At 44.0% G+C, this 576,716-nt stretch overlaps 4 protein-coding genes across 7 annotated transcripts in view; 2 read left to right on the top strand and 2 right to left on the bottom strand.

Annotated features, from left to right (window-relative positions):
- Positions 1-53,557: 53,557 nt before the first annotated feature.
- BMP15 (bone morphogenetic protein 15) lies at positions 53,558-60,213 on the bottom strand. Its single transcript, XM_030210635.1, has 2 exons — positions 59,438-60,213; positions 53,558-54,960 (listed from the first exon to the last, which is right to left on the bottom strand). Exons 1-2 carry the CDS (start codon positions 59,766-59,768, stop codon positions 54,074-54,076), a joined length of 1,218 nt encoding a protein of 405 aa, XP_030066495.1. The 5' UTR covers positions 59,769-60,213; the 3' UTR covers positions 53,558-54,073.
- Positions 60,214-152,076: 91,863 nt separating this feature from the next.
- SHROOM4 (shroom family member 4) lies at positions 152,077-525,311 on the top strand. Of its 2 annotated transcripts, XM_030210660.1 has the most exons (11): positions 152,077-152,364; positions 339,550-339,701; positions 419,168-419,299; positions 426,466-429,532; positions 452,788-452,852; positions 489,488-490,216; positions 507,839-507,963; positions 508,056-508,341; positions 513,849-514,026; positions 518,078-518,350; positions 520,873-525,311. In XM_030210660.1, exons 1-11 carry the CDS (start codon positions 152,209-152,211, stop codon positions 521,140-521,142), a joined length of 5,433 nt encoding a protein of 1,810 aa, XP_030066520.1. In that variant the 5' UTR covers positions 152,077-152,208; the 3' UTR covers positions 521,143-525,311. The 2 variants fall into 2 exon arrangements, with proteins under 2 accessions (XP_030066520.1, XP_030066521.1); XM_030210661.1 differs by lacking the exons at positions 152,077-152,364; positions 339,550-339,701 and adding an exon at positions 364,400-364,798.
- Positions 525,312-540,097: 14,786 nt separating this feature from the next.
- RPS6 (ribosomal protein S6) lies at positions 540,098-567,442 on the bottom strand. The gene is made up of 6 exons (XM_030209279.1): positions 567,337-567,442; positions 564,197-564,328; positions 561,154-561,364; positions 551,474-551,620; positions 541,838-541,995; positions 540,098-540,245 (listed from the first exon to the last, which is right to left on the bottom strand). The coding sequence occupies exons 1-6, from the start codon at positions 567,340-567,342 to the stop codon at positions 540,150-540,152; spliced, it is 750 nt and encodes a 249-aa protein (XP_030065139.1). The 5' UTR covers positions 567,343-567,442; the 3' UTR covers positions 540,098-540,149.
- Positions 567,443-571,250: 3,808 nt separating this feature from the next.
- Positions 571,251-576,716, top strand: part of LOC115474606 (serine/threonine-protein kinase PAK 3) — a 173,698-nt gene continuing 168,232 nt past the window's right edge. For all 3 annotated transcript variants that reach the window (XM_030210139.1, XM_030210138.1, XM_030210140.1), the window contains exon 1: positions 571,251-571,390. The gene's annotated coding sequence lies outside the window, so the exon portion shown is untranslated. The remainder of the gene's footprint in view (positions 571,391-576,716) is intronic.

Here is a 576,716-nt window from a genome sequence, read left to right as displayed (position 1 = left end):
GATTTGTTATGGATTTTATTTAGAAACTGGTGGCAATAGGTAAAATATAAAATTGAATAAATGAAATATAAGGAATGAGATGAGAGGAAAGGAAAGGAAAGGGGAGGACCTGGATGCTCAAGGCCTGGGATGTCAGAGTAGTAAGTGATTGGGAATAAAATGACATGGGAGAGAACCTGAGCAGCCAGCACTCAGAACCTCCTCCAAGACTGCTGTCACCCCAAAGCCCCTACAGTGCATCCTGTCCAGCTATACCTGCAGATTTTGGTGGTGCACTCTAAATCCTGGACACAGTAAGCCCCCGGGGGTTTGCTGCCAACCATCCTCCAAAATGGTGTCATCCTGATGAAACGGTGGTGTGGCTCAAGTCCTTCATCTCCTATCTTGGGTCTCAACACAGAGGCTCCTCTCTCAGATTCAATCCCCGACAACAGTCTATCAGTGGAGATGGGGCTTGAGCATATCTGTAGGAACAGAAACGGAAGCAGAGGAATGAAAATCATTAAAGCAAAATAAGGAATTAGTAGTCCAGTTTTCAAAACCTCTTATCAGTTTAGCAGTAGCCACTATATAAATAAGGGGGGGGGGGATTCAATAAATGGTGCCAAAATTAGGCACCAGGATGATCCATGCTAAGCTAGTATTCTGTAAAAGGCATGTTGTTCCCTCCCTCTCATACTCTTTCTACTTTGGATTCCCACCAGGTGCTTCTTCCTTCCCCCAGGGTTACACGTTATGAATTTACCCGTTCCTCTGCTTTTTATTTCCTTGCTCTCTCTCTTTGAAATTTCCTCTCTCCCTATATTCGATCCAAATTAACATTTAATAAGTTTAAAGTTTTGCTAAAAATTCATCTGTTTGAAACTGCTTTTAAATCTCCACCATGATTTTTGGGCTTCAGTGTTGGGTCTGAGTATCCCAGGGGCCCAGTGTATGCTCCCAGATCTTTCATGAATGTGTATTTATGATTCTAGTTCACTGGTCTTTGCTTTCCTGTCTTATTAAGGCATTCTTTTCTATTTTAATTAATTAGTTATGAGTTTTTAAACTGAAAGCCGCTATGACCTGCCATTCAGAAATAGCGGGATATCAAGCTTTTTAATAAATATAAACATAAACCTTTCTCACCTAACTTTGGGTGCAAGTATTTATGCCTGCCAAAGGCTGGTATCAATGCTCACACCCAACTGAGTGAGATTTGAATGGAGTATAGAACTAGAGAGATAATGGACCACTTCCCTGAATAAGTCATCGCAACACTGGCCATGTCGGCAGTGAGTCCATCCGTTTAGCTGATTAAGTTAAGTGTAAATTTATAAAAAGATATGAAAAATATTTACATAATACACACAGTGGAGATGATGCAGTATGACAAATATTGTTTAAAAAAAGTGGTCTAAGGACTGATGACGATTACAGGTGAGTTGTAAGCATTGTTATGCTGCGAGATGGTCCTATTTTCCCATTCTTTAATGGGATTGGTGTTTGGAAAAAGTTTGGTTTGGTAAATGAGTAATACGTGATATAGGTGGGAGATATGTGAACACACCCAACTGATGGCAATTAGGTACGGAAATGCAGGCATTCTATATAACATCACACCTAATTTCTGATACTGCCCCTGACCCACTTATGCTCCTCCCATGGGCACACCCCTTTGGAGTTGTGCATTATTTATTTATTTGTAACATTTGTATCTCACATTTTCCCACCCATTAGCAGGCTCAATGTGGCTTACATAATACCGTAAAGGCAATCACCAGGTCCAGTAGATGTTAAACAAATACAGTATAAAATAAGGGTCAGGTAAGGTTAGGGTATACAAGTACAATAAGGGTCAAGGAAATAAGGAATATATAATGTCCAATACGAAGTAAAGTTTTGATGCATTGCAGTGTTGAGGCATTTAAGTTGGGTCAGTAGGGTAGAACTTGCAAAACAGATAGGTCTTTAATGATCGCCTGAAGTTTAGATGGTCATGGATCGTTTTCACACTCTTTGGTAGTGCATTCCACATTTGTGTACCTAAATAGGAGAAACTGGATACATAAGTTGATTTGTATCTGAGTCCAATGCAGCTTGGAAAGTAGAGGTTCAAATAGGTACGTGATGCTCTGGTTCTGTTTCTGGTCAGAAGATCTATCAAGTCAACCATGTATCCTTGGGTTTCACCGTAGATAATCTTGTGGACTAAAGAGCAAATTTTAAAGGTAATGTGTTCCTTGATTGGGAGCCAGTGCAATTTTAATCGGAGAGGTTTAGCGCTATCAAATCGTGTTTTGCCGAATATCAGCGTGGCAGCTGTGTTTTGGGCTGTCTGGAGTTTCTTCATAAACTGTACTTTACATCCCGCATATATTCCATTGCAGTAATCTGCGTGGCTCAGAACCATTGATTGTATCAAGTTATGGAATATTTCCCTCGGGAAATAAGGTCTAAGACGTTTAAGTTTCCACATAGAATGAAACATCTTCTTTATAATGGAGTTAACTTGGCTCTCAAGTGTAAGATGGCTATCAATAGTAACACCTAAGATTTTGAGGCTGTCAGAAATAGGAAGAGAATAAATAGGAGTGTTTAGGTTTGTGGGTTTATAATTATTGTATGGGGATGAGAGGATAAGTCAATGTGTTTTTTCGGTGTTTAGCTTCTGTTGAAATGAGTTAGCCCATGAATCCATGATGTTTGGACAGCGCATGATTTCATTGGAGATTTCAGAAAGGTCGTGTCTGCAAGAGATATAAATTGTGACATTGTCTGCGTACATGAACGGGTGAATAGAGCGTAGGGCTTGTTAATGCCAATAAGTGATATTACCTAATTAGCTAATTAGTTTGTGCATGGATCTGTTATCCATGCCCAACTTCGGGCAACTTGTACAGAATCCGAGGGATAGTGCCTTATCCACCAATTGTCAGGGATGCTATCCTAATAGCACTACTGATAGTTCTTACAAACTGATTTGGTACTATCTGAATAATGCTAGGGCCTAACTCTAAAGATTGCCAGCAATATTCAGCTGCTATCCATAAGGGCCCCCGTTTCGCATAGTCTGAATCAGGGGGAAATGCATCAATACACATGCTCTAACCAGCATCAACATCAGGAATATGCTGAGTTATTTTGAACATGCCTCCAGCTGGATTTATTCTGGGTGCCTCCGAGACTATTGAGATGCTTTATTCAAGCTAAGTACTATATTAAAAAAAACAATCTTTTGTGCTAATGATGAACATATAAAGTTGTTTATCACTATGGTTATGTAGGATGTATAGAGGTATTTTTTTTACCAATGATGGTAATTTTGTGTAACGGGCTTAATCTTCTTTGTACGCCCTGCTTTCCACTGAGGTCTTTTTTCTCCACCTTATCAATATTATTACAGTCCACATCTAGGGTGTTTTTATGATTAATATGTGCAAAACTAACCCATTTGAAGATACTGCCTCTACAGAGCCACTTTATGTGCCTAAGCCCCAATACCCTCCCAGTCCTTTCTGACAAGGTAGAGCTGTAGATTAGAATTCCAAGGTTCAACTAGTTTGGCAGGTGTAACACACCTAACCCCCCCACCCCATTAAGCACCTATAGAATACAGTCAAAGTCTAGTAAGTTCACTGCACACACACACACTTCCTCCACATCTATCTGCAGTACTGGAGGGCTCCTGTGACAACACTTCTTGCCAATTACAGCCTGGAGCTGCAGATAAATACAGAAAGAATTCTGAGCAGTCCTGAACTCTGGTCATAACTTTGAAGGATTTGAGCCAATCCCCATTAAGGGCTAGGCTCAGTAAATTGCGCCCAAATTTGAGCAATGGGAAAAATCGGCACTCAGCACTATTCCTGTGAATAAAATAAGGCACCAGGCCTAATGCCTGCTGAAAAACCAGGTGTAAATTCTGGCGTGCAGGTTAGGAGTGGCCTAATGGTTAGTGAAGCGGGTTGCGGACCTGGGGAATTGGGTTTGATTCCTGCTGCTGCCTGATGGTCAGCAGTGGATTGAGATCCTGGAGAACCAGGTTCAATTCCCTCTGTAGCTCCGCATAACCCTGGGCAAGTCACTTAACCCTGCATTGCCACAGGTACAACATTAATACAATGTACTACTTAGAATGTGAGCCCACTAGGGACAGACCCAGTACCTATAAAATGAAACTGTAAATCACCTAGGTCTAAGCGGTATATACTTAAATGCCCCCACTTCCAAATACCTATTAAATGCTCCACAATGTCTGGCCAATCACTGGGCTATGTTGACAAATCTTCCTCTCCCTGAGCAGCATGGGGTTGTCAGCAACACACCTAAGTTAAAAATATTATGCCCGGGATCATGCCGTTACAAAATAAGCCCCTACCCTGCAACCCCTCAACACCTAAATGGAGGCACCCAGCTGTAGAATTGCCCCTTATCACTGAATTCTATAAATGGTACCTAAAAAAATCAGCACTGAAAAAATACGAACTTACTGCCAGATTCGATATAGCACGCCTAGCATTCCATGCTGAAAGCTAATCAGCGTTGATAACAGCACCTAACAAGCAATAATGAGCAATAATTGGCAGTAATTAGAATTTATGCATACTCTTTGGTAGTGCATTCCACATTTGTGTACCTAAGTAGGAGAAATTGGATGCATAGGTTGATTTGTATCTGAGTCCAATGCAGCTTCAAGAATCTTTTTTACCTAAGTATGTAATCTGGAAGTCCCCTTGCATTCCATTTTTATTTTCAGAAAATGATAAACTACTGTTGGATTTCTTAGTATCTGTGGCATTGAAATTAATAATATCGCATTGGAAAGATAACTCTCAAGTCAATGTTATCCTTTGGTGGAACTGGATTTTATTATACAAAAAATATGAACAGTCTGCGATAAACTCTATTGCTGGACATAAAGTTAGTCATCAGTGCCTGCAAATCTCACTCATGAATATTCATTGTAGATATCTGAAAATCTGACTGGCTGGGGTGCCTCCAGGAGCAGGTTTGGGAACCACTGGGTTATTGGATAAATGCCCCCCAAAAAAGACCTCTTGCCCTAGTAGCCTTTCACCCTTCCACTGGTTTGTCTCGTGTTCTCCGCTCAGTTTTTGTGCCGTTTCTGTGCTGATGACGTCTAAGTAACACAAGCGTATGTTCTTAATTGCACTGGAAAAGGTAACCAGCAGTAGTACCTATTGTACAAAAACACTGATAAACACTCTTTTGTTAATACTTTCAAAGAACCCCTAATTATCTAGACACCTAGATGTACAATTTATAAACATGTAAGAATAGTCTCCCTAATTATATTTATATGTTTTTAGATCCAGTGTCAAAGTGGGGTTATGACAACAACATTTACTGCAACGTGAAAAAGGATTCTTATATTGCCAGTGCTCTGGTAATGTGGTTGCTGTGATAGAGGGAGTCTTATTCCCCAATAATAAAGCAACCCATCTGCATTATTATTCTGTTTCTCCCTTTCTTTTACATGCAAAGGAAAGAGAAAGAGTATAGGGGATGGGACTTGACATTATTTTGTACCTGGGGTAATGGAGGGTTAAGTGACTTGCCCAGAGTCACAAGGAGCTGCAGTGGGAATTGAACTCAGTTCTCAGGCCGCAGCACTAACTACTAGGCTACTCCTCCTTGTTTGTTTTGGGAGGTGTAATTACTGTTGAAATTTCAATATTTTTAGTGAGTATGTGAATAATCCTCTTTCCCAGAAAATCTGACACAGAAGTTTTGCATGTTTGTGAACTGTTAAGGCACACTCTGTTTTTGAAAACTATTGAAATGCAATAGTAATAGGGTCTGTACTGAACACTTCAATATATAGTTGCACCCCAAAATATGTTCTTCCTTTCAAACTATTAGTCCTGTGTTCACACGGTACATTGCAAGTGTGCCTCCATTTAGGCACACTTTTCAGATGGCAAACAGTACAGTAGCACTTCAATTGTGCTGGATATGGTGGGATGGATAATCAGAAAAGGACAGCAATAATTTCAAACCCATTATTCGTGAGGAGCTGGAGAAAAATCAAGAAAAGAAAAGGTTTACAGTGAAAGATAAAATTGTTTATATTGCTGCAAGTGACTATATCCAGTTAAAAGCATTTGAACCATCGTTTCTCACTCATCAGAAAGTCTTGGTGACTTGAGGGAGCGAGTTAGGTGCAGCTGAAGGAAGAGTCTGCGTCTTACCTGGGAGGTGCAGAAGAGAAGGAAGAAGCAGGAAGCCAGAGCAATTTTGAAGCCGGCTCTTTGCCCAGCATAGAGGTTCAGGCAAGCCATGCCTTCTCTTCAGGTGCAGCAGTCTGCAGGTAAACTGCTGTCCAGCATGCAGTCCGCTGGCCCCTCATGTATACTGCCTGCCTCCCCCCCAACACACCCAACCCTCTCTTGCATCACAGACTCTGCTCAAATATTTGAGAAAAGCATCATCCTGTTTAACTATTACTTCACCCCCACTGTCTTCCATCAGACTTTCCACCTCTACCTTGAAATCAGGGTACTAGACATCCAAGGTCAGGTCCCTGTTCCCAGTAAACAGATTAATGCCAATAACTGGGCAGATTCAATGTGTATTCATACAGTGAACTCATTTGACATGGATTTTATCATACATTAGTTTGTCAGGAAATGAACTGTCTACATATCAAGGGAGAACATTTTTTTTATATTCTGTGACTGGAACATAAAAAATAAAACACAGACCCCCAGATTCTATATAGGCTACCCAAGATTGGGCACAGATCCCAGCATAGAGTGGAGGAGTGGCCTAGTGGTTAGAGCACCAGCCTTACAGTCCAGAGGTGGCTGGTTCAAATCCCACTGCTACTCCTGTGATCTTGGGAAATCACTTAATCCTCCATTGCCTCACTACAAACTTAGATTGTGAGCCCTCCTGGGACAGAGAAATATCCAGAGTACCTGAATGTAACTCACCTTGAGCTACTACTGAAAAAGGTGTGAGCAAAATAAAAAGGGGTCAAGGGCATTCCCAAAAATTAGGTGTGAAGTTTCATTTATTTATGTAAAATAATTATAACCCGCGCTATCTTACCATTCTAGGCAGGGAACAAATAAAACATAGCATGAATTACAACCACAATCATAATAAGAAAACAATAAATAACAATGTAAAATCTACCGAGCCTTCTACCAATCAGTCAAAACTGGATTTGTGCACCCAACTGACATCAATTGGGTGTGAAGATTTACACCAGGTTTCAGCAGGCATAAGTCCCTCACACTCAAAGTTGGGCGCAGGAATCTGTGCTAAGTTTGCTTAGCGCTAAGTGACCTTTTATTAAATTGCCGTTTAGTGCGGATCTTAATGGCACCTAACATTGGGCCCCATTTACTAAATTCAAGTCAAGAAAGTGGACAGAAAGGTCTGGTACATTGTAAAAATTAATGCTACTTATGCATCCATTGTACACTTCTGATTCGGTTATAATGCCATCAACAGATCATCATATGAAGCTGGAGGGATGAAGGCTTAGAGGAAAGAGGAGGAAATACTTCTTAACTGTTAAGGTGGCAGATGCCCAGAATAGGCTCCCAACAGTGGTAATAGTGACCAAATCTGTGCCAGAATTGAAGTATGCTTGGCACAGACACAGAGGGCAACAGTAAGATCAGATAGGGAACAGTAGGTAAATGAAATGTGGGAGTTGGCCTAGCTCTGGAATACATATTTTCCATTATTTGGGACAATGGAGAGCCAAAAAGGGGACTTCTACAGATCAGTAGAATGACTGTGTCACACTCACGAGAAGTTGTGTAAGGTCAGCCTACGTGAAAGAAATATGCTAGGAAAGTAAGGATTCATGGTCCTGGAATACATGAGATGAGGAACTGCTTTAAGTCTGGTCATTACTGGAACACGAGTCCTGCTGTGAGAGATAACGGTGGTGGGGCTGCTAAGCAATAGTGATCACATTGCAATGAAAGAGGGGGATACTAAACAGAACTACTGCTGTAGCTGGGGATGGTCAACCATTAGGCAAGTCTAAGGGGTTGCCTAGCGCAGCAGCTTTTGGAGTACTGCAAAGATCAGCTGCAATCAAAGCAAGACAATAGATTCTGACAGCCACATAAAGTCAAAGAACCATCAATATGTATTTTACCTGCAAAAAGGATGGAAAATATTAAAATAGCTTATTTAACTGACATAGGTATGTTTACTAAGGTGCGTTAGTGTTTTTAACGCGCCTTTAAAGTTAAGGTGCGTTAAATGTTAATGCGCCTATATATTTCTATGGGCGCATTAGCGTTTAACGTGTGTAAACCATTAATGCACGTTAAAACCGCTAACGTGCCTATAGCGCACCTTAGTAAACATAGATGTAAGTGTCTTTTAGAGATTGCCACACAAAAACAAAGCTTAATATTTAAAAACATGATGTCTTTGGGGGGGGGGGGGGGTTCAGCTTTGGGTTCTGAAAGTTAATTTGATGGAAGATTCACCTAGGTGCCCAGTATCCTCTCAGTGTCTCTAACTGTAGTGCTTAATTTTAAAAAAGAGATTATGAAAAAATGAGGAAATTCATTAGAAAAAAAACTAAAAGGAATGGTTGGGTACAACGTTTGCATGAAGTGTGAACATTATTAACAATACCACTGTGGAAGCCCAGACAGAATACATTCCATGCATTAAAATGACCAAAAGAAGACCAAATGGATGGATGGATCCATGGATGGATCCACAGAATCTTAGCCGAGATTGGGTGGTGACGCTAGTAATTGGGAAGCGAAACCGTTGCTGGGTAGACTTCTACGGTCTATGCCCTGATCATGACTGAATAGATAGGGAAGGGCTTGAGTGTAAATTTTAAGGGGCTTCGACTTTAACTTAAGAACTTTTATTTCAAGAAGAGTGCTGGGCAGACTTATACGGTCTGTGCCCTGAGAATGGCAAGGACAAATCAAACTCGGGTATATATATAAAGTATAGCAGCATATCAAGTAAAATGAGTTTATCTTGTTGGGCAGACTGAATGGACCGCACAGGTCTTTATCTGCTGTCACTTACTATATTACCATGTTACAAATGACTGCTAGCATAGTTTAATGATAAAATGAAAGAGTTAGTGAAAACCAAAACAGCATCTTTCAGAAAATGGAAAGAAGACTCTAATGAAGAAAATAGGGATGATCATAGGCATTGGCAAGTTAGATGAAAGACAGTAAAAAAGCAGGGGAAGACAGACTTTGAAAGAAACTTTTCACATACTAAATATCCTTTCTAAACATTCCACATGAAAAGCTTGTGAGAGAGTCTACTAGGTCATTGAACGAGGTGGTAAAAGGAGTGCCAGGGAGGATAACTTGAAAATCTTCTTTGATGGTGATAATTTGGAGCTACTAGAGCAACTCAGTGTAAATCTAGAAGAAGTGATAGAGCAAACGGACAAACTAAAGCGTAACAAATCACCAAGATTCAACAGTATTCACCTTAAAGTACTGAATGAGCTCAAACATAAAATTGTCAACTTGTTACTAGTAATCTATAACCTATTATTTAAAATGGTTACAGAGTCTAAGGACTGGAAGGTGGCCAATGTATCTCCAAGTTTCGACAAATGGAGGAAGCATGCAGAGAATGACGCATGAAATTCTTTCCAACCCCTCAGTATCTATATATGTGTTGTACATGCGGGTATGTATGTATTTATTCATTCATTCTTATATCCCATAATTATCCAAAAACAAGTTTTGGTTCAACATGGCTTACATTCATCAGATAAATGGGTTGCATTGTTATTAAACATTTACAATCAAATTGAAACATTTATTACCAGTGGTGGTTACCCAATAAGATTTCTTGATAGGAGGTGACTATCATGGATTGTAGTTGTGTACGCATTTAATACCAGTTTTTGATTAGCCATGAAACTTTTTGAAAAGATGTGTTTTTAGTTCTCTTCTGAATTGGAGATAGTTGTCTATCAGGTTCATTTTCGAAAGAGAAGGATGCCCATCTTTCGACACAAATCGGAAGATGGGCGTCCTTCTCCCAGGGTCGTCCAGATCAGTATAATCGAAAGCCGATTTTGGACATCCCCAACTGCTTTCTGTCGCAGGGATGGCCAAAGATCAAGGGGGCGTATCAGGGAAGTAGCGATGGCGGGACTTGGGCATGCCTAACACATGGACGTCCTCGACCCATAATGGAAAAAAAAGGGCGTCCCTGATGAGCACTTGGACGACTTTACCTGGTCCTGTTTTTCTTATGACCAAGGCACAAAAAGGTGGCCAAAATGACCAGATGACCACCGGAGAGAATCGGGGATGACTTCCCCTTACTCCCCCAGTGGTCACTAACCCCTCCCACCCTCAAAAAACATCTTTTAAATGATTTTTTGCCAGCCTCTATGCTAGCCTCAGATGCCATACTCAGATCCATCACAGCAGTATGCAGGTACCTGGAGCAGTTTTAGTGCGTGCAGTGCACTTAAGGCAGGCGGACTCAGGCCCATCCCCCTCCCTACCTGTTACGTTTGTGGAGGAAACAGCGAGCCCTCCAAAACCCATCACAAACCCACTGTACCCACATCTAGGTGCCCCCCTTCACTCATAAGGGCTATGGTAGTGGTGTACAGTTGTGGGTAGTGGGTTTTAGGGGGGGTTTGGTGGGCTCAGCACACAAGGTAAGGGAGCTATGTACCTGGGAGCAATTTCTGAAGTCCACTGCAGTGCCCCCTAGGGTGCCCGGTTGGTGTCCTGGCATGTGAGGAAGACCAGTGCACTATGAATGCTGGCTCCTTCCATGACCAAAGGGCTTGCATTTGGTCGTTTCTGAGATGGGAGTCCTTGGTTTCCATTATCGCTGAAAATCAGAAATGACCAAGTCTAGGGACGACCATCTCTAAGGACGACCTAAATTTCAAGATTTGGATGTCCCCGACCATATTATCGAAATGAAAGATGGACGTCCATCTTGTTTCGATAATATGGGTTTCCCCGCCCCTCCATCGGGACGTTTTACGAGGACGTCCTCAACAAAACTTGGGCGTCCCTTTCGATTATGCCCCCAGTGGCGTACCTAGGGTAGTTGACACCCAGGGCCGGTCATTTTTTAACACCCCCCCCCCCCCCTCTCCAAAATCTAGTACTAGGCATGCCGAGAATACAAAACACTCAGGACCTATAGAGCAATTCTAGCATACCATAAGCACTAATTTCTACAAGTCACAAAAGGAAAAGGAAAGCATCTTAAACACTACAGTGAGCACTAGAACATCAATTCACCTACTGTAAAACAAAACCAGGCAGAATAACACAGATCGTCCATCTTGCACAGTCAATGCCAACCGAAAGCCATTTCTTTTTCACAAACACAGATACACCCTAATCCACTATAGAATAAGTAATAATAAACTTTCTATTTAGACAAAAATTAAACTGAACCCCCAAGATGCCAGACTCTGCATACAATGCAACACCACAGAAACAGAAAATGTCCCCTAGTACTGTACAAAACATAAAGACAGCAGATGTAAATTTGAAAAAACTAACAAGTACCAATCACCACTTTACAAATTAACAAATAGAAATAAAACAAATATAGAAAATAAAATAATACCATTTTATTGGACTAATACATTTAGCTTTCAGAGGCCAAAACATCCTTCCTCAGGTCAATACAGTATAGTGTTGTTACAATATCCTATCCGGACCTGAGGAAGGGGGTTTTGTTCTCCGAAAGTTAGCCAAAATGTATTAAAATTAGTCCAATAAAAAGATTACCTTGTTTACATGTTCTATTATAAACATTAACACAGCTACAATACTACTTTATCCTAAAGCAAAAAAAATAAAAATATATATTTTATCTACAGTTGTCTCTGGTTTCTGCTTTCCTCATCTTCTTTTCACTGTCTTCCTTCCATCCAGCATCTGTCTTTCTTCTCTCTCTGCCATCCAGTGTCTGCCCTCTCTGCTGTCCCCTCCATCCAATGTCTGCCCTCTCTCCCATCTACATCTGCCCTCTATCTCTGCCCCTTCCATCCACCATCTGCCCCTGTCTGCTCTCTCTCTCTCCCCCTGCCATTCACTCTCTGCCCTTTCTATCGCTTCCATCCACTGTCTGCCCTTTCTCTCTGTCCGCTCAATCCACCATTTGCCCTCCCTCTCCCATCCATCTAGGGTCTGCCCTCCCTCTCACTCCCCCTTCCATCCAGGATCTGTCCCCTCTCTGCCCCTTTTTTCCACCCCCTAGTTCCAGCCCCACTATCCCACCAGTCCCCAGTTTCAGCCCCAATCCTTTTCTCCCACCAGTCCCGAGCTTTAGCCCCCAGCCACTTCTCCCTGTCCCCTTTTTAGCCCCCAGTTTCAACCCCAGCCCTTTTCTGTCACCAGTCCTGAGCTTCAGCCCCAGCCACTTCTCCCTGTCTCCTTTTCAGCCCCCAGTCCCCACAATTTCAGCCCCTGCTGCCTTTCAGCCCCCAGTCCCAGTACTAGCCCCCTTATCCCACCTACCCTCCTTCAGCCCCCAGTTTCAGCCACCTTCATCCACATGCCTTGCCCCCCTTTTCAGCCCGACCCATTCTCCCACCTGACCCAGGCATGCCCCATTTTCCATCATGACCCCTTCTCAGACCCCAGTTCCAGCCCCCTTCTCCCATTTGAGAGCCCCCTCCTCCCATCTGAGAGCCCCCTCCTCCCATCTGAGAACCCCTTCCCTCCTCCCATCTGAGAACCCCTCCACACCCCTTCTCCCATCTGAGAATCCCCCTCTCCTCTCCCATCTGAGAACCTCCTCCCCACTCCAGTCCCCTTCTCCCATCTGAAAACCCCCTCCCCATCTAAGAACCCCCAGAACACCCCTCTCCCATCTGAGAACCCCCTCCCCACCCCAGTCCCCTTCTCCCATATAAAACCCCCCTCCCCTCCCCATGTGAGAACCCCCACAACACCCCTCTCCCATCTGAGACCCCCCTCCCCACCCCACCCCTTCTCCCATATGAAAACCCCCTCCCCTCCCCATGTGAGAACCCCCACAATACCCCTCTCCCATCTGAGAACCCCCTCCCCACTCAGTCCCCTTCTCCCATATGAAAACCCCCTCCCCATGTGAGAACCCCCACAATACCCCTCTCCCATCTGAGGACCCCGACTCTCCTGCTCCCACCCTACCTTTAAAAAAATTTTTTGAAGCGTCGTTGCAGGCAGCGCCTCGCGTCTGCCCTGCAGAAGTAAATCTCTTCGCTTCGAAGTTTGTCGTCGTCGGGCCTCACTATGTCCCGCCCTCGTGGAAATAGGAAGTTTCCTCAGAGGAGGGCGGGACATAGTGAGGCCCGACGACGACGAACTTCGAAGCGAAGCGATTTACTTCTGCAGGGCAGATGCGAGGCGCTGCCTGCAACGACGCTTCAAAAAAAATTTTTTTTAAGGTAGGGTGGGAGCAGCGGGAGCGAAGCGGATTACCCCCCCCACCCACTGACACCCGGGGCGGACCGCCCCCACCACCCCCCCTTGGTACGCCACTGTATGCCCCTCTATGCTTCTTATGGCCTTGGGAATTATGTTCCACCATTTGAAGCCCAGATAGTCAAAATCTGCTGTATAGATGGATTTGTAGGTTATGTTTCTGCATTTGGGTAGGTGGAGCAGTAGGTACTCTCTGGTTCCTGGTTGCGCATTTCTTGGTGATAGTTCAATCAGGTCTGACATGTATTCAGTGGACCAGGGGCGTATCTGGAGTTCGCCGGTAGGGGGTCCAGAGCCGAGGTGAGGGGGCACATTTTAGCCCCTCCAGCGACCCCCCCTGGCACCGCCACCCCCACCGCCATTGCCGCCAGAACCACCTCCGTGGCCCGCCCAACAACCGTCTCGACCGTCGCTGACCCTCCGCCCACTGTCGTCTACCTTTGCTGGCGGGGGACCCCAACCCCTGCCAGCTGAAGCCGTCTTTCTTCATTGTTTCTTCTTTCTGAGTCTGACTCTGACATCCTGCATGTACACAATGTGCAGGACGTCAGACCTGCATGTTGTGTACGTGCAGGACATCAGAGTCAGACTCAGAAAGAAGAATCAAACAAAGAAGGAAGATGGCTTCGGCTGGGGGGGGGGGTTTGGGGTCCCCTGCCAGCAAAGGTAGGCGACGGCAGGTTGGCGGAGGGAGGGGGGTTGCAAGGGCCGTCGGTAGGGGGCTCCAGAGCTAAATCTACAGGGGCCCTGGCCCCCATGGCCCCATTACAGATACGCCCCTGCAGTGGACAAACCGAACAGTATTTTTTAAATTGTTATGCCAGTCTTGAAGATTAATCTGGTCTTTATTGGGAGCCAATCCAGTGTAGCATGGCTATTAATGGTATTGCTCTTTTGTATTTCAACTTTTTGAATATTAGTCTTGCTGCTGTGTTTTGAACAGTCTGCAGTGATTTCAGTGTGCTTTCTTTGCAACCTACATATGCTGCATTGCAGTAGTCAAGATGGGGGTAATATTAAGGATTGTACTATTAAATGAAATGTCTGTCTAGGGAAATAATCCCTGATCCTTCTTCCATAGCATTTTGAAACTCTTTGTCATTACTGATGAGACCTGATCTTCGAGCATTAAATGTCTATCAAGAATAATTCCCAATATTTTTAGTTTTGGTTCTATAGGGTATGTTGTTTTGTCTATTGTGAATTTTTGGTAGGTAGTGTTGTTGTGTGAGCTGGATAGTACCAGCAATTTGGTTTTCTCTCTGTTTAGTTTCAGTTTGAAGATTTTGGCCTAGTTTTCCATTAGGTCTAGGCCTTCTTTTATCTTGCCCGATATCTCTGTGATGTTGTCTCTAAAAGGTATATACATGGTGATGTTGTCAGCTTATATAAATGGGTTAAATACCATGTTTTCTAGTTTCTTCCCAAGTAGTGCCATCATGATGTTGAACAGTATGGGTGATATTGGGAATCCTCCGCATTCAGGAGTTCATGAGGTGGAAAATTGGTTGGTATCAAGTAAATAGAGCAGATCAGTAGTAGGTACAAACAAATCTTTATTGTAGAGGTTCAACCAAATGCAATGCCCAACAAAGGCCACGTTTCTCCCTCAAAGGGGCTGCGTCAGGGTCTGTGTGGTTTATATACTGATCTTCATCACCAAAGAGTTAATGCCCTTGTGAATATGGCACCATAGTCGGTAAAAAACCTGCACTGTCAAAACATTCTCCAGAAGATGGCAGTGTGCTTACAGACTCACATTGATACCCCTCAGCATCAATATATGTGTGGTATATGTATCTCTGTGTTTGAGCACATATATTTATCTGTGCTGTCTTGGGGAGGTATGTATGTGAGTGTGTGTATACATACATACATACTGTATGTGTTCAGATAGATAATACAAACACACACACACCAGAACTGTACAGAATACCATATTTTGCTATTTGGCTGAATATGAATAACTGAAGACATTTTCAAATGAATAAAATACCAAATACAAATTGTTGAAAAAAAAATCATTTGGACCTGCTCTTTCTAATTATAGGCCAATCTCTGTGTTAGCAGCATTGAGTAAAATTATTGAGAAGCTGGTATTGAAGCAATTAATGTCATTTATTGACAAAACAGCTTTGTTAGACAGGAATCAGTATGGTTTTTGAGAAGGGTATAGAATGGAAACTTTATTAGTGTCCACTGTAGATGTGATAAAGGAATTGATGCACAAGCAAAATTGTGTTTTGTCTCACTTGATATTTCCTCTGCATTTGATTCAATAAATTATACTATTTTATTACAGCGCTTGTAGGATATGAGTCTGAGGGGAAAGGTTCACGAGTGATTTTCATCTTATTTGGAGAATCACAGGATGGTAGTATAATGGGTTGATATGATATCTGAGGTCCATTTTAGAATGTGGGGGTTCCACAGAGGTCTGCCCTGATTTTGAAACCCTTATGTGATGTGTTTAAGAGGTTTGGCGGTTGATTTTAGGGTTTATGCAGATGGCGTTCAGTTTTTCTTCTTGGTTGATGATGATTTTGTAACTGGTCATCTAAAATTAAAGCAATATATGGATGCTATTCAAATTTGGATGAAGAATAATAGGTTGGTTTTAAATTAAGCAGACTGAAATTATGGTTGTTAATCGGGAGGTTTATAGCCAGGTTGGCCCAGTACAACTCCAGGGCTTTCTTGTTAAACATCAGGTTGTGAGTCTTGGAGTTGTACTGGATACTCAGTTGAATTTTAAGGCATACAGGTAGCAAAGGTAGTTCAAACTTGTTTCCAACAATTACATGTTCTAAGCAAAATTAAGCCTGTGACTCCTCGATCAGATTTCCAGATGTTTGTTTATTAAGAAGTTTAATATACCGCCACTTCTAACAAAAGATTGCAGCGGTGTACAATAAAAATATAAAACAAATTATTAAAATCAGAAACGAATTCCAAAAATCAATAGAAAAGAGACACTGCAAACACCATAAAGAACACATCACACCAAATAAAACAAAAAAATGATAAAAATAAAAGAACCTAAATAACTGTTTCTATGCAAGGAATCCAGGGCCCAGCACTAAGTTTCCTGGGGAAAAAAATGAAAGGTGCTTTGATTGATACTTCCTGCATTGGAGCTCGTGTCACATTTTCTACTTTTTTACTTTCCTTGGACTTCTTATACAAGTGTATTCCTGTTTTGCTGCAGACTATGAAGAAAACCAAAAGCAAGGTTGTAAAAGTGGGTTTTTACCAATAATTTAAAGTGAGGAAAAGAGAGGTCTGACAAAGTGTGTGTGGGGGGGGGGGGGGGAGGCATTCTGGAGTTTTGGGGCCAAAAAAAAGAATGAGGATTGACGGGTTGATTTGTAATGAGCTTGTTTGGGAGAGGGAAGGACAAGGTGGTAGGAATCAAGGGAATGGAGGGAACGGGCAGGCGTGTAAGGAATGACAAGTGAGGACAGGTAAGGAGGGGAGAAAGTGTGAAGGGTTTTATGAACAATACTTGAACCAGGGGTGAAGAGAAGCTAGGAGGCGAGAGGCAGAGTCAGACCTGCAAGCTTTACAAAGAAAGCAGGCAGCAGTGTTCTGCAAAGTTTGTAGATGACGAAATTGTGAAAAAGGCAACCCAAGGTAAATAACATTGGCATAATCAAGGTGAGAAATAACAAAAGTGTGGATTAACGTATGAAGTGTAGAGAAGCTCAGGAATTTAGCAATAGAATGAATTTAGCAATAGAACAAAGGTGGTGAAGAGAGGAAAACCCACACGAAGAACTGCAGAAAACTGAGGAACAAAGAAAAGAGTAGAGTCAAGAACAACACCAAGGTGCTTAAAAGATTTAAAAGTGGGATTGGGGAAACTGAACAGAATAGGAACCAATGAAGGTTGAGAGAGGTGGCCGGAGACCCAGCAAGCGAGTTTTAGATGTGTTCAAAGCAAGGCGATTGTCTGAAAGCCATGTGATACTGGTTCAGAGTCTAATTTTGTCTAGATTACATTATTTTAATAGTCTTTACCTGGGTTTTATCTCTATCTTGTTGAAAAGCATTACAGGTTATACTATATGGCTGATTGTGGGATTTCAGCATACTGAGCATGTTACATCTTACTACTACTACTTATCATTTCTAAAGCGCTACTAGACATATGCAGCGCTGTACACTTGAACATGAAGAGACCGTCCCTGCTCGACAGAGCTTACAATCTAATTAGGACAGACAAACAGGACAAACAAGAGATAAGGGAATATTAAAGTGAGGATGACAAAATAAGGGTTCTGAACAAGTGAATAAGGGTTAGGAGTTAAAAGCAGTATCAAAAAGTTGGGCTTTTAGCTTAGATTTGAAGACGGCCAGAGATGGAGCTTGACGTACCGGCTCAGGAAGTCTATTCCAGGCATATGGTGCAGCAAGATAAAAGGAACGGAGTCTGGAGTTAGCAGTGGAGGAGAAGGCTGCAGATAAGAGAGATTTACCCAGTGAACGGAGTTCCCGGGGAGGAATGTAGGGAGAGATGAGAGTGGAGAGGTACTGAGGAGCAGCAGAGTGAATGCACTTATAGGTCAATAAGAGGAGTTTGAACTGTATGCGGAAACGGATAGGGAGCCAGTGAAGTGACTTGAGGAGAGGGCTAATATGAGCATAACAACACTGGCGGAATATTAGTCGTGCAGCAGAATTTTGAACAGATTGAAGAGGAGAGAGATGGCTAAGTGGGAGACCTGTGAGAAGCAAGTTGCAATAGTCTAAGTGAGAAGTGATAACAGTATGGATGAGGGTTCTGGTAGTGTGCTCAGAAATGAATGCTTCTTTGAAGCATTTACATTGGCTACCTGTGAACTTCAGGATAACATTTAAAGTACTGATGATTATTTTTAAGACTTTGAACAGTGTTACTCCTGAATATGTGAAGAATACTTGATGCTCTATGAACTAGCTCGTTCCCTGATGTTGACAGAAACTCGGCTAATGATGCAGCCTTCTTTAGTGAAGGCTCAATATGTTGATACTTGTGATGGTGTTTTCTCCTTGGCTGCTCCAGGCCTATGGAACAAACTTTCTTCTTTCTCTCCCCCCACATTTGGAACTTGTTGCCCCTTGCCCTTCATAGTGACTCATCTCTCCCCAGCTTTAAGGCAAATCTGAAAACCTGGCTTTTCAGTCAAGCCTTTGGAGATTAGGGCTGGCTCGAGGCTCTGTCAGTTGAATCAAGTTTTGTTTTTCTCTGTAATGTGATTGATTGAATAATGTGTGTTCTCGTACCTTCTTTTGCATGATTGAGCCCTTTCCTATCAAATTTTTGGAGTGCCTTTTCTTTTATATATTTAAGATTTTTGACTTTGTACACCGCTCTGCTCTGTTCAGGCAGTTAGAGCGGTTTAGCAAATCTAAATAAACATAAACACATAAACATACTGAGGGGTATGTTTACTAAGGTGTGTTAGCGTTTAATTTAAGGTGCATTAAATGCCAACGCGCCTATACATTTCTATGGGTGCGTTAGCATTTAACGCGCGTAAACCATTTGCACGCATTAAAAATGCTAATGTGCCCATAGTGCTGCATGGAGGGGCGTAATCGAATGGGGCGCCCAAGTTTTCCTGAGGGCATTCTCACAGGACGTCCCCGCGAAGGGGCAGAGAAACCCGTATTATCGAAACAAGATGGGCGTCCATCTTTCGTTTTGCTAATACGGTCGGGGACGCCCAAATCTCAACATTTAGGTTGACCTTAGAGATAGTTGACCTAAATATTGAGCTGGTCGACCTTAGAGATGGTCGTCCCTGGTTTTCAGTGATAATGGAAACCGAGGATGCCCATCTCAAAAATGACCAAATCCAACTCATTTGGTCGTGGGAAGAGCCAGCATTCGTAGTACACTGGTCCCATTGACATGCCAGGACACCAACCGGGCACCCTAGGGGGCACTGCAGTGGACTAACTGATGCATTAACTGAACGGAAAAAGCCCTTCCCTTACCGATCCCTTAGTGATTCGGAAAGGAACAGGCATGCATGAAGGAAATCACATGCAAATGAGCTGCTCACTGTTAGCTCATTTGTACATGATTTCCTTCCTAAGGAGGGGAAGCCAGTGCAGAGCAGTGAAGCGTTATGTGTGGCTGCTCTGAGCATGCCAAAGACTGCTTCATACATGCAGACAAGCTGCGTGTATAATAGCCGTCTACAACCTTAAATAAATTGCCGTCTACAACCTTTAAAAAAACACCATTCCAGGTGAAAACGTCCAAGTGCTCGTCAGGGACATCTTTTTTTTTTTTTAATATGGGTGAAGGATGTACAGGTATTAGGTACCTTCGCTATGCCTCTGTCCCTGCGACGGGCAGTTGAGGACGTCCAAAATGTGGATGTTTCTGTGAGAAGGATGTCCATGCCTTTGTTATGCTTCCGACATCCCCTTTATTTATTTATTTGGATTTTGGATCACAAGTAGCGGCAGTGGTATTTGAACTGGCCACCTCTGGATTGCAAGTGGCTCTGGCTTCAGACTTGAACTGTAGTTCTCTAGTAGTTAACGAAATGCTTGTGTACTTAAGTCCTGCTCTGGGATGAGAGGGATCTTTATTCCATAGGAGTGGAGAAGTACAAAAATAAAAAGCAGAGTGATGCGTTGCTTCAATTGCTCATTGTAAGTGATCTATATAAAATTCCCCCCTGTACATAGCAACCATTAAGAAAGCTGCTTGGTTCAGTCAATAGTTTTCACACTAACAGTTACAGAAAAGAAAATTGAATACACAACAGAATGACTAAGAACCAGTTCAGCAGGGATAGGGGTATGGCATGGAAAATATGTCTTTATACCTCTTGGAATTATTTCAAATCTCTCTTTGAGTGTATATGTGTGTCTCTTGTTTGTGTTTCTTATCTGTTTGTGCCTCTGTCATGTGTGTTTATGTGTCTGTATTTTGTCTCTGTGTGTGTTTGTATGTTTTATGTCTATGTGTATCTGTGCTAGCTATGTGTATCTCTGGAGAATAGAGGAGAGGCAGTTTGAAGGGAGCAGTACCCTAACTGCTATGTTTCACTGTGCCAAAGTTTTTATGCTATAGAAGCTGGCACTGCTTCTTAGAAATTTATTGGGGGAGGGGGATTTATTTATCTAGCTTTCCCACTCTGATCTGGCCTAATTTCAGACTTGATGTTTCTTTTCACTGGTTTCACTACACCAAATTTGATTCCTATCTGTTAAATTGTTAAAAGTTATTTTGTCCCCAGACAGACTGAACTTCTTGGCTCCTTATTTCTTTCCAAAATTCCATGGGGTTAGAACAAAAAAAGTGTTCCACAGGTGATCCAGGGAACTACAGACTGGTCAGCTTGATATCAGTTTTGGGCAAAATGGTAGAAGCTATCCTAAGAACTAAATTACTGACAAAGTAGATAGACACAGCATACTGGGAATGAGTCAGCATGGATTTAAGTCTTGCCATACTGGTTAATTAGGTTTTCTTAAAAGGTGGATAAAGATCAGCCGGTTACTATAGTGTATTTGGATTTTCAGAAGGCATTTGACAAAGTCCCACTTGGAAGACTCCACAGGAAATTAATGAGTGGGGAAACCACACAGAGCATGAATCATGGGAGTCTCCAATCTCTTTGTGTGTGCATTTGTTTTTTTCTCTGTTTGTATCTTTAACCTGAAGGGGAGAGTTTGAATGGAGTAATGGTTTGTAAAGAATAATAAAATAAAACCAAGTGTGCTAATAGATTCAACCATTAGGTGTCACTGTCAATAGATTTGAAAGGATAGATTTTATAGTTTAATCACTAAGTGCCTCTTTCCCATGGCATTAGTTGGCAGTACACAAAGCAAACATTAGGAAAGCTATATGATTCAGTTAGCATGTTTCACAGTATAGTTTACAACAAATTAAAGTACACATCTGAATCACTAAGAGGCACCCCATCTGAGATAAGGGTATGGTAATATTGGAGGTGGGATGGGGTAAATGTGAAGTACACCTCATGGAATTAGTTTGAATCCCTCTTTATGTATTTTGAATCCGTGGTGTAACCAGAGATTGACTGACAGAGATCTGGGCCCCTGGGCCCAAAGGCTCAAGGGTCCCTAACCACCTATCAAAAATGATTAAACTAGATGGAAGCTAGAGGAGAGTGGGCCCCCTACTGCTGTTGGCCCTCGGGCATTGCTGTATTGTCCTGTTGGTGGGTCTGCCCCTGGGTGTAGCCATGTGTGAGCCCAGGTAGGCACAGGCCCACCCCTTTGAACTCAAGAACCCCAACAGTGACACAGCTGTGATGTGGCTGGCAGAGAGATCCCTAAGCCCTGCCAGCTAAAGACTCCCAGCTTCTCTCCTTCCCCTCCCCCAGATGACTGAGGCTCTCTTAACTCCACTTCCACAACCCCCCAGTACCTTTTAAATCCTTTGTTTCTTCACTGACAGTGAGCAATGACTCATATCCATTGCTTACACCATCCATGAGACTTCCTTCTGAAAATATTTCCTGTTTGCAGGATCAAACAGAGGGAAGCAGCAGGTATGAGTCGCTGCTCACTTCAGGCAAAGAACTAAAGGACTTAAAAGGTACTGGGGTGGGGGTGTTGGGAGAGTGGAGTTAAGAGACCCCCGTTCACCTGGGGGAGGGGAGGGAGACATGCTGGGCAGGGGTGAGGTTCTCATGCTCACCCACTTTGGGTTCAGGCCTGCCCAAAATTTGCTATCTGGCTACGTCCCAGAATGTTTTATGTTGTATATGTATCTGTGTATGTGGGTATGTCTGTTTGTTTGTTTGTATCCATGTGCCTCTGTATATATATATCTTTGTGTGTGTCTATTTTTTGTGTATGTGCTTGTGTTGTTATAGGGACCTGGAAGAATAGAGCCTGGGAGAACTGGAATATGAGGTCCTGTAGGGTATAAGGGAGAAATGGAAAGCCTATCATATAGTGACAAAGGTTTATCTGAAGGGGAAAACAGTAGCCTTGAAAGATATAGACTGTGAAGACTTGGCAGAGGATCATTATCTGTTGAACCAAAAGTTCTAGCAAAGGCCTTGAGACCTAGACATAAAAACAACATAGTAAATAGTGTATAGCTCAGCCAAAGAAGGAAGTACGTGGGTCAAAAAGATATGATGTACTTACTGATGTATTAAGACCGAGCCTGAGAAAGGGGGAAAGTGTGTTGCTTGCCAATGATGTTATCATGCCAAAGAATGAACCTGTATTCTGAAATTTGCTCATAAAAGCAGCTCAGTAAAAGGAGAGATCAGAGGGACTGCTGGATTTTGCAATTTTGGGATAAACTCTCCAGAAGCTAGCTTTAGCTGTAACTGTAACTTGTGTTTGAGTTTATTTTCCTCAGACACACTTTGGGATCTGAAATCTAAAAGACGCAGGTTTCTACAGCAATCAGTAAGTGTGTGTATCTGAATGTATGTATATGTGTATATCTGTGTGCGTGTTTTGTATATGTGCATCTGTGTATCTCTGTGTATTTATGTGACTGGACAGCACAGGAAGAGGCAGCATGAGTGGATCATTTCCCTAAATGCTATGTTTCACTGTATCAAAGTTTCTGTGCTGCAGAAAATGAACACATTTTTTGCAAGCTGATTTCTTTAGACCTACCTGTCAAGCTGGGCCCATTTTTGAACTGATGTGTCTTTTCATCAACTTTTTCCTTATACCAAATTTGGTCCTAGCCTGTTGAATTGTTGAAGAGTTATTTTGCCTTCAGACAAATATTTGGAGACCCTTGTGTGTAAGTTTTGTACAGCATCCATTGGGTTGGAAGAAGAAAAAGTTATGAGACAGGAAGCAATATCAGACTGTGAATTAGAAACTAGTCAAAAGATATGAAACAGAGAGTAGGACTAAATGGTCAAATTTTCAAATGGAAAAAGGTCAATAGTGGAGTGCTGAAGGGTCTGTACTGGGATGTGTGCTGTTCAGCATACTCATAAATGATCTGAAGAAAGGAGCAACATGTGGCATGATCAGATTTGCAGCAGGGGCGTAGCCCCCCCCTCCAAAAAAATTATCTCAGCTGGTGGGAAAATGCTTCTTTCCACCTTGCCAGCAGGCATGCACTGAAAACTGAGCATGCGCAGGTGCCAGTGTTGTGGAGAGTAGCATTTTTGTTACCATCAGGGGGAAATCTTCAGCTGGTGGAGCTTGGGATTCCCATCAGTTACCACTCAACATGTGCTACTGTTGGGTGGGCCTGAGCAATAAATGGGTGGGCCCTGGCCCACCCAAGCCCACCTGTGGCTACGCCACTGATTTGCAGATGGCATAAAATTATTTAATATTGTTATACAGTAGAGCAGTGGTTCCCAAATGTGGTCCTGGAGGCACCCCAGCCAGTCAGGTTTTTAGGATGTCCACAATAAATATTCATGGGAGAGATTTGCCTCCACTGCATGCAAATCTCTCTCGTGAATACTCATTGTGGATATCCTGAAAATCTGACTGGCTGGGGTGCCTCCAGGACCAGGTTTGGGAATGACTGCAGTAGAGGATTGTGGGTATCTAAATGGCAAATGAAATTTAATGTGGACAAGTGCATTGTGATACATATAGGGAAAAAATAATCCCAACTACAGGTACAAAATGCTAGGTTCCAAGTTAGGAATCACCACCCATGAAAAAGATCTTGGAATTATTGTGGATGATACATTGAAATTTTCTGCCCAACGTGCCTTGACTGCCCAAAAGAAGTAGAATGTTATCCAAGTTTCCAAGTTTATTCAAAATTTACTACCCTGCCCTATGCAAGCCTTCAGGGCAGTTTAAAATCTAAATAGGGAGAGAGAAGAAAATTGGCAAACAAGAATACGTTACACATCGGACATTGCATGATAGGGTAGTAAGGGAAGAACTGCAATCATGATAAGAAAGGGGAGGTGGGGTAGAACAAAAGGAGTGCTCTCCTACAAAGAGCCAGCTCTGCCAAACAGTTGATAGTCATCTACAAATAAGTGAGTTTTAGGTTCAACTTTAAAGTTTGGGAGACTAGATAAGAGTCTCAGTGAATGAGGAAGAGCGTTCCAAAGGCCAGGTCCTTGTACTGAAAAGATGGAGTCTCTAATGTGGTCATGGATTAGTATGCGGTAACTAGGAATGATTAATTGATTCTGCTGGGCAGATCTTAATGTTCTTTTTAGACAATATGGAATTAGGAGTCAAGAGAGATATAATAGTTCCTTAAAGGATAGGGTTTTGAAAACCAGTAACAAGATTTTATAGATAATACAATGTGGTATTGGCAACCAGTGCACATCTTTAAGGTAGAATGTGATCGAATTTCCTAATCTTAGCTATCAGTCTTATTGAAGTGTTCTCTATAACCTGAAGACGACATATTTAATTGGCCCAGATTCCTTGATAGAGGGAATTATAAATAAACTAATTGCGTTATAACCATGGATTATTCAAAAAGGAATGGAGAACAAAACTCCATTGCCCCAGGTACAAATAAGTACCTAAGCCGCATTGAGCCTGCCTTGAGTGGGAAAGCGCGGGGTACAAATAAAAAAAACAACAACAAAAAACCTGAGAATATCATTAAGCTTCTGTACAGGTCAATAGTTCGACCACACCTTTAGTACTGTATGCCATTCTGGTCACCCCATATCAATGTTATTCTCCTCTCAGATCACTGTGTTGTTCTCTGTACCCTTCTCTCTCCCATGAGAATTCACTTTGAGTCAACCTGTCGATCTACCTTTCTCTATTTTGCCCCACTGCTCTGGAACTCCCTTCCCTTCAGTCTTAGACTGGAATCATCCCCTAACAAGTTCAAGACAGGCCTCTTCTTTACTGAATCATTTGGGCTGTACTGAAGTAGTGAGCCCTGTAATCTGACTGAGAGGTCTAAGCAGCTGAAGAGTTGGTGCTGATGTAGCTGGAATAGGACCTCTGAAACATTCTGCCTGTAAGTGGACAGGTCTGGAAAGAAAATCAAGATAGACTACCGGATATTGTGAAAGAAGAACTGAAAAAATATCATTAACAAAGGCTTGGAAGACAGCCAGAACACTGCAGAGATCAAAGTGCACCCCTGTAAACTCATAGTAGGCATTCCTGGTATTAAAGGTGGTTTAATACTCATCAACTTGTCTACTCCAAATAAGATTGTAAATCCAATGAAGATCAAGCTTATAAACATCTTGCTATTTCAGATCCTAACAAAGAATTCCAAAATTAACAACAAAAGATAATTGTCCTTCATAGTGATTTTGCTAAGACCTCAACAGTTCATACAGGGCCTGAGGGCCCATTTTAATTTGGTACATAAAAGAACCCATTGAGGGTATAGAGGGGCAAATGAATCCCCCTGTTAGGTTCTCTTGAATGTATTTCCCCCCACCCTCCCCCACATCATGCTCTCAAGCTTGATTCCCCACACCACAATCCCTATGGCACACTCTCAGTTTCCCCTGCCCTCTCCCCATCTCCATGGCACACTCACCTTGCTCTGCCCATGACATCCTCATGGCACAGTCATCCACTGGCATCAGCTGCTCTGCTTACTTTCTATCCCTGTCACTCATACAGAGGAGGAGAAAGTGAATGGTTGCATATTGGGCCACTTCTTCCTCCTATTCTGGCCTAGACCCCACTGTTTATTTGAACCACTGGGCTGTATAGAGTCCTACGCAGTTTAAATAAAAACTTGGGTCTAGGCCAGCACAGGAGGAGAAAGCAGCCCAATGTGCAGCTGTTCACTTCCTCCTCCTCTTGCCATGCAATTTATGTGAGCAAGGGGGAGATAAATTAAGCAGAATAGCTGATGCTGGAGGCTGACTGTGCCCTAGGGATGTCAGAGGCAGAGCAAGGTGACTGTGCCATGGCTTTGGAAGGGAGGGGGGCAGGAAAGCTTACAGTGTGCCGTGGTATTCATGGAGAGAAAGTGAGCAGAGCAGTTGATGCCAAGCCTGTGCTAAATTCTGCACAGGAAGTGGAGAATTCTGTGCAAATTCTGGATTGTACAGTAACAAAGAATTCCCCCAAGAGTAAGGATTGTGCTCCTGAAGCCAAAGTAACCCCAAGAGCACTGCAGGATGGAGCCTCAAGGACCCAATGAGAAGTGGTCTCCAAATGCCAGGTGCCCAAGGTTAACCTCAAATCCACCATGATCCATGGCACATCCCCCTGGCCATCAGTGGCCTCAATGGAAATAAGTGACAGTTCAACTTAATGGGTATTCTGCACAGGTGAATGGCACATGGCTAATAAACATCCCAGCAGCTCCTAAGTCAATTAGAGCAGTCATCTATAGGAGTATTTACCTACTATCTCACCTTTGCTGGTCTGGGGCCTATACAAGCCTGTACCATTCTGTTATAATAATATGGATACTACAGCCTGTGGCCGGAATACATCTGTAACCATCAGAAACCAGCTTTTCTACAAAGGAAAATTACTGTTGGGCATACCAAGATGACTCCATCCAAGGACATATTATTTGTTGCAAACTAGCCCAGTTATCTCCTGGGAAGAATGGAGGAGAGAGACATAGATGACTCCAGGAGTATGGGATCCATCAGGGACATTGCATGCCATCTGATAGCAGTTTCTTTGCTATAACAAAGGCCTCTCTTCATGACCATGAATCTGGCTGGACATTATTACACCGTCTGTGATTGGTCCACATGTATCATCTGACCGATGGATGCCAACATTGGACTGAAGAAGGAGAACAGAAGGAAGAAGACCAGAAGACTTGCTGGAGGTTAGAAGGCTGTGTGAGAGAGAGTAAGAGACTGATTTCTTACACCAGTGAACTGCATACCTTGTAACAAAAAGGTTAGCTCAGCTATGATACACGGCCTCCCTAAAGACTGTGCCATCTGTATCCAGAATACCGACCTTGGATTTTATTCCTGGACTTAGAGACTTGCTGGGGCTTCAGCTTGAGTCTCAGAGGAGGAATCCACTTCTTTACCATTGGAAGTCTGCCATGAGATGGCAAGGTGAGATAACTAGATATACTACCTATGGTCAGAGGGATAGCTAGTCCACAGTTTTATCTGTGATAGATTGGTTTTATTTCAGGATTTATGATCAGTGAGTAATTAGCTGCAAACTGTGTATTTTGCATAAGACATGTGGTGTAAGTTCTCATAATAATCATTAGGATATCAGTATTGTGATTGGTTGTGTAATCATTCATTTAGATAGTCCATTTAGGTAATCATATATCTTTGTATATATATTTTGGTGATAATCTATTTTTGTAATCTGCTTTGCAATTTGCCACATATATATAACTATTATTCATATTCATAATAAATAATATATATTCCATCTGTGGCATTGTTCCTTTCATTAGTACAGCTAGCTAGCATAAGGGCCAAAGAGGTATGCTTCCCCTAGAAACAAGTCCAGAATAATTGCTATTTAGTAGTGTTCTGTCAGCTAAGTACCTCTGGATACATATTAGGAGTTTGTCCTTCTGAATATACCCCTATGCATCTCCACAAAGCCTGAAGGTGAGCATAGTGAGATAAGAACAGAGAAGTATTGAGCCACATGATTTAAGGAATTGGTAACAAAATCCAGAGGATTGTCGTGGACTTCCTTGAAGCATAATTTACCCGTCTTAAATTTATGATGGAAATTAATAGCAAAGTGCCCTTTTACAGAATGGTAAGGACAAGCCCAGCTTCTTTCTTCAAGCTTTCTCTGCTACAATATAATCCATATATGGCCTACCTCCATAGGCTCCCTGACCTAAAATGAGCGAGTAGGTGAGAAAATAAAGGCAGGGGCCAGAGCTCTAACTGATGTTCCCAGATAAGACCACCCAGTTGCAAACACAAAAGAACCAGGGCATTCATTTCAAGGAGTAAGTCTCAGCACATCAGCACATCCTTAATTCAATTAGAAAGACTGTTCCAAAAGGTCACCACTAAGACCTCGTTATTCCAGATCAACTCCATGAAGACAATGCAGAACTCTATAGTGTACTGGTCTTCCATATAGCCTCTTGTTTCATCCAAAAAAGTGTATGGGAAACACAATCCACATAGCCTAGGTTACCAAATATGACCGTACAAGCATAAAAGAAGGCCTTGTTAGATAGAGACAACAGATTGCAGGGAAATATTGTAGGCCACACAAGATTTGTAATTGGGAAAGCAAAAGACCTGTAGAGTGTACAAACTGAAGCATTGGCTAAAAGAACTCATAGATCTCTCATGAAGCACAGGCAAATTTCAACCCTAGCTTTCATATCTGGCTTCACTGGTATTGCTGCAGGAAAGAGAGCTTGAAAGACTGATTGCTGGAACTGGACTTCAGTAGGTTCCTCTGGTGAAATGGCACATCTGTCTACCCCTACTGCATTGTTCAACATTGGTTCAAATGTCTTAGGAAGTTTTCCTTCTGCGTCTACAATTGTGGCCACCCCAGTGGGATCCATGTGGCCAGAGCTTTATATGATAATTTTCTTTGGTGGGGGGGGGGGGTACTCTGGGATGAGGATCTGGCCAATGTCCAAAAACAAGATATAAAGGACTTATTTCTCTAAATGGTGTTGAAAAATTAACATAAGAACATAAGAATAGCCATACTGGGTCAGACAGTTGGTCCATCTAGCTCAGTATCCGGCTTCTAACAATGGCCAATCCAGGTCACAAGTACCTGTCAGAAACCCAATTAGTAGCAACATTTCATGCTACCAGTCCCGGGGCAAGCAGTGGCTTCCCCCATGTTCATCTCAATAACAGACATTTCCTCCAGAAACTTGTCCAAACCTTTTTTAAACCTAGATACACTAACTGCTGTTACCACATCCTCCAGCAGTGAGCTTAACTATAAAAATATTTCCTCCTGTTTGTGTTAAAAGTATTTCCATGTAATTACATTGAGTGTCCCCTGGTCTTTATACTTTTTGAAAGAGTAAAACATTAATTCACTTTTTTTACACCACTCAGGATTTTATAGGCCTCTATCATATCCCCCCTCAGCTATCATTTCCAAGCTGAAGAGCCCTAACCTCTTTAGCCTTTCCTCATATGGTTCCAACAAAAAATGCGCTAAGCCTTATTTTATAAATGGTGCTCAAACTTAAGCGCCGTTTATGGAATAACACTTAGTGCTGAGATCTGTGCCTAACTTTAGGCATGAGGATTTATACCAACTAAACCCTGGTTTAAATCCTTGCAACTAAATTAGGTTTGGATCCCCCTTGTTCTTTCTTTTTTTAATTTTTAGAAGTCTTTATTGAAGTATGGAATACAGAACAAAAAGAAACAACACTTCAATTCAACTCAGCTCATATCAATACAATCTACACCCCCTTGTTCTTTCTACAGCATAAATTGCAGGAGTGCCCCTGATCCGTCCATGACCCTCCCATGACCACGCCCCTTTTTTGAAACTATACGTATAATTTATGTGCAGATCTTAGCACCTAAAAATATGCGTGCAAATTTTATTGCCAATTATTTATTTATTTTTGTACATTTATACCCCACGTTTTTCCCACAGTTTTGCAGGCTCAAAGTGGCTTACAATGCACTGATAGGCTATTGCCAGATCAGAGGAGATACAGTTACAATTAAATTAGAATTAAATTAGATAGAATCAAAGAAACAGTGAAACGAAATAATAAGGAAAGGTGAAAAGAGTCTAAAAATGGTCCGTAAATATGTTGGTAGGAAGGACTTCAGGTGATATGTTGAAGCCTTGGAGTAGGCTGAACCTCTTTTGGCTGCCTGTGCTAAACTCTGACGGTTGAGAAGGTTTTGACTCATTGTGATTGAATAGTGGCAATGAGTGAGATGAGAGCGGCCAGACAGGCCAAGTCGAAATAGTAGGCTGCAGAAGGAGTTGAAAGCTGCTCTTCAACTGTCCACACCAGCTTCCCAGATGATGGCTGCAGCAACCAGGTGTCGCACTTCTAAAAGGCCCAACGGCCCAGCCGCAACGATCAACGGTTGATGAATTGGTCTGGAGCGAACGGGTGGCAGGCTGAGTGCCTGTTGTTGCAACCCAAATGTGGTAGCAGTAGTAAGCGGCCTGGAGAGTAGAAGAGGGAACCAGAGGCAAACGGCAACAGCTGGAGATTGTCAATGCTCGGCCGCACAGCTGACCGCACTCATTGAAGGCGGGGCCCAGGATTCCAACGGGCCCGGCAACAACACCGCAAAGGAATAGGGACATTAGTTCGCCTGGATCAGAGGCCGCCATCTCCCCACAGTATCTGGAATCGGCAAGGCAAGCTAAGACTTCATTGCAGTCGCTCACGGAACGAACGGCCCAAGTGGGCGACTGCTGTTGGCCGGCGGCAGGCACACGGAAACAGCGGTAACTTGCTGATACGAGCAGCCGGACGCAACCTAATAGGCTCCCCACGGCACCCCAGACCAAGAGAGGCACAGGACCAGCGATGCTAAGCCAATCCGCAGCCAAATACCGGCGGTAAACCCGGGGGCCCCGGGAGCCAATGATTCCCTGTCCCACTATGCGGTGGCCATCTTGATAACTGATTATTAGCACCCAATTATTGGCGCTAATTGGTTTGTTATTCAATTAAATATTGTGTGGCCTATTTTAGCACCATTTATAGAATGTGGCTGAAAAAACATAGGATAGAGCATGGTGACACTGGAAAGAGAAGAATAGCAGCATAAGAATTGCCATACTGGGTCAGATCAAAGTCCATCTAACTCATTATCCTATTTATGTATAAATCATCTTTATTGAGCTAATCAACATAAAAGATACAGACAAGCACTTAATTTCTAATTGTCCAACAACAACATCATGTACAGCAGGTAAGATTTATTATACTGTCCCACCCAATGACACCATGGTAAACAATGATAGAAAACCCATCCCAACTTCATCAAGGCAACAATCACATATTTAATAGTCTACTACGTTCTGGTGCAGACATTGTTTGCCAAGAAGGTTCCCAGGCAGCACAAAACTTAGTTCCTTGAACATCTGCAAATTCATGAATCTGAAGTCGATCAAGGGGAATCTGATAAATAATATAGGAACGCCAACACTGCACCAAGGATTCCGCAATGGATAACCTGTTGAACAGGATCGCTTTCAAAGCCATCAGGATAGTCACTCAGAGAAAGATGTTGCCCCCTGTGGAAGACTGGTGTCAAAAATATGTCTATGTCCCAAGGTAGCTGCCAGAGTATGACATTTATGGCATGTCCCTAAGGTGGCAAGACCTGCCCGATGTGGAGAAATATACAGTCAAAGTGCAAGTTTGTAAAGCAGTTCATGGTGAGACACAGAAAATCCACCCACTTATGTACAGAGAGAATTAAAGCTTGCAGAAGGGACGGGGAAAGGCCCAGTTGCAGATTAGCACTTCATGCCATAGCTAAAGCAGCATAATCCAAATCTTCCGTGGTGTCTTGTGAAAAGTTAATAGGGCACGTTGCTGCAAACCCAATATGTACAGTACGCATCAGAAACAGTCTCTTAAACATCCTCTGTCAAATGTTTTCAAGCCAAAAATGAACATAATGTCTAAACTGCAGATAAACAAAAAAATCTTGGTTGGTGAGCTGATGTGTCTGTGTAAGGTTTGAGAACAGGCACATTTTACCCTCATCTGTCACAACCTGCAAAAGATACTTAATGTCTTTACATGCCCATGCAACAAAAACTGTAGAACCCACTCCTGGAAGAAAATCAGGATAATCACAGATAGAGAGAAAGTAAAATGATACTTTTTCCAGATCCATTTCCAAGTCACCCTCCCTGATTTCAAAATAGGGTGTTTCTTAAATGTGCCTGGAGGAAACCCATGTGACGCATGAAGCAAATAGCTGAAGTGAACATTTTATATCAGTGCGGTTTCTAAAACTCCAGTACCCTATTAATAACAGTGGGAAATCCAGAGCACAAGAATCTGTCAGAATTCCGAACGTAATGTTGAAATATTTTTGGAATACCACAGTAACATCATGGTAACAGTAGAACGTTATGTGATATTACAGGAATGGGGACCAAAACAATTATACTCTTGCAGTAATGGGGACAAATGGTTGGCTGACCGCCCTGCCTCTAGCCTCAGTAGGCCCTCCCCAGGCCTACCTTAATGAGCCCTGTTGGTCTAGTGGCCTCTTCAGGGGCAAGAAAGAGCCCCACTCTCTCCTGCCTGCTTCTGCTGCTCTGCCCCACTCTTTCCTGCCCGCTACCGCTTCTTCAAAATGGCTACTGAGATTTGAGCCTAATTTGGCCACACATCCCTGATATTCTATAATCTCCATGCAAATTTTCAGAACATCCCTGACCCTCCCATGGCTAGGGCCCATTTTGGGTTTATTTATTTATTTAGATTTTGCTCACACCTTTTTCAGTAGTAGCTCAAGGTGAGTTACATTCAGGTACTCTGGATATTTCTCTGTCCCAGGAGGGCTCACAATCTAAGTTTGTACCTGATGCAATGGAGGGTTAAGTGACTTGCCTGAGATCACAAGGAGCAGCAGCAGCAGGATTTGAACTGGCCACCTCTGGATTGCAAGACTGGTGCTCTAACCACTAGGCCACTCCTCCAATGCATGCTTTGGGATTTGGACATCCAGTGTTATAGAACAGCATGCAGCAAGATACACATGCAAATCCTAATTGGTGCCAATTAACATCAATCATTGATTGTTAGAACCCAATTGTTGCTGTTAATTGACTTGTTAACTAATTAAGTTGCTCATGCATCTCAGGATTGCACCCAAATTTTGGCACCCTTATAGAATCTGGAGGATAGTGAGTTCCAGAGCTTTGGTCGATGGCATCTGACCACAGAGCTGCCACTGAGTTAGTTGGAAGCGACATAAAATTAAGTAGAACTACCTGGATAGTTGTGGGCTGATTCTGATTGGATCTTGCCAAAGATGTAGAAAGAAATACCTGTGCAAAAAGTACATATATGTACCCCATCCCTGAATGTATCTAATTTTCACAAAGTAGAAGGTAAGGTCAGTGTTATAATCAGTACACTGCTGGTTTGGAGCTAGAGTTCATTTGGCACAGGATAACATAGATGAAAGATGAAATGAATTACAGATTAACAATGGGAGCAAGACAGACGCACAATTCCTATCTATCTTTGTGTCAATATACTTTAGACAAAATGCACACAGTAATTACTTCATTTGGCTGTCTGACCATTTAAACTGTGTATAAAGGGCAACAATGGAACCTATGGCCCTGATGTTCTGCTGTGACATACCTGACAGTCCGTGCTCATTTGCGTGACACTCTAAACACTACAAGGACATACGTAAGAAGAACTGTCTGTTTTAAGAGCAGTCCTATGCTTACTACCAGATTAAACACTATATACATTCTTTTGATAAAGGGCTATTAAATTAGAGAATAGGAGACCGGGTATGGGGATTTTTTAATGAAATATCGGAAGACGAGCTAACAGTTTTCGAGCCTTCATCAGACCCTGATTCAATAGGAGCCCCAAAAGAACTTACAGTATCTGAGGCATAGATGGGAGAGGGATTTGGGAACCCCCTTGCCTGACTGGGATATTTGGAAAAGTCTGAAAAGCACTCCAGGCCTCACGCCTAGTGCAAGACTAAGGGAATGCTATTTACATTGAGCTTACTTTTCTCAATTACAATTATATCATATGGGCAGCTTACACAGAACTCCCTCTGCCCTAAGTGTGGGCAAGATGCTAATTCCTTTTATCACTCATTTTGGATTTGCCCCAAGATACAGAGTTTTTGAGCAAAAATTAGAAGACACATTGTTTTGGGTGGTGGGGTGTCTGGTACAGTAGAACAGTTTTTATTAGATAAATTGGGGGCGTACCGAGGTCAGCATAGTGGTAACATCTTGCTTTTCCGTAAGACGTGCTTGGTGGCACGTAAATGTATTCTCCAATATGGGATATCATCAGAACCTCCGAATTACTGGCACTGGAGAAACCAGTTACATTTGTTGGTAACATGGGAGGCTAGAGATGCAAAAGGCTCGCCCAAGTGTAAAAATCTGTTTTTCTGATCTGGAATTCTTAATAGCCTTAAAGCACATGTTCTGTTCACTCTTTGTTCCTGATGTCCTGCGTTTCTTTTGAGTTGGGGAGGGGGGGGGCGGGGATTCAGTGAGGTATACATGTTCTTTGGATTTTGGCTGGGAGAGTCATAAGAGTACAGATCTTCTGATGCTGGATATGTTTGCACTGATTGGATTAGAGAACGGGAGGGGGGAGGGGGGAAAGTGGGTGCAGAGGGAATGTATCAATGATTGTAAAGTTAACACAAAACTGACGCTTACCATGTATGTGTGTTTTACTTGTTTATTTCAATAAAAATTGTTTAAACATAAAAGCAGTCCTGATGATAAGAACACCAATACATCTCCCTCTGAAGAAGTCAAACAAGTCAATATATCAGGGAATACCTTCACAGACTGGCCACAACATGAGAAAACTTTTTATTTTCTTAAAATAAGCCCTCGCAACCACACACCTATCTTACTCTGACAAAAATGAGACTTGTTATGTATAGAATTTGCTTTGTTCTGCTTTGTTACTATATTCTGGAGTTAAAATTGGTTATTACCTGAGTTCTGTGATACTTTGGTATAAAACAATGGAAGTGTGGTTGCAATAAAGGTATGAATTGCAAAAAAACAAATGAGACTTAAAGGATAGCACATGTCTGAATGACCTCTTTTGAAGTTTCAAGAAAATCAGTTAAAGGATTCAGTTGTATTTAACACGTCTACAACCCCCTCAGCCTCCTTTTGCTGGACCTTGGCAACTGGAAGATAATTTCCAAAAACAATATTATCAGCATTTGTTACTATTAGAACCTCCTTAAACAATTTTCTTTACAGAACATATAAGGATAACAAATGACAGGTTGAAAAAATCAAGAAACACGGATTCTTAGCTTTTCTCTAATTTTCTAAAGCTCTCAGCTTCCTAATGCAACAATAAACTATCTTTGATGGAAGAGAATCAGCCCCTTATGATATAGAGACCTGAGTCATCAGGCCCTCCATAATTGAAAATCAAGAATCTAAGGGGCCCTTTTACTAAGCCGCGTAAGCGTCTACGTGTGCCCAATGTGTGCCAAAATGGAGGTACTACCCGGCTACCGCGTGGCTCTTATGGTAATTTCATTTTTGGTGCATGTCTGATATGTGCATCCAAAAAATAATTTTTATTTTCAGATGCACGTATCGGACGCGTGCCAAGTGGCATTTGACATGCGTAGGTCATTACCGCACAGTTACTGCATGAGTCTTTACCGCTAGGTCGATGGCTGTCGGTAAGATCCAAAATGGATGCGCGGCAATTTAGATTTTGCCGCATGTCCATTTTCGGCAAAAATTTAAAAAAGGTCTTTTTTTACAGGCGCACTGAAAAACGCAAGCCATTTTTCAGCGCACCTGAGTAAAAGGACCCCTAAATCAGTCAGCTTGTTTGCAGGCTGCCTTGAAAATTCAGCCAGCTAACAGAAGAATTAAGAATCTTTTCAGCCCTAGTTACTGTACAACAGCTCATATGTCTGCTTGAGAAACTTCCTGCTTGGCGCCCACCGGTGCCTGAGTTCTGGACATAGCTATTCAATCTGTACTATCCACCAACACAGGAACCTTGACAAAAGCCAGAGGATTAGGTGCAGAAAGACAGCCAAGACCGCTGGAAGTGCTAGAAGTAGATGAGTCTATACCAAGTAGACCCATTCCAGCATTCTAGAAGAAAAGCCTTTCTCAGTAGTAGTTAAAGGTGAGTCACTCAGGTGTTCATGCAAGGCTTATGATTGTACTTGAGACATGGAAGATTAGATAACTAGTCCAAGATCTCAAGGAGCAGCAGTGGGATTTAGACCCTGGCTTCCCTGGTTCTCAGCCTTTACATTAGGTACAGATAATACAAATTTCAAACATGTTTGGTAACCCAACAATAAACTAAAGGCCGACAGGTATAAAGCCTGGTGGCCATTTAGCAACCTACCAAAAAAGCTAATAGGCAATCATTTTATGGTTGTTAGTTACCACAGGATTTCTTTTGACAGTACTGGAGAACATCACTATCTACATGGCCAACTGGAAGATGCTGGATTGAAGTGCTAGGGTTGACTGGGAGCCAAGTGTTAACTTACCTTCATTTATTTCCAGAATACTGCAAATATTGTACAGTTTAATTTGTTGTATTATTTTAGTGCATTGTTTTGAAACTTTTTTTTGATACATAAGTGCCTGGAGTGTATTCAGTGTACATATTACCTTCAGTAATAATAAAGGTACTGAGGAGGCAGCTGCTGCCACTACACCAGAGCAAAAACAGTGTTGATGAGTACCCCTACTGTCCTTTTACTGCTGGCATAGGTGTTGCCCCCCTTCCCCCCAAGCCAAGGATTTTTAACTTGCCCTGGCATGCCCCAGATCTGCCCCACTTTAGCCTCCCCAAGCAGCTGAATCACTAACTATCTATGATCTGAATCATTAACACAGTCCAGTAAGGATAGGAGAATGATCCTAGAAGTGGGAGAGGGGGTGGGGGAACCAGACAGAGCATGTCTCATTGAACTATTTCCAACCCCTCTGAATATGAGTATGTTGGAGTGGGAGGATGCAAATCAGTGATAGCAGAGTGTCAATGACTGGGAGAGGAGAGGGGAGAGCAGTTTTAAAGATACAGTTCCATAGCAACTATATTACAGTGAATCAATGCCTATATTCTGCAGTTGCTGGAACTGTTTCTCTCAGAGAAATCCATTGGATTCTTTGGGGGGGGGGGCTTTATTTCTCTAAACCCCCCCAATTCAATTGGGTTCATTTTTGAACTTGTGCAGCTCCATTGTATACAGTTATAATAGTGACTAATGATATGTTCTTATTTTCGCAGTCCTGTGCATGTTTGTATCAGTTATCACTATGGGCCTTGTTTACTAAGCCACGTTATAGGCGCGTTAAAGTTTTTAACGCATGTTAACCATGTACGCGCATTAACCATGTACGCACCTACAATATTCCTATAAGCGCTGTGAGGAACCCATGAGGGTCAGGGAAGAAGGGATCCGGGAGAGGAGCAAGATGGGTAGGTTTCATACCCGGGATTCCAACTACAAGTCCCAGGATCCTAGGGGCTGGGAAGCCACGCCCACATGGAGGCATTCGTTTCCCAAGAGCCGGAGAAGGGAGGAGGACTACAGTTCCCAAGAACCCCAGCAAAGCCCTGGGGGCAAGCAAAGGGAGCAGCGAGGGAACTACAAGTCCCAGGATCCCAAGGGAGAGGAGGGGGATTGGCTGAGGAGGAATAATAAGGAGGGAGAGGACCAGCTGGGGACCATAAAGGGAGAAGAGTCCATGTAATGGGATGTAGAGAAAGAGGTCGGAGAGGAGATCCAAGCCCAAGATGACTGGGGAAGTGAGCCCATGGAGATTGCTGCTCTAGCTCAGGTATAAGGGAAGAAGTTGAAAGGCTTCATAACAAACCTTCTTCAAGGCTGGGGAAAGCTTGGAGGAAAAGATAAGAAGCTATTCCACTCAAGGGGGAGAGAGGTGCCATGCTGTAAAGCAGTGAATGATTTCAGCTGTGTCCAGAAGTCAGACCTGGATGGAGAAACAGGTAGTGACTTGAACTGTGTCCAGGAACCTGGCCATGCTGGGGAAGCAGTGAGTGATTTAAACTGTGTCCCTCCAGAAGTCATGCCATGCTAGGAAAGCAGTGAGTGATTTAAACTGTGTCCCTCCAGAAGTCATGCCATGCTAGGAAGCAGTGAGTAATTTAAAATGTGTCCAGAAGTGGTGCCATGCTGGGGAAACAGTGAGTGACTTGAACTGTGTTCAGAACACTGCCATGCTGGTGAAACAGTGAGTGATTTAAAACTGTGTCCAGGAATCAGGCCATGCTGGGGAAGCAGTGAATGATTTAAACTGCATCCAGAAACTGTGGCGGGCGGGGGGGGGGGAACAAGGGATGATATATGCTGTAACCAAGGACTGTGTCTGAAAGAGGAAATGTCTTGGCCTTGCTGATGGAATAAAGCGTTTTTTTAAGCATATTTTTGGAGTCTGCTTCTGTGAGTGCTGTGTCCAAGGAAGGGCCCTTCCCGGGTCAGCCGAGTTCATACCTGCAAGAAGGCCTGAAGGTGGTGACCTGCTGACAGCGCGTACACAGTTAGTGCACGCGGTAATTGTAGGCACATTAAAAACGCTAACGTGCCTTAGTAAATAGGGCCCAATGTTTGTTTTGCATTTGTTATTAACCATTTTTTAAGTTGGATTTTATTATGTATGTATTTTATGTTCCCACTTAGATTGTTGAGACATAGTGGGCTATAAATAAAGTTTTATTATTTTATTATTTATTATTATTATAGAAGTAGGAATTGAGATGTGCAGGTCGGTGCATCTCAAGTTTCACTATTATTTTAGAACAGAATCTATCAACGTAGAGCCTGTTCTAAAATACAGGAGAAATGGAGGTTTATGTACCAACTGCATGCAACATAAACATCCATTTTAGAAAAATACACATATAAAAAAATCGACGGGTTCAAAGCCAGCACATAACTGGTCATGTTATACAATGGCAACCTAACTGGTTGTCTTTGTGACCTTAGAAACATAACAGATTATCCTGATGCTGTCACAGTGACCAGTTTCTCTTGTCAGGTGTGCATTTGGGGGGGGTGGGGAACTAAAACCATTGGGGATTAAGGAGGCAGTTCAATAGCAGCTGTTTACCAAATCCTAAAGGACATGGGATTGGATATACTGCCTTTCTGTGGTTACAGTCAAAGCAGTTTACATATTATAAATGTGCCTTGGTCTTCGTGGAACCCTGATGTAGCTTTATTATTGCTGTTAGGATCCTAACATCGATCTTTTAGGACATAGACATTTACCCTCAGCTTCTATAGAGCACATCTAGAGATCTGCGCCGATAACAATGCGCGTAACTTAACAAGCTTAACAAGCTAATGAGAGCTGATAACCGCACTTAACAAGCAATATTGAGCACTAATTGGCACTGATTAAAATTTAGGCACACAACTCGCTAAACATATTCTGTAACAATGTATGCCAAACTTCTAACATTTGGCATACATTTACTGTATACAGTGTCCATGTAATCTAATTTATATAGGGAGGAGCAGTCGTTCGATCAAAGTACACCTTACTGAACACAAATCGCGTATTATTACCCGCAATATCCATGCTCCCTTGGTGGAACATTGGGTTGCAAAAAGTCATACGGTGGAAGACATCAAATGGAGGGTTCTGGAGCACATACATCAAGGCAGTGAGGGAGGATCGTGTAAAAAAATATTAAATTATAGGGAGCAATAGCATATTTATTATTTAAAAACAGTTATTCCAAATGGCTTAAATGCTGAATTGGAATGGGCTTCCTTAATATAAGGATGGTTCCAGCTTTGCCCAATGGGAACCGCGAGGTCTGATAAGTCATTAGAGAAATCATTTAAAGGATCTCACTAAGACGCCATCGCCATCTTGACAGGGGTAATCCCGAGACTAATTCAGTTGAGCTGGTGCTAGAACGGCGTAAGGGTAATTATGTGTTATGTATTTTATAGGAAGATTTCATTGTGTGTGAGAAGTAAAAGTACAACTCATGTTCAATGATACAGTATGAGACGATATCGTTTAATTTTTTCTAGGGGAAGTCCTTGACACAGCCTAGCAAGCGAAACATGCATGTCGGACAGCTTTGAGCCCCCAGTCCGAATATCTTTAAGATAAGTGTTTAAGATACATTAAGATGATTATGTAGAAGCCGATGAGGAATTTGGCGCTATATAAATTGCCATAAAATAAATATTGAACAATTAAGCACCACTGAGGCAAGATTGGAAAATATAATAAATGTATTTTGATAACATATATAAGATGTGATGGAGTAACACTGTTTATTGAATGAGAACGGGCCTGAGACCGATAAATTTGAAGGAAACTTCTAACGTGGGCAGGGAAATGGGCTTTTCATGAGTGTACCGAAATGTATGCACCTAATTAAAAGGATATGGCCCAGTGCACCTAAAGCTACACACTGAAATTTAAGCCACTTTTTCTCTGGTGTAAAGGGATGCACACAGATTTAGGCGCTGAAATAGCATATTCTATAATTGGCACCTAAATCTATGCACCAAATATAGAATACGCTTAGTCGGCACTGATTTCAGTGCTGATATTTTAAGTGCCATATACAGAATCTCCTCCTTAGTCCCCTTCTGAAATAGGGAATAAACATCTATGAACTTGCCCATGCTGAGACCAGCTCCCCGCCATCTGCATGCACTTGGGTTTGATACATGCATATCCTGGCTTTATAAAATCAGGACTTAAGACGTTTATGCTTTGATCTTATGGATCATGAATTGTTATTGTTAACTTTGAGTAGGTTTGGAATCCATGATAGAGTATTGCAGTGGTTTCAGCGTTTTCGTCAAGACATTTGTATATTGTGAAAATGCAGAATAGCATGTCCCATCCCTGGAAAGCTTTTTGTGGAGTGGCGCAAGGCTCCTCTCTCTCACCTACTTTATTGAGGGGTCCATTTTCTAAGCTGTGGTAAGATGTAATGTGTGCTTACTGTGAATTAAAAGGGCTGAGGCATCCCACGATAAGATTCATATGTGTGTGCACTACCCTTGCGCTAAAAAATATTTTTAATTTTTTTGCCAAGGGGGCATAGGTGGGGTGGAGAGTGGGCATATCTATGCTAATCAGTGCATTGACATTGCTTCGCGCATACATGAATAATAGAAGTGGATATAATAAAGCCATGATATATATGTTGTGAAGAATGTGGGAAGGGGCGGAAACAGAGGGGAGAAAGAAGGGGGAGGGCCATGAAGCTGTAAGTTTTAATTGTGTTAAAGGCTGTATGGATATGTATGTTAAAAAATTCTCAATAAAAATATTGGAAGAAAAGGGTGGGGGGAAGACATTGCACCGCGCTGATTAGCATTGGATTTTCACATGAGAACCTGCAAAATAGGTGGCGTTAAGGGCCCATGCACTAATGATGACATTAGCACGTGGCCATTAATGCTGAAAATAAAAAACTGGCCATTTTATTGCAGCGCTAACAATGGCCATACCATGCGGGAAAGACCTGCCTAAGGGCACGCTAAGGCCACTTTTTAGTTCTGCTTTGTGCAAGGGCCCCTTAATGTTTTATTACAAAGTCTTCGAGGAACCCTTGAAAAATGTAAGTTAAAAATTTTCATTAACGTAGATGATATCGCAGTGTTGCTCCCAGCATCCATGGATTGGATTGATACACTGAAAGATGTGCAGCAATGTTTGGAATCGATAGAAAATTGGATACTATTACACAAGTTAAAACTGAACGGAGAAAACACTAAGGGGCTGATATTCAGACTACGGGAGTTAGCCCAGCTAACTCCTGCAGTCATCGCTAAACCCGGATATTCAATTGTGGGCCTGTGCTAAAGCTGGGAGTGGACACTTCTTGCATTCACAATGACTGGAAAATTCTGACACATTGTTAATTGTATCGTTTGAATCACGTTATTTTACTGTGTTTTAGCTCTAACATTTTTAACATGCAAAAATCACTAGGTAGTAACACTAAAATGTTAGTAACCTCAACATAGCTTAAGATAATGAAGAGAATTTTTGATATGACGTCTAAATCTGATTTTGGACCTTTTTCACAACACATCCGAAAATCCAGTAGTGAACACGGCCATTTTCAAACCAGAAAAGCATCCAGCTTTTTGTTCAAAAAATGGCCATTTGCTAGACGTTTTTGTGCTCAGCATGTCTTTTAGGACCATTTTTGAAAAAAATAAAAAAAAGTCTAAGGGAAAGCGTACAAAAACAAGCCATTGGGATGTATTGGGAAGGGGGGGGGGCAGCATTCTTAGTAGATTAGTTTAGTTTAGTTTAACACTTACCTTGGATCTTTTTAAATTTAAAAAGAAGTGATCGGAACTTTGAGCGTATTTGCATTTCATTGAAGGATGGATAAGTTTACTGCATCCAAGATAAGTGTATAACTTTAAAACTCAAATAATTTAGTTGCAGTCTTCTCATTTCTGCATCTTGGAGAGGTTTTTTTCTATATAAAAGTGGAGTTTTTTTTAGACATGATTAAAAGGAGCCCTCTTTGTAAATGAAAGTACATCTTTCAAATTGGGGTGTCTCTGATTCATACTGAGGTCTTTTTCTCCACTATCTTGTCAGTGAATAATACTTAACTCTCCAGATACAGAACAAATTATTGTAGAATTTCTATTTAGTTGCGAGTGGTAATTGAAATCACCCATTATTGTGTTGCCCAGTTTGTTAGCCTCCCTAATTTCTGATAACATTTTTATATATGTCTCTTCATCCTGGCCAGGTGGAAAGTACTACACTCCTGTCACTATCCTTTTCCCCTTTGCACATGGAATTTCAATCCATAGGTGTTCCAAGATGTGGTTTGTTTCCTACAGAATTTTCAATCTATTTGATTCAAGGCCCTCCTTAACATACAATGCTGCCCCTCTATCAATTTGACCCACCCTGACACTGCGATATAATTTGTACCCTGGTGTGACAGTGTCCCACAGGTTATCCTCCTTCCACCAGGTCTCAGAGATGCTTGTTATATCTAACTAGTAAAACAGGCCCGTTTCTGACACAAATGAAATGGGCACTAGCAAGGTTTTCCTCGGAGTGTGTATGTTTGAGAGAGTATGTGTGAGATTGACTGTGTGTGAGAGAGAGAGAGTGAATGTGCGAGTGTGTGTGTGTGTGACAGAGAGAGAGTGAGACTGCTGGGTGCGAGTGTGTCTCCCCTGCTCCCCCTCCAGCCACCCAGGGATTCTACTTTTTCCCTTCCCCCCCCCCTCCAGCCACCCAGCGAGTCTCCTCTCTCCCCTGCCCCCCCAGCCACCCAGCGATTCTCCTCTCTCCCCTGCCCCCCTCCAGCCACCCAGCGATTGTCCTATCTCCCCTGCCCCCCCTCCAGCCACTCCACTTTAATCAGCATATATTAAATTCCCCCCATGTGCTACAGAAAAGCACCAAGCACATCCTATATAATAAAATACACCTCCAATGTTCTGAAGCCATAGCTCCGGAACATTGCAGGAATGCTTGAAGGCTTCACTTTCTCGGCTTCAGAACATTGGAGGTGCGTTTTATTATATACGATTTTTCATTTAGTGCAAATGTACTCTAACTCTCTCATCTTATTTCTTAGGCTTCTGGCATTCACATATAAGCATTTCAAAAATATGTTTCTTGTTCCTATTTACATCTTGCCCAGCACTTGACAGTGTTAATTTGCATTCATTTTTTTCAACATACATATTTGTAAAATTGCTGTTCCCATTACATGTGTCAGCAAATACTCATGCACTCCTGCAGGTATTTTAGAAATGGCTCTGCATTAGCAGATCCTCTTCTAAACATCACCGGAATGAAGCCTGTCTTGATCTACAGATCTCAGATCCACTCTCTACATTCTATGTAAAATGGGGCTTATTGTGTGCAAGAGAGCTGGTATTTAATCCTGAAAAACTAAGGGAGGATTCTATAAGATAGGCACTAACATTGCATGCACATTGGGCTAGATTCTATATATAGTGCCTGAAAAATCCATGCTGAAAAAAAATGCCTAGGAATATTCTATAAAGTATGCCTAAATTTCTGTGATTATAGAATACTCCGAGTGTCCGTCTGCTTGACTAAATTTAGTTGCGGGCAATTACACCAAGTAAAACTTGGTGTAAATCCTGATGCCTAAATTAGGCACAGATTGGGTGTATTCCACAACAGCACACATAGATTTAAGAAACAACCATGCCCTCCCTAGTCCATGCTCCACACCCCCTGTTCGTCTATACAACTTAGAATTCTGCAACATGCATCACGTTGCAGAATATGCTGACAGTTGTGCACGTAAATAATTACTGCCATTTAGTGTTAATTGCTTAAGTGGCAATTACCAGCACTGATTGGCTTGTTAACTAATTAAGTTGCACATGCAAATGTGGAGTGTGTGTGTGTGTGTGTGTGTGTAAGTCACATATATAGACTCTAGATTATGCACAAAAATATTTAGAACACCAAACAACTCACAAACTACCTAAACAAATTCTCAATACTACACGACTCCCAGTCAGGATTTCGGTCTAACCACAGTACCGAAACAGTACTAGTTACTCTCAAGAACAAGTTCAAACAAACGATTGCAACTGGCAAGAATATACTACTTCTACAATTTGACATGTCTAGCGCCTTCAACATGGTTGATCATGGTATACTACTACATATCCTTGAATACTTCGGAATTGGAGGCAACGTTCTCAACTGGTTCAAGGGGTTCCTAACCACACGATCATACCAAGTGACATCTAATTCGACTACATCAGCCACATGGATACCTGAATGCGGAGTACCACAGGGATCCCCCCGCTCACCAACCTTATTCAACCTAATGATGATACCCTTGGCCAAACTACTATCAAAACAAAACCTCAACCCATATATATACGCAGATGACGTAACGATCTACATCCCATTTCAACAAGATCTAAAGGAAATTTCCAATGACATCAACCAAAGCCTATATATCATGCATTCATGGGCGGATGCATTTCAACTGAAACTCAATGCAGAAAAAGCCCAGTGCCTAATCCTCACCTCCCAACATAACATGAACAAATTCACCACCATTAACACACCAAAACTGAACCTTCCAATATCAGATACCTTAAAAATTCTTGGAGTTACCATTGATAGACACCTAACTCTTGAGAGTCACGCGAAAAACACAACAAAGAAGATGTTCTACTCAATGTGGAAACTAAAAAGAGTAAGACCTTTCTTCCCAAGGACCGTCTTCCGCAACCTGGTACAATCAATGGTACTCAGTCATCTAGACTATTGCAACGCACTATACGCTGGCTGCAAAGAACAAATAATCAAGAAACTTCAAACAGCCCAGAACACAGCAGCTAGACTCATATTCAGAAAAACAAAATATGAAAGTGCGAAACCCCTACGAGAAAAGTTACACTGGCTCCCACTTAAAGAACGCATCACGTTTAAAACTTGTACCCTAGTGCACAAAATCATTCACGGAGATGCTCCAATCTACATGTCAGACCTGATTGACTTACCACCCAGGAATGCTAAAAAATCATCCCGCACATTCCTCAATCTTCACTTCCCCAACTGTAAAAGTCTAAAATACAAACTAATGCTTGCATCATCCTTTTCTTACTTGAGCACACAATTCTGGAACGCGCTGCCGCAAAACCTGAAAACGATTCCACAAACTACTGAAGACCCATCTCTTTAACAAAGCATACCACAAAGATCAACAAATGTGAACTCTTACACATATACCCAGAATTGTCTTATAATGTTTGCTTGCTACACTAATATCATGCTTCTTCATTATCATGCTACCCAAGATCTATATGTATTACTAAATGTATATTCTCTTATACATGTCCACCATTCATGATGTATTGTAAGCCACATTGAGCCTGCAAAGAGGTAGGAAAATGTGGGATACAAATGCAACAAATAAATAAATAAATGTGGAATTAGACTGGGGGGGGGTGTGGGGGTGTAACTTAAGTCACATATATAGACTCTAGATTAAGCACAAAAATATTTAGAACACCAGAATATATATGTTCATCTTCTTTCTAAACACTATTCTGTAAAAACATGCATCTCTTGCATTGTATGTATTTGTACTAACTGCCCTTAATTATACACTCACATTTTCACTGCTTTTGCACAACAGTATACATTTCATTCAATCACAGAATTTGTTCTACTTTTTACGTCTTTCTTTTTGGGTTTACGGCAGCCATTAGCGTGTTCATTTTCCAAGTAACTTTTATCCCTATAGTGTTTAAATGCCCTCATTTGTAATGCACACTGCCACACATTGCTCTGCAAGATGTTGGCTGTGGCACTGGTGTGGGACACCTCATTACTTATGAGCATGGTTTTTTTTTTTCTGCCACAAACCGATTTTTCCTTTTTCCCTACCTGCATCTTTAGTCAATTGCTTTTGGACACTCCTAGTTAAATTTTTCACATCAGGTAACTTCAGACTTTACTAGACAATCATCTTTTTTTATTCACGCATTTCATTTGTTTAACCACAACCTAAGTTTAGCATGTTTTGTTGTACATTATGTTATAAAGATTCAAACACATGTTAATGAATGAGGATATTTCAACATTTGCACCATTTCTTCTTCGCAATAATCAGGTGGGTGATGCTGTATACACAAGTTTTTTCATGCTCCTGCATATGGGTACATACAGATCCTTTGTACATTACAATAGTTTGAAGAGTTAAAATAACATCATCTTTATTCTTTTTTTAGCCTTTTTAAAGCCTGCTGTTCCTAAGTTTACACTGCTCTAAAATATATTTATATTTCATTCTCATTTTAGCCTTACTCTTTCATGTGTACCTCTTTATATTTTGATTACCTTGATTTTATTATTCCATTAGTTTTCCTTTTATCACTTTTTTAAATAGCAGTTTGATTATTTTATACTTAGTATATTATATAGTTTGTATACAATGTAACCTTTGATCCCTGAGGCAGGCAGCTTGTGCAGTCAAAACACAGCTCCGTGTCAGGTTCCTGTTTGGTGCAATAAAGGTGTTTTCTGAAATCATTCCTGCATAGGATTCTGTGTTGGATACTGCCTCCGCTACAGCTCGTGTTGCATTCTCTACTCTTCTGCACATTTTGTACCTTATGGAATACTGTAGTGTAGCTACATGGGGCCTGGGGCCTCATAGATTTGGCCCTGGACCCCCCTGCCGATGACCCGCCCGACCCCCCCCTCCCACCGCCAACCCACTGTCACCTGCCTTTACTGGCGGAGGACCCCAACGCCCGCCAGCTGAGGTCCTCTTCTTCTCGCAAAAGGCTTCCTTCTGTTTCTGATGTCCTGCACGTACAATGTGAGCTGAAAATTTTGAACAGCCAACAGCCTGTGTACAAGTTTAAAACATTGTGTACCAGGAGAGACTCGCTTGTACTGTGAAGTATATGAACATTCATATTCCACTCAATAAAAATGGCAAGGCCCACTAGGTCTCACTAAAGATGAAAATGCAAAAAGTCTCCAGCAGTAATGGTAGTGGAAATATATAGGAAGTGATGGACACAGCTCATCCCTATAGGACCAGTCCTCCTGTGACTTTTATACAGGTTGATTAAGTGTCACTGGAAAAGTAGTCAATGAAGGGAATGGGAAAGAGGCTCTTGTGCTCCATTCGCTAATAATGGCACGACAGGATGGCTTTTCTTTCTACTAGGATTCAAGGACTAGCTTAGTTTAAAAAACAAAACACTGCTATCTTAATCCCAAGCACTTGTCTGGGACACAGAGCACTAACCTAGTAAAACAGAACCATCCAGGTCCCAAACAGGTGTCTTAAGAATTTAAAAAAAAAAGGGCTGCTGGAAGTCCCAGTTTTGTCAGATATTTTACAAGCTAAGATATTTTTGTACTCAAGAACCATTAGGAGTTTTGATCTGCTTTTCTATATCACTTAACTATTTTATGGCTTCAGTATATACTAGTCCAAAGAAAACAGCAGAGGTGGTGGTCCAGGAAAGACAGCAACAACCAGGCTTTTATTGAAGACCCTACTTGGCCAGGTTTTGAAGCTAGCATTCATCATGGGTCATCGCCATCTTCAATGTTTGTTTTATGAATTTGCACTCAATTGGACTAACATTGAACATTGTGATGACCTCTGATGAAGGCTAGTTCTGAAACTTGGCGTAGGGTCATTCTTCAATAAAAGTCTGGTTGTGAATTTCTGGATGTGCCCTTCTTTCCTGGACCACCCTACTGTTTTCCTTAGACTTGTCTGTGTGGAGGTTTTCTCCTTATTTTTTTTCCAGTAAATACTAGATCATGTGCTATTTGACACTGAAAATACCCTTCAGGCCTTGTAGTTTTGCTGCCCACCCCAGTGCAAGAATCCAGGTTCTGGGACTACAGAAAGCGTGCTTATGCTCTACTGTAGTCAAAAGGTAGACTCAACCATTTCCTAGAGGACTTCAGAGAGATAAAAGTACTTAAATATTTTGATTGTATATAAAAGTTGTACATGTTAATATTCAGTGGGCCTTCTAAATCTGCTTCCATATTCACAGCTCAGATATGATCTGATTTTTGACGTCAATACTCAGCAGTACATTTAGAGGATCCTGCAGCCAGCAAAAGGACTCAACTGCCCATAATAAACTCCAAAGAAAACAGTGTGGCAGGCAGTGGCTCCCGCCGCCTCCCGTGGCGCCGCACATTTTAAAAACCGGCGAAGCAGCGTCACAGGCAGCGCCTCGTGCCCTGCTTGTAAAAAAAAAAAATCAAATCTCCTTCCTCCTTCTCCTCCTCATCTTGACGTCGACTCTGGCCTTCCAATCAATTTGATTGGAAGGCCCGAGTCGACGTCAAGACGAGGAGAAGGAAGGAGATTTGATTTTTTTTTTACAAGCAGGGCACGAGGCGCTGCCTGCGACGCTGCTTCACCGGTTTTAACGGGACTGAGGTGGGGGTGTTCAGAGGAGAGAAGGGGACTGGAACTGGGGGCTGAAAAAAGGGGCAGAGAGAGAGAGGGGACAGATCCTAGATGGAAGGGGGAGCGAGAGGGAGGGCAGACCCTGGATGGATGGGAGAGGGAGGGCAAATAGTGGATTGAAGGGGCAGAGAGAAAGGGCAGGCAGTGGATGGAAGGGACGGCAGAGAGGGCAGACACTAGATGGCAGAGAGAGAGAGTGAAGACAGATGCTGGATGGAAGGAAGACGGTGAAAAGAAGATGAGGAAAGCAGAAACCAGAGACAAACAAACTGTAAATAAAATATATATTTTTATTTTTTTTGCTTTAGGATAAAGTATTGTAGATGTGTTAAATGTTTATAATAGAACATGTAAATAAGGTAATCTTTTTATTGGACTAATTTTAATAAATTTTGACTAACTTTCGGAGAACAAAACCCCCTTCCTCAGGTCAGGATAGGATACTGTAACAGCACTATACTGTACTGACCCAAGGACAGAGGTTTTGGCCTCTGAAAGCTAAATGTATTAGTCCAATAAAATGGTATTATTTTACTTTCTATATTTGTTTTATTTCTATTTGTTAATTTGTAAAGTGGTGATTGGTACTTGTTAGGTTTTTTTTTCCAAATTTACATCTGCTGTCTTTATATTTTGCACAGTACTAGAGGACAGTTTCTGTTTCTGTGGTATTACATTGTATGCAGAGTCTGGCATTGGGGGTTCAGTTTAATTTTTGTCTAAATAGAAAGTTTATGATTACTTATTCTATAGTGGATTAGGGTGTATCTGTGTTTGTGAAAAAGACATGGCTTTCAGTTGGCATTGACTGTGCAGGATCTATGATCTGTACTATTCTGTCTGGTTTCTTTTTACAATAGGTGAATTGATTTTCTAGTGCTCACTGTAGTGTTTAAGATGCTTTCCTTTTTCTTGTGTGACTCGTAGAAATGACTGCTTATGGTATGGTAGAATTGCTCTATAGGTCCTGAGAGTCAGGGCCGTGCCTAGGGTCTCTGGCGCCCCCCTGCAGACTATCAGTTGGCGCCCCCCCCCCCCCCCAGTGAAAATGATCGCTCACCACTTGCCACACTGAAAGGAATTGTCAGCAATATTCTTAGAAACAAATTGCTATACATTGCAAAATAAGATAGCAGATGTAAATTCTCAAAGTGGACATATTCCAAATGCTAAAATGAAAATAAAATAATTTTTTTCTACCTTTGTTGTCTGGTGACTTTCTTTTTTCAATCATGCTGGTCCAGTATCTGATTCTGCTGCTATCTGTCCTCTTAACTCCATTTCCAGGGCTTCCTTTCCATTTATTTCTTTACTTTTCTCCTTCATTTCTTGCTCTATATCCATTTCCAGCAATTTCTCCTCTCTCCCTGGGTCCTGCCCTCCCATCCATGTCCATTCTTGTCCCTCTCTGCTCTTCCCTCCTCCATCCATAGCCAGCAATCCTCCTCTCTCCCCTCCCCTCCATTTCCAGCAATTTGTCCTCTCCCTGGGCCCCCATGTCCATCCTTGTCCCTCTCTGCCCTTCCCTCCTCCATTCATAGCCAGCAATCCTCTCTCCCCTCCCCTTCCAGCAAAAATATGAATTCATCCAAGTGCACTATGCCCCAGGCACTTGTCTAATCTACATATCCACATACACCGCATCTGTAGCCGTACCCTACGTCTTGAACAGTGTTGGAACCTTCTCTCTCCCCCCTCACCCCCAACCCACAGACCCACCTCCTTAGTGCTACAAATGTATTAAACATGCACATGGCCCCAAACTGAACACATATTAGGGATAGCAGGCAGAAGGGATACTACTACTACTATTTAGCATTTCTATAGCGCTACAAGGCGTACGCAGCGCTGCACAAACATAGAAGACAGACAGTCCCTGCTCAAAGAGCTTACAATCTAATAGACAAAAAAATAAATAAAGTAAGGGATGGTGAAGAGAAGGCAAATGAGGAGTCTCCTGATAATCTAGCTACAACTGCAGCTCTTAACATATGTGGACATAGAAGATTAAGTTTTAATTGCATATTAGCTATTTTAAAAGCAGTCATAATACAGAATGATGCAGGTTTTAAAGTGGTAAGTTGTATTAGCACAAAATACAGAGGATATGCAATGCTGCAGTAGCAGAGTGTCTTGTGAAATCCTACTTCTGGGTATGTTGGTATGAAAAGCAACTGTGCACCAGGGTTCCTAGCCCCTACCTCAGCTAATAAGCTACAAGTAAACCTAAAAACTTGCCCGCCCACCAAAAAAAGAAAACAACAGGACACTCTTCTAGCAAAACAAAATTGATTTAATGAAGAAATGTTTCCACACACTGCTTACAACACAGACAGCGACAATAAATAGATTCAAAGCTTCAAAGGCTCATTTAGCATTGAGGACTCGCACAGGGGAGAGTCAGGGCACACCTTTACAAAAAGAGGAGTCAGCGAATCAAAAAACTAAATATTTCATATAAATACAAGTTACAGTATCCATGTCAAGGGAGGGGGTTCCTAACCCCCATCTGTGCTCAGGATATTAAACAAAAAATACATACAATCAAGAATATACCCGTTAAACAGGTCACCCTCCAAAAAATGCTAAGAGCCAAACAGTAAAACACAATGAGCAGATATATTGCACTTACCCCACATTTGTTTTCTCTCATTTTCATCCCTCTTCTAATTAAAGTGCAGTGAAGCCTTTTGGGCTGCTTGTGTGAGCTGCTCTATACTCTCAGAATCTATCTACTCAGTTTAATATGAAACACTGGTTTTTTTTTCCTATCAGCTACTGCAGAGAGAAAATGCTTTTATGGTGCTCAAGCTGTGTTCTTTCCTTAATTGGCAGATTACGTACTCACAGTTACTGGATCCAGAGGGGAATATACCTAATCACTTCCCATCCTATGCAAGAAATGTGCAAAAGATTGTGTTACTATGAGGTTACAGCCTCGAAGCCCCTAAGCACACACAGAGCTAATCAATGGCAAGAACCTCATTTTAAGAAAAGTTATTTCAGTAAATTCAGACAGTTGCATTCATTTTATTGGCTATTCTCCAGCTCTCTGAATATCCATTTAAATCATTTTGTGGGCAAGCCTATGATGTTCCTTTTTGACCTTCAGGTTGTAATGCATTTTTGTTAGTCTGAAAATCCAGAGTGTAGCTAAAAGGTTCTTTAATCAGTAGTTCTTAATCCAGATTCTTTAAAGTTTTATTGCCAGAGACACTCTGAGCAAAATGCCCAATACTGAATCAAACAGGAATAGCCCATTAAAAAAAAAAGTTTCTACATTTGGGGGTGTTGGAAGTTTATAATCCTTTCCAATTGTGCAAATTTTGAGATTCATTTTAAAATCTTTGCAGAGCTGCCTCAGTAAGCACAGTGATCTGCAGAATGGGGAGAACCCCAACTTTTCTAGGTGTATAAACTGAAAAGCAGAACTCTAAGCCTGAGGATTCAGTTGTTATAATTCCTGTTTCTATAAGCCCAAGTATGAAAAGCAGAAGTTGGGTCCATGACAGAGGATTGAGAAAGGCTCTACAGGAGGCAGAGAGCAGAACTGATATATTCCATAACCAGAAAACACCTCCATTATATTAAAAGCAAAACCAGAAAGGTTTTCCCCTCTGCATTTGCATAAATGTTCATTTGTCAAATGTATTCACGTACAATTTAACACATTTTTGGCCTGCCAAAAAAAGACACCCCTGTTCCAAAGTGTCGACAGCCAAACATTTTACATGATTTCAAAAGTCCAGTGGCAGCAATTCTGGTCCTCTGCCAGTTTATGTATTAACAGATAACACTACAAACCCCGACAGGCTATGCAACTGCCTGCATAAATCCCCTTCCAGTATCACGTCTCATGTGGTTTTCAGTCACAGCTTCAACCTTCCCTCCCTTCTTTCAAAGGTCTTTTTCTCTTAAGCAAATAGGTTACAAAAGCCAGCTACACTGATCACTAACTGGAAGTCTGGAGAATGGGAAATAGTTGACTTGCTCCATAGAAGTACACAGTACTCTAGCAATAATACAGCCTATTCCTAACAATGTGTGCATTTTTAACAAGCAAAATTATCAGAAGACAACTGTTCTTTCAAATCATGTTACATTTGCCCTAAAGCATCACCATGGATATGAGTTTATTCATGGTCACAATGAAAGAGAGGGTGAGTGGACGCATGCTAGGCCAGAGAATGGCTAAGCAGCTCCAGGAAGCTATCCAAAATTGTAACCTATAAGAATAGGGATAGCTTGGGCTGTTCCCTCTGAGGTTTGCTAAGAGTAACAAACATTTTATTAGAATGTATCATCCCATACCACAGAGTCTTTGGACATGTTCAGGAGGCCCACCCAAGCTATTTGGTTGCAAAATGTTTGAGCCCAAGCAGATCTGAAAGCCTTCCCCTCATAAAAACTGGAGAAACCTGACAACCAAACTATATGTAAGATTCTCCATCAGTGTACCATCAAGAAGTGGAACACACAAAGCATTCATGTAGCATGAAGAAACAGAATCTTATGACATGGATGCTGGCAAGTTTGGGGTATATTTCCCCCCCCCCCCTTTTTTTTTTTCCTTTATTCTTCCTTTAAAAAAAAAAGCTACCATTCTCCAAAGCTTGCAATAAAAATACTTTCATAAAACACTATTCTGTAATCTAGTGAACAGAAAAAAAAGTGACTGGACAAAAAAAAAAAAACAAAACCTTAGAACCTTTAAGAAAGGAATGTTATGTGGCTGTCAAAAAAAAAAACCAACATGAAGTGGTTGCATAATGGTCTTAAAGACATGCACAGTGAATGGGAGAGGGAGACAAAGCAAAAGCTACACAAGATTAACATAATTAGGCCTCAAGGTCAACATTTATCAGTTCTTTATGAACAATCCACAGTGTTGCCAACTTAAATGTCCTGTGACTGGGATATTTTAGCAGTCCTGGTAAGTCTTGCTGCTATTCTGATGCACTCTTGACAACTGGTGGGCCATGCATGAAGACATCACTACTTGCTCAGGACCAGGTGACATCTACATTGACAATGCTACTGCTACATGTGTTCCTTCTTTGATTGCACTAAAGTGCTTTTATCTGCATGTGCAAGATTCTGCAATCATATTCTCATACTCCTTGTACAGAATGCTACCATTGGGTTCAATCATCAAGACACTAATGGGGCTGTACTTGTATGGGACACAAGAGGGCCGTGGGACATTCTGATCTACTAATTCATTGATATAATTCTGGACAATGGCATGATTTGGCGAGTTATAACCATAGGGCAAGATACGACGAGGACAGTCACCTTTGCAGTATTTTGGATTGTACTTATGGGGAGCAATAATCCAGTGGTCCCACCCAAGCTGATGGAAGCTCACTCGAAAGGAACGAAGGGAGCATTGGTTTTTGGCAACAGTGTTTTTCTGGCGGTAACTAGGGAAGTCCAAACTGATGCTGCCCACCTGACGAGTTTTCCGAGAGAGTATTGGCTCTGCTGCAGTATCTTTTTCCAGGCCTGGTTCTTCCAGGTAAGTATGCTCCACATTGGTCTTAGAGGAATTTTTTTGAGTGTCATTGAGGTAGAGCAACAGAAAAGGAATGTTTAAAGATGCCACCTTTTTCCATTCTTGCCTGGAGAATGAACTACCAGTCTTTTCCGATATACTGCACACATGACGAAGGTTGAGGTGTTTCCACAGATTGTTTGAGTCCTCCATTAGTGATTGAACATGAGAGGTAATGTCTAGTTCTACCCATTTCTCACTGGAAGATCTTTTGTGAGAAGGATAAATACTTTGATTAGTGAATGATGGCTTTGAGGTCACATGGCCCGCTGGCAACTGCTCCATCTTGCAGAAGAACTGGGAGTTTCCCACAGACCAGGTCCGACTACAAACTACAGTGGCTCTGACCAGATACTCCACTTTCAGAAGACCTTGGAGGTGGAAGCTTATAGCTTGTGAATACCAAGGACCTACAAGAGTGAGAAAGAGCCATTATACATAAATCGCACAACATTATCCATCAAAAGTGTGCATTTAGAAACCATATGTGACAGTGCACTCATATTTGAAGAAAGACCAAAAAGGAAATTCCCTAGGCAGACCCATCCCAGTGTTTATGGGGAACAATCATGCAATACCCATCTACGTTGTATACCATCAGAATTCAGGAGGCTTTTTCAAACATCTTTAGCTCATTTTGCACTGTCCCGAAGGACTAACTAAAAAAAAACAAAAAACCCCAGTCACAAATTGTTTGTTGATCTATACCTAGTCCTGCTCCCTCACATGTAATCCTTCATGAGTTTTATATACATCAAAGCTTGCATATCTGAGCAAGAATGCCCTCTAAAATTAAGAGTGAACATCTGAAGCAGTAGTACATTCCATTTGCTATGTAATTTCCTTTTCTAACAGGTAGGAAGCAAGGAAGAGTACAAAAAGGTGAAAGCATTTCTTTGTTTTGAACTTAATGTTGAAGAACTAGTAGTTGGATATAGTCAGAGTTAGCATTGTCAAAAGAGTAAAGTAGGCTCAATTCACATCTTGTGAGACCCAACACAGAGCAGTGTGTTAAGATTTGAAGATGTCTACAAAAAGGACATTGACATATACGTCCAACTACAGGAGTCCAATATTCCTATATTTGGAGAAAAAAAAAAAAAGAAAGGCAATAATTTTCCAAATCAAAATGAGATATAGACATGCTTCAGCTCGATTATCTTCAAACAAAGGCTCTTTTAGCTGTTATAAAGGAGGACAATTGATCTGGGTCAAAATATACATATTTCACTGCTTGGTAGGAAATCAAACATTTACATGGGTATTTAGGATAAAATGATGCTCCCAATCGGAGTACCTCCTGCTTCATTTGCAAAAACTTTTGTCGTCGTTTTTGCATTTCCCTCAATATGTCTGGGAACACACGAAAATGTTTTTCTTTCTTCTGAAAAACTTTTTTCAGATTCAGATATTGTTGATGTTATGCAGACATGGTTCAGAGTTCCATGTACATTTCAGAGTTAACAGGTTAAATTCATACACTATTTTTTATAGTGGCAGTCAGTAGAAGGATCCACTACAGTCTAAGAGCACATCCCAGAGGAAGTGGACAACATGAGAAAGTGATGAACAAAAATTAAAGCATGGGTTAACGATTGACAGTTAGGGTACCAAAATCGTACTTTTTGAAAAAGAGTACAAAAATCAATTCACTTTTACCCATTCTACACTACTCAGTATGTTGTAGACCTATCATAACCCCTGCTCCCCTCCACCTCAGCCTTCTCTTTTCCAAGCTTAAGAGCCCTAACCTCTTTAGCCCAGTGTGTGGATAGGCTAGGAGGCTGGAAGGGGTAGACTCAAGAGTAATGTTAGTGAATACTACATGTATAGAATAACCTTCTAGGAAGGGAGAAAAGTAACAGAATCCAAAAAAGCACAATAGAATACTCAATCATGGAACTTGGAGGGTAAAGTAGTCAAGTAGGAAGATAAAATGGGCAGACTGGATGGGCCATCTTGTTATGCCATGTTGCTTCCCTATGTTACTTCAGTAAATGAACACCTGTCCATAGTCAGAAACAGAGAATGTGGGGGTACATCCCCTGAACATGCCCCACCATAGTGGCAACTCAACCATTAGACCAGGTAAGGCACTGGCCTAGGGCACCAGCAATCAAGGGTACCAAAATACCCAACCTCTAACCTCACTTGGTCTACATGTTAAGCCTTTCACCCACCCTCCCTCCCTCCCCCCCCCCCTCCCACCCATTCTGGTCGCTCTACTTCTCTTCTGACACTGCTTCCTCATCTCTATCACTCCCCCACAGTCCTGTAAAATTTACATTGGTTGCCAGTAGCAGCAGCATGACAGGCTGCCTTCAGCCAGCCCCTGGGTCTTGGCTCTGCTATGTCCCACCCACAAGAAACTGCATCAGAGAATGCAGGATGCACCGACGCAGTAGAGGAAACACCCTGGGGCTAGCCAAAGCAGCATATCATGTTGCTGCTACTGGCAACTGATGTAAACTTTACAGATCACAGGGGAGCGGTGAAGGACTAGTGCCAGACCTGCAGGGTGGGTGAAGAGGGGGGGGAGGAAGGAAAAGAAAGACTGGCCTGGGAGGAGGGGAGAAGAGTGTGCCAGAAGCAATGCAATTGTGGGGGGGGGGGGGGGTGCCACCAAAGCTAGTTGGCTCAGGGTGCCACTGTCCCTTAAACCGGCCCAGACTCTCAGGGCAGCAATCAGGAAAAGGGCGTTTGTTTGGTTTTTTTTTTTTTTTTAACTCCCCTCATGCACCACTGCCACTGACTTCTGATCCAACCTGCTGTCTCAAAAGTGTCTCCCAACCTGACTACTAGAGATACCAAGACCTTTAGGCCAATGATATGGCAGAAGGAATTTAATAGGGCGAAGGAGGAAGACACTGATGAAGAGGTAGATATTAAAATAAGAAAAAGCGACACGTAAAATAAAAGGTTGAACAATATGGAGGCAATATGTGAAGCAGAGTGAGAGTGATGGAAACTAATGAAACAGCATAGAAAACTTGATATGAGTAAAGAATTGCTCCCTCAAAAAGTGATGAGGCATATAACAGAAGAAATCAGAGGAGAGTAGCAGGAATGAGTGACACGAGAACCAGAGTAGGAGATAAATTAAGGACAGGGAGCGCAAATGACTAGGGTGGGTCTCTGAGTGGGTAGAAAAGGGAGAGGAATGACCAGAAGAGCCAAAGAGATGGTTTGGAGGACTGGAAGGAGGCATAGGAATTGAAGCAGGGATAAAAGGCAAGACAAGGTATCAATTTAAAATATTGTGGAAAGACAAGATGTAATGAGATGGGACAAGTTAGATGAAAGATAGCCATCACAAGAAGGGAGGAAAGAAACAGCACAAACAGAAAGAAGGGGAAGAGAATCTGGGTATCATGATGAGACGTAAAGAAGAACCAAGTCTAAAAGAAACCTCCCCCAATCAATTTTAGAATTGGATAACTATATTACATTTTATAAATAGTATTTGCACTCAAGTGTATAAAAATAGTAAGGCTAGTATTTATAACTAAAAAATGTACAAAGAGCACCATTATATTCCTTCCCCTCCCCCTGCAAATCATAGTAATAGTAAATGGTGGCAGATAAAGACCAGCCTCCACCATGGAATTTAACCAAGCTGCAGCCACATTGTCTACTATGTTAAACAAATGCACTGGTTTCCCTTGGACTTAAGATTACGTTAAGAAACCCAGACCCCCAGAACCTAGAAAAGATTTAAGAGACCCTGATTTAATAGGGTGTGAACTAAGGCAAACCTTGGATAAGCCAGTTTTCTGATGGTGTACTCCTTTGCAGGCTCGTATATTAGGAGCTGTGCAACAGAAAACACCTTTCAGTACACAATGCCCCATCTACCCAGGATTAGACAACATTTCACATCCTCTGTAGAGCTGTAAAGCATGGAGAGCCAGTACTTTTGGCTGTCAATTTTGGCATGTGGAGGTGATCACCCATAGACCCTTAAATTCCCTAAATTTAAGGGATCAGAAAACAGGAACTCTGCATTCTCAACTCTGGGCACAGTGCTCATAGAAACAGAGAAAAGAAGCACAGGGCCTATCTAGGCCACCCATGCCTTATACAGAACCCCTCTCCCCCACCCAGCTCAATATATCTGTTTGGCCTATGGTTTCCTAGATCCATCAGATAAGACTAGGCAGCTCCTGTCAAAGCAAAACTATAGATCCTGGCAGCCACACAATTCAAAAACTCATCAGTACATACTTTTTACCTACAGGAAGGACGGGCAATTTTCAAATAGCCTATAGATATAGACATATCTGCCATGCCCCTTCCTAAGACTTAGTTATATCTATATCTATCTAGATAGATATAGATATAACTAAGTCTTAGGGAGGGGCATGGCAGATTAACTGCCTGGAATTGATTGGGGGGAGTGGCACAAGTTTCACGTAGGGTACCCAAATGCCCTTGCACCAGCCCTGGTTTTTGTTTATATTACTTCCACTGGAACACTCTTCCAAGAATCCACCATCCTTTACATAAAGAAAGATTTTTCCTGCTACGTCTGTTCCATTTTATGCAGCCTTTCCACCTCCACATGATAGCCTCTGCTGTCCTAAGCCTGTGTGTTTCCGCCCCAAACACTTAAGCAGAATTTCACACAGACTTTACAGAGCAAAGTGTGCATACATTTAGGGCTTCTCTTACTTAAGTATTACTTGGAATGCCAGTGCACCATAACACAGCTCCCAAACATGTAGGGCCTAGTGCAAGAAAGCCTCAGAGCAGCAGAATCTGTATCATTCCTTAACAAGGCCCTGAATTCCTACCTCCCTACCCTTCAGCTGCATTAGAGAGTCACATCCAATTCCCTGTAGGTTGTAACCAAAGGAAAGAGAGTGAAGGAGCAGTGTCTTAACTCACCTCGCACAAAGCGCATGGAGCTTCTGCTAGGCCTCACCAGTCTCACAGTGTTGGAACCCACTTTCCGTTCCCTCCTAGGCCTGCCATCCTCCTCAGCTAATTGTTGGTACAGGTTCACCATGTACTGGAAATGCTGAGCATTGGTCTGCTTTCTCCAAAGCACCTGGGGCTCAGCTGGAATCTGTTCTAACAGCACCTGGATCAGAGGCAGAGAAGGGCTCCCAGCCATACTCCCCAAGCTACCACGTCTGTCTTTCTTGCCCAAGGCCAAGGGAAACAGCACAACAAAACAACTGAAAAGCAAGCTACAGTGGACAGCTGTGAGCAACATGGTGGCTGTCCTTTGCAGAGGTAGTGTCCCTTAAGAGCTAGCAATATCTAGAACCTGCAGACAGAAAAGGTACATTTTCCTGTTGCCAATGAGGAGGAGAGATAAGTTCTCTGGAGAATCAGCCAGCCATATGATATGCCTCTCTGTCTCCTTACTCACTTGATCCCATACTGCCTCCCAATAAGCCCTCCTATGGGGAAAATGGAAGTCAGGTGATTTCTAGGCCTTCCTGTCAAGCTCCCATCTATTTCCTTTGGTGAGCTGAGTAAGTCTTTAAAGAGCAAGTTTCAGCTGAGCATGACTCTCCTGTAGGATCAACCAGCAGGAAAAGGAAAATCACAAAGCATATCAGTGAGCCCTCAAAAACCAATTTTAAAAAAGTTGAATTAAAAAACTAATTAGGATAGGGGTCCCCCCCCCCTCTTTTAAGTTATGCTCTCGTACATTCCCATAAGCTGTACCACTGAAGTGAGAGAGAGTAGCCCATTCCCCTCCACCTATTTAAAAGACTGGGAACACACCAATCAAAACTTAAAGGCACAAGAACCTGCTTGTCCCTTAGTTCTGCCTTCTGGGAAAAGCTGCTTTTACAGTTAGAAAAGGAGTGAGCTGGATACTACCACTGCTCTGAACAGCAATGGCTGGCCTAGTCCCCTTCAGATTGAAGGATAAGCACTGACACAAAATTTAAGACTAATTACAAGCAACCTCTTACTAATAAGGAGCCATAATTATGCAGATCTGGCAAATAAAGCAGCACTGGTATTCTGTTCTCAAATATTAACAGGCTTATTCCTGAGTTCATGACCTTACTCTTTTGGTCTTATTCATCATTCTCCTTTCTTTGTTGTATTTTATGCAGTTTTGGAACAAAGGACATGGAGTATTAGCAGTGAATCTTCCTACTCGATTGTGTTTTCAGTGCTGGTTCCATTTACTTCATATATATTGGATAATGGCTTCTGATAACAATCAGCACAGTGCTACCCAATATTCTTAAATTCATAGACTGGAACTTTTAAGTGAGGGGAAGCTTTGAAAATTGCTGGTATTCATGTTGCATTAAAAAAGCAAGAAATTAAAAATCTACTTGGTGCTTTTGCTTCTTCTAACAGCTGGCTCCATTAATAAGGACAGTTATTAACAATGTTGCAATATCGCTTTGGGAATGATAGTTGAGATCGCCTGAGAACTGTTACTGGAAAGGTCATCTCAAGACACCATGTCCAAATATAACATACTCCCCATTTAGCTTTGTAAGCTCTTGGAGGTAGGGACATGTACCTTTATGTAATTTGGAGCAGAAGAGTGTGATAGAAATGCTGAAATTATTAAAATAATCAGTTTTCCTTCAGATAAGGCTGAAATGCATTTTCAGTTTTAATTTAAAGGGCATTTAGGATGAATTACCCAGTGAGAAGGACATGGAATTCCACCTCACCTTAACGTTCACTTCAAATGCCTGTGAAAGTCAAAGGCAAATCATTTCAAGCTGATTTCAGAGAATTGATATGAAGATTGTTATCATAGGACCAGAACATATCTTTAAGTGTTATAGGAAACAAATATCTTATCCAAGTAGAAGAAACAGGGCAACAGATCTCATAATTCCCTAAAATTAATTTTACTACATTTGCAGAGGGGTTGCTAACAGGGAACAGGCTGATCAATTCTGGTTTTACACCATAGCCTGAATAAACATATACTTCCCCATTGTTACAGGAATTTGAACAAGTCCCAAAATACACTGAGGGCAAAAGCAAGAATGGCTCAGGCTGGCTTCCTAAGACATGGAGGTTTATGGCAACCCTACCTTGGAATTAGTACAGTGGTTCCCAAACCTAATCCTGGAGACACCCCAGTAGTCAGGTTTTCAGGATATCCACAATTAATATTCATGAGAGAGATTTGCATGCACTGCCTCCATTGCATGCAAATCGCTCTCAAGAATATTCATTGTGGATATCCTGAAAACCTGACTGGACGCAAATCTCTCTGTGATGGTGATATAGATTGATGATGCTAGAGCTGGCCGTTGTGGTGCAGCAGTCATTCCCTGCCACCTTGGTTTTTAATTGGCTGCCTGGCCTAATGATTTGGAAAGTGGCCTGGGGACCTGGGGGACGGCAAATTAAATTCCATAGGTGACTCCCCACCACCAGCACCACATACCCTCACCCTCCATTTGCCTGACTTCTGAAGGGGCACCTGTCAGTGCTGAACAGCTGCAATAAAAAAGACCCAGTTGTTTAATTCATACCCCCCCCCCCTCTCATCCCATCATCTGCAGTCTCCTTTCCCCAGCCCTGTGCTATTGCTGTGGTGACCACAGAGGTTGTCAGCATCGCATGCCATTGCATAACCGCACGTTTCCCAACAATGGAGCTGTACAGTTGTGTTTGAAACAACAAATGAACTGTATTTGAGTTAACAAAATAAATGTTTGTCAGTATACCGAGAGGTAGCAGATCCTCTTTAAGTCCTGCAGCCCCTACTGCTGCTGCTGTCTTGTGATGGCCTCTAGCAGGCTGTGGAGGGTGGTCCGGAGTGCAGCATATTCACCAGAGGGTGGTCACCTGCAGGGGTGGCTGCAGTGTCAAAGGGGGAGGGCGCAGCTGGTAAGGGTAGCAGGGGTACTTCCTGAGGGGATGCTTCCTCTGTCCCCTCATCCCCTCCAGCAGGGGGCATGTCAGCATAAATGCCCACCTCCTTTTCCTCCTCCTCTGCCTCCTGCAGCCTAGGCTCCTGAATTGAAGTGTGGGGAACCTCCCACATGCCAGGATCCTTGACCACCAGCTCCTGCTCTGTCTTTTCCTCTGTAGGTGGAGGGTTGGCTGGCTGTTCATCTGCTTGCTGGGCAGTGACTGGCTAGTTTGGCGGGGGGGGGGGGGACTCTGGGCAACAGGGACCAGGACAGCCTCCTCCTCCTGCTGATGCTGGAGGGTGACCTGTGTGTGAACATAGTGCACATATGATATTAGTCAGATGCATCCTACATGACTTGCATAGTAGTTCAGCTGTGCAGCACTAGGCTGGTACGGGGGAGTTGGGGCCCTCAATGTGGGTAGCTGGTTTGTATAACTTATGAGATGACATGGCAAAGAGGCGAGGAACCACAGATGTGATACATGTTTGTCCCATGAGAAGCTGGCATCCATACAGGCTTGCAGGAGGAGGCTTGGGGCTGCTGGAGACCCTGGAGTGACCGGTCACTGGCTGTGTTGTTGGATGCCAATGTGTATTTCCAGGGATAGTGACAGAGTTACAGTGCTGCCAGGGATCTGGGTGTGGTTGGCACCCTATAGCTATGAGGTCTACAGCTGACTGGCAGGTATCGGGAGACCCTGTTTGTCTTTCCCTGTCTTCTGGCTACCTCTTCAGGACCTTCCATGATACAGTCATTGTACTGCCTAGGAGGTGGGAGACATATTGGTGGGTGGGTCCTGCTGTGGTATAATCATGGCAATTATGTGGGCTCCTCACAGCTGCCAGTGCTAGCATGCCATCCCCTGACTTATGTGCATGTGTTTGGGGATGGCAAGGGGACATGAAGGGGGGGGAGTCCAACCTCACTGGGTGGAGGTTTCTGGTCCCAGCAGTGGCGTAGATGGATGTTTCACTGGGCGGCATACATCACTTTGAACTTCACAGTGGCATGTACATTCTATATGGGCTGCGAGCCCTGAGGCCCTGCTTTGCAGGTGGAACCTTGGGATGTGAGTGCCTTGTGTGGCCTTTGTGTTGTCCTCCCTGAACATTGTCTTGTGAGGTGTGTGTGAGGTATAGTGTACTGTGTAAGGCTGTGGACTCTTTATATAGGGGATGAGGGCTTGATTCCTGGAATAGACTTCCTGAGCCGGTACGTCAAGCTCCATCTCTGGCTGTCTTCAAATCTAAGCTAAAAGTCCACCTTTTTGATGCTGCTTTTAACTCCTAACCCTTATTCACTTGTTCAGAACCCTTATTTCATCATCCTCACTTTAATATTCCCTTGTTTGTCCTGTTTGTCTGTCCTAATTAGATTGTAAGCTCTGTCGAGCAGGGACTGTCTCTTCATGTTCCAGTGTACAGCGCTGCGTTCGTCTAGTAGCGCTATAGAAATGATGAGTAGTAGTAGTAGTAGTAGATTCCCACTGTGATTCCTGTGTTTTTTTGCCACCTTAGCTGGTGTAATGTGCTAGGTAGCTGTATGTGACATGCTAGCCACCTTGTTCTTGCTCACAGTGGGATGTTGTGTCACCGCCTCCTCCCCGTCCCCGTTGATATATCAGGTATTTGGGGGGGGGGGGGTTGCTTGTTGGGAATATGGGGTTATTGGGTACTCTGGCCTTGCTGGAGGGGATGGCTGCTATGGGGGTGCTATGTTGTTGGTATCACGTCGGGCTCTGAGGTGCTCCCTATCTCTTTCCACATCTCCTTTAAAAGACTTATCCTCATTCATCAGATTCTGCATACAGGCATTCCGTCCTTTTTGTTTAGCCTTCTTGTACCGTATTTTCCTAACCAATTTCTTTGCTCTGAGAATACAGGTTTCCTGATGGTCTTTTCACATCTACATTCCTGCTTTAGGGTCGTAGCATGCACCCTTTGGAATTCTCTTCCTCAGGATATTAATTCTGAAAGATTTAAGAAAGCCCTTAAAACTTATCACTTTAAACATGCCTTTATTACCTGCTCCCTCCCAGGGTGGATGTGGCCCTTCAGAGTAGCAGCTCACCCCTATTTGTCACTCTCTGTTGTTTTATTAATGCACTCCCTTCCCTTCCTTTTGTATTGTAGGTCAATTTGCACCTCGCATAATCATTCTTTATTTTATTTTATTTGTTACATTTGTATCCCACATTTTCCCACATATTTGCAGGCTCAATGTGGCTTACATATTACCGTGAAGGCATTCGCCAATTCCGGTACGGGATAAGTACAAAATGTTGTATTAGGATAGGGAAGATAAGATTCAATCAAGTTGGGTTGAGGTAAAAAAGTTTGTCAATGTCCAATATGATCTTTGATAGTGAAGTGTTGCAGGTTGAGTCACTTAAGTTGGGTCATTCGGATATGCCTTTCCCAATAGGTGAGTCTTTAATAGGTGATCATAAGTTGTTTTCACCACTTGTGGCAATGTGTTTCACAGGCGCATGCTTATGTAAGAGAAGTTGGACGCATGGGTTGTCTTGTATTTTAGTCCTTTGCAATTTGGGTAGTGGAGATTCAGGTAAGACCGTGATGAACTGGTACTGTTTCTGATTGAGAGATTGATTAGGTCGATCATGTAACCTGGGGCTTCACCATAGATAATCTTATGGACTAAGGTGCAGATTTTGAAAGAGATGCATTCTTTGATAGGAAGCCAGTGCAATTTTTCACGGAGTGATGTGGCGCTTTGGAATCGTGTCTTACCAAATATCAATCTGGCTGCTGTGTTTTGTGCCGTCTGGAGTTTCCTTGTGAGTTGTTCCTTACATCCCGCATAGATTCCATTGCAGAATCAACGTGGCTTAATACCATTGATTGAATTAAATTACAGAAAACATCTCTTGGGAAGAAAGGTTTTAAATGCTTGAGTTTCCACATTGAAAGAAACATTTTCTTAACGGTGGAGTTGACTTGGGACTCAAGTGTAAGATTTCGATCTATAGTAACACCTAGTATTCTTTGTAACCTAGGCCTCCTAACCAATCCCTTCTTCCTCGCTGTACTCTTATGTACACAATGTTAAGTTCCACATTAGGAGACACCACCCAGGAAAAAGGTCTAAAAAGTGTCATCATGGACAACAGGATGAAATCTTCTGAGCAGCGTGTAGCAGATGCAAAAAAAACAAAAAAGCAAATAGAGTGAGAGGAATTATTAGGAAAGGAATAGAGAATAAAACAAAGAATATAATAATACCTCTGTATCACTCCATGCTTTGCATATTGTGTGCAATTCCAGTAACTGCATCTCAAAGGTATGGCAGAACTAGGAAAGGTGCAGAGAAAACAACTTTTATATGATTTACAGGTTAGGGCTTATCAATTTGAAGAAGAAACAGTGGAAGGGAGAAATGATAGAGGTCTACAAAATCCTGAGTGGAGTGGAACTGGTAAACATGAATAGGTGCTACCCCCCCCCCCCCCCCCCAGTAAAAGTACAAAAACTAGAGGACATACAATGAATTTACATAGTAATGGAGTAAAAGTAAATAACAGAAAATACTTCAGCATTATTGAACTATAGCAGATTCTGTAGCTCAGTGGATAGAGCACTGGTCTTGTAAAACCATGAGTTCAATTCTCATCACAACCTTATAGTACAACTTTTGATATGTTTGTTTTTGTCTTTTACCTCTAATGTTTGTCAAAAAAAAATTGTATAAAAATGTATAAATAAATATATACATGTTATAAATAAATAAATAGTTATGCTCTGAAACTCAGCGCCAGAGGATGTGATAAAAGCAGTTAATATAACTGGGTTTAAAAAACAGGTTTGGGCAAAGTCCGTGAACCATTATTAAGGTCAACCTGGGGAAAGCTACTGCTTATCCTTGGGGGCAAGTAACATGGAATCTTGCCACTCTTTGGAATTCTCCCGGATATTTGTGACCCGGACTAGCCACTATTAGAAACAGGATATCGGGCTAGATGCACCTTTGGTCTGACCCAGTACAGAAATTAATGTTCTTATGAAAGAGATGGATACAGTGGGACGGAATAGAAAAACAGAGCTGTGATATAGCAGCAGGGAAAGGAATACATTGTACACCAGAATGCATCAGAAATAAAGTGCCATGGTACAGCAGGATAGAATAAAGAGAGATGTTTGCTAGAAAGTGAATTAAAAGATGAAAAAGCCATATTACGTAGGTTAATAAAGATGGAGATGAAAGAGAAGGCAGTCGCAATGTTATAAAAGATCATTCAACTTAGGGACATGGCACTAGAGATGCAAAACAGTTGACGGTGCAGCAACTCAACTGTCTGATTGCAGTAGTGGAATATTAACTGTTCAGGTCATTACACTGCAAAAAATGTGCAAAATCAGCCTCATGACCAGCTCGCTACGCAATTTAACTGAAGTACTGAGTTCAGTTCAAATGAAGTTCAGTTTTGGTAATGAAACCATTCTCTTGGTGGGTGCCTAATGCCATAGACGTTGTGGTGTCCAGTAAAACAAAAAAAATACTTACATAGAGCCCGATTTTATTTAGATTGGTGAGATCACAATTGAGATATCCAGGTTAGCACATACTCAGTTGCTGCAGGATTTTAGGAAAGGAGAGTTGCACGTGCAGGGCAAGTAGCCAAAATGAATGGCATAACCCTAGCAGCTTCCGTGCAGAAGAGGCAATTTCACAACTTCTGTGTGCAGTTCAACATGCAGCTGCTCCATTTTACAGACCCTATACTTGTAAGTGCTGCCAATTAAGTAGTGAGGCTGTAATTTTAGGGGCTCTTTTCCAAAGCTCTGGTAAGCACTAGTGTGCTTCACCACAGTGAAAAATGTCTTACCGCAGGGTGCGCTCAGGTATCCCACAGTAATGTTGGGATCAGTGCGTTAAAAATACAATTTATTTTTTTATTGTTGGGAGCGGGTCTCTGGGCATGTTCTGTATTAATCAGTTGCAGCAGCTACATTACCGCACACTAATCAATTAGCATGTGCTTAGCATATGAGTCCTTACTGCCTACATAATGGGTGGTGGGAGGGGTTCACGTGCTAATGGGGAAATTAACGCATTGCCATTATTTTAAAAAATTTGAAAAAGCGGCCATTTTACCTCAGCAATAAAAATGGCCTTAGCGGGTAGAAATGACCAGGGCTGCCGAGAAGAGAGGCGGGGAGTCAAAATTCCCCGGGCCCAGACCTCCAAGGGGGGCCCGGCGCCGGGGTCAGGCCGCCGGCGCTGTAGTCCCCGGTCTCACCTGCCTGCCTCCTCGGCTCTGGGTCCCCTGCATTCGAAGCACCAGTCACAGATCGCCTCCCTTTGGGCCTTCCCTCCCTGTGTCCCGTCCTCGCGGAAACCGGAAGTTACAGCAGACAAGGGCGGGACACAGGGAGGGAAGGCCAGAAGAGAGGCGATCTGCGACTGCCGCATTGAATGCAGGGGGCCCGGAGCCGTGGAGGCAGGCAGGTGAGACCATGAACTGCAGCGCCGGGGGTGGCAGCAGTGGGGGGGGGGGGGGGACGGGGGGCAGCAGCGGCAGGGAGAGCGACGGGGGGCGGAGGCGAGGCGGCCTTGCCCCGGGACCGACCTAGTCTTTCGGCGGCCCTGGAAATGACCAATGTAAGGACACGCTAAGGCCACTTTTTACCACTGTTTGGTAACAGGGTACTGTCACATATCAGGATGAGTGAGCCTTTGGACCAAAGTGGAAAAGCAATGGGTGAGTTCCTGCAGTAGGGATTGCTACAGTAGAAGCTTTGAGGGAAGCAGGAAACTGTAACCAGAAATGAAAGCTGAAGCTGTGCTGGAGCTAGACCCAGGACTGGAAACTGGAGCTATGCTGGAACTGGAACCAGGACAAAAGACAGGAGCTGTGCTGGAACTGGAACCAAGGCTGGAGGTAGGAGCTGTGCTGGAGGCTAGCACCAGGGCTGGAAGCTGAAGCTTGTGCTGGAACCAGGGCTGGAAACAAACACTGTGCAGGACACTGGAACCAGGACAACCTGTTGCAAGGCAAAGAGGCAGAGAGCAGTGACTGCAGAAGAAGGCCCAGGGTGATGATGTCAGCAATAGGTGGGCCCAAGCAGCATCAACCTGAATCCAGTTCCCCCACATGAGCACACACAGCTGTCAGCAGGCTGAAGGAGGGAGCGGCACATAAGACAGCAGGGCGCATCACACAGAACCCTGACATGAAGGTAAGGGAGTGCAGGGGCAACCGTGACAGGCCCCTTAATTTGGTTTCATTTTGGAGTTGGAAATAAACAATGGGGGATTAAGCAGAATGACTCCCTTAATTCCTCACGTAAAGTCCTGGCCAACTTTTTAAAACCCTGTGTAGGCCTTAAGTTGGTATAAAACCTGACAGAAAACGTTTTCTCTGTACATGTATACTCCTTTTGTAAAATGAAGAATACATGTGAGAATTTTGAACTGCTCAAACCTGCCCCCCCCCCCCCCACCACCACCACCATGCCTCCTTGAATCATCTGTGTGTTGTGGATCTCGTGTGTAAATAGTGAAATCACCATTTACACGTATATGCTATCTACAAATCTACACATGCAAATGCCACTATTTACATGTGGAGACACTTCTGTAGGAACATTATTACAACATGGGAACTCATCACACAGTATATTGCATCATATATAACACAGTAGTATGGACCACTCAACTGCAGGGCATGTGGGATAATTTCTGACTCTTGCTGGCAAAGTTACATGCTTCAGAGGTTAGAGAAGGTTCTTGGATGGGTAGATAGATCAATGATCTTCTCAGGAATGCTACTTGTATGCAACAGAGAAGCACAGAGAAATTCAATTACATAAGTGCATAAGTATTGCCATACTACTGGGACAGACCAAAGGTCCATCAAGCCCAGCATCCTGTTTCCAACAGTGGCCAATCCAGGTTACAAATACCTGGCAAGATCCCAAAATAGTACAATACATTTTATGCTGCTTATTCTAGAAGTAAGTAGTGGATTTTCCCAACTCCATTTTAATAATGACTTATGGACTTTTCCTTTAGGAAGCCATCCAAACCTTTTTTTAAATCCCGCTAAGCTAACCGCTTTTACTACATTCTCTCGCAACAAATTCCAGAGTTTAATTACACATTGAGTGAAGAAATATTTTCTCTGATTCATTTTAAGTTTACTACTTTCTAGCCTCATTGCATGCCCCCTAGTCCTAGTATTTTTGGAAAGAGTAAACAAGCGATTCACGTCTACCCATTCCACTCCACTCATTATGTTATAGACCTCTATCATATCTCCCCTCAGCCGTCTTTTCTCCAAGCTGAAGAGCTCCAGACGCTTTAGCCTTTCCTCATAAGGAAGTCATCCCATCCCCTTTATCATTTTCATCGCCCTTCTCTGTACCTTTTCTAATTCCACTATATCTTTTTTGAGATGCAGTGACCAGAATTGAACACAATATTTGAGGTGCGGTCGCACCATGGAGCAATTCAAAGGCATTAAAATGTCCTCATTTTTGTCTTTCATTCCTTTCATAATAATATCTAACATTCTATTTGCTTTCTTAGCCACCGCCGCCGCACACTGAGCAGAGGGTCATGTACTGCATAAACAGATAGATACAGAAATTATTAAAATGGAGAGCCCAATACACTTTCAGAGTCTGGGATATGTTGCAGACAAAATGTTGCATTAACAATAAAAGGAGGGAAAAAACCTCACGAATATCAAGCAGAAATCAAAAAAAGTGGGGTCCAAAGAAAGGAATCCAGGTAAACAAATCCTTGAAAACAAACTCAAAACGGGTTGATCATATTACTCCAACTCCTCTGTTTTTTCTCTTCATCAGTTGCCTTTTCCTTATCTGTCCTTTTTTTTAATTCTTTGGTTCATAAAATGTATCACAGCAGTCTTCCGTCTTTTCTTTCCTCTTCAATTATTAGTTCTTCCAGCACCCAAAGAAGCCCATCTTAAATCCACAAGGCACACCGCTTTTTATTTTCTTGATCCAAAGCTGTGGAATGATCTAAACCCCCCCTCCCCCACCCCCCACCCCCATCCATTCTGTACCCTCTTTTAATAAATTTAAGTCCTTACTTAAATCTCATTATTTTTATGTTGCTTTTGGAATATCTTTGCTGTGATTTGTCCTGTTCAGGGTTTCAACTGTTTTTATTTATTTGGTTGCATATGATGTGTTCCTGGCTCGAGTGTTTCCTTTTATATCATAATGGAATTCCTTTTCTGTGTGTTTTCATTTATGTTTCTTTTAGTACGTTTGTAAACCGTCTTGACCTGTTTCTTCAGAAAGGGCGGTATAGCAAGTTTTAATGAACAAACAAACTTTATTTCAAATGGTCACCACTTATGCCTAAATGTGTGACCTTAAAAACAACAGTCATCCTTTTGGGAGCTAAAAGTCTATGCTTGTGTGGTAGAAAGTGTGACTCCACAAGGGCTTTGATGCCTGCAACAGGAGTCCTATATGCTATCACACTAAGTAATCCAATTTAAAAAGATTGTATCAGCACTGAACTTAGGGTGAAGTGTCAACAATGTCTCAATGCTTTCTGTGTGCCTAGTACACAATGGACAAAATGTTGCAGTGTCAGCTGAAGACTGAGAAAGCAGGACCACAAGTACCAGGATTTATTATGATGCAGAAGTTTAGGTGGTTGTAATGAACAGATGGAGGAGTTGTACTCAGGGCTGGCCCAAGGGTATCAGGTGCCCTAGGTAAATCTTCAACTGTACCCCCCCCCCCCCCCCCCCCCGTAATTCAGTCTCTCCCCTTCCCTATTCCCTTAGGTTGCCAGCATCTCCCATTTCCTTCTCTACCTATCTCCCCCACCCCCTGGCCAGCATCTCCCAATCCCCTCTCTATCCCTGCCTCCCCAAGGCCAACATCTCGCAATATTACCCATTCCCCTCTCTATACTCCAGGTTGCCAGCATCTCTCCTTCCCCTCTAAACCCCACCCTAATTGGCCAGAATCTCTCTTTTCTCTCTCTATCCTCCTCCACCTCCCCCCAGGTTGTCAGCATTTCCTCATGAACAGTGGGCAGCGTGCCAAACAAGGACGAATCGGAGAAAATGTTTCTTCACTCAACGTGTAATTAAACTCTGGAATTCGTTGCCAGAGAATGTGGTAAAGGCGGTTAGCTTAGCGGAGTTTATATAAGTACATAAGTAATGCCACACTGGGAAAAGAGCAAGGGTCCATCGAGCCCAGCATCCTGTCCACAACAGCAGTCAATCCAGGCCAAGGGCACCTGGCAAGCTTCCCAAATGTACAAACAAAGGTTTGGACGGCTTCCTAAAGGAAAAAGTCCATAGACCATTATTAAATGGACTTGGGGAAAATCCACTATTTCTGGGATAAGCAGTATAAAATGTTTTGTACTTTTTTGAGATCTTGCCAGGTATTTGTGACCTGGATTGGCCACTGTTGGAAACAGGATGCTGGGCTTGATGGACCTTTGGTCTTTCCCAGTGTGGCAATACTTATGTACTTATATTCTTATGTAAATAAAAACTAATTGGAAGCACAAAAGAGGATCTTAATCATTTTTAGCTGCTGAATGAATTGTTCAAAGCCTAATGTGCTAGTAGGTGTATGGACATTTCATCACCGAGACACTTAATCATATATTCAAGCTAAATATATTTAAATTATACGCATGGAAAACTTGCAGCAAATGGGGGAGGGGAGTGCATGCCAACATACATCTGTACCTGTTAACAGCATTTTCATTACCTTAATCTGCCACTTCATCTCGTGACACCTCACCACTGCAGACACTTCATCATGTAGTCAAGCTCAATGCATTCAAATTATACGCATGGAAAACTTGCAGCAAGTGGAGGGGGAGGAGCTTGCCAGTAATCGTTGCTTCTTTGTGCACGTGTCCAAAGGAAGCCAGAAGTGCCAGAACACCCTGATTCTCTTTCATACATACATAGTAACATAGTAGATGACAGCAGAAAAAGACCTGCATGGTCCATCCAGTCTGCCCAACAAGATAAACTCATATGTGCCACTTTTTGTGTATACTTTACCTTGATTTGTACCTGTCTTTTTCAGGGCACAGACCGTATAAGTCTACCCAGCACTATCCCTGCCCCCCAACCACCAGCCCTGCCTCCCACCACCGGCTCTGGCACAGACCGTATAAGTCTGCTCAGCACTATCCCCACCTCCCACTACCGGCTCTGCCACCCAATCTCGGCTAAGCTCCTTAGCTTCATTTTAACCTTCATATGTATGGGCAACATCTTGGAATTTTTTTTATCATCAGGCCAGTTGCCCAATTCAACTGGAATTGAGGATTCCTGTTTTATCTACACAGATCTCCAAGACGCTACCTCACTTCCTCCCCTCACCATTCCCATCCTCCCTAACTCAGCTGTGATATGTGGTATGTAATTGCCTGCTGGTGATGAACTGTTACAGTTTTGACCTTTCATCAGCTTTGTGCATAAGTTTTCCATGCATATTCATTGTGTGTTATTTGATATGTGCTATCTTAAATGTAAATGTCTTTGCTCAATTTGCCCTGCAAGTTTTCCAACCATATAATTTGAATATATTAAGCTTTCTGTGTGTGATGAAGTGTTGGGTGATGAAAATGCTGTCCTTGCATAACATAAGAACATAATCATTGCCATACTGGGCCAGACAGAATGTCCATCAAGCCCAGTATCCTGTTTCCAACAGTGGCCAATGTATGTCACAAATACCTGGCAAGATCCCATAACAACAAAACAGATTTTATGCTGCTTATCCCAGAATATGCAATGGATAGTTCCAAGTCCATCTTAATAATGGTTTATGGACTTTTCTTATAGGAAAGTATCCAAAACTTTATTAATCCCTGCTAAGCTAACTGCTTTTACCACATTCTGTTGCAATGAATTCCAGAGTTTAGTTACTCATTGAGAGAAGAAATATTTTCTAAGATTCATTTTAAATTTACTACTTAGCAGGTTCTTTGTATGCTATATCCTTTTAAGAAGTTTTAGGAAGACTCGTATATAGGTGAAAATTTTAAAACGTTTTAGAAAGACTCATATTTAGGTGCAAAAAACAGGCACAGATGTGTGCTAACATCTCCCCCCCCCCCCCCCCCCATATTTGCTGCAAATTTTCTATGTATATTACTTGAATACATTTGGCTTGAATATGTGAAGAAGTGTTGTGTGATGAAATGTCCGTGATGATGAAGTGTCAGGTAATTAAATGCCACCAAGCAATGCTAAAACCAGCACAGTGGCTTTAAATAATATGTAGGACATTTGCTGTCATTGTCCCATCAGTTTAACAACAGAGGCTAGAACAGTAATGACACACTGAACACACATTAGTAATAGTCTAGCAGCCATGGAACTGTCAAGCTTGAGAGCATCAATCAGGAGAAAAAATGTTTTAAGGGCACACTTCTAGTAGTCATACTGGATTTCTTGCTATTTTCATACCTTTTATGAGACTAGCATGAAGATTCTACCATGGCACTGGTGATTGAACGTTTAAGGCTGCGCCAGTCCCTTCAACAGGTGTGATGTTGCAAACGACACAGCATGGGTGTAGTTATTTAATATCTCCAGCAGAGGTCTCTGTAATACCACACAGTCTATATCTAGAAGTATGAAGGTGATTTTCTTTCAGGGAAAATCCCTTGACATAACATAGTTGGCTGCTGCCTTCCACATTCTCAAGCCCTCTGTCTCCTCTGTACCTTGTAATTGTTTTACTGTTAAAATGTTTATATATAAATTGTTTCACTTTTTACTTTCATCATTGCAATGTATGATTTTGGCAGCACGAGGGCTATTACAGTGCACCTATATTTAAGAGCCTACTCTAGAAAGGAAAGTAAGCACCTACTTTGCTTTACAGAATAACAGGCTAAATATGCACTATACAGCCCTAGAGCTGGTGTAAATGATTGTGCCTAAAAATCCGAAATACCTGCACAACTTACATTATTGTATAGGTTATGTGCATATGTGCAAGTGCCACCCATGTTCTATTCAGACTCTGCCTATGTGTGTGCCTATTTAAAATATATATAGATGATCTGGAAATTGGAATGACGAGTGAGGTGATTAAATTTGCAGATGACACAAAACTATTCAAGGTTGTTAAAGCACATGTGGACTGTGAAAAATTGCAGGAAGAACTTAGGAAATTGGAAGACTGGGCATCCAAATGGCAGATGAAAATTAAATGTGGACAAATGCAAAGTGATGCACATTGGCATAATCTGTATCATAATTACCTGATGCTTGGGTCCACTTTGGGGGTCATCACCCAAGAAAAAAATCTAGGTGTCGTTGTAGGCAGTATGCTGAAATCTTCTGCCCCATGTGCAGTGGCAGCCATAAAAGCAAACAGGATGCTAGGAATTATTAGGAAAGGGATGCAAAATAAGACCAATAATATTATAATGCCTCAGTATCACTTCATGGCGCAGCCTCACCTTGAGTATTAAGTTCAGTTCTGGTCGCCGTATCTCAAAAAAGATATAGCACAATAAGAAAAGGTTCAAAGAAGAGCAACCAAAATGCTAAAGAGGATGGAGCTCATCCCATATGAGGAAAGGCTAAAGAGGTTAGGGCTGTTCAGCTTGAAATAGAGACAACTGAGGGGGGATATGATTGAGGTCTACAAAATCCTGAGTAGTGTAGAATGAGTAGACATGAATCGATTTTTTACTTGTTCCAAAAGTACAAAGACTAGGGGACACTCAAGGAAATTACATGGAAATACTTTTAAAACAAAGAGGAGGAAATATTTATTTATTTATTGATTGATTGATTGATTGATTGATTGATTGCATTTGTATCCCACATTATCCCACCTCTTTGCAGGCTCAATGTGGCTTACAATAAATCATGGATAATGGAAATGAGAGGAGAATTGACATATGGTGTTACAGAAGTAGTCTGGGTAGCATGGTAATGGAAAACAAGATAATAACATGACATAAGGTATTCTTACATTGCTAGATATGTGTGGGGATTTCACAAGTTTTGTTTTATATGGTATATCTTGTCGAAGAAATGTGTCTTCAGTTGTTTGCAGAAGTTGGTCAGTTCATAGGTCGCTTTTAGGTTCCTTGGCAATGCGTTCCAGAGTTGCGTGCTCACATAGGAAAAGGTTGATGCGTGCATTAGTTTATATTTGAGGCCTTTGCAGTTAGGGAAATGAAGGTTAAGGAATGTGCGAGACGATCTTTTAGCATTCCTGGGTGGTAGCTCGATCAGGTCCACCATATAGGCTGGGGCCTCGCCATGGATGATTTTGTGTACTAGGGTGCATATCTTGAACGTGATGCGTTCTTTGAGTGGTAATCAATGTAGCTTCTCTCATAGGGGTTTTGCGCTTTCGTATTTTGGTTTTCCAAATATGAGTCTGGCTTCTGTGTTCTGGGCTGTCTGGAGTTTTTTGAGAATTTGCTCTTTGCAGCCAGCGTAGAGTGAGTTGCAGTAGTCTAAGTGACTGAGTACCAGTGATTGTACCAAATTCCGGAAAACGGTTCTAGGGAAGTATGGTTTTATTCTTTTTAATTTCCACATTGAGTGGAACATCTTTTTGGTTATGATTTTCTCATGATTCTCTAGTATCAGGTGTCGGTCGATGGTGACTCCTAAGGTTTTCAGGGTTTCCGAAATTGGTAGATTTAGTTTTGGGGTGTTGATGGTGGTAAATTTGCTCGTATTGTGCTGAGAGGTGAGTACTAGGCATTGGGTTTTCTCTGCATTGAGTTTTAATTGAAAGACGTCTGCCCATGAGTGCATGATATGTAGACTTTGGTTGATTTCATTGGAAATTTCTTTTATGTCCTGTTTGAATGGGATGTAGATCGTCACATCATCATTGTAAATATATGGGTTGAGGTTTTGTTTTGATAATAGTTTGGCCAAGGGTATCATCATAAGGTTGAATATAGTCGGTGAGAGGGGGGATCCCTGTGGAACTCCACATTCAGGCGTCCATGTGGCTGATGTTGTTGAATTTGATGTCACTTGATATGTGCGTGTAGTTAGGAATCCTTTAAACCAGTTGAGAACATTGCCTCCAATGCCGAAGTATTCAAGGATGTGTAGTAGGATTCCATGGTCAACCATGTCGAAGGCACTTGACATGTCAAATTGTAGAAGTAGTAAGTTCTTACCGGTTGCGATCGTTTGTTTGAATTTATTCATGAGAGTAACTAGTACTGTTTCAGTGCTGTGATTGGAGCGAAATCCTGACTGGGACTCATGTAGTATTGAGAACTTGTTTAGATAATCTGTAAGTTGTTTGGTGACCATCCCTTCTGTTATTTTGGTTATTAGGGGAATGGATGCTACTGGTCTATAGTTGGTTAACTCACTCGCGTTTTTCTTTGCGTCTTTGGGTATGGGGGTGAGTAGGATGTTTCCTTTCTCCCTTGGGAAGCATCCATTTTTGTAACATGAAGTTCACATGTTTCGTTAGATCTGTTATAAAGTGTTGGGGGGCCGATTTCATGAGGTTATTTGGACAAATGTCTAATTTGCAGTGAGATTCGGCGAATCTTTTAAGCGTTTGGGAGATGAGGTCTTCCGATAGTGGCTCGAATTCAGTCCAGATCCTATCTGCAGGGTATTCTCCATGGTCTGGGTCTAGACAGTCTAGTAGTGCAGTGTATTCGATGGGGCTAACAGGTATTTTTTGTCGCAGTTGTACTATTTTCTCTTTGAAGTACTTCGCGAGGTCATCGGCTCTTGGTGTGTCTTCGTCATTATTCGTGACTGATGTGGTGTCTATTAGTTTGTTCATAAGTTGGAAGAGTTTGTGTGTGTCCTTGTAATTTGGTCCTATTTCGGTTTTGTAGTATAATCTTTTGGTTTTTCTTATGGTGTACTTGTATTTTCTTCAGAGTTGTTTCCAGGCATTAAGTGTGGATTCGTCTTTATTTTTATTCCAGGTGCGTTCTAATTTTCTAACTTGTGTTTTCAGTGTTTTCAGTTCTTCGTTGAACCATGGTAATGAGTTCTTTCTGTGTGAGGTTCTGGTTTGAATTAGGGCGATGTTGTCTAATATTGTTCTGCATCTTTTGTCCTATTCTTGGAGGAATTTGATTGTGTCTGTCTTTGTTGTCCATTTGTTATCGTAGATTTGTTGCCAGAATATAGTCGGGTCTATCTTTCCTCTAGTGGTGTAGGTTTTTCATTCTTGTTTTTTGGTTGTAGTTTTCGTCCTCCATTGGAGGGAGATGTATGCTTTGTAGCGGTCTGACCAAAGTGTGGGTATCCATTTTGTATTTGTTAGTATAAGGTTTAGATCTGGGTCGATTTTGTATGCGATAATGTCTAGTGTGTGTCCTTTGTTGTGTGTCAGTTGAGTATTTGGTGTGTGAAGATCCCATAGTTGTAGGAATTCCTTGCATTCTTGGGTGCTTGTTAGAGTGGGATCTTCCAAGTGCAGGTTGATGTCGCCTATAATGATAAGGTTTGAAGTAGAGATGCATGTGTTTGATATGAAGTCCATAAGGTGTATTTGAGTGTCTTGCCAGCTGCCTGGTGGTCTGTAAAGTAGGATAGCGTTGAGGTGTTCCTGCAGGTTTGGGTGATTGATTCTTACCGATGCAATTTCGGGTTGAGGTAGGATGGATTCAGCTAGGGTAGTAATTGTGAATTCGGATTTGTATATAATGGCTATACCACCTCCTCTTTTTCCGTTTCTTGTCCAGTGTGTGATTTTGTATCCTGGTGGGCATAAGTCTAGGATTATAGGATCCTTAAGGTCATGGATCCAGGTTTCAGTGATGAATAGGAAGTCTAGTCTGTCTGTGGTGATCCAATCCGTTATCATATCTGTTTTGCTTACTACTGACCAAGCGTTGACGTATCCCAGTTGGATTGAACGGTATGGTTCGGTCTGGGTCGTAGATGTATTGATTTTTATTAGATGCCTGTTTTCTAGGTTTTTGGTTTTGTTGTTTCCTTTCTTCGTTTGCTGTTGATTATTTCCGTATATGTATGTTTTTCTTTTTATTTGATTATTATTCTTTTTTTCTGGTGAATTATAGGTGGGTGGTCTGTAGGCTTTGTGTATTATGGGTAGATTATCATGAGTAGTTTTTTGGTATTCATGCTGGTTATGATTTGTGTGTAGTATTGACAGAGTACAGTACAGTAAATGCAATGTGGTATTAGCGATACAGTCTGAGCAATGCGGTATAAACAATGCAGCACAAATAGTAGGCAGTATATTATACACGGTACACTTTCGGCGATACAGTGGTTTGATACAGTGGCGGTACAATAGTTTTGATGGTTAACAATACAGTCTGCACAGTGCGGTATGACCGCTGCGGTCTAGACAATGGAATATAAACAAAGCAGCTTAAACAGTAGGTAGTATAATTTACAGTACAAAAAAGCTGTGAGAAGCCTAGCAAACATTTAGTGCGTTTAAATTACAATTTTCAATTCAATATTATGATATTAAACTAATATTTGGATTGTAGTTTTTGATGTAGTGAGATGGTATAGGATACTAGTATGTGTTACTGATCTTGCTTCAATAGATTGCTGTGGGAGAACTAGCAAGCATTTAATGGCATTTAACTTACAGTTTTAGATGTAGTATTATGCTGATGGATGCCTACTGAGCAGTTGAAGCAATTACAGTTGGGAGAGAGAAGAAAAGAGAAACCGTTCCTTCCACGTGGAGTTAGTTCATCGGTTCGTGTCCAGTGTTTATCAGTCCCAGAGGCTGGTATCGAAGATCGTGGTTGCGTTTTCTCTTTTCTGTCGGTTTGGTCCTGTCGAGGTGGTTCCACAACGTTTAAAGGGATCGGGAGAGGTTGTTTTACAGCGTTTCAAGGGATCGGGCTCGTCGGACTGAGCTGGGATCTCTTTTTTTCTTTTTTTTTTCTCTTCGATCCGTTTTCGATCCGTTTTCACTCAATGAATAGTTAAGCTCTGGAAATCTTTACTGGAGGATGTAGTAATAGTGGTTAGTGTATCTGGGTTTAAAAAAGGTTTGAACAAGTTCCTGGAGGAAAAGGCCATAGTCTGCTATTGAGGCAGATATGGGGAAGCCACTGCTTGTCCTGGGATTGGTAGCATGGAATGTTGCTACCATTTGGGTTTCTGCCAGATACTTGTGACCTGGATTGGCCACTGTTGGAAACAGGATACTAGGCTAGATGAACCATTGGTCTGACCCAGTATGGTTATTTATTCTTATGTTCTAAGTGGCACTTCTCCCGTGTCCCACCCATGTGAATGCCCCCTTGCATTTACATGCTATGCAGCTTACACACATCCTTATAGAACAGTGCTTAATCACTTTGCTGCCACTTATGTGCATGAGTGTACACCTTCCTATATTATTTATATGCACAAGTGGCGCTGAAATGTAGGCACCCAATTATAGAATTGCTCTTTTCCCCCTTAATTCTATAAACTTATGCACCAAATTTAGGCTTAGTGTGGAAATTTATGCACACAATTTATCGAATAAGGACAGTTGTACACTGTTAATTAGAATTTATAGCCAATTATCAGCTATGATTAACACCAATTAGCAGTTGTGTGCAACTGCCCTTAGTTGTTATTCTAGAAGCTGCACATGCAAATTCTACCAGGCACAACTTATAAGGGGTATGGATGTGGGAGGGGCATGGGCAGGTCATGGACGTGCCCAGGAGTTAGGTGCACAGGTTATAGAATAACAGGAGTTATGTGCCTAACCAGCACCAGCCCAATGCAAGATGCTGCCTGAGGCAGAGCTAAGATGTTGCCCCCCCAGGCTGAGATGCTGCCCCCCCCCACCCCGAGCCGAGATGCTGCTCCCCACCCCATGCCAAGATGCTCCCCCTCCCAAGCCAAGATGCTGCCCCCCCTTCCTACCTCCAGCTCGTTCACAGCTTTCACCTGTTTCATCATGTTCCAAACCCAGCAACTGCAGTGATTCCCATACGCTGCCCTGCTGCCAACACCTGCCTTTTCCCTTTACTGCAGCTACCTGAGCCTCTGACAAAATAGGAAGTTACATCAGAGAGGCAGCCGCAGTAAAGGGAAGAGGCAGGTGCCGGCAGCAGGGCAGCATATGAGAATTACTGCCACTGCCAGGTTTGGAACATGACGAAACAGGTAAACAACTTGAACGGGGTGGAGGAAGGAAGGAAGGAGGAGATGCCACTCCCTGAAGATTGGGGAGATGCCGCTCCCTGAAGAGTACCGCCCAAGGCCCCCGCCTCAGGTGGCCTAATTGTTGGGTCGCCCCTGTGCCTAACTATCAAAAGCTAGGAGCGAGCACTTTCACCAGCCTTTGACATGAGGTGAGTGCTCACACCTAAAATTAGGCACAGAACTAAGGACTTGTCACAGTCTTGCCATGGCTCTGGGGCCGGTACCATCCAACGGGAAAAACCTGCCCTCCGCTGTCCCAGGGAGCATCCGTGCAGGCAAGTCACCAGAATGCCCAACCCAGAGTGATGACAGACACTGGGCCAGACGCTGTAGTGGTGGGCCATTTAACTCCATCGGACTCGGAATTTGGGGCTTTTGCATTTTAGCCTTCCTAGTTGCTGTCTTGCTTTCTGTGGGTTCTGAGACACCTCTAACTTCCTGCCTGCACTGGAAGGATCTCTGACACGCATCCAGCTTGTGTGTGTGAGTGGGTTCCTCAGAAGCCCCAGCTTGTGTGTGTGTGTGAGTGGGTTCTAGATACGCTTTCAGCCTCTGTGGGCTCATAACCCAGAAACAAAACAGAATTTAGGCTAGTATTCTGTAACAGCAGGTCTGCACGGAACTACTGTAATATATAAATAAATAAATCAATTGTATTTATACCAGTTATACCCTACATTATCCCAAACAAGTTCAGGTTCAATGTGGCTCACATCAAACTTTAAAGCAAAGTGCAATAAGGATTAAACAAAAGTAAAAGACAATAAGAGGTACAAAATCCTAGCAGCAAAATGACTCATTTAAAAATAACAAACTAGCTGAGAGAATTACAATGGTCGTGACAAGGAATTCACTAAATAAAAATGCTTTTAACAATATACGAAATTTTAGGTCATCAAAGACATGCCTAATTGACTTTGGGAGGGAATTCCATTACTTAGTAGCTTGGTATGAGAACTGATTTGTAACGGAGATTCTTACAATTCAGAAAATGGAGAAGTAGATAGCCTCTCAACGTAGGATGGGCATTGTGTGATAGTAACTGCAGCAAGTGTTCCATGTAATCAGGTAGAGGATCAAGCAAAATTTGATAAACAAGGGCGCACAGTTTAAAAGTGTCTCTTGCATTTAAAGGAAAGCAATGCAACTTGATTAAAAGAGAGGCTGACTTGGTAAACCAAGCAGTAGCGTACCTAGACCCAGTATTTTGGATGGGCCCTTCCATGGCATGGCACTCCACAGCAATCCCCCCATCAAAAAAATTATAGATTTTTTTCACCTACCCCACATCAGCATCTCTCCTCCTCCTCTGCATCCCGGCATCTGACCGCCCGTTGCTGAACCCCGTCCCTCCCTGGTGTACCTTACAGGTGTCCCCGGCACCTGCAATGATTCAATTATTGCTACGTGCACTGACTCCGCAGGCTTCCATCGGCCAGGTTCCACCAGATAGGAAATGATGAATGCAAGGGCGGGACCAGGCCGATGGAAGCCTGCAGGGCCGGCGCAGACAGCAATAATTGAATTACTGCAAGTGCAAGGGACGCCTTTAAGGTACACCAGGGAAGGATGGGCAGCATCAGGCACTATAAATCTCACTCTGCTTTGGGATGTAAGTTCAAAAGCAGGACCGGCCAAAAAAGTCTCCAGCCTGGAACCGGGTAACTTGGCATCTCTGCACCTTAAATCCAAAGTACTCCATGGCTGAAATTTTGGATAATAAACTGACGAAAAAGGGTGCAGTTTTGAAGAATATTATTTAAGACCCCCCCCCCCCCCCCTCTCCCACTGAGAAGAATGGTTTGGAACAGGTTTGGAATGTTTCAGCGTCACATTGTTACAGCTGAGTGTAGCAGAGGCTTCCACCCCGCTGTCGAGTGTAGGGCCAGAGTAAGAGGTGGTCTGAGTAGTCTAACAAAATGACAATGTGCAGTCTTAAGAGCTATAATATAGACCAGGGCTTATGATACACAGTGTGGCTATAAAATACACAGTGAGGGTTTCCGGTACAGACTAGTCTGCTTACTGTATGCAGAGGAAGAACTTCTTATACAGAGCACAGATGCAACATATATAGAGCAAGGATTTCCAACTATAAAATACACAGCAAAGACTTCTAGCTGGCATAGTGAATGATACACAATGATATTGTCTTTCATGTGAAAATACTTGCTGAAACACCCACTGCCAAGCCCACTCACTGACTGTCACACATGGCATCACTAGAATCCCAAAAGGAAGATTATTATTTTTAAGTTGAGACATATGATCTTAAAGCACAACATGAAGTCTTTAATTAGAAAACATTTTCGTGTTCTATTCAGAATGCCAGACATTTTCCACATACCCCCCATCCCTACTTTAAATCTGCTGTCCTGTCTCTTACCTAGAGCCACGTTCCTGAGGGCACTGGGGACCAGATATCAGAGCTACATCTGTCAGTGTGTGGCCCTAGCTTGGTCTCTGTCCATCAGCAATAGTTGAGCATGGAGGAGTGGCCTAGTGGTTAGAGCACTGGTCTTGCAATCCAGAGGTGGCCAGTTCAAATCCCGCTGCTGCTCCTTGTGATCTTGGGCAAGTCACTTAACCTTCCATTGCCTCAGGTACAAACTTAGATTGTGAGCCCTCCTGGGACAGAGAAATATCCAGAGTACCTGAATGTAACTCACTTTGAGCTACTACTGAAAAAGGTGTGAGCAATAAATGCGTATGTACCCTGGGAGAAAGGAGAAGTCTGCATTCCATAACAGTCTCTGGGGCTACATTAGCAGAACTGCAGGGAATTGCAGGGGTTGACCTGGACTAGGGGCTGTTCTAGCTCCTAGGAGGTGGGAGTGCACTGCAGGACTCAGCAGGGGCTAGCGCTGTACTAACTCTCAGCAGACATGAGGTAACAAAGGTTTCTCTAACTAGTTAAACTGAGTTATCAGGAGGGCCGGTGTTAGGGGTGGGTAAACAGAGCAATTGCCCTAGGCTCCCATGTCACTGAGGGACCCAAACCTGCCTGAAGTTGAAAGAGAGACAATCTGCAAACAAGCTTTGGAGCCCCCTCCCTAGCATCTGCCCTGGGCCCCATCACTGGTCACCGCATCTCATAAAAGATATAGTGGAATTAGAAAAGGTACAGAGAAGGGTGATGAAAATGATAAAGGGGATGGGACAACTTCCCTTTGAGAAAAGACCAAAGCAGCTAGGGCTCTTCAGCTTGGAGAAGAGACTGCTAAGGGGATCTATGATAGAGATCTATAAAATAATAAGTGGAATAGAATGGGTAGACATGAATCGTTTGTTTACTCTTTCCAAAAATACTAGGACTAGGGGACATGCGATGAAGCTACAAAGTAGTAAATTTAAAATGAATCGGAGAAACGTTTTCTTCACACAATGTGTAATTAAACCCTGGAATTCATTGCCAGAGAATGTGGTAAAGGTGGTTAGCTTAGTGGGGTTTAAAAAAGGTTTGGACGGCTTCCTAAAGAAAAAGTCCATAGACCATTATTAAAATGACTTGGGGAAAATCCACTGCTTATTTCGGGGATAAGCAGCATAAAATGTATTGAACTTTTTTGGGATCTTACCAGGTATTTGTGACCTGGATTGGCCACTGTTGGAAACAGGATGCTGAGCTTGATGGACCTTTGGTCTGTCCCAGTGTAGCAATACTTATGTACTTATGTCTAGCACCAGCCCTGGTTATGAGATCAGAGAGAAGGAGTGTATTATATCTCAGACACTCCTCAATGGTAGGGTCAGGGTAAGGAGTGAGTTTCTATAAAATTCATCAACCCACTTTGGCACTTGCTTTTTTTGTTCTTCTCCTTTTTCCTCCAGACTCATTTTCTAGGAGGCGCTCAGCGTTTTGCTGACTGCCACCAGCGCTAAGCCCGGAAATTCAATGATAGGCCATGTCCAGGCTTCAGCATTGAATTTCTAGGTTTGCAGAGCATGCTAAAGCATAACCAGTTAAGTACAATATTCTGCACTTATCCAGCTATGGGGCACCACATAAAGATAGGACTGACTTTTCTGCGATCCTATTTATGAGGTTACCTTGGCTGCTTAAGTGCTAATATTGGCACTTAAGCAGCCAAGTGCTGATTCCGCCCCTGGAATGCCCCCAAAATAGCCAGTTTTGAGATAGGTGCTAACCAGACATTTTCAGCAGGTACTAACTGGTTAAGTGCCACTGAAAAAGACTAGTTAGTTCCAAATCAGTGATTTAACTGGGCAGGAGCCATTTCTGGCCAGATAAATTGCTTTGAATATCAATTCATAAGAGTGTTGTGAGGCTTAAGGAAGGAACCCTTGGGCATCCAGGAGATGGAGTGTAACTGGGGTTCAAGAAAATCCCCAGACAATATTTGTAGACCAAGAGGACCAGAGGTTAAAAGAGTGAAAGGGGAGTTAATTTCAAGCTTCTTGAGTGTTCATTGAAGAGTTATCTCAAGCATCTGAAGCAGAGTCTATGTTTCAAGTCAGACAGGTGGGAACTCTCTAGAGCTATTGACTGAAAGGAGACAAAAGAAGCATGCAATAGAAATGAATCTCAAAGTCCAGGTGATGGCAGGCTATCAAGGAGTAGATGACGAATCTGCTGCTTTTGATACCATTGACCAGGGAAAGGCCTCTGCCCTTGGTCAAGAGGAGGTTGTCTGTTAATTAGAATCTGATATACCACCTTTTGAGAATTCCAGCAAAGCGGTTCACACATATACCAGACATGACATATTAAGGTTTAAGAATTAACATGCATATACAATTAAATTTAACATTAAAAATAAAAAGGGATAAATGGAGGGGATAATAAAGTCCAAAGCCATAAATCAGCCATGCAAACATGCAGCCCCCAATGGTCAAAACCCAGGAAGCATGAGAAAGAAATTAAGGGGTCGATATTCAAAACTGGTTTCCAGGTAGAAGCACCTGCTACCTGAATATCTAATGCTCACTGGGCCCAAGCAGTGACATTCAGTGACATTTTCTGGATAATACTTCTCCATATCATGTCTGACCCCTTTGGCATTATCTGGGTAGTCCTGGAGTGGAGCTAAGCAAGGCTGGAAGATATTGAGCACCAGTACCTGGATAACATCTGGCATTTGCCAAATATTTGGATATTCAGTGGTGGGTATCTGAGTATATATTTTTTAAACATGGCGGCCAGTATTTAAAAAAATTGCTGATCATTGCAGATATAAGGTTACACCCTAAGATAATAGCTTGGACTTAAATTTCTGATAAGAAGTCTTAGATGCTAGGTAAGAAAATGTTGTGCGACATTTCTCGTTGAGTAACAGTTGGAGGAATAGCAATAAGCTGTTGGTTTTGAGAAAAGAATGAATGGAACCAGACCATTATAAAAATATTGAGGATTATTTGTTTAAAGTGTGAAAATTAAAATGAAGCCTAGAAGAGGCTGGAAGCCGGTGAGAATCGTAACATGATCATTTCTACGTGACTAGATAGTTGTTACATCTTGAATCAACTACAGAGATGAATGCCAATTTAAATCCATTATACAGCAAACTACAATAATCTAAGTGGGATAAGACTTGTGCATGAAATAAAGAAGTGCTTTTGTATCAATCATAAGTTTAATTTAATCTAATTTAATAAAGCCCTAAATGAAGAGCTCACCACAGCAGAAATCTGAGAATTAAATGATCAGGAGGAATCCAATTGCATCCCAAGAACAGTGATATAATCATGTAATTTAAGGGGTGTTCTTTTATGATAGGAGGAATCTTAAGGGAACGTAAATCATTCGAGATTCAAATACTTTCAGATTTCCTTATTGGAAACGTTGACAAGGGCTATCTCTGGAGAGGGTAGAGGAAAAATCCAGTATGAAGAGGATCAAGGACAGTTTGAAATACCCAAAAAATCAATCCCCTCAATGTTCAGCCCCTGGAAATCAGTGTTTTGTTGTTTGTTTGTTTGTTTTGGGGGGGTTAATGCTGGCCAGTGCAGCTTTTTTTTGTAAATGCTGGCACTGAATATCCAGGTATAACCTGGCGCCACCCGTATTTATTCATGTATTAGCGATATTCAGACTGGTACCAAGATAAGTAAGTAGCCTAATAAAGTGAGATCAGCATTTTTAAGTCCTAGCTTCATCTAGGAAATTATCTGGTTAGCGAACTGAGGGGAGAAGTTATCAATGGGGTTAAGACAAGTTATTTTACCAGAAATCATGCTATATTCAGAGCTGGCTCAAGGGATAGTGGCTCCCTGAGCCAACTTGCTTTGGCAGCGTCCCCACCTCCACCCCATCACACCACTTTTGGTGCTCCTTTCTCCTCCCCCCTCCCCCTCCTTGGGCCAGCATCTCCCAGGTTTTCCCTCTGCCGCATCCCATCCACAGGAAATTGCATCAGAGGAGGCAGGATGCAGCAGACGGACGACCCAGGGGCTGGCCGAATAGGGTTACTATATTTGCTTCGACAAAAAAGAGGACACCAGTAGCCACACCCCTTCCCCACCCCACCATGACCCCTCCTCACCCCCATGCCACACAGTCACCTTGATCCCGCCCCCCCCCAAAGAAAACTTTCCTCACCCCCTACCCACATTCCATCCATGATCCACCTCCCTTTCCCTATCTTATCGTGCTCTGGTGGTCTACATAGTAACATAGTAGATGACGGCAGAAAAAGACCTGCATGGTTCATCCAGTCTGCCCAAGACAAACTCATATGTGTATACCTTACCTTGAATTTGTACCTGTCCTTTTCAGGGCACAGACCGTATAAGTCTGCCCAGCAGTATTTCCCGCCTCCCAACCACCAGTCCCGCCTCCCATCACCGGCTCTGGTACAGACCGTATAAGTCTGCCCTCCCCTATCCTAGCCTCCCAACCACCAACCCAGCCCTGCTCTGCCACCCAATTTCAGCTAAGCTTCTGAGGATCCATTCCTTCTGCACAGGATTCCTTTATGCATATCCCACGCATGTTTGAACTCCGTTACCGTTTTCATCTCCACCACCTCCCGCGGGAGGGCATTCCAAGCGTCCACCACCCTCTCCGTGAAAAAATACTTCCTGACATCTTTCCTGAGTCTGCCCCCCTTCAATCTCATTTCATGTCCTCTCGTTCTACCACCTTCCCATCTCCGGAAAAGATTCGTTTGCGAATTAATACCTTTCAAATATTTGAACGTCTGTATCATATCACCCCTGTTCCTCCTTTCCTCCAGGGTATACATGTTCAGGTCAGCAAGTCTCTCTTCATACGTCTTGGAACACAAATCCCATACCATCCTCGTAGCTTTTCTTTGCACCGCTTCCATTTTTTTAACATCCTTCTCAAGATACGGCCTCCAAAACTGAACACAATACTCCAGGTGGGGCCTCACCAACGTCTTATACAGGGGCATTAAAACCTCCTTTCTTCTGCTGGTCACTCCTCTCTCTATACAGCCTAGCAATCTTCTAGCTACGGCCACCGCCTTGTCGCACTGCTTCGTCGCCTTCAGGTCCTCAGATACTATCACCCCAAGATCCCTCTCCCCGTCCGTGCCTATCAGACTCTCCCCGCCTAACACATACGTCTCCCTTGGATTTCTACTCCCTAAGTGCATCACTTTGCATTTTTTCGCATTGAATTTTAATTGCCAAACGTTAGACCATTCTTCTAGCTTCTTCAGATCTTTTTGCCTCTTCGGGGCAGGAAAGAACCCTACTCTTTCCTGCCCGGCGATACTGCTCCTGCTTGCTGCTGGCGCTACTTGAAAATGGCTGCCGAGACTTCAAGTGGTGACCTCCCAAGACTCTCACAAGGCCGTTGCTTGAAGTCTTGGCAACCATTTTGAGGCAGTGCCGGCAGCAAGCAGGAGCAGCATTGGGGTCTTTTCCTGCCCCAAAGAGGCCTCTAGACCACCAGGGCACGATAAGGTAGGAGAGGGGAGGACACCCTGAGTGCCAGTACTAGCCAGCCTGCCTGCTTGTCTACAAAACCAGACATACGGTAAACCTATGGCCAAAGGCAGGCTGTTTTGTTGCTGCTACTACCTGCAGTGACCTATGTAAACTCTACAGAACCACAGGGGAGTGAGAGAGGTGAAGTTGCAAGATGAGATGGGGGGGGGGGAGGGGAAAGGCTTAACCTGTAAGGGGTCATGGATTTGATATACTGTCTTTCTGTGGGTACAACCAAAGCAATTTACATATATTATAGGCAGGTGCTTTGTCCCTAGTGGGCTCACAATCTAAGTTATTTGTACTTGGGGCAATGGAGGGTTAAGTGATTTGCCCAGAGTCAAAAGCAGCTGCAGTGGGAGACAAACCCAGTTCCCCAGAGTCTCAGTCCACTGCATTAACCATCAGGCTACTCCTGTAGACCAGCAGGTGAGGTCAGAAGCTGGGTATTTGCCTCTACACTCTCCAGAGATAGCCCTTGTCAAAGTTTCCAATAAGGAAAACTGAAAGTATTTGAATCTCTAATGATTTACGTTCCCCTAAGATTCCTCCTGTCATAAAAGAACACCCTATAAACTATGTGATTGTATCACAGTTCTTGGGATGCAGTTGGATTCCTCCTTATCATTTAACTCTCAGATTTCTGCTGTGGTGAGCTCTTCATTAAGGTCTTTATTGAATTAGATTAAATTAAACCTATGATTGATACAGAAGCACTTCTTTATTTCATGCACAAGTGTTATCCCTCTTAGACTACTGTAGTTTGCTGTATAAGGGATTTAAATTGGCATTCGTCTCTCACCTGCAGTTGATTCAAAATGTAGCAATTAACTATTGCATAATGCACAGAGAAATTATCAAATGACTCCATTCTTGATGTTAGAACACTGGCTTCTGGCTTCTCTCATCCTATTTTTCTTCAGGTTCTAAGATAGTCCTCGAGGGCCACAACCCAGTCAGGGTTTCAAGATTTCCGCAATGAATGTGCATGAGATTGATTTGCATGTACTGCTTCATTGTATGCAAATCGATGTCATGCATATTCATTGGGGAAATCTTGAACGCCTGACTAGGTTTTGGCCGTCGAGGGCCATGGTTGCCCATCCATGGTAAAGCTATATGAAGAACAACTGAATACTATTAGCTGTATGTAGGGTAGAAGTGCATCAGTAGCGTAGCCAAGGGTGGGCCCGGGTGGGCCTAGGCCCATCCACTTTGGGTTCAGGCCCACCCAATAGCAGCACATCTCTAATGTGGCTGGCAGGGATTCCCAAGCCCCACCAGCCGAATACTCCCAAGTGTCCTTCATGCATACCTTTTAAATAGAAGATCTTTGCCTGCTACAAGCAGCGACTGATACATACTGTTCGCACCGGCCCTGCAGCCTTCCCTCTGATGTATTCCTGCTTATGCAGAAACACGAAGTTGCATCAGAGGGAAGGCTGTGGGGCCATCAAGAACACTGTGTATTAGTTGCTGCTCCTTGCCAGTGAAAATCTGCTATTTAAAAGGTATGCGGGGGAGGGGGATGTTTGAGAGACCATATTACCATAGGCATACCAGGCAAGAGAGAGAGAGACCAAATTACTTGTGGGACAAGGCGGAGTTCTTCTGCCCACCCATCTTGGGCCCAGGCCCATCCAAAATTGGGTGTCTGGCTACGCCCCTGGAAGTGCTCTCTGCTGCATCTGTATACAGCTTCAGACATACTTTGTCTTGCTTTCTCTCCAAAAACAGGGAGAGACGTGTATACCAGTTCACAGCAAGTTGTATTAGAAAGGAGTCTCCCACAGAACTGTAGAGTTAATGCAGTGTTTTCCGTAGCTGTCCTTTCAGTTACACCTAATTAGCCAGTTTTTCGGGATATCCAGGATGACTTTGCATGAGAGATATTTGCAAGTCTTCAAAAATGTGTATTCATTATGGATATTCTGAAAATCTGACTGGTCAGCTGTGCCTGCAGGACAGGGCTGGAAAACATTCAGTTAATGTGCTATGACCATGGAAATTGTATACAGGGCATCCCTGAGCACTGTAAACTAAGGAAATAGAAACACCGCTTTGACTCCAACCTTGCCAGCTACTTCACATCATAATTAAATGTGCATAATTGCATCAGAGCCAAATGAGACAGAATTATATAAATGGCTGTATGCAATCCTTCCTCCATGGAGCCTGGCTTGGATATTGCTTTGCTTCTGTCTGATACAGAGGTGGAGGAAAGTAACATAGTAACATAGTAGATGACGGCAGAAAAAGACCTGCATGGTCCATCCAGTCTGCCCAAGACAAACTCATATGTGTATACCTTACCTTGAATTTGTACCTGTCCTTTTCAGGGCACAGACCGTATAAGTCTGCCCAGCAGTATTTCCCGCCTCCCAACCACCAGTCCCGCCTCCCATCACCGGCTCTGGTACAGACCGTATAAGTCTGCCCTCCCCTATCCTAGCCTCCCAACCACCAACCCAGCCCTGCTCTGCCACCCAATTTCAGCTAAGCTTCTGAGGATCCATTCCTTCTGCACAGGATTCCTTTATGCATATCCCACGCATGTTTGAACTCCGTTACCGTTTTCATCTCCACCACCTCCCGCGGGAGGGCATTCCAAGCGTCCACCACCCTCTCCGTGAAAAAATACTTCCTGACATCTTTCCTGAGTCTGCCCCCCTTCAATCTCATTTCATGTCCTCTCGTTCTACCACCTTCCCATCTCCGGAAAAGATTCGTTTGCGAATTAATACCTTTCAAATATTTGAACGTCTGTATCATATCACCCCTGTTCCTCCTTTCCTCCAGGGTATACATGTTCAGGTCAGCAAGTCTCTCTTCATACGTCTTGGAACACAAATCCCATACCATCCTCGTAGCTTTTCTTTGCATCGCTTCCATTTTTTTAACATCCTTCTCAAGATACGGCCTCCAAAACTGAACACAATACTCCAGGTGGGGCCTCACCAACGTCTTATACAGGGGCATTAAAACCTCCTTTCTTCTGCTGGTCACTCCTCTCTCTATACAGCCTAGCAATCTTCTAGCTACGGCCACCGCCTTGTCGCACTGCTTCGTCGCCTTCAAGTCCTCAGATACTATCACCCCAAGATCCCTCTCCCCGTCCGTGCCTATCAGACTCTCCCCGCCTAACACATACGTCTCCCTTGGATTTCTACTCCCTAAGTGCATCACTTTGCATTTTTTCGCATTGAATTTTAATTGCCAAACCTCAGACCATTCTTCTAGCTTCCTCAGATCCCTTTTCATGCTTTCCACGCCCTCCCGGGTGTTCACTCTGTTGCAAATCTTAGTATCATCCGCAAATAGGCAAACTTTACCTTCTAACCCTTCGGCAATGTCACTCACAAATATATTGAACAGAATCAGCCCCAGCACCGATCCCTGAGGCACTCCACTACTCACCTTTCCCTCCTCCGAGCGAACTCCATTTACCACCACCCTCTGTCGTCTGTCCGTCAACCAGTTCCTAATCCAGTTCACCACTTCGGGTCCTATCTTCAGCCCATCTAGTTTATTTAAGAGCCTCCTGTGGGGAACCATGTCAAAAGCTTTGCTAAAATCTAAGTAGATTACGTCTATAGCACGTCGATGATTCAATTCTCTGATACAGTGACAGCCCTCCTATCAGAGGGGCCCATGCAGAAAGCTGTGCATTAGAGTCATGTGCTGATGGCTGAGCGCACAGCTTCTAAAGCAAACTTAACAAAGCAGTAAGCTAATGACATGGAAATCTGAAGTGTGCTAATCAGGATAATCAGATGCATGCACATAAGGCTCTGGGCTGAGGCAGCTTAGTACTGCATGTCTGAGCAAAACAAAAGTGTCAGCACACATCTGTGCGTGTGCTGGAATGCTGTTCTGAGATAAGTATCAGCCTCAATATTCAAGTAGACAGTATGGGCTGTTAATTCTACTTCTGTAATCTAATACAACAAAGACTGAAAAAACAGCCAATCAAAACCCCAAAGGGTTGTATAGAGTGATCATACAACAATTAACAAAAGTGTGGGTTTTACCCTCAGAAAACTAGGCTTCCACCAAGGTCTGACCTACAGCACACTGTTATCTATATAAGATTTTTGTGTCCTTGGTCTAGTCTCTTTCATAGGGTAAAAATTTCCACTTGCTTTCAACTGAAACTGCTGCAAGTTCCTAGAGAAGTGTAGTTAGCAAAATCAATACCCCTGTAATCATGTTTAAACTGGGTGGTTCCTGATGAAGCCCTGAAGTGGGTGAAACGATTTGGGCCCCATTGAAAGAAAATCAGCAGTTAGAATATGGGATTATCAAGCCAGCTAAATTTAAGCTAAATTCATCTATGCTAAGCTGTAGCTTGAGAATTTGTGTTTACTCAGTGACTTCTTGAAACTAATGTTTGAATAAGAACAGTTTCAGTTGAAAGCAAGTGGGAATTTTTACCCTATGAAAGAGACTAGACCACGGACACAAAAATCTTATATAGATAACAGTGTGCTGTAGGTCAGACCTTGGTGGAAGCCTAGGTTTCTGAGGGTAAAACCCACACCTTTGTTAATTGTTGTATGATCACTCTATACAACCCTTTGGGATTTTGATTGGCTGTTTTTTCAGTCTTTGTTGTATAAGCATCAGCCTCTCAAAAATGTATTGAAAATTCTGCAAAATTCTACATTAAACATAGTAGATGACAGCAGAAAAAGACCTGCACGGTCCATCCAGTCTGCCCAAGAAGATAAATTCACATGTGCTACTTTTTTATTTGTACTGTCCTCTTCAGTGCACAGACCGTATAAGTCCGGCCAGCCCTATCCCCGCCTCCCAACCACCAGCTCTGGCACAGACCGTATAAGTCTGCCCAGCACTATCCCTGCCTCCCACCACCGGCTCTGGCACAGACCGTATAAGTCTGCCCAGCACTATCCCCGCTGCCCAAACCATCAGCCCCGGCACAGACCGTATAAGTCTGCCCAGCACTAGTCCTGCCTCCCAACCACCAGCCCTAGCACAGACCGTATAAGTCTGCCCAGCACTAGCCCCGCCTCCCAACCACCAGCTTTGCCATCCATTCTAGGCTAAGCTCCTGAGGATCCCTTCCTTCTGCACAGGATTCCTTTATGTTTATCCCACGCATGTTTGAATTCCATTACCGTTTTCATCTGCACCACCTCCCGCGGGAGGGCATTCCAAGCATCCACCACCTTCTCCGTGAAAAAATACTTCCTGACATTCTTCTTGAGTCTGTCCCCCTTCAATCTCATTTCATGCCCTCTTGTTCTACCGCCTTCCCATCTCCGGAAAAGGTTTGTTTGTGGATTAATACCTTTCAAATATTTGAACGTCTGTATCATATCACCCCTGTTTCTTCTTTCCTCCAGGGTATACATGTTCAGGTCCGCATGTCTCTCCTCATACGTCTTGTAACGCAAATCCCATACCATCCTCGTAGCTTTTCTTTGCACCGCTTCAATTCTTTTTACATCCTTAGCAAGATATGGCCTCCAAAACTGAACACAATACTCCAGGTGGGGCCTCACCAACGACTTGTACAGGGGCATCAACACCTCTTTTCTTCTGCTGGTCAAACGTCTCTCTATACAGCCTAGTAACCTTCTAGCTACGGCCACCGCTTTGTCACACTGTTTCATCGCCTTCAGATCCTCAAATACTATGGGCTAGATGCACTAAACCTTAACGACCCTCTAACAGCCCTTTAACGAACGGAATTCCCAACCGTTGCATGCATTAAAGGCCTTTTTCCAATGAAGCAAGCAGCTAACAAAAACGGAGTAACTACCATTGTAATGTGGGCGATTCGAGATGCACTAACAATACCGACGATTACACCGAATCATTTTCCGCAACATATTTAACGTGTGGTCAGACCAGTCGTAAAGGCCTGAGCTGTCATCTCCCCGCTGCCCCCTGTACCAGAAAAATCAAAGCTGGCATGTTTAAACATGAAAAGTGAGAAAAAAAAAATAAAAACACCACAAACACTGGCTCCCCGCTTTCCCCTGCATTACTAAAAATATAAACATACCTTAAAAAAGGATCAGGAGGGGGCAAAGGCGCTCGTCAGAAGCGTCCTGTATGGACGGCCTTGCCCCCCCCCCAGATCGCCGCTGTTTTACGCTTCCGCCCTTCACTAAATTAAAAACTGAAAATAAAAAGTTAAACTTTAGCAGCGCCGGGCCCCCTTCCCTTCCTGTGTTGATCTTCTTCTTTTCCCAACACTGCTCCGCCTCCCGCCATCCTCCACCCCTTGCTCGGCCCCCCCCCCCGAGTTCGTCGCTGCCGTTCCCCCCCTCCAAAGAACCCCCCTCCGCCTTACCGGCCATGCAGCGCCTCTCACCTTTGTGTGAAGGCGCTGCACAAGATGAAACAACGGATCATCGCTCCCTTCTGCCTCCACCGACGTCTCTCTCCTTCTTCCTGTGCACGCCCTCCTCTGACGTAAGACCTGAATCCCTTGTTGCCTTTTCCCTCCTCAGGCTACAGTTTCCCCAGGTTTTTTTTCTCTCTCTCTCTCTCTAACTTCTTGCAAGACCCCTAATTATGTCTGCCTCCAAAGTCTTCTCTCCCATGCAATACCCCCACCTCTCATTCTCCCTCCCCCTTAGCCCAATGCTTGTCAATCCAGTCCTCAGGGCATACACAGCCAGTTAGGATATCCACAATGAATATGCATGAGTTAAATTTGTATGTACCATCTCCATGGTATGCAACTCTATCATAGTGGGTATCCTGAAAACTTGACTGGATAGGTATGTCCCGGGGAACTGGGTTCAGGACCTTTACATAAATAAAAAGGTTTATTAAAAAACTAGTTAAAAAGGCCCATTTCTGACACAAATGAAATGGGCGCTAGCAAGGTTTTCCTCAGCTCCCCTGCAGCTACCCGTGTCCAGCGACCCTCCACTCCCCCTGCCCCCACTGCAGCCACCCATGTCCAGCGACCCTCCTCTCTCCCCTGCCCCCCTGCAGCCACCCATGTCCAGCGACCCTCCTCTCTCCCCTGCCCCCCCCTCCAGCCACCCATTTCCAGCGACCCTCCTCTGGACATGGATCAGCTGTGAGGCATGTTCCCCCCCCCCCCCCCCCCGGGTTCTGAAGTTGACATCATAATGGCTATGGTGATGTCAGCCTGATCTATGGATCCGTCCTGACCAACTCAGAATGAGCCACGGCCCCAGGCAGCAAGTCAGAACGTTGGAGGTGAGAATTATTATATAGGATGGAAATCAACAAATAGGGAACACATAAACCCTAATAAAGGCTCAAAAATGCATGGCCCAAAATACAGTATATTATATAAACCAAAGGCTGATTACTCCATATAAGGCCTTAGTTGTAACTCCCAGTCTTCCAGGGCCACCAGCAAGTCAGGTTTTCAGGACATCTCTAATGAATATGCATGAGAGAGCTTTGCATGCCTACTACTTTCCTTGTATGGAAATCTCTTTCATGCATATTCATTAGGGGTATCTTGAGAATCTCACCTGTTGGTGGCCCTGGAGACTGGGAGAGAAGACCAAGGATATGATATAAATTACAATCAGTTAACACTGGAAGCTTCCTTACCCGCATCAGTGTCTCTCAACCCAGTACTTCAGACACACCTAATTAGTCAGCATTTCAGGATAACCACAATGAATATGTTTGAGATAATTTTACATAAACTACCTCCATTGTATACAAATCTATCTCAAACATATTCATTGTGGTTATCCTGAAAAGCTGACTGATCAAGCAGAAGCATAGAAAGGTTTTAAGACGCCGGGGGAACGGACTTCTGGAGGCGATGGTGCATGTTTTAAATGCCATGGATCGTGTAAAAAAATGCGCCGGCGGCAGTCTGGGGGAACGGCCGCTCCTCTGGCACTCCACTAGCTATGTCACTGTGGTTAAGTGTGTCCTGAGGAATGGGTTAAGTTTTGCACTCTCCATTGCCCTGATGCTCAGAGCTCCTGTGGTAAGCCAACAGTGCAGAAATTATACTGCTGAAACAGGGCAGAAAATTAGTTTACCAAGGCTCAAAGGAAATGGTATGCAAATCACATGCATGCTGTTAAAGTGAAAGCAAGGAAAGGGGACTTGCTTGGTGCATCAAGTGCACATTGGCATCTGTTTTTTTCGTCTTTAGCTATAAGCCTTTCAATTTTTTTTTTTTTAACTTGGAAGGCTTATATTTAAATGTAAGAAACAGGCACCAATGTGTGCTTTATACATAAGTATATAAGTATTGCCATACTAGGACAGACTGAAGGTCCATCACCTTGTACTTCGCATTAAAACTTAACTGCTAAGTCACTTAACCCTTTAGTGTCACAGGTACGAATTGCATTGTAAGCCCTCCAAGGACAAGAAAATTTGTTCTGAACCACAACTGCAAAGGCGTGAGCTAAATTTAAATAAATCGATCCATTTTTATGTGAGGCAAAATCGTTACTTTCACAAGTTTCAGCTGTGACATGCTGTACCCAGAAACCACTGCATGGAAACTGAATTTAGGCTTTTTATATTCCAATCACAGTGAAGCTACACATGGACTCTAAAGAAAATAGGAGAAAACAGAAGACATTTCAGACTGAGGCGCCACCAATACAGAGAACAAAGGGAAGATGCCATCCAGAATTATACTGAAGGATGACAGTCTTATTGTATTGCTTCTAGACCTCTAAATGTAAGATCTGAGCCATGAGCCAAGGATGGTGAGTAAATGACCCTTTTGCTGAGACTGAGAACATATAAAATATGAGCGACTAACACTCAACCACTTGACCTCTTTGAGGATACAATTACATTATGACCATGGCCAAAGCACAGGGATTAAATCTCCTTTTCAAGAAATCAGTCCACTTGGAGGGGCATAATCGAAAGGGACACCCAAGTTTTGCTGAGGACGTCCTCGCAACACGTCCCGATGGAGGGGCGGGGAAACCCGTATTACCGAAACAAGATGGACGTTCATCTTTCATTTCAATAATACGATCGGGGACGTCCAAATCTTGAAATTTAGAGACAGTCATCCCTAGACTTGGTCGTTTCTGATTTTCGGCAATAATGGAAATCAAGGACGCCCATCTCAGAAATGACCAAATGTAAGCCCTTTGGTCATGGGAGGAGCCAGCATTCGTAGTGCACTGGTCCCCCTGACATGCCAGGACACCAACCGGGCACCCTAGGGGGCACTGCAGTGGACTTCAGAAAAAGCTCCCAGGTGCATAGCTCCATTACCTTGTGTGCTGAGCCCCCAAACCCCCCCCCCAAAAAAAATCCACTCCCCACAACTGTACACCACTGCCATAGCCCTTACGGGTGAAGGGGGGCACCTAGATGTGGGTACAGTGGGTTTCTGGTGGGTTTTGGAGGGCTCATATTTACCACCACAAGCGTAACAGGTAGGGAGGATGGGCCTGGGTTCGCCTGCCTGCACTGCACCCACTAAAACATTCCAGGGACCTGCATACTGCTATGATGGAACTGAGTATGACATTTGAGACTGGCATAGAAGCTGGCAGAAAATATTTTTAAAGATGTTTTTTGAGGGTGGGAGGGGGTTAGTGACCACTGGGGGAGTAAGGGGAGGTCATCCCCGATTCTATCCAGTGGTCATCTGGTCAGTTCAGGCACCTTTTTGTGCCTTGGTCGTAATAAAAACAGGACCAGGTAAAGTCATCCAAGTGCTCATCAGAGATGCCCTTTGTTTTCCATTATGGGTTGAAGACGTCCATGTGTTAGACACGCCCAAGTCCCGCCTTTGCTATGCCTCTGACATGCCCCCGGGAACTTTGGCCATCCCTGCGACGGAAAGCAGTTGGGGATGTCCAAAATCGGCTTTCGATTATACCGATTTGGACGACCCTGTGAGAAGGACACCCATCTTCTGATTTGTGTCGAAAGATGGGCATCCTTCTCTTTCGAAAATAAGCCTGACAGTGCCTGATAACATGAATGGGTATAGTGTCCCTCCCATGAAGAGCCTACAATCTGTTTGACCATAGCAGAGGAAGAAGAAACGTAACATAGTTGATAACAGCAGATAAGGACCAATTGGTCCACCCAGTCTTCCCAGTTTGTCCTCCTCTCTGGTTTTCTACCACTTATTCCCTTTTGTCTGGGAACTGGGACTGAGGATGCTAAAGAGGCAGTGTTTGCAACCCTTGGAGAGAGATATTTACGTTTATTAAGGTTTGATAAAACCATCCTTATTACAATTGCAAATCAGAGCAATGTACAATCAAATCAAATAAAGGAAAAGAATTCCATAAAAATGGGACAGAATAGCATACAAACATACAAGGAGAACAAGGGGAAAAGGAATCTACTGACAAAGATGCCTCAAAAAAGAAAATATATCAGCCAACTGCGGATCTCCTCTGGTACAAAATCACATATCATTCAAAAGCTGACAAAAAAAAAAAAAAACAGTAGGTTTTCAAGCCAGCCTTAAAATTTGCCAAAACAAATTTGGACCTGAGCAAAAGAGGGAGCTATATCTGGTGGCCAGATTCAGGGCCAGTGATTTCAAGGTTCCAAAATGAACCCTGGTCCAGCATCTTTTATTCTTTCCTGATCCATTCCAATGTCACTACAGCATACAAACCAGGTACTCTAGGCAGGCAGAGAAATATAGTAGAGCAAAAATCCTCTAGTGATTGTAAATGAAGGTTCATAGCACCAGGATCTCAGCCTTTGTTCAAACTTAGCTGCAAGTAGAAAGAACAAGGAAAAATGGGTCAAAAAGAAAATAATCACTTTTTACTATTCTGATTTTATTTCATTGTAGAGGAGAGATGCTGAAAGTACCCGAGAGCTCCCATTGTAATAATATATTTAAATCAGGGTACAAGCTCTATGGTATGGGAAAACAACATGAGCAATTTTATTCTCTTAAAATAATGTTATACTTCTCCAATATGTGAAGAGGGATAATCTTTCTGTTAACTCCCGGAGTTCTCAAGCCTAGAACTGTTCAGTGCTGGTGTGGATATTTAAGGACAGGATTGTGTGCAAACACTGAATTTAACAAGCTACTGATCATTCAGGGTTAAGACCATAAGAAACTGTGATTCTAGTGTTTTGAAAATAAACATTAGGGATAGCTGAAGTGGTGAGAAGGGGCAGAAGGCAGGAGATCTGGACATGGAACTGTGTAGTCAAGGGACAATGGCTATTGAAAGGCAGAGGGCGTGTATATGTGTTTGTCCATAGGGGAAGGAGGAGAGGGTACTTTTTAAAAATATACATAGGTAGAAATCTAGAAAGTGTTTCCAATAAAATCCACCACCATATTACTGGGGGTAAAATAATGTTCTGAAAATGTAAACGAACAGAACCAAATTTGGCATGGGGGAAAACCAGAGGAAAAACATATCATCCAAAATGGATCAGATTGGACCAGGGATTCCAGTGAAATAAGCTTCCCAAAAAAACGGACCAATGTGTCACATTACACAATGTGATACTCGCAAGTGAGCCTTCTCCGGAGTAGCCCCCACACTCTGGAATGCACTGCCTGAAAGGCTCCGCTTAACACAAAACTCTCTCTACTTCAGGAAGCAGTGAAAGCTTGGCTTTTCAACCAGGCCTTTAATGGAAGAAGTAACTAACTCATTAGTTTCACTCACACACACAAGGAGGGACTTGGGCTGCACACACTGCAGTAGGACATGTTTATCCACTCCTACCCTAGCTGAGATAATATTTAACCATCTCTCCAACCTCATGTGCAACTTTCTTTAAATCAGTCACCTTACTTTCTAATTCTTCCTACTGTCTTACCTATCTATATGTTACATCTTTGCTTTACCCTTCCCTATCAATTATAATGCTGTATTACGTATTGTGTTGACATTTTAAATAGTATACCATACCATACTTTGTATTATTTGAATATTTTTACTGCTGTAATTGCCTATTGCTCATGTTTGACCTACTCTTACTGTACACCACCTTGAGTGAATTCCTTCAAAAAGGTGGTAAATAAATCCTAAAAATAAATAAATATTAGAAAAACACAGGGGCCCTTTTACTAAGGTGCGCTGAAAAATGGCCTGCGGTAGTGTAGACACATGTTTTGGGTGCGCACAGAATCATTTTTCAGTGCACCTATAAAAAATACCTTTTTAAATTTTTGCCAAAAATGGACATGCGGCAAAATGAAAATTGCCATGCGTCCATTTGGCTGTGAGACCTTACTGCCAGACATTGACCTAGCGGTAAGGTCTCACGCGGTAACTGGGCAGTAATGGTCTACGCATGTAAAATATCAATTACCACCCGCACACCAGAAAATAAAAATATTTCTGGCGCACATAGCGGACACGCATCAAAAATGAAATTACCGCCAGGGCCACTCAGTATCCAGAAAGTAACTCAAATTGATATGCGTTGGGTATGCGTAGGCGCCTACGCACAGAGGCATAGCCAGACTCGGTATTTTGGATGGACCCAGAGGTAAACTGGATAGGCTTTTCCACGTGCATGTGCTCCCCCCCCCAACCACACCACACCATACCACAAATATCTTCTCTGAGATATTTTTTAAGAACATAGAGTTTTTTTCACCTACCCCACATCTTCTCCATCTCCTCCGCGGTGTCCAGGCATCTGTGCTCTAGTCTCTGAACTCCGTCCATCCCCAATGTCAGTACAGGCATCCTTGGCGCCTGCAGCTATTCATTCTCGCTGCTTGCACCAGCCCCACAGGCTTCCATCTGCCATGTCCCACCCTCGCTGATGTCATTGCCTGTTTCCTGTCTGGCGGAATGCGGCAGATGGAAGCCTAAAAGGCCAGCGCAAGCAACAAGAATAATCGCTGCAAGTGCCAAAGACGCCTGTACTGACACCGGGGTTCAGAGACTGGAACACAGATGCCAGGATGCCGCAAAGGAGAGGGGGGAAGAGAGCAGTGTGGCACTGCAGTTGGGTGGGCCTGTGCCCACTCAGGCCCACCCATAGCTACACCACTGCCTAAGCGGCTTAGTGAAAGGGCCCCATAGAAACATACACACACACATACATGTCCCTAAGCCTAAGCCACTCAGTTCGAAGCATGTAGGGTCCCCCTGCTCACTCACACCTTGCCGCTGCTTCTTGACTCATTTAATTGTATTATTCTGTTCATTTGGAAAGAATTCTATGAGCAATGCTCTGCTTGCTTCCTATACAGGATTAATTACAAAAGTTGGTATCCCATATTTATTAAGCTTATGTAGACACACATGACTTTGAAACAACAGAGAAGAAACCTCTCTTCTTGTTTGTTGTCCAGTTAATGCCTCAGAATATGCTGAATTCCAGATTGTCCCAAGCCTGAGCTATCTTAATTCGGTACTGAAAAGAAAATTGAGGTACTGCTGTACTGGTAATCAGAAAAGTATGGCAGTGTGAATGCAGCAAGAACAGCTGAAGAGAGATTCAGGGAAGAAGACATTGCCACATGGATACACCCACCCCTGGATTCTATATATGGTGCCCCGATTCGCACGTTCAAGATGCGTGCACGATTTAATTGAGTAACAAGCCCTTAACCATCAATAATTGGGTGCTAACAACCAATTATTGAAGTTAATTGGCACTCAATATTTGCATATCCATCTGGTTGCACACTATTCTATAAGACAAGGCGCCTAACTCTACTAGCACATAACTCAAAAGAGGGCATGGCCATGGGCGTGTCAGGGGCATTCCCAAAGGATGTGCATGTAGTTATAGAATACAGTTTCACAGGGGGATGATCAGAAGCAAACACCGGCGCTAGAGGCTGTTAGTGCCATACTAGTGACTGCGTTTGCTAACACCCCATGATCAGAGTCCCTGAGCGCATGAAACAACGCGCTTGTGGGCTCTGAATGCAAGTAGCATGCAAATGCATGCAACACAGGGCTCTTAGCGCAAATAGCATGCAAATGCATGCTAAACCTATTCATCCTCAATGATCGGTGACCAGTGCACCACAGATTGGGTCGCTGGCTGTGGCAAACCCTACACCAGCTCTGAGCTGGCATTAGGGTTTGCAGACCATTGGGGAGGAATAGTGAGCCCTGTCCAGCATGCATTTGCATGCTAGCAGGCCCCATTCCCCCCAATGAAGCAAAGCCCCCAAGGAACCGATGACCCCCCCCCCCCCGACGACAGGGGGCTGGAGGTTCGGCAGACCTCCGATTCCCCCCCGATGACCCCCCCAGATTCAAAGAGGGCTGGAGATCTGGTGGTTCTCCAGCCCCCCTAACTCCCTTGAGCATTTCTAAAAGGTCCCTGGTGGCCCAGTGGGTGACCGACCAGCCCCCCCCCCCCCGACGACAGGGGGGCTGGAGATCCACTGGACCTCCGGTCCCCCTGACACCCCACCCCGACACAGTTCAGTGAGGGCTGGAGATCCAGTGGGTCTCCAAGCCCCCCCCAACCCCCTATCATTAACAAGGCCCTGGTGGTCCAATGTCAATCCCCCTAACCCCACCACCCCCTACCTTGATTTGCATGAGGGAGGTAGCTTGCCTCCCTCCTCTTCCTTCGATGCCGACGCCTGCAAAATGGCGGCGCCCAGCCCTGCCCACTTGATCTCTAGCCCTCCCTGAATTGTGTGTGTGGTGGGGGGGGGGGGGTGTCAGGGGGACCAGAGGTCTGGTGGATCCCCAGCCCCTTTGTTGCTGGGGGGAGTTGGGCACCCACTGGGCCACCAGGGACCTTTTAGAAATGCTGAGAGGAGTTGAGGGGGCTGGAGACCCACTGGATCTCCAGCCTTCCTTGAACCTGGGGGGGGGTCTTTGGGTTGACTGGAGGTCCGCCGGACCTCCAGCTCCCATTTTGCCTTGCTCAGGGTAAGGTGCTTATTCAAATAAAGGATGTTTTCAGTGAGATTAGTCTTCAGGTGTGAACTGCTGTGCCAAGGTTATACACCAGCAACAAGCCCTGTCCCTGGAGCACTTTTAGTGGGTACTGCAGTGCACTTCAGGCAGGCAGACCCATCCCCCCCCCCCCCCCCGTAACACTTGTGGTGGTAAATGGGAGGCCTCTAAAACACACTGTACCCACATGTAGTTGCCCCCTTCACCCCTAAGAGCTATGGTAGTGTTGTACATTTGTCCCTCCCACAACCAAATGGGTTGGATTGGGATGTTTCTGAGCTGGGCGTTTTTAGTTTCCATTATCACAAAAAAAAAAAAAACGCCCATCTCAGAAGGGACCAAATCCATGGCATTTGGTCCGTCCAAACCGTATTTTCGAAACGAAAGATGGACGCCCATCTTTTTCAATAATACGGTCTGTCCCACCTCTTCATATACCCATTTTCGGACTTAGACACCCATGGAGATGGGCGTTCGCGTTCGATTATGCCACTCCACGTGATGCACATATACATGTACTCAGATGATCCCATACAAAAGTGAGAAAGGTATCTATGCATCACTTTAAATAATGCAATAATAAAAAAAGTATTTGAACCAGTGAGGGGGGGCGGGGGGAATAGGGAAGAGTGGGGAAGGTGAACAAGAAAAGTAGAAATACCAATGGGGATTATTAAAAAAAGACTGACCAGAGGATTTAAAAAAAAAAAGTGTGGGACTTTAATGCCTGTAATTCTGAGGTTATACAGGTGTTTGTCTTTGGAATGCAGCCTCTTCATATGCAAAAATGTACCTGTTTCCTCAGAGGTGTCATTCCCAGAGGAAGAAATTAAGACAAACAGAGGAAAAAGAATGTCCTGAAGTTCTGGCTAGACTGCAGAGCTGAGAGAATCACCTCAGGAGTCATTGCCAGCATCCTCCTCAACAGCCCCCTGCAGTCACTTTCCAGGGTGTATGTGTGTGACAGCACCATGCTGTTCCTGGAATGCAAGTATATAAACATAGGAGCACAGTAAATGTCTGTAGATAAAGACATGTAGGGCAGGGGCATAGCCAGACCTCGGTGGGAGGGGCACTGTTTAGCCACCTCCCCTCACTGCCGACCCCCCCCCCCACCACTTTGGACCCCCCCGCCGCCTCCACTGCCGCCATGTACCTTGTTTGCTGGCGGGGGTCCCCAACCCCCGCCAGCCAAAGAGTCTTCTTCAGCGCCAGTTGACTCTGGCGCCTTCGCTGTGTGATGATCTGTTTCGAACTCCTGATGTCCTGCACCATGCACGTCCTGTATGTAGCCTCGTGCAGGACGTAAGGCGTCAGAAACAGATAATCGGCGGCTGGGGGGGGGGGGTCAAATGTAGAGGAGGCCAGGGCTTAATCTGTGGGGGCTCATGCCCCTGTGGCCCGATGTAGCTACGTCCCTGATGTAGGGTTCATCTAGTCTGCCCAATAAGGTGAATTGAGTTGTAACTGCCACTCCTTGCAAGTTTCATCCCTCTATGCCACAGTTTAGGGCTGTACTTGGCCCTCCCTGCAGGTTACACTCCTCTGTGCCTTGTTTAAATGAGAAGGTCATTTAAGTTTTGCTTTGATTCCATCTGTTTTCTAAATAGGGATCCTTTGTGTTTATCCCATGCATATATGAATTCTGTCACTGTTTTGGGGAGCATCAATGATACCCACTCAGGAATCTAACAATCAAAATTTCCTCAATAATAAACTCATGGGTCTAGACCAGCTGAAATTTGAGGAGTTTGTGAAGATTTGTGTGATTAGGACCATGTGATGGGTAGAACCAGATGTGGGTTCACCTGGAGGGCTGGTGATTTATTAAGAAGAAAAACTTTCATCAGGGACTGACTCCTAAAAGCTGGATGAGGTTTTTAAATTTGTTACAAATGTGGGTAATGAATGAATGTGGGGATATGTTTTAGATTGGTTATGATAGTTTTGCTGTGCTTTTGTATAGAAAAGGAACTTTGGAAAGAAGAGTAAAAAGATTTGTTTGGAAATAAATAAATAAATGTATATGACAATCTAATGGTGTGATTCATGAAAGCATTTTCCTGTCATTTACATGACTGTTTTGGGGAGGCCATGGGCCAGAGTGCCCGGCAGCTGGGGATAACCTGGCGCCGTGCCCCTAGCCCTGCCCCCCACGACACGCGTGGCTCCCAAGGATTATGGGAGCCACGAGGAGGCAGCGCATCATAGATGCGCAACAAGAGAGAGGGTGCTGACGGCAGGCACGGCTGCGCTTATAAGCTGTGACCATAAGGCCTGCACCCTCTCTCTTCCTAGGCATGGCGGCGGTGTCTCAGCCCACCCACTCCAGGTCAGTCAGACTTGGGGTCTGCAGCAGTCACAGCAGTGGGGTACACGAGCCAGAAAGGAAATCGATAGACTAAGAGAAGAATATTTCTACAGAGAGGCCCTGTACTCAGGGCCATTGTACCCCTAAAACCAATGGATTGCTCACACTTGAGTTAGTGCAGGACGGGACCACCTTGCTTCATGGCTGATGCTATCCCCTCATCATGCAAAATGCAACAGAGGGCCTTGTTGGATAGTATGGCGGGCCTACATGATGTTTAGATCAAAGGTACCAGGTGGCTCGGGTACTGAATTGTTTGAAATGGCATATTGATGCATTTAATAAAAGCTGCAGCCTAATATTTAACATCAATACAATAGCGTGGCTAATCATTTGTCCTGGGAACTATCCATCACCTGTTGAGGTGGACCAGGGGCGTAGCCAGACCTCAAGGTGGAAGGGGGCCAGAGCCTGAGATGGGGGGAAGCACATTTTAGTCTGCTGCCCCGCCGCTGCCGTCTCGTTGTTCCTCACCCAGTACTGCAGCAAAGTACCTTGGCTGACCGGGGTCCCCAACCCCTGCCAGCTAAAGCCTTGTCCAGCGCCGGTCTCCGGTGCCACCGCATTGCCTGCCCTGCCTTCTCTTCCTCCTCACATCCTGCATGCTTCTTTAAGTGAAACTGAGCATGCTCAATTTCACTAAAAGGCACATGCAGGCATTTATTAAGTCCTGTCTGGTGGGTGTCAAAATATATCATTTTAACTTCAAAGGTCTAATACTCCAGGTTAAAATGTCCTTTTAGTATTCTCACAATAAAGTCATTCATGCAATACCCTGGTCTGGCAGGGTGCTGTCCCACTGGTTAGTTTTGTAGTGTTTAACATATGCATCCTTCTTCAAATTTTTTGCATTGAATAATATACACTATTTATTTATTTATTTGGATTTTGCTCACACCTTTTTCAGGAGTAGCTCAAGGTGAGTTACATTCAGGTACTCTGGATATTTCTCTGTCCCAGGAGGGCTCACAATCTAATTTTGTACCTGAGGCAATGGAGGGTTAAGTGACTTGCCCAAGATCACAAGGAGCAGCAGTAGGATTTGAACTGGCCAACTGTGGATTTCAAGACTGGTGCTCTAACCACTAGACCACTCCTCCACTCCCTATGTTTGAAGATGGGCATGTGTAGGATCCCCTTATGCTGAATATTCTTCCCATGTGCGGCTTGGTACAGTATATTGTAAGGACATGTGCTAGTTTGTAATGCTGGCAATTGTTCAAATGAGGTATAGTATATAAGCCTCAGGAACACCAAGAAATGCATTAAGGAAAGAGAACACTGGTTTAACTTTCCTTGCAGCAAATGAAGATTCTTCTTCTGTTGAAATGGTAGATGTAGTGTTACACATTTTTCAGCCAGGGCACATTTCCTCACAACTGTCAGGCTGATGCTCAAAACTTACCAAAGCTTGTAACCTTTCGTTTAGATTGGTATTAGCCAGTTTTTCAGGAATGTTATCATGCAACTAGTGCACAAAGGTTTTCATCACTGCTTTTACCGTTTGAAGAAGCAGCAACCGAAAATGCAAATATATTAAAATAAGCTCATTAGTATTAAAATGAGCATTCTGTGCAATGTACAGACATTTTTCTGCAATGCACAGAAGAAAACACCCTACCTGTAATGTTAACATTTTTCCAGCAGGTCTGAGGTGGCATTGCACGTTAAAGGGCAGCTTCTCGGTGGCATGGTCTGCTGGAAATTGTTAATAGTATCTGCACTTTTCATGTGCAGGTATTATATGTGTGTGTTTCACCCAAAATAGTATAGAAAAGCTTTGAAACTAGTTGTGGGTATAAAGTATATGTGAACACTTGCAGCTGTTTCTTGAACATGTAGAATGTTTCTGGAAAAATAGGTTAGTAGGGTCAAAAATTCAATCTACATATTTCTTCCCTTACCCTAAATGCACCCTCTTCATGTCTTTTTCAGAGATGCGAAGGCGGTATAGAACGAAGGAGGACATGAAATGACATGAAGGGCGGCAGACTCAAGAAAAATGTCAGGAAGTATTTTTTTCACGGAGAGAGTAGTGGATGCTTGGAATGCCCTCCCGCGGGAGGTGGTGGAAATGAAAACGGTAACGGAATTCAAACATGCGTGAGATAAACATAAAGGAATCCTTTTCAGAAGGAATAGATCCTAAGGAGCTTAGCCGAGATTGGGTGGCAGAGCCGGTGGCGGGAGGCAGGGATGGTGCTGGGCAGACTTATACGGTCTGTGCCAGAACCAGTGGTGGGAGGCGGGGCTAGTGGTTGGGAGGTGGGGATAGTGCTGGGCAGACTTATTCGGTCTGTGCCCTGAAAAGGACAGGTACAAATCAAGGTAAGGTATACACAAAAAGTAGCACATATGAGTTTATCTTGTTGGGCAGACTGGATGGACCGTGCAGGACTTTTTCTGCTGTCATCTACTATGTTACTATGAGGCGTATTTTCAAAGCACTTAGACTTACAAAGTTCCATAGGTTACTATGCAACTTTATAAGTCTAAGTGCTTTGAAAATACGCCTCTATGTTACTATGTTAGGCGCAGAGCCATGTTACTCAGCACCCTTGACAGTCGGGGGGGGGGGGGAGTCCCCCTTTGAAGCTCCTAGGCGAGTTAAAAAGGATGGTCCCACTCCAAATACTGCCATGACATGGTCGGCCAGGGTCGTCCTGTAATGACACAGCTGCAAGAGCTTACTTCCTGTACTGCTGCTGTAGCTGCAGGTACCCTGTCCCCAACAAAGCATATTGGGGATCCTCAACCTTGTCTTGTGCCCTGGGTAGTCATTCATCTTGCCTTCCCCTTCTGATGGCCTGCAGACTTTTAATTGTATTGGGGTAGAGAATATTCAAGCAATGAATTCATGCAGGAAAATCACTGTTTACTCACATAAATGGCTTTGAAAAATGCCATATTACACACACACATATAAATAGATATAGAGACATGGCTTGGTATTGAATCTCCGAGCATAACACCACCACCAGCTAAAATATGCCTACTACCTCTGGCAAACTTTTTACCCCTCTGTGTCTGGTTTTAAGTGTGATAGTATATACTGTCTGTTTAAGGAATTTAGAAGGAATCTTAGCGGAGATTGGGTGGCAACACTGGTAATTGGGAAGCAAAACCAGTGCTGGGCAGACTTCTACGGTCTACGCCCTGATCGTGACTGAATAGATATGGTTGGGCTTGACTATAAATTTTAAGGGGCTTCAACATTAGCTTCAGAACTTTTAGTACAAGAACAGTGCTGGGCAGACTTCTACAGTCTGTGCCCTGAGAATGGCAAGGAAGGACAAATCAAACTCGGGTATACATATAAAGTATCACATACCATGTAAAATGAGTTTATCTTGTTGGGCAGACTGGATGGACCATACAGTTATATATACGTATTTTGTTTGGCTCTTCTTCATTATGTTTGCTGTTTTTGACTTTGTGGGGGAGTTTGTCACTTGGCTCTTCAGTGTCTTATTCCCTCTCATGTTTTTGTAATTGTTACTAGTTTCTCTTTCCCAAGTTGCAAGGCAGTAGGATTAACTGTGGTTACAATGTTGACAGTTTTCAAGCAATTTATCTCCTATATTTGCCTGTTTCCCATCTGCTATATAATAGCCCTTGCTTAGAGGAAGAGAAGACCCTTATGAGAAGGGCCTCTGTATTTTAAGTTTAAAGACCCCCCTAGACTAAGAGCTACACTGTATCTAAGCATGCTCAGGGAATCAAGGAGTCAGAGTGCAGGAGCAGGAATGCAGAGAGGAGACCAGCATGGGGTAGGTGAACATCCTACAACTTCCTAGCTGGGCATCCCATTGCTCCTAGAAAGATTCATACAGAGCATCTAAAAACAAGATGGGCCCATCCACTTTTGACTCAGGCCCACCCAGCAGCAGTGCACTATTCATGTAGCTGGTAGAGATCCCCAAGTCCTGCCAGCTGAAGACTCAGCCCTGCTGTCCCTCTTCAGAAAACCGCCAGAAGCAGCAGTGCTACAGCACCAATGCCAGCACATCAGATATGTTCCGTTTTTGCACATGCTCAGGTCATGCATGAGAAATGAGAATGCACATGGTGTCAGCATTGCCACAGTTTTCTGAAGGGGCCAACAGGTTGCTGAGTTTTCAACTGGTGGGGCTTGGAGATCCTCACTAGCTAAGGTATTTCATTTTTAAGTTTTGGGGGAGAAGAGGAGTGAGAGAGCAGGGGAGGGGGCAGTAGGAGGCAGAGGCCAGGTAGAGGAACTGCATGACCACCCAACCTATCCATTGGCCACCCAAGCCCTTTAGGTATAGGTGCCAGCTCTGTAGATACTGAACACCCTCAATATTAAGCAAGCTCAGTCACTGTTTATAGGGAGAGGTCAGTTTTGCAATGTTTGGTACCCCCCAATCATTTTGAAAAGTCGGCTCCTATGTCTCTAATACAAAGACAGCTACTAGATATGTGAGTTAAGTATTGTGTTCTCATCTAAGGGAGAGAAGGAATTGACAAGTTAACCCCAAACCGGGGAGCTGTGATGAAAAAGGAGTATTACACTTTATGGTTTATTAAATTTGTTATATTGCTTTACATGCAAATTTCAAAACAGGGTACAATACTCAAAATGTAAAATAGAATTAAAAGGAAATAGGAATAGTAAAGTCCATTCATTTCAAATCAATCATGCCTAACAGCAGTCAAATCCACACTGTTAAACAATAACTAACAGTATCACTTAATCCCCCAAGTTCAAACCAGAAAATGGCAAGGCAAAAAAAGGAGCTTTCAAGAGATGCTTGAAATGGGGTAGAGTCTTCTCCCTGTAAAGTATCCGGTAACACATTCCAGAGATCTGGGGGCAGAACATAAAATGCCCACCTCCTAGTTCCTGATAAGTGTTAGCTCATAGGAATATGGATGTGGCTAAACATAAGAAATTCTTCAGTGTATCTGTGAAGGAAATGAAATCCCAATTATAAGGAGCGAATCTGGAAGCACTAGTTCAACTGCTCTGTACAAATCTCCAGAACTGTTTTCCAGTGAAATACAGCCTGTGTTCCAAGATGGTGGTGGGTTTTATATAAGGCAATGTGCTGCTTCCCTTTTACCTAAAGTTTTACCTTTTTGGATGTGGTGGTGAAACAGAAGGGTTGACCCCAAGCTATTCCTTCAGTCAGGGCCAGATTTATGTATATTTCAGCCCCTAAGCTGTAACATTTAAGGGACCCCCCCCCCCTCAATTAAGTAGGAAATAAATGTTAGGTTTAATAGTTTTCCATGCTAGTGAGTAATGGCTTTCGGTAAATCTGCAGCAGTTAGGCACTCTACAAGTTAGTGTTTTCTAAGATTCAGATGGTGACATTAGAAGCTAAGCAGACTGCTATTATCACCCTAGAAAAGGCAATTGCTAGCAAATTAAGTAGTTTTCAGAGAATGATATTGGATATTTCTGGTAATGTCCAAGCGCAGCTGATGACTCCTCCATGTCATGTAATCCAGCTGGGGAGACTGAGTAAGAAGGAGGAGGAATGTGAAACCACAAGGATGACAACTATTAAGGACTCCCATTCGACCTATACTAGGCTGGAAACTTCAGAGTATTATCAGAGGAGGCTAAACGTGAGGTTTGTCAATTTTCCAGTATCTGTTGTGCAATTGGAACTCTATAAGAAATATTGCCTAGAAGTTTTTAAAATAGAAACATTGAAACATGATGGCAGATAAAGACCAAATGGCCCATCCAGTCTGCCCATCCTCCATAACCACTAACTCTTCCTTTTCCTAAGGGATCCCAGGTGCCTGTCCCATGCTTTCTTAAATTCTGACACAGTCCTCATCTCCATGACCTCCACTGGGAGGCCATTCCACGCTTCCACTACCCGTTCTGTGAATGAATACTTTCTTAGATTTTCCTAAGCCTGTTTCCTCTTAGCTTCATCATATGCCCCCTCATTCCAGAGTTTTTCTTCATTTGAAAAAGGCTCACTTCTTGTACAGTAATGCCCCTGAGATATTTAAACATCTCTATCATATCTCCTCTGTCCTTCCTCTCTTCCACCATATACACGTTGAGGTTCATAAGCCTGTCCCTGTATGTTTTATGTCTAAGAGAAACTTCATTGGCTACCACTTAAGGAGCGCATTGCGTTCAAGATATGCACGATTGTTCACAAAATCATTCACGCAGACGCCCCAATATACATGTTAAACCTGGTGGACCTACCTCCCAGAAACGCCACAAGATCAGCCCGCAAATTTCTCAACCTGCATTATCCCAGCTGCAAAGGACTTAAATACAAGCTGATGCATGCCTCCACCTTCTCTTACATGGGCACGCAGTTATGGAATGCATTGCCTACAGACTTAAAAACAATCAACAAAACAAAAAACTTTCGAAAATCTTTGAAAACATTTTTCTTCAACAAGGCTTACAATGAGAACCTATAGCCTTACCGAACCACCTCATCAAACCACCTTACATAACTATCCTAATCACTCCCTTCTTTCCTTTCTACTCCTTTACTTAATCGCCACACATCACTAATTGTACTCGACAAACTGAAATAACAATGTTATTAAAACTATGTAAGCCACTATGTAATGTAACAAAACTATGTAAGCCACATTGAGCCTGCAAATAGGTGGGAAAATGTGGGATACAAATGCAATAAATATAATATATAATATAATATAAATATATAATATATTACCAATTTCGTAGCTGCCCTCTGCATTGAGTCCATCCTGTTTATATCTTTCCATAGGTGTGATCTTCAGTATTGCATACAGTACTCTAAATGGGGCCTTACCAGAGACTTATACAAGGGCACTATCACCTCTTTGTTCCTGCTAGTCATCCCTCTCCTTATGCGCCCAAGCATCCTTCTGGCTATGACCATCGCTTTTTCTACCTGTTTGGAAACTTTAAGGTCATCAGACACAATAACCCCCAAGTCCCCGCTTTTCCTTTGTACACAGAAGCACTTCACCCCCCCCCCCCCCCTATATTGTACCATTCCCTCGGATCCTTGTGACCCAAGCGCATGACCCTCATTTTTTAACATTAAATCTTAGTTGCCAAATATTGGACCATTCCTCAAGCTTCGCTAGATCCTTCCTCATGTCATCCACACCTTCCGGGGTGTCCACCCTATTACAGAGTTTGGTTTCATCTGCAAAGAGACAAACCTTATCAGACAGCCCTTCTGCAATATCACTCAGAAAAATGTTAAAAAGAGCTGGCCCTAGGACCAATCCCTGCGGTACTCCACTAATAACATCCATATATTCATAGCAAGCTCCATTTACCACTACCCTCTGTCTCCTTCCAGTCAACCAATTTTTAACCCAGTCAGTTAGTCTAGGTCCCATACCAAGGGTACTCAGTATATTTATGATTTGCCTGTGTGGAACTGTGTCAAATGCTTTGCTGAAATCTAAGTACACCACATCTAGCGCCCCTCCCACGTCCAACTGTTTGGTCACCCAGTTGAAGAATTGTCTCCATTGTAGCTCTGCCAACCTCCAGGTTGTATTATATGCCAGGTAGGATATTGGAATCTGTGGATAGATCTCTTGGAAAAGAGCTATCAACTATGGACAGTGAACATGTATAATTTTTTGGAGGAATCATGTAAGGAAGCTGGAGGTGGGAGGATTTTACTGGCAACATGTTCTACAACTGGATTAGGAGTGGACCCTGAAACATTTTTCCACCATAAAGATGATCTTTTGATGGGTAAAAAGATCTGGATGTTCTTGGATGTTTCCTAGGGCACCCAGGCATGTAAGAACATTTTTCTTTCTATGCGTCAGGAGTACATTACTCTGGGCAAGTCACTTAACCCTCCATTACTCCTGGCACAAAATAAGTACCTGTATACAATATGTAAACCACTTTGATTGTAACCACAGAAAGAAAGGCGGTATATCAAATCTGATCCCCTTTCCCTGTCTCCTGGCATAATTTTCTTCTTTCATTTCCTTGTAAATGCCTGTTAAGATTTGCTAATGAAAGATATATTTTTGTAGACCATAAACAATGAAGAAGTTTTCTAAATGCTAGCTTATTGCCTGTCATGATGCTTAACCCCCCTCATTCTAGAAATGGCGCCCACAGATAGACGCGCAATTGGATGTATGGTTATAGAATAGGGTCATTAATGTACATAAACTAATTGGCTCATTTGGCACTTAATTGCCTATAACTCTCAATAACTGGGCATAACAAGCAATATTTTTATCTGTTTAAAAATGTATAGATCGCCTTGCTCACAGTTCTAGATGGTTAATTAGTTGTTACGTGAATAACTGTTCTACATCCCTATTCTATAAACAGCGTGCCTAATTTCTGTAGAGCAGAACTCCAAAGGGGACGTGGCCAAGGAAGGGGTATGGGCAGGTCAGGAGAATTTAGGCAAAATTTTATAAAATACTTGCATTTAAACACCTATTATATTGTATTCCATTCAGGGCATTTATATCCCGCTAAAAACCATAAAGAGTGTAAGCGGGTTACATAAGTAAGAAAAATAAATTGGAAAGTTAGGGAAGTTTACAAAAATTAGTCATTCAAGTATTTATCGAAAAGATAAGTTTTCAGTCCCTTGTGGAATTGTAAATACCTAGAAATCACATGAACATGTACAGGCATGGAATTCCACCTCCCTCCTCCAACTCAAGGTAGGGGGTGGGGGGATTTACTGCGGCCCACTGGGCCACCAGGGACTTCTTACAATGCTGGGGGAGGGTAGGGGGCTGGAGACCCACCGGATCTTCAGCCCCCCCCCTGAACTTGTGTAGAGGAGGGGGTCGGAGGAACAGAGTTCTGCCGGACCTCCAGCCCCCTGTGAATGGGGAGGCTGTCGCTTCCTGGGGGGGGGTCATCGGTCGGGTCGTTGGTTCCTGTGGGGGGTTGCTGCATTGGGGGGAATCGTGACCTGCTAGCATGCAAATGCATGCTGGACAGGGCTCACCATTCCTCCCCAATGGTCTGCAAACCCTAACGCCAGCTCCAAGCTGGCATAGGGTTTGGCACGCTGGTCGTGATCATTGGCAATGAATAGGTTTAGCATGCATTTGCATGCTATTTGCGCCGAGCCCTGTTTTGCATGCATTTGCATGCTAGTTGCATTCAGAGCCCGCGAGTGCGTTGTTTCATGCGCTCGGGGGCTCTGATCATGGAACGGTAGCAAACACAGGCGCTAGTATGGCGCTAACAGCCTCTAGTGCCTGTGTTTGCTTCTGATCATCCACCCATGAGTGGTGGGTAGGGAAAGTGGTATGCTCTCTAAAGGAGAGGAGTGAGAGGTGAAACATGTATGTGTGTTGAATGGAGAAATGTATCTCTCAGAACACTAAAGTTGCCATTGGAATAACCACTTTTATGCAAAATGCTTTTTTAAATTTTATCCTGTATAACTGCTTATAATTTGATTTTTTCCTGTATCAGAGATATATAAGTATAATATGTATGTACTAAAGTGTCTGGATTGTAAGACACATTGAACTTGAACTCTATTTGGGATAATGCGGGATACAAATGGCATTATAATTAAATATATATGTCCATATATCCCTTCTCCTTCTGCAATCGCCGTTAGACATCCATCTTTTTGGCTCTTCCTTAGTCCTGTCCAAAACACACCCAGACCACCCCCCCCCCCTCCCATGTCATATGAACATACTACAGTTTCAGACATCCATATCCTGGCTTTATAAAATTGAGATTTGGAGATCCATGCAATATGGATATCTAAATGCTGGTTTTCGGACATCCAGGACAGGAACAGAGCTTTAAAATAACCCCCAAAGTGGGTGGGTACTTTGTGCCTGAATACCTTATTGGCCTGTTTGACCTGAAAGGTACAAGCAAACCTTTGCTTCTAAGTGCCTTACTGTAGAATTTAAGGTCTTATTCCTGCTGGGGCTTTGGGGGTAGAGGATGCCTAGAACTGGAGGATGAGAAAGAGAGGGGGCTACTGGGTTATGTTAGGGAGACAGATATAAGGCTATTAGATGGTAAAAGAAGAGGGGGCCGCCAAGGCTGGATCTAAGGAAGTTTCAGATGTCCTACTGAAAATGTACCCCATTTATCTCCATTCATTTATATTATAGGGTTTAAGGAGCCATTTCTGCATGGACAGAGAGGAAGAAGAGTTGACTGGAGCCAAGCGGGAAGACAGATGGAGTTAGTAAAGTTGAGAAGGAGCACAGTGAGGTGCTGCTGAGGCAGGAGGATGAGCAGTGTATGCAGATTTCACATTTATTTCTTTTATTCATTCATTAGGATTTATTTACTGCCTTTTTTGAAGGAATTCACTCAAGGCAGTGTACAGCAAGAATAAGTCAAACATAAGCAATAGACAATTATAGCAGTAAAAATATTCAAACAATACAAAGTATGGCATAGTATGCTACATTACAATGTACCGTTTATTCACTCCTACCCTAGCTGAGATAACATTTAATCATCCCTCTGACCTCATGTGCAACTTTCTTTAAATTAGTCACCTTATTTTCTAACTCCTCTGATTCTCTTACCTATCTATATGCTCCATCTTTGCTTATACCCTACACTGTCTATCAAAATGTTCTATTACGTATTGTGTTGACATTTTAAGTATGCCATACTTTGTATTGTTATTTGAATATTTTTACTGCTGTAATTGTCTATTGCTTATGTTTGATTTATTCTTACTGTACACCGCCTTGAGCAAATTCTTTCAAAAAGGCGGTAAATAATCCTAATAAATAAATAAAATGTCAACACAATACACAATAAAACAATACAGATAGATAAGATAGAGTAACAGGAATAAGAAAATAAGAGTCTAGTTAAAGAGAGTTGCAAATAAGGTCAGAAATGTGCTTGAACATTATCTTGGCTAGGGTAAGAGTGGATAAACATGTCTTGCTACAATAAGTGCAGACGGCGTCATTTACTTTTTCCATTAAAGACCTGGTTGAAGAGCCAAGCTTTCACCTGCTTCCTGAAGTACAGATAGTCTTGTGTTAGGCGATTATTCTGAAAACCAGCCTGGCAATGGAGCAGTCAATAACTACATTCCGAGCTCCTGGCACAGAATACCAGAAATCAGAGTCAGGAGCAGCACTACTTTGCTGAGGTTCTCAAGGATTGGAATCAGCCTCCATAAAACAAGGGCAAATAGAGGTGCCATAAAATGTAACCTAACACCTTGCTGGGCTGAAGCTGTGTTATAATCCTCCATCAGGGCCAGGCAAAGGCCAGTGCTTTCTACTGGCATTGTTAATAATTGGCTATTCTTGTGATCCTCTGGTTTCAGGGTAGGAAAAAAGCTGAATATACTGCAATCAAAGGGACGCCACTATGCTGGGGGTATGTTCAAAAGATGTAAACAGCAGAGTCAGGCGATACTTTTTTTTTAATGTAACTCCAGATATTTTGAAGAGCTATGTGCCCCTCATGAGGTTTATTAGCAACATTTTTATGTATGATTGAATGCAGGTTATAGGGTATCTCTAATTGCTCAGCAGGACAAAACTTTTCCAGCTGCTGCTGGCCTGAGGAAGGGAGTCTGTCTAGAAAGCTTGCCTGAGACATGTCTTGTGTTGGTCTGATAAAAAGGCCCTCCTGTCATATATATGGTGTTCTGTTCTGTTAATAGAAACAATGAGCTGATTGCATAGAACTTAAAGTGGTAATCAGGGCTGATGTTAGACATTTGGGGGCTTAGGGCACAAATTAAGGAGGAGGCCCCCTGATCCCCAGTCTCCACACCCACTATTACTACCACACATAAAACAACTTTAAATGACTCCTTCACAGATGAAACATGGTCAGACTTTCAAATACCGGACAAGAGAACACAAATTAAAAATAGAAATATGAACACCAAAATTGAACTGGGAACCCCAAGCAATTAAAGTCAGCAAGTACTGCAACACTAGAGAATGTTTTTTAAAAGTGTACTTCCTTTTGTACGGAACGTAATACAAAGATATCTGCAATGCGATATCCCAAAGTTAACATATTCCAGTTAATAAATTCAAAATAAAACACTTTTTCTACTTTTTGTTTTCTCAATACAGTGCAATCCGCTTAAGTGCAAGGGTCTGGGACCAAAGAAATACATGCAGTTAACCGGAGCGTGCACTTAACCGTTGTGACCCAAAGAAGCTTGACATCTGATAAACATATGTACAGTACTGTTTATTATATGTACAGTATACAGTCTCCGTTAACTGACGTTAGGCTTATCAGACGACGTAGCACAAAAACCCAATAATGTTGTTTGAAATTGGCTATTATGCCCTGATCCATAGGTTGGATCAGAGAGGTAGTGTTTGGTGGCAGGAAGATCACCTTGATGTTAGACAGCCTGACATCATCACAGTGTGCAGCACAATTATCACAAAGCAACAAAATCTGATGCTTTTGTGCCTGCATTTTAGTGTCTAACTTCTTTAGCCACTGCTTCCAAATTTCCCCAGTCATCCATGAATTTGCGTTAGCCTCGTATGACACAGGAAGTCGCTTAACTTTCTTGAAGCAACGGGGCTGTTTGCTCTTTCCAATGACGAGTGGTTCCAGCTTCTCACTCCCATCCATATTGCAACAAGGGAGGATCGTTTTACTTCCTGTAGTTTCGGCTTGTTTGAATGCAAGTGTTCCATCAGGAATCGCTCGCCAGTAGAGACCGTTTTTGTCAGCATTGAAAATGTCGCAAGGTGCAAACTCGTTCAAGATGGTAGGAAGAACTGAAACAACCCAATTTTCAGCACCAAAGTCATCAGCGTCTTGTTTTTCACCATGCTGTTTCTTGAATTTTATGTTGTTCCTCTCCTTCCATCTTTCCAACCATCCAACAGTGGCTTTGAATTCAGTTAGTCCAAGACTTTCAGCTAGCTGATTAGCTTTCTCCATAAGCAGTGGACCACTGACAGGAAACTGTCTACTCCTGACTTGAGAAAACCACCGAAGCAGTGGCGTAGCCAGACCTGACATTTTGGGGGGGACCAGAGCTAACATGGGTGGGCACTATGTATAAAAAGCAATAGTAGTGTTTCTTGGCATACTACAAAATAATACCTTAGAATGCACTTGATGATGGATTTCTCTGCCCAACAGCTGCCCTGCATCAACTTAAACCCCAAACATATTTAATGGAAAAAACAATCTCTTCACTGTCCAGGGCAAAATAAAGGTATATTTTGGACTCTTCACTGCCTAGGAAAAAAAAGGTATATTAATGATTATGCATACCTTTTTTTGTCCTAGGCAGTGAAGAGCCTACCCCCACCAGGAAGCCACCACCAGCCAACATTACACTGTACACATTAAAATTAAAACATTTTATTTATTTTACCTGGAGGACAGCTGGCTTGCATGTGGTGGCAGGCAGTGCAGACTCGAGCACCCTGCTCCTTTCTGTGTGTGCTGGCTCCTATGCCTGTTCTGGCCTGGGGCCCCAGGGCAGTGCTGAGGGTGGTCAGGGGAGGGTCAAGAAACAGCTGATATTGCTCTAGGGGCACAGTAAAGGAGCTGCAGCAACACTAATTTAAGCACCAGGTCACTTTGCAAATGAAAGAAGCAACATAGACGTGCCTCTGAAAGGATAAAGAGAAAGCGGAGGCAGAAATTAAGGCAGTTTTCAAAGGAATTTTCCTAAGCAAATTCTGCTGGTAGAAAATTGCTCTGTGCTGAAAGGATTACAGGTTTCACAGCTTCCCGGGTCTGCAGTGCACTGTGGCGCCAGCGTGCACGCGGGGGGTGGGGGGGGGAGCAAGGCAAAGCAGCAGAATCCAGAGTGAAGATAGAACAGATCTCATAGTGAGTAGCGTCGTGGGAGTGCAGCGCTAGACTGGCCAGGTCTAGATCAGGAAAGGGGACCCTAATTAAGAAAAAAAAGTTAAGTCTAGTAGGACTGGAGGGCTGCTGGCTACCGAAACGCTGCACGTCGTGGAGGCTCGGCGCCAAAGCGCACATCCTATCAGGACAACTGGGTGGGCCTGAGTATAGTTTGGGTGGGCCTGGGCCCACCCAGGCCCACCCGTAGCTAAGCCCTGCACCGAAGACGAGCATCTTCTACATCCTCAGCTTTTCCCGCCCGTTCATGTTTCCGGTGTGGATTTGTATTGTTTTGCCAGTCTTCCAGAAGCTGGTCTTTCTGCTTCAAGCTACGTGAAATTTGTCTGGGATTGACACCATATTCTTTAGCAATAGATGCTTGACTTTGTTTTCTAATTTTTTAAGAACTTCTATTTGTTCAGCCAGTGTTAAAGTCTTACAGTTGCGTGATGATGATGACTCCAGTGTATGCTTTAACTTTATTATTATTATTAACATTTGTATAGCACTACCAGACACACGCAGCGCTGAACACATGACATAGAGAGAGACAGTCCCTGCTCAACAGAGCTTACAATCTAAAAATACATACAGACAAGACAATTTTAACAACTTTAACAACATTCTTTCGCTTATTCTGCCTGTGGCAGTTAACCAACGAGATTTCAAATTTACCGCCCCTTTGTCACATGCCAATCGGCTTCCATATTCCGTGCGTGCACTTATGCGGAGTCTTTCCTGCAGAGGAGCAGTCTTAAACCATGCATATAAGTGAATCTTGCACTTCAGTGGTGCGCTAAACTGGTTTGTCCCCATAGAAATTGATGGCACCAAAAACGGGACCGAAGTACGGCATGCAGTTAAACAGAGCATGCGCTTATCCAACGTGCACTTAAATGGAATGCACTGTAATTTATTTTCCCATCATGTTTATTCCAATTTCTCTTTTCATGCTTTTCTGTTTGCCTTCTGCTAAAATTCCTTGTACTAACTGCTGTCCATTTGTCTTTTCTCCTCTGTTCTGTCTCCTCCTATCTTTTTCCATTCCCTCAATACACTTGTCTCTGACATATTGATCTTTCCCTTTCAGCTCTTTCCTCCTGTTTTTATCTTTTCTGTCGCTCTGGCCTCCTGTAGATGGGTTGCTATTACCCCCTCCTTTCTGCTGCCTATGCAGGGCCGCCGAGAGGGGGGCAAAATTCCCCGGGCCTCCAAGGGGGGCCCGGCGCCGGGGTCAGGCTGCCGGCGCTGCAGTCCCCGGTCTCACCTGCCTGCCTCCTCAGCTCTGGGCCCCATGCATTCGAAGCGGCAGTCACAGATCGCCTCCCTTCGGGCCTTCCTTCCCTGTGTCCCGCCTTCGCAGAAACTGGAAGTTACATCAGATGAGGGCGGGACACAGGGAGGGAAGGCCAGAAGAGAGGCGATCTGCAACTGCCACTTTGAATGCAGGGGCCCGGAGCCGTAGAGGCAGGCAGGTGAGACCGGGGACTGCTGCAGCGACGGGGGGCAGCAGCGGCGGGTGGATGGAGGTGGGGCGGCCTTGCCCCAGGCTCGGCCTTGTCTCTCGGCGACCCTGTACCTATGCACTTCTCTATGCAGCCTAGCATCCTTCTGGCTTTAACCAAGACTTTATCCACAGTTTTAGCATCTTGAGATCAGTTGAAACTATCATCCCAAGGTTCCTCTCCTGGTCTGTGTTCTCCCCTCTACCACCCAGAACTCATTTGGATTTCTGCACCCCAAATGCATCACTTTGCATTTCTTTGCATTATAACTTAACTGCTAAGTCACTTAGGGGGTCTTTTACTAAAGCTTAGCTCGATTTATTTGCAGTAGAGCCCATAGGAATAAAATGGGCCCTGTGTTATGACTGGGGATGTGTGAGCCCTTGTGCCCCGACTGAGCACGGCGAAGATGGAGTAACACCGCACTGGGTCAGGCAGCCAGACAACCCCTAGCTTCACCTGCACTTAGCCACTGCCCCCCAGCAGTTGAGCCCCTGGGTTCGAGTGGCCAGCAGGACTTCCGGAACAGGCGGGGTTGCACGACTACTGACCAGACAGGTGGGCAAGCAAACACAGTCCTGAAGCCCGTAAACAGCAGAGCAAAGAATAGTCATGAAACAGTCCAAAGTTAAGGCAGGCAGCAACACAACGCGTAGTCCAGAAACAAGCCAAGGTCAGGAACACTGGAACACAGGAACAGAACACAAAGAGCACCGGCGTGGACCTCAAACACAATTGAGGCCGAAGCAACGAAGGACTGGAGTCCGGGCTTTAAATAGTGTTGAAATCACTCTCAAACAGGTGCAGCTGATTCAAGATGGCTGCCCCCATCAGCAGAGATGCTTACGTCCAAATATGGGCTTCCTTCTTGACCTCGTTACTCCAAGATGGCTTCCCAGGACCTGATCTATCCAAGATGGCTGTGGCCATTGATCCAACCCAGATGACGGCTGCCAGAAATAGGAAACAGAAACAGACCCTCCTTCCTTCCTGAAGCTTAACCAACATCAAGATGGCTGGCTATCTTCGCTGGACCATGATTCGCTGGCGAATCGGCCACGCAGGCCTGGCACCAGGTGAGGAATGTAACACCCTGCTGTAGATAACTTGAACTAAGCTTCAGTAAAAGATCCACTTAACCCTTTAGTGTTTCAGGTACAAATTACATTGTAAGTCCTCCAAGGATAAGAAAATTTGTTGTGGACCATGACTGAAAAGGTGTGATCTAAATTTAAATAAAATCAATCCCATTTGCACGTGATACAAAATTGTTACTTTCACAGGTTTCAGCTGTGACATGCTGTGCCCAGAAACCACTGCATGGAAACTGAATGTAGGCTTTTTATATTCCAATCACAGTGAGGCTACACATGGACTCTAAAGAAAAGAGGAGAAAACAGAAAAAATTTCAGACTGAGGCGCCACCAGTAAAGAGAACAAAGGGAAGATGCCATCCAGAATATCAGCTTTTATACTGAAGGATGACAGTCCTATTGTATTGCCTCTAGACCTCCAAATGTAAGATCTGAGCCATGAGCCAAGGATGGTGAGTAAATGACCCTTTTGCTGAGACTGAGAACATATAAAATTTGAGGGACTAACACCCAACCACTTGACCCCTTTGAGGATACAATTACATTATGACCATGGCCAAAGCCAAAGCACAGGGATTAAATCTCCTTTTCAAGAAATCAGTCCACATAGTGCTGTACATGAGAACATGTATGGGTATTGTGTCCCTCCCATGAAGAGCCTACAGTCTATTTGACCATAGCAGAGGAAGAAGAAACGTAATATAGTAGATAACAGCAGATAAGGACCAGTTGGTCCTCCCAGTCTTCCCAGTTTGTCCTCCTCTCTGGTTTTCTACCACTTATTCCCTTTTGTCTGGGAGCTGCGACTGAGAATGCTAAAGAGGCAGTGTTTGCAGCCCTTGGAGAGAGAGGGAGTTACTTCTACAGGGCAGATTCAGGGCCTGTGATTTCAAGGTTCTAAAATGTGCCCTGGTCCAGCACATTTTATTCTCTCCTGTCCAGACCAGGTATACTAGGAAGGCAGAGAAATATACACTACATCAAAAATCCTCTAGTGATTGCAAATGAAGGCTCATAGCAGCAGGATCTCAGCCTTTGTTCCAACTTAGCTGAAAGTACAAAAAAACGAGGAAGAAATGGTTCAAAAAAATAAAAGAATGACTTTTCCTTATTATGATTTTATTTCATTGTAGAGGAGAGATGTTGAAAGTACCTGAGAGCTCCTTCTACTTAGTCACACCCATTGTAATAATATTTAAATTAGAGTACAAGCTCTACTGTATGACATAACAACATGAGCAATTTTATTCTCTTAAAATAATGTTATACTTCTCCAATATGTGAAGAGGGATAATCTTTCTGTTAACCCCTGGAGTTCTCAGGCCTAGAACTGTTCAGTGCTGGTGTGAATATTTAATAACAGGATTGTGTGCAAACACTGAATTTAACAAGCTATTGATCATTCAGGGTTAAGACCATATGAAACTGTGATTCAGGCACTTCTGAGTTTCGTGTTTGCAGTATTTTGAAAATAAACATTAGGGATAGCTGAAGTGGTGTGAAGGGGCAAAAGGCAGGAGATCTGACAGGGAACTATGTAGCTAAGCGAGAGTGGCCATTTAAAGGCAGAGGATATGTATATGTGTTTATCTATAGGGGAAGGGGAAGAGGGCACAACTTAAAAAATATACATAAGTAGAAATCTAGAAACTGTTTCCAACAATATCCACTACCACATTACTGTGTAATCAGTGCCAGTGTTAGATATGCAGGGGCCTAGGGCAGAAACTGGGAAGGGGCCTCCAAAGCCTGCCTGCAAGCTATGCCTCCTTCAGCTTTAAGCATGGGAGCCCAGGGCAGTTGCCCTGTTTGCCACCCCCTAATGCTGGTCCTGTATGCATTTAATGCCATTAAGGTACATTATTTTAAACTAGGTCCCGCTGCAGAAAATGGGATCTGTGGTAACATGACATACACTAATAGCTTTAGCATGCACAAATGTAGTAATGCACATTAGTAACTGGCACTTTGGGTGCTTGTGCTAAAGAAACTTATATTCTCAAGGCTTACAATGCTAGGAGAAGCCTTTTGTAGGGTCCCTAGTCTCAGGAATGCCTGTTCTTAGTCAGCTGTTATTATGCTGAAGGGCTGGATTCTGTCACAGTCCAGTAGTGATGTCATAGTCCTTTGTGATACTAGTACTGAAGTGGTAATCAAGGGAATGACACTGGTCCCCCTCCCCCCCTTCTATCTCTTGATCATTTACTCTATTCAGGGCTAGTGAGGTCATGGTAGAACTCTTCACTGTTATCAGTATTCTAAGGGCAGACTCTCTGCCGGCTTCCTCATTTTGGGAAGCTGCTGATCCTGCCTTTTCCTTTCTCTACCCTCCCCCACCTTCCCTCTCCACTGCCATTTCATAATGTATTGTCCTGCAACGTCACATAATGTTTTAATTATATAAGTTATTCATCATAAATATGATCTTACAAGGTGTCATTATAACATCACTGACCACTGGATCTTCTGCCCCTGATCTGTACAGCTTCCTTACAGAAATATTAATTTATTTAGAACATTTTTACTCTCTTACATCACAATATGCTTAAAAACCTTAGCCTTAACAAAAAGGGCAATATCCTCAGGAGAGGTTCCAGTAATGTACAATAAATAATTATGATCTCCCAACCCTAAATGATCTACTATAATAAAACTCACCCTCAACGTTCTGAGGACACTGACGTCAGAGAAGCCAAGCCCTGACTTCCTTCAAAAGGTTCGAAGGTTTGTGGTGGTGAAGCCACCAAAACCGCTCCGGGCCCTGCCCTCGAGGGCGGAGCAATGGCAGAACAATGAACGGGTTGGCAGGGAGGGAGGCAGGGAGGCGGGGGGTGGGTGGGAAATCGCTCCGGGCCCCGCCCTCGTGTCAAACGTCATGACGTTGAGGGCGGAGCAATGGCAGAACAACGAAGGGGTTGGCCAGGGAGGGGGGTGTTGGCGACGAAAACCTTGCTAGCGCCCGTTTCATTTGCTCTGAAACGGGCCTCTTTTACTAGTAAATTCATAAGTCAAACATAAAGGGGAATGTGTAAAAAGTATTTTACATATGTAAAGCATACGTTACACATGGAAAAAAAAAGGCTCTTGTAAGTTCATATAGCCAAATATACTTGTGTAAGCATGCAAACTTAGGTGTTACCAGGGGTATAGTTTGGGTGAAGCAGGGGCAAGCTGTGATGTGCATGGATATATCTTACAAAATACACATTTAAATGCATAGGTTTCATGCACACATTTATACATTCTTCAGAGCAAGTGTAGAGTTGTACATGAGAATTTGTGCACTGTTTGTGTTGGTTCTGGGTGCTGATTTTAAATTATGTTTTTTTGGAAAATTCACTGTTATAAAAGTATCCCCCCAAAGTATAAAATAAACATTGGCAGTAAATAATACAATCTGTGCCAAAAACCACATCTTAGCAATGTATACGTAATTTATATGATGTAAATGGCTGACTGTGATACTCTTAATCGGTCTGATGTAATATCCGCTCACATATAAATGTGTGAGAGAGAGGATGAGGTGGAGGGGAGGCAGGTAAGGTTGAGGAAAGACAGTGTGACTGAAGGAAAAGGTCTAGGGGAGAGAGAGGGCATGAGAAGACAAAAGAAGAAGGGAGAAACAAGTAGGACTGAGAGAGAAAAGAGAATATGAGAGAGAAGAGGGAAGAGGGGAGAAACAAGTGAGTTTAGGGGAAGGAAGCAAAGAGTGAAAAGGAGGAAAGCAACAAGTTGGATTGGGTTAGAAAATAAAAGCATGAGCAAGAGAGGGAGGAAGGGAGAGACAGGTTGGTTTGGAGAGAATGTGGATGGAAAGCTGAGAGAGAGAATTGAGTGCCCAAGAGGAAAATTTTACATCCAACTAATTTTACATCATGGCAACAGAATGCCTTTTTGATTGTAGAGGTCAAATCAACCAACCTCCTCCCATGCCCTGCCCTCTCTCCCTTGCCCTCCCTATCTGTCCTCCTGTCCTATGTCTGTTTCTCTCCTCCTTACCCACCCCCATCCTCCTCTCTGTCTCTTCTGGACCTGCCTTGTTTGCCCTTTTTTGAAGAAGAGATTAAAAAAAAATCAATGCTGGGAAGAGGGGAGAAACATAAAGAACAAGGAAAGGGGGAGGAGATCTAAGAGGACAGAGGTGAAGAGGAGATCTCTTGATAAGTTACAAAATAAGTTACCTGTGTCCCTGCCGCATTTAGATATCTGCCCTTATGCTAACTCTGTGACTGGTGTACGTGCGGGTGCCTAAATATTAGTTGCACCAAGACCAGGTTATACTAGTGTTCTAGAATGGAATTTAGACACCTATAGAATGGCCCACTATCCCCCTAATTCGATAAAAGTCATCAAAAATTGTGTGTGCGAATGTGAGCATGTGCTCAAATTGCGCACACAATTTAATTAAATAATTTGCTAATTAGTGCCAATAATTGGCTTTATAACAATTATTGGCACTAATTAGATTTAATTGGAATTTACATTTATAAATTTAGGCGCAGGATCCACACCTAAATATTACACAACAGTAAAAAAAAAAGTGGGTGCAGAAATTGGAGGGTCATGGGTGGAACAGAGGCATTCCTAACATTTACATAAGTACATAAGTATTGCCATACTGGGAAAGACCAAAGGTCCATCAAACCCAGCATCCTGTTTCCAACAGTGGCCAATCCAGGTCACAAATACCTGGCAAGATCCCAAAAAAGTACAACACATTTTATACTGCTTATCCCATAAATATTGGATTTCCCCAAGTCCATTTAATAATGGTCTATGGACTTTTCCTTTAGGAAGCCGCCCAAACCTTTTAAAAAAAACTCCGCTAAGCTAACCGCCCCTACCACATTCTCTGGCAACAAATTTACTACATTGTAGCTTCATCACATGCCCCCTAGTCCTAGTATTTTTGGAAAGCATAAACAGACGCTTCACTTCTACCCATTCAACTCCACTCATTATTTTATAGACTTCTATCACATCTCCCCTCAGCCGCCTTTTCTCCAAGCTGAAGAGCCCTAGCCGCTTTAGCCTTTCCTCATAGGGAAGTCGTGGAACGGGTAGCATTTCAGAAAATGCTACCCTAGAGGTTCTGGATTTGAGCTTTCTACCTAAAAGCCTAAATTTGGCTTCTAGAACCTCTCTCCCACATTTTCCTATGTCATTGGTACCCATATGTACCAAAACAGCCGGCTCCTCCACAGCACTATCTAAAATCCTATCTAGGTGACGTGTGAGGTCCGCCACCTTCGCACAAGGCAGGCAAGTCACCAGACGATCCTCACATCCACCAGCCACCCAACTAGCTATATGCCTAATGATTGAATTGCCAACTACAACAGCTGTCCTAACCTTTCCCTCCTGGTCAGCACTTGGAGACGTATCCTTGGTGCGAGAGGATAGTACATCCCCTAGTGGGCAGGTCCCGGCTACAGGAGTACTTCCTACTTCACCGGGGTGATGCTTTCCTTCTAGGAGACCTCCCTCCTCCACCTCCTCCGCATGTTGTTATAGAGTAAGGGGTGATATGAGCTTAATTTAGGTGCGCATATTTGCCCCATGTTTCAATTGATGCAAATGGCTGCGCCTAAAGTTAGGCACAATTCCTGGGTGTAAACAGGATTTTATAAACCATGCCTAATTTTAAACATAGTAAGATAGTAAGTGACGGCAGATAAAGACCTGAATGGTCCATCATTATCATTATCAATTTATGATTAAGTCAACAATGAACATGATAATATATACTTGATCATGGTCTTTCTTTGGTGTTTCTGTGACATAGACCCAGGGGCATAGCTACATGGGGGCATGCCCCTCCCCCGCCGACCCTTTTGACCCCCCCCCTTCCTGCTGCTGCCAACTCTCCGCCGCCGTTGGGTACCTGTGCTCGCGGGGGTCCCCAACCCCAATCCCCGCCAGCCGAAGTCCTCTTCAGCGCCGGTCTCTGGGCTGGCGCATTGCTGCAGCTGATCTGGAAGGATTCTGTTTCTGTGTGAGTCGTCGACGTCCTACACGCTCCTACGTGCAGGCAGGGTGGGGGAGGGTCAAAAGTGGCGGTGGGGTCGGCAGCACCGGGGGGGGGGGACAAAAAAAACCCTTCACTTCGGGCTCTGGACCCTCCTCCCGCCGAAGTCTGGCTATGCCCCTGCATAGACCATAGAAGTCTGCCTGGCTCTGCCCTTTTGTTCCATCAATTGGAGTTGCCATCAATGCCCTCTCCAGCCTATCCAAATCCGTCTTGTAGTTTGTGGGACACAAACCATAAAAGTCTGCCCAGCACTTTCCTCGGTTCTAGCTACTGTAGGTCCCATTAAAGCCCATTCCAGACCATCCTAAACTGGATTGTCATACACAGAATATAGACCTACAAAGTCTGCCCAGCACTGGCCTTAGTTCTTCACAGCCAGGGTTGCCATCGAAGCATCACTCATGTATCCACACACACGCAGCCATTTAATTTTTTTTCTTTTTATACCATCATTTTCTAAATAGAGTTCCTCTGTGTTCATCCTACGTCTTTTTGAATTCTGTCACTGTTTGTCTCTACCACCTCCCTTGGGAAGGCATTCCAGGCATCAACCATCCTCCCAATGAAAAAGAATATCCTGTCATTACTTCTAAGTCTACCACCCCAAAACCTCAGCTCATATCCTCCAGTTTTACCATTTCCCCTTCTCTGGAAAAGATTAGTTTCAAAATTAATACCTTTCAAGTATTTAAATGTCTGTATCATATCTCCCCTGTCCCTTCTTTCCTCTAGGCTATACATATTTAGGTCTTCCAGTTTCTTCTCATACATCTTATGGTGAAAGCCCTATATCACTTGTGTCGCCTTTCTCTGGACCGATTCTAGTCCGTTTACATCCTTAGCAAGATACGGCCTCTAAAACTGAAGACAATACTCCAGGTGGGGCCTCACCATTGACTTGTACAGGGTCATCTGCATCTCCTTTCTTCTGCTGGTTACACCTCTCTTGGTGCAGCCTAGGATCCTTTTGGTTACAGCCACTGCCTTGTCACACTGTTTTATTGATTTAAGATCATAAGGTCCCTCTCCCTTTCTCTCAAAAATCTGCTGCTTTTTTCAATGTTGAAGCAGAAGGAAATCCATGCAAGCCCCTAAGCACCAGTAGCGTGAAACAAATGTGCATTAGTTCAAGCAAACCTGAAAATGAAAGCACACATTAGCGCCTGTTTCCTGCGTTTAAATATAAGCCTTTCAAGTAAAAAAAAAATTTAAAAACATATTTAAAGGTGCAAAAAACAGACACCAATGTGTGCTTCATGTTCAGGTTTGCCTGGTGTATGCACAGAGGAGCTGGGCTTACCGTGAAACTCTTTTGCTCATGCGCCAAACTAGTCCCCTCTCCTTGCTTTCACTGTAACAGTGCATATATGATTTGCATACCATTTCCTTTGAGCATTGGCGAGCTAATTTTCTGTGCTTTTCCGGCAAGTTTCAGCATTGTTGGCTTACTGTGGGAGCTCTGAGCATCAGGGCCTTGGTGTATGCTGAATTCAGAAACTTCTGATTTCACTTTCTATTCAAATCCCCACAAAAGTTATACTAGCATTGATTTTTTACTGATAATCTGATCTGCTGTTCTCAGTGCTTGGTAAGGTGGACAATGGAAACATTATCTTATCTGATCGTACCCTGAAATCACTCCAACTGGTGTGAGGTGAGTCTCAAAGTAGGCGGTTAAAAACCCAAATCTCTGTCATGATGTTACATTTAGAATATTTCTCAAAGATAAGTGGAAAGAATATATAGAGCTTAATGATACTCCGGATATTTCCCACTGACATTGTGGGAAGCGGGCAAAGCAGTAATGAGTGTGCATATATTCTAATACACAACACACTGAAGGAAAGAGAGAGAGAGAGAAAGAGATTCTCCAACTCAACAAGCTGCTGACACAAGCTAAGCGCACACACATAGAATAACAGAGTCAGAAAAAATAAACTTGGATGCAATTACGCAGGCATTAACCTCCAAATTCAATATATGGTGCCTAGATTTTGCGCAGAGATATGCGTGTAACTTAATTGGCATAACACGGTAATCAGCTTTTTTAACAAGCCATAATGAGAACTAATTGACAATAATTACAATTTATGCACGGAAATCGCTAAGCGTATTCCGTAAAGAACTGCGCCTAAATTGCAAAGTGCACAGTTCAAAATAAATGCACATAGCTTAAAAGGGACGTGTTTATGGGTGTATTTATGGGCATTTCATGGGCATTCCACAATTTCCGTGCGTAATTACAAAATACGGGTCAATGCACCTAAATCTACGCACATGGATTTACACCAGGCTTTTACTGGAGTAAATGGATGGGCATAGTTTTAGGAGCTACAGTATCAACTAAGCATATCAAACATATAAACGGCGAGTGACCGTACTCACTGCAAATGCGCAGTAGAGACTTCCCTCTCTGTCCCGCCCCCGCGTCAATACGTGATGACGGGGGGGGGGGCGGGACAGAGAGGGAAACTGCGCCGCCGACGTTGCTACCGCTCCCCCCCACTCGGAGTCGCCGCCGCCACCCCTCCACCCGGCCCGGGCCCTCTCTTCCCTTCTGAACTTACAGATCCATTCGCCGAACAGCAACGCACATCAGCTGAGCTGCAGTGAGCCCTTCCTTCTTTGCCTGTGGCCCCGCCCTCCTGTGACGTAACGTCAGCGAGGGCGGGACACACACAGGCAGAGAAGGAAGGGGCAGCTCAGCTGATGTGCATTGCTGCGTTCGGCGAATGGATCTGTAAGTTCAGAAGTGAAGAGAGGGCCCGGACCAGGTGGAGGGGGTGGCGGCGGCGACGGCTTCGAGGGGGGGGGGAGCGGTGGCGACTTCGCGGGGGGGAGGGGAGCGGTGGTGACTGCGGAGGGAGGAAAACCTCTATACCAGCCCGTTTTTACGGGCTCAACGGCTAGTCAAACATATAAACGGCGAGTGACCGTACTCACTCGCAAATGCGCAGTAGAGACTTCCCTCTCTGCCCCGCCCCCGCTTCAATACGTGATGATGGGGCGGGACAGAGAGGGAAGTCTCTACTGGCATGCTGCAGATGTCGGAACCGCTCCCCCTCCCCCCACCCCCAGAGTCACCGCCGCCGCCCCTCCACCCGGCCCGAGCAGCACTGTAAACTTACATCAGCACGCAGCAGCAGGCACATCAGCAAAGCTGCCGTCGGGCTTCCTTCTCTGCCTTTGTCCCGCCCTCGCCGACGTTACGTCATTCGAGGGCGGGACACAGGCAGAGAAGGAAGCCCGCCCCGGCAGCTTTGCTGATGTGCCTGCTGCTGCGTGTTGATGTAAGTTTACAATGCTGCTCGGGCCGGTTGGAGGGGCGGCGGCGACTCCGGGGGGGGGCTCGGAAACTCCCCCATTCCAAAAGTAGCCCGTTTTCATGGGCTCAACGGCTAGTTCTATATACCGCGCCTACATCATACAGAATATTCTTAGTTCTGTGCAGATTTTTTAGGCGCCATATATAGAATCTGGCCTTAAATGCTTAATACAAGAGAATGTGTGTCAATCCGATCTCTATTTTAAACAAAGTGTCACATCCGTCGCTCCCTCCGGCTGCTCCTCCGCGGGGAGCAGGAGCCGGCGTCCTCCACGACGAAGGCCGGCCTTCTTGAGGCCACGGAGGGGAGCCGGGGCTCGCCGGAGTGATGGCCGCCCAGTCCGTGGCCGAGGCCGGAGGCTGGTGATCGCGGCTGCCGGACTATCGATTGATGGCTACGGGGGCTGTGTTTGCGCCAGTAAGGGAAATGGCGCTGAGGTGCGATGGCCGGTGTTCCCTTCATTCTTGGGCGCGGGAACCCCAAGCTCCGCCTCAGAGGAGTTAGACTGGAAGGCCAGCACGATAGACCCGCCTGGGAGGTCGGTCAGAGCCAATCAGAAGAGTTCCGTCGATAACCAAGTTCTGATTGGCCGGCTATCCTGCTTATAATCGAAAGAGAAAAACGCCTATATTGTAACCCAAATCGGGAGATAGACGTTTATCTCCCAAAAACGAATAAATCGGTATAAGCGAAAGCCGATTTTGGACGTTTTCAACTGCAGTCCGTCGCGGATGCGGACAAAGTTGATGGGGGCTTGTCAGAGGTGTGGCGAAGGCGGAACTGGGGCGTGGTTATCGGCCGAACAGAGATGGGCGCATTTCACCGATAATGGAAAAAAAGTATGCGTTTTTAGCTAGAATTTAGGACACTTTTCCTGGACCCTGTTTTTTCACGAATAAGGCCCCAAAAAGTGCCCTAAATGACCAGATGACCACCGGAAGGAATCGAGAATGACTTCCCCTGACTCCCCCAGTGGTCACTAACCCCCTCCCACCACAAAAAATGATGTTTCACAATTTTTTATTTTCACCCTCAAATGTCATACCCACCTCCCTGGCAGCAGTATGCAGGTCACTGGAGCAGTTGTTAGGGGGTGCAGTGGACTTCAGGCAGGTGGACCCAGCCCCACCTATTACACTTGTGCTGGTAAATGGGAGCCCTCCAAACTGCCCCCCAAACCCACTGTACCCACATGTAGGTGCCCCCCTTCACCCCTTAGGGCTATAGTAATGGTGTAGACTTGTGGGCAGTGGGTTTTGAGGGGGATTTGGGGGGCTCAACACACAAGGGAAGGGTGCTATGCACCTGGGAGCTCTTTTACCTTTTTTTTTTGTTTTTGTAAAAGTGCCCCCTAGGGTGCCCAGTTGGTGTCCTGGCATGTGAGGGGGACCAGTGCACTACGAATCCTGGCCCCTCCCACAAACAAATGCCTTGGATTTATTCGTTTTTGAGCTAGGCGCTTTCATTTTCCATTATCGCTGAAAAACAAAAACACCCAGCTCACACATTGTTGAATAAAACATGGACTTTTTTTTTTTTTCGAAACTACGGTTCAGTCCGCCCCTTCACGGACCCGTTCTCGGAGATAAACGCCCATGGAGATAGACGTTTTCGTTTGATTATGCCCCTCAATGTCTACAGGGGCTGGGCGGCTGACTGCCGAACAGTATTTAAGGAATGAGTCTGAGGTAGGAGGTTGCTTCAGGTTCTGTTACCCGAGGCCAGTCTCCGTGGTTCCTGTGTTCCGTTGATTTCCTGGTGTTGCTGATTTTGGACTGTTTCCTTGTTTTCTCTGCTAGCTGCCTGCCTTGACCTCTTGCCTGACTCTGACTACATTGTTAGCTGCCTGCCTCGACCTCTGGCCCGACTCTGACCATGTTGTTAGCTGCCTGCCCAGATCTGCTGCCTGTTTGTGGACTCTCTATTCCATCTGCCCGCTTCTCTCCTGGTTCCAGTCCAGGTCAGTCCGTCAACCCCGCAGCTCCTGAAGTCCCGTTGACCGCCTGCAGCTGGGGGCTCAACCCTTGGTGAACGGCGGTCGCCGCAGGTGAAGACTTGGGGTTGCACGGCTGTCCTTTGAGGACCTTCGGGGCCTTACGGGATCTAAGGACTCACCTTCCTTGTGGATAAGACACAAAGGTTTTTCAAATATGGCTGCCTGCACTTAGTTCTGTCAAAGACTAGGATCACACAGGTCCAGTTAGAATTTATCAACATGCTTTTTATGCTAGCAGATACAGCAGTCAATATAGGATCTTAAACACTGTCTTTGTAGAGTCCCTTCAGTCCATGCATGAGGAGGCCTACACACATGGGGTCCTTTCTCCAGAGGTTTTCCAGGTACTCATTATTATTATTCCAAAAAACAAGGTAGAGGCTCTACTGTTCCTGAATTCAATCACTCATTCTCTCTGATAAATGTGGGTGAAAAGATCTCATCAACCATGATGGCAAAACGATTAAGAGAAACAGATCCAGAGCTAAATGTATGTGATCAGACTGGCTTTGTTCAGGGTAGACAGGGTGTTACTAATATCAGGAAATTAATAGCTGCTTTGTATGATAAGCAGGAAATAAACAAAGCTTAATACTAAGCCTAGATGTGGAAAAAGCATTTGGTAAGTTCCAGTGGTACTTTATGTTCTGTATTTTAAATCAATTTGAGATGAGATGTAGGACCCATTTGTGGAATGTATTCATCTTTTATATACCTCACCACAAGCAAGAGTACTAGCCAATGGCCAGGTCTCACCAGCCTTTGACCTCCAAGGAGCTACCAAGAAGGCTGTCCCTTATCGCCCTTGTTTATGCTAATCAAAGAACCTCCGGTGATAAAGATCAGGAATATGTCAAGATTAAGAGGAATCCGTGTAAATGATCAGGAACAAAATAAGTCTATTTACTGACAATATTTTGTTATTTGTTAGGAAATCCCCATCAGTCCTTGCCAGTGGTGTTGACATGCTTTCATCAATATCATGGACTAAAAATCAGTGTTGATAAGTCAGAGACGTTTCCCTCACAGTGCTCTCTCAGTACACATTGGAAAGGGTCCTTCCTACTCAGGTGGTCCTCAGAAGGTCTAAAATACCAAAGACTCTGCATTACTTAGAGTGCCTCACAGAATTACCAAAATAACACCAAATTATCAATCAGATTGCCTCACAGATGAGATTTTAGAAAGACCTTCTCCTTTCCCTATTTGAGAGAAATGCTTTTTTTCTGAAGAGTGCTCTTTCCTAAACCTTTATACAAGATATGCAAGACCTGTGCTAGGTCCAAAACAAAGACATCTGCTGGCTCAAACTGGTCATAGTGTCTTTCCCATGGAAGGCCAAAAGAGCTGGGATAAGATACTCAAAATTAATGAGGAACAAAAGACTAGGAGGTATAAATGTGATAGATCTTCACATTTATAATGCAGCTCCACAACTCCAGTTCCTATGGGACTGGATCTCAGTATAATCACAGTTTTCATAAAAGCTATTACATAGAGGCATATTTTCAAAGCACTTTGGGAGGCTAAGTTCCATAGGTTTCTATGGAACTTTGGGAGGCTAAGTGCTTTGAAAATGAGCCTGTATGTAACATAATAGATGATGGCATATAAAGACCTGAACAGTTCATCCAGTCTCCCCAACAAGATAAACTCATAGAATAAGGTATGATGTGATTCTACATATGAATATTTGATCTTGATTTGTCCTTGCCATTTTCAGGGCACAGACCATAGAAGTCTGCCCGGCACTGGCCTTGTTCTCCAAATTTGGAAGATGTCAAGGCCCCACTCCAGACCATCCAAATCTGTCCAGCCACGATCAAGGCACAAACCGTAGCACTGGCTTTCTTCCCAATTAGTGGTGTTCTCACTGGTCTTCCGCTCAGCCATCTCTCTCCTCTCCAATCTGTCCAAAATTCTGCGGCACGACTTGTTTTCCGCCAGAATCGTTATACCCACATTAGCCCGCTCCTCAAGTCACTTCACTGGCTCCCTGTCCGCTTCCGTATACAGTTCAAACTTTTCTTACTGACCTTTAAATGCATCCATTCTGCAGCCCCCCATTACCTCTCCACTCTCATCTCTCCCTACATTCCTCCCCGTGAACTCCGCTCACTGGACAAGTCTCTCTTGTCGTCCTCCTTCTCCTCCACTGCTAACTCCAGGCTTCGCTCCTTTTCTCTCGCGGCACCTTATGCCTGGAATAGACTTCCTGGACCTATACGTCTAGCTCCATCTCTACCTGTTTTCAAATCTATGCTGAAAACCCAACTTTTCACTGCTGCTTTTAGCTCCTAGCTACAATTGCCCTCCCCTTGTCCCTTCCTCCCTTCACACCCATTACTTCTCTCACTCATAACTGTCTTGTCTGTCTGTATTATTTAGATTGTAAGCTCTTTTGAGCAGGGACTGTCTCTTTGTATCAGGTGTTCAGCGCTGCGTGTGTCTGGTAGCGCTATACAAATGCTAATAATATAATAATAATAATAATCACCACTAAGCTAGTTTGGTTCCATGCCTTCTATATAGGATTCCTTTCTGTTTATCAAATGTATTTTTGAATTCTGTTACCATTGTCATCTCCACCACCTCCCATTGGATGGCATTCCAGGTATATCCTCTCCATGAAAAATTACTTCCTGACATTATTCCTTATTCAGCCCCCCTGCAGCCTCAGTTCATGTCCTCCAGTTTTACCACCTTCCCATCTCTGGAAATGGCTTATTTGTAGATTAATACCTTTGAAATATTTTAATGTCTGTATCATATCACTCCTGTCTCTCCTTTCCTCCAGGGTATACACGTTCAGGTCCTCAAGTCTCTTCTCATACATCTTGTGACGCAAACCCCATATCATGTTTGTTGCTTTTCTCTGAACCGCTTCAAGTCTTTTTGCGTCCCTCGCAAGATATGGCCTCCAAAACTGAAGACAGTACTCCAAGAGGAGGCCTCACCAACAACTTGTACAGGGGCATCAACACCTCCTTTCTTCAGCTGGTTATACCCCCCTCTACACAACCTAGCATCCTTCTTGCCATGGCCATCGCCTTGTCGCATTTTTTCATCACCTTGATATCCTCAGACACCATCACTCCAACGTCCCTCTCCCGAGCTGTGCTTATCAATGTCTCACCTCCTATCTGGTATATCTCCTTTGGATTTTTGCACCCTAAGTGCATAACACTGCACTTCTTGGCATCAAATTTTAACTATTACTCAAATTTCATGCCAGTTAAACTCTTATAATAATTTATAACATTTTTGAATAGTGCTCAGTGTATTTGAAGTGCCAAACCACCGCTTAACACAGTACCAGCATATAGCACTCCAACCTTATTCCATCATAGCACCGGATCCCTCTCTCCCTACCCTCTAAGTGTGTTTACATATTGTTCTTAGTCACATTTCCAGTTGGTATGTCAGATGACTTCTAAAGTCTGCATTCTCTTATGATATATCAAATATCACTCATCTCAAAGCAGGTAACCAGTAATGAACTGCTGCTGGTATCCTGTGAACTGAAATAGTGACGTCCATGTTCAATAATTAAGACAGTGCTCTTGTTCTCAACACGGAACCATGTTTCACTGAATGGTGTCTTTAGGAGAACAAGCTGTAAAACAATAAAACCTCTCACTAATAGCACCTCTTTAATTTAATAAAAGTGCATTAACTACAAGCTACATATCTCACACCTTATAACTTTGTCAGTAAATGTTCTGTTCGCCCATTCCAGGGAGTAGATCAAATTCCCAAACTCCTCCCAGTGGCCAGGATGCCAGCCCATACTCCATAGCATTATATTTAAATGTTCTCCATTGACAACAGCCAGTGCTGATTGGTCCATAACAAAGTCAGTCTTATTAGGCTATCCAATCTATTTCTTTATTTAATCCCTTAGGGGAAACTGTACCCCAATCATATATGACCCACTGTTCCTTCTGAATAAGGATACATCTCCCCCCCATTCTAAACAGACTTGAAACAGGACTACATATTTTAGATCTAACCCTGTATGATTATGGGAAACCAAATGATCAACCAATGGTGCCTCCCGTTTATTTTGAGTATTAAATTTTAACTGCCAGACCTTTTACCATTCTAGTTTTTGGATATCTCTTCTCATGGTTTCTACTCCTTCTAGCGTATTCACTATATTGGCTTTATTCATGTCATCCGCAAAAAGTTAAAACTGTTCCTTCTAATCTTTGCTATTGCTGTTCCTTATTTTCCAGTCAGTCTGATATATTTGACATGGGGCAGCATAGCACATGTGGAGGGGCATAATTGAACAAAAACGTCTATCTCCATGGGCGTTTATCTCCGAGAACGGGTCCGTGAAGGGGCGGACCGAACCGTATTTTCGAAAAAAATAGACGTCCATGTTTTATTCGACAATTTGTGAGCTGGGCGTTTTTGTTTTTCAGTGATAATGGAAAATGAAAGCACCCAGCTCAAAAACGAATAAATCCAAGGCATTTGTTCGTGGGAGGGGCCAGGAGTCGTAGTGCACTGGTCCCCCTCACATGCCAGGACACCAACCGGGCACCCTAGGGGGCACTTTTACAAAAAAAAAAAAAAAAAGGTAAAAGAGCTCCCAGGTGCATAGCACCCTTCCCTTGGGTGTTGAGCCCCCCAAATCCCCCTCAAAACCCACCGCCCACAAGTCTACACCATTACTATAGCCCTAAGGAGTGAAGGGGGGCACCTACATGTGGGTACAGTGGGTTTGGGGGGCAGTTTGGAGGGCTCCCATTTACCAGCACAAGTGTAATAGGTGGGGCTGGGTCCACCTGCCTGAAGTCCACTGCACCCCCTAATAACTGCTCCAGTGACCTGCATACTGCTGCCAGGGAGGTGGGTATGACATTTGAGGGTGAAAATAAAAAGTTGTGAAACGGCATATTTTGTGGTGGGAGAGGGTTTGTGACCACTGGGGGAGTCAGGGGAGGTCATCCCCGATTCCCTCCAGTGGTCATCTGGTCATTTAGGGCACTTTTTGGGGCCTTATTCGTGGAAAAACAGGGACCAGGAAAAGTGCCCTAAATTCTCGCTAAAAACGCATATTTTTCTTCCATTATCGGCGAAAGGCGCCCATCTCTGATCGCCCAATAACCACACCCCCAGTTCCGCCTTCACCACGCCTTCGACACGCCCCCATCAACTTTGTCCGCATCCGTGACGGAGTGCAGTTGAAAACGTCCAAATTCGGCTTTCGATTATACCGCTTTATTCGTTTTTGTGAGGTAAACGTCTATCTCCCGATATGGGTCGCAATATAGGCGTTTTTCTTTTTCAATTATAAGCTGGAAAGGCACCCAACATCCCTTAATTGAATCAATAGCATTTATTTTGTGCAAATATTGGGAAAAGGATCATCCAATTACTTTCTTGCCTACAGCTGGTGATATAGATAAGGTATCAAGATGTGTAGATCTGATCAGCTATGTGCCAAATATCAGATGGAAAACACTCAGTATTATACAATTGCAACACTATATAAAATGCCTTCAGAGGGCAGAACCAGGTATATTTCGTAAAGACACCTTGGAAGATGTGATGAGACATACAAGGGAACTAGGAAATAAATTATCCAACTGATATAAAATTAGAGAGGCAAATCAAATGACAGAATTATTACAAGATCTAAGCAGCTACTGGCAGAAGAAACTGGGACTCTGGAAAATCTTCAAAACTGGTTTGAGTCCCTGCATAAAGTGTCTATAGACCCTAAATTTAGGGGCTCTTTTACAAAGCTGCTGAAAGCACTAACGCATGCTTACTGCAGCAAAAAAATGGCTTATCGCAGGGCACACTCGGGCATACACCTCCTTGAATTAATTTCTTCAAAAAGGCAGTAAATAAAACCTAATAATAATAATAATATGGTTGTAGAAAATGGCAGCCTGGATGCAAGTAAAAACTCTGGATATAAAGATCATATATAACAGAGTATTCAAAGAGTATACAGGGTGAGGCAAAAAAATAAAATAACCCTCTAGAGTTTTTTGGCTGTTTTCTCAACAACCGCTTGGAATTTCAATGTGAAATTTTACAGCTGTTGCTGTTGCTATCTATGTTTATGAGCCAAGTTGAATGAGATTATCTTTAAACATGGTGAAGTTACAGACTTTTTAAGAGTGACCACCCAATGATTTTCATGCATTAAAAAAATGTTTGCACTATAAAACTACCATTATTTGAAACAAAAAGGGGTACCAGCTTACTGTTAATAACATCATAGTGACACAGACTTTTGTCTGAGGAGCAATCTTGGAGGCCTATCACAAGCTCTACCCAAAGCCACAAACAATCCAAACTCAAGGAACAGCTGCAGATGATCTAGGATAGCCTGCCACATGGAATGATTGACAAGGCTGTTAAGAACTTCCCAAAGCGACTGAAGACCTGTGTTAGAGCTGGGGGTGGACACTTTGAGCATTCACAGCAAGGAAGTTTGATAATAGGAGACAGCATGATATCACAAGGCTGAAGCTGCTCTCCACCCAAGGAGATTTTAATACTCCCCAATGTAGCCACCACCATCTTGGTACACCCAAAACAATGAAATTGATAGGGCAACAAGCTCCGCCTACTGGCTTCAGCCCACATAATGGGCCAGATAGGCTCATGCTGTCTCCTATTATCAAACCTGCTTGGTTCACAGTGACTGTGAAATTCTGACACATTGTTAATTGTATCATTTATTTTACTGTGTTTTAGCTTGAACATTTTTAATGTGTAAAAATTGCTAGGTAGTAACGCTAAAATGTCAGTAACATCAACATAGCTTAAGATAACTAAATGTTATTTAATAGTAATACATAAGTATGATGACTAAATAAGTAAATAAAATTTCTCATTGAAATTCAAAGTGGTTGCTAAAAATACATCATCCTGATGTTTTTTTTTTTCCTCATGCTGTATATGTCAATGGGAGGAAGTTTTTTTTAAATCTTTTGCTACAGATGATCAATGATAACCTGAAGAAAGCCAACTTTAACAACAAAAAAAAGTAGAGATTCTATGACACTAATTTTATAGTTCGTAATAGACTTTTGAGTATGTAATGGATAATGAAGTGTGACTGTCAATATGAATGAAAGTATGTGCAGTAATAAATAAGCCTGAAGTGCAAGGATGTCTACTGAACATGAAGCTAATCATAAAATGAATTAACTTAAGATTTGTTATTGTCTGTTATATGTATAATAGATTATCTGCTGTACACTCTATAATCATAAAAAATAATAAAAAAAATAAACTACATGCTAGCAGAATCCCTCACTTCAGTCACACATGCAAACATAGACTCTCACTATACAAACAAAACAATTAGAACAAGAACTCAGACTGTGCATGTAGTGCAACACTGGAGAAACAGAAATAGAAATTGAGAAATAAGAGTGAAATGACAGCTGACATTCGATTTACTAAATTAAAAACATCATGCATGTTCTAGCTTTGTTTCTGGGAATTATATATATATTTTAAATGGAGTTTGCTACAGTATCTCATTTATGCTTTCCTCTTCTTGTCATCTCCTCTTTACAGAGACTGCTGTCCATTTGTCATTTCTTGTCTCATCTCCTATCTTCTTCCATTCCTCCCCTACATCTGTCTCTGACTGATTCTTTCCCTTTAGCTGTGTCCTCCATTTCTTTCTTTTTTGCCTCTCTATTCACTCAAATTTCACTCTTTTCTTCTCACTCTCCAGTCTTCATTCTTCCTCTTTTTACCTTTCACCTACCTGTTTTCCATCTACTTTTCTCATATCTTTCCTAGCTCATCCCTCACTTTTACTTTCTCCATAGTCCTCTCATTCCATCTTTCACGCCTTCCCCATCCTCGTATTCCTTCCTTTCACCCACTTTCCATTATCCCAATTCCACCCTGTGTACTCACCCCCTCCCCAGCCCTCATTTATATTTTTATCTTCTCACCAGTCCCAGTTCCTACCCTGTGGGTTGTCCCTTCTCCTACCTCCAGTCCCTTTCAACTGTCTCTTATCTCCATCCAGTCTCTGATTATCCACTTTCACTACCTGCACAGCTCTATTTCCAGCTTCCTTTTCCAACTTTCCCTTCCCTCCCCGGAGCCTCTCTCACATGGTTTCAGAATACCTGTCAGCTCCCCTTTTTCTTTCCTTTCCTCTCTCCTTATTGGTATCATGATGCTATGGTAAATGACTGGAATTCTGTACTATAGAAGCTCTGGATGTGGTTATATGCCCTTGAAGACTAATTTTGCCTAAAGGGAGGAGTCCTCCACTTTGGTAGTCTGACTTCTGTGACTATATTCAATCTCTGAAAAGATCCAAGTATCGATGGCAATGTAAATCAGTTGCTGAGGGACAATTGCACTATTCCCTGTTGTTGAACAAACAACCTAACTCTCTTCAGGCTGCCAAGCAGTATTTTGTGTCAGTGCAGATTCATGCAGTTCTCAACGTCCCTTGAGAGTTGTTTTATTTGATCAAGCAGTTGGTAGTGAAGCCTGAATCAAATGTTAGGTAGGGTGCTCCCTCTCCAGATATATTTGCCAGTTTCTGTTTCACAAAAGTTCCATGGTGCTTCTGTTGGTTCTAGCTCTGCTGTTGGAGACATTGGGGGTAGTTTTATAAAGAGAGTTCCAACATTTAGGTGGCAAGAACACACATAAATTACAAGAATACTGGCATATACATATGGAAATAATATTCTGGCTATGCACTTTTCTATAAGTTAGTATCTAAATGTGATGGTGTGTATTTATTTATAAAAATGTGATATACCACCTGAACTGTAGTTTGAAGGTGGGCATATGTATGGGTAAAGATTGGTCAGAGTGCACAGTTATGAATGTCTAGGTGTGAGCATGTACAACAGCTCTATAGCTGTGGTCAAGCTTATTATATGTGCATCTTGGCACTGTTACACTAGGCCCCCGCTTTCTTTTATAGAATACCTTCTAGGCACCGGGGGCTTTCCTGTAACATAGTCGCTAACATGTAAATGTCCATTGCTTGCATTTATGCTTAGAATACTAGCATGCATGTGTGTGTGTATGTATGTGTGCACTTACGTTACATGCATAAGTAGTTGAAATCTAAGGACAGGGTTGGGCAGACTTCAACGGTCTATGTCCCAGAAATGCCAAAGAGAGACAATGATCAAGTATTTTATATCACATTCATTGTTGGTTCAATCATGACTTGATAACGAGTGTGTTTGTTGGGCAGACTGGATGGACTATTCAGGTCTTTAACTGTCGTCATTTACTATGTTACTAAGATATATACCAACATAAGAATAGCCATACTGGGTCAGACCAATTTTTATTTATGTATTTATTTATTGCATTTGTATCCCACATTTTCCCCGCATAGCAGTAGGCTCAATGTGGCTTACAGGTTCTGGAGAGGAGCGTACCAACTCCGAGAATATATAAAGAGTGGAAAATAGAGTAACAGTAGGGTCCATCTAGCCCAGTATCCTGCTTCCAGCAGTGGCCAATCCAGATCACAAGTACCTGGCAGAAACCCAATTAGTAGCAACATTCCATGCTACCAATCCCAAGGCTAGCAATGGTTTTCCTGGGTCTGTCTGAATAGCAAACTATGGACTTTTCCTCAAGCAACTTGTTCAAACCTTTTTTAAACCCAGATATGCTAACCACTGTTACCACATCCTCAGGCAACAAGTTCCACAGCTTAACTATTTGTTGAGTGAAAAAATATTTCCTCCTATTTGTTTTAAAAGTATTTCCATGTAATCTCATTGCGTGTCCCCTGGTCTTTGTACTTTTTGAAAGAATGAAAAATCGATTCACTTTTACTTGTTCTACACTACTCAAGATTTTGTAGACCTCAATCATATTTCCCCTCAGCTGTCTCTTTTCCAAGCTGAAGAGCCCTAATCTCTTTAGCCTTTCCTCATATGGGAAAAGTTCCATCCCCTTCATCATTCTGGTCACTCTTCTTTGAACCTTTTCTAATTCCGCTATATCTTTTTTGAGATATGTGTCGTGTCCCTCACCTGCTATGCGCCTCGCCCGCTCCTCGCCACCGTGAAGGGGAGCACTGGCCATATTGGCAGGGCCAATGCTCCGGCAGCCGCACTCCTCAACTCGGCTGGTGAAGTGGAGCGCCAGCAGTTGTGGCTGAGCCGGTGGTCCGAGTGGTGTCCCGATCACCACTGCTCCTACGGTTTGGAGCACCGGCCATCTTGGCAGTGCTGGCGCTCCGAGTATCGTGTTGACTCCCTTCTTTCTGGGCATGGGGCCCGGGAACTTTCGCCCCACCTCCTGCTGCCTGGATTGGACTCCTGCAACCAGTCTCCGCCCTCTCCAGCTCACCAACCTATCGGAAGCCTCCCTTGCCAGCTGATTCCTTTTGTTCCTGATGGTGGGGGCTATTTCAGGAGCGTCTGCTTTCCCCTTCGGTGCTTCGGCTTCTACTTCGGTAGGCTTGCTTTGCACGTTGGTGTGTTTCTCCAGTACTCTTGTTACTGACTACCTTGTTGCTGACTACTGCCTGAACACGGATACTCTCTGCTTGCTGCCTGACCTGACTACTGCCTGAACCGGATACCCTCTGCTTGCTGCCTGACCTGACTACTGCTTGAACCCAGATACTCTCTGCTTGCTGCCTGACCTGACTACTGCCTGAACCCGGATACTCTCTGCTTGCTGCCTGACCTGATTACTGCCTGAATCTAGATTACTCTGCTCGCTGTCTGATCTACTCTCTGTCTGTACCCGAACTCCTTCCTGGCTGCTGCCCACCTCTACTCCCTGCTTGAACCCAGAGTTCTCTCTGCCTGCTGCCTGCTGCCTGCGGCCGTCTGACCCCTGCCTGCATCCGGAAGTCCTGTTGGCTGCCTGCACCTGGGGGCTCAACCCTCGGGGAATGGCGGTCAGCACAGGTGAAGCCTCGGGATTGCTCAGCTGCCCTACAGAGTGCAGGTTCGAGTCTTCGTCTCTGTGCTCCGCCTGGGCACGACTCACGGACGTGACAATATGACAACCAGAATTGAACGCAATACTCAAGGTGAGCGATACAAAGGCATTATATCATTCTTGATTTTATTTTACATCCCTTTCCTAATAAATCCTAGCATCCCGTTTGCTTTTTTTGGCTGCTGCTGCACACTGGAAAGAAGATCTCAATGTATTGCAAACAATGACACCTAGATATTTTTCCTGAGTGCTGACTCCTAAGGTGGACCCTAGCATCAAGTAAATATGATTCAGATTATTCTTCCCAACATGCATCACTTTGCATTTTTCTGCATTAAATTTCATCTGCCATTTGGATGCCCTGTCTTCCAGTTTCCTAAGGTCTTCCTGCAATTTTTCACAATCTGCATGGGGAAGACGTCCCATCCCCTTTATCATTTCCATTGCCCTTCTCTGTACCTTTTCTAATTCCACTATATCTTTTTTGAGATGCGTTGACCAGTATTGCACACAGTATTCAAGGTGTGGTCGCACCATGGAGTGAAACAAAGGCATTATAACATCCTCATGTTTGTTTTCCATTCCTTTCCTAATAATACCTAACATTCTATTTGCTTTCTTAGCCGCCACCACACACTGAGCAGAGGGTTTCAACGTATCATCAACGATGACACCTAGATCCCTTTCCTGGTCAGTGGCTCCTAATGTGGAACCTTGCATCACTTTCCCACCTCTTTCCTACATATCACTTTGCACTTGCTTACATTAAAAGTAATCTGCCATTTGGATGCCCAGTCTCCCAGTCTCGTAAGGTCCTCTTGTAATTTTTCACAGTCCTCTTGTAATTTTTCACAATCCTCTTGTGATTTAACAACTTTTATTAACTTTGTTCATTAATAAATTTAATTACCTCACTAGTTACTCCCATTTCTAGATCATTTATAAATATGTTAAAAAGTAGTGGTTCCAGCACAGACCCCTGGGGAACCCCACTATCTACCCTTCTCCATTGAGAATACTGACCATTTAACCCTACTCTGTTTTCTTTTAAACAGTTTTTAATCCTCAAAAGAACACTACCTCCTGTCCCATGACTCTTCAATTTCCTCTGGAGTCTTTCATTAGGTACTTTATCAAATGCCTTTTGAAAATCCAGATACACAATATCAACTGGCTCACCTTTATCCACATGTTTGTTCACCCCTTCAAAGAAATGTAGTAGATTGGGGAGGCAAGATTTCCCTTCAGTAGAGCCATGTTGGCTTTGTCTCATTAATCCATGCTTTTGAATATTGTAAGGTCGCCACCACCGGGAGACTCTTGGAAAAGTCTCCTGCAGCGGGAGACTCTTGAGTCCCTCGGCCCTTTAGCTGAGCTGTGTGCTGTAATCCACTGCTAAAGAGCACATGGCAATCCACAAGGTCAGATCATTATAGTTTATTGTAATCCCTTTGTGTCAACTGCTTCTCTAAAGGTAGTTCCCACCACAGCATTTCTCAAGAAGCATAGCAGTTCAAAAGCATAGTATTCAAAACAAAACAAAAAATCTCCTAAAGGTTCCAAAATCTCAGCAGTTCATATAAAGCAGTTATGCAAAGCAATTCTTCAAACAAAGTAGCTCAAAAGGGCTCAAACTCCCAGCAGTTCATGTATAGCTGTCAGGTTTTCAAGGCAGAAACTAGGTTCGTGAGCCCTTGGGCCACTGCCGTGGAGCAGCAGTGGCAGGCAAAACCACCCCACACCAGAGACAAGGCAGAACTCTGACAGAAACAGCTAGACTTCACCTGCGCTTGACCGCTCTTCCCCAGGAGTTGAGCCCCTGGGTGCAGGCGGCCGGCAGGACTTACCAGACAGGGCAGGCACTGAATACCAACTAGGCTGAACAGGGACTGAGGGTCAGAGGGGAAAGGAATATACATGGGCAGCAAGGAAGGAAATTGGGCTAGGACTCACAGACAGACAATACTACACAAATCAGGAAATGGACAAGCTAAAGGACAGGAACTGAAAGCTGCCACGCAGCCACTGAAACAGGGTACAAATACTGACAGACAAGAGACAGGACTGAAAGCTGCAGAGCAGCCACTAAAACAGGGTACAAATACTGACAGACAAGAGACAGGACTGAAAGCTGCAGAGCAGCCACTAAGCAAGAGACATAGACAAACAGAAACTAGACAAGGAATACAGACCAGAAACAAGACTAGGGAAATAAGCAAATAAACCTAAGCTAAACTACACACAGACTAACTAGAATCAGACAAGGAACAATACAAGAAACCAGACTAGGCAGAAGTGCAACAAGGCACCAACAAACCAGGGACCTTAGACGATGCAAAGGCAAACTCAGAAGGTTTCTAGGTGGTTAATAAACCCACATCAGCTGAAACTCACTGCAGGAATCAAGAGGCAGCTACGGGTGAGGCTAGCTGCCAAACTTCAAACCAAGTCTGGAGGGCTGGAATATCTGGACCAGACCACACCAGAAAGAAAGTCTGGAAAGTCTATGGCAGCCACCGGTTCTGGCCACCAGCGGGCGAGAGGAAACACAAACCAAGACACAGGCAGAAAGCATACTGAAGCACAGAGAGGCTAAACACACACAGGTGCAGTATAGTGGAGTAATCAGAGCCATGCTGGATGCAGCCAGCACATAGAGACAGAACTAACTCAGGAAGAACAGACAGAAGCCAGCTCAGAAGCTGACCGCCGGAAATAAGGTGAGTCTGAGAGGAGTCACGACCACAATCGTGACAATAGCAGGTATGCAAAGTAATTCTCCAAACATGGTAGCTCCAGATAGGGTTCAAACCCTCCCCAGCAGTTCAGAAAGGGTTCAAACTCCCAGCAGTTCATGTATAGCAGTTATGCAAAGTAATTCTCCAAAGACAGTAGATCAAAAAGGGTTCAAACTCCCCAGCAGTTCATGTAAGCAGTTATGCCCAAAACCACCACTCCTCCTCTCTCCCTTTCAAAAGAAATCAACCTAGGGAGAGTGGCAAGGGCTCCTCCCCAACCAGGCTAGCATTATACCCTGACCACCTCCCACATGATCCTTCCGTGGTAAACCTGTTCTCTCAGCTCCCCTCGTGGGATAACCACCTTTTCCCTTCTTCTACCAGGCTCTCCTCCCAAGCAGCCCTCTCCTGTTTCACCTCCTTTCCTTCCAGTTTAGTAAGAGCAGCTACCTCCATCGGCTCCTCTTGCTCTAGTTCTTCCCCCTTTTCTTCCCCTTGCCAGTCCATAGGTTCCTCCCCACACCCATTGCTCAGCTGCTCTCCATTTTCTTGATTGGGCAGGTTCAGAACTCCTTCCCTCATCCTGGCTCTCTGGGACAGGTTTTTCCAACTCCCTTCTCTTGCCCTTCTCCTGACCTCCTCTGGGGGCTGTTGGGGATTGAAGTCCCTGTTTCTACCATGGGACCTACTCAGGGGCTGCTAGGAATTGTAGTCTTTTCCTTTTCTCCAATCCCCCAGGGGAAAAGACTCCTTCCTTTCTCTACTCAGTCTCCCTCCCTCTCGAGTCTCCTCATTCCTCCATGTGCCTTCATTCTCTCCCTCACCCTCATATTCCTCACAATATGCTCTGTAATTTTGTTCTTTATAATAGTCTCTGCCATTTTGCCCGACACTAATTTTCTGGATCACCTCTGGAACCTTTTTTAAAAATCGGAATTACACTGGCCACCCTCTAATCTTCTGATATCATGCTTGATTTAAAAAATAAATTACATATTACTAACAATAGTTCCGCAAGTTCAGTTTTAATTTCTATGAGTACTCTGGGATGAATACCATCCAGTCCAGGCAATTTGCTACTCTTCAGTTTGTCAAATTGCACCATTGCATCTTCCAGGTTTACAGAGATTTCATTCAGTTTCTCTTCCTCATCAGCTTGCCTCCAACGCAATCTTTTTTTTCAAAGTCCCTCTTTGCCTTTCTTATTAGTGCTTTGCATTTGACTTGCCATTCTTTAAGCTGTTTCTTATTATTTTCAGTTGGATTTTTTCTTCCATTTTCTGAAGGATTTCTTTTAGCTCTTACAGCTTCCTTCACCTCACTTTTTAACCATGCCTGCTGTCGCTTGGCCTTCCTTCCTCCTTTTTTAATACATGGAATATAACTGGTCTGGGCTTCTAGGATGGTATTTTTGAACAGCTTTGATGCTAAATTATAAACAGTGTTCACAAACGCCAAGAAAACTACACTGTCTCCTCAGAGGAACATCTGACAAGTGTGAATATAGCAGTATCAGGGTAAACATTAGTACTGGATCCTGGAACAGCTCAAGAGGTTGAAGAAACAAGAACTGCTTACAGCTACAGGTTTCCTGGGGACAGTCTCACATCTGGCCAGGACCAAGCCCTCTGAACTGCTGTTTTGGAACCTCAGAATCCCTAATTTTCTCAGCATCTCTGAAAAAGATTCATTTGATAGCATTTATTTACTGAGTGGATTTTAATGACTGACTCCTGATGCAGACGTTCATGCCGAAACATGGACCATGACAGGTCTGTCAGTAAAGAACTGTTTTGCTGTCCCAGCTTTGGAGGCGCTTGGTGCTGTCTTCTGCTATTCGTCTTTTGCTGTGTGCTTTGGAATCCCTCTCTTCTGCCATAGCTGTTAATCATAAGCAAGTTAGACTATTGCCATACACTATATAATGGACTACTTGCATCTTTACTCAGGAGACTTCAGCTTATTCAAAACACTACACTTAGAGGGGCATTTTCAATATGATGTCTAAGTCCGACTTTGGATGTTTTGCAAAAAATGTCCAAAATCTAAATAGGGAAGACGGTCATTTTCAAAAAAGAAAAAACGTCTATCTTTTTTTTTCAAAAATACTATGGATGTTTCGTGTTTTGGACGTTTTGTGATTTGGAGTTCTTTTTTCAACAAAAATTTCAAGTGCAAAATGCACAAAATCAAGCTACTAGGACGTAGGAGGAGCCAGCATTTTTAGTAGACTGGTCCCCCTGACATCCCAGGACAGCAATAGGGCACCCTGGGGGCACTGCTGTGGACTTCATAAACTGCTCCCAGGTACACATCTGACCATTGTTCCCTTAGTATGCTGAGCCCCCTAAAACCCACTACCCCCAACTGTACACCGCTACTATAGCCCTTACAGGTGAAGGGGGCACCTACATAGGCGGTCGGTGGCCCAACTGTTTGGGGAGGCTAAAGGGGGCGGGGTTAGGGGTGGGGCCAGGGGGTGGAGCTTAAATCCATAATTGTCTGATAACACGCAGAAAAAATAAATAAATAAAAATAAAAGTCACAATTAATACCTTTTATTAAATTTAGATATTAGATATGTATCATATGTCATAGAATAAAGTGGTTGCTCAAAGCATATTCTAAGCACAATCGCTTAACTGCAAAACACTATGCACTACTTTGTGCAAAAACACACTCAGAACCTTACTGTACCATAAATATTACACTGGGCAGAACCTGATACACCAATATACCACCCATATGGAAAATGCAGACCGTCAACAACATGAAACAAGGATCATAATATCACAATTCTCATGTAGAGCCACAAAACATCCTAATTCATGTTTAATGTGGGATAAAATGCCATAAATAAGTAAACAAATATAAACTATTAATGTTGAGCACCTGATTCTCAAAGTGGACATATTCCAAACACTATAATGAAAATGAAATGATCTTTTTACCTTTGTTGTCTGGTGACTTTTTCTGATCATGCTGGCCCAGTATCCGATTCTGCTGCTATCTGTCCTCAGTGCAGGTCAGGAAGTCATCCTCGTTAAATATCTCCCTGGCAACCCAAGACACCTCCAGCCAACCCCCCTTGCTCTCTCAGCAGTAAGGTAAACAAACCATAAACCAATTTCTACAACTGCTAGAGGGCTTTCACTGCAGCTCCTGCTGTGAGGATGGAGGTAAATCAACAATTTAAACCCCTCAGAGCACAGCAGGGGAGGCTTAGCCTCTCCAAGCCTCTTATACCGGGAGCCTATGGGCACCTATATGTGGGCACAGTGGGTTTCTGGTGAGTTTTGGAGGGCTCACAGTTTCCTCCACAAGTGTAACAGAAATGGGGAGGTGTGGACCTGGGTCCACCTGGCTGCAGTGCACTGCACCCACTACTCCAGGGACCTGCATGCTGTTCTAATGGACCTGAGTATAACATCTGAGGCTGGCATAGGTTGGTAAGTAATGTTTTTCATCACATTTTTTGGAGGTGGGAGGGGGTTAGTGACCACTGGGGGAGTAAGGGGAGGTCATACCTGATTCCCTCCAGTGGTCATCTGGTCATTTCTGGCACCTTTTTGTGCCTTATTCGTAATAAAAACAGGTCTAGCTCAAAACATCTAAGTTTTAGTCCTGGACGATTTTGCTTTGTTCCATTACGGCTGAAAGATGTCCAAGTGTTAAGAACGCCCAAGTCCTGCCTTCAACATGCCCCCCTGGCACGCCCCCTTGAAATGTGGACATCCTTCTAATGGACTTCAGATAAAGACGTCCAAAAAGAGGTTTCGATAATACTGATTTGGACATTTCTGTGAGATAAACGTCCAAACGCTGACTTACGTCATTTTTTGGACATATATCTCTTTCGAAAATGAGCCCGTTAGTGACCTGAAGGTGTGTATACCTTAGAGGAAAGGAGAGACAGGAGTGATATGATACAGACATTCAAACACGTGAAAAGTATTAATATACAAACAAACCTTTTCCAGAAACGGGAAGGTGGTAGAACTAGAGTACATAAATTTAGGTTGGAGTGGGCTGACTCAGGAATAACGTCAGGAAGCACTTTTTCACAAAGAGGGTGGTAGATACCTGGAATGCCCTCCCGTGGGAGGTGGAGGAGATGAAAATGGTAGCAGAATTAAAAGGTGCTTGGGATAAACACAAAGGAATCCTGTATGGAAAGAGAATGGAACTAACCAAACTTAGCAGTACTTAGATGGCAACTCCTGTAATTGGTAAGCAAAGCTAGTGCTGGGCAGACTTCTACATTCTGTGCCGTAATCATGGCTGGATAGGTTTGGATGGGCTGAAGAGGGGCTTCAATGACAGCTTCAGTAGTTGGAGAACAAGGTCTGTGCCCTGAAAATGGCAAGATCTAGTACGGTATGCATGAACCATACAGGTCTTTATCTGCCATCATCTACTATGTTATGTTATGTATGTTAGTACTGTTTCCTTATATGCAGGGTTGACTGTAGGTTATCTCATACACACAACTATCTGATTAGTCACACAGCAGGGATGCCTGTTTTTGGCAAGACGCATTTCTTCCAGACTGCAGGAAACTCTGAAAGGATTGAGAATGTAGAAGGCTTAGCAGAGGAGAGGAATCTGTTTGTTCTGAAAAAAAGTTTTCTGTTCCTGATTATTGATTGTGAGGTTTATTTTGAAAGATTCACCTCCATTCTCTCCCGTCTTTCTTCCCAGCACTGAGAATTTCTCTTTTTGTGTGTTATTCTTTTGAAGGGGGGGGGGGGGGGGGGCGGGAGGGGTAGAGTGAAACAGTGAGTAACAATTAACCCTCAGAGGTCCAATCCCCCCCTCTCTCTGTTTTTCCGCGAGATGATTGGCTAGATTTCGGCGGTCGCGGGCCGCCCACTGCTACTCGGTGCCTTGTCAGTTGCAGCGCTTTGGTGCTTCGGGGGGTCACTGTCAGTAGTACCTTCGGATCCTCCTGGCCGGAGGAGCATGGCCATGTCCCACCTCTTCTTTCTTCTCCTATGTGTACAATCATGTGAAATCGGAGCGGGCAGTGAGTGGAGCCGGCGGCGGATGTGGTTTAAATAGTTGCAGAGCATGGATCGGGGGGCTCCCACCGCCGGCCTGGAGGAGAGAATGGAGAACAGAACCGTCCCTTTCCAGTGCATCCATGTGCAGCTGCAAGGAGGAGCACCGTGGGGCTTCACGCTGAAAGGGGGCCTGGAACACGGGGAGCCGCTGATCGTGTCCAAGGTAAGCAAAGGGGCAGGGAGACGGTTGTTGGAGTTGGTCAGTCTGCTTTGCGCTCAGCAGTTTGTGCTTTCCCCTGCCCGGGGCTCTTTTATTTGCCTGTAGTAATAAAGAGCAGCGGAACGAGTTTTTAAAGAGCCCCTTGCCAGCGTCTCCTAACGTGTAAGAGAGTGAGAAAGCGGTGTGATGGGGCGCCACGGCTGGAAGTTAAAAGTGTGTGTGAGTAGGAGGCGGACGGCGGTCTTTTAATTGTGGAATTCTTTTTCTAGAGGAAAACAACACGAGCTGGCGTTTTCAGTGGGGGGTGGGGGTGGGGATGGGGCACTGTCATTGGTGCGCTTTGTTGGGCTGAGCCGCAAGGAGGGAGCCGTGAGCGGGTGACGTATCAGGAGGCTCCGCGCGGGCAGGTCTTTGGGCTTCAGAGCGAGAAAATCCGTTTTTGTCTTGGATGTTGGTGGGTTTAGGGAATTGGTAGTTTATTAATGAATTATTATTGCAAATATCTGAGCTGTGTTAGGGAAGGGTTGATTTGTGCGTGTGTGGTTATTGCCCCCCCCCCCATGTCCCCCATCTTGAAGCGTTGGTACCCAGAGCCCTGGCATAGGGGAGGCTCACCTCGGCACCCTTTTCAGCTATGAGACTTTAGGCACAAGGATAGGTCCTTGGGCACTGGGTTCCAAGCTTGTGGAGGGAGGATTTAGGGGTCAATATAGAAAAGCTTGCGCTCATGCACGCGCTTTTTAAAACCAGCATAATACCAAAGTTTTGCTCACCTATACAGATTTGATGTGCGCAGAACCAGGGCCAGTGTTAGGGGGTGGTAAACAGGGCCCCCATATTACAGGGGGCCCCCAAACTGCCTGAAACTGAAGAAGGCATAAGCTGAAGACCAGCTTTGGGGTCCCCCCCCCAGGTTCTGCCATGGGCCCCAGAGTGTCTAACACCAGCCCTGTCAGAACTTGTGTGTTAATCAGGGAGAGCATGCCGGATGTATGCACACAAGGTTGTGTGCTAAAGGAAGCTAGTAATGAGTGCTACTGCTTGTTTTGTTGTTGTTTTTACTCAGCCATGTGCTAGAATGTTGTTGTGCTCATAAATATCAGCATCACAAATTTCATGTGCAGGCCATGTTTGCAGCGATGATATTTATGCACAGAATTAGGTTCCAGCACATGCGCCAATATGGCTTCTTTTGTGCTTGGACATGTGCTTAGAACCATTACTTCCCCCATTCTGTCAAAAAAAGTTGCAGGTATTATTAAGCTTTCAGAAAAAGGAAAAAAAACAAGCATTAAATCCTCACAGATGCCACTTCAGAAGAAGACGCCAACTCTTCTACGCCGCCTGAGAACTAGGGTTCAAGTTCTTTGTTGTGCTTTCCTTAGCCTTGTGGGTACTACTGCATCAGGGTGGAATAGCTATTAGCCTCACTACCATTACTTTTAACCCATTAGTGTCCAGTGTTCCCATATTTGGGAACATTGGGCACTAATGGGTTAATATGCTGTGCACTGATGTCTTAAAGGTTTTGAACAGGGTTAGATTTTGCACAAAACTCTTTTCTGCAACATGAGTCCAGAAAATTGTGTGCTGATCTTGTGTTAACTGTACACTTCTGTTTGTGCTGGCTTTCTACATTGCCCCTCAGTAAGCAGAAGTTCACTGGAGTGAAACCATTCCTTAAGCTACCCACCAGTCTTTACTATTTGGGGCACTTGGTTATACTGCTGACTGAGAAATGAGGAAGCGGTTCTGCAGTGACTTTATTTCAGGAAATTCCTAAGATCTCATGAGGGGGGAGGAGTAGAAGAAATGATAGTATTTGGGGGTGAGGCGGTCAGGAAGAAGTGATAGCACATCTGGCCTTGGGTTTGATTCTTGGGGTCTGACATTTCTTCAGGGTTACAATAAGAAAGGTGCTGCTGCTGTGTCCATTTTGCAGTCTGCCTGGGGGAAGCAGTTGGCTTGGTGCTTTGAACTGCAAGAGGCTTTCCACATGGGAAGATTTTACCTCCCCCTTAATTATGGTTTTTCAAACTATGTGTATCCTTTATATCATTTAGCAGAGCTCTGTGCCCAGTCTGTAACTGGAGTAATTCTCCCTACATGCAGGATGGGACAGACTCTTTGGACTGGAGAGGCCCCTTTTGGCTTATAATATGGAGCAGTGGGAAATGAAGGTCAGTTAATGTGTATATGACCTCCAGATTTCTCTTTGCTATAATGTTGTTTCATATGGCAGGATCCAGATGATTTCTTTGGTCAGTACAAGTTTGATTTTAAACTAAATGGATATTATGCTGCATAGTGGGGTTGCTGTACTTTGAAAGTTTGCAGTGCACACTTTGCCTTCCAGGAAATTCACAGGTTAACCCTTCTTTCCCTGACCTTTTTCCAGTTTTGTTTTTCCCTTCTCTTGGTAGCATTTGGTTGAGGATATTGACTTTGCAGGCATGTTAACTGTGTTATGTTTTTAAGAATTTGAGGGGCAATTCTACAACTGGGTGTCACCAAGGTTGCAGAGAGAAAAAGGTGTCCCCTGCTGCCACCATCACCGCCACAACCCCAGCCCCCCCCCCCCCCCCCCCCCCCAGTTCTCTACTTGCCTGGAGTCAATGAATGGCAGGCAGCAGCGATCAAGTGAAGTAACTTCCTGTTTCTGCATAGGTGGGGATGCTGCAGGAAGAAGGACCCGTGGCCAGCAGAGCAGTCTCTTTTGAACGCTGCTGCCTGGAGTCACTGAATGATTGGCAGCAGTGATCAAGAGAGACTGCTCTGCTGGCCATGGGTACTTCTTCCTGCCGTGTTCCGCCCCTGTGAAGTAACTTCCTGTTTCCGTTGGATCGCTGCTGCCTGCCATTCAGTGACTCCATGTAAGTAGAAAACACGATGGGGAGGGTGAAAGGGAGGGAAAGATGCTGGATCTCACCTGGGCCTGCTAGTTCAGGCTCCTCGGAGGCTGGGCCGAGGGAATCTTGCCCTCCCCCCTCAGTGGCTCTGGGTGCCACAATATAGGTATGCAGTTTACATGGGTGGTGAGCTTATTCTATAAGAGCAATTATACATGTAAGTCTTCTTCCAGAGTGCTGGTGTAAGTCGAGTCAGCAACAAAGCGCCTACATTTAGGCACATCCACATACGCCAGGTTTTATGGCTGCTGTCAGTGGACATGTGTAAACTTACAGTATTCTACAAATTAGGCCTGTAAATTTTAGACTGGCCCATACCTCTTCTCTGTGAATTACATTTATATGCTAAGCAGTTTGGACCAGATTCTGTAAATGGCACTCAAACTTGGGCACCGAAAAAATGAGCTCTAAGCGCTATTCTATAAACGGCACTCAAATTTGGAAATAGCACTTGGTGTAAGGATCTGTGTTTGGGCGCAAGGATTTACACCAGCTGAAACCTGGTGTAAATCCTTGTGTCTAAATTAGACACGGACCTACCATATTCTATAACACTGCGCACAAATACCCATGATTTGCACATGCCCCCCCCCCCCCCCCCCCCCTGGCCATGCCTCCTTTTCTGATCCACACAGAAAATTTACGCGCACATTTTCATAGAATCCCAACTAGGAAGATGCACATGTACATTTTAATTGTCGACTAGTGCCAGTAATTGATTGTTAATACCCAGTTATTGCCAGTTAACTACTCATTTGTCAAGTTGCAACCACAGTTATGGAATATGCACGATGCTTGCAATTTTTGCGCCATATATAGAATCCGGGGGGTTTGTGTGCTTAAATTATAGAATAGCACTGAGTGCTATGTTTGTACTTACCTGCATAAGTGTACATTCATGTGTGTAAGTGCTAGTATGCTATAAAATTAAGTGTGCAAATATGCTTAAATTTAAGCACCTTCTTATAGAATGAGGATGATGGGTTGATGTAGAACTATTTCCTTTCAGGGTAAATTGGGCCTTCAGCAACAGCTGCAGTAGAATACAAAAGATGGTTCTTTCAGTGTTGAGATTTTAATTCTGTCTCTGAGTAATGGTGTGCATCTTTCACGGAGGTGGAATGTGATCATTATGAAAGTCTCTTACTTCACGTCCACCCTTCAGCTGTTGATGTCATATTCGTTTTGCAAGTCAGTGCACTGCCTGCTGATGTTCTAATGATTCATAATGGTTAAGAGTGACTTCTTAAAAAAAACCAAAACAAACAGACTGATGGTAGTAGATGTGGGCCATCTCTTTAGTCTGTCCAACATAGATGCTAGCTGTCTGGATGCAGTGGGTACTGAGCGCTCCCAATATTTAGCAAGGTTAAGATGGCCAAATAATTTTGGAGACACCTTCAAAAACATGTAAGTATGATGGAGTTGGTCCAGAGGTTGTCTACTAAAATGGTCAGTTGTCTTTGTTATAAAGTGTGTGGGGACAGACTTAAAGATTTCAGTACTTTGGAAGACAGGCGACAGAATGGAACTATGTTACGGACATTTAAATATCTCTGTGACATTATTCACGGGAGATGAGTCTCTTTCAATTCAAAAGCAGCTCTGGAATGAGGGGACATAGGATGAAGGTGAAAGGGGATAGATTTAGGAGTAATCTAAGGAAATACTTCTTCGTGGAAAGGATGGTAGATAATGAGGCATATTTTCAAAGCACTTAGCCTTCCAAAGTTCCATAGGTTTCTGTGGAACTTTGGAAGGCTAAGTGCTTTGAAAATATGCCTCACTGTGGAATAGCCTTCCAGTGGAGGTGGTGGAGACAGACTGTATCTGAATTGAAGAAAGCTTGGGACAAGTACATAGGATCTGTAAGGGAGAAGAAGGGATAGTAGATGGTATGGATGGATAGGCCACATGGAGGCATATTTTCAAAGCACTTAGACTTACAAACTTCTATAGTAACCTATGGAACTTTGTAAGTCTAAGTGCTCTGAAAATAAGCTCCATGGTCATTATCTGTCGTCATTTTCTATATTTCTTCATAATGTAGTTCCATAGACAAGGGCTTCCCAAATCTGTCCTATTGGTCTACAGTCAATTGGGTTTTCAGGATATCCACAATAAAGATGCATGAGATACATTTGCATTTCATGCTCTAGTGTATGCGCACGTTTTCCCATGCATTTTTATTTTGCATATCCTGAAAACTCAACTGGCTATGGACAGAACTGGCGCAAGCAAGGATGGTAGGCCCCTTAGGCGAACCTTCAGCCTTACACCTCTCACTCTTTGATTTTCGGGCCCCTCTGCTGCACCGATGCTCCCGATGTCAATGCAGTCTTCGACATCGATGCTGACGCTGTCGATCCCGATGTCAATGCAAGCATCAAGGACTTGGACCTTTTCCTGTTGAGCCTGTCTAGACACCTGTGTTCTCTTGTGCATATGCAGACAGAGGACACAGCAGGGCTATGGTCGGGTCCTAAGCAATGAAGACAACAAAAATGGGTGTCTGTGCCAGAGATGGTCCGATTGCACCGGGTACAGCGCTTAAAGCCACTGAGAACTTTAGATGACATGGACAGAAAAACTTCCGCAGCAAAATCAAACGGCTCAGTGGTGCCGGAAAAAGTGTCAAGGCACCGCGAAAAAGAGATGGGAAAAATCCAACTGGAATCAAGGCCTTAACGTGGGCTACAGACCGGAAAATAAAGGAAACTTAAAAAAAAAAAAAAAAAAAAAGGGCAAAATTAGAGGAAAAGCGGACCTGAAGACAGGCAGAAAAAAAATCTTCCCGAAAATAGCTGACACGCACCAAAAAAGCTCTTTGACCTGGCATGTGAAAAGACACCAGAAAAAACACAGCCTCTCTTCACCGTGGTAAAAAAAGGACTATGAGAGACACGCCCTCATGGCAGGCAGGAAGGCACTCGCTTATGTGTGGTGGAGCATGTCTTGCACTCCACAAAGCTCTGTTTTGCGCTTGTTAGAAGTTCCGGACAGGGCACCGCGTTACCCACTTTTGAGAATATGCGTTACCCACTTTTGAGAATATAAGGCCTGCTGTCCTCGATGAACACTTGCTACAGTTAAGTACCTTCGCTTTTAATGCTATCGGATCAATCAGATGTGAGTGTTTTTTCTTTGGAATTTAAGGTGGGAAACACAGCTATCCCAGTTGTGCGGGAAGTTTAAATATCTTGGGCTATTTTGAATTCAGCATGTTCATTTCAAACTTGTCTTAGATCTTTGGTGAAAAGCATTTTTTTAAAAATTAAATGTATTGAGAAGATTAAGAAATCAGCTTTCAGAAGATAGTTTTAGAATACAAGCACTTGAAATGCCATTATTTAATTATTGTAACTCCCCGTTTTGGGGTATGCCAACCAATCTGTTAACATCATTACAATTAGCTCAGAATGCTGCAGCTCGAATTGTATCTAATACTTCAAGATTTGATCATAGGTATTACGTTGGTTGCCAGTGAAACAATACTCAGTTTAAGATTTTGAGTCTTATTTTCAAACATTGAGGGGTCCTTTTACAAAGCTGCGGGTTCTTTCCCACTAAGTGGCACTAAGGCCAGTTTGACTGCTACCGGGAAATGGCCGCTTTTCTATTTTCCAAATTAATAGCCACACATTAATGTTGCTGTTACCAAAAATTAGCACGTGAGCCCTTTCTGCCACTTATTTTGTAGGTAATAAGGGCTCATGCTCTAATGCCATGCATCAGCATGCGGCAATGCAGATGTGTTGATTAGCACAGAAACACCCACTCTCTACTCCCATGACATGCTAAATTATTTTGTAGTAGGTGGCTTGCACATGCATATTTGGAATTTACTTTGGGATTCTCAGTGCATCCCACAGTAAGCCCTTTTAAGGTACGGTAAGCATGCTTAGTAAAAGCACCCTGAATAATGATGTCTCCCTTATATTCACAACTATTTAAATAGTTTATTATCCTCCCCACTCATTACGACAAGCAGAAAAATTGTTATTGGATGTTCCTTCTTTTAGGCATATCTGGTTAGATAAATGTAGATCCAGGATGTTTTATGTTGAGAGTGCCCAGCTGTGGAATGCACTTCCTGAGAATTTGTACAGTATGAAGAATTACTTGCAGTTTCGGAAGCTACTGACTGGCCTTACTGTTTCAACAAGCTTTTAAATGAAGGCATCAATTGAAGGATTTATTTTCAAAATTAGTCCAATACAGCTAATATGGAGTTAGCAGGTTTTGAAGCCCTTCAGTTATAATTGAAGAGTGATTTATATTGATTCTATAACACTGGATGTTAAAACGATAAAACAAAAAAATGTTAGTGTTCGTAGTAAAACATTTTATATTATTGTAAACCACCTAGTGCTATGGAAGTGTGGTATAGAAATTGTGAAAATAAATAAATAAATACATACATACATTTATACTTGGTGCCTGCTACTAGCCATCTTTGGGAGAGAGAAGTTAAAAAAAAAAAAATAAAACAAAGTGATAAATAGGAAAAAAGGAAAAATTTTCCTTGGCTCTTAAAATCTTTACCTGGCACTAAAGTTTTCTACCTTTGGTACTGTTTTTAGTTCGGATTTCACAGGAATACGCCAATCACAGTGGCCAAGAAGATCAAAGTTTATTCTTCAAAAAGGAAGTGCTGACACAATAAACCCAACACGGGCCATGTTTCAACATACAAAACCTTCATCAGGGGTTCTTATAAGGCAGCCAAACAGGTATAAATAGTGGTCAAAGTCCAAATGCCAATAAGAATAGTGAAACTCGCAGCACACAATGCTAAGCACATCTCCAAGGCTCCACATCCAAAGTTTTTAGTTCTCTAGTGTTCATTACTGTGTGTTTGTCTATTGGTTAAGTTATTTGCAGCATCAGTGCTGGGTACCAGAATGTATACAGCATACAGATGGAATTGGGCCCCAAAAGTTTTTTTGTCAATTGTGTTGCTGTGCTCATAATTTGTATATGCTTAGGCTGAGTGGAAATCATTGGCTTCTTGGGGATGCTTCCTGCTCTAGCATCATTGAAGGTTTTGGCCTTAATTCATCAAATAGTAGCTGAACATTGGGTTTTTCCAACTATCTTTTACGTTAAAAGGGGGCATTGGTAGTCCATTCCTGACAATAGTGAGGTAACTGTCATCTGTTGCTTTTCATATGGTTTTAAAAAAATGAACACTGACACAATGTGTTTGCTAAAAAAAAAAACAAAGAAAGCAATGGAGAATTCTTCTTTGCAGATCCACTTTGAGTATTGGGTTGCCTCATCTTAAAAAAAAAAAAAATGGTATAGAAGAACTAGAATAAGTATAGAGAAAGGCTATAAAAATAATAGAGATAGAAAGGCTCTCTTATGAAGTAAGGATAGACAGTTTGACTTGTTGAATAGAGATGACAAATGTCCATAAAATTGTGAGTGTGGTGGAACAGGTAAATAGAGAATGGCTGTTAACCCATTTTTATTTTAGTTACATTTGTACCCCACGCTTTCCCACTCATGGCAGGCTCAATGCGGCGGGCAATGGAGGGTTAAGTGACTTGCCCAGAGTCACAAGGAGCTGCCTGTGCTGGGAATCGAACTCAGTTCCTCAGGACCAAAGTCCACCACCCTAACCACTAGGCCACTCCTCCATTCATATGGGGGGTCTTTTACTAAAGCTTAGGTCAAGTTATCTGCAGCAGGATCCATTTTATTCCTATGGGCCCTGCTGCAGATAACTTGAGCTAAGCTTTAGTAAAAGACCCTCATAGTATGAGGACTATGGGGCACTTCACAGTTTTAAAACAAATTAAGGAATATATTTTTTCATTCATTGCGCACAACCTGTGAAATGTTGCTGGACAATGTGGCTAAGGCGTCTAGCGTAGTTTGAGTAAGTTCCCGGTTGAAAAATCCACAATGATCAGGTAGACTTGGGGGGGGGGGGGGGGGGGGGGAGAACCATGACGTGGTCACAGACGTGAACAGCAAGGCATGGATCTTCTCTGTTGTACTCTCTGGATACTTTCTAGTGACACAAAATGTTGGGGTGCTCAGCACCCACAGATCTGGCTCCTGTGGGGTGAACAGCGAGTCCTGAGTAGAATCGTTTGCTCACGTTTCTTGGAACTGATGTCAGGCCACTGAAAATTGTTCTTCACATTGTCATGCCAAAATAATGCAGTATAATCACTGTTTCTCAGTAATATTTAACATTCAGTATAGGGAAATATTTGTTAATTAGACAGGAATTTTAATTTGTCCCAGGAGTGCTGTAGTAGTAGAACATAAAGCCCAGCCTGATACCACCCCCTTCCTGGCTGCCCTTTTCTCTCTCTCCCCCCAGGTGGGAAGTTTTGTTTTTCTTTTGAACATAGGCTGACCTTGTGTGCCTCTTGCTTTGCAGTTTGTTTTGTGACCTATAATAAGTGGTGGTTAATAATGAGTTCTTAGTTTTTCTTGGAGCTCAAGTAAATAAGCATTTCAGAATATGTAAATAATACACTTTATTCATATTCCTGCCCTTTGATCTTGCTGACATCAGAGCCCTGTGCATACTTAATGTGGTTTCTCTATCTTTTTGTACAGGTTAGAACCTCACTTTAAGTTCTTTGCATGTTGGAAAAGGAGTTATTGGATTCATGGATAGGGTGATAAGGCAACCACTGTGTTTGGGGGTAGGGAGCAGGTTGGGCCTGAAATGGGTAGACTAGAGAGGCCTTAGGATCTTTTTCTGCTATCGTATTTAATGTGTTTATATAGAATGCTTCATTACATGCTCATTATTGTCAGGCCCCTGCCTGGACTGTAGATAGAAAATATTTTTATTCCCCAGACTGCCTGATTCACTGTTTGCCTCAGTCTTTGTTTTGGCTCTAAAATGTGTGAATCAACCTGCTGTACAGGATAGAATATTTTTAACTAAATCAGAACTCTCAACAACTAGGTCTGACTGCAGTCATTGGATTTCCCTCAGCAATGTGAGTGATGATTCCCGCCTATCTGCCTCTGCCAGAAGTTAACATAGACAAAGGCGCTGATGAAGCTGTACAGTGAAAGGTTTGTGCTGGAGAATTGTGTCAGATCTGTCTGAGATCAGAGGCTGCTGGGATCTCAACTTGCTGTTTACAGGCTGCAGGGCAAAGTGAAAGCAGGCTTGCAAAAAATACACCCCATGTAATTGGACTTCAATTACCTGTTTAAAAAAAAAAAAAAATATATATATATAGTATTAATTGACTGCCCAGGATTTAGAGAGTGCAAGCTCCTTGTTTTCAGAATGTGCTACAACAGCAGCTTGGAGTATAGATGTTTAACTTGAATGAATTATCCTGTTCATTGTTCTTCCTGATTTTGCTTTATAGTAGCAGCTTTCCAGACAGTTTTTAGCATAATTGTTAAACCTCCAAGATAGAGGCACATGGGGGTACTGGACCAGTTCTCCATATCAATGAATAACATTCAAACCAGCAAACCCCATGTAAGGAGTGGGTGGACAGTGTTCATCCTTTTGCTCAGCTTCTAATCTGTACACCTGTGTGGGGTTGGAAGAAAGGAACATTTGTCAGAGAAACTTCATCTTCTCCTTGGCGACCCCTTATCATTGAACTTTTTATTTTATTGAACCTGCTATATATATATATATATTTTGGTATTTCTACCAGGGCTGGCCTGAGAATATCCAATACGTTAGGCAAACCTTCAGTTTTGTGCCCCCTACCCCCTAGTCTGGCATCCCCCTTCCTTTCGCTACTACTGTTACCCTCAACTCTACCTCTTTCCTCCACTCTCAGCTGCTACTTCAGAACGAAACGCAGCATGGCACAGGGTCTCGAGCATATGGTACCATAGTCCCTCCAATTCAGTTTTCCTGTCAAAGAGGGCAAAACTCATCAGGCTTTGAGCGTAGACGTGAACTGAAAGGCTTGCCACTGCACTAACAGCATTTGAGTGCTGCTTTCCTTCCATGTGAGGGCCATGCTGCTGCCCCCGAATTCTCCTACCCTAGGTGGATAGGTAGTTCCCAGGTGGTAGGGCTGGCCCTGTATTGAAAGCCTGCAAGATACTGGAATGCGTTATATCTCCCATACCCATTCTTTTTTTTTTAGCGAGTACAGTTATCTGCTCCAGTTTCTTTGTGTGTCTTGTAGTGCAGTGAAGACCTTGGATCATTTGGGGGGTTATCTTGGCATTCCTCGTCATCAGTACCAGACCAGTACAGACCAATGGATTATGTCCATCCATCAGCGGAAGGAGACAGAGAAAAGAAATAGTTCCAAGCACTTTGCTCCTCAAGTGTATCACGCAGCCTGGAATGCTCAGTATTTTCTCTGTCTAGCGGGTGGTGGATGGATTGTGCAGCTTCTTTTGGTGACTGACTGTTAGTTCCTGTCCCAGCATATTCTGGAGAACAGTGGAGCCAGGGGTATGCTGGTAACCTAGTATTGGGTTGTTTGTGATGATACTCGGTGATCCTGGGTCCCTCATCTTTCAGCTAGGGGATATCCAGTGTTCCTGGTTCCCTCCCCTCCCCTACCTCGCCTGGCCGCCTTTGTGGTACGGCGATGGTTGTCGGCTTGCAGCATATCTCATTGCTCTCTTCTGGGTACAGGTATGGCTTGGTCTGCCTGTAAGTTAGCTCCATTTTTAGTTTTTTGTTTGAGAGGATGCTTATTCCCTTTTTTCCTGGGGTATAATGGTTAAAAAAAAAAAAAAAAAGGAAGGAAGGAAAATTACTTACCTGGCTTCTTTCTTCTTAGTCTTTCCCTTCCCTGGCCTTGTTCAGCTCAGAGTGTTCTAGCTCTGTTTTTCTTTTTTCTTTCCCTTCCCCTGTGTTTTTGGTGGCCTTTTGAGTAAGAGTTGTTTCCCGCTGGTTTCTTCCCCTGTTTCTCTGACTGGAGCATTTTCTTTCTTTTGGACAACGGGGTTCTTCGTTGCTATGTTGGTGCTTCTGTTTCTGGTCTTCTGCAGTCAGTAATTTTTGGATTCGGAACCCTGTGAACCTTGTGCATGCTTTTCCGCTGGGAGTTCCACGGGCTACTTGCTTTCTGGGGGTTCTTTTGGAGCGCAGCTTCTCTCCGCTTCTGCTCCGGTGGGGGGGTTTCTTCGCCTTTTCGATTGACTTCATTTGTTGCACGTGCTGACGAAGCAGTTTCTGCTCAGATGCGAGCCATCAGAATGCCTTCGTGCAGGGTGACCCATCTCGGGCTGGCAGTCTCTTCCTTCCCTTCTAGGTGATTGTGGCTGGTTTAGCGATTCCTCTGAGTGCTGAGCATGAGGCCTTTGGCCTTTCCTCCTTTTGGAAGCAGCCTAACCATGTCATCCCAGTGTAGGTTGCGGATCCGAGTGTTAATTGGTGGCTACGGTGCAGTCTCCGTTACTCTCTCTGTGGATTTCTAATCTGCTGGCCACCCACTTGCTCTTCTTTTGAGTTGGCTTAAAGCCAAGTTACTGCCTCCCTTCTCTGGGACTTTTTCTTTAGTGGGTAATGTCATTGGTGCCTGTATGAGTTCGTTTCTCTGTGGAACTCATTACGGGTGGACTGGGGAATCCACAAGTCTCCTTCGGGTGCTTGCTCGGAGTCCTCTTCTTGGTTTTGAGCCTTTGGAATATCCTCTGGCTCCTTTCTAGGATTATTCTGGGTCTCTGGATGCTGGCGGTCTTCCAGGTGCTGCTATTTTGGCGTCTTTGCTGATGTTTCCTTGTCCGTTTGGAGCATTGCCTTCCTTTTTTGGTAGTGTTCCTTTTCCACCCTAATGCTGTGACTGCTTTGCTACTCCCATTGGTCTGGACTGGTCTGGTATTGATGACAAGGAAGGAAAAAATTTTGTTTCTTACCTGATAATTTTCTTTCCTTTAATCATACCAGACCAGTCCAGATGCCCACCCTGTCTGCTTGTCCTAGCTTGCTTTCTGGTTGCTTCTTCTACAGCTCGACTACTCCCTGTCGGCATTGGAGTCTCTTTCAACCTCTGAGAGGGATGTCCTTTATGAGGATGGGTTACACCCATATTCTGCAAGCCACTTTACGATGCCAGTGCTGGCTGGTTCTTGATTATCCTTCACTGATGAGCCGTTTTTTCCTACTTCAGGACTGTGTCTGACTGACAAACAGAAAGACTAAGTGATGGGCCCTCCTTCTTTTTCGATGATAGGTGTGGCCACTCTTGGTCGAACCCGGAAAGTCTCCCTTCGGGGGGGGGGGGGGGTGATCTGGCAAGCTCTGCTTTTTTGCTGTTTCTGTTGTCTTTGTTTTTGTTGCAGTTGTCAGTACCATTACTTGGCTGTTCAAAATACTGAGCATTCCAGGCTGTGCGATACACTCAAGGGGCAAAGTGCTTGGAACTATTTCTTTTCTCTGTGTCTTTCCACTGGTGGATGGCCATAACCCATTGGTCTGGTACGGTTAAATGAAAGAAAATTATGAGGTAAGAAACATAATTTTCCATTGCTTTTACTTCATTGTCCTTTTTTTTGGCAGTAACTGATTATTTTTTTAAAATTAATGGTAACAGTTTTGCTCTAACCCGTCAAAGTATTTAGTATCATACTATCATGTTGGTTCCACCAGTACTGAAAATGGAAGGGAAAGGAAGACTTGAAATACAATCAAAATTTTGCACAATAGTTTTATTTTTAGCAAACATTTATTTATTTTTAATAACTTTCTTGTGCTTTTCAAATGGGATTGTTTTTATAACTTGCCAGTGAAAACTGATGCCCAAGGCACAGCTGGGGCAGTGACCCATTAAATCTTAATCCTGTGCCGGATTTCATACTCCCACTGTTGGAGCACAGACAGCCAACCAGGGGACACCTACATGCGTTATACCTTGTTTTTCTACAATTAAACTGACCTGAGTTAACATTCTTTTGCAGTTGGCACAAGGTCGTAAAGCATATTGTTTTTTTTATTTTTAGCATCAGTAGTTGTAGGTTTTGCTCTAAAGCAATGTGCAACTCGTATCAAAGGTGGGGGGGGGGGGGGGGGGGGGGAGGGGCTATAGGGTAAAGAAGAGCTGCAGAATTTTCATCTGGATGTGAATCACTGGTGAAATTATAAACAGATGGTTCTGTCTGTCTGCTTGGCCTCCTTTGTATTAAATATTTCCCTTGTTCGAGGACTTCCTTGGTCTCTAATATACTTCCCTATCAACTATGGTAATTTATTTTAGGAACAGAGACTTTATTTTCTTAGAAGGTGTGTGTGTGTATGTATAGCTATGTAAATATGCATTTGTGTATATAGTATTTGTTGCTGCTGTGGTTGTAGAGGGGAGAGTTGAAGATTCTTATTCCCTTTAACAGGGAAACTGGATTAATAGTCGTTTCCCACTACACTAAGTCCCTTTGCCCCTCCCCCCCAAGACAGTAAATGGACCACATAACTGAGTTTAAATAAGTTGCAGCTTTGTTATAATGTAGTGGGGATGCCTCCCTACTGACATCTCTAAGCTTTTTTAACTTGCATTGGGGGGCATTTGCCATATTGGTAGCTGAACAGTCCCCCCACCCCTTGTGGCCACTTACTGACTAGAAACTACTGCTGGAACTTTCAGAATCCCGCAATATGACTATCTAGGGGATCATACCCTTCCAAGCCAGCTACTCTGGCCACTTCAGAGTGGTCAAACGCCTGCATTCCTCCAGTCCGTCAACTGGATGGCAGTTGTATGGGCCAAACCTTCATCTGGCCATTCCTTCAGAATTCTACATTTGTCTTGGCTAGCCGTCTTCAACAACATTTGAACATGCCAAAGACAGGTCATTACCCAGGTCAACCAGTGGCATGAACTACAAAATGGAAAGGGTGGGAGGGGTGTGGCTTTGATTGGGAAAACTAATGGAGGGGTTGCCCTATACTTCTCTTCTGTTATCCTTTAGCCCTACTCCCACTGCACCAGCTTGTTCTCTTATCGGTCCCACTGGCTCCGTGCTACCTCCTGACTGCCTTCCAGCAATTCAGATGAGCGTTGAATATACCCCTGTGGGACCAATCTGGTTTCCTACAATCTTCACTGTTCCCACACTTCCCTCATTGATAAAGCCACACTCCTGCTTTTGTCAATTCCATTCTCCTGCCACCAAGCCACACTCCTGCCTTTGTCAATTCCATTCTCATGTAATGCTGTTCTCTTGGAGCATTACATGTTGTTAACTGTTATAGTGTTTCTCCTCTACACCCCTCGCCTACATCATCTTTGTAACAGGTATAGGGAGTTCAACAAGTGTTTACTGTTAATATTACATTCCAAACCCCAATCTCTTCCTTCAGTCTGTATACTGTGGGTCATGTCTTGTTGATATGCAGCTCTAGGAGCTGGAAGTTATATCAGTATTATAAAACACAGATGTTCAGGGCTCAGTGCATGGTTAAAAGTTTTTAACATATGGTATTCAGTTTTTCCAGTGTTTCAGGGAGGCACAGCTCCCATTTCAGAAAAGAAAAACGTTCCCTCATCTGATTTGCTGAGGGTTTTATTTGTTTCCATTTTGTAGCTGTAGAGGCAAGGTATGTGTATTTAGAAGGATTTTTAACATAGCACGGCCTTAGGAAGCTGGGAGGTAGAGGGGTTTCCCAGATTCTCTCATTTTGAAACCGAGTCAGGTGGCATGTTTGGGAAGAGGGAATAAGGAACCCTTGATGATTCCGAGGATTGTAGAGAGATCAACAGAAAGCCCTAGATACCATTTTTAAGGGCAGCAGAATCTGATTAGTGTCAGCTAGCCATCTGAATGGCAGTTCTAAAATGGGGCTTATGCAGTTGGGAATAAATACACCATACATAACTGCTAGAGGGGGTGTACATGTGGTTGAAGCATGGAAGGAGCTTGGGTGTGTCTCCAACTTACACGCATAAGTTATAGAATACTATCAGTTACGCATATAACATGGTGTGCTTTGCGGTGGATGTGGTGGTGGGGGGTAACATTAAAGAAACAGTTCATTTCATAGATTCTGAACATACGATACACATACTCCAAGAGGTATGTTAGATTTCGGCAGGAGGTACGCAGGTCCTGGTAGACTCTACTGTGTATTGAGAACCTATTCAGTAGAAGACTTCCTCACCTTCCTTCCACTACCACCCTCCAGTCTCTGCTGCTGATCTTTCAGTAGTGGGATCAGTAAAATTTCAAACAACAATCACATGGCCACAGTCTTCCTGCACGCGCTGTTGGCTCTGCCAGCTCCCTGCCCCAGAGCTGACAGCTCATGTAGGAAGACTGTAGCCACGTGACTCAGAGGAGAAAGGGGACCGTTAGAGCCAACAGTGTGAATAGGAAGACTGCGGCAACATGATTGTTGTATGTTTTGCCACTGATGCTACTGGTCTGGAGAAGTAAAGGTGTATGGAGTGAACGAGTGGCCTAATGGTTAGTGCAGTGGGCCTTGATCCTGGCAACCTGGGTTTGATTCTCACTGCAGCTCCTTCTGACATTGGGCAGGTCATGTAACCCTACATTGCCCCAGGTACCAAAACTTAGGTTGTGAGCCCTCTAGGTACAGAGAAAGTACCTTCATATAATGTGTACAGTTCTGCGTACGTCTAGTAGCGCTATAGAAATTATTAGTAGTATGGGTAGATGCAGGAGGGGAGAGAAATTCCTCTGTGTTGAGGGTGGGGAGATGCTGGATCAGTGCTTTTCAATCTTTTTGTGGCTGTGACCCCATGATTACGGCCAAATAAAACTGTGTGACCCCCCCCCCCCCCCCCGGAGTTGCAGAATAATGATGCATTTATGGAGAGTCCACCTAGGTCATAAGTACATAAGTATTGCCATACTGGGAAAGACCAAAGGTCCATCAAGCCCAGCATCCTGTTTCCAACAGTGGCCAATCCAGATCACAAATACCTGGCAAGATCCCAAAAAGTACAAAACATTTTATACTGCATATCCCAGAAATAATGGATTTTCCCTGTCCATTTAATAACGGTCTATGGTCTTTTCCTTTAGGAAGCTGACCAAACCTTTTTTAAACTCCGCTAAGCTAAGCACCTTTACCACATTCTCTGGCAACGAATTCCAGAGTTTAATTACATGTTGAGTGAAGAAAAAGTTTCTCCAATTTGTTTTAAATTTACTACATTGTAGCTTCATCGCATGCCCCCTAGTCCTAATATTTTTGGAAAGCGTGAACAGACGCTTCACATCTACCCGTTCAACTCCACTCATTATTTTATAGACCTCTTATCATATCTCCCCTCAGCTGCCTTTTCTCCAAGCTGAAGAGCCCTAGCCGCTTTAGCCTTTCCTCATAGGGAAGTCGTCCCATCCCCTTTATCATTTTCGTCGCCCTTCTCTGCACCTTTTCTAATTCCACTATATCTTTTTTGAGAAATGGCGACCAGAATTGAACACAATATTCAAGGTGCGGTCGCACCATGGAGCGATACAAGGGCATTATAACATCCTCATTTTTGTTTTCCATTCCTTTCCTAATAATACCTAACATTCTATTTGCTTTCTTAGCCGCAGCAGCACACTGATCAGAAGGTTTCAACGTGTCATCAACGATGACACCTAGATCCCTTTTCTTGGTCCGTGACTCCTAATGTGGAACCTTGCATGACATAGCTATAATTAGGGTTCCTCTTTCGCACATGCATCACTTTGCACTTACTCACATTAAACATCATCTGCCATTTAGACGCCCAGTCTCCCAGTCTCATAAGGTCCTCTTGTAATTTTTCACAGTCCTCCCATGATTTAACGAGTTTGAATAACTTTGTGTCATTAGCAAATTTAATTACCTCACTAGTTACTCCCATCTCTAGGTCATTTATAAATATGTTAAAAAGCAGCGGTCCCAGCACAGACCCCTGGGGAACCCCACTAACTACCCTTCTCCATTGAGAATAATGGCCATTTAACCCTACTCTCTGTTTTCTATCTTTTAACCAGTTTTTAATCCACAATAGAACACTACCTCCTATCCCATGACTCTCCAATTTCCTCTGGAGTCTTCCCCTGGAGGTACTTTGTCAAACGCCTTCTGAAAATCCAGATACACAATATCAACCGGCTCACCTTTATCCACATGTTTGTTCACCCCTTCAAAGAAATGTATTAGTTTGGTGAGGCAAGATTTCCCTTCACTAAATCATAACACCAAAGGCAGGTTTTTTTTGACCCCATTTGGGGTCCTGACCCACTCTTTGGGAAGGTCTGTGCTGAATGGAATGATGAGAAGAGAAATGGAAAATGCTAGATGGAAGGATGAGGATAGATAAAAAAGAGATGCTGGATGGCACAATGGAGAGAGGATAGAGTTGGCAAGAGACTGGGAGAATAAGAGGAAGGGGAATAGGAGGGCCAGGGTGAGGGAGAGAGATGGAAAGCTGTAAGTAGATGCAGTAAAAATTTGGAAATTGAAAGACTGGGTAGTAAGATAAAGATATAGTGAAATTAGAAAAGGTTCAAAGAAAGGTGACCAAAACAATTAAAGGGATGGAACTCCTCTTGTACAAGGAAAGCTTGAAGTTAGGGCTCTTCAGCTTAGAAAAGAGATGGCTGAGGGGGGATATGATTGAGGGCTACAAAATACTGAGTGAAGTATAACGGCTAAAGATAAATTGATTGTTTACTTTTTCAAAAAGTACAAAGACCAGGGGATGCGCCATGAAGTTTCATGGTAAATACCATATATGTTGAAATATAAACCATGATTTTTTAGACAAAAACAAGTATCAAAAATTGAATCTCTGTGTGTATTCAAGACCTGCCTCCATCTCACCACCATGGTGTCTGGCTTGGTGTCCCTTCTGCTGCCACATGCCCCCCCCCCCCAAATTGGCAGAGCTCCCACTTCCTTCCTCTCTCTCTCCCGTTGAATAGACAAACCCTCCTCCTGGACCCACCAGTGTTTCCCCCCAGGCCTATCGTAATGCTCTGATGGGAGCAGGAGCTATCTCCACTTCTTCCCAAGCTGTCTCCATAATAAAAATGGCTGCCGCGACTTCCAGAAGCAGTCTCACTAGAGGTTGTGGCAGCCATTTTGGGATTGGAGCTGGCAAGAGCAGGACCAAAATGTGTACCTGCTTTTAGATAGGGCCATCCTAAGTGTATCTAATACTGTAGTTGAACCTTCAGCTGTATACCTCACCAAGGGAAGCTCAAGGTCTTCCACTGCCATGTCTAGCATCTACCCTTGCCTATCCCCATGCCCCCGAAAGGTGTCCAGAATCTTTCTGCTTCCCTACTCCCTTCCCCCACCAGGTGTTCATCATCTCCTGTTCATTCTCCTCCTCCTCTCCTCCCATCCCTAAGTGGCTTCCCTTCCCTAACCCGTCTTAGTTGGCACTGGCAAGCAATAAGCATCTGTTTAAAACAAACAAACAAAAAAACCTCATTGCTTTTGGTACAGGCCTTGAGCACCCACTCATGCTTAAGGCCTGCCAGTTACTGCCTCCTCTGATATAGGAAGCTCAGAGAGGGAGGAATCCCGCAGATCTTGAGCATGCACAGATGTTTGAGGCCCTGTGCCAGCAGTGATGTGTCTTTTATAGACTCACTTATTGCTGCCCTCCAGTTTATGCTGTCCTAGGCAGGCACCTTGTCCACCCAGTGGTTGGGCTGGCCCTACTTTACATGCAGATACTTCTACCTGATCAAAATGCCACACATACTTTTTAAAATACCTGTACAGCCCAATTAAAACAACCATTCTAACCCTTCCCTCTTGGGCAGAAGCCCCTGAGTACACATCCTCAGTGTGAGGTTGCATCCCCTGGAGGGCAGTTCCAAGTTACAAGATTGTTTCCTGCTTCACCAGGGTGATGCATTTCGTTTATATGACCTACCTCCTCCAAGGCAGCATAGAGGCTGCCTGATTGGAGGTGGGACTTCTCTGTGTCCCTGTATGTCTCCTCTATATATCTCTGTCTGCCTCATCTCCTCTAAGTCTCCTATTCTAGCCTTAAGAGATGGGACTCTGAGAACTAGGAGCTCTTTGCATCCTGTGCACAGATGACCTCTTGCCAACTAGTAGATAATCCATACATGTGACACTCAATGCAAAAGACCAGATACACTGCTGGACTGCTGTCTGCATCCTTAGTATTGGTGAGTTGCTTAGTAATTTAATTTTAAGAGAGTAGGGATACTAAACTAATATATAAACAGGCTTAAGATTATTTGGTATATTTTATGCTTTTGTGTTTTGCTTCTCACCAAACTGCAAATAAAAGGTTGTTTGGGGCAAATCACTTACTGATGAAAATGCCTTCTGGTGACAAATTTCCCTCTTGTTCTCTTAGTTGGGATAACAGACTATAAATAAGAGATGTGGGTGGAAAAGAAGACTAAACTAAGACAAAATGATGTATCTAATACCTTTTTAAAAAACTGCCCTGGGGCTCTAATAATTAAATTTAAGGGAAAAGAATGTCAAGACTACTTAAACAAGCTACTAACTGAAGTTTGCTTTGTTTAATGGAAGCATCAGTGGAATTTGATCACTGATTTGCCTGATTCACAGTCCACTGCCCTAACTACTCGGGTACTTCTCTGCTATGAAGGAATACATTGGCTAACTCTAGAGCCTCAAGTCAGAAAGACAATGGCTTTTTCACTTGTACCTGAAGTTGATGTTTGCTTTGCCTTCTACCTAGGCTTCTGAGGCTCCTGACTCATTTAGTGAGAAAAGGCTTATTACCTTCTCTACTTGAAAAAAATACCAACAATGATATTACTGTAGCAGACAGCTGTTCAGATGGGATCATGGGCAAAGTCCATAAGGTTGAACAGTGGTCAATAATAATAAAAATAAATAAAGTGTAGGGTAGTTCCCTTTACATGCAATAATCAAGCCACGAACGACTTATGGGGGCTGGGGGGGCTGCCACACATGTGTAATGGTTTTCATGGCAAGCCTTGAGCGAAGCAGCTTGGCAGTGTCATCCCCAGCCATCTCAAGGCAATGGAGGGTTAAATGACTTGCCTAAGGCCACAAAGAGCCAGCATGGGATTTGGATCTGAGCCTTCTGGTTTCTAGCCTGATGCTTTAACCATTAGGCTACTTCTCCTCCTTAAGAAAATATACCAGTGTTTCTCAACTTCTTCAAGTCAGGTACCCCCTAGGTCATCCCCGTTCCGTCCCCTTGGGGGCTCTGTTCTCATCTGCAGAAGCCTCAAACACTTATGATATTATATTTAACTCTATTCATTAAAGTATAAGAAGGAACAATATGCTGTGCAACTGTTGTGTATAAATTACAAATAGAAAACAATAATAACAACTAGCAGCTATAATAACCCTCCCACCACCACCACCCTCTATCCTTCCAACCCCAACAATAGCTGACTTCTACTACCCCAAGGAATCCTAATCCACCCTGTTAAATTGTCCAGGGGTACAAAATACCCGTTCTGTATGTCCTAGAGGGGAGATATTTTTCATTTGTGGACAAGTAAGACGTCATCAACAATCTCCGTATTCAGTCTAGCTCTCCTGTCTTCCACAGTCCCTCCTGCAATAGAAGATGTGTTGGTAGCAGGATGTACAGGATCCTCCATGCACAATTTGTAGCTGTGGCTAGCATGTTTGCTTGTTTTTCTAAAAAATAAAATATTGTCGTCTGCATTAATCAAACATAAAAGTCCAGTTCATTAACAGGCTTCAAAGTAGAAAGTGACATGGGGACAAAGTTTGTCCCCGTCCCCATCCCCGCAGTTACTGCGGATCCCTGTCCCCGTCTTATTCTCTACTCGCCGTCCTTATGTATTCCATTTTCTTTTGCCCCTATTCTATACGAATTGTAGTTCTTGCCTCTTTTCTCTTTCCCCTTGTGTGAAATGTCTGCTGTCTATTTAGTCTACTTCTCTGCGGTTTTTCTTTTTTGAATTGTACACTGCCTAGAAGAATTTACTGTTAGGCGGGTTAGAAAATTTTTAATAAAGCTTTAAACTTCAAATCCTCTTGTGCCCTGCAGGTACAAACCACGCTTTCATTGTTCCTGTTTATCTGAGTATAGGTGCCATTTCACGGCTGAGACAGAACCTCGGTCATAGGAGCTCACATTGGGCCTCCTGGTGCCCATCCCTGCTTGAGTTTGTGTTTTGCATTTTTCTATCCCCTCTCCCCCCCCTCCTTTTGAGCTTACCTGGCATATGTTAATTTGTCCCACTGCCAGGCCCAGTAATGTTCATCAGGAGTTGCAATCTACCCTACAGAGGGAAATATTAGCATAATAGTGTCCTTTTTTGCTTTGTAAATCAGGTTCCTGGTGTGCCTTACAGTTACAGTACATCATGGGTATGCATGCAGCTGCCTTTGGGCTATGCACCTGACAGCTTTTGCAATGAAAATGGAAAGAGAAGCATAGGAAGCAGTGTGGAAAAAAATACTCCTAACTTCTAGAGTTGACAGCCTGTCTTGTCTCCCCAAGAGAAATCTGGAAATCTGTCATCTAGATAAGCCACTTGCCCTGGGTTTTGTCACTGCTAAGCCTGGCTTCCAGTTGGTTGATCCCTATGTCAGAGGATTGTGTGACTATCAAGTGCTGGATGAAAGTATAGTTGGCAATGTGTGTTTTGTCTGCAAGTACGGACATAACATAACATAACATAGTAACATAGTAAGTGATGGCACATAAAGACCTAAATGGTCCATCCAGTCTGCCCAACAGTCACATTCATTAACAATTCAAGATTTAAATCAACAATGAATGTTGTTTTTTTTTAATTGTCCCAGAGTAAGTGAATAAGTTCAGGTAAAGAGAGACACACTAACCTGCTTAAGGTAGCACAATGTAGTGGCAGAGCCAGGACAAACAACACGTTTTAATATTTATGTAAAGCTATCCATGTAGATAGTGCTCTAGTAGAAAAATCACATTGTCAGATGTTCCTGTCTTACATAGTTTTACATTCTAAACTAGAAGATGACAAGGAGGATAAAACTAGATTCTTAAAGCAAGAGAACCAGGTTAACATTTTGTTTCTGGTTCTTAATTTTAGTCTCCAAATACATGACTGTCAGTGCAAAAAAAATAATGATTATATATTTTCTATTTACATGGATAAGTGTTCAGATAATGGTATTCAGGTTGCTTTGACATGGTATGGTAGTAGTGCTATGATAGTCTTTAATGAGCCCTGAGACCACAGGGCAAATCAAAGAATACGTAATCATAGAAAGTGACGGCAGATATGACATAAGTACGTAAGTATTGCCACACTGGGACAGACCAAGGGTCCATCAAGCCCAGCATCCTGTTTCCAATCCAGGTTACAAATACCTGACAAGATTCCCCAAAAAGTTCAATACATTTTATGCTGCTTATCCCAGAAATAAGCAGTGGATTTTCCCCAGGTCAATTTTATAATGGTCTACGGACTTTTCCTTTAGGAAGCTGTCCATACCTTTTTTAAACCCTGCTAAGCTAACCGCCTTCACCAAATTCTCTGCCAACGAATTCCAGAGTTTAATTACACATTGAGTGAAGAAAATTTTTCTCCGATTCGTATTAAATTTACTACTTTGTAGCTTCATCGCTTGCCCCCTAGTCCTACTATTTTTGGAAAGAGAAAATAAACGAGTCACATCTACCCATTCTACTCCACTCATTATTTTATAGATCTCTATCATATCTCCCCTCAGCCATCGTTTCTCCAAGCTGAAGAGCCCTTGTCGCTTCAGCCTTTCCTCATAGGGAAGTTGTCCCATCCCCTTTATCATTTTCGTCGCCCTTCTCTGTACCTTTTTTAATTCCACTATATCTTTTTTGAGATGCGGTGACCAGAATTGAACACAATATTCGAGGTGCGGTCGCACCATGGAGCGATACAAAGGCGTTATAATGTCCTCACTTTTGTTTCCCATTCCTTTCCTAATACCTAACATTCTGTTTACTTTCTTAACTGCCTCAACAAACTGATCAAAGGGACTGTACCTAGTTGGCCCATTTATTTTTATTTGTTACATTTGTACCCCGCACTTTCCCACTCATAGCACAATGCCTTCGTTCCCCATATATATGGATAGAAATGGCCAGTAAGACAGATGCCATTTTTCCAAGCCTCTGGTGAGACCAAACCTTCAAAGGAAATAAACTGGATTGAGTCTGTCCAGAACAGTCAGCAGTCTTCCTCATAAAGCATATCGGAATAGAAAAAATGTTAAATATGTAAACTTTGTACGTACGTAATATGGGGGGGGCTGACTAGGGGTGGAGTGAGAGGGAATCCTTTTCCTCGATTGTATATATATGTAAACTTCTTACTTTTGCTGTCATCCTTTGTACCTGTTTCATTACCTTTATGGTCATCAGACATGATCACTACCAGATCCCACTTTTCTTTTGTGCACAAAAGTACTTCACCCTCTATATTAGGAGTGGGCAACCCTTATACACAGGGCTGCATGGATGTCAATATTGTTCCTAGAAATACAGAGAGCTTCATAGACTCTCTGTAATAAATAAGAAAGTAAGGGAACATGCGATGAAGCTACAAAGTAGTAAATTTAAAACAAATTGGAGAAAATATTTCTTCACTCAACGTGTAATTAAAACTCTGGAATTCATTGCCAGAGAATGTGGTAAAGGCAGTTAGCTTAGTGGGGTAAAAAAAAAAAAGGTTTGGGTGGCTTCCTAAAAGAAAAGTCCATAGGCCATTATTAAAATGACTTGGGGAAAATCCACTGCTTATTTCTAGGATAAGCAGCATAAAATGTATTGAACTTTTTTTGGATCTTACTAGGTATTTGTGACCTGGGTTGGCCACTGTTGGAAACAGGATGCTGGGCTCGAAGGACCTTTGGTCTGTCCCATTGTGGCAATACTTATGTACTTATGTAAAAATGTAACTGCTAGAGTAACTATTCTGAAAATATTTGTGAAATACAGTACGTAAAAATTGCCAAAACTCTTGTTTTTTTAATGACATTTTCTGTGTGTACTTCCCATGATCTCACAGGCCACATAAAATTCAGTGGTGAGCTGCAGATTGTTCATTCCTGCTCTATATTGTACTGTTTCCTTGACTTTTTTTTTTTTAGCATTAAATCCTAATTGCTGTATCCTTGATGATTCCTGAAGCTCTGCTAAATGCTTCCTCATGTTATCCACCTTCCAGGGAGCCTATCCTGTTCCAGATTTTGGTTTCATCTGCAAAGTAAACATTCCCCCCCCCCCCCCAAATTTTGTACAATATTGAAAACCGGACTAAGGACCGAATCCTGTGGCACACCTCTGGTAACACCCCTATCTTCAGAGTGAGCTGTTTTTTGTTGCATCCTGTGCACCCACTTTCAGATCCAGTCAGTCACTTTGATGCCTGTGTGAAGAGCACTCAGTTTATTTATAAATTGCTTATACAAAACTGAGACAAAGGCCTCGCTGAAATCTCAAGTACACAGTGTCTGACATTTTTCCCTGATCCAACTTGCTGGTCACCCAGCCAAAAGAAATTGGTCAGGTTTATCTGACAAGACCTTCCTTTAGTTAAACCATGCTGCCTCAGATCCTGTTATTACTGAATTCCAGAAATTGTGCTGTCTTCTGGTTTTGCAGTGTTTCTATTAATTTTCTCGCCACAGACAGGCTAACTGGCCTGTATCCCATCCCCTTCCTTCAAATTTTGTAGAGAGGGAACCTTCTTTGCCCTTCTTCAGTCCTCCAGGACTAATCACAACTCTAAAGAAGCAGTGAAAAGGTCAGACTATGGACTAGAGAATGACACGGGGACAAAGTTTGTCTCTATCCCTGTCCCCGCCCCGTCGGCTCTGTCCTCATCTGGAGAAGCCTTGAACACTTATGATTTTATATTTAAATCCTTTTATTAAAATATAAAGAGGAACAATATGCTGTGCAACTTTTGTGTATAAATTACAAATAGAGAACAAAAACCACAATGAGCAGCTATAATAACCCTCCTTCTCACCACCACCCTCTATCCTTCCAACCCCAACAATAGGTGATTTCTGCTACTCCAAGGAATCCTAATCACACTGTTAAAATGTCCAGTGGTACAAACTACAACCCGTTCTATATGCCCTAGAGGAGAAAAATATGCCCTATAAAGCACTGTTATGGTTTTTAAATCTGTGGATAAATAAGAAGTCATCAATAATCTCAGGATTCAGTCCAGCTCTCCTGTCTTCCACAGTCCTTCCTGGAATAGAAGTTGTCTTCTTAGAAGATGTGCTGGTAGCAGGATGTACAGGATCTCCCATTCAAATTTTGCTAGTTGTGGTCAGTATGTTTGCTTGTTTTTCCAAAAAATCAAAATACCTTTGTAGGCATCACTTAAACATAAATAACAGTCTTCAAAGTAGAAAATGACATGGGGACAAAGTTTGTCCCCTGTCCCTGTGGGCTCTGTCCCTGTGTCATTCTCTGCTGTGGACCCACTAGAACTTCCCAATGTTCTTTCAATACACTTGAATATATTCTGTCGCTTTGTCTACTTGAATTTAGCTAGCTCCTCGTGCACACAGTCTTCTTAAAATTGAGATCTGCCTCTCTTCGAATCGTGTTTTGTTTCTGGCCCTTCTTTTGTGAACACAGAACTAAAGTATTAAGCATTATGTTTTATCTTCTACATTTAGCTTCCCTTTACCCTTAAGTCTCACAATGCCATGGCTCTCAAAGGGTGGTATGCTGTAACAAAGGACCTGCGAAGCTTGAGGTTAACGGATATTGTTCCGTTCCGAAATCTAAATCGAGACAGTTCTAATTTTAAATGTTATTTAAAAAGTTGAGTGAGCCCTTGCTTAAATAACTTGTAGTAAAAGACATTTAGCTGAAAGAAATGCAAAAGGTAGTTGAGTAGATGTTGCCTGTCTGATCTTTAACGCCAAGGTCCCTTCCCTGGGAATCAAATAGACTGGGCATATTGCTTCTGTCCAGCCTATTTGATTCTTTTAACAAGCATCCCTTTTGATCAACATCATCTCATTGTTTTCATCCTGCTTATTTGCCATTGTTATACCACTTTTTCTGTCTTAGGAATTACAATTAAAGGGGGTCATGGATTTGATATATTGCCTTTTTGTGGTACAGCCAATCATTATGCTGGCTGCTCTGCGCATGCCAAAGGCGTCCTTCACAAAAAAAAAGGATGTCCCTGACGAGCACCTGGATGGTTTCCTTCAGCTTTTGTGATGGGCATCCTTCTCGGACGTGTTTTTCTTACGTGCCTGAAAATACCAAGGTTCTCTCAACATTCTCCGTCCCCTCCAAGGTTGTTTTCAGCTTGCCCCCCCCCCCCCCCCCAGGATCGGGACGTGCGAGGATGTCCAAATCAAAACTATTTGGACGTCCCTCCCTCCAGGTCTCTCTCAGCCAATCACAGCACATTTAGCTGATACCGGTGACGGCTAAACGTGCTGTGATTGGCTGAGAGACCTGGAGGGAGGGACGTCCAAATAGTTTTGATTTGGACGTCCTCGCACGTCCTGATCCTGGGGGGGGAGGGGGTCGCAAGCTGAAAACCTCAGAGGGGATGAGGAGAATGTTGAAAGAACCTCCATGGCTGTCGTCATTTCAGGCAAGTAAGAAAAACATGTCTGAGAAGGACGCCCATCACAAAAGCTGAAGAAAAACGTCCAGGTGCTTGTCAGGGACGTCCTTTTTTGTTTTTGAGTGAAGGACGTCCATGTTAGGCAGAAGAACGTCCCTGACGAGCACTTGGACGATTTTTTTTTTTCCTTCCGATTCCCTCACAGCAGCCCCAATGAGAGGTGCAGATCTCCCGTTAGGGTTTCCACGGTAAGGGGATCTGAAAACGGTAGTGCATCGCATCGCATCGCATCGCATACACATTATAATACTAATTTGCTCATTTGCATTCCGTTTTCGTTAGCTGCTACCGTGACAGGAAAATGGCTCGGAGAACCCTTTGGTGCATGTCCTGGTTTACTACTTGCACGTTAAACTGGCTAGAACCAGTTTAAAAATGACGTTGCTGGCTCGTTAAGTTTAGTGCATCTAGCCCTTGGTTAGCAATGCCATGTTCATTGGGGATTTTATGCTGGCTCGTGCTTTCTGGCTTCTAATTGGGTACAAGTTATATTTTACTACACAGTACATCTTTTATTCTCTCCAGGGCTAGTTTGTTGGCATAATAGGTCCCGTGCCAGATAGCTCAATCTCTGAATAAAATATTTAGCAGCAAGATATGTAGTATTGGATACAGAATCTGACATAAAAAAATCATGGATATTGCACATGCAGCTAGAAAGAGGAGAGGAATGCAATGATTCTTAGTAGATATATCAAATTGGAGGATGAATAAAGAGCCAGGTATGCAGTAATAATGCAGAAATGTTTGTTTAGAATCCATTCCTGTATAGGGTGTATTACCCCCTATGCCTGATCCCATTTTTGGGTACCATTTTCAAATACAGAATGAATTATCTAATCATCAATGAAAGACTATCTCCCAGGAGTCCAGTTTTCTTTTCAGCCCCCTCCCAGCTGTACACCTACCTAGTTGGGTTTTCAGGATTATCACAGTGAATATGCATAAGAGAAATTTCCACATACTGGAGACCCATAGTATGTAAATCTGTCTTATGCGTATTCATTGTAGTAATCCTGAAGACCCGATTAGCTAGGTGTGCCTTCAGGACAGGGATGAGAAGCACTGCATTAAAGCACTATATCGATAGCGTGATCTGGAGGAAGACAAAACTACTACTACTACTACTACTTAGCATTTCTAAAGCGCTGCCAGGGTTACGCAGTGCTGTACAAGTTTAAACATGGGGAAGGACAGTCCCTGCTCAAGAGAGCTTACAATCTAAAGGTAAAAACTATGTAGTCAGTGTAGGTATCAGGAATGGGAAGGTGGTTAGGCACCAAAAGCAAGGGAGAAGAGATGGGCCTTGAGTAAGGACTTGAAAATGGGCAGGGAGGGCGCATGGCGTATGGGCTCAGGAAGTCTGTTCCAGGCATAAGGTGATGCGAGGCAGAAGGGGCGGAACGTGCTACAGAATCCCAGCCAACAACAAAAAAAAATCCTCCTTGACTCCTTTCCAATGCAGTTGGAGGAAATCTCTCATACAGCTACATATCTGTTAAAATCTCATCAAGTGTGAACACCCGGTATGTGTTTTCTTTTATTCTTCGAATGTCATTATGTATAGCTTTTATTTTTCAGATTTTTATTTGGTGTACGAGCTAATTCAGGGAGGTTCAAAGAATCTCATGTGGGCTGTAGCCTTAATTTGAACCCCGTGTTGAGACCATAGTTTATTAAAGCCTGTTCACACTTCACTAAATGATGCATGTAATGCTTTTGCAAAGGCATGTTTATCTAAGCATTTTCTAGCTTAACCTCCTTACATACGGTGCTGTGACAAAGGTGGAACACCTTCTGGTTTGGGACAGTGGTGGATCAGACTTACCAATCTTCTCTCAGATCTGCTCTGATGATTCGATGTGTATTTTCCTTTACTGGAGATGGGGCTTGCCCATAGGGTGGCTGGCCTCCTACATGTTGGCAGCATCATTATGGATGGATGAAGGTGAGAGAGTTAAGACTGGATTGTAAGGGAATGGGATAGATGCCTTTTGGTGTTGCATTTGGGTCATAATATCCTTTTGCAACATTTAGAAGCAGTGAGAACTCGGATGACAGTTTTTTTTTTGCTCTGGCTAAGGTCTTTATTTTTTTTTTCCCAACAGAACCCAACGCTTAGTTCTTGGAATAGAGATTTAAATTCTTATTAGACTGAAATCACCTGGATGCATCATAAATCCTGTTCTTCACCACATCTGTCCTCTATAGGTGGTGCTTAAAATTATGCACACAATGTATGAGCCAATTAGTGTCGATAATTGGGCCTTAACAATCAATTAGTGCTAATTGGCATTAATTTGTGTGCATTTTTAGGCACGGGGATCTGCGTGTAAATTATACATTTCTGTCTAAAAGGGGGGCATGGCTATGGGAGGGACGTGGGCATTCCCGCAATTTATGTGTGCTGTTATAGAATAAGGGAGGTGATCTGTGCCTAATTTAGGTGCAAGGACTTACACCAGGGTTTAGTTAATGTAAATCCTTGCATCTAAACTTAGGTGCGGTTTCTGGTGCTAAGTGCTATTCTATTAATGGTGCCTAACTTTGAGCACTGTTTTGAGTTAGGAAGGGACTAATTTGGAGGTTAAGGATAGCATTGGAAGCTTGGGAGTTGAACTTCTGTTTGCTGTCGCCTAAGATTGGTCCATATTTTGAACAGAAGGACTTTTCAGCAGTCACCCATACAGTAGTATTATCTTGCTTGGACTATTGCAATGCCTTTTATTGGGGCTTAATGGCTAAGAGTATAGGACATTTGCAACCAATTCAAAATATTGTACCAAAGCTTTAAAAAACCTAAGGATTATGTTATTCCCATCCATTGTGCTCTTCACTGGTTGCCCATGGTGCAAAGGGAATGGGACTTATATACCACCTTTCTGTTTTTTTTCCAACTACATTCAAAGCGGTTTACATAATATATACAGGTACTTATTTGTACCTGGGACAATGGAGGGTTAAGTGACTTGCCCAGAGTCACAAGGAGCTGCAGTGGGAATCTAACCCAATTCCCCAAGATCAGAGTCCGCTGCATTAACCACTAGGCTACTCCTCCACGCAAAGGGTACAATTTAAGATTGCTGTACTAGCTTTTATGTCATCTCATATTACCCTTTTTATATATATCGGGGGTTAGAGCAGTACCTTTCTAATCACCTTAGCTAAATTAAAATAGATGATGCAATGAGAATGGGCAGGATATATCTGAAAGTGTTGAAGGAACTTTGTGAAGGTCACAGGTAGAACTTTTTATTTTGCCTCCCCCCCCCCCCCAACGTGGGTTTTGAGGTTGGTGAATGCTCAAACAAGTGATTTCCCCCCTCCACCTTTGTTTTATTTCAGACTTGTGGAATAAAATATCATCTTATCTATAGCAAATGGATGATTTGTGCAAGTTTCAGGAGGGCTTTGAAGATGCATTTGTTTCCCATGGATTAATGAAATAGGATATGTTAGATTCATTCAGGGTACATTGGTTATATCTTTTTTCTTATCAGATGTAAGTTGGCAAGAAGTATTGTGGTCCAATCATCACATGTTTGAGTTTAGTTTAAGAGGCTCATGAATAAACAGCCTAGTGGAGGGTCCTAATGTGGTGGACTGGATTAGAAACTGGCAGGCTTCTTGATAAGGTTCTGCTGAGTTCTCTTTCAGGATACTGTGCGTAGGCCTTGTTATGGGGTAGAAAGTGCCACCCAAAAAAATTGCTTTGCCACCTCAAAATCTGCACACCTCCTGCGAATCTGGCATCACCTCCTTACTTCAATCCCTCCCTCCCACCCTGTGGGCCCTACAAACTTAGAGTTCACTGGCATTGCTGGCAGCGATTAAAACAGGCTCTCTATCCAGCTCTGGGGTCCTTACCTCTTTCTCAACTTCCTGTTGCTGTTTGGGAAGGAAACAGCATAGGGAAAACCCTTGGAGCCACTGGAGAGAGTCTGTTGTAATTACTGCAGGCAGTGCTGGCTAGCTCTGTTTAAAGAGCCTGCAGGGAGGGAGGACAGACAGGGCAGTAAAGAGGTAATTCTGGGCCCACAGAGGGTGGGGAGGAAGGGAGAGGGGAGAAGCTGCACTTGCATGTATGAAAGGGAGAGGAGAAGGGAGAAGGTGCCCATGGATAGAAGGGAAGGGAGAGGAAAGGGGGAACATGCTGCCCATTGGTTGAGATCTGTTAGGCCAGTTCTTGCACCCATATACCTTCAGATTGGAGGAGTAGTCTAGTGGTTAGAGCACCAGTCTTGACATCCAGAGGTGGCTGGTTCAAATCCCACTGATGCTCCTTGTGATCTTGGGCAAGTCACTTAACCCTCCCCTCCGTTTCCTCAGGTACAAAATTAGATTGTGAGCCCTCCAGGGCTAGAGAAATACTCAGTGTACCTGAAAAAGGTGTGAATTGAGCAAAATAAATATGATTACACTGGTGCCTAACCGCTCTATACAATGGCCTTCAACTTAAGTCATAAAATGTCTTCAATTAATCCAGTCTATAGTGATAAAACACCTTCTTTTAAAGCTTCCTTATATGATCATGTAACTCTGCATCTTAAGCAAGAACACTGTTGCTGATCAGCTTACTGTGAAATTTAAGAACGTGGTTCTGGTTCATAGAGCTTAATATTCCCAGGCTCCAACATATCTGGCTGATTTGATTTCACTCTGTGCATCAAATTGCTTTTTGCATTCTTCCCAAGTCATACTTCCTTCACCAGCACAGTTACGTCTGGATGTTTCTAGGAAAACAGCATTTTCCTATTTGGACCCACGACTTTGGAATACTCTTCCTTGCCCATCCATTCTGAGTTATTACACCCTAAATATTAAAAAAAAAACACATTAAAATCTGGCTGTTTCAACAAGGCTTTGTTGACATGCCCTCAGTAAGTGATTCTCCAGGACTCTGTTTTCTCTCTGGGCAATTTCTCCAAATGGGTTAGTTTTGCCGCATTCTCCCATATGAGGATGTTTGTATTGCTTTTCCTGTTTTGTTTTCTTCCGTTCTCTCTCTCGCATATTAACGTGCAAACCTTCTTCTGTTTGTTATTCATTTAGGGGGTCTTTAAGATTAGATCGAGTTATCTACAGCAGGGCCCATAGGAATAAAATGGGACCTGCTGCAGATAACTTGGGTTAACCTTTAGTAAAAGACCCCCTTATTTTGTAAACCACCCTACTATGCTACTGCTTTAAGGTCAGTAGAGCAAATATCTCGGGGGGGGGGGGGGCGGGGGAGAATACATAAATGGGAATGAAAGATTTTAGACTCGGCAGTAATCTAAGAATTCCTTTACAGGAAGGGTGGTATATGTGTAAACAGTTTCCCAGCAGAGGTGGTGGAAACAGGGAATTGAAGAAAGCTTGGGACAAGCACAGATTATCTCTAAAGGAGAGGAGGGCATTGTAGAGCTGAGCAGGGGCAGACTGATTTTATAGCCTGTATAATCTTTATTTGCCATTATTTTCTGTGTGTGATACCGTTTGATGGACTAGCCTAGTTCAGAGCATGTTTTTCTTTTTCTTTGCTTTGTATTAAGTGTGTTATCTTCATCTGCTGCTTCCCTACAAACAGATGTCTTGTTGAACACATGGGAAAATTTTAACTACACATTTGGTGACCAGGTTCAACTAACCTCTGTTGCAAACTCATGCTATTTAAAATTTAAAAGGAAGGTAAACAGGTTCCCACAGTCATGAAGGTTGCTGAATTAGCAGATGTGAACCTCAGGGCTACACAGCACAGGCAGTATGAGAATTAGTCTAGGCCTGTTAATGTAATTCTCATGTTAGTTCATGGATCTCCCAGTCAGCAAAGAAATGGGTGATAAAGAGGATAGGTTCCTTATGAGAGGCAGAGGGAATGCAGATTAATGTAGAGCCTGATATTCATCCTGCCACTTCTAGCTCTGGGCTGACGAACCCCAGATATTCAATGCCGGGGCATGCTCAGCCCACCCAGTGGCATTGCACATCATTAGTGTAGATGGTGGGGATCCCTGGGCTCTGCCAGCTGAAGGTTCCTCTCTAGAGTCCCCCCCCCCCCCCGCCCCCGGCCAGTCTTATCCCTGGAGCAGTCAGCAGTACTTTTCCAGCTACCGACGCTTTCACTACCCCTCCCGTGCATGCTCAGTTCAGTTGGCACCCCCTCGCATACGTGCATGGGGAATACTGGTTGAACTGAGCATGCCCAGGGGGCAGTGCAGGTGTTGATGTCTGGAAATGTTCTGCTCACTGCTGCAAGGATGAGACTGTGTGAGGGGTGGGGTTCTCCAGAGAGGATTCTTCAGCTGATGGGGCCCGGGGATCCCAGCCAGCCAGGGTATTCATTTTGACCTCGTTGGGGGTTGGGGTGAAAGTAGCAGGCAGAGAGGATATGTGTGGGCCATGTACACCCAGTTTACCCCCAGGCCCACCCAAAAATTAAGGTCTGGCTACACCAGTGTGCACACCTCTCAGCACAGAATATCTACTACTACTACTTATCATTTCTATAGCGCTACTAGATGTACGCAGTGCTGTACACTTGAACATGAAGAGACAGTCCCTGCTCGACAGAGCTTACAATCTAATTAGGACAGACAAACAGGACAAATAAGAGATAAGGGAATTACTAAGATGGGGATAATAAAATAAGGGTACTGAACAAGTGAGTAAGGGTTAGGAGTTAAAAGCAGCATCAAAAAGGTGGGCTTTTTTAGAATATTTAGGAACCGCTGCTAGTACTCCTTTAACCTACTTATTGTTATGCTAACTTCCTTTGGCTTATAAACCATCTTGAATCTCCCATCCTTATTAGTGGACTATAATTCCATTTCTCAAGGCTAATATTATTGTAATAATGATTTTTATGTGTTTCATTTGGATGTTTGAAATGGATGTATCAATTCAAAGAGATGTATCTTTGTTTAAATTTGAAATTAATAAAGAGATTTAAATAAAAAAAAAAAAAAAGGTGGGCTTTTAGCCTAGATTTGAAGACGACCAGAGATGGAGCTTGACTACTGGCTCAGGAAGTTTATTCTAGGCATATGGTGCAGCAAGATAAAAGGAACGGAGTCTGGAGTTAGCGGTGGAGGAGAAGGGTGCAGATAAGAGAGATTTACCCAGTGAACAGAGTTCCCAGGGAGGAGTGTAGGGAGAGATGAGAGTGAAGAGATACTGAGGAGCTGCAGAGTGAATGCACCTGTAAGTCAATAAAGATGAGTTTGAACTGTATGCGGAAACGGATAGGGAGCCAGTGAAGTGACTTGAGGAGAGGGCTAATATGAGCATAGCGACACTGACGAAATATAAGTCGTGCGGCAGAATTTTGAACAGATTGAAGAGAAGAGAGATGGCTAAGTGGGAGACCTGTGAGAAGCCAGTTGCAATAGTCTAAGCGAGAGGTGCTATGTGGGTTTGACTGCTGACCTGGAAGCTAACCAGTCACAGGCCGATATGCAGACCAGTGTCTGCTTCCTCACCACATAAAGTTAGGACAGCTAACCAGCTAAGTTTCCACTCCACCCCCGCACTGCCCACAAACTAGCCAGTTTTTAGCATTGGCAGTTAAAGGGGATTTTCAGTAGCACTATCCGATTAACTGCCACTGAATGTCCTTGGAATAGCCCAGCACAAGCGATTTAAATAGCCAAGAGCCTCTCCTGGCTGTTTAAATTGCTTTGAATATCAACTGCCAAATAATTAAATTCAGATGATCACCCAGAAAGGCAGGGTTCTGATCTCTTTAGGGGGGGGCATGTCCTTAGCTCATACTGCTGAGACTCTGCATAGTGTCTTCTTACACATGGCCCTTTGTTGTAGGTACTGGAAGGAAAAGTGTTGGCAGCCCAGCCGAGGTCAAAATGGAGCATTGAAAGAGCAAAAAACTGGCACAGTTGTTGCAGGGTGGACTCAGCAGTGCACATGCCACAGACAGCTGGAATTTGGTAGTTCTAGTGTTTCAGAGTATCTTGAACAATGTAAATTAGCAGCAACTAGACATAAGCAGAAATTTTCACACCATGGTATTTGCAGGAGCGGACTGACCATATGGGCAACCAGGCAGTGTCCAAGGGCCCAGAGGCTCTCTTTCCCCCCCCCCCCTGCAAATTACAGCCCCCCGAGCCTTGGTGGCCCTCCCCGGTCCCACCTTGAAGGGCCCTGGTGGTCTAGCAACCTATTTGGGGGGGGGGGCAGGAAAGAACCCCACTCTTCCTTGTCTACTGCCACTACTCTGCCTGGCGCTGCCGCATTTTCAAAATGGCTGCCCTGCGGCAGTCTTGCGAAACTGCTGAGACCCATGAGACTACTACAGGAAGTCTCAGCAGCCATTTAGAAAACACGGCGTTGCCGGCAGGGCAGCAACAGTAGACAGGAAAGAGTAGGGCTCTTTCCTGCCCCCGAAGAGCCCTTTAAGGTAGGACCAGGGAGGGCACACTAGTATGCGGGCGGCAGGGCAGTGGTGTGCGGATGAGGGGGTGCAGGCAGCACCCGGGAGGGTCCAATCAATGACCTTTACTGACCAGAGGCCCAGAGCACTGTTAATCTGCCCCTGGGTATTTGCTTTCTGCACTTTTGTAAAATAGAAATGATTTATTATTCTATTTTGCAAAAATCTGTTGTCCTGTGGCAAACTTTTTTTCAGTAAGAGATCTGTGTCACTCTATGCCACTTTCTCCAGCATCCTGGATAAACCAGGAAGAGTTGCGGGGAGTGGAGAAGGCAAGAGACTGAGAGTGAGGAGCCCCAGGGTTTAACCTCTGGGAGTGGACCCAGCTAGCACCAGGTACCTTGAAGCTTTGTATCTGTGATATCACTCAGCTTCACCAGTATTGGGGGTCCCTTTGTGGTGCTGGGTTCCTAGTCAGTTCCTCCCCCTTTTCCCCCCTCCTCCCAAAGCTGGCTCGGGCTAATCCCAAGTTTCACCACCTTTGATTTCCACACCTCTTTTAATTCTCTTTGCTGCTTATTGACATAGGCCCAGATGCATCAACCAAACGTAAAAAAAGCAAAATCTTAAAAGCCATTACCGAATTTAAAAAAACGAACAATGCTCCAAAAAAAACAAGTCGCACAAGTTCGGTGCGGTATTGTAAAGAACCATGCATCAATCCCCGTCGGTAATCGGCTCCTAAAGCATGCGCAGAGCAGCCAAGCGTTATGCTGGCTGCTCTGCGCATGCCAGAAACGTCAAAAAAAAAAAAAAAAAAGAAAACACAAACAAGTGGCTCCCCGCTTTCTCCTGCATGTTTCCACAAACATTAAAAAAGGACCGGGAGGGGGCAAAGGTGCTCATCAGCAGCGTCCTGTGTGGACGGCCTTGCCTTGCCCCCCCCCCCCTCCCCGAGGTCCCCGCTGCTCCGTTTGTGAAATAAAAGCTGTTAAAAATCAAACTTTTTCAGTTGCTGGGCCCTCCTCCCTTCCTGTCTCTCTCTTCTGTGGGCAATGCTCCGCCTCCCACCATCCTCCACCGGACCCCCCCTCCGCCATAATGGCCGGTGCAGCGCCTCTCACCTGTGTGTGAAGGCGCTGCACGGGATGGATCAGCTGTTTCTCGATCGTTTCTGTCTCCTCCAATGTCTCTCTCCTTCTTCCTGTGCCCGCCCTCCTCTGCCGTGGGACATCAAAGGAGGCCGGGCACAGGAAGAAGGAGAGAGACGTCGGAGGAGACAGAAACGATCGAGGAACAGCTGATCCATCCCGTGCAGCGCCTTCACACACAGGTGAGAGGCGCTGCACCGGCCATTATGGCAGAGGGGGGTCCGGTGGAGGGGGGGAGCGGCGGCGATGAAATCGGGGGGGTCGGGGGGTGGGGCACGGAGGTGGAGGAAGGCGGAGCATTGCCGACAGAAGAAGAGAGAGAAAGGAAGGGAGGGAGGGGGGGCCCAGCAACTGCAAAAGTTTGATTTTTAACAGCTTTTATTTCACAAACAGAGCAGCGGGGAGCAGTGGGGACCTTGGGGGGGGGGGGGGCAAGGCTGTCCATACAGGACGCTGCTTATGAGCGCCTTTTTCCTCTCCCGATCCTTTTTTAATTTTAGTTTCGTTTTTTATTTTAGGCACAGGGAAGCGGGGAGCCACTTTTCTTTTTAAACATGCCAGCAATTTGGTTTTTCATGGTGCAGGGGGCAGCAGGGAGATGACAGGTCTGAGCTGACGTTAAATTTCTGACGGTAAATGGTTCGTTGCAGTCGTCGGTATGGTTAGTGCATTCTGAATTGACCACATTTCAATGGTAGTTTCTTGTTTGCATTCCGTTTTCGTTAGCTCCTAGCCTTGTCGGAAAATGTCCTTTAATGCATGCTACAGTTTAAAATTTCCTCGTTAAAGTTTTGTGCATCTGGGCCATATTCTCCCCTCTGCCTATCTTTGAGTGTATTGTGCTCTGTGGAAGCTTTGATTTCATTTAGGGGAATGGCTCTGAAATCAGAAGCCACTTGCTGCTTCTTTAGAGTGTCCTGGAGTGGGGTGACAATTGCACTGTGTATGGGACAAGATTGATAACATGCTGTTAAATGTGTTTTTGTTTCCCTTTTCATGCCTAAATCTGTCCCACTGCAGATATCAGACATTTCCATGTTGGAGCCCCTCCCTGCCTTGCTTCCTTTCCCAGATGGGAGAATCTTGATATCCCTCCTGTCTGACACATTATGGAAATGTAGTATGAATCCTCAACCCTGATTGGTTGAACCTTGGCCAAGGTGATCACATGGGCTAGACCTTTATTTATTTGCCCCTTTTTTTTTTCTTTTTTTTTTGCTGGCAGGCATCTCTTCCCTGTCCACTATCCTCCCCCCTTCTCCGGTCATTTTCCATATTGTAGATCACATAACTGGTGTGTCCCAGCACAAAACCGTTTGCTTTATCAACAGTAGGTAGTCAGGAGCCAGTTCTTACATGCCACTTGTGTGATGCCAGTAATGCACCACTCCCACCCACCTGCCCAAAGACGGTGTGGATATAGTCTCAGTCTGGGTCTGGCTGGCGGAAATGGTGGTTGGGGCAATAAATGTGCCTTTTTTCGGGTTCTCGTTTTATGAAATTCTTGTAAGAAATGAAATAGTGTTAGAGCTTACAGAGCCAACCACATTTTTAGAAATAGGTGTGTGTTAATACAGCCTAACTCACACAGTAGTTATTTGTGCTGTGGAATGCTACTCGAACTGCTCAACTACTAAAGAATGCTGGGGAATATTTGTAGCACTTTAAAATGGCAAATAAAAAAAAAAGGTTGCAGTAGTTTCATTGTTCACATTTTTTGCTTGTCTTGTCGTCCTCATGACCACCCTGACACGTTTGGATACCACTGGTGTATCTTTCTGCTTGAAGTAACAGGAGTGGAGGAGTAGCCTAGGGGTGAGTGCACCAGGCTCACAACCAGGGTTCAAATCTTGATGCCTCTCCTTGTGATCTTGGGCAAGCTGTTTAACCTTTGAGTTTCTCGGGTACAGACTTACAGTGAGGTTTACTAAGCTGGTAGCGCAGCTGGCTGTGCGCTAGTGCCGACACAGCCCGTTCATTTTGAATGGGCTGTGTTGACATTGCAGCATGGAAGCCGCTAGCACGGCTTAGTAAACAGACCCCTTAGAATCTAAGCCTTCTAGGGACAGGAAAATACCTACTGTACCTGATTATAACTTGCCTGTTTGGAACCTTGGAACTCCCTCAAGCACTATCTGTTTTATGGCAGGAGTCCTCGAACTACAACATGTGGGCTAAATGTGGCCCATGGGACCCTTTCTTGGCCCCCACTCTGCCCCTGGAAGAAGACTTACATTTTTTTCCCCAAGTATGATAGGAAAGGCAGTAAGGGTTTAGCCTTCCTAATTGCTGCTAGCATTTTATCCTTTTCTACTGTAAAATTCATGTGTCGTATCTTTTAACTTTTGTAATTCATGGAAGCCACATAGTGCCTGCATTTGTGGGAAAATGTGGGGTAGAAATGAACCATAAATAAATAAATAAATTCCCAGGATTCACCACCCAAATAAGCTACTGGTAGTAGGGCAATCTCCAGGAGTTCCCCCTCCACCCCGGACCCTTTTGGTGAATTTGAAATATTTTCTGTGGCCCTTCTCTTGAAAAGTTTGGGGACTCCCGGTTTACGACATTGTGTCCCTATCCTGTTGTCCCAAAGCCTTTTTTTCCACCCTGAGTAGTGGGTGGAATCTTTGTACATAACACATCAGGAGGTAATTCTTACAAAGCAGATTCTAAGATTTACACGCTGATTACACACACAAATGTTTAGAATAATGGCATATGTATGGATTTCTGGCATTTGTGCACTTAAATGTTTTCTGTAAATATGCAGATCTTACATACTGCATAATTTTACAGATAGGCATACATATAGTCATAGTCTGGGCAGGACTCGTACTGCATGTGTAATTTTCAAATGCTATAAGTTACGTGTTTGCCTAAGGCATTTAGGTGTGAGCACTTATACCAGCTGTATGGCTGGTGTAAGTGTTCAACCAGCAGTATATGTGTATATATGCCTAGTTAAGCTAGAGCTCTATAAAGGAAATTAGGTGCCTACTTTCCTTTATAGATTTCACAATACTCGGAGGGCACCTATATATAGATGCATTGTTACAGAATAATCCCGCCCCCTAATGTGGACATTCTTCTATCTCAGTATGAGGCTTTCTCACTTTGAGGAATGTGTATTCCAAAATGTAATCTGCTACTGGTTAGTTCAGATTGTACTAAGAATAGAGGACACATCACGAGAGGATAAATGGCCATTCCCTATTAATCCATATCACTCATTTTTGGGAATGAAATGGCTCCTCTCAAGAGAGGCTAAATACTTGAGGTTTCCTCAGCTTGGAGAAAATCCTGAGAAGGGATATGATAGAAGTTTTTAACCGTAAGCAATGTGGAGTAGGTTAACAGGCAACCATTACATAGCCTTTCAAATAATACTTGGACTAAATATTCTACTATACACACCTGAGAGGAACGTTTAGCTCAAAGATTTTGTGTAATATAGGTGGGCAGGTGAGTAGTCCCTTTTTAAATTGCTAATGCACAAAGCTGTAAAATTTATTGCTGGAGGATGTGGTCAAGGTATAGCAGTGTTGAAGAAAATTAGGATAAGTTTCTGGAGGACTGTAAGCTCTTTGAGCAGGGACTGTCTTTCTTCTATGTTTGTGCAGCGCTGCGTACGCCTTGTAGCGCTATAGAAATGCTAAATAGTAGTAGTAGGACAGATACATTAATAATTGGCCTGGCAGACATGGAGATTACTCTTCTAAAAGGAGCAACCTGGAATAGATCTCCCCAAGTGTGTACTCTCAAGTGACCTGGATCGAGCACTGTCTCAGTGAGTATGCTGGGTTTGATGGACTATTGACGTGACCTTGCATGGTTCTTCTGAGGGGAAACCTTTTTAATTCAGAAGGCATTCAAGGGAGTCTAGAGCATCCTTATTTCCCCCTTTACCTCATACACGTAATTCTCAGCAAAGAGGGATTTGTGCCATAGGTATGTTTTTTTTTTTTAACTAAACTATACTATTCTGGCATTTGTATCCTGCTTGTATCTGCTAAGGAGCAAAAGCGGGTAACACAGAGCAAACTTCCTAAAGGCAATGGGCCAAATTCTATATATTGTGCCTAAAAAATCGGTTCTGATTAAAGACACGTTTAGCGTGGCATTGATACAGAATCACGCCTAACTTGGGTTCCAGTAAATATATGCCTGCTTATAGCAGGCCTAATTATAGCTGCCTACAGTTAGGCATACCTTAGTGCTAAGCGCAGATCTATAAAGGAAGCATACTCGTTATAGAATCGCGTTAAGCACATCACATTCTCTGAACTGATTTTTAGGTGCTACTTATAGAATATATCCAGTAGTGTGCTGGAGCTGGCTCGCACCAGCTCGCAAGAGCCGGTTGTTACATTTTGTACTGACTTGCGAGCCGGTTGTTGCCAGTTCGAGCCGGCTCTCCTCCCTCCCGCCCGCCCGCCTGATCCGGTCCCTCACCTGACTCTTCTAATTCTTCGGCGGGGCAGGCAGTCTTGCCTGCCCGCTACCAGCGCTGACTCTCCCCTGCCAATTTGTGCTTTAAAAATGGCTGCCGAGACTTCCAGAGGCGGCCTCGCGAGACTTCTACTTAAGTCTCGGCGGCCATTTTGAAGCGCGAACCGGCAGGGGAGAGTCAGCGCTGGTAGCGGGCAGGCAAGACTGCCTGCCCCGCCGAAGAATTAGAAGAGTCAGGTCGGTGAGGCACGGATCTGGAGGGAGGGAGGGAGGGAGGGAGGGAGGAGAAGTCGCCGGTGAGCAACGCGGGAGGGGTGGCAGGGGAGAGAAGGGAGTCCCTGGGCATGGGTGGATGGAGGGCAGGGGAGAGGAGGGTCACTGCTGGGCATGGGTGGATGGAGGGCAGGGGAGATTAGGGTCACTGCTGGGCATGGGTGGATGGAGGACAGGGGAAAGAAGGGTTACTGCTGGGCATGTGTGGATGGAGGGCAGGGGAGAGGAGGGTCACTGCTGGACATGGGTGGATGGAGGGCAGGGGAGAGAAGGGTCGCTGGCCATGGGTGGATGAAGGACAGGGGAAAGAAGGGTCACTGCTGGGCATGGGTGGATGGAGGACAGGGGAGAGGAGGGTCACTGCTGGGCATGTGTGGATGGAGGGCAGGGGAGAGGAGGGTCACTGCTGGCCATGGGTGGATGGAGGGCAGGGGAGATTAGGGTCACTGCTGGGCATGGGTGGATGGAGGGCAGGGGAGATTAGGGTCACTGCTGGCCATGGGTGGATGGAGGACAGGGGAAAGAAGGGTTACTGCTGGGCATGTGTGGATGGAGGGCAGGGGAGAGGAGGGTCACTGCTGGACATGGGTGGATGGAGGGCAGGGGAGAGAAGGGTCGCTGGCCATGGGTGGATGAAGGACAGGGGAAAGAAGGGTCACTGCTGGGCATGGGTGGATGGAGGACAGGGGAGAGGAGGGTCACTGCTGGCCATGGGTGGATGGAGGGCAGGGGAGAGAAGGGTCGCTGGCCATGGGTGGATGGAGGACAGGGGAAAGAAGGGTCACTGCTGGGCATGGGTGCATGCAGGGCAGGGGAGAGGAGGGGAGAGAGAAGAAATGCTGGACATGGATGGAGGGGAGAGAAGAGTGAGGAAGTAGATGAAATGAGGGAAAAGGAAGAGAGGAGAAAAACTGCACATGGATGAAGAAAATAGGCAGAAGCTGAGGACCTGAAATGAAGAATAAAGGAGAAATGGAAAGAAATAAATGGAAAGGAAGCCCTGGAAATGGAGTTAAGAGGACAGATAGCAGCAGAATCAGATACTGGGCCAGCATGATCAGAAAAACAGTCACCAGACAACAAAGGTAGAAAAAAAATCATTTTATTTTCATTATAGTGTTTGGAGTATGTTCACTTTGAGAATCAGGTGCTCAACATTAAAAGTTTATATTTATTTACTTATTTATGGCATTTTATCCCACATTAAACATGAATTAGATTGGAACCTGGGATCATTTAATTTTTTTTTCCTGGATAATGCATTGCCACCCCCCTCCAGGCTCTCTCCCCGGCTATAGTCAGCTCTGCAATTTTTTTTTTTTGGGGGGGGGGGGGGCGCAGAGGGGGATGGGGGGGCGCAGAGGGGGACTGGGGAGAGAGCCTGTTGTTAAACATTTACCAGCACACCACTGAATATATCCCAATATCCTACCGGTTAGGGAGCAACCAAAATACAAAAATTACAACTCACTAATTAAGATCATAACATTTACTAAAATGAAAAGCTTTTAAAACTTTATGAAAGTGAAGATAAGCAGAGACTTAATCTGCAGAGGTTTCATATTGCTGGACAGATGGCAAAAAAGCTTTCATGAAATCATTTTAAATATATATTCTTAACTGAAGGGAAACCTAGCTTAAGTGTGGAACAAAAACAATAACTCAGTCTTAAAGAAGTAAAAGTTAGTAAATGAACAAGAGACGTTGGCCAACAACACAAAATAATTTTATGTACTCGACATGCTATCTTAAATTCTATATGGGCCTCTATGGGAAGCCAGTGTAGCTCCTTCAATAGAGGAGATGCCCTCTCAAACTTTTTACACTTATAAATTAACTTGGCTGCAGTTTTCTGGAGAAGTTGAAGTTTACATAGAATTTTTTTTTTGTTGTAACCCATTATAAAGAACACTGCAATAATTGATTTGGGTCAAAATCAATTACTACAGTAGTATCCAGAAATCCTCTGGAAAACATATAGTGACCTTGCTGCTCGTAATTGGTGTAATTTATTAAAAAAAAAAAAAAAAAACCAACTTCTTTCTTAGATTATTCACTTGACTTTCCATAGTCAGCTGAGAATCCAAAATAAATCCCCAAACCATGGATGAAGTTTCAAAAAAACAGCTCCTCGCCAGATTTTAATATTATAGGCTTGGGACTATCTGTAGTGGAGGTACCAAAATATAATAATTTTGTTTTAATGGTATTGGTATTAAGTTTTAATAAATTAATGGAAGCCCATAGCTGTTTTTTTTTCTATGCAATCAAGAATCAACTAGTAACCTAAATTGTGATTTAAACTTAATGGTACCAGAATAAAATGCCATCTGCATAAGATAAAACCAAACATTGAGAAGAGTCCAGAAAAGCACCCAAGGAACTCATAAAAAAACAACGAAGAACCTTGAGTTACAATAATTTGTTCTAAAGTAATTGCTTCTAATATTCCTGTGATTTTTTTTTTCTCTTGCCAGGCATCACAAGAACATTTGAAATACTGGGGATTATGTTGCTTAGAACAACTGAATCTGTAATATGTGGGATGGCATCAGAAGCCTTTACCAGAGCATTTAAAAACTTTTATAGATACTTTAAGAGCAGACAACCACCATCTCTTTGGAGGGAGCGTGGGTCACTGTTCTGTACTGCCTAGAGGAGACCAGGCTTGGGAAGAGAGGTGAAGTGGGAAGAAGAGCCTCACCTTGGGTGAGAATGCTACATGGGGACCTTGGAACTGAAAATACTAAGGCAGCATTATTCATGTTTCCCATGCAATGATGTCAGGTTGGCTCATTTTTTACAGCTGTAAAACCTGGAATATGAATTGGTTGCTAATGAGTCAGAGGTGCTGTGCTCTAGAGGGATTGTGTTGGTCGTTTAATAAAGCTATAATTTTGTAAAGCAAGTAAGTGCTGTGAAAAGAGGAAGACATTGGGCAGCGGGGAAACACCCCCTTCCAGATCAGAGGGCCATGGTGGCTGGGACTTGCATGTCAAAGGAAGGACCAGTGTTTTACTGTAGCCCCAACACAGACTTTCTGCTCCCTAGCTCTACGAAGTCCAGAAATGTGTAGTTTTGTCTGAAGTTACAGTTGAAAGTGTTGGGAGGTCTCAGCAAGACAGGGAGGTTTTGATGTATATTTCCCTTCCCCAGTCCCATCACTCCCCCACTCATTCTCTATGCTCTACAGGATAAATCTTCTGGATCTGTTCATTTGGCCTCTGGCACCGGCAGGGAAGGGAGAGTCTAACAAAGCTTCTTGCAGCTGGGCTTACCGAGCAGCCAAAGAGCGAGTCCGTCTCCTGGGTGAGGATAACAGCAGGGATTTTTTGCACAGATCTTCAACAGACCATTTTCAGCCATTTTGAAATTGTAGGCCTATGTTGCTATTCACAACATCACTTTGTATTTGTTTACATCGGAGTCTGCAAACGCCTCTCCGGCACTATGTAAGCCACATTGAGCCTACAAATAGGTGGGAAAATGTGGGATACAAATGTAACAAATAAATAGAATTTATTTATTTATTTTATCATTCATAATGGCAATGAATATGTGTATCATACTGAATCTCCAATGGATTGGTATGAGGGGAAACTGTAGAATGTAACATCCCTTCCCAAAAGAGCTTAGTCTGAATTGAAAACATGTGGTGAGATTTAAGTGACAAGAGCTGAGATGAGAATGTGGATCCAGTTGTTTTAGAGTTCCATTCACTACCCACTGGGACAGAGCCAGTTTATAACAAAAGAGGAAATTATGGTCTGTTTAATGTGTTACTTGCACTCAGGAGCTGATGCAAAAAGGTAGCATGGGCAGAAGTGTGGGGTTACTGATTAGTTGGCATGCATTTTTATGGGTGTATGATGTAGAGAAGTGTATGATGCAGAAGAAAATACAGCACAGACCCCTGCTTTAAAGATCTGTGCCCACAGTAAACCACATCCATGCAGAGAAGTCCCAGGAAGACTGACAGGCTGAATGCAATGGCAGGGTCATAATGCCAAAGTTGAGAGAGCATATAACTGGCCTTGTGGATCATCTGAAGTGAATTGTGATACTTCTCCTTAGATGACTAGTGGACCAACCACCACCCCCACCAACCCAACCCAACGGGATATGCATCACCTCTTTCCTCTCCTAACACCACAGAATTAGCCTTGGTATTCTAGTGGACCCTGTCCCCCAACCCAATAAACTGTGGTAGTCTTTCAGCACACCCCCTCCTTCCTCAACATAGAAAAATAAATCTGTGGTAGTCTGCTGTACGTTCCTCCCCTTCCTGACCCTCCCCCCTTATTCTCTCTACCTACCTTAAAAATTGAAAGGTAAGAGTGATGCCCACCTGCTTCTGACTCCGATGCTGTTATTCAAAATTGTGGTGCCTGACCCCTAGCAGTGCATTCTGACACTTCTAGGGGTCAGGCACCGCTATTTTGAGTGATCATGGCACCAGAGGCGGAGTGAGTGTGCATTTCAACTTTTTAGGATAGGTGGGAAGATTGAGAAGGGGAAGAGAGTACATTAGACTACCAGGGATGTATTTTTCTATGTCAGGAGGAGGGACTGAGATCTGGTCACCTCTAGACTATTAGGGCTTGTCGGGTTAGGGGGTGGGTGCCTGACTAATTTTGTGGTGTTCGGGAGGGGAGGGCATGCCGACCTGGCAGGTTTTTTTTTAAATGTCCCCTTCCTCTCAGTGCATGTGCCAATCGCCATTCATTCACTGACATGAAAGGGGACATTATAGCAATGAGCAGCAGATTACTGCAGCAGTCACACTGTTTTTTTTTTTCTGATAGTGCACACTTTAAAATGCTGCAGTAATTTGCATGCTTATTGCGTACTGCATCTTGACACCAAAATTTTTTCAGCAAGCTCACATTGGAAGCTGTGCACTTGGCCATCAGTGCACAGTTATAACACCTGGCTTTCTGCATCTTTGCATCAGAACTTACTTTTCTACTACCGACTTGTGTGCAAGTTCTGTTCTGTGCTGTGCTTCCGTTTTTATCATTCTTCCCTGTAGAGAGTGCCATAAAAACCATACATGGTGACCAGGCTTTACAATGGGGAGGTGGCTATGTGCATTGTTCAGACAGAGTATAATTGTGAAAGCTGTGGGATACCATTTGAATAAAAGACATATGAGAGTTACTCAAGGGGGCTGATGCACAAGGCAGCTATAAAATACGGCTGTCTCTGTAAAATTTAGTGACTTGCAAACAGCGATGCACAAAGGGGATCACAATCAAATGAGCTGCACGGATCCCTCCTTGTGCATTGCTCACTATTTGCAAGTCCGAGCTGTCAAAGCATTTGGCAGCTCCAATGCAGCGGACCCTGACCCCCCCCTGAAAAATTCCTGTCGCTTCTGGCTACAACCAGTCTAAAGCAAACGTTGACAGCACGGTAAGCTTTGTGCATCGGGCCCTCGGAGTACTCCAGATGCTTTGCCCTCTTAAGGAAGAAACCAGGATCTTCTGTGTATGCTTGAGCAACTGAGAAGCTTTGAAACGAGCAGATATTCTCTGTACACTGTTAAGGCGCAGGAGGAGATGGGGATGTGCGGTATCCTGTACAAATGAAAGTAAGGCTTTATCTTAAGGGCCATGCCCAGACTTCTGAACCAGAGTGCCGAGTGATGCTGCAGCAAAGATCTGAAAATCATGTTAACAAAAAGTTCTCTCAGACCTATGGAAGATGAGGGGTGTAATGCCCCTCCAGTCTGCTTATTTTGCCTCCTATTACTGTTCTCCCACAGAGAAAAATAAAATTAAGCCAGACATTCAAACAGGCTTCGGATAATTATTGGAATGTGTTTTTATGACATTGCACAGAAGTTTAATTAGCTTGGAAAGGCAAATTTTGAAGTTCCGTTGCTTTTTCAGTCATGCCTGTTTTGCTTGCTTTGAAACATGAATATGCTTTTTGAGATGTGTGCTATTTAAAAGTAACAGGCTTCCCTTGTTGTGGCCGACTGACAAGTCCCGCTTCTGTGCATCTCCCAGTCTAACATAACATCTGGAGAAATGGAAATTTCTGGTACTTTGACAGCCTGAGGGGCAGGCAGGGCTCCTTTAAACGAGCCATTCTTTGCTTTAGCGGTTAGAAGAGTCAGGCTCTGCTGGCTGAAGCTGAGAGCAGGTCTAAGGCACCCTTTGTTTCTACCTCCTGGTCAATAGCTGGTCTGTCATTTCAGCAGCACCCAGTAATGTGTAATGACATGACACCCCAAAGCGATTTCTATATAGAATGCTGAAATAAGACAGGGTCCACCAGTTCTGTCACACTGCAACCAGATTTGTGGCATACTTTTAAGATTGTACCACAGGTGGGAAAAGAAGTGACAGTGTGGTTTGTTTTATTGGGTTTTATTAACCACATTTATGAAGAGTTTCACCCAAGGCAGTGTTCAGCTGGTTCAAATGTGACGTAAAACTTATTATTGTTTATAGTGTTAACAAAATATTAATATGACCAAATACATCCAATGAGGTAAACTTGGAGATGGCAAATAGAATCCCAGTAAAAGGATCAACACAAAACAGTATCAGAAGTATAAACATTTAACATCGCTGTAAATCAATCATATAATAGAAATATGAGGAATGAACTGAGAAGCAGGGAAGCTAAGGTTCAAATTCCACCAACGCGCCTTTTGACCTTAGGTAAGTCACTTTGAGGGGCAATATCGCTGTAATGTCCAAAAATCAAGTTGAGAACAGCTATTTTTGAACCTGTAAAATGTCTTTTTGTTTCGAAAATGGCCATTTCCTAGATGTTTGTAGACGTTTTGTGCTCATTGCGTTTTTTTTTATTTTGTGACCATTTTCAAAAAAAATAAACGTCCAAGAGAAAAGCACACAAAAACAAGCCATTGGGATGTATTGGAGGGGGGGGGGGGGGGGGCAGCATTCTTAGACTTCCCAGCAGAACAGTGGGGCACCCTAGGGGGCACTGCAGTGGACTCTACATAAAAGATCCAAGGTACACATCTCACTGTTTATCCCTTTATATTGTATGGTGAGCCCTCCAAAACCCATCAAAAACCTACTGTACAAAACTGTAAAGTGCTACAGTAGCCCTTATGTCTGCAGGTGTCACTTATATATGGGTATAGTAGGTTTTTGGTGGGTTTTGGAGGGCTCACACTTTTCACCACAGTGTACCAGTTAGAGTAGGGTATGGGCCTGGATCCCCTTCTCTACAGTGCACTGCACTGACCACTAGGCTACTCCAGGGACCTGCTTGCTGCTATAATAGGACTGGCCATAACATCTGAAGCTGTCAGAGAGGCTGGTGTGTATACATCTTGGGAGGGGAGGGGTCAGTGACCACTGGGAGAATAAAGGGGGTCATGCCTTAATCCCTCCAGTGGTCATCTGGTCATTTAGGGCACCTTTTGGTCACTTACTCATGACTGAAACAGGACTAGATCAAAACATCTGACTAGCCGTGGACATTTTTGCTTTGTTCCATTATGGCAGAAAAACGTCCAAGTTTTAAGAGCGCCCAGATCCCACATCCAACATGCCCCCTTGTGATTTGGATGCACTGCAGACGAACTGCATAGAAAAATGACTTAAAAATGGCTTTTGAAAATAGTGATTTGAATGTTTTGGCAAAAAAAAAAAATGCCATCAGCTGCTTTGTGCCACTTTTCGGATGTTTTTCTCTTTCGAAAATGAGCCCCTTTATCTCTCATTGCCTCAGATACCTACTTAGATTATAAGTTCTTTGGGGCTAGGACGTACTGTCCTTGAATACCTATTACCATTGCACAACACTGTACATATCCAGTAGCACTATGAAGATAGGCACAATTATAAGCAGGAGATGCTGCTACATTAAACCTCAACCCCCCACCCCCCAAACTTCCTTTGAGAAGGCCAAAGCTCTTACCTGGGGGAACAATACAGTGTGTTCTCTGCTTACAGGGTTGATGATGAACGTCAAAGCATTAGAAAGCACCATTGCTGCCTAGCAGCATCATGTCTCAGTAAATCGGTTAGTCTATAACTGTACTTCTCAAACTGGGGGTCGGGATCCCAAACGGGGTCATAGAACCTGCTTTTGGAGTCACAACCTAGGTGGGCTCTCCATAGTTACATCATTATTCTTCACCTCCAGGGCATCGCACAGTTCTGCTTGGCCACAATCATGGGGTTATCGGCACAAAAAGATTGGGAAGCCCTGGTCTATAAGGTACCACCTGCCTCTGTCAGTTGAGAGTTTTGTGCTCACTGGCAGCTCAAGGGGAGATCCTGCAGCGAGTTAGAAATTTTCTGTGGCAGCTATGCAGCGTATTTCCGTAAACCTGAACTATTTTGTATGTTAAATATAAATTTGTTTTTCATTATAATAGTGAATAATTTTCCAGCCTTCCACTGTGTGTGAATTTTATTTTATTTTAAGCTTTTGGTAGTTTTATGACTGGGGAGTTCCAGGTGTTAATATGGGGCATAAGAGGAGGAGGATGGAAAGGCAGGGTTTGTGATCTTTGAGGAGGGGGCAGTATACTGGGGTTTTCCTGCTTCTGCTGCCTTATCAGCATGGGGAAACAGAAAGTCAGAGAACATACAGTGTTTTGAGATATTTATGTTTTTAAGTTTCAAGTTGAATTTTTAGTTTAGATATGATTTTGTATGTTCTGATATGTTTTATTATCTTCCTTATCTGTTGAGACGCTCTCATTTTTGAAACGGGAAGTCAGACCAGGGAGGACTTACAGTACCGCATAGCCTACCTAACCTGACTTAGTCCTCAATCTCCTGTGCCAAATCAATGGCGAACTGCAAATTCTGCGGCAAGCAGTGGATTTTAGCCATGAAATTGCTGGTGAGCAGGAGGTTAGCTTATATTGATGATATATAGAAATTTGATTTCAGCAAGGTTTTCACCTTCACAAAGAGAAAATATACAGCCCTCCATGTGCAGAGCCTCAGCAGTCAAAGTAGTCACATGGCTGTATTTCCAGAGGTGTTTTCCCATAATGGAATGCTGAATTTTTTCCTTGTGTATTTTTGGATGCATCGGCGTGGGAACTCTCCCAGTCCGTTTTTTTGGGAGAAAAAATTGCCAGAAAAATCCTCCAACTTCCTATTCTGTTGAATTCGTGCCAAAGCAGTCTTTGGCTGGCTATACTCTCATCAGCAGGTTAGGCCTGTGCAGTGAGGGGTGAGGAATTGTATGGTCCGTGCAGACAGCCTGTGTTCAGTGAGTGGGTGAACGGGGGGGGGGGGGGGGGGGGGGGGGGGGGGGGCTTTTCAGGTACACAGGAGGTGCCTGTTGAAATCTTTTTCATTCACTCGCACTTATGGCTCCAGTCTTGTGAAAGAATTCTGCCGCACTTGCAAATCATCACACCTCTGCGAGGCTAGTCCTTTTGATTTTTGTGCTGATGGTTCATGCCTTTCCTTAGTGTCCCCCAAGACTAGTCCAGAGATTTTTGGGTGGTTGAGTCCATTGACTAGCAGGTGGAGATAGAAGAATTCTGAATTGTTGGAGCTGCATATGGTCTATTTGACCACAACATAATTCTGAGTTTTCTATCTCCAGCAGGTGGTGGATGTGTGCTCCTAGCTCCTTGTCCAGTTGGTAATTGCCTCCCTGTTGAGCTAGAGGGTTTTCAGCCTTGGCCCTTTGGGCTGCTGGGGATATACTAGTAGTTCTAGGTCTCTCCCCCCTTCACCTTCCTGTCTCGCTCCCCCTCTAAGGCTTGGCTGTCCTCCTTGTGCCTAACTGAAACCAGCTCTTTAAGCACCCTTGTTAACTGCATGAGGTTGACCGAATTGAGCTTGCTATGTACAACACTGTACTTTTAAGAGGAGGCTTACTAGGTGAGTACTGCCCAGTTCCCATGCCTGTTCCAGCTAATACTCATTACTGCTCTGTCAATGGCTTGACTTCATCCTTCGCAGTCCTTGTCTGCAGTTGCGATGCAGCTCATGGCAGCTCCTGCTGAGTTAGCTAAGCACTGTTCCCCAATGTGGGGCATGGCGCGGTGCACAGCATCAGGATATTGTGCCCTTTGTAAACTCTGAACTGCTGTTTGAGGGGGATCACCCTGGGGAAGGTACTTCTTGTGCTTCTCATAGGATTTGCAACTGCCTGGTGATGTGCTGCGACCACTGATGTAACCCATTCCTGCGTGGCTGAAACTGCAAGAACGGTGGCCATCTTAGGTGCACACACTCTCTCATTTAAATCCAAAAAGAGCTTTTGCAGTTTTTTTTTTATCATTGAATTCAGTTGCCAGTGGTCTAAGATATGTTAAGTTTTTACATATTGATACTAGCATTTTATAGATTCTGTCCCATCTACTTGGAACAGCCTGTTTAAGATTGTCTCAAACTTTTAGAGAATAACATGGGGATAAAGTTTGTCCCTGTCCCCGCGGTGCTACTATTTGGGTTTCTGTCAGGTACTTGTGACCTTGATTGGCCACTGTTGGAAACAGGATACTGGGCTGGATGGGCCAGTGGTCTGACCCAGTATAGTTATTCTTATGTTCTTTTGCCTAGCATGTAATTGACAGGGGAGCATTCATGGGGGAGGTGCACAAATAGCACATAGGCAGGACCGACATTTATGTGCTTAACTCACAGAACACAGTAAATTGCATGTGTAAATGTTGCACTTAAGCAACATTTATGCTACCTGTAGACCCATAGACCCAGACAGCTTGAAAATTCTCAGAGTCATAATGGACCGTAAACTCTCGCTAGAGAGCCAAGTGAAAGTTACAACGAAGAAAATGTTCCATTAAATGTGGAAGCTCAAACAATTGAAACCTTTTTTCCCTAGAGAAATATTTCACAACTTGGTGCAATCCATGGTATTAAGTCACCTAGACTATTGCAACGGAATCTATGCGGGGTGCAAAGAACAAATTATTTAAAAACTCCAAACTGCTCAAAACACAGCAGCCAGGCTTATATTTGGAAAAGCGAGATTCGAAAGCGCCAAACCCCTACGAGAAAAACTGCACTGGCTCCCAATCAAAGAACATATTGCGGTCAAAATCTGCACCCTGGTTCATAAAATCACCTACGGCGAAGTCCCGGGATACATGACAGACCTCATAGACCTACCAACTAGAAATACACCAAGATCAACACGAACATATCTAAATCTCCACTACCCAAGCTGCAAGGTCCTCAAATACAAATCAACCTATGCGTCCAGCTTCTCCTATATAAGCAAACAACTATGGAACGCACTACCAAACGCCGTGAAAGCAACATATGACCACCTAAACTTCCAGAAACTACTAAAAACTAATCTGTTCAAAAAGGCATACCCTAACGATCCAACTTAAATGTCCTACCTCTGCAACATAACGTAACCAAAGCTCATGCAGGACATAACTCTCCCTCCTTACGATTACCCAATGTGTCTGTCGCACATGAACTCTACTCTGCCACAATATTATTCTGTATTTGTTCATACCGATATTGCCTGTATGGTAACATGTAAGCCACATTGAGCCTGCAAATAGGTGGGAAAATATGAGATATAAATGTAGGCTATTTGATATCGACTTAAGCTAGTATTCTGTAGTGGCAAATGCACGTGTAAGAATGGGCTGAGGGTGCTTGTAAAATAGATGTCTAAATTGTGATTCCATTGAATATCATATGTAATTTTGGTCGCTCCATCTCAAAAGAGAAATAGTAGAACTAGAAAGTGTACAGGGAAGGCCAGAGAAGATACAGGGATGGAACGGTTCCCCTAGGAGGAAAGGCTAAACAGGTTTGGGCTCTTCAGCTTGGAGAAGAGATCACAGAGGGAATATGTGAAGGGCTATAAAATCATGTGTGGAATGCAACAAGTAAATGCAAAATTGGTTGTTTCACTCTTTCAAATAATATAAAGATTCGGGGGCCCTCCGCAAAGTTATTACATAGCACATATGAAACAAATTAGAGAATATTTTTTTCACTCAGATACGATTAAGCTGCTGGAATTTGTGCCAGAGCAGATTTGTCTGTTTTCAGTGAGTGACTGAATGACTGGTAAAAGCAGTTAGTGTGGCTACATTTAGGCGTGCCCTCTTATACCATGCCAATCGCAGGTGTAAATGTGTATGCCTGAATGCATTACTTCAGTGTGTAGCTTACAATATTCCGTAAGCTATGCACGTAAATGTTGGACACACGCATGTCCCGCCCATGCACACCCCTTGCGATTTTGTACTAAGCGTGTTGTGTGCTGAAGTTTATAGAATTATTACTTAGTGCTCAACTAGCGTTTATAATCATATGTGTTCTATAACTTAAGGGGATGGGATTTGATATACTGCTTTTTTTGTGGTTATAATCAGTTCCCCAGGTTCTCAGGCCCACTGCACTATCCATTAGGCTACTCTTCCACTCACTCAATGTGTAGAATGAGGAGGAATGTTTCTGCCGCTAGATGGTCATGTATGTACTTTCACCCCACCTCAGCAGAGTGGAAATGTGCAATGCATGTCCACACATTGCCAATGAAATGTTCTTCTTTGGACAAAGCCACCAGGGAAGATGCACAGATATCAGCCGGTATAAAAGTAAGTTGTTGTTTAGTATACTGCCTTGGCTCTGCTGTTGTAGGGTTTCATTTTAGATTTAGCTGAACAAATCAGTTTAATCTGTTCCTGTCCAGTAGTGCATGAGTGATCTGTGCTGAAATAAGAAGTGGGCTTTTTTTGTGTTGGGTCACACTGAAATCGCTGTAGCTCTGCAGCATTGACTGACCCTTGTGAATAGAGTACAGATGACTGATTTTGTCTACTGCCCTCCAACCACTACAAAGATTTTCATATCTCGGTTGATGCTGAGCAAGTTCTTCATTGTTGCACAGATTTCAGTAAGTTGGAGATTTTTCAAAGTAGAGAGAGACTGGAGAGTGAAGGGTAACTGGATTCAAATTCCAGACTGAGGTTTGGCAGCTCGATTTTGATTTTCAGTCTAGATTCTCTTGGTTCGGTTTAGCTGTTGAATATTCACAAAGGGCTTGATTTACTAAGGCTTTGGCCGCATTCTGTGTCATTGTTGAGATAGAGATAAAGCTTATTTCATAAATTGGGCTGAGTCCGAAAACAGCTTATAGTTTAAATTGTATTTTCAGGATTCCCTGCAGACTTATCAGGAAGAAGTTTCAGGGGTACACTATTAAGTGCTCCCAGTGACTGGTGTGTCCAAGCCCTCAAGTCTCATTTAAAAAGGTTTTGTTTACTTCAAAAATGTATAAAAACCATAAGAGGAAAAAATCCTGCCTTCTGGTTTGCCTTTTTTCCCCTAACTTAAAATTTTTTCTGTGGTTGTGGTTGCAGAATCTTAAAAAAATAGTAATACCAGATTGTGTCAATCTTTAAAAGACTTTTTTTTTTGCTTTTCCAGAAACCTAGCTTCTCATCTTGCAGTCCTTTGAGCCTCATTGCCCTGCCTGCCCAAAGGCTTTTTCAGCTTCTAGAAGTCTGTCGGGCTTATTGTAGAGCAGGCAACACAGTGTTGGCCAGGTCAACTGCAGAAGCTGTTCAAGGGTGGCTGTAAGGGAGCTAGCTGGTTAGTAGGATTGAGACTGGGAGCTGTGCTGAGAGAGTAATATTGGTGGGATGCAGAAGCTCTGTTGGAGTTGCTGTGACCTGGCAGTGGCCCAAGCTTGATGAACCTGGTATGGAGGAGAATATGCATGTATGGGAAACGAGAGGCTAAAGGAAATGGGGTATAATGAAAATAGAAAATTCAAATAAAGCAAAGTAAGGAAGAACGGACAAAACAGAATAAACAAGTGGGTAAAGCATACACAGCATGGTTCATGAAATTGTTCCCAACTCCTCTGCAAGTAAATAACTGTTTTGAATCTATGTTGCTTTGAATCTGTTGCTTTCGTGTGTGTATGTGTTTGTTGGTGTTTTCTGTGACTTAGAAAAAGTATGGGCAAGTTCCCAAACATTTTGTTGGTTTGGAAAGAATATTAAATTGAGACTAAGGGCTAGGTTTACTAAGCGGTGCTATAGGCACGTTAGCGTTTTTAACTCGCATAAATGGTGTACACACGTTAAACGCTAACGCGCCCATAGAAATATATAGGAGCGTTAGCGTTTAACGCGCCTTAAATTTACAGGCGTGTTAAAAATGCTAACGCACCTTAGTAAACATACCCCTAAGTGTGATAATATATCTAATTATTAGACGTTACTATCAACAGATTTTAAAGGATGGAGTTTATAGTTTTAATCACAAGGTGTTGTATCATACAGCAACCAGTACCAAACTACAGGATTCAATCACTAGTTGTCACAGTTCACAGCAACCATTTAGAAATGTATAGAGCTGAGTCACTAGACTAAACAAAAGAATTTACACCAAAGAAAATGAAATGTGCCTATGAATAAGTAAGAATCATTGAAGCAGGAATAAGGATGTGGTAGCCAGGGGGCAGGAAGGAGGACGAGGAAAGCATACAGAGCATGCTTCATGAAAAAAAATGTCCAACCCTTCTGTGTCTGTGTGTATGCTTGCCACTTGCAGTTGTGTATGTGTGTAGGTGTATCTGTGTTGGTGTGGATGTGAGGGTATGTGTGCATGTTTGTACTTTTGAGGGAATGAGGGTGTAGGGACGGTTGTCCCTAAGAGCACTCTCATTGATGGTGCAGTTAAGCCATCTTACAGCAGGTGGTGCCTGGGTGTGGAGGGGGGGGGGGGGGGTGCTCAGACCTGGCTGGAGTTAAATGCCCTGAGTCAGTGTAGAGAACAGAAGGAATCCTCCCAGGATGTTCTTGTTGGCTGCAGCACCTGAGTAGAGCCTGGGGAAGAGGAGCGGCATCACAACAGACCTTACTGTCCTGTAATTGCCAGAAACAGAAGCTTATTTGAGGAAGGCCAGGTTTCTTGGAACCCGATTTATATTGTGACATTGAAATTGTAGACAGATGGGCAGACATTTTTGACCACTTTGAGTTTTTTCCAACTTCCTGTTGGGTTGGAAAGAATAAAGGCAATATCTGAATTTGGATAACTGAGACTCATTTTCGAAAACATCCAAATCGGTATTTTCAAAACCCATTTTCCAGATGTTTTTCTATACAGTTCATCTGCAGTCCATCCAGATCTCAAGGGGGCATGTTTAGGGCAGTATAAAGGTGTTCCTAAGACCTGTAGATACAGATAATACTCAACAAAATTTCAGCGAAAGTAAAACAAAGTATTATACTAATAATAAGCTGAAATAAGCTTAACTTACCCAATCACTTAAAGTATGTGGTATCAAGTTAGTGACTTTCTTTTTTCTTTTATTTGGAGTGGAGAAAAAGACCTCAGTAGTCACTGCATGGTAGCAGAACAATAAATGCACTCAGTGCCCACGTATCTTTGACTCCGTTTTTATCATTGGTCAAAAAAAAACCTCCACTGTTTGTAAGTAAGGGCTATAGATAAGGTTGAATATAACCAGTAAAGAATAGTCTGAATCTTGTTGCTTGACTGTTGCTTAAACAAGTAGTGTTACTTAGCTTTTTTAATTTTGCCCAATGGGGCTCACCATTTCACTCTACAATTGAGCTTCCTCAGGGGGCCAAGTAACTAATGGCAAATCACGATGCCTTGTGCAATGGCGTCCACTTCACATGTGACACCGGCAATGAAAGCCCCTCAGATAACAATAAAAGGATTTAATACAAAATAATTCAAGACAAAAAAGCCTGAATTTCTTCTTAAACAAAGAAAGGTAAGAGCTACCAGGTACTTCTTAGCCAGGATCAGGTGACCCTCAGGGGGAGGAATGCTGGCTTCGGCCTAACCCCTGGTAAGCCTTTTCTTGGTTGAGAGGTGCCCAGCTCTCCCACCGGTTGCCTTCTCAGGTGCCGTGGAGGACTTGCAGCTCATCTGCATATCCTCGGAGCCTTCGCCAGAGTGACTCCCAGGTCCGTTCCGATCCACTCGGGGCCTCTGCTCAAGGTGCCGCGCGCCGAAAGCTTTCCTTCTAATAAGTTCTGGGAGAAGAGGATATTTCTCTGGTAAGTGAACAAATTTTGCTTGTGCTTTCGGAACTTGAAGATTGGGGTTTAAAGGAGGAACTGTAAGTTAGTGATAGGCTGATATCCTTAATACTTTAGCAAGTTTTAAATTACGGAAAAACTCAAAAAACACTAAGATGGAGTCAGCAGTCCAGCAGCGAGAGGGGTGCTATCCAGTCTTTTGCATTGAGTGTCACATGTATGATTATCTCCCAATTGGTGAGGTGTCATATGTGTGTGCCCGATGCAAAGAGCTCCTAGCTCTCAGAGAACGTGTCCGTTCCCTTGAGGCTAGAGTAGCAGACTTGATGGAGCTGAGGGAGACAGAGAGGTACATAGAGGAGACCTACAGGGATGTTGTAGAGAAGTCCCACCTCCAGTCAGGTAGCCCCTGTGCTACCTTGGAGGAGGGAGGTCTCCTAGAAGGAGAGCATCACCCTGGTGAAGTAGGAAGTACTCCTGTAGCCAGGACCTGCCCACCAGGGGATGTATTATCCTTTCGCACCGAGGATATATCTCCAAATGTTGCCCGGGAGGGAAAGGTTAGGACAGCTGTTGTACTTGGTGATTCGATCATTAGGCATATAGATAGCTGGGTGGCTGGTGGACGTGAGGATCGCCTGGTGACTTGCCTGCCTGGTGCGAAGGTGGCGGACCTCACGTGTCACCTAGATAGGATTCTAGATAGTGCTGGGGAGGAGTCCGCTGTCTTGGTACATGTGGGTACCAATGACATAGGAAAATGTGGGAGAGAGGTTCTGGAAGCAAAATTTAGGCTCTTAGGTAGAAAGCTGAAATCCAGATCCTCCAGGGTAGCATTTTCTGAAATGCTACCTGTGCCACGCGCAGGGCCCAAGAGACAGGCAGAGCTCCAGAGTCTCAATGCGTGGATGAGACGATGGTGCAGGGAGGAGGGCTTTAGATTTGTTAGGAACTGGGCAACATTCTGGGGAAGGGAGAGCCTATTCCGAAAGGATGGGCTCCATCTTAACCAGAGTGGGACCAGGCTGCTGGCATCGGCGTTTAAGAAGGAGATAGAGCAGCTTTTAAACTAGAAATGGGGGGAAGGCCGACAGTCGCTCAAAAGAGCATGGTTCGGGATAAGGTATCTTTCAAAGATATCACCATAACAGGGAAGATAGAGTATCCTGATAGTGAGGTTGCAAAAGAGATTGTAGTAGATCGGGTATCTTTAAATAACAATAAAAATCAGACAAAAGATTGCCAGTTAATACTGTCAAGTACTAAGCATGATGTACTTAGGAACAACAAACATAGTTTGAAATGTCTATATGCGAATGCCAGGAGCCTAAGAAATAAGATGGGGGAGTTAGAATATATTGCACTAAATGAAAAATTAGATATAATAGGCATCTCTGAGACCTGGTGGAAGGAGGATAACCAGTGGGACACTGTCATACCGGGGTACAAATTATATCGTAGTGATAGGGTGAATCGGATTGGTGGAGGGGTAGCATTGTATATTAACGAGAGCCTTGAATCAAATAGATTGAAAATTCTGCAGGAAGCAAAACACTCCTTGGAATCACTGTGGATTGAAATTCCATGTGCAAAGGGGAAAAGGATAGTGATAGGAGTGTACTACCGTCGGCCAGGACGAACAGACGGATGCGGAAATGTTAAAGGAAATCAGGGACGCAAACAAACTGGGCAACACAATAATAATGGGGGATTTCAATTACCCGCATATAGACTGGGTTAATGTAACATCTGTACACGTAAGGGACATAAGATTTCTTGATGAAATCAAGGACAGCTTCATGGAACAGCTAGTTCAGGAGCCGACAAGAGAAGGAAAAATACTAGACTTAGTCCTTAGTGGTGCTCATGATCTAGTGCAGGGGGTAACGATACGAGGGCCGCTTGATAACAGTGATCATAATATGATCGGTTTTGATATTGGCATTGAAGGAAGTGAAACTAGGAAATCAAGTACGCTAGCGTTTAACTATAGAAAAGGTGATTACGACAAAATGAGAAAAATGGTGAAAAAAAGACTGAAAGGAGCAGCTCGCAGAGTAAAAAACTTGCATCAGGCGTGGATGCTGTTTAAAAACACCATCCTGGAGGTTCAGGACAAATATATTCCACGTATTAGAAAAAAGGGAAAAAAGACTAAACGTCAGCCGGCGTGGCTAAACAGTAAGATAAAGGAAATCATTAGAGCCAAAAAACAATCCTTCAGAAAGTGGAGAAGAGAACCAACTGAAAGTAACAGGATAGATCATAAGGAATGCCAAGCCAAATGCAAAGCGGAGATAAGGAGGGCAAAAAAGGACTTTGAGAAGAAATTAGCGTTGGAAGCAAAAATACATAATAAAAACTTTTTTAGATACATTAAAAGCAGGAAACCGGCCAAAGAGTCGGTTGGGCCGCTGGACGAAAATGGTGTTAAAGGGGCGATCAAGGAGGACAAAGCCGTAGCGGAGAAATTAAATGAATTCTTTGCTTCGGTCTTCACCGAGGAGGATTTGGGGGGGACACCGGTGCCGGAAAGAATATTTGAAGCGGGGGAGTCGGAGAAACTAAACAAATTCTCTGTAACCTTGGAGGATGTAATGGGTCAGTTCAGCAAGCTGAAGAGTAGTAAATCACCGGGACCTGATGGTATTCATCCCAGAGTATTAATAGAACTAAAAAATGAACTTGCGGAGCTACTGTTAGAAATATGCAATCTGTCCCTAAAATCGAGTGTAATACCGGAAGACTGGAGGGTAGCCAATGTTACTCCGATTTTTAAGAAAGGTTCCAGAGGAGATCCGGGAAATTATAGACCGGTGAGTCTGACGTCGGTGCCGGGCAAGATGGTGGAGGCTATTATTAAGAATAAAATTGCAGAGCATATACAAAAACATGGACTGATGAGACAAAGTCAGCACGGATTTAGTGAAGGGAAGTCTTGCCTCACCAATCTAATGCATTTTTTTGAGGGGGTAAGCAAACATGTGGACAATGGGGAGCCGGTTGATATTGTATATCTGGATTTTCAGAAGGCGTTTGACAAAGTGCCGCACGAAAGACTCCTGAAGAAATTGCAGAGTCATGGAATCGGAGGTAGGGTATTATTATGGATTAAGAACTGGTTGAAAGATAGGAAGCAGAGAGTAGGATTGCGTGGCCAGTATTCTCAGTGGAGGAGGGTAGTTAGTGGGGTCCCGCAGGGGTCTGTGCTGGGTCCGTTGCTTTTTAATGTATTTATAAATGACCTAGAGATGGGAATAACTAGTGAGGTAATTAAATTCGCCGATGACACAAAATTATTCAGGGTCGTCAAGTCGCAGGAGGAATGTGAACGATTACAGGAGGACCTTGCGAGACTGGGAGAATGGGCGTGCAAGTGGCAGATGAAGTTCAATGTTGACAAGTGCAAAGTGATGCATGTGGGTAAGAGGAACCCGAATTATAGCTACGTCTTGCAAGGTTCCGCGTTAGGAGTTACGGATCAAGAAAGGGATCTGGGTGTCGTCGTCGATGATACGCTGAAACCTTCTGCTCAGTGTGCTGCTGCGGCTAGAAAAGCGAATAGAATGTTGGGTGTTATTAGGAAGGGTATGGAGTCCAGGTGTGCGGATGTTATAATGCCGTTGTATCGCTCCATGGTGCGACCGCACCTGGAGTATTGTGTTCAGTACTGGTCTCCGTATCTCAAAAAAGATATAGTAGAATTGGAAAAGGTACAGCGAAGGGCGACGAAAATGATAGTGGGGATGGGACGACTTTCCTATGAAGAGAGGCTGAGAAGGCTAGGGCTTTTCAGCTTGGAGAAGAGACGGCTGAGGGGAGATATGATAGAAGTGTATAAAATAATGAGTGGAATGGATCGGGTGGATGTGAAGCGACTGTTCACGCTATCCAAAAATACTAGGACTAGAGGGCATGAGTTGAAGCTACAGTGTGGTAAATTTAAAACGAATCGGAGAAAATTTTTCTTCACCCAACGTGTAATTAGACTCTGGAATTCATTGCCGGAGAACGTGGTACGGGCGGTTAGCTTGACGGAGTTTAAAAAGGGGTTAGATAGATTCCTAAAGGACAAGTCCATAGACCGCTATTAAATGGACTTGGAAAAATTCCGCATTTTTAGGTATAACTTGTCTGGAATGATTTTACGTTTGGGGAGCGTGCCAGGTGCCCTTGACCTGGATTGGCCACTGTCGGTGACAGGATGCTGGGCTAGATGGACCTTTGGTCTTTCCCAGTATGGCACTACTTATGTACTTATGTACTTATTTCTCAAACAATGGGGCAACCCATTCCGCAGCATTGGACCTCTGATCAAAAAGGCAGCATTTCTTATAATTGCATAATGCACCTCTGAACTGTCCGGTAAACAAAGCAAATGTCATTCAGAGTACAAGGCATGGGGAGGCTGATAAAAGCTGAGCACATGTTGAAAATATTGGGACATTTGAACAAACCAGGGGCATAGACATGGGGGGCCTTAGGGGCCTGGGCCCCCCAATTTGGGTTTGGAGCCCTCCAAGATCTGGTGGTTTGACTGGTGAGGGTCCCCAAGCCACGCCAGCGGAAGCTTTCCTGAGGTGATATTTGCAGCCTCGCTGCCTGCCCTGCTTTCCCCCTTCCCTGTGCGCATGCTCGTTTTTAGTGAAATTGAGCATGTGCAAGCTTTGTGCATGCTTAATTTCACTAAAAATGAACATGCTTGCTGGGGCGGGAAAGCAGGACAGGCAGCACAGCGGCGAATATCGCAACAGGAAAATTTTTGCTGGCGGGGCTTGGGGACCCCCACCAGTCAAACCACCAGAACTTGGAGGGCCCAGGTAGGTGTGGTTACAGCGGGGGTCGAGAGCGGTGGAGAGGCGGGGCAAACACTTTTGGCTCATGCCCTCTCCCAAATTGAAGTCTGGCTATGCCTCTAGAACAAACAAACTCCACCTTCTTTTACAAAGCCAGCCACCCTAGCAGCTGCTGGTACGGTAATGCTGACACAGCCCGTTGAAAGTGGATGGGCTATGTTGGCATTACTGCGCAGTAGCCGCTAGCTCGGCTTTGTGAAAGATGGAGGAAAACTTAAAGACCAAAATCAGCAATTTAAAATAAAGACCAAAATCAGCAATTTAAAATCAACACAATAACGCATAACAACCAGATTGTGACTGAGATGTAAGAATTAATATTTTAAAAGAACTTGATATACTGCCTTTGAAATTTTATCAAAGTGGTTTACAATAAAAACATTTTTAAAATTAGCTGAACAAACGTAAATATTGTGGTAAACATGCTGGGACATCTTGGATTTGACTTGAATGTCAGTGTCCTAGCTATATTTCATGCCTTTGAACCGTTGGTGGGTTTCTGTTTTCTCCAGCATACTATTATGTTGAGAAGTTAATGTAGTTCTGTTGACATCACTTCCACAGAGCTAAAAAAAACCATTTTCCTCTGAATCTTCCCCAAACACAGATTTCTCCGCTTGCAGAAGCAAATGCAAGCTTTCTTTGTCAAAACTGTAGCATAGAGCTGTCTGTACCTTTTCAAATGATTTAATGTGCCTTTCCTTCTGTAAACCTTCCCCCGTCAGAGCTTTTCAACCACTACAGGATGTGTAACCATTTCCAGCTCTTACATATAGAACCTACGTGTTTGAATATTGTTTTTTCTACTTAAATTGTTTATTGCCTATGTGCTGTGCATTGCCCGGAGTGAATTTCTTCAAAAAGGTGATTAATAAACAAAATAAAATACTGACACCTGTAGCAGTCTTCTGCTATGTAAAATCTGAACTGCTTACCCCAGTGGTTCTCAATTTTCAAGATTTGATAATATCCACAATGAATATGCATGAGAGAGACAGATCTGCAACCATGCATGCCTTTATTATCTGGAAATCTATTCTGTATATACTCATAGTGGATATCCTGAAAACCCGGCTGGCTGGATGTGCAATGATGACTGGGTTGAGAACCATGGCTCTGGTGGTTCCAGAGTGGTACTGGCTCTTCAGTACAGGGCTGTAGTTAGCCATTTGCAGTGGGTGGAAGCACACCAGGTGCAAGGGGAAGCTGGGACACCAAAACTGGACCCCGTTCATTGGCTTCCCTTGCTGGTACAGTGCAAATGGGCAACAGAGCTACCAAGGGGTCCCAATTTTTGAGAGGGAGATTTAGTACATGCCCCAGTCCCGCCCCACTCTGACTTGACTCCACCCACTCTACATGGCTCCATCCCCTGACACACCTCAATCCCACAGCCATTTCAGAAAATATTTTATTTAATAGCCTAATATCCTTTTCAATTAGCTTTCAGAGGCCAAAACCTCCTGCCTCAGGTCAGGACAGTATAATGCTGTTATGGTATCCTCTCATGACCTGAGGAAGGAAGTGCTGGTCTCTGAAGGCTAATCAAAAGTGTTTTAAAAATCAGTGAAGGTATCACCTTATTTTCTATTTTGTTTGTTTTATTTGCAATTATTATCCTTCCTTAACACAGCTACCACATTGCTTTATCCTAAACTAAAAATACAATTATTTTCTGTACCTTTGTTGTCTGGCCATTTACTTTTTCTAATTGTGTTGGTCCCAGTCTCTTGATTCTGCATTCCTTTGTCTTCTCTTAACTCTCTTGCCAGGGTTTTCTGTCCATTTGCCATTTTCTCTCCTTTTTCTTTGTTTTCTTCAATTTATTTTTCTGCTTTGCTCTCTGTCCACATTTAATTCATTCTTACTATCCATTCTTTAATTTCCCTCTTTTTACTTCATCTACCTATGGCTTTTCATCTTTTCCTCACTTTTGTTCTCCCCATGCCCCTTCTTCTTATTCTCCAGTCTTTCACTAACTCTATCCTCTCCCCCTTTCCATCCAGCATCTCCCTTCTTTCTCTCCCCATCCTTCCAGTGTCTCCCCCTCTCTCTTTCTGCATCCTTCCATCCAGCATCTCCTCTTTCTCTCCCTAACCTTCCATCCAGCACCTTCCCTCTTTCTCTCCAACCCTTCCATCCAGTGTCATCCCTCTTTCTCTCTCCATCCTTCCACCCATTACCCTCTCCCAATCCTTCCGTCCATTGTCTCCCTCTATTTCCCCTTCCTTCTAGGCAGTTCTCTCTCTCGACTCTTTTCCATTCAGCATGTCCTCTCTTTCCCTATCCTTCCAATGTCTTTCCTCTTTCCCTCCCTACCCTTCCATCCAGCGTTTTCCCTCTTTCTACCTCCTTTCATCCAGCATTTCTCCATCTGACAGCTAGGGTCTCCCCCAGTTTCTCCTCAGCAGCTTCTCTCTCTCTCTCTCCTGCCCATGTTCTCTCTTTCTCTCCCCATCTTTCTACTCATCTCTCTCTCTCTGTACCCCTCTTCCATCCAGCATCTTCTCTCTGCCTCTTCCCTGCTCTTTTCCATGTCCCTGGCTCTCCCTTGTTCTTTTCCATGTCCCCTCTTTCTCTCCCCATCTCTCTCTCTGGCTCTCATGATCTTTTCCATGTCCCTGGCTCTCCCCTTCTCTTTTCTGCTCTCTCCCTCTCTCTCCTCCAGCGTCCTCACTCCCCTACCCTTTCCAGCCATGTTTCTCTCTCCTTCGCAGCGCTGACACAAGAACAAAAACAAGCGCTTGGCTGCAGCAGCCTTCAAGCATGCGCTGTTGGCTCTGTCGGTCCTCTGCCCTGGAACGGGAAATTGATGTCAGCGGGGGCAGAGGACAGCAGAGCTAACAGTGCATGCCTGAAGGCTGCTGCAGCCAAGCGCTTGTTTTTGTTATTATGCCGGCTGTGGAGAGAAGCAGCGTGGTGCTTGTCACTGCCCAACAGAAGCAGCGGCAGCAGAAGAATTCTGCGGGAGACTTTCCCGCTTTGGCGGGAGTGCGGGAGATGACCCGCCAAAGCGTGAGTCTCCCACTGAATGCGGGAGACTTGGCAGGTATGGGGCAGGAGTGCTTGGGGTCATGCTGCACAGGGTGCAATTCCAGCTTGTGACGCTGCTGCTTCAGTTCTGAGATTATTTGCCAGTTTTTCTTTGCTTCTGAAGTACTGTCTCTTTAAGTGCTGCATAATATCTGAGTTTTTCACAGGGCCGTGGAGTCAGTACACCAAACCTTCGATTGTGACTCCTCTATTTTTCTACTGTCCGACCCCAACTCTGACTCCTACTGTGTATAGTAAATCTAAGAGAAATTTGATTAGTTACAGAAACATAGGATATTTCTTTATGTACAAAATTAGGACTAAGAGCCCACAAAATATATTCATTTGACGTTTGAACAAAGAATCTGAACCAAAAAGAAATACATGTGTGCAAAATTTGCCGTATATTATAAGTTGTAAGTTTTTATTTTGAAGCTTGAGTCGGTACATTTTTACAGACTCTGACTCCAGCAAAAATCTCTTTCAACTCCATATCCATAGCCCTGTTTTTTTCAGTAACATCCTATGCCTGCAGGAGGCAGTGGCGTACCTAACTTATATGGCACCCAGGGTGGGGCAGAGCACATTCCCCCTCCCAGGTGGAGTGCACATGCACCCCCCTCCCCCCCACGGGCAGTGCACACACCCCTTCTCCAAACAAGGGGGTCCGTAGAGCTGGCACGCAGTGTCAGCTTTGCTGGTCCCCTGCCCCCCTCCGATGTCAACTTCCTGTTCCGGGGCAGGGGACTGGCAGAGCCGATAGTGCGCATCTTCTCCGTGCCCCCCCCCCCCCCCCCCCCCCCCCACTTCGCTGCTAGCACTCAGGGCAGACCGCCCTCACCACCCAGTCCTAGATACGCTAGTGGCTGGAAGTACAGAACTTTGGCTTGTAATACTGCTTTGGAGTGTCATCACGTGAGAGAATAGAAGCTGTTTTGCTGTCGAGTAGCACAGGAAATGTTTGCAGTCTGCAAAGAAATCCATGTGCTTTGGCTCCAGTGTGTAGATGTCTTTTTTTTTTTTTTTTTCAGAAATTCAAGTAGCTTGCTGTGGTTCTCCCTGACTTGAAACTTGCCATGCAAAGGGTCCACCTAGTGGGTACAGCTGGTCACAGGTTATGTGTATCATACAGTTGTTTGATTGTTAAATGTTGCTAATGTAGACATTCAGTAAAGCTCAATGCACCTGTTTTTAGTCAAGTAGAGTTACCACTCAGTCCTGAACAAGCAAATTGACGGGGTGTGCTGAGCAATGAACAAAAGATAGTGCAAAGGTCAGTGTCACAAACTTACCCCCCTCCCCTTTTACAAAGCCGTGCTGGCGATTGTCAGTGCGGTAATGCCGACACAGCCCATTTAAAGTGAATGCAGCTTTGTAAAAGGGGGATTAGCTTGCACTCTGTTCTTTACACCCAAGGCTGTGGAGTTGAGTCAGAACCGTGGAGTCATTTGGAAGCAATTTGGTAAAAATGTACCAATTCTGACTTCAGCTTCAAAATAAAAACAGTTTCATAATATATGGTAAATTATCATGTTATACTATATATATATATATATATATTTTTTTTTTTTCACTTTCTTAGTTCATACTTCAGTCTGACGTCGGTGCCGGGCAAGATGGTGGAGGCTATTATTAAGAATAAAATTGCAGAGCATATACAAAAACATGGACTGATGAGACAAAGTCAGCACGGATTTAGTGAAGGGAAGTCTTGCCTCACCAATCTAATGCATTTTTTTGAGGGGGTAAGCAAACATGTGGACAATGGGGAGCCGGTTGATATTGTATATCTGGATTTTCAGAAGGCGTTTGACAAAGTGCCGCACGAAAGACTCCTGAAGAAATTGCAGAGTCATGGAATCGGAGGTAGGGTACTATTATGGATTAAGAACTGGTTGAAAGATAGGAAGCAGAGAGTAGGATTGCGTGGCCAGTATTCTCAGTGGAGGAGGGTAGTTAGTGGGGTCCCGCAGGGGTCTGTGCTGGGTCCGTTGCTTTTTAATGTATTTATAAATGACCTAGAGATGGGAATAACTAGTGAGGTAATTAAATTCGCCGATGACACAAAATTATTCAGGGTTGTCAAGTCGCAGGAGGAATGTGAACGATTACAGGAGGACCTTGCGAGACTGGGAGAATGGGCGTGCAAGTGGCAGATGAAGTTCAATGTTGACAAGTGCAAAGTGATGCATGTGGGTAAGAGGAACCCGACTTATAGCTACGTCTTGCAAGGTTCCACGTTAGGAGTTACGGATCAAGAAAGGGATCTGGGTGTCGTCGTCGATGATACGCTGAAACCTTCTGCTCAGTGTGCTGCTGCGGCTAGGAAAGCGAATAGAATGTTGGGTGTTATTAGGAAGGGTATGGAGTCCAGGTGTGCGGATGTTATAATGCCGTTGTATCGCTCCATGGTGCGACCGCACCTGGAGTATTGTGTTCAGTACTGGTCTCCGTATCTCAAAAAAGATATAGTAGAATTGGAAAAGGTACAGCGAAGGGCGACGAAAATGATAGTGGGGATGGGACGACTTTCCTATGAAGAGAGGCTGAGAAGGCTAGGGCTTTTCAGCTTGGAGAAGAGACGGCTGAGGGGAGATATGATAGAAGTGTATAAAATAATGAGTGGAATGGATCGGGTGGATGTGAAGCGACTGTTCACGCTATCCATAAATACTAGGACTAGAGGGCATGAGTTGAAGCTACAGTGTGGTAAATTTAAAACGAATCGGAGAAAATTTTTCTTCACCCAACGTGTAATTAGACTCTGGAATTCGTTGCCGGAGAACGTGGTACGGGCGGTTAGCTTGACGGAGTTTAAAAAGGGGTTAGATAGATTCCTAAAGGACAAGTCCATAGACCGCTATTAAATGGACTTGGAAAAATTCCGCATTTTTAGGTATAACTTGTCTGGAATGTTTTTACATTTAGGGAGCGTGCCAGGTGCCCTTGACCTGGATTGGCCACTGTCGGTGACAGGATGCTGGGCTAGATGGACCTTTGGTCTTTCCCAGTATGGCACTACTTATGTACTTATGTACTAAATATAATTTGTAATCTTAATTTTGTACATAAAGAAATATCCTATCTTTCTGTAATTAATTTCTCTTAAGGTTACTATACATAGTAGGAGTCTGAGTTGGGGTAGGACAATAGAAAAATAAAGACTGAGGCCCAGATGCACAAAACTTTAACGACCCTTTAACGACCCTCTAACGAGGAAAATTTGAAACGTAGCATGCATTAAAGGCCATTTTCCGAGGACGCAAGAAGCTAAGGAAAACGGAATGCAAACGAGAAACTACCATTGAAATGTGGACAATTTGGAATGCACTAACCATACCGACGATTGCAACGAATCATTTTCCGTGAGAAATTTAACGTCAGCTCAGACCTGTCATTAAGGCCTGAGCTGTCATCTCCCCGCTTCCCCCTGCACCATGAAAATCCAGGATGGCATGTTTAAAAACAAAAGTGAGATAAAAACACAAACACGTGGCTCCCCGCTTCCCTCTGCATAAAATAAAAAATGAACACAAAATCGAAAAAGGATCAGGAGGGGGCATAGGCGCTCGTCAGAAGTATCCTGTATGGACGGCCTTGCCCCCCCCTCCCGAGGTCGCCGCTGCTCCCCGCTTCCGCTCGTATAAAATAAAAAATTAAAACAAAACTAAAAAGTTTAGCAGCCCCGGTCCCCCTCCCTTCCTGTCTCTCTCTGTACTCCTTCTCCCATAGCTCCACCTCCCGGCATCCTCCGCCTCCGTGCCCCACCCCCCTGAGGTTGTCGCCGTCGCTCCCCCCCTCCACCGGACCCCCCCTCCGCCTTACCGGCCTGCGCAGTGCCTCTCACCTCTGTGTGAAGGCGCTGCACGGGATGGAACAGCTGATCGGCGATCACTGCTGCCTCCGACGACGTCTCTCTGTTCTTCCTGGGCCCGCCCTCCTCTGACGTAAGTTACCCACGTAGATAACTAACGTCAGAGGAGGGCGGGCCCAGGAAGAACAGAGAGACGTCGGAGGAGGCAGCAGTGATCGCCGATCACATCATACCTTATACTGATTTTATCTTGTTGGGCAGACTGGATGGGCCATACGGATCTTTATCTGCCATCATCTAATGTTACTATGGAGCTCATTTTCAAAAGAGAAAAACGTGCAAAAAGTGGAATAAATCTGCATTTGGACTTTTTTTTTTCACAAAAACGTCCAAATTGGTATTTTCAAAAGCAATTTTTAGACCCTTTTCTATGAAGTTCGTCAGAAGTGTATACAAATCACAAGGGGGCATGCGAAGGGCGGGATCTGGGTGTTCCTAACACTTGGACATTTTTCAGCCATAACGGAACAAAACAAAACTATCCAGGACTAAAACTAAGACGTTTTGAGCTAGACCTGTTTTTATAACGAATAAGGCACAAAATGGTGCCCTGAATGACCAGATGACCACTGGAGGGAATCAGGGATGAACTCTTCTTTCTCTCCCAGTGATCAATAACCCCCTCCCACCCCCCAAAAAATGCGACTTAAAACATTACTTGTCAGCCTCAGATGTTATACTGAGGTCCATTAGAGCAGCATGCAGGAGTAGTCCCTGGAGTAGTGTAGTGGTTGGTGCAGTGCACTGCAGACAGATGGACCCAGGCCCATTCCTCCCTCTACCTGTTACACATGTGGAGGAAACTGTGAGCCCTCCAAAATTCACCAGAAACCCACTGTACCCACATATTGGTGCCCCCTTCACCCATAAGGGCTATGGTAGTGGTGTACAGTTGGGGATAGTGGGTTTGGGGGGGGGGGGTCAACAGGCAAGATAAGGGAGCAATGGTTAGATATGTACCTGGGAGCATTTTATGAAGTCCACTGCAGTGCTCCCTAGGGTGCCCTATTGCTTTCCTGGAATGTCTGGGGCTCCTCCTACATCCCAATGGCTTGATTTTGACAAAGAAAAAAAAGACTGTTTTTCTTTTTTGAAAATTACCTTCTTTCCTATTCAGATTTTGGATGTTTTTTTGCAAAACGTCCAAAGTCGGACATAGACGTCATATCGAAAATGCCCCGCCACGTTATTAAACCATCTTTCACAATGTTTTATTTATTTTTCTTGCTGCTGTTTCACCTAGTTCATAAAATCCGCTAAAGTCTTTATGAACCTACTAGAGTCTCCCTCACCCAGCGAATGTTCACTGAAACTTGGTGGTGAATGCTTGTATTGGCTGTTTTGTACATCCATAATAGGAAAGAAAATCATTATTCTAATTTCTTGCAAGCACTTTCCCAACCCGTCGTGATACATACTGAGCATTTCATTAGTTACTTCATTAATGTTGGTTGGCTGAAGCAGTTAGTTTTATTTCAAGAATGTTTTCACCCCTTAACTTTAGCAAATTTAGAAAAAATTAGATCTGTCATCTGTATGACCGCACAAAGGCTGACTTGCTTGAGCAAGATACCTCAGTGATGTGAAGACTTTTGTTAACACCAAGCACACAACTTGCATTTCATTTTTCTTGGCTTTACTTATTGCAGATGTGTTTGGCATAGGTGTTGTTTTGCTTGTAGCTTCCTGGTAGCAGTCAGACTTTTCATTCTTATGGAATGTTTCTAAAAGCATGGTGCCATATGTCAAATCCATGATCAATAAATATTTTCGTCCTGTCCTTCTTGAGCCAGTTAAATTTGTTGTGGACTTGCACTAGTGCTACTTCTGGATTTCTTATCTGTGTCCAGCTCATTTTATTTTATTTGCAATTTGCTTGATGTACTGCTAGGAAGTAATTGTAGTAGGTTGCTTTGGGTTTATCGATTCCTTTTTTTATTTTCTTCTTCTGGCACATTAGATTTGCAAAGGACTTTCTCACTGGAAAAGCTAATGGCATATTGCGAGAAAACAGGCGCTAGAGGCTGTTAGTGCCATACTAGTGCCTGCGTTTGCTACCACCCCATCATCAGAGCCCCTGAGCGCATGAAACAGTGTGCTTGCGGGCTCTGAATGCAACTAGCATGCAAATGCATGCAAAACACGGCTCTTAGCGCAAGTAGCATGCAAATGCATGCTAAACCTATTCATCCCTAATGATCACTGACCAGCATGCCAAAGATTGGCTCGCTGGCCTTGGCAAACCCTACGTCAGCTTGGAGTTGGCGTTAGGGTTTGCAGACCATTGGGGAGGAATGGTGAGCCCTGTCTAGCATGCATTTGCATGCTAGCAGCCCCCGTAGGAACCCCGAGCCAAGCCAACCTGACCAACACCCCCCCCCCCCACAACAACAGGGGACTGGAGGCAAAGCGGACCTCTGGTCCCCCAGACATAGGTTTTGGGGGTTTGGAAATCCGAGAGGTCTCCAGCATTCCTGAGATGTCCCTGGTGTCCCAGTGGGCCGCGGTCAATCCGCCCACCCCCCCCCCCCTTACTGCTGCAAAATGGGGGCGCCCAGCCCTGCCCAGTGCTTCCTGGGATGCGCTGGGCAGGGCTTCATGCCATATAACGGAGTTCTCCCTTATATGGTATGAAGCCCCACCCAGCCATCCCAGGATACACTGAGCAGGGCTAGGCACTGCCGTTTTGCAGGCAGCGCTGATGAAAGAGGAGGGAGGGTGGGGGGATTGACTGCGGCCCACTGGGCCACTAGGGACATCTCAGGGGGATTGGGGGGGGGGCCTCTGAACCTGTGTTGGGGGGGGGTTCACCTCCAGCCTCCTGTCGCTGTGGGGGGTCATCTGTTGCCCACTGGGCCACCAGGGACATCCAAGTGATGTTGGGGGGGGGGGTTAGGGGGGCTGAGACCCACCAGATCTGCAGCCTCCCCTGAACCTGTATCGGGGGGGGGGGGGGGTCAGGGGGGACCAGTGGTCTGCTGGACCTCCAGGCCCCATTTCGCCTTACTCGGGGCGGGTGTTGTTGGGGTCTGGTGGTCCCATGGACCTCCAGCCCCTGTGTTTGACAGGTCTGGGCTTTTGCAGCCCAGACTTGTCAAACAAGTGCAGGAGGATTGTGCCTGAGCACATGCTCAGGCACAATCCTCCCGTACTTCTACCCTATGATCAGAGAGAATTGCATGCTTAAATTTGCATGCAATAATCTCTGATCATAGGTCCAGTAACACCCCGTGCTGTTACAGCGCTATTTTTAGAGTGCCGTTTGGAACAGCATGGGGCTTTTGATCATCTGCCTGTAAATGCGGTTTACCAAAGAAAAACAAACAGCAGGTAAGGAGGGGGAGCTAATTGGTATTAGAAAAGGAGATAGAGAAAAGATGAGTCTTTACAGCCCATCTGAAGGCTGGGAGTGATGGCTGATTCCTAATGTGAAGCAGTAAGTCATTGCGGAGTTTGGGGCCAAGGTATCTAAATGCAGTGTATAATAATAGAAGAGATGTGAGGTGTGAGTGAAAAGGCTGGCCTAGTGTAATCCTTGCTTTAAAACAGGGCTGGGAAAATTCCTAGGGTTTCCCTGGCTCCCTAAAAGAAAGTTGGTGCCTGTGCCAGGGTCGGAGAACTGCAGAGGTGCTATTGTTATGGGGTCATCTTAAAGAACAGATCGAGGGGGTGGAAAGGATGGGGGAGAGGCTAGAGGTGGGGATGGAATTTGGAGGGAAGCATAAAGAATATCAAAGCCACAAAAATGCAGACTAGAATTTATTCTTGAATTAAGTTTCTGTAATTTTCCGAGTTTCTATTGTATCCTGGTACTGTGATATTCTCCGAGGACAAGCAGGCTGCTTGTTCTCACGACTGGGTGACGTCCGCGGCAGCCCCCACCAACCGGAAAAAAACTTCGCGGGACGGTCGGCACGCAGGGCACGCCCACCGCGCATGCGCGGCCGTCTTCCCGCCCGTGCGCGACCGCTCCCGCCAGTTCCTTTTTTTCCGCGCCTGGAGAGAGTCGTGCCTTGCCGCTCTCTCTACTTCAGCCGCCGGATTCTTGCGATCGCGTATACGCGGATCGCGCTTCGTTAATTTAATTTAATTTCCTTTTATCTTTTCTTTTTACAAACAAAAAAAAAAAAAAAAAAAAGACTGCGCGTGTGGAGCACGCGCTCCCCTTTTCCCTCGCTTCCAGCGGGGACGCTACATTGCGGCCTAGTGGTCGCTCGGTCGTTTGTTTTTTCGTGGTGTGATTTTAGCCACCATTGACGACTTTGACTTCGCCGACGCGATTTTTCCGTCGATGTCCTCGAAGGTCCCGAGTGGATTTAAAAAGTGTGGTCGCTGCGGCCGGCCGATCTCGCAGACCGACACCCACGCTTGGTGCCTCCAGTGCCTCGGGCCGGAGCACAATCTCAAGTCGTGTGCTTTGTGTCTCGGTCTCCGGAAACGGACTCAGGTTGCGAGGCAAGTTCTGCGGGACCGTCTTTTTGGAACTTGCGCCGGCCCCTCGAAGTCGACCTCGACGGCATCGGTATCGAAGGCCGGTTCTTCGGTACCGGTATCGATGCCCGAGACATCGGCACCGATGGCAGCGACCCCAGGAGAACAGGTCCCGTCGGCCCGCCGGTCCGCCGGTGAGAGTGGGGTTGAGAGGCCGCGTGGGCAGTCGGCCCCGGTCACTCCCTCAGCTCGTGAGCCACGGGACCGAACCCTGTCTGACCCGGTGCCTCGAGACCGAGGGGGATCGACCTCCTCCTCCTCCATGCCCTCCGGCGCCGGTGACGTGCATCGAAAGAAGGACAAAAAGCGTCGTCACCGGACGCCCTCGGTGCATCCTGAAGAGGAGTCGACGCCGAAGCGTCATCGTCGAGAGGAGAGGTCCCCGTCGGTTGTGGAGGTACCGACGCGTCGGGGTTCCGGCACCTCGGTGCCGTCTCCTGGCTCCCAGCAGCTTCCGGCACCGACACCCTTACCGGCCCCACCGCCTTTCCCGGCAGCGGGCCTGGACGAGTGCCTCAGAGCCATCCTTCCGGGGATCCTGGAAGGGCTGATGCGCCAGGCTGTGCCGGCGCCGGGGGTGCTTGCGCCCTCGGCGCCGATGACTGTGGCGCCGGCGAGCTCTAGCCCGGCGCCGGAGCTGTCGACACCGCCGCCGCTTGCGGTGCCGGTCTCGACTGCTACGCAGGTGGAGTCCCCGTCGACGTCGATGGAGGGAGCTCCGTCCCCGCCGGCGCGGGAGTCCACCGCTCGCCGACACCGAGACCTCGGTGCCTCGACGTCGAGCCGGGCCCGGTACAGGACTCAGCTACATGAGCTAATGTCCGATACCGAGGATGAGGACTCGTGGGGGGAAGAGGAGGACCCTAGATATTTCTCCTCAGAGGAGTCTACGGGCCTTCCCTCGGACCCCACGCCTTCACCGGAGAGGAAGCTCTCACCTCCTGAGAGCCTCTCCTTTGCCTCCTTTGTGCGGGATATGTCGATCACCATTCCCTTCCCCGTGGTCTCTGTGGAAGAGCCGAGGGCCGAGATGCTCGAGGTCCTCGACTATCCATCACCACCTAGAGAGTCCTCCACGGTGCCGCTGCACAATGTCCTGAAGGAGACGCTGCTCCGGAACTGGGTGAGACCGTTAACTAACCCCACCATTCCCAAGAAAGCAGAGTCCCAGTACAGGATCCACTCCGACCCAGAGCTCATGCGGCCCCAATTGCCCCATGACTCAGCGGTCGTGGATTCTGCTCTCAAGAGGGCACGGAGTTCGAGGGATACCGCCTCGGCGCCCCCGGGGCGGGAGTCTCGCACTCTGGACTCGTTTGGGAGGAAGGCCTACCAATCCTCCATGCTCGTGACCCGCATCCAGTCATACCTGCTCTATATGAGCATCCACATGCGGACCAATGTGCAACAGCTGGCGGACCTGGTCGAGAAGCTCCCGCCGGAGCAGTCCAGGCCTTATCAGGAGGTGGTCAGGCAGCTGAAGGCATGCAGAAAGTTCCTGTCCAGGGGTATTTTTGACACCTGTGACGTGGCATCTCGTGCTGCGGCCCAAGGTATAGTGATGCGCAGGCTCTCATGGCTGCGCGCCTCTGACCTGGACAACCGCACCCAGCAGAGACTGGCCGACGTCCCTTGCCGGGGGGATAACATTTTCGGTGAGAAGGTCGAGCAGATGGTGGACCAACTGCATCAGCGGGAAACCGCTCTCGACAAGCTCTCCCACCGGGCGCCTTCAGCATCCGCCCCCACTGGTGGGCGTTTTTCCCGGGCCCGGCAGGCTGCACCCTATTCTTTTGCAAAGCGTAGGTACAACCAGCCGGCCCGAAGGCCTCGTCAGGCACAGGGACAGCCCCAGCGCGCTCGTTCTCGTCAACAGCGTGCGCCTAAGCAGCCCCCTGCGCCTCCACAGCAAAAGCCGGGGACGGGCTTTTGACTGGATCCACGGGAACATAGCCGCCCTACAAGTGTCCGTACCGGACGATCTGCCGGTCGGAGGGAGGTTAAAATTTTTTCACCAAAGGTGGCCTCTCATAACCTCCGACCAGTGGGTTCTCCAAATAGTGCGGTGCGGATACGCCCTGAATTTGGCCTCCCTGCCTCCAAATTGTCCTCCGGGAGCTCAGTCTTTCAGCTCCCATCACAAGCAGGTACTTGCAGAGGAACTCTCCGCCCTTCTCAGCGCCAATGCGGTCGAGCCCGTACCACCCGGGCAGGAAGGGCAGGGATTCTATTCCAGGTACTTCCTTGTGGAAAAGAAAACAGGGGGGATGCGTCCCATCCTAGACCTGAGAGGCCTGAACAAATTCCTGGTCAAAGAAAAGTTCAGGATGCTTTCCTTGGGCACCCTTCTGCCAATGATTCAGAAAAACGATTGGCTATGTTCCCTGGATTTAAAGGACGCATATACTCACATACCGATACTGCCAGCTCACAGACAGTATCTCAGATTCCGCCTGGGCGCACGCCACTTTCAGTATTGTGTGCTGCCATTTGGGCTCGCCTCTGCCCCACGAGTGTTTACCAAGTGCCTCGTGGTGGTAGCGGCCTACCTACGCAAGCTGGGAGTGCACGTGTTCCCATATCTCGACGATTGGCTGGTCAAGAACACCTCGGAGGCAGGAGCCCTCCGGTCCATGCAGTGCACTATTCAACTTCTGGAGCTGCTGGGGTTTGTGATAAATTACCCAAAGTCCCATCTCCAACCGTCCCAGTCTCTGGAATTCATAGGAGCGCTGCTGAATACCCAGACGGCTCAGGCCTATCTTCCCGAAGCGAGGGCCGCCAATCTCCTGGCCCTGGCTTCGCAGACCAGAGCGTCCCAGCAGATCACAGCTCGGCAGACGTTGAGACTTCTGGGTCATATGGCCTCCACAGTTCATGTGACTCCCATGGCTCGTCTTCACATGAGATCTGCTCAATGGACCCTAGCTTCCCAGTGGTTCCAAGCCACCGGGAATCTAGAAGATGTCATCCGCCTCTCCACCAGCTGCCGCACTTCACTGCGCGGGTGGACCGTTCGGACCAATTTGACACTGGGACGTCCATTTCAAATTCCACAGCCCACGAAAGTGCTGACGACGGATGCCTCTCGCCTGGGGTGGGGAGCTCATGTCGATGGGCTCCACACCCAGGGTATGTGGTCCCTCCAGGAAAAGGATCTGCAGATCAACCTCCTGGAGCTCCGAGCGATCTGGAACGCACTGAAGGCTTTCAGAGATCGGCTGTCCTACCAAATTATCCAAATTCGGACAGACAATCAGGTTGCAATGTTTTACGTCAACAAGCAGGGGGGCACCGGATCTCGCCCCCTGTGTCAGGAAGCCGTCGGGATGTGGCGCTGGGCGTGCCAGCACAGCATGCTTCTCCAAGCCACATACCTGGCAGGCGTAAACAACAGTCTGGCCGACAGACTGAGCAGAGTCCTGCAACCGCACGAGTGGTCGCTCCATTCCAGAGTGGTACGCAAGATCTTCCGAGAGTGTGGCACCCCCTCGGTGGATCTTTTCGCCTCTCAGACCAACCACAAGCTGCCTCTGTTCTGTTCCAGACTTCAGACACACGGCAGGCTAGCGTCAGATGCCTTTCTCCTTCATTGGGGGACCGGCCTCCTGTATGCTTATCCTCCCATACCTTTGGTGGGGAAGACCTTACTGAAGCTCAAGCAAGACCGCGGCACCATGATTCTGATAGCGCCCTTTTGGCCCCGTCAGATCTGGTTCCCTCTTCTTCTGGAGTTGTCCTCCGAAGAACCGTGGAGATTGGAGTGTTTTCCGACTCTCATTTCGCAGAACGACGGAGCGTTGCTGCACCCCAACCTTCAATCCCTGGCTCTCACGGCCTGGATGTTGAGGGCGTAGACTTCGCTGCGTTGGGTCTGTCTGAGGGTGTCTCCCGGGTCTTGCTTGCCTCTAGGAAGGATTCCACTAAGAAGAGTTACTTTTTCAAGTGGAGGAGGTTTGTCGTTTGGTGTGAGAGCAAGGCCCTAGAACCTCGTTCTTGTCCTGCACAAAACCTGCTTGAATACCTTCTGCACTTATCGGAGTCTGGCCTCAAGACCAACTCAGTAAGGAATCACCTTAGTGCGATTAGTGCTTACCATTATCGTGTGGAAGGTAAAGCCATCTCTGGAGAGCCTTTAGTCGTTCGATTCATGAGAGGTTTGCTTTTGTCAAAGCCCCCTATCAAGCCTCCTACTGTGTCGTGGGATCTCAACGTCGTCCTCACCCAGCTGATGAAACCTCCTTTTGAGCCACTGAATACCTGCCATCTGAAGTACTTGACCTGGAAGGTCATTTTCTTAGTGGCAGTTACTTCAGCTCGTAGGGTCAGTGAGCTTCAAGCCCTAGTAGCTCATGCTCCATATACCAAATTTCATCACAACAGAGTAGTGCTCCGCACTCACCCAAAGTTCCTGCCGAAGGTGGTGTCGGAGTTCCATCTTAACCAGTCAATTGTCTTGCCAACATTCTTCCCCAGGCCGCATACCCGCCCTGCTGAACGTCAGTTGCACACATTGGACTGCAAGAGAGCATTGGCCTTCTACTTGGAGCGGACACAGCCCCACAGACAGTCCGCCCAATTGTTTATTTCTTTCGACCCTAACAGGCTAGGGGTCGCTGTCGGGAAACGCACCATCTCCAATTGGTTAGCAGATTGCATTTCCTTCACTTACGCCCAGGCTGGGCTGGCTCTTGAGGGTCATGTCACGGCTCATAGTGTTAGAGCCATGGCAGCGTCAGTGGCCCACTTGAAGTCAGCCACTATTGAAGAGATTTGCAAGGCTGCGACGTGGTCATCTGTCCACACATTCACATCACATTACTGCCTCCAGCAGGATACCCGACGCGACAGTCGGTTCGGGCAGTCGGTGCTGCAGAATCTGTTTGGGGTGTAAATCCAACTCCACCCTCCAGGACCCGAATTTATTCTGGTCAGGCTGCACTCTCAGTTAGTTGTTCTTCGTAGGTCAATTTCTGTTGTACCCTCGCCGTTGCGAGCTTCAATTGACCTGGGTTCTTGTTTTGAGTGAGCCTGAGAGCTAGGGATACCCCAGTCGTGAGAACAAGCAGCCTGCTTGTCCTCGGAGAAAGGGTATGATACATACCTGTAGCAGTTGTTCTCCGAGGACAGCAGGCTGATTGTTCTCACCTACCCTCCCTCCTCCCCTTTGGAGTTGTGTGTTTCATCTTTTGCTAGTTATTCAACTGGCGGGAGCGGTCGCGCACGGGCGGGAAGACGGCCGCGCATGCGCGGTGGGCGTGCCCTGCGTGCCGACCGTCCCGCGAAGTTTTTTTCCGGTTGGTGGGGGCTGCCGCGGACGTCACCCAGTCGTGAGAACAATCAGCCTGCTGTCCTCGGAGAACAACTGCTACAGGTATGTATCATACCCTTTATTTGGATATTGTATATTATTTTGAAAATGATAAAAGTAAAAATTAAAAAAGCCACAGAAATGCATGAAGGGGGGAAAAAGTGAAAGAATATATGTGACTGCCTCTAGGAAAAGGCAATGAAAATAGCGGATCCAAAATGTTGAGAGTGGCTGATTTTTCATGTCATGAGTCCATAAACAGTCTGAAAAAGTTACATGGGGTTTGGATTGTTGTATTACAAATTGGTTGCTCTTAAAAGAATGCATTAAAACCTTTTTGTTTTTTTGATTCTGTTGATGTTGGCCACTTTTTCCCAGAGGTGGTCTCAGATTCTCTGTTCTGGCTCCTACATTTTTGGCTGGCATCTTAAGTTCCCAGAATTTTTTTTCCTTCCATGCTTGAAAGCCAGAAAGGTTTTAGTACAGATCCCAAGAAGGGTGTTTAGATGACCAGGCAGTAGTACAGTTGAGTGCACAACCCTCCCTGCTTCAGTCTAGGGTAAAATGGTTGGTCTTTCCTTTATCTCCGGAGAGTAGTCTACATCTTCAAACAGCTTTGGTGCCTGGCACTTTCATCTTGCAGATCTGCAGAAACTATAGAGTTAATATCAACTGCTGATTTAGCCTGAATGAAAGTTCCAAGTATGGTTGCAGGCTGAGGTTTGTAGCAATCTATTCAAAACGAAACTTGAAATCACGTTATTTGTCCTTTCAGGAAATACACCCATCTTTGTATACGGATAGGATGTGGGTTTACATTTGTGAAACCACAGTTACATCTGACTGAGCAATTGATAGGTAACCTAAAACATGATGACAGAAAGAAAAAGACCTTCATGTCCGCACCAAGGGATTAATTCTTTTACAGTGCACTTACATTTAGAGGCCTCGTCTATAATGTACCTATATTTAGGTACCCATTCTATAAAAGAAAGTAGAATACTAATGTAATCCAGTATATTTATTTTTTAGCTAACACCTTTCCAGAGATAGTTCAAGGCAAGTTACAGTATTTTCAGGTCCCCAGAGGGTTTATAATCTAAGGGGCCCTTTAACTAAAATGCATTAAACCCTTAATGTGCAGTTATCACATGCTAATAGGCTACCGCAGAGCGCGTTAAAGCATTTTGCAGTATTTTGCCTGTTTGCGCATGATAAACCTGCTCATGACTTATTTTTTAAGAATAGTTTTAGGGGGAGGGTAGACAGTGGGTGCTCTACGTTATCCAGCTAGTGCATTAGGATTAGCGCACACTAACTGGATAACGCAGGGTTAACACGGGAGAACATAGGACCTTCTAAATAGGAGGTGGTAAGTGTTCCTGTATTAATTTTTTATAGGTACCTTGCACTAATGGGAACATTAGCGCATGACCTGCAAAAGAAAAGGAAAAAGCCCTACAATAATGAGTGCCCTAAGCCTGGATTTTACCACACCTTAGTAAAAGGTGCCTAAATTTGTGCCTGAGATAATGGAGGGTTAAGTGGCCTACCCAAGGCCACAAAGAGTGTCAATGGGATTTGAACCTTGGTCTCTCCTCAGAGTGAACTTCTACTCAGTGGCGTACCAAGGGGGGGGGGGCGGTGGGGGCAGTCCGCCCCGGGTGCACGCCGCTGGGGGGTGCCACAGCGCACGCCTGGCTCCGACATTGCTATCTTCGCTCGTTCGCTGCAGCTCCCGCTGCCCCGGAATAGGTTACTTCCTGTTCTGGGGCAGAGGGAGCTGCAGTGAACGAGTGAAGTTAGCGAACTTTTCAGGGCCTACAGGCGCGCGCCACAGCACCCCCCCCCCCCCCAGCGGCGTGCACCCGGGGGGGGTCATTTCGCCGGGAGGGGGGGGGGGGCGCATCGGCAATCCGCCCCAGGTGCCATCCTGGCTAGGAATGCCACTGCTTCTACTACTGTCACCTCCCATTCAACCAGTTTCTAAACCAGTCAGTCACTTAAAGGCCATGCAAATGGCTTTCAGTTTACAAGTTGCCAATTAGAACCTTGTCAAAGGCTTTGTTAAACTCCAAGTATACCACATCTGGCACTCACCTGAGCCAGCTCTCTGGTCACCTAGGCAAAGAAATTGAGAGTTATCTAAGAAGACGTACCTCAGGTAAAAACCTGTGCTGCCTCCGATCTTCTGATCTGCTGGATTCCAGAAATGGCACTGTAGTTGCAACCCCATTAATTTGCTCACAGCTGATATCAAAGTAACTGGCCTGTAGTTCTCAACCTCCTCCTCCCTCAAAGAAGAGATGGGGTAACCTGCATGGAGTGGCAGTTATAATACTAACTGCCCTTTAAGCTTCCCACTGTCTCCCTCCAATGTTTCTATGTTGATGTCCCATTGTTAAATTCCTAATGATACTTCGATGGTCTCGCATAACTTGTACAATGCAACCCATAACCAAGTTGTAACAAATGTATTTCCATTATTCATATCTTATTGTAAGCCACACTGAGCCCGCAAAGAGGTGGGAAAATGTGGGATACAAATGCAATAAAATAAATAAATAAATAAATAAACTGGATGGGCCAGTTTGGTTTATTTTGACAATTTATTGCCTGCTTTACCAATACTGATCTCCTCACTCCTCCTCCTCCTCAGTTTACAGTCACCATGAGAATGTAAATCACAAAACAGAGTATAAATTGTCTTAGTTTGGCAGGCAAGGACCAGATGATAGATTATTCTAAAAGAAAAAGCATAGAAAATGACAGCAGATAGACATGTGGCCCATCTACTCTGCTCGTTTTTATTCCAACTACCAAGCTCTTCAATACTTTTCTGTCCTCCATAAATCATCTATACTCGTCCCATGCTTTCTTGAATTCAGATATTGTCTTTGTTTCAACCATCTCTGCTTGAAGTGTTGTAGCACAAGTGTGAACGTCATTAGCCTACAGTGTGAAGTCTTGACCAGCAGATCACTGAGCCCAGGTTCAGAACACATCTTTATTCCAAAAAAGCAGGAAAACACAAGCAATGCTTGGCTTACCTTTTGCAGGCTTATAATGGGTTAACATCAGCATCAAACATAAACAGTGATGACAAGGTCTGGAGATCACATTCCTCCTAGTCTGCCCTCCAGTTTTTAATTTCCTACCCTTGGACACACCTTCTATGCTGGGTTCCTGGTTTATTTTAAACGTTTGTCATACATAACTTTGCAGAGAACAAACACCAAATCTCAATGTTGTTGTACAGTAATTTGCTAACTAACATGCATCAATTTTTTTGACTTTTAATATTACAGTCTACCCCTCCTAATTCCCCCCTCCCAATTCCCCCTTCCCCCCATGCTGGGTTCCTGCTTAAGGTGGGCTAGAGTTGTTGTGCCTTAAGGTGGACTGGGGATTTCCCCGTTTAGGGCTAAATTCTATTTTGGAGCAGAAAGAAATCGGCGCTGATGGAAAGCACTCCTACTTGTATTCTATAAACCATGCCTAAAGTTAGGCGCAGTTTACAGAATACAAGTAGCGCAATCCACATGACTAACATTTAAGCGCAGTCATTTACATCAATGAAAAGGTGGTGTAAAGGCCCACACCGAACTTTAGGCGCAGAACAGGTTATTCTATAACACTGCACATAAATTTATGAATGCCCATGACCCATCTATGCCCCTTCCGTGGCCACACCCCCTTTTGAAATCCACGTAATAGAATTTAAGTGGACTACTTTATATAACACTAGTGGAACCATGCCTGTTTCCTCAACAATGAAACGGGCCCTAGGAAAGCTGTCATGTAAGCTTTTTTTTTTTTCTTTCTCCCCTGCCCTCCCCTCCATGTCCAGCAATTCTTCCCTCCTTTCCCCTCCATGTCCAGCGATTCTCCTCTTCCCTGCCCTCCCATCTGTGTCCCGCGGTTTTCTCCTCTTCTGTCCTCCCATCTCATCCATGTCCATCAATTCTTCTCTGCCCTGCCCTCTCCTCCCTTCCTCCCTCCCTCCCCTCGATGTCTCGTGATTCTCTCTTCCCCTCAATTTGTACCTGAATGTTCTCTGGCTGGCTGGCGCTGGCTTCTGTTACGTTCGTAACATCCCTCCTTGATGTCAGCTTGCCTCCAGCATTCCCTTCCCTCTTACTGTTCCGCCCTCTGACATCATTATGTCTTGACGCGAGGGCGGGACAGTGAGGGGGAATGGAACGCTGGAGGCTGGCTGATGCCAGGAGATGTTACGAACCCAGGCAGCCAGACATGGATCGTTGGAGGTGCAAATTATTATGTAGGATGCTTAGCGAGTAGTGCTGATTGGTTTGTTGACCAATGCACAACTGAATTGGGGGGGATAATCCTTAATAAGTATCATGCATCCCTTTCCAGAGATAAATATTTCCTTAGATTATTCCTGAGTCTGCACCTGCATCCGATGACCCCTCATTCCAGAGCTTGCTTCCAATTGAAAGAAGGCTCATTTCCTGTGCATTTATATTATGAAGGCATTTAAAAGTTTTCTTTCGTATCTCTCCTCTTGCGTTTCTTCCAATGTATGCATATTTAGATCTTTGTCCTACATATGCTATATGACGAAGACTGTTGACCATTTTAGTAGCCAGGCTTTGACTGTCTCCATCCTGTTTATGCCTTATGGTGTGGTCTCCGGAATTGAATAGAGTATTCCAAATATCCCTAATGAATATCCATGAGAAAGATTTGCATACAATGACAGTAACACATGCAAATCTCTCTCGTTGGTATTCATTAGGAGTGTCCTGAAAACCTCACCCATTGTGGCTCTTCAGGGCTGGGAGTGAAGACCAAGGCTGTAGTCCATTCCGCAAGCTTTAGAACATAAGAATGACCAGGTCAGACCAATGGTCCAACTGGCCCAGTTTGTGCTGATTGTGGAGAGTGTTCTGCAGATTTAAGTTTGGCTTCGCTTCTACACCTGTCATTTCTGCAGCTTTTCCCTCCTTTCCCTATTTTCACGTGCTACAGGAAATGCCAAGTACAGTTTCAAACTCATGATAGGCTTGTTGCACTTAACTGACTTAAATTTAAACTTGGCCATATTTGTAACAATCTGTTCTCTTCTATTTCCAGAAGCAATCAGTAAACCCTAATACTAGTAAAGAGTTTCTCATTATGACTATTCTTCTTGTCTCTTCTCTTCAGATAGGTTTGTATGTTGCTTTCACTCCCTTCTTTTTCTGTTTACATATTTCTTTGCTATTTGCTTTTATGTCACGGACTCAGGGAAGGTGAGGCCTTGGGCCACTGTCAGTTGCGGCAGGGGAATCACCCGGACTAGGTTCAGCTCTAGGCAAGGAACTAGGCTAGGTCGGCTTGGACTAGAGACGAGTGAGGCAGCCTCAGAAATGAAGGCAAGGCAGGCAAGAGGACACATGCTCAGGAACTAACTAGGCAACCTGCTGCGAAGGCAATGCAGTCAGGGCACAGGAGCCCTCTAAGGGGCCTCAGGCAGTGATGTTATCGGGGAGGAGTGTCCCGTCGCGGGACCCAAAAGGCCGAGCCAGGGCGCGCACATGCCTCCAAGGGAGGAGCTAACACTGGCCAGTAGGAAGGAGCAGCAGCCAGGGAACCCACATGAGTGGTGGAATGCTGCGTAGCACCAGACACCGAAGCTCCAGCTGCCTGCCACCCCAGAGGGACCAGCTGGAGGCACGGGGAGAGCTTCGGATGCCCACTGCCTGCTACAGGTGAGTTGGGGTGTGGCAGATCACGACCATAGTCATGACATTTTATTTCGTTGTTTTTAATGAGTACCTTCTGCTTTTTCCTTTTCCAGATTTCTCTGTTTGGAATTCTTATTGCTCATAGCCCTGGTCGGTAATTTTCATCTCCTTTTTATATGAAATTTTATTTTCCTACATAGTTGTTTCCTTATTTTGAAGCTTCTTCCCCATCCCATATCACTGTCTGTTAAGAATCCTTAACCCTTCCTTGCAATCACACTTTTTTTTTTTCAGAGCTGCTAAGGGAGATTTTCCACTCTCACTGTCTGCTGCCCCCTTCTTCCCCCCCCCCCCCCCCCCCCCCCCCCGTCATGGTCACATTCCAGAAAAATACCTTATTTAATCCAGTGAGGACAGGGTTGGGTGGGAAGGACGGACTATCTGATTCACCTTCTTCATATAAAGAGCTCCTTCATATCAATTTACAAGAATTATGTAAATATAATTGAGCTGTCTAAGTAGCTATAAATGTTCCAAAGTAATAAAATTGGGTATTTAAATTGGAATGAAAAATCATGTTTTACATTTGCTTTTTTCTCTACATCATACTCAGTACTGTGGACTTGATAACAGCAAACCTTCAACTCTGACTCCTCTATTTTCTACTTTCTGACTCCGACTCCTACTGATATTAGGCTTGAATTTTTTTTTCTTTTGTTATATTTACCAGTACTTTAGTTCCAGGACAAAGATATAGATCTAAAATAACTTACAGCATTATAATATATAGTAATTTTTTTATTTTGAAGCTGGACTTGGAGTCAGTACATTTTTATTGACTCGGGCTCCACAGCTCTGATCATACTTCTCTCATCTCTTGTTTTTTGCCTTGTCTAAGTTTCCAGGTTTCCAAGTTTAATAATATTTGATATACTGCCCAACAAAAAAATTAGGGGGGTCCTTCTTTAAGCTGTGTTAGGTGCTAATGTGTACCTAATGCAGCCAAAAATGGAGTACCTTGAGACATTGAAATCTACGCATGCTAAAAAATCTTTCTAATTTTTGATGAGTGGGCATGTCATGGGCGGAGAGTGGGTGTTCCTCTGCCAACCAGTTAGTACATCTATATTACTGCGTACTAAGGGGCCCTTTTACTAAGCCATGCTAAATAATGTCCGGTGCTGTTAGCACATGAGTTTCCCGTGTATTGCAGCCACTTTTAGAATAGCCATAAAATGGGCGCATTTCCATATTTTTCTTTAATGGTCACACGCTAATTTCCTAATTAGCTCGTGGCCATTATTGTGGGAGCAGCTAGGGCTCTTTAGCTTGGAGAAAAGACGGCCGAGGGGAGCTATGATAGAGGTTTATGAAATAATGAGTGGAGTGGAATAGGTAGATGTGAATTGCTTGTTTACTCTTTCCAAAAATACTAGGACTAGGGGGCACGCAATGAAGCTACAAAAGTAGTAAATTTAAAACAAATTGGAAAAAATATTTCTTCATTCAACGTGTAATTAAACTTTGCTGGTACTACATTCTCTGGCAACGAATTCCAGTTAGCTTAGCAGGGTTTAAAAAAGGTTTGGATAGCTTCCTAAAAAAGAAGTCCGTAAGCCATTATTAAGATGGACTTGGGGAAAATCCACTGCTTATTTCTAGGATAAGCATCATAAAATGTACTGTTTTGGGATCTTGCCAGGTACTTGTAATCTGGATTGGCCACTGTTGGAAACAGGATGCTTGGCTTGATGGACCTTTGGTCTGTCCCAGTATGACAACACTTATGTTCTTATGACAACTGTTTTGTAGGTGCTAAGAGATACCACTTTAGCCCCATGGTAATCGGACAGTGTGCCTGTGCCACCCAATTAGCACAGGGCACGCCTATCTTCCCATAATCGCACCTCCCGTGCTGAAAAATAACTGGGATTGGTGCACGCTACCATGGGACACCTTAGCGTGTACCAAAGCAGTGCTTTTTGCCGCATGGTAGACACACAATACTGCCTACTGCGGCTTAGCCAAAGGGTCCCTAATTGTTTAGTGCATGGATAATGCAGGAACCCTTACTGCCTACAAAATGGGTGGCGATAAGCGCTCAGAAGATGATTTTAAAAAATGGCCATTCGCTAATGACAACATTAGTGCATGGCCATTAATGCAAAAAATAGGGGGAAAAAAGACATTTTTACAGCTATAGTAAAAATGGACCTATCGTATGTGAGAGACCTGCGTAAGGATACACCATGGCCACTTTTACTGCAGCTTAGTGATAGGATCCTTAAGTAATTTACAATCATTATGCAAAAAATAAGCAAAAAATAAAAGAATTATAAAACAAAAGCAAACAGAAAATAAGTCAAGTAGTAAATGACAATTATAGTCTCACAGTGACACCATGTTACTGTGTTATTGAGCCGCAGGCTTGGCCCCACCCACCATTGGGAGGAAAACAACTATATCGAAGAAAAAACCTTCATAAACAGGTATGTCTCTAACTGCAAATAGTTTGGCAAGTCGCTTCAAAGGGTTGGGGCTGCAAAAGAAAGTCATCCGCTTAATGGCAGCCGAATGTATGACTCGGAAGGAATCATCAAACGGTTATGTTGGCTAAATCTAAGAGCCCGCCCTGCTATGTACCATATTATATAGCAAGAAAGAAATGACGGTTCACCAGTATAATTAATCTTATGTAAAAAGAAGCTTAAATAGTGTACAGTCTAAGGGCCCTGTTTACTAAGGTGCGCTTGCGTTTTTAGCATGTGCTAAAAATTAGCACGTGCGAACGCTAGACATACCCGTAGGAATATATATGGGTGTCTGTAGCATTAGCATGTGCTAAAAATGTTAGTGTGCCTACAACGCGGCTTAGTAAACAGGGCCCTGATTTTCCTTCATTGAGATTCCTCCATTTTGAGGATTTCCTCCCCAGTCAGTGATTAATCCTGTCTCTCTTCTCTGCCTTTGTTCTATCCATCAAATCACCACTTTTCATTTCATACTGTTGTTCTTCATCTATTTCTCCTGCCACTCACCAAGCCACATTTCCATTCGCTTGTCCCTTTCTTAAAGCCCCCCAACATTCTGTCTGTCTTCCGTGAGCCCATTCTTTCTTATGCTTTGCCTCTCATATGCCCTCTTCTTTCTCCTTAATAAAGTTAAGGATAGAATGAGGGATTTACTTTCTGTATTTAATTTTTGAACGGTACTACAGAGCTATGTGCTACCATGCTTTGATTATTGTAACGTTCTGTTGGTTGGTCTTCCTGCTTATGTGTTGAAGAGATAGCTCACAACTCTGCAGGCCATTTCATTGCTCATACTTCACGTTTTGAACATATTACTCCTGTGTTAATCTCTTTGCACTGGCTGCCATTCGAGAAGAAGATTGTTTCTTGACTTTAGTTTTCAAAATCTTGAAAAATGATGTGCCATTAATTCTGTCCACTACTTTGAAAGTGTGTAAACCTGTTTGGCCAACAAATTGTTACTGGAAATCCCAAGTTTTCGAACTGTGAATTTACTTGGACTCAGATCTTCCATATTTCAAGTAGCAGGGCCTACGTTATGGAATTCTTTGCCTGAGGATTTGCGTAAAATTGATTTCTTATCTGATTTTCAGAAAGCAGCTTGAGGCATTTTTACTTCAGAAGGCATTTGTTTAAGAGAGATACTGCTCAGGAGATGTTAATATAAGGGTGCATAAAGGTTGGGATTGGCTTTCAATTGCTGTTCTATTGTGATTTATTTGTGATTTTTATTATGGATGTGAATTTGTGATCCACTAGGAACTGTGGACTATGCTATATATAAATATTTTTAAATAAATAAAAATCCCCTTCTTTCTGCTGTGACCTTGTCTCCCTCAATCTCATCTCCCTTGCATCTTCTGTCTTTCTTTCTCCCTTGTGTGGTTCACTCTCTGTTTGCAAGGGTGGATCTCCCTTTTTTGGATTTTTTTTTCCACTGAAAAGATGTGTGCCTCCATGAGACGCCAGATGGGGTCAGAGAGATAGCAATAATTCTGTCCCGCTCTCTAAGAGGGATGTCCTTAAATTTGTGGCCAGGGAAAGTTTTTGTTGGTCTTGCTGGTGCTGGCAGAGTGAACCTGTTTTCCCAGTCTGCTACTTTTTGGAAGAGCTGGGAAAGTTTCCCTTGTTTTCTTTGCATTAGGGAGGAAAGCTTTGACCACTGTACCTTGGTCCTGTGATCAGGATCGTCACTGTGTAACCAGAAGCTCTGTAGCAGAGGACTGTGACTGTTTTGTGAAAGAGAAATTGGAAAACATTGTGGGCGCAGTCTTGGATGGAAATTCATTTTGTGGAGAAAGTTACTCGTGACTAAGGACTGCAGTACTTACAGGTACTGAAATTAATTTGTGACTGTAACAGCAGAACCTGCAGTTATTCTGGGAAGGTCTTGGATGGAAGGGGAAGCCGGAAGGGACCCCCCTGGATTTACTCTGCTGCTCTGTACCATTTGTGTATCTGCTTGTTTGGACTATAAACTCTTAATGTTCCGGAAAAACAAAAATCCTAGATTATATCTTCTGTTTGTCTGGTTCTTTACTATTTTTGAGTAAGTGTTTCTGTTTTGGGATACCACTTCTGTTGTGAAGATTGTATTCTTTCCATCCCAATGGAAGTTGGAAAGAATTATACAGGAGGGATTGAAAATATTTGTCTGACGGGGCAAAAATAACTCTGAAAATGGAGTGGAATGGGATAAAACTTGGCATGTGGGAAAAACTGGGAAAAATACACATTCAGTTTGAAAATGGACCAAATTGGGCTGGAGGTTCCAGATAAATAAATGCCCCCCCCCCCCCCCAAAAAAAAAAAAAAACCCCAAAAAAGAACAAATGTGCCCAGTGTATTTCTATGGGAGAAAGAGTTCAGTTTCTGAGGCACAGAAACTTATATACAGTGAAACATGCTAGTTAGGGAATTCCTCCTTTCAAACTGTCTCTCCCCTCCTCTACTCTCCCAACCCTCCATCTAGCCCACTCCAAAAAATACCCCTTTGCACAAATTACCTAAAAACTAACACCCCACGATTGCCCCATCAACCTGCAAGTTGCCCCCACCCTCAAAAATGACTCCCCCCCCCCCGGAACTACCCCATCACCCCACAAAATGCCCGTTCTCGAAAACCTACACCCCCACAACTGCCCCAACTCACAAACTGCCTTACCTCCAAAAGTACCCTCTAAAACTTCTCCAAAACCCCACAAACTGCTCCTTCCAACTTTATTGCTATCCTACAAACTGTTCCCTACTCTCATAAACTACACTCACTAATGCCAGATCACCCTGAAAACTGTCCAGTCCCCAAAATCTACCCCTGGCAACTGCCTCACTACCCCACACCCAAAAAATGTCCCTCATAACAGCCCCACAAACTACCCCACACCCAAAAACTGGCCACCTTAACTGTCCCACTTACCTTCTGTGTCCCATATATAGCAAAACAGATCAGGATGGATTGAAATGGGCTTTGATGGCAATTCCAGAGTTAGGAATTAAGGCAAGTGCTAGGCAGACTTCTACAGTCTGTCTCGAAAATGGCAAGATTGGTTCAGAATCAAGTATACATATTCTATACCACATTAATATCATATACTATTGATTGTGGGTGCTGTTTATCTCAGTAGGGGGACGGGAGCACATTTTAAAGTTGAATTTAGTGAGTAAAATCCATCTTGTTGGATAGGATAGATCGTGCAGGTCTTTATCTGCTGTCATCTATTATGTTACCATGTTAGTTCTAACTGCCTTACACCCAAAAAATATTCCCATGCAACTGTTCCACAAGCCTGTTAATTGCCTCCCAAACTGGCCCCCCATTCACAAGAACTAACCCCTGCAACTTGCCCACCACCCACAAAAACTACTCTCCACATAACTGCAGTAGACTTGCAAGGTTCCCCACCCACAAAAACTATCCAGCAAGTGCCCCATCACCCCCTAATTATGCCCCAACGACACAACACATGCAGAGCACATACTACACAACAGACATACAGTGATGCACAAAGGAGTCCCTTTTACCGTTTGCCGTAGCAGCTACTGATAACCCTATGCAAATGTATTACAACAAGCTTATTAGTATTAAAATGAGCATTCCGAGTGATGCACAGATGTTTCCGTGCACCGCTCAAAAAGGAGCACCTACCTTTAACATCCCAAATTTTATAGCAGGTCTGAAGCTGTTGTTATGGGGATGCACTGAGAGGGGCCTACGAACCATATAAAGAATTATACTACACCACCAGAGCTTAGTGGCGACTTGTGTGTGTGTGTGTGTGTTGGGGGGTGCCTCTGTCTTGTCAGGTTGGTGGGCCTGCTAAACTACCATGATTTCTTTTGGGGGGGGGTCAGGGGGTCCACTGGACCACCAGGGATGTCCTTAGGTGTGTATGGGGTGGGGGTTCAGGAAAGGGTCCACTGGACCACCAGGAATGTCTCGGGTGTGTGTGGGGAGGGGGGGGTTCGGGAAGGGACCCACTGGATGACCAGGGACTTTTTTAGGTGTCAGGTTGGGGTCCACTGGAACCCTGGGGATTTTTGGGATTGTGGGGGGCCGGTAGGGTGGTCTAGTTTTTGGCCATATGCACAAGAGCTTTGCGAGGAACGCTTGGACCCCTTTACTGACCGATGTACAACACTAACAGTGTGTATATAATTTTCATGCTGTTAGTGTTGAGCATTGGTCAGTAATTCTGACTCGTTAATGAGCCGGTGTTTTTCCAGTTCCGGAGTCCTGTTCATCGGCGCCTTAATGTCAGTAAACAGAAGACCCCAGATTGTAGTGTGCTCTTATCTACAAACTGAGGAAAAAGACACTAAGAGACTGAGTACTTAAACATCCACGGAAAGCATTCACAAAATAAGAATAGGAAGTCATACCCAGTAACACATATTTTATAATTTCTCAGTCCTCCAGAAATACCACATCCCATACTCCCAATCCCCTACCCTCCCTCCCCCACATGCACAAGTGGCAAATGCAGCAAGTAACAGTTGGATAACACTGTGTAGAGTACATAAAAATAAGAAACAGTGATAACATAAAAATGAATGAATGAATCTCCACCTGATCAATACTTAAAATCAATTTAGTAACAAACTCCATTGTCTTTGTGGAATGGTATTCCAATAATCCTCCCAAATGGATTGGAAAAGATCCCATGTTTTAGCATCCCCATTGCCCACTATTTTCTGCTCTAATGGCGCTAAACCAAATAAGAGAACTTTCCAGTACAGCATTTGCGGAACACCCTGGGTTCTCCAACACACTAAGATCACTTTTTTTTGTAAGAGCATTGCCTTTATAAAAATAAAAAGTGTTTATCAGATAATGACAATAAATCAGCACGATCATGGAACGAAAAATAGGTTGTAAAGGGATAAGGAAACCCAAACAGTCTCGTAATAATCCCTGAACCCGCATACAAAACTCTTGCACCAAAGGATATAACCAAAACATATCCCCAGATTGGCCTTTTCTTGCCCACATTTCAAACAGCTACCATCAATAGAGAATCCCTCTCTAGGCGCTCTTCAAGGGGTTATGTATGCTGTAAGGAGAAATTTATATTCCTGCTCTTGATGTAACATATTCTCAGAAAACTTAGTCAATGGCTTGTAAAAAAAAAACTGGCAAAGTTCAGGCATAACTGTACATCCCAATTCTACACTCAAGCCTGCACAATACAACTAAGGTTAACCCCAGGGAGTAATTCCTATAACTATGTAACGTAGTGACCCAAACTAAGGGGATGGTCAGCTGTCAGTTGTAAACTGGCTTCTAATGTATTTACCTGTGCCGCAAAGCTAGATGGAGTCTTAAGACTGGTAATGTAATGTCCAGCAATAATGTAATGTAAAAGCAAAAGGGTCAACTGAATCAAGATCATGCAAGACTGTACCTCATATCCCTAACCCATCTAAGTCCAGCCATGAAAAGTCCCCCTCTCTAACCCTGGTACAAAATCTTAATTATCCACTATCAGTAACAGGGGGGAGAGATATTGGTTACCCCCTAGGGCTTGACTCAATCTACACCATTTCATTCTATTTCATGAAAATACACTCCCAAGAAAACATAAGGCAAACAATAGAAATTAACAACACAAATAGCAATCTATTAAAAAAAAAAAAGAGGGATATACTATGCAATTAGAAATCTTTTAACAAATTATCGCCTCGTTATTCAAATCGCAACCCTAAGTGACATTAATCAATTCTTGATAAAACGTTTTTCAGTTGCAAAGAATCATAAAATGTGTATTGATTCTCCTGATAAGTGACTAAGCACTTAAGGGGAATTTCAAGAAAAAGGAGGCATCTCAGTCCTGACCTGTGGCACCCTCTGCTGTTTCAATACTGAAAACCCATGAGCATAGCTCCACCGGTGCATCTTGATCTAGGACCCCGTACACAATTCTATTGATGCACCCGACCTGCAGTATCCGCTGCTGTTTCACTGCTGAGTCCTGCCCACAATTCTTCCCATGTTACCCACTCTAGCAGTTTTAGCCAATTTGCAATAAATTTAATGTTTCCAGTGTATTACACTGGTTTCTCAGTAAGGGCTTTGAGGTGAAGATTTGATGCATTAGACCACTTTGTTTTTACATCAGCTGTACATTTCCATGGCGCTTACAACGTATACATAGGTTTGTCTGTAAATGCTGAAGGTACCTGGATTATGATCTGGAAAGCCATACACTACCAATTAATTAAGTTAGTGATTATTTCCATGCTCTTTGGCTTGCATTCCAGAGTGCTGGGTCACTCTGTGGATGTAACAGTCTAAGAATGCACGGGCTGACTCCCAGCCATCCTCAAAGTACAGCACTGCAACCTTTAGGACTGAGTTCACCAGGTGTACCTATCAGTTGGGCTCTGTCAAGTGGTACATGTATTTAACAATCCAGTCCTGCTTTGAGTATTGTGTATTTGAGCTCAAGTATTGTGTGGTCTGTTGTAGTGTCTCTCTTTAAGGAAACTAGGGCGCTGCAGTCCTGTCATCGTACACCGTATTCCATGGGTGTAGCCAGACTTCGGCGGGAGGGGGGTCCAGAGCCCGAAGTGAGGGGGCACATTTTAGATCCCCCCCCTCCATTGCCGACCACCACCGCCACCACCACCACCAACTTTGACGACCCCTGCCGAAGACCCTCTTGACCCCCCTCCTGCTGCCAACCCTCCCCCGCTGCCGCCGTTGTCGCCATGGGCTACCTTTGCTGGCGGGGGACCCCAATCCCCGCCAGCTGAGGTCCTCTTCTTCCTGCGAAGGCTTCGTTCTGTTTCTGACATCCTGCACATTGTATGTGGAGAACGTCAGACTCACAGAAACAGAGCGAAGCCTTCGCAGGAAGAAGAGGACCTCGGCTGGCGGGGATTGGGGGTCCCCCGCCAGCAAAGGTAGGCGGCAGCGGGGGGAGGGTTGCCGGCAGGAGGGGGGTCGAGAGGTTCATCGGCAGGGGGGCCAGGGCCAAATCTACGGGGGCTCAGGCCCCCGTGGCCCCATATAGCTACGCCACTGCCGTATTCCCTTGGCCCCATTGATTTTATTCTCTACTGCTGTAATGTAGACCAAGAAAATCTTTATTATTCATAAATTATCTGCTTAAGGAAATCCAAAGCTGCGAACTTGGTTTTTTTTTGTGTAGTGCAACTCTGTCAAAGCATTCTAATGGCTATTTGAAGGTGTCTCGGGGAGGCATGGTTGCTTTGCTATGTGTTTCTTTGCAGATTAACCAGTAGTAGAACTGAGTTTTGAAGTTGCAGATCTAGCTATAGAGGATCTTTCCACCTCTACATCACCAGAGGCGTTATCAAATTGCTGTACTACAGCCTAGAGCTCACTGTGGCTCTCCTGGTTTCCTGTTGGTTTCATCTTACTAGTATTATCTCTGTGGGAGACCACACTATGCACGCCACGCCCCCAGATAGAAATATTCTTAAAAATTCAATAATGTGCAGTTTAGCATGTGTAAACAGGGAAAATACTGCAAAACTCTTTAATGCATATGTGTGGAAACCTGTTTTTGTGCATTAACCATGCATTAAAGATCAGATTCAATATATGGTGGCTACAGAATCGGCGCCAACCTCCCCTTCCCCGTGATTAGCTCTTTTCTATAAATGTCACCTTAAGTGGCGAGGTTTATAGAAGGCACGTTTTGCCTGTTCCTACGACTAAAATTTAGGTGCGACCGTTTACGCCAACTAAAGCCTGGTGTAAATACCCGTGCCTAATCAGGCATATTCTGTAAAAGTGCACATAATTTTTAGGAACGCCCATTCCCTGCCCATGCCCCTCCCATGGCCACGCCCTATTTTGAGATCCACATATTAGAATTTACACACACCACTTTATAGAATATGCTTAGAAAGTTATGCGTGTAAATTCCAATTAGTGCCGATAATTGCTTGTCTGTGGCCAATTATTGGCACTGGCTTGTTAAACAAGTTGCACATGCAGATTGGCCGCGTGGTGAATTTATGTTGAAAGTGTTTGCCTTTTACCTTGAATAACCATAATTTGCCCATAGTTTCCATTTGGTTTTGAAATATCATTTACCTTTGCATAACCATCAAAGACTCGAAACACGGCAGCTGTGTCAAGTCGTTTGGTGACTTTAAAATAAAGATCTTTTCTTTTTTTTTTTGAACAAGAGTCTCCCTTCCTTTTTTTTCTTTTTTTTTAAGAGTAAGCCTACCCTACTCTTTGGACTCTTTTTTTTTTTTTGATTTTTTTGTTGACATTCATAGGGAGTGTGTGTTCCTCCACTTTGAGTGGATGCAACTTTATTCGCCATATATAGAATCCAGGGGTAGGGTGCCTAAGGCACTTTAGTAAAAAGGCACTTTAATGACTTAGGGGTTCTTTTATCAAGCTGTGGTAAGCATTAATGTGTGCTTACTGCGGCTTAAAATGGCGTACTGTGGGGCATTCTGAGGCATCCCATAGTAAAATGCATAAGAGCGTGCACTACCCACATGCTAAAAAAAATACAGTTTATTTTTAGGTTGTGGGAACATGTCTGGGGGTGGAGAGTGGGTGTATCTGTGCTAATCCATGCAGCCGTATTGCTATGTGCTAAGTGATTAGCACGCAAGTCCTTACTTCCTACAAAATAGGTGGTAGTAAGGGCTCATGCTAACGGCAACATTAGCACATATTAATTCAGAAAATATAAAATCATCCATTTGCCCAGCTGTGGTAGCAATGGCCTTAGTGCTCGGGAAAGACCTGTGTAAAGGGCCCTTTTTCTTTTCCTCTCAAAATTTCGTCTTTCTCTCATGAATTTTAAGTTGTAAAAGTTTTTCTATTTTTTTTCCAATAATGACATTTATGTAAATATAATGCCTATTTTTTGAGGTTACATGCTGAATGTATACATTTATGTGGCCTGCCTTACATCATGCGGCCTTATGAAATCTCTCTGAAATGGGATGTGGCCTTCTGATGAAGGCTTTCCATTTCTGGTTTAATCACTCCTCTCTCTACGTATATATGCTCTACAGTGTGAAAGCATGGGCCTCTAGTAAGTGCTATAGGATCCCTGTTATTTATAACATAAGATTGGTATGTAATAGTAAATGGCCCAGTAGAGAATCACGCACAGTGTAACACATCAGCTTTTCATTTTCTTCATGCTTATGGAGTAGCTGAGGTGTTGAAATATTTCCAAAACTCGTGTGCTCCTCCAGTCCATTTGCTTTGTGTGTTTAAAGGTCTAGTTCAGGGCTTCCCAAACTTGTCCTGTGAGCCCCATAAACAGTCAGGTTTTAAGGATATCCATAATGAATATGCATGAGATAAATTTGTATATGCAGGGTTTCCAATGCAGCAAAACACAAAAAAGAAGAAAAATCCCCTATGAAAAAATACAAAAGAAAAAGAAGTAGGAGAGGATCAATAATAATTAAAAGATAAATAAAAAGGAACCCAGGAGTCTGAGGAATGACAGACACACAATTTATTATCGTAAAAACTAGACTGAGAGGTGTATTTAAACAATTCCCTAAACCGGTGGAAGCTCAGAAGAAGGACTTGACACAGTCCTGGGTTTTGGCACAACCGCCTGCATCAGGAGTCACAACAATTTAAGTAGTTCAAACCACAAGTATCTGTTGTTGGGGGTTAAATCTGTGTGAATTCTTTCTCTGCTAAATGCTCCAAGAAGAGGTAGTGTGAAAAGATTACGCGCATTACCTAATGGGAACCACCAAGGAAGCAGAACCACCTTCACACATTACCAGAAAATCTAACAGCTATTTCGGCTCAAAGAAAACAAAATTATCAGCATTATATTTAACATGACATTGTAACAGGAAATTTCAAACAAATACGATGCCCCAGTCACCATGACTCTCGGCCATAACCCCAAAAAGTCCTTACGGTGCCTCTGACTTTCAGGATACAAGTCAGGAAAAATATGTATATTTGGGCCTAAAAACTGTTCATACAAATTCTGAGGTAAATTATGAAGTACCAAATTCCTGTCTGGTTCCAAAGCAAAAGTCTCACTAACAAAGTTGGTCCTGCAGTTATCAATTCCAGAGAGCTTTCCAGGGAAGCTGTTACATCCAAACACATGCTCCTTCTTGATTCACCAGGGTTGAATGTCTAATCCCCAAGCCAAAAGATAAATATTGCGCTTAAATATCTCAATTGAGTGAGTTTAAATTCCCCTCTTCCAATGACTATCATTGGAGATGGTGACATTTAATAAAATGTAGTCCCTTCTTACCCCAATACTTTATTTTATCACACTCCCTCACCTCAGGAGCCATAGAGACTTTCAAAGAATTATGATGCATTTAACACTGCCCCTCCTGCTAGTTTGTAATATAATAGACTTGTAAATGAATGATATTGTTTGTTTGCTGCTGGAGGGGTGAGAGACAGGGAGGTAAGCAAAGGGATAGGGACAAAGGAATATGGGAGGGGAGGGGGGTGATCATGATTGCTGAGTTTAATTATCAAAATTTCAGCAGGTGTGACTAGGAACTTGAAGGGTAATTTTGTTCTCCGAGGACAAGCAGGCTGCTTGTTCTCACGACTGGGTTGACGTCCACGGCAGCCCCCACCAACTGGAACAAAAACTTCGCGGGCGGTCCCGCACGCAGGGCACGCCCACCGCGCATGCACGGCCGTCTTCCCGCCCGTGCGCGACCATTCCCGCTCAGTTTTTTTCGATTCCGCGCTGGGGAGAGACGTGTTATCGTCTCTCTCTCTGTCAGCCCCGGAAACCGGATTGCGGCCTAGCCGCGAGTTTTTTCTCTGAGTTCTCTCTTTCTTTTGTACACGTTCGCGTTTCTTTTTCCTCAAAAAAAAAAAAGGGGTTGTCCCCCTCGTCGTCTTTAGACGCGGGGGCGCCTTGTTGCGGCCTTGTGGCCGCGCGGTCGTTTATTTTCGGGTGTGCTTTTCACCACCACCTTAGACGACTTTGATTTCGCCGACGCAATTTTTCCGTCGATGTCCTCGCAGGTCCCGAGTGGATTCAAGAAGTGTGGTCGGTGCGGGCCGGCAGATCTCGCAAACCGATACCCACGCTTGGTGCCTTCAGTGCCTTGGGCCGGAGCATAATACCAAGACGTGCACCTTGTGTCTCGGCTTGCGGAAGCGGACACAGTTGGCGAGGTAAGTTCTTCGGGACCGTCTTTTTGGAACTTGCGCCGGCCCCTCGACGTCGACGGCATTGGTGTCGACGGCTGGATCTTCGGTACCGGTACCGATGTCGACGAAATCGGCACCGACGATGGCACCAACGATGGCACCAACCCCAGGAGTACAGGTACCGTTGGCCCACCGGTCTGCCGGCGGCGGGGGGGGGGGGGGGTGAGTGGCCGCGCGGGCAATCGGCCCCGGCCACTCCCTCTACCCAGGGCCATCGGGACCGAACCCTGTCAGACCCGATTCCTCGAGGCCAGGGGGTTCTACCTCCTCTTCATCTCTACCACCCAGCGCCGATGACGGGCACCGAAAGAAAGCCAAAAAGCACCGTCGTCGGTCGCCCACGGCGCATGGGACCACCAGCTCCGGCGCCTCCAGAGATGACTCGACGCCGAGGAAGCGGCAGTGCCGAGAGGAGCGTTCCCCCTCGGTCGAAGGGGTGTCGCTGCGTCAGTCCATGGGTGCTTCGGTACCGTCTCCTGGACCCGAGCAGCTTCCGGCACCGACACCCACACAGGCCCCCCTGCCTTTCCCGACAGCGGGCCTTGACGAGTGCCTCCGAGCCATCCTTCCAGGGATTTTGGAAGGGCTGATGCGCCAGGCTTTGCCGGCACTGGGGGTGCTTGCGCCCCCGGTGCCGTTGATGGAGGCGCCGGCGTGCTCCAGCCCGATGCCGAGGCCTCTGACACCGACGCCGCTTGCGGCACCGGTGTCGACCGCCACGCAGGTGGAATCCCCATCGACGTCGATGGAGGGAGCTTCATCCCCGCCGACGCGGGAGTCCACCGCTCGACGCCACCATCGAGGACATGGTTCCTTGCAGTCGAGACGGGCCCGGTTCAGGTCAGAGCTGCAAGAGCTCATGTCCGACACCGAGAAAGAGGCCTCGTGGGGGGAGGAGGAGGACCCCAGATATTTCTCCTCAGAGGAGTCTGAGGACCTTCCCTCCGACCCCACTCCTTCACCGGAGAGGAAGCTCTCGCCTCCTGAGAGCCTCTCCTTCGCCTCCTTCGTCAGGGACATGTCTATTTGCATTCCCTTCCCCATGGTCTCTGTGGATGAGCCGAGGGCTGAGATGCTCGAGGTCCTCGACTATCCATCACCACCTAAAGAGTCTTCCACGGTGCCGTTGCACAATGTCCTCAAAGAGACACTGCTTCAGAACTGGCTGAAGCCCTTATCTAACCCCACCATTCCCAAGAAAGCGGAGTCCCAATACAGGATCCACTCTGACCCAGAGTTGATGCGGCCCCAATTGCCTCATGATTCGGCAGTCGTGGAGTTCGAGGGATACTGCCTTGGCGCCCCCGGGGCGGGAGTCTCGCACTCTGGACTCGTTTGGGAGGAAGGCCTACCAGTCTTCCATGCTCGTGACCCGCATCCAGTCGTACCAGCTCTACACGAGCATCCACATGCGGAACAATGTGAAGCAACTGGCGGACCTGGTCAACAAGCTCCCTCCGGAGCAGTCCAGGCCCTTTCAGGAGGTGGTCAGGCAGCTGAAGGCGTGCAGAAAATTCCTGTCCAGGGGTATCTATGAAACCTGTGATGTGGCATCCCGAGCTGCGGCCCAAGGTATAGTGATGCGCAGACTCTCATGGCTGCTGCCTCTGACCTGGACAACCGCACCCAGCAACGGCTGACGGATGTCCCTTGCCAGGGGGTTAATATTTTCGGTGAGAAGGTCATGCAGTTGGTGGACCAACTACACCAGCGGGAAACCGCCCTCGACAAGCTCTCCCACCGGGCGCCTTCAGCATCCACCTCAGCAGGTGGATGTTTTTTCTGGGCCAGGCAGGCTGCGCCCTACGCCTACAACAAGCGTAGGTACACCCAGCCAGCCCGAAGGTCTCCTCAGGCACAGGGACAGTCCCAGCGCGCTCGTTCCCCTCAACAGAGTGCGCCTAAGCAGCCCCCTGCGCCTCCACAGCAAAAGCCAGGGACTGGCTTTTGACTGGATCCATGGGAACATAGCCGCCATCAAAGTGTCCGTACCGGACGACCTGTCAGTCAGAGGGAGGTTGAAAGTTTTTCACCAAAGGTGGCCTCTGATAACCTCCGACAGGTGGGTTCTCCAAATAGTGCGGTGCGGATACACCCTGAATTTGGCCTCCACTCCACCAAATTGCCCACCGGGAGCCCAATCCTTCAGCTCCCATCACAAGCAGGTACTTGCAGAGGAACTCTCCGCCTTTCTCAGCGCCAATGCGGTCGAGCTCGTGCCACCCGGGCAGGAAGGGCAGGGATTCTATTCCAGGTACTTCCTTGTGGAAAAGAAAACAGGGGGGATGCGCCCCATCCTAGACCTGAGAGGCCTGAACAAATACCTGGTCAAAGAGAAGTTCAGGATGCTTTCCTTGGGTACCCTTCTACCAATGATTCTGAAAGACGATTGGCTATGTTCCCTGGATTTAAAGGACGCTTACACCCACATCCCGATACTGCCAGCTCACAGACAGTATCTCCGATTCCGTCTGGGGACACGGCACTTTCAGTATTGTGTGCTGCCCTTTGGGCTCGCCTCTGCCCCACGGGTGTTCACGAAGTGTCTCGTGGTGGTTGCGGCGTACCTACGCAAGCTGGGAGTGCACGTGTTCCCGTATCTCGACGATTGGCTGGTCAAGAACACCTCGGAGGCAGGAGCTCTCCGGGCCATGCAGTGCACTGTTCACCTCCTGGAGCTGCTGGGGTTTGTGATAAATTACCCAAAGTCCCATCTCCAGCCTGTCCAATCTCTGGAATTCATAGGAGCTCTGCTGAATTCACAGACGGCTCAGGCCTTTCTTCCCGAAGCAAGGGCGCAGAATCTCCTGTCCCTCGCTTCCCAGACCAGAGCGTCTCAGCAGGTCACAGCTCGGCAGATGTTGAGACTCCTGGGTCATATGGCCTCCACGGTTCATGTGACTCCCATGGCTCGCCTTCACATGAGACCTGCTCAATGGACCATAGCTTCCCAGTGGTGTCAAGCTACCGGGAATCTAGAAGATGTCATCCGCCTCTCCACCAGTTGCTGCAATTCGCTGCACTGGTGGACCATTCGGACCAATTTGACTCTGGGACGTCCATTCCAAATTCCGCAGCCCACGAAAGTGCTGATGACAGATGCATCTCGCCTGGGGTGGGGAGCTCATGTCGATGGGCTCCACACCCAGGGGCAGTGGCCCCTCCAGGAACAAGATCTTCAGATCAATCTCCTGGAGCTCCGAGCGATCTGGAACGCACTGAAGGCCTTCAGAGATCGGCTATCCTACCAAATCATCCAAATTCAGACAGGCAATCAGGTTGCAATGTATTACATCAACAAGCAGGGGGGCACCGGATCTCGCCCCCTGTGTCAGGAAGCCGTCGGGATGTGGCGTTGGGCCTGCCAGTTCGGCATGCTTCTCCAAGCCACATACCTGGCAGGCGTAAACAACAGTCTGGCCAACAGACTGAGCAGAGTCATGCAACCGCACGAGTGGTCGCTCCATTCCAGAGTGGTACGCAAGATCTTCCGAGAGTGGGGCACTCCCTCGGTGGACCTTTTCGCCTCTCAGACCAACCACAAGCTGCCTCTGTTCTGTTCCAGACTACAGGCACACGGCAGACTGGCGTCTGATGCCTTTCTCCTCCATTGGTGGACCGGCCTCCTGTATGCTTATCATCCCATACCTTTGGTGGGGAAGACCTTACTGAAGCTCAAGCAAGACCACGGCACCATGATTCTGATAGCGCCTTTTTGGCCCCGTCAGATCTGGTTCCCTCTACTTCTGGAGTTGTCCTCCGAAGAACCGTGGAGATTGGAGTGTTTTCCGACCCTCATTTCGCAGCACGACGGAGCGCTTCTGCACCCCAACCTTCAGTCTCTGGCTCTTACGGCCTGGATGTTGAGGGCATAGATTTTGCTTCGTTGGGTTTGTCTGAGGCAGCGGCGTAGCTACGTGGGGCCTGAGGGGGCCGGGGCCCCCGCAGATTCACCCCAGGACCCCCCTCCCGGTGAACCCGCCCCCGCCGCCGCCTACCTTTACTTTTGCTGGCGGGGGATCCCACTCCCCGCCAGCCGACGTCTTCTCACTCCTTCCTGCTCTTCAATTTGTTTGCTGACGTCCTGCACGTAATTGTACGTGCAGGACGTCAGACCAGAGACTGTTCTCTGAGTCTGACGTCCTGCACGTACAACGTGCAGGACGTCAGCAAACAAATTGAAGAGCAGGAAGGAGTGAGAAGACGTCGGCTGGCGGGGAGTGGGATCCCCGTCAGCAAAAGTAAAGGTAGGCGGCGGCGGCGGGTTCGCGGCGGGAGGGGGGGCGGCAATGTCGGCGGTGGGGGGCGGCGCCGGGGGGAGGGCTAAAATGTGCCCCCTCCCCCCGGGCTCTGGCCCCCTCCCCCACGGAAGGCTGGCTACGCCCCTGGTTTGAGGGTGTCTCCCGGGTCTTGCTTGCCTCTAGAAAGGATTCCACTAAAAAGAGTTACTTTTTCAAGTGGAGGAGGTTTGTCGTCTGGTGTGAGAGCAAGGCCATAGAACCTCGTTCTTGCCCTGCGCAGAACCTGCTTGAATACCTTCTGCACTTATCAGAGTCTGGTCTCAAGACCAACTCAGTAAGGAATCACCTTAGTGCGATTGTTAAAAAAAAAAAACAAAACTGAGCGGGAACGGTCGCGCACGGGCGGGAAGACGGCCGCGCATGCGCGGTGGGCGTGCCCTGCGTGTGGGACCGCCCGCGAAGTTTTTGTTCCGGTTGGTGGGGGCTTCCGTGGACGTCAACCCAGTCGTGAGAACAATCAGCCTGCTGTCCTCGGAGAACACCTGCTACAGGTATGTATCATTCACTGTAGGGGAAGGGATGGAGCAAGGCCTAAGGTTTGATTAAGGCACCTAATGCACTTATACTGGTCTTCTTATTACAGGATGACCACAAACATTTTTGTTCGGGACCAGCCAAAACCAAACACTGTGGCCAAAATTCACCATTACAGCCAGGGCCAGTTTTAGACATGGTGGGGTCCAGGGCAGAAATTAAGCAGGAGGTCTCTGATCCCCTCTCTCCCCGCCCCCCGACCTACCTGCATTGCTTCTACGTGATCCGGGCACTTCTTACCCTTCTCCCCACCATGGTCCCTCTCCATCCCTTTCCCTCACCTTACCTTGCAGTCTTTTTAAAAAAATGTATCTCCCTTCTCAGAGGGACCCCCAGTACAGCAGCCATCCTCACAAGCTGCCTCCAGCTGTCCTGAAGCTTTCTCACTTTCTTCTGCAATCCACCCAGGCGGAAACAGGAAATTGCATCAGAGGGGGCGCCCCGTTTTGCGATTCAAGACAGATAGGAAATGTTTTGGGGCAGCCGGATGCAGCTTGTGAGAATAGCTACTTCACCGGGGCCCCTCTGAGAAGGGAAATACATTTTTAAAGAAGATCAGGAAGGTGAGGGGAAGGGAGGAGGAGATGGACTGTGGTAGGGAGAAGGGGGAGAGATTCCTGGACCATGGGGCCCCCTGGAGCTGTGGGGCCCAGGGCAGCTGCCCTGTTTTTCCCCACTCTAACACCGGCCCTGATTACAGCCCACCCTGACCTCAAACAGGAACAGCACCCGCTGCCCCCAGCCTATCTTACAGTCCCTAGTGGTGTAATCTGGGGCAGGAAGGATCCCCAGTTGCTCTTGCCCTTGCTGTCTCCGCCATCAAAATGACTGCCAAGACTTCCAGCCCAATTACGCCACTAGGCCACCAGGTACTGTAAGGTAGGCTGGGGGGGGGAGAGAAGGAGGGAGGGAGTGCAGTGCAACCTGCTACTGGTTGGGGGGGGGAGCACTATGAGGACACAGCAGTGGCATTTTCGGCCGAAACATGCACAAATGCCGATTTTGGACTGGCTTTGTAACTGAAACTGAAATTTGGTTGGCCACTACATGTTATTTCCGCAGGTGGTGAATGGCTGTGGTGTGGATTTGCTAAAATTTATTTCAGTGCTGCGTTCGGCACCTAACCCTTACCCTTACCGTTCAGTGAATCCAGACTGCCCCAATTTGACTGCCCCTATCGGACCGACCGTTCACTTGTCTATTAGATTGTAAGCTCTTTGAGCAGGGACTGTCTCTCTTTGTTAAATTGTACAGCGCTGCGTAACCCTAGTAGCGCTCTAGAAATGTTAAGTAGTAGTAGTAGTAGTAGAGAGGCCTTGGTAGTACCAGAGCCAGCATTGCCACCCATGGTTCATGCATATTTATCTAACGGGACTCTTAAGTTGCTTGAAGTCCCAGTTGAGATCAATGCACATACCAAATACAAGACTAAATGTTTTACTTCTACTTTTACATATTTAATAAGGATGTAAAAACCGTGTGCTCAAGCCCAAAGCACTCGTTTTATTTGTGTTTGTATCCTTATTAAATATATAAAAGTAGAAGTAAAACATTTAGTCTTGTATTTGTCAAGCATATTACTTACAAAGTCATAAAAACAGTTGAATATTTTCTTTGTGAGGTATTTCTTCAGATCTTTTGCCAGATTCTTTGTATAAGCCAACTTTATGGATTATCTTGCTTTTGGAAACTGTTCACGACTGGGTTTTTAAACTTTTTTTTTAAATTTTTATGTCCATTGACTAGGATGTTTCTGGATGCGATGAGACTCTTTAAGTTCATAGGCAAATAGGTTTGTCCTTAAGATCACAGAGGATTGTGCTAAGGCTTGCTTTTTTACTCAAGTGCCCTTGTAACTGTCAGGGTTACTGTTGGCAGAATAGGCTTTTCTTTTTTAACTTTCATTAGATGGTCACCAGCAAAAGCATGTGTTTAAGGAAAATGGGTATTGGAGCTCATGCGGGCCTCAGTTGACTATCAGCCAGAATCCGCATAAGGATGCAGGTATCCTCTGCTCCCTCAATTCCAATACCCCATCCCTCCCCCAGAGCATGCCAAGCCTCCCACCCTACCTCCCATCCCTGGAACATGTCAAAGCCCCTCCCCTGATTCCGATCCCTCTTCCCAGCTCCCCCATGCCCAAACACACTCCCCAACCCACTCAGAATAGGCCCCCCCCCCCAGGCCTACCTAAAGTCCCTGATGGTCCAGTGGGGGCAATGGGGGCAGGAGCAAACTCCACTCACTCCTGTCCCTAGCGGCTGCCTCAACTTCTAGCAACAGCCTTGTGGTATTTCAAGAGGTCATGGCAGACGTTTTAGTTGCACAGGATTCAATTTAGGCACCCATTGTTACAGAATAGCGTGCCGGCAGATCAGCGCCAAAATCATAATTAGTACCAATTAAGTGCTTGTTTACTCCAATAATTAAGTCATTGGAGCCCATTAACAAATTATTTTGGGTGCCCTTTATACAATCCAGGGGATAATGAATGTCTTTTTATGTGTGTTCTTATTTATTAATCTTTAAGTTCTTGCATAAACAAACAGAAACATAGCAACGCTGGAACTAGGGCATTGGTAAAACAAAGCGCTGCCAAGTTTAGGATGGGAGGATGCGACTCTACATCACTGAATTGAGGCTACTCTTTGTATGAGTTGTTAGAATAAGGTGTGCATATTCATGATTGGAAGGAATGAGCATAGCTGCAGGGCTGAATGGATGGCAATACAACACCGCACTCCATCACCAGTAGAGTGTCCCTTAGTTGGCAGGGCAGTCTCCCATGTGCTGTAGCAGCCATGGTAAGGGCATCTATAGTGAGTCTCTTCCAAAGCGTTTGGTCCTGAGCAGCTGCAGTGAAATCATCCATTCAGATATGGAGCTGTTTAGCTTCAATTTGCCTGTTCCAGGTCTTTCTTGGAGCAATTTTTACAACATTCCAGCCAGATGGTCGATACATTGGAGTAACTGTTATGATAGTTGTGATGCCTTTATTCTGCAAACATGGCCAAACCAGCAGTGGCATGATTATCTTATCTTTTATCTTCCCACCCCCCCCCCCCCCCCCCCAATGATGGCAAGACTAGCTTTGGGAGGGTCTAGGGCATGATGAGGAAATATCTGGATTCTGTGCAGAGTATGAGTTGCTGATGGTATGTTCCCAGGCTACTTGGCACATTCAGAAAGCAGGCAGAGTCCAATTCCCATCAGCTTAGCTTCTGCTTATGCCCTTGTGCAAGAACCAGCACTGCTCTGGCTCTTTATTGCAACGTACAACTGGAGGCGAGAGCCTAACCTGTTGAAGTTAAGCTGATTCCTATAAGAGCCAGAATCTAAATACGTGTAGATAGACTAAAATGGCCCATCCAGTTTGCCCAGTTGAGATTCATCCATTTTGGATAGTTGTGTATAGAAATTTCAATGTTCAGCCCAACAGCAGTACCTTTTCCCCACCCCAAGTGTCTCTTTTATCTGACCCTCTCCATTCCTATCCTACCACAGCCCCCCATCTTTGTCTCAAACATGTCCAAAATCTGCCACATTGATAGTCACTGCCATTTCTGTTGGTAGGCCATTTTCTATCTTGACGTTTGATTCTCATGAGACCAGCTTTTAAGCCAGTACCTAGGCCATCTTTTAGGTCTTGCTAACAAGCCTTGTTATAATCTCCACAGCCATCAAAGCTCGTGAGTCTGTGGTTATATAAAAAGCAAAAATGTTTCTTATCATATGGGTACCATCTTTAAGTGTGATATTTGCTGCCTTCTGAAAAAAGGACCCATGTGATCTCAAAAGCTCATATACAATAACATTTTTCAATAATTCATATGTTGGTTCGCTTGGGGGTATTAACTACTGGCACCGAATCCAGTTTTCTTGAGAAACCAGTACAGCTACTAGAGCTGTGCACTTAAGAACATAATGCAAATCTCCAGTGCAACTTTTTGCTTCTGTGTAAATTTATTTAAAAAAATCATAGACTGCTCTATCTCATAATTGTAGGTGGTTTCCAAAAAAACATACACAATAAAATTTAACATAAAATTAACATATTAACCAAGTTTTGCCATACTGGGACAGACTGAAGGTCCATCAAGCCCAGCATTCTGTTTCCAACAGTGGCCAATCCAGGTCACAAGTACCTGGCAAGATCCCAAAACAGTACAATACATTTTATGCTGCTTTTTCTAGAAATAGGCAGTGGATCTTCCCCAAGTCCATTTTAATAATGGTCTATGGACTTTTCCTTTAGGAAGCCATCCAAACCTTTTAAAAACCCTTCTAAGCTAACTGCTTTTCCTACATTCTCTGGCAATGAATTCCAGAGTTTAATTACACGTTGAGTGAAGACATATTTTCTCTGATTCATTTTAAATTTACTACTTTCTAGCTTCATTGCATGCCCCCTAGTCCTAGTATTTTTGGAAAGAGTAAACAAGCATTTCACGTCTACTCGTTCCAATCCACTCGTTATTTTATAGACCTCTATCATATCTCCCCTCGACCGTCTTTTCTTCAATCTGAAGAGCGCTAATCACTTTTTTTTTGTTACATTTGTACCCCGCACTTTCCCACTCATTGCAGGCTCAATGCGGCTTACATATTGTATACAGGTACTTATTTGTACCTGGGCAATGGAGGGTTAAGTGACTTGCCCAGAGTCACAAGGAGCTGCCTGTGCCTGACGTGGGAATCGAACTCAGTTCCTCAGTTCCCCAGGACCAAAGTCCACCACCCTAACCACTAGGCTACTCCTCCACTAACCTTTTCTCCTAGGGAAGTCGTCCCATCTCCTTTATCATTTTTGTCGCCCTTCACTGTACCTTTTCTAATTCCACTATATCTTGAGATGAGGTGACCAGAATTGAACACAATATTCAAGGTGAGGTCGAATCCAGTTTTCTTGAGAAACCAGTACAGCTACTAGAGCTGTTCACTTAAGCCAAACATAAAGTTTTTCATCACAGCAGTTCCCTTAAAAATAAGTTCTATCTAAACATCAGCAAATGTTTGGGTAAACATATATGCCTTCAGTTGCTTCCTAAATTGCACAGTAGAACAGATTTTACACAGTGTTTTTGGTCATGCATTCCATAAGAACAACCTTTCTAAAATGTATTTTTCAATCTGTATTTTAAGGGTAAACTTTATAAGAGGTTGCCTGTGCTGTGAAGGCATACAGGCACATATATTGTTTAAAACAATTGACTAGATTCAGTAAATGTTGCTCAAGCGGCACAAAAAAAAAATCCACACGGAGTGCTGTTCTATAAACGTTACACGGAGTTGGTCACCGTTTATAGAATAGCGCTTAAAGCCGATTTCCGTGCCAGGCTTTGGGCATGAGGATTTACACTAAGGGCCAGATGCACTAAACTTAACAAGCCATTATTGAGCAAGTAGTAAACCCTGGCATGCACTAAAGGCTTCTTCCAGCCATTTTTCGATCACGGTAGCAGCTAACAAAAACGGAATGCAGATGAGCAAATTAGTATTATAATGTGTAGAAACCGTATTGTAATGAGATGCACTACCATTTTCCCGATTCCTTTACCGTGGAAACCCCTATTAGGAGGTCTGCACCTCTTGTTGGGGCTGCTGTGAGGGAATCGGAAAGAAAAAAAAAACATCCAAGTGCTCCTCAGGGACGTCTAACACGAGCTGGACGTCTTGCTGCAGCTTTTGTAATGGGCATCCTTCTTGGACGTGTTTTTCTTATATGCAATTAGGAAGGACTTCTCTGAAGAAAAAAAAAGGATGTCCCTGTTTTTCTTACCTGCCTAAACTGACCACAAGCACAGTTCTCTCAACTGTCCCCTCCAAGGTTGTCTTCAGCTTGCGCCCCCACCCCTACAAGATCGGAACGCATGAGGACGTCCAAATCAAAACTTTTTGGATGTCCCTCCCTCCAGGTCTCTCTCAGCCAATCCCAGCGCGTTTAGCTGTTACCGGTATCAGCTAAACGTGCTGGGATTGGCGGGAGGGACATCCAAAAAGTTTTGATTTGGACGTCCTCGCACGTTCCGATCTTGTGGGGGTGGGGGCGTAAGCTGAAGACAACCTTGGAGGGGCAGTGGCGTAGGAAGGGGGGGGCGGTGGGGCAGTCCGCCCCGGGTGCACACGCTGGAGGGGGGGGGGGGGTGTGTCGGCTCGCTGGTTCCCTGCTCTTTCTGCCCCGGAACAGGTTACTTCCTGTTCCGGGGCAGAGAAAGCAGGGAAGCAGCAGAGCCGACGCAGCTCCCAGTAACGTGCACTGGGGGCGGATCGGCCCTCCCGCCTGCCTCCCGCTGAAAGATAGGGTGCGTTTCGGGAGGGGGGGGGCGCTCCGGAGGGGGGGCGCCTGCCATGCACCCGGGGGGGGGGGGGTGCACAGTGGCGACCTGCCCCGGGTGTCAGGCACCCTCGCTACGGCATTGTGGAGAGGACTGTTGAGAGAACTGTACTTGTGGTCAGTTTAGGCAGGTAAGAAAAACAGGGACATCCTTTTTTTTTTCTTCAGAGAAGTCCTTCCTAATTGCATATAAGAAAAACAAGTCCAAGAAGGATGCCCATCACAAAAGCTGCAGCAAGAGGTCCAGCTCGTGTTAGATGTCCCTGAGGAGCACTTGGATGTTTTTTTTCTTCACCGTCCTTCCTAATTGCCTGGTGTAAGCCTTTAACATGCAAAGCAGTAAACAATGGAAATGTTACACAAGGGAAGAGCAGCAGCACTTAAATTAACTGGGGCTCTTTTCAGCACTCTTTCTCTTCTGAGGTTCAGGCTGCTGAGAAGTTTCCTGCTCCTCAGGGACGTCCTTTTTTTGTTGTTGTTGTTTTTTGAGTGAAGGACGTCCATAAAGGACGTCCTTGGCATGCGCAGAGCAGCTGGCATAACGCTTGGCTGCTCTGCACATTCTCCACTGGCCGACTGTTTACCGATGGAATAGAGAATGCAAGTGAGCTACAACGAGCAGCTCATTTGCATTCCTTTTCCTTGATGCATGCCCGTTTCTTACCGATTCGCTAATGGAATTGGTAAGGGAAGGGCTTTAACGATTTTTTAGTGCATCTTCCCCTAACTGAAACCTGGTGTGGATTCCCAGTATTCAGTAATACTGCGTGCATCTTTAGTGAACGCCCCTGATGTTCCCACCCCCGCTTTTGAGTTATGCACTATAAGATTTGCATGCGGCTCGTTATCGAATAGCACTTAGCAAGATGTTTAATTATCTGAGTCTTGATATACCGCTATTTGCGACTTGCAGATTACAGCAGTTTACAACATGTGCAAATCCAAATTGGTGCCAATTAATGCCAATAATTGATAACACTCAATTATTGATGCTAATCGGCTTATTAGCCAATTTAGTTACGCATGCATCTCAGGATAGTGCACAATTTTGTACAGCAAAACAGCAAAAGTAGAGGCTGACAAATGCGCAAACCAGTAGGGAGATGATATCAAAAACCAGTTTATTCAGAATATTCATATCAAGGACCCGACACGGTCCGTGTTTCGGTGCCAAAGCGCCTGCCTCAGGGGTCACAATCAACTTTCTCTGAGAAGAAGCTGATAGACTTGAATAATTCCTTTATGTATGCAAGTTAATCCACAGAGAGAACAAAAGAACAGCCAACTGATCAGCAAACACCATGTGACAAGGGTTATGGGTCTCATGTATATTCATTGGGAAAATCCTGAAAACCCGACTGGATTACGGCCCTTGAGGACCAAGGTTGCCCACCCCTGGGTTAAGACATAATCATTCAGGAGATCTGGAATAGAACTAACACATGGATTGCTTTCTAGCTTTGTATTTGTATACAATATATGATCATTCCTGCGTGGTCTCTTGTGTCCTCCCCCAGACTTCAGTGAGCTCTGTAATCCTGTTTTCTGTCTAATTGCAACACTCCCTTGCGTCTCTTTCTCTATTTCCCTTTCCCCTTTGTTCCTTATTTTATTTTGTTCCATATGGTTTTCTTCCTCTTGCATTACTATTTTTGTCTTTTTTTATTTTTCTCCTCCCTTGCACCCTGTCACTCCCTCTGTTTTTGGCAAGGATCCCAGATTCATAGCTTGACATACAGAAGCTGCCTTGTGCAGCCCCAGCTTCTCTGGCTCTCAGCCTATGCCCAACAGTTCAGATTCTGTGCAGCAGGGCTGGGCTTCTAGGGTCTAGACCACTGTGTGACTCAGAGGCATAAAGGAGCTCCAGAGACAGTGGGACTGGCCCAGGCACTGTGTCTGGATGGAGAGGAGCTGCAGAGAGAGTGGAATGCCCTGGGAACCTTGTGGGTAAGGTTGAGGAGCTGCAGAGAAAGTGGGCAATGCCCGGGGTGCCTTGCACACAAATCTAAGGAACTGCAGAGGCGGTGGGGACTGCTCTGATGCCGCGCTTACAGGCATGTGCCTGTGGTTTGTAAATTTTTTATCTTCTTCCTGCATGTCCCAGTGCAGAGTGCTGGCTCTCTGACCCAAAGGCACCGTGGGTCTGCCCACGTCTTCTGGGGTATGTCAGGCATCCTGTAATCTCTGGTACTTGAGCTTGAGAAAAGAATCCCACCCATCTCCCTGCCTCTTCACTCATGTTGGGCTCTGCCTGAATCAAACAGAGAAGACTTCCTTCTGAACTCTCACTGAAGACACAGGTAAAATCGCCTTTCTGTTCTGTTGTTTAGTGCACTGGTGTTTCAGCTGTACTGCTCTCTGCCTTGATTTCTGCATTCTGTGGAATAAGCTGTACAAGTTGGAATTCCTAGCTCCCGGCATTTAAACAAAAAAATCTGTTTTACATTTTGCTTACTTTGAATTCTGAGTAAGAATGACTGCCAGTTACTTTGTTTGGAAGATGAAATTATCCAGTGCAATGAGAGCAACCTCTTAAGAAGAGTTGCTGGTTCCAGGCAGTGAATAAAATATATTTTCAGCGTTTACAGTGTATTTCTGTAATTGCCTGTAACTGTAGTGTTAAGTGGCTGGCTGAAAGTTAAATCTGTTGCAATATGAACAGGGCGATGCAGCAAAAATGCACAAACTGTGGTGCAGGGTTAGCATGACATCTGCTCATGATTTCGTGGGTGCATGATGCAGAAGAGGGTTTTACGCAGAAGCTAACCCTGTACAAAGTCATTTGTTAGACACCAGCGCACAGCATATGAAAATGAGGCTGTTCCGCCCTGATGCAGAAAAGTGTACAGAAGACTTTAAGGCTGAGCAGAACACAGGAGCTAGAGGTCTGAACGGGGTTTGCGGGGATCCCGCAGATTCCGCGGGATCCCCTTCATGTCAGCGGGAGTGCCGCGGGGATGGAAATAAACATGCGGGATTCCCGTGGGGACGCGCGCATATACCTTTCTTTTAGTGGGCGGAAACCAAGCTCTCCTCCAGTGCGAAAAGAAGGACGCCCTCAACTGCCCCATTGCAGGGACGGCCAAATTTCAAGGGTGGGGGGGTCGGGCAGAGCAAAGGCGTGGATGTGCTCTGAGAAACGTCCATTTTGGGCGTCCTTAACTGCGGGTCGGCCAAATACCAAGGGGACTGTCGAGCAGAGCAAAAGCGTGGATGTGCTTTGAGAAACATCCATTTTGGGCATCCTTAACTGCTCCATCGCAGGGATGGCCAAATACCAAGGGGGTGTTGGAGGCATAGCAAAGGCGTGGATGTCCTTCTCGGAGAAACGTCCATTTTGGGCGTCCTTAACTGCTCCATCGCAGGGACGGCCAAATTTCAAGGGGGTGTTGGAGGTGGGACTTGAGCGCCTAACACTTAGACGTCCTTCATCCATAATCTAAAAAAAAAGGACGTCCCTGACGAGCACTTGCATGTTTTCACCTGGGTCTCTCTCTCTGTCTGAACTCAAGTTCAACACGTGCAGGAGATTTGCTGAAGTTGTATGTAGTGAGTCTTCCAGGCACTGCCAGACCTCGGTATCCACAGAAGAGAACTGCACAGAGGTGAGCTCAGCTGACTACTTTTATTTTTTATATGTGTATAGGCAGTTTATTTCTCTCATGGTGGGAGCTGGCTGTTTGTGAGCTGTTTTACTGCAGCTAAAGCATTAGCATACCCACTTGTTTCTTTTGTTGAGGGCATTATGCTGTTTGGGTGACCAATAATTCTCTCTATTTTAGTGTGGAAAAAAACTTCAGTTTGTTTTATGTATTTATTGCCCTTTTTCTAAGATTCAGTATATTAATGAGTGAAGAAATATTTTCTCTGATTCGTTTTAATTGTATTACTCTGCATTGTGTGCCCCCTGTCCACTCCACTCAGTACTTTATACTTCCTTTTTTATGGGGACGGGCGGAGATCACTCACGGGGATGGGCGGGGACGGAGGAGATTACTCGTGGGGACGGGTTTGATTCCGGCGGGGATGGGGTCGCATTTCTGTCCCCGTGCAACTCTCTAACAGGAGCTTCAGTGTCGGGTCTGAAGAGGCATGGAAGGGTTGGCTCATTCTTCTGCAGGAGCATCTGTGAGCATTTAATGCCTGTTTCTTCTTTCTGCCGTGGGCGTAACAGTATCCACAGTTCTTTTGTGGCCTTCCTGAAGAGCACGGGAAAAAAAATGACAGAATGAGAGAGTTGCCGTTTGTACACTAATAGCTGCATACATACCTGAGCAGAAAATAATTGTAACAGAAAACATCTGTGCATGTGCTGGAATGCGATTCAGCACATAAATGTTGGCATTGCAAACATTTTGAGAAGAGAATAGCAGTCCAGCACATGTGCAGATAGATGTGTGTTGATCCTTATTTTCTGCTCAGACACACACAGCAGTAGCTGCCCTTAGCAAAGAACCTTGTGTGTGTGTGTACAGCGTGATGGGCAAGCAAGCATTGTGCATTAAGCTTGAGTTATGTTTATTTAAAAATTTGATATACTGCCATTTCTTGTTAAAGGTCACAGTGGTGTACAAATAAACATAAAGTCAAGTTTCCAAGTTTATTAATACTTTGATATTCCGCCTAGGAGACCTCCATCAAGGTGGTTTACAGTGCCAAAAAAACACAGTAGGAATTGAATAGAACTGCAATAAATACAGGCAAGCACAGATAAGAAAGCTAAAGAGAATTAGGAGGTACAGGACCAGGAAGATGGGTGCGGGGAATAGGCAAGGGGCAAGGAGGACGCCATCAAGTAGTCTGAGCTGCACTCGTGGTCAACAAAGGCTCGCCGGAATTGAAGGCCAGTGTGAACAGATGAGCTTTAAGCTGGGACTTAGAAATGGGCAGGGAAGTTTCTAGTCGTAGGGCCTGAGGGAATGAGTTCCAAAGGGTAGGGCCTATCACAGTAAATATCCAGGAGCAAACAGTGGAAAGACTAACAGAACGAACGCAAGGAAGGAACTTGTAGTTGGTGAGCTTGCGAGGAATGAAGCGCCTTGGTGAGCAATAGGTGGTCAAACATTGTGAAAGTTAAGGAGGCAGACCTGACTGGAGAATCTTATAGACTAGAAAGAGTAGCTTATATGAAATCCTAAATGGGACAGGCAGCCAGTGTTCATCCATTATAACAGTGGTGTTATGTGGTCAAAACGTTTGGCTGAAAAGTCAAAGAAGGAACCCCATTAAAATAATCATCCACACATCTAAAAAGAAAAAAAAAAAGTACACAATTGTGGTGCACACAGGCCAAGCCAAAGTTGTGCACTGTGCAAATGGCTCTTTTGCATCAGCCCCTGAGTGGTTTGTAAAGTAACAAGTCCCAAGTAGCACCCGTATCTCTTGTCTCACAGTTCTGGCCTCTGTAGAGGAGTCTCCAGATGAGCTCTTAATTCATATATGGCTATTGCGTTAGTATGTACTACTTCCATTAAAGTGCCTTACTAGTAAATAGATCCCATTGCATAACATGAACCCCTGAGGAACATAATGCATGTTAGCAAGTGGTGATGATGGACAAAACAGCAAAGATGACTAACAAAAATAAAAATAAAAAATATATATAAAATGAAGACAACACTTTGATTATAAAAACTTTAAAATATTTATTAACCATAAAAAAATAATGCAGAATTAGGGAGAAAAGGACTCGACACAGCTGTGTTTTGGCCGGTCAGGCCTGCGTCAGGAGTCTTCTCACCATATAGAGTGTCTGTCTCTATTTCTACATCAGATGTTTTTTTATTGATATGTAGAACAACTTTTGAATGAATTGTATTGAATACGGCTGTATAAACAACTCTACGGGTGTCTCTTTAGGGAACTTGCAATGCTAAAATTTGCTCGGAACAATATAGACTAGAGCTGCTCAAGTCGCATCGATGTTTCCATGTAATTTCATTCTTGACTCCTGGTCTTTCTACTTTTGAAAGATTGAAAAATCGATTCACTTTTACTTGTTTTACACCACTCAGGATTTCATAGACCTCAATCATATCCTCCCCAGCTGTCTCTTTTCCAAGCTCAAGAGCCCTAATCTCTTTAACCTTTCTTCATATGGGAGGAGTTCCATCCACTTTATCATTTTTCTTCATATTCTCTTTTAGCCTTCTTTATCAGTGCTTTGCATCTAGCTTGACAGTGCTTATATTGCTTCTTATTTTCTTTGTTCGGATCCTTTGTCCATTCTTTGAAGGATGTTCTTTTGGCTCTAATAACCTCTTTCACTTCACCTTTTAACCTTGCTGGCTGTGGTTTGCTCTTCTTTCCACCTTTGTTAATACATGGAATACATCTGGTCTGGGCTTCCATGGTGGTACCCATATAATAGCAACCAAATGGTGATGCACTTACTTACATCTGCTCTGAAAAGGTATTGATTTATGCATGTACTCTGCACATCTATACACCTTTTATAAAATACACACACACACGTACACATGCTCATTGCAACTCTACCTCTGTTCCACGGCTTCTACCCATACTTTGTCCTGGGAACGTTTCTTTTTAGATTAAATCAAGGTAGGCGCATATGTCCCACGCTTGGAGTTTTTACATAAGTGTGAGATCATGCAGTTCTGTAAAAGCACTTTCTCTGTATTTAAATCAGGCTCTACACATGGGAAAAGCTTTATAAAATTACTCTCCCCTCCCCGCCACCCCTAATATGGAGAAAACATCAAAAAGGAGAAAAGCAGGAACATACAGCAGTAAAATAAAATAAATGGGCCAGAGTGGAATGAAGATCTGAAAAAGTATTTAAGAATTTTTAAGTGATTACAAAAGGACATACTGTATTGTACAATAAAGGTCTTATCACTGTATTCAAATGTTTCAGATGTATTTGCTTTGTGTCATTGCCATAGACTTTAAAACCAGGAATTAGTCACAGCCCTGGAAAATATTACCAAACAGTAATTTGGCTCCAGGGCTGGTAGAAGTTGGCTATTCCTTTCCATTAAAATGCATTCTTGAAAGAGACCTACAGATTTGACAGCTTAACATGACAAGCTTGAAGTCAGGACTCCTGGGCTCCAGTTTTTGTCCTGCCACAAATTCTGTGTCTCCTGAAGGTGCTTCACCCTGCCTTTCCAGAACAGAAGGCACAGTATCAGTGAACTGTTTAGACAAGAGTAATGAACAGCCAGGAAAAACTGAGGTTGTTTAATCTTGGAAGTTAAGGGAGAGATTTTAGGGGTAGAGGACTTCACTTCTGTTTGGCAGGTGAGTCACCTGAGGTGACTTATAAGGAGAGGTGCCAGCTTATATAGGTGGGGGAGAGGGACAACAGGGGAGGGAGACCTGTGGTAGGTGTGGTATAGGGATGGTTGGGAAGTATTGTGCATGGTGGGCTGTGGTAGGTGGGATACGGGAGAGATTGGGACATTTGAGTGTGTGTGTGGTTGGTTGGATCTGGAGAATTAAGTATGAGTGGTGGACTATGAGCAAGATGGCAAGAATGGATTTAAATTGAATAGTACATAGTAGATGATGGCAGATAAAGACCTGTACAGTCTATCTAGTCTGCCCAAAAAGACAAACCCATTACATGAGGTATGATGTGATACTCCTTATACACACCAAATCTTCATTTGTCCCCTTCCATGTTCAGGGCATCGACCATAGAAATGTGCCCGGCACTATCCTTGGATGGATGTTAAACTTATGGCAGGATAATTTACGTTATAATTCTTAGCATGGAAGTAAAAGGGTTGAACTCATCATGAAAGAGGAGCCTCCTGTACAGGGAGATAGGGATCACGAATCAGGAGAAGAGATGAACATTTGCTGAGACACAATACTGCTCCTAGTTATATGTGCTTCCAATATGCAAGAAACTCACAAAGGAGAAGTAGCTATTCTGATGTCCCATCATACCTAAGCTCATGTCCTAGAGACACTAGTGGAAGGCCTTCAGTTTGGGCATGGGTTTAACATATATTGGGTGAATAAATCCTTGGTGGATATTTACATACTAAACATGCAGTTGTCAACCTTTTTTTGATGCATTGTCATTGCAAATGGCAGCTTTTATCGGGAAAGGATGGTAATTTATTTATTTATTACATTTGTAACCCGCGCTTTCCCACACATAGCAGGTTCAATGCGGCTTACATAGTAAATAGAATTACAAGTTTTGAATGAGAATATTACAAATTGTAGTAAGGATATGTAAATTGAACATGGAGAGGTAAACAAAGATGTGCAAAAGGAAAGGAGATAGGAAGGAGATAGGGAAGGAAGGATATAGAGAGAGGTAAGGTGTAGGAAGAATGGGGAAGACAAGATTGGGGGAGCATAAGGAGACTGGGAGACATGGTCTAAGGTATAATAATTGTCAGGGCAGGAATCATTAGGTGAAGACTTCAAACTAGTAATCAGCCTAAGGGTGAACAGCTCTCTAAAGGTTGACTCTGTAGGAGGGGGGAGATGTTCTTTAAAAGAAATTATGTCAGCATGTAAACTTACTGATATTTTGAGAGAACTGCATGGGAAGGAAAGAGGATATAAGGCACTCATTTTCAAAACAGAAGGACGTCCAAAAGTGGCACAAAGCACCAGATGGATGTTTTGCATGTGAAAACATCCAAGTTGTGATTTTCAAAACTCAGATTTACGGTGAATTTTTCCGCAGTTTGTCTAAATTGCAAGGTGGTGTTCTGGGAGCGAGATGTAGGCGGGCCCAGAATTTGGACGTTTTCCTATGATAATGGAACAAGATAAAAATGTCTAGTGCAGAAATTGGGAAGTTTTTATCTGGACCTGTTTCAGTCATAACTAAGTCACAAAAAGGTGCCCTAACTGACCACTGGAGGGATTAAAGCATATCCCCCCACCCCCCAAAGATGTGACAGTACATACCAGGCTCTTTGACAGCTTCAGATATTATGGCCATTCCTATTAGAACAGCAAGCTGGTCCCAGGATTAGGCTAGTGGTCAGTGCAGTGGACTGTACACTTGTGGTGGAAATTGTGAGCTTTCCAAAACCCACAAAATACCAACTGTACTTATAGATAGCAGATGCCTGCAGACTTGAGGGCTTTTGTAGTGGTGTACAATTAGGCAGAATAGGTTCTTATGTGTTCCTGGAGGGCTCACAATACAAAATAAAAGTGTTAAGGTGGGATTTGTACCTGGGTCCCTTTTTGTGAAGTCCAGTGCATTGACCACTAGGCTGCTCCTCTGCTGGAATGTCTATGTGGCCAGTTTAATAGAAATTTTGCAACACAGCCATCCCTATGGCTTCTTGTTGTGCATTTTTCTCCTGGATGTTTTTTTTTTTCTTTTCTTTTTTGAAAATGGTACCTAAAAAATATGTACTGAGCACAAAAACGTCTGGAAATTAGCGATTTTGAAACAAAAAATTGGCTTCAGTTATGGTTGTCCCTAAAGAAGGGAAAGCTAAGGGACCCTTTTACTAAGGTGCCTACGCGTGTCAATTTTGAGTTACCGCTCGGCTACTGTGTGGCCCTTATGGTAATTTCATTTTTGACACGTGTCCATTACGTGCCCTGGAAAATATTTTTAATTTTCTGGCACACAGGTGGTAATTGGCATTTTACGTGCATAGACTATTACTGGCCTGTTACCGTGTGAGACCTTACCGCTAGGTCAATGGCTGGCAGTAAGGTCTCAGACCTAAAATGGATGTGCGGCAGTTTTCATTTTGCCACACGTCCATTTTCGGCAAAAATTTTAAAAAGGCATTTTTTACAGGCACGCTGAAAAAAATGATTCTGCATGCGCCCAAAACATGCGTCTATACTACCGCAGGCCATTTTTCAGCATGCTTTTGTAAAAGAGCCTCTAAAAACCTTATGTAGCTCATACAGACCAATCTCACTCCTGAACACAGATGTAAAGCTCTTGGCAAAAGTATTGACCATGAGATTCCTAAAGTATATTGCCAAACATCTTGGCACGCTATAAAGTGTGACATGCCCCAGGGCTCAGCTCTTTCAGCTTTGCTTTTTAATCTTTACTTGTGTCCATTGTGTGATGATATTAGATCACAAGTTTTTACTGTCATCTTTTATGCAGATGATATTCTGGTCATCTTGGAGACAACCTTTATGGTTCTCTTTTGACTGACAGATTCAAAGCTGGTCTCTTGGTTGACCAATAGAGGCTTAGCAGTGAACTATTAGACAACAAAGTCTCTTTTTGTTATACATGATGCATGTTTGGTCCCCCTTCCTGTGGTCTGGCTGGCAGATGTGAATATCTGTATGTACTGCAATTCAGTATGTTGGTATATTTATTTATTTGTTCCATTATTTAGCCCATCCACCTGACAGTGCTTGAAACAGGTTTCAGAATTGCATCCATAATATAATAAAACAGTACAACATACAACAAAATCACTAAAAACCAACCTCTTCAAAAAGGCCTACCCCAACGATCTTGCGTAAACCTCTTCACCCAGAAACACAGCATGCCTGATGATCGTACTGGACAACACACAATCTTCATCCCTTCCAACCCTCCACATATACCTCATTCGATCACTATACAACCTTGTATTTGCTATCAACCGACTGGGCAAATGCCTTGACGGTACTATGTAAGCCAAATTGAGCCTGCAAATAGGTGGGAAAATGTGGGATACAAATGCAACAAATAAATAAATAAATAAAATTAAATAAATTTCCAGCCTGATAATTTCCATTTCAGCTCATCAAATTGTTAGATTAAAACAAGTAAGTTTTAACAGCCTTCTGAAATCCCAAAAGATCATTAATAGATCTCGCAGAGGGAGGAACCTTATTCCACAACCAGGTCATAAAATAAAAGTAAGCTCGAGAGTGAACACACTCAGGAGATAAAAGAAAACGTCTCTCATTCTGAGAATGTAATAATTGCTTAGGAGTATAAATTGGCAGCTTATCGTTAACATTTCTTGGGTCCATGCCATGAAACACTTTAAATGCCAACACCAGTGTTTTGAAAATGCAACCTTTTTTTTTTAATTGGAAGCTAATGCAAAGAAGAAAGAATAGGTGAGAGATGATGTCGTAAACCTAAAATCTTCAGAAGTCGAACAGCTGCATTTTATTGCTGGACACCTATGTACCTTTTGCTTTTCTGTAGTCTGTGCTGTGTTTTATAACATAACATAGTAGATGGTGGTAGATTGACTTTAACGGTCTATCCAGTCTTCCCAGCAGTCACATTCGTTAAACTGAAGGTGCTTCGTTGCTTACTTCCCATTCTAGCAGAGTCCGATCCATATGATCATTCAGGATCTTATTGTGCCTTTTGTTGATTTGGGGAATGTGGTTTACCAGGGCTTCCCTGTTAGAACATATTATTCCTTTCAATTAATATTGAGTCCAGCTGCTTGGCTCGTGTTGGGCCTTAAAATGTCAGGTCACATCACCCTTGCTTTGCACGGCTACATTGGTTGCCGATTGAGCAGCATGCACAGTATAAAAGTTTTAATCTTGTTTAGGTCAAAATGTTATTCATCTTTGGACTGTTTACGTTCACTTTTTGCCTTTACATGTGATGACTTGCCCATTGCGTTCTTGCTCCTAGTTGACTTATAGAATGACCTCTTTGGCTGATGGATACCTTTCTTTTAATTATTCACACTCATATTCCTGCTATGCCCCGCTATTGTTGAGTACATTGCCCTCTATCTGCATTGTTATCGGGATGTTAAAGGCTTTTGAAGGGCCCTGAAGACCTATTTGTTCAAGCAAATGTTTTTCTAATAAGTTTGTACTTATGGATGTTTTTGTTAGTTTTACTTTGTTAATAATTTTGTGTGTGTGATTTGCTTTTTGTGTTATCTGTATTTGGATGTTTTTATCTTCCTTGACTCATGGTGATTTGGCAGGATTTATGTTATGTAAACGAATGAATGAACGAATGAACAAAATAAATAACCCAGACCAATTGGGATTAATTCCATGCTGACATGCCTCTGCTAACATACGTAAATTATTGAATTTAATGTAGGTGGCTCAAAATCTGGAGATTCCCAGTCGATGCTGAAAAAGCATTCAGCTCAGTGAGCTGGGCCACCTTGTTTACGGGGGGGGGGGGGGGGGGGCAGATCAGGCAAATGGATGGGAGTGCGCTGTGAAACACCAAAAGCATGTGCACAGGTTAATGCAGATTTATCCGGGGTCTTTTCAGCTGTAAGTGGAACAAGGTAGAGATGCCCCTTGTTTCCACTTTTTATTTGCCCTTAATCTGGAGCCACTGGCAAATAGAATTTGAGCATCCCTGGATATAGCAGGATTTAAGAAGGTTGGTGCAGAGTTTAAAACATCAATTTTTGCAGGTGATACTTTTACCTTGACTAAGACTTTAGTGAAGTTGCTCAATCTAAATGAGGAATTACAGTGTTTTAGGGAAGTTTGGTCTTCAAAGTGGACATGGCTACATCTGAAGCTTTAAATGTAATCAACCCAGAATCCTTGAAGTGCCTGTTTGCAAACTAGCTTCAACAGCAACTTCATTAGTCAAGGAATAAGACTACTTCTGGGCAGAATTCTACAGTCTGTGCCCCAAAAATTGTAAGGACCAATCAAGATCAAATATGCATATGTTATATCGCATTGTACCATATACTATGAGTTTATCTTGTTGGGCAGACTGGATGAATTGTGCAGGTATTTATCTGCCATCATCTTCTATTTTGTTATATAGCTTCCAATTTAGGTGGGTTAGTAGATATATAAATGTCTTGGTGTATTAATACCTAGTAAGCTATTGAAGGTATGTATATCAATTGAATTAAAGCCCATTATTGATCTGCATCATAAAGGACTTGGAGAAGTGGGCCAATTTGACTGTATCTTGGATGAGTCATATAACTGCTGTAAGATTGATGACGCTACCCAATTTAGGTTCTTATTTAGACTCTCCCTAAGAAATATTTCCTGATTCATATGGAACAGGTGGTCTCCAAGGATCTCCTGGAAATTGTTGATTTAAACCTAAACAGCAAAGGGGCGTAGCTGTTCCACCGTATATATTTGATGGCCCAACTGAGGATTGATAGTTCCCCCATATTGGGTCATGTTGGAGCTGTCACATATTAAACAGTGTCCCTTATTATTTGCCACGGATGAAAGTAGCTAAGCAGTCCATTAGGAATCTCTATGTTATCGCTTCCCTTGAAATTTGGAAATTGAATAAGAAATCCTTTTTTGGGGGAGTGGGTGGGGGGGGGGGGAAGAGATCCTTTTTTTACCCTAATCAAGTATAATCTAGAGTGTGTGCCATTATTAACAGATCCTATCTTTAAAAAGAAAACAGGAACTGTGTGCCTTAGGTCAGTTAATAGATGGAGAACTTTTAGGAGCTTTGGGGAACTAAAGGAATTTTATCAATGAGAGATCTATCAGATCACTTCAACACTGTAAGTTACCCACATAAAGAAGGTAACTGGGGAAGGAGAGAGCTAATTTTGAGGTGCAGTGCATTAGGGTAGGGACACAAAAGGGTATGAGCACAAAAACTTTACAACTTAAGTAAGTGGGGCAAAAAAAGCATAAATATCAGGCGGCCTGGGAGAAGGACTTACTAGAAGAAATGCCTGAGATTCAGTGGCAGGAGATTTACAATTCACTGTCCAGAGGATTTATTGTAACTGATCTAGTCAAGAATGGGTATAAGCTAATGTACAGATGGTATTAATGCCGGTGAGGTTATGTGCTGTGTATAGCTCAGTTAGTGACCCATGTTAGAATAAATGTGGGTTCTAAGGAACGTCTTCATAATTGGTGAGAATGCCTGGCAGTGATGAAATTCTGGGAAAGGGTGCAGGGACTCTTCCAGTCAATCCAAGAAGCTACTTTTATCATGCCTCCCAGGGGATATCAGAGAGAGATGTAAGCTAATACTACTTTACTAATGACAACCAGGTTGGAATTAGTTACAGAGTGCTAAAAATACCAATCCCTAATATTAAAAGGATCACACAGAGTGAACAACGTGGTTAGGATGGTAAAGCTAATAGCATACAGGTGGGTACACTGTTATGATTTGAAGAAGTATGTTGTTTCTGAATCCCTAGTGGGAGAGGCTGATAGAAGGGAATGATAGATGCAGTATTATTTATTTTTTTATTTATTTGGTGCATTTTTGCCCCACATTTTCCCACATAAGCAGGCGCAATGTGGCTTACATTAAGTCAAGTGATATTATTCAATGAAGGGGTTCAGGAGGATATACTAGGGAAGATGAGAGCAGCATATCATATATAAGATGGAGAAGAGATGCGTTGTGAACTGTGCTGTGAAGTAGGTCTAAGAATGGGTGGGAATGGGATATGGAGGAGGATTTGGTGGTTGAACTTAATTGGAAAAAGTTGATGCTGTGTCTCTCTGTTTGGAATGATTGCTAGTTGGTCTTGATGTTCAACCCAATAAAAACTTGAATTAAAAAGAAAAGCACTTTGGCACGACAGAACCAACTGTTCCCAGCAGTTCGGCTACCACATCTGACTGGCAAATGCTGTAGAAGCAAATTACACTACTGTATTACCAGGGTGGTATGTTTAATAACGGTTGCCATGCCATTCATGGGGTTGGCTGTTTTCCATGAATTTCACAGTAGCTTTCACTGTTTTCCATAATTTCCTTATGGTTTCAACGTTTTCCAGTGTTGCTATAAACATAGGCTCTTTATTGGGAGCAGTCAGCTGCCTTCGGACCTTGACACCATTTCTTGGTCTGGTGATGCTATACAGATCCTGCTATTTTGTGCCTGCTCTTCACTGCCACCTTTCTTCATGGCTGTTTATTGAAGGGTGCTTTAATTATAATTACTACAAAAGAGAGGTAACTTTTACTCCCTTCAAACATAATAACAGTTTTTAAACTGAAGGATAGCTCTTTTTTTTAAACAATGCTCATATTAGGTTCAAAGCAAATGTACAGTTTGCATATATCTGTCAAAGCAGGACAACAAACACCAATACTGATAGAGAGGATTAGCTCTGTATTTTAGGAAGATTGATTTTCTAAATACATGAAGAGATTGAACGACAAACATCTTTATCAATGTCATTAGGTTATATGCATTTATACTGGCATTGACTGAGAGTATCAGATGTAATTTTTTGAATATATGGAGATATACCAGACGATAATTCAGCTGCTTTGGATTTTTAAAAAATACCTTCCCCGTCGTCATTGCGACCCCTGACGTAGGTGCGATAGCAGCAAAACACGGCCCGTGTCAGGTCTTTCATGAATAACTGTTTTTACTTGAAGTTGATAATAAAAGAACTGTGCCCTTTTTTTAAGCCCTTGGTGCTTTTTTTCTTTGATTGGAACATTACACATACACACCATACCTGGCCTCACTCATTTGTTCCCATGCCTTCCATCACTCCACATCGCCCATCCCAGCTGTATCCCGCTTCACGTTCCCATGCTCCAATGTCAGTTTAACATCTTCTGTAAATGGGATGTTGTTGCATTACTGCTAACAGGATAATTGTTTATGGGTCTGATGATATCGCCAAGGTTTGGCTTATTTTCATTCACTAAAGTAATGATACCATCATTTTACAGCTGTGGAGGACAGGAGATTGGTATTAAAGCTTTATTATTCTGAAGTTTTAAACTTAAATTGTAGCAGCAATGAATTCTGAGAAATCATTTCCTTAAAATGTCCTCCAAAGCAGCAGCAAGGGCATTTCCTTCTCAATGCAGATCATACTGTTCTTTGATTTTAAACCAGGGCTGCCGCCTCCTGCTGTGTTAAGTTTCTCCCACTCTCTTTATTTCAGCAGATAAATACTGCAACCGCAAACAGGGAGACTTCCTGCGAGTTCCCAGGAGGAAGGTCGATGGAACAGATCCCGGAAACTCAACCAGGGTCTGCAAGAAATTCTGTAAATAAACCATTGCCAGTCTGTGACTGTCGTGGTTATAAAATGCACATTGTGCGCACACACAGACATGTAAAGGCCTCTGTTTACACCTGAATTGTTCTCAGTTAATACCTGAGAGTACATGCCAGTTAGACGCCCAGTCTCATGCCCCATGTAAGCCGCATTGAGCCTGCCATGAGTGGGAAAGCGCGGGGTACAAATGTAACAAAAATAAAAATAAAATAAATAAATACATGGTACAGTACTACTGCTACTAATCATTTCTATAGCACTACTAGACGTATGCAGCACTGTACACATTATATACAGGTACTTTCTCAGTCCCTAGGGGGCTCAGAATCTAAGTTTTTTTTTGTACCTGGGGCAATGGAGGGTTAAGTGACTCGCCCAAGGTCACAAGGAGCTGCAGTGGGAATCGAACCCAGGTTGCCAGGATCAAAGCCCGCTGCACTAATCAGTAGGCTACTCCTACAGCAGGTGGTTACATAGAGAGGGTCTTTTGATCTTCTTTATTCCAAAGAGGAATGAAAGAAATCACAGTGGAACTCTTTAGATCTAAGTTGTCCATCAACCCAGATATTCATAAAGTAGTTTCCAGACAGGACCTTTGTTTGTCTCCCAGGACATCATATGGTTTTAGAAGTTTGATCATTCCATTTAAGACAGAATTCCTGTTGTGCCCTAGACCTGGATTGGCCACTGTTGAAAACAGGATACTGGGCTAGATGGACCATTGTTCTGACCCAATATGGCTATTCTTATGTTCTTAAAAATGAGATATCGATACATTGTTTACAGACCCCCATCCACACTTCCTACTGTGAAGCATTAGAAGTGTGGCAGTAGGCTGGCTGTAGATGCCACCTCTTGCCGTTTCTCCCCCCCCCCCCCCCCCCCCCCCCCCCCCCCCCCATCAAGAGGAGAAGCACAACATTCTGCCTGCATACACACACACATCATGGTGCAACAGAAGTGTGCAGGAAAATCACAGGAGTGGAAAGAACACCAAGGTCCCACGGTGAATCACACAATAAGATGAAGAGTGGGAACGAGATCATGCTCTTCAAAACAGACCAAAGATGCTCAATGTAAATTGTAAACTTTTATTGAGGATGACTCGGATGACTCAACATGGTACTTGTCTTATCCGCAAGGAAGGTGAGCCCTTAGGTCCAGTAAGGCCCAACGGACCTCAAAGGACAGCCGTGCAACCCCAAGTCTTCACCCGCGGCGACTGCCGTTCACCAAGGGTTGAGCCCCCAGCTGCAGGCGGTCAATGGGACTTCAGGAGCCGCGAGGTTGACGGACTGACCCGGACTGGAACCAGGAGAGAAGCGGGCAGATGGAAGAGAGAGTCCACAAACAGGCAGCAGATCTGGGCAGGCAGCTAACAGCGTAGTCAGAGTCAGGCAAGAGGTCAAGGCAGGCAGCTAGCAACGTAGTCAGAGTCAGGCAAGAGGTCAAGGCAGGCAGCTAGCAGAGAAAACCAGGAAACTGTCCAAAAGTCCAAAATCAGCAACACCAGGAAAACAACGGAACACAGGAACCACGGAGACTGGCCTCGGGTAACAGAACCTGAAGCAACCACTTACCTCAGGCTCATTCCTTAAATACTGTTCGGCAGTCAGCCGCCCAGCCCCCGTAGACATAGCCGGCCAATCAGAACTTGGTTATCGACAGAATCCTTCTGATTGGCTCTGACCGACCTCCCAGGCAGATCTATCGTGCTGGCCTTCCAGTCTAACTCCTCTGAGGCGGAGCTTGGGATCCCCGCGCCCAAGAATGAAGGAGACGCCGGCCATCGCGCCTCAGCGCCATTTCTCTTACTGGTGCAGACACAGCCCTCGTAGCTGGCGATCGAGAGTCCGGCAGCCGCGATCGCCGGCCTCCGGCCTCGGCCCCAGACTGGGCGGCCATCACCACGGCGAGCCCCGGCTTCCCTTCGTGGCCTCAAGAAGGCCGGCCTTCGTCGTGGTGGACGCCGGCTCCTGCTACCCGCGGAGGAGCAGCCGGAGGGAGCGACGGATGTGACAGTATCCCCCCCGGATGCCCCCCTCCTCCTAGGTCCAGGTTTCTGAGGATATCGATCATGGAAGGCTCGTACCAACTCCGGGGCATGTACATTGGTAGCCAGTTCCCAGGAATTATCTTTGGGACCGAAATGCTTCCATGACAACAAGTAGAGCAGCTTTCCTCGGCGCCTCTTGGAGTCAATGATTTCTTCCACCTCATACTCGGGATCGGGGTCAGTCTTTGGAACCATCGACTCTTTATTCTGTGGATGCCATTTAAACCCCCGAAAGATCTTCAGTAGAGAAACATGGAAGGCATTATGGATCCGCAAAGTACTAGGTAGCCGTAGGCGGTATGTCACTGCTCCGATCCGAGACTGGATAACAAACGGCCCGATGAATCGTGGCCCCAGCCTTCGAGAGGGTACCCGGAGCCTCAGGTATTTGGTGCTCAGCCATACCTTTTGCCCTGGCTGCAAAACCGGAGCAGGGTGTCGGTGACGGTCAGCAAACGATTTATACCTGACGGCTGCTCTCTGTAACTGCTCTCGGGCCATATCCCAGACCTCCCGCAGGTCAGCCAGGGTTTGAGTAACCATGGGTGTAGATGAGTCAGAGGGGATGGGCGGAGGAAGCCGCGGATGTTGTCCATACACCATGAAAAATGGAGATTGCCCAGAGGCAGAGTGTTCGCTGTGGTTATAGGTGAACTTGGCCCACGGAAGAAGGGATGCCCAGTTGTCTTGCCGCTTATTGACAAAAGCCCACAAGAACCCCTTCAACGTTTGGTTGATCCTTTCAACCATCCTGTTGGTCTGCGGATGGTAGGCAGAGGAGAAATGGGTAGCAACCCCCAGAGTAGAACACAGGGCCCTCCAGAATCGTGAAGTGAACTGGGCTCCGCGGTCACTGATGATCCTAACAGGTAACCCATGGAGCCGGAAAATATGTTGGATAAACTGTTGGGCTAACAGTGCTGCCGACGGAAGACCTGGCAAGGGAACGAAGTGTGCCATCCGGGAAAAACGGTCCACCACCACCCAAATCACTGTGTGCCCCTGGGAGCGGGGAAGATCCGTGATGAAATCCATCGACAACTCCTCCCAGGGTGCTGTAGGAACGGGCAAGGGCTGCAGATCCCCCCAGGGGCGCCCCACTAGTGACTTGGTCCGGGCACAGGTCGGGCAGGTCGTGACAAACTGGAGGATATCTTGCCTCATATAAGGCCATTGGTACTGTCGAGAAATCAGGCGAAGGGTTTTTTGGAACCCAAAGTGTCCGGCCCATACAGACGAATGTCCCCAACGCATTACTTTCTCCCGGTCCTGAGGAGGCACCAGCTCCCGCATCGGGGTGACCCCTCCCGGGGCCGCACAGAGGCAGGCCGCATCCAACATAGGATGAGGCTCCTCAAGGTCCTCTGGGGCTTCGAAGGCTCGGGAGAGGGAGTCCGCAGGGGTATTTTGCGCAGCTGACCGGAACACAAGTTGAAACCGGAACCTGGCAAAAAACAGCGACCAGCGGGCTTGCCGCGGATTCAGCCTTTGGGCCTCCTGCAGATACAAAAGATTTTTGTGGTCCGTAATCACTGTAAATCGATGCTCTGCCCCCTCCAGCAAATGTCTCCATTCTTGCAGAGCTAACTTCAAGGCTAGCAATTCTCTGTCTCCCACAGTATAATTACGTTCCGCCGGGGAGAACTTTTGGGAGAAAAAGAAGCAAGGTTGACGCCGGCCCTTGGCGTTAACTTGAGAGAGGACTGCCCCGGCGCCCAAAGCTGAGGCGTCCACCTCTACCACAAAAGGCTTGTTAGGATCTGGGGCCTGAAGGATGGGAGCGGATTCGAAGGCTTTCTTCACGTGACTAAATGCCGCTTGTGCCTCGGCCGGCCAGTTCCGGACATCCGCATGCTTCTTAGTGAGCGCTGTCAGTGGAGCTGTCAATTGTGAATAGTGAGGAATAAATTGACAATAGTAATTCGCGAACCCCAGGAACCGCTGCAGCGCCTTCAGGCCTTGGGGTTGAGGCCACTCCCGGATAGCGCGAAGTTTATCTGGATCCATTCGTAGACCCCCAGGTAAAAGAATATGTCCCAGAAATGGCAGGGTCTGCTGGTGGAAGGAGCATTTGCTGAGTTTGGCAAACAGGCGATATTGCCGTAGGCGCTGAAGAACAGTCCGAACGTGGGCCACATGCTCCTGGGGATCCTTGGAAAAAATCAGGATGTCGTCTAGGTAAATAATTACCGTAGCATAAAGCAGATCTTCAAGAGCGAAGTTTATGAATCTCTGGAACACTGCTGGGGCGTTGCACAGGCCGAAAGGCATCACCCGGTATTCGAAGTGCCCCTCATGCGTATTAAATGCAGTTTTCCATTCGTCCCCCTGCCGGATACGGACCAAGTTGTATGCTCCACGGAGGTCCAATTTCGTGAAGATCTGGGCCCCCTGCAGCCGATCAAACAACTCCGGAATAAGGGGCAGGGGAAATCGGTCCTTAATGGTGATGGCATTTAGGCCCTGGTAGTCAATGCAGGGCCTCAAGGAGCCATCTTTCTTGGTCACGAAGAAGAATCCAGCCCCGGCAGGGGACGTGGAGGGACGAATAAACCCTTTCTGGAGATTCTCCCGGATGTAGGCTTGCATGACCTTCATTTCCTCTCGGGACAGAGTAAAGAGTCGGCCCCGCGGCGGCATTTTGTCAGCCATCAGGTTAATAGCGCAATCGAAGGATCGATGTGGGGGTAGCACATCCGCTTCCACGGGACTAAACACATCAGTGAACTCCTGGTATTCCTCCAGTAGAGCAGCTTGACAGACTGACACAGTTCTAGGAGTGGCTACTACCGCGGGACAGCTGGATTCCCGGCCCTTCAAACAGGTCTCCAGACAGGCGCCACCCCAAGCTTGAATCCTCCCTTCAGTCCAATCTATAACAGAAGTATGACGTCGTAACCAGTGCAGGCCCAGTACCACAGGATGAATGGTACGGGGTAAAATTAAAATTGAGCATCCTCCCGGTGGTCTTCCCCTACCTGGAGCCCCAAAAATTGAGTCACCTCTGTGATAGGCTGAGGTAATGCTGTTCCCTGGATGGATGTCACTTGCAAAGTGGGTCGATAGGGCAGAGTAGGCCATCCCATTTGCCGCAAAAGTTCCTAACAAATGAAATTTCCCCCCGCCCCAGAGTCCAAAAGAACTCGGGTGTGAACCATCGTCTCCTGCCACCGCAGGGTCACCGGGAGAGTTATCAGATGGTCTGGTAGGGGACTCGAGTGCCCCAAAGCTCCTCCCCTCAGGGCGCCTTGGGAGCGGCCGCGCGGGGCAAGTGCGAATGAAATGACCGGCCTCGCCGCAATACAGGCACAGGCCGCCCCGAAGGCGTTGAGTCCTTTCCGACCGGGTTAACCGTTGACGGCCGATGACCATAGGTTCCTCAGAAGTCGCCCTGGATTCGTTGGAGCCCCGTCGGGGAGAAGGTACCCGACTAGACCGGGGCCCACCTCCGGACCCCCTCCGCCGGTCCGCACGGGCTCTGGCTCTCTCCTGGAAACGGGTATCCACCCGGACACAGAGCGAGATCAAAGCGTCCAACTGCCCCGGAACCTCCCGGCCAGCCAGCTCATCCTTAATTCGATCCTGAAGCCCTTCCAGGAAGATCGCGGATAGGGACTCCTGGTTCCAGGGTAATTCAGTCGCCAGAGTCCGGAACCAGATTGCATAGTCTGCCACGGTCCCTTCGCCCTGTTGGATCCGCAGCAGCTCGGAAGCAGCGGAAGACGGCCTTCCTGGAAGATCAAACCCCATGCGAAATTGGCGTTGGAACTCGGCGTAGTTGTCCAAAAGCGGATATTGTTGTTCACATAGCGGGGACGCCCAGGCTAGGGCCCGCCCCGTAAGCAAGGAGATAACATAGGCCACTCTTATCTGGTCTGAGGCAAAAGCTTCTGGTTGCATCTTGAAGTATAAGTTGCACTGGTTGAGGAACCCCCGGCAGCTTCCGGGGACACCATCAAACCGAGTGGGCTCAGGGAACCGAGGTCCCGGGAAGGACCCTCCTGGAAGGGGAGCCGCTGTGGCGACCTGGTGCGCCGCAGCAGCCTGGTTCTGAGCCTGGACCGTGGTTAGCTGAGAGCAGACATTCTGCAGGGCCCCCGACAGGGCGTTCAACTGCTCCTGCTGCTGCTGCTGCTGGAGAATTTTAGCCAGGTCCCGTAGGTCGGGTTGCGTAGGCGAACTCATGGCTTCAGGTTCCTGTCTTATCCGCAAGGAAGGTGAGCCCTTAGGTCCCGTAAGGCCCAACAGACCTCAAAGGACAGCCGTGCAACCCCAAGTCTTCACCCGCGGCGACCGCCGTTCACCAAGGGTTGAGCCCCCAGCTGCAGGCGGTCAACGGGACTTCAGGAGCCGCAGGGTTGACGGACTGACCCGGACTGGAACCAGGAGAGAAGCGGGCAGATGGAAGAGAGAGTCCACAAACAGGCAGCAGATCTGGGCAGGCAGCTAACAGCGTAGTCAGAGTCAGGCAAGAGGTCAAGGCAGGCAGCTAGCAACGTAGTCAGAGTCAGGCAAGAGGTCAAGGCAGGCAGCTAGCAGAGAAAACCAGGAAACTGTCCAAAAGTCCAAAATCAGCAACACCAGGAAAACAATGGAACACAGGAACCACGGAGACTGGCCTCGGGTAACAGAACCTGAAGCAACCTCTTACCTCAGGCTCATTCCTTAAATACTGTTCGGCAGTCAGCCGCCCAGTCCCCGTAGACATAGCCGGCCAATCAGATCTTGGTTATCGACAGAACCCTTCTGATTGGCTCTGACCGACCTCCCAGGCGGATCTATCGTGCTGGCCTTCCAGTCTAACTCCTCTGAGGCGGAGCTTGGGATCCCCGCGCCCAAGAATGAAGGAGACGCCGGCCATCGCGCCTCGGCGCCATTTCTCTTACTGGCGCAGACACAGCCCTCGTAGCCGGCGATCAAGAGTCCGGCAGCCGCGATCGCCGGCCTCGGCCCCGGACTGGGCGGCCATCACCACGGCGAGCCCCGGCTTCCCTTCGTGGCCTCAAGAAGGCCGGCCTTCGTCGTGGTGGACGCCGGCTCCTGCTACCCGCGGAGGAGCAGCCGGAGGGAGCGACGGATGTGACAGTACTGTGTTTCGGCACTAAATGTTCCTTCTTCAGGAGTCTGCACAGATATGAATAATCACAAATATAAATTGTGTTAGTTAAATCAAAAATATACCCAAATGTAAATACATTCATTTTTCAGGAAGTCTTAACCAATCGAATACATACATACAGTACTTCCCATATAATGCAAATATACCATCGACTTCTGTGGTGCCACTTACTGAATATAAGATTTGAACCAGTAAGATTTATGCACCTACCTCATCGGTTTTAGGTGTAAAATGTTTTTACCTTTTTATACCCTTTTTGTTCAGTTTTGTCAAACTTTTTTTGTTCAATGGTATCAAAAATGGGCAATGGGAAAAAAATGATAAATGCTATGTTACCCCAGATAAAAGGCAAAAGAAGTCTGATTTACCTTTAAAAAGACTGTTGGTGAGTGTTGCAGGTAGTTTCGCTTCTGGACGCCACTGAAAGGCTAGAAAGAAGCATACTGTGTACTGAATGAGTTTAAGAAGACTTTAAAAGGCGCCAGAAAAAGAGGACGTATGCGCACTGGTGAACCATCAGTAAACAGCACAGAGGTGGTGTGCACTGTAAGGGCAGCCGGAATGTGCCAGCTCTCTATTAGAAGAAGACAATTTGGGTATTTTGAAATAGAGCTGGCAGTGTTGAGAGCTGGCACACTCACTCCCACATGCTGTCAGCTCACAGTCACACACAAGTGACTTGTTCTTTCTGAACCACATGATGACTTAATCCTCCCAAATAAGAGAAGGAATTTATCTCAAGTCTGCTGATGCTGGCTAGATCCTCAAACAACCTGCTCCTCCGGTCTAAACTGTTCCCAAGGGGATGTTTTCTGGGCAATTTGCAGAGCTGGATTAAACATTAGGCAAATTAGATGGCTGCCTAGGGCAGCAGCTTCTGTGGGGCAGTAAGAGCAGCTGCCATCCAAGCAAAACAATAGATTCTGACAGCCAAACAGCTAAAAAAAACCCATTAACATGTACTTTTAACATGCAAGGAGAGTATAACTTTCAAATCCAAGGGTACACAGGGAACTCGGAGTAGTTCTGGGGGCTCCGTTGTCTGACCTTGTTAATGGTTCTTTAGAGTCTGGAGTGGTCTCGAAGGACTGGAGAAGAGCAGATGTGATCCCTCTGTACAACAAGTAAGGAGGAGGTTGGGAATTACAGACCTGTTAGTCTGACCTCGGTAGTGAGTAAACTAATGGGAATGCTTCTAAATCTAAGGATTATGAGGGTTCTTTAATCGAATGGACTGCAGGACAACACGGTTTCACTTGAGGCTGGTCTTGTCATACAAACCTGATTGATTTCTTTGACTGGGTGAGCGAACAGTTGGACATGGGAGGGGTGCTAGATGTGCTGTACTTGGATTTTAGCAAAGCCTTTGGTTCCACACAAGTGACTGATAATTAAACTGAATGCCCGTGGTCTTGGCCCTAAAGTGACTGATTAAGTTAAAAACTGGTTTGCTCCGAGGAAAATGATGTTATCAGCGGTGTACCGCAGGGATCAGTCCTTGGGCTGGCTTTATTTAAACATCTTTGTGAGTGATATTGCGGAAGGACTGTCTGGAAAGGTTGGTCTCTTTATGGATGATGCCAAACTCTGTAATAGGGTGGACACCCTGGAGCGTGTGGATAGATTTAATGCTAAAGAATATAGGATCATGCACTTGGGCTGCAAAAATCCAAGGGAACGGTATAATATATGGGGTGAAGAAGTACTGTGTATGAGAGAAGAGCAGGACTTGGAGGCGTTCGTATCTGATGATCTTAAGGTGACCAAACAGGTAGAAAAGGCGACTGTCAAAACTAGAAGGATGCTCGGGTGCACAGGGAGAGGAATGGCTAGCAAGAAAAAAAGAGTTGATCATGCCCTTGTATAAGTCTCTGGTGAGACCCCATTTAGAATACTATGTGCAATTCTGGAGACCACATCTACAAAAAGATATAAACAGGATGGAGTCGGTCCAGAGGATGGCTACAAAATTGGTCAGTGGTCTCTGTCGTAAAGAGTATGGAGACAGACTTATGGACCTCAACGTGTATACTCTGGAGGAAAGGCGGGATATGATAGAGACATTTAAATAACTCCTTGGCATTCATGTACAGGAGGTGAGCCTTTTTCAAATGAAGGAGAACTCTGGAATGAGAGGACATAGGATGAAGTTAAGAGGCTATAGGCTGAGGAATAATCTAAGGAAATGCTTTTTCACAGAGAGGGTGGTGGACTTGTGGCATAGGCCTCCCGGTGGAGATGAGGATGGTTTCTGAATTTAAGAAAGTATGGGACAGGCACGTGGGATCTTATAGGGAAAAAAGGCGACAGTAGTTGCTGAGGATGGGCAGATTGAATGGGCCTTTTGGCCCTTATCTGCCATCATGTTTCTAAATAGCTCATATACTAAATAAAGTTTAATACTTAGACACAGGGACCGATATGCAGCTGGCGGTGATCAGCGTTTTGTGCCGACCTTGAATTTCTGAGTATATGGAACCAGCCAAAATATAGCCAGTTAAGTGCGATATTTGATACTTAACTGGATTTAAAGAGCTGCATAAAGATAGGACTACCTTTTATGCGGTCCTATATATGTGGTTAACTTTAACCGGTTAAGTGCCGACTCTGCCCCTGGAATGCCCCCAAAGTAGCCAATTTCGGCTTGGTTGCTAACTGGGTATTAGCAGTGGCATTATCTGGTTAAGTACCACTGAAAATGACCAGGTGAGTAAATCGTTTTGATTATCGGGCCCACAATGCATTTTTACAGGATTATTCTGGGGTGGGTAATGGGATATTCATGATTGTTGAATTTAATTATGAAAATCTCAGTGATACTCAGGGGCAATAAAGATATGGGGGGGGGGGGGAGGCTACAAGAGTGAAAGCTTGCCTAGGGTTTCTAGTGCTCTTGGGATGGTCTATAGTTTTAGATAGTGAGGAAAGGACCAATAGGGAATGGACTGTTTAACTAATCCTAGTGCATATTGAACTATTACAAGCCCCATTAAGTTTAACAGAATTAGGTAGAGCTGGCAATTTCCAGTTCAAGAGGGTCCATAAATTACAGTGCAATGAGTGCTTCAATTCTAAGAATTTTTGCACCCACCACCTTTAATGGGAGGCAGTTCCACGCACCCCCCACTCTTGTATGAAGGAAGTGTCTTATGTTCCGCCTGAATCTGTTTGTCTTTTTCTTCCTACCTTGGATCTCATGCCACGACTTCTTCTGCAGTGTATTTTCCAATGAAAGATCTTCTATCTGCTGTTAGCATAGTGGGTTTAAAAAAAGGTTTGGACAACTTCCTGGAGGAAATGTTCATATACCACTGCTTATTTTTTGGGATCCTGATAAACCCCATACCCTGAATTGACCATTGTTGGAAACAGGATACAGGGTTTGATGAATCCATGGTTTGTGCCAATATGGTAATACTTATTTACATTATTGATACACTTAAGGTATCCAAATATGGCCATCATATCGCCACCCTCTACTTCCCACACATTTTTGTCCTTCCAGTCTCTTTTCAGCATTTACAGTGCAAACTCTGAAAAGGAGTTAGCAGAAAACCTGACCGTAAAGGAACAAGATCAAGGCAAAATGAGGTCCCAGCCATTCATGATGCAACATGCTGAAATGCAAAGACTGGGTGCTGTTAACATTTAGAGAGGCCCAAGTGTACAATCAGCTGTTCAAAACTGGCAGCTTTCTAATAGGCTGGGCTTACAGCTGTGAAAGCAATGAAAATCAGATTTAAAAAATAGGCATGTTAATGTGGTGATAAATGCCTGGCAGTCAACAGCAGTCTGGAAACCTTGAGTACTGACAGTTCTGCATGAAGGGAGTAAATCAGTCTACTACATTTACCCACAGTCCTGTGATATTATGCCTTTTCTGGAGGCCATATAGTTGTTTTGTTTTTTAATTTAAAAATGCATTCTCAGAGGACAAGCAGGCTGCTTGTTCTCACGTATGGGTCGACATCCGCGTCAGGCCAAGAATCGGCATTTTGCAAGCAAAATATAAGCAAAGTTTTGCCAGAGTCTTCTGGCGCGTGCAGTGCACATGCATGGACAATTTCCCGCCTGTCACGTGAGCGTGCCTCCTCAGTTCTTTTTTGTCCGTGACAAGGTAACAGGAATTTCGTGTTCTCCTCGTTTTGGCCCAGGAACAGAGTCTGACGACTTTCTTTTGCTTTTTTTCTTCCTTTTTTAGCGTTATTTCTGAAAAAAAAAAAAAAAACTATCCCCGTAGTTCTCTCTTACTTTTTTTTCCCCTTTTCTAAGTTTTCTTTCTTTTCGATGCGGCTGGCTTTAGGCCGCGCGGTTGGGGTTTTTCCCTTTTTTGTTTTGTGCCCTTTTTTCTTTACCAGGCACAATCGCGTCTTTTGATTTCGCCAAAGCCTTTTTTTTCCTTCCATGTCATCGAAGACACCCAGCAGCTTCAAACATTGTACTCAGTGCAACCGGACCATCTCAGGTACTGATACCCACGCCAGGTGTATCCAGTGCCTTGGACCCGACCATAGCCCAGCCGCTTGTAGTCTGACCCAAGCGTCTCGAGAAGCCCAACGAGAGAAGCTTTTTGGGGCTCAGTCCGGTCCTTAGACATCGGTATCGAGATCGGCGGCATCGGCGTCAACATTGAAAGGAGCATCGACGTCGGGAAGAGAGGTAATGGCTGCTGACAGACCAACTTGCGCTGGGAGCAGTGAGGCGTCTAGCGGGTCTCCACCTGTCTTGAGGCCTCCTGTTATGCAGACCCCCTGGGACCGACCTTTGTCGGACCTGGCCTGAGGAGACGTGAGGATTCCACGTTCTCGTCGGTACCGAGGAGTCTCGATGAAGGGCGTCAAGCGAAGGCGAAGAAGCACCGTCATCGTTCTTCTTCGACACACGGTACCGGGAGCACCGGGGTGTTGAGAAAGTCGGCACCCGAGAAGCGTCGGCGCCAAGAGGACCGCTCCCCCTCGATACAGGAGGTGCCAATGCGTCGGTCTCCTAGCAGCCCAGTGCCTGCTCCCGAGCCTTCACGGATTCTGACACCACCTGTTCCATCGACCCCGCAGCCTTCTCCAATGGCGGCTCTCGAGTGCATCCGGGCCTTGTTTCCAGAACTTCTGGAAGGATTGCTGCACCAGTCAGCTTCGTTGTCGGGGGGGCCTCTCAACATCACCATAGAGGACATTGTTCCTCGGCGTCAAGGCAGGTTCAGTGTTGAAGCACCTTAACACAGGTTTTATCCGATACTGAGCAGGAGCGCTCGTGGGAGTCAGAGGAAGATCCCAGGTACTTTTCTTCTGATGAGTCATATGGGAATCCCTCTGATCCTTCCCCTCCACCAGAAAGGAGACTATTTCCACCGGAGAGTCTGTCCTTTTCCTCTTTTGTCCAGGAAAGGGCTATGGCTATTCCCTTTCCTGTGGAGGTTGAGGATGAGCCCAGGGCTGAGATGCTCGATGTCCTGGATTATTCTTCTCCACCTAAAGAGGCTGTGACAGTTCCTCTGCATAAGGTACTGAAGGAAGTCCTTATGCGAAACTGGTCAGCCCTTCTGTCTGGCCCTGTGATCCCGAAGAAAGCTGAAGCCCAGTATCAGATCCACAGTGAACCTGGATTGATGAGATCCCATTTACCCTACAATTCCATGGTGGTGGACTCCGCCCTCAAGAGAGCCAGGAGTACTAGAGACTTTACTTCGGCGCCCCCAGGCAGAGAAGCTAGAACTCTTGATTCTTTTGGGAGGAAGACGGATCAGGCCACTATGCTCGCCGCCAAAATTCAGTCTTACCAACTCTTCATGAGCGTACACTTTCGGGACTCGATATGGCAACTGTTGAGCTTGGTTGATGCACTCCCTACGGAGCTGGCTGAGCCTTTTCGCCAAGTGGTCAGGCAGCAGAAGGCATGTTGAAAGTTCCTGGCCAGGGGTACGTTTGACACTTTTGATGTAACATCCAGGATTGCTGCTCAGGGTATAGTGATGCGCAGACTCTCATGGCTGCGTGTCTCTGACCTGGATCATTCTGTCCAGCAGTGAATGGCGGATGTTCCTTGCCGGGGGGACAACCTTTTTGGTGACAAAGTAGAGGATCTTGTTGATCAGATCAAGAAGCATAATGATGCTATGGATTCTCTCTCCCACCGGGCGCCTTCTGCTACTGCCTCCTCAGCTAGGAGGTATTTTGGGGGGAAGAGGAGTGCTTCCTATTCCTATCCTAGGCGTAGGTACACTCCTGCTTCTCGGCAGCCTGCCCAGGCTCAGCCCCAGTGCGCTCGTTCTCGTCAACAGCGTGCGTCTAAGGCCCATACTGCTCCCCAGCAAAAGCAAGGGACGAGCTTTTGACTGGCTCCAGTTAAGCATAGCCTTAATAAATGTGTCTGTACCGGACGACTTACCGATTGGAGGGAGGTTGATATTTTTCCACCAAAGATGGCCTCTTATAACCTCCGACTGGTGGGTTCTTCAAATAGTCCAGTTAGGATACACCCTCAATCTGAAATCCAAACCTCCAAATTGTCCACTGGGAGCTCATTCTTACAGCTCCCAGCACAAGCAGGTACTTGCACAGCAACTCTCCGCCCTTCTAAAGGCCAGTGCGGTCGAACCCGTTCCACCAGGGGAAGAAGGGCTGAGATTCTATTCCAGGTACTTCCTTGTGCAAAAGAAAACGGGGGGGGGGGGGGGGGGGGGGTGCGTCCCATCCTAGACCTAAGGGCCCTGCACAAATTTCTAGTCTGAGAAAAGTTCAGGATGGTTTCCCTTTTTCCCATGATTCAAGAAAACGATTGGCTATGCTCTCTGGACTTAAAGGATGCTTATACACACATCTCGATATTCCCAGCTCACAGGAAGTATCTTCGATTTCAGCTGGGAACTCAGCACTTTCAGTACTGTGTACTGCCCTTTGGTCTGGCGTCTGCGCCCAGAGCGTTCACAAAGTGCCTAGTGGTAGTTGCAGCGTCGCTACGCAGACTGGGAGTGCATGCATTCCCTTATCTCAACGATTGGCTGGTGAAGAGCACCTCGGAAGCAGGCGCTCTACAGTCCATGCGAATGACTGTTCAGGTGCTAGAACTACTGGGGTTTGTAATCAATTACTCCAAGTCCCATCTCACCCCAGTTTAAAAGTTGGAATTTATTGGAGAACACAGACAGCTTGAGCTTATCTTCCCGAGACAAGGGCAGACAACCTCCTGTCCCTGGTGTCCATAGTTCGAGCGTCTCAACAGATCACGGCTTGGCAGATGTTGAGACTTCTGGAGCACATGGCCTCCACAGTTGATGTGACTCCCATGGCATGCCTACACATGAGATCAGCTCTATGGACCCTAGCTTCCCAGTAGTATCAAGCTGCGGGGAGTCTAGAGGATATAATCCAACTGTCCACCGACTTCCGGAAATCTCTTGGGACGTCCATTCCAAATTCCTCAGCCATGAAAAGTTATGACGATGGATGCATCTCTCCTGGAGTGGGGAGCTCATGTAGATGGGCTTCACACTCAAGGAGCCTGGTCCATTCAGGAAAAAGGTCTTCAGATCAATCTCCTGGAATTGCGAGCGATCTGGAATGCTCTAAAAGCTTTCAGAGACCGGCTGTCCAACCAAATCATATTGATTCAGACAGACAATCAGGTTGCCATGTATTACACCAACAAGTAGGGGGCCACCGGATTGCTCCCTTTGTGTCAGGAAGCCGTCCAGATGTGGCTTTGGGCATGCCGTCACGGCATGTTTCTCCAAGCCACTTATCTGGCAGGCGTAAACAACAGTCTGGCCGACAGGTTGAGCAGGATAATGCAACCTCACGAGTGCCCGCAAGATCTTCCGAGCGTGGGGCACCCCCTCGGTTGATCTTTTTGCCACTCAGGTCAATCACAAGGTCCCTCAGTTCTGTTCCAGACTTCAGGCCCACGACAGGTTAGTGTCAGATGCCTTTCTCCTGCTTTGGGGAACAGGCATCCTGTATGTGTATCCTTACATACTTCTAGTAGGGAAGACTTTGCTGAAACTCAAGCAAGACTGCGGAACCATGATTCTGATTGCTCCCTTCTGGCCACGTCAGATTTGGTTCCCTCTTCTTCTGGAGTTGTCCTCCGAAGAACCGTGAAGATTGGAGTGTTTTCCAACCCTCATCACTCAGAACGAAGGGTCGCTTCTGCATCCCAAACTCCAGTCTCTGGCTCTCATGGCCTAGATGTTGAGAGCTTAGAATTTGCCTCCTTGGGTCTTTCAGAGGGTGTCTCTCGAGTCTTGCTTGCTTCTAGGAAAGATTCCACGAAGAGGTGTTACTCTTTCAAATGGAGGAGGTTTGCTGTCTGGTGTGACAGCAAGGCCCTAGATCCTCTTTCTTGTCCTGCACAGACCCTGCTTGAATACCTTCTACACTTGTCAGAGTCTGGTCTCAAGACCAACTCCGTAAGGGTTCACCTCAGTGCAATTAGTGCTTATCATCGGCGTGTAGAGGGTAAGCCTATCTCTGGACAGCCTTTAGTTGTTCGCTTCATGAGAGGTTTGCTTTTGTCAAAGCCCCCTGTCAAACCTCCACCAGTGTCATGGGATCTCAATGTCGTTCTCACCCAGCTGATGAAAGCTCCTTTTGAGCCACTGAATTCCTGCCATCTGAAATACTTGACCTGGAAGGTTGTTTTTTTGATGGCTGTTACTTCAGCTCGTAGAGTCAGTGAGCTTCAGGCCCTGGTAGTGCATGCACCTTATATTAAGTGCCATCACAACAGAGTAGTCCTCCGCACACATCCTAAGTTCCTGCCGAAGGTGGTGTCAGAGTTCCATCTGAACCAGTCAGTTGTCTTGCCAACATTTTTTCCCCATCTTCCTACCCGCCCTGGCGAAAGCAGTTTGCATACCTTGGTCTGCAAGAGAGCATTGGCCTTTTACGTGGAGCAGACAAAGCCCTTCAGACAGTCCGCCCAATTGTTTGTTTCTTTCGATCCCAACAGGTGTGGAGTCACCATCGGAAAACGCACAATCTCCAATTGTCTAGCAGATTGCATTTCCTTCACTTATGCCCAAGCTGGGCTGACTCTAGAGGGCCATGTCACGGCTCATAATGTTACAACCATGGCTGCGTCAGTGGCTCACTTAGTCAGCCTTCATTGAAGAGATTTGCAAGGCTGCAACGTGGTCATCAGTCCACACATTCACATCTCACTACTGCATTCAGCAGGATACCCGATGTGACAGTCGGTTTGGGCAGTCAGTGCTGCAAAATCTGTTCAGGGTTTAGAATCCAACTCCACCCCCCTAGACCCATTTTTGTTCTGTTCCAGGCTGCACTCCCAGTTAGTTGTTTATGGTTTCAGGTCAATCTATGTTATGTCCTTGCCGTTGCGAGGCCCAATTGACCAATGTTCATTGTTTTGAGTGAGCCTGGTTGCTAGAGATACCCCACATGTGAGAACAAGCAGCCTGCTTGTCCTCGGAGAAAGCGAAGATACTTACCTGTAGCAGGTATTCTCCGAGGACAGCAGGCTGATTGTTCTCACAAACCCGCCCACCTCCCCTTTGGAGGAGTTGTTTATTTGTTTTTATGCTTTTTGATTAAACTGAGGAGGCACACACACGCGACGGATGGGAAGTAGTCCGCGCACATGTGGTGCGTGCTGCACGCGTGCCAGAAGACTCTGGCAAAACTTTGTTCATATTTTGCTTGCAAAATGCCGATTCCTGGGCCGATGCGGATATCGACCCACATGTGAGAACAATCAGCCTGCTGTCCTCGGAGAATACCTGCTACAGGTAAGTATCTTTGCTTTACCTGCACGATCTATAATTCTCAGTGGTGTACAACTAGATATAAATAATAAAATTCTCAAAACATACAAAATAGATAAATCGGACACTTCAAAAGTAAAATTGTACATGCAATGACAATAAGGCATAAAACATCATTACCTATAATCACTTTAAGTCATTGTCAAAGGCCTGCTGAAACAAAAAATGTCTTGAAGCCCTTTTCCCAAGAAAGACTACCAGAAGTCAATTGAGATGAGGATTAAGAGAAAGCGGAATATAAACCATCATATTGTATGTTATATATATCTGTCTCAGTCTATATTGATATATGCTTGTTTCTGTCCCTACAAATAGGGCTTAACCAACTTCTTGCATTTCAAGACATTTGTGGTATTATGCCAGCTCCCTTCCTGGTACTTCAACAGTTTTAGACCCCAGAATACCTATCCAACAAAAGCCCAGAGAACAAAGGTCAGAGTCTGAGGCCTGCACCAGAACTTTAGACCTGGAGTGGAGGAGTAGCCTAATGTTTAGTGCAGTGGGCTGGGAACTGGGTTTGATTCCTGCTGTGGCTCCTTGTGACCCTTGGCAAGTCACTTAACCCTCCATTACACCAGGTACAAAACTTAGATTGTGGGCTTACTAGGGACAGAAAAAGTAACTGCATGCAATAACTAAACTGCTTTGGTTGTACCACAGAAAGGTGATATATGAAAGAATGTATTAAACATAACCATGTGTTAACTTCAGTGGTACAGGTCCACTCTTTGTGGCTATATTATACCCAGAGAACCAGGAGCATGAAGGGGCTTCTGCTGATTCTCGTCTTTGTACAGTGTTCTTAAAATGGATGGTGGTTGAATATACTAAAGAATGCTAACGACTGTAGAGTGATGTTTGTGAGCTGATTTATAGCTCTGCTTGAATGTTTACAGTCTGGCAGCACAGCTAATTACCTGAATTATGAGCCGTGCAGCCATAGCATCATCACGTACAGCATAGTGATCAAACACATGCGACTCTTGATTACACTCAGAAGGCTGTTAGGGGCCCTTTTACAAAGCGGCGGTAAGCACACCACATGCCAATTCGGTGCTGCCGCTGGCCCAACGCAGGCGCTGGTTGTAGTTCCAGCCCCAGCATGCTACATTTCCGGCACTAGGGAACATAGGTCCCTATTTTTTACCACAGCAGTTACGGCGCTGCCCAGTTACCATCCCCCCCCCCCCCCCCCCCCCCCCCCCATTGGCCATGTGGTAAGTGCAATCTTACCACATGGCCATTTCTTTTTTCGGCCTTTTTACCTGCTGTGGCAAAAAGGATCGCTACCGCAGGGTCCCTTTTTGCACAGCTTGGTAAAAGGACCCTTAGTGAGATAGCAACATCACTTTTGGAATTTACACATGAACAAAAATCTCACATTATACCTATGAGTAACCTAGTGGTTAGAGTAATGGGCTGAGAACCAGGGAAGCCAGAGTTCTAATCACCTCCTAACAGATAAGACTAAATTCAGTAAATGGCACCAAAAAAAACAGCACTGAAAAATCCATGGGGATTGCTATTTTATAAATTGTTCTCCAAGCTGTGCGCTGCTTATAGAATAGCGCTTAGAGATGATTTCTGCGCCCAAATTTGGGCAGAATGATTTACATCAAGTGAAACCTGGTGTAAATCTTGGTGCATAAGTTAGGCACGAATCTCTGGTATTCAGTAATATTACGTGCATCTTTAATGAACACTCCTAACCGAACCATGCTCCTCCTGTGACCACGGCTCCTTTTGCGTTGCATGCTATAAGATTTGCATGCATGCCTTTATAGAATAATGCGTAGCAAGGTGCATGTATAAATCGAAATTATTGCCAATTAACACCAATAATTGATAGTACCCCAATTATTGGTGCTAATTGGCCCATTAGCCTGTTTAGGAGGAAATGTCCTATTGTGGATTAAAAACTGGTTGAACGATAGGAAACCGAGAGTGGGGTTAAATGAGCAGTATTCACAATGGAGAAGGGTAGTTAGTGGGGTTCCCCAGGGGTCTGTGCTAGGACTGCTGCTTTTAATATATTTATAAATGATTTAGAGATGGGAGTAACTAGCGAGGTAATTAAATTTGCAGATGACACAAAGTTATTCAAAGTCGTTAACTTGTGACAGGATTGTGAAAAATTACAGAAGGACCTTACGAGACTGGGCGGCTAAATGGCAGATGACATTTAATGTGAGCAAGTGCAAGGTGATGCATGTGGGGAAAAAAGAACCCGAATTATAGCTACGTCATGCAAGGTACCACGTTAGGAGTTACGGACCAAGAAAGGGATCTGGGTGTCGTCTGTTCAGTGTTCTGCTGCGGCTAGGAAAGCGAATAGAATGTTGGGTATTATTAGGAAAGGTATGGAAAACAGGTGTGAGGATGTTATAATGCCGTTGTATCGCTCATTGGTGCGACCGCACCTTGAGTATTGTGTTCAATTCTGGTCGCCGCATCTCAAGAAAGATATAGTAGAATTGTAAAAGGTGCAGCGAAGGGCAACTAAAATGATAGCGGGGATGGGACGACTTCCCTATGAAGAAAGACTAAGGAGGCTAGGGCTTTTCAGCTTGGAGAAGAGACGGCTGAGGGGAGACATGATAGAGGTATATAAAATAATGAGTGGAGTGGAACAGGTGGATGTGAAGCGTCTGTTCACGCTTTCCAAAAATACTAGGACTAGGAGGCATGCGCTGAAACTACAGTGTAGTAAATTTAAAACAAATCGGAGAAAATGTTTCTTTACCCAACGCGTAATTAAACTCTGGAATTCGTTGCCGGAGAACGTGGTGAAGGCGGTTAGCTTACCAGTTTCCTAAAGAACAAGTCTATAAACCACTACTAAATGGGAAAAATCCACAATTCCAGGAATAACATGTATAGAATGTTTGTACGTTTGGGAAGCTTGCCAGGTGTCCTTGACCTGGATTGGCCGCTGTCGTGGACAGGATGCTGGGCTCGATGGACCCTTGGTCTTTTCCCAATGTGGCATTACTTATGTACTTAGTCTCAGGGGCATCTTCACCCTCTATTGCCTCAAGTATAAGTTACAGTAGATGGTAAGCCCTCTGGAGCAGGGAAATACATACAGTACCTGAATTGTAACTTGTCTTGATCTCAGGAATGGAAAGACAAAAAATTAAATTACTCCAGTTCCGAGATCAGACCCGGTAGCCGTGTCCCATCTCCAATTCAGTCCATAGTCCTGTAGAAATGCACAATCGGACATCATAGTGCCAGGGTGTTAGACATTCAGGGGCCCCAAAGCTGGTCTTAGGCCTATGCCTTCTTCAGCTTGAGGTAGGTTTGGGGGCTCCCTTTAATATGGGGGCCCAAGGCAATCGCCCTGTTCTCACCCCCTAATGCTAGCCCTGCATACTGCCTTGGGTGAATTTCTTCAAAAAGGCAGTTAATAACTATTAGGTTAATGGTCATTTCAAAATTGCCTACCTGTCCTGCTTTCATTTGTAGCTGTTCTTTACTGCCCCTAGATGCTGTTGCTCTAGAGACTTTCTAGTCTGCCTAATGGTGAAGTTGGCCCCACCTATAGTTCCTTCATCACCACTTTGTTCCTAGTATATTTCCTTCCTATGCCCTTTCCCAGAATCCCTGATAAATGATCTTGCTTGTTGTGAGCCTTTTCGCAGCATTGTTTTTCCCAGCTGCCAATAGCAAAAGGAGACAGCGCTGCCATGTTCCCTCCAACACCTATATTCCTTTATTAAAATGGCATAGAAAGATTGAAGGATAGGTGGTGGCACTGAAATAGTCTCCTGCCTGAGAGGTCTGGGCACTGCTGCTGGGAACAGGATCTCTGTGGTGGAGATCCGGAGCCTGCATCAGGGCCGCTGAGAGCGTGTGTGTGTGTGTGGGGGGGGGGGACACAAGATTCCCTGGGCCCGGCCTCCGTGGGGGGGCGGGGGCAGCGCCAGCAAGGTTTCGAGGGAACAGAAGCTTCTTTCTGCCTGCCTGCTTCTGTGTCTGTCTCTCTCCTGCTCCTTTGTGCAAGGATCCCGGATGATTGTGTTAACAGGATAACCCGGGTTCCGGCACAGAAGCAAGAGATGACAGACTGAGAAAGGAGCAGACACAGGAAGGTAAGGGGTTAGGGACCCAGGCCCAAGTGATGAGTGGGCTGCAGTGGCCCAGGTGTGTGTGTGTGTGGGGGGGGGGTGGTGTTGACCCGGGCCTGGCTGTGTCTCTTGGCAGCCCTGGCCTGCTTGGTCCAGTGGCTGTAGGTGGTCCATTCTCTTCCTTGTGGTAGTAGTTAACTGATGACTAAGGGCTGCTGAAAAATTGCTTGAGAGCCAGTTGTGGTCTGCAAGCTGGCTAGCCCCAGTTTAAGGCACCAGTTCCTACATTGGGTTGATCTGCACTATTTCTATACTTGAAGACTTGCTTTCCTACTCTGGTCAGATTGCACAAGTTGTTCCTATTGAAAAGAATTTTCTCTCCAGCGACTGAGTGAATGCTTCTTTAATTTTTCATTCTTTGATGTGTTATGTTTCTTCAAAGTCCGTTTCCATGCAGATACTTGTATCCATGCTACAGTCTTTTCTCTTCCAGTATACTAGATTTTTCCATGTGCATGCCTGGCTTTTACTTTTTTTTTTCCCCCCCCACCCTGTTTAAAATTGAAATGAATCATTCACTTGGTACAAGACCGCCAGTGATGCTGAAACCTGCGTTCCCCAAGATCATCCCAAAGTCTGACCTGTAATGGACCAGCTACATCTTGCTGTATAATGAGTCACGTCCACAGTTCAATGAATGATTGCTGATTTTAAGTTCTGTCCAGTTGAATCTTCCTTCACCTGAAAATTTCTCTCCATAGATATAGTTTTCTGTTAGCTTTTTAATTTACCTCTTTCTTAGAGCAGTTGCCGTATGATTGGTAGAGCAGTTTAGAAAAGTCTGTCAAAGAATCAGTTATAGAAGGGAATTAAACTACCTTTCAGCCTACTTTGGAATAGGTGGGCATTTACATCTTATTGTGAATTGTTCAAAATTCATGTTGTTTGGTACCGGCCAGTCTGTGATCTCTAATTCTTGAAGGCATCACAAACGCACTCTGTTTCAGTTTGTACCAGCAGTGCCCCCCAGGTGTTACATCAGGCAATGTGTAATAATTTGAAAACGGCAAGGACATGGGGTACTATCTTTCCTGAAACAAGTCTAGATGGACACATGGAATTCTTGCCTCTTTCAGATAAATTAGCATTTTCCTAGCTCTTTCACTTTCTCCACCTTTTGCTACTTCTTTTCCATCGTATGTTCAGATTGGTGTCTGCCAGCTACTTGTGCGTTTCATCAAGCACAGGACCTTACTGTTTTATCTACTGTTCCTTTCTTAGAATCTGTTCCCTTCCTTGTCTTTCCTAGCATTTTTATCCCCTTTCTCCAGACCAAAGTCCTTTGTCTGGCCTTCCACATCTCAGTGAGGCGAATTCTCACCTCATTTCTCCTTTGTCTTCTCTGTTCCTTGTGAATCTGTTGACTGGAATGAATCACCAGGGGCCAAATCCGCACAACATTTTTCTCATAGACACAAAATAGGAAAAGCTCTTTAGTGCATCTGGCCATTGAGCTGCTATACAATTTTTGCCAGGTGAAAGTGAACTCTACCTCTTTATCATTTAGGGAAGGTTTATGAATCTAAAAACTTCAGTTTGTATTTTAACATGTTAGCATTAAGCCAACCACTAATTGCCTGAACATTGCATCAGAATGCTTTGTTCCTAGACCTCAATAAATGTGAATATCATCTCTAAACATCTGACAGGTTAGACCATTATCTGTAATCAATTTTCCTAACAGATGGAGATAAACATTAAAAAGTAAGGGTGAGAGCACTGACCCCTGGGGCATACCACACTGCAGCATGCAGAGACAAGGAACCAACTGTTCTAACGTGCTGAAAATGCTCAGTCAAAAAAGGCTAAACCAGCTGAAGACAGTTCCTGTGGTACCGTGGACCATAGACATTCTAAAACAGCACAGTGGTCCACAGTTTCCGAAGACGCTGTAAGATCTAAAAGGACTACAAAAGAGTTGTCACCACTGCCTAGTTGTTAAAGCACCGAGCTGACGATGAAAGCCCAGTTCAAATCCCACCGCCGCTTCTTGTGAGCTTGGACAAGTCACTTAATCCTAAATGTGGGAGCAGTAACACACGCTTAATGCAGGGAACAAAGTCTTACCTCAAAATGTGTTAAAGCATTTGTGGTAAAACACCTGTCTGCGTGCACTAATTGTGCATTGTTTATTTTTCTGGGTAACTTTTTTTCAGGAGGGGGCATCGTGGGTGAGGAATGGGTAGAGAAATGTAATCCAGCTAGCGTGTTTGCATTCAGTAAGGGCTTTTTACTGGTACCACGTGCTAATGTTCTCATTAACGCACAACCGGAAAAAAATATGTAATTTAAAAAGCCTGCAATTATATTTTTATGTATTTATTTGCTGCATTTGTATCCCACATTTTCCCACCCATTTGCAGGCTCAATGTGGCTTACATTATATAGCAATGGCATCACCATTAACAGAGTAAGAGGTTCAGCATATTGTTACAATTAATGTACAAGAATAACAAGTAGGAAGGGTAAATAAAATGATAATACATAACATACAAGTGAGAGTAGGAAAAAATGTAATGTTCAATAATGATAATATGATAAAATATTCAAATCAGAAGGGATCAATATTGGTTGGTTCTAGTATAGATTAGGAAACAAGTCATTAAGGAGGATTCTTTTTGTAAGTCTCTTTGAACAGGTACGTCTTCAGTAACTTCCGGAAGGTTGTCAAGTCGTGTGTAGTTTTTATAGTATTCGGTAGTTTATTCCATAATTGTGTGCAGAGGTATTTAAGACCTCTGCAATTGGGGTAGTGGAGGTTTAGGAAAGTACGTGATGAATTTTTGGTATTTCGTGTTGGTAAGTCTATGACACGCTGAATGTGATCTTAGTATGCTGGGAAAGTCCCATGTTAATACACACTAAGGCTGGATTCTAGTGCGGATTAATAAAAAGGCTCCTTAGATTGTAAGCCTTCCAGGGACAAGGAAACTGAATGTAACTTGCCTTGAGCTACCATTAAAAAGATGTGAGCTAAATGTAAATAAATAAAACCAGGGCCTGACAAATCCTGGGTGCCAGGTTGCCATGGCACCTAGAAATTGCACTCTGGCACCCAGGATTTCATACCCCTAAATGTTTTTTTTCCCTCTTCTTCTTCTTTTGAGAGCTATCTGACAAACTGTGTCTCCCAGCTCTGCACCGCAATTCATCTTTCTATAAACTTGAGCCATGCGTTCATGAAGTAAGTCTCCTGGGTCTTGAAACTATGAGACTTCCTGGATTTCGTGCACCTTGCAGTTCAAATTTATAGAGGGCCAAATTGAGGTGCAGAGCTGGGAGACGCACTCTGAATATCTAAGTAAGAGCAATAGGTGACAGACCCTTGGGAGTTATGAGAGTGAGAGCAAGAGAAAAACTGTGAAGCCTGGGGTGGGGGGTGGAATGAGAGAGACTGAAGGCTGGTGGGGGGTATGAGAGAGACCAGGTAAAGGCTTAAGATGGGATTTGAGAGAGAGAGATCAAGTATGAGAGAGAGACTGGAGGAAGGCTTGGGGAGGGCTGTGAGAGAAAGAGAGACTGAGGGAAGACTGGAGTGGAGGTGTATGAGCAAAAAAGAGACTAGTTGGGACCCAAATCATGGTAATACCTGAAACACAGGGAATTACCTCTGTGATTCACTTATTAAGGTGGTCTTGTCACACAGCTGACAGCATGCTTTGGGAAAGAAGACTGCTGGCTTCTACCAGTGATTTGCGGAGGCAACTGCAAGGAACTGATATATTAGTTTCTTTGCCCACAGACAGACACAAAATAGGAAAAGAGCTTTAGTAAATCAGTTTGTAAACGAGTTACTTCTGATCTGGGAGGGCATTCCTGCCCCTTCCCCTCCCCCCCCCCCCCCACAAAAATTCACTGCGGATGGACGTTGTTGGAAGGGTGGAGAAGGATAAGCAAGAAAAATCTTGGCTGCTGGTTCCTAGATTTAATCGAAATTTGTTGAGGCCTGAATAAAACAAATCATCTTGGAAGGATAAATAGTTCAGTCTCAATCCTGAAAGACCTATTGAGTAGAATATACGTAAGAACCATCAACGAAAGTCATTGATCGCTGCTAAACTACAGCCTGTAACTGTATCGTACCCAAGAGCAGGCGGAAACGAAAAAGGCAAAAAAAAAAATTGCCTACCAGCAACTCCTAAGTTAAAACAAAAAGGCAGACCTTGTTTAAAAACCCCCAAGTCTTTATTGATGAAATAAATGCTCCCAGGGGTTCAACACAAAATGCTCGACATGGCCATGTTTCGCCAGAATGACAGTCAGTGGCCAAGTCGGCCATTTTATGTTGAACCTCTGGGAGCTTTTAATTCATCAATAAAGACTGTTTGTTTTTGTTTTGTTTTTTTTACAAGGTCAGCCGTTTTGTTTTATCTTCCACGTTGGATTTGGCGGACCGCCTGCCTTGTTGTTTTCCGACTCTACCAGCAACACCCTCCCCTCCCTTTTCTTTTGCAGCGTTATTCATGCCTTTGACGAGATCTCTGTCCATCTCATTGCCAGTTCTGGAGATTTACAGTGTGGTTACACAAGTGCCATCTCCCTTTTCCAAGGTACTGCTCAGCAGCAGGAGCAGCATCGCTTTTTACCCTGTCTATGTTAATGGAAAGGTTCTGATCTAGGTGCTTTCACTGATTATCCTTTGGGGCTGGAGAAGTACTATTTAATTATGTATGGTACCAGTTATGGATTCAGAGCATTTTCTTTGTCACCTTGATTGCGACTTACAGATAAATGGAGGTCGAACAGTACTAGACAAGATGGACCTCAAGTGTTTCAATTTAACCACCATGACAATGGCAAACTCTCACTATTATCACATTATTTCCAGTGTGCATTAACTTGCACTGACCTTTGGTGTAAAAGGCTAGGGACTGAAAGCATTCAATTTGTGCTTGTAAAATAGAACAGTGTCCTTGTGTGCTCAGATGCTGAGAGCCATCACTTTGGGGATTGATGGCCCTGGGAATCACGTGTTTGTTCAGGGCTGATATGGTGTCTCACTGTGTAGCTGTTTCCAATTGCTCCATTTGTTAGTGGGTTGGTTTCAGGTCAGGGAAAGTATTTCTGTGCAAATCCCAGATGTTTACTCCTACTTAAGGTAATTGCTTGTATGTGTATGGGGAGGGGGAATTGAAGAGGAGTTAATGGGTGGAGGGACTAGATAACAACAAATAAAGCAAGGATCCAGCCATTTTGTGCATGTGAGATGTTGTTTTCAGCTTTACATTTATATTTCCTCTGTCTGGGGTGTGAGGGCCTGAAATCAGTAATAACACAGCTGCAGGTCAGTGGGGGGGATGTGGTGGATCATCTGTGTGGTTTTTGAACTCTTAAAGCATCCTTGCTTGTTATTTCCTGTTTTCTTATGAGTCTAGGACTAGTCTCATGTTGTAAGATTTTATTATTGAAGGTCCAAGAAAAGAAATAGGCAGGTGATTCTCGAGATCCAGCACGGAATAGAAAAAAAGATGCAAATTGCCAATGGCAATGTTGAGAAAAATAATTTATTCACATTATTTAAAATAAGCTCGACACGGTCGCATTTCACCACGAAATGCTGCTGCTGCTTCTCAGGAGAGGAGTTGCTTTAGTCCAGTAGGTGGAATTGGTTTTACTACATCACTGGATTGTTATATGCTAGTCCCTGATTAAGCCCTTTAGGAGAGCGAAACATGGATGGCCATGTCAGGCTTATTTTAAATAATATGGTGAATAAATTATTTTTCTCAGCATTGTCATTGGCGAGTCACATTTTTTTCTATTCCATGGTAGATTTTATTTTTGGTCTTCAAAGGCTTACATTTGCTTCAGGCATCCTGAACTTTGTGCTGGGCTTCAGCGAATTTACTAGATGTACCATCCTTTCATTTAGTTTGATTAGAAAACTATAGGTGGGATTGAAACTTTGGAATACACTTCCTTCTCATGTGCAATGTATGAGGAACTTAGAAACATTTAAAAAGGTTTACAAAATTATTTTATTCCAATGTGCTTTTGATGATAGTCTTGCTGATGTCTGAAGCACAGTATTAAATAATTTAATTCCAATAAATCCCAATAAAATGTTGTGGGTAAATTTTTGTCGTTGGTGACAGCTATAAAATATTGTGGGAAGCAGTACTGAATATTATATGAAGTCTTAGGGCCCTGTTTACTAAGCAGCGTTATAGCAGCGTACCATGTACGCTCATTAACCATGTACGTGCCTACAATATCCCTATAGGCGCCTACATGGTTAGCGCACCATGTAGGTGCCTATAGGGATATTGTAGGTTAGCTAGTTTAGGCGCTAAAAACAATCACCTTAGTAAACAGGGCCCTTAATTGTTTGTATATTAATTTTTGATATGTATGTTTGATTTTATGTTTGCTGCTTTGTAATCCACCTAGAATTGTACAAAGCATGGAATATACATTTTATAAAAAAAAGCATGCCAGAGAGAATGGCAGTGCAGAGACCAAATATGTTTTAACTGACATAATCCCTGGTTCTCTGTTTTTTTTGTTTTATTTTCTTTGTTATTAAGACTAAAATTATCATGGAACAGTAATGTGTATTACCATAAATTTCTTCTGTACGGGGCATTCACTTCCAGTTGATACCGGGTCTGCTTGTGCCATCATTAAAGCTCTCCCTTTCTTTGTTTTGAGTGAGACGTACAGGGGCCCATTGCCCTTCTGATACATGCAGGGCCGGTTCAAGCTACTGTGATGCCCTGAGCCAACTTTTGCATTGGTGCCCCCTCCCCCACCTGCAATCCAGTATCTCTCCCTCCACTCCTCTCCTGGTCTGCCCACCCACCCACCTGTGATCCAGTATCTCCCCTGCTCTTCTCAAGTCTCCCTCTCCTGCTGGACCATGTGAGGTAGTAGCTCAGGGCGCTGATGATAAAGGGTGGCAAAATCTCAATCTGGCATCTACCCCTTTAGGAATTTGAAGGTAGATTGGACTGGGATTTTGGTGTCCTTTATCACTGGCATCCTGGGCCAGTGCCTCACCTGGTCCATAGGTTAAGCCATCCCTGGATACAAGCTTTCTCTCACCTGTTCTTTAGAATGGATAGGAAAATTTGTTGTCAAGGATAGGTTTTAAGTATTCACATAAAACATGGCCACGCATAATCTGACATGCAAAGTACTGTGATCATGTGTCACCACTCTTACAACGTCATCACTGGCTCCCTATTGAATTCCGAATCAAATACAACATTTGTACATTAACACACAAAGTTCTTCACAATGCTACTCCTTTCTATCTTGCTCCACTGATCATTCCATATACACTCTCTCGTACCCTTCGATTGCTCACTGATAATAGACTTGTCCTACCCCACCCTTCTAAAGCACGATGGGAGTCTACCTGGACCTCTGCATTTTTCTTCCTTGTGCCCATCCTCTGGAACTCACTTCTGCAACATTTATGACTTGAAAAATATTTTTCTCTTTCAGGCACCATTGAAAACTTTTTTTTTTTTTCAATTAGCTTTTGAACATTGATGCTCATCCCAGCTGGCCTATGTGATGAGAACAAGGACCCCCCAATTTTTTTTTAAATTGTTGTACACTGCTGCCTGTGAGATTGTGTATATAAAGTTCTAGGTCAGTTCCCGCCCACCAATTCCCATCTGGACAATTCCCACCTAGGACATTTACCACTGAACCAATTCCCACCACACCAGGGAGGACAATTCCCACCTATAATTTTTTTTATTTTTTTTTTGTAAATATGTTTTATTGATGACAAAGTTGTACAAAAGGAAACGGTGCATGTACAAACAATCAGGTATCTACCATGTACTTACGTTATTAAAGAGAATACCACATTTACAAGGGTGCAGTTTGTCATCTTACTTTTTAACTTTTTCCCACCTATAACTTTAAAAAAAAAAAAAAGCACTAGGATAATTAATCTTCCCTTTTCCCTTCCATATCATGTTTCCCTTTCCCCTCAACCCCCCCCCCCCCCCCCCCACCACAAACTACATCCTCACCAACCTAAACTCACTAGGCACAGGAAAAAAAAGATTTTAAATATTCCCAGGTTTCAACCTAATTTATGTTTAATGCGTGAGATAAATGTCATAAATAAGTAAATAGATAGAAATTCTGAATGCTGAGCACAGCACGTGCTAGGTATCCCTATAATTGGCCTCTCAAAATAACCAGTTACTGCTCTACCTATAACCTCCTTGCTCCCTGTCAGCGATGCACCCAATTCTGCGTCAGCATCGGAAAAAAAAAGACATGATACAAGAATAAAACAAAGGTTAAAAAATAAAATGATAGGGAGAGGGGGAAATGATGGGGGGGGGGGAGTCCTGGGTGGGAATTGTCTCCCTTAGGTGGGAACTGCCCCGGGGGGGGGGGGGGGGGGGAGGGGAATTGCACAGGGTGGGAATTGTCCAGGGGGAATTGGGAGATGGGAACTGTCCAGGTGGCTACTTGTCAGATACCAAATATAACTAGAAATTGTTAAGAACGTTGTGTGTGCTGAATCTATCTCCATATTTTGACCATCTGACTGTTTTTGAGTGATTGATTTTGCTTTCCTATCAACTTATGGCATTCTTTCCCCAGTTTCTAGTTTTTATTTATTGCATTGTAAACCGTTTCGATTTGGTTCAACGAGAAGTGGTATAGTAAACCTAATAAATGATGATATTTCCAGTTTCTGTGGTTCTTCCTCTGCATCATGCAGTGTGTGCTCCTATTGGCTAAGCATTAAATTGCACTCTAAACTCATGTTTGAGACTTGAAATCTTTTCCCTGATTGTACCTAAATACCTTTTGATCAGTCTCTCTTGTCTAGATTCTAAGCTGTTTGCATCAGTGACTCTGTGTTATCTGTATCTGTACAGTGCTTTGCAGTCCTTCCCACACTATATAAGCAACTGTTCAAACTTAGTAGTAAGCATTAGTGTGAGAGGGAGGGGCGGAAGGGATCTGGGATACTAGAAGCAGAAACAGAAGCAAGATAGCTCCAGATCTTGGGGACTGCCCAGGAAAAGAATAAAATATAAAAAAAATAAGTGAGGAAATGCAACATACTTCTGGGGCAAGAAAAGACTCTTGAACCTCTTGTTTGCGTCAATTTCTGCCAGTTGCTGAAATTGCAGCAACATTTACTACATTAAGAATGGTATTGCCTGATGGGCTTAATCTAGAAATTGATTGGGCATCTGTTTTGTAATGATAGCAGTTCGGTTGGTGGAGAGTTTCGGGGTGGGAACCTATAGGAAAACATCTAAAAGGGGATGATGCTATCTGCGTCTACGCGGAATCATTGAGGAAGACGCCGAGGTTGTATGGCATCTTAGCTTAGATAGGTGGGTCAATCCTAATATTTATTAATGTATATTGTTTTTTTTTAATTGTTATTGAAAATGTATACTTAACTTTCATTATAAGACCTTGCCTTGACGCAGCGTGGTGAAACATGACCCGTGTTGGTGGGGGTCTGAATATGTTGATTTATAAATGAGAGTATGAGCAAGATGAAGATGTTTTAAGAATTTTCTAAGGACATTTCAATAAAAGTTCAAAATTGGATTACCCATTTCTACTGAAGGATTTTTAAGGATGACTATAGTTCAAGGTTGACTCTTATATGTATATTGAATTACCTCCACTTCTTTTTGAGAAGATCTTTTTTGGACAGTTTAACGTTTGATTTATCATATGACACCTTTACTGGATCAGCATAGTTCCCCAAAGTTATTGCACTACATCATTGTAAAATATTGCTTAAGACCTATTTTTCAGATGTAACTGGGGGAAGGGGGGAGGGAGACACTATAACAAGTTTCATCTTTGTATAGCTTTTGTTAGAGAAAATTCATCATGTTCCAGGATCCCTATGGCTTCTAGGTCTCTGTGCGATGAAAGGGCTTTGTAGATCTGGTCCTGTCTTCCACATTAATATAGACAACAAATTCTGGTACAGAAAGATGAAACCTGACCACCCACATAGGTTTTCAAGAATTACAAATTCATCATCTCCCCTGTGGAGAAATTTCCCCTTTCATTCCAGTACTATTCATAGCTTCCCACCTTGGCCTCATGCCCCTCTTCATACATCATGTCCAGCAGTTTATGATCTATATCGTTTTCGCTGCTGTACTTCTCTCAACCCACCTAGAATGGAAGCGCTATAACTGCAGCTTTGTCATCCTCTCTTCTCCCCTTCCTCTGGGGAGACTGTAGCTTGTGTGTCTGTGCTTATAGAAGGTGGAGCGTTACTTGTATGTATGACAAGGCATTCCTTGGAAATCATATTCTTTTCCTGGGCGACAAAGCAGTTTCTTTCTTCTGTAACTCGTGGCGGTTTTTCCTATTAGTTCACAAACCTCTTTCAAAAACACATCAAGAAAGCCAGATGTGTGATGGAAATCAAGAACTGTTAGTAGAATGCTCCCATTGAGTGTAGTGCTGGGACAGCCTTGCTGATGATTAGGGTAGAGAGAGTCGCCTAGCTAAGGTCATGGGGGTCCTTGAGCAATGATGGCTCCTTTGGGAGGGCATTTCCTGACTATTTAAAAGTGATTGGTGGAACTCACTTTGCCACACTCTTTCCATCCAGCTGGTCATTAAGGCTCAGAAAATGCATAGCTTTTTAAAGATTGTTATTTGCATGATAGCAAGGGGGTGGTCTTTATGACTGCTTAGTTAAATCTTTAGCCTTGCAAACAAGAGATCTGGATGCTGTTGGTGCACCTGTGGCTGGCGCTGCCTGATCCTAGTGCTGAAGAAGCCCTTGTTGCCACTTGTAGCACTGTAGGGCCGATAAAGAAAGCCACGCAGCTTTCACCATGAGATTAAGAAGAAAATATTCTGTGGTGATGCTGTAAGCCCAGAGGTTTTCAACCTAGACCTAGGAACACACCTAGCTGGTCAGGTTTTCAGGCTATCCACAGTGAATATTCATGAGGTAGATTTTGCATACAATGGAGGCAATGCATGCAAATTTATCTCATGCATATTCATTGTGGCTATTCTGAAACCCTGACTGGCTAGGTGTGTCCCTAGGACTGGGTTGAGAACCCCCTTTTTTTTTGTAAGCTAATGAGATGCAAATTCAACATGTGCAGAACTTGTGCACCAATCAGAGAGCGTCTACCTGGCACATGTTCACAAACGGTCTGCGGTAAGGGAGTCTTCACTGTGCGCATGTTTGAACAAAAACAAAACTGCCAGCACACATCTGTGCATGAAACCAGAATGTTCTTTTGCACATAAATATTAGCCTTGTGGAAATTTCTTGCATATAACATTTTTCAAGGCTAATATTTACGTATAGAGCGACCTTCTGGGTCAAGCACAGTTTTTATTCAGACATTTGCACAGAGGTGTTACTTCCCATCCTGTCTCCTGTTATGTCTTGTAATGTTGGAGGCATTGATCTGCTTACAGAGAAACAAAACTGAGGCATTTAAATTTCAAAAACTGGCATTAAATTCTGTCTGCTAACCCTTTTACACTGTCCCGGACCAGATGCAAAGTTTTTCATGCTATGTGTGTGATAAAAACCCCTGTTTGCTTATGTGCATTGTGGAGGAATACCTAATGGACTTATTACCATTTGTTTTAATAAAGCATATCCATGTCTACCGCACAAGTTAACTGTCATGGTGAACCCCTTTCTGCATTATGTAGCCAGTAAGGTGCACAGAAAACGCTAGTTAACTGTGTGTTTTTGCCTGGGGTAGTGTTCTGCATAATCTCCAGTGTTCCCTGTTCTGCGTTTCCATGACCCTTGGATGCTGCTAGGATCTGACTTAATGTAATCAGAAGGGCACAGTAAAGTAACACAGCTCATCCACTGGAAACTATGTAATCACTGTAACACTGCTGTACCCAGGGGCGGCCCAACCATTAGGCCACCTTAAGAGGGGCACTCTTCAGGAGCGGCATCACAGGGGGTGGCTTTGCGGTGTTTTTCCTCGTCACTGTGACGTTCCAAACCTGGCAGTGATTCCCATACTCTGCCCTGCCGCTGCCAGCACCCTGAAGTAACTTCCTGTTTCGCTCAGGCAGCTGTAGAAGGGAAGAGATGGGTGCTGGCAGGGCAGTGTATGGGAATTGCTGCTGGGTTTGGAACATCACCATGATGAGGTAAAGCACCCAGCTGGGGCATATGTTAGCTTCACCTCAGGCAGCATCTTGCCTTGGGCCGGCTTTAGCTGTACCAGAAAAACCCTGTCATCAACCACTGTTCCCTCTAAACTGAGTGAGAGTTCTCCATTAGTACATAAGTACATAAGTATTGCCATACTGGGAAAGACCAAAGGTCCATCAAGCCCAGCATCCTGTTTCCAACAGTGGCCAATCCAGATCACAAATACCTGGCAAGAGCCCCAAAAAGTACAAAACATTTTATACTGCTTATCCCAGAAATAGTGGATTTTCCCCAAGTCCATTTAATAATGGTCTATGGACTTTTTCTTTGGGAAGCCGTCCAAACCTTTTTAAAACTCCACTAAGCTAACCGCTTTTACCACATTCTCTGGCAACGAATTCCAGAGTTTAATTACACGTTGAGTGAAGACAATGTTTCTCCAATTAGTTTTAAATTTACTACATTGTAGCTTCATCGCATGCCCTGTAGTCCTAGTATTTTTGGAAAGCATAAACAGACGCTTCACATCTACCCGTTCAATTCCACGCGTTATTTTACAGACCTCTATCATATCTCCCCTCAGCCGCCTTTTCTCCAAGCTGAAGAGCCCTAGCCGCTTTAGCTTTTCCTCATAGGGAAGTCGTCCAATTCCCTTTATCATTTTCGTCGCCCTTCTCTGCACCTTTTCTGATTCCACTATATCTTTTTTGAGATGCGGCGACCAGAATTGAACACAATATTTGAGGTGCGGTCGCACCATGGAGCGATACAAAGGCATTATAACATCCTCATTTTTGTTTTCTATTCCTTTCCTAATAATACCTAACATTCTAGTTGCTTTCTTAGCCACCGCCGCAGAAGGTTTCAACGTATCATCAATGACGACACCTAGATCCCTTTCTTGGTCTGTGACTCCTAACGTGGAACCTTGCATGACGTAGCTATAATTCGGGTTCCTCTTTCCCACATGCATCACTTTGCACTTGCTCACATTAAACGTCATCAGCCATTTAGACGCCCAGTTTCCCAGTCTCGTAAGGTCCTCTTGTAATTTTTCACAATCCTCCTGCGAGTTAACGACTTTGAATAACTTTGTGTCATCAGCAAATTTAATTACCTCACTAGTTACTCCCATCTCTAGGTCATTTATAAATATGCCAGTAGGTGGTGATGCTTCAATATTGTGCTGTCCTTGATGCTTTTTAATTTGTTTTAGTCCTTTGGCTCTACTTATTCGGCCTCTAGGGATCAGTTCTTATTCTTACGCTGATGTTTTTCCTTTAATCTATTACACTGACCTGAATTGCATTGATTTACAGCCACTTTAAAATTGTTTGGATATTGTAGCATGTTGGCTAAAAGACCTTCGCTTAGTTTTGAACCCTGAAAAGACAGTAGCCTGTTGGGTTACCGGGTCATTCTCTCCACCAACTACTACACCTTTCTTGTTTGACAGGCACATTGTTCCCATTCCATTTTTTCGATATCGCAGTGTCATTCTGGATTCATCCCTGTCCTTTGGCTCTCAGATTTTTCAAGTTGTTAAAACAGGTTTCTTTTTTTTTTTTTTTTTGTGTAAGTTAAGATCAATTCGTAATTTACTGGATTTCAATTCAATGTTCTCTGTTTATGCCTGCCTTCATTCTAGATATAAGTACATAAGTATTGCCATACTGGGACAGACCAAAGGTCCATCAAGCCTAGCATCCAACAGTGGCCAATCCAGGTCACATGTACCTGGCAAGATCCCCAAAAAGTACAATACATTTTATGCTGCTTATCCTGGAAATAAGCAGTGGATTTTCCCGAAGTCCATTTTAACAATGGTCTATGGACTTTTCCTTTAGGAAGCCATCCAAACCTTTTTAAAACCCGCTAAGGTAACTGCTTTTACTACATTCTGTGGCAACGAATTCCACAGTTTAATTACACACTGAGTGGTGAAAGTTTTTCTCCGGTTTGTTTTAAATTTACTACTTTGTAGCTTCATTGCGTGCCCCCAGTCCTAAAATTTTGGGAAAGAGCAAACAAGCGATTTACGTCTACCCGTTCCACTGCACTCATTATTTTATAGACCTCTATCATATCTCCCCTCAGCCATCTTTTCTCCAAGCTGAAGAGCCCTAGCCACTTTAGCCTTTCCTCATAGGGAAGTCATCCCATCCCTTTATCATTTTTGTCACCCTTCTCTGTACCTTTTCTAATTCCACTATATCTTTTTTAAGATGCTGTGACCAGAATTGCAATGACATCTATGCAGGAGTTACTAGACATAATCGTAAGAGATTGCAGACACAACAAAGTACTGCAGTCCGTATACTCTGTCAGACATCCCACTTTGATCATACGTCACTCCTCCGACGATAGCTTCTTTGGTTACCCATTGATGTCAAGGTTAAATTTAAAATTCTTACTTAGACCCACAAGGTTTTTTACAGTGGTTCCCGTGTCTACCTTCTTCCTTGGTGATTCCCTTAATCACCTTCTTGCACTTTACGTTCACTAACAGATAACAGGCTAGTTCTCCTACATCCCTTGAAAGCTAGATGGGAATCCACCAGATCTCGTACATTCTATTTTATTTCACCAGCATTATGGAATTCGTTATCACAGTTCATTCGACTTGAAACATCTTTCACATTTTTTTCATGCTCTATTAAAGACCTACCTGTTTCAATAGGCTTTCCATATTTAGGTTTGGGTCAATTCTACAACAGTAGGTCAGGGCTAGTTTAGCTGTATGAATTGTTGATTAAGGCCCCATTGATCATTTCCCAGTGCTGTTCTGAAACAGGGCCCTAAAAATAGCACTGGAACAGCACAACGAATTAACTCTCCACTGATTAACGCTAATAACATGCAAATTTAAGTACGTTATTAGCGTTGATCATCCTGGGAAAATGTGGGAGAATTGTGCCTGAGCATGCACTCGGGTACAATCCTTGTTTGACAGGTCCAGGCTGTCAAAAACCCAGACCTGTCAAACATAGGGGCTGGAGGTCCGTGGGAACCCCCCAAACCCCTCCTCCCAAAGCAAAGCCCTGGTGGCCCAGTGCCCCCCCCCCCAAGCACCCACACCTTCCTGGGACAGCGTCACTGGGGGCTGGAGGTCCAGTGGATCCCAGCATCAGCACTCCTGTCTCTGAACCCATCCCTACCTAGTGTACCATACAGGCATCCTCGTCACCTGCAGTGATTCATTCTCACTGCTTGCACTGGCCCTGTAGGCTTCCATCTGCTGCATTTCACCAGACAGGAAACAGGCAATGACATCATTGAGGGTGGGATGCAGCAGATGCAAGCCTGCGGGGCCGGCGCAAGCAGCGAGAATGAATTGCAGGACCAAGGATGCCTATATGGTACACCAGGGATGGACGAGGTTCAGAGACATGAGTGCAGATGCCAGGACACCACAGAGGAAAGAAGGGAGATGTAGGGTAGGTGAAAAAAATCTGTATTTTTAAAAATATCTACAGGAAGATATTTGTTGTGGTGGTGTGGGGTGGGGTACATGCATGTGGAAGGGCCCATCCAATTTACCAAGTCTGGCTACGCCTTTGAACTGTAGGTGAAGGACTCCCATTCAGCTTAGAGGGAACAGTGATTACAACCCTGAAAGGATTTCAGAGACTGAAAATGTTGTGATAACCTAGGATATGCCTATTCCAACTGATGATAAGCTTGAAGTAAGAAAAATGGGCATAGTGTTAAAGGAGAAAAACTCCAAGAACAGCACTGCTAATATTTTTAGTGCTTATTTTATGTATTAAGGCCATTTACGCCTCACTTAATTATAAACCATCCCTACTGACTGAGAAGACAGATTGTCTAGTACCAAGAGACGCAGAAACCAAGAAAATGTGGCAGAAAAATGCAGGGAAAGATCATACAAGTGCACCTTGAAATGTTTGCTCACATTGCACTTCAGGAACTCGAGAAGGAGGCTGTATTTGGCACAATGCAAGCATTAAGAAGAGCCGTGGCAGTAAAATATGAGAGACTGTGATTGTTGTCCTCATACCCTGGCTTCAGAGTGAAGTTCATTCCTGTCATGCTATGCACAAAACAAACCCATTTGGAGACACTGCCCTGTGAGGGCAGACTATTCTGTTTATGCCCAGTTTCTTTGCTGGCTGGATCTTCTTTGGTGTGAACCGGTTTTGACATTTTCTATGTTTAATGTTGCTGTATAAAGAAAGGAACTGTGTTTTTAGTGTCTGTACAGCAGTCGCTGTGTGCAGTGGAACCCGAAGGATGAAAGGGGCAGGGTTTTACTTTTATTTGGGGATCTGAAACACTCAGTGTGGAACTTGTACATCTCATGGTCTCTTTGCCAAAACTTCTACAGTGGAGTACTTTGTGCAAAATTGTATATAGAGACTGATGATATTGTTGCTACGACAACACTGACCTGTTGAAGAGCAGCTTTGAAAGTTACATCCTGGGATATCTGCCACAGGAGCTCCAGTCGGGCAGGGTATGGCTTTTGGATTGGCATGAATGGTTGTGTTACTGGTGGACCTTTGAAGAAGCTGCTGAATGGCAGATCCCTAGGATAAAGGATAAGATGGAGAGCTAATGATCAGGATGGGCATCAAAATTAACATTAGCTTGCATTGTGGTTGAATGTTAAGTTTGGCTATGGCTCCCCATCAGAAAATGAGATTCATGCTTCATCAATGCATCTGAAACATAATGAATGCCAGTCTAGTTCCTGGTGGATAGTATGTGTATGTGCACACGCATGCATATGGATCCAGTACTGGAGTAACCAGGGGTTCTACAAGTCAGAATAAGATGGACTGTTAGAGCTGTGTAGGGGGACTCGGATCTAGAATAACAAGGGTCCTGCAAGTCAGGATTGAGGTGCATTGGCAGAGCTGTGGAGTGGCGGGAATGCTGAATTTATAAATAGACAAAGGAAACATCTAAATGTGTGACAATTTCAGAGGCAATGGGAATATGCCTATCTAAAAATGTTTGTTTAATACAGCCATTTGATTTGTAATTAGATCTATTTAGTATAAAGGTTTATATGAATTTGTGCTGTATAACTTGCTGATGAGTCGGAGAAACTGATACAAATCTTTGTAAACCTTGAAGATGTAATAGGGCAACTTGACAAACTGAAGAGTAGCAAATCGCCTAGACTGGATGGTATACATCCCAGAGTACTGATAGAGCTAAAAAAAATGAACTTGCAGAGCTATTGTTAGTAATATGTAATTTATCTTTAAAATCAAGCATGGTACCAGAAGATTGGAGGATGGCCAATGTAACGCCAATTTTTAAAAACGGTTCCAGAGGTGATCTGGGAAATTATAGACCGGTAAGCCTGACGCCAGTGATGGGCAAAATTACAGAGCATATACATAAGCATGGATTAATGAGGCAAAGCCAACATGGATTTAGTGAAGGGAAATCTTGCCTCGCCAATCTACTACATTTCTTTGAAGGTGAATAAACATGTTTATAAGATGAGTTGTCGATATTGTGTATCTGGATTTTCAAAAGGCATTTGACAAAGTACCCCATGAATGATTCCTGAGGAAATTAGTGAGTCCTGGGATAGGAGGTGATGTCCTATTGTGGATTAAAAACTGGTTAAAAGATAGAAAACAGAAAGTAGGGTTAAATGGTCAATATTCTCAATGGAGAAGGGTAGATAGTGGGGTTCAGCAGGGGTCTGTGTTGGGACTGCTGCTTTTTAACATATTTATAAATGATCTAGAAATTGGAGTAACTAGTGAGGTAATTAAATTTGCTGACAACATAAAGTTATTCAAAGTTGTTAAATTGCAAGAGGATTGTGAAAAATTGCAAGAAGAGCTTACAAGACTGGGAGACTGGACATCCAAATGGCAGATGATGTTTAATGTGAACTAGTGCAAATTGATGTGAGTGAGAAAGAGGAACCCAATCTGTAGCTATGTTATGCAAGGTTCCACGTAAGGAAAAGGATCAAGGTGTCATCGATGATATGTTGAAACTCTGCTCAGTGTGTAGCAGCGGCTAAAAATGCAAATAGAATGTTAGGAATTATTAGGAAAGGAATGGAAATTAAAAATGAGAATGTTATAATTCCTTTGTATTGCTCCATGGTGTGACTGCTCCTTGAATACTGTGTGCAATTCTGGTCACCACATCTCAAAAAAGATATAGCAGAATTAGAAAAGGTACAGAGAAGAAGGACGAAAATAATAAGGGGGATGGGATGACTTCCTTATGAGGAAAGGCTAAAGTGGATATGGCTGTTCAGCTTGGAGAAGAGACCGCTGAGGGGAGATATGATAGAGGTCTATAAAATAATGAGTGGAGTGGAACGGGTAGACATAATCCTTTGTTTACTCTTTTCAAATACTAGGACTAGGGGGCATGCGAAAGTAGTAAATTTAAAACAAACTAGAGAAAATATTTTTTCACTTAATGTGTAATTAAACTCTGGAATTCATTGACAGAGAAGCTTAGCAAGGATTAAAAAAAAGTTTGGATAATTTCCTAAAAGACATGTCCATAAGCCATTATTAAGATGAGCTTGGGAAAATCCACTGCTTATTTCTAGGATATGCAGCATAAAATGTATTGAGCTTTTCTGCGATCTTGCCAGGTACTTGTGACCTGGATTGGCCACTGTTGGAAACAGGATACTGGGCTTGATGGACCTTTGGTGTGTCCCAGTATGGCAACACTTATGTTTTTATTTTCTAACTTGTATGCCGTTAGTGAGGTGCTATCTGAGGCACTTTTTTCCCCCCTTTTTTTAAAGCAGGTTTAATCTTCCTTTGGTAGTGGTTATTACATGTCATACCCACCTGCTGAGCTGGTTCTCAGTCTCTGTCAAAATGTCAAGAAGGAACTGGTCTGAGCTTAGTGTTCAGACCCATATTTGGCTCATAACCAAAAAAAGGCCGAGAAGCAGATCTGTCTGTCAGATATGGCAGAGTCGGTTGGCCCTGGCCCACCAGCAGTTCAGTTAACTTCCTTCCCTTGGGGAGTTCCCCCAGACTGAATAAAGTGCCTTTTGTTGCTGAGTGCAGTAAGACTGGTATTGTGTGACAGGAGGACCTAAAACTAATCAGTCATTGAGACAAGGGAGAGGGTTTGGTTACAACATCACCCACAAACATAATTGTTTGTGTACAGTATTACTTGAAATGGTATTTACACGGGCCATGGCATTAACTTTGCCACCCCTTTCCTTCATGTCTTTGGTCCTGTAGCTGTCCACATGTCATACACAGTGGATAGAAGAAGCAAGTGGTGGATTGAGATGAGCGAAAGAAAAACGTTACCCTTCACTGTCCTTATGTCAAAGGGTAACAGTGAGACAGAGCAATTTCAGAGGGCAGTCTGTGTCAGGAGAGTGAGTGGGCAGCTGAGTTCTAGATTCCTGGCCCTTGGCTCTAACCACTAGGTTGAGCGTGACCCCCCCCCCCACCGCGGCGAAAGAACCCCCTGGGTGCACACTGCTGGGGGGGGGGGGGTGCTGTGCGCCGGTCAGCATCGTTGGTTTCCATGCTCCTTCTGCCCTGGAACAGGTTACTTCCTGTTCCGGGGCAGAGGGAGCATGGAAACCAACGACGCTGACCGACGCGCGGCGTGCACCCGGGGTGGACCGCTAGTAGCGCTTTAGAAATGTTTAGTAGTAGTAGGCCACAGTTGGAGCTATATATGAGCAAGGCAGGGTTCTGTGTCACTTTGGAGGAATCAGGAGTGATTGAGCCTGTCTCTGGAGTACAAACTCTTTGTGACTTAGGGGATAAAGGGCCATGCTAGGCCTGCAGAAGTTTCTGCCTCATGGGACTAGAGTGGGACTCCCATTTCTGTGGATTGCATCTGATAGGGATCAGGATTTTCAGTCTTAGGAACATCCTGTTTACTTTGGGCAGCAGCAGAGGCTGCTGCTGTTATCTGAGGAAGGAGAAGGACAGTCTGTGCTGTATAGCCTGTCTCCTTTAACCTCTTGCATACCAGACCACTTGTTGATTTTTTTCCTTGTCTGTTGAGGTAGACAGTCTTTGGGAGGGACATTAGTATAGCACTAACCTTGGCAGGGCAGGGCATGACTGTAGGGGTAGGAGTGGGGTGACCCCAGTGGTAATTGTGGTGTCTGGCTAAAATGTGAAAATCTCTTCCACAATTGTCAAGCACACAGAAGAAAGATAAAGGGTCTCTGGTGCCCAGCTGAATATTCTATTCTCTGGACAGGCACTTACAGCCCACTCAGGGGAAAAATTACAAGAGGAGACTGGTAGGAATTTGCATAAAAATACCCATTTATTAGGCCCTCCCCAATAATATAAAGTATACAAAAGCAGAGAAGTGACAATAAGACACATAATACATAAAAGTAATGTAAGGTGATGTCAAAAAGTCTCAAACTTGCTCATAGTATTAGTGTCTCTTGGTCGCCTTTATGTTGTGCTGTCACTTCCACTCTCCTACATGTCTAGGTCTTCTTTCTCCTGTGCTCAGTTGATAGACTCTCTCTGCTCCTCTTAAGGTACCTCTCAAGTACTAGGGACTTTAGGCAGCCCCAAATCACTTTCTCCTCAAATACTGTTAATGCTTGTAAAGTATAGGGCATGAGATATGCCTTCTCCTTTACTCCACACCAGTCAGCCCCTTCCTCTCTTTTTCAGGGACTTACTCAACCTCTCAACTTGTCCTAGAGAGGATGGAATGGAGAAGCCCCTGGGCTGGAGTGCCCGTAACTCAGAGCATCTGTCCTCTCCCTCTCTTCCTAGGGTGGCACTGGCCAGCCAGGGAGGAAGGTGGGGTTGAAAGGAGCAAGCTGAGTGACTCACCTATTTTCTTCTTGTTGCACCCTCTGATTGTCACTCTAGTTATAGTAGTGCTACCATTTTGGAATGGATGTGAAGGGGTGCACTGGGTGGGAGAGGGAGGAGAGGGTTTGTCACAGCTCTGTGTGGGAGGGAGCAGGTGCCCAAACTGGTAAAATATAGGGGAAATTTGATACTGAAAATATAATGGCACAAGTCAACTGTTACTCTCTACTGGGCTGGAAGCAGGGTAGATTGTAAGCAGGAGGGACAGAAGGCAGTGCTTGCTCATGTGTGTATGTTTGTGTATGTATATAATCTTACATTTGTTTAAAGAATGAAGCTATGGCCCCGTTATTCTACTTAACATAAAGTGGTGTGCTATATCGTGGGAAATGTGGGGGGCGATGGTGGTGGAAGTGGGGGAAAGGGGGCAACACAGCTGCTGTAGCTAGTTAACTGGACTTGAAAACAGGATGTGTAGGTTAGTCAGAAATTGTTTACATTAGGTTAATATGGAAAAAAACACAGTCCTGTTTTGAAACATATCTAGGGAATTTAAAGTGTCGAGTAGGAAATCCAGGCTATGAGAAATGACTTGATTTAACCTGTATTTCAGTGCACAGGGAAATGGTGGCCTGGGGGGAGTCCTTGTATACAAGTCCTTAGTCGGTGGTTACAGTGATTGGGTTATGGAGGCTTCTGCTGAACTTCATTAATTTTTTTAAAGACAAAACTGATATAATCATAGGAAGGTGTAAAACTTGCAGTGGCAGACCTTTCTTCAGTCTGAAAGTTCAAGGTCTGATTCATACAGTTGGCTGGCAGATTCATTGTTTTGCCTGCAGGAATGGTCTAGAAGAATCCAAAGCAGCTAATTTAACATATCTGGCATTTCTCAGTACATAAGCGGGGGGGGGGGGGGGGGGGGGCATTTTCGATTTAGCTGATCCCTTTATCACTTGTTGCTCAAGACGAGTTATATTCAGGTACAGTACTTGTTTCCTGCCCCCTGGAGGGCTTTTAAGCTAAGGGGCTGATATTAGCCTGTGGCGGTCAGTGGTTTTTAAGCTGCTGAAAGCTGTGGGCTGAGTTAAGACTGGATATTCTGGGCCATGATTGGGCACTGGCATTGAATATCCAGGTCAGAATGGCTACCCAGAAGTTACCCAGTTTGAGGGGGTATACAGAACACTGCCCCTCACACTTAAGAAGGATCCTTCAGGTACTGAGGGATACCTTAAAAACCTTAGCCCTGCTCATGGAGGAAGTGAGATGGGAGGGGTGCAGCCAAAACCAGGAACTATAAAAAGCAGGGCCAGAGTGGGGTTACGAGGGCCCAGAGGGAAGGAGCGAAGACCTGATGCAGATGACCCATCAGATACCTGTGGAAAAGAGCCGTAACAGTCAGGTAGGCCAAGTTAAACTTGGACCTTGTTCTTTTGCATGTTAACTCCGGCATGAGGCAGGCTGGCTGGTGAAGTACTAAGAACTTTGCTAATAACTCTGGGAACCAGGCCAGAGTCAAAAGAAGGTATTGCCTTACCAAGAGATTGTAGTGCATGCAGTGGTCCTGCAGGAGCAGGCCACCGGAGGACAGTCTTATGTTCACAGACTGGTTTTGCATTTGATTTCTCCTTCTCCTGTGAACTGAACAGGACCCCCTTTCCCACACCTATAATAAACATTAATTTTGCTCACCCTAACCTGCTGCGTGGTGTCACTTTATCCAGGCCCCGAGCCTGCCCTTTCTCACTGTACCGCACCCAGGCACTGGCTGATACTCAGACTGGTGCCTGGGTAGCTCAGCAGATAAAATTCAAACTTTTTCGTGCCCTAACTTTATCTGTTCACTTACACTAGTAGTGGACTGGATATCTCTGCCAAACACCCTACATAACACCTGGACTGCTCTAGCACTGCCCGGATAGTGCTGTGGTATACTTCCTTTCTTGTAACACCTAGCAAAGCGGTTTACATTACAAACTAGTTAAGTGCCATAGAATATCCCTTCTTAGCCACTCATGGTTTAACTAGGAAGGAACATCTCCTTCCCAGTTAAATCCTTTTGAATATCAGGCCCTAAATTTGTACCTGAGGCAGTGGAAGGTTACGTGGCTTGCCCAATATGACAAGGAGCCTGCTGCTCTGACCATTAGGCCACTCCTCCTCTCCTACATAGGGATATTGGATTGATTTATTTAAAAAATGTATATTCCGCACTGTCCAAGGATCTAGGCGGATTATGACCTTACACACACAATACATCACTTTATACAATTTTTACGACATTAAAAAAAATTTCCAGACACGCATAATCTGCTTTACAGTATACATCATTCTCAGTATTCTGTTGTCAAAATACATGAACACATTGTGGTTCTCATATCAACAAGCTAGATTCCCCCATAAGCTTCAATGAGTAGCAATGTTTTAATTTGTTTCTTAAAATCAGTCAAAGTTTCAACTTTTCTCAGTCGTTTTGGGATTTTATTCTACAACATTGGACGGGCAATATAGAAGATTTTATTTCTATATTCTTCCCATCTAATAACATGATAGGATGCCGCGTCAAACCGATATTGCTGTCCAGATCTCAATGATCGTCTAGGTTGGTACACATGCAATTTTGATGCCAGTTCAGGAGACACTAGTTTATTTGAGCTTGCTTAATCCGTACTCAAAGCAAGTTATAAGTCTGGTTTACAAGAATGTAAATTCTCTATAACAAGGACCTAAGTTGGTTCCTGAGACAACAGAGAGTGAAGTAACTTGCCCAGGATCGCAAGGAGTGTCAGTAGAAGAAAGGGGGTTTGATTTATGCTTGTGCAGCGCTGCGTACGCTTTGTAGCGCTATAGAAATGCTAAATAGTAGTAGTAGTAGTAGTAGTGATTTGAATCCTGGCCTCTCTGGTTCTCTGATGGGCAGATGCTCAGAACTGCGGCGGAGAAATACCACCCAGTCAGCGCTCAAAACAGCTCCCTAATGTTCCGAGGTCCAGTGTGTACAATTTCTGTTCAGGCCCTTCGTATTTAGGAGTAGAACAGTGTCCAGGAGCCCTGAAGCTCTCATTTGTGCTTCTTGTAGCTTTGAAGGAAGAAATCGATTTTGCCTGTCAAATGTCTGCATCTCTTTCTCTCTGACAAGATAAGAGAGATTCCCTCCAGCCTGTCTGAGAAAACACCTTCCCTGGTGTGACTGTCCCAAGGATGACATTTTGCTTTTTCTTTGCTAATCCATCAGCACTTCTTGCATCCAGGAGACTAGGGGCTCTGCATTTCTCTCCCTCCTCCACATTTGCATCCAGAGCGCCATGGGTCAGGGAGCAGTTTGCCACATTGTGGTTTTTCCCCTGGCACCCTGATCACTGACCTTTCTTGACCTCACTCCTGCCCTGCATTCCTGGTGTGTGAGAAGGGGGCATGCAGGTTATTGTAAAACTGCCCATGGCATTCCTGCAACAGCAGTTTTCATTTACTGGTTGTTCTAGGACAGCAGTACTACTTTTGCGACTCAAATACAAACTCCACAGTTTTGGTCTCTAGTTTCTTAGGCCTAGTTTTTTTTTTTAATCCTAATATAATTTTGTTGTTGTTGTTTAGGGGGGAGGGAAGATTGGTTGCTCTGACTGTTTGGCTTTCAGTTCAATTGAAACTAGCTTCTATCTGACAGCAGTGCCGCAAGCCTCAACTTTAACCAGTAATGGATGGCCCCCTCCACCTCCCCCTTCATCTCCTAATTTATATTTCTTAGCATCAGCAGCAGATGAATCCAGGAACTGGTGGGTTGTATCAGTCTACCAGCAGGTGGAGACAGAGAACATTAAAAGCAGGCATTGACTCTCTGTATACCGGTCCTTCTACCTTTAGTATATTTCTATCTCCAGCAGGTGGTGGACGGAGCTAAATCCAGGCACCCTGTGCTAAAGTTAGGTGAGGACTAAAGAGGGAGGGTGTTGTTAACACGTGTTGAGAAATTTTTGCTTCTTTACGAATGTTAACTGCAAAAGTCCAATATTTTACTGTAGCACACATTAGTTTAAGGTACTGCAGGCTGCATAATAAGATTCAAATGCATGCAAAGCACCTCATTATTATCTAAATTGAATAGTGCCACGTGTTGAATGCTGCAGGCTGTCTTATTTTCCTACTAACATATGGTCTGATGGTTTGGGTACCATCCGAATAAGCAATTTAACTGGTCAGCAACCATTTCCAATCGGTTCAATTGTTTTGAATATCAGCTGGAAAGAGCATATTTAAACGTTTCACTCTCTCTCTCCTCTCATTTTGAATGTGCTTTGCTCCATATCTGAGCTAAGTGACATGCTTTCTTGGAAGTGGTGTCCCTGAACTCTGCCATTGACACTTGAGAGTTGCGTTTAAGCCTAGTTTTCAGGAGAACTATAGCCAATTAAATTCATAGATAGAAAAACCCAGTCCCACGGGAGGAGTGGCCTAGTGGTTAGAGAGCACTGGTCTTGCCATCCAGAGGTAGCTGGTTCAAATCCCACTGCTGCTCCTTGTAATCTTGGGCCCTCCAGGGACAGGGAAATACCCAGTGTACCTGATTGTAACTCGCCTTAAGCTACTACTGAAAAGGTGTGAGCAAAATCCAAATAAATAAATAAATATTCAGCCAGTCAGGATTTCAGGATCTGCACAATGAGTAGGCATGAGATAAATTAGTGTGCACTACATCCATAATATGAAATTTATCTCATGCCTATTCATTGTGGGTCTCCTGAAAACCTGGGGGTGTGTCCCAAGGACTGGGTTAAGAAACTAGGCTGTATAACTATTTGTTGTGCGTGTCCCCAAAACAAGACCTGATGGTAGATCTTGAGCAGGGCTGCTTTGGAGGGATGGGCAAGCAAGGTAGTTGTTTGGGAGCCTCCTCACCTTTGAAAAACGGAATAATGTCAGAGCTACAAGGAGATTGGCACTGCTGGGCCCCAGTGTGTCCGGCCTTGGTGCTTCCTTCAAGACCAGGGTTTCGAATCCGCTGCTTTGGAGGCTGCACAAAGAAGAATTTTGCACATGTATTATACTAAAGCCAGCTCTGTGACCAGTTTCCCTGTTGGACACTGTGCAAAGAACATTAAAGGTTTCAGCTTGGTGGCAGTTCTTATGTTGCTTGCAATTGAAGTTGCTCTTTAGCTACAACTACCTCCATATCTGCTTGTGCCTCCCAACCGAGTAGCAGATATGTATGGGGCACCATGTTCAAGAACCAGCAGGAGGATTGAATTTGGACCGAGTGCTGGTCTGAACTGGTTCCCATGGGAGCTTAGAAGAAGAGGATAGGGCTGCTGTGGGAACTGTGAGCAAGGGGTGCCTCACATTATGTCCTTGATGCAGAAAGCTGGCTTTAGAGCCATGTACTGAGCTTTGTGTAAAAAATAAATAAATTTGCACCCAATGCAGTTACCAAATAGTATGCAAAAAAAAATGTGTGGAAATGTGTAGACATGGGTCTGTGCTGATAGCAGCTATATTTTATGTACTAAAACTTGTATAATCACTCAAAGGCGACTGCAGGTTCATATGCATATGTGCTAGAGTGCTATTTGCATAAAATATCGGCATCATTTCAGTGTTTGCATTTCAGCGCTTTGCTGATGATTTTCACTTTAGGAAGAGCGGGAGAGGACACAAGTCCTGAGTTAAGGGCACATTTACAAGCACTCCAGGGCAGGGGCTTCTCCGTTTCCTCATCTCTAGGGCAAGTTGAGAGGTGGGGTAAGTCCCTGAAATGGAGAGGAAGGGACTGACAGGAGAAAGGAGATGGAGTACCTCACCCTCAGCAAGGGCCAGCTCTTGCTGCATCCCCCCCCCCCCAGGTCTAGCATCTCCCCTTCCTCTTTCTACACCCTCCTCCCTTGCAGGTGGTCAGCATCTCCCTTCTTCTCTGTACCTCCACTCCCCCACCCCTGCAAATTGGCCAGCTTCTTACCTTTCCTTCCCCACACCCACCCCACCCTATGTCCAGCATCTCTCAATTTCTCCTCTTGCTGCTGGGCCTGCAACTACTGTCCCATACCTCCTCTCGGACCAGCCCAAAGATTTAAAAAGTATCAGCGCTGCATGGGCCCTGTAAGCACAGACCTGTGCTTCCAGGAGAAGTGGCGCTTCAGCGCAGGCCTGTGCTTCCAGGTTCCACACAGTGCTAATGCTTCTTTAATCTTCTGGCCTACCCCAGAGGAGGTAGAAGGTGGAGGTTGTCTCAGCAGGTGGTAGGCTCTCGCCTGTGCCAGAGCCACATCACTACCTCACATACCTTGTTGCCCAATTCTGCCCAATGGCTGGGCCAGCCCTAACTTTTTTTTTTTTTTTAAACCATGTACTTCAAGAAATCACGAGGAAAGCTGCAGGTCTTTCATGCTCACAGAAGGAAGAAAGAAAGAAAGAAAGAAAGAAGAAGACATAAACTGCTCATTAATGCCAGCCACAAAAAGGCAAGCTAATTTATTTCCCCTCTGACCTGACATTAAAGCTCCAGCATTAGAAAATTGTATGCTCGATCTTCAGGTCTTTTGCACACTTCTTTGCATCTGGGTTTAACAGCTAAAGCCTTCATTATCATGGGATGTAAATGAACTGTGCGCTGACGTCTGTGTAAGCGCTTGTCCACAGTTTGTTTCTGTGTAAAATTTCCTTTAGCATTGAGCAGCCATAGTAGCGCTGAGCCATACGCAGAGCCTCAGTACATCCTTCCCACCCGTTCTGTTTCCTGAGAGCAGTGCTCTGCACACTTTTCCTGGGTGTGAAACAAGAGGAGGATGAGTAGAAATATGGGCTTTGCAGCAGTTGGGTTTTACTTGTAATTTCTGGGACTTGCGTAAAGCACTTGGTAGCCCTGGTGAGGAGGGGAGGAACCAGGGGAAAATAAAACTGATTTGGCAATTGGTACTTAAGATGGATTTCCATTCAGTTCAAGCTCTTTTCATGTATGGGTTTATTTTGGGGGAGGGGGGATAAGAATGACTGTATTGTGATGCCTGTGCTGGGGGAGCAGTAGTACTGGCATGTGTCCCATGGGAGAAGAGGGGGGGTGTTGGGTGGTGCTGGTGCACATGTCCAAGGCCTTGCAGTTACACACTGAAGATTTCTTCGTAAAAATGTCTAGTGCTCCGAGGCTTCCTGTGCCTCTGATCTTTTTCCTTCTAGGTGTGGTTCGAGCAGTTGGGAAAAGGCTCTCAGCCCAGAGCTGCACATCTGGTAGTGATTAGGGACAGACTGTTGGAAATGTGGGGGTGGGTTCAGCACATGCACTCTGAGCACAGTATACACAAAACTTCCACAGCCCTGTAATGAGCCATAGTGAATGGGGAATTTTCCCAGTGCAAAGGAATGCCTGTGAGAGTCTGGACGTCAGAGCTGTAGGACTCCTGCCTTGTGCTTTTATCATTTTCCTTCTCGTGTTGCTTGTGTATGCTCTTTTCTTCTTCTTTTTTTCCCCATGAAAGACCTGTATAGTTCATCCTAGCCTCTCAACCACCAACCCCTCTTCCCCCCGCCACCCATTTTCAGAAGCTTAGCTGAAATTGGGTGGCGGGGGGAAGAGGGGTTGGTGGTTGAGAGGCTAGGATAGGGGAGGGCAGACCTATACGGGGTCTGTGCCAGAGCCGGTGATGGGAGGCGGGACTGGTGGTTGGGAGGCGGGAAATACTGCTGGACAGACTTATACGATCTGTGCCCTGAAAAAGACAGGTACAAATCAAGGTAAGGTATACACATATGAGTTTATCGTGGGCAGACTAGATGGACCATGCAGGTCTTTTTCTGCCGTCATCTACTATGTTACTATGTGTACTCTCCCATTTGTCTGACATGATGTTCCCTTCTCCTGACCTGTGCTTTGTTGCCTTTACATAGTAATGTAGTAGATGACAGCAGATAAAGACCTGTATAGTTCATCCAGTCTGCCCGACACGATAAACTACTTTTCCCTGCCATTGTCTGACCTGTTTCCTCGTCTTCCTCCTCATCTAGCCTGTGTTCCAACACTGCCCCCTGTCCTTCAGCATAACCGTCTTCTAACCCAGCAAGCCCAAGGTGAAGATGTCTTGGAATGAACTGGTATCTCGCTTGGCCCAGGAGAGCACAAAAGTCTAGAGGCCTGAGGGTGGTCACTCAGTCTTTCTCTGTAACTGTACGACTGTTTGTTTTGTAACTTTTCTAGACACCTGCATGAGATAGTTGGTTGGGATACCTCACAAGATACGTGTTGACTGCATCCATCTAGATACTGTTTCTTCAGCTTTTAAACAGATGTAACATCAACTTTGACTGTATCTGCTAGTATCCAAGAGCACAGGTCATTGGCTGCCAGGGTCCTTGCTGTCCTCATATCCAGGGTCCACTTCCTGACTTTATATTTATGTACCCAACTGTGTAGTCCTTCGTCCTTGAGGGCTACAGAATTGTCTAGTTTTCAGCAGACCCACGATGAATATCAAATATATTAAGGGGCTCATTTTTCATGGTACTTTGTGTGTCTTAAGTGCTTTGAAAATGAGCCCCTAAATATTTTTACATGTGTTAGATCTATTTTCTATGACGTAGACAAGGTATATGCTTGTTATACATAAAATCTGGAAACTATAATACTTTGCATACTTGGTTATCCTGAAAGCCAGCTCTGTTGCCCTCAAAAACTTGAGTTCCCTGTCTTGGGAGTTGAAATACATCCGTCTTTTTAATCATAGCAATGGACTTGAAAGCTGCTAGTGCATACTTTGCATTTATGAGGGCCTTTTGTAAGACTTTTTTTTTGTTAATTTTAATTTAAAGCATGTTCTGCAAAGGAGTAGATAAGAGACTTGGCAAAGTGTTCTTGGCATGGTTAAAATGGATATTTCTTGGTCTGCATCGTGTCTGTGGTGAACCCCTCTTGGCTTATCGGTTTACATTAGCTGAGGAAATTGGAAACTAATCTGACAGGAAAGGAATTTGGGTTATAAAAGGGAGTATCTACAAGAAAGACATGTCCAGCTCTGAGCCCAGGGAGATCATGACTGGTTAAAGGTCATGTCAGGAGTACTGGAGTTGAGGCTGGACCCAGGGTCAAAGTTCTGTGCTCCTAGCATATACCTTACTTTGTTTCTTTCTTGGAAATCTGCAAAAGGCAGTTTAAAAACATTTTGATGTCAAACACATTTTCTTCAAAAACAATTGCATGCTAACAGGGGTTCACACTGAAGATGGATTTGTAAGAGAAATACTCCACTCTGGTCAAAAGCCATCTGTAGAAATCCAATGTTGGACAGAGAGAGGCAGCAGGGCTGGCTCTTCCATTAGGCAGTTGTGTTCAGCAATGTTCTTAACTAATTTATTAAACGGGGTCTACTGTGGATCCAAAGAGGCTGGAGGAGAGCTGACAAAAATCTTTCCACCCCTGCCCATGTACTAACCATACTGATAATTGGCATATCCCAGTGATATCTCATTCCCAAAAGGCTATTTTGTTTTCATTTCCCTCACCTGGTCTCCAGTCCTTTCTCTCTCTCAAGCCTTTTCCCAGTTGCAGCAGTTCTCTAATTCTTACCCAGCAGTTTATGGTGTCCCTTCAGTGTCACTGAAAACCATCATCAGTGGTGCAAGATGTCTTTATGTTTGCTTCTGTCTGCTGTCCCTCTTTCTTCTTGTCTTCTGCTGCTCCTCTTTAGCCACTGCATGTCTGCTGACCTTGCTTCTCTCCTGCCCCTTCCATAGCTTTAGCTGTGTGGGCCATTGACAATTGGGCAGACTCATGAAAAATTTCAGGAAGTATTTCTTCACGGAGAGAGTAGTGGATGCTTGGAATGCCCTCCCGCGGGAGGTGGTGGAAATGAAAACGGTAACGGAATTCAAACATGCGTGGGATAAACATAAAGGAATCCTGTTCAGAAGGAATGGATCCTCAGGAGCTTAGCCGAGATTGGGTGGCAGAGCCGTTGGTGGGAGGCGGGGCTGGTGGTTGGGAGGCAGGGATAGTGCTGGGCAGACTTATACGGTCTGTGCCAGAGCCGGTGGTGGGAGGCGGGGCTGGTGGTTGGGAGGCGGGGATAATGCTGGGCAGACTTATACGTTCTGTGCCAGAGCCGGTGGTGGGAGGCGGGAGTGGTGGTTGGGAGGCGGGGATAGTGCTGGGCAGACTTATACGGTCTGTGCCTGAGCTGGTGGTGGGAGGCGGGAGTGGTGGTTGGGAGGCGGGGATAGTGCTGGGCAGACTTATACGGTCTGTGCCAGAGCCGGTGGTGGGAGGCGGGGCTGGTGGTTGGGAGGCGGGGATAATGCTGGGCAGACTTATACGTTCTGTGCCAGAGCCGGTGGTGGGAGGCGGGGCTGTTGGTTGGGAGGTGGGGATAGTGCTGTGCAGACTTATACGGTCTGTGCCCTGAAGAGGACAGTTACAAATCAAGGTAGGGTATACACAAAAAGTAGCACATATGAGTTTATCTTGTTGGGCAGACTGGATGGACCGTGCAGGTCTTTTTCTGCCATCATCTACTATGTTACTATGTATGTATGTGTGCAGCAAGCCCCCGAATTCCTGAAAGGCAGCAAGGGCTATACTGGAGGTCAGTGGGGGAGGAAGGGTGCTACGTTGGACCCAGGGCACAAGGGAGAGAGAGAGATGGTAGACAATGGGAGGAGATGGAGGGAAGGAAGGGAGATGCAGCAAAGGGGTGGAGGGGACCAGAAAGGGAGGGAGAGATACTGCATAGAGAGGAGAGAGAGAGAGATATGGTGCATAGGGGAGAGAGGGAGAAATATTGGGCATGATGGTGGAGGGAAGGAAGGGATAGATGTTGGATCTGGGAAGGGAGGGAGGGAGAGAGAGAGATGTTGGACAGTGGGAGAGAGGGAGGGATGTTGGTCAAGGGGGGAGGGAAAGATACACAGGAAGTGGAAGGGGAGAAAGCGGGTGATGTTGGATCCAAGAGCAGAAGGGAGTGATGGAGAGATGCCAGACAATGGGAGTGAAGGGAGGAGAGGGCAGAAGGGTGGACGGAGGAAGACTCTGGGAATGGTGGAACCATATGGGAGAAGCCGGGAACGGGGTGGCAAAGAAATGAATGTGAGGATAATGTTTACAGAGGGTAGAAATATGATAATGGGAATGGAGGGCTGAGGAAGGAGGGAAATGGGACTGCTGGTGGATGACAAAAGATGGAGATTTGATAGGTAGCTTTAAAGAGGAGGAGAAGGGTGAGAAAGAAGAGGGTGAAATTTGAGTTGACAGGCAGAAAATAAGAGAGGAAAGAGCTAAAAAGGAATGATCAGTATATCAGAGGCAGCTGTAGTGAGGGAAAAGAGAGGAGAAAAGACAAATGGACAGCAGTCACTTGAAAGAGAATTAGCAGACGACAGACAGGAAAGCAAAAAAGAAAAACTGGAACCAACATGAAGGAAAAATAAAATGTCCAGACAACAAAGGTAGAAAAAAATCATTTTATTTTGAATGTTTTAAATGGAATATGTTAGCTGTGGGAAATGTGCATAGCAAATGTAGAAAAGGAAATGCATTTCTGTTTTTGTTTTTTGTCTGAATATTTTTATTTTTAATTTATGATCCTTTGTTCTGTATTTGGTAAGGATATGTCAGTGCAATAGTAATGGCTGGTGGGGGAAGCAGAGAGGAGAGGTATCAGGGATGGGGGCCCTCCTTTATTATTTTCTGACCTGGGCTCTAGCATGTCACTGGTCCTGACCCTTGCTGTATAGCTGGTGGGGATCCTCAGCGGAGGATCTCCTCCAAAGACGGCCCAAACGCTCTTCAACCAAGCTGTGCAGTTGGGGACAGCATCCTTGATCCATTGACAACTAAGCATGCATGGGGTGCCAGCTTTAGTGGCTTAGGGAATTTGCTGCTGCCTAAAAGTTAGTTCTGGCCACCTTCAGAGGAAGACTTTAGCTGACAGAGTACGGGGATCCTCAATAACTAAAGTATTTATATTTTGTGGTGGGGATAGGGTGGGGCAGAGAAACTTTTGTTCCAATCCACTTTGGGCACAAGCCCATCCAAAATTGATTGTCTGGCTATGCCATTGGTGCAGAGGGATAAGGGAAAGTGCAGTGGAGAGAGAAATGTACAGCCTGAGGTGCTGTTTTTGTGATGAATGTGGCTTTACTGTTTTATTGGTGTTCCTTTCCTTTTAATTTTCACTGTAAACCACTTTGATACGAAAAGTAGTATATCAAGATTTCTTAAACTATTAAACTACATTCCCTCCCACACCCCTTTTTTTGGATGAGAATAAAATGTTGTTAAGACAGGTAGAATGGTTTTTACAAGCACTCTACCCCAGCTCAGTCAGAAATTCTCTCTCCTTTTATTTCACTCTCATGGTTGATTACAAAAACACACATCATGACTTGCCATTTTGAAAGAAGATTTTCATTCCTACTGATGGGAGATAAATTTATGAATCCTCTTTATTCAGTCAGGGGGGACACAAGTTAGTACTGGAAATTAGACACGTGTTAACAGAAAATTTCTTATTTGTATTGTTCCATTGTATAATAGCATGTGATGTCTCTAAATAGTGCATGCTTTTGCAAACCAAAAGTACAAAAATTCACACATCTGCTGGAGCCTCTTCCTTCCCACCACCAATGAACATTGAGCCTTCTTGATTTGTGCAGGGTCAGATGGTGCAGAGTGCTCTTAGCTCTCCCCGTCAGAGTGTCTTTGTGATCTCATAATTACTACTACTACTACTACTTAACATTTCTATAGCGCTGCTAGGGTTACGCAGCGCTGTACAATTTAACATAAAAGGACAGACCCTGCTCAAAGAGCTTACAATTCAGAAGAAGTAGTGAAAGCAGGTGAGCTTGTGACATCAGTTGCACATGACTGACCAGGAATTCTCTCTTGTATCACTGTATTCCAGTGCAAGGAACATTGTTTACATTCTTGGGTCTGCTTTTAGAAATTTACATAATGATTTCTGGAAGTGTGTTCAGGTCCCTTGTGGTTATTTATGCTTACATAATAAAAGTATGTGGGGACTTGCCACATACTCAAATCATTCTGATACTCAAACACAAACTACCCACATCGCTTGTATTTGAAGATTGGGTGTCTTTGTGGACAGACCATAAACATGTACTTTCAATTCTTTCGAGTAGCCTAATGGTTAGTGTAGTGGCCTGAGAACCAGGGGAATTGGGTTTAGTTCCCACTGCAGCTCGGTGTGACTCTGGGCAAGTCACTTAGCCCCCCCCCCCCCCCCTCACACACACACACATTGCCCCAGGTGCAAAATAAGCACCTGTTATATTAAATCCCATCCCCTTTCCCTCTCCATATAGTTTGAAGTATGCATGTTGGCTACACACACGCAGTTTAGGTGGTTGAAAATCCATGGATGTGAATTCAGCCACTTTAGCTGAGTAGATCCTGACTCAGCCTTGTACGTTTGATTACCAAAAATAAAGGTTCATATGGGTCCCTCCTCCCCACCAATGGTGGTTATTTCTTTCTTTCCGCATTCCTGTAGGTGCCTTTGGAGAAACATGTATCTGGACTTAGTACTGATCAGCAGTAAACTGAAATGATACACGAGCATGAACGAAAAACTTTGGCAACAAGCTATCATTATATAGTTATTCAGGTGCTTTAGCCACTCAACCTGAACACCCAAACTCTAAGCCTAAAGTATATGTATATCGATTCAAAACAGCAAAAAAGAGGAGCAGACCCACGTAGTAAAATAAAATAATGTTTATTCAACGCAGATACATAAAAACAGCATACAGTTTTGTTCTAACCACCCAACATGGCCCTGTTTCACCTTCACAAGGACTGCCTCAGGAGCTTAACATACCACTGCACTAACCAGACAGGGGAAAACATTGGACTACTCCTGCTGGTTTTATGTTAAACCCCTGACGCAGCCCTTGTGAGGGCGAAATATGGCCATGCTGGGCGGTTGGAGAAAAATTGTATGCTGTTTTTTATGTATCTGCATTGAATAAATATTTTATTTTTCTACATGGATGTGCTCCTTTTTTTTTTTTCTTTTTTTTTTTCTTTTTTGCTGTTCTGGATTTTGCAGGCCGCTTGCCTGTGTGTTTTATTTTAATAGATTCAAAACGTCCATTTGTGTAAAGCAGTGGTTCCCAAACTTTCTAGGTTCATGGCATCCCTAGGCCACAGTTTGGAAACTGCTGTTTTAGGTTTTCTTCTCCCCCCCCCCCCCCCCCCACGGCGGCAGGGGGTCCTATCTTTGCTGGTAGGGATGCCCAAATCTTGCCAGCTGAAGCAATCTGCTGCCCAAGTCCCGAGCTCCATGCTAGCTGAGAAAGTCAGCGGCATGCTTTAGCTGCCGAAGCTGACATTCCTGCGCATGCTCAGTATACCGAGCAAGTACGGAAGTGCCAGCGTGAGTGGATGAAGCATACCACCGACTTCCTTAGGCAGCTCTGGGCTGGGGCAGCAGACTGCTTCAGCTGGTAGGTCATGGGCATCCCCCAGCCATTCCTATGAGTTTGCTGCCGTTCACTGGGTAAATCTCTCTTATTTGCACCCTTCTCCGCCACTGCTAACACCAGACTCCGTTCCTTTTATCTTGCCTCACTATATGCCTGGAATAGACTTCCTGAGCCGGTACGTCAAGCTCCATCTCTGGCCGTCTTCAAATCTAAGCTAAAAACCCACCTTTTTGTTGCTGCTTTTAACTCCTAACCCTTATTCACTTGTTCAGAACCCTTATTTTATCATCCTCACTTTAATGTTCCCTTATCTCTTGTTTGTCCTGTTTGTCTGTCCTAATTAGATTGTAAGCTCTGTCAAGCGGGGACTGTCTCTTCATGTTCAAGTGTACAGCACTGCGTACGTCTAGTAGCGCTATAGAAATGATAAGTAGTAGTACTAGTCAGGAACCTCTGGTCTAAAATGTGAACCAGTGGAACAGATTATAATGTGATGCTTATTAATAATCTGAATTTATGCTTCTGTTTCCTGTGTTAAGGGCCCCTAAGCATCGGTTTCAGAAAGGGCTGTTGGAGCAGGGGGTTTCTAGAACATTTAGGAGCAGCTGCAAGTGGACTGCCTTCTTTCTTGTGCACCCCTGCAAATAGACGGAATTTACACTACTTATAGAAAAAGTAATGGGGTAAGGGAGAGGGAGCAGCTGGTTTCTATGAGACAGAGCTGTCGTCTTCCTTCTTTTCTGTTCCTGTGTGGCCTACCAGGGATGTGTGCAGGCAAAAATAAATCTGGTTTTAGTATTTCCCTGAAATTTTCCCAGTTTTTGGGTGGTTTATTTTCAGTTTCACACAGTTCAAATATCAATATTTTTAGTACTTGCTGTAGTGTGTTAATATGAACTAATTGACTTAACATGCATTCATTCATGAGTTAGTGCATTGCTGAACTGAATCCGCAATGACAAGTGAACATCCCTGTGGTCAACAGCCCAGCAGGCATGCAATCCTTCAGCAGAGATGGCTTGTTAAAATTGTCTGTGGACTATGAAGTTGCAAACTTGGAGATGCATTTCGGAGGGACTAAATGACTCAGCCTTATGTAACTGGGGAGAGCCAGGTCACAGTTAAGCTGCCAACTGCAGTAAGATGGGATTGCATCTCCAAGAGCACCAAAACGTGTACCTCAGAGAGGCACCTCATTAGGTTATCAGTCATTACAGCATGTTGATTGACAGAGAACATTCTGACCTCTGTTCTCTGCTCCTGAGAATGTTGCCGCTGGGTCTGGAATCGGCGCATGCCAATGGAATGCTCAAATATTCTAGGGAATGCAAGTTACATTAAGAATCACAGGACTTATTCATTGTTCCCAGAGGCATGGAATGGGAGAGATTTCGTGATCTGAAGGGCCGAAAACTTTTGTTTTGACTATGTTTACCTGAGGATTAAGACTTGTGGGCAGTAACACCATTTGAAAGCCCCCACCCCCCTCTTTCTCATTAATTCAGTACAGCTGTTGTGTATTTCAGACTTGATACGTTTAATTTGATGCTGTTCACTATAACCAGCTTTTCTGACAGGATGTTCAGATTTGAACTAGAAGGAGCATAGATGAAAGCTAAGATGTCTGCTTGCTCTTTAAGATAAGGGCTGACAGCCATAATTGTACTTCATTAAGAGTTCACCTGAGTAGAGTGAAATTTAATAATAATTTGTAGAGCAACATTCTATGTTCTAGCAACACAGAAAATGAGGGCAGATAAAGACCAGTGTTGTATAGTAAATAAGGGCTTCTTTTACAAAGCTGCACTATCGATTCCTGCGTTGCAAATGAGAGGAAGCCCATTCAGTTTCTATGGGCATTTTCCGCACGGGAATTGCTAGCATGGCTTTGTAAAAGAAGCCCTAAGTACATGTAACTAGTTACTGCATTTAAGTCCAAGTTTTGTTACTGGTAAAGAAGTACATGATGACATTTGTTACTTTTACTGAAGTAATAATTTCACCATTTTCCCCGTTACTTTTACTCAATTACATCTGATGCTTGCAGTAAAGTAAAAGCAGAAGGGAGATGTAAATGACAATTCCTCAGTAAACCAAATGAAGCAGCAAAACTGGGAACAGGATTTGTTTTTGTTGCAAACCTCATCACACAAACAGTGGATCATCTCATCTTAAATTTTTCTGTTCAGTGAATATATTTTATTTATTATTTTTTTTTTTTTACATTTGTACCCCGCGCTTTCCCACTCATGGCAGGCTCAATGCGGCTTACATGGGGCAATGGAGGGTTAAGTGACTTGCCCAGAGTCACCAGGAGCTGCCTGTGCCTGAAGTGGGAATCGAACTCAGTTCCCCAGGACCAGAGTCCACCACCCTAACCACTAGGCCACTCCTCCACTCCTATAGCCTATAAGAACAGTGGAGTTGCCTGTGTTTGTTGAACTGGTTACTGGTCTCCAGCCAAACAGAACAGTGATGTGTTGGGTCCTTTTCAACCGGAGATGAAGCTGAAGCTAGTAGCAATTCTTGGTGAACAGACATAGGTCTCTATCACAGCAGACTGCTCGTCATCCCATGGGAAATTTTACATTGGGGTGACTGTCCACTGGATTGATAAGAGCCTTTAGAGAGGAAGTCTGCTTGTCTGGCCTTAAGACTGAAAGGTTCCCACACATTTTAATGTTCATGCATCAGTTCTTGATGCATCATTGTCATGCTGTCCAGTTACAGAGAAGACTTTTTTTTTTACAAAGTTAAATGTGAAGATGCACGTGGTGAATCAGACAGCACCATATCTAATACAGATGATAATGAGAATAATGATGATAAAGTACTCTCTGCTATATGGAAGTCAAGTGTTTCAGAGATTCCCTTGATCATAGCCTGCAGCCAGCCCCAGTCAGAAGACATCAGTAATATTACAACCTGGCCTGATTTGAAAGAACTTTTTATCAGACTGAACAATCCATTTTCTCCTAGTGCAGTTGTTGAATCATTTTAGCTGTGCTGGATTTAAACAAACTCACATGAGTGACAGTCATTTTCAAAAAATTTAGTTTTACTAAAAGCAAAGTGGATTGAATTGTAGAGCAATAAAGTTGTTGAGATAAAAACATTAACAATAGTTGCCTTCATTGTAGTTGTGGTACTTCTACTTTTGCTCAAAAAATATTATATTAGGCAATAACTTTTTTACTTTCACATAAGTAAATTTTTATGTTTTCTTCACTGTACTTTTACTTAGGCATTAAAATGTACATTTATTTCTACTTTTACTTAAGTACTTTTAATATTCCCCTTATCTCTTGTTTGTCCTATTTGTCTGTCCTAATTACTACTACTACTACTTGACATTAGAGTGTAAGCTGTGTCGAGCAGGGACTGTCTCTTCATGTTCAAGTGTACAGCGCTGCGTGCGTCTAGTAGCGCTTTGGAAATGATAAGTAGTAGTAGTACTTTGAACAACACTGATAAAAGAACATGCAGTAGATGAGCAGTAATGTCCCTATCCTCAGAGTGAACTCTATTTACCACTGTCCTTTTGTTACCTCTCACATAAGTAGTTTCTGATCCAGGCAAGGCTGCCAGCTGCCACCATCCCCTGCTTCCTCCCCCACTTGGACAGCCGCCCCTCTGCTGCCACAGATTCTTTCCTTCCTACCTCATCCCCTCTCGCTTCCAGCCATGGTGAAAACGAAGTACCTGACATCAGGAGGAGGAGGGTCAAGGCAGGAAGGACCTGCGGAACAGTGGTCAGAACAGAAGACTTCAGCTTGCATTGGTCTCCTGGTCATATGTGTATCAGCCAGGTTAGCAGCACGTTAACGTATCATGCTGCTAACCCTGCTGGGAACACAGAAGTAGGAGACCAATGCAGCGGCAGCCTGCCTGAGCTGCCTTCCTGCCATACAAATCTTGCCGACACGGCAGCACTACCACCGGGCCCCCCTTGGAGGCCTGGCCTGGGGAATTCCCCCCTCCCCCCACCCCCTAGAAAAGCCTCCCACTAGAAATAAGAGCTGAATTATCTTTATTTAAATTTAAAGCAGCCATCAAGACCTGGTTGTTTAGGTGAGCCTTGGATGGACAGTAGTATCTGTGGCAGTTACGGAATCTACATCCTTTTATGCCTCGCCCTTCCTTCCCCCTTCTCTCTTTCTCCTTGTTTTAGCAGTGTTGGTTGTTGCACTTTTCTATCTACATTATGGAGTTCCTGTCTTGCTAATTGTTAGTCTGTAAACCGCTTGGTTCTGGTTTCAGTTATAGCGGTATAGCAAAAGTGTAGTAACGAATAAATACAGAATGAAGTAGCAAGAAAACAACTTCAACTGGGTTTCATTTTGGAGGTGGAATTAAACTTCATGAGATTCAGAAGAATGACCCCCTTAATTCCTCATGTTAAAGCCCTGGCCAAAAGAGTACTTAAAAAAAAAATCTATGCATGCCTTTGAGCTGGTGTGAAACCCCCATAAACATGTATTCCCTTTGTAAAATGGGGAATCTACTTTTAGATTTTTAGTCCTACCGAATCAACAGCCCCCCCCCCCCCCTGAAATTTCTGTGTGGTATGGATCTCTGTGTTTAAAAAGTGGCTTTCTGAAATTGGCATATACATTTGTGTGTATATAAATGTCCCTATTTGCACATAGATGTGTTTCTGAAGTAATGGCCGCAGAATCTGATATTTGTGTGATCATGTTGTCTGCATAGGGATCACTGCATTTTTAAATAGCTATTGAAGGTGTGATAGAAATTGAATATCAGTATCCCAGTGGCTCTCAACAGTGTTTAGAGATTAATTGAAGCAGACAGCAAACTAGGCAGATTTCACTGGATATTTTTTAAGCATTGTAAACCACCTTGATGTACTTGCATGATTGGGGGGTATATCGAGATCATGTAAATAAATAAATTGGGAAAGTTCCTCAATTCAGTTCGCTGCCTATAAAAAGGTATTGGCTTGGGGAAAACTCCTATAAGATCTTTTTTCACATGGATCCCTTGGGTCCTGTGTAGAAGGAATTCATTGTAACAGACTTGATGGGTCCCACAGCTGTCTTCTTCTTTGACTGCAGATTGAAGATGGCGGTAAGGCAGCCCTGTGCCGGAAGATGCAAGTTGGTGATGAGTTGGTGAACATCAATGGAACGCCGCTATATGGCTCCAGGCAGGAGGCACTCATCCTCATCAAGGGCTCCTTCAGGATCCTGAAGATGATCGTAAGGCGGTAAGAAGAACCATACTCTATTTTATTGCATTTCATGAACATGCAAAAATCATAGGGATGTGCCAGGGTTTAGTCATCAAATATCGTGCACATTGTTTTCATGACAGGAGCAACATAACAGCTTAGGATTATTAAGGGGATAATTCTAGAACTGGATTCACCCGTTTAGGCGCCCCCAGAATACATGATAGTCACTTAGGAGTAAATTCTATAAGTAGTGCCTAAAAATCAGTGCCAATAATGTGTCACGCTTAGCGCGATTCTATACTGAGTATTCTCCCTTTATAAATTCGTGCTTAGCACTAAGCTGCACCTAACTATAGGTGCTTACAATTAAGCCTGCTATAAGCAGGCCTAAATATGGGGCCTAAGTTAGGAACACTAAGGTAACATAGTAACATAGTAGATGACGGCAGAAAAAGACCTGCATGGTCCATCCAGTCTGCCCAACAAGATAACTCATATTTGCTACTTTCTGTGTATACCCTACTTTGATTTGTACCTGTGCTTCTCAGAGCACAGACCGTATAAGTCTGCCCAGCACTATCCCCGCCTCCCAACCACCAGCCCTGCCTCCCAACCACCGGCTCTGGCACAGACCGTACAAGTCTGCCCAGCACTATCCCCGCCTCCCAACCACCAGCCCCGCCTTCCGATCTTGACTAAGCTCCTGAGGATCCATTCCTTCGGCACAGGATTCCTTTATTCTTATCCCACGTTTTCATTTCCACCACCTCCCGCGGGAGTGCATTCCAAGCATCCACTACTCTCTCTGTGAAAAAATACTTCCTGACATTTTTCTTGAGTCTGCCCCCCTTCAATCTCATTTCATGTCCTCTTGTTCTACCATCTCTCCGGGAAAAGGTTCATTTGCGGATTAATACCTTTCAAATATTTGAACGTCTGTATCATATCACCCCTGTTTCTCCTTTCCTCCAGAGTATACATGTTTAGTTCAGCAAGTCTCTCCTCATATGTCTTGTAGCGCAAATCCCATACCATTCTCGTAGCTTTTCTTTGCACCGCTTCAATTCTTTTTACATCCTTAACAAGATACGGCCTCCAAAACTGAACACAATACTACAGGTGGGGCCTCACCAACGACTTATACAGGGGCATCAACACCCCCTTTCTTCTGCTGGTCACACCTCTCTCTATACAGCCTAACAACCTTCTAGCTACGGCCACCGCCTTGTCACACTGTTTCGTCGCCTTCAAATCCTCAGATACTATCACCCCAAGATCCCTCTCTCCGCCCGTACCTATCAGATTCTCCCTGCCTAACACATACGTCTCCCGTGGATTTCTATTCCCTAAGTGCATCACTTTGCATTTCTTCACATTGAATTTTAATTGCCAAACCTTAGACCATTCTTCTAGCTTCCTCAGATCCTTTTTCATGTTTTCCACTCCCTCCCGGGTGTCCACTCTGTTACAGATCTTAGTATCATCTGCAAATAGGCAAACTTTACCTTCTAACCCTTCGGCAACGTCACTCACAAATATATTGAACAGAATCGGTGTGATTCTGTATCAATTCATATAAAATCTGGGAATGCCCCCCTGACTATGCCCCCAAATTGTTATGTGCAATCTGTTATAGAATCATATATGCACTTAAATCCTATTTATTGCCAGTAAGTCCTGATTATTGACATCTCCCTATTATCAGTGCTGACTAGCTGCTTGTTCAGTTAAGTTGTGCGCACTCTTTATAGAATCACGCTAAGCGTGTCTTTATTTAGCACCGATTTTTCAGGCGCAATGTATTGAATTTGGCCTTTATTCTATAACAGAATCTAGGCGCTTAGGTTTTTGTTATAGGATACAAGTGTAACCTGGTATTGATGTACCTAACATTACGTCCCCATAGTTTCACCAGCTTTAGGGACACATGTCTAATCTACGTGTCTAAGTCGGAGCCCCGCCTATATCCTGCCCATGCTCCACCCCTGTGTACACCCCTCCTTAAAAATATGCGCTATGTACTGCAGAATAGTGCTTAAGTGCCCTGCTAGCACTTACCAGGGTAAGTGTACACATACCCAGAAAAGTGCTGGTATTTTAAACATTTAAGCCCATAACGTGCATGTAAATGTTGGCCCAGTTTATAGACGCGTCTTTTTTTTGTCCTTCTTTTAACTTTTATTGAAAAATCTTTTAAAGCAAGATAGAAAATAGTGCTCATAAGATCCTTAGCAAACAGATATCAATACAATGAACAGAGACAAGTGGCTGAGTTTTGGATGGACCACTGGGCAAACTGGGTGAGTACATATTGTCTCTGCATTGTCCCCCACCTCAGCACCAACAAAAAACATTAAATGCCTGAGTTGGTGGGAATCCCCAAGCCCCACCAGTTGCAGAGGTCCTCTAGAGGTAAAAACAGTTCCCTCTCCTTGCTCCAGAAAGGAAAAATCTACCAAGTGTGAGACAGAGGAAGAGAAACAGGGTAAAAGTAAGAAATTTGAGGCAAGGCAGGGGGCTCCATGCACTACTATACTTAAGGACTTAGGTTCAAATCCTGGCTTAGGACTCCCGCTTATCGGGTCAGACAGCATCAACAGCCTCTGGCAGAGAAGGGATAATTTTGCTTGTTGTATTGTTATTGCTTTTATTGTACCCCACATTGTATGACTTTTTCTTGTAAGTAGCAGGTTATAAGACTCTGAAATTGAAATAAATTCACTGTGCAAGAGCAACACCTAGTGGTTACACACTGTATCAGATATGTTAATTCAGTAGTTTCAGGCAGATTTTTAACCGGGTAAATCGGCTGCCACAGAAGGAAAAGCAGAGGTGTACCAGGGCCACTGTTACCTGCAGAGTCAAATTCCTCATCTCCTGTGCATTCTTCTCCAGTGGTAGGAGGATCTGGCAAGCAGTGCTGTCTTAACCTGCTGCTGCTCTATAATCACAACCAAGGAGGTTTAATTGACAGGAGATGGCATCATGTGACAAGGCTGAAGCCGTGGCCACCATCTTAATACACTCAAAGCAAAGCAAATTATTGGTCCATGATGGCACTAAGCCACACATAGGCAGTCCTTTTTTCTAATGAGCATTTGCTATTGTTTTGGGTGACTCAATATGGCAGCAAGCTCTGCCTTCTAGCTTAAGGCCAGATAATGGGCCAAGCATGCTCCCGCTGTCTCCTGTCAATTAAACCTCTTTGGTCACAACAACAAGAAGGCCCAAAGGCCTTGTGAAACTCACCAGTGCCACCTGCAGATTAAAACCAGTAGAGGAGGAGGAAGCACTGATGACTGACAGCTGAAGGGGATGAGGTGATTGGAGGGGAGGGGAGTGCTGATGTTTACATGTTTGTGGGAGTTTTAAAATGTACCTATATTACGAGAGGAGGGGGAAGATAACACATTTGTTTGCCTAGGCCCCACCAAGGGATTAATTAATTCTGCCCTGTTTTTTGGTAGTTGCAGTGCACCAAAGAGAGCCACCTCCTGCAGCTCATAGTGTGTAATATGAACAGGAAACATATGGAGATGTACTTGAAAGTTCTTTTGCAACAAACCAATAGCACTCAGTCCAATTAGGACATGTGTTATTTTTTTCTGCTTCATTTCTTGGTACTTGGATTTATAGAACAATTGCTTGGTACTGACACTTCTAATAGCAGTGTTGTTCCCCTCTCCCAGTTTTCTTGCATCCTGTTTTTCACAGGTTATAATTGGAATATCAGAGTACAGTGAGGAGGCACTGTGGCTTTCTGATGCACAGACTTCTTTCACCTCAGGCTCCTAGTTTAGATGTAAAGAAATACAAAGGAATACATTTGGTAGGAGTCCCAAGTCGTAAGTGCTCCGTCACCATCAAACAGGCTTTGGCTATGAGGTACAAAGAATCTTTCTCATAACATATAATATGGAAAGATTTATTTATTTTAAATGTGTGCACACCTTTTTCAGTAGTAACTCAAGGTGAGTTACATTTGAGTACACTGGGTATTTCCCTGTCTCTGGATGGCTCTCAAGTCCAAGTTTGTACCTGAGGCAATGGAGGATTGAGTGACTTGCCCCAAGATCACAAGGAGCAGCAGTGAGATTTGAACCAGCCGCCTCTGGATCTCAAGACCAGTGCTCTAAGCACTAGGCTACTCCTCCACTCCAGTGATATTAATTTTAGAAACCTGATGATGAACCAAAACTATCTGATCTTTCTATTCTTTCTGTTGTCTCTTTTACATATAAATTCAGTTGTTTGTCTAGACCTCAGGTGCAGTTACAGTGCTGCTTGGTACACCACGCTGGTAACTGAAGCCATTACTATGTTCCTTGTGTCAGCGAATGCTGCTGGAATGTGCTGTGCGGGTATGGGACTCTTGAGGCAGAGGTTACAGGCTTCTCCTTTCTTCTTTGAATGCAAGGTGAGGGTATTTTGGGTTAACAGTGCTGGGGATGGGGCTCCGCTGCCAGGGAATCCCACACTCAGGCTGGCTGTACCACATCTCTCTTCTGCCAGCATTCGCGGCTTAGTTAAATGTTGATTTTTGTAAACAAACAAAATGCAGATTTGGAAGTATTTGGTTGTTCTTGAAAGTGAAAAATATGACCTTCAGCTTTTATGGAAACGATCTTGCCTTTTTGTTCATGGAGGACTTTGAGAGTCTTTTTTTTTTCCTTTAGTAGAGGAGTGTGGTAGCCGTGTTAGTCCACTCTTAAGGTTATCAATAGAAATCAAACAAAATAAAACATGGAAAAGAAAATAAGATGATACCTTTTTTATTGGACATAACTTAATACATTTCTTGATTAGCTTTCGAAGGTTGCCCTTCTTCGTCAGATCGGAAATAAGCAAATGTGCTAGCTGACAGTGTTTCTTTTCCATGTTTTTTTCCTTTAAAAAGAAAGAAAATCATTCGTATATTAACTTTTGTCTGTACATTGTTTCCTGAGCTATTCAACCCCCAGCAAACACATTTTCTTTTTAAAAGCTAGAAACAGAAATGACATTTTCCCAAAAATCTTACATAGTAACATAGTAAATGACGGCAGATAAAGACCTGTACGGTCCATCCAGTCTGGCCAACAAGATAAACTCATTTTACATGGTGATACTTTGTACCCAAGTTTGATTTGTCCTTGCCGTTCTCAGGGCACAGACCGTAGAAGTCTGCCCAGCATTGTTCTTGTACTAAGTTCTAAAGCTAACGTCGAAACCCCTTAAAATTTACACTCCAGCCCATCCATATCTATTCAGTCACGATCAGGGTGTAGACTGTAGAAATCTGCCCAGCATCGGTTCTGCTTCCCAATTACTGGCGTCGCCACCTAATCTCTGCTAAGATTTTGTAGATCCATTCCTTCTAAACAGGATTCCTTTGTATTTATCTCACACGTTTGAATTCCATTACCGTTTTCATCTCCACCACCTCCTGCGGGAGGGTATTCCACATATCCATCACCCTCTCTGTGAAAAAAATACTTCCTGACGTTACTCCTGAGTCTGCCCCCCTTCAACCTCAATTCATGTCCTCTAGTTCTACCGCCTTCCCGTCTCCGGAAAAGGTTTGTTTGCGGATTAACACATTTCAAATATCTGAACATCTATCATGTCACCCCTGTTTCTCCTTTCCTCCAAGGTATACATGTTCAGGTCAGCAAGTCTCTCCTCATACGGTTTGCAACGCAAGTCCCATACCATTTTTGTAGCTTTTTTTTGCACCGCTTCCAGTCTTTTTACATCTTTAGCAAGATACGGCCTCCAAAATTGAACACAATACTCCAACTTATGGCAGTAGCTCAAAATTGCAAATAAAATGTTTTCCTTGGACATGACAAAAACAGCGCTCATACAAATTGCCCTGTAAATCTTCTCTTGCTTGTTTTTGTAAGCAGTCTGGAAAGTGAGGTTTCCCCGGCATCTCTAGGTGTGAGAGCATGATATAGTTCCTGAGCCCAGAAGTGCAGTGAAAGTGATCAGTAGTTACAGTAAACTCCTGGGTGTGACTCCTTAACAAGCAGGTTACCCTACAGCAGTGCTTCTCAATCCACTCCTGGAGGTACACCTAGCCAGTCGAGTTCTCGGAATTACCACAGTGAATATGCATGAGAGATCTGCAGGCAAGGGATCTCCAATATACAAATACCTTTCTCCTTGTGCCTGTTCCTTAGTTGTTAATGTAATGCTTATTCTTTGCATGTGTTAGTGGCATTCCTGCATGAAGCTTTCAGACACTATTGGCCCCTGTATATTAAGATGTATTATTGACAAATGATGTGTGTTGCCAGTAGTGTAGATAACTTTGTCATTCTCGGAAATCTGAACTTGTTTCTCCGTCACTTATCCGTTATCGTTGGCTTCCTGTGCAAAATCGTTACCAATTTAAAATTATTGCCATAATTCGTGTCTCTCTATTCAGATGCTCCTCTAAATCTCTCCTCATAATTCTGTCCTTACAAACCATCACACCAGTGAACTGTTCCTTTCCCTTCCTGGTCCTGCACATTCTTGCTTGAAAAGTACTCGCCACTCCACTTTTTATTTCCTTGGTCTCGATTTATGGAATAATCTTTCCCCTGTGAGATGAGTGGAAGCTGTTTTTGTCAAATTTAAGCTGAAGCTCAAAACTTACTTGTTTATGCAGGTTTTTTCCTTATGACGTGCAGGGCATCAGAAACAGAACGAAGCCTTCGCGGGAAGAAGAGGACCTCCTTGGCTGGTGGGGATTGGGGTCCCCCGCAAGCAAAGGTAGCCCACGGCGACGGCAGTGGAGGGTTGGTGGCGGGAGGTGGGGGTCGAGAGGGTCGTCGGCAGGGGGTCCAGGGCCAAATCTACGGGGGCCCAGGCCCCACGTAGCTACGCCACTGATCTCAGCAGTTCCCTTATCCAAAATGGTGTTGTCAGAAGCGTAGCCAGGTTTTGATGTCAGCCAATAAGCACCAATGCAAGGCCGAAGGGCTGATTTAAAATCCGTTTGGGGGAGCGACTACTCCGCTCACACCCCACCTAGCTATGCCTCTGGCTTGCCCTTCAGTAGATAGCAGGCCCAAGTTAGGACCCATTATCTTAGGGGCCCTTTTACTAAGCTGTGGTAAAAGGGGCCCTGCGGCAGCGGCTGTTTTTGCCATTGAGGTGGCAGTAAGGATTATCACAGTAATTGGGCAGTCCACGACGCTGCCCAGTCACTGACGGGTAACCTTCTGTGGAAATGGGGGTGCGCTGGGGTGGAACTACCGTCGGCACCTGCGTTGGGCCAGCCGTAGTTCCGGGTTGCCATGCGGCAACCCTTTAGTAAAAGGGCCCCTTAGCATTTGCAGCCAGGAATGCACAACGTTCCAGTTGCAGTAATACAAAAATACATTTGCTGTGGGATTCACTAATCTGAGGTATTTGAGGGTAGTGTAGGCAATTTTGTGTGTTACTTCTTCTCTGTGGAGCTCTCTTTCTATCACACTTGGGGCTGAGGCATCTTACATTACATTTTGATCTGCCCTTAAGACGTATCTCTTTTCTCAAGCCTTTCCGGGGACAGCAGGCTCATGGAGCATGCTTTGGCTGTGATCTGTTAACTTTCTCTCTCAATTGCAAGATCTATTCTTTCTTCTCCTCTCTTTCCTATCCCTTGCTTTTAGTTCCTTTCATATTTTCAGTTTAGTATGCAAATCAGTTTGATTTGTCCCCATTGAAAGACAGTATATAAAGTGCCAATAAACAGAAACATAGTGAATTCTGTGGTAAGGGTACAACAGTGTGCTTGTTATATCATAGGTCAGTCAGTAGGGACCTGTGATTCCTTAGATGCTTTTAGGGCTGAGATAAGATTAGGGATGCAAAAGACGGGTCTTAATAGTTTTGTCTACATTGCAGAACTGTGTAATCTGATACAGTTTTGGTCATACCGCTGATTTAATGATGAATACAATCTTTTACTAACCCTCAGTTCAGAAAGCAGCATTTAAAATTCAAATTGGATGCCTGATGAAAGAAACCGAGTTGTGGTCCTGCCTGTCACTGGGGAAGGAATCGTGCTGGCTGAAAGAACATTGGAATCCCATCACAATGTGCGTTGGAGTTGGGAAGGGCAGGGCAAGGGACCTCGTGCTCCATAGATCACACTGTCTGGCCCAGAACAAAGGAAGCCTCTGGAAAGCCACCTGGCAAAGCTGGAGGTTCCCAGTGTCCAGCTGTTTTGCTCCTGGAGTTTGGGAGGAAACTTGGCCCAATGTTTGCAGTTAGCTGTAGTTTTGCTTTATCCCTGTCCATATGGTTTGATTTTTATGGCTGTTGCTCCTGTACTATATAAAATAGCTAATCTATTGTATAAATCACTGATGGTCTTTCCAGGCTTCCAGAGCCTTGGGAATTTGAACATTGGGGGGGGGGGGGGGGGGGGGGGGAGGAAGGTCACCCTTCTATAAAGTCCTGCTGTTCTGTAGCAGATGAAGAGATGCACCATTACTTTGACATACTGGGTACTTTTTCACATTTTACTGTTTCATTCCTGCTCCCTTGCCTAGATAAGGTGATTATTGAGGAGCTAAGTTTGCCTTCACCCTGTATCTACCATATACCAGCAAGGATTGTACAGAAGGGCAGAGTGTTTACCACACATTTTGCCATGAAACATGCTCACACACACAAGGACCTTCTTCACATGCATTCTGGCTCCCGGCTCAGGATGTCTCTCATCTTTCCTACCCTGCCTCTTGGGGCCTTCCCTGACCTCTCTCGCTTTCCCGGGTCCAGCCAGCGACTTTCTCTGTCGCCCTTTTACCCCATGCTTCCAAGCCCAGCGTTTTTCCCTCATCTCCCCCACCCTGCCCCTGGGGACCTTAAAACATGCATGCATCAGCAGTAGTGAGTATGGCACTCTGCATTGGACTGTTCCTCTATGATGTCCTGCTCTTGTGGAAACGTGAAATTACATCAGAGGAGACTGGACCAGCAAGGGAGAGAGAGGTCAGGGATGGCCCTCAGAGGCGGGGAAGGAAAAGTGAGAGACATCCCTAGGCGGGAGCTAGAATGCATGTGAAGAAGGTACTTGTAAGTGTGAGAAGGGGCACTAGTGTGTGTGTGTGACTTGGCATGTCTGGACATAGGCAGCTCCTGAAAGTTTATTGGATTTGGGGGATCAGCATAAGTGTTGAGTTCAGCTGTACCCCAGGGTTCCTGATCTGTGATTTAAGGAGGAATTCTTGGCTCCCAAAAGGGATTTTGATGTTGGGTGTGTGCCCACTTGTGTTAGGGACCCACAAGAGCTCTGTTTTTCTTGGTTTTTTTTTTTGTTTGTTTTGTTACATTTGTACCCCGCGCTTTTCCACTCATGGCAGGCTCAATGTGGCTTACATATTATATACAGGTACTTATTTGTACCTGGGGCAATGGAGGGTTAAGTGACTTGCCCAGAGTCACAAGGAGCTGCAGTGGGAATCGTTCCTCAGGATCAAAGTCCACCACCCTAACCACTAGGCCACTCCTCCGCACGGTTTCAGGCACAGTTTGTTGCTCTTAGCCTATACTTGAACTTGCTGCAAAGACAGGCAGTGAGTTTGTTCAGGGCTGTAGGTAAGTCTGGTTCAGTGGGAATGAGTAGCTGCACATCATTCGTGTAGATGTTGAACTAAGTGTCCATTAACTGAGTCAGCTTAGCCTGGTGCTTGAGGTAGATATTCAAATAAGTAACAGTATGGATCCTTGTGGTACCCTTCGGGTCTGTGCCCAAGGTGGAAATGAGATGCTGCTGAACAGTTATAAACTGTTGCCTATCTGATAGGATCTGAACCAAGCAAGTATTGTCACTGATGCCTGTTTCCAGGGCCACCGAGAGACTGAGCCGGGCCTGGGGTAGGGCCGCCACAGCTCCCTCCCCGGACCACCGCATAGCTAGACCACAAAAATTGGGAGGAGGGGGGCCAGAGCCCAAAGTGTTGGGGGGGGGGGGGTACATTTTGCTCTACTTCCCTGCCCCCCGCCGCAACTAAACATACCTTGGCTGGCGGGGGTCTCCAAGCCCCACCAGCATAAGCCTTCCTCCAGCGCTGTTCTCCGCCACATTGCCTGCCCTGCGGCTGCTTTTCCCTTCACATCACTCTGCCAGCCAAACCAGAGGCCCCGAAGCCCTATGTCTGCTCCTTCCCATCCTCTAAGGGGGACCTGGTGCTGGAGTTTTCTCTCTCCTGCTCCTGTCGGGACGTATTCACTCTGGTCCAGTCAGGAGCAGGAGACAGACAGACCCCGGCATCGGGCCCCCCTTGGAGGCCGGGCCTGGGGGAATCTTATTCCCCTTCTCGGCGGCCCTGCCAGTTTCTACCACTTGTGCTAGCATAATATTGTGGTACAGTGTCAAAAGCAGCTGAGAAATCCAGAAATATTAACACTGAGTTGAATCCCTGGTCTAGATCATCTTGTATGGTTACAAGGACTGTCTCTCTGGCCCATAACCAGGTCTGAATCCAGAGTGACATGGATCTAAGCCAGTTTTTCTTATCTAGTCAATCGCTGAGCTGAATGCTCTGCCTGTTCTATAAGTTTTCCTAGAAATGGGATGTTAGATACTGGCTGGTAATTTTCCAGCTTGTCCTGGTCAAGGTAGTTGTTTTTTGTTTTTTTTAACAAGAGGACAGCCAGCGCCATTTTTAATGCTCTTAGTAGTTTTCCATTAGAAAGGGAGGAGTTAATTTTTGTAATCCCTTCTATGAGGCTCCTGCTTGCCTGCTGCACTGTCCTTGATGGGTAGGGGTCAAGGGAGCAGGTAGTTGGTCAAAGGCTGCTTAGGACTTAGTCAAGGCCCTCTCTGTTAACAGGTTAAGAGTCCTATATGTCTGTGTGAGGAGAGGGCAAGATTGTGCACTCCTGGTTAAGTGACAGGGGACTGGATGTTTACACTTTCAGGTAAGATTAAGTAAGCAAATACTTGAAGAAACCTGGCAGTATAAATTGTGCACCTACTGTAAATAGTGACTCATAAATCAGTTTATTCCATGCCTTCAGCTCAGATAACTCTCTAAAACTTGTCAAAGATATATTAGTCCAATAAAAAAAAGTATCACCTACAACTTGGTTGTTGATTTGTTTCCACATATTCCTGAGTATGTTTTCTAGCCCACTATAAACCATAAGTTGTATTTCACTGCTTATCACCCTCCCTTCCCCTCCCCTCCCCACAAACATCCTTCTAGACTATGGAATGCTTTGAAGTCCCCATGCACATCTCCTACCCACCCTGCTAGACCATCTATGAGGGACTGTTATATACACTGTCAGCTAACACATTTGCTTATTTCTGATCTGATGAAGAAGGGCAACCTTCGAAAGCTAATCAAGAAATGTATTAAGTTATGTCCAATAAAAAAGGTATCTTATTTTCTTTTCCATGTTTTGTTTGATTTCTATTGATTACACATATTCCTGCAATTTGCTGTGTTGATATTCATTTTTACATCAGTAGAGGGCATCAGAGACCTCTTCCATAAATATCCATAAATAATCATTACATAAGAGAGATGTACAAGGGAAACTATTCCTGTAGGGTAGTGCTTCTCAAACATCTCCTGGAGGCACTCCTAGCCAGTTGGGTTTTCTGGGTTACCAAGATGAATATTCATGAGAGAGATTTGCAAGCAACAGGTATCCAGTATATGCAGATTAATCTCATGCATATTCATTGTGGTAAGATTAATCTCATGCATATTCATTGTGGTAATTTGAACACCCGACTGGCTAGGTGTGCCTCCAGGTGAAGGTGAAGAAGCATTGCTGTAGGGGATCCTCAGGACTCCGGTGAACTGTCTTCCTTGTGGACTTGATGTGCCCTTCTGAATGACCTTAAAAAGGCATTTTACACTGTGGCAAGGCTTCTGCGTAATGTGACAAGCTACATGTTTAAGCTTTATTTTGGGATCTAACTGGATTTCTGCCTGCTGGTTGCAGAATTGTAATGGCTGCTTTTGTTTTCATGTAAACTTTTTTTTGTGGGTTTTTTTTTTTGCAGATTATGATGTTTTTATAGGGCACCAGTCTAGTAATTATACATAAATGATATTACATGAGCATTTGTGACCCCCTGGGTTCCATCTTTAGATGTAGGGTCCAATAGCCATGACAGCTTATGTACAGCTTTTGAATAATTTGGGGACTGAGCACAGTAAAACCTTGTCCTGGCTGGCGCGGAGTCCTGCTTTGCTGTTTGTGACATTTACTAGGAGTGAGACTCCTGCAGATCCAAGGAAGGTTTTCTATTTATTTTTATTTAATAACTTTAACAATAAACTGAGTAATTCACTTGTACAGAAAAATGAGCTAAAGGCAATCATCATTAATAATAAAAATTACATCAAAAAAGGTAATAATCACTAAAGTCGATAATAGTAGCTGGATTCAAGATTTAAAAGGAGGGTAAGAGGCATATTAACCTATGAATAAGGAAATTACGCACCCAAAATGCTTTTGCATCTTATCTATCAATGAAGAGCTGAATATCGGTCTCCTGACACCCGTTTCACTACCTAAAAATCCTTCATATCTTTATATCTAATAATGCATTTACAGGGATATGTTAAAAAAAGTTGCCCCTTTTTGAACTACACCAGGTTTTAATAACAAAAACCGTTTTCTTCGGCATTGGGTTTCCCTTGAAATATCGGGGAAATATTTGAATTTTAAACCCATGAACAACTTTTCTCTATTTTAAAGAACATTTTTAGCAACCACAACTTATCAGGAGACAAAGCCATTGTAGTCACAAGAGCAGCCACACTGCAACTTCTGAATCTGTTTGCGGACACATCTAACAGTATATATAGCTGTTCCACACCCTTCTTAGGAAGGTAATAAACTTGACTAAAAGGAGGAAACCGATCTTCTTGAATTCCCAAAATCTCCTTCATATAACGTTTCAACATATCCCTGGGTGGTGGGACAGTCACCACCCAGGTGAAATTCAAGAAGTGAAGATTATTGTTCCTTGCATAGTTCTCCAAACTTTCACATTTATTTCTCAGACTTATCATATCCTTCATCACTGAGGAATACAATTTTTTTACATCAGATAATTCTTTTATAGTCTGATCAACTTGAGAAGCTAATACCTTCACTTGTGTCTCAATTTTATTTACTTTAAGTTCAACCTGAGAAAGCTTTCTATGAGAGAACGTTAGTTGATGAAAAAGTGTCTTACCCAAATCCGAAATCTAAGTCCATAGGGAGTCCAGGGTTACTTCATCCTGCTTCCTTAGTAGAAAATCAGGAATTTGCACCCCAAAGGTAATTCAGAAACTGCACCTTCTAAAACCCTCTGGGCAGTTGCCCCCTCCCCCAAATCAACCTGTCAAAGTGGAAATACCGAGAGAGACATTCAAACCTGCCTCAGGTTCCACTGGATAAATTCAGGCCTTTCTCAACTCCATGTCTCCAACATCTCCCAGTGTAAACGCTGCTTCTTCTAAAAGCAGAGAGCTTGTTCCTCGTGGCTGCGGGAGAAGGGCTTTTCGATCAGGGCTCAAAGATGTATCTAACCCAGGAGATGCCACCAGTTCCTCCCTCATGGTGGGCATCTCTAGCAGGCTGCCTCCCAATTGCTCTGTTGGCAAAAGGCTCCTCACGTGTAAATCCATCGGACTTAAAAACCGGGGTTTCAAGCTGCTGGGAGGCTCAAGTAACAGCTCTCCCACGGCGTTTAGGCATAAGAGGCAATTCGTCCCACAAGAACTGTGAGGAGCCAACAGCACCACAGGTACATGTGGCCATCTTGGATTCATCAGATCCAAGGAAGTTGTAAGCACAGGCCCAAAGTCTGTTTCACGGGTTCTTGTTGTTTTCTCGTGAAAGAGTGAGCATATTTTTCTTCATTTAACTCGCTTCTCTGTGATTGCATTCCCAAATATGGAATTGACTTCCACTAGGTTTACATTTGGAGAAAGATGATACATATTTTGGAAACCAGCTTCAAGTTTATTTATTTGATATGGCTTTTAGATAACATTTCTGCTTGACTGTGTTTAATTATTTTCTACAGTGTGATTTTGAACAATGCTTTGTGAATGTGCTGTACACTGTGATGTGCATTTTGTTTAATCTGTGGTATGTTTGTATTGGTGTAAATTATTTCTCTCTGCCCCTCCCTCCCTCCCTCCCTATTGAACACCCACCCAGCTGGTAGAAAGAGAAGAGTGCTTTGTATCTGATTTTTCTGGTTTGAACCATATTTCCAGAAGCCCTATCGGACTATGGCCCACTCTGTGCCTGGTGAAAATGAGATCTTGATATTTAATTATACAGTTTACAAGGAATCTGTGTGTATTATATTTTTTTGATCTGGTGACTGGTGTTCCTCCTGTACTTGCTGTTGATGTACGTGATTAGCTCTTATATATTTAAGATGTGAATCGCAACTGATACAGCCCTTTTGCTTATTTTCCTAGTTTATAATTCTAAAATTTTCTTCAATTTTAAACTGGCTTCTTCCTTATAATTGGGTGCTTTAATTGTACTTGATGCTATTATATATATATAGGAGCTTAGCCTAGAATGGGTGGCAGAGTTGGTGGTTGGGAGGCGGGGCTAGTGCTGGGCAGACTTATACGGTCTGTGCCAGAGCTGGTGGTGGGAGGCGGGACTGGTAGTTGGGGGGCGAGGATAGTGCTAGGCAGACTTATACAGTCTGTGCCAGAGCTGGTGGTGGGAGGCGGGGATAGGGCTGGCCAGACTTATACGGTCTGTGCCCTGAAGAGGACAGTACAAATAAAAAAGTAGCACGTATGAATTTATCTTCTTGGGCAGACTGGATGGACCGTGCAGGTCTTTTTCTGCCGTCATCTACTATGTTACTATTTAATTTCCTTAAATTTATTACTTATGTTCTTTTTCTGCAGCATCAGCTTTTCTATACAAGAATGTTTTCTTGATTTTATAATTTAAAATTTCTTATAAATTAAAAAGAAAAAAAGAGATCTGTAGTTTGTAGGAAGGAGGGGGGAGACAGACACGTCATCTGACCCCTTTTCTGGGGGATCTGGGGGTACCAGGATCACAATAAAAATCAGTTCCCTGGTTGTAAACACAGTGGTGGTTTTCATCACCTGTAAAAGGCCTAATGCCGAACTGCGACTGTAGTACACATTTGGATGACTCCTCTGTCTCTCCACTCCTAGTGGCAGTGTCCCAGGCTCCCAGTGCTTTGTTTTCTGAGCCAGGGAATGCGGCTTTGTCGAGCTGCTAGGGTAAACAAACAGCATTGTTTCAGTGGTCCGGGGCCGAGGGAGTGGGTTTTCCTGTGGAGACTAGCTAATTGCGACAGACATTCCTTCATGTGGCCCAGTGGAATGCGTTTTTCTGGGAAACCAAGCTGGAGGGACAGGACATTAAACACAGCTAGCCAAATAAGTTCGGGTCTTGTTTTTCATGGCAAGAGAGTGACATTTACACTCCCTCTTGCCCCAGCCTAGCTACAGATTGATATATTACTCAGTAGCACTTTAGGGTCAAGGTTGTGGATTTAAGTGCCACACTGGGCCTTCTCAGGTGCTTTGCTTTTGAGGATTAGCCTCAGAGCACAAAGCTGTTCATCAGGAGAGACCTAATTTCAGCACACACCCCCCCCCAACACATGCCCCTCCCCGCCTCACTCCTCTCTGAGCAAGTCACTTAACCTTTTCAATGCCCAAAGTTAAGACTGTCAGCTGTGTTTGGGCCAGAAACATGCCAGGGACATAACCATGTGATCTGTGTTGTAGAGCACTCTGTACACTGGCCCTGTGCAAGCACAGATGTTAAAGTGTACATACTGACTTTATCCTTCCTCTAATCCCATGAAAGAAAAAGTGGAGCTAGACAAGATACTATTTTTAATTTAAAGGAGATCTTTATTAACTTTCCAAAAGAAAACCACATGCACAAAGTAGTAAATATGTCGAAGTTTACAACAAAAGCCCCTAACCTGTGAAACCTAAGTCGGCCCCCCCCCCAAACACAAGAACTTGAGGTGCCCCTGACCCCCAAAACACAAAAACCCTGGTGGTCCAGTGGGACCACTAGCTTCCTCCCTCCCACCCCCACCCCCCATATCAAACAAAAACGCCCTGGTGGTCCAGTGGGACCGCTATCTAGCGAGCTAGCCAGCCCTCCCTCCCCCCCCTCGTGGCCTACCTCTCTGTAATAGTAGTAGTTGGAGGTGGGAGGGACTAGCACTCCCTCACTCCTCTTTGGGTGCCTTCCCAAAATGGCAGTGCCCCTCCCTGCCCGGTGCATCCTGGGATGTGCTGGGTGGGGCTTAACTTCCCACAGAATCTAGTATGTTTACAAGCAAACTTCCAGGGGGCCACACAAGATCCTTCCTAGAAAAAAACACGCTGAACATTGCAGTAGACAGAAGAACATTAATATACCTATTGGAAAACAAAACAAACTGGATTAGTACAGATCATTCCTACTCAGACACTTGATGCTAACAGAATACCCAGCCTTTTCACACATGAACAGAGGTAGCCCTCATGAAGTATAGAATAAGTAACCACAAACTAAAAATAGAAATATATAGACAAAAATTAAACTGAATCCCCAAGAAGCAATACTCTGCATACAATGCAAAACCAAAGAAACAGAAACAGTGACGTCCCTTTGTACCATGCAAAATATAAAGACTGCAAATGTAAATGTCAAAAACTGATATATTCCAAGTGCTACATTAAAAATTAACAAGTAAAACAAAAACAGAAAATAACGTGATACCTTTTTATTGGACTAACTTATTACATTGTTGGACTCGTTTTTGGAGGCCAAAACCTCCTTCCTTTAGTCAAGACAAACATACTATTACAGCAGTATACTGTCCTGACCTGAGGAAGTAGGTTTTGGTCTCCGAAAGTTAGTAAAAAAATATCTATAGTCCAATATAAAAGTGTCACCTTATTTTTTTTCTTTTTCTTTTTAGTTATTAACTTTTAAAGTAGATTAACACAGCTACCGCATTACTTCATCCTAAATTTAAAATAAAATTATTTTTTCTACCTTTGGCCATTTAATTTTTCTAATTGTGTTGGTCCCCCCATCTCTGGTTACTAATTTCCTTTCTTCTTTTAACTCTCTTTCCAAGGGTCTCCTGTCCGTGTGTTATGTTTTTCTCTTCTGTCTTCTTTTCCTCTTCCACTATAACCAACTCCAACACTGATCTGTTCAGCTCTGTGACTGCTTGAGCACCCCCAATATTGAGCAAACCCTTTGACTGTGTCCAGGGAGGGGTAGTTTTTATTGGGTTTAGCATCCCCAATCATTTTGAAAAGTTGACTTGCCCAGTTTCTCTCACTTTCCCCAGCCCATTGCCTTTATCTCTCCCCCCCTCCCTTATTCAGTACCACCCCCATCTCTCTGTCACTCTCTCTCTCTCTCTCCCCCTCCTGTCGCATCCAGTCTTGCCTCATTTCTCTCTCCCTCCCTCCCTATCCAGTTCATGCCCAATTTCTCTCCCCCCAGCCCATAGTCTCTGTCTCTCCCCTCCTTTTATCCAGTATTGCCCCATCTCCCTCTCTCTCTCTCTCTCCCCCACCAATCCAGTCTTACCTAATTTCTCTCTCATCCCTCCCATCCATTGCGGCCCTGCAGCACAGTCTCACTCCCTCCCCCCTCCCCCCATGCCACTCCACTGGGTTCACACTAATAAACTATCATGGGAGACATGCAGGACCCGGCTCTCTGCAGCGCCACTAATGCTTCCTACACCAGTCCCTGAAGTTTATATCACAGGAGGCGGGCTTGGTGCAGAAAACACTAGCGGAGCTGCAGAGAGCTGGTTCCTGCATGTGTCTCCAACAGAGGTGCAACGGGAGGGAGGCAGCAAGACTGTACTGCAGGGCCATGGTGGATGGGATGGGAGGGGAGAGGGAGTGGGCCCTGCACACAGGGAAGGTGCAGTTCAGGGTGGGGAGGCAGTTGAGCCTGACAACAAAGTAAAAGCCATTCAACAGCTGTTCTGGGTAGGTTAGAGGGTGAGGACTAGGGTTTCCAGGTGACGTAAGACCTTGGCTTGTATCTGATTGGGTCCCGACTTCTGGTCCCAGCTCAGCTGGTTTTGGGACCAGAAGTTTGGGCCCAATCGGCTGCAAGCCGCGTCTGACATCGCTTGGAATGCCTGTAGAGGGGAAGAAGCAGAGGGATGGAAAATACTACTTTTGAAAGCTACTTTCCTTACTTTGTTACTAAGTACAGTTTAAATGTAACTTTTTACAAGTAAAAAGTTTTGCAAAAAAAAAAAAAAAAAGTAACTTGTTACAAGTAAAAGTACTGCCAATTGTACTTAACTACTGTAACAAAGTAACCATCTCTGGTTATTTGCAACTTCTGGAGCTTTTTCCCAGTGCTTTTTTTATTCATTTTTGCAAGGGTTCTTGGCAAGGAACATAGATCACAGCCCTCTGGAGCTCAGCAGAAATTATCTTGTTTTTATTCATGTTTATACATTTTTAACTTGTTTTATTGTATTTATTTGGCTTGAAGTTCAGAAAGGCAGTTGACAGATCCAATGAATTAAATTAAAATGTGTCATCTGGGTGGCCTGCAGCTGCCTCTGCTGTGCAATGCTTAAGACCCCACCCCCAACACCCACCCCATTCCAGGGACTCTGAATACCACATCTGTACAGTTCTTTGCTCTGACAGTCTCATGGAACAGGAGCCAGACTGGGTGCGGAACCCAGATAACCCACACAGGAGTGTACAACACCAAAACGCTTATCTTCTAAGGTTGAAAAGCATTTTCCAGTATCCACAAGACCTTGGATGTTAATCTGGATTATTGAAGATTACCATAATTTGTACGTATGTTTTAGTGCAGGGGTGTCCAACCTCAGCCCTCGCCCAGTTGGGTTTTCAGGAGTCCCACAATGAATATGCATGAGATCTATTTGCATGCAATAGAGGCGGCAGTACATGCAAATAGATCTCATGTATATTCATTGGAGAAATCCTGAAAACCCAACTGGGTTGTGGCCCTCAAGGACTACTACTACTATAAATCACTTTTATAGCGCTACCAGTCGTACGCAGCGCTTTACAATTGAACATGAAGAAGAAAGACAATCCCTGCTCAAAAGAGCTTACAATCTAAATCAGGACAAACAGACAGGACCAAAAAGGATAAGGGAAGGACAGACAGAAGGACACATAAGGATAAGATAAAAGTTACAAGTCAGGAGTCGAAAGCAGCATCAAACAGGTAGGCCTTTACCCGGATTTGAAGGCAGCCGGGGATGGAGCTAGACGTAATGGCTCAGGAAGCCTATTCCAGGCATAAGGTGTGGCGAGATAGAGGGAGCAGAGTCTGGAGTTAGCGATGGAGGAGAAGGGTGCAATTAGGAAAGATTTGCCCAGTGAACGGGGTTTTAGGGAAGGAGTGTAGGGAGAGATGAGGATGGAGAGGTAGTGAGGGACTGCAGAGTGAATGCACTTATAGGTCAACAAGAGGAGCTTGAATTGTATTTGGAAACGGATAGGGAGCCAGTGAAGTGATTTCAGGAGAGGGGTGATATGGGCATAACGACTTTGGCGAAATATTAGTCGTGCAGCAGAGTTTTGAACAGATTGAAGAGGAGAGAGATGGCTGAGTGGAAGACCTGTGAGAAGCAAGTTGCAGTAGTCTAAGCGAGAGGTGGCGAGAGTGTGGATGAGGGTTCTGATAGCGTGTTCAGAAAGGAAAGGGCGAATTCTGGCGATGTTATAAAGGAAGAAACGACAGGTTTTAGCAATCTGTTGAATATGGGCCGAGAAAGAGAGGGAGGAGTCGAAGATGACCCCAAGGTTGCGAGCAGACGAGACAGGAAGAATGAGGGTGTTGTCGACAGAAATAGAGAATGGGGGAAGGGGAGAGGTTGGTTTAGGAGAGAAGATAATGAGTTCAGTTTTGGACATATTGAGTTTCAGGTGGCGGTGAAACATCCAGGTAGCAATGTCAAAGAGACAGGCAGATACCTTGGACTGAGGTTGGAGACCCCTATTTTAGTGCTTCTGTGTAGAAAGAGTGGGTTTTCCCAAGTTTCTTTGTCACTGTACTTCTGGAACAATGTGATGCTCTGCCGACTCGGTTACAACTCTTATTGCATCCCAGAGGAGGTGGTACTTCAAATGCGTTCAGTACGTGTGGTGATGGGGAGTTGCCTCTGCCCTGCTTTCTACTTACCTATCCCATTTTAACTATTGTAAATCTTCCACCTTTCCAGAGCCGTCTCAGTAGCAGGGATTCACACTCAAGTCCAGTTTCAAGTGCTGCGTTTGTTAGTTTCCATGGTTATCCAATACAAGTTATCAATATATACTGCATAGGAGCCTTCATCCAGACCACCTTCAGAAGTTGGCCTATAAAAGAGACTTTTTGTTGTTCTAGCCTAGGGATGCACAACCTTCAAATGTTGGGCTAAAAAAAGAGTTTTTCTGTTGTTCTAGCCTAGGGATGCACAGTCTTTGTCCCCAGGGTCCACATACAGGTTTGGTTTTCAGGATGTCCATGGTAGCTTCTCATCAGGACTAGTATTATTTTATGACCTGTTTGACCCAGGTCCCCAAAGATTGCATTCACCTCTGTTGCAGCTCAAAAAATTTCAGAAGGGAGCTGAGGCCTGCCGTTAAATTCCCACCTCTCCTCTCCCTTACCTCTACCCCCCCTCAATGAAATGCACCTGAATGTTCTGTTCTTAATGCTAGCATTCTTCAGCCTGACTTCTCTTCTCCCTCACTCCTTAATGACTTAGGATTTTTTTTTTACTAAGGTGCGCTGAAAAATGGCCTGCGCTAGTGTAGGTGCGTGATTTGGACACTTGCAGATTCATTTTTCAGTGCACCTGTAAAAAAATTTTTTTTTTGGGGGGGGGGGGGGGGGGGGGTTGACCGAAAATGGGCGTGCGGCAAAATAATAATTGGCACACGTTCATTTTGGGTCTGAGACCTTACTGCCACCTATTCACTTAGCTGTAAGGTCTCGCTCGTTAACTGTGCGGTAATCATCTACACGCTTACAATGCCGATTACTGCCCGGTTTGCGTAAAAAATGAAATTTCCGCCCAGGCCACACAGCCGGGTGGTAGTTTCAAATTGACACGCATTATGTATATGCCAGGATGCCACCTAAGCACAATTCTGTAAATACATGATTATCTTGCAAAGCACTTATTTGCTAGGGCCCTTCAGCTTGGAGAAAAGATGGCTGAGGGGAGATATGATAGAGATCTATGAAATAATGAGTAGAGTGGAATGGGTAGACGTGAATTGCTGGTTTACTCTTTCCAAAAATACTAGGACTAGGGGGCACACAATGAAGCAACAAAGTAGTAAATTTAAAATGAATCGGAGAAAATATTTCTTTACTCAACGTGTAATTAAACTCTGGAATTCGTTTGCCAGAGAATGTAGTAAAAGCAGTTAGCTTAGCGGAGTTTAAAAAAAAGGCTTGGATAGCTTCCTAAAGGAAAAGTCCATAGACCATTATTAAAATGGACTTGGGGAAAATCCTCTGCTTATTTCTAGAATAAGCAGCATAAAATGTATTGTACTGTTTTGAGATCTTGCCAGGTACTTGTAACCTGGATTGGCCACTGCTGGAAACAGGATGCTGGGCATGATGGACCTTCGGTCTGTCCCAGTATGGCAGTACTTATGTACATATAGGTAGAGCAAGGGTGGATCCTAGGCAGGGCTCCCATATATACACACCCCTGACCTACGGCTGGTGTAAGTTTGGGCGCATTGATAGCAAATTATGCTAGTATTCTGTAATGGAATAGGCTCCTACCACGCACTCTCAGGGTGCCTAAATGAAGGTACCCAGTTATAGACTTGTCCCATAATTGACTTAGTGCATCTTAGTTTGTCAGTTAGCGTGCATTAAATCGATTTAGTGCACACTAAAAATTCCCTATTAAAACGAACATGTGAAACTAACTGAAAAAAAACCCCCACCTGAAAATCATAACAAGTGTGTGGAAAAAACAAACTAACCTAGATTTTCTTTCCTGTGCACATCTCTAATATGTATAACTTCAGTCCCTTGATCTCTACCCAAACCATCTAACTCTCTCCTCTATTTCTCCCCCCTCTCAACAAATCTCACACTCTTACAAGACAATGTGGCAATGTTGGTAATAGCAGAAAAGACATAAGACAACAATTAGAAACCCATCTACTTGTGATGAAAATTCAGGCAATTTGGCATTGCCTCAATTTCCATCACACATAAATGGGGTTGTGATCGCTGTCTTATGTCTTTTCTGCTATTACCAACATTGGAGAGTCCACACAGGGTTTCCTTGTGGCCTCCATACTGTAATGCTATAAGTTTTTTTTTACATTAACTGCGCATTTTTAAATCTACTTAACTATTGTAGCATGCTTGTTGCACACCTTTTTTTTCTGTACTGCTGCACTTTTGCATCTTGCAGCTGTAAGACATTATATAACTAGCTGATCACTTACTCTTGCTTTCATGTTTATTATCAGGCCTAGTAGGTACATTTTAGATCTAAATGTAGATTTTTTTCCCCATCTTCATGAATATCAGCTTGTATTTTCCCCCTGTATGCTTTAACAACTGGGCGACTACACCATGTATGAAAAACATGGCCACTCTCCCACATTTTCTCCTGTGCAAGTGTGTGTGCTCAGTACCCCCCCCCCCCCCCCCATTCATTTTTTCCTTGTTCCCAATAGAATGGAGGCAGCCTATATAGAAATCATCTGCTACCAGAATGTGTGATTTTTTTTTTCCTATCTATCTTCCAATCTCAAGGGATGGAGGGGTAGGAGATCGGCCCTTCCTTTGGCAGAATTCTGCAGAGGTTTCCCGTTATCTTCTGAAGCTTACAGCTCGTGATGGTCCTGTACTTTGGTTACTCACCAGGCTGGACCCTGCTTAGCTTTAGAGATTTACGCTTAGCTTTGGAGAGTTAAGTTGTTCAGTCTTTCCAAAGCTAGTGTCCTAGACAGCATCACAGTAAAACATAAAACATCTGCTTTGTTGGGAGCATGAGCCTCGTTTCTAAGCAGCATTCTCAGAGCTTTCTCTGTAACTTAGATTGTGAGCCCACTAGGGACAGGGAAAATATCTACTGTACCTATATGTAAACTGTTTTGGTTATTCTACAGAAAGGCAATATATCAAGAATGTGTTAAACATAAAAAAAACAAATCACTAATCATTTTTAAAAGACACGCATCTATTGATGGAGCACAGAAAAGCACAAAAGGGCCTTCAGGACTGGAAAAAACAAGAATTCTTTATTAAAGAGATCCGACACGGGCCGTGTTTTGGCGTGTATACACCTGTGTCAGGTGTCAGTAATGATCAGAACCCTTGTTGACCATACATAGATGGTATTAAACACAACACAATCGCAGTCCTGTGGTTTAAGAAAACTTCCACTCACTGCTAATGATGTTTAAAAAGCGATCAAAACAACAATAATAAGAGCGTGCAAAAAAGCACATTGAGTCCGCGTTCAATCCTCTATGGACTCATTGTGCTTTTTGCAGTCCTTATTGTTGTCGTTTTGATCAACGTGCTTTTTAAAATTCATTAGCAGTGAGTGGAAGTTTTCTTAAACCACAGGACTGCAATTGTGTTGTGTTTAATACCATTTAAGTGCGATCAACGAGGGTTCTGATCATTATTAACCCCTGACGCAGGCATATGCATGCTGAAACACAGCCCATGTCGGGTCTCTTTAATAAAGAACTTGTTTTTTTCCAGTCCCTGAAGTCCCGTTTGTGCTTTTCTTTGCTCTTATGGTTTTGTGTGCTTTTGACGCTCTTACCGGTGCTACTTCTGTTCATCAAAGTGGAGGATAGGTTTTCAGCAGTAGTGGCTGTTCTCATTGAAGGAAGCATCTAGGAGGGTGTGGAACTTGATAAAATATTGCCGTGAGTGGGGGTGTCAGGTGGATATTGGTTGAGGGCTTGGTAAGATGTCGCAAAAGGGTGGGTTTATCAAGTAGGTAAAGACGGGACTTCTTTGTTGCATAAGTTACTTGCATGAAGGCTGCTGGCCCATTTGGTGAGCTGCTTGTGAGTCTGATAAAATCATGTACATAAATAAAATTGCTGAACATTCATTCCTAACCTCAGACTGTTGTCTAGGTCAAGGCTGCTGGCACCGGACGATTCCCTAGACCCCAGTAACAATCAATTGGCAAACTCTTCCTACTGGCCCTATTTGATTTTTTTTAATTTTTTTTTATAAAACAGGTCCACCCTGTTGTCTTGAAAACTTAACGGTAAAACTGTTACCCATTGGCTGCCAGCCACAAAAGCCAGTTAATGTGGGCTTTCCTTTTGCACAGCAGAGGCTCCTTCTGGCTGCCAGGCCAGGGCTGGTGTTTTCTTTCCAGGGGTACAGGAAGAGCATGATCTGTTTCTTTCAGACAAACACCTATGAAATATACTGCTTTAAACAAAAAAAACACTTTTTTCTAAAAAAAAGAAAAAATAATTCTTTTCTGGACACAGACTTTATCTTTCTGAAACATCATTTCCTTGCTCTTTCCTGAATCCCCAAGAGCAGCTGGTGGCCTGACTGCTGATTGGCTGGCTGGCTGGTTAGCCGGCTGCTGTTCGGCCGGCACTGAGAGGGTTTGTCTGCAGTTCTCAAGTTTTCTCAGTCTTATTGGACTGGATACTGTGGATGGCAGAAGCTTTTCTCCCCTTGTCCTAGCTGAGATCTGTTTTAAGAGAAACCTGCCTTTTTTTTTTTTTTTGCCTTGCTCACCGGACATTACTTCTTTAAGTATTTTAATAAGGAGGCAAATGCCAACTCAGATGCAGCTCCTCCACCAAAATTAAATTTGGCCGGTACTTGGCACCGGGCTTTCCACAAACCTGTTGAGAGTTTGTTCATCGAACCCTATTCTGGAGGTGATCCTGGCCTGTTATGGGAGATGACCGAGCTGAGAGCCCTGTGATGGTCTCGTGGCATACGCTGAAAGTACCCATACACTGTAGCTAAAACTTGGCATGAAAGCACTCTTTTACCGGGCCATGCAATGGGAGGCTGAAAGCTACGGACAGAGGAGTGAGGCATTGTCCTAGGTCTGTGGACCCTAGAAGGCAGCTCCCTGCGGAAAGATCTCCAGCGGTCCAGAATCTGGCAACCCTGCTCTTGCCCTGCCTATGGTAAGTTAGGGCCCATGCACCGTGCCGGGAAGCATTTCTTCTGTGTTTGGTACAAAGATAATGTCACTTCCCGGACTGGCATTTCTCAGGAGAAGGCCACCCATTTGTTTGATGAAGGCCTTCTGCCATCTGGTTCCCGCACGGAAGGAAGGCCGGTTTTACAGGTGGACCACAGATGTGTTGTCCCAGTTCTGTGCGCTGTAAAGATATTCTGCAACACCGTGAATGAACTTTAGGCTATGTGGGCATATGTCAATATAACATTTTATTTTAAAAGAAAAACCCTCTTGAGTTTGAGCATGTCGGGATTCGTTGTTTTAAAAGCTTTTTGTTTCTGTCTGTATTTGGAAGTTGACAGCGCTCTTTCAGAGGTGAAAGAGTACTTTTGGACTCTTCCTGCGTTTGTACTGTAACCTATAGCTTTATATTTCCTTGTTGCAGGCGTGATTCCTACAGAGTGTAAGTAAATTCTAGAGTTCAGGCTGTGATCTCTCCTTTGTTGCTGTCTTTGGGTGTTGTCTGATACTTTTGCTCTGTGGATATAAGAGATGAGAGTCCTCGAGGATGTGATTATTAATAGGGGGTTTGAGCTGCAAGGCAGCCACCTCAAGATGCAGAAGACTGTGTCGAAAAAAAAATTAAAGTGATGGTCCCGCTTTACGACAAACTTTGGTGCTAAAAATAAATAACAAGTCTGCAGTATTGCACCTCAAAATATTTGTTATAGCAGTGGTTCAAATTAGGACAGGTGTGTGATGTGCTGTTAGAAAGAAAATCTCATATATAACACCAGACAATAGACATGCCAGGACATGATTACCAACATTAGGACCTTTCTTTCCTGTAGTGGTGAGGATTGTGTTGTTTTTTTTAGTCGTTTTGTTTTGTTTTTATTTTGTTTTTGGAGTACCAGTCTTGAAGAGCTTCATAAGCAGCAACATAAAGAGTTGGTGCACTGAGCTAATTTGGATCACTTAGGGCCCTTTTTACTAAAGCTTAGCATATCCTAAGAGAATTAGTTCACTCTAAATGCTGCATCTTCTGTTTTCTACCTATGGACTGTGGGGCATTTAGCGCAAGCTGATGTCCGTTAACATGTGCTAAGCTTTAGTAAATGGACCCCTTAGAGCCCTGCTGCATTCTGGGGCATGCAAGAAAATTCACCCCAGAGTGACACAGGGTGACTGTCCCATCATTCAGTGCACTTCTGATGGCATAAGTCAGTCATCAAACATATAAACGGCAAGTGACCGACTCACCTGCAAATGCGCAGTAGATACTTCCCTCTCCATCCCGCCCTCGCGTCAAGACGTGATGACGTCAGAGGGCGGAACAGAGAGGGAAACTGAGTCGGAGTCACTGTCGAATGCTGCCGCTTGGAAACGAACGTCGCACACACCAACCTCCACCTCCATCCCCGCCGCCACTCCCACCCTCCTCTGCATCGGGCCCCCTGCACTGACCTGACAGCGCCTCTCACCTCCTTGTGGAAGCACTGCAGGCAGCAGCAGAGCGATCTGCTGCTGCCTGCAGTGCTTTCACACAGTGGTGAGAGGCGCTGTCAGGTCAGTGCAGGGGGAGGGAGCGGTGGCGAGGAGGGTAGCTGGAAATCTCGCCCATTTTTACGGGCTTAACGGCTAGTCATAAATATAAAGGGAATGGGACTTGATATACTGCCTTTCTGAGGTTTTTGCAACTACATTCAAAGTGGTTTACATATTATATACAGGTACTTATTTGTACCTGGGGCAATGGAGGGTTAAGTGACTTGCCCAGAGTCACAAGGAGCTGCAGTGGGAATCGAACCCAGTTCCTCAGGATCAAAAGCCGCTGCACTAACCACTAGGCTACTCCTCCACTGCAAAATCACTTTTGTCCTGGGTCAGTATTCCTGGGTTAGCTGTTGCTTGCCCATTTTGAAGGTAAAAGTGGTACTGGAAGGGAGAGGAGATGGCCTTATTTTGGTGATTCAGCATAAGTGTGAATGTGTTAGTGCCAGGGGCGTAGCCAGACTTCGGCGGGAGGGGAGTCCAGAGCCCGAGGTTAGGAGGCACATTTTAGCCCCTTCCTGGTGCCACTGACCCCCCTGCCACTTTTGACTCCCCCCCCCCCCCCCCCCCCGGCACCACTGCCCCTCCCCGTCCTTTTTGACCCCCCCCCCCCCCCGCTGCTGCTGCCGCCTTCAGGTACCTTTGCTGGCAGGGGTCCCCAACCCCCACCAGCCGAAGTCCGCTTCAGCACTGGTCTCCGAGTCCAGCGTGTTGCTGATCTGGATTCTGTTTCTGAGTCCTCCTGACATCCTGCACGTAGGAAAACGAACGTGCAGGATGTCAGGAGGACTCAGAAACAGAATCCAGACCAGCAACACGCTGGACTCGGAGACCGGTGCTGGAGGGGATGGGGACCCCCGCCAGCAAAGGTACCCGATGGCGGCGGGGAGGGTTGGCGGTGACGGGAGGAGGGGTCAAATGTGGCGGGGGAGGGGTGACGGGGATCAAAACAGGGGGCCAGGGTTAAATCTGAGGGGGCCCCACCTAGCTACGCCCCTGGTTAGTGCTGTACTGAATAGCAATTTAAATTCAAATATAAATAATCCAGGGCTCCAGTGTGCTAAATCCTACTGAAATAAAACATTTGATCTCTGATTTCACATTGCTTCTTTTATTATTTGTTATGTTAAAGCTCAATGCCCATTATTTGTGTTCAGCTGAATAATATTTTTCATTATTCGTTTTCAGCTGAATAGTAAAATATGCTATTTGGTACAGCTGTAGAATGTATAAATGTGATTACTTGCCATGGGGACGTATGAAATGCCAGGGGTAGGCAATCATGGTCTGCGAGGGCCACAGTCCAGTCGGGTTTTCAAGATTTCCACAATGAATATGCATAAGTTAAGGCAGGGAGAATGTTCACTATGATCAGTTTTATTATTTGTTAATATACTAGGTAAGACCATTACTGCACAGAAGATCCAGAAGATTCCTTCCTTGACAATATGTATAATAGACAGTTGTTTTTTGTTTACGAGAACAATTTTGTACTGCCTATTGCATTCTTAATAATAATAATAATAAAAGAGATTATATGCATGAGATCTATTTGTATACAATGAAGGTATATCAAGCAGCAAAAGAGAGGGTTCAAAAGTACACCAACAAAGATTGCCAAAGAAAAGCACAAAATGGCCTCCAAGGTGGGAACAATGGTAAAATCTTTAATGGAGGAGACCCGACATGAGCTGTGTTTCGGTGCCACGCGTGCCTGCCTCTGGGGTCAAAATCAATATTTTTGATAAGTGACAAACGTCTAAAATCATCCTTTGGGAAACTTCCCACAGCAAATCGTTCCGAGAGACTCTTAACAAAAACAATTGATTCCAAAGAGCCGTTTTCGTTAGGAGTCTCTTGAATTGCTGTGGGAAGTTTCCCAAAGGACGATTTTGGGCGTTTGTCAGTTATCAAAAATATTGATTTTGACCCCAGAGGCAGGCACACATGGTGCTGAAACACGGCCCGTGTCGGGTCTCCTCCATTAAAGATTGTACCGTTGTTCCCACCTCGGAGGCCCTTTTGTGCTCTTCTTTGGCTTCAACGGAGGTAGCACATGCAAATCAATATCATGCATATTTGTTGTGGAAATCTTGAAAACCTGATTGGGTTATGGCCCTCAAGGATCATGGTTGCCCACCCATGCTTTATTGTATGTAGAAATTAGGGGTTTTTTTTCTTAAATGTTTTCAATAAAGGAATCTTGTGGTGAGGAAATGAGCAGCGATGGAGTGTTTAGCTAGACTGGAGGAGTCCCCCTTTTCAGAGTAGAGAGTAAGCATCTCTCTCTTTGAAATGGGTGTGCGCTTCATATTTTTTGGCAGATTTTGGAGGGGAAATTCACAAACCTCTAACCCCAGAGCTCAAATTATTGGCATAGAGGTTGAGGAGAGGTTCACTCTGCTCTCTTTTATATATCACGTTTTTAGAACAGGCAGCCTGCCAGGAACCAAACAAAGTTTGCATTGCCTATAACTCCTACTGTGAGCACTTAAGTGTGCATAATTTAGTGCCAAGGGGAAGGTGTGGGCACATGTGTCTGCCTTCCCAATATAATTAAATGTCAAGGAGAGGGTGTGTCATGTAGCCCTGTGCAACATATGAGATGAGACTGAAGGATCCAAGTATGTATACCCTAGAAGAGAGGAGAGACACGGTTCATATGAGAGGGACATCCAAATACCTCACAGATATTTATTATGTGGATTTGGCTGGCACCCTTTTCAGTTGTAGTTCCAGGTGAATTACATTCAGGTTATTTAATTGTCCTCCAAGGATTTATAATCTATGTTTGTACCTGAGGCAATGGAGGGTTAAGAGGGATTCAAACCCTGGATTCCCTGGTTCTCAGCCTGATGCTTTAACCATTATGTCATTTCTCCACAAGAAGCAAATGTTTTTCAGAGGAAAAAAATTGCTCTGCAACCAGGGGTCCCAGTCTGAGCCTCCAAGGAGGTAGATTCAGGCATCACCTCAGAAATCATTCCTTCACGAAAGGTTACTGGGGGTATGGCATGAACTTCCAGAGGAGGTGGTGACTTCAGGAATGCCTGGGATAAGCAATAAGCACAGAGAATCCTCTAGATAAAAAGAAGTGAAGGGAAGTCCTAATTTCAGCCGACTAGGAATGGCATTGAGAAGACTTAAGGTGGGCCTCACAGTGCTCATCTGTCTTCATTTTCTGTATAACTTAACAGAAAATGTTAGAATACCGTGCAGTACTCCTCCAGGCCACCCATCTGGCAAAACATTCTGGGGAGAACACTGATTCAGGTACATTCTCTGCCCAAATGGATCAAAATCTAATCAATACCGGAAGCAATGCAGGTGATGTGACTCGCCCAAGGTCACAAGAGTGTCACAAAGTGTTCAGTTTGTGCTGCTTGATTATCGGTTTCTCTGGTCACCTGGTGGTCCCCTTTCCAGGTTCTAGCCAGGTCTGACCCTGCTTAGCCTATTTCTGTATTTACTGCTAATGCTTACTGTAAAACTTCCATCTTTCTCATGGGAGGATGTTTCTGTTGCAAGTAGCACCTAAATCCAATATGAATGAGAAGATATTTAGTTTCCAAAAAATGTGCTTTTAGATACGTTTTCATTACGCTTTATCCTCCATTTTTTTTCTCCTATTGCCATTTTAAAAAAATTGTTAAACTCCTTAATTTAAAATGATTTGTGTTACCTAAAAATGCTGTCACCATACAGCTCTTTATTTATATGGTGCCTAGCATATGCTATTCATTTACTCCGTTTTGTCCCCCAACTTTACAACTAAAGCACAAGACGACTTACATAATTATACAGTAGTTAAAGCATCCCAGAACATCAGCATCACATCCAGTTCAGCATAAGACTGAGTTTATAACATATCTTTGTTAGGTCTAGGATTAATTGTATTGCTAAGTAAATTTTAAAACAAGACTAGATATATAAAATTAAATAGTGAATAATTATGGTATATAATAAATTGCCTTATCATCCAGTATGTTTAAAAAAAAGTCTCTAAAATGCAATAAATTATTAGAATATTAATTTAATAAGGGGCCTTACTTATAAAGAGCAGCTAATAAAGCCTAGCACCTCAAACCAGCTGCTTCAAAAAACTCCTCTGTCTTAGCTTCTGTAGTGATGAGTTTAAAATGGGGGTGGGGTGGAGGGTTGATGTTCAACTCCTCAGCAAGCAGCAGGATTAGCAGGGTGTCTTTATAAAGTTAACTTTCCAAGATGTTATGTTCTGATACTTTGCTCTGTGAATATAAGGCCACTTTGATGCTGGTGGAACATACCTGGATAAAGTTAACCAGAGATATGTGGATAACTTTGGTTGTACCCGAGTGCTGTTTTGAAGTTAGCTGTCCAGCTGAATTCAAACTGTCCCCCCTTTTTGGTGGCTAAAATTGTTGGCCAGACAAAATTAAAAATCTTCAGCGGGGGGAGGAATTTAGAAAACAGGTTTGTCCACGTAGCTCTCAGTTACCCATTAAGAACATAAGATGTTACCATTTCAGAGGTCCATTGAGCCCAGCATCCTGTCTGGCCAATCCAGGTTACAATCATCTGGTGGACCCCAAAGTGTAGATTTGGTCATTATTGCTGATACCAAAGACCTGGTGGCTATCCCAAGTGTGTATGGCTACTTAATGGTTTATAGATGGGTTTACACACGTTCCTGGAGGCCTATGTTTCTACTTAGTAACTTCATGGTGTGCCTCCTAGTCTGTGTACTCTTTCTGTTTACCCATTCCACTCCACTCATGATTTTAAAAACCTCTAGCTTATCTCCCCTAAGCGCTCTCTTTTCCAAGCTGAAGAGCCCTAAGCTGTTTTAACCTTTCCAGTCCCTTTATCACTTTGGTTGCCTTTTTCTGTGCCTTTTATTTTTATTTATTTATTTAATGCATTTATATCCCACATTTTCCCACTAGTTGTAGGCTCAATGTGGCTTACATGTGCTGTAGTAGGACTACAGAACAAATAGTGTATTTAAACAGTACAAACAGTAAAATATTAAACAAAGATTGGCATTATAATAAGCAACAGGATAGTAAGGAAAATGTAAGGTTTAAGTGTCTCTGAATGATTTGAAACCAAAGAAATTGATCTGATTATGTAGCATCTAGAGAATAAACTTTTTTGAATAGGATGGACTTTAATAATTTTCTAAACTTTAGATAGTTCTGAGTTAATTTTACTAATTTGGGTAAAGCATTTCACAGTTGAGTTCCCAAGAAAGAAAAGTTGGAGACAGTGGCGTAGCCAGACGGCCAATTTTGGGTGGGCCTGAGCCCAAAGTGGGTGGGCACAAAATTTTCTCTCTGTCTCAGCCCCCTTCCTCCCTGCATTCTCCTCATCTCCCCTGGCACCTCCCAATTCAAAATATAATTTAGCTCATAAAGATCCCCAAGCTCTGTCAGCTGAAAACTTCCTTCGAAGACAGCCACAAATCCCTTTTACCAAGCTTGGCAGGCAGCAATAGCAACAATGCCTTGAGTCACTGATGCTGGCACCCCATGCATGCTTAGTTATCGGTGGCTCAAGGATGTTGCCGCCATCTGCCAAGCTTAGTAGAAGGGAGTTTGAGCTGCTTTTAGAGGAGGTCCTCAGCTGATGTAGGTTGGGGATCCCCACCAACTACAGCAAGGGTCTGGACTAGTGTTAGACATGCTAGGGCCCAGACTCTCACCAAATACAGAACAAGGGATCACAAATTAGAAATTACTACTATTACTACTATTTTGCATTTCTATAGCGCTACAAGGCGTACGCAGCGCTGCTCAAACATAGAAGAAAGACAGTCCCTGCTCAAAGAGCTTACAATCTAATAAAAATATGTAGACAAAAATTGAACTCGCAACCTCGGCATGTTACAGTGGAGAAATAAAATCAGAAATATATTTTTTTTCTACTGAACACAATAAAATGATATCCGCTGTGCACATTTCTCAAGCTAACAAATTTCAGTTAATAAATTCAAAATAAAATGTCTTTCCTACCTTTGTTGTCTGGTCATTTTATTTTTCCATTATGTTGGTTCAAATTTCTCTTTTCCACTTTCCTGTCTTTCTGTTAATTCTCCTTCAAGCAGCTGCTATTCATTTGTCTTTTCTCCACTCTCATTCCATTCCCTCACTACACTGACATATTGATGTTTGTTTCATTTTAGCTCTTTCCTATCTTTTTTCTTTCTTTCCTGCTCTCTGTCCACTCAAATTTCATCTTCTAATCCTTTTCCTTTTTACTTTTCAGATACCTGATTTCCATCTCCTTCTTTCACCCACTAGCTCTCCTATTCCCCATCTCACTCCTTCTCCAGCCTTCATCTTCAATCTACTCCCCGTAATCACTATCATCCTCTCGTTCATTTCCTTACCACCCCCTTGGCCTTCCACATGGTTCCACCATCCCAGTGTCTGCCTCCTTCCAACCCTTCTAGCCCAGCATCTGCTCCCTCTTTCTCCTCTCTCCACCCTCTATCCCCTCCTAGCATCTTCCTGTCCTTTCTCTCTTTCCTCTTGCCCCTTCCCCCAGGGGCCAGCATTTCTCCCCCTCTTCCCTCCAACCCACATTCCAGCATTTCTCCCTCACTGTCTTCTACCCCTGGATCCTACATCTCCCTCCTTCTTCCCCCTCCTCCGCCCTCATGTTCAACATTGTTCCCTCTTTTCCTCTTCTCTCTCACCCTTGCATCCCAAGTCTAACATCTGTTTCCCCCCTTGCAGCATCTCTTCCACCACCATGAAACATTTCTCCTTCATCCCTCTCTCCCCTGTGCAGTACCTTTTCCTCCCCTCCCTCCAGGTCCAACATTTCTCCTTCTTTTGTCATTCATCCCTCCTTCCCTCCCCACCCTACATCCAGCAATTATCCATCTCTCCCCCCCCCCATATCCCAATAATGATCCCCTTTCTTCTACTCTCCCATGCATGTCTCCCTCTCCTACACCCCCCTGCATCTCTCCCTCCCCTCCCTAACAATTTCCCTCACTCCTACACCCCCTGTGTAGCATCTCTTTTCTTTCCCTCCCCTCCACTCCAATGCCCAAGCAGTCCAACAATTTTATCCTCGCCAACCCCCCCCTCTCCATGCAGCATCAGGAGCATCACGGCACCGCAGCACGTTTCAAAAGGTTGCTGGCAGCATGTAAGAGAGAATTGCTGCACTGTTGCTGATGACCCAGAAGCCTTCCCTCTGTTGCGCGGATTTCAGGTCAGACTCAGCCAGCAGCAGTGATTCTTGCACGCTGCCAGCAACCCTTTGAACCGGCGCAGCAGAAGAAGGAAGGCAGCTTCGGTCCCTGCATTTCTTTTTCTTCGATCGTCGCCAGCAGCGCTGCCATTCACACAGGCAGCTTTGCTCCCTTCTGCCGCGTCCATCGGGCCCACTCTGATGCACTTCCTGTGTACGTAGGGCCAGATGGACGCAGCAAAAGGGGGGGGGGCGGAGCTGCCTATGTGAATGGCAGCGCTGCCGGCGACGATCGAAGAAAAGAATGCAGCGCTGGCGGGGAGGAGAACGAATTTCCGCGAGCGACGTGGGCGGGCGGGCCTGGACGGAAAGTGGGTGGGCCTTGGCCCACCCGTGGCTACGCCCCTGGTTGGAGGCATATGTAGATCTGTATTTGAGGCCAAAACAATCCGGATAGTGTAGATTTAAATAAGACGGGGAGGAACTGGATCTGTTTCTGGGTGGTAAATCTAGCATATATTCTGGAACTATGCCATATATGATCCTATGAATTAAGGTGCAGACCTTGAAGGCAATTCGTTTTTTTATAATTCCACTCTTACCTATTTTGAGACAAGACATCCAGAATGGCACACAATACTCAAGGTCTGGTCAGATTGCGGAGTGATACAGAGACATACTTTCAATACTGGGCTCATAAAAATAAACCAAACCAATCTAGCAGGCTGCACTAAGGATTAATCTCTTACCCCCTCCCCCCACCCCAAACCTACAATGTTACTCAAAGAACTTATGTAATCCATATACTACACAGGATACACTTCCTTCATTAAAACTTCATAATACAATTTTCACCACACTATGAAAGCTCTTTCACAAAGAAGGGTTAATTAGTTAATGAAAATAAAATAGGTGTTCCCTATAATCTGAATGCCATTTTTAGGTATTATATTACAGAGCAAGTGTTACTGAATTGCTAAGGATGCCCAATTTGAATAATGTGCACCTGGAAAAGACTAGGAAAATATGCATTATGAATAGCTGGACTGAAGTTGTAGAATACATGCCCATTACATGTTAGAGTGATGTAGGATACAGCGTCCTTCAAAAAAGTGCTAAAAATCTGTTTGAGCAGGCTTTGGAATAGGGGAGTGGATAAGGTTGGTATTTGTTTGATGAATATCTCCCTTCAGTTGGGGTGACCTTGGCGTAGCGGTAGTATGTCTATTGATTGTTGTGATATCAGTTTTGATTGCGGGGGGGGGGGAGATTTAGGGGAAGAATGTTTTTATATTTTATGTTTACGAGTTTTGTCATGTTTGAATTGTAATTGGTTAATTTTAATTTTGTATGTTAATTTTTGTAAGCTGGCTAGGATTTTGGTAGGGTATAAGTGTGCAAATAAGTAAATAAATTACCAGTGTGTGTGTTCAGCAGGGTAAGGTTAAGAATCTCTGGAGGTGGTGGAGATGGGCGTCTATCTTACGAGCTTTAAGTTCTTGTCTTTTGTATTCAGGCTCCTGCAGCGCCCTGGCACACATACTGAAACACCTGTTGAGCTTCTATGTGCCTGAATGCCTTTGAAAGCTCCTCTTACCCAGCTGCTGCCACCATTTTGTATCCAAATGAACATGGATACTGCTGTGCTGTTTGTCATCAGAGTTCCCATGCATGCATCACGTGGCTACATGTAAAGCATAAAATACAGCTGAAGAGGACTCATAAACTCATGCTCTTAAATACCTGTTGAGTTTCTTATGCCTGAATGTCACCCAGCAGAGGTGAGAACTGAGGCATTGATGGGGGACAGGTGAGAGGATACTGCCATTTTAATTCTTTGTTGGTGAGCAGAAAATGAAACTGAAAATCATGAAAAATACATCACAGCAGCAGAGCTGGCTATATTCTGTAGACTGTCAGCTTCTTTCTTCATTTTGTTGCATCCTCTGTTCTTATTCTTGGGTCTCTCATTTCGCTTCATGTATTTTATCAGCACCTTATTATAATGGCCCTATTTTTTTTTAATCTCCTTCACTTAACAGCCCTCTTCAGCTGTATTTCATGCTTTACATGTATCCGTGTGGTGCTTGCACGGGGACTCTGATGACAAACAGCACAGCAGTGTTCAGGATTTCCTTGGATTCATAATGATGGGAGCAGCCAGTAAGAGGAGCTTTCAAAGAACTTAAGAACCTAGTACAGATTGAGGTGACAAAGTGAGATTTGTAATTGTTATTTTATCTCTGAGCTACATTATCCAGAACAACATCAGGTGCGAAACCATCTAAACTCTGTCATAAGTGATAGGAATTAGGTGTCTGTACCTTTTAAAGCAACTGGCTTGTTTATGCTAAGTTTGTTTATTTTGTTAATTTTGTCAATTTGTAGCAAACATTGTAGCCTACTGCAGCAAGTTTCAGACCCTGTCTCTACAAAATTACAAGCCTTAGTGCATGCTAAAATGGCATTTAACATTCAACTTGAACTGTTACACATTCTGATCTTATGAATGTGGTGCTGTATACAGTATATGCTGCTAGAGTGGAAAGTAGCCTTATGTTTAAAGCAGCAGGATGAGAACCTGGGAAGCCAGAGTTCAAATCCCACTGATTCTGTCTCTGATCTTTGGGCAAGACGTTTAATCCTCCATTACCTCAGGTACAGACTTATAGGCCGATGATCAGAAGCAAACGCATGGATGTGCGGCAAAATAAAAATTGGTGCGCGTCCATTTTGGGCCTGAGACCTTGCCGCCACCCATTGACTTAGTGGTAAGGTCTCACATGTTAACAGGGCCCACCCAACAAATTTAGCGGTAGCTGGTGGGGATCCCAAGATCGGCCAGCTCAAGATTCCCCCTGTTGGTAATGAAAACACTACTCTCCACGATACCTGCACCTGCGCATGCTCAGTTTTCACTGCATGCCTGCTGCAGACTGGCAAGATGGAAAGAAGTGTTTTCTCACCAGCTGAGATATTTTTTGGGTGGTGGTTGGGGGGAGGGGAGGAGAAAATTTTGTGCCCACCCACTTCTTGCCTAGGCCCACCCAAAATCTGTTGTCCGGCTACGCCCCTGGGGTGATATTAACGAGGGTAAGAATACATCAGGTCATTTCGCTTATTTCCAAAGCATGGAAAGTCCATCAGCTCATAACGATTTGCTTTACTTTTGACAGGACATAGAAGACAAGGTGCGGTGCGGTTTGTCTCCTGAAGAAGTCACGAAATGGAGGCGCTCTGTTGAGCAAACCTATGCAAACAGCACTTCTATTAAGATACGACTAGCTTTTAGAAATTAACACACTCTCCCTCAGTTCACTCTTTGGCCTCTCATGCAATAATATTTTGAGCATTACAGCAATACCTTGGGTTGGTAGGAAGAAATGTCACAAACATTGAGAACGTCAGGGAAGTGAGAGGATCCTTCAGCTGTGGACTTGGACATATTCAGAGTTCTAAGTTAAAAATCAATGTAGAGGAGAAAAGAGAAACAATATACAATTCTTCACCAAAAAACTTTTCAAAATAAAGATAATCAATAGAAATAAAATAAAACATAGAAAAGAAAATAAGATGATACCTTTTTTATTGATCTGATCTGAAGAAGGGTTACCTTCGAAAGCTAATCAAAAACATGTATTAATTTAGTCCAATAAAAAAAGGTATCATCTTATTTTCTTTTCTATGTTTTATTTTATTTCTATTGATTATCTTTACCCTTGTTACTATCTCCCTGTGCGTCTTGTGCCAGTATTTTAAATATGGTGCCTGTTAGTTTTAAAGGGACTTTCCATGCTTTGGAAGTAAGCGAAATGACCTGATGTATTCTTACCCTCGTTACTATCACCCTCTATGCATCTTGTGCCAGTATTTTAAATATGGCGCCTGTTAGTTTTAAAGGGACGCCAATTCTATCTAACTAATGAACTATCACTTTATTTCCTTTTCCAGTGACCTATATCGTATTAACCCTGATGAGGGGGGTATTCAAAAAAACACTTTCTACTCTATTCTGTTATTTAAGCCTTTAGGAATCAAGGCTTGTAATTTGTGGATCCATGTTTGTTCTAATTGAGTTAATCGACGATCTCTGTCCCCTCCTCATGGTGAACTTTTTACCTGGTCAATAACCACACATTTATAGTTTAAATTTATGTTGATATTTGATGCTGTGTGTGTCACGGTTTGTCTCCTGACAAAACGGAGGCACTCTGTTGAGCAAACCTATGCAAGCAGCACTTCTATTAAGATAAGTGCTAAGATGCCCTTAAGAAAATTATGGTTAAACATTTGACTTGAAAAGAAGATTAAAGCAATATATGTACAGTTAATAAGGACAAAGCAAATAACGAAAAAGAAAAAATTAAAAAAGATTCCTTTTGAAGAGGTTTTTAAAGCTGACGAGGAAGTGTAAACTGCAAAAGCAAAATTAGCCAACCTGAAACTCTTCCTCCTGGAAACAATAGAAAAATCTTAAGAAAGTAAAGATAGCAATTTATCTTCAGCATTGTTAGAAGTGGTTCGTATATAAAGTTGCAGCCAAGTTTTTGTAAAAATTTAAAAGCTAGTCATGCAATGTGTGAATTTAGTCGAAAAGAAAAAGGTATTGCCATCGGGGTTCTTTTTTCTTATTTTGTTCTTTTTTTATTGCTGTGCATTCCACTGAACTAACATGGCAACCACACTATCTCCAGGGAAGAAGCAGCAGCAACAACAACAACAACGGTGCAATGAATAAAAGCCCGAACACCTAAAGAGTGACTTCCGGGCAAAAAGTTTCTAAATAAATAAAACCACTAGAGTTAGTCAGAATAAAAGGTGAACCCACTAGAATAAACATATTGGGTGCATTATGACACATGATAATTGTCATACCAAAGAAGGGTGGGGTGTGAGTAGTGGTCAGTCTGTTGCTTATAACTTGGGTGTCACATGCTAAGAGAACAGACACTAGGAAATGGAGAGTCAGCTGAGGAACTTAAAACCGCTCTGCTGGACTCCAAAAAAAAAATAACAGAGATTAAAGAAATGATTCAAAACAGACAAGGCTGATGTGCAGAGCTCCCTGCAGTTACACATCCTCTGTAAATTCTACTTGGCTGACCTGTGGCAAGCGCTTGACCTGTATGCTGGGTAGCGTATATATATATTTGGGACCAAAACATGTGGGAAAGATGGGAATAAAGGAAGACATGAACCAAAGTACCATTAAACATATAAAAGGCGAGTGTCGTACTCACTCGCAAATGCGCAGAAGAGACTTCCCTCTCTGCCCCGCTCCTGCATCAATACATGATGAGGGGGGCGGGACAGAGCAGGAAGTCTCTACTGCGCATGCCGCAGACGTACTCACAACCGCTCCGCCCTCCCCCCCCCCCCGAGGTCACTACTGCCGCTCCCCCCACCTGGAGTCGCCGCCACCGCCGCCCCTCCACCCCCCGAGCACTGTCTTATTGAACTTACATCGCGCCACGCAGACGCAGCAGGCACATCAGCAAAGCTGCCGTCGGGACGGGCTTCCTTCTCTGCCTGTGTCCCACCCTCGCCGCGTTACGTCACACGAGGGCGGGACACAGGCAGAGAAGGAAAGCCGTCCCGATGGCAGTTTTGCTGATGTGCCTGCTGCGTCTGCATGGTGCAATGTAAGTTCAATAACAGACAGTGCTCGGGCTGGGGGGGGGGGGGCGGAGCAGCGGCGACCTCGGGGGGGGGCCTCGGAACCCCCCCCATTCCAAAACTAGCCCGTTTACACGGGCTCAACGGCTAGTTTGAAAGAAAATAAGCTGTGTACCTGCATTATTGTACCACTACATAAGTACTTGTATGGTGCTATGAAAATGCCAAAATAAAAATAATGCACTGCTTCTTTAACTGCTGGATCTTTCTGGAAATATCGTGTGGAGGAAAATACAACTGTACATAGTTTTTGCTTTGCTGTTGAAATAAATGTAAATATTTGCTTTGGAGTATCTGAATTGTAAATGTTTGCTTCCTGTTTGTTATCTGCTGTCTTCGTTTTATATTTCCTACAATTAAGTGCTTGGTTGACCAGCCATCTCTGGAATGCGTAGCCCCACCTCATGCCTTTGGCTCTCTGGGGGCTGCCTTTGTAACATACCTGTGGATGAAACGCAGAGAGACGTACATGACAGAATGATGCCTGTTAAAGTTAGAGGCATTATACTGGACCCTAGAAGATAAAATCCCCACCAGACTGCTGTTACAATTTCACTAAAAGGAGTTTGCAGGATGTGAGGTGAAGACAGAGCAGGGCAGGCAACGCAGTGGCGCTGGAGACTGGCGCTGGACAACGCTTGACGTTCTCAACCCCCACCAGTCAAGGTATTTCCTGTGGCAGTGGGTGGGAAGTGGCAGGGCGGCGGGGGGAGCAGCAGTGCAGGGGTGGGGGGGGGGGGCGGCAGACCAAAATGTGCCCCCTCCCACAGTGAGGTCTGGCTACGCCCCTGATTCCCATACCTAAAACTAGGTAGCTCCTTATAATATTACACCCACCATATATATGCAATGCATCATTAATACAGGAAAAATTCATTTCTGAGCAAAATACAAATGAGGAAGATGCCCATTTTCCCATGCTGACACATTCTAATTATTGAACTGTAAAATGCTATTGTTCTAACTTTCTCTGCATTTTTCATTTCTGATGCACAGATTCAAGTCTTTGACATTTCTCTTGTCAGTCATCTCTTTTTTCAGGATCTCCTGTCATTTGTTTTTTTTTTTTTTTTTGCCTCCTGTCATCATCCTTTCCTCCCCTACTTCTGCTGTGATATTTATCCCTTTCTTTTCATTTTCTCTATTCCTTTTTTGTCTTGGCCTATTAAAAACTGAAATCATCCTGCTCCAAGCTCTCCCGTCTCATCCAGTCCCACCTCCCTCAAGCTTTTCTTTCTCTTCTATTTCTCTCTTCTTGCCTTCTCTTCTTTTATTATTTTATACTGTTCTCCACACTTCCTCATTCAAACTCTGTCCATCTCTTAACTTTATTTTGGTTCCCAGTCTTCCCTTGGTCTTTTCACTTCTTGTTTACCTGTCAGCTTTCCATCTCCCACTTGGTCTGTTTCACAACACCTTACCCCATCTCTCTTCACCTCTCCCATCTCTTCCCTTTCTCTAGATTCCTATTCCTGCTTTTTCTTAAGCCATTCCCTAGTCTTCTTCAACAGTGTCTCATTTTTCTTTACTTTAGTTCCCCATTCTCACTTTTTCATTTGTCTTTCTCCACTTTCAAACCCTTTCCTGCCCCCCTCATATTCTCTTTCCCGCTTCCCTTTCTTCTCTGTTTTGTTTTTCTGATTTTGCATTTCTCAGCACTTCCATTTCACCAACATAACATCCACATCGCCATCCAAATACTGCCTTAAGCTCTGCTGACCCCTTCTCCTGCCCCTGTCCAGAAAATACTGGAATGCTGCATGTCACCAATACTGGTGTCACCCCCTTCCTTATGCTTCCAGATAGTGCTTATATGATCTCCTGCACTTCTAACCTAACGTTTCTCCTTGTCCTTGCCAAACTAGTCCAGACAGATGCATTATGCCCCCCTCTCCCCACCTCCAGCAGATGGAAACGAAGCGAACTGCTAGTCTTCTCCATCTAGGGAGATGCAACAGGGATGTCAGACAGTATTCTGTCTCTCCAGCAGCTGAGGAAGTCAGCCAGGGCTTAGGAAGCCTTTGGTGCTCAGTCCTCCTTACCCCTTCTTTCGGCTTCTTTCCTTGAGGTTGTGAGCATAACCTCTGTCTGGGAGCCATTCTACACTTTTGGGCCAAAACCTTTTCAAGAGTGCTTTTTTTGAGACCCCCCCCCCCCCCCCCCAAAACAAAAACAAAAAACAAGAGCACTTCAGCAGTAGATGGGCGTGAAAGGCCGCCTGCACTGGGGGTGGGGGGAAGTCTGGAGTACAGTAGATCAGCCTGCAGCAGGGGATGGCAGGAAGGAAGGGCAGAGTGACACTTGCTGTGTGCTATCTGCAGGGTTCAGAGGTGGAGCATAGTGATGAGGTTTTTTTTGCCTCTGCTGCAACACTCCCCAGCAAGGAACCTAGCAAGAGCAGGAGATCTTAGCAGCTCATTTGGAACCAGACCTTAGTAATGAGCATTTGAAGGAGTCTTTAAGGGCAGAAGTTACTGGAGGGGAGATTAGCTGGGAGGCCCACATACCCTCACCTCCTGCTTCGTCAAATGGTTCAAAGGGCAGAAACCTTTGGTCAGTATGCCAGGAGTCCTATAGGGAGAAGAGTCCATCCCTGCCTCAGTTTTCACCACAGTTTATCCCAATGATGTACTAAGCTGCTTATTCTTGGGGATAAACCAGTAGCAAAGAATCCTAGGATTCATCATACTCAGCACTCTAGTCCAAGCCAGAAATCATCATAGAGGCTGAAGATGGAGAATAGGAAATTGGATGAGGCTCTTTGTGTGACAAAGTAAGGTTCTCAGAGGACCTAAAACTAGATGCTAAGATGATAGGGGATGCCATATTGGCAGAAAGTTGCAAACCTTGGAAGGCCTTGCCTTCTACCAGCCTATTAGAGAAATACGGGGTGGAGCAGTGGGTTGATTTTGACTCCAGGTTGTAGCGGTAACAAGAGAAGACCAGGAGAGACTCTTGAGAATGTCCTACTGGCAACAGTCAATAGGAAATTGAGGGTCGGCTTAGGACAGCTGTTCATGGCCACCTTTTTTTGTGTATTGCAGATAGCAATATGTAGTAGGTGCATAACACATGTCCTCTGATAGATTCAGTGGTCCCAGCAGAAGGACTCTGTGAAGGAGCCATGATGGAATCAATAGCAACTTTTGTGGCAGGTGCACAATATAATTTAATCCATAGCTTGGCAAAAATGAAAGCTGTGAGGTTTATCACTTGCAGGGAGCTATTGCTCTGCCACTTGGCAACCAACACAGTATCTAAGATCCGTTTGAATGGGCTACTATTTTAGGAACTGTTATTGTTTGGTGATGAGCTAGAAAAGCTAGCCAAGGATCTGGGGAAGCAGAAGCCCCTGCGCCTTTTGAAGGACAGGGTGAGAAGATCCACCAAAGGGAGGACCCATCTATCCTTCTCCACTTCCTGTCAAACAGAGCAGATATACTGAGGCACAGAGAGCCAGGCTGGCAAACTGTTATCGGCCATTTATGGATCCGAGTAAAGTAGCCAACAAGGAGGATAGGGCCCCAGCCAGAAAGTAAAGCCTTTCGGTAATGGGATAAGGGTCTATCTTCTGGTGATTCCAATGAGAAAATACCTTCAGTGTTTTTACCAGAGGTGGATCTGAGGTGCAACAGATCAGAGGTGGTCAAAATAATCAAGGAAGATTACACGCCAGATCTGTCAGCACACATTCCAGAGGCCTTGGCATCTCCTTTCATGCCATGCAAAAAGAAGCACCTGTGTACATCACTCTGGAGCAGCTGTTGTACCCCAGGCTGAAAGAGGCAGAGGCTGGTACTCCATTTATATTGTATTGCCCCCCAAATACAGTCCCTTCAGATGAGGTTTCCAGAAGTTCCTTAGACTTGTGATCCAGGAGCTCCTTTCCAGTTCAGAGCTTTGTCCTTCAGCCCAGCTAAGGCTCCAAAACCTTTACTAAAGGTAGTGTGGCATCCTTTCTGAGGAATAAAGGGGGCCCTGGTGTGCCCCAGCTTGGATGATTGGTTGATATGTGCCAGATCAGACCAGGAAGGCACACAGGTGACCATCAAGAGTGATGGACCTGCTTGAGAGCATGGGTTTAGGTAAGCCAGGTAGTGAATAAGACCAAAAGCAAACTGTCATCTGCACAGAGGCTGGAATATCTGATACTATCCAAGGCAAAGTATTTTTGCTAGAAACTAGTATTGACCAGCTCCAGGCCCACATTTGGGGGTTAAGTGAAGCCCATGCACTAAGGGCCCGGATTTGCTCATTTTAAGGGTAACAATGGAGCCATTAAAAAGGAAGGGAGGTGCACCTTTTAATGCATATGTTTGCAGTATTTTAAAAAATGTAAATTGTATCTCGAGTTAGATATGAAAGTATTAGCATGTGCCCGATGGGACCCACTCGCCAATGGTCAGGGAGAAAGATGGAGGTTCTCTAACTCCACCTTTGTCCTGGACTTGATATATCTGCCAGGTCCCAGATCTGTTGCTGTGGTTGGACATTGTTTGTTGGTTTAGCACTTATATTAGGTGGATGTCCCAACTCGGGCAGAAGGAGGTCACGTTGTCCACAGTAGGATTTCCTGTTGGAACTGTTGCTCCATGGGGTGGGATAGAGAAGTGCTAGAGATAGCAAGTCATCATAAAAAAAAAAGTGCTAATAAATTTGTACTTTTGTAGTGCTTCATCTTAAGATATTGCTGCCCCATCCAGATAGCATACACAGTCATTATTCTCTAATTAGTTAGATGAGTCATATGTACCAGGGGTATCAGGCAAATTCCCACTTGGACAGTTTCCACCCACCAATTCCCCCCCCCCCCCCCCCCCCCCCCCCCCCCCCCGAGACAGTTCCTACCTAGGACAATTCCCCCTTAAGGGGGACAATTCACACCAAGGACTCCCCCCCCCCCCCCCAAAGTCATTTCCCACCCTCCCTAGCCTTTTTTTTACCGACCGTAGCTTCTTTCTTATATAAGGGCCCATAAGTCCTGGCGGTGCCTTTTTTTTTTTTTTATGTCGTCTGGAACAAAGAAATTAGAGCAGCACTCAGATTTCATAATGGAATAACTTTTCGTAGGTAGAGTAGTAATTTGTTATAAATCGTAATCAGTGTGTCATTTTGAGGGGCTGAATTAGGTTGAAACCTAGTTTGGGGGTGTGTGGGGGTGTGTGGGGGCGTGTCCCCTCACGAACTACATGTCTGGAAGGGGAAAGGGATGTGTAAAAGATAATGTTGTGGGGGGGGGGGGGGATGTGAGGGGGTACTGCCCCCCCCCCCCAAATGATCTGGAAAAGGAAAGGGAGGGAGATTACTTGTCCTAGTGTATTTTGTATTTTTTGGGTTATGGATGGGAATTGTTCTCCCTGGTGTGGTGGGAATTGGCACTGGGCAGGAAAGGTGGGGGTGGTTCTTTCCTGCCCCAAAGACAGAGGCCACTAGACCACCAGGGCGCATTAAGGTACATGAGGGGAGGGCATCCTGAGGCCTACCTGCCAGCCAGTCTGCCCGCCTGCCCAGAAACCCAGACAAAAGGGCAGGCTGGTAAAAACCGCCCCGACCCCTGACAATCCCCTGAAAAAGAGGACATGTCTGTGGGAATCCGGATGTATGGTAACAAGTTTCTGCAGGTGTAAGTCTGGCATCAGCTTGTGCCCCTTTGCGCCGATTTTTCCCGGTTCCGAGTTATGAGCACCTTTTAGAATCCAGTGAAGAGTATAAGAAGCAATTATGGGTGAGGAAATGGGTGTAGACTGCTTATAGTTATTGCACTCTGTCACTGTTGTAGGTAGCACAGTACAGAGGCAGACTGAGAGTACTCTGGGCCCCCGGGCACCGAGAGTACTCTAGCCCCCCCCCCCCCCCCACCCGCTACTGCCGTCCCCACAGCCCTTGCCTTCCTCCATGTCCAGCAGCATGTCCTCCAATCTCCCCTTTCCCACCTTCTTCCATCCCTGCTGCTGCCCGTGGCAGCTCCACAGTTTAAAATGGCATCTGCGACCTCTCACAGTGGTCTCACCAGAGTTCGCGGCCACCATTTTAAACTGCGGAGCCAACACAGGCAGCGGTGATGTGCAGCAGCGGGCAAGGGCAACTGAGCAGAGCCTCTGGGCCCTCGGGCACTGCCCGGTTGCCGAATGGTCAGTCTGCCCCTGACGCAGTACATCAGCTCTTTCAATACACTAACAGTGTGATAAATATTTTCTATGCAGTAACTGTATGGAAAGGTGCTGGGATTGCCCCCAAGAGCTACTGCAAAAGCTTAGCACCTACCGCACTATTGTAAAAGGGCCTCTTAATGTCAAATGCATCGAGGCAATCTTTTCCTTCTCACCCCTGTGCAATATCACTGATAAAGATTGTGAAGGGATTCTTCAGATGCTCCACTAATTGCCTTCCTCTCCTCTGTGTGAACACAGTCTACGTCTACTGTTATTCAGCCTGATTCTAATCTGGTCCACAACCTTATACCCATCCCCAGGCTGCTCGGTTTATTTCTGAGTCTCTTAGCGCAATATCCAGAGCTTTGATAAAATCCCAGTGTGTGCCTGTGATATAGTTGTTTGTTTGTTTATTTATTTATTAGGATTTATTTACCACCCTTTTAAAGGAATTCACTCAAGGCGGTGTACAGTAAGAGTAGGACAAACATGAGCAATAGGCAATTACAGCAGTAAAAATCCTATATAATAATTCTCACCTCCAACGTTCTGAAGCTGCTTGGGACCGTGGCTTCCGCTGGAGGTGGTCTGCTTCATGCAGTAGATAACACTGATGTCACTGGCCTGGAAGCATTGAAGAGCGAGCAGGCTCAGCGAGTCTGCTGCCTTCCCTTCTCTGAGCTCTGACTCTGGTCCCGCCCTTGCAGAAACAGGAAATGAGGGCGGGACCAGAGTCACAGCTCAGAGAAGGGAAGGCAGCAGACTCGCTGAGCCTGCTCGCTCTTCAATGCTGCCGCCCCGGTAAGAGAGGGTGAGAGGAGGGTTGGCGATTTGGAGGGGGGGGTGATGTGCACGTTGGGGGGTGGGAGGGGGGACTGGAACTCCGAGGGAGGACAGAGTGAAGGACAGTGACAGAGGGAGGGAGGAAGCCATGGAAATTGGAGGGGAGAAAAGGGGGCCGTGGGACTTGGAGGGGACACAGGGAGAGAGCGAGGGGGGGGGGGGGAAACCTTGCTAGCGCCCGTTTCCTTTCATACAGAAATGGGCCTTTTTTTACTAGTGTTCAAATAATACAAAGTATGGTATGGTATACAGTACGTAATACAGCATTATAATTGATAGGTAAAGGGAAATGATATACCGCCTTTCTGTGGTATTTTGCAACTACATTCAAAGCGGTTTACATATATTCAGGTACTTATTTTGTATCAGGGGCAATGGAGGGTTAAGTGACTTGCCCACAGTCACATGGAGATGCAGTGGGAATCGAACCCAGTTCCCCAGGATCAAAGTCCACTGCACTAACCACTAGGCTACATATAGATAGGTAAGACAGTAGGAAGAGTTAGAAAGTAAGGTGACTGATTTAAAGAAAGTTGCACATGAGGTCGGAGAGATGGTTAAATATTATCTCAGCTAGGGTAGGAGTGGATAAACATGTCCTGCTAAGTATGTGCAGCCCGAGTCTCGCATTGTGTGTGTGTGTGAGTGAAACTAACGAGTTAGTTACTTCTTCCATTAAAGGCCTGGTTGAAGAGCCAAGCTTTCACCTGCTTCCTGAAGTAGAGATAGTCTTATGTTAAGCGGAGCCTTTCAGGCAGTTCATTCCAGAGTGTGGGGGCTACTCTGGAGAAGGCTCGCTTGCGGGTATCACATTGTGTAATGTCTTTTGGAGAGGGTTTAGTCACAAATCAAACACATGAATCAGATTTGTGTGACATATTTTTTCTCTGGTAAAAACCATGGTACTTTTAATCTTGCAGCTCACTGGATTCTGGAGACTTCACTTTCCTTTCCTTTCCTTTATTAAAGCCTCCATTCATTTTTCTTCTACCATGATGAGAGTAACCAGCCTGTGATAGCCCAACCTTCCTTCTGTTTCCACTTTTAGGAGAGGGAGGGCATCTGCCCTTTTTCCAGTCTTTGAGAACCACTCTTATCTCCAATCTTCGCTGGATCTTCCAGGATGACTTAACCATCCTAGGACAGATCCATCTTGTCACGTAGCTTTGTCTGAAATAACCATTTTCTCCAGTGCTCCTATGCAAGTATGTGGCCAGGAGGAAACATAACAGCAATTAATGTCTGCTTCAGCTATACTGAGGTGCTCCCTTTGGGTCTGTTCTGCTAATTTATGGAACCTCACTAACCAATTATGTAGAAATGAAACCAATCAATGCTGTAGACTGTATCAGATCTCTGTTCCTGTTATTTGCATTATGTCATAATTCACTCAGATCCGGCCACTGCGTGCTTGCTTTCTCTCTGGGGATTTTTTTTGCACGCTGAGTGCTTCTGTGAAGACTTCTACCTCTTGGTTGAATATAGTGAAAATGTCCAGTCACTTCAGGGAAATAAACTGGTTTGCAATTGTTTGTGTGCCAGTGCTATTTACTGTGGATTTAGTGTGTATTCTGTATAAGTGAAGGTATTTCACTCAGTTTATGGTGTTTCTTTGTTTTTTTTAATAAATAGTTTCTGTCTGTAGTGTACCTTTAATTAGAAATCCTCTCGGGGTTGTGGAAGGGATCTGGACAGAGTCTTGGCATTTATTTTTATTTTTTTTTAAGTTTAGATACCACCTTCCTGAAATTTCATTCACGCTAAAGAGGCGTATTTTCAAAGCTCTTAGACTTACAAAGTTACATAGTAACCTATGGAACTTTGTAAGTCTAAGTGCTTTGAAAATGAGCCCCTTAGTAACGTAAGTCCCAATATTCAAAGGATTTATGCTTCTAACTTTGAGAGCTCTGCTCCTAAATTGGCCTCCTTGAAAACTTAATATGGCTTAGGTGGGTGGTGAATCAGGTTCATTGTGGCCCTAATGTGTGTTATTTGCCCCTTACAACATGTTAAAGAGCACTAATGCACATTATATTACTGTAACACACATTAATATTGACTTCAGGTTGCACAGTACTGCAGCCGAGCTCATTAGTATGTTAAGCCAATAACATGGCTTCCAGTGAGCACCAGAACTGCAGTATATTGCTGTCCTGTGAGCATCGGGCCACAAAGCTATGGCCTGAGGCTCTTGGGCTTTTTTTATTGGGGCCAATGATAGTATTTGGACCCTCCCCAAATGAATCTCCAACTCAGACCTCCCGTCGATGGCTCCCCTAATGCCCCCCAGTGTCCCTCCTTTCCCCCAACTCCCTCCACGTCCCATTGACCCCCAGCTTACCTGGTTAAATCCTAGCGGGTGTAATGGAGTAGGGCCAGGAGTGATCCCCATTTGCTCTTGCACATTCCAGCACCAGGTTCAAAATGACGCCAACAACTTCCAGTAGTAATCTCGTGGTACTACCACTAGGGGGGGTCAAGTTGTGCCATTTTAAACACAGTGCCACAATGGCCAGGAGTGAGCAGGGATCACTCCTCTCGACCCTATTACAACCACCTGGGATTAGCCAGGTGGGCCCGAAGGGGGGTGACCAACAGGGATTGGGAGAGTTTGGAGGAAGGGAAGACATTCAGGGGGATCTGAGTTGGGGGAGCATTAGGGTATATTGAGGGAGAGCTAAATACTAACTCTGGCCCCCTTTAAGAAACTGCCTGAGATCATAAGACTGTGGCTTTGCTACTTGATGTTCCTGGAACAGTAAAGTAACGCTGCCTGCAAGATTGATTGCAGGTGAAGTTATTCTTGTACTGTGGGACTAATTAACCTGCGTTAGTGGTAAATTAAGATGTATCCCCACCTTAATAATTATCCCCCTTAATGCCTAAATATATAGTCAAAATGTCACAAAACTCCTAAACTTAGAAGCATAAAAAATAGTTGGCAACTGGGTTGGATTTAGGGTGGGGGAAAAAGTCAGCAGTTTATCACTAATTTTCAGTACTAGTTTCATAAAGCTAGACAAATGGATGGCAGCTCTAAATTATGTATAAATTATGTAAGCGTCCAAGAAAGCAAAAAGGCAGACGATCTGCAAACTCCAAGACGGAAAATGAACAAAGCAGATCGTTAGGAGACAAAATGTAATTTTATTGATGAAAACCAAATAAAATATATATATAAAATATATATTTAAAAATCAGCCCAACACAGCCGTGTTTCGCCCAGCAGGGCTGCTTCAGGGGCTACACAATAATCCTTTACTGTCAAAATATAATGGATATATTGATGAAAGCAACTGAAACAAAATGTACAGAAGATCGCAATCATTGATCCTCTTGATTATATGTTGAAAAAACAGCTCAATCAAAAATACCAAAAAAGAGAGTACTGGACATGAAATCAATCGGGACACTCTCTTGTCTCTTGTCTTGCGATCTTCTGTACATTTTGTTTCAGTTGCTTTCATCAATTATATCCATTATATTTTGACAGTAAAGGATTATTGTGTAGCTCCTGAAGCAGCCCTGCTGGGCGAAACACGGCCTGTTGTCGGGCTGATTTTTAAATATATATTTTATATATATATTTTATTTGGTTTTCATCAATAAATTACATTTTGTCTCCTAACGATCTGCTTTGTAAATTATGTAAGCTCCTAAGATGAATTTTCAGCTGAAAACTTTTGGCTCCTAAGTTTGGCTGAAAATAGGGCAAAAATTTAGAAGCTCGACTTTTATAAATTAATTTTTTTTTTAAATCAAAGGCATCAAAACTAATACAAAATAGCCTTCATCATGGAGAGAAGCTCAGCCTTTGTTTGAATATCGAGTCTATATAATTAACAAAACGTAAAATTACACATGCACATAACATGCCAACAAGCTTTTTTTTTTTTTTTAATTCAAAATATGGTATAGCAACACATTTGCCCTCCAAACGACAATGGCCAACAAAATCGTATCTGGCATATGCAACATGGTTCTTATTCTTAGCTAGACTTATTCCCCAGCATTAGAGACCATAAAACCAACATTTGATAGTATCTATTTTCCCTAGCTTAAAATTTTTTTATAGGGTTCCAGCTGGCTCTACACTGTATGTTAAAATAACAGGACCTCTTATTTTTTTTTTCTATAACAAATAAATGACTGGGCATACAATAATAAAATTTGGCTCACAAATAGACATATGATAAAATCATGAAAAAAATGGGTAGGGATAGACCAATCTGACCCAGTGTAAAGAGACCCGGTGCAAAAAAAGTCTCTACACCAACTGCTGTTCCACAAATTGTAAATAAAGTTTATTCTCGTCAATGGCATCCAACAGATAAAATGAGGACTAACACACGGTGCTGAAGCAAAGAACTCAACACAGTGCCGTGTTTTTGGTGATCACGCCTGTGTCAGGACATCTAAAGAAGGGAAATATATATGTAACAGTACGAGTAAATATGACTATAAATATGTATGTCAATGCACTGGTGAGCCAATGCTCAGAACTCAGCGCTGTCTGGAACAGCGCCCGATCAGTACCGTGGGAGCAGCACTGAAAAATAGCTCCCCAATGCTCAACTGTAAAAAAGAGGCAAATGATATGCATGCTGTTTGACTGAAAGCAAAGGAGACGATCATGCCTGGTGCATGCGCACAAGAGTTTTATGATAAGCACAGCTCTTGTACGCATACACCAGGCAAACCCAGAAACAAAGCGCACATTGGCACCATTCTTCTGTGCCTTTAAAATATAAGCTTTTCACAATTTTTTTTTTTACCTGAAAAGCTTATATTTAAGTGCAGAAAGCAGACACCAATATGAGCTTTCACTCTTGGGTTTGCTCTGACTCGCATACATTCGTCTCTCACTACCACTGCTTAGAGGCTTGCGCGAGTTTCCTTCTGCTTTCAAATTAAATAAAACCAGCAGCTTTTAAAGAAAAAATCGTGGGACGTTAGGTTTCAGCGGTAAGGGCGGCTTTGTTTTGTGTTCTCTGAGCATTGGGAGGGAATAGGAAATGACCTCATTAGCATCTGTTTGACTACATTTGAGTGCTATTTGCGCTAATCTTTGGTGCGCACTTTGTCTCCTCTGAGCAATCTGCACTCACTAATGCCAGTGCTAGTCCTGCACTAATCGTCTCTAGCACCAGTGTTAGGTTTTGAGCATTGGCCCATAACTCCGGGATTCTATATATGTGGAAATTGAAGCATATTCTATAACAATGTATTTATAACTTCGTAGGAATATATGCACACGTTAACAATTTCAAAACAGGTGTAAATTTGTTGAGAGAATTTGTATGCTACTGGGGGGCATTGTACAAGCCCATTTTATAAAGGCATTGCAGACAGTAAGCGCACAAAGGCCCTGTGTTATCTTTGTAAAATTTTTACAACTTGTAGGTAGGTGTCCTTATATAAACTTACCGCCTTTATATAAAAAGGTCATGTTTGTCCTGCTCCAGTCTGGGTGACATTCTCCTCAGAACTCTGAACACCTTTAGCATAGAAGAGTGGTTAGAGCACAGGTCTTGCAATCCAGAGGTGGCCAGTTCAAATCCCACTGATGCTCCTTATAATCTTGGGCAAGTCACTTAACCCTCCATTGCCTCAGGTACAAACTTAGATTGTGAGCCCTCCTGGGACAGAGAAATATCCAGTGTACCTGAATGTAAGTCACCTTGAGCTACTACTACTTACTGGAAAAGGTGTGAGCAAAATCCAAATAAATAAATAGTTGGCAATTATTTGGGCTTTTCAGAGCTTCTTCGCTGTGTGATGCACTTTGTACCTGAGCACTACAGGTTACCTTTTAGCAGCACGAGAAAACAGCTCATTAAAGTCAAATATTGACTTTGGCTCTTGCTAAGTCCAGTTCCTTTGTGTCCTAGGGAGCTTCACTATTCTCAGCCTCCCTTGCTGAAATTGGGGTGTGGGATGTGTTCCTAGGGTTGATTCCTCTCCCTGTTAAGTAGATGATTTGGGGCTAACACATTGTCTGCACCCTGGGGTTGGAACTGCCTTATGATAATAATAATCATTTCATCCATCTATGTGAGGTTTTGTTAGACACTGGTACACCTCCTTGAAGCCAGTTCAAGCTTCTCTTACTCACCTACAAATGCACTCGATCTGCGGCCCCTCCGTACCTCTCTACCCTCATCTCCCCTTACGTCCCTACCCGTAACCTCCGCTCTCAAGACAAATCCCTCCTTTCAGTACCCTTCTCCACCACCTCCCCAACTCCAGGCTCCGCCCCTTCTGTCTCGCCTCACCCCATGCCTGGAACAAACTCCCTGAGCCCATACGCCGTGCCCCCTCCCTCCCCATCTTCAAATCAATGCTCAAAGCCCACCTCTTCAATGTCGCCTTCGGCACCTAATCACTACACCTCTTCTCAGGAAAACTTATCTACCCCAACTTGACATTTCGTCCTTTAGATTGTAAGCTCTTCCGAGCAGGGACCGTCCTTAATTGTTAATTTGTACAGCGCTGCGTAACCCTAGTAGCGCTCTAGAAATGTTAAGTAGTAGTAGTAGTAGTAAAAAGAGAAGCCCAAAAATGATATGCGTGAGTTTTGACACCATGTAGGATGTCTCTTCTCCCTACCTACCTCTGTAGCTTCAGTTTTGTGGCAGTAATCCAAGGACTGAAGTATGTTGTACTGTAGCCCCCTTTAGTTCATGGTGAAGGTGCATCCACTGGTCAAACAGCAAGTATCACTCTCCAGGAATACCCAGTAATGGAACTGGGAGCCTCCAATTGGCTTGACTTCTGACTTGGCAGGTTTCCTTCTCCTCCTTCTCCTCCTGTTGTACTTTCAAACTAAGTGCAGTGTGAGTCTGCCTAGCAGAGGAACACTGAGATCCACGATAACACAGTCAGGAAGGAAGTGAGGGGGAAAATGACCAGGCTGACCAGGAACAACAGAGAAGACTTCACCAATAAATGTTTAGCATTCTTAGAAGATTTGACAGGATTTACCAGGGGCATTTAGGTTGGCCTCCATTGGACCCAGCCTTAAAACTATATAGGTGGCTGCCTCCTTTCAGACGCCCTAATGCGCAGGGTGGGGAGTGCCTACTCTTTAAAGACACCTGGCCATCCAGTTTCCGGTACAGATTACTAGTGTAACCAGATACGAAGCACCTCACATTGAGGCATTCACAGTTATACCAGCCATAGATCTGGTGGGCACCTAAATTTGTATACATGTTTTTAGTGACTCGTGTTGAGTCCTGGTTGTTTATTAAAGTACAAGTTTTTACATCATCTGTTGTCCCCCCTTCTTTCTGTCGCCCTTGTTGCAACAGTTTTGTTTGCATGGCGACAAGGGTTCCTGTTCTTCTGTTTTTCGGTTGGGCGCCTAAATATGGCAAGGGCGTATGTACCTTGAAGGCCCACCCATGCCTCACCCACATGTACACACCCTTGCAGTTGTGGGCTATAGCACTTACATTGTGAGTGACATTGCCAAAGGGTTAGAAGGTAAAGTTTGCCTATTTGCGGATGATACTAAGATTTGTAACAGAGTGGACACCCGGGAGGGAGTGGAAAACATGAAAAAGGATCTGTGGAAGCTAGAAGAATGGTCTAAGGTTTGGCAATTAAAATTCAATGTGAAGAATTGCAAAGTGATGCACTTAGGGAGTAGAAATCCACGAGAGACGTATGTGTTAGGCAGTGAGAGTCTGATATGTACGGACGGGGAGAGGGATCTTGGGGTGATAGTATCTGAGGATCTGAAGGCGACGAAATAGTGTGACAAGGCGGTGGCTGTAGCGAGAAGGTTGCTAGGTTGTATAGAGAAAGGTGTGACCACCAGAAGAAAGGAGGTGTTGATGCCCCTGTATAAGTCGTTGATGAGGCCCCATCTGGAGTATTGTGTTCAGTTTTGGAGGCCGTATCTTGCTAAGGATGTAAAAAGAATTGAAGCAGTACAAAGAAAAGCTACGAGAATGGTATGGGATTTGCGTTATAAGACATATGAGGAGAGACTTGCTGACCTGAACATGTATACCCTGGAGGAAAGGAGAAACGGGTGATATGATACAGACGTTCAAATATTTGAAAGGTATTAGTCCGCAAACGAACCTTTTCCGGAGATGGGAAGGCGGTAGAACGAGAGGACATGAAATGAGATTGAAGGGGGGCAGACTCAAGAAAAACGTCGGAAGTATTTTTTCACGGAGAGAGTGGTAGATGCTTGGAATGCCCTCCTGAGGCCGTGGAGATGAAAACGGTAACGGAATTCAAACATGTGTGGGATAAACATAAAGGAATCCTGTTCGGAAGGAAAACATCCTCAGAAGCTTAGCCGAGATTGGGTGGCGGAGCCGCCGGTTGGGAGGCGGGGCTAGTGCTGGGCAGACTTCTACAGTCTGTGCCCTGAAAATGACAGATACAAATCAAGGTAAGGTATACACAAAAAGTAGCACATATGAGTTTATCTTGTTGGGAAGACTGGATGGACCGTGCAGGTCTTTTTCTGCCGTCATCTACTATGTTACATGCTCTCTTATAGAATAGTGTAAGCTTCCAATTTTCCCTGCAGTTATTCATGCAAAAGAGCAACATACCTGTGAGTGCCTAGTTATAGAATCGCCTTTTTATTTTTAAATTGGGCAGGAAAACTGTCTAATACAGTAACATTCCCACATCTCCTGCTGCGGCACTAGATGAGAGTGCTTCGCAGGAAGTACATTACACTGATGTCCTTTATGTCAGTGACATAGCCAGACTAGATATTTTTTTGGAGGTCCCAGGGTTAACAGTTGGGCCTTTACACCCCCCCCCCCCTATAAATACATAAAATGCAGGTTTTTGAACCTTCCCCTCCGCCCCCTCCCTACCCTTGCATCCAGTATCTATCCCCCCACCCGTGGACTGGTAGCTGCATCTCTCTCTAAATCCCCCCTGTCCCTCCCCAGTGTACCTCAGGGGCATCCCTGGCAGCTGCAACTCATTTTTGCTGTCTGCACCAGCCCCAGAGGCTTTCCTCTACTGTGTCCCGCCAGTGAGGAAACAGGAAGTGACAACATGAGAGTGGGACGTGATGGAGAGATGCATGTGGGGCCAGCTGCAGCCACCGGGGATGCCTCTGAGGTACACTGGGGAGGAGCAGATACCGGGCTGCCAAGAGAGGGGAGTGAGACGCCGCCACTGGGTGGGCCTGAGCCAAGAATGAGTTGGCCTGTGCCCACCTGTAACTACGCCACTGCTTTGTGCAGACTGGATAGGCTGTACAGTCTTTGCTGTATCTTTCTGTGCTCTTTCTAACACTACACACTTCACTTCTTAAGTGGCACCTGTGCTGGGAAGCACGCAGCACAGAATATTATGACAGCTGCTCTGAAGCACAGTGACAAGTTCAAAGATTGTTTGCACTGAACAGATGGCTCACATTTAACATTTTTCTTTTAAACAAATATTTTTGACAAGTCGCAGACACAATAAGGCACTGCAGCACAGCAGACTTGCTTTCTTTTAGAGATGGACGGTCAGAGACGCTGTCACGGAAGACTTGAAACATCCATTGTCCCTGGGCTGGGTAGATGGCGATGTGAGTTCTGTCTTCAATGTCTTTTGGTCTTTGCCCTGAACTTTCTAGAAATGCTTTTGAATTCTGCAGGGCAATGTGTGTTTCTGAAAAAAGGCTCTGTGGAGACATGGTGGCAGAATGCATGATATGGTACCTTGTGGTTTCCTTGTGCTGCCTGTTGACAAAGCTTGAATAGCGAAACAGATACCTTTCGGGGAATGAACGCACACTGGCAGATACAGACACAGATAAGTGCTGTTCGGACCGCCAGTATTACTAAAGTATAGTGAATAGTAAATCAAGGGATTGAAGTAAAATTGATAGCAAACGCAAGGTAAGGAAAGGAGGAGGGTGAGTCTATGATTAAAATACACACACGTTCATAAGCTCACCAGATGGGTGAAATGTGATTTGCCGTGTTGAATATATGAGACTCCTTCTTGATCAGTAAAGAGAACAATCATTATACAAAAGGTTGGGTATTACTCCGAGTGAGAGCTCTACTTTTTATGATTTTGCAATTGTTGAAAAATAGCAGCATAGATTCAGAACTCTTTGACAGACGATCTCATTTTAACTTGGCATGGATATGTCACTATGCATACTATTTTCAGGCATTGCTTGGCTGTTTGAAGGTTCCTTAATTACCACTGGCAGGAGCATGCCAGCCTCCGTAAGGTCTAAATGAGTATCTACTACTCCCTCTTAGTTCATCTGCATTACAAGAGTAAGTCCGATCTTGTGACTGTGCTGCAAAGGAGGAGTTTGTTGGTATTATTAGATAATTAATTTAGAAGTGATGTTGAGATTGCAGGTTTGGCTCTGCCCTGCTGCCCTCCAGAGACATGGACCACGGGACAGCCTGCCTGCATTTTAGGACTTCTGTAAAATATAAGGCAAATTGGCTGCTTTTAGTTGTGCTATTGAAATGGAAAGCAAAGGAACTTGTGTAATTTTAGCAGCAAGAAAACTTTGAAGGGATACAAAGAGATTTTCTCCATGATCAAAGTAGTCAACACTACCTGATTTAAGTTAGAAAGTTAAAATGTGCTTGGTTCTTGCTTTTACATTTTTTTTTAAATATCAAATAACTTTAGTATGTTTTCTCTTGATATGGCATCAACAAGCGATGAAACAGTTACAGAACATGTACTTAAATAACCAACAAAAAGAAAAAGGCAAAAGTATCATCGCACAAAGCCAATGAGAAGGAACAACACTAATGAGGTGGATTTCATTAATAGTATCAACCAGATAAAAATACTAAAAGAAAACCAACAAGAACATCATAACAAAGCGATAACTATAATATGTGAGAAGAAAGAGCTTAGTACAAGTGGAGATATATATTGATACAGTAGTGTAAATTAGGAGATATTATCGTAGAAAAACTGATATAACTCAATCATATAAAAATATATATAAAGTAAATGGCAAATCTTGGAATGCAATGAAATTATTATAATAATATTTAAAAAGAGGAGTGTAATAAGGGGTTCCAAATCTAATAGTACCTCCGTGTTTTTTGTTTCATGAGTCAGTTGAGCTTTTCCATACCCGCTGTGTGTCATACTGTTTCCAATTCACTTTTACATTTTCAAAAATCTGTTGGATTACATCTTAAACATAGAGGGGCATAATTGAACGGGGACGCCCATCTCCAAGGATGTCCCGGCGAAGGGGCGGGGAAACTCGTATTATTGAAACAAGATGGGCTTCCATCTTTCATTTTGATAATACGGTCAGGGACACCCAAATCTCAACATTTAGGTCGACCTTCGAGATGGTTGACCTAAATGTTGAGATGGTCGTCCCCGGTTTTCGGCCATAATGGAAACCGAGGACACCCATCTCAAAAATGACCAAATCCAAGGCATTTGGTCGTGGGAGGAGCCAGCATTCGTAGTGCACTGGTCCCCCTGACATGCCAGGAAACCAACTGGGCACCCTAGGGTGCACTGCAGTGGACTAGTGCTGAGCCCCCCCCCCCCCAAACCCCACTCCTCACAACTCTACACCACTACCATAGCCCTAAGGGGTGAAGGGGGGCACCTATATGTGGATACAGTGGGTTTCGGGTGGGTTTTGAAGGGCTCACATTTACCAGCACAAGTGTAACAGGTAGGCGTGGGATGGACCTGGGTCCGCCTGCCTGAAGTGCACTGCACCCACTAAAACTGCTCCAGGGACCTGCATACTGCTGTGAGGGAGCTGGGTATGACATTTGAGGCTGGCAAAAAAAAAAAAAGTAATTTTTTTTTAGGGTGGGAGGGGGCTGGTGACCACTGGGGGAGTAAGGGGAGGTCATCCCCGATTCACTCCGGTGGTCATCTGGTCAGTTTGGACACCTTTTTGAGGCTTGGTCATGAAAAAAAAATGGACCAAGTAAAGTCGACCAAATGCTCGTCAGGGACACCCTTCCTTTTTCCATTATTGGCTGAGGACATCCATATCTTAAGCACGCCTCAGTCCCGCCTTCGCTACACCTCTGACACGCCCCCATGAACTTTGGTCGTCCCCGCAACGGACTGCAATTGAGGGCACCCAAAATTGGCTTTCGATGATGCCGATTTGGGTGACTCTGAGAGAAGGACGCCCATCTCCCGATTTGTGTCGAAAGTTGGGCGCCCTTCTCTTTCGAAAATGCCCCTGATAGCAACATAGTAAATGACGGCAGATAAAGACCTGTACGGTCCATCCAGGCTGCCCAACATAGCAAAATATGTAGCAGTATATCCTGCGCACAGCAAAATTGAAAATGTGCTGCCTGTGACAGTCCTGACTCTAAGAGCAGAAGATGTGGGATTTGAATTCTTGCTTGAAAGTAGTTGTTTTGTGGAACCAAAAGATAGCTAAAAATTGACCTGCATTAAAAAAAAAATGTCTGTAAACTGTTAGATCACTCTCTTCCTACTCGTCTCCCTGCCCATTAATTTGGTGCCATTTGAAGTATCAGCTAGAGGCAAAAAGATCTTGATGAAGGAGGTCTACGAACCAGGTTCTTATGTTACCAATTAATTTATTTTGAACCCCCTCTTCTCCTCCTTTTCCTTCTCAAATGGGACTTTTTGAGAAATAGGCTGAGGTGTCAGCAACACTATTCTAGTATATATAAAAGAATAGTTTTCACACAAGTAAGATGTATTGCTGCTTTTAGTTAGTGGTCCATATTCATATACACTCCATAAATAAATCCACCATTGAGGAAAAAGAGTGTCTTGTAAAAAATCAAATATCCAACTAATCAGGGAATAGGTAGGTGTTTCATTTTCCCATGAAAGTAAGTAAACTCTTTTCCTTTCTAAGCTGACATGGAAGGTTGTTCCAGAGCTCAGACTTGATCATCAAAAATGCACTGCCTCGGCATCATTCCTGTACAGCTTGAATTGAAGGCACCTCTAGCAAACACTACTTCCTAGAGCGTAATACTCTGAGGTATATACCACCGTGAAAAGGATCGGAAAAGCCAAGCAGTTTGGTTTTTCACCTGTAAGAAAAGAGGCACCTTAGCTTTTCCTAGCATTGAGGACTCATTTGCTAGATTTTGCAACCAAATACGGCGTTCTAGCTTGTTGGACTCCTGGTCCAGGCATTTCTGCCAAAACACAGCAGTGTTGAGTCAGCTTAGTAAACAGGTAGTGTAGTAAACAGGGACCTTAGATTGTAATCCCACCAGGGACAGGAAAAATAGCAAGTGTACTTGAATGTAACACATTTGGAGGTACTACTGAAAAAGTGTGAGCTAAATAATAGTCAATTGTAGGTGAAAGTTCCTAAAACTTTTGTGGCCTCTGAGCATTTCAGAAATACATATAACATCTAAGGGGGCAAAATAAGTGCCTTTCTGGACTTCTCACATAGACATCCTGTTATAATAATGTCTGTATTGTCCATTTCAAAACGTATCAGTAAGTCATTATTTTTAGAATCTTTGAATCTTCCTTCCTAGAAGCAGGGGCGTAACCACGGGTGGGCCTAGGCCCACCCATTTCCACCCAAGGCCCACCCAAAAATAATGGATCACAACTGCAACCATTGCAACCGCAGCTTCATGTGAGTCTTCTTTTCTCTCCCTCACCCCCACCGCAAAGAATCTGGGCGCAGCATTTCAGACCCACTCCGGAGCCTTCCCTCTGTGACCTGCTGCTGAGATGAATCTCTTTCCCCTCCCTCACCCCTGCCCTAAGCATCCAGTTTAAATGAAGGGCGGGGCCAGCAGTGGTTCGCTGAGCACTCCAGAGCCTTCCCTCTGCCACGATTTGCCCTCTCGGAAACAGGAAGTTGCGCTGAAGAGAGCTGATCGTGGCGGAGGGAAGGCTCTGGAGCAGGTCTCTTCATCTGTGATCAGTGATAGTGAGGGAGGAAAACGGAGTGAGTGGCTGTACCTGTAGGGTGGGAGAGGGATAGGCTGGGAGACAGTGGCTTCACCTGCGTGGGGGTGGGAGGCGGGGGGGGGGCTTGAGGCCATAGGGAAGGGATTGGAGAGAGGTTCTGGACCTTCAAAAAGGGGGGGGGGGTTGGCTGGAGAAAAGGGAGAGAGATTCTGGACCTGCAAAAGGAGGGAGATGGCTGGCTGGAGGGAAGGGAGAGAGGTTTGGGACCTGCAAGGGGAGAGGTTGCTGCTTGGAGGGGAGGGAGAGAGTTTTGGATCTGCAAAGGGGGGTGGTGGCTAGCTGGAAGGAAGGGAAGTTCTGGACCTGCAATGGAGGGTGGCTGGCTGGCTGGCTGGAGGCAAGGGTAAAAGGCAAGGGAATGTGGGTAAGAGGAACCCGAATTATAGCTACGTCTTGCAAGGTTCCGCGTTAGGAGTTACGGATCAAGAAAGGGATCTGGGTGTCGTCGTCGATGATACGCTGAAACCTTCTGCTCAGTGTGCTGCTGCGGCTAGGAAAGCGAATAGAATGTTGGGTGTTATTAAGAAGGGTATGGAGTCCAGGTGTGCGGATGTTATAATGCCGTTGTATCGCTCCATGGTGCGACCGCACCTGGAGTATTGTGTTCAGTACTGGTCTCCGTATCTCAAAAAAGATATAGTAGAAGTGGAAAAGGTACAGCGAAGGGCGACGAAAATGATAGTGGGGATGGGACGACTTTCCTATGAAGAGAGGCTGAGAAGGCTAGGGCTTTTCAGCTTGGAGAAGAGACGGCTGAGGGGAGATATGATAGAAGTGTATAAAATAATGAGTGGAATGGATCGGGTGGATGTGAAGCGACTGTTCACGCTATCCAAAATACTAGGACTAGAGGGCATGAGTTGAAGCTACAGTGTGGTAAATTTAAAACGAATCGGAGAAAATTTTTCTTCACCCAACGTGTAATTAGACTCTGGAATTCATTGCCGGAGAACGTGGTACGGGCGGTTAGCTTGACGGAGTTTAAAAAGGGGTTAGATAGATTCCTAAAGGACAAGTCCATAGACCGCTATTAAATGGACTGGAAAAATTCCTCATTTTTAGGTATAACTTGTCTGGAATGTTTTTACGTTTGGGGAGCGTGCCAGGTGCCCTTGACCTGGATTGGCCACTGTCGGTGACAGGATGCTGGGCTAGATGGACCTTTGGTCTTTCCCAGTATGGCACTACTTATGTACTTATGTACTTATGTACTAAAGAGATGCTGGACCTGAAAGGGGGGAAGGAAGATGGAGGGAAGGATGAGAGGTGCTGGACCTGCAAGGGAGAGAGGCTGGGGGCTGGAGGAAAGGAAGAGAGTTGTTAGACCTGCAAGGGAGGCAGGCTGGAAGGAAGGGAGAGAGGTGCTGGACCTGTGGGGAGGGGGGGTAGAGGTTGGAGGGAAGGCCTGCAGGGGAGGCTTGAGGGAAGGGAGAGAGGTGCTGTACCAGGAGGAGAGATTAGAGGGAAGGGAGAGAGATGGTGGATCAAGGGGATGAAGGAAGAGGGAGACAAATTGTTTAACCCACAGTGGGAGAAAGAGCCAAAAGCTGGAAGAGAGAAGCAGAGTAGCTGGATAGGTGGGATCGGAGAGCAGAGCAAGACATTGGTGTGAGTGAGGAAGAAAGGGGAGATACAGAAACAGACGTGAGATGCTGTATTGGAATGTCATGTGAACACAGAGGGGTAATGCCTGACAGAGAGGGGGGAATGTGAGAATAGAGAGGCTATGCTGGACACTTGGATGGAGGGGTATATGGTCACAGGGGAGAGATATTAGACATAGGGGACAATAGGAACTCAAAAGGGAGATAATGGGCATGTGAGGGCATAGGGACACAAGGGGTGATGCTGGACACAGGGGTAGGGGATAGAAGGGTGGTGATGGATGCAGGAATTTGAACATAGTGGAGCTACTGGACAAGGAACTATAGGGACACAGAGATGGGAGATGGATGGTGGACATGGAGAGAGAAGAAATGACAGATAGACAGGAGACCCTGGTAAGTGAATTAAGACAGAAGAAAGCAGAAACCAGAGACTAGAACCAAGCTGATTTGAAAAATAAAATAACCAGACATCAAAAGGTAGAAAAAAAAATCATTTTTTTTCAATTTTGTGATTAAAATGTGTCACATTTGGAATGTACATCTTGCCAGAGCTGGTGTTAGACATGGCTGGAGCCCAGGCCATAAATTTGGGAGGGAACCCCAAAGCCCATCACCAGACTGCACTGCCTTTAGCTTCCATCATGCTTGTGGCTCTCTCTGGCCAGGCCGCCAGGGGACCAAGAGCAATTGCTCTAGTTGCAGTCCAACACCATCCCTGGCATGTACTATGTTTATATTTTGCACAGGAGGAAATGCATTTCTTTCTGTATCTCTGGTATTGTATTACATGCAAGGTTTGGCTTTTTGGGGTTTTGGTTATATTTATGTTTATACATTTTAGTCAATTATTCTATATTTGGCATTTTTATTCTGTGTGTGTGATCGAGGTATTCTGTTAGCATGAATTTTCTATGTAGCCTTCTATAGTAAGTTTGGTTTGTTTAGTTTTCCCAATAGATGTATTGATATTTTACGGCCCCACTGTAATATGTAGGGCAATGCCTTTTTCATAGATAGGATCCTTCTTTTGGAAGTTAGTGCTGGCATTGTAGATTTGCTCTAGGTTATGAGTGACATTTTGTTTTTAAAGATCGTTTTATTTACTATATGGCAGCTGTTGAGATTACGGTGAGTTTTATGGGGAAATGTCCTAACTCTGCTCTGTACCCATTGAGGAGGGACAGGGGTTCTGTGGATGCAGAATTTATTTGCCTTTAATACTAGACTATACTTTCTGGGATCATTTCTATAGCGTGTACTGGAAAGATAGTTGAAAAAGTGTTTGGTCTTGCTATACAGGCTAAGTATGTGTGTTAGGGATCCGAGGCTCAATGGAGGAGGAAAAGTGCAATCTCTTGTACTTCCCCCTGAAGCCCTGCACTGCTACCCTTATTGAAGTTATTGGGAGTGGAGTAGAGCTGGGGCATGGGGTGGGGTATCAGGTGGCAAGTTTTTCAATTTCAAAAAAAGTTGGCAACCCCTGGTGCCCACCCAATCTGACTTGTTGGCCCACCCAAAATTGCTTTCTGGCTACGCCACTGCTAGAAGTAGCCGTGTTAGTAAGACAGTCACAGATTGTCTCATACTCGTTGGATTCTGGTTGTTGCTGTTGGATTTAGTTTAAATCTCTTCATTCGGAAGTCTTCCAGAAGAATAACACGGAGTATGATTGTTTTCTGTTGCAACTCGCGCCCCAAAACACCATCAGCCATACTTCTTCCTCTTTTTCCATATTTCAAACCACTCCCAACAAAGCTCTCCTTAACTAATTACTTTTTTCAGCCTTTCCACCCCCCCCCCTTTTGTTATTTGAAACAGCACACCCTATTTCAAATTTAGTCTTCTGATCTTCAGTGAGTGTGAAATTTCACTGCACATTGTAACACTCAAAGACATAAAAAAAGTCTCCTATGCTTTAAGAAACTTACTTCTATGACTGGATTGTAAGCTCTGTGGAGCAGAAATGGTCTCACTTACATGGCTATGTACAGTGCAGCACAGAGAATGACACGGGGACAAGTCTGTTCCTGTCCCTCGGGCCCTGTCTCCCATCCCTGCCCCCGTCCCCACGGGCCCTGTCCCGTCCTGTGCCCATGGGCTCTGTCCTCATCTGCAGAACCTCGACAATTAAAGTATAAAAAGGAACAATATGCTGGTGCAACTATTGTTGTATAAATTACAAATAGCAAAAAATAATAGCACTCACCACCACCCTCTACCCTTCCAACCCCAACAATAGCTGATTTCTGCAACCCCAAGGAATCCTAATCTACCCTGTTAAAATGTCCAGGGGTACAAACTACAACCCGTCCGGTATGCCCTAGAGGGGAGAAATATCCCCATGAAGCACTGTTATGATTGTTTTAATCTGTGGATGAATAATAAGTCCTCAACAATCTCAGGATTCAGTCTAGCTCCCCTGTCTCCCACAGTCTACAGTAGAAGATGTCTTCTTAGAAAATATGCTGGTAGCAGGATGTACAGGATGCCCAATGCAAATTTTGCTAGTTGTAGCCAGCATGTTTGCTTGTTTTTCCAAAAAATCAAAATATCGTTGTCTGTATCACTCAAACATAAGTAACAGTCCAGTTCATTAACAGGCTTCAAAGTAGAAAATGATACAGGGACAAAGTTTGTCCCCATCCTCATGGGCTCTCTCCTCGTCCCCGTGGGATTTGTCCCTGCACCATCCCGGCAAGCTCTGTTACTGTCCCCATCCCTGCGGGTTACTGCGGGTCCCCGTCCACGTGTCATTCTCTAGTGCAACATACACCTGGTAGCACTTTAGAGGTAAATACCGGCAGTTTGAGGGGCCCTTTTACTAAGCCGCATAGGTGCCTATGCACGTCCAATGTGCACCAATTTGAAATTAGCGCCCGGCTACTGCGTGGCCCAGGCGGTAATTCAATTTTTTACGCACGTCGGAAAATATATTTTTATTTTCCGACGCGCAGAGCTAACCGGGCAGTAATCGGCATTGTACATGCGCTGCCGATTACTGTCTGGTTAACGCGTGAGACCATAACATTAAGTCAATGGATGGCAGTAAGGTCTCGGACCCAACACGGACGCGCTCCAATTTGTCCATTTTCAGCAAAAAAAAAAAAGAGGCCTTTTTTACAGGCGCGCTGAAAAATGGATCTGTGTGTGTCCAAAACACGAGCCTACACTAGTGTAGGCCGTTTTTCAGCGGACCTTAGTAAAAGGACCCCTGAGAAAGCTGTGCCTTGGACATCAAAATTTTTTTCTATAACTATTAATGCATACATTTGTAGTTCAATTTGTTGAATTGGTTTTTGATCACAATGATTTGCTTATAAACATCAATAATGAGGCAACATCAAGGATTCAGTTATCCAAATTGTTAGCGAGCTTAATTCTGAAACTTTGGCTACTAGAACATGTAGTATGTTAAACAAATGCTATATCCCAAAAACTTTTATGGATGGATATTCCCAGATACATTGTGCATAAGAATCTTCTAAATGAGCTTTTACCAGTAGGACCAAAATTAGCAAATACCATCTTAAAAGGGGCACTTGGGGTAAACAAAATCCTATGCAGGAATTCACAAAAAGTTTGTACTGTTCACTGATTGGAAAACTTGCATGAAGCTACGTTTAAATTCATCCTCTGACACTTTGATACCTAGGTCTGCTTCCCATTTCCTTAATGTAACCAAAACGAGCTCTGCTGTGTATTCTCAGACAAAGCCACCATGCATATGCAAGATCAGCCCAGGTTTCTTAAAAAGATTTTGTGTTTTTATTCATGCCAGCATTTATAAACATCACAGAGTTCCAGTGCTGAGTTGCAATAAAAAAAATAAAATTATAATCAAAAGCATCCAGTATCTATCATAGGATAAACACTCCCTTGCTTGCCTATCTTCATTCCCCCTTGAGGATAGCAAACTCAGTTCATTTTATTCCAAGATATTTTTAAGTCTATCCCAGCTCTTTGTATAAAGGTGTTAAATCTATCATTACAAATATTAATTTTTTCCATTAACCCAATATGGCCTAACCAAGGGTTCCACTAGTTATTGTGGGAAGAGCACATTTCTTCCAGTTAGTTGCAGTTTTATATCTAGCTGCAACAAAGCCCATTATTGCCAAGTTAGAATCACCCCTAGACCTTATTTGAGGTAGACTTCTTAAAGAATTTAAATAAATTGCATATCAGTTTCCCAGTATTATAAGGTTTCTCAATTCTCACTGTAAGGGATTCCTTATAATAGTTTATGTACAAGTGGGTTAAGTATGTAGGGCGTGGCTCATGGAATTCTTTCCAGTCCCTCTGTTCTTGTTTCTTGTGCATGTTTCTGAGCTTGAGAAGCAGTTTGAATAGAGCAGTACTTAACAGTTTTGTGGTTGGAAGAATAATAAAAGAAAACTAAGTATGATGGTATGTCTGACCATTAGAAGTTACTGGTTGACAGAGTTCAAAGAATGGATTCTACATTTCAACCGTAGAATGTTTTCTTATCTTCTTATTGTAACCCCCTTTGAACCAAAATTTGGGGGGTTGGTGGCTATAAAATTCATAGCATATCATTGTATCAAGGCAACAAGTATTGTTATGCTTCTCCCCTACTAGTAGGTACTACACATAGCAACTAATAGCAAACTACATGGTTCAGTCATTAGGGGGTCCTTTTACTAAGCCACATTAGGGCCTATGTGTGCCCAACGTGCCAGTTCTGAGTTACCAGCCCAGCTACCGCATGTGCCGGGTGGTAATTTCATTGTTGGCACGCATCCCCTTAGTGTCACCCTCTTATCTGCATACATATCTCCCTGTCCTCATCTACCCGACTCTCCCTGTCTCTCACCTAACCCACCCTCATCCTATTAGACTGTCAGATGTTTCACTTATATGTACTGTCATCTACCAACATTTGCTTATTTCCGATCTGACGAAGAAGGGCTACCTTCGAAAGAAAGCTAATCAAAAAATGTATTAAGTTATGTCCAATAAAAAAGGTATCATCTTATTTTCTTTTCCATGTTTTATTTTGTTTTATTTCTATTGATTACCTTTAAAAGTGGACTATCATGGCTACCACATCTCTTTATCATATAGAAATACAGAGACTCTTCTCTGGAATTTTCAGTATGATCTAGCCAGTTTTCAAACTTGTATCTCTTCCCTCGTTTTTTTCCCCATGCCAAATTTGAGCCCATTTGTTACAATTTCAAAGCTATTTTGCTCCCAGACAGATAAACAGATATTCTCGATCCCTTATATAAAATTTGTTTCCAACAATCCATTGGGTAGCAAAGAATGAAAAATACATGCAAATCATAAATGAATCAAAAACTTTCCTTAACTGCTAGAAAGATATAATGATGTCTCCGTTTACAGTTCGCAGTTGTCCTGGTGTATGTAGGTCTCTAGACTCCCAGCCCTAAATGTATTAATTTTCATGGTCTCATGTAAATGTCTTTTGCCCTACTATTGGCAGCTCTACAGAGTCAGACACCTGTTGGCCACTGCCTGTGTCCGCCTGACTAGTCCAAATAAACCACTGTTCTTGATTTCTGAAGAGAACTCTGTGGCTTCTGCCTGCACGAATTGCTCTGTCAGACTTGCATCACAGTAGAGGGAGACTCCCCTGCTGTTGGATTTTAGGTTCCAGAATGAACCAAACCCTTCCCGTTCAGGGAATAGCAGGGCAGTCCCTCAAAGTTCCAGAATTCAGATCTGGACAAAGTGCTTTAAATAATTTTTAGTCATTGTAGCTATTTGTATATGGTCAATGATGTAAGAGGGGCTTTCCCGCTTATTCATTATTAACGCCTCTGATAGAAGTCTAGTCAGGATGCTGTATTGTGCTGATGTGTAAACATCCACAGATGCGGCCTGACTAATTTCCTTTTTGGAGGAAGGTGAAGTCATGCTATATACAGAAAACACGTAGGTGCCGATTTACTAAAGTACAGGAACCCGTTCTATCATTAATATGGGTTACCACACGTATTAACCAATGCCCCCCCCCCCTAATACACACACACATTTCTTTGGGGCTAATTCTTTTACCCGCATGTGTTAACCTGTGCTATCATTAACTCTGGTTATCATGCATTACAGATTGAGACCTCTAGCAAGCAAAGCACAGATTCTTTATAGTGGTATAACAGCAGACATATGTATGTCCATACACTTCATTGTAAAATACTTATGTGGCACCACCCCCACAAGAGAGTGGATGACTCATAGGAACTGTAACAGTGCTGCAGAGCTTTTCACTTCTAGGCTTAATTTCATTTGCATTACCTCTGTTCTGCCAGCTATACTTCTAAACAGTGCTTTTTTTTGTAGGAAAAAAGGTATCAGTACTCATTATGGGTGGGATCACCATCTATGGCTCTACCCATATGGTGGCCACACGCACAGTAGCCACACCCCATATATAAACAGGTATCATTGAAAATACCATACCAATATAGGAGAAAAAAAATAACGTGATATATTTTTTTTTCATTATAAAAAATTTCTGTAAGCTGTTACAGCTCCAGTATACCATTGCAAAAAAAAAAGACAGCAGATGTAAATTCTCAAATTGGACATATTCCAAACAGTAAAATGAAAATAAAATTATTTTTCTACCTTTGTTGTCTGGTGACTTTGTTTTTCTGATTATTTTGGTCCCAGTCTCTGATTCTGCTGCTATCTGTTCCCTTAACTCCATTTCCAGGACTTCCTTTCCATTTATTTCTTTACTTTCCTCCTTTCTTCTTCATTTCTTGCTCTACATCCATAGGTAAAAGCTGGGTTCTCCGCAGACTTGAGTGGAGGAGGTATAGAGTGGATCCAGTTTTTACCTATTTTCTCCATCCATGTGCAGTTTTTCTCCTCTTTTCCCTTTCCCTTATCTCCGTCAGTATGCATCTCCTTCCTGTTCTTCACTCTCCTCCATCCATATGCATCTCCTTCCTCTCTTCCCTCTCATCCATCCATGTCCAGCATTTCTCCTCTCTCTTCCCTCTCCTCCATCCATGTTCATCTCACTTCCTCTCTCTTCCCTCTCCTCCATCCATGTTCATCTCACTTCCTCTCTCTTCCCTCCCCTCCATCCGTGTCTAGCATTTCAACTCTCTTCCCTCCACTCCATCCGTGTCCAGAATTTCTCATCTCCCCTAAATCCATGTGCATCTCCTCCTCTGTCTTCCCTCCCCTCTATCCATGTACAGCATTTCTCCTCTCCCCCTCCCCCTCCATCCATGTACATCCTCACTTCCTCTCTCTTTCCTCCTCTCCTCTATGTCCAGCATTTCTCCTCTCTCCCTTCCTCTCCATCCATGTGCATCTCCTTCCTCTGTCTTTCCTTCCCTCCAACATTTCTCTGTCCAGCATTTCTCCTCTCTCCCCCTCTATCCATGTGCATCTCCTTCCTATCTTCCCTCTGCTTCATCCATGTCCAGCATTTCTCCTGCCCTCCCCTCCATCCATCCATCCATGTCCAGCAACTCTCCTCTCTCCCCTTCCCTCCTCTCCCATCCATGTCAGCGATTCTCCTCTGGCCTCCCCTTCCAGCGATTCTCCTTTGCCCCTATTCTCCCTCCCATTCATATCCAGCAGTTCTCCTCTTTCCCTTCCCCTCCCATCCATGTCCAGAGATTCTCCTTTGCCCCTCGCCTCCCATCCATGTCCAGCAATCCTCCTTTGCCCCTATCCTTCCCTCCCATCATGTCCAGTGATTCTCCTCTCTCCCCTCTGCTCTCCCCTCCCATCCATGTCCAGCGATTCTCCTCTCTCCCGTGCCCTCCCATCCATGTCCAGCGATTCTCCTTTGCCCCTATCCTTCCCTCTCATCCATGTCCACCGATTCTCTTTTGCCCCTATCCTTCCCTCTCATCCATGTCCACCGATTCTCCTTTGCCCCATCCTTCCCTCCCATCCATGTCCACCGATTCTCCTTTGCCCCATCCTTCTCTCCCATCCATGTCCACCGATTCTCCTTTGCCCCATCCTTCTCTCCCATCCATGTCCACCGATTCTCCTCTGCTCTCCCCTACATGTCCAGCGATTCTCCTATCCTCCCCTCCCCTTCCCTTCCATGTCCAGTGACTCGCCCCAGCCTCCACCTGCCCCTGAGATCATTCCAAACCCAGCCCCACCTGCCCGCCCTCAGCTCCCCGACTTTCCGTTCGTGCCCCCTGTGTTGAAATCTTCTATTTTACCTGAAGTCGCGAACCAGCTCGCCTCCTTGCTTCCCTTCCCTCTCAGCGTCCCGCCCTCGTGGAAACAGAATTACATCAGAGGAAGGCAGGATGCTGAGAGGGAAGGGAAGCAAGGAGGCGAGCCTGGCTGCTGCTTTCACTAACGGTTCGCCGCTGCAACTTCGGGTAAAATAGAAGATTCCAACGCAGGGGGCACGAACGGAAAGTTGGGGACGGGGAGCTGAAGGCGGGCAGGTGAGCTGGCCTTCAGAAAAAGGGTGCCAGTATGCCATACCGGCGCGTACCGGCACAAAAGAGCACTGCTTCTAAACCATGGGTTCTCAACCCAGGCCTCGGACACACTCAGGTATTCAGGATACCCACAATGAATATGCATGAGATGGATTTGCATGCCTTGCCTCCATTATATGTGAATCTATCTCATGCACATTCACTGTGGGGTACCTTGAAAACCGGACTGGCTGGGTGTGTCCTGAGGATTATTCCACATTTGATATACTGCCTTTCTGTAGATACAGTCAAAGCGGTTTACATATACTATGTTTGCAGGTACTTTTCTGTCCCTAATGGGCTCACAATCTACCTGGGGCAATGGAGGGTTGAGAACCCTGTTCTAAACAATAAACTTCAAAAACAAAATGTGCAAATAAAATACACTATTTTTGGATTTTATAAAATATGTTACAGTGTAGCTATACATCACTCTATTTCCCTTGGCTGCCTGGAAATGTCTTAACTAAAGAAAAAAGCTTTAATTTTCTTTGAAGTCCTTGACTAATTGTGGGAGTCAGTGGTCTGGACTGGCCTTCTGTGCCTCTATTTTGTACCTTTATTTGGCGTACTCTCTTTTTACATTTCTTTCTTGGTATGATTTGTGACTTCTGTTCTATTATAGTAGTTCCTTTCTTGACTTTTTATTTTAGTTTAGTAATTGTTACCGCTTTTTTCTGTGTTCCAGAAAAGGCAGTATATGAAGTCTAATAACCTATCCCTGGAGCCTAGATTTATTCTCTTGTCAAGAAAGCTTTTCTCTTGAGGGGCCTTTTACTCAAGGGTTGCCACACGGCAAATTGAAACTACTGCAGGCCTAACACAGCCTCCGGCAGTAGTTCCACCACCAGTGCTCGGCATTCTGGTGCTACCGGAAGTTTTCAGAAAATACTACCGCAGGGAGTTACCTGGTGGTAAGCGGTCAGTACCGCCATTTCTTTTTCAGGCCTTTTACCCTTAGCACTCCAAAAACGTCTGCCACCACCGCCGCTAGCACAAAGCCCCCTTTTGCTGCAGCTTAGTAAAAAGGCCCCTTAATGAGGAAATGATGTTGCATCCGTAATTTCAGTTGTTAGTTCAGGTATTATTATTATTATCTCAAATAGATTACTGTAATATTTTCTAGATTGTTCCAAAATCCAGACAATTCAGAATTTGTTTGCGTTATTCTTTATCTAAAACAAATTATATTTCTCCTTTTTTATGCGTCTTCATTGGCTTCCAGTTAGGTGAGAATATTGTTTGTTTTATTGTTTTCTTTTTAAGATTTTACAAGGTGACGCACCAACTTGTATGATTTTTTTTTTTATTTCCCCCCTAACTACAAAGGACACAGTTGTTGAGCTATGTTAGTCCCTTCCATTTCCCAAATCCTAGGGGGAAAGAATAACAAAATTATTCAATTCCTCCTTCACTTTTCAGGCTGGAAAACTCTGGAGAATCCTTCCAACCCAATTTAGGGCTATTCAGACAACAGAACATTTAGAAAACCTTTCTATTCCAAAAATTTGTGTATGTTAGCGGACTTAGGTGGATGCATTGATTGAAATGTATAATTTGTTTGTAATTCCTGGGTTTTGTCCAAAGTTTTAAATTGAAATCCGCATTGAACTGATTTTTGGACATGCATACACACACCCCTTTTTAAATCTGTTTCTTCTTTCCTTGGCCCATATGGGCTGCTTCACTCACCACTGCTTTCCTCCTTTCTTCCAGTGTGTATGGTCTACTCTGAGCTGGCATGTGCCACCTTAAGCTCCTGTGACTGCTGTCTCCACCAACTTCTGCTGCTTAGCCTGTACCTCCTTCCAGCCTGTGCTGCTTTCTGCCTCTATGGCTGGTAGGTATTCCTGTCACCTTGTGCAGCACAGACTTGCACCTCCTACAAGCTTGTGCAGTTTATTATTGAGTGGCATATATAAAATGAGTTAGGCTTGGTCTGGTTCCGGGGGCCACGATAGATATTTTCACATTGTAGCTCTGTCAGATTCCTATAAATCTGTGGATTCTGCTGTGTACCAGGTAGCTGATTGTACAAAGGACATGAGGAGAGACCCTCTCTCATTAGTGATGTTAGTAGGCTTAAAGAGGGCTTGTATGCATTTGTGGAAACTTCTTTCTCTTCTACTAATTCATCCATTCTCCCAGGTACTCAATATATTTATGGAAAGTATGTGGGTTAGTTACATTGCAGTGTATCACAAGTCTGTTATGAGCAATCTTAAACCAGACTAGTTAAAGCCTTAGTAGAGCGGCAGTAAATAACCTGAATAATTGAACAAATACATAACATAAACCATTGTTTTATTTCTGTGAGTTCATTATTGATATGTTAATTATTTGCTTTATGCAGAAAATGACGATAGTGGAATATCAAATTTGCAAAAGATGAGGCAAAAATAAAATATCAAAAAAATAACAGACAAAAAAAATTTATTTAGTTCATCTTTTAAACAGACTTCCAACCATATCAGATCTTACTTCTCAAAAGGGATGGCGATCAAGCCATTATTGTAATCATTACACAACCAAAATCAAGTGCAGAAAGCATGCAAAGCATGGTTCATATATTTCTTTCCAACCACTTTACATGTAAATGCATATGGGTGTGTGTGTGTCTCTGCATGTTTGTGGTGTGTGTCTGTGTGCATGCTTGCATGTCTGTGTGCACTTTTTGTGCATCTGTGATCAGCAGAGGAGATGAAAGGAAAAAGCAGTTTGAGCAGTGCAATTCTTTAATCACTTTGTTAGGGTGATTCACTGTATGTTTACTGCAGTTGTTGGAACTGCTGCTTCCCGCGGGAAATGTATTGGGGCATTTTTTTGGAGGGGGGTACATTCTCTTCCATTCCCCACCACATGCAGAAACTTCACTTCTGCAACACAGAATCTTCCTCCAGAGCACCTCTTCCCTTCCTGTGACTATAGCTGCCTTCCAGTGCTCCCTCCCCCACTGCCTTTCCATTGGCTGGATGGATCCCACCTGCTGATTCTGCTGCTAGTTACAATGGGACAGGCAGGGCACATAAAGTGGGCAGTTGGTAATCCAAACCTCCTGAGTCCTGAGCACATCTCACAGGGGCCTCATAAACATGTGCCCATGAAGTATTTGCTAATGACTTATCTGGCCCAGTGAAGAAAAGGAACAGTGGAGGTGACCAACAACAGGAAGAAGAGTCAAAGCCAAGGTGCCACAAAATCTTTATTCTCGACCTTCAGAAGACTCGACACAAATCGTGTTTTGGCCCTCACAGGCCTGAATCAGGAGTCTAAAGTTTGAAGATCAGGGTTTAGCAGCTTTCTGCTTTCAGCACATAAGAAGTGGTTTCCTGTGGATCACTGCTATAGGGTGAGCTTTGCAATTTCCCTTTCTTTAAGTTAATTTTGGTAGAAATTTTGTCTGTTCATCATTATGCCGCTCTTTCTTCTTGACTAGTGGGAGCTCATCTCTTCCATAGCTGTTTATGCCACGGTATTCAGCGAGTTTCAACATTAACTGCTAAATTCTGACTTTCAGACTTTGGACTCCTGATGCAGGCCGAGCACGATTTGTGTCGGGTCATTTGAAGGTCGAGAATAAAGGTTGTGTGGCACCTTGGCTTTCTTCCTGTTGTTGGTCACCTTCACTGTTCCTTTTCTTTACTTGGATACCCATGGAGGGAATTTCTTCTGTTCTTTTTTTGTTGTTAATGTGGGTCAGCCCACAGCCTGTAGGTGAAGTTATGGGGGACTAGTTCTGGGGATAGGACAGGGGACAAGTGAGTTTATAGATGTTACAGTGTTCCAAAATGGATAACAGTATGTTACCATGTATGTATGCAACTTAACGCATTACCACTTGTAATTCTGTTACCTGGAAATGGCAACTGCCATTACGGTAAATGTAAGCCACATTGAGCCTGCAAATTGGTGGGAAAATGTGGGATACAAATGCTACAAATAAAATTATTTTTTAAAATTGAAAACATAAACAAAATGCTTGCAAAATTCATAGTAACATCCAAAATGGCTGTGCTCTTTCCCAAAATGATGACTGATCAAACAGATAGATAAAAACTCCAGAATCGTGACTGCTAACACAAGCATCTCATGTTTATCTTAGGGCTCTGACAAGGTCCACATTTACTGACTAGAACTGTCTCAGAGGTTCTTAATCTAAGGTTAACATTATCCAGCCTTGATAATGATGGAAATTTGTTGATGACCCAAGCAATTTTCGTGACCCATAGTGGTGGGAAGCCCTGCCCTAGTCTGCGCAGGGGACTCTTGATTGATGATAAAGAAATACTTTAATGCTAGCTATTCTTCTTTTTCAGTATGTCAGCCTGTACAGAAATGTGATATCTTGGATGCTTTTTATTAAGCAAGGTTCACTTGATGAACACAACGTTTTTCATTATTTTTGTTTAATCAATCAGTTAACATTTATTGTAGAATGCATATTTTTGTGATCCAGTGAACACAATCCATTCAATGTACAGTGCAACATAATTAAGTTTATTTTAAAATATTGTCAATTATGAATGTTTTGTCACAGCAATCTCGAAATTTCAAGACTGCTAAATTATGAGATCTTGGGATTGGATTCATTACTGAGCAACCTTCTCTTTCACTGATAATGACATACAGTGGCTGTTAGGTTTGAGGATGTTCTGCTTGAAACCTCAGCAGGTTTCATCATACCATGGCTATTGCTTTGCACAAAAGTCTTTGTACTACGAAGGGGGTTTCCTTGGATAACTTTACTGACATGGGCAAACAAGATTGTTGGGAACTGTAATACTCTTAAGACCACCTCAAGTTTTGGAAATTAAGAGAATTGGGGAGGAAGCAGAGTGTCAGCAAGACAGGAGATGATTGCATGTAGGTTTTCCCTATAGCAGAACTTCCTAGGGGTCCTTTTACTAAGGTGCGCTGGAAAATGGCCTGCGGTAGTGTAAGTGCGTGTTTTGTATGCACGCATATCTATTTTTCAGCGCACCTGTAAAAAATGCCTTTTTAAAAACAATTTTGACCAAAAATGGACTCGTGTCCATTTTGGGTCTGAGACCTTACCGCCAACCATTGACTTAATGGTAAGGTCTCGCGGGTTAACCAGGTGTGTAGATCCTTAGGGTCTACGCATGTCAAATGCCTTTTACCGCCCAGTAGCGCCATGCACCAGAAAAGGAAGAACTATTTTCTGGCGCGCGTAGGGGACGCATGCCAAAAATGAAATTACTGCCTGGCACATTTAGTAGCAGGGTAGTACTCGAATTGGCACGCGTAGGCCCTTATGCGGCTTAGTAAAAGGGCCCCCCTAGTGGCTCCAAAGCCAGTCTGTTTTTTGGCATCAGTTTGCATATACTAGATGTCCAATGAATATGTATCTCTTCAATAGTCATCTTGGGCATCCTGAAAACTGGCAGTGGGACACGTTCCTGAAGCTCTGCGCGAAGGACCTTCCTTAGCCAGTTTTTCTACAATAGGAGGAAAATGAGTCTGAGGAGGAGAATTTGGGAAATGCATTTCTTATGACCTTCTCCTTTCCCGAGACCACAGATCCTTTCAAGAATGGGCAATAGCTGATTTATATTTACACCAGTAGTTGCTATATGTGACCATCTCTAGGAAAAGGTGACTAAAGTCTCTAGAAACAAAAGAAATGAGGATTTAATTAATTCTGTTAGAGCAAACAATTTGTGATATAACAATCCAAACCACATCCTTTTATGAGAAAATTTTCAAAAAAGATACAGAAGTTCAAACATAACTTTTCCAGACTGGGCCCATGACATGAAAAATCAGCCACTCTCAACATTTTGGATCCGCTACTTTAGTCGTCTTTTCCCAAAGATGGTTACTTATAGTTAGTTAGCTACTTGAATTTATTTCTTGGACTTTAGATTTTTGGTACTGCAGTGTAGATTTGCAAACATGGATGCTGTTAAGGAAAAAAAGATCAAGGATCTTGTATTGCTAATGAGCAGGGGAAGAGAAAAGCTAAAATGTAGCTGGAATAGGGATGACATGACAGAGCCTCATTGAAAGGGCAATGTAATCAATACCACAAAGTAAGATGTTATAGACTGTGACATGACTAATGGCACAAATTTCTGATATATCCCATGCCAGATTATGATTCCATTGCAAAACCAGGGGGAGAGTATAAAATGGAGGTTGTGGAATCCTTTAATATCTGAGTGATCATGGGGTTGGTCTGTGGGTCCTCAGTGAGCACTGACATCTTTATGGAGAGACCTGGGGATTACATACTTAGGGGTGGCAGCAGTGCTCTGCTTAGGTTTTCCACCCTTAGGTTTATAGGGTTCTGGGACAGGATCAGCTAGGGCTGGGAAGTTGTTTGGGCCCTAGGATCTCTTACTGCAACTTCAACAAACTCACAGTCCAGCCTAGGGTTTATTCTGAAACACAATTTACTAAAAGTTTTTTAAGTAATCAAAAATAGTAATAGAGTCAATCAAAATGCAGAGTATAAAATAAGAAAAATACAGTTCACTTTGTTCTTCTCCCTTTACCCTTGGGTATAGAAAACCTCCTTCTCTCGTTGCACTGGAATTCTCCCCCAAAGTAAAGGATGGCCAGTACCTCTTCTCTTTTTTTTCCTTGGATGTAGATCATGGGCATAGGCCGCAGGCACTCCATCCCTTGGACCCTCCTGGATCCAAATCCTGCCAGCCTCCTTGTTTATCTGGAAACTGGATGCAGATGTTGGCTGCAGGCACTTTTTTTGTTGAACCCTAGCCATCTTTATCTCGGCTCCTGAGGTTATCCTCTGAATCCTTTTTGTCACTTTCAGGATCAGTGAAAAACTTTTGTTCTCCTTCTGTCAGCATTCTGCAATGCTGTGGCCTAAGCAACTCTTGTTGGCCCGCATGAGCTTGTTCAAAGGCTTAGTTAGCCAATGACTCCTACTCTCTATGGTACAGTGGCTTGGCCAGCCACTCAGTTTTCCCTCCAAGCTGAGACCTCCTCCTACTATTACCTTGCTGGTTATGAGAAACCTCCCAATTTCTAGAAAGACTAGGTGGCAAAAAAAAAATCACATTCATAATTAGTAGAACCAGTAAAGGTATCTACTATTCACACAGACCCCCCCCCCCCCCCCCCACCCCAGCTCAGCCCCTAAGATAATACTACTAATTTTAATGTCTCATATAGAATACAGATAGACCCTCACCCAATCTCTATATATAAAAGGCACCACCAACGTTCTAAATGAAGCCTCCAGCCGGAAGTGTGAAGGGGGAGAGATATCCGGTTTCCCCATGAGTGTCTGCCCCGCCCTCGCTCTCTCTGTAACACAAACAGTGAAGGAAAACACAGCAAAGCACGAAATCAAATCGTTTTCTCTGTAACAGTGAAGGACTCAGAGGGGGGAGGGGAGAGAGGGCAGAAGCCCTCACTATCTCTGTAACACAAACACAGCACAGCAGGAAACTTAACACTGAAGGACTCGACTCCCAGGGGGGAGGGGACAGAGAGCAGAGGGGACAGACAGCACAGGGGAAGGGAGAGAGGGCAGAGGGCAGGGACACACACACTTCCACATGCACACAGAAGAAAACCTTGCTAGCCCCTGTTTCATTTGCATCAGAAACGGGGCTTTTTTACTACTAAACAATAAATATCTACCCCCCAGCCCCACACTCCCAATTCCCACTCCTATTCCCCACTGATCTCTCATTCCCCACTAACTCCCTTTTTTCTTTCCTCCTTTTCACCCCATTTCCAGTATCTCCCTGTCTTCCTTCCTCCCCAGGTCCAGCATACTCTTCCTTTCTATCCCCCCCACTATCCAGTTTTTCTGTCTAGTTCCCCTCCCCCAACAGATATGCCAAGTCATATTGCTTTTACTGGCATCTTACACTTTTCCCCCTTCCTCCCCCCCAATACCTGTGGCCCGTCAGCATTGCTCTTTTGGGTGGCAGCACTTAAACAAGCAGCTTCTGGCTGGTGTAAGGCCTTCCTTCTGCCAAATCCTGCTTTCTCTGATGCAACTTCCTATTTCCAGCAGATGGAAATGGCAGAGAGAAGGCTGTGCTGCTGCCTACAATAGCAAAAGTATTAGGCAGGGGAGGGAGGGAGGGAGTGATGCCAGATTACATTCTCATATTTAGGGGGTTTTGGCCCATAAGAGGCTCAATAATCTGTTCAGGGGTCAATTTGATATGAACATTCTGATACTGTTCATGTGTAACATCGTTAGATGTAAGATAGAGGAGAGAGTGTATATTTAGGCTATTTACCTAAATAGTTTATTGATGTTTTGGATATAGTGGGTACAGCTGGTATTTTTGCCCCATTTTTTGTATTTTGCATATTTTCGGGATGCCATGGCACCTGTGGCTTAGCCCATTCTGATTCCTGTGACTCAGGGTAGAACCTTATGGATCTTTACATGTATTACATTTCCATAGAATTCATAGAACAGCATTATAGGTAGGTACCATATTGGGAGAATCGAGGTGTGTCTTCATTCATTTGACACTATAAAGGGTCTGCTCTTGCGAAAGCTATTATGGAAAGATATGAATAGAGACTTTCAGTGACAGGTATTGTTTTGAATTTTGTAGTAATTTTGTGCAATCATAGAAATCTATATGAAAATAACGCATGGGTAACTTTCTCGCTTAAATGATTGTCCTGGTATATCTTTGATCATGAAGTTAAGGTGGTGGAAAACCATAACCTTTGAGCATTTTGGGTCAATGTATTCCCATCACCCTAGCTTTCCCCTTTGAGTCCTCTCTGGCCATTACCCTGCTGATGGGAATATCCCTCCCACACTGTCTGATATAAAAGGTATAAAGCAGGGAGAAGTAGGGTCATAAGGACTCATGGTGTCCACTGATAAAGAATCCTTTTTGTTGAGAAAAGGAAGCAGTCCAGGAAGTGATTTCAGTCTCGGTTCCTCAGAGCTAATTTCCTTTCCATTCTTGTTGTTGGCATTTGTTTCTGGCAGGAGGAATGTCCCCGTCATAAGGCCTCACTCATGGCACCTCGCCAAGCTGTCGGAGGTCCGGACTGAAGCAGCCACCATGCACTTTCCTTCAGATGCCTTCAGCTTGTCTTGGCATTCAGGATGTGAAGCTAGGTGAGTGTTCCTTTCATGAGATGGGGGATACAGGTACGTATTAGGGAGAATAGGAGAAGGCGTAAACTTGGAAATTCATTTCCCTGTAAACAATTTTACACCATTATGGTGAAATATGCATTTAAAAGTATCCTTGGTCAAAACAGCAGTTCTCTTTCTTTTCTAAGGTGAACTTCCATGTTTTATTGACTTTCTTAATGCTTCTGTCATAGGAGCCAGCTCTGTGGGTGCTCGAACACCCCCCAGTATTGAGCAAACTGTTTGACAGCATCCAGGGAAGGCTAATTTCCACTGGGTCTAGCATACTCAATCATTTTGAAAAGTTGGCTCCTATGGGTTCTGTTGCATGTTTTCCTTGTTTTTCTTCACACACTTACCTATTTATTTTGCAGTGTTTAGGATTTTAAACCAAAAATAAATGCTCGTACAGAACTCAACAATGAATCAATATATAATCAAAGGGAGTGTTTTTGTTGTTGTTGTTGGTTTTTTTTTTTTAGTTTAAAGCTGTCTATTAACTTGGAAGTCATATTAATAAAGTGCAGGATACATGAGTAATATACCCATAATACATAATAATATTCTAAGTACCTTTTTGAAAATATGAACCTGCTTCCCTCCATCCAAAGTCTCCAACATCTTCGAAAACTTTCAGTAGCACCACATCAGAATTTCAATGGGCTCCTAGTAATCAAAGTGCAACAATGACATACTAGATATCTACCAAGAGGTAGAAACAAATACAACAAAGCAAAAATGGAGGACATGAGGAGCTGTGTTCTTATACTTTCCTGTCGACTTCACTACTGGCTCAACCATCTATTGTGTGAAACAGATTGGAAAAAAAATCTATTAAAGATATGTTCAACAACTAAACACACAAATTGGGCATGGAATTATGCAATAACAGCCCCATCTCATAACCTGCCTCCCTTTAGGGGTTGTGTTTTTAAATAGTCCATGTAATGTATAACAGGTCACATTAAGGGGGTAACACTGTGTTTAAAGCAGATTCTACACAAAGAAAAGGCCTTTTACAAAATTGCATAGTGGTACACGTAGGTGGTCCCAGAAGCAGAGTGGGGGCAGAATTGTGCTGCATTTTCTAAAATATGCAAGTAGATATACACAATTACACTAACTCTGGAGCAGGTGTACACAAGAGCGTGGCCTGAAAATTGCATTTCTCCCACATGCTTCCCCCTCCCCCTACGCTACTAATGCACCTTGCTGAAAAAAAATATTTAATAAAAAGGAAAAGTCTTTAGTAGTTTCCAAAACTCATACTAATGTTTTTTTGCCTAAGAAAAGAAGGAAGAGAATTCCATCTAGAGGCTGCCTGATAGGTTAGTGAGGACTGTAAAGGACACATGGCTTTTACTTTACAAACAGTAGGGAATCCTAACATAAAAAGATTTCTAGTAACTCCATTGTAAATCCTATTAAGAAAAACAAAATGATCAATTAAATAACCCCGGGAATCTCCATAGAAAGCTTTAAAAGTCAAAACAAAATCTTGAGCTGTAACCTGGCCTCCACTGGTAACCAGTGCAGTTGTAGCATGAGAGGGGATATAGAATCATATTTATTCGCCAAGAAAATAACTCTTAACTGCAGCATTTTGTACTTTCTGCAGGTTCAGTTTTAGAGCTTTTGTGCAACCAGTGAAGATGGAGTTACAGTAGTCCAATAATGGCAGTATTAATGACTGTTCCACTAAATGAAACACAGCTAGTTCAAAATATTTACCTATAACCCACAGCTTTTTATGTAAGAAAAAAGATTTATTAACCACCTTATTAACCTGAATATTAAAAGAAAGTTGACTGTACTTGTGTATGTAAGCATGCAAATGCTGAAAATCTGCCTGAGCTCTGTACTGTAGTGTGTATTCTATACTGCTACTACTTATCATTTCTATAGCGCTACTAGATGTACGTAGCGCTGTACAAATTATATGCAGGTACTTTCTCTGTCCCTAGAGGGCTCACAATCTAAGTTTTGGTACCTGGGGCAATGGAGGGTTAAGTGACTTGCCCAAGATCACAAGGAGCTGCAGTGGGAATCGAACCCAGTTCCCTAGGATCAAGGTCTGCTGCACTAACCACTAGGCTACTCCTCCACTCCTTCAAAAAGGGTACTGCTTGATAGCAGTGGGACTTGAACCCACCTCTCCAAAGAAGCTAGCAGTCTAAGTCCAGTGCCTTAGACCGCTTGTCCACACTCTCATCTATAATGACATTTGGGTGCCCAGATCCCTTTATAGAATACTAGCGTAATCTGGCATCAATGCACATAAAATTTAGGTGGATGCAGTTACCCCAGCCATAGACCTGGCGTAACTGTGGGTGCATAAATGCAGCAAGGGCGCATGTAACCTACAGGTAGGCGGAGTCTGGATAGGACTCGCAGCTAATCCCCTGGATTCTATAACCAGCACACAAATTTCTGTGCAATCCTGAGATTCGCATGCGGCTAAATTGGCTAATTTATTTATTTATTTGTTGCATTTGTATCCCACATTTTCCCACCTATTTGCAGGCTCAATGTGGCTTACATTGTTCTGTAATGGCGATCGCCATTTCTGGAATGAGAAATACAAAGTGGTAGTACATTAAAGTTCATGAGTGACAGAATAGATTAAGCAATCAAGTTTAGAGAATTTATTTTCATAATGAGAAATAAAGTGGTATTGCGTTAAAGTTCATACGTGACAGAGTAATTTAGGCAGTCAAGTATAGAGAGTTCGGTTTTCTCCAATTCTGGTATGGGTTTTGTTGTCTGGTATTTAGGATGGATCATTGTCGTATGCCTTTTTGAACAGGTTGGTTTTTAGTAGTTTTCGGAAATTAGTTATGTCGTGTATTGCTTTTGTGGCTTTTGGTAGTGCATTCCACAGTTGCGTGCTTATGTAGGAGAAGCTAGATGCGTATGTTGATATATATTTCAGTTCTTTGCAGTTGGGGTAGTGGAGATTCAGGAATGTACGTGCTGATCTTTTAGTGTTCCTGGTTGGTAAGTCTATGAGGTCTGACATGTAGACCGGGGCCTCCCCGTGAATGATTTTATGAACCAGAGTGCAGATTTTGAACGTAACACGTTCTTTCAGTGGGAGCCAGTGTAGTTTTTCTCTTAGGGGTTTGACGCTCTCGTATTTCGTTTTTCCAAATATGAGTCTGGCTGCTGTGTTTTGGGCAGTTTGGAGTTCTTGATGATTTGTTCTTTACATCCGGCACACATTGCATTGCAGTAATCTAGCTGACTTAGCACCATTGATTGCACCAGGCTGCGGAATATTTCCCTTGGGAAGAAAGGTTTTACTCTTTTGAGTTTCCACATTGAATGGAACATTTTCTTTGTTGTATTTTTCGCATGGCTTTCTTGTGTGAGATTTCGGTCAAGTATAACTCCTAGAATTTTCAGGCTATCTGAAACAGGAAGGGTAAAGTTTGGAGTGTTTATAGTGGTAGGTTTGTTTGTGTTGTATTGTGATGAGATGATGAGACATTGTGTTTTTTCTGCGTTGAGTTTTAGTTGGAATGCATCCGCCCATGAATTCATGATTTGGAGGCTGTGTTTGATTTCATTTGTGATTTCTGTTGGATCATGTTTGAACGGGATGTAGATTGTGACATCGTCTGCGTAGATGAAGGGATTAAGGCCTTAGTGCCAATAAGTGGGTGCTAACGATCAATTAATAAATCAAGCCCAGCACAAAAATTATTTAAATTTGTTAGGTGACAATAATGTAATATGATAATGAATGCAAACACGCTAGCTGAGCCTTGGAGGTAACTCGTTTTCACATAGGGTACACAGCCCTGTGTCTTAACTAAATCATCATCGGCTCCACATGTGTGAAACAAAGTTACCTCTGAGGCTCCGCTAGTGCGTTTGCATTCATTATCATATTACGTTACTGTTGCTTAACAAATGTAACTAATTTTTGTGCTGGGTTTATTTATTATAGTGTTGATTGCCCCCACATTTGAATTATCTCTCTAAGAATTTATTGTTGAACGATCAATTATTGGCATTGACGACAATTCAGATTCGCGTGCACAACTTGCTAAGCGCTTTTCTATAAAGGTCCGCGCACAAATCTTATAGCACGTAACCCCAAAAGGGGTTGGTAGCATTCACTAAAGATGCACACAGTATTGCTGAATACTGGGGATCCACGCCTTAATTACTCACCAAGGAACGGAAATTGGCTCTAAGCACTACTCTATAAAGGACATCCATCTTGGAACGCTGTTTACAGAATAGTGCTCCATGCAGATTTTTTTCAGTGTCACTTACTGAATCTAGTTCAATATATAAATTATATGTATGTCATCGGTATTATATACCAGATCTGTGGCTGGCTTAAGTTCTCTCATCTAACCCCATATGTGCATATAATACCCAGCTACGTTAGTATTCTATAAAGGTACCATGCAGGCACCCTGTTATGGAATTGATCTTGTATCAGTTAACAATCTATGGATAAGTGCTTTTGAATACTGATCAAAGATTTTGCAGTACAGGTACTGTTGCTGTGTACCTTGTTTGGTTGAATTACATATATATATAGACGTGTGCGGCTGATATGGAGGATCCAAGACAGGCAGTGAGAGAATACTAGGGTAAAGTGGTGGTTTTCATGTGTCCATCCAATAAACGCCCATGCTACTTTTGCCTGGGGAGGGGGATGATTATTGGTTAAATCAGAAGTCCAATTTTTATTTAGCTTAGGCCTTCTCACATAGTATTGGGCATGGAATTATGTAATAACAACCCTATCCTATAACCTCCCTTCCTTTAGGGGGGTATGTTTTTTTAACAGTCCATGTTAAGAAGGTTTAAATGATAGAAGTTCTCCCTTTTTGGCTCGTTCTTAACCTTCTCTTCATTGTTCTTTTTCTTATATTTCTTTTCCTGTCCCAAAACTGCCTTGTCTCATCTGCCTTCCAATCTGTCCTTTCATTCCTCCATTTGTTCTGTCTGCTCCTTTTTGTAATTCTTCCAATTTATCACCCCTTCCCTCCATTGTATTTTTGCTATGAACGCCCTTGCTCCACTTCCTCATCTGCTTTCTCCCACTATCTGCATGGCATGACTTTCTTTATTGTATGGGAAGGAGAAGCTATTGGACCCTAGTCAGGGGCAACAGAACACCAGTATGTTTGGAAGGCCGAACAAACCATTTCTTGGCCCCACCCCCAAAATGTTCTATTTGCTGATTCTGTGTTGGGCAAAATATTGGGTCAGGCCATGACCCTAGTGGCTCATTCCATTCTGCTGCTGTGACCTTAGTGGTGCCAGCAGGAGAAAGAAGGCATTAAGTTCCTACTTAAGAGAGATTAGATTGGGCCTAGATGTCAGAATTGGTGTGCTGATAGCACTGACAACAGCAGTAGATAAATGAGTTTGGCATTTGCTGAGAGTTTGTGGCAAAAGTCAAATTCAGCCAGATGGCTGCTGCTGCAGAACTATAACAAACTCCAAGGCCCCAACCATATGTAACTGGGGAAAATATGGTGAATGCTCCCAGTTAGCCTAGTTGGGCAACAGAAGTTAGGACGTGGAACAAAGAAAAGACAGCAGAGAAGAAACATTAAAGTGATTCTTACTTCTTTCATCTAGAAAAACAATCTGAATCGTTTTCCTGGGCTGACCCAGTAGATCATTGTTAGTAATGCATGCTGCCACAAACAAGATGTAGTTTCATTTCCCATGCAAGGCTTTGCTCCCCATCCTAGCTGGTGCTAAGGATGCTACAGCTGGAGTATTTGCTGCCCCTGGGAAGTATCAGTCATCATTCAGTGGGTGGAGTCAGGGTTCGTTTGTACAGGTTATGGAGGGATCTTTGGTGTATGGACCCTAACTGATGACCATTACGGTGAAAGTTTATAATAGGGAACAAAATAATGGCTCTTGGTGCTATAGGCCCAGAAGAGGCTGGTTCCAATTGAGGTGGAAGCTTAAAGGAAGCGGGAGGAAACTGCTGTGCCAAAAATTGGAAAAAAAAAACCCCAACAACAACAAGAAATAGCTTCCCTTTCATATTTGCCATATAATGCCTGGTGAGTTTCTTCCTCCTTAGCAGAGAATCATGTGTATTAACCCTTGAAAAGAAGGAATTTATTGACAGAGAGATGTTGTGAAGGAAGGCAAGATTTATAAGGAATGGATAAATATCTCTCTAAGGCAGAGCCACAGAACTATGAGAACTTTGTTTTGGAGTCTAGGGATGGAAGACAATCCAAATGAACACATTTACCATAATATCAAAATACATAGACTTACAAAGTTACATATGTTACTAAGGGGCTTATTTTCAAAGCACTTAGACTTACAAAGTTCTATAGGTTACTAGAGAACTTTGTAAGTCTAAGTGCTTTGAAACTACGCCGCTATTTAACTTTGTAAGTCTATGTGCTTTGAAAGTAAGCACAGTAGCTCAATGGTTCCCAAATCTCACTCATGAATAACCTCCAGGACCAGGTTTGGGAACCCCTGTCCTAGCTTATTTATAAGTGTGAATTTTCATAGGCATTTTGCATTCAAAATCAGCCATTACTGGCGATGATTTGTATTTTTATAGTATGATGCATTGAAACAAAATAATTTAATCTTTCATAAATGTAAAATCAGTTCACCTTTGGAGTGGGCATTCTAGTTGTACTTTTCTTGTCAAAATTATTGCTTATAGGGGTATGCATTCATTAGTATGCATTTGTTTCATTTGTGCTCTTTAAAAAAATGTATTGTGTTCTAAATTGACTTAATGCATAGTATTTGACTTAGTATGCCTTTGTTTATCAGCTAGTGCTCATTCAGGGTTTTTTTTTTTTACTAAGGTGCGCTAGCATTTTTAGCTCGCGTTAAACACTGAGGGCGTCTCAGCATTTAGCACCAGCTGATTTTTAGTGTGAGCTAAAAACACTAGTGCACCTTAGTAAAAGACTCCCTAAATCAGTTTAATACACACTAAAAAATTCCCTGTTAAAATGAATGTGTGAAACTAAAAACTGAAAAAAACCCACCCAAAAATCTGGAAAAAATTGTAAAAAATAAAAAGACAAAAACTAACCAAAATTTTCTTGCCTGTACACATCTCTAAAACTAGCTTGTTTTTATTATAAACCATTTACTTGACAAGTCTATATTTTGTCTTGCAGTGATCTCTCTATACAGTGGAACCAGCTATCTCGCCATTGCAGCACTGACAAAAGCAGTTCTATTGGAAGCATGGAAAGCCTTGACCAACCCAACCAAACGTACTTTGAGGGGAATCTCTCTCCAATTGACCAAAGCATGTATCACAACAAGAGAGACTCTGCTTACAGTTCATTCTCTGCTAGTTCCAATACTTCAGACTACACTCTATCACTTAGGCCTGAGGAGAGTGCTTCCATGGACTGTATTCTCCAAGGCTTGGGTGGTTGCAAACACAGTGATGGTAGATACTTGCAGACTGGAAATGGTGGTGGGGAAACCCCTGAAGGATCAAACTCTCACCACCTTGGTGGACATTCTGAACCCAACTCTAGGCCTTCCTCATGCACATATGAAACAAGCCTTTCAGGTTCTTCAAAAGCAGCACCTCAGCCTCCAGTTAGGAGGGATAGCCTCCGAGCATCTAAAGCCCATGCTGTTCATTCTGAGAAGCGTAGAGCTTCTGCTCCTGTGGACTCATTGCATCTTGCAGGGAGATGGACTTCGGACACCTTTCTGTCTGTCCAAAATAAGAGCCTGGAAGGGTTGCATTGCCGCTGTGGACAGGCATTTGCTTTGTGTTCAGGTCATACAAAGGATCAGTTGTCATCTGACCAGTATTATATGCTCAGCTCACAAACAGACAAAGGTCAACAAAGCACTGAAACACTACTGAATGACAACAGAGAACAATTTGTCAAACAAGTGTCCATCTGCAAACAGTCTGCAGATAATTCAATATGTAATAACATAAAAAACAATAAAGATAATAGAGACCAAGCTGCACCAGTTTCTTTGACAGACTGCACTAGCCCTCAGCAGAAAGTCCATGTATTAGAGCAGCACAGTGACTCGGAGTGCCTAGTAGCTTCCAGCTTGCAGTTAGTGAACCCCACTGCAGAGTTTGGCTATAGTTCTGAAAGTCAGCTTGTACAGGAGAGGCATCAGTGGACCATGTCCCCACTTCATAGTACACAATTTGATCAAAAAAGCCCTTGCCTCAAAGAAAGTGACAAAGAACATCTCTCTGATAAAGCTGTTCATGAGGAATATAATAAGAAGCCTCTATTTGCTGAAGAAGTGGTCCACAACTCAAAGAATACAAGAGAAGATGCATGCAGTCCAAAATTAAGAGGCAGTTGTGAACCGTCACATTTAAAAGACAGTCCTGATTTTGAGAGGTCTTATAGTGTACCAGATGAGACAACAGATCACCAGCAGAACTTCCAGCCTGCCCCACAGTTGTCCACTGAAAATGTAGCTTTAAGGTCTGCCTGCAGCATGGAGACTTTAGTGGAAGAGTATAAAGATCCCAAAGAAAGCAAGTTGAATGTTCGAAAGCCTGCTTCATCTCGTCATCGTTCAGCCCAAATGAGAAAGAGAAGTGATCGCTTTGCTACAAATCTGAGAAATGAAATCCAAAGAAGGAAGGCCCAGTTACAGAAGAGCAAAGGGTCTTCAGTATTCCTCTGTGGAGAAGAACCAGTTGAGGAAACAGATGAACCATGTGAAACTGCTTGTCCTCCTCCTTCTCGTTGTCTTCCTCCACCACCTCCTCCAAAGAGTTGGTCATCCTGCACAGAAAGGAGAGGCTCCAGTGATATTGGAAGAGAGAAATCTTTAAATTACCTGAATCAAGATCTAAAGCACCATGAACTTAGAATGGATGAGACTCGGAAAACTCCTGACCATCTAACTGACAGCGAATCTGCTGTGTCAGCTGTGGATTGGACTGCACCTGCAAAAGTTAAATTGCCCAGTTCAGAAGGTAAGCCCTCCAATGATATAAAAAGAGTCATGTCTTCAGAGTGCCTGAATCGAGAATTGGATAATCATGAATTGAAGGCGCATGAACCTCTAAGAAATGCCAGCCATCTAACTGTTCCAAACACAAAGTGGAATGCTCCCCAAAAGACTAGGTCATACATTTCAGAAGATGAGCTCTCTGATATATGGAGAGCAAAGTCCTCTGAGAGCCTTAATCAAGAGACAAATAACTATGAGCCGAGGATGTCTGAGGCTCAAAGAGTCACTGACCAGCTAACAGGCAGGATGGCAGGTGTGCCTGATGGGCAGTGGAATGCACCTCCAAAGTGCAAGTCACCCACTTCAGACAGCAAGCCCTCCTATGACATATGGAGAACAAAATCCTCAGAATGCCTAAATCAAGAGGCAAAGAGCCAGGACCTCAAAAAAGTATATGATGCTCAAAGAACAACTGAACATTTAACAAGCAGAATGTCTATGTCTACTATCTCAGATGGAGAACAGAACACTCCTTGTCCTTCTCCCGAACCTGAAAAGCAAAGAAGTCGCCAAATATCTAATAGAAATGGAGGCCGATGGAAGTGGTCTCCGGAGCACAAACTGCAGCCTCAATTCAGGCATCCCAAAGAAAACCAGTTAGTGTCTTACAGTGAAGAATCAGAGGTAATACTTACGCCCAAGCAGATATCGGAAGAATCCACCCTCCTGCCCTTTGCAGATAGGAGAAAATTCTTCGAAGAAACCAGCAAGACCATCTCCAACCCTCATCACCCTGTCATGCTTATCAAACAAAACAAGCCTGCTTTCAGATCAGTGCCCACTGAGAAAACAACTGTTTTTCAGCCAGCAATCCTAGACTGCAGAGACCGTAGACGGCATTCCATAGACCAAAGTTACCATCCAGCATCACCAATAATACAAGATTCTTCCATTTCTTGTTCAGATTACATAAGTCAAGGCATGGACCAACCCATATGCTGCAAGCAAGGAAAGCATCCTGGTGACTGTGATTATCTCAGAGCTGTGGTATATACCTGTAATGTCCATGGGCCAGTAAGGCATGAACCTTGCATATACTGTTCTGGTGATGTATGTCCTGCATTAATAAAAAGAAACCTACAGCCAAGCCACCATAGTTATCGCTGTCATCACCATCAATGGCCAAGGTGTGCAGAATGCTGTTGTCTATCTCAACATAGCATCATGGAGGAAAGTAGCTCCCTGTGCAGTGATCATTGGCAAGCAAGGAAGCCTTTCTCACAGGTGAGAATCTCTTATGTTTAGTCTGCATATGAAAATTGGCTTTGGTCATTGTAAGTAAACCTACAAGAATGCAGTTGTGAATGGAGTGTTGTACCAGTAACCAACATACAACCCTGGGTACATTTTCATTTAGTTATGTGAAAAGGAGACCTCATAAAACATAGGCCAACTTTTTTTGTTTGCTTTTAGATTTGAAGATGTTGATTTCGGTTATGTTTTTTTTTTCTTTCTGTTTGGCTTCTGGCAGCAGGTTTTAGTTTGTGACTGGTAGTTTTGTGTATGAAACAGAGTTCACCCCATCACATTTTACATGGTTTCCTGCTAATGTCTACAAGAATGCCATGATGGAATCCAACCAGTTGAGGAAGGAATTGATTTTTAAACAACCAAAGAACTTTCATGCACTGAATGGGATTCCCCCTTTCCTTTCTTTTTAAAAAGGGCTTCTGTTAACTCAATTATAATTCTGCATGCTAATCAAAACAGTTACTTAACTGTAGGGATGTTCATTCATTAGTATGCATTTAGTTTGTTAGCGCATCTTATAACTTGGTGCCTACGCTTAAGCACCATGCGTTTCAAGGACACTGAAATGGGCAATTATGCACCTAAGTGCATTAGGCACTATTGAGGGTAGGCTCTCCACCGAAGCGGATGAACACAAAATCCCACGGGGTAAAGATACAAATGAACAAAGTGGGAAGTGGACCAGTGATTCCAGGACGCTAAGACTGTGATAATGTATAAAGGAGCAAACTTTATTTGTAGTAGTTTGCTCCTTTATACACTATCACAGTCTCAGCGTCCTGGAATCATTGGTCCACTTCCCACTTTGTTGATTTGTATCTAGGCGCTATTGAAACATAGAAGCATGACGGCAGATAAGAGCCAAATGGCTCACCCAGTCCACAGCAACCACTATCTCCTCCTTTCCCTAAGAGATCCCACTTAGATTACTCCTGAGCCTATAACCTCTTAACTTCATCCTGTGCCCTCTCATTCCAGAGTTTTCCTTCATTTAAAAGAGGCTCACCTCCTGTACTTTAATGCCACAGAGGTATTTAAACATCTCTATCATGTCCCCTCTCTCCCACCTTTCTTCCAGTGTATACATATTAAGACCCTTAAGTCTTCCTCCATACACTTCACGACAGAGACCACTGACCAATTTTGTAGCCGCCTTCTGGACCGACTTCATCCTGTGCATACTATAGCACTTACACGTTATCTTATGGAACTGCGAGGAGGGCATATATGTGGGTGGAGCATAAGTGGACTATGGGCGTGTCTCCACCTTCTGTATATGACTTATAGAATACTATAAGTTGCACACTTTGCATGGTGCATTTAGGCGCACCCCTTTACACTTGCCATTGATCTGGTGTAAATGGTTGGCACAATCATAACTCAGGAGAACGGCGAAGAAGACAGTGACAAGCGACAATATCTGCTCAGAGCATCAAGGATAATCACATACAGGAAGTTCTCGATCCAGTAATGCAACACTAGTGCCAGTTTAAAGGGTATCTTGTATGTGATTGTCCTTGATGTTCTAAGCAGACGTTGTAAGACTCAGCTGTTTGTAGGCATTAGACTCCTGATGCATGCCTGGTACGCCGAAACCACGGCCTATGTTGAGTCGGGCCTTGTTTATATTAAAGTCACATTGTCGCTTGTGACTTTGTCATCTTTGCTGTTCTCCTGAGTTATGATTGTGCTGGTTGCGAAGATCTGTTCTTCTGTTGCTTTGTCTGTAAATGGTTGGCATGCCAATTCAGATTTACGCTAGTGTTCTATAATGGTATCTTGGCAAACATGCCATATTAGAATTGGTGCTCAGCATGCAAAATTGGCACACCTATATGAGGGCGCCGTGTTATAGAACTGGCCCTTAAATATTAGTGGGTGCTAAATCGATTTAACGACCATTAATTTACAAATGAATGCACATCAATTCAATTTACTCATGTTAAAAAGTCCTAATTTGTGTTACAAATTTGACACAAATGTGGGAAACAAACCAAAAATGCCCCAAAATTGGGGGCAAATCTAAAAATGACCTGAAAAACAACTGAAATCGTTTCCGTGTCTAGCCCTATTGATGTGGGAATCAAATGAATACAGTTCTGTGATTCTCAATTGCTTCTGTACTGCCATACTTTCACAGATAATCCAATTGAGATGGACAGAACCACTTTGTATAACAGTAATACCATTGATGACATACATAATGGAGGTTAATTTTCAGTGGGATATTTCCCCTGATAGACAGGTGCTTTAGCTGCAGACAAGGTTCCTTTGAAAATTGTCTTCCTCTTTCTGTGGAGGAAAAGTCCACTCTGTATACACTGTGGATAACTATGCCCATGGGAAATAGGCAAGGCTGAGGTTAGAGCATGCCTGCAGTAGAGTAGACACTAGCTTTTTTTGCAGGTTTTAACATGCATGTTTTCCACACACAAACATGGGGTAAGAGATCAAATATCACTAGCCAGCCATCTGATTTTTAAAGAGAAATTCAGTGGAGAGTTTAAAGTCATCTTGCAGGTTTGTTGGCACACAGTACCCAGGAGGCTGCAAGCATCACAGGGAGCCTGGGATTAGGAAACTTGAGGAAGCTGTGTATTTCCACCGCCTTCCCCAGCATCCACACTAAAACACCTGCCACATATGATCATCACAGATGCTGCCCTAGAAACACACCCACGTGCATCCCACCACATCAACACCCCACACACACAGCCTCCCTAAATAACCTCCCCTCCATACATCTTTCAAACGTGCTTCCACACATCATTTATCGACACATCTGTCCCTACCACTGCCTCTGCCATCATCACCGTCTGTTGCAGAAAACCCTCCCCACAAATCCTCAAACAACCCCTTTTTTTTCCACATATGCAGCGCTCCATTACAGAAGCCCCCACTGACCTTTCCAGGAGTTTGGGCCAGAGAAATATAGCCAGGAAAAACTAACTAAAGCTGCTGGATTAGACTGAAAGCCTTTCAGTTGTAGCTTTCCTGATTACTTTAGGGCACTGCAGTTCTGTGCTGTTCTAGTTTAAAAAGCATTTTTGCTTTCAGAAAATTTATAAGCTTTATTTCATTAGCTGTGCTGCAGTAGTAGTGCTGTGTAGCATTTCTGGATATAGTTGCATCCCACACAGTCAGTTGCTAGAAATTCCGCAGTCCTGGAGCAGAGAGAAAAGCTGAGCATTGCTCTCATGCGCCTCCTATCTTCTGTAGTGCAACAGTGCAGGCCATGGCCAGGGGCTCCTGGGGCTTTCCTGCTCCCAAATCCTCTTGTCCTTCCCTGAAGCAGCAGGATATAGCAGGGACGTTGATCTGCATAGGGCTCTTGAAACAGGTATGCTCAAGTGGAGAGTCCTTCAGGGTCTCAGGATACACTTGGTGAAGAGGCAACACATGCACCATTTTGGCTCACTTCCCTTCATAGTTATTAAACATAGTTTTGAAGTACATTTTATTTAGGTTTAGAAGGCCAAGACAGAGCAGAGCTGCCTTTTTTTGAACCTTAATTGCAGCCTTCTTTTACCCATTATCGGATCTGGATGTCTAGCTATTGCAAATATATTTTTGGTTTTGCAGCTGTAAACTAGCCTTTCTACATCTTTCTTTCAACTTACTTTTTGGCTTTTTTTTTTTTTTTTGAAAGGTTAATGAACTGTATTCAGAATTAAGATTCATTTTGCCAGGTCGAGTCAGAACCAGCCATTTAGGGGCTCAGTTAAGTTTCAGTTTTTTGAGGCAGTCAGAACATTCCAGTAATAAAAATCTGGATGCATGTGGAGGGGCATAATCGAAAGGGACAACCAAGTTTTGCTGAAGACGTCCTCGCAAAACGTCCCGATGGAGGGGCGAGGAAACCCTCGAAACAAGATGGACATCCATCTTTCATTTCGATAATACGGTCAGGGACGCCCAAATCTTGAAATTTAGGTCGTCCTTAGAGATGGTTGTCCATAGACTTGGTTGTTTCTGATTTTCGGCGATAATGGAAACCAAGGACGCCCATCTCAGAAACGACCAAATCCAAGCCCTTTGTTCGTGGGAGGAGCCAGCATTTGTAGTGCACTGGTCCCCCTCACATGCCAGGATACCAACCGGGCACCTTGGGGGCACTGCAGTGGACTTCATAAATTGCTCCCAGGTACATAGCTTCCTTACCTTATGTGCTGAGCCCCCCAAAACCCGCTACCCACAACTGTACACCACTACATTAGCCCTTACGGGTGAAGGGAGGCACCTACATGTGGGTACAGTGGGTTTTGGAGGGCTCCCATTTACCACCACAAGTGTAACGGGGGGGGGGGGGGGATGGTCCTGGGTCTGCCTGCCTGAAGTGCACTGCACCCACTAAAACTGCTCCAGGGACCTGCATACTGCTGTGATGGACCTGAGTATAACATTTGAGGGTGGCATAGAGGCTAGCATAAAATATTTTTAAAGCACTTGGGGACGTCCAAAATTGGCTTTCGATTATACCGATTTGGGCGACCCTATGAGAAGGATGCCCATCTTCTGATTTGTGTCGAAAGAAGGGCGTCCTTCTCTTTCAAAAATGAGCCTGAAAGTCTCATTTTGTCAACCTAAAACTGCAGTCAAATTTTTAAAAAATAATTTTTGCAAGACTATGAGGCATATTTTCAAAGCACTTAGCCTCCCAAAGTTCCATAGAAACCTATGGAACTTAGCCTCCCAAAGTGCTTTGAAAATATGCCTCTATGTTTTCTTGGCTGTAATATTCGGAGATGTCCAGAATAACGTCCAGATGGAGGAGGGTGATAAGCAGCTATGATGAAATGACCTTTGCTCCATTTGTGGCCTATAGTTCTCTACATTTATTTAATTAATTATTTAATTTATTTATTTAGATTTTGCTCACACCTTTTTCAGTAGTAGCTCAAGGTGAGTTACATTCAGGTACACTGGATAATGTGATTAGTTGATGAGGTTGCTCTGTGATGGTGTGTACAGATTTTCTCTCTCTCTCTCTTTTTTTTTTTTTGTAAATTTAATGAGTATTTAACATTTACAATCAAGCAATGCACTTGTACAGAAAAGTTAACTTTCAAAAATAAACACATGAAAAGGGGGAAAGGTAAAGAGGAACAAATATATATTAGAAGTCATAACTCAAGTCCATATTTTTAAATCCAAGACTACAAATAATGAAGAAACTAAATTTAAAGGAAAAGATTTTAAGGCAAAAGACCTGACCAGGTAACAGGAATCCCAAAATTACACTAAAGAGAGCCAATCGCAAGGGTATAAAGATGATAACTAATTCCCAGTGATACGTTTAGTTGCCAAAAAAGCTGTGAGATGAGGAGGTTCAAAAAAGACATAGTTGATCGACTGATACTTGACTACACATTTATAAGGATAATGTAAGAAAAAGGTGGCTCCTATCTGAAGGACTCCAGGCTTCAGCAGTAAAAAACTGCTGACACCATTTCTGAGTGTCTCTAGAGACGTCAGGGAAAATCTGAATTCTGAGTCCCAGAAAAGTCTTTTCTTTATTCTTGAAATCCATTTGCAATAGCCAGTTCTTATCAGGGGTCAAAACGACAATAGCCATCAAGGTTATGTGACAGCTAATTCTGTATCAGAAGATTCTAATACCACAGACACATGCAGTGGTGGATCCTGCTGATCTGCAATCTGTTGGGTAGCCACAGATTTAAAAAGCAAATAATAAACTTGAGAAAAGGGTGGAATATTTTCTTCAGCAACCCCAAAATTTTCCTTAGTATATCTCTTATGCATATATCGAGGAGTAACTGCAATAACCTTAAGAAAGTTCAGGAAACGTAAATTATTACTCCTAATGGAGTTTTCAAATGACTCAGTTTTCCTCCTCAAGTTAGATAAATCTTTCACTATATTTGTTTGAAGGGACTTAACTGCCTTCAATTCCTTTTCCTGTTTATACACTTTTTCAGACAATATTTTTAACCCAGAGTCAGTTTCCCATAACTTCCTTTCCAAAATAGCCAGTCCCCGGTACAATTTTTGAACCTGGGGGCACAAAGCCTTACCCAAGTCTGCAATTAAGGACCAAAGATTGTCCAGAGTCACTTCAGCAGGCTTAGCAAAAAAAGGAATTGGCAGTACAGGTACATGAGGGTCCATGAAAGAAGAAGGTTCCAACTGTATTCACACAGCAGCCTCTCCAGAGTTAGAACCTGCAGCCATCTCAGATTCTGCTGGTAAACCCGACGCCTCTGGGGTTTCCACTCCACGCTTTCCACGACACTTTCTGGACGTGGAAAAAGAGGCGCTAGCATCGGGAAGCTGCTTCCTCGTGGCTGAGGGGGAGGAGCTCTCAGGCCAGTGTGATCTCCAGCCCATGGAATGCTTTGGAGTCTGCATTTACCCTGCGCTGCTCTAGCAAGTTACCTACTGGCCTAATAGGAGTCCCGGTACTCTGAACAAGCAAGTCCACTGTGCCGACAACAGAAGGAAGACTTGGCCGCTGAGAAACTCCTGCCTCAGACAGGCCCTTGCGCTTCGGCATGATGAACAAACAAAAGGAAATGCTCAGAGACACTTAATCAACATCAGTTATGAGCAGCCATCTTGGATCAGTGTGTACACTTAAAATCAAGCATGGTACCAGAAGATTGGAGGATGGCCAATGTAACACTGATTTTTAAAAAAGGTTCCAGAGGACATCCGAGAAAATTATAGACTGGTGAGCCTGACGTCGGTGCTGGACAAAATGGTAGAGACTATTATAAAAAACAAAATCACAGAGCATATTAAAAAACATGGATTAATGAGACAAAGCCAACATAGATTTAGTGAAGGGAAATCTTGCCTCACCAATCTATTACGTTTCTCTGAAGGGATGAACAAACGTGGATAAAGGTGAGCCGGTTGATATTGTGTATCTGGATTTTCAAAAGGCATTTGACAAAGTACCTCATGAAAGACTCCAGAGGAAATTGGAGAGTCATGGGATAGGAGGTAATGTCCTATTGTGGATTAAAAACTGGTTAAAAGATAGAAACAGAGAGTAGGGTTAAATGGTCGGTAATCTCAATGGAGAAGGATAGATAGTGGGGTTCCCCAGGGGTCTGTGCTGAGACCGCTGCTTTTTAACATAATTTATAAATGACCTAGAGATGGGAGTAACTAGTGAGGTGATCAAATTTGCTGATGACACAAAGTTATTCAAAGTCGTTAAATTGCGAGGGGATTGTGAAAAATTACAAGAGGACCTTACAAGACTGGGCATCTAAATGTCAGATGACGTTTAATGTGAGCAAGTGCAAAGTGATGCATGTGGAAAAGAGGAACCCGAATTATAGCTATATAATACAAGGTTCCACATTAGGAGTCACCAGCCAGGAAAGGGATCTAGGCGTCGGCGTCGATGATTCGTTGAAACCTTCTGCTCAATGTACGATGACGGCGGCTAAGAAAGCAAATAGAATGTTAGGTATTATTAGGAAAGGAATGGAAAACAAAAATGAGGATGTTATAATGCCTTTGTATCTCTCCATGGTGTGACCGAACCTCAAATATTGTGTTCAGTTCTGGTCGTCGCCTCTTAAAAATTATGTAGTGGAATTAGAAAAGATACAGAGAAGGGCAATGAAAACGGTAAAGGAAATGGGACAACTTTCCTATGAGGAAAGGCTAAAACAGCTAGGGCTCTTCAGCTTGGAGAAAAGACGGCTGAGGGGGAGATATGATAGAGCTCTATAAAATAATGAGTGGAGTGGAACGGGTAGACATGAATCACTTGTTTACTTTTTCCAAAAATACTAGGACTAGGGGGGCAAGCAATGAAGCTACAATGTAGTAAATTTAAAATGAATTTGAGAAAATGTTTCTTCACTCATTGTGTAATTAAACTCTGGAATTTGTTGCCAAAGGATGTAGTAAAAGCAGTTAGCTTAGCGGGGTTTAAAAAGGTTTAGATGGCTTCCTAAAGGAAAAGTTCATAGACCATTATTAAAATGGACCTGGGGAAAATCCACTGCTTATTTCTAGGGTAAGCATCATAAAATGTATTGAGCTTTTCTGGGATCTTGCCAGGTTCTTGTGACCTGGATTGGCCACTGTTGGAAACAGGATGCTGGGCTTGATGGACCTTTGGTCTGCCCAATTATGGCAATACTTACGTACTTTTGTACAGATTTTCTACACAACCATTGGGGCATGCCAGCAGCTCTTTACTTTGTTCCTGACTGGGCCCTGACCTGATGCCCTTATCTCTATGATATATACCAACACGGTGGAATAGAAACTAGACTGGAGTTTGGCACTGGAAACGAGATCTCCATAAAACAAGAGAGATGGATTTTTCAAGCGTTGATTACATAAGAAGCTCACTGTGCTGCAGTTCTTGTGACCCATGAGGGAGCCAACTAACGTAGAAGATACCTGAGCAGCTGTGTGAAAATGGCTGCTTTAATAAAGTGATTATCTCCTTTTGCATATGACTTCAGCTCTTTCATCTTACTGTGTCTGCTCATGAAAGTGTGCTAATCCATGCCAAATTAATATGGCTTACATTTGGTTCAGAAGTACTTATCCAGATAGCTCCAGCATCTCTCTCCCTTTCCTTCCTCTGCCCCACCAGGTCCAGCATGTCTCTCCCTTTCCTTCCTCTCCCCCACCAGGTCCAGCATCTCTCTCCCTTTCCTTCCTCTCCCCCACCAGGTCCAGCACGTCTCTCCCTTTCCTTCCTCTCCCCCACCAGGTCCAGCATGTCTCTCCCTTTCCTTCCTCTCCCCCACCAGGTCCAGCATCTCTCTCCCTTTCCTTCCTCTCCCCCACCAGGTCCAGCACGTCTCTCCCTTTCCTTCCTCTCCCCCACCAGGTCCAGCATGTCTCTCCCTTTCCTTCCTCTCCCCCACCAGGTCCAGCACGTCTCTCCCTTTCCTTCCTCTCCCCCACCAGGTCCAGCACGTCTCTCCCTTTCCTTCCTCTCCACCACCAGGTCCAGCATGTCTCTCCCTTTCCTTCCTCTCCCCCACCAGGTCCAGCATCTCTCTCCCTTTCCTTCCTCCCCCCCACCAGGTCCAGCATCTCTCCTTCCCCTTCCTCCACCAGGTCCATCATTGCTTCCTCCTCTTTCCTCCCAGGTCTAATATCTCTCCATCCCTTGCCCTCGAATCAGATCCCGCATCTCCCTTTCCTTCCTCTCCCCCACCAGGTCCAGCATTTCTCCTTCCCCTTCCTCCACCAGGTCCATCATTGCTTCCTCCTCTTTCCTCCCAGGTCTAATATCTCTCCATCCCTTGCCCTCGAATCAGATCCCGCATCTTTCCCTCTCCTTCCTCACCCCATCAGGTCCAGAATTTCTCTATCGCCACCTTTTCCAGGACACCTCTCTCCTACTTTTCTACCAAGTCCAACATCTTTCAGTGTTTTCTTTATAGTGACAAGATCACTACATTAAAACTAACTAGCAAATTAATATCATCATTTTGACAGATATGTTTATAACAGTAATTTTCATTAAGGATCTGATATATTTAAAAAGAAGTATGTCAGTATATAGCTACAGTGTCACTAAGTTAGTATGTCTTTGATTGTTTAATAATGTGTAGCTTTATTCAACAATGTTGTACCCACCAACTGCAAAAAAAAATCTCCTCCATTTAATATATGCCTTCTTCACAAAAGTGCTCTAATCTGTCGTAAATTAGTCAAGTAATTTTAAAACTGACTAATGCAGGCAGGTGTGTCATTATTTAAAATAACGGGGCAACACTGACACACACATTAACATGCATTAAAATTAACCGGGTCAATAGGTCAGCATTTTTTTTTTTTTAAACACCAGCCCGCTGCAGCCAAATTAAATCCAGACATTCAGCACCAGCATCCGGACAATGGTTGGTGTTGTGATTTTGGATTAACTGTAATCTGGCACCCTGTCTTTACCCCAAATAAACCAGATTTCAGTAATTTGGATTTAAAATATTATCTTTGTATGTTCTTCTCCTGTAGTTACTCCATTACCAAAGTAATTCTATAATTTTGCACCTATAATTAAAAACCCAGAGGGCACCTGGTAGGAGCCTATTCTAGCGCAACAGCAAAAATATGTGGCTATAATTTAGGTGTAAACACTAAAACCAGCCAGTTTTTTGGAAGACATCAAAACACTGGTTTTTGCCTTATTCTTCAGTCGCTTGAACTATTGTAACACTTTCTATTTCAGTTTACCTCAGCCTGGTCTTCATAGTTGCAAGTCCTCCAGAGCACAGCTGCAAGGTTACTTATTCCTCCAAATAGATATGATCACATCTCTTCTGTACTCTATAGGCTACATTGTCAGATTCTCTAGACATTCCTTAAGCTTTCTAGATCACTCCCTAATGTTTTACACACGCTCTAAACTGTCTACCTTATTGGAGATTTTTGAATTATCTGTAAAAAGGCAAACCTTTCCTGATGGCCACTCTACAATATCATGCACGAAAATGTTGCAAAGATGCAGATTAATGACTGATCCCTGTAATCCCCCTTTCCTATGAGTGAACTCTCAAAAACTTATCTTTTCTCTCAAGCCTTTAAGGAATCTGTCAGCTCTGCTGGACAGTAGGAACATGTACTCTTTCCAATTTCTCTCCCACCCCTCCCTTTGCCCCTATGTCTGCCTATCTTGACCCTCATGCTTTCCTATTTTGAATTGTGCTTTTCCTTTCTGGTTTTGTGTTGTGAATCACTTTGTTTGTCCCCACTGAAAGGTGGTATATCAAGTACTTTTAAACTTTAAACTCTATTTACCACTATCCTTTGTCACCTTCTGTTCAATCAGTTATTAACTAGGGGCCATATCAAGGGTACTAAGTTTATTTATAAGTCATCAATGCAGAAACCTGTCCAAGGCCTTGCTGGATTCAACTCTCTGGTCACCCAGTTGAATAAATTGATCAGCTTTGTCAGACTTGACCTGCCTCCTAGTAAAACCGTGCAGCTTTGGATTTTATAATTCACTGGATTCCAGAAACCACACTGTCTTCTATTTGCCTGGATTCCTTTAATTTACTCACCACCAAGGTCAGACGAGCTGGTCTGTAGTTCTCAGCCTCCTCCTTCCACTTTTGTGAAGAAGAACCACATCGGCCTATTTTCGGTCCTTCAGAACCACTCCTGACTCTTAAGCGTTAAAAATGTCAGAATGTCCCTGTTCCTTTAATATCCTCAGAGGTATCCTGTCTGGTCCCAATGGTTTCTCTAATTTTATGTTCAAACAATTTTATTAGTTTCCAAAATAATATATTGCAGCAACCCAAAAAAGGAAGCAAAGAAAATAGAAACTTGTAAGTATACTAACTACATCCTTAGACCACATACCCAACCATCCCCACTCCTCCCCCCAGCACACACTTCTACCATCTCTGTAGCAGCAGCACCACCAAATTCATAAATTATTCAATGTCACACAATGGTGTAGGACAGTAAGAATCCGGGAGCAGAGGGCCTCTGACAGGTTTGGGAAGAACTATTATTTGAGCCAGGTTTAACTTGCCCAGCAATCTTTGAGAGTCCAAGTAGACAAAGATGAGAGAGTATTCTCCCCTAAAATTTTAAAGAACTCTGCCCGAAAGTCATTTGATCCCGGAGCTTTCAGAAGAGAACTCTGTTTTATGGCCCAAGCTATTTCCTTAAAAAAAATCTCTCTCTACCTGAGTTAATTTGGATATTTCCAGGTTTCCTAAATACATTTCACCCCAAAATCCTTCTTCTACGGGTTTATCATATAGACTGGCATAGTACTCCTTAAAGATTTGGCATATGTCCATATCAGAATGTTTAATACTCCCCTCTTTATCTGTAAGCCCCACTATTCTCCTAGGACCCTCATAGGAGGAGACCAGTCTAGCCAAGAGTTTTCCCCCTTTATTACCATATTTGGATAACTGATACTTGTAATAAATAAGGGATTTCTTAACTCATTGGTGCAGCAATTCATTAAAGCAGTTTTGTAAAGTTAACAAATTTTATTAGTATCATTAATGTTGATCCCCATGTTATTGTCTCGCCATCCAAACTTGCCTTTCTAAACATATTTCCTTGTCTCTGGATTTCTTTTTAAAGCTAGAATAACTTGTATCCCCCCTTAGAAACATGACAGCAGATGAGAGCCAAATGGCCCATCCAGTCTGCCAATCCACATCAACCACCATCTTCTCTTTTCCCTAAGAGATCCCACATGCCTGTCCCATGCTTTCTTAAATTCAGGCACAGTCCTCGTCTCCACCAGGAGGTGAGCCAGAATATTGATCTAATTTGTGCCCATCATTGTCATAGAAAGTGGGGTTGAAACTGGTTGGCGAGTCCCCCTTTCCAACTCAGACATAACTTTCTACATTTTTTTAAAGAATAGTAAGTAAGGAATCTTCACTTGCCATTAACTGTCACCACAAGATTCGCCGGGTACCACATACCCACACATAGGCCTTTATTCTGTATTTCCATCCTTTATTGAAGCAACTCTTTGCTTTCGTAGGGTCTACATACTCAAATCCGGAAAACTTCAGACCTCTACTTTGTCATATGAACAAACTTTAAGTTGTCTTGCTCTCCTCTGCACTAGTTCCATCTCTTGGACCCATAGAAGCTTTGCCACAAATGCCCTGGGGGGCAACATAGTGTCCAGTTGCGGTCTCAATTCTTTGTGAGCTCTCTCAGTTTCAAACTTCAGTGGAACTTCAGATTCCAGGAAACATGCTGTAAGCAGGTTTTGGACATACCTCACAGGCTCTCTGCCCTCTCAGTCCTCAGGAACCCCCAGGATCCTCAGGTTCAACAGTCGTCTACTATTTTCTTGGGCTTCAATTTTTTCCAGGAAGTACTCCATCTGTTTTTGCATCATGCTTCTGGAGGACTTCTCATCCCCTCCCCCCCCCCCCCCCCCCCCCATTTCTCTTTGAGATAAGGGCCTTAAATCTGTTCACCACCAGATCTACGATTTACATTTTAGTTTCTCTAATTTCTTTGAGCACCAAGTCCCAGATGGCTTCAGTTGGCTTAGATTCTCCGTCCCTCATAGGAACAGTATGGGGGAGCAGAAGATGGTGACTTGGCCGAGCTACTTGAGGTTTTTCTCAATTGTCCCATTTTGGTAGCATATATTTTCTTAATAGACACTGGGGTTTGGGGCCTGAGCTGTTAGGCATTGAGATAAGAGGAATAATCTCCTGGTTGGCCCAGGGGGCGATATTCACTAGATTTAAAGGTGATAGGTCTCCAAGGTTATTTAAGTGAGGCATGGCTCACTGGCTCCTAGCAAGGAGAAGTGCCCTTCAAAGGTGGGTTATCACTCACCAGGATCATTTCACTGCTTTCACACCTCTCCACTGTCCCTCAGCTTGCTTTCTTCAGCAGCTACACAGAGCCCAAGGAGTCACCTCCTTCTATTGATGTGTAGGGAACTCAGGAGTCCATTGCAGTCTGTAGTGTCTCTCTGCCTTCTAGCAAGTTGTGGAGAAATGTCTCTGCCAGCCTGTGCTGCCTCCCGCCATGGTTTGCTGCAACCTCTCCTCTCATTAGCTTCCAGAGCCACTAATACAACAGGTTCACTCCCACAGTGTGCTGAAACGTGCAGTCCCATGAATAAGCCCGCCAGTGAACCTCAGGGAGATTTTCCCTGCAGGCCCCTGCACCTCCAGATCTCTCTTCCAGACCTGGCTCATGGCCTGCTGCTGCTACTGCTCACCACTTTCCTCACGTGTTCCAGGAACCACAGTTGCAAGTTTTTCAGGCTCCCAGCTCATTCCAGCAACCCTGCTGCACTGCTCATATCAACAGGGGACCCTGGTACGTAACTAGGCACTGAGGGACCACTGGGGAGGGAGGTAGCAGTAGGAGGTCTTCGGAGCACCTCTAAACCATGGCCATCTTGGCAGCTAGCTCTGCCAGAAGTCTGGTTTGTCTAATTTTAGTTAGTCTTCCTAACTTTCATTTCCATTTGTACTTCTGGCCTTCCCTTAGAGAAACAAAAACATTTGGTAAGCATTTCCATAATTTCCTCCTCGGCCTCCACATATTGCTTTCCTTCATCTCTGAGTCTCGCAATGCCTTTTCCTCCTCTTTTGCCATGTTAGCTATGACCAGGTGTAAATTTACATGTGTGTGTCTGGTGAGATTTACACAAATACATTGCATGTTGCACACACAGTATATGTGTAAACCCTAAACTGAGCCCCCAGAGGAACACCTACTTAAAACATTTATGAAATTGCATAGTAGCATATTTAAAACAAATATAAAATATTTTTTTCACTCAATGCATAGTTACATTCTGAAACTCAATACCAAAGGATGTGGTAAAATGGGTTGGCCTAGCTGGGTCTAAAAAAGGTTTGGAGACATTCCTGAAGATGAAGTTCATAAACCATTATAAAGGTAGACCCAGAGAAAGCCACTACTTATCCCTGGGTCAGGGCCGCCGAGGGGGGGGGGGGCAGGGGGGCAAAATTCCCTAAGCCCAGGCCCCCATTGGAGGCTGGGAGAGGACTCGGTCCAGAGGAGCACCTCCAGCACTGCTCTTCTGCCCAGCTGAGCAGCTGCTTTTCCTCTCAGTTTGTGGGCTACTCCTGAGAAGGCTTGCTTCGAGTATCACATTGTGCAACTAGACTGAGAAGGGTTATGTTTGAAGATCTAGCACTAACAGTTTCTGGGCACAAGAAATAGCTGGTCCAGGCAGATCCTCTTGCAGGGTATTTAACTGTGTGAGGAAAAAAAAATTTTTTTTTTTTTTTTGAAACTGAAGCAGCAGATATAGAACTGAATCCTGGTTGTTCATGATGAGTCAGAGTCAGGCATTTACACTACCAGCTAGAGGCCTGGAGGAATAAGTGGGGACACGATCAAACTGTCAGGGTCAGGGGATTTTGTTTTTCTATCCGTTGCTGTTGTACTGCTACAGGGGAATAGTGAGCATTTCTTCAGACTGTTTGGGATTCCTACAGGTAGCTCTTTCCAGGAAAGAGCCAATTTGTGCAAAAGTGGAATTTTAAACAAACAAGGCTGCAGCGTCTGCATGCCAGGTTTCCAATGACACTTTTCCTGTGATTTTCATCCCTGTAGCAACGAAAATGACTCGTGTTTGATGTGCTCTGTCAACAAGCATATTTTTAAATTCTCCAACATGGGGATGCCTTTTTTTGAAAACTAAATTCAAAGCATTTCCTGGTTTCCTTCCCTACTTCCTCTCCCTCCCCCCTCCATGTCTGTAATTTATTTTAGAAAAACTTGTTTGTTCCTGTTGCTCAGGCTAACTCTCCTTTAATGGTACTGTATGATGTTTTGCTGTCTTAACAACTTCTGATGAGGCACAGCAACATGAAGATTAAGCAACAGTCAGTCAGCACACACCATTGCATGTGGAAAGCAGGGTTGCCACCTTGCCCAGGTCAACCTTGAAGGAGCAGCACTGCCCATAATTTTACCCAGTATGTCTCTGAGCCAGTGCAAGGGTGGTGGACACCGCAGGTGAATCTTCATACTTGCAACCCCTCAATTAACTTTCAGGCCCCTAGCCTGCAGCTCTCCTTTCCCCCCAAGATTTTGATATTTAAACTCAAGAATTGATCACACAAACATCCTGTAAAAATGCAGATTAAAGTTTGTGATGATAGTTCTTTGAGTTTGTGTGGCTATCAGGATCTATTGTTTTGCTTTTACTGCAGCTGCTGTGTGCTGCCCCCAAGAAGCTGCTATCATAGGTGACCACCTAATCTTGCCTAATGGTTGTGCCAGCCCTGATATGTCCACATTTTTAACACTTAATTTCATGTCAGGGAGTTTCTTCCTCACTCCTAGCCCGGGTCCTCCAAATTTGCATTCTGCCTCCAGCGGGCTGAGTCCCTTTCCTGTTCCACTACATTGTCCCACCTCCTCTGTTGCAATTTCCTGTTTCCATGAGAGTGGGACATTGTAGAGGACTAGGAATGGGCCCGAGCCCAACAGGGTCTCTTAACCTCTGTTGCTGATGTGGGCGGCAGGGGAGGGATAAAAATACTGAACTTGGGAGCATAGGGGTAAAGAGAAATATATAGAGAGAAACTGGCTGGATCTGAGAGAGAGAGAGGTCAGTGATTTTTTTTTTAACAGCTTTTGTAGTGCTGGTTTTTGGGGTCAGCCAGTCTAGCTGTTGAAAAATCAGCCAGGCCAGCTCAGAACTGGCCAGTTGGCAACCCTAGGAGATGAGGCTGAATTGAGATGTAGGGGGAGAGGGTAGACTGGCTGTTTGAAGGGGCTGGCTCTTTTCTTGAGAAAGGAGAAGCAGTCTGAGGGGTTGGAGACAGCTGACTAGTTTGGGGAGAGCTGAATGGCAAACTCTGACTGGTGGTGGCGGCAGTGATGGTTGGTGGGGGCCTGGCTGGTAATGGAATTAAAAAATGTGTGGGATAAACACAAAGGAATCCTATACAGAAAGCATGGAACCAACAAGCTTAGCGGTAATTAGATGACACCACCAGTAATTGGGAAGCGAAGCAGGTGCTGGACAGACTTCTACGGTCTGTGCCCTGATCATGGCTGGATAGATTCAGCTTCAGTAACTGGAGAACAAGGCCAGTGCTGGGCAGACTTCTATGATCTGTGCCCTGACAGTGGCAAGGACAAATCAAGATCAAGTATGCATATGTACTATCACATCATACATTATACTATGAGTTTATCTTTTTGGGCAGACTCAATGGACCATACAGGTCTTTATCTGCCGTCATCTACTATGTTACTATGTTCGAGCTGACTGGGAAAGCACTGATGAAGATATGCAGAGCAAGTATGTGTGTTTAGGGTGGGGTGGAGGAAGAGTAGGGATAATGATGGCAGATAGACACCCCATGGTTCATCCAGTTTGCCCCAACATATCCTGACAACCCCGCACCACCAGCAGCATACACCATCTACCCCCTCACCTCTACACTCCAAGGAAGGCACGTACCCTCCCTCCCCCATCTATCTCTGAACACAGAGTTATATCTTCTATTCTGGGCAGATTACACTCCTTCACAGTTAAACACCAGCAACACAAAAAGGGCAGTCAGCAACTCGCCACCATGCCATAGGCAGTTATATGTCTTTACATCACCATGCCAACAGTTCAAAAAGTGGTTTTATTATGACCTCAGCATAGCCGCATATATATTACATACATGATTTCCCCCTCCCCAAATGAGATACACAGCACCTGCAATCTTAGCATATGGTATGAATGTGATATAGAATACACGTACTTGATCCTGATCTGAATTTGCCATTTTTGGGACGCAGACCATGGAAGTCTGCCCAACACTGGCCTTACTTTCCAACTACTGGAGCTAAAGCCTATTCCTGCCCATGGCAACACATCAACAGACATGAGGTCATTTACGTTTTATTTTGCTTTGATTCCATCCCCTTTCTATATAGGGCTCTTCTGTGCGGGTGAAAAGTTTAAGTGGTCTGTTTTTGTGGATTTTAATTGGGCAATCCATGGAGCCCGAGAGGAGGTTTGAGTTGCCAACAGTGCTGACTTTTAAAGACTGCTACCATTTTTGGCAGCACCAGGCACCATTATTTTGCTGGCAGTAATAGAGTAATTGAAAGAATTCAGCGCTGCCTGCAGCTGCAAGCTTTCCTCAGGCTCTACAGATTGATAAAGTCCCCCAAACCACCTGCAGTGGTGTGTATTAAAAGTACTCCTGGGGCAGTTCTGCCCTAAATCTTAAATATTGCATTGTTGAGAATAGAATTTCTGGATTGCTATTTCATTTATTATGACTCGAGGACAGTGATATGTTATTTAACAAAAACAGTTGCAGAATTTTAAAAGTATGTGCAGAATGTTTTACGCTTTTTGTGCAGAATTACCCCAGTGCCTCTGTCAATTAACTTTCTGGCTTCTTGGTACTCTGTGCCTGAGATTTTTGATAATCATGATAACCCCATGTGTGCGTTTGTGTGTGTGTGTATATATATATATATATATATATATTGTAAACACTTCCCCCCCGACGCTTGGCTGTGCTTCGACTTTCCCAGTCCTAGTCCCAACTCCACACCAGGTTTACTAGGTGACTCTGGATGTTTAGCAGTTCAAACAATATCAAACCAGTCAGAAATTTCCTGTATTTAATTAGGAATAGTCTCTTCCCTGAGGCTACATGCCTCCGAGGGCTTAGTACATAGCTCCAGCACTCTTACAGCTTCAACTCAGCAACAAAAAGGAAAACAAAAAAAATAAACTCTTTTCCAACGGGTATTAATCCAGCCCTGAGTCCCACAATCCAAATCCTTCCCTCCCCAAGTTCATCAACTCCACTAATCCTTGGGCAAAAGTTCCAGCACTTTCCCCAACAAAAAGGTTCCCAAAGTCCATTCAGCAAAAAGCCCCAAAGTTCTTTCACCCAAAAGTTCCCCAAAGTTCATTCAGCCAAAAAGGTTCTGCTGCGCGCTTCACACTCACCCTAGCAAACTCTCACCTCAGAGCAATCTGAGGAAAGGGGACCCCAAGGGTCATGCTTGAGCCCAGGGCCATGTGGAAGCTACTTCCCCAGGGAACCCGCTCAGATACTTCTCTGGGCTCTTCTCTCAATTAAATGAATTATTCATCAAGGTTGCTAGCAGGCCCTGAGATTGCCCCTTTTCCACCCAGGCTAAGGCAGAAATATGGGCTCTACCTGCATTCCTTCACCAACCTCTTTGGGTTCCGTAATCATTTCCTCAGGCATCCATTCCATAAGCTCCATCTGTCTCTCCCCTCTCCCCAGCTTCTCCCAATCTTTATCATGAGCCTGCTCAAAAGCCACCTCCTCCTCCTCCTCCCCTCTGGGAACCTGGGAGTTGTAGTCTGGTTCACCTTCTCTAAGGGAGTCTTAGTGGCCTCCTCTGGGAGTCAGGAGCATTGCAGCACTGGTTAGCCTTCCTAGAGGGTTCAGGTGATCCTTCCCAAGGATGCTGGGATCGGTAGTCCCTCCATTGTTCCCACCCCTGCCTGCCTCTCCAGTACCCCGGGATCTGCCTACCTCCTCACAAGTGTCACTATATATGTGTATTAAATAAATAAAAGGGTAGTTTCCAAAAGTCATTTATCCAGGTAAGTGGGTCATCTGAAAACTTACCACACCCTGCTGCTAAAAGTTGGTACTGATGGTTCATTGTGTGACACTCAATTGTTTTAGTTTGACTACAGCTGCTCTTTGCTGCCTCCCAGGAGACGCTGGGTAGACGAGCCAGGAGAAGCGGAGCCAGGAGAAGCTGCTCACAACCACTTCCTCCTGGGTTCCAGCATGGCAATCAGTGCATTTCTCTGGTGCATCTCAGCCCAGCCGCTGGTATTGCTCCTTCCCATCCATCTCCCAGGTGGTTTTGTAAGCTTTTGTTTGAACTGTGTGGTGGTCTATGTGATTAAACACATCATTCAACTGCTTTGGAGGGGATCAAGGAGGTACAGAGAGCTGCATTGACCTTCACCCTGAAAGGGTATACCACCTTTCTGTGGTACAGTCAAAGCAGCAATGGAGGGTTAAGTGACTTCTTCAGAGTCACAAGGAGCTGCAATGGGAATCGAACCCAGATCCTTAGGTTCTCAGCCCACCGTGCTAACCATTTGGTGGCTACTCCTGTCACAAAAAGGAGGGTGAAGGGTCAGAAGGAGCAAACTCCAGAATGTGAGAGAGGATAGGGGCTCAAGGATTGGGGGACGGTGTGACTGATGAGAAACAGGAATGCCTGATGGAGGTGTGCGGTACCTCATGGACAGGGAGAGAGAGCCTGGTGGAGAAGACAACAGGAAGAGACAGTATGTCTGATAACAGAAGGCAAGAAGTGGTGCCAGATGGGGAAAGGAGTATCTGATGGCAGAGAATGGAAAGGGCTTACCTGAACTAGGAGGAGGGGCCCTTGAGAAGGAAAATTGGGGGGTGGGGGGTGTAGAAGGCATGTCCCTGATGAGGAAAGAGTGAGGGAGAGAATTACCAAGGGGGCAGCAGCAGATCAGGATGGTAGAGTGGCAGACTAGTAGTAGGAGTGTGGGGACTGGGAGAAACAGCAGGGAGCTGGGGGGAAGCGAGAGGGATGGCTGCAGAGAAATAAAGAAAAAACATCACACAGATGTTACGCATAAACTGTCTACATTGATTACAAATTTTTCATTCAGTGCAGGGAGTGGCCTAGTGGTTAGAGCACGGGTCTTGCAATCCAGAGGTGGCCATTTCAAATCCCACCACTGCTCCTTGTGATCTTGGGCAAGTCACTTAACCCTCCATTGCCTCAGGTGCAAACTTAGATTGTGAGCCCTCCTGAGACAGAGAAATATCTAGTGTACCTGAATGTAACTCACCTTAAGCTACTACTGAAAAAGGTGTGAGCAAAATCTAAATAAATAAATATGAGATGATTTTATTTTTGTTCTGCAGTGATAGTGTTGTGAAACCACGGTGGATGCAGACTTTTCATGGCAGCCACGCATGCACCTTTGTGTTTGTGGGCACACGTGATAGATGAAGAAGGGAGTACGTGGCCTGAGGTGGTTGGCCTCAAAAGTAGTTTCTTCAGTTGTGGAATGATAAGCATTATTACATTGTTCTAAATATGTTAAAAGTAGCTGCATATCTTTCTAAGCACATACAGCTTTTATTTTTACATTGCATAGAAACATTGTAGGAATTACTTTAGGATAATCTTCTTCTTCTTTTTTTTTTTTTTTGCAGAACTTGGGGTTGGGGGATTTGGCACATTTATTTTATAAAATGAATCTAGAAACTAGAACAAGGATTAAGGGAGGTCCTAAATTAGGGCTGAATCTGCTTCATAAGGATGAGGGGGCTACTCTAGCGAAAAGACATGAGCATTTTGTAAATAGTTTGTATGCTGTGGCAGGTGGTGTGTGCTGCAGTATCCTAAGGCAGGATCGTAGAACTTGATTTTAGAGATTGCTCTTCAGGTTACGTCTTATCAGAAGCTACTAAAGGTTTTGGATTAAATCCAAGCTCATGTAATCTGACTGATCAGAGTCTAAACACTAAAAAAGCGGGAAACGGAAGAAGGCTTCGACAAACAAAGGGACTTAAATGAAAACAGTACTTTAATTCATGTGATATATAAAAATTGCATAAGGAAACACTTCTTGTGTTGCTGTTTACATAAATGACTCGACATAGCACTGTGTTTTGCCTGCCTCTGGAGTCTTGTCGTTGTTTGTCTAATAACTGGAACTAAATATTTAATAAACTGATGTCTGATGGTCTTTAAAAAGACCATGCTGAAGATTAAGGTTCACAATCCAAACACGAAAAACATCATGGAAAGACTATGAGGATTGCACGGTGATGGACCGTCCTCTATAGTCAGCTACCTCGTGGTCAGAGTCTTGGCCAGATTCAGTCTTGCTTGTATTCCCACTTGTAACTTGCCTCCCTGTGCTGAAGTGCATGTGGCTGTCTTGAGTGCATACTGATTCAGCATTTAATTTGCTTTAAAACTGCTGTCAAATTTTGGGTTTATTGGGAGGACTACTCATCTATAGATGCCAAGTTACCCAGTTCCAGGCTGCAGGCTCACCCAATAGCAGCACACCTGTGATGTGGCTGGGAGGGATCCCCAAGCCCCACCAGCTGAAAACTCCCAACAACTGTCCCTCCTACATACCTTGTAAATAGCAGATCTTCGCCTGCAGCTAGCAGCGACTGATACATACTGTTCGCACCGGCCCCACAGTCTTCCCTCTGCTGTATTCCCACGTATGCAAAACAGGAATTTGCAACAGAGGGAAGCTGTGGGGCCAATATGAGCAGTGTGTGTTAGTTGCTGCTTGCTGCTGGTGAAAATGTGCTATTTAATAAGTGTGCGAGGGAGGGGAAATGTTTGAGAGACCATATGGCATGCAGGTGAAAGAGGGAGAGACCAAATCACTTGTGGGAAATGGTGGTGTTCTTCTGCCCCACCCACCTTGGACCCAGGCCCACCCAACATTGTGGGTGTCTGGCTACGCCAGGCTGAAGACTTTTTGGCCAGTCCTAGTTTTTTTATTTCCCAAAGCAGTGTGGGATTTGTAGTGCTTGATCTTGCCCATTGAAATCAGTGCTGTAAGTCCCCTAATGCACCAGAATGAGGTGGTTTGAAATCCAGAACTGGACTAAATTCCCCAGCCTGGAACTGGGCAACTTAACGATCTTGCACAAAAACTTGAACCAAATGATCTGGCACATCTGGACCAGAATCTGAATCAACCCTAAATGCATCTTTGACTTAGGACAAAGCAAGATGTGAAATGGGGAGTTAGTTTCTGTTGATATGTATTGCAGTCTTTCAGGCAGATGCCAAGAATTAATTTTAGCATGAAGAAATTCACCTGGAAGTTTTATTTGAAAGATTTAATCTAACTGTCGGGTTTGGGTGGGGAGCCATGTGAGCTGTACTGAGAGGATGCCTAAAGCAATATGCAGTGAAAGGAAATTGTTACTCATGTCACTTTCGTCTGGGAGTAAACTTTTTTTTTTTTTTACATGTCGGGTCTGAGGTTATGGTTATCCTGCAGTGTTCCTCAAGCTGAATGATTCTGTGCTGATTTCTCTAATCAGAGCATGCAGTGGGGAGATGGCAAACAGATATCCTTACTACACCCTTGCCTGAGGAGTGTTTTTTGAGGGGGGGAGTTACCTTTTAACATTTTCAGAACCAACCAAAAAATAATTTTTTTTCAAAACATTGCTCTAAAAATGTTTGGCAGGAAAATTGTGGCCCTTCAATCTGATAAAAATGACCATTTTCATACCTCCCTCTCTTGTATGGCAGCACATTCCACCTCCACAGAAAAGAACAATCATTTTATAGGAGAAAATAAATTGTCCTTTGTGAAAACGACGCATTTGCCGTTACAAACAAGCCAAACTGGTTTGGCTGCTGGTAGAGCATTAAAAAAAAAAACAGTTTAAAAACACACACGGCATGAACTCTTCAAACCTTAGCAAGTGCTCGCTGCCGGAGATGAGTGTCCGCTTGTGCCGAGGGCAAGTGGAGGGGCTTGAATTGTGAGGCTAGGGAGATTGCAATATTCCGACTTCCTTTAGAAGAGGAAAAAATTCCAAGTTTCTGTGATAAGCCACTTCTTTGCACCCGAGGGAAAAGAAAAATGCGAGTAAATAGGATACAGCGTGAGGAGATGACTGGCCCTGTGTAATCTTTAAAACAGCTGTGGGATATCTCAGTGACTGGCATGGACCTTTGTGTTATGACTGAACTGAACTGACACTTTGGTGTATTCTTCTCAGGAACTTCCTTTGGAAGAATGGGAGCAGCAAACAAAAATAAACAGGAAGATCAGCAAGTCTGTAAGGTAAGAATTCAGTTTTTATAGAGTTCGGGGCATGAAATAAGTACACGTATTAGAAGCTGGGATGCACTGGGGTTTGGTACAAACACACAATTTTTTTTCACCTCTGAGTCGGTTTCGGTCTATATTGAGTCAGACATCAGCATCAATCCAGGGTTGGTAGGAGAGTGTTAGGTACCCTATTAAAATCTTCAGCTTTGTCCCTTTCCCCCAATTAACTTATCAATCTATAGCCACTCCCTCTCCCCCCCCCCAAAGATTTTGATAATTAAACTGGACAATCATGATTACCCCAACATCACTCTTCCCAGAACAGTTCTGTGCAAAATAGGATTCATTCAGTAAATACTTAATGAGGACAGTTACCAAAAGTAATTTATCCAAGAAAGGCTAATGAACAATTGACCATCCTCTCAGGTGTAAATGTGCTTTCTGATGGTTCTTTGCATTTGTGTGGCCATCAAGACCTATTGTTTTGCTTCAGCTGCAGCTGCTTTTTAATGCCCCTTGCTGCCCCCTCTCCACAAAAGAATCTGCCACTCTAGCCAGTCGCCTAGTTTGCCTAATGGTTAAAGCCAGCCCTGCATCATTAGTTGTCTGAATCCTGTGTGGTGACCTTTGTGATGTGAATTGAAAGAATAGTGTGCTCATCACAAAACATCACCACCACAGCTAGCCCTGATGGGCCATTTACTAGGCAGGCTCAGTGTGAAGCATGAATTACTAGAGTTAGCCCCTCTAAGACAGAGCTGGGTTTTATCAAGGAGCAGTGGAGGACACTTTAACCCCTGCTGTTTTTCTGTGGCTGCAACAGAGTCTTCTTTTCAGCAGTGCCCAGCCTCTCTTTGACCAGTGGTGAAATGTTCCCCCTCTCCTCCTGTATGCAAGTGCAAGGTTAACTAGAGTAAGGTGTCACTAGATGTAAGCCTTATAAAGAAGGCTCATGATGTCAACTAAGTTGAAAATATGTCATCTTGAACTAGCTGGGTGAGAATCTTGAAATACATAGATCCAGGTGGCTGTTTTTGCACAGGGCTTACCCAGAAAGAATAGACTAGTCATTTTCCATGTTGAGAAAACTGCAAGCAGTTCGCAAATATTTTGAAATAAGTGCTTTTAGAGTATTGGTTCATCCGCTATTATTATCTAGGCTGGACTGACTGCGATGTCGTGTATATTTGTTGTACTAAAACTTTGATGAAACGATTAAAGTTGGTCCAGAATACAGCTGTTCAGTTAATATTTTCATCAAGTAAATATGAATCAGCTTCATTGTTATTGCAGAGGCTTCACTGGCTTCCTATATACACAATAACAAAATTTAAGCTTTGTGCGCTAACATTTAAAATTGTATACGGTGAAGCTCCCCTTTATCTTATGGATTGGATTACTTTATTACATATGAAAGTAGGAGCTAGAATTCGAAATCAAATGATACTGGCTTTTCCTTCTATTAGACGGATTACTAAACGTAGGATGTTTAGTTCCTCTCTCTACTATCAAGTTGTCTCTTTATGGAATGTGTTACCCTTACAACTTTGGATCTTGACTAATTATTATACTTTTAGAAAGGCTCTCAAGACATTTTTATTTACAGAATCAACCTGGTACGACTGTGAGTTATGTTAATGGGAGACAATTTGTTTTGTGATATGTATTGGTGTTTTGGCTATTTTTTTCATAGATTGTAATCCATGATGAACCATTCGTGGTATTTGCAGAATAAAAGCTGTGCAATAACGTAGCTTTGGACACGTGGAGGGACATAATCGAAGGGGACACCCAAGTTTTTCTGAGGACGTCCTCGCAGGTCGTCCCCGTGAAGGGGCGGGGAAACTCGTATTATCGAAACAAGATGGACGTCCATCTTTTGTTTCGATAATACGGTCGGGGATGCCCAAATCTGGAAATTTAGGTTGACCTTAGAGATGGTCGTCCTTAGACTTGGTCGTTCTTGATTTTCAGCGATAATGGAAACTGAGGACACCATCTCAGAAATGACCAAATCCAAGCCCTTTGGTCGTGGGAGGAGCCAGCATTCGTAGTGCACTGGTCCCCCTCACGTGCCAGGACACCAACCGGGCACCCTAGGGGGCACTGCAGTGGACTTCAGAAATTGCTCCCAGGTGCATAGCTCCCTTACCGTGTCTGCTGAGCCCCCCAAAACCCACTACCCACCACTGTAAACCACTACCATAGCCCTTATGGGTGAAGGGGACAACTAGATGTGGGTACAGTGGTTTGTGGTGGGTTTTGGAGGGCTCACATTCACCACCACAAGTGTAACAGGAAGGGGGGGATGAGCCTGGGTCCGCCTGCCTGAAGTGCACTGCACCCACTAACACTGCTCCAGGGACCTACATACTGCTGTCATGGAACTGAGTATGACCATAGAGGCTGGCAAAAAATATTTTTAAAGAATTTTTTTGAGGGTGGGAGTTGGTTAGTGACCACTGGTGGAGTAAGGGGAGGTCATCCCTGATTCCCTCCGGTGGTCATCTGGTCAGTTCGGACACCTTTTTGAGACTTGGTCATAACAAAAAAAGGACCAAGTAAAGTCGTCCAAGTGCTTGTCAGGGACACCCTTCTTTTTCCGATTATGGGTCAAGGACGCCCATGTGTTAGGCATGTCCAAGTCCCGCCTTCGCTATGCCTCCGACCCCCCCCCCCCCCCCCCCCGGGAACTTTGGTTGTCCCCGCGACGGAAAGCAGTTGAGGGTGCCCAAAATCGGCTTTCGATTATGCCGATTTGGGCGACCCTGTGAGAAGGACGCCCATCTTGCGATTTGTGTCGAAAGATGGGCGTCTTTCTCTTTCGAAAATAAGCCTGATAGTAATTTTATAACCGAGTGCCTAGGTGTTTTATAAAGGCCAACAAATGCACCTGTGCACCTTGTACAAAGTTTCATTATACCTTTTGCACAAAGGTATACCAGATCAAAGGCAGGCGTGATGTCTCCACCCATATTTGTGTGACTACGTGCATATTTTATAACATATGTGTATATTGATTTATTTGGATTTAGCTCGCATATCTGCCTCCAGGAATACTTAGGTTTATACCATATAAATCTACACACTGTGCATTAGTAGCATGTAATTTTATGCCTGTATACCTCCAGGCAGTTTTAGAAGCGCTCATTTGCATGAGGCTTCATGGTGCGGTCAGTAGGTCACTTGTCCACTGTGCCCATGATCTAAGGTTCATATTCCACACTGGAGTTTCTGTTATCCAGCTGCTGGCCAACTCGACCATCCATCCACTTTCAGTTAGAAAACAAGTACCCAGTCTTAGCTGAGCAAGGGGGGTGGGGAGATGCCTGGGGAAAGCAATAGCAGACCACCTTGCTAATAGTCTGCCAAAAAACCCTCACCAAGTTGTAAGCCCCATAAGTTGTTCACAGCTACTTTTATTTGTACACATAAAGCACTATTTTTCATGCGGAAAGGGCTTATGAAATTATCCCCTGGGCGTGGTGATGGAGAGGATGCATAGTAAGGATATGAGGGTGAGAAAGATACACTTCAAGGACAAAAGGATGAGGGGAATACCATTGGTGTGGTGGTGTGTGCAGGGGCGGGGGGCACCCCAAGGTGGAGAGGGTAAGTATCGATATTCATGAAGTGATTTTCATCTGCAGTGTGCTGGAAAAGGCTTTGTAACTGTAGGAGATATTCAGAAATTCTTATGAATTGACCGCTTGAAATTTTTAAGAGGCAATTTTCACATAATCTACAGAGCTGCAGAATCAGTAGGCAATTTGTACCTGATTTTTAATGGCAAAATATACATATATTTTTCCTTTGACATGGGTACAGAAAACACAGTAATACAGTAAATGACCACAGATAAAGACATACACAGTCCATCCAGTCTGCACAAAAAGGTGGCCAGAACCACACCTTGCACTCTGTGCGGGCCACAGCCACCCATGCTTAAACACTGGTCGGCAAGTCTCCACCATGCCAACCACATGTAGGCATCCAAACATGATGGAGTCTTGGTAATACCATATATCAACCCCTGATATTGCTGACAGTATTCAACTTATCACTCAAGATGTCTTCCCTCCCCCCCCTGAGCTGCACAACACCCTCATTCGCAGTGTGTGAAAACAAATTGATCTACAACACTGAAATTGACAAATCTTCACCAGTCGTCTGCCATTTGTGGGACACAGACCACATCTGTATTTTGGGGGCAGATGTTTGCTGGAAAATAGCCCACCTAGGGGCAACAGAACATCCAGCCTCCCCCCCCCCCCCCCCCCCACATAGTAACTTAGTGTTCAGCCCAGCCTCACCCCCCAAATAACCCAATCTCCATCCTTGCTCTCAATCTCTCTGGTCACTGATACTATTTTGGGCAAAGTATTGATAAACCAGGGGTGTAACCAGACCTTGAGGTGGGTGGGGGCCAGAGCTCAAGGTGGGGGGGGGGGACATTTTGGTTGCCACCCACTGCCGCTGCTGTACATCTTGGCTGGCGGGGGTCCCAAACCCTTGCCAGCTAAAGCATCGCCACCGCAAACACCTTGGCTGGCAGGGGACCCCAACCCCTTCCAGCTGAAGACTTCATCCAGTTCTGGTCTCCGGCGCCGCCACATTGCCTGCCAGCACACTCCTTTTAGTGAAACTGAGCGAGCAGGGCAGGCAATTTGGCGGCACCACTGCAGACCAGCTCTGGACAAAGTCTTCAGCTGTCGGGGGTTAGGGATCCCTGCCAGCCAACCAGGGGCCCAGAGCAAATTGGGGGGGGGGGGGGGGCAGGCCCTCGTGGCTCCACCTAGCTACGCCACTGTGATAAGCCCATGGCCCCAGTGGTACACCCCATTCCACAACCTATATTATGCACATTGCTTTCCAACTCCACTCTGGAAACACCTCCCTTTAGTCCTTCTTAAAGTATGTTTGTGCACTATAAAATGCTTTCAGCCAGATCAAAAGAGGGCGGTTTCCACAACCGAGATCGTGCTTAGATAAATCATTATTTGTTCAAGTAAATGACTTTGAAAATTGTTCTCTGAAGGCCATTTACCTGGATAAATAATGATTTCATGCACATAAACTAGCTGTTTGAAAAACTTAGGGGGTAGCTTTCAGCCCATGGTGGTCAGTGGTTTTTAAGCCTCTTACAGTCCAAATAATCGGTGCTAGGGCCATGTCTGGACACCAGCATTGATTTGTCCAGGTTACAGAAGTCACCTGGAAGTTAACTGCGTACTGGCTGATATTCAGAACTGTGTGCAATTAGATTGGTGGATAAAGTTAGGATAGCCTTTTTGGGGTGGTCACAGGCAATATTCCGGAGCACTATCTGCCTCATTGTATAAACTTGCAAGCCTAGAGATACCAAGTTCCCTGGTTCCAGGCTGGAGACTTTTTGGCCAGTCCTGGGTATGAGCTCACATCCCACAGCAGCATAGGATTTGTACTGCCTGATCCTACCCATTGAAACCAGTGCTGAAAGTCCCATGATGCAATAGGATGGAGTGATCAGAATTTCTGGATTGTCCCAAAATCTCTAGCCTGGAACTGGAAAATTTGGCATTTCTGCATCCCCAACTTGACGCTTAGGACTAGATTCTATATATCACACCTAAAAAATTGGCGCCAAAGTGAAATACGCCAAGGCGTATTCTATAAAGTATGTGTACTTTATAGATTAAGCCTAAATTTCCATGCAGTTTATAGAATACACCAAGCGTCCATCCGTGTGACTAAATTTAGTTGCAGGCACATACGCCAAGTAAACTTGGTATAAATGTCAACGTCTAAATTAGGCGCAGACCGGGTGCATTCTGTAACAAGGCACATAGATTTTTAGAAACACCCACGACCTGCCCATTCCACGCCTGTGGACTCGTCCCCTTTTCAACTATGCGACAGAATTTAGTGCATCACATTATAGAATATGCTTAGACAGGTCTGTATGTAAATTTTAATTAATGTCAGTTAGTATCAATAATTGCTTAAGTGGCAATTATCGGTGCTGATTGGTTTGTTAAGTAACTAAGTTGTGTGTGCAAATCCAGACTATGACTGGATTTACATGTGCAGCTTAAGTCGCGCTATCTAGAATCCGGGGGTTAGCGTACAGTGTTGTGACCCAAGTTATAGAATAAGGTCAGTTATGTGTGTATCTTAAAACCAATTAGCATCTAATTATTCAGCTAACCAATTATGGCTATAATTGATGTTGCCACTAATTAGCAGTTATGTACGTAACTGCCCTTTGTTGGTGTTCTACAAAATTTGTGTGCAATTTCCATAGGCACCTTCATGCACATCTTACACAATACTTGCAGTTACATACCCAATTGCCTATAGTTAGACACGCTACAAAAGAAAGGGGTAATTAAGTGTATAGGGAAGAAATATTAGGCAGAAATAAATACACAACCTCTACTATAAACAATACAAAAACTGAAAATCTACTTTAGAAAACACATAATTGTGCTCATAAAGATTTTCAATGGTTATAGACACTATAAAGTATCACCCCATTAGATATTAATCATTTCACAATACATATTTTACATTGTTTCATAAAAAGTCAAGAGACTTTTCAAAAAGCAAACTTCAAACACTACTAAAAAAACAAAAATTGGTTGCAAAACTAAATAACCCAAATCAGCTGGTGCTTACAAACAGGAACCATTCATTCAAAAAAAAAAACAGGAGGTTTCCGGTCCCCGACATGGATCATGTTTCACCAAAGCGTCTTCATGGAGACCCCAAACAAATAACTGCCGGGTTGATAATCTGCAGAACAAGAAATTGCATCTACCTCTAAAACTGTCAAATGAAGTGAGATATTTACACTTGTAAAGTTCCCAACAGGCAAAACAACTACATGTTTCAAACAGGCGCTCAGATGCCTTCAACTCATACTCTTAGCAAACTACTGCCTTTCACACATTATGCGTGTACAGTTAGGCCCGAGTATGTACACCAGCCATTTATCTAGTAATATACAATTTGCACTCAGCGCACATCACCCAGCTTTAGGCAAGCTATAGAGAATTATACTCTCTATAGTGTATTCAGGTACACTAGGCATTTCCTCTGACCCTGGAGGGCTCACACTTTAAGTTTGAACCTCAGTCTATGGAAAGTTTGCCTAGGATCACAAGGAGCAGCAGGGGCATTTGAACTGGGCTTCCTACATTGTAAGCTACTGCTCTAACCACTAGGCTACGCCTCCACCTTTTCCCACACAACTACATGTGTGTGTGGTGTTTCATAGTGCACGCGCTGTTTGGGAGGAGTTTAGGTTGAGGAAGGACAATAACATGTATAGAATGAAAAAAATCACCCATAGAAGAAGCAGGTGCAGATACCTTGCACCTGTGGCAGGTTTCGAAATGAAAATATATAAGGACCTCTGCTTTGAGAATCCGTGCAGAGTCCACAGGTAGAAAGAACACACATGCTTGTCCCAACGGGGACTGTTTGGAAATCCCTCCCTCATTTTCATGAAAGCAAACATGAGTAAGAATTGTCATTTTCTTGCCTTCTGTATAGAACTGCACTACACAATTTATACTTATTTATGTAATCAGTTACAAACAATATCCATTGGAGGACACTAGTTTCAAACTGTCTGTTGAGATATGTGTTATTGGGACCACTCCTCCTGCCATTGGCTCCTTTGCAGGGGCTGGATCTTTCACAATTCTGCAGGGTAACTGCCGGTTGATGGCATTTTTAAACTGCTGACGCTGTTTAAAAGTACAGCGTGTTCCTGGCTCTGCAAAGCTTTCTTTTTATCGTCAAACCAGTTTTTCTGAAGTCCTGCCACCCATCTTCAACCATGTGTGTAATAACACTAGGAAACTGACAGAAGTGCCTGGGAAATTGCAGATGGGCTATTGAAAGCATGAAATGAAAACTTGTTCTCAACCTCCCAGAATCTTTCCTGGTACATGATTTATGTCATCTTGAAGCTGAACCATCACACTGTAACTGAGCATTGATGGTCATTTTGTATGTTATATTGATTGAAAATAACCCTCACAGTAACATAGTACATAGTAGATGATGACCAATAAAGACCTGCGTAATTCATCCAGTCTGCCTAGCAAGATAAACTCCAGCACTGGCTTAATTTTCAACTCGAACCCTGCTCCAGCTCAACCAGACCTATCTAGCCATAATCGGAACACAGACCGTAGAAGCTGCCCAGCACTTCCCAACTACTGGATTTGCTGCCTAAGGATGACTAAGTTGTTTTGATTACATTCTCTTTTCATATAGAAATCCTTTGTGCTTATTCCACGCATTCTTGAATTCTGTTACTGTTTTCGTCTCCACCACCTTCCGTGAGAGGGCATTCAAGGAATCCACTATCCTGTCTGTGAAAAAGTTCTTCCTGATGTTACACTTAAGTTGACCTCCCTGTAACCTCAATTCATGTCCTCTAGTTCTACCACTTACCCTTCTCTGAAGGTTTGTTTGCATATTAATACTTTTCAAATATTTAAATATCTATATCATATTACTCCTATTCCTCCTTTCCTCTAGGGTATTCAGGTCTTCAAGTCTCTTCTTGTACGTCTTTTGGCACAAACCCTATATCATTTTGTCGCATATTCTCTGAACCACTTCAAGTCTTTTTTTGTCCTTAGCAAGATACTGCCTCCAAAACTGAGCACAGTACTCCAAGTGGGGCCTCATCAATGGCTTGTATGAGATTGGAGGTGAGCGACTGATAAGCACGGCACAGGAGAGAGATCTTAGGGTGATAATGTCTGAGGATCTCAAGGCGGCAAAACAATATGATAAGGCGGTGACTGTAGTTAGAGAGAGGTATAATCAGCAGAAGAAAGGAAGTGTGGATGCTCCTGTACATCTTTCGATTTCTGCAACCCAAGTGCTTCACATTAAATTTTAACTGCCAAACATTAGACTATTCTTCTAATTTCTGTAGATCTCTTCTGATTCTTTATACTCCCTCTGGGATGTCCACTCTACTGGTAATCTTTGTGTCATCCGCAAAAAGGCAAACCTTTCTAACTGTTTAGCAGTGGCACTCACAATTATATTAAAGAGAATTGGTGAGGTCACGTGGTGCAGTGAACTGAGGAACAGTATTTTTCCTCTGCTCCTGGATCATCCTCGTTAATCCACTCCAATTAGTGATCATCTCATCAGCTGCCAGCTTCCAGGGATTTAGTAAGTATATGGACAAATATATTCAAAAGAAATCAACTCCTATGGCGTCCAAATCCGGGAAAAAAGAGAGAGAAAAAACGCTGTCTGCTGCACCTGAGGATGTCAACATGGCGTCACCCAGACATTGGTGGTGAGCCCAGTGGCTCTTTGCTTTGACATATAAAAACTATAGTGGTGGAAGCTGTAGACAGTACACTAACAGACATAAAAAGCAACTTGAGACCCTTACCCACTCTGTCACTGATTTTAATGGTAAGGTGACAGAACTGGAGGATCGCATGAGTTTGGCCGAGGACTTCCTCCATTCTGCTTTGGAAGAGCTGGAAAAAATGCAGAAACCTATGGCCAGTTATGTCAACAAGCTTGACAGTCTGGAAAATAGATCTAGAAGAAATAAAATCAGGCTTGTAAGCTTGCATGAGATGTTAAACGATGATGAACTGTTGGGTTTTCTCGAACGCTGAATTACTTCAGAGTTGCAGTATAGCACACATTTAGGCCCAGTGAGAATCAAGAGGGCGCATAGAGTTGAAAACCGCAGCCGACCTCTATCAAGCTCAGAGTGGACATTGCAAGGGTGTTGAACTTTGCAATAAAGGAATATATTTTGCACTAATATAAGCAAAGAAAAGAGCTTCTCTTTGACAATCACCGTATTTTCATATTCCAAGATTACTTGGCAGCAGTGGTTGAGAAGCACTGAGCCTATTCACAAATTTGCAAGGAGGTGGTGGATAAGCAGATGAGATTTACACTGCAGTATCCTGCTAGCCTTTAGGTTGTACATGAGGGTAAATCCTACATTTGCAATACTCCCAAAGAGACAAGAGGTAAACTGCAATCCGGATTTGCATGATGTCTTGTTCTGATGCAGTAGCGTAAACTTTTTTTTTGCAATGTGTGGCAAACCATGTTAGAGTTCTTGGGACTGGATTCTGGCGTTTTGTGACTGGATTCTGGTGTTTTGTGACTGGATTCTGGCGTTTTGTGACTTGCATTTCAGGCTCTTTGCCTCCTTTGGAATTGTGTACCTAATTTCATAGTTGATTGTTTGATCCAGCCACGATCACCACTTTCTTGCTGGCTTGTGGACCTTGTATGCCTATCAATGGAGGGCAGGACTCATAATGGAATGAGGCTGTTGGCCACTGGTATGCAGAGTTGATTACCGAGCTATCTTTAAATTTGTGGCTGGCTGAGAGGACCGTACATTTTTAGTTGCTATCTTGTTGACAGTGGAGATTTTTTTGAGGGGGGGGGGGGAGCTGGAGGCAGAGCCAGCCACGACAGGACACCTCGGGCAAAGGAGAGTAGATGGCATGGATAGGCAGATTGGATAGGCCATATGGTCTTTATCTGCCTACATTTTTCTCTGTTTCCAAGAATCTAGTAAATAAATCTCCTTGAGTTTAGATTCAGAAAGGCAAGTAATTAAATCTAAAATCTAAATTCAAGTTTATCCAGACTCGACAGAAGAGTTCCTGGAGGCAAGGTCAGGGAGAGGTTTGCATTTACATACATACTTTTGAAAATCCAAGTTTATGCCTGTGAAATTAATCCTGCAAACTTGTGCATGCCAAAGAGCAAATGTAAATGTAAGCACATAGTTTCCCTGGAGTAATTTTCATAGTGGAAGTGTGCACGTGCTTTTGTTTTGTAAATCCAGCCAAAATTATGCATGCACTTGTTACAGGACATGCAGCTATATAAATGTTTTAATTTGTTGTAATGTTCTACACCACCTAGGGCCTCTATCAGCGTAGGTGACTTAAAAAAATAAATGTTGCATGACTGAGTAGCACAGCACGTTCCCTTCGGTTTCAGTGCACGGGACAGTGCACTCCTTTTGGGGATCTGGGGTTGGATGGTAGCATTTGATTACGATGGTGTCAGACATTTCAGCGGCATTTGATTCAGTGAACCATGAATGTGTCTTCTGGCAATTTAATCCCTTTTCTAACGTGCTGCATAGTCCAGTTAAATGGCTGAGACCATGCTAACACAGTAGCACCAATCCCCAAATTTTTAGAGTTGAAATAGTATTAGCTGAACCAGGGGACTCCTCCGAGTTCAGCTCTTTGTTTTACTATTTAATAATCATAGTCAGTCCCTATGTGCATAGGAGCCAACTTTTCAAAATTATTGGGGGGGGCTAAGTCCAATGGAAATAACCCTTCCCTGGACATATCCAAGGAATTTTCTTAATATTGGGGGTGCTGAAGCACCCACAGAGTCGGCTCCAATGCCTATGTGATCTTATTAAAGGTTATGGCTTTCATTACAATCTATATGTTGTTGATGCAGAACTCCTTTTACAAAGTTGTGCTACCAATTAGTTGCGCACTGAATGCGAAGAAGCCCATTCTATTCCTATGGACTTCTTCGCATTCAGCATGCCACGAATTGGTTGCACAGCTTTATAAAAGGAGCCCATAATGATTTATAGTCCTTTTGCTGTATTAGATAATTTGCGATTTTACAGCCGTTTTGGATTGTTTTCAGGTGGTGATGGGTTGGTTATCTGCTCCAAGGAAACAGAATATAAGGAAAAGCTACCATATAAAAACACCAACACCACAAAAACATTTGCCAGAGAAATTGTATATAGAAAAATAAGCACATATGACAATCAGAGAAAGGGACCTCAGAATAAATGCCCCTTATAAGCAGTGCGTTTTTTCTAGCAAAAAAGGTGCCAGTACTCAAATGCCTGGCCACCCTTCAGGGGTGGGGTGATCACTGAGGAACCTACTCCACACTAGCCAGGCCCCTTGCAACCAGTCACAGAATCTATGACAAGGCAGAATTGGTGTGTAGAGCCTGAACTCTTTCATTAAAACTTGGGGACCTTGGGTCATTTTTAACAGACAATAGAAAAGGTGCCGGTACTCAGTACTGTTGGAATTTATTGTATTTTACATGCATTGCCTGTCAGATATTATTTCTCTGTAATTACTCTGTGACCTCTGATGTGAATTACTTAGAGAGGTCACACCTATGCAACTTCCTGTGGGGGTTAGACACAGCACATGGAGCTCATGTTCTCTCCTAACCTGAGAGGATCTATGGTGGTGTGAGCATCCATTACCATCTAAGCACATGGAAAGAGCTGATAATACAAATGTATAGTATTATGTATATATAAGCCTGTCTGATTATAATCTAACTACAAACTGTGAGTAAACAGATGTTTTGTTACTTCAACTTTAAAGTGACTCAGCAGTGAATTATTCTGGGGTGAATGAGAGAGAGATGAAGAAAGAAATTAACATTTCTAAAGCTGAAGCTGTGTGTACTAAAATCTGCTAATTATTTACTACAAATAATCCAACAAAAGGGTTATGGGCCCAGGGCCAGAAATTGAAAAAGAAGAGAAATATTACCAGGCAGTAAAAAAGCCACATTTTTCTCTTAAGTTTTAAAAGAAAGATTCAGTCTGTCTCTCTCTCCCCCCACACACCAGACAGAAGGCTAAGAAAATGGCTGAGGGAGGAAATTCACCATTTTTCCACTCTCTCAAGGTGCCTAAATTAACTGAGTTTAATTATCAGCAGTGGGAACTAAGATTCATATGTCTCCTTCGAGCAAAAGGATTAAATATGTGCTTAGACGAAAGCAGAACAGCTGAAAATATGGCTGAATGGGACAATGCAAACTATTATGTGAAGTGCATGTTTTTTGAAGCTCTCTCAGAGAAACAAGCCATATTGCTGGAGGGAAAAGATACAGTGAAGGACATTTTATATAAACTGAGAACTATGTATGCAACTACATATGCAAAGCAGCAACCAATTTGGTTAGCAGAGTTGAATGAAACCAAATTAAGGGATAAAAGTAAATGTAATGATCACATTATGCATCTTATGTCTTCATTTCAAAAGTTAGAACTTTCTGGAATTCCCATGTGTGATGCATTGAAAAGAGCATTTCTTTTTACCTCACTATCAAAGAAGTTTGATGTTTTAGGTCTGTAAATGAAGCCATTGAAGGGCAATCTTTTGAACAGGCAACATCTAAACTAAGGCAGGAATGCATAATAAATGATTCTGAGGAGATGTGTTCTCAAAGCAAGTCAGAGAGAAATGAAACAAATTTCTTGGCAAAGAACAGAGGAAGGCGGAGCTATGGGAAAACTCCACCCAAGGGCAAGCTGATTTGCTACTCATGTGGAAAGGAGGGACATGTATCTAAATGGTGTAAGGAAACACAAAACACCCCCTCTAGCTCACCTAAGCCAATGGAAGAAAAGAATTCTCCAACCAGGAAATGTATGAAGGACAATAATAAACATAAGGGCTTTCTAATGGCAGAAAAATCTTTGACTATGGTAAATAATAATTCAAATGAAAGTACTTGGATTTTGGATTCGGGGAGCACATGCCATTTAACCAATTCTAAGGATTTCTTTCAGGAAATGTGTCCAGAAGAAGGTATTCTTAATACTGCAAACGCAGGGACTGCTAAGATCCAAGCAAAAGGCATTGGATTCTTAAAATGCAAAGTGTCTAATGAAGTTAAAGAAATTCCTGTAAGTGATGTCTTGTATATTCCCCAAGCAGTTTGCAATATGCTTAGTGTATCTACATTAGATAAGAAGGGATTTGTGATTCATTTTGAAAACAGTAAGTGCACAATCTCTAAAAATGATGAAGTGTATGCTGAAGCTTTTATGCATAATGATATTTATAAACTGAGCATTTCAGGTGAAGCCTCACATATGGCGCAAGTAAGGAAGAATGATGGTAAATGTAGTCTGGAAATCTGGCATCGCCGCCTGGGACATCGTGATTTTAAGGTGATCCAGGATCTTTACAGTAAGCAACTAGCCACCGGCATTCAGATAAGTGCAGATGCTGGTAAAATGGAGAAATGCATAGACTGTGTTACTCAAAAAGGTGTGAGACCCTCATTTCCTGCATACACAGGAAATAGGAGTAATAAAGTACTGGACTTAATACACAGTGACTTATGTGGACCGTTTAATATCCCATCATTGGGAAATAACAGATTTGTGCTAATATTCTTGGATGATTTCTCTAGATATTGTGTGGCCTATTTGCTGAAAGAAAAAAGTCAAGTCACAGACATGCTGAAGAAATACGTAGCCATGGTGAGCAATAAATTTGAAAGAAAACCAAAGGTTCTTCAGACCGACAATGGTGGTGAGTTCACTTCACAAAGCATGCGCACATTTCTAGAACAAGAAGGCATTCAGCATATCAAAACAGTAGCTTACACACCAGAGCAAAATTCTGTTGCAGAGAGAAAATTTAGGTCACTTGTGGAAATGACCAGATGTATGCTGTCAGATAGCAATCTCCCTAAAAGACTATGGGGGGAAGCCATTCTCACAGCAGTGTACCTACAAAACAGAATGCCAACTAAAGGCGCTGAGCGCACACCACATGAGACATGGCATGGTAGGAAGCCAAACCTGTCACACATAAGAACATTTGGAAGTACAGCATATGCTCATGTACCAAAGCAAAGAAGGCATAAGCTGGATTCCACAACAGAAAGGGGCATTTTAGTTGGCTATGCTCCAGGACACAAAGGATATAGAATTTTGAATCTGAAAACTGGCATTGTTGGCATAAGACATGTTACATATTTTGATGAAAACAAAAGGGTTGATAAAGGCTGGATTATCCCAGATGAGCCTTATCATCCAGAATATGAAACTAGAACCATAATAGACATGCCAGTGTATATAAATGCCATACCAAGGCAGATGTCTGAAAGCAACTCATCTGTATCTAACGAGGAACAGGCAGAGGAAGCAGACACAGAAAGGATCATCGCAGGAGACAGTACAGTTGGAGAAGGGGAATCAATTGGAGAAGGACTCTCAGATTTAGAGGATGCGGAAAGGTCAGACCAACCTGTTGTCAGACGCTCATCCAGGGAAAACAAAGGTGTTCCACCCCCAAGACTGTCTTACCTAACAAAGTCAGCAGAAGCTCAAGAGCCCTTAACATGGGATGAGATTGAGAAAATGCCAGCAGAAGAAGCTGCTGAATGGCATAAAGCAGCACAAGAAGAAATTGATGCATTGGATAAAAATAATACTTGGATTCTTACAAAATTACCTCCTGGCAAGAAAGCTATAGGATGCAAATGGGTATTCAAGTTAAAAAGGAATGCACAAGGAAAAGTGGAAAGGTATAAAGCCAGATTAGTCGCAAAGGGATATCTTCAAAAATATGGAGAAGATTTTGATGAAGTGTTTGCACCTGTAGTGAAACACACGACAATTAGAACACTTCTGAGCATTGCAGTCTCAAAAGGCATGCAAGTCAACCACATTGATGTGAAAACAGCGTTTCTGCATGGAGATATAACTGAAGACTTGTACATGGAACAGCCAACAGGTTTCATAAATACAAAACAAAGACAGCTAGTGTGTAAATTAAACAAAGGTCTTTATGGATTAAAGCAAAGTGCAAAATGTTGGAATGACAAATTGCATGAAATATTGACAAATTTAGGATTTAAGCAAGGTGAAGCAGATAAATGCTTGTACACTAGGTGCAGAAATGGACAATATGCATACATTTTAGCTTTTGTTGATGATCTGCTCATTGCAAGCGAAAGTGAGCAAGAGTACAAGGACATTGTAAAATATTTAAACCTAAATGTTGAGATAAAAGAACTTGGTAATGTGTCATACTATCTTGGTATAGAAATTGAGAAACAAAATGATGGTTCTTATCTTCTAAGCCAGAAGCAGAAAATAAATGAGCTTATTGAAAGTTTATGTATGCAAGATGCCCAAGTTGTAAGCACTCCCATGATCACTGATTTTCTGAAGGATGAAACAGTAAGAGAACCTTTACCAGATAACATCCAATATAGATCAGCCATAGGTAAGCTTTTATATCTAACTACCACATACAGGGCTGATATAGCAAATGCAGTAGGAATTTTGAGCAGAAGGGTCAGCTCACCTACCAAATCAGATTGGACTGCAGTTAAAAGGATGGTAAGGTATTTAAAGGGTACCATTGATTGTAAATTAAAGATTTCAGCCAATAGTAATCCAAAACTAATATGTTACTGTGATTCAGATTGGGCAGGGGATCATTCTGATTATAAATCCACAAGTGGATATGTGTTTATGTATGGAAATGTACAAATTTCATGGGCCAGTCATAAACAAAGTATTGTGAGTCTGTCTTCTACAGAAGCTGAATATGTGGCTGTATCAGAAGCATGCAGAGAACTGATGTGGATTGAAAAACTTTTGCTGGATTTTGGAATAGCTGAAAAGAGACCAATCCAGATAGTGGAAGATAATCAGAGCTGCATCCGATTGTCACAGAATGACAAGGTTCAGTCACGCACCAAGCACATCGCAACGAAATATCACAACGTGCGAGAGTTGGCGAAAGAAGGGGTCATCAGTCTACACTATTGTCACACCAGTGAGATGACAGCTGACATCATGACCAAACCGTTACCCAGAGAACATTTTGTGAATCTGCGTATAAAGCTTGGACTTTGTATGAATTAATAGTTGCATGACAGTTATGCATGAGAAGGGGTTTGTTGGAATTTATTGTATTTTACATGCATTGCCTGTCAGATATTATTTCTCTGTAATTACTCTGTGACCTCTGATGTGAATTACTTAGAGAGGTCACACCTATGCAACTTCCTGTGGGGGTTAGACACAGCACATGGAGCTCATGTTCTCTCCTAACCTGAGAGGATCTATGGTGGTGTGAGCATCCATTACCATCTAAGCACATGGAAAGAGCTGATAATACAAATGTATAGTATTATGTATATATAAGCCTGTCTGATTATAATCTAACTACAAACTGTGAGTAAACAGATGTTTTGTTACTTCAACTTTAAAGTGACTCAGCAGTGAATTATTCTGGGGTGAATGAGAGAGAGATGAAGAAAGAAATTAACATTTCTAAAGCTGAAGCTGTGTGTACTAAAATCTGCTAATTATTTACTACAAATAATCCAACAAGTACCCCCTCAAAAAAAAAGCCCTGCTTATAAGTAACTAGCACTATGAGGGATCTCTCTCAATTACTGGTCATTAAAAAAAAAAACCCCAAACTATTATTTAGCAGTGTCCACAGATGAAAAGCTTAAAAAATATAAATAAGAAACTTTCTTCAAAATCCCAGATTTAACTTCCTGCACTTTCTCCCCAGCCCAGTGGAGGCCTTTGTTTTGCAGTTATATACTGCCGCATCAGGGGCTCATATATCTATTCACCACCGATGGCAGTTCATCAGACGTGGCATCGTCCTTTTAACTGAAAAAACAAAAACATTAGCCAATCAGAATCCAGTAATGTCATTATAAAAGAGTCAATGTAGTCGCTGAAAAATGTCAGTGGATTGGGATGGATTTATTTTTCATTGACCCCTTTTGTGTAATTTCTTTCCAACATTCTGTGGAATTGGAAAAAATAAAAAGCCTTAGGATGGGAAACAATATCCTGTTATGGATTGGTAACTGATAAAGAATAGCACTAAATGGTCTATTTGGAGTGGAGGAGTAGCTAAGTAGGGAGTAGGAGGAGTAGGGGCTAAGAAACCAGATTCAAATTTCCCTGCAGCTCTTTGTGATCCTTGGAAAGTCACTTAACCAATACCATAGCCACGAGGGTGTGAGGGGAGGAGGGGCCTTGCCCCATCCCCATCTCCCTCCAAACCTGCAGCACCCGGTTAAATGGCTGGCAGGGATGCCAAAGCCCCACCAGCCAAAAACATTTGGGGTTCAAGCCGTTCACCTCCTTCTGCTGCTGCTGTAATCAGAAGCCGGCAACCTGCCACCAACGCAGGAATTTCTCCTTGCACATGCTCAGTTCGCACAAAAACTCAGCATGCTAGAGGAGTTGGCAGTGAAGGCATGCTGCTAGCTTCCGATTACAGCAGCAGCACAAGAAGACCCCAAATTGCTTTGGCTGGCGAGGCTCCAGCATCCCCACCAGCAAAGGTATTTTTAACACACGGGGGGGGGGGGGGGGGGGGGGGGGGGGCAGAAGGAGGAGAGAACGTGTTGCCTGTCTAAAATTGGAAGGTCTGGTTACACCCCTGTAAACCTGCCATTGCCTCAGTTATTAACCTTAACTTGTGAACCCTCTAGGGACAGGGAAATACCTAGTATACCTGAATATAAACCTCTTTGATGACTTGGAATTTGCAGCAGAGGAAAGGCTGTGGGGCCGATGTGAGCAGTGTGTGTTAGTTGCTGCTTGCTGCTGGTGAAAATGTGCTATTTAAAAGGTATGCGGGGGAGGGGGAATGTTTGAGAGACCATGAGGCATATTTTCAAAGCACTTAGCCTCCCAAAGTTCCATAGAAACCTATGGAACTTAGCCTCCCAAAGTGCTTTCAAAATATGCCTCCATATGGCACACAGGTGAAAGGGAGAGACCAAATCACTTGTGGGAAATGGTGGTGTTCTTCTGCCCCACCCACCTTGGACCCAGGCCCACCCAAAATTGTGGGTGTCTGGCTATGCCCCTGCCAGGCTGAAGACTTTTTGGCCAGTCCTAGTTTTTTTTATTTCCCAAAGCAGTGTGGGATTTGTAGTGCCTGATCCTGCCCATTGAAATCAGTGCTGTAAGTCCCCTAATGCACCAGAATGAGGTGGTTTGAAATCCAGAACTGGACTAAATTCCCCAGCCTGGAACTGGGCAACTTAATGATCTTGCACAAAAACTTGAGCCAAATGATCTGGCACATCTGGACCAGAATCTGAATCTGTGCAGAAGGAAGGGATCCTCAGGAGCTTAGCCTAGAATGGGTGGCAGAGCTGGTGGTTGGGAGGCGGGGCTAGTGCTGGGCAGACTTATACGGTCTGTGCTTGGGCTGGTGGTTAGGCGGCGGGGATAGTGCTGGGCAGACTTATACGGTCTGTGCCAGAGCCGGTGGTTGGGAGGCGGGGTTGGTGGTTGGGAGGCGGGGATAGTGCTGGGCAGACTTATAGGGTCTGTGCCAGAGCTGGTGGTTGGGAGGCGGGGATAGGGCTGGCCAGACTTATATGGTCTGTGCACTGAAGAGGACAGTACAAATAAAAAAGTAGCACATATGAATTTATCTTCTTGGGCAGACTGGATGGACCGTGCAGATCTTTTTCTGCCGTCATCTACTATGTTTACTATGTTTGTAGGTGGGTTCATAGGTTCCTGGACACCTACAGGGCTCATTGTTGGTGCTGAATATCATCTTCTTGATATTCTTGATACCTCTTGTGCCATAATGTTGTGCTGGCTGCTTTCATTAGTCTCGCTACACTGCTTCTGACTCTGCTTGTTATTGCTAGGTCCTCTCATTCATGCGGTAGAGGAACAACACTCTATTCCTGTGATTGTTTCCCACAGAATTCGGGGTGGAGGGCGTGGACTCTATTTCTGCCACGGTCCTCCCCCACCCCCCCCCCCCCCGACACAGGTTATTCTTGGGCCTTAGTCATTGTAAAACTTTTAAAACAAGTTTCCCCTTCCTATTTGCCTATCCCTGTGGGTTCTTTTAATGCCAGGTCAGTCACAAATTGGATTGTGGGGGAGCATCTTGATTTGCTGCTACTTACAGAAATTGGTTACATGCAGCCGATGACCTGCTCAGTGACTTGTGTCCTCCACGTTACAAGATTCTTCACCAGTCGAGGTGTGGGAAAAGGAGGCAGTATTGCTATCATCTGTAGGGTTTTTTTTAATGTTGCACTGGTCTCTCATTACAATTTTCCTGGTCTAGAGATTCTGGCTTGCAGAATTGCTGATGATAGCTTACTGGCTCCTTTTTGCTTAGTACTGTTCTATTGTCCGCCAGGTAGTTGGCTGCCGGTGGAAGGTTGTTTTAAAGAGTTTGTCTCTGGTGTCTGTACTAGATTTTCTAATGTCCTGTTGATGGGTGATATCAATCTGCATTTAGAAAATACCAGTGATTTATATACAAGGAACCTATTCAATTTTCTGGTTCTTGGCAGTTTCTGCACACTGCGTCACCTTCTTCTCATATTGGAGGTCACCTTTTGGACCTACTAGCGTATCGGGGGGGGGGGGGGGGGCAAATACTGGTATTTTCTGTTTAGGTAGTAACCCAGGTTGGTCACATGTAACCTGGTGTGGCCATGCAAAACTCGAGTTTACTCTTTATTGGAGAGAATCTGGCAAAGCTGTGCCAGCTAGAAACATTTCTTCTTTTTGTATGTCCGGGGTAAAATAGATATTGTTGCTTTCTGGGCCAGTGTATTCTCAGGAGTGGAGGTTGCCTAGTGGTTAGTGCAGTGGACCTTGATCCTGGGGAGCTGGGTTTGATTCCCACTGCAGCTCCTTGCGACTCTGGGCAAGTCACTTAACCCTCCATTGCCCCAGGTACAAATAAGTACCAGTATTATACTATGTAAACCGCTTTGAATGTAGTTGCAAAAACCACAGAAAGGCGGTATATCAAGTCCCATTCCCCCCCCCCCCCCCCCCCCCCATAGGCTGCTGCTTCCATTGCCAGTGGCTGCAGATTTTTTTAGTTTAGAGTGGAATGGATTCTGTGAAAGTATTCTGGACTCGTATTCTGGATGTCTTAGCCCCCCTTAAAATTAAGCCTCAACTCACTCGCAAAGTGTCTTCCTGGTTTGACCAATCCCTTCTTTCTCTCAAGAGACGCTGTAGAAAGCTGGAAAGGCAGTGGTACAAAAATAGATCTGATGTTCATAGACTGCTTTGGAGATGAGCTGTTAGGGGTTGCAAAGATAAAATTCGGGAGGCTAAGATGAGGTATTTCGCTGAACAGATTAGGGGCATTAAAGTAAATATCCACAAATTCTATCAGTCGATGCACAGAGTTTTTTCCACCAGAGGTCACAGTTACCAATGTGATTACGCCTACAGCGCAACAGCTAGCTTCCCGCTTTGAGTTGAAAATAGCAACTATTAGGAGGGCAGTTCTTCAGTCCCCTGGCGACAGTGCCGTGGGCTGATCATTAGGCTGGTATCCTTGTTGATAGACTTTGGCCTTCTTTTCAGTTACCTTCCTCTGATACAGTTAAATTCTTCCTTTCAAAGTATTCCTCATTCTGTTGTATCCTTGATGCCTGCCCAAATAATCTTCTGAAGAATGTCCTTAGCTTATTCATTGAACTTCTCAGACAACATATATTTTTTTTGTTTACTCAAGGCCTTTTCACAGCTGAGAGGGGTTCTATAATTTTAACCCCTGTTCCTAAAACTTCCTCAGGCTTATTGAGTGATGTTGCCAACTACAGGCCAATTGCTTCCATCCCCTTATTGGTCTATCTTTCCAGCTTTCGGCTCCTGCACCTGTCCCAGTCTGGCTTCAGGCTGTGCAATAGTACTGAGACTGTTTTAACCACTTTAGTTTCTGCCTTCAGGGAGGAAATTTGTTTAAGCAACAAGGTCCTGGTTATGCAATTTGAGTGTCTTTGATGTGGTGGATCATGATCTTTAGTTAAATTTACCAGACCAATTTGGGATTTGTGAGAAAGTCTTGCCCTGGTTTCAGGGCTTCCTGAGTCTAGGTCTTGCAGAGTAAAAATGTGGGGTGCATTATCATCACCTTAGTTTCCAAATTGTGGTGTGTGTGCGGCAAGACTCACCCCTGCCTCCATTATTATTTAATTTCATGATGGCTCCGCTAGGGGGGAGATGAGTCAGTGGGATTCCATCCTTTTATCTACTTGAATGATGTCACTATTTACATCCCTTTTCAAGGTGACATCCAGGGAATTCTATATAGGATAAAAACTGGCCTTGATTTAATGGAATCCTGGGCATCTGAATTCAGACTAAAATTAAATTGAGAGAAGACTACATTTTTGGTACTAACTAATCTGTTTGACCATGATCCCTGCAGCAATTTTAGCACTGACTGTATTTCTTATCTTTTGGAATCCACGCTAAATATTTTAGGGGTCGTTGTTGATCGGCACTTAACCTTTGAATCTCAGGTGCCCTCGGTGGTTACTAAACCTTTAAAATTACTTTGGAAGCTGTAGCGCTTTAGGCCCTTTTTTTCAATTGATATTTTCAGAGTATTTGTCCAATCTCTTGTTTTGACCCAATTCGATTATTGTAATTCTGTCTATGCAGAGTGTAAAGTATTTATCTTAAGGAAACTGCAAACTGCCCAAAATACTGCAGCTAGGCTTCATGCATGTACCACACTATGAGAGGGCTACTTCTTTGCTGATACATTTGCATTGGCTTCCCATTAGGGCCAGGATTGTATTCAAACTCTGTTCTCTCATATTTCAGATTTTGCATGGTATTGCCCCTTGTTACTTTGCCTTCTCGCAATTCAGTCTTTGGTGCAAGAGACTAACTGCGGCTTCATTTTCCTACCTGTAAGAAAGTAGTTTATAAATCTATATATTCAACTACTTTTTCATACCAAGGTACTTAATGATGGAATTCCTTGCCGAAAAATATAGAATCCCAACATGGTTACTTGGTTTTTCATAAGTTTTTGAAATCTCCTTTTCAAAAAATTTCTGTCAGTTGATCCTGGTGCCTAGTCTCCCCCTTCCATTCTCCCCATTATGCTTTATTATTGAATTCTTTATATATTTATGATTCTTTTATTGATATGTGTGAGTTTATGTATTTTGTTTCATATTTTGAAATGACTTCTTTTTAACTTGTTAGCCATATTGAACTCGAAATTGTACGGGAAAATGTGGGGCATAAATGTCATAAATAAATATATATTTCCCAATGGAGAGAGATAAAAAGTGAAATGTTCCAGGGATCATTGTTTAACATATTAATGATCTGAGGAAAGGCATGAAGTGGCTCATATTTGCAGATGACATACCATTTTACAAAATATGAATGGATTATGGGGAATTGCAGGGTGACATTGCCAGACTGGGGAACTGGGCTTCTAAATGTCAAATGGAGTTTAGTATAGAAAAATGAAAAGGGATGCATTTAATGAAAACTAGTTCTGTTTGGGCAATTTTAACAATCACTATGTAGCATGTAGATCTGCAAGTGAATTTTTCAAAGGGAGAACCCCTCTGAAGTTTCTCTTTGAAAATTCAAGATTGGCCTGTACTGCAGTTACTTCTGTATCTGTGGGCACTGCATCTGCTTTATAGCAAGTTGAAAGTTGGCATCATAAAGCATGTAGGTGATTTCCAGTAAGCCAAATCTGGTGATTTTTTGGACAGTTATTTTGTCGCCGGACAGATAGACAAACATGGGTCTCTTTTAAATAATTCTTCATGGAAAAGCATACAGATACGTGATACGACTCAATGTACCTGGTGGGTTCATCTTTTCATGGGTCTTTATATATTCATCTAGCACTGGAATCTGGGTACAGGGCTGGTGTTAGGAGGATGCAACCAGGCCAGTTGCCTAGGGGACCCCATGCCCTGAAGAAGGCACAGTTTGCTGACAGGTTTGCCTCAGCATGTCTAATACCAGCCCTGGCTGGAGATGAGAAACCATAAAAAATTGGCTTTCTTCATTTGTAAGCTACTTGATTTTTGAAATGCTGAGTGAGAGTGACATCACAGCATGTGTGACCTTCCCAAATTTCCCTATAGAAAAGAAAAGAGAATCTCAAGTGTCAAAAGTGAAAAGGGCACATGAAAAGTGTGAACTAGGGATTACCGAGTCCAGTGCTGTCTAAGACAAGAATTTTAAATTGGATGAACGGGTGAAGGCAGACAAATACAATGATTTTATGTATTCCAATAGGAAACTAGCTTAATAAGCTTCAGATGCTATAAAATATTGTGGCTAGAATAGTTTTGTACAAACCTAGATTTGAGCACATCACTCCCTTGTTGAGACGTCTCCATTGGAGGCCTACGCAGACTCAAATTGAATTTTAATTGTTTTGCTTCTAAAATATTACATGGATCCATTCTGTTTTACTTATCTTTGTTATTTCATTTTAAATATACGTATAAACTTCAAGTTCATCCCGTTTATCTATATATCTATCTTCCACCTATAAGAAATTGTTTGTCTGCAGTCCCTATATTATGGAACAGAATTGATTTAAGATTTCGACCTTCCATTTGATCCAAGATGGCGACTGGAGCAGACGTGACCTCACGGAGCTCCTGAATACCTTAGTGGTTTGATTGGAATTTTCCTGGTGTTAACATGGGGAAAAGGAAAGGGAAACCAAGGATATTAACCTCCTCGAGCCCTGTGGAGACCCCAACCATCCATCAAAGTACCCTAGAAAATTTCGGAATTCGGAGGCAAGCAGAGCCAGTGTCCGCTTCGATGGAATCCGTGACTTTGGAAGTGGACCGTAGCGTTGAGGGAGTTTCTCTTAGTCCTCCCTCTTGCACAGCACCTCCAATGCCGGGTAGTGGACATATGCCGATGGGGACGCAGTGCGCAGGGGCGCCCGGCAGGGGTTTGGCTTCTGCCACTGATAGAGGAGGACCTGTGGCTGCACAAACCCTGAGAGGAGATACTTCAGAGGTGAACCAGGCGTTTCGACTTGCTTCCCCTCCCAGCCAGGGTTCTACTCCCAGAAGCAACGGAGAAGTGATGAGACCAGCTGTGGTAACATTAGAACTTTTATGGGATGCAATCCAGGGACTAAATTCTTCTCACCTTCAGGTATCTAACACCTTTAAAGGAGAAATTGTGGAAATGAAACAATCTTTTCAAACTTTGATAATGTTGATAACTACTCTCAGAGAACTATATCATTAGAAGGGGAGGTAGCCCGTCTACAAAAGTTTTCCTCATTGGCTATTAAGGACAGAGATGCACAAGCTCGTAAGTTGGAGTACTTGGAGAACCAAGGAAGGAAAAACAATTTGAGGTTCTTAAATTTCCCTAAGTCACCACTCAGCGCTTGATTTGCTAAAGAAGTATTTTGGGGAGGTATTGGGAATACCAACTGAGGGTTGTCCACCCATAGTCAAAGCCCAATACATTATAGGCACTTCCAGACCTATTATAGGACTTCAATCTGATATGAACTTGACCGAATTTCTAGAAAATTCTTTGGAAGTGATAACGGAACGGACTACCCTTCTAGTGACATTTGCATTAGAACCAGACAAAAATAATATTTTTTGAATTTATTTTCGCCATATGAATGCAGAGTTTTTGGGAGCAAAAATTACAATTTTTCCTGACCTAGCCAGGGAAACACAAAAAAGGACAGAATTCTTGGTTTGAAAACCTAGAGTTCTTAATTTAGGTGGTACATTTATGTTAAAATTCCCTTGCAGGTGTTTAATTTCGTTTAACTCAAATAATTGTTTTTTTGTTTTTGATCCAAAAAAAACTGCTGGAGTATATTAATTCTAAGGAGGGAGTTATAGATACCTTGGTTGCATCTAATAATTGAACTCACTGTATATCGGCTGCAAACATTTGGCTCTCCACTGCTCTATTGATATAATAATTTTTTTGTATTACTTTATTTCTTAGTACTTGGATCTAAAATTGTGGACAAAGTGGAAATAATTATTATTGCAATTTATTATTATTTTTCTTGTTAAGTTGTGATATTGCTTAAACATGTATGTAAATATATAAATGTAAAATAAAATATATTGAAACAAAAAAAGATTTCATAAGCTGTTAAAATTCCAGTTATTTCAGTAATATCTTGATCACAATTAGTTTTGTAATATTTTTCTTTTATAATCTAAATAGATTGTAAACTGTCCTGAGCCATTTAACAATGGAAATTTTTGAAATGAATATCCTAGCATGTTGAGAAATTGTTCAGTTTGGTCATTTGGCAGAAAGCAAAACGTTTTTGGAAACCACATAGTCGAGCCAGAGACCTTATTGCAAACTTCTTAACAGAAAGGTGTCTGTATCCTGAAAAGCTTCCATTGCACTATTTTAAAATTCTGCCAAATTATGTGTTTAAAAAGTGATATGCCATCTTTTGTTAAGATACAACAGAGTGCTTCAAAACTGAAAAAATATAACAAATACAACTAAAATAATTCACTGGGGGAAAACAACAAATAATAACAAAAACATAGAGGGGAAAGAGAAAAGATTATCTACCAAAAAATGTAAAATACAAGCCAGGCAAAGAACCACAAACAAGGACAAGAGGGCAGAAGTGGGGGAAAAAAAAGTCCCTTGAGCCATACCACAACCAACCTCCAGCCACAACAAAGGCAGAGGTTAATACAATCAGGAAAAGCCTGAGATAAAAAGAATAATTATAAGCCAGATTTGAAGTTCTTTAGAGAATGTTCAGCATGCAGAAAAGATGGGAGTTATATAATAGAGAGTTGCACGGGGACAGAAACCAACCCGTCCCCGCCAGTCTCCGCTGGAATCTAACCCGTCCCTGTCTTTCCCCGTGGGGAATCTAGCCTATCCCCGCCACAAGTAATCTCCTCCATCCCAGCTCCCTGCCCGCCAAGCCCTTGCCATGCCGCAGTCACCTTAACCCCCCTGTGGAAGTCTTGGCAGCCAGTTTAAAAGAGCAGAGAGGAGAGGATCAGTGCTGCAGCAGCGGGCAGGAAAGAGTGGGGATCTTTCCTGCCTCAAAGAAGCCAGTAAACCACCAGTTTTCCTCAAGGTACGTACTGGGAGGGCACCCTGCATTCAGGGGAGGGAAGGCACTTCTGCAGGAATCCCGCAGGATCTAGGTCCATCCCCACGGGATTCCTGCAGACCCGGATCTATCCCCACAGACATGGAGAGGATTCCCACGGTACCCGTGGGAATCCCGCTATTCCCACTCCCATGCAGCTCTCTATTATATAAGAAAATGCAGTAGAAGTCTCATCTAAGCAAATAATTCTAGAAGAAACCGAAAGATAGGGCTGCGCAGAGAGGCATAACCAGCAGAAGGAGGTGTTAATGTCCTTGTACAAGTCATTGGAGGAGTCCCCACTTGGAGTATTGTGTTCAGTTTTGGAAGCTGAATCGCTAAGGATATAAAAAGAAGCAATTCAGAAGAAGGCAACAAAAATAGTATGGTGTTTGCACCAGAATATATATGAGAAGAGACTTAAAGACCTGAATATATATACAGCCTAGACAAGGGTTCACAGCCCAGTTCTCAGGACACACCTAGCCAGTTCAGTTTTCAGGATACCCACACTGAATATGCATGAGATACATTTCCATGCTTTACCTCCATTCTGTGCCTGCTGTAGAAGAAAGGAGGGACAGAGATGATATGATTCAGACATTTAAATACATGAAAGATATTAATATACAAGCAAACCTTTTTTAGAGACGGGCAAATGATAGACTAGAGGACGTGAATTGAGGTTGTAAGGTATTAGACTTGGAAGCGACATCAAGAAATGCATTTCCACAGAGGGTGCTGGATGCCTGGAATACCCTCCAGGTGGAGGTGGTGGGGACAGAGGATCCCTCCATAGAAAGAAGATGTATTGAAAGCAAAACTTAAATAACCATCACATTTTAAACAGGACAGAGAGAGGTGTAACCTGTATAGAATGGCAAGTGAAACTCTGGGCGATTATTGGGCAGACTGAATAGATCGTACAGGTCTTTATCTGCCATCATTTACTATGCTACTGTGATGATTAATATACAGAGATTGGAGTGGGCGGGAGTAAGGTATTAAAGTGCAGAAAGCCTTGATGCTGATAGAACAGTGGGAGCGAGTCATGAAAAACCAAAAGAGGTGTAACATGGGCCTTGCTAAGAGTGTTGCTTAGCAATTTAATAACAAACAAAACCACCACAGGGAAAAAAAGCTCCTATGAAAATGTAAGCAAAAAATTCACAAAGTAGAGATTAGACAATGGTAATCCCTCCCAAAAAAAGAAGAGTAATCCCCGCAAATTGTAGCAATCTCTGTATTTATTGAAGAGGAATTCAGAAAAAGACTCAGCAGTTTTCTTTGACATACATAAGAAGGCTTTGCCGTTCCAAAGTATTCACACATTGGAGTAACTGATTATATGACTCCAGTGGCAGGCGGTTATCCACCAAAACACGGCTCTGTGCCAAGTCTTTTTCTAAACTCCTTTTCAATAAATACAGAGATTGTTACAGTTTGCTGGGACTCCTTCTTTTTTTTTTTTTTTTTTTGTATTACCATTGTCTAATCCCTACTTTGTGATTTTTTTACTTAGCAATTTAATAGCCATATTTTGGAAAAGTTGAAACTGACATATAGACTAGTATTTAAAGCACTGCAACAATCTAATCTAAGGATGAAGCCATGCACCAATATAAGTAAATCCTTACTACTTAACAATGCCTGTAAGAACAGATCTGGCGCAAGACTATGATTGAAGACCTCACTGCCAAAGAAATTTGTTACTCAAATGAAAGCAAGGAATCAAAGTGAACTCCTGAGATCATTATTCGGTCATGCAGTGTAATGGGGTCACCATTAGTAACAGGATTCTAACTAGGAGAGGAGTGATTCCTGGGTATCACCGCATGGCTTTCATGTTGTCAAAGGCCATTTATAGACAACCGATGATACTGTATCTCAACAGTTGTTCAAAAAAGACAAGGCAGGAAGAACTGATGCTGATCTGTGAATGCTACAATCTATAGCTCTTCTGGATAAAAACATACACTTAAGCCAAGGCTAACTTGTTAGTCTCACTCACACACACAAGGATTGACTCGGGCTGCACATACGGCAGTGGGACATGTTTATCCATTCCTACCCTAGCTGAGATAAAATTTAACCATCTCTCTGACCTCATGTGCAACTTTCTTCAAATCAGTCACCTTACTTTCAAATTTGTCCTACTTTCTTACTCATCTATATGTTACAACTTTGCCTTACCCTTCACTACCAATTATAATGTTCTATTACGTATTGTGTTGTCATTGCAAGTAGTATACCATGCCATATTTTGTATTGTTACTTGAATATTTTTACTGCTCTAATTGCCTACTGCTCATGTTTAATCTATTCTTACTGTACACCGCCTTGAGTGAATTCCTTCAAAATGGCGGTAAATAAATCCTAATAATAATAACATACCAATCAGTCAAAACAAGGGTGACAAAAGAAAGAGCAGCAGATGATGTCTGAACTTAACGCCTTTATTGTATCATCCAAGACTCATAGCCACAGGCATAAGAAAGAGATAAAATAAAAATGGAGAGTACTGAGCCTTGGAGGATCCCACAAGTCAGGGAAAAGATCTCAGATGCAGCATATAGTCATGGTATGGAAGTAGTAACATGCGTTAAAGAAAAAGATGTTGTTGTTCTAAGGTGCATAATTTTTTTTTCAGAATTCCACCAGGGGTACTTTAAAAAGGACATTTAAAAATGTGGCCCCTCCCCAAAGGTCTACCTCCCACCTCCTCACTCTCTTCCATCTTCCAACCAACTCTCTCCCACTGCCTCCCCCCAGGCTTGCTGTGTCACCACAGTATTTAAACCATCCCCTGGACACAAGAATTTACATCTCTGAGTGGATTCAAGATGGCGCCCAAGCAGGACGTGTAGCAAAGACGCTCCCAAAAAGAAAATTTTTCTTCGACGATTTTCCTAGTTAAACATGCCAAAAAGGAAAGGGAAGCTAAGGGGACCACCCCTCCCGAAGCAAATCCCTACCTTGCCTGGGCAGCAGTCATTGACTACATTTCTGGTATCGACTCCGACCTCGGACGTATCCGCTAGCGGAGCAGGGAAGAGCTCCGCTCAGGAGAGCGAATTTTCGCTTAGTCCGTTAGGACCTGTGACCCCGACGCTTTCGCACGCACCTGGAGGAACTGTACCGAATCCCGAGACTAGTGGGGCTTCGAAGGAGTGGCCTTCCCCAGAAGCGATAGCGGAGGCCAGAGAGATCTTGTGGCTAGCTGAGGGAGTCCAGCGAACGCCAGAAATGCCAACAGGGGAGGCTATTGGGGTATTGCCTGAAACAACTACGCCAGAAGAAGTTTCTGCTTGCGTATTGGCGATACAACCCTTAGTCAAGCCCCAAGAGGTGTCGCTGGAATCGATTTGGACAGCATTGGAATCGCTTCACAAGGTCTGTACCTCTTTCATAACGTTATCCTTGAACAATTCTTCTCAGATAAAATCTCTTAAAAGACAAATGGAGGGAGTAATAATAAAGCAAACTGACCTAGAGACGCAAATTGGGAAAATATCTCAACAACAAGTTCATATTGTAGGAGATTGTGCCTCTATACAAAGAAAAATAGAGAATATGGAAAATTTATCAAGAAATCTAAACCTACGATTCCTAAACTTTCCAAAATCTCAATTTGTGCCCCCGAAGGATATGTTTGCTAAGTTTCTTAAAGAAATATACAATTATTCAGATCAAACACTCCCTCCTCTTCAAAAGATTTACTATTTGGAAAAGAAACCTCCTTTACCTCAAGTTACTTCTAAACAGGACATTCCTCCTGAAACGCTGGATTTGACAAACTTCTTGGAGCAGTCTGTGGATAATACAGAAACCAGAGCGACATTGATTGTATCTTTTGTCTTCTTACAAGATAAAGAATCTTTATTGAGACTTTATTTTAAAAAAATTTATCCAGAGTATAAAGGAAGCAAAGTCTCTGTGTTCCAAGACATTGCTCGTTGGACTCAGCAAAGGCGGAAAAAGTTCCTAGATATGAGGCAAGAGTCTTTAAATGTTGGAGCAGTTTTCCAATTACGATTTCCTTGCAAGTGTATTTTGATATTCAAGGATAAAAAATATATATTCTTTGAACCTGAACAATTAAGGTCATTCCTTGATATGAAGAAAAACCAATGCTAATTCCATCTCTGGTTTATGGTTCTGTAAATTAAGGAGTACCACTGCTTGTTTTTCCTCAAACTTTAAGTTAATAGCACCAAACTTCCTTTGGTTTAATCAATCTTGAATCCCACTCCTTCTCTTTATGGTGGACTGTTGTAACCAGATTGTAGAGATGTTTTCTATATATATTATATTCTTTAGTGTATTTGTGTTTATATCTGGTGTATCTTTTCAAAGATATATTCTTTGTATTATCACTAAAATAATAAATAAACAAATTAAACCATCCCCCTCCCCCCACTGATTCTGTTTGGGACCCCCCTCAGCTCCCTTTCCTTAGCCCAAGCTTGACTCCCCCAATTCTCCCTTTTTCTGCCTTCCTTTCTCTGGCTTTCTTGCTCCTTTTCTTCAGATTGCACCCACTGTACTCTCTGTCCTCCATCTTAGCCCACATAGGCCATTGCTACTGATGCCTGTTCTTCCCTCCAGCCTGTTACAACTGCTTCTTGGTCCCTGTACCTGAGTCTCTATTTGAGGGAAATTCTGTGCAAATTCTTCACAGCACATTTGCACAGACTTTCCTCCTGGAGTAGCCTAGTATCTATATGAGCAATCCTTTCTCAACTGCAGGGGAGATATGATAGAGGTTTACAAAATCCTGAGTGGAATAGAATTGTTTTTTTTTTTTTTTTTACTCTTTCAAAAAGTAGGGGACACTCAATGAAATTACATGGTAATACTTTTAAAATGAACAGGAGGAAATATTTTCACTCAACAAATGTTTAAGCTCTGAAACTCGTCGTCAGAGAATGTAGCATCAGCCGTTACTGTATCTGGGTTTTTAAAGGTTTGGACAAGTTCCTGGAGGAAAAGTCCATAATTTGCTATTGAGATAGGCATGGATGAAGCCACTGAGATCAGTAGCATATAGAATCTTGCTACTATTCGGGATTGGCCACTGTTGGAAGCAGGATACTGGGCTAGATGCAGTGGTGTGCTGGGGCAGGCTCTCACAGGCTCGCAAGAGCCGGTTGTTAAGTTTTTAAGAATTTTGGGAGCCGGTTGTTAAAGTAGGGCCCTCCTTGGCTACTCTAACAACTGGCTCCCAAAATGTGGGCTTGGGCCTCCTGCTGAATTTTCTTTTACTTTGCTGGTGGGGATGCTGAGCCCTGCCAGCCAAGTAAATAGACTGCTGCTGCTCCCTGCTCCTTGTTTCCAGCTCTGAGCAGCAGGCTGGGACTTCTCCAGTATGTGTGAGAAGTTACAGCATGCTGCTCAGAGCAAGACGTTGGGAGTGGTGGCAGTCCATTTATTGGCTGCCAGCAAAGGTATGCTTAGCGTGCCCACATGAAGGGAGGGAGGAGAGAGAGGCAAATGTTGCTCCCCTCTACCCCGCCCACCCCTACCCTTCCAACTGCAGAGCTGGCTACGTCCGTCCGGAGAAAGAGCCTGTTGTTCAAAATTTACCAGCACACCCCTGGCTAGATGGACCATCGGTCTGACCTAGTATGGCTGTTCTTATGTTCTAGATCTAGATCTCATGTGCCCCTAGGCACAGCATCATCCATGCCCTTCCACTTGCTGGTCAGAGGGAAAAGGATCATGTCCTTTTTAACCCATTATACTCAGTGCAGGTGACTACAGGCACTTACCCATAGCTGCCAACTTACCCAGTTCCAGTGGGAACATTTTAGGCCCATCTGAGATTTTTTGACAACCGTATCCTAAGACATTATGGGTCCTGCAGCACTGATTTCAGTGAGTGGAATCAGGGACACTGCGAGGGGGAAGGGGAGTACATTTAAGACCAGCACTGATCTAAATTATCCCTACTGGAACTGAGTAAGTTGGCAATTATTATGCCATTATGTCATCAACTGGATACAAAAAAGAAAACGGCCTCCATATGGTACAAAATCCTACAAGAACATTCTTCTCATCCTCCATTGGCTTTGCAGAACATTTGGAATAGAGAAATCAACTCTCAACTATCAGAAGATCAATGGGAAGAAATTTGGTCATCTCTATATAAATCGTCAAAATCATCAGCTCTTACACAATCGTCATTTTATATATTACATAGAGCTATGTGGACACCATATAAACTATCTAAGATATCAAAAGATGCTTCCAATCGTTGCTGGTCCTGCTGCAACAATATAGGAACCTTGGACCATTTAGTATATCATTGCCCATTACTGGATGAATATTGGTCTCAAATAGAGAAAACAATTTCTCTTATACTAAATTTAAAGATTTCTTTAACTTACAAAACGATAATAGCAGGAGATTTCGGCATTAACAATATATTATCACCACATATAATTAAACTACTACGTATATTGATCCAAGTGGCTATAAAATTGATATGTCAAAACTGGAAAGATTTTACAAAGTTAACCTACGAAATGTGGTGGAACTCAGTATGTCTAACAGCTAAATACGAAAAAGTAGCAGCAGAGAAATGTGGTTCCTTTATGGCATATAATAAAATTTGGTCTCCGGTGATTAAATATTCATCCAGCTAAGTAATTAATGTACAGGTACTTTTCAAACATTGACATTAATACTATAACATCTGATATGCATGCATACTTTATACAAATATACATATATGTATATATATATAGTCAGAGTACATTGACCTTTCTGTTAACTGTTATTGTCATTGGTACTAAATTTACAATATGTTATAAAATCAATAAAAAACTGATTGAACTAAAAAAAAGGATACTAGCATTTTCATATGTAAATACCATCTAAGCGCTATTCTGAAAATACCTACTTAAGCTGCATAGCTCGTATTTGCAAGGGGGTGTACACAAGGGCAGGACAAAGGCAGAGCTCACACTTATTCACATAGGACTGGATTCTATATATCATGCATAAAAATCTGCGCCAAAATGAAATATGCTTATAGAATAAGCCTGCATTTTTGCGCAGTTTATAGAATATGCCGAGCACTCATCCACACAACTAGCGTTAGTTGTGGGCAGTTACGCCAAGTAAAATTTGGTGTAAATGCCGACGCCTAAACAACACGCATAGATTTTAGAAACGTCCATGACCTGCCCAGGGGTGTAGCCAGACTTCGGCGGGAGGGGGGTCCAGAGCCCGAGGTGAGGGGGCACATTTTAGCCCCCCCCCCCCCGGCGCCATTGCCGACCCACCACCACCAACAACTTTGATCCCCCCCTGCCAACGACCCCCCCTCCCGCCGCCAACCCTCCGTCGCCGTCGCCTACCTTTGCTGGCGGGGGACCCCAACCCCCGCCAGCCGAGGTCCTCTTCTTCCTTCGTTCTGTTTCTGAGTCTGACAGAACGAAGGAAGAAGAGGACCTCGGCTGGCGGGGGTTGGGGTCCCCCGCCAGCAAAGGTAGGCAATGGCGACGGCGGGTTGACGGCAGGAGGGGGGGGTCGAGAGGGTCGTCAGCATGGGAGTCCAGGGCCAAATCTACGGGGGCCCAGGCCCCCGTGGCCCTACGTAGCTACGCCCCTGGACCCGCCCATTCCATGCTCATAGCCACTTCCATTTTCAAGTGTGTGACGAAGGATTTACGCGCATCGCGTTACAGAATACGCTTAGTTGTACGCGTAAATTCTCATTAATGCCAGTTAGTGTCAGTAATTGCTTGTTACTTGGCAATTATCGACGCTGATTGGCTACTTAATTAATTTGCATGCGCAAAGCCAGAATATGACTAGATTTGTGTGCACAACTTAAGTCGCACTGTATAGAATTCGGGGTGATGATGTACAGAATGATATAAGTTACGCCCCTCCCTGCTGCACTTAAAGCAGCTGTATGGCTGGCATAAGTGTGAGTGCTTACATTTTGGGTACGTTGCTAGTTGATTATGCTAGTATTCTGTAATGGAACCTAGGCACCTACTACACACCATCCAGGTTCCTAGTTGGAGACATCCGGTTATAGAATTGCCCTCTCTAAGTTTGGGAGGAGACCAGAGGAATCTTTGTATTTTCTTCCTTTATTGCTGGCTGGAGCGGAGGGGGAGGAGCAGCCTAATGGCTAGTGCAGCAGCCTGAGAACTAGGGGAACCAGGTTTGATTCCCACTGCAACTTCTTGAGATTCTGGGCAAGTCGCCTAACTGTCCATTGCCCCAGGTACAAAATAAGTACCTGAATATAATATGTTAACCACTTTTGATTGTAACCACTGAAAGGCAGTGCATCAAATCCCATCCCCTTTCCTTTTCAACAGCCAATCAAAGAAGAAAGTGCTATGTGTAGTGATCCAGTCTGATTGGTCTCTCCAGAAGCAACACCTTGATTTTCAAAGAATATGGAGGGCACAGTTTGTCACATAAACTCTTTTGGACTTCGGAAGTGGCCAAACTTTTCCAGTTATTGCTCATGGTTGCTTTTAAAGAAGGAAAGTATAAGCCCCCTAATTCTATAAAACTGAGAGGCCAACTTTATGCTTAGTACGCAAAGCTAGGTACCCATTTTACAGAATAAGGACATTTATGCGCAGAACTTAATAATTGGCTGTTAATTGGAGTTAGCTGCTAATTATTGGCTTAAATCGGTAACTTGCATTTGTGAAATAAAACTCTGAAAGAAAGAAATGGAGCTGAGAAGTAGGCATATTGATGCTTTTTTTTTTGTTTTTGTTACATTTGTACCCCACGCTTTCCCACTCATGGCAGGCTCAATGCGGCTTACATGGGGCAATGGAGGGTTAAGTGACTTGCCCAGAGTCACAAGGAGCTGCCTGTGCCGGGAATCAAACTCAGTTCCTCAGTTCCCCAGGACCAAAGTCCACCACCCTAACCACTAGGCCACTCCTCCACTCCATTCTTTAAAAGGGTACTCCATAATGATCTCATTTTGAAGACACAACATTCTGAAGCCCTTAATGCATTATTACTGGGCAGGCATGTGCTGCCAAAGTAATTTATAATATCAGGTGCTATCAATTTTTGTTTAAAGGCTGGAACACCCAATTATCAAAAGGTCCCAACTGGTTTTCAGTCATGGCCTCACATTCAAACATGCATGGGATAAACATAAAGGAATCCTGTTCAGAAGGAATGGATCCTCAGAAGCTTAGCGGAGATTGGGTGGCAGAGCCTGTGGTGGGAGGCGGGGCTAATGCTGGGCAGACTTCTACGGTCTGTGCCCTGAAAATGGCAGATACAAATCAAGGTAAGGTATACACAAAAAGTAGCACATATGAGTTTATCTTGTTGGGCAGACTGGATGGACCATGCAGGTCTTTTTCTGCCGTCATCTACTATGTTACTGAGCAGCCTGTGTAAGACAGTTGACTGCTTGTGAGCTGTATTCTTTGTGCTACACTACACTAACCAGACAGGGAAAAGGACTGTTCCTGCCGGTTTCATGTTAAGCCCCTGTCGCAGCCCTTGAGAGGGCGAAACATGGCCATATTGGGCGGTTAGAGGAAAGTTTTATGCTGATTTTATGTATCTGCGTTGAATACATTTTGTTTTATTTCAGCACGTGGATCTGCTTTTCTTTTCTGCTGTTATAGAGTACTAGGGGCATTTTTATGCTCTTAACTGTCAACAATTAGGCGCAAGAACTTACCCCAGCCTTTGACATGGCATAAGTGCTCGCACCTAAAGTTAGGCACGAAACGGCAAACTTATCTTGGTATTTTATAATGGCAGTTCCACGTGGAGATGCTGTCATAGAATTTGTGTTCAGCACACATCATCCTGGCACCTAAATTTCGGGACCATTTATTGTATTTACCCCAATATGACTGTTGTTGTAAAATGCAGACTAAACCACTTGTTCTTGCTTGTGTTTTCTAGTGAACTGCCTCTCTGTAAGGTTGGCTTCCAGAGAGTAGGATCCTTCAGACCTTGCTGTGAGAGTGCCGATCACGAGTGGCCTACCTGCTTCAGGACAGTCTCCTCACATGACCTGTCATGTGACCACGACAGACCAATCAGGACAGTAGAATTTTCTGCTTATGAAGACGGCCCAGACGATCCACAGCCTCGTCCGCTCAGGGGAAGGGCCCTTTCCGAAAGTCACATCAACTTTGAACCACTGAGTTCCCGAGGAAGGGAAAAGCGAGAACCTGTTTTAGAGAAACTAGAGGAAAGCAGGCCAGAGCCAACCAAAAAGAAAGGACCTCCTCCACCACGACCCCCACCTCCTAACTGGAGGAGGTTTGAAGCACGCCGTGCATCTCACCACCACTTATACAGATCTGCAGAGTCTTCGGGACCTGGGCTTACAGCACAGTCAGAGCTCCCAGGGGCTCCATCACTGCCACAGCAGATGAGTGGCATTGACATGGAGACCGTGAGGCAGCGTTCTCAAAGCCTTCCCCTGGAGCAGACACACAGGGACATCTTAAAGCCAGTGGCCATGCCTCCTTCCCGTGCACCTTGCTGGATGCCTCAGGAATGCAGTGCCACCAACAGCACCTGCCACCCATCAGAGCAGAGTCATTTCTCCAGTTATCAACAGGGCACACGGAAGAGAGTTCCAGATCCACTGGTCATAGCCGCAGGCAATCAACCCAACTCAAGGTAAGCTCTCTTATTTTTCACTTTTTAAAATGATAGCCTGAATCCCTGATATGTGTAGAAGATTCACCCGTGCCTAGCATGTACACCTACATAGTAGTTAATACCTTTGAAAGGTCTGATTTCTGAACTAAGGGGCCGATTATAGTGGTATGCTGAAGTTCATCACATAGTACTGAAGTGTATGTGCTGAAAAAAAAAAGTTTATTTCCAATGTAGTAAACTAGTTGTATGCCAATTAAGACAGTTTTAAAAAGTATGCTGGCAGAAAAGGCAGTGCATGTCTCTGTTGTAATGTATGCTGCCATTTGCTGCATCGGGTGTAAGATGTCTCTCTTTCTGTCAGCGCATGAATGAGGGTTGGATCGTGTACTGACAGAAAGAGAGAAGAGAAAAAAGGCCCAGTAAAAAATAAATAAAATTCCTGGTGGCCCACTGTGCCCTGGAAATCATGATCCCCTACTCTGTACCCTACAAACATTTTCCTAGTCGCTTAGTGCACCCCAGACCCTCCCACCTTTGGGTTTTGGAGACAGTTATGAGGCCAGTTGACCCAGTAGGGAAAATGGGGGGAAGGGGGAATGGGAAGTCCAGAACTTACTGGATTGCTGAAAACAGCCCTCTGAACTGAAAAACTGCACTTCACCTCAGCTGATCTTTTGCTTCTGTGAATCTTTTCTCCAGTAGGCCTCAAACCAGTGGCGTAGCCAGACCCAGTATTTTGGATGGGCCCAGAGTTAACTTAGATGGGCCCTTCCATGCCCCCCGGAGATTAAAAAAAAATTGTAGGGTTTTTTCACCTACCCCACATTAACATCTCTCCAACTCCGTTGCATCCCGGCATCTGCCTGCCCATTGCTGAACCCCAGCCCTCTCCGGTGTACCTTACAGGCGTCCCTGGTGCCTGCAGTGATTCATTATTGCTGCTTGCATTGGCCCCACAGGCATCCATCGGCCGGGTCTCGCCAGACAGGAAACAGGAAATGACATCAGTGAGAACGGGACCCGGCCGATAGAAACCTGCTGGGCTAGCGCAGGCAGCAATAATGAATCACTGCAGGTGCCAGGGACACTTGTAAGGTCCACCAGGGAGGGACAGGGTTCAACGACGGGTGGGCAGATTCCAGGATGCGGAGGAGGAGGAGAGATGTTGATGCTGGATGGACCTGTGCCCACCCAGGTCCAACTGTAGCACTGCCACTGCCTCAAACCCCCATCTCCATCCCTTCAAACTGGAGTAAAGCTTCAGTGCATCAAGATCAGTTTTGGATTTGGTCTTTTACTGTAATTTTTATGTTCACTGTGCTATCCTTTAGCATGATGGTTTTAATGCTGATTTTTCTACAGCATCAGGAGTAAGATTAGTGTAGGAAAACTGAGAGTTATGCTAAAGAATGGTGCAGCTTACTGTATTGGTTCCTAAGTGTGAAACAAAACATTTTATGCATGAATTTGCAAAAAATGTTTTACTCAGATTATTTTTATTTAAAGAAATGACTTTATTTTTTTTAATTGAAATTTGAAATGGATTTACAATGAAAATTAACAAACCTAGAAAATGCATAAAGGAAAATCTTTTTTGTATTATTTATTATTTTATTAAAGACCACAAGAATAACGGCAAGAAAATACACGCTACAACTCAGGTGGTACATATTACAATAAACCTAAAAGAAAATCTTTTAAGTTACAAGTCACAAAAAATCATTTTGACTCTTCTTACTATTCCCACCTACAATAGACAGTAATCGTATAAAACACACAAAATATTTAATAAGAAATTTCTCTAATTGAGTAGGGTCCATAATTATTCTCTTTAGACGTGACCAGGCATTTACATGGAAATTTATGAAGGAGGTACTAAGTCTGTCTGGCCATGTCCAGGAAATAGATTGATTTTCTGGCCACAAAGAAAGAGCAGGATGGGCAGGGGGCGGAGGAAATGCATCATGTCCACCCAATTTGTCAGCTGGCTCACCCAAAATTTGGAGTCTGGATACACCACTGGTACGATTCTGCCTTTTTTTTCTGTTGAAACATTGTGATGCAAAATCCAGAATGCTTAGTGCTGAGAAAGTCTCAGTGGAGGAAAGTACTTCTATAAGATCAGCACATGCGCTCCAAACCACATGAGAAGACAGTAGCAGAATAGATCCAACCTAACCTATTACATAAGTACATATGTATTGCCATACTGGGAAAGACCAAAGGTCCATCAAGCCCAGCATCCTGTTTCCAACAGTGGCCAATCCAGGTCACAAATACCTGGCAACATCCCAAAAAAGTACAAAACATTTTATGCTGCTTATCCCAGAAATAGTGGATTTTCCCCTAGTCCATTTAATAATGGTCTATGGACTTTTCCTTTAGGAAGCCGTCCAAACCTTTCTTAAACTCCGCTAAGCTAACCGCCTTTACCACATTCTCTGGCAACAAATTCCAGAGTTTAATTACACGTTGAATGAAGAAAAATTTTCTCCGATTCGTTTTAAATTTACTACATTGTAGCTTCATCGCATGCCCCCTATTCTCCTGGTATTTTTGGAAAGCGTAAACAGACGCTTCACATCTACCCATTCAACTCCACTCGTTATTTTATAGCCCTCTATCATATCTCCCCTCAGCCGCCTTTTCTCCAAGCTGAAGAGCCCTAGCCGCTTTAGCCATTTCTCATAGGGAAGTCGTCCCATCCCCTTTATCATTTTCGTCACCCTTCTCTGCACCTTTTCTAATTCAACTATATCTTTTTTGAGATGCGGTGACCAGAATTGAACACAATATTCAAGGTGCGGTCGCACCATGGAGCGATACAAAGGCATAATAACATCTTCATTTTTGTTTTCCATTCCTTTCCTAATAATACCTAACATTCTATTTGCATTCTTAGCCGGGCGGTAATGGTCTATGCGTATCAAATGCCACTTGGCGCGCATAGCTGCTGCACATCAGAAAATAAAAAATATTTTTTGGATGTGTGTAGTGGACGCGCGCCAAAGTTGGAATTACCTCAAGGGCCACGCGGTAACCGGGTGGTAACTCCAATATGGCGCGCACAGGCACCTACATGTCTTAGTAAAAGGGCCCCTTAATTGGCTAAGTTACCTGAGAAGGTTTAGGACAGTAATTTTTGCTAACTTGATAGAACTGATTGTTTCGTCCGTTACTGCTGAATATTGATGCTGTTGATTAAAAGATGACCTTCTAAGTGATCACATTTTAATGCATGAATCCGTTTCAATTCCCCCTCCCCCCTTTCAAAAAAAAATCAGCTAGTTTGGTTAAATTGCACTTGCATTAAACGCAGGGCAGGATTTAAGACATAGGCAAACTAGGTGCATACCCAGGGCCTAAGGGAGTGTTTTACTAAGCTGCGATAGCGTTTTTAGCTCACAGTACAAATCAGCTGGTGGTAAACACCGAGATGCCCATAGGAATATAATGGACATTTCGGTGTTTACCTCCAGCTGATTTCTACCACGAGCTAAAAACGCTACTGTGGCTTAGTAAAAGATCCCCTAAATGTTTAAGAGGGGCCTTCTCACACATGTAGTTTGATGGCTCCTGAGGCAGATTTTCCCCCTGGTAAATCAGCAGCTGGCAGAAAGAAGAGTATGTGAGGGAGGGGGGAATGGGAAGAGCCTAGAGCAACCACTGTCAATAGCGGTCTTTCTGTTCTGTCCACACTCTATGTATTTCAATGTGAGGTGTGATGTGCTTGTTCGGCTTAGGCAGGGGTGGACTGAACATTTGGGCAACCAGGCAGTGCCTGAGGGCCCAGGGTCTCTGCCCGGTTGCCCACCGCCACACATTACAGCTCCCACCCACCCCCCAGCCTCAGTGGGCCCTCCCTGGTCCTGCCTTGAAGGGCCCTGGTGGTCTAGTGGCCTCTGTAGGGGCAGGAAAGAATCCCACTCTTTCCTGTCCGCTGCCGCTACTCTGTCTGGCAGTGCCACCACTGTGTTTTAAAAATGGCCACTGAGAGTGCAGAGACCCACAAGACTACCATGGGAAGGTGGGCAGCCATTTTGAAAACACGGCGACGCTGGGCACAGTAGCAATAGCTCTGTATATTTATTTATTTATTGTGAACATTTGTTATACCGCCAAATTGTCAAAGTGACTAAAGGTGGTTTACAATAACCGGTAATTAAAACTGAACATAAACCAAACAGATTGGGGGGGGGGGGAGGCCCTAGATAAAACGCAAAAGGGGGAAGAGAGTCTAGCACAACGTATTAATCCACAGGGCACTAGAAGCTGTGAGACAGAGGTGAAAGGATAGAGCAGCTGGGGTTGTTGGCTACTATTGAAAGTGACAAATGCCTGCCTGAAAAGACAAGTCTTCAGATCAGCCTTGAACTTGGGATGAGAAATTATGGAGCAGACATCAGGTGGAAGATTATTCCAGAGGATGGGAGCATAGCAGCAAGAATCCAAATCACAAGAAGTGTCCAGGCACAGGTGTGCCGCAGTCAGGATGACTAAACGGTTGGAATTAGCTAATCTAAGTAATCAGGATGGTGAAATCAAAGAAGCCCAATTCTGAACTGTAGAATAATGGGCCCAATGGCTCAGAACCGGATCCTGAAGGCAACTGGAAGCCAATGCTATTTAAATAACAAAGGAGAAACATGATCATATTTATAGACCTTGTAGAGAAGTCTAACTGTAGTGTTTTAAACAACTTATAGGTCCTGGATTTGATATACCGCCTTTCAGTGGTTCAACCAAAAGTGTTTACATATATATTCAGGTACTTTCTGTGTTCCTAGTGGGCTCAGAGGATGGATTGTATGGTCTTTTTCTGCCATTGTGTCCTGTTGTTCTTTGAAGATTCCAGATTCCATAAATATTCCAAGTCAATTAAATAATAATAATAAAATCAACAACAAAAATAACAGGTCCATAAAAATAATTTCCTGATCCTGAAAATGCCCTGAGGGATGTTCTGAGGGTCTGTAAATTGAGAATGATAAAACATGTTAAAAGGGTTAGGTTGTCAGTAAGAATCTGGAAAAATGCCAGTAAAAAAAAAATTAGATATTTTTATGGGTTGGCAACATTAGCTGCTTCATGCAGGGCTTTGGAATTGGAGTCGGAGTCAGTAAAAATTTTTAACTCTTGATTCCAACTTCAAAATAAATCTTACAAGGTTATAATATTATGGTAAGTTTATCATTTTATACTTCTATATGTTTGTCTTGGATCTAATATTTACCAGTACTTCACATCCAAAACAAAACGTTTAATGTCTAATATCAGTAGCAGACAGAGTTCGACAGTAGAAAAATAGAGGCTTCGGAATCAGAAGTGGAGTCAAAGGTGTATACTGACTTGATTGCCCTGGTTTCATGTATCGTGTTGCGTTTTTAAGTACTGGCTGTCTGTCTCAGTAAAAGATCTGAATCGGAATATGGGTATATAGAGACGGTAACCTGATCCATTCTGGCGACTCGCTGTAACACACCTTCAGGATGTGCTTTATGTCAATATTTTTCATGTAGTGGTAGGTGTGGGTGCATCAGTATGTTCCTTTTTGAGATGATGGACTGTTTGCTAGCGACCTAATTTCATATCTTGAGGTAGCAATAGCTTTGCTGAATTACTTGGGATGTTTTCTTTAATGCTCAGTTAATTTCAAACTGTTTGAAGACGTCATCACATTGAAGCCTCAGCTGGTAGCACACTGTGTGGATGTGAACACTTGAGGAGATTTGGCTTTAAATCTGGGCTGCCGCTCTTGCAGCTGGCCACGGCTGGGTAAGATCAGCCCCTAAGAACAAGGTGGGTGACAAGCCCTTGGCTGCAGTGGCAACACCTCTGAGCTTGGCCAGTAGCAGAACTGGAGGGAGCTCAGCACAGAGTACAATGAGTGGAATTGCAAGAGGTTTTGTGGACCAAGACTGAAGTTCTGTGACGCTGTATGGGTCTTGGTACTGGAATATTAGGGTGCCACAGGTCAGGACTGAGGTACGTTGATAGAATTGTGGGTGGGATTCTAGGTCAAGACAGCTGCACTGGTGGAGTTCTGTGTGTGGTTCTTAGTATAGGGGGTGCTGCAGGTCAGGATCGAAGTACATGGGAAAACTCTGTACTGAGGACAGAGGTGTTTTCAGAACTGGTTGGGGGAGAGTTATTGAAATCACGGAGAGTGAGGTAGAACAGCAGAAGAGACTTACACAATAGTTTAATTTATCTGTTTCAGCCGTTGTTCCCTGTTGCTCACTTTCAAGCATATGACCAATCTTGGAAACATAACAAAAAAATAAATGTAAGATGCAGGTTACTTAGTCGAACTTTGGTAACAGATTAAGCTCTAGTTTGTTGCTTAAAATAGACAAACCAGTGTTACTTAGAAGACTGAAAGAACAGGTTGATGTTGAAACATATCCTCCCACATTGTTCCTGAAGGAAGGCTGCGATGAATTTGGCTTTGGTTCTGAATTCTGATTGCTCTTCTTGCACTTGGCAGGGGAGCTGAATTAACACTTGCATCCCTGCTATGGGATATTTCAGGAGTAAAGTATCTTCTGGGATAGGCTATAGGGTGCAGGTCCCCGTGTATACACTACTTTCTCCCTTCATGCTTGTTAGAAACTTTCTAATTCTTGTGTCTTCTTTATATAATGAGGTACTTATTACTATTATCACTTGCTGCCACCCTTGATATCTGGAAATCGGTGTATATTGAATTTGACAACACATTGCCAGGTTTGATTGATGAAGACCTGCTCCTGTGTCTTTTCAGTGACAGTTTCAATTCTGTGAAACTCTCACTTCCAGTTGAATTGTGTTTGATATAATTTCATTTAGAAAGCAGCTTAAAGTGGCTTTTATTCAAACAGACTTTTGTCACTGCATAGTAACCTTTTAACAGCATAAAAACGTAAGAATAGCCATGCTGGGTCAGACCAATGGTAAATCTAGCCCAGTATCCTGTTTTCAACAGTGGCAAATCTAGGTCACAAGTATCTGGCAGAAACCCAAATAGTGGCAACATTCCATGCTACCAAACCCAGGGCAACCAGTCGTTCCCCCCCCCATGTCTGTCTCAGTAGCAGACTGTGGACTATTCCTCCAGGAACTTGTCCAAACCTTTTTTTAAACCCAGGTACACTAATCTCTGTTACTACGTCCTCCAGTAGAGTTCCAGAGCTTCGTTGAGTGAAAAAAAATTCCTTCTATTTGTTTTAAAAGTATTTCATTGTAACTTCCTTGAATGTCCCCTAGTCTTTGTATTTTTGGAACAAGTAAAAAAATGGATTCACTTCTACACCACTCAGGATTTTGTAGACCTCTGTCCATATCTCCTCTCAGCCGTCTCCTTTCTGGTCATTCTTCTTTGAACCTTTTCTAATATGTGATTTTTGCCTATCTCAACAAGTCCTGCTTGCAGGGCCCAGCATTAGGGGGTGTTAAACAGGGCAGTTGCCCTGGACCCCCATACCATAGGGGGCCCCAAACCTGCCTCTCCCGTTTGTGCCCTGGGCTTCTGAATGTCTAACACCAGCCCAACCTGCTGTCTGGATTTTTACCCAAACTTTCAGCAGCGTTATTTGGCTAGTGCCATTGAAAACACAGGCAGGAGCAGTTTAGGGGTGGAGCTAAGAGGGATCCGGGAGGTAGCAGTGATATTCAGTTTGCTAACGGGGTAACAATCTGGATAAGTTAGAACAGCAAAAAGGCTGTACATTTTTATTGTAATTCACCTAGTTATTAGGTGGAATAGAAATGAATAAGTAAAAATTACATTGGCTTCCACTAAAAGATCGAATTGCATTCAAGGTTTGCACCTTAACCCATAAAATCATCCATGGAGAAGCTCCATCATACATGTCAGACCTAATTGACTTACCTGCACAAAACATCAAAAGTTCATCACGTACCTTCTTAAACCTCCACTACCCCCCAATTGTCAAAACTAGCTAACAAGCGGGACAAAATAGTAAAGGATTTTTATTTGTCACTAGCAGCAGCAAGCTGTAAGTGCTTGCGGACTAGCCTGTATACAGACGTTGAAGAGGTATTGTTAAAGTGGTTTAGACAGACCCACACTGCACAACTTCCAGTAAGTGGGCCTATGCTTACAGAGATTTCTGAACATCTGGATAAAGAAAGAGGTTTACCATACTAATGGAAGGGAATATACCTCCGAACACCATATTAACCAACAATTTGTTAGCTTTTGTAGATCTCTCTATGGGGCTAGGGAATTTGATATTGATGCTTGTGAGGCCTTTTTCCATGATGTTCAACTGCCTCAGCTTACCCCGGCTCAGTTGCAGACCCTTAATGGCCCTATTGATGAACAGGAGATCAGGCGAACCATTAACTCGTTGCAGCTGACTAAGGCGCCGGGACCGGACGGCTATGGCCCAGAGTATTATCGAATCCTGGCGGACCTGGTAGCGGCACCCCTGGGCGATTGGTTCAATGGGATTATAGATCAGGGATTGTCCATATAAGATAACATGGCTCACATTGTTTTAATCCCGAAACCTGGTAAGGATGCCACACAGGTGGGCTCTTATCGCCCCATCTCCCTATTGAACCAGGATGTAAAAATTTTGGCTGCTACACTGGCACGGCGTCTAAATTGGGTGATTTCTTGTTTGGTTCATGAAGATCAGGTGGGTTTCGTCCCGGGGAGGCACGCCTCTATGAATATCATGAGAGCTCTCCTGGCCATACAAGAATATAAAGGCAGAGGGGGTCTTGCGGTAATCGCGAGGCTAGACATGGAAAAGGCCTTTGATAGTATCTCATGGCAATTCTTGTTCTGGTCTTTAGAGCGCTTTGGTATCATGGGAGCATGCACATCTTGGATTAAGGCATTGTATAATCTCCCAGTGGCTAGATTATTGATCAATGGTAATCTAACGGAGAGCTTCCCATTGCAGCGTGGCACCAGGCAGGGTTGCCCCCTGTCACCACTGCTTTTTCTGCTGGCCATAGAGCCTTTAGCTATTAAAATAAGGGATAGTAGGAGCATTAGGGGAGTCTGAGTGAGGAGTCAGGAGTTTAGGTTAAATATGTTTGCGGACGACATCTTACTATATCTGGAAAATGGACCCAGGGATTTGCCCCGGGTGTTGTCAATGGTGGAGGATTTTGGAGCCCTGTCTGGGTTGAGAGTAAATTGTGCTAAATCGGAGTTGCTCCCGTTGTCGGGACGCACTTCGGATTTGGGTTCCGCGGGACTATCCATACCAATTGCTAAGGGCGCCATGAGGTATTTGGGAATCTTTCTCAGCGTTAATACCTTGATATTTTATTTTAAAAATGTGATGGACCAGCTGGAGAACGTCAAGAAGCTTTGTGATAAGTGGAAACATTTGCCACTCTCCCTAATGGGCAGAATAGCTCTAGTTAAAATGATCTTATTGCCAAAGTTACTGTACCCTTTACAAGCAGCTCCCATATGGATATTGAGGAGAGACGAACGTCGGTATCGATCTATAATACGTGCTTTTATTTGGCGGGGGGAGGGGGGTGCGGATCAGACACCAGAAGCTCTCATTAAACCGGGAGGCGGGGGGACTGGCTCTGCCGGAGCTACGTCTGTACAATGTGGCTGTGTTGATGCGTTTAATTTTTGAGGGGTTGACGGGTCACTACCGATTTCTGCCTGGAGGGGTATTGGATAGTTGGTGTGGCCCCTGGTCCTTTATAAATTTACTACATATGAAGCCCAATGCGGTATATGACACAGCAGGAAGGTTGACCTTTTTGCAGCCAATGCAGAGGGCGTGGGCATGGTGGAGGGGGCACCAGAACCGGGCGCCGGAGGTCTCCCCCTTCCTACGCATGGTGGGTAATGCGGAGTTTCCGGCGGGTCTGGGATATTCTGTGTTTGATAATTGGAAGGAGAAGGGATGTGGGATGTTGGGCCATCTTCTGGTACAGGGAGAGGAGACCTTGGAACCTTTTGATAAATTGAAGGAAAGGTGGGATATCCCAAATAAACACTTACTGCAATATCTCCAGGTGAGGCACTACTGTTCTTCCTTGCAAAGGAGTTATGGGGAGAGGTGGCAATGGGGACTCTGGGATAAGCTCTTACTGCAACTACCATATACAGCAAATAGTCTCTCCACGTGGTATAAAATCTTAAACATGCACATGCCATTGGGGGGGATAGAAAGACTGATGACTCAATGGAATAGGGAATTGAATACAAAATACACTATTAAGCAGTTCAGTAAGCTTTTTCTTAATATCTATGATATGGTCAAGACAGCGGACCTGCAGGAAACCCAGTACAAGATATTACATCGTGCATATATTACTACGGATAAAGGGAGAGTTATGGGTCTTTGGGAGGAAGGCCAATGTATTAAATGTAGGCAGGGGCGGGGGACATTTGTCCACTCTTTTTTAGAATGCCCGTCGCTGTCCCTGTGGAATCGGGCATTTCAGGTGCTCAATGAAGTCCTACAGAGACAGAGTGGGATTATGCAACATTGCTTCTGGGAGACCAAACCCTATTAGTCACCCAGGGCCTCTCTAAGCCACACAGGGGATTTATATATATTTCACTTTTACTGATAAAGAAATCTATCCTACAATTCTGGACCTCTTCGGAGAATATCCCGGTTGACGTGTGGTATGCAAAGATGAGAACAGTCGGTGAGAATGAGTGCCGTATTTACTCCATATCAACAAAGCTTGTCAATAGACAGTACCATGGCCTATGGACCAATTGTCTCAAAGTGTTAACTGTGCAAGGGAACCGCGGAGGGTAGGGGAGATGGGGAGGGGGGCGAGATGGAGAATGGGGTGTGAATGTTGAGGCATGGTGTGGGTTAAGTGGTCCGAGTGATAAACGACGGATGAGAGAGAGTAGGAGGGGGGGGTAAAAGTATAAAATGCAGTGTGCAGCATGTGCTCGATAGGTGACTGTTGTTCAGCTAAGCACACTGAGTTATCTTGTTCTTGAATTCATTTACATGCGTTTTCTTGAATGTTTTAGACATTTCTGAGCGAGCATTGTGTACTGTGTTTACAAAAATAAATATTAAAAAAAAAAGAAAGAGGAAAAGTTCCAATGGATTCTTTGAACGCTTTAAAAATCGCCATAACATCGTGTTCAAGGTTGCTGCCGGTGTGTGTACTAGTGTTGAGCAGGAAGCAGTGAGCGGTTGGCTTTCCCGTTTGCCAAAATTAATGGAGGGCTGCAGACCCAATTATGTGTCCGACATGGATGAAACTGGTGTCTTTTACAAACTGTTACCAGACTGCACGCTGTGCTTCAGAAAGGAGAAGTGCTGTGGTGGAAAAAGAGCTAAGGCGCCTCACAGCCTCAATTTGCTGCAACATGTTTGGCACTGACAAGTGCCCACTGTTGGTAATCGATAAATCACAAAATCTGTGCTGTTCCAAAAAACGTTAAAAGCCTTCCAGTGACCTACAAGGCAAACAAACGCACATAGATGACTGAAGAACTGTTTGAAGATTGGGTGGTTTCATTTGACAAAAAAAAAAAAAAATGAAACAAAGGAAGAGGGAAGGTCCTGTTATTTGTGGACAATTGCCCAGCGCACACCGACAAAAGTAAGCTGACTGCAACAAAGCTAGTTTGTCTGTCACCAAACACAACCAGTGTGATTCAACCTTGTGACCAGGGTGTCATCTATGCATTCAAGCAACAATATAGAAATCAAATTGTGCGGTACATTCTGCAATCAATGGAACAGAAGCGATCAGCTGACACTGATGTCAAAATTGCCATTGACTTCATGCACACTGCGCGGAATTCAGTTAGCCAGGCGACGATCGTAAACTGTTTTCGTGAGGCACAGTTTGATTCATCACATACACATGAAAATGCTGGCAACACAGTCAACATTGATCAGCCTTTACCTGTGCTGAGTGACGAGGAGTGGTCTGCAATTTCAGATGGTTCAGTAACCTTCCGAAACAATTTGTAACTGCTGATGATGAACTGATTTCAACAGTCTGTTGACGAAATCGCTGCAAGTTGCTGTAAAAACAATGACAACTGTGCTCTGGAGGATGCAGAATGTGTTGAAGATGAAATGGACGAAGCAACCTTTAAAGAAATGACCACTGTTACTCTTGCCCAGTCTGTGACTGCTTTTGAAATGGTACGTGCTATTATTGTCTACTCCGCTTAATGTCACATGATTTTAACGGTCCCTTGAATGTGATATTAAGCAGGTTTGTCTGTACTTCACGGAAAGGGTGCTGATTTCATGGAACGACCTGGTGAAAGTGGTGGAGTCAAAAAATGTATCTGAATTCAAGAAAACTTGGGACAAGTACCTAAAATCTGTAAGGGAAAGGAAGGGATAATAGAAGGCATGGATGGGCAGACTGGATAGGCCATATGGTCTTTATCTGCTTTCATTTTTCTCTGTTTCTATATTTCTATTTCTGTTGGGTAGCATTTTGGGTACTCTGGTAGTTGGCCAGGACTGTGGTCATTATGAAAAACAAGACTTGGATAGATGTGGTTAAAAAAGATGTGCACAGTGCTGTACAGAGACAAACAAAACAGTTCTTGCTCCTTGGATAGCTGCAATAAAAGCTACTGTTGGGCCACCACCCTCTTACTTCCAGTCTTTTCCGCCTACTAAAGGAAGATAGACTTCTAGGAGGGTGAAGAAGTAAATCTTGTGGAGTAGGGGGTGCCTGTTTTTCTGCAACGCTTACACACACTACACTGCTGTCACTCCTCTAAATTTTTTCTGATTACACAAACAGTCCATGTGTATCATTGCACATGAAAAAAAACAATTACTTTCCAGGCAATTCAGTTTAGAACCACTGGAAAAGTAACCATTTCAAGTTGAACTGATAATATATCAGAGTGACTTCATCGAAAGGTTGTCATGGCCTCTCCCCCACCTCCCTTCCCCTGTCCCACCCCCTATGCACATTACATCAGTACTCCAAAAGAATGAGCTGAGGTCATATCTTCCACAGATGTCCATACAGAGGACCAAATATAGATGGTTACAAAACACAGACCTTTTCCTTTTGATAAGAGAGCCCCTGAGTGTGTCAAGAACAGAAGTACCCAGGAGCAGCAAGGTGTGGTCTGTCTGCTGCATGGGGAGGTCACAACAAGAGCTGATGAGTAATAGCTGTGTGTGCATCTGTAGTGCAGTTCTAGCAGCTGAGAGAAAGCGGGATTGTTTGCAGGTTGTTCTTACTCCAACTTGATAAAATACCCTAAAATATTCTCTATGAGGATACAGGAAAATAGAGCAAGTGGTGTCTTCAGGTGTCGGTCTCTGAGAGCTACGACCACTGTCTATGCAGCACCTCAGCATCTGAAGTTAAAGCTCAGGTCTCCTTCCAAGCAGCATGTAGTCCCTGGGCAGATAGTTTGAAGCAATTAAGAGGTGCTTCTGGGGATCTGAAACCATGAAAGAATGATAAAGGGACTGTGAGATTCACACAGGAGTAGGAGGCAACAGGACTTTGTACAAAAAGCATACTGTGAAAACACCACAAAAAAGGGCTCCAGAATTGCCTTAATTTGTCAGGGATCCTTTAATTATATGCAGTTATGTGTTCGTACGACTTTGTTGTATATGTGATTCTTACATTTGAAGTTTAGTGTCTGCTGTGGTGTTTGCATTGTCTGCTAAAATTCAGTAAAAAGATTTAAACTAGAAGCTGAAAAGTTGGTTCCCATGGAAGAGTTTAGTTAGTGCCATTAAACTTTTGGGTCTTACTCATTTGCAGACAGATGATCAAAACCTGAACAGCACGCAATTATCTCTGATCATGGGGTAGAAGTGCGGGAGAATTGTGCCTGAGCATGCGCTCAGCAGAATCCTCCTGCACTTGTTTGACAGGTCTGGGCTGTCAAAAGCCCAAACCTGTCAAACACAGGGGCTGGAGGTCCATGGGACCACCAGGCCCCAACTACCCCAGCCCCGAGCAACGGGGGCTGGAGGTCCGGCGAACCTCCGGTCCCCCCTACAATCCCCCCTCCCCAGGTTCAGGAAGGGTAGGCTACCCTCCCTCCTCCAACACACAAGGTAGGGGGGTAGGGAAGACTGGACCACCAGGGACCCCTTGCTGGGAGACTAGGGGGGGATGGAGACACACCGGATCTCCAGCCCTCCCTGTCGCTGGGGGGGGGGGGGGGTTGGTCGCCCACTAGGCCACCAGGGACCTTTTGCTGGGGGAGTTAGGTGGGGGGCTGGAGACCCACCGGATCTCCAGCCCTCCCTGAACCTGGAGGGGGGGGGGGTCGTCGGGGGGACCGGAAGTCCACCGGACCTCCAGCCCTCTGTCGCTGGCAGGTTTGCTGTTGGGGGGAATGTGGGCCTGCCAGCATTCAAATGCATGCTGGACAGGGCTCACCATTCCTCCCCCATGATCTGCAAACCCTAACGCCAGCTCGGAGCTGGCGTAGGGTTTGCCGCGACTAGCGACCCAATCTTTGGCGCGCTGGCCACTGATCATTGGGAATGAATATGTTTAGCCCTGTTTAGCATGCATTTGCATTCTAGTTGCGTTCAGAGCCCTCGAGCACATTGTTTCACGCACTGTAAAAGAGGGATCCGCTTCCTCCTCTTGGGTGGAGCCAGCAAGCCTGCGGGGCTCCTAGGGTTCTAGGACAGAATACTGCTGATACTGGGACTCAGGGCCAAAGTATTTTATTATCAAGGCAATTTCATACCAAAAATCATAATTATATTCTTCAAAACAAAAGGTACAGCCCTCATAAGATAATCTTCAAAAGGAAAAGGTACAGTCAAAAATAGGAAGAAGACGGGACACAGCGAAGAGAAGCGCTTTTACTGGGAGCGCTTTCACTGACGCTGCCGGACTGGAGGCAAATTTAAAAGAAAAAAAAGGAAAGGGGATCGATCGTGGGGGAGAGAAGAGGGTGGGCAGTTGGGACGAGCGGCGGCGATCCCCGGGCGGGCGGAACTAGGTCAAGGTTGACTGAGGCGCGCCGCGCGGGGCCCTATGCGGCCGCCTCGGTCGCCTCGGCCTAAGACCGGCCCTGGTGGCAGGCTACTTCCTTCCTCCACATACTCCATGGAATCTCTCCATTCGTCTCCCCTCTGTCCTGGTGATTGAGATCCTCCAGGAAATCTGCTCTCCCCTTCTCACAGCTGGGGGGAATTATATACTGATGGCGAAGCCAGGGAAACTGAGCTTCATCCTTCCTTCTCCCTCTAGTGGGGAACAGGGGCGTATCTGCGTGGGGCCACAGGGGCCTGGGCCCCCGCAGATTTCGCCCTGGACCCCCCTACTGCTGCCGTGGGTACCTTTGCTGGCGGGGGACCCCAACCTCCACCAGCCGAGGTCCGCTTCCTCCTGCCGCTGCGAGGTTTTTTAAGTTCATCGGGATTCGTCCTCCGTCACTCTGTGCTGCTGTTCAAAGAAGCTGCTAGCTGAATGCAGTTTCAGACTGAGTCTGACGTCGCTGCTGCACGTTGTACATGAGTCTGACGTCCTGCACGTACAACGTGCAGCAGCGACGTCAGACTCAGTCCGAAACTGCATTCAGCTAGCAGCTTCTTTGAACAGCAGCACAGAGTGACGGAGGACGAATCCCGATGAAGAACTTAAAAAACCTCGCAGCGGCAGGAGGAAACGGACCTCGGCTGGTGGGGGTTGGGGTCCCCCACCAGCAAAGGTACCCACGGCGGCAGGGGGGGGGAGGGTCGGAAATGGCGGCTGGGGGGGGCTATAATGTGCCCCCTCACTCTGGCTTCGGCCCCCGCTACCGCTGACTTTCAGATACGCCCCTGGTGGGGAAGGGAGTAACAGGCTCACCCTGCCTCGAACCATTGCTCCCCCTGCTGGGGCTGGGAATCCATTCCATTTTTTTAGGACTACTTTCTTCTCGCATTCTTGCAAGGACTTCTGGGACCCGTAGTTCTGGGCCTAGCACTGGCATTTGCTTCTGATCATTCCCCTGCTGGGGATTAGTGAGGGGAGGGGACTGGGAGTGGAAGTTCACACCTTTTGATGGATTTCTTCTGTTTCCTTTACCATCCTTTGTTGGTGGTACTTGACTCAACAAAAGATACATCAGAACCTGCATAGTGATTATTTTATTGGTACAAGTTAAGTGTCTCTCCTCCCACCCACCCCAATCCCTGCTATTAACGTTAATTTCAAGGTATGCAAGACTGGCAAATGTAATTTCTTTTTCTTTTGCTAAAATAGTTGGGCCTAAATGTCATGCTCCATAGACCTCCAGGCATTCAAACACAGTGTGACCAACATCCAAAATTTTTTTTTTTAATATAATTATTATGTATGTAGTGTGCTCATACACCACCACAGACCCAATTTGAAATATAATCATTGCACACTAAAAATGTTTAACTTTACCATGTCAAGTCAGAACACAGTTCAATAATCAGTGCACAGACTTTAACTTAGTCCTCAAGATACCTGCAGGCCTGAAGGCTATTGAAGTGCTATACATTCAGGTACAATGGTATCTTTCAGGTCCTGGAGGGCTCACAATTAAAGAAAAAAAAATCACAAACAGCTGAAGTGGGATTTGAACCTGGATCCCTTGGTTCAAAGCCCACTGCTCTAACCCTTAGCTACCTCTCTGCTCTGTGTGGCCATTTTATAACATGTTTAATCAACACAATTCAATTCCCACTAAACTCTACGTTTATCTGTACACTGATTATTGATCTGTGATCTGACTTGACATGATAGAGGTTAAAAATGTTAAGTGTGCAATGATTATATTTCAAGTTGGGACATACATCTGTATGGGTCTGTGGTAGTCCTGGTAAGGGGTACGAGAACACCTCGTATACATTACATTTTTTTTTTTTTTATTTGGATGTTGGTTGCACTATTTTTGAATGCTTGTAAGCACATATTACTCTGAGGGGTGTTTTGGTAGCTTCAGTTTTTGGGTCCCCCCCCCCTTCAGAGGTTCTTTTATGGTTATCCTCCCCATTTTTCTGAATGCTCCATAGACCTGCCATGGGTCACCTGAGAGACGCATATTCTATAAAGAAAAGTAATGCAACTGGGTATACATGGACGTGGGCACTTAGGCTAGCCACAGAGCTGGCATGTGTGCATCTGTGCCAGGGATGCACACATAACTTATAGTTTTCTATACACCCCACCCCCAGACTCCACCTATGTGTACACCCCCCTGAAAAATACCTGCTATGTAAGATATACACACATATATATATATATATATATATATATATATATATATATATATATATATATATATATATATATATACGTGTGTGTCTATAGATATGTGGGGGGAGGCGGGGCTAGTGCTGGGCAGACTTATACGGTCTGTGCCCCCAAAGGACAGATACAAATCAAGGTAAGGTATACACAGAAAGTGGCACATATGAGTTTATCTTGTTGGGCAGACTGGATGGACCGTGCAGGTCTTTTTCTGCCGTCATCTACTATGTTACTGTGTTACATATTTACAGAAGAGCACACAGGCACATATCTGTCATATATGTATGTGCTAGTATTCTGGACATTTCCATGCGGATCTGGTGCTTAAATGTTACCATCTGATTTATAGAACTACCCCTACCTGCTCTGGAAGACAGTGACAGCATTGTGTGTTCCTCTCAATCATTCTCTAATGGAGTATTTTTCCTCTTTCTTTGCCAGGACTACAGCCATGCGGCAGGACAGAGTGCAAGCGGAGGTGATTGATGATGTGACAGAGAACAAAGACACCGCGAAGGACTGGAGCACAGAATGGCAGCCTCTGCAGCCTGCCCTTCCTAGTCCAGGTGAGTGGTACATCACCCTGGATTTGCCAGGCATGAAAGGGACCCTTGTATCAGACGTAGAAGCTGATCCCTCCCTTCCTGTCCTTCTGCAGCACTGGAGGTGTCGGGGCCTGCACAGGAGGGCACAGATGCAGAAGGCCCTTGGTTGGCTACTTCACACAGACAGGCTGTTCGGTTGAATTCGGATGAACTGATGAGAGAGGTTGCTGAGAGAGACAAGTCCTTGGCAGGGGTTCTAAACCCTGCCTCTGGACTGGTGACAGCAGCGGAAGTGATGGGTGACCTTTTCTCAAAGAGCAGCAGTCAGTCGTGGAAGGAGCAGTATGAGTGCGAATGGAGCACAGCAGAAAGACCCCATCAGAACCCAGTTCCAGAAAGGTGGGAACTGTTTTAATCAGCACAAAGAAATCTGTATTGCATGGAAACGTATACTAACAAGTGCACGAGCCAGGCAGAAGCAGTGTGTGAAGCGCAGAGACTAGCAGGATCTGTTTTGACAGCTGGATAATAAGTTGCTTCGAGCTAGTTAAGTAGCCACATTTCTCCATCTGCAAAGCCTTACACTGAGGTGTGAGTGTGAGATCTTTTATTCAGTTTAGTAGTAATTCCTCATATCTTCCATGCAGTCACTGGTGAAATTCTTTCTTTGTAAAGTCATGGATCTTCATTTCTCCTCTCCTCTCCTCTCTTCTCCTTCTTTCCTGCTCCCTCAGACAGAGGCATAGCCAGCCTTCGGCGGGAAGGGGGCCAGAGCCTGAAGTGAGTGGGGCACATTTTAGCCCCCCCCCCCCCTGCCACAGACTGCAACCCCTCCCCTTCCCCCTGCCGCCAACCCTCCCCTGAGTCCCCCGCCGCCGTCAGGTACCTGTGCTGGTGGGGGTCCCAACCCCCGCCAGCTGGTCCTCAGCCGGTCTCTGGGCCAGCATGTTGCTGCAGCTGATGTGGAAGCCTAGGAATCTGTTTCTTCTGTGTGAGTCGTCCTGACATCCTGCACGTTGAACATGCAGGGTGTCAGGACGACTCACACAGAAACAGAATCCTAGGCTTCCACATCAGCTGCAGCAACGCACTGGCCCGGAGACGGCTGAAGAGGACTTCGACTGGCGGGGGTTGGGGACCCCCACCAGCACAGGTACCCGATAGCGGCGGTGGGGGAGGGTTAGCGGTGGCAGGAAGGGAGGTCGAAAGGGTCGGCGGGGGCCAGGGCTCCCGTGGCCCCACGTAGCTACGCCCCTGCGCTGAGATGCATCTCCTTCAGAGAATAAAACTACAGCTGCTTTCTGCTGCCCCATTGTGAAAATGTTTAACAAATAGCACCCATCTAGCTGCATAGTGCTTCAGCAAAGCCACTGTTTTCTCCTCAGCTTCAGCTTGACCATACCCGCATGCAAGGTTTAACCCTCTTTTCGCTCAGGACAGCTGATTGTTGCCAGCTTTGACAGCTGGGTTCTGCCTCCAACATCGCCAAAAAAGGGTGCACTCGGGCTTTAAAAGATAACCAATCCAGTCTGTTTCCAAAGGGGTGGTAAAATAACATGTTTTATCTTATTCCCGGGTTATGACAAGCTTAGGAAAGCATCATGGCGTTCAAAGGCTTTTAATGTTGTTGGACCAACAAAATGGAATGTGTTACCATTGAACTTAAGAAATTAAGTTATTATTCTTTCATAGGAGTTTGAAAATACTTCTCTTTTCTGCTGCTAGTTGATTCTAGAGGAAGGAGGGTTGATTTATGCTGACATTTGAGAGATTTGGGCTATTTGTTTTGCAAATGCAATGCATTTTGCCTTTCACAATAAAGTCTCTAGCAGGCATGTCCTGTAGTGCATTACTGATGCAGGGAAGGGTTGGAAGCTGAACAACATACGGGCTCATTTTCGAAAGAGAAGGACACCCATCTTTTGACATAAATCGGAAGATGGGCTCCTTCTCACAGGGTCGTCCAAATTGGTATATTCGAAAGCCGATTTTAGACGTCCCCAACTGCTTGCCATCGCAGGGACGGCCAAAGTTCAAGGGGGCTTATCGGAGGTGTAGCGAAGATGGTACATGGGCGTGCCTAACACTTGGACGTCTTTGACCCATAGTCGAAAGAAACAAGGATGTCCCTGACGAACACTTGGACGACTTTACCTGGTCGTGTTTTCTTACGACCAAGGCACAAAAAGATGCCCAAAATGACCATATGACCACAGGAGGGAATCGGGAATGACCTCCCCTTACTCCCTCAGTGGTCACTAACCCCCTCCCACCCTCAAAAAATATCTTTAAAAATATTTTGTTTCAGCCTCTATGCCAGCCTCAGATGTCATACTCAGGTCCATGACAGCAGTATGCAGGTCCCTGGAGCAGTTTTAGAGGGTGCAGTGCATTTCAGAGAGGCGGACCCAAGCCCATTCCCCCCTACCTGTTACATTTGTGGAGGAAACAGAGAACCATCCAAAACCCACCACAAACCCACTGTACCCACATCTAGGTGCCCCCCTTCACCCGTAAGGGCTATGGTACTGGTGTACAGTTGTGAGTAGTGGGTTTTGGGGGGCTCAGCACACAAGGTAAGGGAGCTATGCACCTGGGAGCAATTTGTGAAGTCCACTGCAGTACCCCCTAGGGTGCCCAGTTGGTGTCCTGGCATGTCAGGGGGACCAGTGCACTACAAATGCTGGCTCCTCCCATGACCAAATGGTTTGCATTTGGACGTTTCTGAGATGGATGTCCTTGATTTCGATTATCGCCGAAAATCAGAAATGACCAATTCTAGGGATGACCAAATCTAAGGATTTGGACGTCCCCGACGGTATTTTCGAAACGAAAGATGAATGTCATAGCATGTGCTTCTCAACCCATGCACTGCCTCCTTGGTTTGCAGATCTGTTTCGTGCATATTCATTGTGGATATCCTGAAAACCCAACTGACTGGGTATGCCCCCAGGACTGGGTTGAGAACCCCTGCTTGAATGCCGTACAGACAGTTATTAGGGGCCCGATGCTGCCATATTTCAAGTGGAAGCTGCTGGGGCAGGAGTGACCAAGGAAACCCTGTGTAGGAGGTGGGACTTTGATATTTTGGTACAGGATTGAGGAGTGGGTATAGTGCTTGATTTCAGAAGAAGGCTGAAGCCGATACACATACACCCGCTGTACCTGAATGTAACTCACTTTGAGCTACTACTGAAAACCATCTGAGCTAAAATCTAAAATTCTTCTCACCCTTCGTTGTGTATAAAATACGTGGCCAGATTGGCACTTAACAGATGTAGGGTTTATTTTCTTTCAGACCGTCTGCTCCCTCCAGTGGATATCTTGTGCTATTGCATGTCTAGATCGTTTGATTTTGTAGCTACTGCAATTGATTTGGCTCTTCAGGTCAAAATACTGATTTTAAAGTTGTTGAAAGGGAAAGTAGTCTAAATTGAGAATGCCTGGTCTTCACATGGGTCCTTGAGGCACAGGGACAGAAAAAGGGTGATGTACTAAAGGGGGAGGTATGTCTTTTGCAATAGTTTAGGAGAGCAGTTCTAGCTCACCACCGCATCACTGGTATTTGACTACCCCACCACCTGGATGAGCCAAATTCAAGACCCCTGATGACGCTTTTATAGCGAAACATGAGCATGTTGGGTCCTGGTCGTATGGTGGAATACTATAAGAAAAGGAGAGATTGAAACTTTAATACAAATGTAACCACATTTTCAAAAAATATATATATCTGGAACACATGATACTGCTAATGGTGAAAATGGACAGTTTTGGATGTTGCTGACTGACATCATCAATGGTTGTTCAAGATTTATCACTAACGTTACAATGGTTTGTTGGAAAAAAGGACAGAACTATTTTACAAGTTGGTGATTCAATGAGTCTGATTTGAAGCAAGGCTGAATCTTGTGGGAGACTCTGGAGCAGTGGATTTACACATGACTAAAGAGCTATGATCACACACGGATGTAAAAGATTGCCAGATATATGCTATTTGAATGTGTATTGAAAGAGTATTGTGGAGAATTGTTTGGTTTTAAATGTATTGGTGTATGGATTGGTTAATAACTATGGGTTAAGGGAATGGATTTTATTTTAGGAAAATTGTATTGATTTAATAAAGAAATATATTTTAAAATGTTAAACAGCTACTAGTGAATAATTTGCAATAGTTTATGCTATTTGCAACAGTATACTGTTTTCCAATTTAGCATGCGGAGCACCATTTGTGAAGCTTTTCGCCTTTGTAAAGGTAAAATTTTCTGTTATGAAATTTTACTCAACTTACAGTTAATGAGTTTCTGTATGCAAAATCATGCAAAGCAACTTAGTAGCTATGCCTGAATCTTGGACTGCAAATAACATTTTTATCTTGTTTGAAATATTCTGGAGCAAAACTTTGCAGGCTGTCTTTGTGCTGGGTTACCATATTTGCCTGTCTGTAGGTTGACTATAAATATATGGCAATCTTTAATTTCATCCACTGTCATGAAGGAAAAATTTAATTTGGAGGCACTCAACTATAAGGCAAATATTCACTGTTAGAATATTTTTTAAAAACCCAAAAACAACACAGCCCTATAATCAGACAAATACACACAAGACACAGTAGAAAAATATTACATTGTTTAGCAAGCATTATGGTTCCATTAACACCTCATCCTCAAAATGACTAATTAAAGTTACACAGTGTGTATGGTGGAACGGAATCTTGAACCTGGAGCCTAAAATGTCTTTTGAGCCTAGTGATTTAACCACCAGCCGTATAGGAGAAGTATTTAACAAGGTTGACGAATATACCTATGGAGCCTATTGCTTGTAGTGCAGTTAGAAGAATTGGCCTTACATAAGAACGTAAGAGTAGCCATACTGGGTCAGACCAATGGTCCATCTAGCCCAATATCCTGTTTTTCAAACAGTGGCCAAGCCAGGTCACAAGTACCTGCCAGAAACCCAAATCGTGGCAACACTCCATACTACAAATCCCAGGGCAAGCAGTTGCTTCCCATGTCTGCCTCAATAGTAGACTATGGACATTTCCTCCAGGAATTTGTTCAAACCTTTTTTAAACCCAGATGCGCTAACCGCTGTTACCATCTCCTCCGGCAAAGAGTTCCAGAGCTTAACTATTCGTTGAGTGAAAAAATGTTTCCTCCTATTTGTTTTAAAAGTATTTCCATGTAACTTCCTACTCGTGTCCCCTAGTCTTTGTACTTTTGGAACGAGTAAAAAATCGATTTACTTCTACTCGTTCTACACCACTCAGGATTTTGTAGACCTCAATCATCTCCCCTCATCCGTCCCTCGTCCAAGCTTGGACAATTGAACAACGTGATACTCGGATTACATGCTATGTAAGTTAAGTGGGTGTTTTCAGAATAGCGCTTTGGCAACATTCTAGCATATAGCGTACATACAAACGTATATGCTGGTATTCTAAACAGTTATACACGTAACATACACACAGAAAAGTAGGTGTCTAGTTTATAGAATTGTTCTGATTTTGGAGTACCAAAGGGGTCAGGTTCAGGTGACAGGGCTGAGGGGTTAGTGCTTATGGATGAAGGTTGAAGTTAAGGTGTAGGAGGAAGGTTATTCGTTCATTTTTCAGCTGATATAGAGAAGCATGCTGCTAGTGACTGCCACATGATTGGGATGCTAGTGAAGGAGTAGAGGGTGCAGTTTCCTTGGTAAATCCTAATTTGAGACTAATGGGAACCCCCCCCCCCCAAATTTCCCACAGCTACGGTTTCCAAACCTTATGCTAACTCTGCACACTTACATCTAAGGGTTTCTAACTTATTGTGTTGGGACATCCTGACTGTAAGCCTTCCAACATCTTTGAGGACCACCTTGAAAGTTCAAGAACTTCTAGAGTGATGAGGCTTCTTTTCTTTTCTATGTAGGTATGAGTTTCAGCCAATTTCCCCTCCACCTGGAGGCGCTGTCAGTCCCACCTCCTGTTCTGCCTACTACAACACATCGGCTGGCAAGGCAGAGCTTCTGAACAAAATGAAGGGTTTACCGGAAGTGGCTGAAGTGGAATCCGATGAAGATGTGGACCACGAGTTAGCTCAGAGAAAGGTAACTTATGGACTAATGTAACCATCCAAACTGAAGTGATAGTTGTTGGGGGACCCCAAAAGATGGAAGGGAGGGACAGGGGGAGGGGTAGGGGAAGGGGGGGGTGAAGGGTAAAACCATCGGATGGTATCACTGGAAAGAAGAGAGGAGGAGGGGTTGGGGGAGGAGGGTGAAAAGAAAAAACAATGTTAGATTATGATAATGAACACAGACGACAATTGCTTTTGTAGATTCATGTGTGAAAACTTTATTTCTGTATTGGTTTGTCAATAAAAATGTTGAAACATAAAAGATGGAATATGTAATAATATATGCATATTATCACAGGCATTCATGCGGGGGCTACACCTGCAATTTGAATCTAAACTATAAGACGTGTGAGAGTATTATCACACCTCCTGATGGATTGATGTATACAGTCCATCTGTAAAATGAAAAATAAGTTATCCTGCAGTCTGTAATACAGAGATCAATTAACAAATGCGTAACAGGGATGTGCATTTGTAAGTATGTGTTTGGTTTGTTAGTGTGACTTAATAGATTGAGTACACACGAAATCAATTTTCAGCAATTTGTTTTATTAGCACAAATGTGTGAAACAAGCCAAATAAACCTCCAATGGGGAAAATAGCCAAACGAAACTAGTATGTAACCAAGGGACCACATCAGACGGACTATGATCTTGTAATATGCAGCTAGGGAGATTTATCTGTTGTGACATTGATTGCTCCTTTGAAGTACAAGCTGAATTGGAGTGGTACCATGAGCCTTTACTAGCTGCTACCTTTGGTATCCTCTATTTTATACCCCCTCCCCCAACATTTAGCCCAGACATTCCAGCAATATGCCTCAGCTAGGGGCCATGAGCCAGAACTGCTTCTGGAGCCGTGAGGTTAAAGACATGTGCAAAAAGGGCTGGTGTTAAGACATGCAGGGGCCCAGGGCAGAAACTGGGAAGGGGCCTCCAAAGCCTGCCAGCTTGAGGCAGGTTGGGCCCCCTGTGGCATGAGGCCTAAGGCAGTTGCCCTGTTTTACCACCCCCTAACACCGGCCCTGCGTGCAAGGCAATTCTACAAAGTACTCACAGTTACACGCTGATTATGCACATATTTCGTTAGAACAGTAGCATAGACACAAGTGTTCATATGCAAGTATAAATGCCAAAATTTTGTCTAATTGCTGTTCTGTAAACACGCACATATCTTCCAGAGTGCGCATTTTATAGGCAGGCGTATACCTAGATAGAGTCGGGGCACTTAGACGCACACACACACCAGTTCTATGGCTGATATAAGTGTTGGCGCATCTCTTAAGCACATAGTTTTGCTGTTATGCATGTATTCTAGAAAGGAAAGTAAGCGCCTATCTTCTAGTATAGAACAGGTGCCTCTCAAGCATCCAGTTCTAGAATTGCCCCGACGAGGGCAGTTTTATAAAGTCACACTTAGGTAATACATGTCTGTGTTATAAAGTGAAGTACGCACCTGCTTGACTTTATAAAGTACTAGGGTAGGAGTGAAAGAATGTGCTTAAATGCAGGCTCCAGCACTTGCACCAGCTCGAGGGTTGGTATAAGTGTTAGAGACGACCTCTCACAAGTATGCATGTAGATTAATGAATCGTATAATCTGTGCACACAAGCACTCCACCCACAGTTCTTTCACATCAGTCAGTACTTCAGAAGAGGTAATTTATGCAAATAAATATCAGCATTTACATGTGTTCTGACCACCTAAGCCAGTGGTTCCCAAACCTGGTCCTGGAGGCACCCCAGCCAGTCAAGTTTTCAGGATACCCACAATGAATGTTCATGAGAGAGATTTGCATGCACTGTGTCCAGTACATGCAAATCTCTCTCATGAATATTCATTATGGGTATCCTGACAACCTGACTGGCTGAGGTACCTCCAGGACCAGGTTTGGGAACCACTGCCCTAAGCTTAGTCACTAGGGAGCACCTCTGGTTAGGCACCCCGAGGCCGCACCGTAGGAGCCAATGGCACCTAGATTCTAGTATATAATACTAGCGTAATGCTAACATTTAGAGAACCGCACTTAAGCCAGCTAGGTGCGAGCACCTGAGTGCAGTGGGGACACCCATAACTTGGTGTTCTGTAAGTTATGCATGTATTTGGGAACCTCACCTCTGTCCTGTCCACGCTCTGTCCCTATGTGTACCCCCCCCCCCCCCATTTATTTATTGGGATTTATTAACCACCTTTATGAAGAGATTCACCCAAGGCGCAGTGTACAGCAGATATAGCTTAACATAAAAACTTACAATTTTGTCAACAGCATAACAATAGTAAAATAAACAAGAATGAACATAAAAACGATAAATGAGGTAAACTTTCAAATAAGGGATACTGCCTTTCTGTGGTTACAATCAAAGCGGTTTACATATTATATACAGGTACTTATTTTGTACCTGGGGCAATGGAGGGTTAAGTGACTTGCCTAGATTCACAAGGAGCTGCAGTGGGATTGACATGCACAGACGGGGAGAGGGACCTTGGGGTGATTGTGTCCGAGGACCTTAAAGCAAAAAAACAGTGTGGCAAAGCGGTGATTATAGCCAGAAGGATGCTAGGCTGCATCGAGAGAGGAGTAACCAGCAGAAGAAAGGAGGTGTTGATGCCCCTGTACAAGTCACTAGTGAGGCCCCACCTGCAGTATTGTGTTCAGTTTTGAAAGCCATATCTTGCGAAGGATGTAAAAAGACTAGAAGCGATCCAGAGGAAGGTGGCAACAATGATATGGGGCTTTCGCCATAAGATGTATGAGAAGAGACTGGAAGACCTGAATCTGTATAGCCTAGAGGAAAGAAGGGACAGGGGAGATACGATACAGACATTTAAATACTTGAAAGGTATTAATATAGAAACAAATCTCTTCCAGAGAAGGGGAAATGATAAAACTAGAGCACTTGAGCTGAGGTTTGGGGGGTGGTAAGCTGAGGAGTAATGTCAGGAAATTCTTTTTCACAGAGAGTGTGGTCGATGCCTGGAATGCCTTCCTGAGGGAGGTATAGAGACAAAAACAGTGATAGAGTTCATCCCACACCTTTCTGAATTCTATTTTGAAAATAGATGGTAGAAAACCAGGAGGTGGATTTGTGAGTGACACTTGAGCGGCTTCTCTGACTGTGCCAGGCAGACTTTGTAGATCTGTGTCTGTATGTGGCAATCCAGTTTAGGGAAGGGAAAGGGACTTGATAATACCACCTGTCAGTGGTTTTTGCAACCACATTCAAAGTGGTTTACATAGTGCATACAGGTACTTATTTGTACCTGGGGCAATCGAGGGTTAAATGACTTGCCCAGAGTCACAATGATTAGATAAATGATTAGATAACCTTATATCAATTTTCATAGTGGTGTTTTTTTGGTTGGATATGGTAATTTGATGCATATACTGAAAGAAAAAAACCACCACAATCCACACAACACACAGCAACTGTGTTTAAGACTCCTGTCATTTTTTTTTGTTGTTTTCATCTTTTTCTTTTCTTTTCTTAACTGCTATTTTCTTCCCGTTTCTCAGAATCCCATGGTTTTCATTGACGTCTATCCTCTGATTATTTTTCCCATCATTGACTTTCTTTAATCTTTCAACTCTCAGCTTGTCCTTATTTACATAGGGGGCAATATTTGATAGAGTTGTCTGGATAACTTTGGGAATTACCCGTTCAAATCTTAAGTTTTTAATTTCCTCCTCTTCCTTCCATCCTCAGCCTGCAGGTAGTTAAATATGGGAGGGGAGAGAGGCAGGCTGAAAGGTGCAGTCAGACTTCAACAGGTCAAGTCAAGCTGGCAGGATACCTTTCACGTAGTTAAATGGATAAGTAGTGGAGTTAACTTTAACTGGACACATTCAGTAAATCTGCACAATATCCAGCTGAGTAGAATATCCAGCTGAGTATTGGCCCCCTTGAGGTGGGTTTTTTTTTGTTTTGTTTTTTATGCTGCTTTGCTTATTTAATTTGTGTCTATGTTTTTCCTTACTTTTTCATTCCTTACGTTGTTTCTGTTATCACCCACCTTTCTTCTAGATGCAGCTGATTGAAAGCATAAGCCGTAAGTTGTCTGTGCTGCACGAAGCCCAGAGAGGTCTCCTGGAAGACATAGCTGCCAACTTGGCCCTTGGCGAGGAAGTAGAAGCCCTGGTAAAAACGGTGTGCAAGGTCAATGAGTTGGACAAGTACAGGATGTTTATCGGCGACCTGGACAAAGTAGTTAACCTGCTGCTGTCCCTGTCCGGGCGCTTAGCAAGAGTAGAGAACGCTCTGAACTGCCTGGACCCAGAAACAGCTAAGGAGGAAAAGGTACTGCTTCACTTGAGGAGGGAGGGGGTGTGGAGTGGTTTGTTCTGCCAGTTTTTAAGGGGTCCTTTTACCAAAGGTGCGCTGAAAAATGGCTTTGGTAGTGTAGGTGCGGATTGTGGGTGCGTCCGCCGATCGATTTTTCAACGCACCTGTAAAAAACACCTTTTTTAACATTTTTGCCAAAAATGGACGTGCGGCAAAATCCAAATTGCTGTGCGTCCATTTTGGGTCTGCGACCTTACCGCCCGGTTACCGTGTGTGTCTTTACCGCTAGTTCAATGGCTGGCGGTAAGGTTACAGACCCAAAATGGACGCACGGCAGCTTTGATTTTGCTGTACGTCCATTTTCTGCATAAATTTAAAAAGGCCTTTTTTTTATAGGGGCGCTGAAAAATGGATCAGTGCGTGCCCAAAACCCACGCCTACACTACTGCATGCCATTTTTCAGCGCACCTTAGTAAGATGATTTTGGGCCAGACTCTATGTATGGCGCCTAGAAATTCCACACAGAAGACAGTTCTGCTTAATCGTATTCTATAAGCAGCGCCTATATTTAGGTGCTGTAAATAGAATACGCTTAGTTGACATTCTAGCGCCTAAAACTATGTGCCTCCATTTACATCAACGAAAATGTAGTGTAAATCCCGGCACGTAGATTTAGGCACAGAGGGCCATATTCTATAACAATACACACAAAGTTTGGAATGCCCACAAAACGCCCATTTCCATGCCCTTAACCATGCCCCTTTTGCCTGCGCGCATTAAAATCTAGGTACAGAATATGCTTAGGGACTTGTGCGCATAAATGCTTATTTTCACCAATTAGTGCTCATTATTGCTAAGTGCTGTTAACAACGATGATTGTCTTGTTAAGCAAAGTAAGTAATGCGCGTTGTTACAGAATACGCTTGGATTTTGGTGCGGAATGCTAGGCGCATTGAATAGAATCCAGCAGTTTATGTCTAGATTTCTGTCTGAGGAATTTAGCACCAAAGAGGGCTGTTCAGCTGACCTCTCCTCAGAACTCCTAAAATTGCGTGCAAAAGCATGGCACGTCACCCTTTTGCTCCCACATTGCAACTTTACTTCAGCCCTGAGACGGTAAAGAGATAATATAAAGATTTGGTGGTAGGAGAAGAGTAAAAATCCATGATAGATCTTAGAACGGTTTTCTACATCTGGAAGAATTTATTATTCACCATTTTGCATGCCCACTGAGCTACTTTTTAGCACAGTAGTTTTACTACTGATTTTCCTGCACAATGGTTTCTTACTGCATCAGGAGAAAGATTTATGTGGGACAATCAAGAGTCCTTTGGTGTAGTACATCTTATGTGTAAATTTCTTTATTGACAAGGAAAGAAAAGAAGTCTCAAAAGACATGCTATCAAATGTCGAATGATACACGGTGATAAGACTCAATACAAGCACAATACACACAAAGAAAAGCATCCTTCACCATACTTTTAATTTTTTGTTTCCCTCCCCCCACCTCCCTCCCCCCAAATCTCCTTAATAAGACAACATAAGTGTAATAGCAATAGCATCCCAATCAATATGAGTAATATATCAAAAATGTTAGTTAACAAAACCGTATAAGAAAGAACAGATCTACAGTGAACCCCATCCTTACACCCCCTCCCCCCGATTCTCATAAACAACACCTTCCCCTTGAATTTCCATCCCCCCCCCCCCCCCCCCCAATCCTCTTCCAATCCCTGTACAACAAAATCCAAAGTATACCATCCCAAGGGATTCCTCCTTCTGGTATTATCTTCTAAAACTTATGGTGTGGTACATCTTAATACGGTAATTGTCTGAGTCTGAATCCTGAAGATTCTGGAATATTTAGGAGGTTGAAGGCAGGCCAAGCTCTTCTCTTTATCGTACTGTTGCTCTGCTAGCAAGAGACATAAAACGGGGAAAGCTTTCTGCCCAGGGCCGATCTTAGGCAGGGGCGCTGGGGTCGGTCGCACAGGGCCCCGCATCTCTGACAGGGGCGGTCGCATAGGGCCCTGTGGCTTCTAGGGGCCCCACATCTCTGTCCTCCTGTCTTGGAACACGTCCCTGCTCCATACCTTAATGTGCATCCACATTTCAGTAGAGAGCATCAGGTATCGACAGCGATTTACATATCCTGTCAGCTGCCAAACCCTGAGCCTCCTTGCTGCTGTGTCCCGCCCCCTTTTGATGTCACTTCCTGCTTCTGTAAGGGGAGGAGGCTCTGGACGTGGCAGCTGACGGGATATGAAAATCGCTGCCGCTGTCTGCTGCTCTCTACTTAAATGTGGCGGATGGGGTGAGATGTGGTTCCGAGTGCTCTAAACTTCCTTTTAAACTCTGAAAAATTATGGCTTATGGTGGCGGGTGAGGGGGGCCCCACTGAACTGACCTGCACAGGGCCCCGTAATTGCTAAGACCGGCCCTGTGTCTGCCTAATAATTTTTGTTCACCTATCTATGGAGAATAAGTTAAGGAGGTTAATAATTAACTTATGTTGTCTTTAACAACTTTTCTTCCAGCTTGCACTGATAGAGAAAAAGCGACAGCTGACTGAGCAGCTGGAGGATGCCAAAGAACTGAAGGAGAATGTGGACCGTCGGGAGAAGGTGGTGTATGACACAATCTCTCGGTACCTGATGGAGGAGCAGCTTCAAGACTACCATCACTTTGTGAAGATGAAGTCAGCCCTCATCATAGAACAGAGGGAGCTGGAGGAAAAGATTAAACTAGGGGAAGAGCAGCTAAAATGTCTCAGGGAAAGTCTTCTGTCAAGCCCAAAGGATTTTTGAGTATTGGACCAAAGCAAAATTATTATTTTTGAAATATTTTAATGAATACAGTCTTATTGTGGATGCCTTGACTTTATTTCAAAAGACATATTTACTATATTAATCACAAGGTGATACTTTATTTCCAAAGTCATGATGGTTTCCAAGCCACCTTATTGATTTCTTATAGGGAGTTAATAATTTTGCTTTTCTAAAATAATAAGAATGATAATAATAATTACGTTTTCTTTTCTTGTACTTTAAGTCTAGAGAATTTAAATTCAGGTCTTGTTGACTTTGGATGTCTTCCGGCTTGGAAAAATCTGTAAGTTTATTGTTGAACTTTGTGAGGACAATCAAGTGTTGACACAGTGGATCTGTGAGAAGTGTCAAATCGAGAGCACATATAATTCCCAATGGGCTACCGTAGGACCGCCCAACCATCCCCTTGATTACAGGATGAGACCTGTTAGCACAATGGATCCTAACCTAACAACAAACTGCAATATTTGTGAACTCATCATTCTGGTTAACTTCCAATGCCAAGGGGCCACCAAGACTTCCCTGCTGAAGAGACCAGTATCACCTGTACATCTGGTTATCAAGATTTATGCAAATGTTTGGGGATGCTGTCGGGTCAGACAATCAGTAGTTCTATTGTCTGCTACATGTTTATTTCTTTTTGCAAAGGAAACAGCAGAGATCCTTCCCAGCCCCTCTTCAAGTGCTCTTGATTCTCTTCCACATCAGGAGAAATAATGCTTTGCCTTGGGCTTTTTAGTGATGAATGAGGTTTGGTAACAAAAGGGATAATGCAATGTTCTTCCACAGCAGAAACGTGGCAGTGGGTCTGCCACAATTATAACTGGCTAAGAAACACAGCTCTTTTTTTTTTTTTTAGATCATATGTATGGTCTTTTAGTTTTATTTATTTGTATATTTTTTTTATTTTATTTTGTATTGTGAAAATTAGAGGAACATGAAGGGTTTTTGAGGACACACCTCTTCATAAAAATGTATCATTGCAGACTTTATCTTAGGAATCCCCAGAAACTGATCTTAGCATTGGTCCCCTGGCTGTGGAATTTTTACTTTTTTATTTTTTTTTAACTAGAGGTCAGCGCCTGAACCTAAAATCTCTCTCTCTCTCTTCCACCCCACCCTTTAAACTATTGGTCTTGAATGTTACGATCAACCTTGAATAACTGAGAACTGGAGTCATCATTTCTAATGTCAATCTCTTTCTATTTTGGTTTCTTTAGGCACAGCAAATACAAAAATTAGACGTTTTCTGCCTTTTTAATACATTCATAAACTGGAAGCTGTAGCATGTATGTGTACAGTATATTTATAGAACCTGTCACACACATGCTCACATTTTATATAGCTGCATTCATATTTATCATTTTTAAGAGTAGCTTGTAGTTTGGCTGCAGTGTGAGGACCATGAGCATACCTGAATTTTCTGGGAAACCTGGTTTGGATATGACTGTCGGGATCTAATTTGTAAGTTTTTAATGTCAAACCTTATCCTGCTTGTCTTGCCATTGGGTCAGCACCATGTACTTCCAGCTCATTACAGATGCATTTCTTCTTAGACTGTTACTCTCACTGATATGCCACATAGAGAAGTATGTTTTTGTTTTGTTTTTTTACCATCCCTACGATGTGGAGTCCCCAGCCTTATGACTGACTTCATGTTAAGAATGTGAATGTCTGCTTAATTGATCAGAACTATCCAAAAAAGGCCTTTGTAAATTTGTTTAATTTCACCCTGACCCTGAAAGGTGAGAATCTTTAATGTCTGGGGGTGCAGGCGCTGCTAGCACTTGTAATACCGTGTAATCTCCATAGGAGCTCATCCCCTGCACATGTAGAATATGAATTGCACAGGTCCTGCCAGATGATTTTTATATAGTGCTTAGTTTTGTATTATTATAAGTTTTTGTACCCCAGATCCATGGTTTGGGGGGGGGGGGGGGGAGGGGGGTTACTTAAAAAAAAATCATTTGGATATTTATAGTCTACATTTTCTTAATTAAAAAAAAAAAGTAAAAAGCAAATCAAAGGTATAAGAATAGAGAGAGAATTCAGAGAGACCCCTCCCCTGTCCTTCACATCCCTGTACCACTACCCACTCATGCCTATGTTTACTAAGTGGCACTAAGAGTGCGTTAGCATCTTTAACGTGCGTGAATGGTATACGCGCATTAAACGCTATCGCGCCCATAGAAATTTATAGGTGGATTAGCGTTTAACGTGCCTTAAATTTACAGGCACGTTAAAAACGCTAGTAAACTTACTCCTCAGTGCGGGTAATGCCAGTTGAGGTCAAGCCATAGATCTGCCATTAAATTCCAATGTCAGACCTATATCCATGCTTGGGTAGTTAACTGTGTATTGCCTAAAAATCATGCTCCAGTCTTAATTTTCTAGTACATTCTACTGCTGGAAATCTTTATCTGCCATAACGAAGCAGGACTATGGCCAATCAAGAACATTGGGGTGGGAATGAGAAAAATGAATTGTGGACAATCTCCAATACAAATGAAGTTAGGTTGTTAATAGGTTAAGTAACTTTGCCTCCTGGCAAAACACAGATCAGTAATTCTCAACCCAAGCCTATGAGCCCACCTTACTTCCGCCCCCTCCACACACATTTGATCCATGTTTCAGAACATATATGAGGTTATATTTCCAGCCAGACTGGTTAGAGTGGACCAGAAGGAAAACTGCAGATCTAGTATGAATGTAGAATGGCCGCCCTCTCCAAGCATCTCTTAGACATGTGAAGTGAGAGGTTCTTCTCTTCGTTAATTGGTAGACCTGAGCTGCTGGTTTTCATCTCTATGGGGATGTCTACTCACAGCACCTTGAAACTGAAAACTGTGTTAGAGGGATGAACAAGCCAAGATGAATAGATAAGGTTGCAACAGGAACTGATGATTTTCACTCTGTTGATATCTGAGCTGTTCCAAGCTAAAATGTTACTCTCATATTCTGTTTGCCTGAGAAGGGGGGAAAATCCCATCTATATTCCTTGGCATTCAGACAATAATACCTTCTCCCTTCCAAAATCTCACTAGAAATTCTCCTTTCACAAAAAGAGAGGAGCCGAAAAATATATACACAGACAAGAGAGCCTGGAAACTGTCCCATAAAACTCATATTGGAGTAAGCAACCTGGATTTTTTTTTGTTTTTACCAAATTGGAGAGACATTTTGATTACTTTTCTCATGGTTCCTTCAGGGAGAATGGCAGTGTGTTATGATGTTTCAACTGACTTTAACCTTAGTCTTAATACTTGAATATGCACTACAGCTTACACGTAGCTGCCCTTGAAAATGTTATGCAAATATTTGAGAAGCTTAAGAAATCAAGCATACCATATTTTTCTTAACTGCTTTGCTGAAATGCAGCGGTTAAAGTACCAGCATACTCCCAGTTTAAAAAAAGAGCCACCTGGTCACTATAAATTAGGCTGCAGGATGGTCTCTTTAATTGAAGGCTTATAATGTCTTAAAACAGTACTTGAAGAAGCTTCTGTCCACTTCAAAAGCTTTGTCATTTCAACTGTGCTTATGGCTTCTAAGCTTTTCCTTTGAAACTAAAGATTATTTGCTTTAATCTAGAATTCAACAAAAAGCTACCCAAAAGAAAAGGGTTTTTGTAAAAAATGTACACTGTCTGTCCTCCTTATTCTAGATAAAATGTCCTTTAGTCTCATACAAGCACGCTAACTGGTTTCTCACATCTATTCCTGCAAAGCATCAAACACAAAGGATCACAGCAGTAGGACTATTTACCCAAAATTAAAAATCCATCTCTGATCATTTCAGGTTTCTTCCACTACTGTTTGTGACTTTCTCCTGCACTGCAGCGAGTACCACGTGGCACAAGCATCACACATTTGCAGAGACATCTGGATTCTTCAGCACTGTTGCACAAAAGCCTAGATTTCAAGTAATGTGACTGCTAACATATGGAGATGATTTGTGGAAATTAGTCTTTACCACAGCGATAATTTAAAATACAAGTTGTACATATGGGAAGGGAGGGAGAACCTGTGCTTAACAAACCCGGATATCCATGATCTTTTATTGAACAGTAACATACTAACATATAGTAACATAGTAAATGACGGTAGACCTGTATGGTCCATCCAGTCTGCCCAACAAAAATTCATTTTACATGGTATGTGATACTTTATATGTATACCCGAGTTTGATTTGTTCTTGCCTTTCTCAGGGTACAGACCGTAGAAGTCTGCTGGCAATTAACAGAGAGGTCCACAGTTCTCTACATGCCAACCATGTGAAGCTCTTACTCCCCTGGCATGACTGATCCACATAATTTGATCAGCAAAATGCCTAGCCTCCCTTTAAAAGGTCTGCTGGCATAACCAGTTTTCCAAAAATAAAACTTTCTGCTCTACTGGAGCAAGGCTAAACCATAGACTGCGGGTCGTCACCTGCACACTAGGACCTGCTGCACCAGCCTGAACCACCTTCTATCTGCTGGAGGTAGAGAAAATACTAGAGGGTTCCAGGGTGGTGTCAGAGAACTCTGTTCTCTACTGCCATCCGCTGGTAGGAAGAAGACACAACCAACTTGTTCAGACTAGTGTTTCAAGAACAATAAAGAATTGTAACAAGATTTGAACTGTATCTTAGGGGAACCTCTGTCAAAAAAGGCATAACACTATGGATGGCATGTTGCACTGGTATCACTATGGCTTATTCTGACCCACTATCACCACAGGAACGAATTTCAGGTGAACAATAGGGATTACGTTTGATTATTACTCAGTTGCAGTGGACTGAGATTTTCACCAGCAATAATTGTCCTACTCTTTCTGTTAATAGTCTGAACTGTCAACTCGTTCACAAGTCTGGAATCCAGGATGTCTCAGGGCAGACAGTGGCTCAGTAGAGAATTCTTGTTTTTAGCATAGTATAACATTAGGATATATGTTCTGCTAACACCTTTGCAGTTCCAAGTGAATTACAAATTAATGAGACTAAACATTCTTTAGGAATTACATTGAAACAGTTAAATACAATGTTCCATTAATATATATATATATATTATTACAGTTGCATAAACTTATTTCCTTATTTAAAACAAATCTGTGGAAATTCTTTTTTCTTCTGAATCCTAAATAGTTATGTGAAATCCTTAGGATATTGAATATGTCCTTCCCCATTCTAGCAGCCTGGAAAGCGAGAAAAGTCTCAAAAACCTTCAATCTGTTTTTGCAGCAAGAGAGAAAACTGTTTCAGGCAAACAGGATTCCTATTAATGCACTTGGCAGCAAATGCAGATAATATGAAAGCAGTTTGTTCCAAGTTCTTCCACAGTCTCTAATTTAGGAAATAGGCTAGATTGAGCCATTTCTTCTTTGCATTGTTGTAAACATTAATTTCTCTACTTTGACCTACTTTAAACTGAGATATACAGTACCTCACCTCAACAAAGTGCAATATATAAACTGTATAAAAATATCATATGCAATGTTTATGAAACTAGCACACTTGCTTTCAAAAGCAAAACCAACCACTTTTAAATTAATCATGATCTTTATAGAAAACTTGCAAGGTTACATTTCATGCAAGAAATAGTTTGGCACCAAGCTGTCATCTATAGAAAGAATAATAATTAGGAGCTACTCTGGGAAATCCCAAATATTTTGAATATTGGTGTTGGTCACATTGATTTATATTTGCTGGTGGCTTCTATTAGGCAAGTGATAGCAAACTCTGAGCCTAAAGTGCCGCAAACAGGGCCAGTAATTACTATAAGAAAAGTATTCAAATGAACTCCATTCTCTAATCAGATATATGCAAATATCTCATGAATATTCATTGCAGAAATCCTGAAACCCTAGTCTGTGGCACCTGAGGACTAGATTTCTCCCTTGCAAGCTGCATTCCTTTTTATAATGGCAGGCGTGTTCCTAAGACTGGACAATGTGGAGGAGTAGCCTAGTGGTTAGTGCAGTGGACTTTAATCCTGGGGAACTGAGTTTGAGTCCCACTGCAGCTGCTTGTGACTCTGGGCAAATCACCTAACCCTCCATTGCCCCTGGTACAAAATAAGTATCTGAATATATGTAAACCGCTTTGAATGTAGTTGAAAAAAAAAACAACAACCCTCAGGTGGTATATCATGGCCCATTTCCCTTCCCTTTACTGAAATGACCAACAGTGTATCGCATTTATCGTACATGCAGTATTCCAGGACCCTATGGAACATCTGAACTTCACCATAGTACCAAGTAGAAACCATGGCTAATCAGGAAAAAGGTTTGTCCTATACAGTATTCAGCTAGGTACTATGATATCCAATTCACATAACACTAGCCATTAACTTATTAGCACTCCCCCACCCCCCCCCGCCAGTACCTATGCGGAGCCAACTATAGGGGACAGGGGAAGCAGAATAGCAGTACCTGGAAAGCCAACTGCCTTTGAATCTGAGGGTCACAGGTTTGAGGATGGCTGGTGCACCAATTGTGGGGGGGAAATCAAGCTAGTAGATTTTGAGTGAGAAATGTAATGGGGTGGATAGGGCATTTTTGGAAGACAGGAAATAAAGGTGCTGGTACTCTGTAACGGCTGGGGGAAAATTACTTGATCAGACTCAGTATTTCTTCTGCTAATGCCAATACATTTTAAGAGTAGTTCCTTCCATTTACTCTCAATAGAAAACTAGAATAAGGTTATTCATGCTTTGTACGACATTTAGGCTCAAGTGTTTTCGGTAGCTTCAGTAAAGTGACCTCAGCCTCTGTAAGGGCTGCTGACGTGCATAGTCACAGACTTTGATAAGTGCCCTTCCAGAAGCTTCACCTATTGGTTATTGATCCTGAATCATCTGTGAGGTATGAATATTTTCTATGTTAAATACCAGAGATGGGATTGAAATAGCTGGGTAGTTTGTATACATATCTCAAATATTTGTCGAAAACATTTTACATAATCTTTGTACGCATAAGCACACGGGAAAACAGACAGTCACCCAGATCAATAATAGACAGTATGGACTTTGAGAAAGGGATCAGAGACTGAAAGAGGATTGTATTTGCCAAAAGCCGGCTTTTAAGTTGCTTCATTCCAATTACAAATCAGTGCTTCAGACTTTTAAGACATTTAACTAAATGTAATGCTTCCTAGAACTTTATTTTATACGTACATCTATATAATTTTGTATGAAGATGATACTGCCCTACAAGCTTGTCTACAAACGCTTATGTGCCTGCCTTACGCTTTTAGCACAAACATGTTTTTATGTGCCAATTGTTTTGGTAATGTATTATTTTATAATTTTGTATAATGTAATTGCATTCCGTACATTTATTCTGTAAACACTATCACTGGGCCTTTGTTGGCTTTGTTTTGATACTGTTAATGTTGTCTATCGTGATGCATCTTTGTAAATTTTAATTCTATCATGTATCTTTTAAAATGTCTGTATGGACCAGGGTAGAGGAGACTAAAAAGGCATGTTTTTGTGCACTAAAGGACATAAAATGGTGCTAATGACAATGGATCGCTGTGTTTTGATGCTTTTTCTTTATCATGGTGGTGATTAAGCTGTTGCCACTGTACAGCAAACGTACTGATATGTAATATGTACTGCAGAGAAGGCAGGAAGTAATAGATTTACATCACAGTGGAAGTGGTCTAGGTAGTACCTCAGGAAGAATGTTTTAACTCGGTGGTTCACAAACTTGGTCCTGGAGTCACCCCACCCAGTCAGGTTTTTGGGATATCCACAATATATATTCGTGAGAGAGATTTACATGCACTGCCTCCATAGCATGCCAATCTCATGAATATTCTTGGTGGATATCCCAAAACCCTGACTGGCTGGGGTGCCTCCAGGATCAGGTTTGGGAACCACTGTTTTAACTTGAAGGAAAGATGATCAGTGGCCCAAGAATCCCAGAAATGTGGGAGGCTTCTGGGATAGTTATGTCATTGTAGCTCCAGCCTTAAAATACGGAAGTGGATTAGAATGATTACTGTATTTTCATGCATGTAGGAGGAGATTCTATATATGGCACCTAAAAAATTGGCGCTAAATGAGTGCCCACTAAGTGTATTCTATAATTGGTGCCTAGATTTAGGCATCGATTATAGAATAAGCTTAGTTGATATTTCAGCGCCTAAATCTGCGCACATCCATTTACACCAATGAAAACAGTGTAAATCCCTGCATGCATATTTAGGCACACTAGACCATATTCTATAACTAGGCACATACATTTTGGAACGTCCATGAAATGCCTATTTCCCTGCCCATAACCACACCCCTTTTTGCCTGCGTGTGTTAGAAGTTTAGCGCATATCTTTACAGATTACGCTTAGCGAGTTGTGTGCCTAAATTCTAATCAGTGCTCATTATTGCTTCTTAAGTGCTGATATCATTGCTCATTAGCTTGTTAAGCCATTTAAGTTACATGCTGTGTTAAGAATCCACGCCAATTTTGACGCCTAAATCTAAGCACACTATATAGAATCTGAGGGATAGCACGTGTTACTTCTTTTTACAAACTGCGCACATCCCCTGAGCACTATGGGCCAAATTGTATAAATGGTGCATTAAAAATCAACGCTGAAAAACTTGCGCCGGTTCCATACCCACTTTTCGACTGCTCACGTTAGAATTTACATACACCACATTGTACATTCTAATTACAGCCAATTAGTGGCCATGCAGCCCAAATTCGTGTGCACATGTTAAGGTGCCATGTATAGAATTTGGGGTATATTCGTGGACACGATATACCAGTGTATTTTTACTTTGATACTCTAATTGCAAAATTAGGGGGATTGGATGATGCTACTGCTGCTATGGGAGGGATCTGGGATTGTGGAGTCAGTGCCGCAGGTGTACAGGGTTCAGCACTGCAATGTCTGTGGTCTAAAATCAAGATATGATTTTTGAGCTCTTTGAGGCTTTTTCCTTCCTTATATGAACATTTTCATATTGTGGATATTTGTTGATTTCATGGTCTAAAATCCCCACATAGAAACTGAAGTGCCAAAGTTGAGCTATCTATAAGGTGAGGTGGCCAACAAATAAGAGGAACAGATGCGACGATGTATGCTTAAAGTGTCTACAAGATCAGGCTACGTTAAAACAAACAACTCAGAAGACTGTCTATTCAAAAGGGGGGGGGGGGGAAAAAAAGTTAAAGCTATGCCACTGAACAATCAAAACAAACCCAGGTTAAGAAGCTTGAATTCTGGTTGTTTAGCAGATGCACAGAGCTGATAGAATTTGTGGTAATTCCTCTCATTCTCAGACTACAAAAGAAATAATTAAAAATGGCGTTCTGTGCATGGCCTGGTTAGTCCAAAAAATGTGCATGTATTCTGCATTTTACGGTGGGACTATATATATACCGGCTGATATTTAAAACCACATAACATGCCAGGAACAGCTACTGGCCAGTTAAATGGTACTTAACCAACTATCTGGCAATATTCAGCACAGGAGATATAACTGGCTCTTCGCCGAAATTCAGCGCATCGCTGGCTACATTTGGCAGCCAAATTAGGCCACTGAAATAGCAGATCTGTCTTTGGCCGGTTTCAACTTAACCGGCTAGTGCTTGGCAAGTAAAGTTGAAAAGGCCAAAAAAACACCTGGGTATTCAACACTGGTCACCAGAAATAGTCCAGCATTGAATATCAGAGCTCGGTGCTGACTGTAGGAGGCAGCCCAGCTACCTACCACGGTCTGAATATCAGCCCCATATTTTTCGAAGAATTTACCTGCAGACATTTACACTTCTTCGGAGGCACAAATAAGCATCAGCGACCTGATCTTTTGGAACTGGGGTCTCCAATAGTGATTGAGGGGCACTGACCAATCAAGAACATTGGAGTGGGAATGAATAAGTGAATTTACTTCTGCTGAGTCTAACAGCACTCCAAACAGGGCCGGTCTTAGGGCGACGCAACCGAAGCGACCGCATAGGGCCATGTGCTCAAGGGGGCACCGCACGGCGTGCCTGAACTCCACCCCAACCACCCGAGTTCCAGTCCCCCTCCCTCTGAATTTTAAAAGTCATCTAAGTTACCTCGTCAGGGTTACGGCGGCAGGCAGCAGCAGTGAAAAACGTGCGAGCTGCTCGGCGCTTCAGGAGCCTTCCCTTCCCTCAGCTCTGGTCCCACCCTTGCGGAAACAGGAAATGAGGGCGGGAGTCAGGACCAGAGCTGAGAGAAAGGCTCCTGAAGTGCCACGCTCGCACGCTTTTCACTGCTGCTGCCTGCCGCTGTAACCCAACGAGGTAAGATGATTTTTAAAATTCAGAGGGAGGGTGGGAGGCCCTTGGAGCTGGGAGGGAAGCCTTGGAGCTGGGAGGGGGCCCTTGGAGCTCGGAGGGATGATGGATCTGGAGCTCAGAGGGAGGGGTGGCCAGCCCTGGAGCTCAGAGGGGGAGGGTGGAGCTAGGGTGGGGCAGGGCTAGGATGGGGCCCCATCAAATTGGTCTGCACAGGGCCCCGCACTTGCTAAGACTGGCCCTAACTTCAAATATATTCAAGGCAAAGGTATTTCACAGCTACTTAATTTTGTCCTATTGCACATGTACTTTTGTAAAATGTGACATCTGCATGTGCAAGTGGGCAACAAACACAATCATACGTTGCACGATTGGTGTTTAAATGTGTAAAGCCCGGAGTGCTGCCACTCTTTTTCTTTTTCAAATGCGTTTCTCTGTTAAATGGCTACTGATTAGAGCTGTTTACAAGCAAGAAATAATTGGTTAGGACCCCCTCCCCCCACACACAAATTGTTCCCTATTGTTGAGTATATTTTGGTAATTTCATACATTGGTTTTTTTTTTTTTTTTTAATTATTTTATTTATAGTTTCAACTTTTTATACAAGCATTTAAATCTTGTTAAAGAAAAACAGAATATATATGGTAATTAATAGGAAACAAAAACTCTTCCCTCGTACTCTAAGGAAGATATAAAGAACATAATGTTTTCAATTCTTTCCTAGACCACAAACAAAAGGGGGGCTAAACACTAATAAATGGAATTTAAACATGTGATACAAATTTTAAAAGAATATGGCCTGGATAGACTCCACTCTTTTACATATTAATCCTGATCTTATATTTTTTTTTCGGACACTATCTGGTTATCTTTTTCATATCTAAAAAGACTTTCAGCTGTTCTGGTTCAAAGAACACATTTTTTATCTAGGTAATTTATCATACATTTACAAGGATATGACAAAATGAATCTTGCCCCCAGCAATCGAGTTTCTTCTCTATAAGCTAAAAAAGCTTTTCTTCTATCTTGTGTGGTTTTCACCACATCTGGGTATATCCATATCTTTTCTCCAAGAAACATTTTAGTTGAATTTTTAAAGTACATTTTCAATATGGCATTCACATCCTGTTCAAAGACTAATGAAACAAGCATAGTTTTTCTAATTTGAATTTCAGTAACTGATTGTTCCAAGAAGGCTGTTAAATTTTGTAAATCTCCAGGAGTCTTCAATTTTTCTCCCCTTTTCGAATCTGGTAAATAATATATTTTGTTAATTGGGGGAATCAATTCTGGGGAGTATAGAAGATTTTCCATAAGAAATTTTTTGAACAGTTCCTTCACGTTAAATTCAGAGGAAACAGGAAAATTCAAAAACCTTAAATTTAAACGTCTATTATAGTTTTCAAAGTATTCTATCTTTCGATGGATTGCCATCTTATCCTTAATAAGCAAGTCAGATTTCTCTTTCAAAATACTTAAATCCTGTTGAACAGCTATATTAGTCTTTTCAGATTCTTTTTTAAAGGTATCCAACGCCGAAGTTACCAAGTCTAATTTACTCACGATTGGGGTTACAACTGACGTTAATGTCTGTATCGCTGTCCAGATAGTATCCAAAGTTACCGCCTCAGAGATCTTAAACTCCACGTTGTTCTGTTGTTGTCCCAGGGCCGCATCTTGAGCTCCGGTGCACAGGTCTTCTATTTCGCCATCTTCAGACGTTTCTAGAAGTCCTAACCCACTTCTGAGGCCTGCTGGGCAAGGCGGGGGGTTAATTTCCGGCGAGGATAGTGAGGTCTCAACTCCCCGTGGAAAAGACGATCCACCTTCGTCCTCCACAGCGGGGAAGCTCAAGCCGGTTCTTCGTGGAGTGCTGGCGGCGAACCTCTCCATCGTCGTCTGCACTAGGGCGGTATCAGGGTTTTTCACCGGTAAGCCCTTAACCACCCCTTTCCTTTTGGTGTGAGGCATTTTAGGAAACTTAGCTATTGCAATCGTTCACCTAAGGAAAGTCAGCGTCGATGTTGAGCGTCTACCAATCCGTCCGCCATCTTGGAACGCCCCCTCTCATACATTGGTTTTAATAGGAACTTTTTGGTGTACTTTTTTTTTTAGTTTACTCTTTCCAAAATTACTAGGACTAAGGGGCACACAATGAAGCATAAATTTAAAATAAACTGGAGAAAATATTTCTTCCCACAACATGTAATTAAACTCTGGAATTTGTTACAAGAGATTGTGGCAAAAGCAATTAGCTTATCAGGGTTTTAAAAAGGTTTTGATAATTCCTAAAGGCCATAAGCCATTATTAAGATGGACTTGGGAAAATCCACTGCTTATTTCTAGGATAAGCAGCATAAAATCTGTTTTACTGTGCTGGGATCTTGCCAGGTACTTATGACCTGGATTGGCCACTGTTCGAAACAGGATACTGGGCATGATGAACCTTCAGTCTGTCTCAGTATAGCAATATTTATGTTCTTATGTGAAATTGCCTTAACAAGCACTAACTGATTAATTAAGGTATGCTAAGTCAATTAGAGCATGGTAATTTAGTGAACACTAACTTTTAAGGCACAGTAATGGAACAAAATGAAACAAAAGAGAATCCACAGACATGGAGAACTCAGTAAGTCCCATGGAGCAGCTCAAAAAACACCAGAAAGTGGGAATGCAAACCACTTAGAGCAAAAACGTATATGTCAATGTAACATTAGATGGTAATGTTACATTTATATATACTTTTTTGATCTACGTGGTTCTATATAATTTTTGTAGATATTTTTTATTCAGTTTTTATTCATTTTTTTTCTACATCTATAATTGTTCAAATACAAACTATATTTCTATTGCATATTCATGTTCTAATATTTTATAGTAAGTTCGCCTGCCAGTTCCCACTCCGCTGGTTCAATTTGATGCCTGCTTAGAAAATCGGCTTACACATTGCTCTGACCTGCTATGTGAGCTGCTGACAGAAGCTGCAGATGTAGCTCGGCCCAGTGGCAAATCTGAGCAGCCTCCGCGGCCAGTGCTCTGCACTGAGTGCCGCCCTGTCGATTTATGTAGGCCACAGCTGTCGTATTGTCCGACAGAACTGACAGCCAGCCCCTCCAGAGTCTTGTGAAAGGCCAGAAGAGCCTGGAATATTGCTCTCAGTTCCAAGCGATTGATGGACCACCCCGATTCCGTGGGTGTCCACAGGCCCTGGGCATAGCTTCCCTTGCAATGTGCTCCCCAGCCGACCAGGCTGGTATCGGTTATCACCAGGCACCAAGAGGGAAGCGCCAGCGGCATTCCTCGCCGCAGCATGCTGTTGGAGAACTACCACTCCATACTGAGCCGGGCCGCAGGGAGCCACGTGAGTCTGCATTGATAATCCTGGAACATTGGAGACCATCGTTGAAGCAGAGCAATCTGCAGAGGTCTCAAGTGCACTCTCACAGTACCGCATCAGGACTCCACAAACACGTCTCTCACTGGGGCGCTGAATTCCAATCGGTAACCTTCTCTGATCAGGTCCAGGACCCACTGATCGGAGGTAATCTTGGTACATTCCTCGAGAAGAGGGAAAGACGTCCTCCTACTGCAAGAATCGAGGAATGGACCGGCGCCCCGTCATTGAGGGGGCCGCCCCTGAACTCTAGGCCTTGAACCAGCCACAGCGGAACGCTTGTCTGAGCGAAAGGAGTTCCTCTGCTGAAAACGGGCAAGTTGAGAAACCCCAGCAGAGCGCCCCGGGCGATACCTGCGAGCTTCACGGAAGTGAGGTCTGGAAGAGGAGGGCCACACAGAACCTTTGGAAGAAGGCCTCGGCCTATCCTCGGATAAGCGCTGGGGCTTAGGGTTCCCCAGGTCTTTCACAATCTTCTCCAGCTCCTCTCCAAATAACAGGTGGCCCCGAAGGGGAAGCTTCACCAACCTGTGCCTAGAGGCCATGTCAGCCGCCCAATGCCACAACCGCCACAGACATCGTTTAGCCGAAGCTCTAACCAGATCATAGAGGGCATCAGCCAAAAATGACAGGGCCGACTCCATCCGTGGTGCAACCTCAGCGAGGGACTCCGCAACATCCGCGGGCTGTTCCACTGCCTGTTGTAACCAAGAAAGGCAGGCCCAGGCAGCATAGGAACTGCATATAGACGCCCTTAAGGCGAGGCCCGAGATTTCAAATGACCGTTTCAACGCGGATTCAAGCTGCCGGTCCTGTATATCTTTCAGGGCAACCCCCTCCCTCTACAGGGAGAGTGGTCCTCTTGGTCACCGCCGTGACCAAGGCGTCCACTTTAGGCATCCCCAAAGGGGCCAAGTGCTCCTCACTTAGAGGGTAAAGCTGACCCATAGCCCTGGCCACTTTCAAAGGCCCTTCGGGTTCAGACCATTGAGCTGAAATAAGCTCTTCGATGGAGTCATGCACAGGAAAGGCTCGAGCAGGCTTCTTAGTACTTGCCATCCTCTGATTACCAAAGGAGGCCTCGCCCTTGGCAGGATCATCAATCAAGAGGGCCTGCAAGGCATCCGAAATGAGCGCTGGCAGCTCATCACGGTGGAAAATCCTCACTGCACTGGGATCATCCAGATCCAGTGGCAAACCGGCACTTTCCTCTGGCTCTTCAGCCCAAGAGACCCTGCCAGAACCCTCAGAATCCACACCGCCCAACCACGGGGGAGAAAGTGGAAGTGTGCCACTCTCCGACGGGGAATTTACCCAACTATGTTTTGCGTTCTTCCAACGCTCGGGGGAATCAGCCAGCCCCGGGCCATCAACACCTGGGGGAAACCAGGTAGCAGCGCAGTGTCAGACACGTGCGGCAGAGCTCTTTTCTACATGAAAGCTTTATTAATAGCACAAACTCCGGGGAGAAACACTTACCCTGACCCTCTGTCTCCGAATCAGGAGAAACGGGAAAGGGAGCTCCTCTGGTAGCCTCTAACCGAGGCGTGCCCCTGCACTCAAGACTCCTCTGCAACAGCGAGGGTCGAGGCGTGCGGCGCTTCCAAAATGGCGCCCGCTGCCAGCTCCATTGAGCGGGAAGAATCATCGCTCGCCATGCTCGTACCAGCTCTAGCGTCTAAAGAGCACGTCTTACAGAGCCCCGCTACTGATCTACATTTACCACAACGGGAGCAGCGTTTAACCGCTTCAGCAGCCATCGTCTGACCGGACGGAATTATATAAGTAAAATGGCGGCTTCGCACCAAAACTTACCCCGATCAGAACGGCGTCCGCAGGACCTCCTCGGAGGAGCTGGGCACCACTCTCACATCAAAAGACCAAGTCAAACGAGCTCCAGTCAAGCTGCACATGGAAAATAGTCTCAGAATAGCCACACAGAACCAATATGTCTTTTTTTTTTTTAACGCTGTGAGGAAAGTTGGAGGCAGGCAGCAACAGAGGTACGCCGGTAGGCAGGGGGACGGGTAAGGCAGGGAAAGGGCGAACCTATATGCCTTCAAAGTGGGCACCACCAGCCACAACACCCCTGCTTCAACTTGCAAAAGCACAGGAGCCACCCAAGCCAGATGGATCTAGCCGTCCTTAGAGCACTATGGTTTTTCAGTGTTCTCTATCTCCACCTGCTGGTAGGCGGACATAACCCATCAGTTAATGGATTCATCTGCTGCTGATAAGGAATTAGTGGAGATGCTACTAGACTTGACTGAACTTGTGCTGTTGAATAGGAAGGTGGCAGGGTTAATAGGTGCTATGGATAAACTCTTGCTTTTACTTGTTACTGCTGCCCAGCTGGAACTTGTATCCCATTGGCCTACATCTGCAGTCCCTACTTTGCAGATGGTTAAAGGCTGACTTAGCATGGATTGAGGCTGATACCGCATAACTACCTTGTGAACTCAATTCCAGGGCATGGGGTCATTTTCTACAGCTGGAAGGACACTCAGCTAACAGGGATGTTGGCAGATTGTTGTGTTTTGTATCGATTTTGTCTTTTCATAATAAACAGTAAAAAAAAAAAAAACTGGTTCAATAAATTAATGGAGTAGGTCCTCCAATTAGCAAGAGCTGAGAGTGATCCCTGTGGAAAGAACAAAGTTTGTAGCACAAATTTCATAGAACTCTCTCCTCAGACAACCATTCTCCGTGCACACAGAACAAAAGGGTCCTTGGGTAAGTGAAAACCCTATGGATAGTCTATGGCCACAAACTACCCACATTTGAAAACACTCCAAGGCCACCTGATTGGTGTTTTTATTAGGCACTCTCTAGAGGACAAAAATGTATAAAAGTAGGTCAATGAAAATAAGCCCTACAATCCATGATAACAAAAGGTTTCAAACTGTCTCACAGTTCTAGTCTCCTTTGTTACTTGGGTCTTGGAGATATGCTGTCACTCCTGCATTCCTCTACACTCCTTGTTGGACAGATCCTGCAACCCTCAGCTTCTGTTTGATGCACTTTAGATGCTAGCGACCTCCTAAAACCCCTCTCCTCCTCCTGGCTAGTATTACAGTGCAAGTTACCACTCCTCTTTCACCGTGCAAACGCTCCTCACTCAAATCCTCTTCTTTTTTAGAAGTTGATTCTCCTTACAGACCACCATACACAACCCCTCTGGATTAAGGCATCTAGAATTTGGGTTATCATACTCTCTTACTCTGGGACCTCATTCCTCTCCATCCTTTAGCACGTGGAACTCTCAGCAAATTCAAACTCCTTAGCTTCCTTGAGCTACTCCCTTCTGATCCCTTCTTTAAGCCCAGAGAGGTGGCACCCCTCTATGCCTTGTTTAAAGTGCGGTCATTTAAAGTTTAGCTTTGATGCCATCCTCTTGCTATATAGGAAACATCTGTGTTATTCCACACATTTTTGAATTGCAATTGTTTTAGTCTCCACCAGAAACATATTTCAGCTTTATGCCATCCTCTTTATAAAAAAGAAAAAAAAAAAGGCCCTGATATTGTCTGCCTCCCTTCAACTTCATTTCATATCCTCTAGTTCTACTACTTCACTGCCCCTGAAAAAGCTTTGTTTGTATATTAATACCTTTCAAGTATCTGAATGGCTGCATCATATCTCCCATCTCTCCTTTCCACTATAATGTACATATTCAGCTCAAGTCTCATCTCTCTTTTTGGAGTAAACCCCATACCATTGTTGTCTTCCTCTGAACAGTTTCATGTCCCTAGCAAGATACAGCTTTCAAAACTGAAAAATACTCTAAGTGGTGGTTGGGGGGGGCTCACTGTTGTATCAGTACAAGCAAAACACTTGTTAAAACTTACGCTGTCAAGCTCTACTTTTTTCTTCATTTTCAGCAGCTAAAGATCTTCTGTGCTTACCTGATTCTCTCATCTTCACCAGATCTAACAGTAGATGAGTTTAAGACAAACTGAACATAAAGAATAGCCATACTGGGGCAGACCAATGGTCCATGTAGCCCAGTATCCTCCTTCCAACAGTGGCCAGGTCACAAGATTCTGGCAAAAACCCAAATAGTAGCAACATTCCATGCTACCAAATCCAGGGCAAGCAGTGGCTTCCCCATGTCTATCTCAATAGCAGACAAACTCATCCAAACCTTTTTAAAACCCAGATACACTAACTGCTGGCCCATCCAGTCTTCACAGTTTTTTTCTAGTCTGTAAAGAATATATTCCAGGTGTAGGACACCATTTTTGGTTCTCTACCATTGTTCACACAAGTTATGGAGTGTACATGCTCACCACCAATTTTGTGAAGCCGAGAACTCAGATCTTTGAGGGTTATCTGGAAAGCCTGACAGCTGGTAAGCTAATGAGCAAGCATAAAACAAATGCATATTTATAAGGGTTATCCAGAAAATCTCACCAGTCGGTAGCCCTCAAGAACGAGGATGCTAACTCATGGATACTGCACACTACTGAAGTTTTTGCCCTAATGTCTGTTCACCTAATGCAACACTGGATGGTACCCAGAAATCAGTGTGCTAGCACTGACCCTATTGCTGGGGGTGTTGTAGCCTGCTAATTGCTACCCATCTATCTCAATGTTTGTACTGTCATTAGCTTATGCTTTTATTCTCACTTTGCTTTTTCTGTATCACCTCTTGCTGCCTCTGTTCATGAAGGAATGCAGGGTGGGTTATCTGCAACAATGGGCAAATTAAATCACCCTCCACTGCATCAAATAAAAATCTTCCATTGAAAACCCTCTGGAATCAGGGAAATACATATACTATAAGTAACTTTATCTTGAGCTACCAATGATGTCAAGTTAAATCTAGAAGTTAGCATAGTGATTTTATTTAATCTTCTGCACCGATTACCTCACTGTAGGGTGGTGGTTAAACACAAACAAAAACAATCAAGGAAAAAAACCCCAAGAGGGAGAGATGGCTTTGATGTATGGCAGCATATCAAATATTAATATTTAATAAACTTGGAAACCTCTATTTACTTGTGAGAAACAAATGAAAATTAAAAACAGTAACCCCCTAGACCTGGGCTCCTCATGCTGAAGTCTCTGCACAAGGATAGAACAAGCTACAGTCTTCCAAACACAATTATGCCACTGCTCTATCTCCAGAAACGAACACCTTTTTTCACAGCAGATCAGATATAGCTGTCCTGCTGTACTGAGAATGTAAAGCAATGGCAAATTCAGCTAAACAATTAGCTTGAAGTCCATAATAAGAATAAAAAAAAAATCCTTAAGTCTCTGATTAAATAAAAACAAAGCATAATGGTAGTTTGACCACAAAATTGTTTTAATTCTGCAACAGCATAATATTTCTACTTCTGGCTGGACTCGGATTTGGAAGTAGAGGCTCTGAGTGAGGATAATCTTCGCCTCTTGGCGATCTGCTCCTGCCGTTTCTCCTTGGCCTCCTAAGAGTGGAAGAAAGATTATACAAGTTACCAAAAACTCAAATCACATCGAACATACCCCCAAATCTAAATTTAGCCCTCCGTAAGAAATAAAAAATACATGACATTTGCAGTACAGTGCAAGAGTACTGGAATGTTGCTTCCTTATTTTTCAGCTTTTGGTGAAAATAGCTAAAACGTGAAAATGCAGATAAACGACATCCTCCTCAAAATATTTTTACAATGAAAGCCACTAGGTGTGCACCAAACAAGGTCTGTTGGTCATTTAGCTGTCCTCTGGCCTGAAGAAGTAGCAGGACTTTGCGCACATTTCCTGTTATCACTCCCACCACTGTCAGCAGGCTGCATCAGGAGTGCCTTGCTGTGCCTCCTTCTCTCTAAGCAGCACAGTACTAGCCAGATGCAAGGCTCAAAAACTAGGGAAGAACACAGGCTGCATCCTGAATGCAGTTGAACAAGGCCCCTTCCTTCAGAGAACAAAAGCAAAGGTGCCATGGAAAAGAAAAGCAGAGGCACAGCTACTGATGCTCCCATGCCCCTGAACTGTTGTCCTTCCCCTGAGTAGCACAGTACAGGGGACAACCAAATGAACCCAAGAATGAGCCTAGATCATTCATTTTACTTTTATAGTAGATGTGAAAATATTATGAGCGATTCAGTGACACCCCTCATTAAGATTCGCCTTTATCCACAACCACTGCCATACCATCTCTGTGGGTTGATATCAACTGATAATTGGCAGTTAATTTAGGCACTACTACATAATTTTGATTATTTAATGACCTTGTAATCTCCACAGCACTGCAGATGGCAAAGATGAGGGGCTCTTCCTGGAGTCTGAAAGCCCTCCACCAAAGTACAGCAACAAATAAAGACATTACAAATTAGATACACTCCCTGACTGGCTAGAGGTGGACCCTGGGCCCCCACTCTGGCTGCAACCTCTATTAAAAGCAAAGTCGCTTCAGGTTTATGTTTTAGGCACATTTCACCCAAGTGATAGTGCTTACTGGTGAGGCTCCATATGCATGTCTGTTTCACAGGCTTAAAGTGCCTGTCACCTTAAATGAGGCACACTTTACCATGTCTTTACACACCCAGCCCCTGAACAAACACCATTTTGTCACACCATAAGTATGCACTTAACCTCTTTTTTTGTTTTTATAATGTGGCCTGGCACTGAAGGGCAACCCCCGTGCTAAAAAGGTAAAAGCAGCACAGTCAAAACAGTTCAACTAATCCAGTGGCCAGTGACAGAAAACCAAATCATAGCACTTTTTCTGATCACTTTGTCTTGGAAGTGAAATGAGACTTTAAAAAAAAAAAATTAATTCTACAATTTCTATATACCCTTTGCACAGACACATCCACCATTTTTCAGAACTGCTGGACTGTCAATAACATGTGTGCTGGTCCCAGACCAGCATGTCCAAACACAACCCGCACATCCAAGAACTGCCCAAAACAAGCTGCAAAATGAACTGAACCCCACCAAGTAGATTATGCTGCTTGAGCCTAGTTGCTCTCCCCAATAGGCTATAAGAATCTCTTACAAGCATACAAAGTATTTGATCAATTGTTCAGATGCCTACCTTCATTCTCTTGGCCAAAAGTTTGGCATACTCCGATGCCTCCTCCTTGTTCTTCTGTGTGCGCTGCTTCTTCAGAGCAATGCGTCTGCGCTTGTGCTGTAACACTCGGGGAGTGACCAAGCGCTGAATCTTAGGAGCCTTAGTTCTGGGTTTCTTGCCTACAAATCAAATTCATGTGTTAAATATGAATTCATGAGCGGTGGACAGAAGGCAAATTTACACAGTGGAGCCAATTACATAAACAAAGTGTTTTTAAACAAAGCAATGGATCTGGCCAACAGTGTTCTGCTTCCATTTTCCCTTAATAAATTAGGAATAGAGAAAAAGGATCAGGCAATCCTTTAAAAACATGCTCCTGTTCCTACAGACTCGCTTAGAAATACTGTTGTGAAAAAAAAAAAAAAAAAAACTTATTGCTTCCCACACTTTCACATGTGCCACTATGATTATTATTATTAGCATTTGTATAGTGCAAAACTGCCCTGGGACTTTTACCGTTTGGTTGCCGGTTATAACTTGCTGCAATTTCTTTTTCTTAATAAGCTATTCACTTTGCTAGCCCTATGTTTGACTGATCAAATAAAAGAAAAACAAACAAAAAAAGCCAAACACCCAAATGCTGGTGTTGCTGACCTATTGGTGAATTTCTATAGGTATAAAATAGTATGTACAGCATTTAACGTGTGCTAAGCTTTAGTGAAAGGGCCCCTGAGTAAGTCCAGGCTTTTGTGAGGGCCTCAGTATCTCTAAAAATCATTGAAGAATAGCTTAAAGTCTGGGTTAACCCTGAATGGATAGAACAGCGTAAGCACTAAGGCATTACATGACAGTGTAGTTCTGGGATGCTCTACACAAACTCACTGCCACCTTTACAAAAACACAAAATCCCAGTGACTCAGGCAGTGCAAACAGATGCCTGGTGTCCTTTGTAAAGCATACTGAACTCGATGTTAACTACTAACTCCTAGAAAAAAACTGATATTGGTAAACAAAAAGAACATAGCCTCTAACTGTGCAATGTCACAAATCACTCATTCCTTGTGGAAATCACGTTATATTCCTTTAACTGTTCCCTTAGACTCCTAGAAGCATGTTCAAAACTGTAACACAAATAGCCAGTGACAGAACGTAGGCAGAAGTGAACATGAGGACTCAAGCACTATGCTCAGAGTACATTAAAAATTAACAAAAAAAATATTTTGCAAACTGATACCATTACTAAAATCTGACTCCAACACGGATTGTTTTTGTCATTTTACAGCTGTATTTTTTTTTTTTTTAAATGACTGCATCTGTCCTCCTTTAATTGTATCTGTGACAACACGAATATGGGCCAATCTCATCCAAGTGCAAGTAAAACCCATGGTGCTTTTGCTAAGCAAGGTAACTTGCCAGTGATAGGTATAAGACAGATCAAGCATTACTCATCCTCTACCCATAAACACTGAAGAATGCAGAGCACCACTTTCTTCTGGAAAATGTGCCCATAAGATGGTGCACTACATCTTAGATTGCAAAGCAGAATAAAACTGTATGCAATGTTAACTACACTGCTCCCAACTCCATCAAAGGGAGAGCAAAGTTTTATAACTACTGTACTACATACATTTACTTTGTAAACAAATTCATTTTGCATTGATCTTTTCAGTGGCTTTTTTTTCTTTTTTTTGTAGTGTTGTTTGTATTCAATATATCAGCCAGTTTAAAAGAAAGACATGACCAACAATAAAGCCTTCCATTGTTTTATTTTGTACAGAACCCAATTCCTTCCCTCAATCCTACTATACTCTCTCCTACAGATTAAAATGACTAGGCATTGCCTTACCCCTACTTTGTTTTTAATGGGAAATAGCAGCTTACAGGGAGTAGTTCCTAAATGTTGGAAATACGCTAGTGTGCAGCCTGTTCTTAAAGCAATGTGCAGAGTAATAGGCCAATCTCAAATTTGTCTCTCCCAGCAAAAATGGTTAAACAGGTAGTTTTGCAACAGATGCTTGTTTTTGTTGAGAGTACAAGATTGTTTTCTAAAACCTCATTGTCTTGGGTGTAGCAATCACAGTACAGAGACTACTCTGGCAGCAGTTATGAGAGAACTGTGGGAATCATTAGATAATAGACACCTGATTCTTGCTGCGTCTCTGGATTTGGCTGTAGCACTTGATCTGGTCGACCATACTCTGCTCCTCCAGCGGTTAAAGACAGCAGGGGTTATTGATACAGCTCTAGCCTGCTTTAGGTACCTTGTATCAGAAAAATCTTATGTAGTGAATATTGGTGAAAATAATTATCAGAACTAGTATTAGATTGTGATGTACTTCAAGGCTCTGCCTTATCACCGTTACTATTTAACGTCTTTTGAGTCCTTTGATAGCATTAATGCAAGATTATAAGTTGAGAACATACCGCTATGCCGGCGATATCCTTAACTTAGCAAAAGTGTCACCAGGTACTATGGATCCAACCCAGCTTGCAATCGGAGTTGGAACTTTTAGCAGATTGGTTGCAACAATATCACAGACTTATTCTGAACACTAATAAAACTGGTGCCCGTTGGATAACGGGGCAACAGTAACATTTGCCTGACCCCGATACCCTCACTATTTCGGAAGCCTTTTCTCCCAGTATCTAGTTTTAGGTAACTAGGACTAATAATTTTGCTCACCAAAATATAGGGCACAGTCACTTAGTCCATTACACAAAGGACGCTTTATGTTTCAAGGCTTCCAATCAGATATCGCATTTAATTCAAGCTTCTCCTTCTTACCTACAAATGCACTCAAGTCTGCCGCCCCTCACTACCTTTCTACCCTCATCTCCCCTTACGTTCCCGCCCGAAACCTCTGTTCACAGGACAAGTCCCTCCTCTCTGTGCCCTTCTCCACCACCGCCAACTCCAGGCTCCGCTCATTCTGCCTCGCCTCTCCCTATGCCTGGAACAACCTTCCTGAGCCCATACGCCAAGCCCCCTCCCTGCCCATCTTCAAGTCTCTGCTTAAAACCCACCTCTTCATTACTGCGTTCGGCACCTAACTCTTACCGTCAGTAAATCCAGACTGCTCCAATTTAACCGTTCACTTGTCTACTAGATTGTAAGCTCTTTGAGCAGGGACTGTCCCTCTATGTAAATTGTACAGCACTGCGTAACCCTAGTAGCGCTTTAGAAATGTTTAGTAGTAGTAGTAATAAAGGGTTGTGATATAGCCCACAAGCATTTTCCAAGCTTTAGTCGTTACGAGATTGGCCTATGGAAACAGTTTATTTAGGTTTGATAATACTCAAGTCAAAATGACACAAACTTTGCAGAATATTACTATTAAGCTACTTGGCAATGCTTGTATGTCTGAGCATGTGACCCCTTTGTGCCTCAAGTATCACTTGCTACCTATATCTTTTAGGAGCAAATTTAAAGCATTTTGCCCAACACACAAAGCTCTGTGGGAGCCCTCTTATTTAAGTAGGTCTTTTTTTTTTTAATACACCAGCTAGATGTCTTATGTTCCTTCTGGAATATAGGATGGTTATGCCCTCTCTTTCAAGGGAATGTTGGGTAGCCACACAGGAAAGGGTTTTCTTTTGGCAAGCACCATCGCTTTGGAATGTCTTGCCTAAAGAGGGTCGAGCAGAACCTAATTATAAAAAAATTAAAGTTCTTTTAAAAATGCATTTTTTAAAGTTAAAGCTCTGTAGTTTAGGAAATGGGTGGCCATATATATGAGGCTTCATTTTTTTTTACAGTGAATATACTCATTTTATTGATAAAAGTTTAGGGTTTTATACCTTCTGTTGGAAAACCTTTTTGACCTTTAGTCCTGAGAATAGAACATTCTCTCTGTCTGTATTGTTTAATTTTAATTCTGAATGAGCAACTTTGGTTGACTGTGCTTTAGGTCTTTCTATCGACTGATGGAGTTCTTTTCTATCTACTTTATTTGGATTATGTTGTGTAAACCGCTCTGATCTGGAAATCTGGGCAGTATACCAAGTTTTTGAATAAAGATTATTATTCCCTTAAGGTGTCCAAAAATACAATCCATACCAGCATGCAACTGTTCCTTTTATACTCTGGTTCTCTTACTCCATACAAAGCGAACCTTATTTATATTCCCTCCCCTTTACGCGATACAGTACCTTCTAATCTTCTAGCCTCCTTACACCCTTGACTGAGCCAGATAATCTGACAACCTCCTCCAGGCTTCCCTATATTTCTCCCAACTAAATCACTGTTGAGTACAATTTCATAAACATTTTCCACATTTGTTATGTTAGATACACTCAGTGAGCTGCCAATGTATATTTTAGTTTACTCACAGCTGGATCCTGGGTTTCTACCCCTTACCCAACAAAAATAGCTGAGGTCACCATGCAAGGAAGTATGATACATCCAATTAATTGCCTGCTAACCCTCCTTCCAATATACCTAGGGCTGATGCAAAGCGCTACTGCGGGTAGAAATATGTGGTTAACAAGGGTTCAATAAACATGTAATTTATTTATTGGGATTCATTAACCGCCTTTATGAAGGGATTCACCCAAGGGAGTGTACAGCAGGTACAGTTTAACATAAAAATTAGTGAGAACGATGCAGAAAGGGGCTCAGCACCTGAAGTAACTCCTGCAATGAACATCAGTTTACAGGGACTTTTGTGGTGGTGGGAAGATGGGGAGGGGGTGGAAAACAACAGACAAGACCACTAAAACCAAAAAGCTCTGGTGTCTAAGGCCGGGGGAGGTTGAGGGAGACCTAAAGGGGACAATGCAGAAAACTGTGTCAGGGATTGGGTTGGAGGGCTACCACAGATTTTGCAGACCAACAGCTTTTTTTTCTTTAAATGCTTATGTTTGTCACTACATTAGCCAAGCACTGATAGTAAGGGGGACATTTTGCAATGTGCTATGGATTACTGCAGTGTAATTAACAAGGCAGTAATTTGCATGCTCATTAAATACTGTGTCCCATGAGCAATTTTTTGTGAAAAGCTCTCAGTAGAAGCTATGCGGTCAGCAGCTCTAAGGCACAGCTTTCTCCACTGCTCCCTGTACCTGAGGGCACTCACCATATATCCATCTCTAACAAGACCTCAAAGCCTCTAGGAACAACAACTGCAAGCTATCCATAGTGTCTGCAACATTTTCTTGAAATCAAGTTGATACTACCCTCTTCCTTCACCAATCTCTCTTCCATGTCCTCATAAGTTGGTATTTAACGATATCAGCCCCCCCCTCCCATTACAAAATATGGAGGTTGTTCCCACACCCACTCTACCCCATGTAAAATCTGCTCCCTCCCCCAAACTCTGTGCTTGAGATGACTCATCTGTAGCATCTAGTCATATACCTCAAAATACGTAAAACTCAATTTATTCCTCATCTAATATAATAAAACGCACCGTGAACGTTCTGAAGACAACGTTCTGAAGTCACTCAAACACTTCCTGAAGGGTTCGTGGATTCGTGGTGTGAAGCCACCCAGCCGTCTCTGCCCCGCCCTCGCGTCAAACGTCATGACGTCGAGGGCGGGGAAAAAAAACGGATCGCGAGGGCAGAAAAAAAAACAAACAAACTGATCACACCCACGCACGGTGCGTTTTAGTATATTAGATTTACCTCCGTGGTGGCGGTTCCGGCAGCGCAGCGTCAGGGAAGGAGGCGGCGCTCCCGACGTCTGTAGCCTTCCCTTCGCTGTGTTCCGCCTTCTTCTGACGTCAATGATGACGTCAGAAGAAGGCGGAACAAAGCGAAGGGAAGGCTAGACGTCGGGAACGCCGCCTCCTTCCCTGACGCTGCCGGAACCGCCACCACGAAGGTAAATTTAAAAAGAAAAACAAAATAAAAGGGATGTTGGGGGGAGAGAAGAGGGTGGGCAGTGAAGTTAAACAATGGGAGCAGAAAGGCAGGGGAAAAACGACAGCATTGATGCGAAGGGAGGGGGGGAAGAAGAGGGCGGGCCAGGTTGGGACATGGGAGAGAGAGGAGCATGGATGCGAGGGGTCATGGAAGGAAGAGAGGGGAATTGCAGGAAAAGGAACAATGGAGGGGGCAGGGGACAGAGGAGCATGGATGGGCATGGATTGGGAGGGCAGGGCTCAGGGAGAGAGGGGAATTGCTGGAAAGGGAAGAATGGAGGGGGCAGGGGACAGAGGAGCATGAATGGGCATGGATTGGGAGGGCAGGCCTCAGGGAGAGAGGGGAATTGCTGGATAGGGATGAATGGAGGGGACAGATGGGCATGGATGGATATGGATTGCAGGGCAGGGCATAGGGAGAGAGGGGAATTGCTGAATAGGGATGAATGGAGGGGGCAGGTGACAGAGGAGCATGGATGGCCATGGATTGGGAGGGCAGGCCTCAGGGAGAGAGGGGAATTGCTGGAAAGGGATGAATGGAGGGGGTAGGAGCATGGATTGGGAGGTCAGGGCTCAGGGAGAGAGGGGAATTGCTGGATAGGGATGAATGGAGGGGACAGATGGGCATGGATGGATATGGATTGCAGGGCAGGCCTCAGGGAGAGAGGGGAATTGCTCAATAGGGATGAATGGAGGGGGCAGGTGACAGAGGAGCATGGATGGGCATGGATTGGGAGGGCAGTGCTCAGGGAGAGAGGGGAATTGCTGGATAGGGATGAATGGAGGGGACAGATGGGCATGGATGGATATGGATTGCAGGGCAGGGCTCAGGGAGAGAGGGGAATTGCTGGATAGGGATGAATGGAGGGGACAGGTGACAGAGGAGCATGGATGGGCATGGATTGGGAGGGCAGGGCTCAGGGAGAGAGGGGAATTGCTGGAAAAGGATGAATGGAGGGGGCAGGGGACAGATGGGCATGGATTGGGAGGGCAGGGCTCACACTTTCTCTCTCATATACAATGTCTTTCTGACTCTCACTCTCACACACTCTGTTTCACACTGTATCACATTCACTCTATGTGCCACACAGTCACTCACACACTCGCTTGGTCTCATACACTCACTCTCACAGAGAATCTGTGTCTCACACACTCTCTCTCTCGCACACACACACTCTCTCTCACACTGTGTCTCACATACACACTTGCACACACTCTCATTCTCACACACACACTCTCTCTCACAAACACACTCACACCCAGACTCACACTCTCTCACACACACACACTCACACTTTCACTCTCTCTCTCACACAGTCACTCTCACATACACTCTCCCAAACATACACACTCCGAGGAAAACCTTGCTAGTGCCCGTTTCATTTGTGTCAGAAACGGGCCTTTTTTACTAGTCCTCAATAAAATGAGCAAAGTGGGCAACCTTCTGACAGTCAATTTCCGAAATATCTTACAAGACCTGGTGCAAAATGTATCTTATATTTCAGAGGTGCTAAACTGAAGAACAATCTTATCTTAAAACCATATTGCCTCCCAAATCTTGATGGTCTTCAATTTTCAAAGCTTGCAGCCCCTCCCTAGACAGCTAGAGCACCCGCTGCAGCAGACACTTCCCTGCCAATTCCTGTTCCAACTTAACATCTGGCAGATCATCATTCATTTTCCATCCTAAAACCAGTCTTCAGTTGACCTGCCAAATACTGATGACAGATAGGGCCAGTCCCCCCCCCCCCCCCTTGTTCCAAACAAGGTTTCTGTCAATATAACCGGGGGGGGGGGGGGTCTTCCTAGAAAACCCTATTTAACACTGTATTCTTTTCAGCTCCCCCTCCTTCCTGTGGGACATCCAACCCCCCACCCCCCCAGCAGCGCGTTCATTTCAACCCCTGCCACTTGCTCACACCAACATATTTGCAAGTCTTTCCCTAATATCCAAAACAAAAATGGATAATGCCGGTATTGGCGATGGCTACTAGTGCACTATGTAAGCCACATTGCAACAAATAAATAAATAAAATAATTCACCCGACACAACTTTCTGCCAACAAAATATATCAGTTATGAAAAACAGAAAATACCTCCAGAAAGCCTAACTGAATAAAAAATAAATAAATACATTTAGAAGATTTCATACAAAACTCACTTTGCAGAATGGTGGCTGAATGGAAGCTAAAAGTTCTTAGATGGCAGCTTTAATCATTTTAAGTGAGAGCTCTGTACACCAATAAGATTTTCCTCTTCTTAATGGAGAGTAATATCAAGGTATTTGCTTAAACAACAGATGAATTACTACTAAAATGACAAAAGTTTCCATCTAAGAACTTTTAGCTACCAGCATCCCTATGTATCCCTCTTCTCCATCTCCATAATCCTTGATCACAGATGCAGAACACGGATAGTCCCTCTTTAAAAACAGGATAAGTGACCAAAAACCAAAGTAGAAATATGTAGATAAAAATTAACCTGAAATCCAAAGAGCCAGACTCTGCATGCAAGACAATGTCATAAAAACAGAAAGACATTTCCTTCTGTACAGGGCAAAAATATAAAGACAGCAGATGTAAATTCTCAAAAAACAGACACATTCCAATCACTAAAATAAAATATTTTTCTACTTTTGTTGTCTGCTGACAATTATTGTAATCATGTTGATCCAAGTATCTGGTTCTGCTTCCCTCCTCTCTCTTCTCCATCAATGTGCTGCAATTCCCCTCTCTCTCTTCCCTTCCCCCTGCCCATCCAAGATCTGTCTCCACTTCTCCCAATATCCCCCAATCCCAACATCAGCCCTCGTCTCTCGTTCAACATTTCTCCTCAAACCTCACTCCCTCCCACTTGCTGCTGCTGTGTTTATGAATCTGGACCTGTGGGAGCAACAAGAAGCACTAGGCCCAGCACCAGATACAATTTCAGCACTGAGGAACCTTCACGAAAGTGGGCACCAAGGGTCCTCAGTGCTGAAAGTTATCGCCGGTGCTGGCCCTGGTACTTTTTATTCCTCCTGCGGCCCACAAAAGGGGGGGGGAGGAGGAGGAGCATAGAATTCAATGGCGGGCTGAATGCAGCCCTTGAGTAGTAGGTTGCCCCCCTAATACAGACAATAACACATTATTTTATGTTCTTCCTCTGCCGATAGTTCCATTGTAAGCCTGAACAATAATAATAATAAAAAAAAAAAAAAAAGAGATCACTGCTGGGTTCCCCCTTTCTAACCTATATGTTCCAGTCTCCTTTAAACCCACTTTAGGCTGCATGTATACGGCTCATCTCCACTTAATAAAATTTTCCAACATATGCAACTTCTGCAGGGTCCTCAATAGAAAGTCCTAGCTGACCCAGTCCGAAAGCCTTCCCCATATCAATTCCTAGCAACAGGTAGGTATGTCTTGGCCTGTGCAACCCATAATAAATGCAAAGCTAGTACAGGTCACTTACCTCCCAGGTATAACCCCCCCCCCCCCCCATCTATAATCCTTGCCCACCACCCCTGGTGGCAATCTTGATTCAATATGCTAGGTACTTTGCTAGGAATTTTTTTTTACATTTTATTTATAATTATGCCAATTTCCAAATCAAGTACAACCCTTGTACAGAACAGTATGAGCAGTACAAATTTACCATAAAAAAAAAAACAGGCAAGAAAACCACACAAATATATTACCCGACGTAAGTGTGCCATCTCTGTCTTCCCTCTTTAAAAGGAGGACCCAATTTCCTGACAAAAGAACAATTCAAACAAAAATTACCTTCCTCGCATCTGCTAATGCACACTCACCTTCCTTGTTCAGGGGCTTTCTCACGACATACTGCCGCACATCATCTTCTTTGGACAGGTTGAACAGCTTGCGGATTCTGCTGGCCCTCTTAGGACCAAGGCGGCGAGGGACTGTGTTGTCAGTCAGGCCTGGAATATCCTTCTCCCCTAAATATACACAATAAAAGCCTTATTCAAACAACTGTAGTAAAAAGATTTCATGGGAGCTGATAGCTATCTCCCAAATAACAGTGGTCTCTAAAGACACAAAGCCTGCTCAATTATCAGAGCAAACCATTTACTAAACCAACTGTCAGTCCTTACAGAATCTGCCCAAGTCCAGATGAAATTTACCATGCAGTAATTAACACATGATATAGAAGCTCATTTTCAATGGCTAAGTTGATCTGGTTGCCTCAGTCACAATGGTGTTGTGTGGAAATGGCTGGATCTGGATTGTTGACAGATGCCAGGGGGTCCTGCAGGGGGGTAGCAGCTGAGGAGTGGCTGCAGTTTTCGTGGACTCTCAGGGCATGAGAGCACACATGGTGTGTGTTGCAGAGGGCCATGTACACCTGGAGCACTGAGGGCACTTTTATGATTTAACATTTTTTTATTGATGACAATGCATGTATTATACAGCCATTAATACAAGCACACTGAAAACCATAACTGTTCTTAGGTATCATTATACATGCTGTGGCGTAATATATCAAGCATTAAACTTTTTATCCCCCTACCCCACCCCCCAATGTGAAACCGCAAACGATCCATTTCTTTAGCCAGTGAATATAAACAACATTGTGCAATTTACAAACAGAACTGTATGACCAATAACTCTGGTCTTCATGCGTCTACAAATACTGGAATTTGTCTTCCTCCTCCCTCCAGCCCCTTCCCATCCACCCCGAGACAACTTGATTCTATTAGAAACATAAGGCAGTAACAGCATAACTATCACGTGAGAGCCAGAACACAGTCCCCCAACTATAAGTATCACCCTTTTGCCTTAACATCTCCACCGATAATCCTACTATGTGAATGGTGGCTCAGCTCTGTCAGTGACATTGTCCTCATGGCTTCCCCCAACCTAACTACCCTATCTTCCCTCCCCCCCCCCCCCTCATAAGAACAGGAGAAAGAAAGAAAGTACAAAAAAAAAAAAAACTACTATAGGCAATTCAATATAAAGCTGTGTGCTTTAGCTGATAAGGTCTGTATGTATGGCTCCCAAACCCTCAGAAAAGCTTTCCGCCTCCTTGGGGAGGATCCCACCACCCTGCGCTCCTGCAGTAGCAACTCACGCAGACGGTTCCTCCAATGCCAGAAATCTGGGGCCTCTGTCTGCAGCCACGCAGTCAAAATCAATTTCTTCCCAACGATGCCCGCTTTACGAAGAAATTGCCGTGCCCCCCTCATTTGTTGCTTAAACACTTCATATATATCCAGTAAAAAGCCCTCTGGGGAAGGGGAAACCTTAACCTGCACCACTGACTCTAAATACTTTATAATTTGTCCCAGAGGGAGTGAAACCACGTGCCCTCCCCCAATCCACACTTTGAGCACAAGGGGTCTGGGGCACCTCCAAATCTGAACACCTGGTATGTAGTCATATATGCCCTATGCAAGATTCTGTATTGGCATTCCCTCAGGGTGGCATTACCTGATAGGGTAGGTATACGGGCCGTCAGGTTCTTAAAGTCCAAGTTTAGGCTAGGTTTTTGCAAGTCATGGGCCCAACGTTGCAATATGCTCCCTGTTTCTTTCCTACTACTTTGGTCCCCTAATACCTTCTGCAATCCCGTGTCCGAGAGATGCTCTCCAGGTACTGAGCTAAAGAAGTCTCTGATACAACGTCCATGCCCACCCTTCAGTTTCCCAGGCTCCAAAGTCCGGGTATATTGTGCTAATTGACAGTGAGCAAATATAGAGCTATTCTCTATACCCACCCCCAAGGATCCCAGTTCTAGCAACTGACCCCTTGTACCTAGAACATGTTCTAGCCTCATAATCCCCATGGTTGCCCAACTGCTAAACACTCTATTCTCTATCCCTGGTATAAAGCCCGGATTACCCTGAATAAGTAGATCGGAGGTGTCAGCCGCTAGACCCCAACTCTTCTCGCCAAACCTCCCGTAGGGGGTCCAATAGTACACTTCTCCCCACCTGCACAGGTATCATTTTCCTTGGGCAATGTAACAGAAAGTACAGGTGAAACGGTTTAAAATAGTCCTGTTCTAACGTTCGGGGTGTGAAGTCTTGTCTGTTCAAGAACCAATCCCCCAGATGCCACAACAGGCAGGCTTGGTTGTAGCGCCTCAAGTCTGGTGGTCCCAACCCCCCCTCCCTCCAAGGGCCCATTAAAAGTTTCAATGTGAGTTTTGGCTTCGAGTTTCTCCAGATAAATTTGCAGATACACTTAAAGATCAGATTCATGTCTTTGCTTTTTATCCGCAATGGGAGACCCTGTAATAGGTATAGCCAACGTGGAAACTCCACCATCCTGTACAAGTGTATCCTCCCATGCAGAGTAAGTGGCAAAACCCTCCACTTATCTAAGCGCCCCTTCAAGGCCTCTATCCTACTAACTATATTTATATGATATAAAGTGGCTGCACGCATGGGGATCTGCACTCCCAAATATTTGATAGATTCCGAGGCCCATTTCAGAGAAAACATATTTCCCCAGTTCCCTCACCAATGGGTTGCCTGTGAGGGCCCAGGATTTTAAATAGTTGATCTTAAGCCCTGCAAAATCTCCATACTCTTGGAGAAGTTCCAGCAGTGCTGTTAGGGATTTCTTAGGCTGAGTGGGGTGCACTAAAATATAATTCGCGAAAGCGGAGACCTTAAATGAGGGCCCCCAAGTCACTCCCCCTCTATCTCTGGGTGTGCGCAGATGTCTCTGATCAGGGGGTTCAATGCCAAAATGAATAATAAGGGTGACAAAGGGCAACCCTGACGTGTTCCTCAGATGCGATCAGATGGGGGAGTACCCTTGCTAAGCGATTCGCTAGGATCTTTGCATATAACTACTGAGGGCACTTTTAAAAACCTAGCTTCATGGTGAACAGAAGGAAGTGTGATGGAATTTTTAGGAGAGGAGCTGAATCCATCTGACATGTTTCAAGTGTATGGAAAAGACTGGAAAAGGTGGCAGTTACCTCTGGTGGGCAAGCACTATGAAAATCTCAGGAAGTCTTGATAGTGATTTGACTTTAGAGCTCTAGGGGAGCAAGTCCAAACTGGCACTGTCATGTGATACCACCACCTATGTGTGGTTGCCTTATCCTGCTTGTCCACAGAATATTAGGAATTATTAGGAAAGGAATGGAAAACAAAATGGGAAAATTAGGTTCTTACCATGATAATTTTCTTTCCTTTAGTCATAGCAGATGAAGCCATTACGTATGGGTTGTGTTCATCAACCAGCAGGGGGAGATAGAGAGCACTCAACTTTTCTCAGTGCCTCATGGCCAGCTAGCTCCACTGCCTCTTCAGTATTTGAAGCTTCCAAAGCAGTATGGCAAACTGCAATGGGAATAACATGAACTTTCCTCACAGCGAACGATGGCCCCTTAACAAGGGCATGAACTCAAAAAAGGAGGGAATGAACTCATCCTCCTGGAGGGAATAAACTCGTCCTCCACTTTGTATAAATGGAGGGAATACTTGCATCCTCCTGGAGGGAATAAACTCATCCTCCCAAAACATGAACTGGAGGGAATGAACTCATCCTCCTATAACTGTAACAAGAATCCTGAAGACTGTTTTCCGACTCCCCAAGGAAGGAATATAACTTCAGGAAACAAGAACAGCACCTAAAATCAGAATCACTGCAATACAGACAATCATACAGGGAGGGCTCATGGCTTCATCTGCTATGACTAAAGGAAAGAAAATTATCATGGTAAGAACCTACCGTATGTTTCGGACTATAAGACGCACTTTTTTCCCCCAAATTTGGGAGGAAAATGGGGGGTGCGTCTTATAGTCCGAAGGTAGCGATTTCCCTCCCTCCCGCCCTCCCCCCGAGTTCGGGATCGCACTCCCCCCGGCCCTGTCACCACTTCTCCCCTACTCACGTCACGCGATCTTCCCTGGTGGTCTAGTGACGTCGGGGCAGGAAAGAGCCCCCCTCTTTCCTGCCCAGCATGCTGCTCTCCGTCCTCCTGTATGCAGCCTGACGGTCTCGGCGAGATTCAAAATGTGCTCCAAAACACGCATCCCTCCTGGCAGCCACATCCAGCCTGTAATGTCGGGTGAAAGAGAGCTTAGAAGCCCATGTTGCAGCACTGCAAATCTCATGAAGAGATAGTGCTCCAGTTTCCGCCCAGAAAGAGGAAATCGCTCTTGTGGAATGCGCCTTAAAGGCTTCAGGCGGAGCCCGGCCAGACAGCAGATATGCTGAAAAGATAGCTTCTTTGAGCCAACGGGCAATAGTGGCTTTAGACGCTGAAGACCCTCTGCGAGGACCTGCAAACAGCACAAAAAGATGATCAGAGGTCCTGAAAGAATTTGTAATTCGCAGATACTGCAACAGAGTCCTGCGCACATCCAAAAGGTGCAACTGCCCAAATGAACCTGGAAACTCCTCCTCAACAAAGGAGGGAAGAAAAACAGGCTGGTTTAGGTGAAACGCTGAAACTCCAGGCGGTTGATAGACCACTCCGACTTGTCGGGCGTCCACAGACCCTGGGCATGCTTCCCTTGGCAATGTGCGCCCCAGCCCTTCAGGCTTGCATCTGTCACCACCAGGCACCAATCGGGGAGCGCCAGTGGCATTCCCCGCCGCAACATGCTGTCCGAGAGCCACCACTCCATACTGAGGCGGGCCGCAGGGAGCCAAGAAAGTCTGCACTGATAATCCTGAGATACTGGAGACCATCTTTGGAGTAGAGCATACTGTAGAGGTCTCAGGTGCGCTCTCGCCCATGGCACCACTTCCAAGGTGGCCGTCATCGATCCCAACAGCTGGACAATGTCCCAAGCTCGCGGGCGGGGCATCCTCAGGAGCAGACGGACCTGATTCTGAAGCTTGCACCGCCTTTGCTTGGGAAGAAACACATAGCCCGAGGCTGTGTCGAACCTGGACCCCAAATATTCTAGAGATTGCGAGGGGGTCAGGTAACTTTTGGCCATATTGACGACCCAGCCCAGAGATTGAAGGACTGAAACCACTCTGGCTGTAGCTAGATGACTCTTTTTCTGAGTCTGCTCTGAGCCAGTCGTCTAGGTACGGGTGAACCCGGATACCCTCTCGCCCGAGAAAGGCAGCTACTACCACCATTACCTTGGACAAGGTTCGGGGAGCTGTGGCGAGGCCAAAAGGCAAGGCCCGAAACTGGAAATGTTTTCCCAACACCGCAAACCGCAGAAACTTCTGGTGTGGGGGCCAAATTGGTATGTGCCAATAAGCTTCTTTGACGTCCAGAGACGTGAGAAACTCTCCTGGCTGTACCGCCGCAATGACGGAGCGCAGGGTTTCCATGTGAAAATGCCGCACTCTTAAGGACTTGCTTAGCTCCTTTAAGTCCAGGATCGGGCGAAAAGACCCGTCTTTTCGTGGCACCACAAAGTAAATGGAGTAGCGGCCTAGACCTTGTTCGGCGGGAGGCACCGGGGTCACAGCCCCTATCCGGCACAGACTGTGCAGAGTCTCCTCTACCGCCGCCCGTTTGGCGACAGAACAGCATCGGGACTCCACAAACACGTCTCTCACCGGGGCATCGAATTCTATTCGGTATCTGTCTCTGATCAGGTCCAAGACCCACTGATCTGCGGAGATTTTGGCCCACTCCTCGAAAAAGAGGGAAAGTCTTCCTCCGATGACAGGAAACGAGGAGGGGGCCGGCGCACCATCATTGAGAGGGTCGCCCCTGAACTCCAGGCCTTGAACCGGCAGCTGCGGAACGTTTGTCCGAGCGAAAGAAGTTTCTCTGCTGAAAGCGGGCACGCGAAGTGAACCCAGCAGAACGCCCCGGGCGGTACCTTCTAGCTTCACAGAAGCGAGGTCTGTAAGAGGAGCGGACCGCCTGACCCTAAAAGGAAGGCTTCGGCCTATCTTCGGGCAAGCGCTGAGGTTTGGAATCCCCCAGGCCTTTAACAATGTTTTCCAGCTCCTCACCAAACAGGAGAAGGCCTTGAAAGGGCAACTTCACCAACCTTTGCTTAGAGGCCATGTCTGCCGCCCAATGTCGTAGCCAAAGAGTGTGGCGAGCCGCCACTGCTACCGCCATTTGCTTAGCCAAAGCTCTGACCATATCATAAAGGGCGTCAGCCAAAAAGGACAAGGCCGACTCCATCCGCGGAGCCACTTCAGATAAGGTCTCCGCTCCATCACCGGGCTGTTCCACTGCCTGTTGTAACCAAACCAGGCAGGCTCTAGCAGCATAACAACTGCATGCAGACGCCCGAACAGTGAGACCTGCCAAATCAAAGGACCGCTTCAGAGCTGAATCAAGCCTGCGGTCTTGACTATCCTTCAGGGCAACACCTCCTTCAACAGGGAGGGTAGTTCTCTTTGTCACAGCCGTGACCAGGGCATCCACTTTAGGCATAGCAAAGCGAGCCAAATGTCCCTCACTCAGAGGGTATAATTGTCCCATAGCCCTGGCAACCTTCAAAGGTCCCTCGGGGTCAGCCCATTGAGCCGAAATAAGCTCTTGGATGGAGTCATGCAAAGGAAAGGCTCGAGCAGGCTTTCTGGTACTAGCCATCCTTGGATTAACAGAGGAGGCTGTGCCACTCCCAGGATCTTCAATCGAGAGGGCTTGTAAGGCATCTGAAATAAGCGCTGCCAGCTCCTCGCGGTGGAAAATCCTCACCACAGACAGATCATCAAGCTCCTGTGGCAATTCTGCACCCGACTCTGGCTCCTCAGCTCAAGAAGTTCTGCCAGACCCCTCAGAATCCTCATAGCCCGACCTCGAGGGGGAAAAGGGGGGTGCGCCACACTCAGAAGGGGAATTAGCCCTTCTGCGTTTATCAGGAGGATAAGAAACAGGCAAAGCCAACTCCAAAAGGCCAGGATCCACCGGGGGGGCAGGCAGAGGGTCCGAAGATCCCTGTGGAAGAGTTCTTTTAAGCATGTATGCCCTATGCAGCATTAAAACAAAATCAGGGGAGAAAACCGCTCCCTGACCGCCCGGATTGTGCCCAGGGCTATCAGCTCTATTATTAGTCTCACTCAGAGGACTCCCCCCCATCGCAACGGAGGCCGCGCCATGTGGAAAATCCAAAATGGCGTCCGCTGCCAGCTCAGAGCGTGAAAGATCGCTGCTCGCCATGCTCGGGCCGGCTCTACCGTCTGTACAGCACGAATTACAGAGCCCCGCTGCTGATTTGCACTTGCCATATTTAGAAGAGCGCTTTATAATCTCCGTAGCCATCGCCGAAAACGGCGGTAAAATTCAAAAATGGCGGTTCGCGCCAAAAACATCCCGATCGCGGGCCCACCCCGGAGGAGTCAGAAAACACTCTTACCTCACTAGACCGAGTATCACAGCTCCGGTCCTGCAGAAGAATCTCAAGAAAAACCTCTTTTCCAAGATTGCTGCGCTAAAGTGCGACTCGACTTTAATTATTTATTTTTTTACCGCTGTGAGGAAAGCAGAGGCAAAAGAGGTAAATAAAAACACTCCGGAGGCTCAGATAAGTGGGAAAGGCAGGGAAAGGCGAACCAATGTGCCTGCAACCACTGAGTGGGAAAGGACTACTACTACTACTTAACATTTCTAAAGCGCTACTAGGGTTACGCAGCGCTGTACAGTTTCGCAAAGAAGGACAATCCCTGCTCAAAGGAGCGTACAATCTAAAGGATGAAATGTCAAGTTGGGGCAGTCTATAAACTACATAGTGGGCAAAGCCAAGGACAGGAGGAGGAAATTAGGTTGGAAGAAACAGAGCTGGAATAAAGATGTTTGTCTACATTTCAATCACACATCTTTGATAGGTTGCAGCATGCAACCTAATTCAGTATTAAGAAAAGAGGCAGGACAGTCAATTTTTTTTGCCCAGATCTCTTTCCCATTCAGAAAATAGGTATGGGCACTTGTTAGTACAATTTAAAAAGGATTTCCCTATTTAGTAGGGTATTATCATGCTTTGTTAGAAGGGAGTACGAGTCCTTTGGGAAAGGACAGGGAAAAGCAAGCTAATATGTCCACATCCACGGGAGTATGGGTAAGGCAGGGAAAGGGCTGACCTATGTGCCTTCAAAGTGAAGCTGCTATAGCCTCTAACACCCCGGCTAACAACTGGCAAGCCAGGACCCACCCCCAGGCAGATTTTTGATGGAGCTCGAAGAAGCTGCAGCCACCCTGCTTGGGGAGATAGAGAATACTGAAAAGGCAGTGGAGCTAGCTGGCCATGAGGCACTGAGAAAAGTTGAGTGCTCTCTATCTCCCCCTGCTGGTTGATGGACACAACCCATACGTAATGGCTTCATCTGCTTGATGACAAGGAATAAGCCTTTGTATCACTCCACGGTGCACCCGCATCTCAAATACTCTCAGCAATTCTGGTCACCGCATCTCAAAAAAGATATAGCAGAATTAGAAAAGGTACGGAGAGGGGCAACAAAAATGATAAAGGGGATGGGAAGACTTCCCTATCAGGAAAGGCTAAAGCGGCTAGGGCTCTTCAGGTTGCAGAAGAGAGAGCTGAGGGGAGATATGATAGATGTTTATAAAATACTGAGTGCAGTGGAACAGGTAATTGCTTGTTTACTGTTTCCAAATACTAGGACTAGGGGGGCACGCAATAAAGCTACTAAGTAGCAAATATAAAACAAGATCAGAGAAATATTTCTTCACTCAACATGTAAACTCTGGAATTCATTGCCGGAGAATTTGGTAAAAACAATTAGCTTAGCAGAGTTTAAAAAAGGTCTGGATAATTTCCTAAAAGTCCATAAACAATTATTAAGATGGACATGGAAAAATCCACTGCTTTTCTAGGATAAGCAGAATAAAATCTGTTTTACTCTTTTGGGATCTTGCCAGTTACTTGTGATCTGGATTGGCCACTGTTGGAAACAGAATACTAGGCTTGGACCTTTGGTCTATCCCAGTATGGTAACACTTATGTTCACCAAATAGAGAGGAGCTGAAATTATGAACAGGCCCAATTAGGAAGCAAATGAAGTTCCATTTTAAATCACTTCCACTGTACTATAATCCAGTATGCTACAATAAGCCTTTTGTGGATGTTTTCATACCTGTTCAGATCATCCATTTCCATGTCCATATCAAACTTATTAAAAATGACCTGAGATGACACCAGACACAAGGCTTAGTTTATTAAACATGGACCTAAGTGCCCCAGGCCATAAATTACTGTGCAGGATACGATATCTCACTAAATATCCTCTTTGCCAGCAGGCAAAATTAGCATAAGACTAGCTCTTTTCCCTTCCCTATTTAGATAGGTGCATAAAAAGGAGATGAGAATCAGCTGTGGGTAATCATACTCTTATCTCCTGTGCTGTAGGATTTCCAATTCTGTACAGAAGCAGCCTGAAAGGGAAGAAGCAATAAAAAGAACCACTTTGAGCTCTCAGAAATCTCATGCTAATCACTCAAAACCCAAAAACGACCAGAATGCTTGAGAGCTTCGTCTTTCCAAGCTATGTATAAGGCAAGAACATGTCATTGCAGTTGAACAGATCCAAAAAAAAAAAAAGCCATGCTGCCTCTTACCTTTCCTGACAATAACCAAGTTGAGGACACTTAGGTTGGCATCAACAATGCAACCATGGACAGACTTGCGCTTGCGCTCTCCAGTTCTCCTAGGACGATAGCAGGAGTGGCCCTTGCTCAGCAGTAGCCTGACCCGTCCATGAGTCAGCACACCTTGCTTCATAGGAAAGCCCTGCTTGTCGTTCCCACCGCTGATTCGCACAACATATCCCTGGGGGAAACAATACATCAGAACTTGTACTCTTCAGACAGCTTGTAAGCACTCCAAGATTACCAAACATATGCCTTGCCTACAATGCCTTCACACCTTTGTACACGTTTCACATTCTATCACAATTCAAACTGCACTAAAACTCAAGTTTATTTCACTGGTGTACACAACATACTCTACACTTTGTGTCAAAAACACACAGAGAAATATTTGAAAAGTAATTAAGAATAAGAAAACAAAGTCTAGACTGCTTAATACTTGGTGGAAGTCCTCTTTGCCACACTAACTACCCATCATGTAAGATCAGTGTCTACCAACTTTTCATAGTGTGATGGTGCTGTTCTTGCCCACTCTTCTTGCCAAGTAGCTCAGGCTCTTTCTCACGCCAATGCTCGGAACTCTGGCGCTATAGCAAACAGTGCCTAGGAAATAGTGCAGGAACAGCGCTGAAAAATAGTTCTCCAATCTTCAATCAAATTATATGCATGGTGGAACTGCACTAACAAAATGTAAAGTAGGTGAAGCATATGAGCATTTCTTTCACATGTTGATACCAGCCCAGAACAATGCAGTCCTCTGGTGCGCATGCGCCATGGTCATTGTGTGTCATATGCAAACATAGCATATACGTGCCGTAAAGCGCGGAAATACTGCTGAAAACCGCTGTAGATGCAGAGGGTTTTTATAAGGCTTGTTATACGTACTGGTCTCTTTGCTTTGCATCAGCACCTGTGTGTGCTGATTGTGCACTGGCATTTGTGCATGCACGAGCAGCGTTTTTTGCAGGTGGAGATGCACAAAAAAATGCACAATTGCGCTTTTCAATTCCTGTACTTGACAGATTTGTGGCAAGCACATACATGCTGCACAAGATCAAATACGCTTTTACTTTTGGTTTCGTTCTTAAAAGCACACTTTTTAATTCTAAATTTTTTAATTCTAAAACAAGAATAGACCACCAGTTGGCACTAGTTGGTTCAAGGCTGTGCACTACTGCGATTTGGCTTGATATTTACAATCCAGGTATTTTTTGTGGCAATTATTTGGCGTCTTCAGATTGCGGACCATCTCATTGCTATTTCATGCAATTTCTGGACATTGTGTACTTTAAGACCCCTGAAGAAAGGCAATTTTGCCTAAACACATAAATTTGAGTTGACACCCTGTCTTGAAGATGCCTTGTGCTTTTGCTCTCAGTTCCAAAGTTCAACAACAAATCTTCCCCATCAAAGCAATGTTGCCCTGGACCGGGTGTTAATTTTTCAACTTCAGAAGCCATCCAGTCCTTCTGCACATTGCAGCGCTGTCGTCTGAGCATTGGTAAGGAATACCAAAGACCTCATTAACATTTAAATACAATTTGGGGCCATCTCTGGCACACAAGCTATTTCCTGTGCTAGACTCTTCTGAACATCCTGCACAGATTAATACTGACACAAGTTCAGTGCTAATCGGCTCTAATGCCGGTGTTTGGTTCCGAGCATCAGCCAGTCAGTCTGGTTGGGAATCATCAGTGGACTGCAGTCCTTGAGCCTCATCGCTGATTTTCTGTTGGATTCCAGTCTGGGCCACTTGAGAACATTCCTTTTCTTTTTGCTGAGTCACTCCATTGGTGTTTTTGCTTTGTGTTTCGGATCTCCGCCTTGACGATCCATCTTTCCTTCGATCTTCTCTTCATAAAAGACTCCTTGCCCTGTTGATGCGAAGTATACCCAGAAAAAAGTATTGACACACCATGCTTCATTAGAGGGATGGTGTTAGCAGAGCGACATACTGTGTTGTATACTTTGGCCTCAGACCTCAAAACATTCTCCCATCTGCATGTAGTGTCCCCTAAATGTTTCTTTTGTAAACACTATGTGCTATATCGTATGACTTCTACCTGATCATTAGCCTAGACAGTCCATGTTTGTTGAACAGTCAACATTTTCCTTAGCTACAGCCAAAGACCTCTAATATTTTTAGAACAATCTTAGGCCTCAGAGGTTTCCTCAACTCATAGTTACCGATTTTGGAGGTACAGCCTGATGGAGGCAGTGTCTTGGTGGTGGCACCAAACTGTTTCCACTTGACAAAACACGAGCCAAAGTATAGTCATACACTGAAATTTTTTTATAGCCTTTTCCCAATCTGTACCTTTGAAAACATTATCTTGAAACTCTTGGCAGATCAATGTTTAGGATCTCTGCTTCGGTTTACAAGTACATGGGTAAATGTAAATGCCAGAACTATAGGCTCTTTAATAACCTGTAAGGCCATATCAGGTATCTTCAACATGCCATTAGCTCCAAGGATGAAGGATGCTTTTTATAATTGACTTTTGAAGTGTTAGTCCTTCCTCATCTCAAACTAATCTTGCTATATAGACCCCACTCAACAACCTGAATTAATAACTGTTTGGTACTGTTCTGTTGTGCCAAATGGCAGGAACAGTATATTGAGAAAAACTACACTAATACTGGGTACAGTTCTCGAGACTATATATTTTTGAAGGTACAAACAGAATGTAGTCAGTCCAGAGGTCTTTTATCATAAAGCATACTGGAACAGACTTACAGATCGCCATATGATAGAAACTTTTAAATACCTCCATGGCATAAATTCATAGGACATGAACTTCTCTCAACTAAAGAGAAGAAGCTCTGGAATAAGAGGTCATAGTATGAAGGTGAAAGGGGATAGATTCAGCAGCAATCTAAAGCAAGGCTCAACAAACCCCAAGCGTCATGACACCACGGTGCCTAAAAACTGCACTCTGGAGTACAGCTGCACCAATACTCTTCTCCACACACACACACACAAAACTCACACCAGAAGCAAACCTGCTTTTACCTTCCATTCGTCGCCCAAAGGATCAGCAGAGACCTCAGTGGCCATGCGCTTCTCATAGAAAGTTCGCAGTTTTCGCTCATCATCAACCTCAATGAGCTTCTGGCAGCCAGTGGCTGGGAAGGAGATGTTTAGCTGAAATATAAAGTCCGAAATATCCAAGTAAATGTCATGTTTAGTTTAAAACCTGAGCATTACACAAACAAAGGAATAACCACAACTGAGACAAGATGGTGTTGCAACAGGAGATTAGAAAACTTAAGGAAAATTATAATCTTGAAGAACCAGAAAAATTTAATCGTAGAGGTGAAGGAAGAGACTGTTGAAGAGAACTCACAAAAAAAAAAAAATTGTGCCACTCAACGACCAACAAAAAGTGCACACCATGCCCAATAAAAGTCAATTAAAATTATTCAGAAGCAGAAGGCATGGCACCTTTCACATAGTGATTGGCTCAGAAGTATTACTACTACTCTGGGGCTCATTTTCAAAGCACTTAGACTTACAAAGTTCCATAGATTACTATCAGGGGCATTTTCGAAAGAGATGGGCGTCCTTCTCTCAGGGTCGCCCAAATCAGCATAATCGAAAACCGATTTTGGGCGCCCTCAACTGCAGTCCGTCGCGGGGATGACCAAAGTTCACGGGGCCAAGTCGGAGGCATAGCAAAGGCGGGACTAGGGCATGCTTAAAAGATGGAAGTCCTCGGCCAATAATGGAAAAAAGATGGGCGTCCCTGATGAGCATTTGGTCGACTTTACTTGGTCCATTTGTTTTCACAACCAAGTCTCAAAAAGGTGCCCAAACTGATCAGATCACCACCGGAGGGAATCAGGGACGACCTCCCCTTACTCCCCCAGTGGTCACCAACCCCCTCCCACCCTAAAAAATTTTTTTTGCCAGCCTCTAATGTCATACCCAGCTCCATCACAGCAGTATGCAGGTCCCTGGAGTAGTATTAGTGGGTGCAATGCACTTCAGGAAGGCGGACCCAGGCCCACCCCCCACCTGTTACACTTGTGTTGGTAAATGTGAGCCCTTCAAAACCCACTGTACCCACATGCAGGTGCCCCCCTTCACCCCTTAGGGCTACGGTAGTGGTGTACAGTTGTGGGGAGTGGGTTTTGGGGGACTCAGCACCGAAGGTAAGGGAGCTATGCATCTGGGAGCAATTTGTGAAGTCCACTGCAGTGCCCCCTAGGGTGCCCGGTTGGTGTCCTGGCATGTCAAGGGGACCAGTGCACTACGAATGCTGGCTCCTCCCACAACCAAATGAGTTGGATTTGGTCATTTTTGAGATGGGTGTCCTCAGTTTCCATTATGGCCGAAAAACAGGTACGACCATCTCTAAGGTCGACCTAAATGTTGAGATTTGGGCGTCCCCGACCGTATTATCAAAACGAAAGATGGATGCCCATCTTGTTTCGATAATATGGGTTTCCCTGTCCCTTTGCCGGGATTTCCTTAGAGATGGTTGTCCCCATTCGATTATGCCCCTCCAAGTAACTTTGTAAGTCTGCTTTGAAAATATACCTCTCTATCACAGATAACAAGGCAGGAACAAACTGGAGGAGTAGCTTAATGGTTAGTGCAGTGGGATTTGAGCCTGATGACCTGGGTTCAATTCCCACTGCAGTTCCTTGTGAACTTGGGCAAGTCACTTTACGCTCCATTGCCCCAGGTACAAAAATTTAGACTGAGCCCTCTGGGGGCAAAAAAAGTACCTGCATATGACAGTACAGAGCTGCATGTATCTAGTAGAGCTATAGAAATGGCTAATAGTAGTAGTAGTACAAACTCAATTTCCTATAAACCAAACAGAGCTGACACAAAGTTGTCGTCTCCCTCACCCTCTCATCGTATACAGTCAACAGTGGAGGCTCTAGCACAACATATTCCCCTCCATCCCCGAGAAACAGCACTTCCTTTTCTCCATCAGCAAACCTCATGTGCCTCGTATTCCCCTCTTCCCTAGCAGTCCTCCTTTTCTCTCCCCCAACCTATTTTCTTTCCTACCCAAAACCACCAACCTTATTTTCACTCTCTGACCACCTTTAACAAGCTGTAGTCACAGAGATTCATTAGAAGGATGCACTTCTCCTAGCACCCCCCTCCACCCCAAGCACAGCTACAGTAGCTTAACTGATTGTGCCTCATGATGAGATTCCTGTGTATTTCTGCTGCAGCTCCCATTTTGCAGCTCCAGTAAACCCAAGGAGATTTAATTGAAAGAAGATAGTGGGAGCATGCTTGCCCAATATGTAGCCTAAAGTCAGTAGGCCAAGCTTGCTACTATATTGAGTAACCCAAAACAATAGTGAATGCTTTATTAGAAATATAAGGACTACCTATGTGTGGCTTGGCATAGACTTTGCTTTGAGTGTATCAAGATTGCACCTAGGGTTTTTGACGTTGTTTCCTTACTTTCCTGTCAATTAAACCTTCTTGGGTACATTGCTCCTATACTCCGTGGTTCCCAACCTTTCCATTTACACTGTGTAACACTCAGCGCTGGACTTGCTATCAAGGCACACCATCACCTTTCCCAAGACATCTGCTTTACTCTTAGCCAAACAGCACATGCCCATTGCCCAACGTCCAAAAGTGGGAGAAAAACCACTATGCCTTTCCCCGCCCCTCAACGCTGACGATAAACCATAGAGCAGCAAGCTACTGCTATCAATCCTTGAGTGCTAAGAACTAGTCCGAAGGACCCAGGAGGTGAAAGGACATGAGGCGCTGATTTCTCTCCTTCAGCTACCTCCATTTAAGCCAGGCCAGGCACGATTTATTTAAACAAGAATTATAAGTCCATGCATACAATGGGGGCAAAAACAGTCTCACCAACAGAAACAGAACCAAGTGGGCTACTCGGCCTGATAGCGCTATAGGAAACCACTACCACAAGACATGGGAGCACAGGAAGCTTTTCTCGGACTCGACCCACAGAGCGCGCAGGCGCCACCAGCCTGCACCGCTCCAGCCACTGCCGGTCGGGAAGGTCCTCGCAATCCACCGCCATCCTAACCCTGCCGAACCCCGCCCATCCCCCACAGTCAGCTCCGCGAACAACCACAGCCCCGTGCTCGCTGACATTATTCCGATTTAGATGCCATCGCCACAAGACTGTTGCCACGGCTCACCTTCATTCTCACTGAACAGCTCGCCTGGGCTCCGCCACCGGAAAAGAGGCCGAGCTTCCGTTCGGTGACGTCACGTAAACTACTCCAGATGGGACAGCTCTCGCGAAAGGTGGGGTTCAAAGCGCAAGCGCTCTTGCTTGGGTAAAGCAAGGAGGTTAGATAGAGACTGAGCATGCATGAGAGGAGACGGTAGACGTAGAGGCTACGACAAGGAAGTCCCTTGGGCTACAAGAATTGACCTCCTTGAGAGACTGTCTAGCCCAAGGAGGTTGAAGAAAACAGGAGACGAAGTGACTCTATCTAGTCAATCCATTGGATTAGCTGAAGTCAGTAGGCGGAGCTTGCCGTAGTTTTAGTACACCCAAAACAAAAGATTATTAGAAATAAGGGACTTTCTATGCATGGGCCATCTGTAACAAGTCTAAAGCTTTTTCAGTTGGATAGGCAGTTCTTTAAAAGGTGGAGGAGAAAAAAAGGTTGTTGTTGGTTTTTTTTTTTTTTTTACTTTATTGGACGGCTTTTTAGTTTATTTGAAAGATTCCCATATGTACATATAAATATCATAGAAATAACAATTTAATATCACTAAAACAACTGGTATAAACTGCAATTATAAACTCTGTATTTTGTGCTCATGTTTCTACACTGTTGGCCAAATTTCAGTCAGGATCTCCTGTTTCCTGATGGGATCATCTTAACTGTTGTTGTAATCTGCCTTGGGAAGCCTGGTGTTATAAAGATGATAGAATATATTGAAATGAAATTGAAGTAGAATTAAACTCTCATTGGGGCACATGGAGTCACATCTTCATCTGTTTTGTAGTAGTTTACCTTTTAGATACACAAATTGATTATTCTGTCTTGAACATGTTTCAGGGGCAAGTGTTTTTTTATGTCAAAATAATAATAAATATTTTGTTTCATGCAGATCTCTTTTGTTTAAACATAACTAAATGGGCTATAAGCCCCTAATGCTGTCCATTGGTTTTTTTATATTTTGTTCTTGTGATGACTTATACTGTACCAAAACTGGAAATACAGTGAGACAGAATAATATTATTATGTTATATTTGTATCCCCTATTTTCCCACCTTTTGCAGGCTCAATGTGGCTTATATATAACCGTTAACAGTGTTACATGTAGGCATATTTTCAAAGCACTTAGCCTCCCAAAGTTCCATAGAAACCTATGGAACTTTGGAAGGCTAAGTGCTTTGAAAATATGCCCAATAGTAACATAGTAGATGACGGCAGAAAAAGACCTGCACGGTCCATCCAGTCTGCCCAAGAAGATAAATTCATATGTGCTACTTTTTTTTATTTGTACTGTCCTCTTCATTGCACAGACCGTATAAGTCTGGCCAGCCCTATCCCTGCCACCCACCACCAGCTCTGGCTCAGACTGTATAAGTCTGCCCAGCACTATCCCCGCCGCCCAACCACCAGCCCCGGCACAGACCGTATAAGTCTGCCCAGCACTAGTCCCCCCTCCCAACCACCAGCCCCAGCACAGACCATATATGTCTGCCCACACTAGCTCCACCTCCCAACCACCAGCTCTGCCACCCATTCTAGGCTAAGCTCCTGAGGATCCCTTTCTTCTGCACAGGATTCCTTTATGTTACCGATTACAAATACATGGTTTGAATGAATACAAAGTGATATTGTAGTAGAATGAGGTACATGTATGGTAGGTACAGTTGGGGGAACTTAGAGAGGAAAAGGGGGGGAAAGAGTCAGGTAATGTGCGTTACGGTCTTTGGTTGCATTGTGTCGCAGGTGAACAAGCATTTTTATGTTGGGTCGGTGGGGTATGCTCTTCTGAACAGATCTGTCTTTAGTGCTTTCCGAAAATGTAGGTGGTCGAGCGTAGTTTTTATTGCTTTTGGCAATAATCAAATTCAAAACATCTAAAACTTAATTAACATTATAATTGTGTTCATATTTGGGTAATAACTGAGAAAATGCTGTTGGAAACAAGTAACTGAGAAAATGCTGTTGAAAACTGACTTGAGGAAGAAATAAATATATGTCACAGAATTGGAAAATGTTGGCACATTTACACTGACTCTGGACTTCTGCATGAAGATAGCTCTGCCCTCATTGTTTAATATCTTCTTTTAAATAGAAGTAATAGTATTAAGTGCATTTTTATAATATACCACTGCTTTCCACAAAATAAAAGGTGCAAGTTCCCACAAAGCATCTTTCTCTTTTGATCTAGGCACAGGAAAAAAAAACATTTTAAATGCTCCCAGGTTTCAACCTAATTCATGTTTAGGGGTATGTTTAGTAAGGTGCGTTAGCGTTTCTAACGCACCTTTAAATTTAAGGCACATTAAACGCTAACACGACTATACATTTCTATGGGCACGTTAGCATTTAACGCGCGTAAACCATTTACACATGTTAAAAACGCTAACATACCCATAGTGCACCTTAGTAAACATAGGCGTTAATGTGGGATATAACTGCCATAAATAAGTAAATAAATAAATAGATAGATAGAAACTCTGATGTCGAGCACCTGATTCTCACAACATGATGTCTGTTTTAGTGGCCCTTTACCAGGAGAAAAAAAAAACCTCTGCACGAATATAACACATGCTAGGGTGTCTCTAAAACCATCCCCTCCAAATGGCACACTGATTACGATTTATAACAAATTATTTACTCTACCTATGAAAAGTTAACCATCTTTCTCTTTTGGTCTAGTCACAGAACAAAAGATTTTAAATGCTCCCAGGTTTCAATCTAATTCATGTTTAATGTGGGATATAACTGCCATAAGTAAATAAATAGATAGAAACTCTGAATGTGGAGCTCCTAATTCTCATAACATGGGGCAGACTGACCATTCGGGCAACTGGGCAGTGCCCATGGGCCTAGAGGCTCTGCCTAGAGTGCTGCTGGTGATCCAGTGGCCTCAGCGGAAGGGGGAACATGTTCTTTCCTGCCTGGCTGCTGGGCTGCTGCTATTCCTCCCCACCTGGCACCACCATATTTTAAAAATGGCAGCTGAGACTGTAGAGACCCATGAGACTACAACTGGAAGTCTTGGCCACCATTTTGAAAACACAGTGGCGCCGGCAGGCAGGGGAATAGTGACAGTGCAGCGGGCAGGAAAGAACCCCCCCCCCCCCGCAGAGGCCATCAGACTACCAGAACCCCTCAGGTAGGACTGGGTAAGTGGGGGCGTCAGCTGCGGCGGCAGGCGGGGTGTCAGGCAGTGGCCGTGCGGGGGGCCCAGACCACCCTCAGTCCACCCCTGTCATAACATGATGTCTGTTTTTGTGGGCTTTAAGAGGAGAAAAAAAAATCTCTGCACAGGTATAACATGTGCTAGGGTGTCCCTATAACCAACCCCTCCAAATGAAACAGTGATTACGATTTATAACAAATGACTATTCTTCTACCTATGAAAAGTTATTCCGTTATTTTACTTCCTCTGTGTACATCTGTATGCTGCACAAGCTGACACGTTTGAAAAAATAAGTGCGATTAAATAAAATTCTACAACATAAAGAACGACAACGTGGATGCATCAGCTCATGTTTGCTTTAATTTGAGTGTACACAGAACGACGACTGCACGGGGAAGGGGAAACAGACTCACCTAAGTGGCTTCAATGTTTTGACGTCAAGCCGTCTCCTGTTCTCAATCAAACCTCCTTGGGATAGAGTCCGCAAGTATGCGTGTGGAGGTTTGGGCATTAGGACCAGGAGGTTTAAAAAAAAATATGATAGCTTACTGCCTCGCTGAAGGAGGTTTAATAAAATGACAGCTTACTGATGCTCGTTGATTGCATGCAAAGTGCGAGTGCATGTAAGGCTCACTTCCGTCTCGGGCAGGAACAAGAATAAACTGAAGGCTCTACGCCCCGCCTCGCCTGCCCCCCTCCCCTCCTTCTTCGGGGGAGCAGTGCAAAGCTGGGGACCGAATCTAGATCAGGCATGCTAAGGCCGAGCTATTCTGACGGTCTTCTCTGTTGCTGAACAAAGAGGTGATGGGGATGAGCTGTCACACATTGTGACCAGAGCAGGAATACAGCAAGGTAGGCACCAGGTTTTTTGTCTTCCTTATTCTGCTCGTGCCATCAAGGTGGGGATGATCTCTTCTTTTTGCCAAGATGTATGGTATTATACCTTGCTTTCATTTACAGGGAAGGGGGGGGGGGGGGGGTTGTGGCTTTCATGCTATGATGTTTCTTATGCCTTTTTCTCCCACTCCCGCCCCATTTGCGAAATTCAAAAAAGGGAACAGCTTTGATGTCTGGACAGCCTTTTGCTCGGTGCATTATTCCAAATGTCTCAGCCCTTTCTTTCTGTGTAGCGTTCTTTTATTTCCCCTTAGCTGACCGAGTTGATGCTTCCTCGGGGAGACTGTATTAGAGTTGACTCCTGGGTATAGTATTGGCAGTCTGATCCGAGAGCCGGAGGCTTGGCTTGTTGCTGGGTTGGATAGGGGTGGGGGGAGGGGGAGAAGTGATGGGGAAAAGATGGTTGTGGTGAATCAGGAAAACCAAGTTGTGTTACACCCTACTATGGCATAGTTTTGCAGTCTCTTCTGTACTTGGGATTAATCTGTACATTTCTTTCTACTGTGGCATCCATTCATTTTTCACGCATATGCACCTCACTGTTGCATTTTTTTTTAAAGCAATGTATCCACACTGTGATAAGGGGAGGGCTTGTCATATATTAAGATCTTTGCCGTCCAATCAGAAGCCCACTTTTGGTTACCAGCTGTTTGTCGCTCAGTGTTGGATAGTCACAGATGCAAAACCCTTTTCACACCAGCCTTGTTTTTCTATGTTGCTTCTTTGTTTCTGCGTGGCATAAACATTCATGGTCTGGCTAGTGATTTATACTACTACTACTTATCACTTCTATAGCTGCTATGTAGGTTGTGAAGAGTTTGAAAACACTTGAAGCCCGTTGTTATCTGGGAATGTGTGATAATAGCAATAATTAAAATTAAATGTTTTATACTCATTCATTCCGTCTTATGTAGAATAGCATGTTCCTTTTTAATTTTTATTGTGTATTCTTCCAAGGAACGTATCAAGGGTATGAAGGATACACTATATCATATAGAACTGGTCAGGAACCACATTAGAGGCTGTACTACAAGAATACAATAGGTGGGAAAAATTACTTTCCATATTTTCTGATAAATAGTGGAGTATGTTTTTGGTGGAAAGCTAATAATAGCTGATTCAAGGGAAAATGTTTACTTTGGTATAATAAAGCCATTAATATATCATTAACATTTTGCTCTGGACCGGCAGATCTTTTTAAATGTCTTAACTGTATGCCTTGTTTACTCCCCCCCCCCCCCTTTTACAAAAGCAGTGCGGTAAGGTCTGCTACGTACAATGTCAACACAATAAACAAAGGGCCCTGTTTACTAAGGTGTGTTAGCGTTTTTAGCACGCTTACACTTAGCGCTCGCGCTAATCAGGTAGGCGCCTATAGGGATATTATAGGCATGTACATGGGTTAACGTGCGTTAAAAACGTTAGCGCGCCTATAACGCTGCTTAGTAAACAGGGCCCATAGGGAGTAAGTGGAGGAGAAACATATAGACAGATAAGAAGAACAGGAGTGGTATTGGAGAGAGCTGTGTCTATTGGGCTCATTTTCAAAAAAGAAAAACATCCAAAAAGTGACATAAATCTGGATTTGGACGTTTTTCTCACAAAAACGTCCAAATTGGTATTTTCAAAACCAATTTGTAGATGTTTTTCTAAGAAGCCCGTCAGAAGTGCATTCAAATCACAAGGGAGGGGGGCATGTCAGGGGCGTGTTAAGGGTGGGATTTGGGCGTTTCTAACACTTAGACATTTTTCAACCATAATGGAACAGAACAAAACCATCTAAAACTAACACTAAGACGTTTTGTGCCAGACCTGTTTTTTAACGAATAAGGCACAAAAAGGTGCCCAAAATGACCAGATGACCACTGGAGGGAATCAGGGGTGACTTCCCCTTACTCTCCCAGTGGTCACTAACTCCCTCCCCCCCCCCAAAATGTGATTTAAAACATTACTTGCCAACCTCAGATGTTATACTCGGGTCCATTAAAACAGCATGCAGGTCCCTGGAATCATCTAGTGGTGGGTTCAGTGCACTGCAGACAGATGGACCCAGGCTCCTACCTCCCCCTACCTGTTACACTTGTGGAGGAAACTGTGAGCCCTCCAAAACTCACTAGAAACCCATTGTACCCACATATAGGTGCCCCCTTCACCCATAAGGGCTATGGTAGTGATGTACAGTTGGGGGTAGTGAGTTTTGGGGGGCTCAGCAGACGAGATAAGGGAGCAATGGTGAGATGTGTACCTGGGTGCATTTTATGAAGTCCACTGCAGTGCCCCCTAGGGTGCCCTATTGCTTTCCTGGGATGTCAGAGGCAGGGTTGCCAGGTGGAAAAATTTTTTCCCACCCAATCCAGCCTAAAAACAGCCCAAAACCTGCCCAAACTCAAACCCCGCCGCTGACACCCCCCCCCCCCGCGTCATCACCCCCCCCCCCGCCGTCATCGACCCCGCCCAGAACGTCACTAACCCCACCCCCCGCGGCCGAAAAAACCGCCTGAAAACTGCGGAAAAGAAAAAAAAGAAGCCCAAAAAACTGCGACCCGCTGCGGGCAAAAATTTCCCGCGGCGGGTCACGGAAAACCGCCCACCTGGCAACACTGGTCAGAGGGACTAGTCTACTAAAGATGCTGGCTCCTCCTACATCCCAATGGCTTGATTTTATGCATTTTGCACTTGGATGTTTTTTTGTTTGAAAATGGACCAAAAAACAAAACGTCCAAATCACAAAACCTTGTATTTTTGAAAACAAAAGATAGACGTTTTTCTTTTTTGAAAATGACCTTCTTTCCTATTCATATTTTGGACATTTTTTACAAAACGTCCAATGTCAGACTTAGACGTCATATCGAAAATGCCCCTCTTTATCTCTTCCAGGACAGCCAGATTCCAATTTCATATAATGGTTGAAGTGTTTCAACTACAAATTCAATTTCTTCATGAAGGCTTTTCCTGACTTCTTATGTAGATGCATTTTCAGTTTTTTGATGTTCGCATTGTTGAACAGTTCATAATGTAAAGAGTGCATTAAAACATGCCACGCTCTCTGCAGCTGACTAGAGAACAAACTATCTTGTTGTTTCAATAGGAATTAGAATGCTGCATTCAAACATGTATTCATAAATATCATGAAAGGTGTGGTTTTTTTTTTTTTCTGGAATGCTTGAAAATGGCAGCAAAATCAGTTATGAGCTTTTTTTAACTCACCCAGTTTTGGGACATCTGATGCTTGAGAGTCAGCAGCATGCATTTTAGGTGGGTAGAGCAAGGCAGACAAATTCAGGTTTTTCATTCAGCTTTGTGGTATGTGACTTCTATGGTTGAGACACTATTCACAACTAGCACATCATTCCAGGAAATTGCATATTCATTTCAAGTGTTACTAACGCAAGCTGCAACTGTTTGGCTGTTTGCTGACATTACAAAATGTTAAATTTGCTCTAATTGGCTTAAAAGCAGACATAAATTTCTGCATGTAGTTGCTGTTAAGAATCAGTATATGTGTACACGTTTTATGAAATACACACCTGTCTTAACTGTGTTCATTCTGTAAACCTTGGAATACCTTCCCCCATATAACACAAAAGTATACGCTATTTGTCATATTTTTGTGCATATGTACCCTCAAGGAATTTTTATAAGATCCTACTTACGCATGGAGAAATGTGTCCTAAAATGATCCCCTGAGGCCTTTTCATGAGGCCTTCTCGCACTTTCCTCAATCTTCGTCCTCCCAAATGTAAAGGCCTGAAGTACAAATCAATGCATGCATCTATCTTTTCCTACATGAGCACGCAGATCTGGAACGTGTTGCCACGCAACTTGAAAACTATCTAAGAACTGACCAATTTCTGCAAACTATTGAAAACCTATCTCTTCGACAAGATGTATCACAAGGATCAACACATTTAACAGTACAGTCTTTGATTTATCCAGAAGTGTTCTATACTATCTTTGCTTCAATACTATCATTTTACCCAAAACTCCTTGTAACCAAATGTATTTTCTCTACTATTTCCCATATCCTCGATGAATTGTAAGCCACATTGAGCCTGCAAAAAGGTGGGATAATGTGGGATACAAATGCAATAAATAAATAAATATACAAGTATACATTATTCCTGTGTAAAAGTATGTGCATTGATTAGACTGCATGTACTTTTATCCAGCTTGGGTGTGTTTGGGGCAGATTTTGGGTGGGTTTGCCATTGGTGCACATAGTTTATAAAATATGAGCAAACTGCTTCCCAGTAGGTGTAAATGTCTGTGGCTTCATTTTAACCACAGTTTTGACTATTTTGTGGGACTCTTCTGTAATGGCACACGGGTGTCTGCTTGGCCTCCCAGCCTAGGTGACCGGTTGTCCTGTTATACCCTATTAGATGATTTTTTTTAATTATTATTATTATTATTTTTTTTTAATGTGGGTGACTGATTACTTGAATGGAGGAGTATGCCTAATGGTTAGAGTAGTGGGCTGAGAACCAGGGAAGCCCAGTTCACATTCCACTGCTCCTTGTGACCTTGGCAAGTCATTTAAGCCACCATTGCCTCAGGTACAAACTTAGGGGGTTCTTTTACATCCGAATCAACACGTACGTACTTAAATCTACACTACCCAAGTTGCAAAGGTCTCAAATATAAATCACCCCGGAGCAGTGGCGTAGCAAGGGCGGGGCGGTCTGCCCCTGGTGTCAGCGGGTGGGGGAGGGGGTGCTCCGCTCCCGCTGCTCCCACCGCTCCCACCCTGTCCTGCCTTAAAAAGATTTTTTCAAAGCGCCGGAGTAGCAGGCAGCGCCTCGCGTCTGCCCTGCTAGTAAAAATCTCCTCGACATCGTCGTCGGGTCTTCCCACATTGAGTCCCGCCCTCCTCTGAGGTAACTTCCTATTACCGCGAGGGTGGGTGGGACTCAATGTGGGAAGGCCCGACGACCATGTCGAGGAGATTTTTACTAGCAGGACAGATGTGAGGTGCTGCCTGCTACTCCGGTGCTTCGAAAAATTTTTGTAAAGGCAGGACAGGGTGGGAGCAGGAGAACGGAGCTGGTAGGTGTGTCGGGTCGGGTGGGAGGGGGACTCAGATGGGAGAAGGGGATTGGGGAGGGGTGGGGGAGTTCAGAGGGGTGCTCAAAGGGGAGAAGGGGATTGGGGAGGGTGGGGGAGCCCAGATGGGTGCTCAGAAGGGGATTGGGGAGGGTGGGGGAGCCCAGATGGGTGCTCAGAGGGGAGAAGGGGATTGGGGAGGGTGGGGGAGCCCAGAGGGGTGCCCAGAGCGGTGCCC

This window comes from Microcaecilia unicolor, chromosome 7 (assembly GCF_901765095.1).
Source record: "Microcaecilia unicolor chromosome 7, aMicUni1.1, whole genome shotgun sequence".
NCBI classification, from domain to species: Eukaryota; Metazoa; Chordata; class Amphibia; order Gymnophiona; family Siphonopidae; genus Microcaecilia; species Microcaecilia unicolor.
Note: the sequence above shows the minus strand (reverse complement) of the source record. Positions and strands in the feature narration are given on the sequence as shown.

What these genes read in the sequence shown, in the direction of transcription:
- SHROOM4 (XM_030210660.1), top strand. Translation starts at nt 152,209, where the DNA reads ATGGATCGGGGGGCTCCCACCGCCGGCCTGGAGGAGAGAATGGAGAAC. An exon ending in GCCTGCCCTTCCTAGTCCAG is followed by an intron (nt 507,964 to 508,055) that starts GTGAGTGGTACA and finishes GTCCTTCTGCAG; the next exon opens with CACTGGAGGTGTCGGGGCCT. An exon ending in CAGAACCCAGTTCCAGAAAG is followed by an intron (nt 508,342 to 513,848) that starts GTGGGAACTGTT and finishes TTTTCTATGTAG; the next exon opens with GTATGAGTTTCAGCCAATTT.
- BMP15 (XM_030210635.1), bottom strand. Translation starts at nt 59,768, where the DNA reads ATGTTGCTCACAGCTGTCCACTGTAGCTTGCTTTTCAGTTGTTTTGTT. An exon ending in CTCCATGCGCTTTGTGCGAG is followed by an intron (nt 54,961 to 59,437) that starts GTGAGTTAAGAC and finishes TCACTCTTGTAG; the next exon opens with GTCCTTGGTATTCACAAGCT.
- RPS6 (XM_030209279.1), bottom strand. An exon ending in CTTGGTTATTGTCAGGAAAG is followed by an intron (nt 551,621 to 561,153) that starts GTAAGAGGCAGC and finishes GTGTATATTTAG; the next exon opens with GGGAGAAGGATATTCCAGGC. An exon ending in TTTTGGCCAAGAGAATGAAG is followed by an intron (nt 540,246 to 541,837) that starts GTAGGCATCTGA and finishes TTCCACTCTTAG; the next exon opens with GAGGCCAAGGAGAAACGGCA.